The sequence below is a fragment of the Sturnira hondurensis genome, unplaced genomic scaffold (assembly GCF_014824575.4).
Source record: "Sturnira hondurensis isolate 20B ecotype Veracruz unplaced genomic scaffold, ASM1482457v3 Scaffold0019835, whole genome shotgun sequence".
NCBI lineage: Eukaryota > Metazoa > Chordata > Mammalia > Chiroptera > Phyllostomidae > Sturnira > Sturnira hondurensis.
Window position 1 is genome coordinate 4,631,917 of NW_028092466.1, and position 550,523 is coordinate 5,182,439.

Here is a 550,523-nt window from a genome sequence, read left to right on the forward strand (position 1 = left end):
TTTTCCCCCCTGTGGATTCATGGGCTTTGAAGTCAAACCCATCCTCAGGCTGCTATTGATTCCCCTGTCATTTCGGCTACTTAAGCCACAATTACTGGGCTTCCTATACTTGACCTGTAATTGAATTTTCCTGGGAACTCAAGGACAAGATTGATTCGGCCTAATTGAGTCAAAGATCAACTCTCCATGCCATTCACCCAGTCCCTGCCTCTGCCTGAGGCTCTCGGACTGAGGCCATGAGACTTTCACAGTGTATATTTAAAAAGCTGGAATGAACTAACAGCTTTTAAGTACCATTTCTTCAACTAATCCTACAAAATGTTGCCTTTCTTTGCCTTCCCTGTCTTAACCAGTTGAGAACAGAGGAAACTTCTGTTTTTAAAGTTGCTTGCGTTTTCTTCACACAAATGCTAAATGCAGTTCTAAAGAAAAAAATCTGGTCTCATTCCAAAACAGGTTTGAGGCCCTGGCTGGTGTAGCTCAGTGGATGAGCGCGGGCCTGTGAACCACACGATCACGGTTCAATTCCCAGTCAGGGCACATGCCTGGGTTGCAGGCCAGTTCCCAGCAGGGGATACATGAGAAGCAACCATACATTGATGTTTCTCTTCCTCTCTCCTTCCCTTCCTCTCTAAAGATAAATAAATAAAATATAATAAAAAAACAGGTTTGAAAATGAATAAGAAGTCAGATTCTAGGTGATTCAGTAAGTTAGCAATTTATTCTTTTAAATTTTCATGATGCAACTCAACAATAAGAAGATAATCCAATTTTAAAATAGGTAAAGGATCTGAATAGACATATATGTAAAGAATATACATTAATGGCCATAAATGCATGAAAAGATGCTTGACATTAATTAATTAATTAATTTAAAAAAGATTTTATTTGTTTATTTTTAGAGAGAAGTGAAGGGAGAGAGAAAGAGAGAGAGAGAAACATGATGTGTGAGAGATACATTGGTCCGTTGTCTCTTGCACACCCCCAACCCACACCCCCGACTGGAGACCTGGCCAGCAACCCAAGCATGTGGTCTGCCAGGGACTTGAACTGGCAACTTTTGCTTCACAGACTGGCACTCAATCCACTGAGCCAGGGGCAAATTCACACCAGCTGGGGCAAAGATGCTCAACATTCTCTACATTTATTTTTTAAATTAGTTTTTATTTTTTAATTACAGTTGACATTCAATATTATTTTATATTAGTTTCAGATGTAGAGCATAGTGGTTAGATAATTATATAATTTACAAAGTAACCCCCCCAATAATTCAAGTACCCACCTGGCACCTTGTAGAATTATTATAATATTACTGACTATATCCCCTGTGACCCTTCTAACTACCAATTTGTACTTCTTAATCCCTTCACATTTTTCACCTATTCCTCCAAGGCCCCTCCCATCTGGCAACCCATCAGTTTGTCTTCTGTATCTGAGTCTGTTTTTGTTTTGTTTGTTTATTTTGTTCCTTAGATTCCACATATAGATGAAATCATATGGTATTTGTCTTTCTCTGTCTGACTTATTTAATTTAGCATTATACCCTGTAGGTCCAACCATGTTGTTGCAAATGGTAAGATTTCATTCTTTTTATGGCCAAGTAATATTGTGTGTGTGTATGTATATATATATATATATATATATGAGGTTTTTATTATTTATTTATTTTTTCCATTTTCAAATTGTTGTACAAGTACATTTGTCTCCATCTCCCCCTCCACTCCTCCCCACCCCAGACATTCTCACCTGCCACCCCTGGTCCTACCTCCCCGTTGGCTTATCCATGTATCCTTTATATATTTTCTTGACAACCCTTCCCCTTTTACCTCCATTAGCTCCTCCCACCTCCCCTCTGGTTACTGTGAGTTTGTTCTTAATTCAATGCCTCTATAACAGAGATTTTTTAATCCACTTGTCTATTAAAAGCATTTTAAAATTTATTTTTATCTTTTATTTTAGACAGAGGAGGAGGGATGGAGAAAGAGAGGGAGAGAAGAATCGATATGAGAGAGAAATATTGACAGACCACATTCTGTACTCACCCCAATGTGCCCTGACCAGGAATCAAACCAGCAACCTTTTGGTTTGTGAGATGATGCTCAACCAACTGAACCGTGCTGGCTGGGTTATCCACTTGTCTATTGATGGGCATTTGTGTTGCTTCCATATCTTGGCTACTATAAGTAGTGCTGCAATGAACACAAGGGTGTACCTACCTTTAAAATTAGTGTTTTAGGGTTCTACCCAGAAGTTAAATTGCTAGGTCATAATGCAATTCTGTTTTTAATTTTTTGAGGAACTTCCATACTGTTTTCCATAGTGGTTGCACCAGTCTGCATTCCCACCGACCGTGTACCAGGGTTCCCTTTTCTCCGAATCCTCACCAGCACTTGTTCTTTGTTGATTTATTGATGATAGCCATTCTGACAGGTGTGAGGTGATGTCTTATTGTGGTTTTAATTTGTATTTCCCTGATGATTATTGAGTATCTTTTCACATGTCTATTGGTCATCTGTATGGTCTTTTTGAAGAAGTGTCGATTCAAGTTCTGTGCCCATTTTTAAATTGAATTGTTTGAATATATTTGGTGTTAAGTTGTATGAGTTCTTTATACATCTTGGATATTAACCCCTTATTAATGTATCATTGTTGAATTTCTTCTCCCATTCAGTAGGTTGTCTTTTCATTTTGTTGATGGTTTTATTTCCTGTGCAAAAACTTTTTAGTTTAATGTAGTATTAATTATTTTTTCCTTAGTTTCACTTGCCCAAGGATATAGCAGAAAAAATATTACTAAGAGAAATGTCAGAGTTTTTACTGCCTATGTTTTCTAGGAGTTTCATGGTTTTAAGTCTTACATTTAAATCTTTAATCTATTTTGAATTTATTCTTGTATATGGCGTCAGAAAGTCATCTCATTTCATTTTTTTGCATGTATCTGTCTAGTATTCTCAACAGTCTATGAAGAGACTGCCTTTACCCCATTGTATGTTCTTGCCTCCTTTGTGAAAGATTCTTAACATTGTTAGCCATCAAGGAAATGCAAAATCAAAACCACAATGAAATATGACATCTACTAGAGTGGCTATAATAAAAATATAGATAATAACAAATCTTGGTGGGGTTGTTGAGAAATTGGAGCCCTTATGCACTGCTAGTAGGAATGTAAAATGGTACAGCTGCTTTGGAAACAGTCTGGCAGTTCCTCAAAAGGTTAAACATAGAGTTACTATAATATGTGACCCCCAAATTTCTATTCTAGGTATGTTCACAAGGGAAATGAAAACATATATCCACACAAAAACTTATATACAAATATTTATAGCAGCATTATTCATAATAGTAAAAAAGTGGAAAAAATACAAAGGTCTATTACTGATGAGTGAATAAATGAAAAGTGGTATATCCATATAATGAATATTATTCAGCCATAAAAATAAATGAAGTAGCAATACATGCTGCAACATAGGTGAACCTTGAAAACATGTTAGGTGAGAGGAACCAGTCACAAAAGGCCATATATGAATCCATTTATATGAAGTGTCCAGGACAGGCAAATATGCAGAGACAAAAAAGTACATTAGTGGTTTATTAGAGCTGGAAGGGATTGGGAGCTAAAGGGTTCAGAATTTCTTTGGGGGTGATAAAAATGTCCCCAAATTGACTGTGGTGTGGTTGTACAGCTCTGTGAATACGCAAAAACCAAACCATTGAATTGTACACTTTCAGTGAGTAATTGTGTGGCACATCCATTGTATCTCAATAAGACTGTTAGAAAAAAAGTTAGCACCCGGAGGGGACCTTCCTGAGGCAAAGCCTCAGAAAGAAAAAAATGCTGGATAAGAGTGTTTCTTTCTTCTCTGGAAACAAAAGAATCTGGTCAGAGGGTAAAACTCACAGGAAGGCAAGAAGTTTGTTTCCCATTTTTTTCTAACTTTCACTTTCTTGCAAAAGAATGGGGAGGAATACACAAAATGAACAGAAAGTTTTAAAAGAGAAATCTAAAGCTGCTCAAGTATTTACCTAATCTCTTCTGATTGGTAAGTTGCAAATAGACTAAGAGAATCTAAAGAAAATATTAATAATGGCACTTATTACCAAACTGTTTTGCAAGCTTCTTTTTTAAATATATTGATTGATAAATTTAAATAAATTTAAATATATAAATTTATTGATTATGCTATTACAGTTGTCCTATTTTTCCCTCTTTTATTCCCCTCCACCCTGCACCCCTCGCCACCAGCATTTCCTCCTCCCTCCTTAGTTCATGTCCATGGGTCATACATGTAAGTTCTTTGGCTTCTCCATTTCCTACACTATACCTAACCTCCTCCTGTCTATTTTGTACCTACTATTTATGCTTCTTATTCCCTGTGCTTCTCCCCCATTCTCCCCCTCCCTGCTGAAAACCTTCCATATGATATCTATTTCTGTGATTCTGTTCTTGTTCTAGTTGTTTGCTTAGTTTATTTTTGTTTTTTTAGTTCTGTTGTTGATAGTTGTGAGTTTGTTGTCATTTTACTTAACTTGATAAAGAGTATCCACCAGAAATCAAAAAGTAACATCATAATTAAAAAATTAACACGTAACTTTAAAAATAGTTCCATTAAAGCCAGGAATCAAACAGGAATGCCAATTATCATCAGTTTTATTGCATATTATCTTGAAAGTTCTAACCATCAAAATAAGACAAAAATAGATAAATATTATAATAATGATGAGAAGAAAACAGTGATAAAATTCTCTATGTAGAAAATTCAAGTGAACCAACTGAAAAATAGATACAAGAAAATATTTAAAAGGAGGAATACAAAAAAAAGTTTGATATAAGAAAATACTTAAAAGGAGGCCAGAACCAAAATAAATATACAAAAATTAATTGTTTTCCTGGGAACTTGGAACAATGAATTAGAAAATGGGTGTTGCTGGGCATCAATCTATAAGGGACACTAAAACCTCACTAGCCTAAAAGTAAGTAGTATAAAACTGTCCAGTGTAAATGGCCTTTCTGCTGTTTGAGCAGACGCTCACTACTCAAAGTGAGGTCGCAGACCCAGCAGTGTGGGCACCGTGTAGGTGTGTGTTGGAAACGCATAATCTCAGTCCCCTACTGAATCATAATCAGCATTTGAACAGAATCCGCAGGCAATCTGTATTCACAACGGTTTGAGAAGCACTGAACTAGGTCACGCTCTAAAGTGAAAATGAAAACAACCCCTTACTGGTCTGGTTTTGTCTCAAGTACTTTTGCAACTGGTATGAGGGTAGTGAATAATCTGCCAAGAAGGCTGCCCTCAGTCCCTGCCCTCTCTATATCTGCAAGCAGCACTTCACATCAAGGGGTGGGGCCAGTTCTCCTCACTTTTGACCAGCGCTGGCCTTCCTAATTTGCTTGACCAATATAGTGTGGCAGAAGCAGTATGTTGGGACTTCCAAGACTAGGTCACAAGACACCTTGTAGCTTCTCTATGGGTCTCCTGGAATCATTCTGGGCATGCTCCCTTCTCATGAGAGTACAAGCCCAGCTCTGCTCCCCTTCCAATAGCCAACCTCAAATGCCAGTCACATAAGAGCACCATCTTGGATGTCCAGTCTAGCTGAGGCTCTAGATTTCCCCGCTCGACTGCAAATCCTGGGTGAGAACTGCTCAGGTAGGTCTGGTCAAGTTACAGCATGATGAGTGACTGGAATACATTTTTTGCTTGAGCCCAAGTTTTGGGGTGGCTGTTTCATAGCAATATATAACCAAACACTGTGCTGGTTACTGTCAACTGCTTAAAATCTGAGGTACAGTTAGCAAAAATTCTGGTACTGAGTCAGGAGATAGTCAGGAAGGAGGAAACTCTGGAGGTGCCCCGAGGGCTAAGGTAAAGGACATCTATACAGGACAGAGACCCTGTTCTAAGACCAGTTGTTCCCGCTTTCTGGAAAAGTGCTGAATCATGGTCACTCACAAATGCACCTGCGCAAAAGACGCTACACAACCCCTGCTTCGTTGTAATAGCATTATAATAGATTAACCTTGTGCGACCCCCTTCTCCGGTGGAAAATCATGGGAGACATGTGCAGTAGCTTTAAAGTAATACAACTACTTGTACATGTGCAATAAAAGCCTGCCAAAACTAGCCAGAAAGGATCTGCCGTGTAAGAACAGAATCCCTCCAGACCCTGAGGTCAGTCTCTGCTCAGAGTTGGCCTGCTCCCATGTCCTTTGGAGTGTACTATTGCTTAATTTATCTGCTCTCTCTTCATGCTATAAGTGGTGTGCGTTCGGTTCAATTCTTTGTCCATAGTCACCAAGAACCTGGTTACCTGTGCCCACCTGTGACATAATCAAATCCTAATTGGTTTAATGCTGTATATCAGGCACCGGTGATTTGTTTTATTCCCTAAATTTAAAGTGCCTTAGCTCTGACCGGCGTGGCTCAGTTGGTGGGGCATCATCCCCCAAAGTGAAAGGTTGCTGGTTGGATTCCTGGTCAGGGCACATGCCTGGATTGCAGGTTTGGTCCCAGGTTAGGGTGCGTATGAGAGGCAACCAATCTACATTCTCTCTCACATTGATGCTTCTCTCCCTCTGTTTCTCCCTCTCTTCTCTCTAAAAATAAATAAATAAGCTCTTTAAAAGTATTAATATGCCTCCCAGGATATCACAAATGAAACTGAGAAGAGAAAAAGAACAATAGGAAAGTGGAAGCAGCTTTACAACATGAAAGCTAGAAAAATAAAACTTTAAACTTTCTTAAACAAGACTTCATCATGATATTCATGTGATATACCTCTATCATTTGTGATTGTGAATAACTGATGCTTGTTAAATTATAGAAAAACAGAAATGAAAGACAATTCCAAATAAGTTCAAATGTTATATTATGGAACAGGGACCAAACCGATGATTGCCAGGTGGGAGGGCGGTTGGGGGCTGTGTGAAAAGGGGAAGGGATGCTCCTGGCCCAGTGGGTCTGTGGGTTGGAGCATCATCCTGATACACTAAGGTTGTGGGTTCTACCCCCATCAGGGCACATACAGGAATCAACCAGTGAATGCATGGATAAGTGGAGCAACAGATCAATGTTTCTCTCTCTCATATTAATAAATAAAATTTTTAAAGGGGGAAGGAATTAAAAGAATAAATTACAAAATAATCACGAGGATGTAAAGTGCAGCACAGGGAATATGGTCAATAATATTGTAATGACTGGTGTCACGTGGGTACTAGACTTATCAGGGTGGTCACCTTGTGAGTTATATAAATGTCTCACCATTATGCTGAAACTAATATAATATTTAATGTCAACTGTAATTGAAGAATAAAATATTCTTCAATGTTATAATCAGTGTATATAATAAATACACTATTTAATATATTTAAGAAAAAGAGTAAATGTAATGACAAAAAAAGATGCCATTTACAATAGCAATAAAAACTTTTACATACCTGTAAAAATTTAATATGAAATGTGCAGGATCTTTGGAATAATGTTATAAACCTTTACTAAAGAATAAAAGAGAAATGAGTAAATGGAAAGAAATAATGGAGAGATACACTAATGTAAAAATAGAAATTCTCCTAAATTAATATTTGTTAGATTGTGTTCCTCTGATGCCTTTATCTATTATGTCTAGTAATTCTGAGATGCCTTTCACTTCATTACAAAACATGGTAGTTTTACTTCTTTCCTTCCTTTATGTATATCTTTCTCATCTCAAATTCCTTTGGGAGAATTCTTAGAGCTAAGTTAAATAAGGCTGATAACGTGTTTTTGTCTTATTCCTATTTTAAAGGGGAATAATTCATGTTTCTCCATTAAGTATAACTTTGGTTTTCAATAGAGCCTTTTTGTCATGTTAAAGAGCAACCCTTTATTCCTTTTAAGAAGAGTTTCAATGAGGAATTCCCCTTTGGCATTTATGAAAATAATTATATGATTTTTTACAATTTTTTTCCAGTAATAGTATTAGTCACACTGATGGCTTGAGCTTTAGAGGGGAAAAAAATAGGATGGTCAGGGTATATGTTCCTTCTAGAGTCATATTATATTTTGACTGCTAAAATTTTATCTTAAATTTTTACATACCTGTTAATTCATGAGAGTACCACATAAAATTCTTTTTTAACATTATACTTGCTAAATGTGATGATCACAAATCTATTTCACCAAAGGAAATGAAACAACTTACCAAAAAATTACTATAAATAGCAATAATATTTTTTAAAGTCCAACTCACTAGGAATCAAAGAAATGCTAAAAAGAACCCTAATGAGATACCAAAATAACAACTTGACAATTTAAAAATAATCCTAATTCAGAGAAAAAAAGAGTACTTTTCACACATCAGTGGTGGGGGTGTGTATCAGTGCAACCTTAAAAAAGTAGGTACATACCCCAAATCTAATAAAGTCAGAGAGGAAAAAGAGGATGGTAGAATATGAATATTTTTAGTTTTTTCTCTTGTACTTTCCAATTTTCTCATATATAAATATATTATTTTCATAATAAAAAGTGCATATTCAAATTAAAACCACAATGAGACACCACTACACACCCACCAGAATGGCTAAAATGAAACAGATTGATAAGGACAGGGAGCAGTAACTGGGACGCTCATGTATGACTAGTAGGTACAATATATAAAGTATTTCAGCTCTCTGGAAACCATTTGACAGTTTTCTACTAAAGCTAAACAGATCCATCAGCATTTCTATTCATAGGTGTGTACTCGACAGAAATACGTGCACACATCCACAAAAACATGTACAAGAATGTCTACTGCGGCTTTATTTGTAACATCCTAAAACTGGAAACAACCCAAATTTCTACTAAAGGAGAACAGATAAATTTGATATATTCAAACAATACAGAAAAAAGAGTAAATTATTGGTGTGTCTAACAATACAGATGAATCTCTCAGACAATGTACTAAGACAAAGGAGCCAGACATCAAAGAGTCTATATTGATGATTCTGTTTACATGAAGTTCACGAACAGGCAAAATTATTCATTACTGATGGGAACAGTGGCTTATCGCAGGGAAGTGGGTCAGTATTGACTAGGAGGGGGCATGAGGAGACTTTCTGGGTGATGGAAATGGAAAGATTCTGTTTTGGTCTGGCTAGTGTCTACTTGAGTGCTCAAATATGTAAAATTTTATCAACTTTTAAGATTTATACACTTTATGTAAGTTAAACCTTAGTTCTACTTCTAGGAAATCACCCTAGGAAATAATATGAGATTGTAGCACAAAGATTTCTGTACAGAGATGTTCAATGCAAGAATTAATGTGTTATATCAAGACCTTCAGAGAAACCGTACTGTCCAGAATGGAGGACTGATTATAGACAATCATGGCACATCTGTGTGATGTAATATTCTGCAGCCATCAGAACTTAGAATACCTAAAAATGCTTAATAATCTGGAAAAATGTTTATATTTACAATATAAAAATTATATCTAACTAATAAATAATACAAGTTAAAGGTGCAAAATAGTGTGCACTCACAAGAGTAGAAAACAAAGGCAGATATGTGTAAGAAAACATGGAAAAGGAGATACAACAAAGAATTTTCTCTGGCTGTGGAAATGCAGGGCCTGCGTGCGAACGTTTCCTACTAGTTTCTTCTTTTTTTCCAGGGGAGGATTGAGACCTGAGCTCAGCTGGCCTCAGTGCTCCCTGAAACCTCAGGCCTCCTTTGTGACCCGTCCTCTGCTTCAAGCAAACACGTTCACACCGTGAAAATTGTTAGGTTTGACAGAAAACTCTCTCATGCAGTGGGTTGTTTAAGACTAGAATTCCTGCCAGGGAGCTGGAGTCCCTAACTTCTACCCTAAACTTGAGGAAGATTCTAAAAGGATTGCTTTTGTTAGGAGAAGAAACTTGTCCTCTACTCCCTTAAATTCACAGGAGGCCTGTGAATTAACTGATGGAAGATAGATAAGCAAAGACAAAGCTTATTTCCGTCTGTACACAGGGGCTCACACAGAGTCAAGTCTAACTTGGCTCAAGAACTTTACAGGTAGGGGGTTTATATACCTAACCTAATGGGGGAAGGGAGTGGGAGAAAAAGACTTCTCCAGGAAGGACAAATGTGTTCCTTTAGGAAAGACAAACGGGCTTTTATGGGAATAAAATGGGAGATGAGAGTTTATGTATGTGCAATGGTCTTCATTTTCTTCAAGACCATGAAACTCCCCCCAAGAAGGGACTTATGGAAGTTTCATCCTTGGCCCCCTTCCCAGCACTGAGGCGACCCTGAAGAGGGGACCATGTCAGTCTCATTCCCAAAAGTTTCTGTTTTTAGTCAGGTAAGAGAAGGTTCTTTCTGTACCTACTGATTCTCAAGTGTCTGCAGCTCAGAATAATGTTTATGCCACTGTGGTGAAATCTGGATCCCTTCAGATGCATAAAAACAACATGTTGAAATATTATCCACCTTTCCCCCATTTTCCAGGTGAAACCTTAACCTTTCTTTCATCCACTCTTCCAAGTATTCTTCATTCAGAGCAGCAAAGGTCTTGGGAGCCGCAGTTTCCCTCAGCCCAGAGGGCCACAGGTGCCGCTGATTGAATTCTGGGCCTCAGAACAGGACATGGAGAGTCCAAGGAGAACCATCAGTTTCACAGAGGCCTCTGGGGTGTGCATTAAAAATGAGAAGAAAATGTGATTCTCATTTATGATTTTGTTTTCTAAATCTTTTACAATGAGCAAGCTTTATAAGAGAAAATAAAAATTTTAAATTCTAATCAGCAGACATCAATTGGGCAAATACTCTGCCAGCCAATGCACATGCAGGCTCTGTTCTCAAGCTGCTTAGGATCCAGGGGGAGCAACAGACAAGCAGCTAAACCCTGAGCCTGAGAGCCAGAAGCCCAGTTTTAAGAGTAAGTTCAGTGGAAGCCCATTTAAAGCTATAGGTTTGTTCCTTTGGACCCTCCTAATGTTTGCCATATTTGTCTCAATTATTTTCTTGATAAAATTGGCAGTTGTGCTTTTCTGTTTTCTACTCTTTTTTAAAAATAAAAATAACTAAATTGTTCAAATGTATACACAAATTAACACTTCTCTGTGACTGCCATAATACAACTTGAAATGCTAATTCATTTGCTGATGGACAAAAGCCTGAATCCCGGCTAGAAAAGGCAATTTTGAAGTATCGATATATAAATGAAAAGTGGCAGGTTGTATAAAAGATACACATTAAAAAGTCTAGGATAATTTATAATGCAACTGACCCAGGATCTGGCATGCTGCCACCTCCTCCAACAGCTTATAGGAGATTTTCCATTACCAACTGATTAGTATTTAAATCGGTAGACAAGGAGTTGAAGCAGATTACTCTCCATAATGTGAGGGGATTCATCCAATCAGCTGAAGGCCTGAACAGAAAGACTGACCATCCCAAGCAAGAAGGAATTCTGCCAACAGACTGCCTTTGAATTCAAATTACAGCTCTTCACCTGAGTCCCCAGCTCACAGGCTGCCCTACAGATTTTGGACTAGCCAAGATTCCGTAGTGATGTGAGCCAATTCCTTAAAATAAGCTTCTCTGTGTATATTTATATATGTATACACATCCTGTTGGTTCCGCTTCTCTGGAGAACCCTGACTAATACATCCTATAAATATTTATGTCCCATGTTTGCCCTCACCAAAGAACCTCCCGATACAAAAGGAGTCTTCATATTTTTAAAGTATATTTTATTGATTATGCTATTACAGTTGTCCCATTTTTTCTCACCTTTATTCCCCTCAGCCCTGCAACCCCCTCCCACCAGCACTCCTGCTCCACCTTAGTTCATGTCCATGGGTCATACATGTAAGTTCTTTGGCTTGTACATTTCCTACACTATTCTTAACCTCCCCCTGTCTATTTTGTACCTACCATTTATGCTTCTTATCCCTGTACCTTTTCTCCCATTCTCCCCCACCCCTACCTGCTAATAACCCTCCAAGTAATGATCTCCATTTCTGTGATTCTGTTCCTGTTCTAGGTGTTTGCTTAGCTCGTTTTTGTTTTTGTTTTTTACTTTCAGTCATTGATAGTGGTGAGTTTGTTGTCATTTTACTGTTCATAGTTTTGATCAATTTTGTTTTCTCAGATAAGTCCCTTTAACATTTCATATAATAAGGGTTTGGTGATGATGAACTTCTTTAATTTTACCTTATCTGAGAAGCACTATATCTGCCCTTCCATTCTAAATGAAAGCTTTGCTGGATAGAGTAGAGTAATCTTGGATGTATGTCCTTGCCTTTCATGACTTGGAATACTTCTTTCAAGCCCCTCCTTGCCTGCAAGGTTTCTTTTGAGAAATTGGCTGATAGCCTATGGGAACTCCTTTGTAGGTAACTGTCTCCTTTTCTCTTGCTGTTTTTAAGATTGTCTCCTTATGTTTAATCTTGGGTAATGTAATTATGATGTGCCTTGGTGTGTGCTTCCTTGGTCCAAATTCTTTGGGACTCTCTGAGCTTTCTGGACTTCCTGGAAATCTATTTCCTTTGCCAGATTGGGGAAGTTCTCCTTCATTATTTTTTCAAATAAGTTTTCAATTTCTTGTTCTTCCTCCTCTCCTTCTGGAAGCTCTATGATTCAGATGTTGGAATGTTTAAAGTTGCCCTGGAGTTTCCTAAGCCTCTCCTCATTTTTCTGAGATTTTGTGTCCTCTTTCTGTTCTGGTTGAATGTTTATTTCTTCCTTCTGCTCCATACCATTGATTTGAGTCCTGGTTTCCTTCCCTTCACTGTTGGTTCCCTGTATATTTTTCTTTGTTTCTCTTTGCATAACCTTCACTTTTCCCTCTGTTTTGCAACCATACTCAACCATTTCTGTGAGCAGCCTGATTACCAGTGTTTTGATGGGTTCCCTCCCTCATGCCCTGAGCTGGGGACCTAGTCCACACCCAGGCATGTGCCCTGACTGGGAATTGAACTGGCAACTTTTTGGTTTGCAGGCAGGCACTCAGTCCACTGAGCCACACTGATTACCAGTGTTTTGAACTCTGCATCTGATAGGTTGGCTGTCTCTTCATTGCTTAGCTGCATTTTTTTCTGGAGTTTTGATCTGTTCTTTCATTTGGGCCATTTTTTTTTTTGTCCCAGCACACCTGTTATGTTATAAGGGGCAGAGCATCAGGTATTTGCAGGGCGGGCAACCCACATCGCTGCATTGTGGCGTTGTATGTGAAGGAGGGGTCAGAAAGGGAAAATGCTGCTTGCTCAGCTCTCTGCCAGCTTTCACTCACTTCTCCCACAACACACAGCAATTTGAGACCTTCTGGTGCTGATTCCCAGGTGGGTGGGTTTGTGAGTGTTCTAGGACCCTGTGGTCTCTCCAGTGAACTCTCCTGTGAGGCTAGGAGTTTCTCCTGCTGCTGAAACCCCCACAGGTTTTTTCAGCCAGAGGTTTTGAGGCTTACTTTCCCTGTGTTGGAACCCTATCTTGTGTGGTCTATCTTGCTCCCCAGTTATTCCTCCTTATTTATCCCCAGAATGTGGAATCACCTGGTCCTCCAGCCGCCACCTTGCAGTGTGTCCTCTCTGATCCAGCTAACCATTGCTGCCCCTCTTACCAGTCTGAATGAATGTTTCTTCTTTAACTCCTTGGTTGTCATATCAAAGTCAATTTTCTGGCAGTTCTAATTATTTTTTGTGTGTGTTTAAATTGTTGTCCTTCTTTTGGTTGTGCGAGGGGGTAAAGTATATCTACGTATGCCTTCATCTTGGCTGGAAGTCAGGAGTCTTCATATATTGCTGCTCACAAATACCCAATTTGTGGCTGCTGGAAAGATAATAAATTATTGTTGATATCAGCAGCACCACCATCCTGCACAGATGTGACACAGCTGCAACTACCAGTACTGAGGCCAAAACATGTGGTTGAAAATCCTGGTGTTGGAGTCTTAAATTACCCCAGCATAGATGCAAGGCATTTTGTTTGCCAGCTCTTGACTATTAGATATTATTATTACATTATAACTTAAAAAAGAAAATCCAATACATGCCAAAAATAAAATTCAAACAGTAAAAAGTGATATCAAATGAAAAATAAGTTTTGTTTTTTATAAATTACTTTATTGTTGTTTAATTACTGTTGTCTGCATTTTCTCCCCTCCACTCCATCCCCCACCCCATCCAAACCCACCTCCCTCTCTTGTTTCCACTCTCCTCCCTCTTGGTTCTGTCTATGTGTCCTTTGTAGTAGTTCCTGAAAACCCTTCTCCCCACAGTCCTCTCCCCTCTCCCCTCTGGCTATTGTTAGGTTATTCTTAATTTCAATGTCTCTGGTTTTGCTTTTTTCTTTTGTTGATTATGTTCCAGTTAAAAGTGAGATCATATGGTATTTGTCCCTCACTGCCTGGCTTGTTTCACTTAGCATAATGTTCTCCAGTTCCACCTATGCTGTCGCAAAGGGTATAAGCTCCTTCTTTCTCTCTGCTGCATAGAATTCCATTGTGTAAATGTACCATAGTTTCTTGATCCACTCACTTACTGATGGGTAGTTAGGTTGCTTCTGGCACTTGGCTATTGTAAATTGTGCTGCTATGAACATTGGGGTTCATAGGTTCTTTTGGATTGATGTTTCAGGGCTCTTAGGGTATAATCCCAGCAGTGGAATTGCTGGGGAAAAATACGTTTTTAAAAAGACTTTTATTTATTTATTTTAGAGGGAAAAAAGGAGGGGGAAAAGAGAGGGAGAGAAACATCAATGTGAGAAAGAAACATCAATTGGTTGCCTCTCCCCTGGGCCCTGACTGGGACCAAACTCGCAGCCCAAGCATGTGTGCCCTAACTGGGAATCAAACCTCGCTACTTTTCACTTTGCAGGCCAACACCCAGCTGAGTTGCCCTGGTCAGTGTGAAAAATAAAAGTTTTAATGAGAGCAACTTTCCAGAAGATAAGGGAGGCCCAGGACTTTTTTTTTAATCCCTGATGTAGCAAAATAATGCTGAAAAGAATTACAAAAATTGCAGTATATTTCATTTATATTTTAAATGTAATGTTTCTTTGTACCAAGATTAAAAGAACCACACCCTTTAAGATGCTACTAGTGCAATCATTTGAAGCTTTATAGAGAATGTGAATTATATAGAGCATTACAGACATCTTACTCTTTCCTTACTTCAAAGTCCTCTTTCCCTTTGATGTCAAACGTTATCTAGCCATCCACACAACTCCGACTGTTGGAGTACTTCCTGTTGCTTCACAGTAGCAACTTTCCACCAGGCTGGCATGCTTTTTTCCTTTTCTTTTAACTTAATAGAATTTGACATGGGCTCAACATAAATTTGCCAAAGGCATTTTGTTTTTGTTAGTAGGTATGTTTCTAGTCCTTGCTCTATCCATTTCATAAATGTGTATGTACATACACATATGAACCCTGCCACCTGCATTATTACCTGGTTTTCCAGGGAGACTTACCAGCTCCTTTCAGTGCCTGCTCTCTCAGGCTACAATCTCTTAAACCACACGGAGTGGTCCCCAACAGTCAGATGTGGCCATGTGACCAAGGTTTGCTAATGAAATAAAAATAAAATTAATGTGTGGAATTTCCAAGAGTGGGTCTTAAGACATTGAACATGGCTCTTTTCCCTTCTTGCCAGCTGAGAGTCCTACATGACAATGATCTTGCTTCAACCACATAAGTAATAACACGGATGTAGGGGATAGCAGAGCAAGAAGGTGGAAGGAACCTGAGACCCTATGTGACCACATGCAGCAGGACCACCCCACTGCTTTAGACCATTACCAGGGAAGTAGACTTTGCCCAAAAGCCTCAGTCCCACCAGGTTTGTTTGTTATAACAGCTTCGCCTTTACCTGAATATATTCTACCACCAGAATCTCCCCTACCAACACCAAGTAGCTTTGGGAGTTCTCAGGAGACAAAGTGCCATGTGACACCCTGTCTACACCAACCAAACCTTAAGCTTAAAGGATGTACCACCTCCTCTAAACGTGGGCTTTCACAGAGCTCTAAAAATCATTTAGTTTTTTTCCTCTCTCAGAATATTCCCAAGATAATTATAGAGGAAAAACTGGGAGAAGAGCTGCTCAACTGTGGGTTTTCTACTCCTCCCCAGCCTCCTTGGTGGCATTTTGTGAAGAAGCAGACTTTTAATGTGGGTACAACATATTTTCAAATAAAAATAAAAATAGTTGGCTCACCGAATGGTTAAGTCAGCACTGTGCCCTTTCCAGATTTTGTTCTGCAGAGTTGGGAAATATTCTCCAGACTGTCTTTAATGTTAAGAAAAATGTAGGGCAAGTCAACCGAGGGCAGCAAGTTGGAATCCAAGAGATAATGAGATAAGACTGGGTGTTCATTTTGCCAACTCGCTAAAACACTATAAAAACCTCCCTTACCAATAATGATACTGTGCCATAAGTCAAAGAGTTCGGTCAAATAAATTTTATGCACTTGAGGTAAAAATAGAAAAGCAAACATTTCCATAGGTGGGTGAAGAGACAGAGTTTGAAAAGTCTTCTGAGTCTAGTGCCGCTCCTGTGTGAGTTCCCCTCTTTTTTCTCTGCCAGCAAGGGCTGTCCTGAGTGAGACCGGCAACCACTGTCCTGGCCGGAGTTGTGTGTTTATCTCGTCTTCCCTTTTCCCTTTCCCAGGGGCTCCAAAGTTACTTTTAGGTGGAAGGAAATAAGACAAACATTTATTAATATGAAATACTATGTGAGTCTATACTCTATAATATCTATTCTGGATCTAACCAAATAATTCAGGAGCAAGTAGAAGGACATCAGGGAATCTAGTAAACTCTGTCCCTCAAACACCTAGGATCAGGCCCTTCAGAATTGTATTTACCATCATCACCACCCTGCCCTGAGATGCAGGGCTGGAAAGCCGTGTGTGGGTCCTGCAGCGTCATCCTTCATCGTGATGTAAACTGTACGGTGTGTTTGTCAGTGTTTGTCCTGTGAAGCTGGGGCACTTCTTACTTTCACATAGATGCCATTTCTTCTCTAATATTGTTTCTCTGTGTTCATTTTGGTGAGTATTAGGAAGGAATTTTTTGTAATCATGGGCTTTATTTCTCTTGCCAGCACTCCAGTCTTCTGTACATGTCGTAACACCCGAAGGTGTAATAGCAGCCATAATGTCTGCTAGGTGGGGTGGAATCTCCCAGAGTCTTACTAATGCAATCTCAAACAACTGCCTGCTCTGAAAGGAGAAAACTGTCTCTCCAATAATCAAATTTTTACTCAAATTCTTTATATAACTTATTCTTTTATTAAAAGTTTGTGTTTTTTTCTGATTAATAATACATGCTTGTTTTTGGAACTTTGGAAAACACAGGAATATATAAAGAAAATAAAAATCATTTGAAATCATACTACCAACCAAAGCTAAGCACTCTGTGGGTTATACTCTTAAAACATTGAAACATGGCTCATTAAAACTTCTCCAGTCTAGCCATAAGACTGTCTTCATATCTTTTTCCACATAATATAAAATAGAAACATAACAAAAAAAAATACTCAACTAGAATAAAATGAGGTTTCTTTACAAAGTAGTTTCCTATAAAACCTCCATTTGCCAAATTCCTGAGTCACAGACTCTAATACAGACTACTGAGCATTTATTAAAATAGTAATAAGAAGAGAACAAAGAAGAGAAGAAAGGCCTAGGGGCTTATCTCCAGATTCCTGCCCGACTCCTCATGCTACCAGGGGCAGGGTGCCCACTTTTCTTGCGTGCCGGAGGTTTTTCATTCCTAGGAACTGTGGCAAGGCGGCGAGGGAGAGCCTGGGAGGAAACATAAGAGTTGAAGGAAAGAGAAGAGAAAGTCAGCATCCAGCACTCTCATCTCCTGACCCACTGAAGAAAAGTCACGCATGGAAAGGACAAGAATCCTTTGGCAAAGGGGAATGACCATACTACAGAGAATGGGAACAGGAATGGGGTGGGTCAGGCCATAGGGTGGAGTGTGCAGAGTTGGAGGAACAAGTCAGTGAGGGCCCTCCTATCCCTTGCTCTGCCTTACTTTCGCTCACCTCTTTCCGGGGGAGCTCACCCAAGCGGGACTCTGTGTTCTTTCTGGGGATATTATCCCCTCGGCTGTCAGTCCTGCCATACAAATCAAGGGATGAGGATGGGGGAGGAGTTCTCCCCAGCCCAACAGTAAATAGGAAAACTACTCCTCAACTTTGTCTCTTAAGAATAAACAAGACAGTCCTAGAATCAAATAGGAAGGCCCTGGCTGGTGTGGCTCAGTGGACTGAGTGCCAGCCTGTGAACCAAAGGGTCGCTGGTTCGATTCCCAGTCAGGGCACATGTCTGGGTTGTGGCCAGGTCCCCTAGTAGGAGGCACGCCAGAGGCAACTACACATTGATGTTTCTCTCCTTCTCTTTCTCCCTCCCTTCCCCCTCTAAAAATAAATATGTAATTTTTAAAAATAGGAGGAGACATTAATGAAATCAAATATTGAGTTATACTAGGGAATCACAATCCTAGAGTTCAGAGTTAAGAGCTGCAGGGTAAAGAAGAAAAAACTAAGGTAGAAAGACATGTGAAGAGACTTTTTTAGAAGCAAAGAAAATTAAGTAGAAAGGAAGAGACAAAAAATAAAGATGGAGAGCCCTGGCCAGTGTGGCTCAGTTGGTTGGGCATCATCCTGCAAAGCGAAAGGCTGCAGGTTCCAGTCCGAGTCAGAACACATGCCTGGGCTGTGGGTTCAGTTCCCAGTTAGGGTGCATACAAGAGGCAATGGATAGATGTTTCTCTCTCTCTTTCTCCCTCCCTTCCCTTCTCTTTAGATATAATTTTTTTAAATGTCTAAAGAATAAAAAGAAAGGTGGGGAGCAGGGGGAGATGTAGGAAGAAGAGACTCAATCTTTATCTTACCTTTACTTTCTTCCCCAGAAAAGGAGAAAAGAGCACTCAATGGAGAACACACACACCCTCTCTTCCCTGCCTGAGCCATCTCCCTGCCCACCGTCCAGATTCTACCCACATAATCCTTCTTCCCTTCCTTCCCAGGCTGGTACCTGCTATGCTCCAGCCTCTTCAGGTAGAGCAGCAGGTCCTCAGGAGGCAGTGCCCCCCAGCCCCGAGACTGGTACAGTCGTAACAGCTGAGACACCTCCATCAGTTGCCTGGAGGATGCGAGCCCATCTCCACCTGAGAGACAGATCAGTAATGGTCATCATCCTAGACCTGCTCTCCCGAGCCCTCCTCCCAGCTCTCTAGGAACCCAGAAGGGCCTTAGTTCCGGGTACTTGCTCCACACCCAACACCTCCCTTTTCATCTCCCAATAAATCACGACCTGCTCACCTCTCTCTGGGGAGCCACTGCTGGGGCCACTGCTCCGAAAATGGGTTGAGGGAAGCTCATGGACCCGGAAAAGATTGGACGCCATGGCTAAGGGCACTTTAGTTTTATGGACAGGGGGTGGGAGGTATGGCACTTGAGGTGCTTCCTCCCAAAGTGGGGCAGGCAGGGGACCTAGCAAGAGTTAAGAGATTAAAAAATCAGGAAATGGGTTAAAAGGCCAAGGAGGTCCACCCCCCTGGCCCTTATTAGGCTTCATCACTTTTGCCAGGTCCTAAAAATCCATCCCAGAGAACCCACTCCCACGTATCCCAACCCCAATCTTTTTTAGAGCTGGCACCCACCGGACTTAGAGGGCAACAGGTCAACAGAGGGGTTGTCATTGTTCTGGGGTCCTGTCTCCAGCAGCTGCGGGGACAAGATAGTAAAGTTCCCTCAGGACCAATAAAGAAAGACTTAGGTATCTGAGGGAAGCAGAGGCTGGGGAAGTAAGAGCTACAATTGGTCGCCTATGTTCCAGAAAGGACTTCTAAGATAGGAATAAGACTGGAAGAGTAAGAAGCTGGGACAAAGTAGTAATTCTAAAAGGGAAAAGATGCCAGAGTCCTGGACTCCTACAGCAGAAAGAGGAAATGAAGAATGGAAGAAGAAAATAAGGTGGGATGCATGGGCACTCTCTTACCTGGTGCAAAAAATGCTTGAGGCCCTCCAGCTGAGAAGGGGGGAGTAGCCCTGGCTTTAGGAAGCCATCCCCATCTGATCCAGGATCTTCCTCAGGGAATGGCCGTTCTGCTCTGTGATTGGGATGCAAGGCCCCATCTGTAAAATGAAACGTGCGCACACATGCGTATGTTGTAGGGGGAGGGGTTCTTCCATAGCTCAACTCACCGAATGCCCAGAAGAAAGAGGCCTATTAAACATAAGAGTGATGCTGCAGTGAGAAGATAACGAAAGATTAAAATAGCTGGAGGGAAGGGTTGAAGGGAACTGGGAGATCGAAGAGCTAATTCTAAGAAGTGTAGACAGAAGGGGAAAGCTGTGGTATTCAGACTGTAAATAAATAATACATATCACCCAGACTGTAAAAAATACTAAAACTGTGACATAATTCATCCCTCATTCTTTTTAAAAAATTTTTTAAACCTCACCTGAGGACATTTTTTTATTGCTTTCAGAAAAAAGTCGGGGGGAGAGACAGTGAAAAAGAGAAACACTGATGTGAGAAACATCAGTGGGTTGCCTCTTGTAAGCTCCTGGACCAGGGATGAAACCCACAATCTAAGTATCTGCCTTGACTGGAAATCGAACCTGCAACCTTTCAGTATACAGGACGATGCTCCAACCAACTGAGCCACACACGGCAGGGTTCATCCTTCATTCTTAATTCAACTTGGCTTTTCATGTTTGCACTATACACAGCACTCCCATCCACCCAAATTACAGATGACTAAACCAGGGGTGGACACCACTCCCAAGGTTAGCCAATCCAGGCGATGGTTGCCAACCCATCAGATGGCCTCTCTCTAAACTGGACCTAAGAAACAGAGGCCGATGGTCTCTATAAGGTTGTCTAGAGTCTTGGCTGGAATCAGTGTCATGGCTGGTCAAGTCCATGTGGCAAGCCAAAGTTATCAGAGCTAGCACCTTGAGAGAGAAAGGAACAGATGTGCAGGGAGAGGCAGAGTCAAGAACCCAAGCAAGCCAAAGAGGAGTAGCAGGCACCTCAGTTCCTGAGAGCACTGCTGGAGCCAAGCTCCAGTTCTCATTAGGTCCAGCTACATGACATTTCCCTGAGATCTCACTCCCTTCATTCAATCCAACTTGAGTGGATTTCTGCTCCTTGCAATGTATGGTCACTCAGACATCTGGGAATCCAAATACTCAAGTCCCAAGACAAAGAAGCAGCTAGATTAGAGGGAGCCTATTAGTGCATGGAAGGGGCACCCCTGTGATATCTGTTCCCAGTTACCTGAAGATTCAGTAAGATCTGGCTTTGGTTCCAGGGGCTGGAAGGAATGTTGGCTCTGGAAAGTGGGGTCCAACAGGAGGCTAAGATCTGGGGAGGAGCTACAGAGAACAGGTGGCACTCCAGCGGGCTCGTCCCTTGCTTCCCGGCTCTGCTGCAACACAGGCTTTAGGGCCACAGCCATGGGAGGCATATTCCAGACGCTCCTCTCCCCCTTCTCTGGTTCGTGTGGCCCAGGGCTGCAGGGGCTGGTGGTAGGGACCTGGGCACAAGAGAGAGGGAGAAAAAGGGTCAAAGCCTAGGGTATTAAAAGAGACAAGACATGGTACAGACACTTTAGTAAGATTACAAATTAAAACTTCCTTGAAAGATTTGATAATGTCTATCAAATATTAAGATGCCTACTTTTGATCTTACAATTTCACTTCTAGAAATTTTATAGATACACTTGGACAGATATGCATTAATGATATTTATTGCAGCAGTTTGTAAAAACAAAATATATTATACAACTTTAAATTCCGCCGATAAGCACTTAGTTAAATAAAAAATCATACAACAGTGTGTAGAAGGCTACCATTTGTGGGGGGAGCACTCCAGAGGCCAGTAACAGCAGTTGCTCCTGGGGAGAGGAGCCGGGAGACTGAGGTGCAGATACAGGAGGGAGATTACTTTTCACCCTATACCTTTTTGAATGGTTTGGATTTTTTTCCTTACCATGTGCATATCTATTCCAAAAAAGCATTTTAGCTAACAATAAAAATTGCATAATTAAAAGAAGCAGGAGATGCCAAGCAACATAAAACAGGCCAGGGGTGAGGCTCCCAATCCTACTCTAGGGCAGGATTTAGCAACAATTTTGGCCCTTAACCTCGTAATTCAGTTACCATTTGGCAAAACTAGAACCACGTGTTCCTCACCGCCTCTTGAGCTGGGAAAAGAGTCAGGCCCAATGCACTGTGGCCAGTCTGGGTGAGTTATGGCCGCAGAAAAAAAGATTTCTTTTGATGAGACAGTTCCTCAGATTTTTTTTTAATACATGTTCAAGGACCTGAATTTAGGACTTCTCTTGGGAGGAAGCTAGACTTCAAAAAAGGGATCTATCTACCAACTCTGAGCAGCTTAGCTTAAAGGGGTAACGCCTACTGGGAGGTCAGGAGGCAGGGCAGAGGTGCTGAGCAGTCGGTTTGCCTCCTCCCAGTGGGCCTGCAGCATGGCTTGGAGTCGCTCTACCAGCTCGGCCCGCTGTTCCTCCAGCTGCTGGTTCCTACTCTGCAGGTCCCGCACTCGAGCTTGCTCCCGGGCCAGTCTGAAGAAAAGATGGGAGAGCTGACTAGATAGCCTTTGAGAAAGCAAAGACGGAGAATAAGGGGAACCACGGTGGAATGTCGGACATCAGAAATTCTGAAAGGAGCTGAGGCCAATGTAGAAGAGGATAAGTCTATGGAGGCGGCAGCTCTTAGCTCTTCACCCTTCCCAGTTTGGGCTCTGTGCACAGGAAAAGGGACTGAGGGGTAAAAGCAATACTCTAGGGACTGGTACCTGAGCTCATAGTCCTGAGCCACCTGCTGCTGCCTTTCCTCTCGTTCTGCCATTTCCACCTTGAACTGAGCCAACTGAGTGGACAATTCTTGCTGGTGCTGTCCATTTAGGTCCTGCAACTGCTTCCTAAGAGGACACAGGTGAGAAAAGGCAGAGTGTGCATGTGAGAGACAGCTAGCCACAGGCAGCTGGCCTGGCACAGCACAGTGGGCTCAGGAAAGAGGAAAGAACAAAGCTGCTGTCTTAGGATGGGTTCCCCAGAAGTGAAGACTGAGATGAGGATTTACTGAAAAATTATTCCCCTAAGAAGCATTTCTGGGAAAAAGAATGGTAGAGAAGTGGGGGTGAGAAGTGAAACTGGGATGGGAAGGAGGCTCAATCCCACAGGTCAACTTGGAGATGGTGTAGGTCATGATCATCATTGTCCCCATCAGGGGCAAGGGAGCTGGGAAATTTATATTCACCCACCAATTATTGGTTAAGGACTAATGCCCGTGGGAGGAAAATCATCGAGCACTCCAGTTCTCTGTGTGCACCTGCAGGCAGCTCTCCCACTGACAGACTTAGGTCCCAGCTGACAAGAGCCAGCATGTTGGAAGATGATAAAGGGATCTGAGAGGATGTGGGCAGGGCACTAACAACACCTGTGTGCCTGAAGAGATGCGGCATCCAGTAAGTCCCAGGTACCTGTGATGTTCCCTCAGGGAGGCTGCTTGCCGCAAGCTGCTCTCCTGAGCCTGCGCCAGCCTCTCTGTCACCCGCTGCTCCAGCTGCACAGCCAGCTCTGACTCCAGCTGGATCCGCTGGCTTTCATACTGGGCCTGGGAGTGAAGGAAGGTGGGATAATAGCTCAATTCTGTTGGGGATTAAAAGGGGATGGAGGATATAATGTAGACAAAAAAATCCATTTACCAACATTTCCCCCCCTATGCCCAAGGGATGAAGAACAAGAATTTTGCCGCAGAGAGTGAAAGAGGTTCCCTTTCCTTTTAGATCATGAGGTACTCATACCTTGTATGTAGACAAAAATTAAAATGACTCTGGACAAAAAAAAATATTTTTAACCAAAAATATATTAGGTAGAACAGTGAAATCTGTTGTCCATGCCGGAGATGTGTATGTGTCTGTTGTATGTTGTATGTACCTGAAACCCAGGAGACATTAATAAATGTGTCCCTACCTCCTAAAGCACAATTAGTCTTTCACTCTCTCCATTTTCTCACCTCATATTCCTTTTTCAACTCACTGAAATCTGATTTCTACTTATAGTATACATTATTTCATGGCAAAGAATTTAATCTCTAAATCCAACAGTGGTGATTTTGCAGTCTTGTGTGACCTTACTGCAACGCCAGCCACCTATCCCAATCCTTCCTGCTAAAACCATTTTCCCTTAGCCCCACGATGCTGCCTCTCATGTTCTCATTCTATCTGACTGCCCCTCAGTCTCTGCTGACTGCTCTTCTTCCAACTGCCCACAAAGGTTGGATCCTTCCTTGAGTTCTGTCCTCAGTCTGACCAGTCTTCATAAACTAACACTGGTCACTGATGCTTTAACATGTGGATAACAAATGTTTGGCCTGTAGGTCATGTTTTTTGCTACCATTTATATCTTAAAAACACTTTCTAGATCTCTCTTTAGCCTAGACCTTTCTTCCAGGCTTTAAGCCCATACACCGAGTAAGCTCATGCTTAGCTCTGTTTGGATACACCTCAAAAACAATACATCCAAAATGAGTTCATTTGGTTTTTTACCCTCAAACCTTCTGTTCCTATTACATTTCTTGCCTTAGTTAATGCAACCACTTGCCACTGAAACACACAAGCTATGTGAAACCAGAGTTATCCTTGTCTCCTCTTACTTCTTACCCCTTCCAACTGGTCACGCCATTCTACTTCCTTAACACCCAATTTACCCCTCCACTCACATCTACATTAATTCAATATTATTTCAATTCTAATTGACTTCCCTGCCTCTATTCCACCCTCTGTCCTCTCCCATTTTGGCCCTCAACTTTGTGGTTCAGTGAATACCCTAAAACACAAAAATACTCAATGTATTCCCGTTTGAAACCCTTCAAATGCCTAAACTGCCAAAAAAATAAATAAATAAAGTTCTGGCTGCTCAAAATGGCTTACAAGGACCTTTATGATCAATCTCCCACCACCCATCTACCTCATCCTCCCAAATATGTCCCAATTATACCAAACTCTTGCAGCAACCTAAAATCTTTTTTCTAAAGATTTTATTTATTTATCTTTGGAGGGGAAGGGAAGGAAGAGGGAGAGAATATCAATGTATGGTTGCCTCTTGTGTGTCCCTTGCTGGGAACTGGTCTGCAACCCAGGCATGTGCCCTGACTGCGAATTTAACTGAAATCCTTTGGTTCACAGGCCCATGCTCAATCCACTGAGCTACACTAGCCAGGGCTAAAATCTTTTTTTAAACAATTCTTAAATTGTGGTAAGAAATACATAGTATGAAATTTACCCTTTTAATCTGTGTATATTTGAGTACTGTTAACTATTGGGTTGGCCAAAAAGTCCATTAGTTTTTTTATGGCTCTAGCAGTGCTTAGTTGTCTTAACTTCATTTGAAACAATTTTGTTATATTGTATTATGACAGCTGTCATATCAGCATGCATTTAAAAAAATTTATCAACATTAAATTTTTGTGCAGCTGTTTTAATATTGAAGATGGAAGAAGATAGGCAACATTTTCAGCATATTATGCTTTATTATTTCAAGAAAGGTAAAAATGCAACTAAAACACAAAAGATTTGTGCAGTGTATGGAGAAGGTGCTGTGACTGATCAAATGTGTCAAGTGGTTTGTGAAGTTTCTTGGTTCTATTGACATTTTGTCCAAGTAATTCTTTGCTGTGGGGCTGTCTTATACATTGGGAGATGTTAGCAGCACCCCTGGCAGCTATCCACTAGAAGCCAATAGCAGGAGATAACCGACATACTCAAGATATCCAAGTCAATAAAGTTACTGGTGAAAATGAAAAGTGTGTCTTTTATGTTCTAGAAAAAACATAACAGACTTTTTGGCTAACCCAACATATCACATTGTTGAGCAGATTTCTAGACCTTTTTCATCTTACAAAGCTGAAACTCTGTATAAACTGAATAACAACCCCTCATCCCCTCCCCCAGCCCAGTCAACCACCATTCTGCTGTTTCCATGATTTTGACTACTCCAGATATTTTGTTACCTAATTTTTTTCTTTTAATATATTTTATTGATTATGCCATTACAGTTGTCCCATTTCCCCTCCTTCATTCCCCTCCACCCTGCACACCCCTCCCCCACCATTCCCCCCGTTTAGTTTATGTCCATGTGTCTCAAGTTCTTTAGATTCTATTTTTCCCATACTATTCTTGCCCTACCCCCTGTCTATTTTCTACCTACCGTCTATGCTACTTATTCTCTGTCCCTTCTCCCCCCTTCTCCTCCTCCCACTCCCCTGTTGCTAACTTTCCATGTGGTCTCTATTCCTATGGTTCTGCTCCTGATCTAGCTGTCCTCTTGGTTTGCTTTTGTTTTAGGTGTGGTTGTTAATCACTGTGAGTTTGCTGTCCTTTCACTGTTAATATTTTTTATCTTCTTTTTCTTAGATATGTCCCTTTAATATTTCATATAATAAGGGCTTGGTGATGATGAACTCCTTTAACTTGACCTTATTTGAGAAGCACTTTATCTGCCCTTCCATTCTAAATGAAAGCTTTGCTGGATAAAGCAATCTTGGCTGTAGGTCTTTGGATTTCATGACTTGGAATACTTCTTTCCAGCCCCTTTATGCCTCAAAAGATCTCTTGAGAAATCAGCTGACAGTCTGATGGGAACTCCTTTGTATATGACTGTCCCCTTATCTCTTGCTGCTTCTAGGAGTCTCTCCTTCGTTTTCATCTTGACTAGTGTAATTATGATGTGCCTTGGCGTGTTTCTTCTTGGGTCCAACTTCTTTGGGACTCTGAGCTTCCTGGATTTCCTGGAAGTCTATTTCCTTTGCCGGCTTAGGGAAGTTCTCCTTTATTATTTGTTCAAATAAGTTTTCTACTCATGGCTATTCCTCTTTCCCTTCTGGTACCCCTATAATTCAGATGTTGGAATGTTTAAAGATGTCCTGGAGGTTCCTAAGCCTCTCCTCATTTTTTTTGAATTCTTGTTTCTTCATTCTTCTTTGTTTGGTCATTTTTTTCTTCCTTCTGGTCCATTCCATTGATTTGAGTCCCAGTTTCCTTTCCATCACTATTGGTTTCCTGTGCATTTCCCTTCATTTCAATTAGTTTAGCCTTCATTTGTTCCTCTAATTTGTGACTAAAATCAACCAGTTCTGTGAGCATCCTGATCACCAGTGTTTTGCCTGTGCATCCAATATGGTGGCTATCTCTTGGTCACTTAGAAGTATTGGCTCTGGGGTTTGAGCTGTTCTTGAGCCATAATGTTTTGGTCTGTTCACGCCTGTTATGTATGAGAGGCAGAGCCTTAGGTGTTCACCAGGGCAGGGTGACCCAGTCCCTGGGTTGTGACACCGTATGTGGGGGCAGGGTCAGAGAGGGGCAATGGGGTTTGTTCCGCTCTCTCTCAGATTTCGGTCCCCTCTGCTGCTTCCCGCAAGCAAATTGGGCCCCCGGAGGTGCCGGCTCCCAGGTGTGTGGGCCTGTGCACCCTCCAGGACCCTGCGGGTCTCTCCAACAAACTACTGTGAGCCTGGGAACTTCTCCTGGCACCTTGACCCCGAAAGTTTTTCAAATTGGTGCTTTTGGGCTTTAATTCCCGTTGCTGGGGCCCTAGCCTGAGTGGTCTGTCTCACTGCTCGCTCCTTCGCCTGGTTTATCTGAGTGTGAATGTGTGACCTCGGTTAGCCAGCAGCTTTGTGCCCTCACTGGGTCTGCCCATTACCACCCTACACCTGGGATCTGCCAATCGCCACCTGCGCACCTGGGTCGGTCTGGCCACTTTTTCCTGCCATAACCCCGCTCCGCCAACCGCTGACTCCGCCCCTCTTACCGGTCTGGCTGAATGGTTTGTTGTTGTCGGACTTCCGTACAGTTCCATTTTCTGTGTTTTGGTTCTGTTTTTGTTACTAAAACTTTGTTGTCTTTAAACTTGGTTGTGCGAGGAGGCACAGTGTTTCCACCTATGCCTCCATCTTGGCCGGAAGTCTTGTTACCTAATTTCTTTAATGACAAAATTTAATATGCATTCCCTTTAAGTCAGCAATTCCACAGGAATCTCTCCCACAGAAGGGATGCCAAAGACTCATGTACACTGATGTTCACTGAAGCACTGTTTTTACAGCAAAAATTGGTATCATTGTAAATTTCTCTGCAAAAGGAAAATGCTTAAATAAGCTATGATTCATCTGTTGATTGCAATATTGTATAACCCTTAAAAATAATGATGCACATCTGTATGTGTTGACATGGAAAGATATCTATGATATACTATGAGGTTAAAAAACAAAAAAGTTATAGCAAATACAAAGCAAGTTCACTTTGTTTTAGAGCACCAACCCATATGCTTACATACGAGAAGCTCTGAAGGAGGCACTCCAAATGGCAACCCATACTTTTTACTTCTGTATTATTTGAACTTGTGTTACAAATAATTTTTATTATATTTTAAAATATTTTTTAAAGTTCTCTGAGAATTTTACCTGGACCCACCTACATAGAATTGATGGCTCCTTTATTTTTCCTTGATATTTATCTCTAATAAGTAAACTTTGATAATTTAAGTATGCATGTTATTATTTCTAAAGTAACCCCTAAACAAGCAAGCAAACAAATGAACAGAAATTGAGTTATGACTTTGAAACTACCTAAGGAAAAAGTGTCAGAAAAATGAGAAAAAAAGTAGTGAATCTAAAAGATACAAGAAAGAAGAGAAAAATAAACTCTGAATAGATAAGATAAAATAAGAAATAAAGTAGGGCACAGACCCAGCTATGAAGAAATAAATGTCAATGAACTAAATGCTCCAGGTAAAAGACAAATATGTAAAAGTTGAAAGTAAAAAATTTAGGAAAATATTTGTCAGGCAAATTCTGTTTTTAAAAGAAAGGCTGGTATAGCTCAATTAATATTAAGCAAAAAAATATACCCTAAGGCAAAAAGCATTATAAAGATAGTCACCTCCTAAGGTAAGGATAAAACATTCAGTTACCAGAAAAGAGATAGCAATTTTAAAATTTATATGCATCTAATAACATAGCCACGAAATGTATATAGCAAGTCCTATCTTGTGTAGTTCAGTTGGTTCAAGCATCATCCAGTAAACTGAAAAGTCACAGGTTCAATTCCTAGTCAGGTCACATGTCTAGGTTGCAGTTTGGTCCCCAGTTAGGTGTGTACAAGAAGCAACAGATCAATGTTTCTCTCTCATATCATGTTTCTCTCCCTCCCCCTCCCTTACCTGCTCTCTAACATCAATAAGCATGTCCTCCAGTGAGAATATATAATAATAATAGTATATAAGGCAAAACTGACAGATTGCAGGAGAAAAATACAAATTTTAACAGAAAAAAAAGAAGATATAATGGTTTAAAGAGCATAATTAACAAACTATACACACACACAAAGAGACACATACAAAACTTCACCCAAACACTATAAATACATAGTTTCAAGCATACATGAAACATCTAGAAAAGCTGGCCATGTTTCAAGAGATAAATTGAGTCTCAAAATCATTTAAATTAAAAAAGCATATTCTCTCATGATGTCCAAAAGAAATACTCAAATGATGTGAGGAAAGAAAGAGGAAGAGTGTGGGGAAAGGAGAAAAGAGAGAGAGGTAAGTATAACATACACAACAGACAGATGTAACCAAATGTTAATGAATTTGATGAATCTAAGTATTCATTATACTATAATGCAACATTTCTTTAAGTTTGAAATATTTTGAAACAAAAACTTGGGTAGAAATATATAAATAAATTTTTAAAAGACCATGCTCTTTAATCATAAAGTAGACAAGCTATAGTTCAATAATAAAAACATAGAAAAGCCCTGTATGTTTAAAAATAATTCAGGAGATCAAAAGTTATAATATAAAAAACTAAATATTAGTCAGAATCAAATAATAAGAGAAATACTACATAGGATAAGTTGTAGAATACACTTAAATTAGTATTTATATAGAAATTTAGAAAAGAAGGCTAAAATCAATATGTAAGCATCTATCTTAAGATTTTTAAAAATATTTTATTTATTTATTTATAGAGAGAAGGGAAGGAAAGGAGAAAGAGAGGGAGAGAAACAGCAATGTGTGGTTGCTTCCTGCACCCTGCCCCCCAACACCACTGGGGACACCCAGGAATGTGCCCTGACTGGGAATCAAACTGGCGACCCTTTAGTTCACAGGCTGGCACTCGATCCATTGAGCCACACCAGCCAGGGCCTAGCTTAAGGTCTTAAAAAGAAGAAGAAAATAAAACCAAAGAAAATATAGTGAATGAAATAAAGTATAGATACTAATAAAATATAAGAAAAAGCCAAGTCTAAAGTTAATTCTCTGGAAATACATTCAAGTAAATGACAAGTAAGATAGTTTTAAAAAGAGAAGATGAGAGAAATGACACACAAATGATTATCAGAAATAAAAAATAGAAAAGATGCTATGGACATTGGAAAGATAAAATTATGAACAACTTTAAGTCAATAAATTAGAAAATCAAAACTTTAAATGAACATATAGGGGACAAAGGGGAAGGACAGAGAGAATGTGAGTGTGCCAAAAATAATTCAAGAAGAAATAAAAGCCTAAGTATTCCACAAATATTAAAGAAACAAAATCTGTAGTCAAATATCAAATATCCAAGAAGCACATATTAATGACAACCTTACAAACTATTTCAGAGTATTGGAAGATGGGAAGTAGATTTTTGTGTTTCTGGTACTAGCAAATTAAGTCATCCAAGTTAACTCTCCTAGCACTATCAGATTAGGTTATTTTGGTTAACAACAAACAAATTCAATAAAATTTAATTCTATTTTTTTCTCTCTCTATAGAAAATCTTCATAAGAGAGCATCAAAGTGGTAATGAAAAAGTATGGAATAACTAGGCCAAAGTAAAGAAAGAGAGAGAGAGTGTGAGCACCTAGGCAAGTAGTAGCATGGTAAATAGCCATTTTTGCCCTGGAGGTATTTACTTACCTGAGAAAATTAAAATTTTTGTCTTGACTTCCTTTCAAGGGCAAATGAACAAAAATCAAAGGCCAAGGCCCACATAAGTTGGGGAGTCTAACTGGAGACCCTACTCTCAATAAATTAAGACTCATTTTTAGTATGGAAGTGAACTAGATGTGAAACACCCTATTCAAAATAAAGCCCAGTTTAAATCACCCAGGAATCCCAACCATTGAAAATTAGGATTAATTGGTCCTGGACTTACAGTGTCTTTCAGGACCTTGTAGAAGCAAATGCAAATATTCTTGGAGCAAAGTACTTTCACTGTAAGCTTCAAATTATCCCTACAATTTTTCAAATACAAGCTCTATCACATGGTTAAAAATAACCAGGACTAAAAAACCCCCCCAAAAACGAACAACCAAAGAAACCTAGATTCCATGAGAGCCAGCAAAAACAAGGAACAACAGAAAAAGATCCTCAAACATTTCAGATATTGGAATTATCATCTACACATAATAAAACTGTATTTAAGGAATCAAAGATAAAGTTGAAAATATCAGAGAACAAGAACTACAGAAACTTAAGATTGAAAATAAAAACAATAGTACTTTGTAAAATTAAAAAAAACATGAAATTAAAAAATCAATAGGTGAGTTAATAGTAGATTAGAAAAAGTTAAATAGAGAATTAGTGAACTGGAAGATAAATAGGAAATTATCCAGAGTGAGCATAAAAACACAAAAGATGCAAAATACAAAAGAGAGTAAGCAACATAGATACAGAAGCTAATATATATTCAATCAGATTCCAGAAAGACACAGCAAGAGACAATGAAGCACAGCCAATATGCAGGGATAATGACTGAGAATTTTCCAGAACTGATACAAGACACCACTATTTCAAGAAGCCTAAGAATCCCATAAAGAATTATTAAATACATACACACACAGCACAGCTAAGTAAAACTGATAAAAACAAAAAAGACAAAAATTTTAAAGCAATAGTGATCAACTGATAGCTGACTTCTCAACAATAATGAAAAACAGAATATTTTCCACATTTTGAAGTTAACTGCCAATCCAAGAATTCCTTTAAAAATGGATATAAAATAGATATTTTTAAAATAAAATAAATAAAAGAGATTTTGACATCAAGAAAAATAATCCAGCACTGGCCACATGGCTCAGTTGGCTGGAGCATCACCTGAACACCAAAAAGTTGAGGGTTCAATCCCCAGTCATGGCACATACCCAGGTTGTGGGTCTGATCCCTACTCAGGGCACCTATCGGAGGTTCAATGAGGGTTTTAAAAAAGGGGGGAGGGGAGGAAAGGAAGTAAGGAAGGAAGAGATTCCAGATGGAAGATGTGAGTTCAAGGAATGGAAGAGCAAAGAAAGGAGTAATTGTCCTTGCTGATGTGGTTCAGTGGATTGAGTGCTGGCCTGCAAACTGAGAGATCACTGGTTCAATTCCCAGTAAGGGCACATGCCTGAGTTGCAGACCAGGTCTCTAGTTGGGCATGAGCAGAGGCAACCAATTCATGTATTTCTTGCACATTGATGTTTCTCTCCCTCTTTCTCCCTCCCTTCCCTTCTTTCTAAAAGTAAATAAATAAAATCTTTTTAAGGAGTAATTATATAGATACACAAAAATTAATATTGGCTTTATAAAACAATATTATTAATGTTTTATGGCAGTTTAAAAAAGGAGTTTAAAAAACAAAAATAGAGTGATATCACTGAAAATAGAAGAACACGAAACTCCAGGAGTTGGTCCTTCTACATGAAGCCAGAACCTATTTGGAAACTCTAGAACCTAATCAGATACTTAACAGGTATGAGTGCTCGATGAAGGGACATGATGCTGAACTTTGATAAAAGAACCAGGTGCATGAATTAGATACCCTCCCCAATCCCTCAGCCCCTCTGCAGCCATGGGAATGGCATCAGTGTTACCTGAGTGGCTGGCTGAAGCAAGGGTGGGTTATAAGGACCTTATCCTCCAAAAATATAGTATTTTGTATTTTGGTCAGTTAAGCAATTCCTCGAGGAACCAGAGCAGATAACTGCCTTTGTTTTGGGCCCCTTGGGTTTCAGAGGCTTCCCTGGCAGCATCAAAACATGTAAAGAGACACACAGTTTTGGGAGGGTTAGAGGGAGGCAGACATTTTTAAAAATCTGTCAGGTCACAGGCTAATCACAGAGATAATAGAACAGAAATGTCAGTTAACATACACACCAAGAAATAAAAATTTTGTGGCCATCAAATGAAATCCCTGAGGAGGGAAAGAATATGATTTCCAGAGTTACCATATTATAATACTCAAAGTATGAAGTTCTCAACCAAAAATTATAAAACATACGAAGAAACAGAAAAATGTTACTCATTCAAAGGAAAAATAATTTGACAGGTACTATTCCTATGGAAACTCAGATATTGGGGTCACTAGTCAAAGCCTTAAATATGCTCAGTGAACTAAAGGAAACCATGAAAAACAAACTAAAGGAAATCAATGTATAAATAAATAGGAACTGTCAATAAAGACATAGATGTTATAAAAAGAAAAATAGAAATTCTGGAGCTGAACAGTACATTCAATGATATGAAAAATTCACTAGATATCACTATGTACCTATTAGAATGCCCCAAATCCAGAACACTGACAACAGCAAATGTTGAGGATGTGGAGCAACAGGAATTCTCTCATTCATTGCTGGTGGGAATGCAAACTGGTACAGCCACTTTGGAAGACTTACAAAACTAAACAAACTCATATCATACAATCCAGCAATCATACTCTGAGTTGAAAACATATCTACACAAAAACCTGCATATGGATATTTATAACTGCTAAAACTTGGAAGACACCAAGATGTCCTTCAGTAGGTGAACGGTGGTACATCCAAACAATGAAATGTTATTTAGCACTAAAAAGAAATGCGCTATCAAGCCATGAAAAGACATGGAGGAATCTTAAATGCATACTACTAACTGAAAGAAGCAAATCTGAAAAAGCTACATATTGTATGTATGATTCCAACTATATGACACTCTGAAAAAAACAAAAGTGAGAGGAAGAAGACAGTAAAAAGATCTGTGTTTGCCAGGGGTTAAAGGGAGGAAGATACGAATAGTGCACACACAAAGGATTATTAAGACAGTGAAACTAAGTATGATACTATAAAAGTAGATACATGTCATTATAAATTTGTTCAAACCCATATAATGCACGACATCAAGAATGAACCCCAAAATATGGACTCTGTGTGATAATGATGTGCTTTTAGGTTCATCAATTATAGAAAATGTACCTCTGTGGTGGAGATTTTTCATAATAAAAGAAACTATGTGTGTATGGGTAAGGCATATATGGGAAATGTCTGTGCCTTCCATTCAATTTGGCTGTGAACCTAAAACTGCTCTAAAAGATAGTCTATTTTTTGTAGGGGCTCAATGATTTGAGCAGGGAGAAGAAAGGGCCAGTTAACTTGGAAGACAAGACAATTGAAATTATCTAGTCTACTGAGCAGAATGAAAAAAAGGAAGAAAAATGAACAGGACCTGAAGGACCTGAGGGATATCAGAAAATATACCAACATATTCATTAGTGACATTCTAGAATGATGACAGAGAAAAGGGGACAGAAAGAAATATTTAAATAAATAATGGCCAGCCCTGACTGGGTAACTCAGTTGGTTAGAGTTCAGTCTGAGACATCAAGGTTATGGTTCAACCCCTGGTCAAGAATCAACCAATGAATACATAAATAAGTAGAATAACAAATTGATATTTCTCTCTCTTTCCCCCATTCTCTTATCAATTAAAAAAAATAGCTCTGCCTTGTGTAACTCAGTGGATTGAGCACAGGCCTGTGAACCAAAGGACTGCAGTTCAATTCCCAGTCAGGGCACATGCCTGGGTTGCAGGCCAGTTCCCAGCAGGGGACCCATGAGAGGCAACCATACATTGGTATTTCTCTCTCCTTCCCTTCCCCTCTAAAGATAAATAAATAAAATCTTTTAAAAAATAAAAATAAAATGAAATAAAATAATGGTGAAAAACATCCCAAATTGGCTGAAAGACATAAGTCTACACATCCCTGAAACTGAACACCCCCCCAACTAGAATAAACTCAATGAGATTCACACTAAAACACATTATAATCAAAATGTCAAAAGTTAAACACAAAGAATCTCGAAAGCAGTAGAAAAGATGCAATTTGTCACTTACAAGGGAGACTCAATAAGATTAACAGCTGACTTTTCATAAGAAATCATGAATGATAGGAAACAGTGCAACAACATATTTATAGTGCTGAAAGAAAAATTATCAAGAAAAAATCTGTATGTAGTAAAAAAAATCAAGATTAAAAAAGTAATTAAGGCACAGATAAACAAAACCTAAAAGTGTTTGTAACTAGTAGACCTGCCCTATAAGAAATACAAAAGGGCCTGAGAACCAGCAGATCGCGGTTTGATCCCCAGTCAGGGCACATGCCTGGGTTGCAGGCCAGTTCCCAGTGGGGAACACAAGACAGGCAACCATACATTGATATTTCTCTCCCTCCGGACTTCCCTTCCCCTCTAAAAATAAATGAATAAAATCTTAAAAAAAAAAGAAATACAAAAGGGAATCCTTCAGGTGGAAATGAAATGAACCTAGAAACTTGAAGCCAGACTTCCAAACAAGATGGAGGCATAGGTAGATATACTGTGCCCCCTCACACAACCAAAAGAAGAACAACACAAATTTAAACATGAAAATAACCAGAACTACCAGAAAATCGAACTGTATAGAAGTCTGACAACCAAGGAGTTAAAGAAGATACATCCTTCCAGACCAGTAGGAGGGGTGGAGAAGGGCAGCTGAAGCAGAGAGAACTCACTGCAAGGCAGTACCTGGCATAGCAGGCAGTCCCACATTTGCGTGCAGATAAACCAGGGTGAACAACTGGGGAGTGAGACAGACCACACAACCCAGGGTTCTAAAGCCTCAAAACCTCTGGGTGTTGAGGCAACTGCAGGAGAAACTCCCAGCTTCACAGGAGAGTTCATTGAAGAGACCATAGAGTCCTAGAATGTACACAAGCCCACCCACACAGGGATCAGCACCAGAAGGGCCCAATTTGCTTGTGGGTTGTGGGAGAAGTGACTGAAAACCATCCAGAGCCCAGCAAGTGGCATTGTTCCCTCTTGCACCCCTCCCCCACATACAACACCACAATGCAGTGACGTGGGTAGCCCTACCCTGGCGAATACTTAAGGCTCTGCCCCTTATAACTTAAAAGGTACACTGAGGCAAAAAATATGGCCCAAATGAAAGAACAGATCAAAGCTCCAGAAAAAATACAACTAAGCAATGAAGAGATAGTCAACCTATTAGATGCAGAGTTCAAAACACTGGTAATCAGGATGCTCACAGAAATGGCTGAGTATGGTCACAAAATAGAGGAAACGGTGAAGGCTATGCAAAGTGAAATAAAGGAAAATGCACAGGGAACAAACAATGAAAAGAAGGAAACCAGGACTTATATCAATGATTCGGAGCAAAGGAAGAAATAAACATTCAACCAGAACAGAAAGAAGACCCAAGAATTCAAAAAAATGAGGAGAGGATTAGGAACCTCCAGGACAACTTTAAATATTCCAACATCTGAATCATAGGGGTGCCAGGAGAAGAAGAGAAAGAGCAAGAAATAAAAAACTCATTTGAAGAAAAAAATAAAGAACTTCCCCAATCTGGAAAAGGAAGTAGACTTCCAGAAGTCAAGGAAGCTTAGTGAGTGCTGAAGAATTTGGACCCAAGGAAGCACACACCAAGGCACATCATAATAACATTAGCCAAGATGAAAGATAAGGAGAGAATCTTAAAAACAGCATGAGAAAACGAGACAGTTACCTACAAAGGAGTTCCTATTAGACCATCAGCTGAAGAGAGACAGCAAGGATTAAGAACCTATTTGAAGAAATAATGACTGAACACTTCCCTAACTTGATGAGGGAATTGACATATAAACCCAAGAAATACAGAGAGTCCCAAAAAAGTTGAATCAAAAGAGGGACATACCAAGGCACGGACATACCAAGGACTTTAACCATGCCATAATTAAAATGGCATGGTTAAAGTCAAAGAGAATCTTAAAAGCAACAAGAGAAAGGCAGTTAGTTACCTTTGAGGGTGCTCCCATAAGAATCCCCGCTGATTTCTCAACAGAACCTTTGCAGGCCAGAAGGGATTGGCACAGATATTCAAAGTGACGAAAAGCAAGAACCTACAACCAAGACCATTCTACTCAGCAAGGCTACCATTTAAAATTGCAGAAGAGCCCTGGCTGGCATAGCTCAGTGGATTGAGCGCAGGCCTGCGAACTAGAGTATCGAGGTTCAATTCCCAGTCAGGGCACATGCCTAGGTTGCAGGCCAGTTCCCAGCAGGGGACTCACGAGAGGCAACCATACATTGATACTTCTCTCCTTCCCTTCCCCTCTAAAGATAAATAAATAAAATCTTTTAAAAAATAAAAATAAAATAAAATAAAATAAAATTGCATAAGAGATTAAATGGCTTCCCAGACAACCAAAAGCTAAATGAGTTCATCAGCATCAAACCAGTATTACAAGAAATGTTAAAGGGACTTCTTGAAGAAGAAAAAGGGGGAAAAGAACATAAATAATGAATAATAAAATGGCAATAACTGTGTACCTATCAATAATAATTTTACATGTAAATGGATTAAATTCTTCAATCAAAAGACATTGGGTAATTGAATGAATAATAAACCAAGACCCATATATATGCTGTCCAAAAAAAGCCCACTTTAGCCCAGGTTGGTGTGGCTCAGTGGATTCAGTGCTGGCCTCTGAACCAAAGGGCCCTGGTTCTATTCCCAATCAGGGCACATACCTGGGTTGGGGACCAGGACCCCAGCTGGCGGTGCACAAGAAGCAACCACACATTGATGTTTCTGTCCATCTCTTTCTCCTTCCCTTCCTCTCTCTCTGGAAATAAATAAAATCTTAAAAATAAATTAAAAAAAAAAAAGACCCACTTCGGATTGAAAGATACACAGACCTAAAGTATAGAGATAGAAAAAGATATTTCATGCAAATGGAAACAAAAATAAAAGCTGGAGTAGCAATACTTAAACAGACTTTAAAACACAGGCTGTAAATAAGAGACTAAGAAGGACATTCCATAATGGTAAAGGGATCAATCCAATTAAGAGGTTATAACACTTATAAATGTTTATGAAACCAACATAGGAGAATCTAAATTTATAAAGCAAATGTTGAAACACATAAAGGGAGAAATAAACAGTAATAGAGTTATAGTAGAGAATTTAAACACCCCATTGACATCACTGGATAGATCTTTTGACAGAAAATTAACAAGAAAACAGAGGCCTTAAATGACACATTGGACCACGTGGATTCCATTGATATTTTTGGACATTTCACTCCAAAGCAGCAGAATATACATTCTTTTCGAGTACATGTGGAACATTTTCCAAGGTAGATCACAGGTTAGGTCACAAAACAAGTCTCAATAAATTAAAGAAAATTGAAATACGTCAGCATCTTCTCCCTCCACAATGGTATAAAACTAGAAATCGATTACAAGAAAAAAACCTGAAAAACACACAAACACACGGAGGCTAAACAACATGCTACTATACAATGAATGGGTTAACAATGAGATTAAGAGAGAAGTCAAAAGATAACTTGGGACAAATAAAAATGAAAATACAATCCAAAAATCTATGGGACACAGCAAAAGCAGTCCTAAGAGGGAAACTCAGCAATACAGGCCTACCTCAAAAAACAAAAAAAGTCTCAAACAATCTTACCTTATACCTAAAATAACCAGGAAAAGAACACCAAACAAAGCCCAGTGTGAGAAGAAAGGGAATACTAAAGATCAGAGATGAAATAAACAAAAGAGAGTCTGAGAAAATAACACAAAAGATCAATGAAACCAAGAGCTGGTTCTTTGAGAATATAAACCAGATTGACAAGCCTTTAACCACACTCATCAAGAAAAAGAGAGAGGACCCAAACTAATAAAATAAAAAATGAAAGAGAAGTAACAACTGACACCAGAGAAATACAGAAGATTGGACCTAAGAGAGTCCCAAAATATACTGACAGAATTGAATGAATAGACAGTTGACAACAATTGTTGGAGACTTCAATGAGTGGACCAATAAGTAAATAGAGAACTATTTACTTTCAATGAGTAGACCAATAAGTAAATAGAGGACTTGAACACTAAAGCCAGGCATTATTCTAGGATTCAACAATAGGAAAAAATCTTTGCCCTAGAAGACCTTACAAAAAATAAACAAGATTTTTAAAGGTACACTACGTGGTATACATAATAATTAAACAGAGAAGGGAAACAGATTGTCACAGATTGTAGATTTTACTCAGTGTGGCTGTTGAAGACCTTACTTACTAAGAATACAATGTAAAGAGTAAAGAGTAGTTTTCCTTACCCTCAATTATCGGTTACCATTCTACTTCAAATATGCGTGTAGTAGACAAACTCCCCATCTAGCTGGTGAGCACCTTGTTGGCAAGGGCTATTCCCAGTTCCTAGCATAGAGCTTACGTGTAGAAGGGCTATTCAATAGGCTTACTGAATACACAAATACATACACACATCTAGCACCAGTTTAGGGTCACAGCAGCTTATAAACTGCTACTTAATAAATTGTCTACTAACATCTTTACTCTAGGTCTCCATGATAAATTAGTTTCTGTGTGGGCAGTTCTCCAGTTGAATGGGCTAGGTGAAAGGAATTTATTTGCTCAAGGGGTCAAACACTGGTCTAACTAACCCAGAAACTGAGTATCTGATTAAGTCAACAGTTAATAATGGGAAACATCTCTCAGACTGACTTGGTCTCAGAAACGTATTACTGTATTTTGTAGGATATAATGTGTACTTTGTTTCCCAAATTTTTCAGGGAAAAAAATAAGGATGTGTATTAAATATGAGTAGTACCAAAATACCTTGTATCTGTTCTTGTGTTTTGTAATTGTTACATAAAATTTCTTGTACCATAGCCCTGTATGGTGTAGCTCAGTGGATTGAGCACAGGCCAGTTTGGTTCCCAGTCAGGGCACATGCCTGGGTTGTGGGCCAGGTTCCCCTTTGGGGGTGCACAAGAGGTAACCACATATTGACATTTCTTTCCCTCTTTCTCCTCTTCCCCTGTCTCTAAAAATAAATAAATAAAATAAAAATTTCTTGTACCATATGTTCAAAAATAATGCTAAAATCCTTTATAAGACAAAAAACAAGTATCTAAATATAAATAAATAAAACATTGAATTAAAACATTAAAATGAAAGATTTTTTCCTGAAAGTTTGGGCCAAAAATGTGGGCGCACATTATACACAAGAGCACATTATACACAGCAAAATATGGTAATTTGCCCTTACCACATATTTTACACATAAAAACAGAAGCTCATAAAAGTCAAAATTCTAATTAGAAACATGTCTTCCATGCCCTAGCTGGTGTGGCTCAGTAGATTGAGTGTCAGCCTGCAAGCTAAAAGGTCTCTGATCCTATTCTGGGTCAGGACACAGGTCTGGGTTGTGGGTCAGGTTCCCAGCTGGAGGCATGCAAAAGGCAACCAATCAATGTATCTCTTGCACGTGGATGTTTCCCTCCCCTCCCACTTCCCCCTCTAAAAAAAAAATAAATAAGCCCTGGCTGGTGTTGCTCAGTGGATTGAGTGCGGGCCTGCGAAGCTAAAGGTCCCTAGTTTGATTCCCAGTCAGGGCACATGCCTGGGTTGTGGGCCAGATCCCTACTAGGGGTTGTGTGAGAGACAACCACACACTGTTGTTCCTCTCCCTCTCTTTCTCCCTCCCTTCCCCTCTAAAAATAAATTAATTAAAGTCTATAAATAAATAAGATCTTTTTTAAAAGGAAGAAATGTGTTTGTAATGACCCCTAAGACCACTTCTCCCAACCTGCACCAAGCTCATTTCCAGCTGCAGAGCATCTCTCTCTCTCCGAGCTATATCCAGCTCTCCTTCCAACCGCTGCGCCTCAGACTGCATCGATGCCAGCTGCTGCTGGGCCTCCCGGGCAGCCTGGGCCTCCCTCTGTGTGTTCCCCTGAGAAAGAGAATCAAACAAGTATATACCAAATTTTCTGTCTCCTAGTTACATTTTCCAATTCCTCCCCCCCGCCACCCAAACCCCAAGCTTCCTTTCCTTCTCTTCACATTTGACCTAGTTCCTAATCTCAGTTTAGTCTTTCTCTTTGGTCTCCCAGGTATTTGATGCCCCAAGCCTTTCTAGCTGGGCCTATACTTTCCATCTTGTTTCCCACATATGCACATAGTTCTTTAGTCTCCATTGAGTCCCCTATACCCCATATTCTGATATCTCATCTCATTCCATCATTTTGCCCTTCATCTGTTCCTCATTCCCCAGCTGCTGCTTTTACCTTCTCCCTTTCCAACTGAGCCTGATCCTCCTCCTGCAGTGCCTGGTAGTGTTCTTTAAACTGGCGCTCTTGCTGGATCCAGGTCTGTCGTTCTTCTTCTAGGGTCACCTGAAGTGTCTCCAACTGTCGATGCTCACTGAGCTGCCCAGCACGAGCCTCATCCCTTTCTTCCTGCAGGGCTCGACACTGCTGCTCTTCTAGCTCCAATCTCAAGGCCAGAGCTTGCCTTTCCTCTTCCTAGAGCCCCAGGAGAAGACCAAGATCCTCAGCATGTCTTCAAGAGACCAGCAACATGCCCCCTCGCCTCCCATACAATGTGCCTGCTGAGAATTGTGTCCATTAAAAATACAAAAGCTGACAAGCCAACAGGATTATAATATAGTAGGTAAGAGCTTCTGTTCCAGAAATAGGTAAATCTGGATTCAAATCTCAGTTTGAGTGCCAACTCTGTCATTTACTATGTGTCCTTAGGTATACATCCTCATCTGTGAAATGGGCAGGCATAATATTACCGTCTACTTTGTGAAGATTAAAGTGAAAAGAATATGTAAAGCATACTCTTTTTTAGCACAGTGTCTGGCATGTAGTAAGTACTCAGTATATATTAGCCATCACCATCATCAACAGAATAGAATATCCACAAAGAATAGACTATCCAGCCTGCCATCGTGTACTAGCCAACCAGCAACTATCACCAACACTGTTAGATGTAACCTGTTAAGACTCTAAGTACCAGCATGCAGGCAAAGAACTTCCAGCCAAGATGGAGGAGTAGGTGCTTCCTCGCACAAACATTATGCCTCCTCACACAACCAAAATTAAGGACAACAAAGATTTAGAAACAAAAAACAACCAGAACAACAGAAAATTGAACTGTACGGAAGTCCAACAACCATTCATCCAGACTGGTAAGGGGCAGAGTCAGTGGCCAGCAGAGAGGGGTCACAGCAGGAAAAAGCAGTGGCTGCTGGACCCAAGCGCACAGTGGTACAGGGCTAGCAGACCCCAGGTGAGGGGCGGCAACCAGCAAACCCAGTGAGGCACACAAGGCCGCTGGCTGACTGTGGTCACACACTTCGAGTGCAGATAAACCAGGCGAAAATGGGCAGCAAGGCAGACTAAGCAACCTATGGCCCCAGCACCAGGAAATAAAGCCTAAAAGCACTGATTGAAAACACTTGTGGTGGCTGAGGTGGCGGGAAAGACTCCCAGCCTCACAGGAGAGTTTGTTGGAGAGACCCACAGGGTCCTAGAACGTACACAAGCCCACCCACCTGGGAACCAGCACCAGAAGGGCTCCGTTTGCTTGTGGGAAGCTGCAGAGGGGACTGAAATCCCAGAGAGAGCAGAGCAAGCACCATTATTTCCTCTCTGACCCAACCGTACATACAGCCTCACGACCCAGCAACAGGGGTTGCCCCACCCTGGTGAATGCCTGAGGCTCCACCCCTCATACATAACAGGTGCAACAAGACAAAAAAATTATGGCTCAAATGGAAGAACAAATCAAAGCCCCAGAGCCAATACTTTTAAGCAACCAAAAGCTAGCCAACCTATCAGATGCACAGTTCAAAACACTGGTGATCAGGATGCTCACAGAAATGGTTGATTTTGGTCACAAATTAGATAAAAAAATGAAGGCTACACTAAGTGAAATGAAGGAAAATGCCCAGGGAACCAATAGTGATAGGAAGGAAACTGGGACTCAAATCAATGGAATGGACCAGAAGGAAGAAAGAAACAAACAAACAGAAAAGAAGGAAGAAACAAGAATTAAAAAAAAAAATGAGGAGAGGCTTAGGAACCTCCAGGACATCTTTAAACATTCCAACATCTGAATTATAGGGGTACCAGAAAGGGAAGAGGAACAACCACAAGTGGAAAACTTATTTGAACAAATAATAAAGGAGAACTTCCCCAATCTGGCAAAGGAAATAGACCTCCAGGAAGTCCAGGAAACTCAGAGAGTCCCAAAGAAGGTGGATCCAAGGAGGAACACACCAAGGTGCATCATAATTACATTACCCAAGATGAAAATGAAGGAGAGAATCCTAGAAGCAGCAAGAGATAAGAGGACAGTCACCTACAAAAGAGTTCCCATCAGAGTGTCAGCTGATTTCTCAGGAGATCTTTTGAGGCATAAAGGGGCTGGAAAGAAGTATTCCAAGTCATGAAATCCAAAGACCTACAGCCAAGATTGCTTTATCCAGCAAAGCTTTCATTTAGAATGGAAGGGCAGATAAAGTGCTTCTCAGATAAGTTCAAGTTCAAGGAGTTCCTCATCACCAAGCCTTTATCACATGAAATGTTAAAGGGACATATCTAAGAAAAAGAAGATAAAAAATATGAACAGCAAAAGGACAGCAAACTCATAATCACTAACAACCACACCTAAAGCAAAAACAAAAGCAGACTAAGCAAACAACTAGAACAGGAATAGAACCAGAGAAATGGAGATCACATGGAGGGTTAGCAACAGGAGAGTGGGAGGAGGAGAAGGGGGGAGAAGGTACAGAAAATAAGTACCATAGACAGTGGGGAGAAAATAGACAGGGGGAGGGCAAGAGTAGTATGGGAAATGTACAAGCTAAAGAACTTATGACACATGGACATGAACTAAAGTGGGGGAATGTGGGTGGAGGGGGTATGCAGGGTGGAGGGGAATGAAGGGGGGGGAATGGGACAACTGTAAAGGTATAATCAATAAAATATTTTTTAAAAAAAGATTCTAAGCACTAGCATGCATACAGCAAGCATGTGCCATGCATGCAACAAGTTCCAAACCTGGCTACTAATTCACATGGGTAATCACCTTATCATTTCGGTAATAAGAAGCTTGAATGAGTCTCATCTCATACCTTTTTGAGGTATGAGAGGCTATGAGGTTTGAGGCTATGCCCTAGACCACAGTTCCCAAACCTGGCTAAATAAAATCACAAAGGAAATTCCTGAAAATATTTTGTTTCCTAAACCCCACCGTATATCTACTGAATCAACCTCTGGGGATGGGTCCCAGAGATTTATATTTCACAATAATTCCCCAGATGATTCTAATAATTTGCAGTCTCTCAAACTCACTTGGTGGCAGAGTCCTTTTTGTAGAGTATCTAGCAGAACTCGTGTTCTAAGGAACACTCTTTGGGAACTACTGCCCTGGAGCAACTAAAGTCATGAACTCCCACAATCCACCAACAGCCCAAGCCCTACAGAAGTAATTAACATAACAGCCTCTGTTGGAATTAACCCAGCCCAGCATTCTCACCAGCATCTCTCTTTCCCGGTGCTGTAGTCTGGCAGCTTCCTGCTCACGATTCAGGGCCTCCATGGCCTCAGAAAGACTTTGTTCCAGGCGGGTTACTGTCTTTCAGGAGAAGGGTTACACAGGACAGAGGAACTGAGGGAAATCTCTATGTTATACAAAAAGCATTAACAATGTAAACTTTAAAATTAAGGGTTAAGTCGATTACTTGAGGGCCAAAAAGTCTAACTACATGGTATAGGAAAAGCTGGGAAGACATCAACGATGTCTTCTTTGGCAGCAGAAACCGTGAAGGGAGCAAAAACAGGAGAGAATTGTCAGGCTGGCTACTGCAAGATTCAGGTCAATCTGGGAAGAACTTTAATTCCAAGGCTATTTCAACCCCCTCATTCTAGCAATCAGTGACTTAGGTTATATAGGTTATATAACCCACATTACCCACCTCCTGCTGCTTGCTTCTAGTGAGTTCAGCTGCCTGGCGTTCTTCCTGGAGTCCCCGAAGTACTTCTGTGCGCTCAGCTTCATGCTGGTTCCAGCCCTCTACCACACGGGCCAGAGTCTCAGGAGAGGAAAGGCAGATGTAATTCCAAAATAATATTTTTGCCTTCCTTCTGCCCATGGGGGCAAGGTCAACAGCCACCTTCTCCCAGTAGCCAATAAACCCACCCCTTACCCCAGCTCCCAGCATGAACAAAAGATGTTGGTTGGCCACCCCCTATTTACTGTTCCTTAATGCACCCCATGGAGAGAAACCCACCACATTCTGCTACCCTGGCACCTTGTCCAGTTGTTCAATCATGATATCTTTCTTGCGGTCAGCATTCACAGCCACAGCTAACTGTTGCTGAAGCTCTAGCACGCGGGTCTGTAGGTTCTGAATATGACGCTCACAATGCTGGGAAGAAGGATAAAGAACTGAGTATTGCCATCCTTAATCTGACCAAAGCACCAAACTTTCCAGCTAGGTGGAAATGGGCTGGAGACAGGAAATGGGCTGGGTCCCAAGGACAGATTAGGTTTCGAAGAGAATCAAGAATTCTGGAGCAGAAACCATAGGGCCCAAGACTTCTAACACCTTCCTCTACCATCTCAGAAAGCAGGGGCTTAGCTTCCAGGCTCTTCCTTTCCCTGGATCCCCTGAGAAAAATTTCCACAGACCTCTTGGTGGGGGTGCAGCAGCCCATGCTGCAAAGAGTGGGAAGTTACTCCTGCCTTAAGAGTAACTTCCCACTCATTGAACACAGTGATTAAACTGTGTTCAATTGAACAAAGTGATTAAACATCGCAAGGATAAAGTCAAAACCTATCAGGCAGTTGAAAATAGAAGAGAAGTTTCCAAAAATGACAACACAACCAATGATTTTGACTTTTCTTCTGCCTTGTCCCTCTTTTTTCCCCCATCAGACAGGCTGAGGTTCAGAGGGATAAAACTCATTATATCAGCAGCTATAAAGCCTTTGTACAAGACAACAAAATTCATTGCTCATTCACCAAACACTTATGGAGTGCTTCTATGTGTTTGGTATATTCTTAACTTTAGGAAGACAGTGCTGAAAAAGATAAGGTATGACCCTCATGGAGCTTAGACTTTAGAAGAGCAAAATAAGCAAGATACATTAAGGATAAGCTACGTAAGGATATAACAGAGTAATGAATACCTGGAGGAGAAGTGCACCATTTTAGATAGAATGGTGGAAGAAGGCCTTCCTGAAGAGCCATTAGAGCAAAGCCCCAGCTTTGGTCCCTTAACCCTCTTCCCTTCTTAGCACTTAGCCCTATTTCTAATCTTTTCTGCTTTCAAAAGAAAGTCTTTTTATCTCACCTTGCGACGAGTATGCTCTGAATCCAGTGCATCTCTCAGGCCCTGAAAATCTGGAGGATTTAGTGGGGGTCCTGGCCGAAGGCTGGTGTAGCGGGGAAACAACTCCTCCAGGGTTTGGGCTGAACTGGATGGAGATAAGTCTTGCAGGGGCTGGGTGCTGAGCAAATCAGGTAGAAATATTAGAATTGGGAAAGTGTTTGAGACCCATAAGTCCAACTGTGACATTTTACAAATGAGGAAACTGAAACTCAGAAAGCACAAGAGACTTGGCTGATGTCTTCAAGTTAGGTAGTGACAGAACCATACACAGTACATAGGTTCTATGATTCACTCTATAATGCTCCTTCCTCCAGGCCACACTCCCTATGGTAAAAGTCTCCACAGAAGCAAGCTAACTCTTCTGGGAGAAGGAGGAGCAGAGGCTGGGAGAAGGCCAGGTACTAGGCAGCAGGTGCCCAAGTTCCTGAAGAATTAAAGAGAGTAGAAGATAGGAGAGAGAGGATAAAACTAAAAGCTAAGTGGCAAGTGTCTTAGGCCTCAAGAGGTACAATGGCACTAAAGGAAGAACTAAGAAATAGAACACTTGGCTCTGCAAGAGAGTGAGCAATCAGGCTAGAAGAATCCCAAGGGGAACTCACTTAAGCAAGGTGGCTGTGCTTTCACTGTCAAAGGAGTCTTCTTCCCGTCTCTCTGAGCCAGCACCTGGAATAAGGGGATCCCCTGCAGGGACCCAAAGGGACCCCACAGCCAGCAAGGATCAAGTAAGTAAGGGCCACTTATTTACTTGATAGAAAACGAGGGCCACTCGAAGGAAAAGAAAGCAGAGAGCCTTCCTTTCTATTTCACCCACTCCTCCAGCCCTTCTCCCAAAGAACTGAAGCCTTTCCTCCTGAAATCTTGTCTCAGAGGTCTAGGTTCCCCTCGCACTCCGCTTCCTTTCTCTACTTTCTCCCACTCCTTAAATCTAGGTTCTCCTTTATAGGGAAGGGATTTACTCACGGTAGGCTGCATCACGTGAGGTTTGGAGCATGCTCTGCAGTTGACCCCGAACACTTTCCATCTCAAAGATATGCTTGGAACCATCCTAAAAAAGTAGCAGAAATCAGAAGCAACTTGAATAGTCTATATTCTACCTACTGCCAGGGTAGAAGGCATCCAGTACCTCCTAAAACCCAAGAATTTTTACTCCAGCACCTGGGAAAGCAAGAACAACAGAACTGACTCAATAAAGGTCAGAAACTCAAATGTGTACAGATGCCAGACAGGTGGTGTAAATAAATTAATTTGGCACATTAAAACAAGAGTAGTGAGGACTCTTGCCAACTAGAGAACAAACAACCTGCCTAAAAACTGTAGCCCATGGCTATCAGTTTTTCAAACTCGAGAAATTAGTTATGAGACCTTTTCTATGGAACACCAATAACTATTTTCTCTGTAACATGTGTAATTTATTAAACTATGTCTTAATGACTTACATGCCTAATTTTGAACCATATAATCAAAACAGTTTTGAACTGGAATGATCTTAGCATATTTTGCTGCTATCCTTAAGTCTCTAGTCATCTCTTAGGATGGAGAAAACTTAAGCCTCAGCCCTGGCCGGTGTGGCTCAGTTGGTTGGGGTATCATCCCATAGACCAAAAGGATAAGGGTTTGATCCCTGGTCAGGGCACATACCCAGGTTGCAGGTTCACTATCCCTGTTGGGCATGTATAAGAACACAACCAATTGATGTTTCTCTTCCTGCTCCCCATACATTCTAAATGGGAGGGAGGGAGGGAGGGAGGGAGGGAGGCAGTGAAAAAAGTCCTTAGGTGAGGATTAAAAAAGAAAGAAAGAAAAAGAAACCCAGCCCTGGCTGGTGTAGCTCAGTGGATTGAGCTAGGGCTGCGAACCGCACGGTCGCAGTTCGATTCTCTGTCAGGGCACATGTCTGGGTTGCACGCCAGTTCCCAGTGGGGGACTCACAAGAAGCAACCATACATTGATATTTCTCTCCTTCTCTCCTTCCCTTCCTCTCTAAAGATAAATAAATAAAATCTTAAAAAAAAAAAGAAAGAAACCTTATCCTCACTTCCAGGTCCTAAATCTCAAAGAAGCAGGGCAACCTGTCCCACAGTGCAGGTATCTCTGACAAAGAAAACACTGGGAAATTTCACAACTTCCCAAATTCTGGTGTCCCAGCCTCTCTCTCTCATAAACATTGGCTCCCAGAAACAAAGATGACTGACTCTGTACTTAAAAGGAATGTGAAATCCAACAATAGTTCAAATTTCAGTAAAGCTCTTCTTTTCTACCACCCCCCAATCTCAAGACCCAAGAGGTCCTCCAGACACACCTCCCTCACCTTTTTCTTCAAGTTGTTCTCCAATCCAACTGACAAACTGCGACTCAGCTCTTGGGCCAAGCTGTCTAACCCTTCATGAGGTGGTAGGGAGATGGAGGGTAAATACAGCTGGGCTCGGGCTGTGGCCTCTGCTTGACGACTGAGGTGCAAAGAAGCATAGAGCTGGGAGGTCACCTCCGAGGACACTTGGTTCAGCCCAGGGGCTTCTGATGAATCACTCAAGAGATCCTCAGCCCGGAGAGGTGAACTGGGGCTGGTAGCTGATGTCGCCATGAGTACAGGAAAGAGACAACTGGAGGCGGCAGAGCTGGGATCCCACTCCTGGTTCTGCTTTAGGAGAGCCCAGGGGGTAAAGTAAACAGAGAAGGAAGATTTGGGAGAAAGGGGGAAGACTCCAAGCCAAGGAATCTTGGTGAATAAGGGTACGGAGGCTTTCTGGTTACAGGAAAGATTCCCACCGGTACTACAGGTCATGGAAGAGAGCAAAAGCATTTCTTTCCATAGCTCCCGGAAACTGTGGAAAAGGAGGGTACAGCAAGGAGTGAGTGGGGGACAAAAGTACCCCTGAAGTTCATCTGGAGTGCTGAAAGGTGCAGATCAACTTCTGGCACAGGCTATCACTGGTCAATTCAGCTCTTAAGTTCTCACACCCAGAACGTGCAAACTGAAACAAACCCAAATCAAATAGTGGCCTAATTTCCGTCCAAGCTGCCTTACCTGCCCTTCAGCTGGCTCCAGTCTCAGAGAGACAGGAATGCCACGATCCCCACCTCCCCACTCCCCTCTGCACGGTTCTACCCAGGGGCTACTGCCTTGTACATCCCCTGCAACCCCTCCTACTACGAAAGCCATGACAAGTCTCCCTAGATCCCTCCCTTCCCACTACCGCAAAAGAAACTTCGTGAACACTCAGTCACACCCTCAGAATATCCCTAAAAAGTACTCCGCCCTCAAACCTAGCCTGAAATGTTGTACCTTAATTACTCCGTTTCTACTATCCCACACCTCCAGTCTTCAGCCCCTCAATCTGTCATGGGTAGCCCCTTGCGCGAGCCCGGACCCGGAAAGACCTAGACCTTTCCTCTCACGCCCTTCCCTACACTCAAAACCGTTGGCAGCCGCCTGCCCACCGCCCAAAGCCCCGCCTCTCTCCTCGATGACGTCACCAGCCCGAGTACCAGGCTCGCTGCCGCACTTACGGCTTCTGGAGCCTGGGAGCCAGAATGCGCGTGCGCGGGCCCGACGGCCGCGAATTGGCTGAGAGAGGTATTGGGACGCTATTAAAGCTCCTCGGCCGCACAGGAACCGGGTGGGGCGGAGCTCCGTGAAAACCGGAAGCATCTAGTGACAGGCACTCGGAGCAGTTCCGGTGAGTTCGGGGGAGGGGACCTCGCCTGGTCGGAGGGATCCAGGATAGAAAACTGGGACCCACAGAGGGTGGGCGGTCCCGGAGCGAGGCTCACACTCTGTGTCCTGCAGATGACTGTCCACAACCTGTACCTGTTTGACCGAAATGGAGTGTGTCTACATTACAGCGAGTGGCACCGCAAGAAGCAAGCGGGGATCCCCAAGGAGGAGGTGACGAGAGGGCCACGCGCAACCGGGTGACCTCTTATCTCCAGACGTACATAGTCCCAGACCAGTCACCCCTCTCCAAATCCTGGCGCGTTCCTGCCCCTGGCCTGTCTACTTTAACAACCAAAAGCTAATTCTGCCCCTCTTCCTCCAGGAGTTCAAGCTGATGTACGGGATGCTGTTCTCTATCCGCTCGTTTGTCAGCAAGATGTCCCCGCTAGACATGTATGCGGAGTCCGGAGTCAAAGGGGATGTCTAGGGAAGGAGGAATAGCCTTGGGAATTGGGGCGGGGCGGGGTGGGAGGGGCTTTCTGATGTGGGAGGAGCATTTGGCTCCTCGGGAGGGGAAGCTAACCTGAGGAGAGAATGCTGGAGCTGGAAGAAGCCGCGGTGAGGAAAATCTGAAGGTAGAAAGGTTGGATGTGGGGGCCAAATGGGGGGTGAGAGGCTGGGAAATGAAAGGTGTCTTTACTCAACCAGACTCCTGCAAATGTATTTATAGAGAAGAGTCGACCTAAAGAGGGTTAGAAGTGTCTCTCTGGGAGAAATTCCTCTCCCATTCCTTAACATCCTCCTCATCTCTGCAGGAAGGATGGCTTTCTGTCCTTCCAGACTAGCCGTTACAAACTCCATTACTACGAGACGCCCACTGGAATCAAGGTTGTCATGAACACTGACTTGGGCGTGGGACCCATCCGAGACGTGCTGCATCACATCTACAGTTCGGTCAGTGCCAGACCCTGGGACCCTTCTCCCAAAGCTCCTCAACAGTAATGGCCGTGTAGAGAGCCCCCAGACTCCTTCAGATTCCCTGCCAGGATCCTACTGTAGAGTATCCTACTATAGAAGTAAGAGTTTTCAACACTTCCACCACCAGTTTCTCCTCAAGGAGGGCTTGCCTCCTCACCCTTGATCCGAGTGCATTTGCACATCCCTGAAGTTATACTAAGTTTAGAGTTGGAAACAAGAAGTGTCCAAAGCCTGGCTCTAACACCCTCTCTCCCCATAGCTGTACGTGGAGCTGGTGGTGAAGAATCCCCTGTGCCCTCTGGGACAGACTGTACAGAGTGAGCTCTTCCGCTCCCGACTGGACTCCTATGTCCGCTCTCTGCCCTTTTTCTCCGCCAGGGCTGGCTGAAGGACGCACCCTACCTCACCCCTCAGGAGAACCTCTGTCTATCTGCCCCCTCAACCCCTCTAGCTCCCAGGCAGACCACCCTGGTGCCCTCCCCGTTACCTCCAAACCAGGCCCTCTCTCTAGGTTTATCCTCTACCAGATGCCGTGAGAAGTCCGTAATAAACTTTTTGTAACTCTGTGGCTTGAGTGTGTCAGTTTGGGTGGTAACCGGTCGGGGCCCTGCCCTGCTCATGGATGGTGGTCACATCCCCTGAGCCCGACCATGGGTTTCTCAATAACAGCACTACTAACATTTCTAGCTAGATGATTCATTGGGGCGGGGGGAGGGGAGGGGGGGTGCTGTTCTGTTCTTTGTCTTGGACGCCATTCACTAGATGCTGGTAGCACATCCTCCCGTCACCGGTGGTGATGGTCAAAAAAGATCTTGTCAAACATCCCCTGGGGGACTAAATCGTCCCCTACTGAGAACCACTGGGTTGAAAACAGAGGGTACCCCAAACCACCCTCCCAGGTTCTGTTCTCCAGCTTCTGAATATGCCCAAGATTCAAGCTATAGAGCTTCAGAAGGTGGGGTTTATGCAGATACTGGCAGGTTTAACTGGGAGGCAGGCGGGTTTATGCAAACGAGGGGGCGGTGCCTGCATGAGGATTAGCTGAGCTTGCTGCGGACGCGACGCGGCTGGGAGCCTCGCAGGTCCCGCTGCGGATCAGGCTGAGGTGGCACCTCTCTCCCCTACCCCCCATCTGTCCCTAGGTCCCTACCCTCCTAGGATCGCCCTCCACCTCTACTGTCATTCATTTCCCCCTTCTCCTCCCTGCTCCAGTGCTCACGTAGACGAGTAACTCCCCTCGTGGTTCCCCCTGTGTTTCTCTCCTCCCACAGCAAACCCCGCGACCTCCAACAGCCCGCCCCCGCGGGCCCAATCCTGCCTGCTGACTCCCTCTGCAGCCTCCTCAGCCTTCCCGCTCTCCTCAGGGCTGGAGCCACTACATCCCTATTTGTCCGCCCTCGGGCTTCTGGGCTTCCTCCCCCACCACCCCCTCGGAGCCCCCTCACCGACCCTGGCCAGCCGGCATGCAGGTGTCTATCGCGTGTACTGAGCAGAACCTTCGCAGCCGAAGCAGTGAGGACCGTCTATGCGGACCCAGGCCGGGCCCCGGGGGCAGCAATGGTGGGCCAGTCGGCGGGGTGCATGGGAATCCTCCAGGAGGAGGAGGGCCAGGCCCCAAGGCCCGAGGCGCAGTGGTCCACCGACCCCCAGCGCCCGCTGGGGCCCTCCGAGAGAGCACCGGCCGCGGCACTGGCATGAAATACAGGTATGGGGGTAGCAGGGCAGACCGCCCCATTTGCTTCCCTTTCCTGACCTGAGGCTTTCTGGGATGCCTCCAGGACCCTCTCAAACTTTGCTTAGAAGGTCCTGGCTCATTCTATCTCTTCTTCCCATAACTGGCACTCCCTTACTTTGTCCTTCTCTTGGTCTCCCTTGATACCCCAGACTAGGAGAAATTCAGTTTACCAAGATTGATGGGTCCTGTCAGACCCAGGGGGTGCTCCTGAGCTTTTCTCCTTACCCCCAGGAAAGCCAGGGATGCATGAATCTCCAGCCCCCACCCTGCCCCCAAGATATAGTGTCCTTGGGTCGGTGTCCTGGGAAGAGGTGGAAGAAGGAAAGGGCCTCTCACTCTGGCCTGCTCAGGGTGCCTGACCCAGATACTGCCCCTACCTGCCCCATGGGCCCAGTCTCCAGTGACCTTTCTTGGGGGGACAGAAGTAGGGCCCTGGGAAGGATGGGCCACATCTCTCAACAGCATGCTGAGGAAGAGGGGTCAGGTGGGGAAGGTGGACTGTAATTTAGCAGACTTTATCTACTGGAACTGCTGGGCTCTCAGAACTACCAATAGGGGGAGGGGATGGGGAGGGGATTCCTGCTTGGGAAAGAGCAGAGATCACTAATCTTACAGAGCTTTGGCAGTTAAGGGATTTGATGGCCTCCGGGTAGCAGCCCTGTTTGGGAGATTGAGCCAACAACCTGAATAGGGGTTTTGGAAGGTGGGGGCTCTCTGGTTCAGAGATGAACTTCACAAGCCCACAGGAGCAAAGGGAGTGGAGAGGGGAAGAGGAAGAACTGGCCTGTCCCGTTGTTCCTGTCATACTCCTCACGGACATTTCCTACCTATCTATGTTGGAGGTCTATCTGCCTAGCCTATCCAGGGACACTTCCCTGCCTGAGTGACTGAATTTGACTTGGTTTACCTCTCCATCTCTGGTATCTGCCCTTTAGCATAGCACTCTCTGTCTGAAGGTCTGTTTTCACAAACTCACCATAATCTACCAGTCACATTTCTCCAGGCCCCCAACTCCACACATGCTAGAGATGACTCAAACACAAACAAGATCCCATGGAAGAAACACAAATCGGGCAGCACATCTCCAATGTGTTAGGAGGGAAGAAAGGCACTGGACAGTGGATCCAGCGGGAGTTATTTATTTGTTCGCTTATGCTATGGGCACAGTACTGCCCAATTCAGTAGCCTATTGGGTCTGGTTTCTTTGGACTGAGACATAGCGAGGGCTTCTTATTCTTGGAGGAGAGGAAATGGGAGCTGATCATCTGTGTCCCTAATAGAGGCTCCACAGCTTCCTGCTACTTCTGTCTCCTGCAGAAACCTAGGAAAGTCTGGTCTTCGGGTGTCCTGTCTTGGCCTAGGTGAGTTAGAAAGGATTTGAGGGAAGGGTGTTCTTTTATGGCTTGCCTCCCACAGCTCTCACGTGCCTGGCTTCCCTCTTGCAGGTACCTGGGTCACATTTGGTTCTCAGATCTCGGATGAGGTATAAGTAATGGGACCTAGAAACAGGGTGAGGGGCTATGAGGGAACCAGAACCAGGGGAAATGGACTTGGATAGGGGTCTGGACAACAAGCACTGGTGGATGGGGTGCAAGGCTGGAGGGTGAGGAAAGGGGAGAGAATCCGGAAGTAAGGCTAAAGTGCTATGGGCCAGGGTGCAGCGAGGGAGGTAATTGTGGGGCCAGCGGTTGATCTTCAACTCTTTCTCTCACCTCCCTAGACAGCAGAGGATGTGCTGACAGTAGCCTACGAGCATGGTATAAACCTGTTTGACACTGCCGAAGTTTATGCAGCTGGAAAGTAAGGAAAGTTATGTTTAGAAGATGAGAGAACATCAGGGCTTCCTGTTTTCTCTCTTAAGAACCCTGGGAATTCTGCCAACACTAAGTTCTAACATTTCAGCCAGTGGACCCCCAAAACATGATGGGACTCACAGTCCCAAACATCAGTCCTTCTCCAGCTTAGGAGGCAATGGGCAGGCTGTGCAGTCAAAATAAAATAAAACCAACAAATACATCTTGGGTATCAGTTATGTGCAACTGTGTGGGGATTTCAAAGCTAGATCTTCAAACACCGTGCCACTTCACACAGCCATGGCTTCACACCGGTAGTAGCCAAAACCTATGTTGACTACCCCCACATCTTCTCCATTTGGATGACTCTCTGCTCATCTTCAAGACTTGGCCCAAATGTCAGCTCCTCCAAGAAGCCTTCACACAGTTCTCCAAAGGTGATCGCTACCTGCTTCAGTTTCCAAAGCACTTTACACTGCCCTCTGACACACCATTATCAATTACTGGTTCATGTGGCCATATTTGCTGCTCAGTTGGGATTCTCCTCCTTCCATGAACTCTGTCTTGCTTTCTCCTGTATCACCTAAGTACCTACACAGAGCCAAGTACATAAACCTTCAGCCCATGGGCTCTTGGTTTATGCTCCACTTTATAAGAGAGGAAATTGGTTGAAGGGAAAGGTGGGAGAGAAGGGAAGGAACTGATCCACTTTCAAGGGGTCAGTGCTTCTACACTGTCTTTCTTCCAGGGCTGAAAGAACTCTGGGCAACATCCTCAAGAGCAAAGGTTGGAGGTGAGAGAGTGTTTGTGGGGCTGAGGGTTGCTGGGATGTGATCATCAAAAAATCCTTTTCTTGCGGGTTCCCCCATTTCTCTTTTTCCAGGAGATCAAGCTATGTCATCACCACCAAGATTTTTTGGGGAGGACAGTAAGTGGCTGCCCCCCTAAAACTGGGGAGAAGATCTACATAGAGGATATGTGCAGGTGTATGGGATAGGGGTGGTGACAGCTGTCCCCACACTTGCTACCCCAGGTCTGCTTCTTGCCTGTGAAAACCAGTGCAATCCCAGTTCCTCATGGTCCCAGACCAGCACTGATCTCCTACCCTTGTAACACCTCAGCTTTGACTTTCCTTTTCGTACAGGGCCGAAACTGAGCGAGGCTTGAGCCGCAAACACATCATCGAGGGTGAGAGTTAAAGACTGAGAACCTGAAGTGGCTTGATATGGAAGCCAGAGGAGTTGGGGACATTCTCTGAAGCTCTTGAGTTGGAGGCTTTGAATAAGGGAACTGGGATTTAGGCAGCCATGGCAAAGGTTCAGACCTCACCCCTTATTCTTCAGAAACTGAAGCCGAGGTACTTACCTTCCTGTCCTTATCCCTCCCCCAGGTTTGCAAGGATCTCTGGAACGTCTCCAGCTGGGATATGTGGACATCGTCTTTGCTAATCGCTCAGACCCCAACAGCCCCATGGAGGGTAAAAGCATCACCTCAACCCTGATAGTCCTTCAAAACTGAGTACTTCTCAAACCCTCAGCAGGAAGCCAGCCCTAGCTCAGGAAGCCTCCCACAGTGGAAGCTCACATCCCAGGACTTACGCAGGGAGGGAGGCAAAAAATAGATACCAACCTCTCTGGGGTCTCGGTGGGGCAGGCAGAGATCTGCAGGTCTGGAGCCCTGGATGGCAGGAATCTGACAGTAAGGCTCTCCCTCTCCCATATGCCTAGAGATTGTGCGAGCCATGACCTATGTCATCAACCAGGGCCTGGCCCTATACTGGGGGACATCCCGATGGGGGGCTGCAGAAATCATGGTGAGTGTGCTATCCCACCTGCCCTGGCTCACAATTGGTTCCTGTCTTCACATGGCCACTCCAAACCCCACTCTATTGGAGGAGGAGGAGTGGAAGAAAATGGAAGGGGTGCTCTGACCCCCCTCTCTGCCCCAGCCCCTCATCTCTTTCTCATCACATACAGGAGGCCTACGCCATGGCCAGACAGTTCAATCTGATCCCTCCGGTGTGTGAACAAGCAGAGCACCATCTGTTTCAGAGAGAGAAGATGGAGATGCAGCTGCCAGAGCTCTACCACAAGATTGGTTTGTGGCACCCTCATCCCTACCTTTCCCTTGGGCTCACCATCACCTTGATCCCTTTCCCCACATCCAATCCTCTTTCTCTTAGGTGTCGGCTCAGTCACCTGGTCCCCTCTGGCCTGTGGCCTCATCACTAGCAAGTATGATGGGCGAGTCCCAGATCCCTGCAGGGCCACCATCAAGGTGTGATCTCGGGGCTCAGGATGGCAGGACTGGGCTATCCTGGATGTTCTAGGGTGGTAGTGTGATCTTTTGCTGATTCTCTGTGGCCTCCAGGGCTACCAGTGGCTCAAGGACAAAGTGCAGAGTGAAGATGGCAAGAAGCAACAAGCCAAAGTCATGGACCTTCTCCCCATCGCCCACCAGCTGGGCTGCACTGTGGCACAGCTTGCTATTGGTGAGACACGACAGTGTGGACCCTGAAGGATTCTTGTTTCCTCCTGAGACACTCCCAAACCCAAGACTGGTTTGTCCTCAGGGAGAACCCTCTTCCTCAGAGTCACTTTTGATGTCCATTTGCTCACTGTTACCCATCAGTTCTCTTGTTTTCCTCCTCTGGCCCCAGCGTGGTGTCTCCGCAGTGAGGGTGTCAGCTCAGTCTTGCTGGGGGTGTCCAGTGCAGAGCAGCTGATAGAACATCTGGGTGCCCTGCAGGTGAGCTGGGGATTCCGAGGCTGAGCCCATCTCTATCCCCTCCCCAGGAGTCAAGGCCTCCTTGTCCAACCTACAATGGGCCTGTGAGGTCACCCACTACAAGGTCCTCACTTTGCCAATGAGAGGTCCTGGGTGATTACACAAAACGGGCACAGCTGTGATTATTTCCTTGCCACTTGGGGCTCCGTGCAGCTCCCCTGGGTCCCCTAAGTTCATGACCTCAAATTCATGCCCGTCTTCAGTTATTCAACCGCCTGATTCTCCTCCAGGTGCTGAGCCAGCTGAACCCGCAGACCATCACGGAGATAGACGGACTCCTGGGGAACAAACCACATTCCAAGAAATAATCCATCAGGGGCACAGGGACCAACCCGGATTGCTGCACCCCTACCTACCTGCCTGCCCAGGACTGCTTCCCTACACCCACCTCCTTCCGGCTCCCCATCCCTCTCCACCAGAGCCAGAGTGGCCCCGCTCACTAATGAGTTCTGGCTTCAATAAGATAATATATCTGCATGAACAAAGCCATATCCTTCTGCAGTGGGTTTGAGAGGAAAAGTAGTCCGCTGCTCCCAGTTGTGTTCTCCTAGGCTCCTAGGCTTTTTTGCTAATCCTGGGCATGAGTTACTGGGCCATCCCCTCTCTGCCATTTGGTCTTGCTCCCTTTCTTTTACCCCAATAGCCAAAGCCCTTTAAAAAACAAAAACAAAAAATGGCAGACATAAACGCAGAGTACCTCGGAAGTGGCCCTTGAAATATCATCAAGGGGTAATAACCTAAAATAAGAAGTGAGATATGATATCATCTGGGACAATGGAAAATGGGGCTCTTACGTTATTCAGTACAAAGGAAGCCAGGCTGGCCCTGGCAGGAAGTAAACAATAATCTTTGGGAAACCAGGACCCTGCCTCCCAGCCAGGAGGTGGAGGAGGGCTTCAAACTGAAATTAGTGTTAATATATTGTTTCTGCTGAGCATATAGGGGTGGGGAATACAGTGACAACAGCACTGACAGAGTTAGAGGGAAATTTGATGGCTAGCTTAGCAGGGTAGCCCTTGGACAACACAATTGGGCAGGAAATGGTGAAAGCCTTTAGGTCACAGCAGAGATATGGGGCTGACAAATAAAGGTCTGGGGATAGACTTTTGACCTTCTAGCAGGGCTTCCTACCTGTCAGTGAAGGACTGCAGTCTTCCTTCTGGCAATAATCTTAAAGCAATAATGATGGCCCCTCTTCTGTAAGACTTTCCAGGGAATTGTAAATAAAATCTCAGCTTAATCCTTCCTCACTCACCGTGTTTTGACATTGCAGGGGGTGGGAGGTTAGGGTCTCAGTCTCAGATAGCTGGGAGGGGGCTTCCTCTAAACCCTTGCCATTAAAGAGTTCCACCACTAGCTTTCTCTCCATTGCTCACGTGCCTCAGAAACCCAAGCATTGTGCTCCTAGGCACTGCTCTCATGAAGGACCCAGGCACCAGATTACTCGGGCCCCCATTTTCTTCCTTCCTTCAGTTACCATATTCCTTAGAACCCAGAGAGATCTGGCTTTGTAGTCTTTTTCTTCCCTCTGACACCACTGCCCTTGTTTTGTTTTGAAAGTTGTCTTATACTTTTTAATTTCCCTCTTGTCTGATACCTACACATATGCCAGGGAACTATCTTGGTGGTTTTCTTGTGGCTGAGTGGGAGGGGCTGTTCTGAGGTGGAGGCTTTGGGATTCAGTGAAGGAGAGGTAAAACGAAACCCAGTCCATGGTTGAGATGATACAAAGCCAAAGGAGTTTTCATTATAAGGAAAAAACAAAACAAGTGAAAGATTACATGTGAGGGTGGCAGAAAAGCAGAATCGAGTAGGATTATTTCAGATACCGCCCCTTAGTCTTCCCCAAAGGACTCTGATTTCCCTGAGACAGAAAGTGGGTGGAAAGTTACAACCTTTAAAGATCACAAGGCAAGAAAGGATGAGTTCTGCCTTCCTTAAAATACAACCTCACCATCTCCCTGCTACCCATCCTCACCCTTGATCCTAAAGCTGAGAGAGCAGAGTGAAATCAATTTCCAAAAGAGAAACAGCAGTGTGCCATTTTTTGGATTAGTAAGGAACCAGATCAACTAATGAATACTTACATCCCACTTCTACTCATTTTGAAAGACTATGGAGGAAACAAAGAGGTAAAATGTATTACTAAACTATGGTTATTCTGTAACATACATGAATTTATAAATTCAAAATAATCCTCTCTTAAATAATTACCTTGGAGTGGTATGCACTTACTTTAATAATGCCTCCCTCACTTCTCAAAACATTTAAAAAATCCTCCTTATAATTACCTTCAGAGTCAGTTTAGAAACCCCTTGTAAAAAACCTTCTTTTATTGTCACACCTCATTTACCACATTTATCACTCTACCTCATTCATTAATTGAACAAGCATTTGTTTACCGAGACCTACTATGGGATACAATGGTGAACAAAATCAGACACAGAACATCCTTTGTAGTACTTACAGATGGGCAAAACAAATAACCCCCAAACAAAAACTTCAGTTATCCAAAGTTCAGAGGAAATGCTGCCCTGAGAGCTGACAGATGAATAGGTGTACTAAGGCGAAAGCAAGAAGGTTATAGGAATAGCATACAAGAAAGCTTTGTGGCAGGAAAAAACATACAAGCCAAAGGTTTCCAAAGCCAGAGTGTGTAAAGAGGGAAGGGAAGCCGAACGTGACACATGGGTGGGTTCAACACAGAGAGACTTCATAAGGCATTTTAGAATATTATCTTTATCTTAAAAGCAGCAGGAAACCCTGTAGGTCAGTTATCTTTTGATACACCACAAATCACCTCCAAAATTCAGAGGCTTGAAAGAACTTTTAAACACTTAATTTTTTTTTACATTTGTGTGTGTGTGTGTGTGTGTGTGTGTGTGTGTGATTCTGTGGGCTGGTTGGGGTGGGGGTGGGGATCCTCTGTTATTTTCATCTAGGCTCACTCATGTGGCTGAATTCAACTGGAACGTTGGCTGAGCAGGAAAATCCATCTTGGATTTTGTCTAGTATGTCTCACTGTTAAAACTGGCTATTGGCTGGGGCTCCCAGGTCTCCTCCATGTGGCCTCATCCACCACTGGTTTGAATTGCCTTACACTGTGGTCTCAGGGAAATATTGCAAAAGAACAAAGGCAGAAACTGCAAGGTCTCTGAAGGACTATGCTCCAGAATTCATCACTCTGGCACATTCTATCAGTTAAGCAAGTCATGGAGGGATAGGGAAATGACCCCAATTCCTTCTTCTCAATGGGAGAAGCACATTAAAAGGTTTAAAACAGGAGTGCAAAGGGTGCGTGGTACGACATGATTGAGTTTGAGGTTTGGGAAGATCACTCTAAGCAGTGTGGAGAAAAGCTTGCATAAAGCCATAACACCTGTTGTCGAACTGGTTAAAAGGCTCCTATGAGGGTCTATGCAAGAGATGATGGCAGCTTGGACTAGAGTGGTACACTGGGGGCGAAGAAAAGCAGGTGGCTTAAAGGGATATTCCGGAGGCAAAATGAACTGGGCTTGGTGATAGGTCAGTAAAGGAAGATGAAAATGAGGGAGGGGTCAAGGTTAACACCTAAATTTCTGGAGTTAGATAAAGAAAGAAGTAGAAAACACTGGAAGAGATGCTGATGTGGACAAAGAGATCATTGGTTTGGGTTCCTGGAGATAAATAAGAAAGGGAGTGACTGACTATCCAGGTCTGAAGTTTAGAGAGGCTTTAATTGTCAAACACTTTGGGAGCATTTATATAATCAAATCTACCTTAAAAGTTTAAGGTTTAATCAACAACTGGAGATATTAAAAGATGTGAGATCTCTGAACAGCATTGCAAAGAGAAGTTCCAAAACAGTTTTGAATTATGACAGTGTCATTGGAATAAGTAGATAGTTTCCCCCCAAGTGACCATGAAAACAATACAGCTCAGTTCTGAAATGTTTGCTTAAAAATAATGGTCTGCCTCCTCAGAAAAGATTATCCTCTAAGGTTTTAACAATCTATTTAAAGCAAAACCAACTCTACACTGCCATGGGTGTAGAGAAGCCCATCTTATATTGACCAAGGGAGATGGGTGTTGAAAATATTGAGGAGAGAGAAGTTAAAGTGAACACAATATAGACTGGGGGGCACAGGATAATAATTACAGCTAATATGTGGTGTTTACCATATGCCAGGCACCGTTCTAAGCACTTTACATATATAAGTTCATTCAATCCTATTATTATCTACATTTTACAGATGAGGGAACCAAGGTCCAGAGAAGTTAAGTAACTTGCTTAGTGTCACAACTGTTAAGTAGTAGTGGCTGGGATATGAACTCAAGCCAGCTGGTTCTAGATATCACACTCCACACCAGAACATGGATTGCAGGTCCAGGAGAGGAAGGTCAGAAGGAGGCAGTTGGGGATGGGTGTGGCACCCTCAGGGAATGTGGGCTGTGAGTACTATGTCCTGTTTACCTGTCCGGGAGGTCAGATCCCTGAGTCAGAACTCATGCTGGGCTACTTTGCTGGAACCATCATGGTATGTGGGTGTCCAGGCCTGGCTACTCCGGAAGGAATGGATTCCCAGCATTCCTAAGGCCATGATCCTGAAATCTAAGGCCCTCCTTAGTCCGAAATATCAGCTGGAAATTGAGTTTGAGAGGAAAAAAAACTGGAAAAAAAGCCTTGCAAAAACACAGGAGAGTCATGGATACCAAGGGCAGAATGAGAGCTACTGCCAGGCAGCATCTGTTAAAACATCCAAGAGCCCACTGAAGATTGGGCAGAATGGGCGCTGTCACTGGCTGAGGAAGTGTGTTTGGGTAGGGTTGTAAAAATGTGATCAACCGAACGAACAGGCCCAAGGGGCTGTAAAGACCCTTGCCAGAGGCTGAGGTGGGGCACAGGAAGGGGACAGGGGAGGTTGCACATAGTAGAATTAGAGAACACAGCCTTCGTGTTAGAAGAAGGTGTGGAGGAAGTAGAAGGTTGTGGGCCTTTATCGCCCCAGTCCCGGCACCACTTGGGCCTCCCACCCCACTCCCCGACCAGCTCCGGCAGTATTGACATTCCCGGCCTCTGGCCTCCACCGCCCCCACGCGTGCCACCGCAGGGAGCGGCCAGACCACTGCGTGACGCCTCGAGGGGCGGGGTCTCATTATTAAAAGGGGCCAGAGGCCGCGGCGCGGGCCCCAAGACCTGACCCGGGTCACAGGGAGGGCCAGCTCGTTCTGCCCACAACGTCAGCCACATTAGCTACATCTTCGAGTCCGTGGGCACCATGCAGCTCCTGGTGAAGGTGCCGTCTCTTCCGGAGCTGGGAGAGCTGGACTGCAACATATGCTACCGGCCCTTCAACCTCCGGGGCCGCGCGCCCCGCCGCCTGCCTGGAACGGCACGCGCCCGCTGCGGTCACACGCTCTGCACTGCCTGCTTGCACGAGCTGGTGGCGCGCAGTGACCGCAGCAGCGCAGCAGCGCGCGTGGTGCGCTTGCGCCGCATCGTCACCTGCCCCTTCTGCCGCGCGCCCACCCCGCTCCCGCGCGGCGGGGTCACGGAGGTCGCTGTCGACCCAGACTTGTGGTCGAGGTTGGAGGGAAAAGCGCGTGCGGAACGTGAACCTGATGAAGCAGGTAGCCCGGTAAGGGAAGGTGGCGAAGCCGACAGAGGAGAGGCCAATGATGAGGAAGAGGAGAGCGAGAAGGGGTCTAGGTCGAGGAGCGCGGGGTGGCGCACTGTCCCACGGCTCTTGGACAGGTTGCTGGCTCCCGCGCGCCGCTGGCGGCGCCCGCTGCCTAGCAATGGTGAGTGGCCCGTGGGTCGGTTGCAGGGGAGAGTGCCCTGGACTCCAGGGTTGGGCTATATCCTCTTTTTTTTTTTTAAAGTTTGTTTTATTTTCTTTTTTTAAAATTTAATTATTTTTCAAGTACAGTTTTCTGTCTAAGGCTATATCCTCTTGATGCCACTAACCCTTCTTCTTTTCCCCAGTGCTATACTGTCCGGAGATCAAAGACTTTGCCCACATGACCCGCTGCACGCGGTAACTCCGGGACCCGGAAGCTAAGGCAGAAGGAAGGTGGGAGCTGCATTCTCAAGGCCTACACAAGTGGCTGATGACAAGGCTACCCTCTCTCCCACCCAGGACTGGCACTGATAAGGAAGTGGAACTGCGGGCGGGAGGGAACGCCCTGGTAGGTGTTGATGCTGAGCTGGGGAGGCTCCTAGACGAATCGCCCCCATCTGCTGACTGTGCCAGCCTTACATATTCAGGATGAAGTGGCCCAGGAATGATAAAACAGTTTGCGTTCCCGTGGGAAGAATACAGATAGTTTCCTTAGCTGTGACTTGGCTTTTGTCCAGGGCAGCTCTGATGTGTGGGAGCAACAAGTCCCATTTTAGCAATTTCTGTGTCAACGGTTTGAAAATTTCAGAAAGATGGAACAGGAGGAAAAGGTTAATTTTCAGGTCATGTTAATCTCACTTCTCTACAGCATAAGAGAACTGAAAAAAAATAAGCCCTTTGGTTCCCCACCCCTCTCTCCACCTTGGTGCTAGTATGCCTACTGTCTCCCTACTCTCGGTAATGTCCCTAAAATTATCAAGATGCCAATGCCTTGCTTCATTCCTCAAACTCCCTTCAAGCTGTTAGGGCAGGCATCAGAAGATCCAAAGAACATTAATTTGAGGCACCTAATTAGGGCCTATCAAGGACAGAAGGGAGACACACTTGGTAAAACCATCCAATTTAAAACTTTTGATATTATCTGTATTTTTATAGTCAAAGGGAAACACAGTTACTACTGAAAAAAGGTGCCCATTCAATTTTGTATCCAATAGTTGGACTTCTATTGTATGCCATGGATTCTATTTTTAAAATCCCGTCAGTATCTTATAGTACATAGTCAGTGCGAGCTTGTTGGAAGTACAAAATCTCAGCATTCCACTTCAGACTTACTGAATCAGAACCTGCATTTGAACAAGAATCCCAGGTGATGTGTGCACCTTAAATATTTAAGCATTGGTCCACATCCTAGGTGCTCTAGGATATTACCATCTAGGGTTGAATATTTAGAACACAAATGGTATTTAATAAGTTATTTACTATTTTAATTGGTTTTTAAGTGACATATTCTGTTGAAGAAATCTTAAATTCTTCATGCACATAGTTGCATTTTCCTCTGAATTAAAAATGTGAACTTAAGAATAAGCCTCAATTTTTGTAACCATATTTTGCCTTTTTCCCTGTCCTTAAGTCTCAGCTTAAATGTTCCCTCTCTTGGGAGGTCTTTCTCAGCATTCACTTTGGTGTTGCCCCTTCCCTCACCCTCTATAGCATGCCTTGTTTTATATCAACTCCTTTTATGTGTATTTCGTTGGTGCCCCCTTCCCCAAACTAGAGTGTAAGCTTTGTGAGAGCAATGACTGATTTGTGACTATTGTATCTCCAGGCCAAAAAGTGTTAAAAAATGTAGTGTTGGATTTTGTTTGTTGGATTTACCTTCAATTCTCTTAACACTCAAAAAACTGCCCTCTTGGCCTCTGAGCAACCCTGGCAGTGAACAACATATGTTAAGGAAGTATTTAGCAAGCTATGGAGGTCTGACCCTACCCCCACCCACACAGCTCCTTTCCAAAAATAAAAAAATAAAAAAAAATACTTCTACACACTTGGAACTCAACCTGTGGAGCTTTAGTGACCTCTACTGAATCTTGTGGGAACTAAGCAACTTGAAAGTGGAAAGGATGATGGAAGGATGAAGAGAAGGCAGTTCTGAATCTCCAGGCACCCCTCCCACATTTGTCAGATGAACCCTCCTCTCTCTAATCTCAACCTGAGGCCTGTGTAGGTGTCCAGCTGCTCACCCTCCATCTCTAAACTGAGCTCATCAATTAGGGTTGGGGTTGGAAAAATAGAGCCTCAGAGTTTTAGTTGATAATCCAAAAAATAAAAATGAGAAAAAGGTAGTTACAGGACTTTTTTAAAGAGAGAAAAAGAAAGATAATGTGAGACGATAGAAAGCAATACCATTTCTTTATCCCTCCCCCCAATCAAAGAACGCCCCCACTCAAAAATAACAAAGCACACAGAAAGGAAAGTATAATTTATATGTACAACCAATAAACCTGATACAGAAGAGGGAATTGGGACAGACCAGGATTGTGAAAAGAGACTGGGAAAGGGGCAGCAAGAAAGTGAAGGGGCAGCAAAGAGGAAGTGGGGGGTTCGCCATGCAAACTGCCACTCTCCTCAGCCCCTCCTGGGGAGGAAGGTATGCCCATGTCTCCCTAACCTGCCCTTATTATTTTGCTCTGGTCCTAAAAGCAAAGTAGTCCCCTGATTAGGCCCCCTGCCTAACCCACTCAAATTTAGTCCATATTCAGGCCTTCAGTAGGGATGGAAGTCCTCAAAACACTTGAGCCCCAGAGCTAGGGGTTCCCCCAATACCTGGCCCATTGTGTTTTCTCCTACCCTTTCTAGGTTACCTGGGTCCCTAGGGCAGATTGGGAAACTCCTCTTTGGCTTGAGGGAGTATCACCCAACCATTACTCTCTTTGTAGGGGTAGTTCTTGGCCCCTGTGGAGGGGATAAAATGCCCGACACAAGATGCCAGTACACAGGAGGTAACTGAGCCAGTGAATGGTGCCTTTATTCTGAGGCTGAACAGCAATTGACTCCCTTGTAACTGCTCCACACTATTTGAGGAGAGGTAGGGAAAGGAAACATGCAGTCACCCTCCTCTTCCCTTCTCCCTCCCTGGGCTCATTGTCATCCCTATCTAAAGTCCTCCTCCTCTCTTCAAAGCTCCTTTCCCCTACCAAAGTTTCTAAGGCCAGGCAATGCTAATCCCCCATTTCTGCACAAGATGGAGCTTATATTATATTGCAGGAATAAAGATTGGGGAGGATCCACCTCTTTCCTCCCCACAATCATTTATTGAAAAGCTGTGTATGTTTGGCAGTGGAGGATAAAGGTACTTGGAAGACCCTGCTAACCCAGACCTCTTCTCACCAGCAGTCTTCAAAGCATGGTGGGAAAGGTACGCGGGAGTGGAGAAAGACAAAGGGTTCTTCTTGAAGAGAGGAGTCACAGAGAGGGGCAAAGGGGCTCCTAGCCCAGTGGTGGCCCAAGGGGTGGGGAAGGTGGAAGATTGGCAGCAGGCCCCAGAGCCTGAGCTGGGGGTCGACCTCGGGCACGGGGCCTGGGTGATGGGCAGGCCTGGGATCCAGTCAGTCGTCTATACAGATCACCTCCCCGGCTCGGGGCTCCTTCCGATCCAGCCCGTCTGACACCAACGCCCCCACCATTTCCTTCTCCTTCTTCACCAGCACTGGAGGGCCGTTGGTGGCGGCTGTTTGGGCAAGGGATAAGGAAGTGTCAATCCCTCTTTCACTCCCAATCACTTTCTGGCAATAGTACACTCTCATTTCCAAGTCACCTCATGCCACTTGCAATTGTCCAGGGTAGTGGTAGGAAGACCAGGGCAACCCCTCTCCCTGACAGTCCCCTTTGTGCCACATGATGGAACACATGTCACTACACCCCCTTTTCATTCATATGCTCTTTCCCTGAAGTTAACACAGATGGAGGAGGCTCAGGTAAGATCTACCAAAATTGTAGAACCACTGAAACCCTGGATGAGGTTTGTGACAAAGGAAATGGAAGAGAAGCTAAGAAAGTGTGGGAAGAAGAAAGCCCAGAACAATTTCTTTCCATAAAACACAGGGTACTTCCACTGCAATGAGATGGACTGGAGCAACAAAAGGGTAGCTGAGCAGGGATAAGCTCAGAAAAGGAGGAATGAGAGGAAGTTGGCTGACCTGTGATGAAGGACCCTGCAGGCATCTGGCTGTAATTGGCGCCTGCGGCGGCCAGGGCCCCTACGGGAGCGGGAGCGGGACTGAAGGCTGCCCCGTACCCCGGAGGTGTAGCATAGGGACCTGGAGGAAACACCTGGAATAGAGAACAAGACCAGATTAGAAGGTCCACAGTCCAAAAGGAAAGAAGCTGCAGGGAAAACGTTATGGGCCAAACTCCAGAACTAGTGCAGGGCATAGCATACAGGCATGGAGACTCAAGGGTGAGGAATATGCTAGAGTGTATCGTTTTTCCATACTGTATAGGATTCAATGTACGTGTATGTACGTGTGTAGGAGTACCAACAGGGGAATGCAGTTAGAGGGAAAGGGGGTTACCGGTGTGGGGTGAGGCTCCGTGCCCTTGCTGGCCAGCCGGCTGAGGATGCTGCGCTCTGACATCTGAAGGCGGGCTGCGATGGGGGGTATTCGAGACAGCGTGGCTGGCAGGCGGGTCACGTCTGCCTTCATGTCGCTCAGCAATTCCTCCAGCTGGTTCAGAACTGGGGCCCGGGCCACGGAGAAAGAAGGGCAAGAGAAAGACAGGCAAAGGAAGAGATGGAGCCAGGAAAAGAGATGAGGAGTCAGATGAACAGATAAAGTCAGAAAAAGAGAGCAAGAGGACACAGATGTCAAAGAACCAGAGAAGAAAATGATAGAAGTAGGCAGAAAAAGAGAGTGACTCGATAGAAGGGGAGTAAGTATCAGGTAAAGAGGCAGTGAGACCAGATCACCACATAGATAGATGAGAGAAGAAAGGAAGAAAGGGATTATGGAAAAAAGGGAGACAGGGGAGGAGCACATTGGAAGACATGGGGGCGGGGAGTTGTCAGAACATCCCGTACTGGAAGAGTGAGGTTTTGGGGTTGGGGATGATGGGAAGGAAATAGTCAGGAGGCATGGGGAACTGGTAAGTGGTGTCAAAGATTTAGGGATCAAGGTTTTAATATGTAATGGGGGAGGGAGGTTAGAGGGTCAGCATTACAGATTCAAGGAATTAGAACAGGAATCAAAGGTTCCAGGAATCAGTCACTACATCAGATAGGATTAGGTTAAAGGGCTTTGGAATTTAGTATTTTATTTTCAAGGTAAGAGGGTTTGGGAGGAAGGGTTAAAGGTCAGAGGGAAATTTCATTGAGTAGGGTCAGAAGGTGGGATGGTGGTAGTTTCTGCCTTGTGGGGTGAATGAGATGTGAGGAATGTGATTTGTGGGGTTGCAGATAAGGATTTTTGTGGGCTCTACACAGGCTAAGACCCCAGGGAGGGTGCTATTAGCAGTATGGCAGGCATGTGAGTCAGCAAAGAAGTTCTGCCCTTTAGAGGGGAATGTGTGGTCTCATGGGGTCCTGGGGAGAAAGTCCCTCTTTTAAGCACCGATGTGAATGCTACTGGGCATGGATGAGGGCTGGCTACATAAACCCTAGAGACTAAAAACCAAGGGGATGTCAGGTGGGTCAGGGGTGGGGTTAGAGGTCAGAGGGGGGTGGTTCAGAGGGAAAGGGATCAGGGGGGTGGGAAGATTCTGAGGGATGCGGGGTGAAGACTTACGCAGCATTGTGGGCCCTCCCCCGCGCGGGGCCACCGCGGCCCTTACCCTTGTGCAGTACGGCGTTGGCCGGCTTGTTCCCCGCCAGCGACTCCTTGGAGAGGTGCTGGTGGCTCTCAGCCAGGCACTCGGCCTCGGCGAAGCGGGCGTGGAGGGCCATGGCGGGGTGCGCCGGCTCCTGCGACAGATTCAGGTAGGCCGCCCGCCGAAGCTGCTCCTCAATCACCAGCGCCTGCTCCAGGAGCTGAGGGCATGGAGAGAGGGAATTAGTGCAGGGATTTGCCAGCACTGAGTGGGTGGATGGTGGGCCAGAGGGAACCCTGGAGACCACAGTGCCGTTTCTGCTGGCCCAGGGAATTCCCAGCTCCACACCAATACCTCCCCTACCATCAGCCCAGATCCAGACCACAATCCCAAACATAAGGTTACACTCTGCTCTTGGCCTCAAGCATCACCACCATCCTCAAAGTGTTAAACCCTGCAGTCCAACCAGTGGGCCCACCTCTGACCCAACCCCTCTTCAACATTGTTCCCTTCTTCCCTCATCCCCACCTTGAATCTCCGGGCCAGAAACTTATTTTTCATCTCCAGAAAGTTTCCTTTATTGGCTTCAGTTTTAAATGGCTCATTGATAATGGCAAACTGGGCATCATTCTGGATGTCCTGCCACCGTGCGTAGCCATGGCTGCCAATGAAGGAAGGGGACCATCAAGGAATTTAACAGGGCTGGGCTGGGCACTTCTTCCTTTTGCCTCAGTCTCTCCCAAGTGTGGCACTATGCCCACTTCCCTGGGTGTGGACACCTCTTCTCTGTAATTCCTTTTCCAGGTTGAGAGAATTTTTTCCCCCTTTCTTGTATCTCTATCAAAGGATACAGGACAATCCCAGCCAGAAGCCAATAGTCATGTCTTCGGTGCCAGATCTCATTGAGTTTCCCTGAAGAAATGGCTGCCCGTTCCTCATTCTGCCATAGTGTGTGAAGCTCTGAAAAGAGAATGGAAGACAGATGAGGCATCAGGAGTTTTCAAACCACATCCAGTCCAATAAATAGGTATAGATGAAGGAACTGAATAGTGGTAGAGAACACTAGGGGGCTCTTTATGAGGAACAAGTCAAGGTTAGGGTAGGGCTACAACTAAAAGTAGTTACAAAGAAGGTTCAAGTTAGAATTAAGAATAAAGGTATGATAAAGATAACTTTGGAGTGAGGAGTACACTTAAGAAGGCCTGAGGGCAAGGAAAAAAATAGCATGCACCATTTCAAGGGCAGGTACTTGGAATTAAAGGTAGCAGAAGGCTTCAGGCAAAATGAGAAACCCCATAAGGATGAGCAAATCCCAGTGAAAAGTAGGTGGCAGTAAGAGGTGCCCCCACCTGTAAATCCACCATCTGCAATATTAAACATGAACCGTGGCTTCTCTGCCTTCTCCTCACGTCGCCCATTGGATCTTGGCTCATCTCGAGGAGGCCCAGGTCGAAGCTCCCGGCCCCCTTTAACATCTTCTGTTAGGGCAGATGGAGCCAAGCTCAGACCTCAGAAGTCTCCTTCCAGGTCCCAAAACTATGTACACCCTGTACTGTTTTGGGACTTGTAACAGCTATCCACCCAGGATCCAGGCATTTGATCACCCAGACTTCACCTTCCCTGATTCCCTCAGGTACCCAGGTCCAATCCTTCCACCCATTACCTCTCTTGCCCAAATCCCCCATTTCCCCTTCCGGCCTCTCCCTGTGTTCCTGTGCATCCAATGGCTTCTCTTCCCCCCTCTCTCCTGGCATCAACTCTGTAGCTGTGGAAGGGGGTAAAGGACAGGAAGGGAAGATGTCACCCTCATTCTCTGACCCCAGAAGAGCAAACCCCCAAATTCTAAGCCCATCACTCATATGTCCATGCACCCACCTGACTTCTCTCTGTCCCCCCGATACCCAGGTTCAGGCTCCATCTCTCCAGGTACCACTGGCTCCTCATCCTCTAGAGGAATCTTCCTTGACTCCAGCCGCTCCCCAAGTGATAGGGCGGGGCTGGGGGCATCAGCCTAGAAGACAACAATGGGTCGGGATGAACTGGAGGGTTACCAGACACCTGGCCTCCAAGATCCCCCTACTATCTCTCCTTAGGGGAGCCAGGGAGCCACACACTTCTGTGTCCATCTTTTCCCCAATTCTGCTATTCTTCTCTGGCTTCTCCTCCTGGTTTTCAGCTTCATCTTTCTCAAGTGGTGTCCTTATGCCATCTCCTTTCTCACTTGGAGCTGGAGTAGCTACAGGGGGGAAGGAAGAGTAAAGAAGGCAGAAACTCCCCCACCTTGACTCCAATCACTCTGTGTCTGGTCCCATCAGATACTGGCCTCATCTCCTTCTCTCCCACCCATCTGGCCCAATTACCAGGTTTAGAGGTGCAAGGACTATTTGTAGCAGAAGCCTCAGGAGTGGTGGGAGATGTTTTGGTAGGAGAGGAGGCTCTGGAGGAGCGCTTAGAGTCAGCACTAGGGTCGGGCATCAGCTCAGGCATCGACCAGCGCCCATTGATGTGTTCAAACTCCTGTACCTGAGGGGAGAGTAGGAGTCGTAGACACAGAATCTACTTTAGGCAATAGATACACAAGAAATTCCAGTCGCCTCTGTCTCATCTCAAACCAGCCTGAGCTTGGAACTCAGGAATGCAAGGCAGAGGAGAGACACAACCCAGGAGGGACAGGGCCCAGGCAGCCAGCTTGGTTCTTTTTTTTTTAGATTTTATTTACTTATTTTAGACAGAGGAGAAAGGAAGAAGCAAGGCAGAAAAACATCATCATGTGGTTGCCTCTTGCATGCCCCCTGTAGGGGACCTGGCCCGCAACCCAGGCATGTGCCCTGACTAGGAATCGAACTGGTGACCCCTTGGTTCACAGGCCAGCACTCAATCCACCAGCCAGGGCTCCAGCTTGGTTTTTTTACTGAGAAGGAAAACCGATACCTTTTTCTTGACAAGAGACATGACACCAATGCGGGTCAACACTTGCTGGCGACTCAGGCCCTCCCGAGGGACCCCATCAGCAAATGTTTCAGAGCCATCTGCCCCCGGCTCACAGAGATGGCGCATGAACAAAGACACATAGGCCCTAAGGAGCATGGGGATAGAGGGTGGGTTAGAAAAGCCTTGAGCAACACAAGAATTAAAGAACCCCTCAATCTTAAACTCCCCAGGTGCCCTCCCCTGAGCCTCTCCAAATCCTAAGCCCCTATCTGCCCCTCTCCCCATTCTTCTACTGTCTATTTGGCTTTGGTACTTTGTTCCTAGGCCCCATCAGTCAGCTCTTCATCCTTTCCACCAGCTCCCTGCCTGGTTATCGTGTCCAAGTAAATGTGAGGCGAGGACAGTCCAGGTGAGGCTCCTCTCTTAACCACCTCTCCCATAGGGAAGAAAGCCTGGCCTCTCTACTCTAGGCTCGTCTGAGGGAGGGTGGGTTAGGCTAAGCCCACCCCCCAGGAAACCGAGCCAGGAATAGCAGGGAGCATGATAATCAGTTGAGTAAGATCACATCATATGGTAGCCAGGAGGAAGAAAGTAACACCCAAAGCCCTTACCCTTTCATCCAACTCTGTCCCATATCACCCACACTCACTTGAACTCCTTCTCAGTCTTGCCCCTTAGGTCTCGCACCAGCCACTGAGTGGTGAAGGCATCTTGCGGCGGCATACCCCAGCGCATCACAGCATTGAGGAAAGCCTTCCGCTGACGGGTGTTGAATCCCAACACCTGAGAATGGGAGAGAGGAGGGAGTGGATAATGGTGTCCATGCATCTCATTTCTTGGTTCTTTCTCCCCTCAGTGACTCAATTTCCAACCCTCAGCCTTCATTCTCTCCTCAGGGAACTCTTGGGGCCCAGACCCAGCTCTCACCTCAATGTTGCCCCCAACTCGAGCCAGCAGTGGAGGCAGTGGCTTATCCTTTTCATTCCGGAGCTGCCTCTTTGACTGTCGACGCCCTGGGCAAGGGTGACCCCAGTTAGTAGATCCACAACATCTTCCACCCCTCAGTCCTTCCCAACACCCCATTCCCGTAAGATACAAAACTCAGGTAGGGCCTGTGTCATGTCTGAGGTACTTCTAATTTTCTTCTAAGCACTTTCAGAACTACTAACTCAGCAGGTCTAAAAGAATCAAGTGATATTGAAAAAGTCAGTAGTAAACACTTGATGCAAGCAAGATTACTGATGGGAATGTAAAATGATGTAACCTTTCTTGATCTTTCATTTAGGAATCTAAGCCTGTGTGGTTATATACTCCAAATTTTAACAGTGGTGAGATTAGCTTCCTTTCTGCTTATCTATAATCTTCATTTTTTTCTACAAAAAAGCATTCATTTACATAAAAACAGTGGGCTTAAAGGACAATAGAAAGTGAAATGGAAAGAGATGTGGCAGAAAATCAGGAAAACAGATACTACCTTCAGGACGCTCATCGAAGTCTTCATCCTCCTCCTCTGATCCCACTGAGTATTCTGACTGGTTATCTGAGAAGGGAAAGGGTGCAGTGGTCACTGATGGCTCCCTGGACAAGCCCCTTCGGCCCAGATACCTCCTGGGGATGCTGGATGACTGCCTGCAGCCTAACTTTGGGACCATATATCATGAACCATGTCCACTTACCACCCACCTTGTCTCTGGGCACCTCCTGAATCCTGTGTAACCCACAAAAACTCCTGGGTGTCCATGTGAGCCCTCCACAATCACCAAGTAGCTTAGATCACCTGCAAATCCTCCTGGCCTCTGGGGAGCTCCTACTGATCCTTCCTAATCTTTTTCCCCTTTAGTAAGGAAAGCCCTGTTCCCTAGGCCTCTCTTTTCAACTAAATGCTCGCGGCCTCTGGGCCCCTCCTCACTACTCTTTGCTTCTCAGTTTCTGCATGGGGGGACAGGGTCAGGCAGAAAGACACAGTACTCACCTTGGTCTTCCTGAGCAGCATCATTGTAGTTAACTTGCTTGCGAACCCGCTTGCCCTTGCCAAGATTCCGGGCTAGGTCTTCCTGCTGTTGTTCATAGTGATGCCTCAATAGCTTTTCCCAGTAATCAGGATCCACATTCTCCTCCTGCTTGATGATCTCTCGTTCGATCTCCTCAATCTGAACAGCAGCAGGATGAATGTCAGTAGGCTCCCTTTTAACCCAGGCCTTTCCTCCTGCCTCTTAGTTCTCAACTCTGTGTAAATTTCCTGGACATTGCACGTTTTCCTTTTCCTTATCTCTTACCTTCAATATGCTTCTCTTCATTATTTCCCTTTTCTAAACCCCTCCTCTAGTACCCTCTGTGTCCCTCCTGCTCTGTCTCAGAAGGTACCCTTCCATGTTTATCAGTGCTTTCTGTGCCTAAATGTTCCTCCAAAGTCCAGTATCACCTATCAGACTAAGAAGTTGTTTGTGGTCTACTACTGCTCTTTGCTGGGCACTATGGTAAAAGATCAGATTTTTAAACAAGAAAAAAATGAGAGGAAGGGGGATCCTCCTACTTCAAGGTGCAGCAAAGGAAACTGCCCTTTAAAGTCAGCCCAGGATAGACAGCACCTAGCCCTAGCCACTCACCTTGTCTTCCTCCCGCACCACATACTGGGCCACCTTGAAGGAACTGAGGTATTCATTCATGTTCTGTACATCTGTGTCCTCAGTTGCATCCTGGTTCCGGTCCAACAGCCGAGCAATGGCCTCATTGTCATAGTGAATCACACTGCTATCCTCCTCCTTGTTCTCCCCTGGTGGAGATGAAGAACAAGAGAGAACTCTTGAGTTCCAACCAGAACCTTAGGCAGAACTTTTGAAAGACCACAGGAAAGCATTCTATTTGCTTCCCTTCCATAGGAGCTCTAGAGAAGGTCCTTTCCCCAGAAGTCAATGTAGCAATTTGTTGTTTTCAACCCTACATATTAGGAAAGAGGCCAACCTTCCTCCACAGACTAAAGAGAGGTGTTTGTCTTCAAGGGTTTCAGAAGAGAAGTACTCACAGGAAAGCAGGTGCCAGTTTCCAGGGAGCTGCAAAAGAGGTTCTCACCCTCATTTTCGTCCTTAAATAGCTCCTCAGTGCCAAATTTGAGGATGTCATCCAGCTCCTGCTTGGACATGGAGCCTGCCTTGGAGCCCAGCCCAGGCCGCACCACCAGATGTGTGAGCATCATCTTTCTCTTGGCCACTTGTGTGATTCGTTCTTCCACTGATGCACGAGTCACAAACCGGTAAATCATTACTTTGTTGGCCTGGCCAATCCTATGAGCCCGGCTGAAAGCCTGCAGGGGGCAGAAGAAAGTGAGGATGGGCTAGGGGAGTGGCAGGTGAGAATGCCACCCACATGCTCAGGAAAGGAGGCTACCAGGAAAGAGTCTTCAACCACCACCCCTCTCCCCTACTAAGAGGTTTATTTCTGACCCCAGAACACAACACCCTCTTCCATGAACTCATGTGTCCTTGCCAAATGGTGCAGGACCTCTAGGAGGCGAGTTCCCACCTGGATGTCATTATGAGGGTTCCAGTCAGAATCGAAGATGATGACAGTGTCTGCAGTGGCCAGATTGATGCCCAAGCCCCCAGCTCGGGTGGACAAGAGAAAGCAGAATTGTTGGGCCCCAGGAGCTAGGAGGTGTGAATTAGGAGATCAGGCTTTTCTTGTAGCCAGTAATTCAGTCTACCTGCTCCTAGGTGTTCTCTGACTACAACCAACCAACCAACCAACCATGTCCCCAGCTCAGAAGCTCAAGTGGCTAATATCCTCCCAGGCCAGGCCCCTCCTAGCCTAGGACCTAGGCACAGGTTTCTCAGGCCTCCCACACACAGCTGGGACCGAGGTATCTCCCTGCTTACCATTGAATCTATCGATGGCCTCCTGCCTCAGGGCACCAGTGATGCCACCATCAATGCGCTCATATTTGTAGCCTTCATAGTCTAAGAAGTCCTCTAGTAAGTCTAACATTTTGGTCATCTAGAGCAAGGGAAAAGTGAGTCCAGAATGAGGAGGCAGTGGTGTGCCCTGTCTGCTCTGACTACCTGTTTACTGTCTTTCAACCCCAGTCTTTACACTTGTACCCCTGCATTCCTATCTCGCTGGTGCTACTTTTGCCATTCCCAACACTCCCTCATTGCACAGTTTTCTCAAAACATCTTGCTTTCTCCTAAGGCAGAGTATCTTCTCTGAAAGCCATGAGAAGGTTTCAAAGAAATCTATGAGCCCCCTAAAAATCTGTACACAATTATATAATAGTGCAGCTTTCCTAGAATGTGGACCCAGAGCATTCATCAGATTTCCAAAAGGTCTGTGCTCTTGTCACCTCTCCAATAAGGTTAAGAAATAGTATCAATCCCCAGAGACCTCCTTGAAGAGGCAGATGGTTCACCCTCTCCCCCTTTTCTTTATCTGACTTAAAAGAAGCTGAACTACAACTTCCAAAAAACAGAGATCAGAAGCCAAGAAGAAGTTAGCTATACTATAAACTCTTAAGGATGTAATCTCCTAACTTTTCAAACTATGGCAGGCATAGGAATAAAAGAGATAAGGGATTAGTCTGATGGTGAGAATGAGCTACAGGGCTGGGTCACCTGTGAGAAGATGAGTACTCTGTGTCCCTGCTCCTTTAGCTTCCGCAGCATCTTCTGCAGCAGCATGAGCTTCCCAGATGCCTTAATAAGTGCCCCACCCTCGTAAGCCCCACTGGGAAGTTTTGGGGACTCCTGAAAAAAGGGAGAAAGAAGAGGGTTAGGCAACATGACCCTGTATTCTGACTGTGCCTAGGAAGCTAGAAGCCCAAATCCAGTCTCCACACCTTTTAAATTCCTACTCTTCTCAGAAATCCAGTCCCCCCAGCCTCCCAGCCCAGCTTTAATTAGCCCTGTGCTCAATTCATCCACTTTTAGAAAGCCAGGCATTTATTAATCAGTTCCCAGCTCTTATATCTACCATAGCAGCCACAGGAAAGAGGTATGGATGGTTGCAGCACTTCTTAAGATCCATCATGATGTTAAGCAGAGACACTTGGTTCCCACCGCCCCGTGAATTCAAGGCCTCAAAATTCCGAGTCAAGATATACTTGTAGTATTTCCTAAAGACCAGGGCAAGGGTATAGAAGAGACATAAAGGAAGTGATTATGGTGTTGCATTTGATCACCACCTCCTGGAAAGCTGCCAACAAATCCCCAACCCCTCGTCTAGGTAACCCTCCTTGCATCTCACTTCTGCATGGGACTCAGCTCCACTCGAACAATGAGCTCTGTCTTTGCTGGCATGTTCTTGAAGACATCAGCCTTGAGCCTCCGCAGCATATGTGGCCCCAGCAAATCATGCAGTTTTTTAATCTGGTCTTCTTTGGATATGTCTGCAAACTCCTCTAGGAAGCCCTCCAGGTTGCTAGTAGTCGGGATGAAGCCAGAAAATGGACAGCTGTCAGGGTCTTTGCCCCTGACCTCAGGCTCTGTTGTTCACTTCAGATGAATCCTCTACCCACTTGTCTTAGCCCCTCTGTCTCTTGTTTTTGCAGACTACCCTAAGGAGCTACTTACTTAAACCTCTCCGGGGTAAGGAAGTTCAGCAGATGAAAAAGCTCCTCCAGATTGTTTTGCAATGGAGTCCCTGTCAGCAGTAATTTATGATCTATCTTGTAGCCATTGAGGACCCTGAAAAACTAGATAATGGTGCAAGGAAAGACAGGAGAAAGGGCCCATCAGCGGCAAGTGGTTGGTGCAAAATATCAACATTTTCCTGCCTCTGGCTTCCATTTCCTTCAGGATCAGAGGCCCCAAATCCCTAGTTCTCACCCTCTTCCAACCTGAATTTCTCCCCAGAAGTTTCCCAGGCATCTTGCCTCCTGGACTAAAGACAAGTCCCTGGAACTTAAAATTTTAGGACTAAAGCAAGTAGGAGCCCACAACCTCAAGATTCTAAGGTCTAAGTATCTCACTCACCTTGGACTGGTTGTTTTTGAGTCGATGGGCCTCATCCACCACAAGGCAGGCCCAGCGGATGGAGCCAAGTGCTGCCTGATCAATGGTGATAAGCTCATACGATGTCAGGAGAACATGGAACTTCACCTGTGCCTCCCTCTGCCAACACAACATCATCCATTCAGCTGCTACCAGACATCCCAGCACCTAGACCTCCACCCCCACTCTTTACCAAGACACCCTGTCCTGATGATGATTCCCAAAGGGAGCCAGTGATCCTGTCCTCCAACTTTGACTAGATGCAGGGTTCACTGAGCATGGCCCCAAAACCTTCAACACACGTCCAGTACTGACAGATCCATGTACACCCCTGAGAGTACCTCCTACATCTCCAGGGTAGGAATATAGAGGCGTGAGGGTGGACTAAGGAGGTGGAAAGCTGAGTAAGGAACAAAGGAACTGAAATCCTGATTAGGGCAAAGAAATGACAGATTTGAAGATCTTAGAGGATATGAGGCAGAGGGGCTTACCTTCATCTTAAAAGCTTTCTTGCCACCTTTGATGGCATTATCTTCAAAGGAAAACTCATTCTCACGAATGATGGCTCGGCTGTCCTTATCACCCGTGTACGTCACCACATAAAATTTGGGTGCCCACATCTGGAACTCCCGCTCCCAGTTAATAATAGTAGAGAGTGGGGCGCTCACCAGGAAGGGACCCTTTGTGTGGCCCTGGCAGTAGAGGGCAGAGGAAACTATTAGTCTAAGTTGTATACTCCGGTTCCCTGCCTGCCACACCCTCCCCCACTCCCACATTCCTTAGTCCAAACTAGGTGTCAGCCTAGTGTCCCCCTCAGAGGCCCTAGAATGGAGCACCTCCTTATAGAGTGAGTAGAGGAAGACGATGGTTTGTATGGTCTTGCCCAGCCCCATCTCATCAGCCAGAATGGTGTCGGTGCCCTGGGCCCATGAGAAGCGTAGCCAGTTCAACCCTTCCAGCTGATACATGTGCAGTGTGCCTCCAGTGGCTGTGATAAACCGCGGCTGAGTCTCGTATTTCACTGTAGGCTGTAGAGTCAAGAAGTCAAAAAGCTCAATGGGAACTGTCAGCTGTTCTTCTGGTCTTGATTTCCTCCTTCTCCCCTCCTCCCTGGCACTGATACCAAGTTGGATTACAATTCCCTCCACTACAGCCTGAGCTCATGAAAGTTCTAGTCTTTAGTCCCTCCCTCTCATTCCTTAAAAGAACACCCAACAGCACTGTGAGGGAGGAAAATGGTTGAAGAGCCCTGTGTGCTACTGTCTGTAGCAACTCTCTCATCCTTATGCCAAAATTCCTAGCCACTCTTGGGACAAGACTGAATACTAAAGGAAGAACTACTATTCAGAGATGTTGAAACCCTGGGACATTCTGTCAGTAACCCCTGGGAAACACTCAATCACCATCGCTCCAGAAATGGGAGAAAGGCCAAGTGAGAAAACTTACATCATTAGTAGGAGAATTGGGAGGCCCATCACCCTGCAACTCCTTCTTCTTCTTCTTATACTTGCGGGGCTGGGCAGGGTCCTCTCCCATAATTAGTTCTCTGGGAAAAGAGTGAGTCCAGAGTGAGGCCTGGGCCTTAGTACCCCCTCTCATTCTTCTGAACTAGTTCTAGCCCTGCCCCCCAATTCCCATAACCTACATTCTCTCCCATTTCCTTTCTCCCAGGCTTTTTACCCTCACACCCCTTGGATTTCCCCTCTACAGCTAACCCTCCTTACTCCTGAGCATCCTCTTTCCCATTACTCAGGCTAAATCTCTCCTCCTCACACTGCCTTTTCACCAATCCTAATCCTAACCCCAAATAACCTAGCCCAGGATCCCAAAGTCCTAAATAAATGCTGGATTGGGTCTGTCCCTACTGTGTCTCATTTCATGTTGGAAGTTTAGCTTTGTCCCTAACCTTGGGCTCCCTCTAACCCATGACATGGCTGTCTCACCGGTGTCTCCAGTAGCTTTGCTTATGGTCTTCATATTCAGGGATGTTCATTTCATCTTCTTCCCATGTAGACTGGTCATATGGTAAGTCCCTCCATTTTACTAGATAGTGGTAATTCCCTTTTTTATCCACACTGTGGGACAGGAGAAGAAAAATAATGTGGATTACAAGTAGGAAAAAGCAGTAATAAACATAACTATCAGCAAACACACATAATTTGTCACCTAATCCTTAATGCTGACCACTAGAAGGAAGTTCAGAATAGCTGAAATACTACCTTAGCTTTTTCTGGATGGCTTCCTAAAATCAACTTTCAAAAAACACCCCTAGGCTTCAACAGCATTTGTTCATCCAATTGGTATTTACTAAGCATCTACTATATGTCAGGCACTGGTGATTCAGCAGTGAACAGAAAAGACAAATGATTCTATTCTCATGAAGCTCATATGCTACTGGGGAAGAGAGCAATGAAGTAGAAAAATAAATATATACTATAACATTAGGCAGTAGTAAGTACCGTGAAGAAAGAAATACAAGAAACACTGAATGAAACACATTTTTTACACTTTGCTTTCATGTCTGATAACCAGACTCGGGTGTCACTTCTTATGCTCCTAGAGATTAAAGGCCACAATCACCAAAGAGTCAGTGCTGGGCCAGACTTTGCTCCCGGTTTCTCTCATCCTCACAGAGGAAACAGGGCTGAGGCTACAGCAGGACTTATTCAGATGGATCAATTACTTGGTTAGTTGACAAATTACTAGCATGGGGCCATAACTGCTACAAGTGGCATACCCCCGGATCAAGGCCTTCCCATGGACCAAGAATTCACCTGTGGTTGATGATGCGGTGAACAGTCATCCACTCTGGCTTGATGCCAAAACGATAGTACTTCTCCTCCATCTCAGCATAGTGCGGATCTTTCACTTTGCGCTTGTCACTCTTCCCATCATCCTCACCGGAGCCATAGTCCAGGGGTGGGGGTTCATCCATGTCATTCTTCCGTTGGTAGTTTCGGTACATGACCAAGTGGAAGATTTCCAGCTGATGAGGCATAGAGGAAGTGGAGGGGAGAGATAATCCCATCATTCAGGGAGAACAAAGGGAAATGGGAAGAAGCCGCCAGAGGAAGTGGCATGGAAAAGGGAGCTGTGAAAGGGGTGGGATGAGACACATAATAAATTAAAGCCAAAGCAGGAGAATACAATGAAACAGACAAAAGAAAGTCAGGATGTGGGTAGGGATGCAGTAAGCAAAAGGAGACAGGGACTAGGTTTATTAAGATTGAGAATACAAGTAAAACATGGTTAAAGATAGATAAAAAAAAGAGATGGAATTAAGGAAGACTATGTTATATCTAAGGGAAAAAATCTACCAAAGACAGAGAGAAAGGACTAGAGACCAAAAGCACCACATATGCAAACTAAGGAAGTAGGTACAGTATGAAGACCAGAGGCCTGAAATGAGGGAAAGCAAAGTTTGTATATATGAAAGAGCAGAAAACAGAGGAGTGAGAGACAGTGAGAGTGGCAATAAATGGGGTCACAGGACAGGGGGAAAGATGAAGCCTTTGTACCTGGAGCTCCTTGGCCCAGGAGCAGTGCCAGTAGGATAGTCCTACCCACTTGACAAAAAATTCTCGCTCTGATCTGCCTTGAAGAGGACGAGGAGGTGGGGCATCTGGATTCCCATCTGCCTGCTGGGGGGCTGGCATTGCCACAGGTGGCTCCCCCCACCGCCAATGCAGAATCTTCTGCACACGGCCTTTTAGCACAGGGCACTATGGAATGGACACACACAAGAAGGAGGAAGGAAAGAAGCAGAAAGAACCAATCAGGGGTCCCGCAAGGGAATCAAAGGCTAATTGTGGGGTAAAGAAAAGGAGCTAAACATCTGGGACCCAGAGATGGGGAAGGAATTGGGCTGACAGTCAACACTGAGAGATGGGTACACTCACTGTGCATCGGGGACACAGCCATTCACCGTTGGGAATGTCAGGCAGGGGTGGGTTCAGACAATGAATGTGGTAGGAGGAGATGCAAGCGTCACAGCACAAGAGCTCCCCACCATCCTTGCACACACGGCAGTACTCCATGTGATCATCTTCTTCTTCCTTCTCCCCTTCTTCCTCTCCCTCCTCTTCATATTCTTCCTCCTCCTCCTTGGCCTCCCACTGTACCCCCTCCTTTTCCTGGGAGGCCAAGGGCAGTCAGAGAGACGAAGAAAGGAAACAGGAATGAGATTGGAAGAAGAGACAAAGATGGAAAACTGGTGGGAACAAAGGAACAGGACATACTAGTTTCTAAAAATGTTTATGTGGGAGGGCAAAGGGATGAGGAGAGAAACAAACTACAATTCTGGTCATTTAAACATCTGTCACTGACAAACCATCTGGGCATAGGAAGAGGACAACTGAGACAAAGGAAGAAACAGACAGGTGGGTCCCTGAGGGCTGTAAGATGCTAGCAAAGGTAACTCACACAGTGGGGACAGCTCCATTTGCCCTCAGGAGCCCGGTCAAGCTCAGGATCAAGGCAGACGAGGTGGTAGGCACGAGGGCAGGTGTCGCACAGAATAATTTCCCCACCCTGCTGGCACACCTCACAGTAATCCTGGTGATCCGTCTCATAGCCATCAACCTCCTCCTCCCCGGCCACTGCAGGACAGCCCAGGACTGTCATATATCCCAGTGGAGGCAAAGGAACAGAGAGAAAGAGGGATTGGGGGAGGAGAGAGAGAGAAGGGTTGAATAAAGAAATCAAAATTGAGGCCTGCGAACCACACGATCGCAGTTCGATTCCCAGTCAGGGCACATGTCTGGGTTGCAAACCGGTTCCTTGCAGGCTAACTACCAGCAGGGGATGCACAAAAGGCAACCATACATTGATGTTTCTCTCCCTCTCTCCTTCCCCTCTAAAAAATAAATAAATAAAATCTAAAAAAAAAAAAAAAAGAAATCAAAATTGAAAATAAGGAAGACAACAAAGGAATGAGAAGAAAGCAAATTGACAGGATCACATACAGCTAACACCTCTTACCCTTCTTCTTCTTCCTTCCTGGCCGGCCTCTCTTTAGTTTCTTGGTGCGGACAGGGCCATCAGGCCGGCCTGAGGCACTGTGGACACTGCCACTGTCCAGGTCTGACTCCTCAGCTTCTGGTTCGGGGCCCTCATCACTCTGAAAAACGTACTACCCGTAGCCCCACGGCTGTCAGGGAAGTTAACTTGATTCCATTCCCCGCCCCCCCCCCCTTGGCCTCTGGCTCCCGCTCCAGCCACCCTCATGGACCTGTGTATGAACCTCCAGCTCTTGACCCCTCACCCTTGGTGTATAGTGAACAGAGAGGACCCCAGGTGTAGAGCCAACAGGGAGAAGCTACTCACTGAGCCTCCTTTCTTCCTCTTGCCACCCAGAAGCCCTAGTTTAATTTTGAGTGGTGCCATCTTCTTTCCCCGAAGCTTCTTGCGTCCATCAGGCACTCGGGGACTCTTACTTCGCCTCTTATGGCCTGGACCTGAATGAGGAGTGGAGATGAGGAAGAAAAAGCAGAGGTCATGACATTCTGGAATAATGGAGGTCAGAGGGGGCTCAGGACTCTTCTGTGCATTATGGTTTCACTGAGACCCCTTCCTGGAAAGCATTTCTCTTGCAACAATCAGGACTGAGAAGAGAGAAGAGTTCTAGAATATCAGTTGAGAACATAAAGTTTGGAGAGTGGGTGACAGTTGCTTGAAGAGGGTTTCTTACCTTTGCCCTCTTTGGTTTTGGCTCTTCGGATGGGTAGGGGCTGGATATCAGCAGCAGGTGGGGGTGGAAGGGTGGGGGATCCGGAAGGTGCTATAGGGGTGGCTGATGAGACAGCAGCTGACACCTGCTCAGCTACAGCTGCAGCTGCAGCGGCCGCTGCCGCCGCCACAGCTGCTGCCGACCCCTTGAAGGGGTTATTGGCACTGAATTCTCTCCACTTGGCCCCAAGGATGGTCATCATCTTAGACATTGGGATCTTAGGGTTCTTCTTAGCAATTAGGGGCCTGTAAATACAGAAGCAGAAGACTTGGACCCTCCACAGATGGTCTGGGAATATTGCCATTTCCCCTCATCAACTAAGTCTATGTATAAGCTAGGATTCCTGCGTGGTGAAAATATGTCCTATTAAGAATAACATCAGCCCTAACTTGTGTGGCTCAGGGGGTTGGGCATTGTCCCACAGGCCAAAAGTCTAAGTCCCAGTCAGGGCCCATGCCTGGGTTGCAGGCCAGGTCTCCAGTTGAGGGTGTGTGTGCAAGAGGCAACCAGTCGATGTTTCTCTCACACATTGGTGTTTCTCTTTCGTCCTTCCTTCCCCTCTCTAAAAGTAAATAAAATCTTAAAAAAGAAGAACAATATCAATTTGAAAATAAAAAGGTTTTGAAAATAAACAGATTTTTTAAAAGTATTTCAATAAAGAAATAGAAACAAAATAAAAATTAAATGCACAGAAGGTAAAAAATGAAAATAACACCAATAAAAATGCTTTACCATTATATACTACTTTACAATTCATAAAATACTTCCATATACATGATCTCATTTCATTCTCACGATAATACTATTAGTTTCTTCTTTCTAACAAGTTCCATGGGCCCTAATGAAGGATCCCATCAGGTGGAGTCTAACAGGCCATCCTATTCTTCTCTGCATTGGGGTGACAGGCTCTCATGGGGACATGGGTGATCACAGTGCTAACAAAAGCACTGTCTTTAGTAGTGAGGTGGGTGAGACAATAGTACTAATGACAGTTACCAGATTTTGAACGCTCCCTAGGAGCCAGGCACTGACTGTACTGAGCTTTCCATTCATTATCCCATCCCATCAAATCCCCACAAGACTCCTATGAGATATATACTGTGATATCTGTTTTAGAAATGTGAAACCAAAGATTAAAGAAGTAACTTGCCCAAGATGATACTAGGACCTGAACCTCAGTAAGCTGACTCCAGAGCACTGAACTACTATGTTAAAGAGCCTGCTCCGTAAAAAGCATCTCTGCTATCTCATACTTTACTTGGGAGCCACTGAAGCCCAGGTCCTGATGCCAGCTAGCCACGTGTCCTCCATTACTATTGGGGCCTGAGATAGGGGCCGAGGACTTGAAAACTGAGCAAAGAAAACTGGAGAAGGCTGATGTTATCTCTCAGCTCCAGTCTAGGGAGAAGTCACGCAAGGGAAACAAATGCTTGGAGCAAGAGGGCTATCAGTCTTCACTATATTTCATCATTAGAGCATTTTCTAACCTAGTGCTGGCATTATGACATGCGCCCCCACAACCATGAAGGGTTCCTGACTGGGGTCCCTGGAGCCTTAGAAGTCTAGGAATTTGCCAAAATTACATGTGGAATTTTGTGAGTATGTGCTGTGAATTTCTCTGGATATCACTTTCTTAGCTTTTATAATATTCCAGAGGGGCCAAAGCCTCCCCCAAATAAAAAGTGTCTGTTCTCAAGGACTCTCCAGTCCCACCACACCTCATGAACTGGCTAAAAGCTTTGTAGTTGGTAAGTGTGTGGTAATCCTCTTCAGAGAACACATGCTCCACATCCTCTAGGCCCCAGGTCAGAAGCAGAGTTGCTGAGGACTTCTGTTCTACCTGCTGGGAAAGACCAGGTTTTAGTGAGGTGGGCGCTTCTCCAGCTTCTATCCTAGGCCCCCAACATGGCTCTTCTACATACCCACCAGCTTCCCTGGGCTTTCAGCTTCCTTTTTCACTCTCTAGCCCAATCCCCACCTTTCACCTATTATAGCCTCTCCACTTAATGATCCATTCCCCCTGGGGCTCTTCCTCCTCATGCCTGTCTTTAATACTGATTTCTCCCTCTTACTCCCTAATTCTACTCACCTTTTGCCCCCCATCTCCCTCCCCCTTTTTCCGCCGCTTTGTCTTCTTCTCCTTTTTTTCTCGGTGCTTCCGCCTCCGCTTCCGACCTGGTCCAGTTCCATATTCACTGCCTCCACTCTCTGACTTCTCCCGGTACTCATCTCTCTCAGAGCCAAATTCTTCTTCACTGTCCTAAGGAAGAGAAATAAAAATAATATTTCTTTAGCCCTACCATGTGCCAGGAACTGTTCTCAGCACATAACACATATTATCTTTTAATTTTCACAGTAATTCTATGAGACAGTAATCTATTTTTTTTATTTATTTATTTATTTTACAGATGAGGGAACTGAGGCACAGAGAGCTAAATAAATTGTCCAAGAAAGCAGGGTATTGCTGGGCTCCAAATTCATGCGGTCCACCTCTAGAGCCTGTTCCTTCAACTGCTTCTCTGCTGCTAAAGCTAGTCACATAGAAAACTGGGCTCTTCACTAGGTTGTAATGAGTGATACCTGAGATACAGGCCAGCAAGCGCAGGGAGGGGAAGTCAGGCTTCCCTCACCTCAGGGTCCCCCCCAATTGGCATTTAGGACCAGAAAACATTTAGGTCTCTGGGAATGGGTCTCCAGAGTGTTACTATGGAGACAAGAATCCTTTACACTTACAAGCTTCTTGCGTTTTCGGGGTTTTCCTGGTTTGTTCTCCTTCTGCTTCTTGGGTCCTCGTTTTCTCTTCTTCACACCCAATGCTGAAGGTAGCAGCCGAATGTCATCCTTATCTTTGGAGCAGAGAGCACCAGAAAACCTAAGCTTCTAGGTCCCCAGTTGATGCCACCCCTCAATATCACCCTTCCTTTACTTCCTCTTCCCAGTTCGTACTTCCCACTCTCTAGGAACTCTGACATTAATTCCTCCACACCTTGACCCCCTTCTCTAGATGCAGAGACTCTTTCAAGTACTGTGGGATGCTCTGGTTCTGAATGGGAGGTCAGGGGTCAGAAGGAAAGAGCAGCCAAACCACTCCCTTCTCTCCCTTCCTACTAACAAGGGACCAAGCTCTAGGTCATGGGCTCTGACTGTGGCAGGTCCTTTTAGTCGCCGCCAGGGCTCCTCCTGCCTTCCCAAACCTCACTTAGCCAGCTGGCATCCCGCCCAGGAACTAGGGAAGCCATGCCCAGCTGCTGGCCTGGCCTGACCCCAACACTTGGAGTGGGGAGACACAAGCTGGCAGCTCCCTGAGCCAGATGCTGAGAAGGGAGAGCCAAAGGTGGACACCTGGGTTCTCACACTAACACCGTGGAGCTCTGATATACTTTTTACGAAGAAGCAAGCCTCTATATTTCTTCAGATGATCACCCAGCCTCCTGTCACCCCAACCCTTTCCTGGAGGAAAAGAAATTCTCAGTTGGTCATTTTCACTTCTGGCCCACGGGATCACAGTGTCTGGCTCCTTCATCGCACTCAAACCCAACAGTAGGAAGTTTCCACAATTACCTAATTATCCTCCTCCCAAGCAGCCTAGAATCTGCTTTCAAATCTATTTCTATATTCCCTGCTCCCTTTGAGAACTCTGGGACCCTATCCTCTGTCCCTTGGCCTCACCCTTGGTTTCCAAATTTAGTTCCAGACATCCTGACCATTCACATACAAACAGTATGGGAGACCCAGACAAAGATATAGACACAGACACATCCTACATATATATTCTCAAATGCACAAGCATACCCTCACACTGATGAGCACAAATCGAGGACAGCCTATACCTGCTTGTGGCAGGCTAGGTCCCTAACTTTCCAAATGTCTTTCCTATACGTGCTTGTGGCAGGCTAGGTCCCTAACTTTCCAAATGTCTTTCCATAGTAAAGTATGAGATAGCAGAGATGCTTTTTAGGGAGTCTTTTAGAGGTCAGGGCTGGTTCTTCTCTGATGTCCCCATTGCCCCATTCTCCACAACCCCCACCAGGAGACAGAGAGTTACTCCATGCAGAGGAAGACACTGATGCCACACAGACATGGAGCCCTGACTGGCTTCCCTCCTACAGCAAGCACCAGACTAACCAGCCAGACCTGTCTTGCTCTGGCAGAGGTGGCTGTGAAGGAGGGGAAAGCCTGGGCTTTGCCCAGCCCCTTGCTCTAGGACACACAATCCTTTCTCCCATAACAGCCAAGGGAAAATTAGCCACAATTAACGCCGGAGGCCTCAGTTTCCATTGCCTCAGAATCCCTTCAATGTTACTTCTTCTCATAACTGCTGCATCCTGTGTCCTCTCCTGCAGGAAGACACTCTGCGGTGGGGGGAGGGGAGGTGCCTGCAGAAAGCGACCTTGCCCCCCTCCGTGCGGGAAAGCAGTGAAAACACTAATAGGAAATAGGAAGTCAGTAAGACGCCAGGCCTCAGCAGCCAGCTCTCCCTAACCCCAGCGGCTTAGATTATTATGAACATGGAAACCGGCCTGCCCCGAGAGTGGCAAGAGCGGGCCAACTGGCTAAGGATCAGGGAAACCGCCTGGGTCACCGCTAGCCGGGGGTGGGGCACAAGCCCTGGGACCTCGGAGCCAGTTAAATCCACTCCCCACCACAGCAGGAGGTTTCCGAACTTGGGAAGACGACGGTGGTGGGAGAGGCTAAGCAGAATGGCGAGGAAAGGAAAGGGAGGGCAATAAGGCAAATCTAAATCCCAACCTCTGTTTCACCAGCCACTCAATGCTGGCCTGGAGCCCAGACGCTCCCACAGGCGCAGCTCAGATCTCGGGAAGACGGCGCGGGAGGAGGGCGGGCGAAGAGCGAAAGGCGGAGCCTGGCAGCCAGAGAAAGCAGGAGGAGTCTCGCAACAAGCCTCGCCTCCCGCCCGCCCCTCTTTTTCTAATCTCACCATCAATCTCTCACACATATATTTATTTTTTTTCTCAAATTCCCCTCCTTCCCCCACAACGAACCACCATAATAGGCCTGCTGCACATGCGTATTGCATGCAGGGGGTGGGTTTGTATCTTCAGACCTTTTGCAAAGAAACTACCAGAATTTTCCGCACCACCCACAATCATTCCCCACCCCCACCCGCAAGGAATCACATCTATATATTATGTTATATTATTTCTCTAGACTTGCCAGAAGGGGGAGGGAGAAGAAATGAGTTTTGGGCTTCCTGCTCCCTTCCCCCATCAATACTGAGTGCTATTATTTTAAACGTTTAACAATGTAAGGAGACTGAAGAGGGGGGAAGGGATAAAATTGGTCTTTGGTAAGAATGTAAAACAAAATGGTGAGAATCAAAGCAGTCAAAATGAAAAACAACAGAGATCTCCAATGAGCACAAATTCATATTCTATAAAAGGATGAGGGAGAGCAGCCCAAACAAATTTCCTTAGAGAAGGGTTATTTAGCCCAGACAGAGACAAATAATGGACAGAAAATATTTTCCCAAAGTTTTACCTCAAAGTCATCTAAGGGGTGTATCTGGGCCACTCATTGCACTTGGAGGGCTAAAAGGGAGATAAAATTGCCCTGGGAGACAGAGGAGGTGGGTTTTCACTTCAAATGAATTTTAAAAACATTTGATGTTTCCTCTGGTCTATTCAGAAAGCAAAGAGAAAAAGGGGAGGGAGTATTGACACAAAGACCCTTCTCAACCTCAGATTCTTTAGTGCTCTTCTCTCACATACCTAATCTGGAATTAAAGACACCCAAATACCACATTCCAAGCTCAAAACGCAAATAGGTGACAGCTGCCAATCCCCTAACATAACCCCACATCCTTTCTTTTCCTTTTTTTAGCCCCTCGGGCTGTTTTCCTAGCATCCTCCCTCCCCACAGTTCTTTATTCCTTTTCCGTCCTGCAAATCAATGGGCTCACTGGCATAACTTTCTAAAAACTTTTCTCTTTTCCACTGGTGGTGATGGAGGGGGCTTTATCCTTATTTCCATCAGACACCATCCTTCTGCCCTCCTAATAAAGCACCTCACACTCCCTCAAAGGACGTATGCCAGATAAGCCACGCAGATCAATGACACTTTTACAAAGAACATGTTAGACGTTTTGAAGTTTGGTGCATTCGTGCTGCATGGCACCAAGAGGCTTGGAGGTGTGGATATCCCCTTTCATTACCCAAGCAGAGAGTGAACATCCTAAAGATGCTCGCCTATCCTAAAGAAGACTAGAAATAACTTCACTAGGAGGGTGGTCTGAGTGGGGCCATTGCTGGGCCCCTGGTGCGAGGCAGCGTCCCCTCCACAACTGGAGGAACTGCTCAGAGTGCGCCGGCGACTTGTCATCCCTAGGGAGGAGTGCTGAGTGATGGTCAAGCTGCAGAACAGCTGGGTGGGCAGTTTACACCCCCCGAAGTGGTCAGGGTGTGGGTGGTTTCAGCGAGAGTGACAGTGAATGGCAGCCGCGAGAGAGTCACAGCTGGGCAGCTCAGCCACCCCAGACTGACAGGGTCATGGGGGAGTGGAAAGGGGGAGGCGCACTTGACACAAAAGAGCCCAGAGCAAAAGAGAGATAAAGGAGGTGGAACTGGGGGCATCTGGTTTCCCCAATTCTAGGTGCCTGCTCTCCCTATGACGAGCTGTGTGGAGCAGGGATAGGAGCAAGTGATTCCAGGAAGTGGTCTGCGTGGAGTGTGGCCACCACCTGCCCCAGTCCTTAGCCGCCCACATTCACACGACCCCTCCCCCACCGCACGCCCCTGAGTTGGCGGGCACAGAAGTCCCCGCAGGTGGGGGGTCCGATGGACACCGCTTCCCCTGCCTTCCTAATTCCTCAGAGGAGATGGTTAGGGCCGCGGTCCCCTCCACACGCAGAAACCCCACTTTACCTCAGTTCAACCCCACCCGGGCCGGCGCCCGAGGGGTGCCCGCGCGGCCGCCCCTCCCCCACGCGCCCCTCCCCCACGCCGCCGTCCGGCCGCCAGGGTCTCCGCGGTCCCTCGTTCGGCCAAGGAGGGGGCCCTGGCTTCTCCTTGGCCGTTTCCTGCCTACCCCCTCCCCGCCGAGGGTAAAAAAAATATCTCCTCCTCCTCCTCCCCCGAAAGCCGCGACCGAGTGGCCCGGTCCGCGCGCGCAGCTCGCGCCCAGCGCTCACCAGCCGGGGCTACGGCGGCGGCGGCGCCGGCGGCGGCGGAGGAGGGGTGCAGCGGGGGAGGGGAGGAGGCCCGGCCCCGCGGCCGCGGCCGCTGCCCGCGGGGACCGCTCGGACCGCCCGAACCGCCGCGGGCGACCGGCCCGAGACGGCGTTACGCATCCGGGATTCGCCTCGGTTCGGCCGCGCGGTGGGTGCCTCGCCCCCGCCCGGCCTCGCGCGCTGGCGGCTCCCAGTCGCGCTGGGGTGGGGGGTGAGTCGGGCGGCCGCTTACCTGGCGGCGGGGGCGGTGGCGGGGGCGGCGGCGGCGGCGGCGGGAAGAGGTGGCAGTCGGGGGGGCTGTGGCGGTCGCGGCCCCGGTCGTGGCCCGGTCCGCGCCCGAGTATTCCCTCGTCGTCGTCCTCATAGTCATCGTCGGCAGCCTCCACCTCCTCCTCCTCCTCGTCGCCCTCTTCTTCCTCCTCTTCTTCCTCCTCCGACACCACCATCTCCTCCTCCTCCTCCTCCTCGTCCCTCAGAGGGGAAGCCATCCTGTGGCTCTGGCCCCCCCACCACCCCCCCACCCACCGCCCGCCCGCCTCCCCCACCGCTACCACCACCTCCTCCTCCTCCTCCTCCTCCTCCTTCTCGGCGGCGGCGTCCTCCTCCTCTCAGCCTCCCCCAGCCCCCCAAACCCCTGGGCCACCCCCCTCCAAAACCCCCACCCTCGGGGCCGCCGTCTGAGGAGGGGGGCCAAACCACCCCCAAAATTTTTCTTGGAAAAAAATTCAGGAGAGACTTTTTTTTCCTTTCTCTCCTTCCAAGAGAACAAGAAAGGGGGATTAAAAATATATATATATATATAAAAGTTTTCGACTTCTCTCTACCCCCCTCTCTGTTACTTTAAATATATTTAAATTCTGAGGGGGGCGCTCAGAAATATTTCTCAGAGCTGAGGCACTAAGATGGCCGCCTTGAAATTATTTTTAAAACAACCCCCCCTCCAGCTCCGCCACCCCCTCCATGAAGAAAGGGAGAGGGGGGAAAATCCCCTTTTAAAACAAAATGGCTGGCTTAATATTTCATTTTTCACCCCCACCCCATTCTCCTCCCTGTTATACCCCCATCTCCAAATCTCTACCCAGAAACCCACAAATTTCTCCCTTTTTTCATAACTGATTAGTGCACAGATTATTAATAGAGATATTTTCCTTGTGTACTGAGTGTGTGTGTGTGCGCGGGTGGGGGGGCATGAAGGATTTCTGCATAAAACAAAAATGGCTGCTGTGACTAACTCCCCCTTATAAAAAATATTTGAGGGGGGGTATTAATCAGTACTCATGCTCAGTCTGACATCAGCATAAATTGTTAAAGGTTAACTAGTTAGATACTAGTCCAACTACATTTAATTTTTTTCTTTTCTTTACTAGTCTCTTCCTCACCACCTCCCTTCTCTAAAGAAAAGCGCTTTTTTTTTTTTGAATACTTCAGAAGGGAGTGGTTTGATGTGAAGGGTTTTTTTCCCCTTCAGGCATTGAAAAGGAAAAAGATGAAATATATGTTTATATATAACTCTTTCTACATACCTCATTGGAGTCAAAACGCATTTAATTGTGTACGTATCTTTCAAGTGAGAAGTGATACTGGATTTTTTTTTTCTTTAAAAAGTGGTAGAAATCCTAGTGACTTTTGGGGCAGAGATATGAATAGATACAATGATTGAGTTTTTTTCAAAGGAGTCCATGTTTGATTCTCCCCTTTGCCCAGCCTTTTCAGTGATTAATAATTATATATTTTATTTTCACTCTTTTCTCCTTTACCTGGCCTCTCCCTTCCCCAGTTGCTTGAATATAAAATTCATCTGACTTGGAAAGTTAATTTAGGGGTAAATAAAACATTTTTAGAATAAAGGGGATTCAAGTCTGAAGATTGTGAATGATTTTCTTTTCTCCTATTTCAGTGTATTTCCCTTCCTCCATGATCTCCAACAATGTAAAGTGGAAGAAACTGAGGTACCATGAAAGAAAAAAGTAACTGGAACTGAGAAAAAGAAAGAGGTAGGAGATTGTACTCATAATTTTCATCTGATTCTCACCCTTAATTTCCAGTTGTACCCAGTGTTTACCTTAAAAGTGGTAATCAAATGGAAGACTGAAAGGGAGTCCAAAACTAGCTTTCTTATCCGGAGACTTGATTAGGGAAGTCATAAAATAAAATTTGCCATGTGAGCAAGGCTAGCAAAGAAAGGAGGGTGCATAGCTCATCTTAGTTCTACCCTTTTTTTGTTCTTGTCACCCTTTTGTTACTCTAGTTTCCCCTTGTTCTTTTTATCTCATTTTGTCTCTTTCCTAGCTTCCCACCCTATGTCTGTGGAATCATTTCTTCCCTGGGTTATTTCCCTACCTTTTAAGTATAGCAGCCAGTCACCCAGCAACCCCTGCAGTGTTCAGGAGCACCTTAAGAGGGTGGGGTAGGTAGGCAGCAACCAGAAAGTATTAGTGATGAGGAGCACTACGCAGATTTTTGCTAGGAGACTAAAATGTTCTTTATTGATGTGCCACCTACCCACCACCCACCCACCCAAAACACACACACACACACACAAACACACAAATGCACTTTATTGTACATTGATTTCCACCTTTTCTTAACCTTGTCTTTGGAATTCTCTTGCCTCTACTCCCATGTCATTACTGTTTGAGTCTAACTTCTGTCCCTCTTCCATTTGATTGTATTCTGTCCTCTTTCTCAATCTCTTCTTCCTAGTCCATCTGGGTATTCATTCCCTTTTTTCTGTCTGTGGGCTTCTCTGTATGTGTATTTTTCACTGAGACTTTATTTTTCACTCATCCTTTTGATTCTCAGGCTCTTTAACCTCTAAGTAACTATCCATGTCTGTCTTCTTTCTGTTTACTTCCGTCTTCCAGGATCTGACTGCATGTGCCTCTTCTTCATGTGTGCTTGACTCCCCCCTTTCTGGTCCCTCTATGTGTGTCTAGGAAGAATGTCCCCATGTGCCTGTTGACAACCCTACACATGTACACAATAGTCTCTCTGCCTCTGTGCCCTTTCCTCTGTGCAAGTGCCTCTGCCTGCCTTCCTGCCACATGGGCAATGAACTGCAGGTGTAGGTGGCTAAAGGTGGCTGTGTGCATCCCTGTGCTAACATTCATCATTCTTTCGAGTGTGCTTTGCATATGAATCTGTTAATTTGCCTGATTCTTCCTCCTGTCCATCTCCTCCTCTGCCTGCCTGCTTCTCCTGTTCCCTTCTCTCCCTACTGACTCCTTGATTTTTCTTCTTCTATCCTTGTTTCCGCCTGTCTCTCTACCTGCTTACTCCTATTATGGTGTCTGTCTGCCTGCCTGCCGGTCTGCTCCTCCCTGACTGGCTGCCAGCCTCTTTCTCTCCCTGGTTGTCTGTCTGCTTCTCTGGCTGTTTGCCCACCACTCTCTCTCTAGCCATCTGTCTCCCCGCCTGCCTGTCTCTATCACTTTTTTAGCCGCGGTTTGTCTACCTTCCAGGCCTTGCCTGTCTTGCTTTTTCTCTTACCTTTCTACTTGTTCCTCCTCTTATTTATGCCAGTTAAGTTAATGATTTTTCCTTGCTTCCCTTTATGTCTGTCTTCTTGCCTATCTACCTACTTCCTTGGTGCTATTCTATATTTAATGCTTGTATCTTTTTTTAAAGATTTTATTTATTTATCTTTAGAGAGGAAGGGAAGGAGAGAAGGAGAGAAATATCAGTGTGTGGTTGCCTCTCATGAGTCCCCTGCTGGGAACTGGCCTGCAACCCAGGCATGTGCCCTGACTGGGAATCGAACCGTGATTGTGTGGTTTGCAGGCCCGCACTCAATCCACTGAGGTACACCGCCAGGGCTAATGCTTGTATCTTTGTTGTCTTTCTGCTTGTCAGCTTTTTCTCCCTTGACTTCTTCTGTTTCAACATCCCATCAATGGTGATGGGCTCTCTACCCCAAACATCTTAGTGAACCCCTTGCCCTGAAATCTTAACCTGCCTTCTTGCCATGTCCCTTACCTTGCCTTCTCTCACTGCTTACCTCCATTTCACTTGTCTCTTTTTCTTTTTGTCTTCCTGGTTCCTCCATCTTTTTTTTAAATTTATTTTTAGAGGGGAAGGGAAGGAGAAAGAGTGGGAGAGAAACATCAGTGTGTGGTTGCCTCTCATGTGTCCCCCACTGGGGACCTGGCCCGCAACCCAGGCAATGTGCCCCAGTTAGGAATCAAACCAGCAACCCTCTGCTCCACAGGCCCATGCTCAATCCACTGAGCCACACCAGCCAGGGCTGCCTCAGTCTTTCCGCCATTTTCCCCATCTCTCCTTGTCTTCCTGCCTTTTTGCTCTCTGCCTGGCTGGCTCTGCTGTCCATGTATCAGCTTGCTTTTGTTTTTCTTCTTATTTTTTAAGCAGTTTTTAAATAGATAGTACATACACGTGGTACAAAATGTTTTAAGTACTAAAAGTGTCCCGTGGAGAGTAAGCCTCTTTTGCCATTTTTCTCCCCCAGCCCTCAGTTCCTTTCCTCAGAGTTGGTCACTACTTCACATTTCTTGGATATTGTTCCAGAAAAGAGTCTGCATATTTACGTGTACTTGTTTTTTTGCTGCTGCTGAATGCTTCTTCCACTGTTAGTCTATCAGTACCCCTTCATATTTCACTGGGCTTACCATCTCTTCTTGTCTTTTTGATTGATTGGTTGCTAGTCACATGCCTGTACTACCAGTACCTGAGGAGCACTTAGGAAGGGCTTGCTCTCTCCTAATCTCCTACTCTGCATAATAAATTGTCTTGATGAGAGCCTACCTCTTCTTGTCTCATCATGACTGATGTATTAATTGACAAAAGCACTGGTGGTACTGAAAAATACCTTACAAACATAGGTACAATTTAGTAAGTACAGATAGTTTGAAAGCTGAGCTTACATGCAAATAGAGTAGATACAGGCCCACTTTGCCTTTCACACATCTGTATGCATTTTTTAAAGGCATGTGATGAATCTAGATCCTTTTAGGTTCAGCAGCACCCTTTGGTTGTTGACCTATGACTGTCCAAGAAGTTTTTCTTCCTCCTAGTCTAAAAAACTCTGCCTCTTACTAACATCCCTTTTCATCCTTCCTTTGAATCCTCTCACATGCCACCTTGGAGGTATTATAACTTGTTGGGAAAAACAGAGCTGTAGGCTCTATCTTAGATCTGTCCAGAAAGGTGATGATAATACTTTTATACACAATGCTCTATTCTTTCATTTCTGCTTTTTTACTGCCTACATTCCTGAATTTAATGATTTCAGTCTCCATCTCTATGTCTCTCCTGACTTCCCCTCTCTTACTTCTCTTTTCTTTCTGGTTTTGTCTTTTCTTTTAAATATGTCTTGGGCTCCATACTAGCCTCTCTTTCTGATTGGCCACCTTCCATCTCTTCTGTCTGATTGGCCTTTATCCCTCCATCACCCTATCTGCCTGCTGGATTCTTCCTGCCTGCAATAATGTATGTCATAGCACTTTATAAATCATAAAGCACTAGGTAGTATAAAACATTACCATCCCTTTGTCTTCTTTTTTTCGTTATTGTCTTCTTTATTTCTTTCTCTGCCTTCTCTCTCTGTACCCCTTTCTGTTTGTTTGTTTCTGTTCCTCTTGATGATCTTGCTGCCTCTCTGTCAGCCAACTCCTTTCTTTTCTTGCCAACCTGTCTGTTTTTCTGCTATCCTTCTCTATCTTCTCTGTTCTTCTATCTCTCTCTATTTCCTGTTCCTGTATATTTTTTTTACCTACCTGTTCTGGCTGTCCTCAGGCCTTTTATCTGATCCTGTGCATCTCACTTTCTCTAGCTGCTTATCTCCCTTCTCTGTCAGTTTCAACCTGGGTACCACTGTGTACCTTTTACTCTTTTCCTGTACTTCAAAAAAATAAAATAAGTAATTAAAATACCATATGACTAATTGGTAGAGGAAAATGGTTTTTGTTTTTAATGAAAAGACCATTATGGTAAGAATAAGGAACTGAAGCATGCAGCTGTCAGATGCAACCTAAAAATTAAATGCCACCCCACCAAGGAAAAACATTGTAAGGGACTTCAAAGCCAATAATAATAGAATTATTTATATAAAGCACAAGCAAGAAACTTTTCCAAAGCAATAGTTTCTAACCTTTTTTGGATCATAGGAAGTTGTAAACCCTTCCCCCAGAAAAATAGTAAATACAGTCATACCTTGGTACTCATTGGCTTCAGAATTGTTCAAACCCTGTACTTGTTGCATTTTGATAAGAAAAAAATGTTTCAGCACTCAGCACCTGCTCAGGAACTTGTTGCACTTGCTAGAACTTATGTGAGTCACACCACCACCCCACAAGAGAAAATGCTTCATCACTCATCACTTGTTCAGTACTGGTCAGTTTCGGCACTTGTCATGAGTTCCAGAACAAATAAACGATGAGTACTGGACTACCACTGTATACAAAGTGTCACTTATGTTTTCATGGTTTCATGAATACCCTGAACTCTGTGGACCCCAGGGTAAAACTGTGATGTGAACCAGAGCACAGACATGAACTGGTGCAACAAAGCAGGTCAGAGAACTGAAAAAGCACTTTGCAATCTACGATTTTCTACCCAAGGAGATATTAAAGAGATTCCTACTTATCTTTTTTAAATATATAGGTTAGTGAAAATAATGAAAGGCATGTAAATGCTAAGGATATCATGGAATTAAGAGTTGGAAGGTCATCTAAGCCAGTGGTTCCCCAAATGTCTAAGTAAGCCCTTACCATGTCCTTTCATGGTAAGGGCTGTTCTTTGTTCTGAGATTACATATTTCTTATAAATACTTTTATATAGAGTGAATATGTAATATACTATATTTATATGTAATAAATATATATGTCATGTACATATGCCTATGTATTTAACAATATATTTGTTAAAAATGTCCTTTTTACAAATGAGGTAGAACTGTTTGGAAGGATGCCCATGACTTTTATAGAGAGAAAATAAATGATTTTTTATACTTCTGTACAATTTTAACAGAACATACATGTACTTTTATAGTTCTAAAACATTTTTATTATCTTTTTACTAAATAATGGTGATGGGTATAAGTTTTGGTTTTGTTGTTCTTTTTAAAATTATTCATTTATTTATTTATTGCTTTCAGAGAGAGGACAGGAGGGAGAAACATCAATTTGATGTTCCATTTACTTACGCATTCATTGGTTGATTCTTGTACGTGCCCTGACGGCCATCGGACAGCAACCTTGGCATATAGGGACATGCTCCAACCAACTGAGCAACTCAGCCAGGGAGGGCAGACTTTGTTGTTGTTAATATTCTTAGCACAAGAAAAAGTCAGCAACTCCACGTTGATCACTAACTATTTTTTTAATATTTTACTGGTCATTGAAATATAAAAATCTAGGATCTACTGCTTAAACTAATAACTCCTTGATTTCATGAAGAGAGACACTTTACTTTTCTTCATATATTATTATATGCATGATTTGTGATATATATATACCCACTGTATACTATTATATGCATAATCTTTCTTTAAGTCAGTTCACTTTTCTTTAGCTTAAATGAATGTCCTTCAGAGAGTACAATTTATAATACTAAGAAACAATATCCATAAATCCTTTATTTGATAAGGTAATTATATTTTTATAATTCATTTTAAAATACAAATAACTACTAAAATAAAATCAATAAAAATAAAAGCATTTTGCATGCTACCAATGGTTTAGGAACCATATTGTAAGAAATGTTACTTTAGCCCTGGCTGGTGTGGCTCAGTGGATCGAGTGCTGGCTTGCAAACCAGAGAGTCACTGGTTCGTTCCCAGTCATGGCTCATGCCAGGGTTGTTGGCCAGCTCCCCAGTAGAAGGTGCATGAGAGGTGCATGAAAAACCCCATGGTGGTGTTTTTCTCCTTCACTTTCTCCCTCCCTTCCCCACTCCCTAAAAATAAATAACATATTTTTAAAAATAAAAAAGAAATATTACTTTAATTTTCTGGGTATAGAAACTGGGGCCAAGATGTTGAAAGGATTGCTAAGATAAGTTGTTAGAACAGGATTTGAACTTATATTTTCCAATTTATCTTTCTATGATATACTAAATGACTTCTAAGTCCATGGTATTCCTGGAGTTTAGAGGAACTAGTATATGAAATTGATGGTCACATATATCACTTATTACCTATAACAACTATACTACAGAACTGGCAACAGTCAATTTAATTGTATCTAGTACACGTTTAAACTTACATGTTTTCTAACAGAGTTCTACTTCTTACCATCCACCCTAGAGAAACAGTCTTCATATTTATGCATATCAGGTGATTTGTACAAAGATGTTCACTACAACATTATAATAGTAAAAAGTTGGAAGTACCCTAAATCTCCAACAGTAAGGAACAGCTAAGTAAACTACATAGCAATTAAGAAAAATAAGTTACATCTTCATAGTAAGATTCTCTATTATGTTGTTGAATGGAAAAAAGAAAGCTGTAAAGCAATACAGCGTGGGGCAAAAGTAGATATACAGTTCATATGGAAGATAATATAATAAATATTAATACAAGAGTAAATTTTTGTGTTTCACATACTCAAAACTATAAACCTACTTTGTCTCAACCCTATACATATTATTTAGTTAATTTATATTCAAAGAAGGCAAAAACAATACTATTGTTTCTACAGGTACTTTTATTGTTTTATTGTTTTATTTTCATTTATCTTTAGAGGGGAAGGGAAGGAGAGAGGGAGAGAAATATCAATGTATGGTTGCCTCTCATGCGTTCCCTGCTGGGAACTGGCCTGCAGCCCAGGCATGTGCCCTGACTGGGATTCAAACCTTGGTTATTTGGTTCACAGGCCCATGCTTAATCCACTGAGCTGCACCAGCCAGAGCTCTACAGGTACTTTTATACATATATAAATGCCTTTAAAAATTCTGGGCATAGAAAACAAAAGAAAACTAAAAGAAAAAATTCTGGACATACACATACCAAATTGGAAACAGGATTTACTTTGGGGAGAGAATAGTGAAGGGGAATATTTAGTTTATTAATAATTTTGAATTTTTATAATGAGAAATTATTCATTTAATATTTGTGTAAACAAATTTAAGTAACCTCATGATTACATTAATAAATGAAGCCAAATGAGACAAAAAGTAGTATGATTCCTGTGAACAAATCATTCCTCATTAATCTCTAGTTCTTTGAGGAGAAAAATATCTAATCAAAGTACAATCTGCAGATGTGATTGAGTTACACTTTTGAAAACATTAGTGAAGTTCTAGTTTAAAAAGTAACATGAGGAAACAGAAGGAAAGGCACAAAAGAGCTCACGTAATATAGAACTATTGATAAAAGAAAACAAGTATGAATATCCATAGAATATTCCTGGAAGAATACACAAGAAACTGTAGTAGTTATCACTGGGAAGGGAATTTTTTTCATTGTGCATCTTTTAAAGCAACTTGAAAATTTTTAGCAACCAAGAGATTAGCTTATTGGAGAAAGGAGAGACACTTTTTGAGATCAGACATGAACACACACAAAAAAAACTCAATCAATATGTGGTAGTATTGATTATTACAGGCTGTAAAATCCAAATGTTCAGAGAAGAGAGATCTGGTGGGGGGAAAGAGGAACTTGAGGAACTTTCATATGAAGTTGTATTGGAAGTAGACCCCAAAAGAATACTAAGATTTATAAATAGAGAGGAGGAAGGAGGGCGGTCCAGGTTGAGTAAGAAAATACTTAGCAAGTAGAATGTGGACCTTATCTGCCTAGAGTGGTTAAGTTAATGATTGAAAGTAATAGTAGGTGTTGGTACCTCTTTAGAGGGTAAGAATTGTTAGTATATCAAGTGATGAGTAGAGGCCAAAACATTGGAGGAACTCTGAAGAATGAAGGGGACAGAAGAAAAGCCAAAGAAAAAAGTGGTAATTGTTAGGTACACCAGATAGTGTTACTGTGGTAAAGCAAGAAGACAGTTCCAGAGGGTAGGTACTTCATGTAGATCAAGAAAAGTACCAACTGCCAGTGCTTCAGAAAATTAAATATAGAGTTACATATGACCCAGCAATTTCAGTTCTAGGTGTACATACCCAAGAGAATTGAAACATGTTCACACAAAAACTGTATATGAATCTTCATAGGAGCATTATTCATAATAACCCCAAAGTGGAAACAACCCAAATGTCCATCAACTAAGGAATGGATAAACAAAAATATAGTGTGTCCATACAATTCAACCATAAAAAGAATGAAGTACTGATACATGCTACAACATGGGTGGACCTTGAAAACATCATGCTAAGTGAAAGAAACCAGACATAAAAGGCCACGTATTATATGATTCTATTTATGTAAAAGGTCCAGAACAACTTTACAGAAATAGAAAATAGATCATTGTTTGCCGGGGTCTGGGAGGAAAAGATGGGAAATGACTACTAATGGGTATGGAATTTCTTTTTGTGGTGATGAAAATATTCTAGAATTAAGTATTGGTGATAGCTGCCCAACCTGGTAAATATACTAAAAATTCTTGAATTATACACTTTAAAATGGTGGATTTTATGGTATATGGATTATATTTCAGCTTTTAAAAAAAGACTGCGGAACTAACTGGTGTGGCTTAGTTGGTTGAGCATCAACCTGCAAAGCAAAAGGTTGTTGGTTCGATTCCCAGTCAGGGCACGTGCCTGGTTTGTGAGTTCAGTCCCGAATGAGGGCACGTACAAGAGGCAACTGATTGACGTTTCACTCTCACATCAATGTTTCTCTCCCTCTCTCCCTGATTTCCCCTCTCTCTAAAAAGAAATAAAATTTTAAAAAAAGAAAAAACTGTAAACTGGAAGCTGGTTTGGATGAGAAAGTTACATAGCAATGAAAGATTATGATAAACCATTAAAATGTTGAATATGGAGGTTTTCAACTAAGAATTTCATTTATTGAGAACTATTTAATAGGTTCAAAAGAATAAGCTATAGCATAGATCAACCACAGAGAATATTAAAATGAACACATGTATCTATTATCTGGTTAAATAAATATAATAATAGTAAGACCTATAAAGCCTCAAATGATCCTCCATATTTCACATTCCTTTCCTGCCATCACCAAGCCAGTCTCCTGGCTGGGTCATCATTCCCTTGCTTTTGCTTTGAGATTATTTCCCTTCCTACCTGTAACTTCTTAATTAAAAAAATTTTCAAACCTACAGAAAAGTTGAAAGACCACAATGAATACCCATATATAAATTCTTCACCTAGATTACTGATCTGATTGTTAACCTTTTGCCACATTGATAAAATGACATGAGCAAATACTATGGTCTAATTTTAATTGCATAAAACAATATAAAATCACATATGTAGTATAATCACAACCATGTAGGAAAATACTTGAAGTGGTTAGAATGTTAACAATGGATGATACTGAGTGATAGCAGTAAGAAAGATTTTTGTTTTGCATCTTTATGCTTCTGTACCTGGAATTTTCTGTGAAGAGCACATATTCTATAATAAAAAAGAAAAATAAGTTTAAAAAAATAAAACAGATGTAGAAAGAGAGAATTACAGATAGTATCAAACATTTGTTTATAAAAGTAGGTAATCGAGAAAAGGTAGTGACTTCCAGCCAAGATGGAGGCATAGGTGGAAACGCTGCTCCTTCTCTCACAACCAAATTTAAGGACAACAAAGATTTAGAAACAAAAACACAACCAAAACAAACTGTAAAATTGAACTGTACCTAAGTCCGACAACAATGAACCATTCATCCAGACCGGTAAAAGGGGCAGAGTCAGTGGCAGGCGGAAAGGGGTCGTGGCAGGGAAAAGTGGTCGGTGGCTGTGGGACCAACCCAGGCGCGTAGGCGGCAGTTGGCAGATCCCAGGCGTGGGCTGGCAATGGGCAGATCCAGTGAGGGCCCAAGGCAGCTGCTGGCTGACTGCAGTCACACATCCATGCGCAGATAAACCAGATGAAAAAACGGACAGTGAGACAGACTGCGCAACACAGGGCTCTAGCACCGGGAAATAAAGCCTAAAAGCACCAACTGAAAAAACTGTCCAGGGTTGAGGTGCCGGGAGAGGCTTTCAGCCTCACAGGAGAGTTCACTGGAGAGACCCACAGGGTCCTAGAAGGTACACTAGCCCACCCACCCAGGAACCAGCACCAGAAGGGCCCAATTTGCTTGTGGGAAGTGGCAGAGGGGACTGAAATCCGAGAGAGTGGAACAAACACCATTTCTCCCTCTCTGGCCCCACCCCCAGTCACAAGCCAGTGACTGGACTGACCCGCCCCAGTGAACAACTAAGGCTCCGCCCCTCATACGTAACAGGTGCAAACAGACCAAAACATTATGGCTCAAGCAGAAGAACAACCCAAAAGCCCCAGAGCCAATACTTCTAAGCGACCAAGAGATAGCCACCCTATCGGATGCACAGTTTGAACACTGGTGATCAGGATGCTCACAGAACTGGTTGATTTTAGTTGCAAATTAGATGAAAAAATGAAGGCTACACTAAGTGAAATGAAGCAAAATGCACAGGGAACCAATAGTGATGGAAAAGAAACTGGAACTCAGATCAATGGAGTGGACCAGAAGGAAGAAAGAAACATCCAACCAGAAAAGAATGAAGAAATAAGAATTCAAAAAAATGAGGAGAGGCTTAGGAACCTCCAGGACATCTTTATTTTTTTTATTTTTAAAGATTTTATTTATTTATTTATCATTAGAGGGGAGGGAGAGGGAGAGAAACATTGATGTATGGTTGCCTTTCGTGCATCCCCTGCTGGGAGTTGGCCTGCAGGGAACCAGCCTGCAACCCAGGCATGTGCCCTGACTGGGAATCGAACCGCGATCATCTGGTTCGCAGGCCCACACTCAATCCACTGAGCTACACCAGCCAGGGCCAGGACATCTTTAAATGTTCCAACATCCGAATTATAGGGGGTATCAGAAGGGGAAGAGGAAGAGCAACAAGTGGAAAACTCATTTGAACAAATTGTAAAGGAAAACTTCCCCCATCTGGCATAGGAAATAGACTTCCAGGAAGTCCAGGAAGCTCAAAGAAGAGAGTCCCAAAGAAGGTGGACCCAAGGAGGAACACTCCAAGGCACATCATAATTACATTAGCCAAGATTAAAATGGAGAGAATTCTAGAAGCAGCAAGAGATAAGGGGACAGTCACCTACAAAGGAGTTCCCATCAGACTGTCAGCTGATTTCTCAAAAGAGACCTTACAGGCAAGAAGGGGCTGGAAACAAGTATTTCAAATCATGAAATCCAAAGACCTACATCCAAGATGGCTCTATCCAGCAAAGCTTTCATTTAGAATGAAAGGGTAGATAAAGTGCTTCTCAGATAAGGTCAAGTTAAAGGAGTTCATCATCACCAAGCCCTTATTATATGAAATGCTAAAGGGACTTACCTAAGAAAAAGAATATAATAAATATGAACAGTGAAAGGACAGCAAACTCACAGTTACTAACAACCACACCTAAAACAAAAGCAAACTAAGAGGACAGCTAGATCAGGAGTGGAACCATAGAAATGGAGACCACATGGAGGGTTAGCAACAGGGGAGTGGGAGGAGGAGAATGGGGGAGAAGGTATAGAGAATAAGTAGCATAGACAGTAGATAGAAAATCGGGGAAGGGCAAGAATAGTATGGGAAGTGTGGAAGCTAAAGAACTTGTGACACATGGACAGGAATTAAGGGGTGAATGGGGGGAGTGGTGTGCAGGGGGAAAATGGGACAACTATAATGTCATAATCAATAAAATATATTTTAAAAAAGTAGGTAGTTCCAAAAGGATAGTTTAAAATAATATGGAAAATAAACCTGGAAACAGACCACGCACTTGAGGGAATTTCCTTGTCTCCAGGGTTGCTTCCAGATTCCCCCATCTTGTGTGAAAAGGCTCCTGCAGTCTGGCTGTATACTCTCTACTTCTCTTCCTCACTCTCATCTACTTACCTTCTGATCATTCCACACCCTTCACTGAAGTCTGGCACCTGACTCAGTCCTGCCCTCAAATTCCTAACCAGAAACCTTTCTCTCCATTCCACGTCTGGCAAACACCAAACATTTTTTCCCTTTTGACATTGACTTGTAACAGTTTCTTTACACTTTTCCATTCACTGGCCAGATAGAAGTGCCTTGCTTTCCATTCATTGTCAAGCCCCAGTTATTTCAGCAAAATTGACTTGACACCTTCCCCAACTGATTAACTGTCTTTCAAGTTACAGTTTTATCTGGCGAATGCTAGCTCAAGCTGACTTCCGCCTGTGCCTCTGCTGGCTCTTGGGCCTTTCACCATCTGACTCTCTGGACAAGGAGTCATTTTCATATCAGACTAAATTAGTTATGATTAGTAAGTTAAAATCAACTAACTTTTTTAAAAGATTCTATATTAAAATTGTATAACTCCTAAAATGTATTCCAGAGCCAAATAATGAAGTTATCCACTCCCTCTATTAGAGAAAGAGTTTGAGCTTTGGAGTCTGGTAGCACCTAGAATCCAAGTTCCGTCACTTAATAATAGTGACCCTGAGCAAGCTACTTATCCCGAAAGCCGCAGTTCCCTCATCTGTAAAACAGGGATACTAAATGCCTGCCTGTATATTGTAGTAAGGATGAAGTGAACTAACATAAAGTGATAGCCATAAGGTGCTCAGTAATTGGTAGCTATTTTTCTGAACAGTCAAGCTTACTATTAGTCATTTTTCAACTCAGAGAGACTCATGATGATTGTAAGGTGAGAAGATTCATGACTAAGAGTTATGAATAGCACCTTAAACTGAAGAAGCAAAGTGCAGACTTTAGTTACTATTGCTCCCAATAATTGTCCCATTTCCTTGCTTTTCCTGTTTTATATAAATTAAGCTAAACTCCAGCATGATATAGAACAAACCACATTTTACTGGATGCAAATAATTTTCCTAATGGAGGCACAAACACTGTTGTTAGGTCAAAAACCAAATGTTAGTCACAGATACGGTCTACTGACTTTCTAATCATGATAGATATAACCTAGATGCTGAATAATGCTGAATCTTGGAGAATCCTAAGGGAAGCATTCATTACTAAATAAAGAGTGGCTAGCACAAGGAGACAGAAAGAAAACTAAAATTTTTTCCTGGCTGGCGTAGCTCAGTGGATTGAGCATGGGCCTGCGAACCACACGATCGTGGTTCAATTCCCAGTCAGGGCACATGCCTGGGTTGCAGGCCAGTTCCCAGGTCCTGGCAGGGGATGCATGAGAGGCAACCATACATTGATATTTCTCTCTCTCTCTCCTTCCCTTCCCCTCTAAGATAAATAAAATCTTTAAAAAAAAAGAAAACTAAAATTTTTGTGTGCCAAGGACCTTTTATACTGCTGGGCATTTTCCCACATCTTATTTTAATCTTCTCAACAACACTGGAGGTTGCTTCTTTTTAAGTGTCCATGTCCTGGTTTATGCCTATTGTCTATAATGATTGTACTTCTGTTCTCTACATTTTATGGTTAAATGGAATCTAAATGAAGGACAATGTTCTCTGCATGGTTAGAAAGCCAGAAAATTCCTCCCCACTGCACTCAGTTGGATTTTGTCTATGACTGTCCCATTCATATTTCATCCAACTACTGCTCTAATATACCACCACTTTGCTGTTTGCTAAATCATGGAAACTCAAGTCTTTTTCTTGACCTCAGTAACATTTCACACTGTTTACCACTCCCGCCTCTCAAATATCCTCTCTCTGGCTTCCATGGCACCATTTTCCTGGGGTTTCTCACACCTCAGACTTTTCCTTCTGAGTCCCCACCTTCTCCTCCCTTTCCTTAGGTATTGTTTCCCAGGCCCTCTACTTAAATAACGCTCCATTATTAAGGTGGTCTTATCCTTGACTTTGGCAATAGTTACTCCACTGGTAATTCCCATACTTATAACTCTAGCTCAGGGATCTCTTCAGGATCTAGTCTCTTACATCCAGTAAGATCTGGACTTCTGTATTTGCATGCCCCAAAGTTACTTTATATATATTAGCTAACTAAATACAGATCATCTTCCTCTCCAATCAGATTCCTCCACCAGCATTCCCCTTCATCACCAGGGGATTCATCATCATCTTAATCACACAGGCCAGAAAACTTGGATGTCATCCAGGAGTGCTCCTTGCCACCCCAGACCCCCTCCCAGTAAATTATTGAGTTGTGCAGTTCTTTTACAACTTCAGTTCATATTCTCTGATCCCAACTGCCACTAACTTAGTTCTGGCTGCCTTTGTCTTTCCTGACTGCTGCAGTAGCACCAGTCTCTGTCTCCATTTTATTCCCCTCTCTTTTTCTCCCCTCCATTCCATTTTCTCTTGACATTATACAGCAAAGTGACCTTTTAAAATGCAAGTCTGATCATGTCATTCTCTATAAAATCCTTGACCCTGAATTGTGTACTTTTTTAAAAAAAGATTTTATTTATTAGAGAGATGGGAAGGGAGGAAGAAATACAGGAAGAGAAACATTGATGTGTGAGAGACACATCAACCGGTTGCCTCTCTCACACCCCCAACTGGGGACCTGGCCCACAACCCAGGCATGTGACTGGGAATCACACTAGCAACCCTTTGGTTGGCAGGCCAGTGCTTAGTTCACTGAGCCACACTAGCCAGGGCTGAATTACATATTTTAAAAGGGTGAATATTTTAGTATATGTGTGGATTATATCTCAATTTAAAGAGAAACAACTTGTTTTACATGGTCTGGCCTTAATATCTCTCATTGCCCACCCTTCTTATACCTCCCACCTCCTCTTAGCTTTACTTAGTGTTTCATTTTTGCTTCTGAGCTTTCACACAGTTTCACCTCTAAACTGTGTGCTATTTATGCAATTTATTCTCTCTTTACCCTCTTTGTCCTTTTCACTTGTCCTTCAGATCTCAGTTTGAGATGATACTTTTAACAAAAGCCTTCCTTGATCTCCCCAGACTGGGTTTAGATGTTCTTGAGGCATTTCATACTTAGCCCTTTTGTAACATTTATCACATTGTATTTGTTGATTTTATGAATGTTGATTAAATGCTCTAGGCTGGTACTAGGCTAGGGATGTGGTCCCTGCCCCCCTGGAGCTTACAGTCTAAGAAGGGAGGAAGATGGACATTAAACAATAAAATAGGCAGCACATATACTAAAAACAATACATTAAACAAAATACTGGAACTGGGGACTCCCAGGCAAGATGGATGCATAGGTAGAGGCACACTGTGCCTCTTTGCACAACCAAAATAAGAACAACAATTTAAAAACAGAAAAACAACCAGTACTGATTGAAAATTGAACTGTGTGGAAGTCCAACAACCAAAGAGTTAAACTAGACACATTCATCCAGACCAGTAGGAGGGACAGAGTCAAGGAACTGGAATGGAGAGGGCTCATAGCAGGGCAGCTGGTGGACCCTGCACACGCAAGGCAGCAGCAGGCGAACCCTGGGCATGCAAAGCTGCAGTTGGCAGACCCAGCAAGGCAGCTAATTGTGAAGGGGCACGGCACACAAGGCGGCTGGCGGGCCAGGTGGTCCTACATTCGCGCGCAGATAAAGCAGGCAAAACTGGGGAGTGAGACACACCATGCAACCCAGGGTCCCAGCACGGGGAAATAAAGCCTCAAACCACTGATTGAAAATACCTGTGGAGGTTGAGGTGCCAGGAGAAACTCCCAGCCTCACAGGAGAGTTTGTTGGAGAGATCCACAGGGCCTCAGGATGTACACAAACCCACCCACATGGGAATCAGCACCAGAAGGGCCCAATTTGCTTGTGGGAAGCAGGGGAAATGACTGAAATCAGGCAGAGAGTGGAGCAAGCGTCATTGTTCCCGCTCAGACCTCTGCTCCATATACAGTGTCACAACCCAGTGCCTGGGTTGCCCCGCCCTGGTGAACACCTAAGGTTCCACCCCTCATATGTAACAGGTGCAAACAGACCAAAACATTATGCCTCAAGCAGAAGAACAACTCAAAAGCCCTAGAGCCAATGCTTCTAAGCGACCAAGAGAGAGCCACCCTATCGGATGCACAGTTTAAACATGGCCCAAATGAAAGAACAGATCAAAGCTCCAGAAAAAATACAACTGAACAATGAAGAGATAGCCAACCTATAAGATGCACAGTTCAAAACACTGTAATCAGGATGCTCACAGAATTGGTTGAATTTGGTTGCAAATTAGATGAAAAAATGAAGGCTATGCTAAGTGAAATGAAGGAAAATGTACAGAGAAACAATAGTGATGGGAAAGAAACTGGGACTCAAATCAATGGAGTGGACCAGAAGGAAGGAAGAAAGGAACAACCAAACAGAAAAGAATGAAGTAACAAGAATTCAAAAAAATGAGGAGAGGCTTAGGACTATCCAGGACATCTCTTTTTTTGTATTTATTTTATTTCATTTTTTATTTTTTAAGGTGAATTTAGGATTGTTCTTTTAATTACTTTTTAAGTACATTTTATTGATTATGCCATTACAGTTGTCCCATTTCCCCTCCTTCATTCCCCTCCACCCTGCACACCACTCCCCCCATTCACCCCTTAATTCCTGTCCATGTGTCACAAGTTCTTTAGCTTCCACACTTCCCATACTATTCTTGCCCTTCCCCGATTTTCTATCTACTGTCTATGCTACTTATTCTCTATTCCTTCTCCCCCATTCTCCTCCTCCCACTCCCCTGTTGCTAACCCTCCATGTGGTCTCCATTTCTATGGTTCCACTCCTGATCTAGCTGTCCTCTTAGTTTGCTTTTGTTTTAGGTGTGGTTGTTAGTAACTGTGAGTTTGCTGTCCTTTCACTGTTCATATTTATTATATTCTTTTTCTTAGGTAAGTCCCTTTAGCATTTCATATAATAAGGGCTTGGTGATGATGAACTCCTTTAACTTGACCTTATCTGAGAAGCACTTTATCTACCCTTTCATTCTAAATGAAAGCTTTGCTGGATAGAGCCATCTTGGATGTAGGTCTTTGGATTTCATGATTTGAAATACTTGTTTCCAGCCCCTTCTTGCCTGTAAGGTCTCTTTTGAGAAATCAGCTGACAGTCTGATGGGAACTCCTTTGTAGGTGACTGTCCCCTTATCTCTTGCTGCTTCTAGAATTCTCTCCATTTTAATCTTGGCTAATGTAATTATGATGTGCCTTGGAGTGTTCCTCCTTGGGTCCACCTTCTTTGGGACTCTCTTCTTTGAGCTTCCTGGACTTCCTGGAAGTCTATTTCCTATGCCAGATGGGGGAAGTTTTCCTTTACAATTTGTTCAAATGAGTTTTCCACTTGTTGCTCTTCCTCTTCCCCTTCTGATACCCCCTATAATTCGGATGTTGGAACATTTAAAGATGTCCTGGCCCTGGCTGGTGTAGCTCAGTGGATTGAGTGTGGGCCTGCGAACCAGATGATCGCGGTTCGATTCCCAGTCAGGGCACATGCCTGGGTTGCAGGCTGGTTCCCTGCAGGCCAACTCCCAGCAGGGGATGCACGAAAGGCAACCATACATCAATGTTTCTCTCCCTCTCCCTCCCCTCTAATGATAAATAAATAAATAAAATCTTTAAAAATAAAAAAAATAAAGATGTCCTGGAGGTTCCTAAGCCTCTCCTCATTTTTTTGAATTCTTATTTCTTCATTCTTTTCTGGTTGGATGTTTCTTTCTTCCTTCTGGTCCACTCCATTGATCTGAGTTCCAGTTTCTTTTCCATCACTATTGGTTCCCTGTGCATTTTGCTTCATTTCACTTAGTGTAGCCTTCATTTTTTCATCTAATTTGCAACTAAAATCAACCAGTTCTGTGAGCATCCTGATCACCAGTGTTCAAACTGTGCATCCGATAGGGTGGCTATCTCTTGGTCGCTTAGAAGTATTGGCTCTGGGGCTTTTGGGTTGTTCTTCTGCTTGAGCCATAATGTTTTGGTCTGTTTGCACCTGTTACGTATGAGGGGCGGAGCCTTAGTTGTTCACTGGGGCGGGTCAGTCCAGTCACTGGCTTGTGACTGGGGGTGGGGCCAGAGAGGGAGAAATGGTGTTTGTTCCACTCTCTCGGATTTCAGTCCCCTCTGCCACTTCCCACAAGCAAATTGGGCCCTTCTGGTGCTGGTTCCTGGGTGGGTGGGCTAGTGTACCTTCTAGGACCCTGTGGGTCTCTCCAGTGAACTCTCCTGTGAGGCTGAAAGCCTCTCCCGGCACCTCAACCCTGGACAGTTTTTTCAGTTGGTGCTTTTAGGCTTTATTTCCCGGTGCTAGAGCCCTGTGTTGCGCAGTCTGTCTCACTGTCCGTTTTTTCATCTGGTTTATCTGCGCATGGATGTGTGACTGCAGTCAGCCAGCTGCCTTGGGCCCTCACTGGATCTGCCCATTGCCAGCCCACGCCTGGGATCTGCCAACTGCCGCCTACGCGCCTGGGTTGGTCCCACAGCCACCGACCACTTTTCCCTGCCACGACCCCTTTCCGCCTGCCACTGACTCTGCCCCTTTTACCGGTCTGGATGAATGGTTCATTGTTGTCGGACTTAGGTACAGTTCAATTTTACAGTTTGTTTTGGTTGTGTTTTTGTTTCTAAATCTTTGTTGTCCTTAAATTTGGTTGTGAGAGAAGGAGCAGCGTTTCCACCTATGCCTCCATCTTGTCCCTCCAGGACATCTTTAAACATTCCAACATCCAAATTATAGGGGTACCAGAAGGAGAAGAGGATGAGGAACAAGTGGAAAAGTTATTTGAACAAATAATAAAGAACTTCCCCATTCTAACTAAGGTAATAGATTTCCAGGAAGTCCAGGAAGCTCAGAGAGTCCCAAAGAAGTTGGACCTGAGGAGGAACACACCAAGATACATTCATAATTACATTACCCAAGAATAAAGATAAGGAGAGAAGCTTAGAAGCAGCAAGACAAAATGAGAGAGTTACCTGCAAAGGAATGCCCATAAGATTATCAGCTGATTTCTCAAAAGAGACCTTGCAGGCAAGAAGGGGCTGAAAAGAAGTATTCCAAGTCATGAAAGGCAAGGACCTACATCCAAGATTGCTCTATCCAGCAAAGCTTTCATTTAGAATGGAAGGGCAGATAAAGTGCTTCTCAGATAAGGTCAAGTTAAAGGAGTTCATCATCACCAAGCCCTTATTATATGAAATGTTAAAGGGATTTACCTAAGAAAAAGAAGATAATAAATATGAACAGTGAAAGGACAGCAAACTCACAATAACTAACAACCACACCTGAAACAAAAACAAAAACTAAGCAAACAACTAGAACAGAAACAGAACCACAGAAATGGAGATCACATGGAGGGTTAGCAGCAGGGGAGTCGGGGGAGGAGGAGAGAGGGGGTAAAGGAACAGAGAATAAGTAGCATAGATGATAAGTAGAAAATAGGGGGAGGGTAAGAATTGTATGGGAAATGTAGCATCCAAGAACGTACAAGTGTGACACATGAACATGAACTAAAGGGGGGAATGTGGGTGGGAGCGGGTATGCAGGGTGTAGGGTATGCAGAGTGAAGGGAAAATGGGACAACTGTAATAACATAATAAAATATATTTTTTAAAAGAGGGAAAAATCCTGGAATTGTAACTATGATGTTTCAGGGAAGCCTGAGAGGGTGTGAAGAAAGATTTGACAAAATTGAAGGGATCAGGAAAGACTTCTCTGAGAAACATTTAAGCAAAGACTTTAAGCAGCAGGAGTTGGCCAAATGATGAGTAGACACTGGAGCGTTGCATGCAGAGAAACAGTACACAAGAAGGTCCTGGCAGAAAGCTGCTGGGGGAGTTTCAGAAATTTAAAGGCCATTGTAGGAGACAAGATCCTGGAAGAGCCAAATCATCTCCTTGTGGACAAGACTAAGGATGTCCCTACATCCTTTTAAGAGGAGTAGGAAGTCTTGGCAGACTTTAAATAGAACTTGAGCAGCTTTTCTTGCACCTTTGCCAGGTTTAGTTGGTTGGAGCATCATCCCGTATACCGAAAGGTTGCTGGTTTGATCCCTGGTCAGGGGACATACTAGGTTACAGGTTTGGGGTATGTATGGGAGATAGCTGATAGATGTTTTTCTCTCTCTCTCCCTTCCCCACTCTCTAGAAAATCAATAAACATCAGGTAAGGATTAAAAAGTAATAATAAAAAAATAAAAGCTACCCTGACTGGTGTGGCTAAGTTGATTGAGTGTTGCCCTGCAAAGTGAAGGGTCACCAGTTCAATTCCCAGTCAGGGCACATTCCTGGGTTGAAGGCCAGTCCCCAGTTGGGGCATGCGCAAGAGGCAACCGATCATTGATGTTTCTCTCCCTCTTTTTCTCCCTCTCTTCCCCACCCTCTAAAAATAAATAAATAAAATCTTTTTAAAAAAGAGTTTGTTAGAATTTTAAAAAATAAAGTAAAAAAAACCCTGGCTGGTGTAGCTCAGTGAATTGAGCATGGGCCTGCGAACCACATGATCGCAGTTCGATTCCCAGTCAGGGCACATGCCTGGGTTGCACGCCAGTTGCCAGTGGGGGACACACAAGAGGCAACCATACATTTCTCTCCCTCTCTCCTTCCCTTCCCCTCTAAAGATAAATAAATAAAATCTTTAAAAATAAATAAATAATAAAGTAAAAATAAAAAGCTTCCCTTGACTGCTGTGTATAAGTGGAAGCAAGATGTCAAAGGCTCACAAACTTCTCTGACTCTTCCACTAAACTAAGTTTCTTGAGGGAAGAAATTATATTTTTTAATTAGTGTATCCACAGAGTCCAGCACTGTGCCTTGACAGCAGATGCTCAATATTATATTAATGAATTGAAAAAATGGATGGTGAGGCCAGTATTCCACCTTAGGTTTTCAAAAAAGCCTCTACTCAAGTATCAATACCCTACCCCCCCAACACAACCCTTCAAAGACCATCTCTCCATCCACACCAAAGACTAACTAGATATCCTGCCTTTTGCCTCCAGTGCATTTGTGGTCAATTGTATTTTCCAAAAATGGTCATAATAATATCTAATAATCAGCATGCTCTTATTACACTCTAACTTTGATGTTTCCATTGAGAAGTGAAGTCTAGTTCCCTTCCCTTGGATTTGAGGTGAGGTCATAAAAGGTGGTTCAGCTTCCTCCTGATCCTCTTGGGATACTTGCTCTTGGAACCCAGCTACCATGCTTTGAGGAAGCCCATCCTGCCCTGTGTAAAGACCCACGTGGGCAAGAACCAATAGCCAGGATTGACTAGCCAGCCATGTGAATGTGCCATTTTGAAAGCAAATCAGCTTTCAGCAGTACACCCAGTTGACACCTTTTGGAACGGTAATGAGCTGTCCCCACTGAACCCTGCCCAAATTACAGATTCATTAGCAAAATAAATTATGGTGGTGGTTTTAAGACATGAAGTCTTGAGATGGTTTTGTTAAGCAGGAATAGGTAACTGGAATAGCATTCTTTATTTATCATGCAGGCAGGTGGTGCCACTCAGTTAAGTAAGTGGCCTAAGATTGTCGAGGTTCAAAGCCTATCTCTGCTACTTACTTTGACCTCTGGCAAGTTACTTAACCTCTCTATGCTTGTTCCCTGCTTTTTTCGGTCTAAAAAACAGTACTTAAGTTTGTTGTGAGGATTAAGTGATAATGCAGGTAAATGTAGATCTACAGGTAATACAGATCAACCTTTGTGATCATCTCACACAAGCTTCTGACCATATAACCATCCCTCTAATATGATTCTAGGTTTTATCTTTATAGTACTTTTGATATTTGTGTATATGTGTATTTATGTATGTTTGTATATATACATTTGATACGTATATATACAAACATAGAAGTATAGTGTATAGCTTTTAGTGTGATCTTATCTAGTTGAACTTATCTTATCTAGTTGTTTATCTTAACAAGTGATTTTATCTAGTTGTTTATCTTAACAAAGTGTAAGTCCCAGTAAAGCCAGAGCCTAGCTGTCATTTTTACTGCTGTATTCCCAGTGCCTGGCACAAAGTGCTTATTAACTTTTTTGTGAATGAATGGATGAATAGCTTGTTCACACTTCTTGTGGGAAGACATCACTAGTTCCTACCCAGTATCCATTCTCTCCTTGCCCAGTAATAGACCTTGCTTTTGTTGTGGATGTCAATATAAAATACTGTCCCAGATTCCACTGCAGCTAAGGGTTGTTGTGCAGTGCATTTCCTATCAATGAGACATAGTCAGAGATTTGCTAAGGATGTCTGGGAAATTTTTTGCTTTGATACAAGCATTGTTCTTGGTCGTCTTCTTTTCTTCATTCCTGCCCACAATACATGAGTGAAGTAGAACAGCCAAAAAGTCCATAAACATGAGAACAAAAACAGGAGCTATCTGAGACATCAATGAACTATTGAGTGGAGTCACTACGCTACACACATTCTTTATGAGGAAAAATTAACCCCTTGTAGTTAAACCTCAGCAGTCTTCTGTTACTTGCAGCCAAATATATCCTCAACTGATATACTACGGTAGAGTAATATCTACCCCTCTAGGCTGTTTACTAAGGGCAAGGGAATGTTTCATCTTCCTTGCTATTCTGTAGAAGGATTAGAAGAATTTATCAACACAGATGTTACTATTGGGATCTCTTCAGCTCTCTTCAAATAGTGAGAGTGACCAAGTAGCAAGGGTCACCACATTTATCTCAATCTGTTTGGCTTCTGAGTTCAGACCTTTTAAATAGCAGGGGTTATGTGTACCATTCATTCATGAAACAAACGTGTTCATCATACTGTTGGCCAGGCATTATATGGCTTTTGGGGATACAGAGATGATTAAGTCAGATGATTGAAGCTGGATGCCCAACTTCCCACTAAATATTAAGCTCCGACAGGGCAGGAGCTGAGCTGCTCCCAGTAAGAGATTTAATTCTAGCAGTCTCTCTACCATCTTGTTCATCTTCTCGATTTTCTTTACCCCTGACCCCACTTTAATGGTCTCACTTCACTTATACATTTGCCTGGTTCCCCCCCGCCATATGCCTAGAATACCCAATACTTGCATGCGTATCTGTTCGTATTTTGAATGCCTAATCATTGACTTCCAAGGTCATTCAAGTTTCAAATTGTCTGTTTTCTCTACAACTAAATCTTCATGTGCTTCTGCTGATCTATCATAAAGTGGCTGTTCTCCCAATATGAAAACAATGTGAAACATCTATGTGGTTTACCTAAACTCAGACATGGGAGCTGGGTGCATTACCCTTATCCTGATCATGATTGGGTGTTGTGGTCATAAGCCCAAATGATAGATCCCCTCACTCAGATCCAGGGTACATACAGATCAGAATTTGAGACAGTAATAAAATGTTATAGACTAGTTATGAAGTTTGTCTGGAGAGTTAAAGCTTTAGGAATTGCTGCCATGGGAACATAGGTGTAACAGGTTAAGGTACACCATTGAAACAAGTGTCACAGATCCTGGGGCCACACTCTATCATCACCTTTGATATTTTACTTTTGAGAGCCTTTATGTGTGTCTGTCTGTGTACATACTACTTAGAGGCAGGAGGTTGGGCCAGTTTGAGAGATAATGGAAACTATAGCACCTTTCTCCAAAATAATACACATCTGCACATACACACAATATTTAGAACCATTTCTACAGATCCACCTGTGATTTGCTATGATGGTGGAAACTTTTAAATACCATAATTTGTTTTTTTATGAGGACCATTTTCATTTACCTTTCATGTGTTTTATCCCATTGAGTAGGCAAGCTTCCTGCAAGGAACAGTAAAGAAAAAACATTTAAAAAAACTTTTTATTACCCCAGGGATATGTGCATATAGGGACTGAGGCTTGTGGAAAATATTTGCCAACTGAGTCCTTGGAAGCTGCTGTGATTTACTGAGGACAGGCAGCTTTCAATAATCTGCCACCCCACCTCCCTCCAAAACAAGTTACCATAGGAGGGCTTGGATCATACACTTATGTTCTTGCTAGGTTTTAGGCTAAGGCATTATTTACATATTCTTCATGTAAATATCCTCTTGGATACTTAAGGAATAAGGTAGTGCCTAGCAGAAAGCTTTATGGCCTCCCTACCCAAAAATGTCAGTAAATATTAATAAATAAATGCACTCTATTATCTTAAAAACCTATGGCCTTTACCCTTCCACAGCTCCATGCTTTACCCCATACACACCCATACCTGCAATCCGATCCTCTGTGTGTTATCCCATGCATTTTATTTCTCAAACTAAATTCCTTTCCTGGCATGTGATTGTGGAAAAGATTAAGAACAGGAATAAACCTAATGTTAATAGAATAGTGGCCCTGTAGGTCTTCTTTTTTTCTTTAGAACTTTCCCTCCCACCCATAAATTTCAATGATGCCACCTTTAATCCTAACCTAGTTTTCCCACCTCCCGGCCCCCTCCCTGACTGTGTAGGCAATTATAGCCACCTAGTGGCCACATGGGGAAATGAATGACAGATTGCCCCCAAAAATCTCTGGTAAAAAGGAAGAACCCCTATGGAGTAATTTTTGGTCTTGGATATGTGAGGAGCAAGGAAAGAAAACATGTGGATAGAGATTACAGCACAGGATCCAGACAGCTTTTTTAAAAAGATTTTATTTATTTATCCTTAGAGGGGAAGGGAAGGAGAGAAATATCAATGTATGGTTGCCTCTTGTGAGTCCCCTGCTGGGAACTGGCCTGCAGCACAGGCATGTGCCCTGACTGGGAATCAAACCGTGATCATGTGGTTCGCAGGCCTGCGCTCAATCCACTGAGCTACACCAGCCAGGGCAGGATCCAGACATCTTATTTCGTGGTCCCACCTTGCCTACACTAATTATTGTAAACAAATAAATTCACTTAACATTCTAATTCAGTCAAATTTTATTGAGCAGCAACTGTGTGCCTAACACTGGGAATACAGCAGGGAATAAGATGGACATGATCTCTGCCCTCAGGAGCTTACAACCCAGCAGCCAGCCAGCCAGCCAATTACAGCCATAATTTTAACAGAGGTGATGATAGCTTGGAAGAAACAAAACAAATTCCAGAGATATTTAGGAGTTAGAGTCTACTTGGAGAGTGACTGAAGGTGTGAGGAGAGGGCTGTTTCTGGCAACAGGTACTGAAGTAGGAGATGCTGGAAGAGGGGCAGATCCCACAGGCACAGGCTGTGAGGACAGCACAGGTCCACAGCAAACAGCACAGCTTTGGTTCTCAGTTTAGTGTTTAAATGATCAAATAAGATACACATGAAAGCATTGCAGACTTGATTAAACATCAAAACGATTTAGATAATTCATAGACTCTTGCATTACATGGGACTGAATGGAAGCCCTGTCTCACAGTGTGTTCAAATACTGCTGAAGCCAATACAGATGTCTCCACCTTTGTCCATCCCTTTCATAGCCCCTCAAAAAACTCCTATGCAGCCCACCCAGTGTCTCACAGGGGCCACCTTTCTCTGGGCCCTAGTGCCTCACATCAGGAAGATGCACCATTCCCTCCCTGCTTCCTTTTTGCCTGCTACTGTCAGGAAATTCACCTGCTATTCTAATTCTCCTCCCCTATGATTAGGTTAAATGGGACCAAATATGGTTGTAATATGTTGTTCTCTTTTGGTCATCAGGAGTTTTGACTTACTTAGCTCCTCTCTTTATCCCTGTCAAGCCCTAACTTGTAGAATCAACATCTTGCAAAGTCAACCCTGCCTTTCTCATGTTCTCATGTTCCTGTGCCATTTGTCTCCATTTTACTCCAAAGTGTCCCAGTCAGGATTTTATTTTATTTTAATACTTTTTAAATTTTATTTATTTATTTTTACAGAGAGGGAAAGAGAAGGAGAAAGAGAGGGAGAGAAACATCAATGCGTGGTTGCCTCTCATGCGTCCTCTACTGAGGACCTGGCCTGCAACCCAGGCATGTGCCTTGACTGGGAATCAAACCAGCGACCCCTTGCTTCACAGGCCTGTGCTCAATCCACTGAGCTACACCAGCCAGGGCTGGATTTTATTTTAAAGATTTTACTTATTTAGAGAGAGGGGAGAGAGAAAGAGAGGGAGTGATGTGCGAGAGATACATCAATTGGTTGCCTCTCTCGGAACCCAGCCTGCAACCCAGGCATGTGCCTTGACTGGGAAATGAACAGGAGACCTTTTGGTTTACAGGCCAACACTCAATCCACTCAGCCACACCAGCCAGGGCCAAAATGTCAATATGGACAATATGGACTTTGGAATTGGGTCAACTTGGGTTTACATTCTGGTTACCAACTAGTATGCCTTTGTGCTATTAAATCTTGCAAAACTTCAAAGCCCTAGCTGGTGTAGCTCAGTGGATTGAGTGTGGGCCTGCGAACTAAAGGTCATGGTTCAATTCCCAGTCCGGGCACATGCCTGGGTTGCAGGCCAGTTCCCAACAAGGGACACAAGAGAGGCAACCATACATTGATATTTCTCTCCCTCTTTCCTTCCCTTCCCCTCTAAAGATAAATAAATAAAATCTTTTCTAAAAATCTTGCAAAACTTCAAAAGACTTATCTGTAGAATAGTGGTAATGGGTAGTTATATTAAATAGGGTGTATAAAGCACATAGTATAATATCTAACCCGAAATCCCTGGTAACCATTCACTTTCATTCCTCCCTTGGGTTTCAGCTGCCAAATACTATTCAGAAGAGAGATTAGCTAGCTTTGCATGGCCAGTGATAGGTATTTTCTATTTGTCTTTGTAAACACCATCTTCCTGCAGCTATCCCATTTCCATCATTGCCAAGTAAAGTTGTTCCATCCCTCATCCTGTGTAAGACTTCTCCTTCTCTTATTATCAAAAAGTTCTGCCTGAGCTCTTAGATCTGACTATGCTGCATCTCCCTAATCCAAGATACTTTATCTTCTTTAATTAATTAATTAAAATTAATTAATTTCTAGTATTCTCCCTAACTTTTTCAGAGTAAATTATAATGGACCTGGAGAAGCAGACCTTTACATTTCAGAAGGGCATGGGAACCACAAGCCAGTGCCCAGAGTAGAATAGAAGTCAAGGTCTAGGCACACCTCCCCACCCAATCCCCATCTCTTTCCCTATAGGGTACAGAAACAGCCAAATAAAAAATATGTCTCGAGTCTACATCAGCATATATCTCCTTTCCTACAGCTCTGTGAGGTCATCATTGAAGTAGAGCAGTATTGCAGGTGTGTGGAGTGCACCATCCATAGTGAGATAGTCATATTCTTCCTCCTCATCCCGGATCCCATTCTCTTCCAGGGTATGTTCCATGGTCAGGTTCTTCCCTTCATATTTCCATGTGTAGCTGGCAGCATGTGCATTATAGGGGAGATAGCGGTGTAGGATTTCCCACATTGATTCCAGGTCCCCCACCTGGAGAACACAAAAAGTAACCCATTCCCAGAATTCTGGGTGGGACACACACACACATTCCAAGCAAAGATCAGGAGCCTAAAAGGTGAGAGTTAGGATCAGAATTCTCCCTTGGCAGATACACTTCAGACACTCCACAGTCCCAGAAATGAAGTTGGAGCCCCAGCATGCCCTAAAGTCCTACCTGTCTTTATGGCAGCCACTTCTAATGGATGGCTCTAAGAGTCACTGTCACTGTCTGGTAACCTCATCCCCACAACAGGGTAGACTATTAAGAGTCCAATTTCATTTGCTCTCCCACAGCATGTAAAAGCTTCCAAGGATCATCAACCCTACGATGTATGAATTGCTGCCCTGAGCTTATGAAGGAGTCTTGTACCCTGTGACTCAGCCACTCCTCGAATTCCCAACCGTGGGGACCTAGGTGGTCTGCTTTTCTTACTTTTACCTACAAGGGGAGAAAATACATTTCCCACCGGTTTTGGAGAGCTGATGGCCTGAACATCTACTTGGAGATTTGCTGGGATACCCAGTTCCCTCTAACCTGCCCTCAGGCACGAGTTCTCACCTCCAGTGTGTGCTCCTGCGACGTGAGCGTGTTAATTATACGGATGCTCCGGGTCTTGGCTGACAGCCGCCCCACTTCGTAACGTGACCCCTGCCACCAGGGCTTCCCGAAGTCATTGGCCCAGTCGGAACGGGGCAGCTGAGGTGGAACGTGCAGAAAGCGACCCCGAGGGGTGCGGTATCTCTGGGAACCAGTCAGCGGATCTATGTGCTTGCGGATCTTTAACGCAGGGTTTGGGGGCGAGGGGTAGAGTAGTCAACATCTCATGCTCTGGCTAGACCCTGATTTTTTCCTCCCCATTCCTCCCCCTAACACCGGGCAGAACTCACGTCTCTGGTCTTGGGATCAAACCAGTGGCTGATGTCCTGGCCCGCAACTTCCACGATGGGTTTCAGCAGCAGATCTCCTGGAAAGGAGCAGCCGCCGCCATTGCCGTCTGCCCAAGAAGTAGGTACCTCAAATACACACCCCGAAGCTGACCCAAACAAAATGTGGCCCTTACCTTTGTATTCTTGTGCCAATGGCGTTAGGTCATATACATATCCCAGGTAAGACACCCAGAGGTCTTCCGGCTGGTTGTGTTGAGCCACCTCAACCGGCGTGAAATATCGACGCTGGAAATACTCAAAGTCTGGCCCAGCCACTAAGCCTCGGCGTGGCATGTTTATTGCTCCTTTAAGTGGTTCCCTCGCTCCTCAGCACGCACTCAGTACTGCATTCTCCCTCGTCCAGGTGCTAAAGTGAGAGCGTTTACCCGCTGACATGGAAACGATTGTCTTTTTCCAGCCACCGTACAGAGATCCTGCCCTGGGTGGGCAAAGAGTGGCGTGTGCTCATGGGAAATGTAGTCCGACACTCGCTTTCAAATAATTGAGTTTCTTCCTCGGGAGTTCCGGGTTGAAAGTGAGCACACCGTTCTAATTCAGAGTGGTCTGGGCTACGAGGGATATTTAGGATAGAGTTTCTCACGAGACAGAAAAACAAGGGGGACTTGCGCGTTTATGAAAAAGTATCTTGCTAAATTCCAGGGGGGGCGGAGTTCAAGAATATGTAAAAAAAAAAAAAGGAAAGCTGGAGAAAGTTTCTCGCGATATCTCAATACAGCCGGCGTAATAGCTCTCAGTGAACCGCAGCGTGGAGAAGCCTTAAGATCGCGAGATCTACAGTTGCCGAGGAGACTAGGAGGCGATCTCGCGAAAGAAAAGCTGCGTGGAGAGCTCGCGATATCTCAGACCACCGGACCTGAAAGGTTCTCAGAGAGTTGAAGGGCCTGGAGGAGGTCCCGGGACTAATGGCTGGAGCTGGACCGACCATGCTGCTACGAGAGGAGAATGGCTGTTGTAGTCGGCGTCAAAGCAGCTCCAGCGCTGGGGTTAGCGCGGGCTCGGGTTCCGAGATTAAGGGGCAGTTGGGGAGTAAAGTGGAGGAATGGAGGGTGGACTGCAGCTCCCGGCAGCCTCTGGGGTTCGTGTGACTGCCCCACGCACTGTCGGGAGCTGTGGTTCTGTGGGCGGGCAGCAGCCTGGGCAGTGTGGTTTGAGCCCGTGTCCTGCCCCGCGCAGGACTCAGACGGGGAGCGCGAGGACTCGCCGGCTGCGCGCGCCAGGCGGCAGCTGGAGGCTCTACTCAACAAGACTATGCGCATTCGCATGACAGATGGACGGACACTGGTCGGCTGCTTCCTCTGCACGGACCGCGACTGCAATGTTATCCTAGGTTCGGCGCAGGAGTTCCTCAAGCCTTCGGGTCAGTGCCTGGGAAATCCATCGCCTGGGAATGCAGTGGAGCCTCAAGGCACTTCCCTTTCCGTTCAGTGCCTGGCTGCACCCCTTATTTTCTGGGGCTGGAAGTCTTGGCTCGAAAGGGGCGGGACCAACGCTGTCCTACCTCCCTGATGTTCTGACCCTTCTTTCCAGATTCCTTCTCTGCTGGGGAACCCCGTGTGCTGGGCTTGGCCATGGTACCCGGACATCACATCGTTTCTATTGAGGTGCAAAGAGAGAGCCTGGCGGGGCCTCCCTATATCTAACCACGATCGCGCATGCCTTTCAGACTTCATTAAACTTGTAACCGAAGTGGTCTGTGTGTGTGTATCTGGGATGCCTGGGCAGAGAGATCTCACACCCCACCACTAGAGGGGAGGTTTATCTTAAGTCGGAGGCACTGTCAAACCTCCTTCCACAACCTGGGCGATCATGAGTGCCAAATGTCCCCTCAGGTTCGCAGGCGGGGGTGGGGCACAGGCTGAGCCTCGGACCAGTAGGCCCCAGGGTGGACCCCTCCATCTTCCCTTCCACGCTGCTGCTCCAGAATTGTGGCGGGAGTGGGCGGAGGGGTGTCATCCTGTTCCGGAAGGCCCATTGTTTCCCTCCCCGGCCCGGCAACACCCGAGTTCCTCTAAGCTGGGGTCAGAGAACGGGCTTGGGTCCCCAAGGGGAGCAGGGCAGGCGACAAAAGCCAGGCCCCCTCCACTCTGTTGTTGGGGAGATTACTTTGGGGTCAGGGACAGAGCTCGGGTCTGGCCAGGAAGAGCAAGCTAATGCGGTTAAGAGAAAGCCGAGAGGCTGAAGGATGCTCCCTTCTGCACACTTGAGCCGCACACCTCCTCCCATGTTTCCTGCCTCTGGGCACAGGAGTGATCGTATTTGTACCACCCCTCTGTTCACAGCATCCTAGAAGCATGTTCAGTTCATTAACTCTTTATTAACATGTGATCACTCCTCCAACCTCACCCTTGGACCGGTAAATACTAGAGGAGCTGCAGCAGAAAAGGAGGGCACCAGCGATTTTCAGTTGTCCAATACACAAAGGGGGGGGGGGAGGCGGGGTGTGTGTGTGCAGGGTCCAGCCCAAATGTTCAGGATTCAGATATGAGTAGTGAAAAGAAAGGGTTTTCCAGGGTGTGGCGAATTTTCACTAGCACTGGGTCCACAGATGCTGCAGTTCGCCAGAGGGATGCTAGGACCCGCTTAGGCAAGGGGTGGGATCAAAGTAGGTCGGGAGACCCCCAGGGGTCCTCAGGTCCTTGGGCCTACTGAAAGGCAGGCAGTCGTCAGGGTTCTTGATCCAGCGTCCTCAAACCCATACCTTTCCTGATGTGGGGACGGCCTGGGACCCTGGTGAGGCCCGGATTTGCTGCACCGGCGGGGTATGCCGACGCCGATAGAGGGCTCGGCTGTAGGGCACGAGGCAGTCGGCTAAATGGAGGCGCAGGCAGAGGCGGCGATAACTGGCCAGGGCAAGCACAAGCAGCGGCACGAGAAGCAGGAATCCGGTGACCAGGAGGGCCGTGAAGCCTGGGTCCCGCAGGTGCGCGGTGCAAGGGGGTGCCTGGGAGCGCAAAAACTGTAAGATAAGAGGCGTCAGGCTCAAGTCGAACAGCCCAGTCTGGGAGATGTGATCCATACACCCACCGCCACCATACACCCGCACACCCTGGGGCGCCCGCTGCTCACCTGGGAGTGGCAGAGAAAGCCGAAGCCTAACATGGTGACAGCGGGTAGCAGGATGGTCCCCAACACCAGCGCCAGCAAAACAAGATTGAAGGCAGCCACGAGCAGATTCTGAGCGGTGACCAGCACAGCGCAGGCCCAGCAGTCCAAGGGGTCCCGGGGCTCTGGGCCGCCGCTGGGAACCGATCTCTGGGCCCCGAGGACATCCGCCATGGCCTGCCTGACTTCTGCCCGCCTGAGCCGCGGCCCTTATAGCCTTCTTTCCTGCCCCTCCCCCGTCCCAGCCTCTCCCCACCCCACCCCACCCCCCTCATCCTGGAATGCAGCTCCAAGAGTAGGCACCCCCCATTTAGAGGAGCAAACCAGAGATCTGGACATTCCAGAGGCACCTCCGGGGAGGGGAATCGCCCTGGCCGGGGTCTGCACAAATCTCCCCATCAATCACGGGCTTGCAGCCCTCCTCCCAGTACTCTCCCTATCACCAGCACACTATAAACAGGATTTTTCTTCTGGTTTTATTTTTAATATTAATATTCTCACACAAAAATCACCGAAAATAGGGGTAGGATTGGGAAGACCCCTCTGCCCCTGGGACAGAGAGACAGTGCAGTGCGCAGGGGCGGGACTGTAAACCCCCCACCCCTCCGCAGCCCCAGCGTGGAGAAAAAACTGATAACACGAAAATAAAGCCCCAGAGAAATTCTTCTGGGGTGTCCCTGCACCAGGGAGGCTCTGGCCCTGGGCTGTTTTCATGTTTAAAAAGAAAAGGAGGTGGGGGTGGAGGGCGTGAGGGGAAGATCCGTGTTTTTAAAAATTGGCTGGGGCCGGGAAGGATGGGGTTCCTTTTCCTCATAGTTCTTTTAAAACTTTAAAATTTTTTTTATTTTATTATTTTTTTTTACAAAATACCATTTCCGTTCCCACTTCTTCCCCTACAGTACAGGAGTCGCTCACCCTCAGGCAAGGTTGGGGTTGGGGCGGATGGGGTGGGGGGACTTGTCCCAGAAAGTGCAGGACGTAGGGGAGGGGAGCGGGTTTGAGCACCATGAGAACCCGGCTGAAGCCGCGCGTGAGTGGAGACGTTCAGGCCAAACTGGGGCTTAGGGAGAGCCCGGCGGCGGGCGGGCGGCCCCTGGAAGGATGGGCAGGATGGCTTGCGGGGTGCGGGAGGTCGGGTTTTCCCAAAAATGAATAAATAGGTGAGTGGGACTGTTATAAATTAAAAACAAAAACAAACAAAAAAAACCAGAAAATACAAATCATAACCAAGTGAATAAACAGAGACATGTACAGGGATCACAGCTAGCATTGGAAATAAAAGGAGGTTCTGGGGGAGGGGTAAAGCCCATAGAAACAATCTCATTAAAAAACCTCGGCTGCCGTAACACCTATGTACATACACGAGCCGCGCGCATCTGCGCCGGGCAGGCGGCTGGCAGGCGTGAGGGAACCCGTATGTGACCCCCGCCGCCGCCGGAGCCTGGTCCTTGTGTCTGTTGCTAGAAAGGCCAAAGTCGGTGAGGGGAGGTCCTGGTGGGCGAGGGGCAGCCAGCCCCCTCCCCCCGTCTCCCTTTTTTTTTTTTCCTTTTTTCCTCATATTTGTTTAAAAAATTTTTTCTTAATAAATTAAGTGAAGGGGAGCTGCCAATGGGGTGGAAGGGCTGGGCCCGACCCCCTTCCCGGCCAGAGGCGGGACCTAGGTCCAGCCCAGGCGTGTGCTGGTGGCCCCGCGGCGCCCTGCGGAGGGCAGGCGGGCGGGGCATCCGGCCTCATCGAGACGTGCTGGCTGGGGCCTGCGGGGAGAAAGCGGGAGGGGGTGGAGGCTCAGGGGCAGGGGCGGGTTAGCCCACCCTACAGCCCGCCCCCCATAGCAGCTTCCAGCCCGACCGCCAGCCCAGTGCCTCAGCACCTGGGCCTTACCAGCGTAAAGGCGTCGTAGGTCTGCGCCAGCTCCTCCGTGCGGTACTGCTCCAGCACCACCACGCCCTGGAGGCCTGCGCTACGGCGCCGGGCACAGGCCTCACAGTGCACAAGGTAAGTGTTGCGGCTGCCGTTCTCACTCGTCACGAACAGGATGTTGAACACCTCCACCTGGGAGAGGGAGGAGTGGTAATGGTAGTCACCAGGAGGATTGCCCCTGGGGGCTTCCTCCTCCAGGCAAGAAGAGAGAAGTGAATATGAGGGAAATGGCCCACTCACGTCGCACTCGTTGCAGTAGTAGGCAGGCTCATCCTTGACCCGGCCCTGGTAGGCAATTTTCTTTCCTGCCCGCACCAGGCTCTCCCGTTGCACCTGGCAGTGCTTCATGGACTGTAGGAGGCAGAACCTGGCGGGGGTGGGGTGGACGGAGGGGTGGGTGTGAGGCACGCCTGCCAGCAGGACAGCAACCCTTATCTTCTGAGCACCTCCCGTGACCAGGTCACATGCCCTGACCTGGGCTTCTAAAACAGTCGAAATTTCACATGTGCCTTTTTCTATTTGGGTCACTGAAAATAAAACAACTCAGTAGTAGCCCTCTCACCCACCCCAGCACTGTAACACTACAGAGCGCATCCCATAAAGGGTGGAGAGAAAGATGGAGAATGGGGTTCCCCCTGACATGCAGGACAAGGCTGGGACCAGGTCTGGTGGAGATGGGCTCCCTCCCAAATAGGACCCTCACTTGATCATCTTGAACAAGTCGGGGTCGCTGATTTTCACAGTACGAGCCACGTTCCAGGACACGTGAATCATGGGCACAATGGATTTGACGTTCTTCACCTCGTTCCACTCATATCGTTCCAGGGCCAGCTGGTACTGATAGGCTGCAGGCCAGAAGGGGTCACTACAAGATTCTTAAACTCCTAGCCCCTTCCCTCAAAGCTGGCTGCCCTCCAAGCTCCCCACAAAGAGGCTCCACCACTCAACATTGAGTGGCTCTGTACCCCACTCTCACCGGTGAGGGGCCCAACGTTCCAAGCAATGTTGTTGCACCAGCCGGTGGCCTGCACCCAGTGCACGGTCCCCGCGTTAATCCACACGAGGTCTCCAGGGCGCTGCACGAAGCGGTACACAGGGATATTGGAAGCATAGAGGTCATCCAGGATTGGCCACCAGGAACCTGTCAGGTAGTCGACACCATGCCTGCGGGGTGGCCAAAGGATCAGATGGAGACCCAAAGACGGGACATAGGGGGTGGGCCTAGTGTGAGATGAGAGAGCCGGGGGCGGGAGGGGGGGCGGGGGGCACGCACCGGTCACAGAAAGCACTGATGGTTTCCCAGTAGTGCTCATGCACCGCGAACCACTCGCAGTCGCCTGGGCCAATGTTGATGTTGACAGAGCAGAAGTTGTTGTTCTCTTGGTGGCCTGCAGGGGGCAAGAGATAATGCCTGGCTAGTCTGGACAGGCCTGTGCTCCATTACAAACCCACCCTTCGGCCTTCATTGGCTGACGAAGCAGCGTGGACACCAGCCCCGCCCCCAGTGTGCCTCCGCACCTGGTGTTCTGCTGCCAGGGACCTTCATGTACAGCTGCACCGTGTTCATGCCCAGGATTGTGTGGCCCACGTGGCTTAGCATGTTACCAGTAGATGTTACCCGCATGAAAGCGGGCAGCTTCAGCAGCTCCTGCAGTTGTGGCTTCCACCTGCAGTAGTCAATAAAAGTGAGAGGTTAAACCTGGATCTGCAGACCCATCAGCACTCCTGCCCCAGTTTTGCTGGGCTCTGCCCCACTGACCGCTTGGCATCAGACAGGTCGATGTTGGTGCCAAACTTGATAATGTGATGGTTCTTCGGTTCTGGTGCGCTGCTGCAGGGGCGAAGAGCACATATTGGTGGAGAAGCACGGGGAAGGGACAAAGTCATGAAAAGAAGGGCATACTGTACAATACCTAGGAGGGGTTCCTGTGGTGCTGTCTGGCTCCTCGGACTCCTCATCCTCACTCTCCTTCTCCTCCTGCATGGCCATAGGCTGGGTCAGCCACCTTCCAGGAGCTCTCCCACAAAAGCCCCTCTCCAAGTCCCCTGATCCCACACCCCTGCCTCCCTATGCTCGCCTCTCACCTGCAGGGACTCCTGGAAGGATGACGCCTGGTACTGCGCATACTTGGCAATGGTGGTGTGGGAACGAGAACTCTCACAGGGCCAGATCTGTCGAGTGCCTGTCAGATCCCAGTTCTCATCTGAGGGCTGCTGCACCTGGGTGCGCACCTCCACAGTGTGCTCGCCACTCGCTTCCACCAGAGTCTTGGTGGAGAAAAGGCCCAAGTCTGCAAGGGAGGGCCGAGCAGGGCATTGGGGCAGAGGCAGAGGGCAGGAAACAAGGACTCAACTCACTCTGTCCCTTCTTACTTCCCAAGCTCTAACCAACTGGACACAGGCTTCCCCGAGGTCAGCCCCAGGGGACCCCAGTGCCACAGGAAGGTTGGCCATCTATCACCAGCCCTTTCTTCCACTTCTGGTCTGAGCTTCAGCCCCACCACCAGAGTCCTCCTTGGGTGTACATGAGGCCACATGTGCACACAGAAGGTGCTTAATGAATAGCAGAATCTTTATCATTGAGGCAATGAAAAATTAAGTGAAAGCTTAGAATGTGCTTTAAGTAACTCAGTGGAAGGAAAAACACAAGGGTATAGAGGAAACTATTGATTTTTATATGGTTCTTTCTACTTTTACGCATGTTTGAAATCTTGTACAATAAAGGTAAAAAAAGCCCCAGTTCATGAGTTTTCAAGAATACTCTACAACCTGTACTCTTCTCATCCTTCATCACCAAGAAAACCAAAAGTGACTCTAACCAGGCCCTGAGATACATCCCCTCCCCACATGCTCACTATTGGAGAGAGATGGGGGAAAAAGCCTGGGATCAGCTGACCTGTCATTCTGAGGACCCTTCCAATATGGCCTATCTGAGACTGAGAAGAGGTCTCTATAGCTACATCTTCTGGGTCTTAAAAATGTGGGGGCTCTCAAAGCATCCCAACACCCCAAAGCCTTACACCCCCACCTTCCTGCTCCACACACTCACTTAGCCGCAGGGAACCTGCCAGGCCCCGGATCACGGTGATGGGATTTCGAGGATCTGTACAGAACTGCAGCAGCACTGGTGAAAAGGCATCCCGTTTGCTTTCCAGCTGAAGGACGACCAGGAGACAGGGCTAGATCAGAGCCCTGACCTAGGCTAAGAGCACCCCAACAGCCCCCAGCAGTCTCAGAAACCTGTGGCAGGGGCACACATACATAGATGCTGGGTGTGGGTGGGTTGAGTTTCTCTCGAGGCAGCTTCTCCTCGGTGTTGATCTTCGGTTTCACAGACTGAGCAGGGGAAAGGTAGGACTCTCTAAACTTCCCTTTCACCTTGGCATTCCTGCAGGACAACAATGAAATGAGGACAGAAATAGGGTGATAGGGGAAGGAAGCCTCCCATCCAGCCAGGTCAGCAGCCTCATGGGTATCAACCCCTAACTCACTTGCTGGCACGCACAACATCAGCAGCACAATGGCTGATGGTGAGATCTGCCATGCGCAGCCTCCGCTCTTCCACTTCAGAGGCAATAAAGGTCTCCTTGTCACCACTCTCTACCTTGATCAGCCGGATCTTCAGCTCCTTGGGAGGCCCTTCACTAAGTGATCGCAACTTCAGCATGTCAGCCCGGCTGACACCTGGTGGCCCTGGAGCTTCCTCCTGAGACTTCTTCCCAGGGACAGGGGTTGATGCAGGTGGGGGCTGGGCAGAGGGTGCAGGCGCTGGAGGAGGGGCAGCAGCTGTGGGTGGTTTAACCTTAGAGGCCCCACCAATATCTGGCCGGGCCTTCTCACGACCCTGGATCTCCTCGCTCTGCAGGTCCAGGTTCCCAAGCACCCGGCGGCTCTTTTCTTTGGGGGCCTTGGCCTTGGCCTTTGCCCTGCCCTCACGGGGCCGCCGACCCATAATATCCCTACAGGCTCGCCTGTGCCTCTTATGTTCCTTCTGCTGCCGCTTGCTGCCACCTGGTCCTGCTACTGCCACCACCCCACCATTCTCTTCCTTGGCCTGGGCAGGAGGCAGCAGTTGCTCAGTCCCACTGTCCACTGGGTCTGTCGTGTCCATAGGATCTGCCGTGTCCACTGGGCCTTCTGGGTCTGTGGCACTCCAGCCCACCCGCTCCACAAGGGTCTCACAAGCTCGACTGATCTCTTCTAGCACCTCAGACTCAGAACGAGCAGGGGGCAGAGGGAGGGGTGGGGGCGGTGGGGCAGGGTTCATGGGGCCCAGGGCTGGTTCTTCACCTGCCCTGTGCTCCCGTACCCAAGGCCCACCTGAGGTAGAGAACTGAGATGACGAGGAAGCAGAGGGCTGTGGGGAGCCCTGGGTGCTAGGAGCTACTGAGGTTGGAGGTGGGGCGGTAGCACCTGATGGGGGACTGGGGGAATACTGAGTGGTGGGCAAGGGCCCAGGACGGGTAGAAACAGCTGATCCAGATCCCCGGTAACAGTACTTTTGTCCCTCTAGCACAGAGGCCAAGGATTTGAGCAAGCTGGCTGGGCTGGCTGCTGCAGGTAGTGGGGGTGGCGGTGGCTGTGGCTGCGGGGGTGGAGGGAACTTGGCTAATGGAGGTGGTGGTGGTAGGGCTGGTGGTGGCTTCTTCTCCTGTTCTTGGGCGGTGGTGGTGGTTGTGGCAGCGGTGGTGGCAGCAGGGGTAGTTGGGGCTGTGTCAGTGGGGAATGGAGGCTGCAGGGATGCAAAGGGCTCCTTCAGGGGGGGCGGGGGGGCTACGCCTGTCTCCTGTTGTTGCTGCTCCTCCTCCTTGCGAATGGATTCATCCAGCATCTTCATGATGTTGGCCAGCCCATCGGGTAGGATCTTGAATTCAGCGGGCTCTTCAAACTGGTCCTCCAATTGGGTAGAGGGAAAATCAAAGAGTCGCGTGCCTCGGGCAGGCAGTTCCCCAACTGTCGGCTGCACAGGTTGGGGGGATTTATTCAGGGGGCCTGGAGATGGCCCTGGCCCCACTTCGGGGGTCTTTGGGAAGGAGACCCTGGACCGAGGGCTCTCCGGGCGCCTGAAGCTTCCTGAGGTATTTTGGTGACAGGAGGAAGGAGGGGCTGGAGTCAGGGCAAGAGTCAGGGGTGCAAGTGGTGGGTCCTGGGGGCTCATTGTTGGGCTGGGGGGCCGGGAAAGAGGGTCCATAGTTCTGGCCAAATAGGGAGGTGGGGGGAAGGACACAGGCCCAGTAGGGCTGCTGCTGTGACTGCCATTGCTGCCGCTGCTGCTGGTGGTTGGGGGAGTAGGAGGGGTGTGCGAATCCTGAGTGCCCACAGAAAAACGGGGGGCCAGAGACCCCAAGAAGCCCTCACGATGTGGGAAGGGTGGTGGAGGAGGGCGAGGGCGTCCCTCAGCCCCAAAGAAGAGATCCTCTATGACCTCTCCATCTTCACGGGCTGACCGGCAGGCCGGGCCCTTCAGCCAGGCAGGAGGGTGTGGTGGGCGTAAGAGGCGGGGACAGGGGGGTGGAGGAGGAGGTGAGGGGGGTCCAGGTGGCAGAGACAGATGAGGAGTGGCAGCAGGAGCTGCCAGGAAAGGTTTCCGACTGCTATGTGTCGAGGGCCCCAGGCGGCCTTGGTGAGAGGTGACCTCCAGCGCGGGAGTTTGGTAATGGTCAGCGCCGGGCTGCAAATGAAGGATGGGGTTGGTCAGAGGTTTGCTAGAGTCAACTCAGACAAGCGCCCACTAATCACCCCACTCCATCTTCCACCTGTGGCGATCACTCACAATGCCTGGGCTCGGCTCCATGCCCCGGAGACCGGTGTTGTTGGTGCTGCTACTGCTGCTGCTGGTGGTGCCAGAGAGGCCGGAGGGCCGGGAAGGGGCATAAGGCACACAGGCGGTGGTTGCTGCTGGTGAAACGCTGGAGTCCATCCGCGACCTCTGAACTCTGCTCTCTCTAAGGTCACTTCCGGGGGGACGAGTGGCAGGAGGGAAGCCATGGCTCTCTGCTCCTGGGGGGCGGGGGCTTGGGCCTAGGAGTGCAGCCGGGACCAGCCGGTGGCCAGGGGGTTGCGCAGTGTAGGCTGGAGCTGGGTATGGATATGGGTGAGGCAGCGAATGCCGCTGCTCCTAGGGGAGACAAATAAGGACAGTGAGTGAGGAATGAAGGATACACAGGCTTGTGAGTGAGAGAGAAGGGTCAACAGAGAGGTGCCCACCTGGCGCTCTGGGGGTGCTGAACCCTTGCGCTCGGAGCCCCAGGCATCTCCGTGCAGGGTACTCCACAGCCCTGGCTTGGTCAGCTGAAATGGAGGGCTGGTGGCTAGGCCAGGCAGGGGTAGGGGTGGTGGTGGTGGTGGTGGTGGTGGTGGTGGTGGTGGTAATGGTGGTGGTGGCAGTGGCAGCCCTGGGGGAAGGCCAGTCTAGAAGAAAAAGGGGTGTGAGAATCCCATTCCTTGCCCCATTCCTCCTACTCACTGTCTACCTGCCCACCACATACAACCATACCTGCTCGGAGTTGCAGCCTCTCCTGCGCTTGCCTCCAGGGCTGAGGCCCTCCTCCCCTGAGGGGCCTGAGAGTACAACAGGAGGCACAGGCTGCACCACTGGGGATTCAGCGGCTCGCTTCACTGGGGGACCTCCCCGCTTGGCCCCATAGTTCCGCTTGTGCTGAGGACAAAAAGAGAGGAGAGAGAATGGCTCAAATGCATACCTGGCCCAGCCCTCTTCCCTAGCCCACCCAGCCCTGGCCTCACCTCAAGGTGCAGCAAGTTCCATACTTGCTCCAGTGGGGGCAGGACCTTGGCTCGGTGCTGGCAGGAGCCAGCATGAAAGTTCCAGAGCTGGGCCTGGTGAGGTAGGGAAAGGGTGCAGATGACAGGATAGAAGCAGGCATGAGATGAGGGCACTGAGCCAGAAGGCACAATCTTTGTTTCTTAGTGTCCTGCCTCATCTCACCTGCTGTAGTCGGCTGATGTGGGGCCCCAGCTCAGCCAAGCTTCCTCCATATCGAAGGGCGCTGTGGTAGCAGCGTATGGCCTCCTCAGTGTCATGCTCTGACTCGTACAGCTGCCCAAGCTGCTCCCACAGCCCTGGCTGGGCTGGCTCCCGGAGCAATGCCTGCACACAGCCATGCAGGGATTCCAGCTTTCCATGGAGGGGTCTTGGGGTGGGTGTCCTACAGAGCCAAAGGGGTTGAGAGGAGGGGCTATCAGGGTTGGGGAACTCTTTCAAGGACCCAGTTTTACCTCCCATCCCCAGCACCTTTGAATCCTCACTCACCCTGGAACATAATATGGTTTGTTGTGGTGCCCAGAGCTACTGCCATGTGAAGAAGATAGGGGAGCAGAAAGTGGGGGCTGCCCAATGCTGGCAGAGCACCTGGAAAGAGAATGGGTGTGTTAACGTACATCAAGGTGGAGCACTCTTGTCCCTATGGAAGGAAGGATGGCATTGGGGGAGTAACAAAAACTAGGTGAGGGCTACACTGAGGCCCACTGAATGGTAGAAACCCAGAGAATGACAGAGACTGAGGGGCACAGGAGATGGGAAGACAAATTCCTAGAGATAGAAAGATGGCCCAAATTCTCACCTGCCTCCAGGCAGCCATGCGCTACGAGGAGGGGGATGGGGTGGGCAGGAGCTCCAGGCCCCAGCACAGCTCAAGCCCCCAAGGGCAAAGGCTTCCCGTGCAGCGCGGGCCCCTGGAGGGTCCACTGCCCGATGCATCCAGCCTGAGTCAGGGAAGAGATTATTGTCTTACTGCGGGTACAGCCTGAGCTGCCTGTACACACCCAGCCAACCCAGCCCTAGTCTTTCCCTTACCAGGTCAGCAGTGGCCCCAGGAGCCCTGGAGATCGGGCACAGCCCCCTGCCCCAGCTCTCTGGGGTGATGGTCCCAACTCCAGCCGCTCTGACAGGAGAGCCCACTGCCCCCAGATAGTCGTCCAGGGCCTTTCACAGCTAATTCTACAGAGAGGAGGAAGCAAAGGAATGAAGTAAGCGGGCCAGAACACAGTCAGGGTTCAGGGGCTGGGTTGGGCTGGGTTGGCCTGGCTGCAGCATCCCACAGGTCTGTCATCGGCTCAAGGAGTCAGGCCTTGGCTTTCCCTGACGGTAGGCCCACCGGGCCTAAGGAGTCCCTGGAGGCCCAAGAGAGTGGTTAGGAACCCGGTGTAGTAGCAGGAGTGGAACAATCAGTCAGTTGGGAGCCCATAGGTGAAGCCGCAGGGGCTTACCCGGCCTCCGGCCTCCGTGGGAGCGTCCTCTCACAGTGTCAGTAAGCTCCAGGAATCCAGCCAATCACAGGACTTCCTCTCTGCCCGGAAAGCCAATCATCACCCGCGTCTCCGCCTCAGTAACAGCCTGCCTAGAACCAATAGGAACAAAGTTAGCTCCACCGCAGCGGGCTGGGGGAGGAGGGGAGGAGGGGCTGCGGAGCCGGACGGACAGGCTCGGCCCGGGTGACCCCAACGTGACCCGGCAGCTTCTACCTAGGGTCTCCATCTCAGACCCGACACCTGGGGCCAGTGGTCCCTGTAACCGCGTGGGTAAATGCAGCAAGTCACACGCCTGGGCTAGCTTCGGGAATAGCTCTCCCCGCAAGTCCCACGCACCCACATAGCCGCCGCCAGTGCTCCCCACTAGCCCACCACGGAGGCCTATCCCCAGTCCCACCGCCGTAAGACCGGTGGACCGTAGACAGATGCACAATGTTGATAAAGGCGTCGTACGTCTTCCTCACTTCACCTCGCCCAGTGCCTGACCTCCCCACTTCGTGCGCCCCTTGGGACTGCTTGGCCAGTCATGGTGTCTTCTACAGCACCCAAACCTACGCTGCGATCTGAGTGCTCCATTCCCCACACTTGACCCCATCCCAAAACAGTCAAGCTCCCAACCTCACAACCAGTACCTTTAGATCCTCCACTTCTTCTGGCTAAGTCTTCAATACCAACTGACCCCCCAAATACAAACCCCAACTTCTGAGAAGTCGCACACCACGATCCCCAGTGGCCCCTCTCGCGTGGCTCCAGTATCCTCTATGCCCTTCCCCGCTGGGGCCACGCGGTTCCCCACGGCCCACGTGGCCCCCGCCCCCCAAGGGAGGGGGGATTTCGGGGGTTGCCCGTGACGTGGCTACTTGCGCAGCGGAAGCCGCGTGTGTAAGAGTAGGGGGGGGTCCTTAGGGAGGGAGGGCGGGGCCCGACAGGCGGTGACATCACCCTTGTCCCACTCTCACCACCCACTCCCTTAAAGAACCAGAACCAGTTTCACTTCCTCCTTCATGCCCCCCCCAGCCAACCCCCCCTCCATCCATTCCCTTCAGTGCTGTCTCGACCCACAAAGGGCACAGCGCTCCCCTTTCCTGGGCACCTTCCCTTTAGCCCCAGTTCTTTTTTCTCGCTTCTCAGACCCCAGGATTTCGGTGCCCGTGGCTTCTCCTCTCCTACCCGGCGTTCCCTCAAGTAGGGAGCGGGCTCCGTCCCCGAGATCGGTCCATTGAGTCTAGAGTACAAAGAACTGCGAGAGGCGAGTGTCGAGTACAAAGCAGCGGGGGCGGGGCCAGCACTCCAGCTGGAGCTCTGGCCGGGAAGGAAGCCGGGGGAGAACGAGCAACCAGGGGCTGGGGGTGGCTGGAAACTTTGCCTTCACTGAGAAAAGTCTGCGCTGTGGGGAAATTTCCACCCAGCCCACAAGGGCAAACGGGTTTCTGGTGAATACAGTCCTCCCTCCACAGGGCAAGGTCGTCTGTTTGCATGCAAGAGCTTGGACCCTACAGGTCCCGGCGCGCCACACCCCGCTGAACCCCGCCAGACACTTAGGCTCTGTGAACCCTCTCCGCTGTTCAGGTGGAATTTCTGCCAGAACTCACTCTCTTCACCATTACAGCCTTCTGGTCAGTAGCCAAGGTCTGGGACATGTACTGCGCTTCACGACGGTCAAGTATAGCCTGGCCGGCTGCTTCCCCTCACCCCCACGTCCTGAAAACTATGGTCCAAGCATGGGAAAACGGGGAACTGGGGGTCCAGATATCAGATGCATATATCCCCGCTTGGGAAGTGATGCCGAAGGCACTGCCAGTTACCAGGAAATGAAGCTTCCCCTTCTGCGATGATGACACTTCCCCTCTACCACTTCCCCTTTCCCACGGGGAACTGACTCAGCTTTCCCTAAACCAGAGAAGTCCCTCCCTCCAGCCCCTTCCCACCTTTATCCACCTCACCCCCGCCGGAACTCAAAATACAGCAGCCCTCACTAGAGGACAAAAACTTCCTGCATACTAAATTCACACTCACTTTTGCCAACCACCATGGATTCTTGTCCTGACCTGGGACACGGGCGCAGACCCAGGCGCCTGACTCCCCACCCACCTCCTTTACAAAGCCCTCCCTCGGGGTCTGATTCAGGCTTGAGGTGGGGGGCCGTGAGTCAACCAGAAAACCTTCCCCTATTCCCACTGACTCAGCCCCCGCCTCCCTGAAAACAGACACACAGTCATTGGCAGACACAACTCAGCCCACACACCGCTCACCACGGGTCCCGTGGAATTTCCCCTCTCGTCTTCCCTCACGACCGCCCCTCCCTGCGCCCCGCAGCCCCGACGCCACGCTCACACCTGTTCCCCAGGCGCCGGCAGCCAGCTCGCCATCCACTCTCACCTCCACTCTCGCTTTAGGGCAGGAGCAGCCCTCCCAGACTCCCAGTTGTAACTAACCAAGGGGAGGGGACAACCACCGACAGGCACAAAGACAGACACCCAGACTCCTCAACGACAGGCGAGAGGTAGAGGCACAAGGCCAAAGTCAGCCTGCAGGGCAGTACACTTTCGGGTCAGACATTCCAGCCTCTCCCTCCCGACCCACAGTCCTAGGAGTCAGCAGCTCATAAAGGGTTAAGGCCTCTCCAAACGAAGCCACGCCCTCTCCATCCGGGCACTCCCGGCTAAATCCAGCTCCGCCCCCTCCATCCGGGCTCCAGACTCCGGGACTTTAACTGACCCCCTCCCCCTTGAGCCCCGAGAGAGACCCACTCCATCAATCACACCCACTTAACTCTCTCTGGGCTTAAAGCCCAAGAAGCCCCGCCAAGAACCGCTCCAGCCGCGCGGGATGCGGAGTTGGGGGCCGGAGAGGCTCGCCAGACTCACGAGCTGACCTAAGACAAGACCCCGCAAATAGGGTTTTACCGAGCAGGCAGTCAGCAGACAGGCTGCACGTGCGCGGAGGTGGGGCCCGTCCGGGAACTCCGCAGCACCCGCTCCCTGCCAGCCTTCATTCTGCCGGGTGGAAGCGAGGGTGGAAGCGAGGGGTTACAACTCGCTTCTTACCTGGGGGAGGGGGAGGCGGAGGAGAGGGCCGCCGGCTGGGGCTCCGCTGTGACTCAGCCACCCGGGCAGGCCGCCCGCTCGGGATTCCCTTCCCCAGCCTTCCCCCTGCTGGCCCCTCCCTGCCCCCCACCAAGGAGTGACAGTGCCTGCCTGGCCCGCTGTGTGTCACTGCGAGCCTTGTGTCTGCCTCTGACTGGACCGCTGTGTTCAGCAGTCTGTCTGACGAGGTCGGCGGTGTATGGGTCCCGGTGTGTGCCTCCGTGTGCACCCGTGTGCACCTGCCTATCTGCTCATCTTCTTCAGTGCCTGCGTCTGACGCGTTCCGTCATTAAGCCTGTCTACATGACTCTGGGCGGCTGTCTCTGTCTGTGTGTCTGCCTAGCTCCTGTCTGGGTCTTTTGTCTGGGTCTGCCTCTGCATCACTTTCGTGATCACGTGTGTCTCTGCACATACCCTTCTGTTTGCCTTCAGATCCTGAACAGTCAGAAAAACACTGGAGCAGACTGACCCTACTGATTCCTCCCCTCACTCCCTTAAATCCTGACGTCTTGCTGGATCAGTGATCTTTCTGTTTGACAAGTATTTGGGTGTCTGTCTGCTTTCATTCAAGTTCTGTCTCAATATCCATGCCTCAATATCCTTGCTTAACCTCCAGTTCCCTGGGGCTCCCATTAGAATGACAATTGCCAGCACTTACTGAATACTTATATGCCAGGCACTGTGTTAATCACTTTCTATACATTTTTAAAACTCCTCCCCAAAATCTGACGTAGGACTTACTTTTATAACTCATTTTACAGATGAGGAAATTGAGGCTCAGGGAGGTCAGGTAACTTGGTCAAGGTCATTCTGCGCAAGAATGAAAGAGCTGAGCTTCCTTCCAGAGCCTCATTCATATCACCCTCCTATAATGCCTGTGACCTATTGTCCTATTCTCCCTCTGTTGGTTTTATCCTCACAGGCCACTTCCTGGGCCAGCCTGCCCCTCAGCTCTGCTCCAGGTAACCATCTCAAATACCTCACGTCCTCTAGAGAAGGTGTGGAGAGGAGACTGTGCAAAGGATCTGAGAAGGCATTGGTTTCTTAGCAATGACACTTATTCAGTTAACACATCCATTCGATACAATTCCACTGAGGCACAGCAACATGCAAACCATCTTGCCAAATAGAGACATATAGGGGGAAAAAAAGTCCCAATGAAAAACTCAGTGAATAATGGAGAAGAGCAAAGCACAGTTAGAGAACTTAATTTCTTGCCTTAGGTACCATTTTTTCTCCTACAGAGGAATAGGGGGTGGAGCAGGGCTTTAGGCTGAGAACTGGTAGGAGGAGAAAGGTAAGCAGCAAAGGAGTAAACCTTAGGGTGTGAGGGGCAAATGCTGTAGTGCAGTGGGAACAGAATGGAACAGAAGGGGATTGGAAGGAAAGGTGAGATGCCAAGACTGCCATGGAAACAGCAAGTTGTTGTAGCAATGGTCTCCAGTATCCAAATCCACAACTCTAGTAAGACAAAGCCCTGCCCTCCCCCTTCCCAGAAAAGTCCTTCCAGGCTATCTCACCTTTACCTTCCAACTTGCAAACCCCAGCTCAATGCAATTTTCAATAAGCAACTGAGTTGTAGCACTGGGGAGAGATTTTCTGATGGTAGTGGAGAGGCTGTTGAAGTACAGGGCTGAACCATTCGTAGGCAACAAAGGGAACTCCATAAACTAGGAAGGCTGAATCACTCAAGAATGATGGCGGGGGTATGCTCAAAACTGGACTAGATTACTCTGAGGAATGGGCATAATCTAGATCATATCATTCTTCTTCAAGCATGTGGTGCAGAATTGGACTATTGGAGTAGGGCAGGTTTAGTGCTCAGGGATAGTGCTTACCAGATGGAGTTCAGTGTGTCCTGTCTCATTGGAATCAGTGCCCCAATGGTGGGGTGCAGCAGACCACAGTGGGTGAGGTGGATGGTACTATGGGGCTGGCATGGTGCCTGGGGGAACCTAAAAGAAAAAAGCCAGTTAGAGATGGGTTCTCTAAGTCTGGAGAATTTCCGTGTGCTATCTTTCCCTTTATTGAGGAGAAACCTGGCTCTGGTGGTCAGATGGGATGGGAGAATCTGTTTCCGTGGCAACCAGAAAAAGCCATACCTAAAGTGGTCCTCCAGCCTTCCCATTTAGGAAGTAGCCTGGACCTGGGTGGGGTAAGGGGAGCATGCTATAGTGTAAGTCCACAGTGGTCACCCAACCCATGATCCCTCTTCTGACTGGACCCTCTTGCTGAGAGAGTTCCTGGTCCCAGAGTAGGCCTGGGCTACCTCAGACTTGTGAACACTAAATCGGCTTCAACCCTGCCCCCAGGCAAGAAGATCCTCTTCCTTCAGCTCTGCCTCCTCCCTAACCTTATCAAGACACCAGTCAACCCCACCCTTTGGACTCTGCCCCCTCCCCTTCCCCCAGGCGGGCGCAGGCAGGTCTCCAGAGCAGCACAGGTGGCCAGACTAGATGAACAGGCCCAGCAGGAGAAACTTTCCTCCTCAGCAAGGACTGGGACTCTGGTCTTGGGTCTGGACGTGGCCTCTGCTGCAAGCCTCCCTTCCATATCCTGTTTCCCCATCACCTCCTTCCTCTGCATGGCCCAAGAAGGTGATAGAGGCCCACTCCCTCCTCTCCTAACTCTCAAAGAGAAGCTAGGCCTTTTAGTCTAAGTCCAAGGCCAAGAATCAGGTGTTCATCCAGGGGTCAGACGTAAGTCTGTCTTCACCTTAAACTCACTCCTGAGGGGTTTGTTTTCTCCTCCTTCAGTCACAGTTCTTTGCCCTTAAGGACAAAGATTCTTGGGCTCCCTCAGACACTTGCATTCTCAGTCCAGTTTCTCCATCCCCTGGCCTTCCAGCCCCCATCCTTCCCCTGCCCCAGAGACTCGGGCCTCCAGCCCCCAGCCTCCATGATGCAATGTGCAGCAAGCTGCCTGGGCTGCTGATGACACTACCCCCAGGGAGGTGCTATTTCTGACCCATGCAAGGCCCCTCACTGGGCTAGCTTAGTGGTCAGCTGAAGGCTAGGAAGGCCAGGCTGGCAAGGTGCTTCTGCTTAGAAAAGGGAACCTGCCAGGAGAGAGACACTCAAGAATGTGAGACCAGAAAGAGGGAGAGGGAGGGATGGAGGAAAGGAGAAAGAGGGGGGAAATCTGTGCCATTTGTGTATGTAGTTATGTTGGGGAGAAAGGGGATGCTGAGGAGGCTTTAGCCTGGAGAGAGAGGAGTGCCAGTCCTTAGGACAAGCCAAGTGGAGGAGTGAGGGGCAGCCAAGGGGGTCAGTGAAAGGTGTACGGGGTATCTGGACACCAGAGTGGGGGAGGGGCCAACAGCCATTTAAAGGGCCAGCCCCAGAGCTTTAATCCCTCACCAGTCCTGGCCCAAAGCCGGAGGCTGTAATTCATCTGTCCAACAGCTGGGGTGGGTGTGTTGGGGGGGGGGCATGTGGACTGGGAAAGGGAGCTGGGGGAGGGGCTGGGGCTTTCTTGTGCACAGAGCCAAACAACAAAAGGGGAAGCTGAAGGACCAGCTCCAATGTGCCTGGGCCAGGCTGCTGACCTGGAGACCTTCGGGTGGCCCCAACCTGGTCACCAACAGGCTATGTAGTTTGGACTGAGTGGTTCTTGGCCAAGAAGTCCATAAGCCCAAAGGTGGGCCTTGGTGAAAGCCCAGGCTGAATGCTCCCCAGAGCAAGCTGTCACCCCTCCTTACACTTTCCCAGCAGCAGCAGCAGTCCCAGACCTGGCAGGCCCCACAACAGACTCAGCCTGAAACGCCCTGCTCTTCAGCCAAGCCTCTCTAGACACAGCCTGCCGGCTCCCCTTCCTGCTGGCGCAGTGTGGCAGTGGCCACACCAAGACTGTCCCTTTAAATCATTACCACCCCTGATTGTGTGGACTAACCCAGGGCCCTGCCCCCAGGGCAGGCGGCTGGACACCCCCCTCACAAGTCCCCAGAAATGTGAGGGCCATTTAAAGGGACAACAGAGGCAACCAGGTTGCTAACCACCCCCACCCCACACAAACACAGCCCCTTTCCCAAGCGACACAGAGCCCCTTGCCCCTCCAGAGGGCCCCCCAAATTCCGGTTCTCTCCCCACCCCTAGAGACTGCCAGAAGGAGAAAGGGGGCCAGAGTTGGGGGGCAAGAACTGGGAGAGCAAGGAAAGGACAGGGACTCCCTCCTTCTAAAGAGCCCCAGGGGACAGGTCGGCCAGGAAAGCAAAGCCCAGAGAAGCAGCGAGACAGAGCCCCAAATGGTGCCATGGGCAGTCCTGGAGCACACAGGCTATCTGTCGGACTAAAGGAAGGGACTCGGGCTGCGTGAGACGGCAGCTCGGCCAGCTCGGGCGACAAGCCCAAGTGGGGTAGATGGAAGAAGGAGGGCCAGGGAAAAGAGACAAGGCCAGGAGAAAATGAGGAAGGGAACCGGGGAAAGGGGTCGTCCGGGAGAGAGTGGAGGAAAATCGGAGAGGAGAGGGCGAGCCAGGCCGGGGTTACCTGCTGGGTGTCTGTCCCCCGGCGGTGCCCCCAGAGTCCGGGTAGGGAGGGGGGAGCAGCAGGGGGGGAGTGGGGGCTGGAGGGGGGCGGGGGAGACGGTCCCTCCTCTGCCTCCTGGGCCTGCCCCAGCGCTTGCAGCCTCTGCCTCCCTCCCTCCTCCTCCCCGTCCCCGAGTCCCGGAGTCAAACAAAGAACTGTAGCAGGCTCTCCCCAACCCCCTCCCTCCTCCTCCTCCTCCTCCTCCACCTCCTCCCTTCCCTCCCTCCCCACCAGCAGGCTCCCTCCTCCCTTCCGGTCTCTTCCTTTAACTACCCCCCCCTCAGCCCCCAGCACTAGTCTCTCTCCACCCACCCACCCCAACCTTTTACACCCCCCCAGCCTAGCCCCGTCCCCGAAAAGGAAACTGTGGAGTACCTTTGCAAATTGAAAGGCTCCAGAAAACAACATGGGGAGAGGACTGGGGTCTTGCTTAAAAGTCAAGAACCACAATACAATTATTTTATTTTCACAGCCAGAGGAATAGTCCTTGGCTGTTTCCTCTCCAAGAGGAGGAAAAATAATCCTACAGAAAGCTATACAAATCTGACTAAAGCCTTCATCAAATAAAGTGCACAAAGCAGTGGAAGCTAATCCCCATGCCCCTTCCCCTCCCCACCCCCCATTAACAAACTCTCCACTTCTCCCTAAAGAACTCCTAAGGTACTGGCCAGTTTAATGCAGGTCTACCAACTTTAATAATAAAAATAATAACACCATTTAGCAATAAACATTCATTCAGAATGTTTAAGGCACTTAGCACAGTGCCTTCTGTGCTAGGCACTGTGCTAAGTGCTGTGCATAAATTATCATTTTACCCTCCCAACTGCCGAGAAGGTAGGTACTCTATTAATACTTAAATTTTCCAGGTGAAGAATATGAGGTTCAGAGAGATTGTGAAATTTCAAAATTCCTATAGCCACTAAGTGGCAGGGCTGGGAATGGAATGAAGTCTGATCTGACAGCCCAAGCTCTCAGACACATAAAAAGAGAAACCATTTTTTTCCCAATACCATAACCAACCCAGGACTTAATGGACAAGGGCAGCCATAGCTATCAACTGAGTCCTTCTTCCCTAAGAGAGAGATCCACCTACCTATGCTGGATAAACACACTAATTTCTCAGTCTGATCACTATTTCTTGACCCTTCTCACTATTGNAGTCTGATCTGACAGCCCAAGCTCTCAGACACATAAAAAGAGAAACCATTTTTTTCCCAATACCATAACCAACCCCAGGACTTAATGGACAAGGGCAGCCATAGCTATCAACTGAGTCCTTCTTCCCTAAGAGAGAGATCCACCTACCTATGCTGGATAAACACACTAATTTCTCAGTCTGATCACTATTTCTTGACCCTTCTCACTATTGAGTGCAGAGGTGAGGGTGTCATTAAGGTCAAAGATGAGCTGGTGCCCAGCGAACCCCCCAGGCTACACACAGCCCCTCTTCTGGGGGTAGCTGTCTTGCCACTACTCTCACTTCGACAGGAACGAACACTGGGCCAGCGGACAGCAGGCAATGCAGGAGGTGGAAAAGTAAAAAGACATCTATCTGGAAGGCTCTCTCTAGGAAGAAGGGGGCTTGGAGAGAAAGCTCTTCTGTGCCAATCTAGGGAAAAGTGACCCAGAGTTCTCTTAGCCCAGCAAAAGGTTGTATGGTCTTTCCACCACACCACACCCGTGCCCCTCCCCTCCGCAAAACTCCAGGCCAGGGTTTCCCACCTGCTGGATGCTAAGGCCAAGGGAAGGGAGAGGGGGAAAAGATGGCAAGGGCCTGGATCTGAACTAGGGGCAGAGGTGGGGGACCGCAATGGAGAAGGGAAAAGGCCTCATTGCCTGGCAACCATCCCGGGGCACGTGCACTGGTGACATCATCCCAGGCCACCTCTAACATCGACCTTTGACACGTAGGGGCGGAGAGGGGCCACCGGCTATGCTTCCTGGGAAATAGCCTTAAGAATTCTGGGAACCCAAAAAGGAAGGGAAGGTGGAAGCAAGATTTGCTTCTTCATTTATCTCTCCCAGTACGGCTCCAATCCCTGGGACTCGGGCCTTTCGGCTCCACCTCTCCGCCTCCAGCCCTGACCTCCCAACCCACATTTCTCACACGCCTCCCGGAGATACTGTGCCTTCTCTCTCCCGGGCGAGATCTCGGGTGGGAGGTGGGCGGTGGGAGTATGGGGCGGGGGGCGCCGAGTCCCGCGGGACTCCGTCTCCTATCTGTGAGATCCCCCGTGCCTCTGCCGGCCGCCAGCCGTAAAGTGTCTGGGTCCCCAACTCTCCTGCCCCTCCCCGCGCTGTTACAGGGCGGAGTCTGTGGAGTTGAAACCAGGACACGGCAAGAGAAAGAGTTATATAACCGGGAGAAGCCGGGAAGAACGAGTGGAGACGGACAGAAACAGCTCTAAAGGAGCCGAGGGCGGTGCAAAGAGCCCCTGGGAGAATGAGGAAGAAGCATTGGGATTCGAAGAGTTTGGGTGCATATCAAAGAAGAAATCAAGCGAAGGGGCGTGATGGCCCGGGAAGTCACCTGGGTCGTCCAGGGCTTCCCCGCAGCATGCTCCCCTGCCACCAACAAACAGCTGGGCCCTAGCGAGTGAAACGTCGGCAAGGGGCGCTGGAACCCGTTCTGTTCCTCTTGGGGAGGCAACCTAAGCCAGAGCCCGGGAAGGCAGCAGCGGAGCTTATGGGGCTGGAAACCACAGCTCCGTCTAGCCCACCACCTGGGAGAGTGGTGCGCCAACTGGGAGGTTGGTGGGAAAAAGGTAGCCGGTCCAACCCACCCAAGGCTGGGAATTAATCGTTCGAGACCTCGAGAAAGAGGGAAGGCGGACCCAGACGTCTGGGTCAGCAGAGGGTGGGGGGTTGGGCCCAGCCCAGCAATACCTAGCAAACTCAACGCTTGGGGGGGAGCGGGGGGGCAGTGAGAGCCGACCCGCGACGCAAGCGCGGGGCGGGGGGCGGATTCCGGCGCGTGCGGCGGAGGGAGGGGCAGTGGGTGCGAGCGTGTGGGAGTGCACGTGCAGTTCCCCCGCTGCTACGCTTCCTTTTCTCAACCTCTGCCCCTCCCCTCTTCCTGTCGCTCTATATTGCCTCCACCACATTGGCTGCCAGGGCCTTGATGTCAGGGACGTACGCTAGGGCGGATTGGGCAGACGCATGAGTTCGGGAATTCGGCTCAGTAGTCTAGCTCCCCCGTTACTCTGGCAACAGGGCAAGCAACCCCGCGGGGGAAGGGAAGCAGAGCTCCGCGTCGCGCCAGGATCCCGCCTCTCCCTTAACTACCGCTGAATCCGTTTTCGTGCCAGCTTGCTGCCTGCCCTCCTTCCTCCCAGGCTCTCCCTGTCCAGAGAACCAGGCATCCTGCCCTAGACCTTTCCCAGTCTCCCACCTCACCTCACCTCCCTCCCTCGCCAACTCCCACCCCACAAGTCACAGCCACAAGCCACAGTAGACTGGAAGCGTATGTGCGTTGCTTAGTAACTAACCCGCCTGTCGACTCCCTATTTACCCCAGCTCCGGGAGGCAGAGACGGGAGTCCCCAGCCCCCTCCTCACCCCATACATTTCGCCCTCCCGCCCACAATTTCCTGTAAGGGGCCGAGGTGACAGGAAACCAAAAGAGCACCTCAGCCCACCTTTCCCTCTGGCTGGGTAGTGCGGCTCTGGCTGCTTTCACCGCCCTATCCTCCACCTCACTCGCCTCAGCTCAGCCTGTGCGTCTCGCCCTCGCCATCTCGTGGCTTTGTCGGGAACCCCAAGCACAAAGAAGGGCCCGAGCCGGGAGAGGGCAGAGTGGGGCAGGACCAGGGACAACGAGACGAGCGGGATGAAGTCGAGTGAATGGAGGTGAGGTGAGGTGCGGTGAATTGGATGGACCGGAGGCCACCACACACAGGCTATTGGGGCTCCTGGTGTAAGGGTCAGGGCTGGAGCTATAACCTTCATGAAAAGCACTGGGGAGAAACTGCAGTAGCCCCGAGATCGGGGACACATCCCTACTTGGCCACGTCAGACCACCAAGGGCCTACATACAGACCTGTTTGCAAACTCTCACCTTTAGTTCTGTCCTGCAGTTAGGGACCGCCACGCCCCGCCCCGCTCTATTGTCAGGAAGGGGAATCCTAGCCAAAGGGGGCAGGGAGTCCTTTCAGGCTTTTCTTAACATCCGGAACCCAAGCCTTCTGCCTCTCAGCCCTTGCCCCACTCCCGTCTTGCTCTCTTCTAGGGGACTCGAATGTCCTGCGCCCCAGTCTTCTTCCCAATGCCTTTGCCAAGACCCAAACGTCCACCCCTAGCTCTACTTCGTCTGCGACTCAGGCGTCCCGCCCCCTTAGAGGAGATGGTTGCCCTCTTTCCAGATGCCCCCGTGCCCCCCGTTACCTGATTATAGGGTGTCCCAGGTGTTCAGACTCCCCAAGGTCTCCCAGGGGGTCGAGCGGCCCCCCCTTCCCCAGGCCGGGGCTGGGGGGGCCGCTCCGCCCCGTGGCGCAGTTGGATTTTCCAACACAAACCCCGCCCCCAACCCCGCCCCCTTCTTGTGGTCCCGCCCTTCCTCGCGCCGAAGTCCACCCCCCTCCGGCTCCACCCCGCCTTTTGCAGGTCCCTCTCGCCTCAGCCCAGGTACCAAAAGAGATACCGAGTGCAGATTGCGGATTTCGGGGTGTAACGTGCGGGATTCAGCCCCGATCCGTGTCTGACAAACCCCTATTCCATTTAGATCACGCGCCTTTCCAAAGTAAGTCCCGCCTCCCTTTCTAGCCCGGCCCTGAAACTTAGCCACACCCCCTTTTAGGCCCTACAGTGCTTCCCATTCGTTGGAGGTCAAAGCTGTTCAAGGCCTCCCACTTTCCCTGCTTCTTTTCCCCCTCCGGTAGCAGCTCACCGCAGCTCTCCGGCCCTCTGTAAGGCCGGGCTTCTTTCCCAAACTCCACCATCCCATTGAGAGATCTAGGGCTTGTAGTCGCAGGGGTTTTATTGCACTGAATTCCAATTCTTCAACCTTTATGGCTAGCACACTGTATCTCCAGGGCCCCATCACACAACAAGTTCAACCAAGGTCAAGGCTTGAGTGAGGTCCAGCCTCGGTCTGAGGTGCATTGTCAGGTTTGTTTCTAGAGTTCCCAACCCTCCCTCAAGCGAGGATGAAAAGGAGGCTTCTCAGTTGTCCAGGCTCATGAGTAGAGCAGTGCCCCTCTTGATCCAATGATCAGATGTCATGGTCCCACACCGGAGGTCGATGCCAATGACAAAGGAGGCTCTGTCGGAGCTGCCGGCCCGGTTGGGATAGTAGTAGCAAGGACAGGAGTACATACCTGAGGGGAAAGACAAGAGAAGGAATCGAATCGGACCACTAGAGCCTTTGGGAAAACAGAGGAATAGAGCAGAGGATGGGTTAAAATCAAAACTAGGGATGGGGCAGGCAGGTCTGAAGGCATGACCCACCCTTGGCGCTCTTCTTTCTGCTCTCTGTAGGCCGGAAGTGGATCGTGGGCATGAGGCAGACAAGCTGCATGGGCTCTGCTTCCACCAAGCAGGAGTTCTTCCGGTCCCAGCCAGCACCCTCCAGATACAGGCCTCGAACCCAGACACCGTCCTGGGGAGACATAGGGGCAGGTTGGGGGGAAGTGGAGACTTGGCTGCCAGCACCCCTGACCTGCCACCTCCCCTTCCCTACTCAACCAATTGTTTCCCACCTTTGCTCCCAGCACCCTGCTCCACCAGACCTGCCTATGCTTAGAGCCCCAAGCACATCTGGCACCCACCTTGGGTGGATACACTAGGTTGCTGTCATCCACAGTGGAAACAATAAATTCCCAAGAGAGGCTGTCTACTGATATCTGGAGATTAAAGGTGAGAATAAGGGAGGACCCTCAAAAAGGAGAGCAAATACATGTCCCCAGCATCCAGTTCTTAAAACACTCTCCACATGGCTCACGTTATTTTGGCGAGCTGAAGACTGCAGTACAGCAGTGAGGAAGCCGGTGGGGAAGGTGAAGCCAGACAACCAGAAGATCACAGGAGGTCGGGCACGACTAGCCCACAGCTCAAACTGTTCTACACGCAGGGCCAAGTCCCGGGTCCATGCAGCCAGTGGCTTTTGTGAGGGATATGCCTGGAGGAGGAGGCAGTACATGTTCATTCATTCATTCATTCATGCATTCAAGTTCTTATTTTGGGCACTGAGAGCAGATATAAAAAGAAAATGTGGTGTCAGCCCCTGCCCCCCAATTTCAATTGAGTAAAGCACTCCAAAAGCCAACTGCCAGGAAAGAAGCATAAAATGACAACCATTTATTAACAATGGTAACAGTTACCAGTCACCATTAGTGAAAACTCCTATGAAGTATTATGCACAGTGCTGAGAATCCTTGAAACATCCTTGGAGAGGTTAATAACTTGCTCTGAGTCAGCTTGTAAGTTAATGTCTTGTGCAAAGTCAGTCAGTGAATGATCGCCAGATTTCAACCTTGAACCTGCCTGGCTCCAAAGCCCAGACTTACTGCATTTTGCTATATGCCTACCAAGAACCAGGAGATTGGGGGTACAGGGTTGAGAGCTCATTGCTGGAGTAGGATCAACAGTAGTGTAAATCTTGCCTTTCCCCAGAGTGGAGGGACATGGGCATCAAAGATGCAATTGAAAATCTCTTCCAGACTTGTAGACATGACGATGAGACCTTGGATGCCCCTTTCCAGGTCTGTCAGTGAGAACCTGAGCAGGATAGGATGGAGGGTTAGAGATGGGTTGGTCCTGGAAGAGTCATCCTAGATAGGAGGTAAAGGCCTTTCCTCTTGCCACCTCCCCACATTCTGAAAAGCCCCTCTCCATCTTACAGGATGGTCTCCATAAGCTTGTTGTATCTCTGGATCTCCTGCAGAAGGACCACATTGAGAGGGGAGGGGTCCAGAGCCAGCAATTTTCGGGTCCCTTCATAGTCGATCATTTCAGGGATCTTCTGTTTCACATCAGTGGCCAACTCAAGGACCTGATGAGGCAGGAGCTCTGAATGCAACCCTCTCTCATGGCTTCCCCCTCCCCAGGTTGGGTTCTTACCTTCTCTTCCCGGCTCTGGCCTCCAGCCCTAGAGGGTGTAATCTGGGGTTGCAGGGAAAGCAGAGTCTCAAAAAGAGTTCGTGCCTCAGTGATCTGGGAGGCCACATCTGCATTGGGGTGTTGGCCAAAGGCTTCAGGGGGGTCCATGCCAGGCAACATGCTGATGTACTCCTTGTAAGAAGCCAGGTTCCCATCCTTGGGTATGAAATAAGTCTCTAATGCTGACAACCTGGAGAGCCACAGCATAATTACCACCACATTGTGGGACCTCGGTGTCAAACCAAGACTCCAGCTCTACCTACGTCCCATTTGTGCAACTCTCTGTTCTTGCTCTTCCTCCCAGTCCCCCACATTCTGCCTTCTCCCGGTCTCATGTTCTCTCCTCAAACATTACCCTACCCCAATCCTGCCACCTGGTCTTTTTGTGTCCTCTGGGCTCCTGTTAGTGCCACCTCCCCCTCACCGGTAGAAGGGGTTTGATAGAGACTGGTCACAGAAATAGTCATTGATGTAGGTGGTGAGCAGGCGCCGGTCCCAATCATCTGTGACATGCCCACCGTAGTTGATGCCAGCAATGAGGTACTTGAGCGCATCCCAGGGTGTGTCCTCATACTCATCCAGATAGAGGCTCAGCAAATTCTCTGACACCTGTGCATGGCCCCAGCCCAAACCCCCAGCACCACACAGTTATTGCAGGAACTCTTCTAATGGGGCTGCTTTTTTAAAGAAATAACTTCCCAATGGGGCTTTAACAGGGACTTTCTGTCAGTGGGTATTTCCGGAGGGGAGCCATGAAGCCAGAAGTATGAGGAAAGGGGGCTGGCATAAGGGGCCTCCGGTTAGGACAAACCTCAAAGTCGGAGTCATTGAAGCCATAGACAATGTTCCAGCCAAGCTGCAGGAACTTTTTGCGTTCGAGCAACACAGAGTGAAAGAAGCAGAGTGCAAACAGCAGCCTCTTATACTTCACAGGTTTGGAGCATCGGGAAAACTGTGGTTCCGTCATCAGTTGGTAAAGACGTGTCATGTTGGCCTTTAGGCCCTGGGGACAGTGGAGTAGGGAGAAGGGATGATAGCATCTTGCTCAGCCCTGCCACTAGCACACTGTGCTACGGCGCACAGTTGTGGGGGTTGCTCACTGCTCGAGGCACTGGCTGAGGGGCTGAGCGGAGGCTGAAATCTAGCCCCAGATCTGCCTGCCAACATGTGCACTCATTCACAGGGCTGGGTGCCTTTCTCTAATTCACGCAGAGGCACTGTACGGGCTGGTGGCAGCCCGACCTTCTTGTCCTCCTACTTTTGATCCTCTCAGCCACAGTATTCTCAGTGGTGGGTAAGCCCACTCAATTTGGGAGTACCAGAAAATACGAACAAAGATATACATGCAACTGTTAACAAACAAAAATGTACACCGTACTGTGTGGAAATGTCTGGTATAGATTAGAAGGGTCATAGTATAGCCCTGGCCAGTGTGGCTCAGTTGGTTGGGTGTCTTCCCTTAAACTGGCAGGCTGTAGGTTCAGTTCTCGTCAGGGCACATGCCTGGGTTACACGCCAGTAGGGGGTGTGTGAGAGGCAACCACACATTGATGTTTCTCTCCCTCTCTTTCTCCCTTCCTCCCCCTCTCTACAAATAAAATATTGAAAAAAAAGAGTCATAGTATTTGGGCCATAATAAAAAGGCCAATAATAAAATAAGGGTCACAGGGAATATTCCCTGTGATTGGATTTATCAGTCTTCATGAACAATTTGGGATTTGGGCTAAGTCTTACAAATGGGAAAGATATGACTAGGCTGAGAAGAGAGACTTGGTTTCCAGGAGCGAGAAAGAACTGAAGGAATAAAGGCACAAAGAGGAGAATAAGTGAGAGGATAAGCCTAACTGAAGTCAAGTGCAAGTGCTAAGGTCAGGTAAGAAGAGCCATTTACAGACGGAGGTGCAATAAGAAGGACAGTTTGAACCATTTGGACTCGATTCGCCAAGCATTATGGAGCTACTTTCTGTCTTGAATAGAACAGTGATATGTTGAAACAGTGTCTTAAGAAGACTCACCTACAATGGACAGAATGGAGTAGCGAGAAAACTGAAGAATGAATATTAGAGCAGCAACAAAAAATATGATTTTTAAAATGCCATTTATAACATCAAAATATGTAAGGTAGAAATACAATAAAATGTATAAATCTTTATACAGAAAATTACAACATTTTATTGAAACAAAGAATAAATGGAGAGACATACTATTCTCATGAATCGGGAGGCTCAACATCCTAAAGATGTTGATTTTTTCCAAATTGATCGATAGGATTTTTTTTTTGGTGGAACTTGACAAGCTAATTCTAAAATTTATGTTGGAGAGCAGATTGAAGAAAAATAAGGAGATTTGTCTTACCAGCTATCAAGAAGTACTATAGAGCCCTGGCTTAGAATGGCTCAGTAGGTTGAATGTATACACACACACACACACACACACACACACACGATTTAAGGCTGAGCAGACACATTGCAGATCAGAAGGGTAATTGCAGGCTATTTAATAATAGTACTCAGAAAACTGGTTACCCATCTGGAAAAATATTAGATCTCTAACTACCTCATTCCACACTCACAAAAAAACCAATCTGAAGTGGCTAAAAACCTGTATATGAAAATCAAGTTATAAAATTGTTTTGAAGACAAGTATAAGAGACTGTCTTAATGTGTAACTTGGAGTAAGCAAAAATACCTTAAATAAGACAAAGGAGTATAAATAATAAAAAAGGAGATAGCTAAATTTAAACTGATAGAAGTTAAGAATTTCTATTCACCACCCTGGCTGGTGTGGCTCAGTGGATTGAGCACCAACCTGCAACCTGAAAGGTCGTAGGTTTGATTCCCAGTCAAGGTACATGCCTGGGTTGTGAGCCAGGTCCCCAGTTAGGGTGTGTGAAAGGCAACTAACTTATGTTTCTCTCACGCATCAGTGTCTCTCTCCCTCTCTTCCCCTTCCACTTCCATGAAGATCTGGCAGATCACAGAAAGCACACCTGGGCAAAACCAGGATGGACTCTCTCCCCGGCCCAGGCACCCCATTGCTGATTCCTCTCTCCTTCCTCTTAGGTTTCCCTCAGATTCATCATCACCTCCCACTTCATTATGCAAAGCTGAGCAGCACCTACCTCCCCACTCACACACCTCTACCCATCGCAGGGTGCTCAACCTAGCTACCAAGTCACACATCTCTCTCAGAAGGCAAAGAAAAAAAGTTCTTAAAAAATGAATTAAAAATGTTCTGTTACACTGGGGCTATATCTCTGGACTGTTTGACATTTTTACACAGGGGCACAGAATGCTTTTTGGGCAGAAAAAAATAAATACAAATCAACTTCAAACACACACACATACACACACACACACACACACACATACACGTGTGTGTATTTTTTTAAATTAGTGGAGCCCTGACCACGTGGCTCAGTTGGTCAGAGCATCATCCTATATACCAAAGGGTTGCAGGTTCGATTCCAGGTCAGGGCAGTTACCTAGGTTACAGGCTCCATCCCTGGTTGGGGCATGTATAGGACGCAACCAACTGATGGATGTTTCTCTCTCACACTGAGGTTTCTTTCCCCTCCTTCCTCTCTCTCTAAAATCAATAAACATATCCTCAGGTGAGGATTAAAATTAAAAAAACTAGTGGCACCATTAACAAAAATAGGATGAGGATATAATCTACAGTAGAGGAGCTGACGACTTGTCTCCCGAGTGTGGGGTTTATGGAGCTGGCGTGGCGGGAAGGAATGTTTTGTAACCAGATGGAATTCAGAGCTGAAACTGAGTTGGATGCTGGAGACAGAGATGGGGATTCGAGCTGAAATCAGGAAAAGGACCATTTCTCTATCAAGCTGTGAAAGGAAAAAATGTCAAATGAGAAAAGTTGGAGGTCAAGAACTAAGACTTGAGATACAACTGCAGGACAAGAGGAGAGAGCAATGTGGAAGTAATAAATGATGTGGCAAGAGGCAGGGGGGAAACCAGGAGTGTGTGTCAGGGAAACCAGGAAAGGGAAAGTCAGCTGTCCCAAGGTGTTCAAGGAGGACCGAGGACAAGAAGGTGCTGTGTGACTAGTTATTTACTCTTCAGGGCTTGTTTCCTGTCTGTAAAATGGGTTAATGGGGCTTACCTGATAGGAGTATGTGTATGAAATGAATTAAATGTAAAGCACTTAGAACAATGCCTGGTACATACTAGCACTCAAGAAATATCAGATATTACTATTATGTTCTAAGATTTTGGCATAAAAAAGAGAGAAATAAGTAAAATTTTGTAAACATTTTTAACAAAACATGTCGCTAAGGTTAGGCCCTCTCTCTGATGCTAGTGGACGGAAGGGTAGACCAGACGGTATGATTGATGCTGGCTATGTACAGTCACCCATACCTTTGGCGGTTCTGTGGTCATCTTGATGCTGGCCTGTAAGATTGAGATGGGGAAGTCGGGATGGGGGCTAGAGCTGAGCCAGAGGCGGAAGGAAGGGTGAGGATCCTCCACCTGCAGCCGTTCCACCAGTTTGTCAAGATTAGGCATCCAAGACAGTGACAGGTGACAGTTGGCCAGGAACACCCAGTGTCCTGCAGGGAGATGCTAGATTTAGTGGGACCCATTCCCTAAGCCCCATCTGTCCCCACACTATCTTCCTGATTGTGTGTTGGTGGGGAAGAGTCAGAAGCTCAGGTCTGCCACTCCTGGGGCCTCCTGGAAAAGTGGGACCTGCAGACATGGCATGTGATTGAGGTTGGAGGTTCTGGGGAGTAGGACCAGCAGTGCCAAGGACGGGAGTAGAAGGACAAGAATGACACTGACCTTGAGTCATGCCCTCTCGAAGGAGCCGAGCAGCAATGGGGGCCTGGCCCTGGCCCAAGGACAGGGCATGGAAACGCTGAGCCATGCCTGTGTGCTCAGCCAGCTGGAGCAGGGCACTGGTGGGGTCCACACCAGGGGACAGGATGAACACCAGTGGGGTTCGTGGGGTTGAATCCTCCATCACCTGACAGAAGCACAGAATATGGCCTCAAGCAGAAGACGTGTAACGTAAGTGGAAGAAGGAGACTGAGGAAATGCACATGGTGGACTGGAATGGGGAGAGGGAAGCAGGAAGGACCCAGGGATGGTGTGCGCAAGGAAACCAGGTCACTGACCAACTTCATGTTTAGCACAGGTGGTTCAACGAAGCGGGAGCCAAGGTTGGAGACAATGAACGAGGTAACACAGAATGCCACTCGGTCCTGGCGTAGGGAGCGAACAATCAGCATCCGTTGCATTTCATTGCAGGCATTCTCCCACTCACCTATGAATGAGTCGAACTGTTGATGGGACAGTCTGGAAGATCAGGGAATCTAAACAAAGGAGCACCTGCACAGGCTGCTCAGCCAGGAGGCAGGTGGCTGAGGAGAACTTGGGAGAGAGGGTAAAGAACAAAGGGACAGGCAAGCACATGGGCTGAACAGAGGGAAGGGAAAAGGCAGGAGCAGGGAGGCTTAGACGCCTGGGCACCTGGCAACATAGCCTTCTCCGGGGTGGAATTGGTATACCACAGGTGCCAGTCACGAGGATACTGTTCGAAGGAGTTCATGAGTCCATGAAAGTTGGTTAGTTTGTCGAGTTCAGTGATGTTATCCCAGTAGGCATCCGCAAGCCAACTAGTACATGGGTTATCCATTTGGCCCTCCCGATCCAGGACCTGGGGGAGAGGAGATAGGAGAAAGGGACTGACTGGGAGCATCTCCGAAGAAGAACTACCCTTTAAATTTTGTAAATTTATTTTTACAGAGAGGGGAAGCGAAGGCGAAAGAAAGGGAGAGAAACATCAATGTACGGTTGCCTCTCATGTGCCCCACACTGGCGACCTGGCCTGCAACCCAGGCATGTGCCCTGGCTAGAAATTGAACCAGGGATTCTTTTGTCTTTGTAGGCTGGTGCTCAATCCATTGAGCCACACCAGCCAGGGCCCCCCTTTTTATTTTAAACATGAGAACTCCAAGATGAGTCTAGCATGAAACAGAATGCAAAAGTGAATACAGGAATCTAAGATGGATGGTAATCCACCTTCATTAGGGACATGAATGTGGGGATTTAAGTCTCCCAGACTCTGTGCAGAGATATCACAGTTCAAATTTAGGGAACTTGCGCCCTCTGGTGGTCGCCTCTTACCTGATGCTGTCAACTAGCAGCCTCACCTTTCAGAGAAGCACAAACTGTTACAGTTCGTTCACTTAGTCACTCTCTTTAACAAATACTTATTGTTCACCAACTACATACTTTTTAAGCACTTGTCATGAGCAAGGGGGCGCATGGCAAATTACCCTCACAGCCTCAGGGAGCTGGCCACGCCCCTACTCCTAGCAGTTCTCGGCTTATTCACTGCAGCCTTGTGCCTCGCCCTCCGGATCTGGAGTCCTCTTCATACTTGCCACCATCCCAGCCTTGACTACCCTACACTTAAATGTGTCCTGTACCCAACTCACCACACCCCCGCGTAGAAAGAAGTTGTACTCATCCATGTTGAGCTTGCCAGAAGTCTCCAGGATTTTGGCGCACATCTGAAAACTGAATAGTAGCTTGTGGCGCTCAAAAAGGGTGCGGCAGGTGTACCTGGGAGAAGGGGACAGGGAGTGTGGAGGGAGCAGGACACTCAGTATGAATGCTTACTGAGTAAACATCATAAGAGCACAGAGTCCTACACGGGAGAAAGTTCTTCATTAGCACCAAATTCAAAACTCCTATAAACAGCCAAGTATTCAGGGACCTAGAGAGAGCACGTAATTTTCCCAGAGTTCACTGGTAAAATCAATCATTCGTTTCTATTAAAAAACTCCCAACACTGACTGGACCCTAACTGCGGGCACTCTTCTAGGTACTGAGGACACAAAGATGAATGAGCCATAGTCTCTGTCCTGGAGGAAGTCGGATAGGGTGAGAAGGACCGATGAGAGAAGCCACTCATTACGCAATGATGTGATGCGTGTTATATGGAGTGATAGTGCTATTGAGGGATCACAGGATGGGGGCGCCCGCCACGCCTGGGGGCACAGGAGACGTTTCTTAGAGGAGTTGCCCTGAGGTGCAGCAGAGTTATCCAGTGATGTGGAAGAGGAAGCGAAGGGAGGACTCCAGGGAGAGCTCAGAGCAGAAGCAAATGTAGAGATGGGGGTGGGCGGAAGCGCACATGGAAGGCAGACATAGAAGGCAGTCTGCGTTGCTCCGGCACCCAGTGTAAGGAGGGAGAAGGGGACGCTGGGGAGGCAGGTGGAGGCCAGGCTGCGTGGGCCTTCCAAAGAGTTTGAGCCAGGAGCAGCGCAGTCAGATTTGTGTTCAGAAGGCTCTCAAGATTGGAGGAAGACAGACTGGAGAGGGACAAAGTTAAAGGCAGGACAACCTGTTAGGGGATGTCTGTGCAATTCAGAAAGATCACAAATGCCTGAAGTTTATAAATCACACTTGTATCAGTGGGGAGACTGGGAGGGAACAGGTTGCAGAAAGATTCGTGAGCAAAACCTGGTGACCGATCTGAGAGGCGGAGGAGAGGGAGGAGTCAAGGAGAACTTCCCCTCTCTGGCTTGGTTGACTGCGAAGTGGGTACTGGTGTCATTCAAGGGTGAGGACCCTGAAGGAAAAGGGTAGATAATGAGTTTGACCTGGACTTGAGGGGTCTGTGGGGTGTCTACGTAGAAAAATCAAGTACCTTGCTACTCTGAGTGTGACCCACAGACCAGGGGCGGCAGCACCAGCTGGGAGTGTTAGGTGGATCCTTGGGTCCCAACCCCAACTTACTGAATCTGAATCTGTATTTAACAAGATTCCCGGTGCTTTATAAGCACATTGCTATTTAAGAAGTGCTGGTATATTAGGCAGTTGTACACACAAGTCCCATGTTCAAGGGGGAGCCTAAAGATACAAAACTGGGAGTAGTCAGACCACTGGTGATGCTTAGACCATGACAGTGAAGAAGCTACCCAGGGAGGGTGTACAGGCAAGAGAGCAGAGGACCAAGGTGGTGGCTTGGGAAAGTATGAAGGCAGAGCTGGCAAGAAGGGTCAGAGTTAGAGCCAGCCACTTGGCCTCCTGCCTAAGGCACGTGGGGAGGAGCCCAGACCTGTAGACGGCATAGGTGTGGTATTCGTTCAGGTAGTCAATGCGGTCCTCCAGCTTGTTGCTGCGATGGCTCTTGTCAATGCTGAGGATAAAGAGGCTGATGTAGGCATCCAGTGAGAACTGGTACATGGGGTCGATGCGGCCCATGTCATTGAGCACAAAGAACAGGACCGATGCCCGCTGGGCACACGGACGGTAAGCCTGCAAGGGGGCAGAGCCAGGGGCCACAGAGGGGCATGTCAGGTGGCAGGGAGTCACAGAGGGCAACATAATTAGAGTTGCATAATTAGGGCTGGGCTAGAGGACACAGGAGCTCACCTCACGAGCCAAGTCAATGTTGATCTCCGTGGTTTCACTGGTCTCCAGCTGCTCAGTCACCTCAGTGGCAGTTATCTTGGAGGTCTGAAGGGTGTTCACCAGCTGCACATCGTCAAGCAGGGAGCCTGTGGCCTCATTCAGCAGCCTGGAGGGAAGCCAAGAGGTGCGTGGATGGAGGGGGCAGGGCCTCCATCAGCCCCCTGGTGTGCTAGTTGTGACTGTGAGTGGGCCACTGCAGGAGTGGAGGCCAGGTCTCACCGAAGGATCTCATCCTCCAGCTCCTTGAGCTTTCTCTTGCCAGCAGCGATATTGATGACCAGTGAATCCTTCTGCTCCTCCAGCTCAGGCCGCTCCTTCCGGACCACAATGCCCAGCAGTTGGGCCTCCAGGCCCTGAAGGTGCACCAGGAGTCAGGGTGAGACTCACTGCAGTGACCTTCACCCTTTTCATCCCTTTACACCTCCCAAGCCCCTCATCCCTTTACACCTGCCCACCCCAAGCTTAGCCTTTTTCTCATTCCTGCTGGACTCTATAGCCCTGACTCTTCATCCTATTTCATTCTAGGCATCAGCCACCACCTACCTGTTCTTTGACTGCAAAGTTGACAATGGTGGTCTTGGCTGAGGTTTCTGGGCTGTAGTGGGGGTTGGAGAGCTTGGTAGTGATGTAGAAACGAAAATTGGTATTGTATTCCACCTCCTTATCTCCAATGCGAATCAGCAGCCGACCACCTGTACCCACAGGGGGGTCAAGGGCAAGGACCCCATGTGACCAGGTGTGGGCTGACCTGTTCCGCTACTGGCATCCAGCAGCAGTGACTCAGCCTGCCCTAACAGCCCCAGCCCAGGGCTGTCTGAATGGAGAAACAGATAAGTAGAGGACATAGCCAAAGAGCCAGCCCTTTCCTCCCCAGTGTCCTATTTGGCTGGTCCTTAGAATTTGCCCCACAGTCCAATCCCACATTAAGCCCGAGCCCTGACCAATTCGAGCTACAGATTTGTTGAGCACAGGGTTGAGTGTGGGGTCCAGGTATTCCTGCACATTCTGGAGCAGCACTGGGTATCCAAACTGGATGGCCTTTTCTAGAACTCGAAGGTAATCACTCATCTGCAGATCAATGATCTGAAGGCCCTAGAGAGCAAGAGAAAAAGATGGAAGAAACACTGAGGGACTCAAAGGGAAAAATGATCCAAGGGTAGGACCTCAGAAACAGACGAGCTTGGGAAGAGATTCTAAGGAGACAAAACCAGCCTTATACCTGTTTTCCCTCCATGTTCTTGATCCACTTGAGGGCCTGGGCCTGAGGATCAATCATCAGTGCCCACCTGAAGGAGAAAGCATTCATCAGAGAACAGGCTCTGCCCTTACTCCTCTTCCTGCTCCCAGCAGCATCCTTACCTGTTGCCACGAGTGACGATGATGCCATTCTCAGTGGAGAAAGCATCTGAGGGCAACCCTTGAATGTTCCAGTCCCGAACTTTGGTAGGATTGGACAGGAAGTTATCAAAGGTGAAGCGAGGTGAGCAAGGAACTTGAAGCTCCCAAATCTGGGTAGGGAAGAGCCCCAGATTTCAGCCTGCAGACCTGAGCTCAGCATCCTTACCCTTTCCTGATATCTCTTGTTACTCCCAAAGGTAATTACATCCCCTATTCTGGTCTCAGAGCTCAAGATCTCACTCATCATGCCTGAGCCTCACCTTCCTGATCCAGATTTGGTTGACAATTTCATCCCGGTAGTTGGTTAGGAAGGGTCCCATGTAGGACAGGAAGGCAGCTGCCAGGAGACAGTCACCCACCAGGTAGCCCAGGTCTTCCTCCAAGCCCTGAAGGATGACAGTAGGGAAGGTGTGAGACTGTCAGGGTCCCCAGCACAGGGAAACACTTGGAATGCTTTGAAGGCACTCTCCTCTGAACACTATCAATCTAGATGCAAGAGACATTTTTTCCTCTCCTATCCCTTTGTGCCCTGAGAACTCCAACCTGGCCTAATTACTTTTGAGTTCTCCATCATGGCAGCAGTTTGCTTACATTCTGGTGAGGAGGCCTAACACTTTCATGACACCAGGAGGTCACCAAAGGCAGAGAAACAAGATGCCCCATGAGTGTTTCTATTCAGTCAATGTGCTACACCAAGGGTCCTCATGTGCACTTTCTAGCTCTACCTAAACATGGAAGCAGATCTCTAATGGTACCAAAAAATCTCTCCTGGTACTCCTCTCACCAAACGTAAAGAAAGGGAAGGGAAGAAAACCCATCCCCTATTCTTGGATGTCCCTACACTCAACTGTCCCTATTTTCCTTGGCTGTCCCTTGACCTGAAGGGAATGGGAGCTGTTAGAACTCGTTGGCAGGAAGGAAGAAGAATCAGGCGGCAGAACTGATCTCACCTTCGCTGTCTCCTCCCACCGGGCCTTCTCGCCAGCCAATCCAGACACCAACATTCCAGCTCGCTCCAGCTTCAGCTCCATCTCCTTAGACTTCTCGCGAAGCTCCTCCTTTTGTGCCAGCTTCTCATCATACTGTTTCTTCAGCATCTCCAGTTTCTCAGCCACCTGGGAAGGATCAGAGTATAAGAATCAAACAAGGGCTTGAGACATATGGTTCTGGATTCAAATTACCAATCTGTTATTTTGTGGCTGAATGACCTTGGATAAATTGACCTCTTTGAGTCTTGGTTTCCTCGCGTGCAAAATAAGAATTTTAACATCTACCCTATAAGGTTGTTGTAAGGGGGGAAAAAAGATAAAATATGTGCGATGAGTTTTCTTTCTCTTCCCTCCACTGCTCTTTCCTTGAGCCCAGAAATTACTTAGTAATGAAAGTCAAAGCTGGGTAGGAGACACACCTCTCATAGCATAACAAACCACGTAAGGCATGTTGACAAGAGATGATCAGAGCACAAAAATGACTGCCACTCCATGCCAGAGGCCATGCCCAAGGTATGACCTTGAGAGAGAAAGAAAAATCTTGAAATGAACCCAGGAACTATTGGAGACACATAGAGGGAGTCCATTCAAGGAAAAGGCCCATGTCCAAGGTCCCACTCCAGAGACAGATTTCTGGGACAGCTTCACCTGCTAGAGAAGCCTCTTTCAATTCACCACTACCCCATGGACCCTGCTGAGGTTGGAATAGAATCACTTAAATCTGAAGCAGAGGCCCAATTGAGCCTCTTCCAGGACCTGGTATGTGTGTCTGACTGTCGAATAGTAATGTTCTTTTATTTTGTTTTGTTTTGAGAATTTTTATAAGAGTTTATCTGAGTCAAACTGATGACATATGCCAGGAAGCAAGATCTCAAATGCTCCAGAGTAATTTGTTTTTACAAGCTCATTTCAAAAAGCTGTAAAATAATCTTGTGTAGGAGTGAGCCATTATTTTATATAGCAAGTCTCCTACCGATAGATAATTGGGTCTTTCCAACAGTTTCTACTATTAATGCTGTAATGAATGTCTTCAAGGGAGAAGTACATCTTGACACCATTCGTTTTTTATTTTAATTTTATTTATTTTGTGAATAAGCAACTGAAAAATTCAAAAGGCATAAGGGCATGAGAAGTCTTCCAAACCTGCTCTCCATCCACCCACTCCTTTCTCAAGGTACCAGTGTGACATGTGTCTTGAATATCCTTCCAAGGCATTCTCTATATATACAAGTGTGTTCTACACTGCTGTTTCCTGTGTCATCAATTTTAGGCTATTTATATTGACTTTATGCTATGAAAAATGGAGATTTAATCCCTTATACAGCTATGCCACCACCCCTTTCTCTCTACTTCTAACAGTTTGAGTTCTTCTACTGGTTACCCCTATAACTTTGAGTAACATATTGAAATCTCATTTTAAAGATTTTATTTATTTATTTTAGAGAGAGGGGAGAGGGGGAAAAAGAGAGGGAGAGAAACATGGATCGGTTGTCTCTCACAAGCACCCCAACTGGAGACTGAACTCGAAACCCAAGCACGTGCCCTGGCTGGGAATCAGACCAGCCACCTTTCATTTCAAAGGATGATGCCCCACCAACTGAGCCACACTGGTCAGGGATCAAAACCTCATTTGATAATATCTACAAAAGAATTGCCTGATTCCCACCCCCCAAGTGCATTCACAGCTTTTTTAGTAGCGCTTCTATTTTTATATTTCAAGGTTGATAACATTCCCACGCAGATGCCACAATCGGTCTTCTGTGCTTTGTCTTTAGGTTGATTATAAAGGTCTAATGTCATAAAGAGAATCAACATTATGACCTGGTCTGGTGCCCAGTCGGAACTGGGCGGCTGACTGAGCTGCCTGTGGCTAAGGCACACATTCTAAGAGGTCACTGTGAATACTGAACTGCTTGTTAAATATTTTCTGTTACCCCTGATTACATTCCTTCAGAAAAATATCTCCCTATGTTTTCTGATTTTGTTTTGTTTTTGTTTTATATTGTTTAACTCTACTTCCCATCCTTCTATTGAATAGTTTGATCATTTTTAAGCTTCTCAGAACCTTCCTTTTCTCTGTTTGAATTCTTTCTCTTATCATCCTGTTTTTGTAGTGTGGATGTCATTTCTTCCTTAATCACTCTCTGATAATACCAACTTTTAGATTAGGTTTGCTTTTTAAGTTCTTCTCTATAATAATCTCTGGATTTAGTGTTTCTTCAGGGTCCCATTTTGTCACATTTTTATCTTGGTCATTCCCCTTTATGTCGGAAGATTTCCTCCCTGCCTTTACATACCCCTTCACCATGGGCAGCACGTGACTGCCCTGACTGGTGAAATTGGGAAGAATAAACTAGGAGTGCTCAGCTGAGCTCAGGCTCTTTCCTCTTAGGCAAGAGCACCAGTTCCACTCTGCCCACCCAGCAATACCCGAGACCTGATAAGTGTCTCTGGATGTGGGGTTACGGCAGGTGGGGCCAGTTGCCCCAAAATGTCAGCCACATTCTCCAATTTCATCTTTAAAAGTAGTATTTTGAACTTTTATTTCTTTTTTTTAAGATTTTTTATTTATTTATCTTTAGAGGGGAAGGGAAGGAGAGAGGGAAAGAAGTATTATTACTGTATGGTCGCCTCTTGTGCGTGCCCTCCTGGGAAGCGGCCTGCAACCCAGGCATGTGCCCTGACTGGAAATTGAACCACGATCCTCTGGTTTTCAGGTCTGCGCTCAATCCACTGAGCTATACCAGCCAGGGCTGAACTTTTATTTCTTAATTTGTTTAAAACCCAGGCATAAAAGAAGGCAGCTGCTAGTTCTTGGATCACCTCAATAGTATATTTTCAGCAACTTGAAGCAAAGATGGAGGGGTAGGTAGATACACTTTGCATCCTCATGCAAGCAAAAGGACAACAACAAATTTAAAAACAAAAAAATAATCAGAACTGCCAGAAAACCGAACTGTATCGAATTCTGGCAACCAAGGAGTTAAAGAAGAAACATTCATCCAGACCAGTAGAAGGTGTAATGGCTGGATGACCAGGTGGCCCCACATTTGTGTGAAGATAAACCAGGAGGAACAACTGAGGAAAGAGACCACTCAACCCAGGGTTCCAGTGTGGGGAAATAAAGTCACAAAACCTCTGGCTATAAAAATCTGCGTGGGTTGCCGCAGCAGGAGAAACTCCCAGCCTCACAGGAGAGTTTCTTGGAGAGACCCACAGGGTCCTAGAGCATACACAAGCCCACCCACCCAGGAATCAGCACCAGAAGGGTACAGTTTGCTTGTGGGTAGCAGGAGAAGTGACTTAAAGCCAGCTGAGCACCAAGCAAGCAGATTTTTCCCTTTCTGACCCTCCCCCCACATACAGTGCCACAGTGTCAGAGTGCGGTGACTCTACCCAGGAAAATACCTAAGGCACCACTCCTTACAACATAGCAGGCACTCCGAGACAAAAAAAAATATGGCCAAAATGAAAGAACAGATCAAAGCTCCAAAAATAGAACAAAGTGTTGAAGAGATAACCAACCTATCAGATGCACAGTTCACTGGTAATCAGGATGCCCACAGAAATGGTTGAGTATGGTTACAAAATTGAGGAAAAAGTGAAGGCTATGCAAAGTGAAACAAAAAAAATATACAGGGAACCAACAGTGAAGGGAAGGAAACTAGGACTTGAATCAACAGTATGGAGCAGAAGGAAGAAATAAACATTTAACCAGAACAGAAAGAAGACACAAGATCTCAAAAAAATGAGGAGAGGCTTAGGAAACTCCAGGGCAACTTTAAACATTCCAACGTCCGAATCATAGAGCTTCCAGAAGGAGAGGAGGAAGAGCAAGAAATGGAAAACTTATTTGAAAAAATAATGAAGGAGAACTTCCCCAATCTGGTGAAGGAAATAGACTTCCAGGAAGTCCAAGAAGCTCAGAGAGTCCCAAAGAAGTTGGACCCAAGGAAGCACACACCAAGACACATCATAATTACATTACCCAAGATTAAACATAAGGAGACAATCTTAAAAACAGCAAGAGAAAAGGAGACAGTTACCTACAAATGAGTGCCCATAAGGCTATCAGTTGATTTCTGAAAAGAAACCTTGCAGGCAAGAAGGGACTGGAAAGAAGTATTCCAAGTCATGAAAGGCAAGGACCTACACCCAACATTGCTCTATCCAGCAAAGCTATCATTTAGAGTGGAAGGGCAGATAAAGTTCTTCCCAGATGAGGTAAAATTAAAGGAGTTCATCATCACCAAACCCTTATTATATGAAATGGTAAAGGGATTTATCTGAGAAAAAGAAGATAAAAAATATAAACAATAAAATGACAAAAAACTCACAACTATCAACAACTGAACCTAAAAATAAAAACAAACTAAGCAAACAACTAGAACAGAAGCAGAATCACAGAAATGGAGGTCCTATGGAGAATTATCAGTAGGGAGGTGAGAAGAATGGGGGAAAAGGCACAGGGAATAAGAATCATAAATGGGAGGTACAAAACAGACAGAGGGAGGGTAAGGATAGAATAGGAAATGGAGAAGCCAAAGAACTTATACGTACGGCCCCTGGACATGAACTAAAAGTGGGCGATGCTGGTAGGAGGCAGGTACAGGGTACAGGGGAGTAAAGGGGAGAAAAAAATGGGACAACTGTAATAGCACAATCAATAAAATATATATATTTTTAAAAGAGTACATTTGCAGACCAGAAAACCCAGTAAGAAGCTTTGGGTGGGGCTCAGGGTTTCATGGGCAGACGTTGGGTATGGACAGGTGTTTTGACTTAGGTGATTTGTAGAGGCTCCTGTTAGGCTTGGTGGGTTTTTATACTTATGTGCATGACTTTTTAAAAGAGATTTTATTTATTTATTTTTAGAGTATAAGGAAGAAAGAAAGAGAGGAAGAGACACATCAATATGAAAGAAAAACATCTATCAGTTGCCTCTTGTTTGCACCCTGACTGGAGACCAAACCTGCAGCCCAGTCCTGACTGGGAATTGAAGTGGCGACCCTTCACTTTGCAGGTCAATGCCCAACCAAGCCACACTAGTCAGGGATTTTGTGGTTGACTTAACTGGTGTCAGCCGGGTGAAAATCTTTAAGCCAACTCTGAGTTATTTTGACCTTGGGGGAGCGACAATGCCTTTGCCCATAAGTAAGTGGCTGTTTCTACAGAAGCAGAATGTTTAAAGCAGTGCAGCTTCGAGGAAACAGGGCTTGGGCAAAGGAAAGGTGTGGGCTTCAAGCACAGCCTTAGTGAGGAGTAGCAGTGGTCTCAGGATAAAGGCCACTTACAGCTACAGCACAGAAGTGGCCTGATATTGCCGACTAGGTTGAAGTGGGGTTGGTTAGTTTTCAGGAACCGAGGAACAGAATATTAGGTATTTTTCTCATTAAACTTTGTTTTAATGGATCTTAACATTTTGTGATAGATTTTTGGTCACATCATTTCCACTAAAAAGCACTGATTTTAGTCCTGGCCAGTGTGACTTACTTGGTTGGAGCATCATACCATACACCAAAACATTGCAGGTATGACCCCAGTCAGGGTGCATACCTAGATTTCAGGTTCAGTCCCTGGTCAGAGCATGTATAGGAGGCAACCAATTGATGTTTGTCTCTCACACTGATGTTTCTTTCTCTTTCCCTCTCCTCCTCTCTCTCTAAGATAAATTATCATATTAAAAAAAATTTTTTAGCCCTGGCTGGTGTAGCTCAGTGGATTGAGCACTGGCCTGTGAAGCAAAGGGCCGCCGGTTCGATTCCCAGTCAGGGCACATGCCTGGGTTGTGGGCCAGGTCCCCAGGAGGGGACACATGAGAGGCAACCACACATTGATGTTTCTCTCCCACTTTCTCCTTCCCTTACCCTCTCTCTAAAAATAAATAAATAAAATATTCAGAAAAAAGTTTAAAAAACGATTTTATTTCTTTATTTTTTTAGACAAGGGAAGGGAGGGAGAAAGAGAGGAAGAGAGACATCAATGTGTGGTTGCTTCTCATGCACCTCCTACTGGGGACCTGGCCTGCAACCCAGGCATGTGTCCTAGATTGTGAATCCAACTGGTGACCTTTTGACCTTGTGACTCAACCACTGAGCCACATCAGCCAGGGCATAAAATTTTTTTAACAGTCCTGATTTAAAAAATTAATAACTTAAAAACCTACACACACAGAGAGAGAAACCAAATGGTCTACAAAACATTCTCCTTTCCTTCTGAAGTTTCTAGGATGCATTGTAATCATTAACCAGTCCTCCACTCTTAAGCTTAAATGGCCAAATGAGACAAACGGTTCTGAGACCATTCTTCCACCACTGATTGAGACTGTGGTGGCAGATATTGGGGATAGTATTCATTTAGCCTTTGGAGCTTTCTGGGCAGACTTGGAGACTTTGCCAGCCCAGCTGGCTTCTTGTCCACTGCTGTGATGACACAAGCAGCAACTGTCTGTCTCATGTCACGAACAGCAAAATGGCATAGAGGAGAATAGTCAGAGAAGCTGTCAACACGCATGGGCTTGCCAGGAACCGCATCAACAGTGGCAGCATTGCCAGTTTTCAGAAACATTGGGCCGTTTTCCAGCTTTTTCCCAGAACGATGATCAATCTTCTCTTTCGGTTCAGCAAACTTGCGAGCAGGGTAAGCTGTGTGACAACCCAGCACAGGTGCACATCCAGCACTGATTGGCCTGGATGGCTCAGAATAATCACCTGAGCTGCGAAGCCAGCTGCTTCCACTGGTGGTCATTTTTGCTGTCACCAGCCACATTGCCACAAAGATCATCTTTGACAGACATGTTCTTGACATTGTCCCCAGGAAAGGTCTACATTATCCTCAGGAAAAGCTTCATTCAAAGCTTCATGGTGTGTTTCAACAGATTTTACTTGGGTTGTAACACTGAGTGGTGCAAAGGTGCCTGCCCTGCCCAGTTTGAGAACATCAGTCCGCACTCAGGCCACAGACACAGTACCAATGCCACCAATTTTGTAAACATTCTGGAGGGGCAGACACGCAGGATGAGTCTTGTCCGTGGGATGAGCTGGTGGCAGGATGCAATCTGGAGCTTCAAGCACCGCGGTTCCACTGGAACTGCCATCTTACAGGAGACTTTCCATCCCTCGAACGAAGGCATGTCGGCACTTGGCTCCAGCATGCTGTCACCATTCCAACCTGAAATTGGCACAAAAGCCACTCTTGGGGTTGTAGCCAATCTTCTTAACGTAGGTGTTGATTTCTTTAACAATTTCCTCTTATCTCTTCTGGCTGTAGGGCAGCTCCATAGAATCCATTTTGTTAACACCAACAATCAGCTGTTTCACACCCAGTGTGAAAGCCACAAGGCATGCTCTCAGGTCCGCCCATTCTTAGAGACGCCTGCTTCAGACTCACCAACGCCGGCAGCAACAATCAGGATAGCACAGACTGAGATGTGCCTGTCATCGTGTTTTTCATAAAGTCCCTGTGTCCTGGGGCATCAATTGTGGTCACATAATACTTGCTGGTCTCAAATTTCCACAAGGAGATATCATTGGTGGTACCACACTCATGTTTGGCTTTCAGTTTATCCAAGCCCCAGGCGTACCTCAAGGAGCCCTTCGCCACCTCAGCAGCCTCCTTCTCAAATTTTTCTATGGTTCTTTCTTCCATCCCACCACATTTGTAGACCAGATGGCCAGTAGTGGTAGACTTGCTGGAATCTGTGTCATATGATGACGATGATGGTATGAGTCTTTTCCTTTCCCATTTTGGTTTTGATTTATTGGTGGTTTTCATGACACCTGGGTTCTGGTGGCAAACCCATTGTGGAAAAGTGAATAATAGATTTGAGGCTTTTAAACTGGCAAAGCATTAGGTTTTGTGCCTACTACAGGTTCTAGCTATAAAGGGTTATTGCCAGGCCTAGGTAGATAGCACTAGATCAGCTGCCCCATTATTCAATTTTCTACTCGAGGCTAAGGAGACAATTATGATGAGACTAGGCTGAAATCTGTGTGGTTTGTCCACAGGCAGATGGGCTGGAAATATTGTTTTGGCTGAGATCCCAGGTGATACAGCCAGAGTAATAGGTATGCGGGTGTTACCTATACCTTAATGGAACATCCCTCAACAATTTAGAGGATTAAAAAAAAGAAAGAAAGCCATGCCTTGAGACACAAATAACAGAGGACTTGTTCCTCACAAGGCTCCAGGGCACATGCTTCAGCTGCATCGACAGACAGCAGCTTCAGTTCAGAAATCTGCTGATGGTAATAGTCCAGTTAGAGTAAGTGTTAAGGACAAGGTGAAACTTTTCTAGAAGGCAGCTTTTGTAGACCTCAGCAATTCTACAAAGAGAGGCAGCAGTATTAGCCACAGTGGCACAGTATTGAACATACCTGTCACAACACAGAGCTGGGAACCCCAAGCTCAAGGAGGAAACTGAAATTAAAAGAGTATACACAGGCCCTGGCTGGTGTAGCTCAGTGGATTGAGCGGTGGCCTGTGAACCAAAGGGTCACTGGTTCAATTCCCAGTCAGGGATCATGCCTGGGTTGTGGGCCAGGTTAGGTCCCCTGTAGGGGGCACGCCAGAAGCAACCACACATTCATGTTTCTCTCCCACTCTTTCTCCCTCCCTTCATCCCCATCTAAAATAAATAAATAAACAAATAAACAAAAGAATATACACAGGCTTACAATTTTGAGGGATGAAGAGTTCCAGAACAAGACAGTAGAGATGGCTGCACAACATGGTGAACATACTCAGTGCCACTGGCTTGCACATTTTAAAGTGGTTACAATGGTAAATTTTATGTGTATTTTACCAATATAACCCCCTTCCAAAGAAGAAGATACACATTGGTGGATTTTCAACACCCCCAATACAGTAAATGCTTATTGACTGCATTATATCTCTTAATCTATTGCTGAAAGTTTCTCCCAATGTAGTTTAAGTTCACAAGTCATGGTTTCCAGATGACTGACATTCTGGTAAAGCTAAACCCAAGATTTTCTCCATGTATCCTCATCCCTAAAAATACCACTGAGTTTGTACTCTGCTCTTTGGGGCATTAATAACTAATTTCTGGGAACATCATTTTTATCTGGAAGTCTTGAATGCCTTATTAAAGTCCTTGAATTCTTTTAATTTTTTAAAATATATTTTATTGATTATGCCATTACAGTTGTCCCATTCCCCCCTTCATTCCCCTCCTCCCTGCACACCCCTCCCCCACCATCCTCCCCTTTCCTTCATATCCATGTGTCACAAGTTCTTTAGATTCTGTATTTCCCATAGTATTCCTGCCCTCCCCTGTCTATTTTCTACCTACCGTCTGTGCTACTTATTCTCTGCACCTTCTCCCCGCTTCTCCTCCTCCCACTCCCCTGTTGCTAACCCTCCATGTGATCTCCATTTCTATGGTTCCGCTCCTGATCTAGCTGTCCTCTTAGTTTGCTTTTGTTTTAGGTGTGGTTGTTAATAACTGTGTGTTTGCTGTCCTTTCACTGTTCATATTTTTCATCTTCTTTTTCTTATATAAGTCCCTTTAGCATTTCATATAATAAGGGCTTGGTGATGATGAACTCCTTGAACTTGACCTTATCTGAGAAGCACTTTATCTGTCCTTCCATTCTAAATGAAAGTTTTGCTGGATAAAGCAATCTTGGCTGTAGGTCTTTGGATTTCATGACTTGGAATACTTCTTTCCAGCCCCTTCTTGCCTGTAAGGTCTCTTTTGAGAAATCCGCTGACAGTCTGATGGGTACTCCTTTGTAGGTGACTGTCCCCTTATCTCTTGCTGCTTCTAGAATTCTCTCCTTCATTTTAGTCTTGGCTAATGTAATTATGATGTGCCTTGGTGTGTTCCTTCTTGGGTCCAACTTCTTTGGGACTCTCTGAGCTTCCTGGGTTTCCCAGAAGTCTATTTCCTTTGCCAGACTGGGGAGGTTCTCCTTTATTATTTATTCAAATAAGTTTTCCACTTGTGGCTGTTCCTCTTCCCCTTCTGGTACCCCTATAATTTGGATGTTGGAATGTTTAAAGATGTCCTGGAGGTTCCTAAGCCTCTCCTCATTTTTTTGAATTCTTGTTTCTTCATTCTTTTCTGTTTGGTCATTTTTATCTTCCTTCTGGTCCACTCCCTTGATTTGAGTCCCAGTTTCCTTTCCACCACTATTGGTTTCCTGTGCATTTCTCTTCATTTCAATTAGTTTAGCCTTCATTTGTTCCTCTAGTTTGTGACTAAAATCAACCAGTTCTGTGAGCATCCTGATCACCAGTATTTTGAACTGTGCATCTGAAAGGTTGGCTATTTCTTGGTTGCTTAGAATTATAGGTTCTGGGGCTTTGAGTTGTTCTTGAGTCATAATGTTTTGGTCTGTTCACACCTGTTATGTATGAGGGGCAGAGCCTTAGGTGTTCACGAGGGCAGGGTGACCCAGTTGCTGGGTTGTGATGCTGTATGTGGGGGCGGGGTCAGAGAGGAAAAAAATGGCACTTTGCTCTGCTCCACTCTCTCTCAGATTGCTGTCCCCTCTGAGGCATCCCACAAGCAAATTGGGCCCCTCTGGTGCGGGTTCCCGGGTGTGTGGGCCCGTGCACCCTCCAGGACCCTGTGGGTCTCTCCAACAAACTCTCTGTGAGCCTGGGAGCCTCTCCCAGCCCCTCAACCCCGAAAGTCTTTCCAATTGGTGCTTTCAGGCTTTAATTCCTGTTGCTGGGGCCCTAGCCTGAGAGGTCTGTCTCACTGTTCACTCCTTCGCTTGGTTTATCGGTCTGGCTGAATGGTTCATTGTTGTCGGACTTCCGTAAAGTTCAATTTTCTGTGTTTTGGCTCCATTTTTGTTACTAAAATTTCGTTGTCTTTAAACTTAGTTGTGGGAGGGAACACAGTATTTCCACCTACGCCTCCATCTTGGCCGGAAGTGAATTCTTTTTAATTTTTGAGTAATGGTCATAAGAGACTTGATTTTGAACTAGTATAGCCTCTGAAGTCCTGCAGGAACCGTATCCACCTTCAGGGAGTGTGGGCCCCCTAGTAATGTAAGGAAATGGAGACCCAGCTCCTGGGAAGCCCTCGGCTGAGACTGAGCAGAATAAGAAACTGGGAAGTATGGGTTGGGGACTAGAACTTAATGTTGGCTTCTAGATTTTTAACTCATAAAAACAAGATAATTCAATTTCAGATTTTAATTTATTTGGACTTTAGTTTATGAAAAAGTTTACTCTTTGAAGTTTAATTTCTCCTGGAGGGTTATATTCAAATTGGTGGAATTTTTGTGTAGTAGTATTATTGCAGCATTTTAACACTATCATTTAATCTTATTGCATAATGTCTGATATACCATGTTGAATAATGTGACATAATTTGGGATGGAAAATAGGAAAGAAAGGGAATTTTCAACCTTGAGTATATAGTTGCCTTGAAGTAGATTCACATTCTGTCCTGACCCATTTCAGGGCCTTCTGGGGCAATTTCTAAGCCAGTGGTCCATAACCCCTGCTGCGTGTCAGAATCCAGCCTGTGGAAAATATATTCTCAGGGCCCCAAACAAGGGAGTATTGGTTAAAACTATTAACTCAAGATTTGGGTTGATATGCAATACAGTTGGGCTCTGGGCCTCCCTCCAGACCTCTGGGCCTCCCTCCAGACCTCTGGGCCCTAGAGCTATGTACAGGCTTTCCCACCTCTAGCTCTGACAAGAAAGCTTTCAAAATGTCGATTTCCCAGTTCTGAGAAACTCTGAGGACCAGAGATTCGTACTTACTGGCCTGGGGTGGAGTCTAGCATCAGCACAGTGCTCTCTGCAAGTGGATGAGTAAGGTGCCTGATTCTGAGTTCCATTAAGAGGTGCATTTGGGCCCTGGCTGGTGTGGCTCAGTGAATTGGGCACAGGCCTGCAGACCAGGAGATTGCAGTTTGATTCCCAGTCAGGGCGCATGCCTGGGTTGCAGGCCGGTTCCCAGTGGGGGACCCGTAGGAGGCAATCATACATTGATATTTCTCTCCCTCTCCTTCCCTTCCCCTCTAAAGATAAGTAAATAAAATATTTTTTTTTAAAAAGAGGTGCATTTGGCTCATTCATCAAAGCCTTTGTCATAGTAACAAAAGAGAAATGTTGGTTCCCTGTCTGCTTACTCCTATCACTTGGAGGTTATCAAGAGACCTACCATTGAGTACTCTGTAAATATTTGTCTAGTGAAAGATGTTGTTGGCAGCTGACCCCAGAGGTCCCATTTTTTACATAGAAAAGAAACAGTCCCTAATTATTTGGCCCAGGGTGTGTTCATCCAGAGATGAGAACCCTTTCCAAATGGATTGCCACCCCTATGATTATTCATGTTTGAAAAGGAGAGAAGAGTGAAGGTTTCATAAGAGGTTGGGAAGCGACAATGATGGCAGGAACGGGGCCACGGAGGAGTGTGTGCAGACAGAAGCCCACTCGCCCTAGCCTGGCAGACTCTGCACAAACCCCATCAGAAGAGGTCTCCAGGGCAGCGTCACTCTGAACAGCAAAGATGCTGTGGCAGGGAAAGACCAGGATGAACTGTAGTGGCAAGAGCCTTGGGATCAGGAAGTGCAGGTTCTAGCCCAGGTCTGTTAGAAACAAGCAGGCCACTTAGTCTCTCCAAACCTCAAGCTCCTCATCCAATTCGAGGACGTCAGATCTGGACATAGCTGGTCTCCATAGCTGGTTTTGGTTAAAATATTTTGAAACAGTATAACCAGCTTTGGTTACATAAAATTTAAAACTCCTCTATAGATAGTATCAAGAAAGTTTGAGGACAAATGCAGATCGAAAAATTGGAATCGATGAATATATCCATCAAAAAGGGAATGTTTTTTTTTAAGACTTTATTTATTTATCTTTAGAGAGGAAAGGAAGGATAGAAGGAGAGAAACATCAATGTGTGGCTGCCTCTCGTTAGTCCCCTGCTGGGAACTGGCCTGCAACCCAGGCATGTGCCCCGACTGGGAATCGAACCACGATCGTATGGTTCCCAGGCCTGCGCTCAATCCACTGGGCTACACCAGCCAGGGCAAAAAGGGAATGGTTTTAAATAAATGATGGTACAGCCATCCACTCTAATATCATGATGTGGTAAAAAGGAAACAGAAGCTCTTATGTACCAATATGAAACAGTCTTCAGACGAATATACAGACGAATAAGATAGGAAGGTACATAAGTGTGTGTTTGATGTAAAAGTGAAAAATATATGTGTATGTAAGTGTAGAACAACACTTACATAGAAAAACGAGAATTTGTAATATTGGTTGCTTGCAAGGGAAAGGAGTGGTGGCTAGACAGCAGGAAATGTGAAGGAGGCTTCTTACTGGGTGCTCTTTTGTACTTTTTGAATTTCAAACCATATGATTGTATCACCGATTAAATCAATGATAGAACTTCCAGCCAAGATGGAAGTGTAGGTGGAAACACTGTGCCTCCTCGCACAACCAAGTTTAAAGACAACAAAGTTTTAGTAACAAAAATGCACCCAAAGCACAGAAAATTGAAATGTATGGAAGTCCGACAACAACAAACCAGTCAGCCAGACTGGTAAGAAGTGGGGAGCCATCAGCTGACAAAGCAGGGTCACACAGGAAAAATCGGCGGAAATGACCCAGGAGCACAGGCAGTGGTTGGCAGATCCCAGTTGTGGGGTGGCAACAGGCGGACCCAGTGAGGGCGTAAGGCGGCTGGCTGACCGCGGTCACACATTCGCACACAGATAAACCAGGCAAAGGAGAAAGCAGTGAGACAGACTGCACAGGCCCCAGCAGCTTGCAGGAAGCAGCAGAGGGGACCGCCATTGCCCCTCTTTGACCCCGCCCCCACATACAGCATCACAACCCAGCAACTGGGTCACCCTGCCCTCGTGAACACCTAAGGCTCTGCCCCTCATACATAACAGGTGTGAACAGACCAAAACATTATGACTCAAGAACAACTCAAAGCCCCAGAACCTATAATTCTAAGCAACCAAGAAATAGCCAACCTTTCAGATGCACAGTTCAAAATACTGGTGATCAGGATGCTCACAGAACTGGTTGATTTTAGTCACAAACTAGAGGAACAAATGAAGGCTAAACTAATTGAAATGAAGAGAAATGCACAGGAAACCAATAGTGGTGGAAAGGAAACTGGGACTCAAATCAAGGGAGTGGACCAGAAGGAAGATAAAAATGACCAAACAGAAAAGAATGAAGAAACAAGAATTCAAAAAAATGAGGAGAGGCTTAGGAACCTCCAGGACATCTTTAAACATTCCAACATCCAAATTATAGGGGTACCAGAAGGGGAAGAGGAACAGCCACAAGTGGAAAACTTATTTGAATAAATAATAAAGGAGAACCTCCCCAGTCTGGCAAAGGAAATAGACTTCTGGGAAACCCAGGAAGCTCAGAGAGTCCCAAAGAAGTTGGACCCAAGAAGGAACACACCAAGGCACATCATAATTACATTAGCCAAGACTAAAATGAAGGAGAGAATTCTAGAAGCAGCAAGACATAAGGGGTCAGTCACCTACAAAAGAGTTCCCATCAGACTGTCAGCTGATTTCTCAAAAGAGACCTTACAGGCAAGAAGGAGCTGGAAACAAGTATTCCAAGTTATGAAATCCAAAGACCTACATCTAAGATTACTCTATCCAGCAAAGCTTTCATTTAGAATGGAAAGGCAGATAAAGTGCTTCTCAGATAAGGTCAAACTCAAGGAGTTCATTATCACCAGCCCTTATTATATGAAATGCTAAAGGAACTTATCTAAGAAAAAGAAGATAATAAATATAAATATGAACAGTGAAAGGACAGCAAACTCACAGTTATTAACAACCTAAATAACTAAAACAAAAGCAAATTAAGAGGACAGCTAGATCAGGAGCGGAACCATAGAAATGGAGATCACATGGAGGGTTAGCAACAGGGGAGTGGGAGGAGGAGAAGGGGGGAGAAGGTGCAGAGAATAAGTAGCACAGACGGTAGGTAGAAAATAGACAGGGGAGGGCAGGAATACTATGGGAAATACAGAATCTAAAGAACTTGTGACACATGGATATGAAGGAAAGGGGAGGATGGTGGGGGAGGGGTGTGCAAGGAGGAGGGGAATGAAGGGGGAAATAGGACAACTGTAATGGCATAATCAATAAAATATATTTTTAAAAAATCAATGATAGAAAAACTAGATGACAGACTAGAAGAATTTCAAACTCTTGACAATAACACTTTACACCCTGCCTTGTTGGAGAGTTCTTTGTGCACATATCTTATAGGAAACCACCTTCTGGGTTGTCTAGACTGTTCACAGTAAGTCAGTGCCTCTACCTCTGGGATGACCCTGTCCCTCCCAAGTCCTCGCTCAGACACGCTCAGGCCACATTTCTGGTCTGCAGCAGTGATGTCGGCACCCCTGCCCTCCTCCACAGTGCCCTTTCCAGCAAAGACCGATTTGCCACTCAGATCTCATTAGTTAATATCTCAGGGCCCATATCCCTGGAAAAGGCCATGACAAAGACGACCCCCTCCCAAGTCTGTGCAAGGGCTTCTCAGGGACAGTGCCCTCTGTGCCTTTGTAACCCTCTGCAGTCAGCTTAGCTTTCCCAGCCAGAGGCAGCCCATCTAAACAGGGCATCTAAACAGGAGGCAGACAGGACTAGAAGGGAGAGGGGAAAAGAATTATCTGGGGAGAGATGAATGGTAACAAAGCATCCAGGAAATCAGGGAGGGGGACCACAGTGGAAAAGACTGGTAGGAGGCTCACCTCCCGCAGCTTCTCCTGGGCCTCAGCCAGCGCTGCTTGCTTCTCCTGAAGCTGGGCCAATGCAGCATTCATTCGGATCCGCTTGGGCTCCACCACCCGATACAGCCTCCCATACAACTGCAGGGAGACAGCTAGGCTGTGGTTTCACCCACCCATCCACTCACCCATGAGCGGTCCTTGCCACCCAGGTCTTCCATTCCCCCAGCTTTCACCTGTGTGCACCGTCCTCTTTCCAGGCTGTGTCACTGCTCCCCACCCGCCCCACCCCACCCCACCCCTGCTTACCTCCATGGCCCGTACCCACATACAGAGGGACTTGGCAGCAAGTGAGACTCGGCCAATGATGTCAGGCTGGAAGTCAGGCTGGGCACAGTAGGCCCCGATCTTCTTGAGAACCTTATCTGAGATATTGTCTTTATCAAAGTGGATCAGTGATTTGATGAAATTCTGTTCCCCTGTGGGATAAAAATCAGGGGCCTCAGCCAGAAGGTCTAAGACCACCCTTGTTTTCCAGCTTGCACCTCTACTGCTTAGACACAGCCATGATTTTCCTGGGCTTGTTCCCAAGGCCAGAATACCTGCCTTCAGCCAAGCTTCTTCTGCTGCCCTTGCTCCCTTCTCTAGAACCTTGCAGGCCCCAGGACCCTCCCAGCCTCATCCCCCATCACTTACCTTGAACACCTTAATCTGAACCACCCCAACACATCACTCTTTCAGGCTTGCAGGCTATATTCTACTAAGAGAACTTGAAGCAGAGAAAACCACAAGAATGAAATAACAAGACTCTTGCTTTCCATTTTCTGATTCTTCCCCTTTTTGGTGGGGGGACAGGGGGTGGGGTGGGGGTGGGGTGGGAAGGGGATAGCAAAGGCATTCCTGCTCTTGGATTCTGAGATATATTCCTTTATCTTTATAACAATCTCCCCTTTGTTTTGGCTCAAATTAAGATGAGTTGTTTTCTGTTACAACCAAAGAATCTTAACTGATATTTATGTCTTCTCTTTTCCACTAGGCTCTATGCTCAAGGGTCAGTACAATGCCTCATTCATCTCTGTCTCTCTGAGTGCCTGACACACAGCACATGATTAATAAGAAGTGTTGGGTGAATTGCTGTTAATTACCTCCTGGTTCTTCAGCTCACCTAGCTGCCTCTTGGCCTCAACCCAAGTGGGCTCATTGCCTCGAAGAATCATGACTGCCTGCATCACCATCTCCACCTGGGCAGGGGGCCGTCCATAAGACTTGATCTCTCCTATATCCTTCTTGTTCAGAGACTCCAGGGCCTGGGAAAAGGGATTCACTTAGGCAGCAGAGCTAGAGTCAACTCAGGTAGCAAGAAGGTCCTTTATGGGGACAGGGCCCAGCTCTTCTTCCCACGCCCCCAGGGACTTTGAGGCCCTTCCCTGGGCCTTCCCACCCTAATACCCTCATGGCCTCTTCCAGGGCTGGCAATGCCTCTTCTAGATCCTTCTGAGCATTGTCAGCCAGTGCCTGGCACTTGACTTCTTCAATTGCAATCTTCTCACTATGGGCTGTGACGGCCTACAGGTGGAAAGAGGGTAAGGGTTTTGTCTCTGCTTTGGGAAAGGTAAGGGTGACAATGTTGGTGGTAATGAGGAAAAATAAAGCTAACAAAAATTTGAGGAGTGGAACAGGTATCCCAACAGAGTAACTGACAGAGACCAGAAGCCTCTGGCCAGTGGGTGCTGCTGGTAAAGGGGCATGAGGGGCAGGACCCCCACCTTCTGCTGCTCATCTGCTTCTCGCTTCTGCTGTACAATAATGACAAGGTACTCCTCACACTGTTTCTGGAACTCAGCCACCTTTTTCTTGGCATCCTCCAGCTCCAGTGACATCACTTCCACCTTTTCCCTTGTTTCATCAATCTTAAACAATCCTGTCCGCAGCTTAGTGGCCTGGTCCAGCAGCTCCTGACGCTTCTCTGCCAGCAGCCTGGGGGACAAAGTAGAATTAGGTGCCCAGAGAGGCTGGACTCCCAGAAAGGGGAGTTCCTATACAGTCTCCCTTCCCAGTGTGTCTCAGGTCCCTGTCTTCCTTTCTGTTGTCACACCCACCCTGGTCAGGTTTTTAGTATTTTCTTCCTGGATCATTGCCAACAGTTTCCCAACTAGTCTTTGTGCTTCTGGGTTTTCATCCCTATTTATCCTATGCACCACTGTCAATATCAGCTTGCTAGACACTTTTCACCACACCATTTCCCTGCTTGAGAGTCTTCCACTGCCCCCCAGTGTGCAGCAGGCAGAGGGCTACAGTGAAGCAGGAAACACAAACCTGTCCTGGGAAATAGCCATCCTTTATCCCTAGTCTGGTTGGGTTTTTGGTTTTTTGTGGGGTTTTTTTTTCGTGTGGGAATGAATATAAGCTCAGTATTGCCAAAATTTCTGATTTGAGAGAGAAGTTGGAAACCTGAATTTTTCTAAGGCTCCCAAGTTTTAAGTGTTAGCAGCTCATTCAAAAAGTTTTAACATCGAGGACTTCCGCCAAGATGGAGGCATAGGTGGAAACACTGTGCCTTCTCCCACAACCAAGTTTGAATACAACAAAGGTTTGGAGAAACGAAGACACAGCCAAGGGACAGAAAATTGAATTATATGGAAGTCCGACTACATCTAACCATTCAACGGGGACGGTAAGAGGGGCGGAGCCAGCAGTGAGCAGGGTCAGGCAGGACAGGTCCCCAGACCTAGGCGCACAGGCAGCCCGGAACCAGTTGGGGTGCGGGGCAGACTGACCGCAGTCGCACATTCGTGCACAGTGAGACGGACCATGCAGGCCCCAGGGGGCAAGGGCTGATGGCGGTGGCACACTCGCGTGCAGTGGGAGGAAACACGTGGGCCCGGTGACGGCAGCAGCTGTGGCACCGGTGAGGGCCATGGCGGCAGGCGGCAGAGGGGACGCCATAGTCCCTCTTTGACCCTGCCCCCACATACAGCATCACAACCCAGCTACTGAGTTGCCCTGCACTAGTGAACACCTTAGGGCTCTGATCCTGCTACGGAACAGGCACAAACAGCCCAAAAGATGGCGCAAGAAGAACTCAAAATCCCAGAGCCAATAACTCTCAGCGACCGAGAAATTGCCAGCCTCTCAGGCGCACAATTCAAGACACTGTTTATCAGGATGCTAACAGAACTGGTTGATCATAGCCACAAATTAGAGGAACATAGTCACAAATTAGAGGAACATATGAAGGCTAAACTAATCGAAATGAAGGGAGATGTCCAGGAATCCAACAGCGATGGAAAGGAAACTGGGACTCAAATCAATGGAATGGACCAGAAGGAAGAACAAAACATCCAACCAGAAAGGAATGAAGAAATGAGAATTCAAAAAAATGAGGAGAGGCTTAGGAACCTCCAGGACATCTTTAAATGTTCCAACATCTGGATTATAGGGGTACCAGAAGGGGAAAAGAAACAGCCACGAGTGGAACACTTATTTGAACAAATAATAAAGGAGAACCTCCCCAGTCTGGCAAAGGAAATAGGCTTCCAGGAAATCCAGGAAGCTCAGAGAGTGCCAAAGAAGTTGGACCCAAGAAGGAACACACCAAGGCACATCATAATTACATTAGCCAAGACTAAAATGAAGGAGAGAATCCTAGAAGCAGCAAGGGATAAGGGGACAGTCACCTACAAAGGAGTACCCATCAGACTGTCAGCGGATTTCTCAAAAGAGACCTTACAGGCAAGAAGGGGCTGGAAAGAAGTATTCCAAGTCATGAAATCCAAAGACCTACAGCCAAGATTGCTTTATCCAGCAAAACTTTCATTTAGAATGGAAGGACAGATAAAGTGCTTCTCAGATAAGGTCAAGTTCAAGGAGTTCATCATCACCAAGCCCTTATTATATGAAATGCTAAAGGGACTTATATAAGAAAAAGAAGATGAAAAATATGAACAGTGAAAGGACAGCAAACACACAGTTATTAACAACCACACCTAAAACAAAAGCAAACCAAGAGGACAGCTAGATCAGGAGTGGAACCATAGAAATGAAGAACACATGGAGGGTTAGAAACAGGGGAGTGGGAGGGGGAGAAGGGGGGAGAAGGCACAGAAAATAGCATAGATGGTAGGTAGAAAATAGGTAGTGGGGAGGGTGAGAATAGTGGGGGAAATATAGAATCCAAAGAACTTGAGACACGTGGTTATAAACTAAGGGGGAGAGAATGGTGGGGGAGGGAGTGTGCGGGGGGAGGGGAATGAAGGGGGGAATAGAACAACTGTAATGGTATAATCAAGAAAATATAAAAATAAAAATAAAATAAAATAAAAAAATAAAAAATAAAAATAAATAAGAGAAAAAAAGAAAAAAAAGTTTTAACATCGCCCAAGGCAAAAAATAAATAAATAAATAACTGGATTGTTTTCTGGACTAAAAAAGAAAATGCATGTAAAGGGCTTAGTATGATAACTAGCAAATAGTAAACAGAATGTAAGCCTATGATCCAGGGAAGGCAAGGGCTTTATTTTGTTAACTGGTATATTGTAAATATCTAAAATAGTGCCTGGCACATGGTGGGCAAGGGTAACCCACAGTGCATGTGTCTGTACAAGTTCTGTCTTCCTCCCACTTTCTTTTTTTTTTTTTAAGATTTTATTTATTTATTTATCTTTAGAAGGGAAGGAGGGAAGGAGAGAAATATCAATGTATGGTTGCCCCTCGTGAGTCCCCCGCTTGAAACTGGCCTGCAACCCAGGCATGTGCCCCGACTGGGAATCGAACCGTGATCATCCAGTACGCAGGCCTGCGCTCAATCCACTGAGCTATGCCAGCCAGGGCCCACTTTCTGATGCTCTTAAAAATCTAGTCAAAAATACATATTAAATAAATAAATAAATGTTGACTAGCATTATTATTACAGATGGCTTTTTCTTCATTTTGATTAAAATACTGACTCCGCCCTTGCTGGTGTGGCTCGGGGGATTGAGTGCCAGCCTGCAAACCAAAGGATCGATGGTTTGATTCCCAGTCAAGGCACATGCCTGGGTTTCGGGCCAGGTCGCCAGTAGGGGGTGCACAAGAGGCAACCAAACATTGACGTTTCTCTCTCTAAAAGTAAATAAAATAAAATCCTTAAAAAAATACTGACTCCAATAAATGAAGGGTTTTTTTTTACATTTTTCTTATTCCCTCAAAGCAAATGACTGTTGTGTTGTGCACATAAAAAGATACTCAATACAACTTAATGACTAAGTATATAATTCTTAGAAATGGTGGAAAGTCTAGATGTTACAGGCAGAGATGAGAGGACTGGGTGCACATATTATGGGTACATACAGTGGTGTTGCCATCAAATTATGGTTGGAGAAAAAAAAACACCATTCCAGAAAATAAGGACAAAGAGAGTGTGAAGAGGGCTCTAGAGACAGCCACATCCCCGAAAGGTCCTTCTGTCTTTTATTAACTTCCTGGGCAAAATTAAGACCCATCATACCTCTAGCATTCCACATTAACACCTGGGCCCTGGAGCCAGTCCCCTTTGCCAGCTCCTGGCTATTTTCCACTATATTGTTTCAGTAATTGCCCTCAAAAGACACCAAGCTCCCTGGCCCTCCACATCCATTACTCTTCTTCATACTTCTTATATCCAGACACAAGTTCCAGGTAGTTGGTGGGGGTGACATAGTTGTATCTTCTCAGCTCCAACAGCATCTTCTGGGAATACTGAGCCACTGACCAGTGCATGGTGACAAAGATCTGGGCCACCTTCCTCTGGATCTGAGGCCAAAAGAAAAAGGATATTACAGAGGGTGATGACAGATGGAGAACGGCGATGGAAGAGAGCTCAGGGAGTGTGGTGAGACATGGGAGGAGGGCCTCACATTCTCCTGCGTTCCCAGGTCTACACCCGCGAGGTACTTCTCAGCCACCTCCAGCAGGGCTTCCTGGGGCCACTCCGAGAACCAGTTGATGGTGGTGCAGTTCACCAAGGCTGGGTACTGGCGGATCCAGTTCCTGATGAGAGGTTTTGAGAGGCAGTTAAGTCCATTCATGGAGTCAGCCTCCAGTTACTACCTGTATTCTAGGGACCTAAGTTCCTCATCCTCATGCTCCTGTAGCTCCTTGTCCAGATTCTGCTCTCCTCAGAACTAGTTCAGTGAAGTATTTAGAAACAGGTTCTGGGGGCAGAAAGACCCAATTCCACATTTTCTAGGTGTGGATCTTGGGCACATGATCTAACCTTTTAAATGTCAGCTTCCTCATCTCTAAAATGTGAATAACCAAGCATACTAACTAGGGTTATTAGGAGATTCAATGAGGTGACACATGTAAAATATTTAGTACAGTGCCTGGTACGTGCAAATGCACCATATACCATAATTATAAAAAATAAGCGAAATGGTAACCCACATTGCCTCTTGTGAAGACTCCCTCCTACTTTCAGATGCTTTAAAAAATGTAGTCATACCTAGAGTGGACAAATAAAATGTGGTCTGTACATATAATGGAATATTATTCAGCCTTAAAAAGGAAGGAAATTCGGACACATGCTACAACATGAATTAACCTTGAAGACATTACACTGAGTGAACTAAGCAAGTCACAGAAAGACAAATACTATATGATCCCATTTATATGAGATATCACAGAAACAGAAAATAGAATGGTGGTCGCCAGGAGATGGGAAAATAGGAGAAATGGGTAGTTATTCAATGGGTGTGGAATTTCAATTCTGCAAGATGAGAAAGTTCTAGAGATCTGTTATATAACAATGTGAATACGCATTACACTGCTGAGCTGTACACTTAAAAATGGCTTATATAGTAAATTGTTTTAAAGATTTTACTTATTTTATTTTTAAACAGAGGGGAAGGGAAGGAGAAAGACAGGAAGTGAAACATCAATGTGTGGCTGCCTCTCCTGTGTCCCCTACTGGGAACCCCGCTGGCAACCCAGGCATGCTCCCCAGCTGGGAAGTGAACTGGCAACCCTTTGGTTCACAGGCCTGAGCCACACCAGCCAGAGAAAAGATGGTAAATTTTAGATTATGCAGTTTTTGCCACAATTAAAAATTAAACAAACAAACAAAAAAACGAAATACCAACCTTCTTAGCCCCTCCACCCACCAAAAGAAACCAACCAATCTAGTTACACCAAACAGGGGTGAACAACTACGTAAAGAGAAGAAACTTCTTGAAAGAAGGCAAGGTCTATGAAAAGGAGATGAGGCGTTCGGGGTGTAGAGACTGGCACTATCCATGGAACTCATTTTCAGAAGACAGGGGAGGCCAAAGAGGGGGAGACCCCTGTGAAGACAGCTGAGCTATCACAGGGAAGGAGGGAAAAGGCTATATAACAGGAGTTACCTGAAGGGGTCGCCCACAGGGCTGAGACAGAGAATGATGTGCAGGTTGTTGCGCACGCGCTCGATGAGGTAGGCAAAGAGGCTGTCCGAGGACTCTGGCACTTGTTCTGCGCGGGCTTGGTCTATGATTTGTGTCTGGATCTACACAGAAGCCACAAAAGGTCAGAGGGCTGCAGTTGCAATGGCTGAATCAGAGGGGATAGCAGGAGAGGCTGAGCTGACAGCACGTGGGTGTTAAAGTAGCTCCACCCAATAGGGCCCCTTGAGGGAGAAGAGAAACAGCTCTTCCATCTAAGGGGGGGATGGATAGAGGGGGTGCCACAGCATATTCTGGGATCTGGGCTTCTCCAGGGGTTAATCAGGAAGGTCCAAGAACCAACTGGTCGAGGGCATGGAAGGAATCATACTTCTTCAAACTCATCAGTTTTGTAGAGATTGGGGACCTCGCCCGAGCTAAGGATGTTGTTAATATCCTCTAGGAACGATTCATCAGCAATCTGGGTGTCCGCGAAAAGGAAGGATGTTGCCTTGAGTTCTACCCCAGCCTGATGGTACAGACGCTTGATATCTGGACCAGATGAGAAAAGAAGGGAAAGGGAACAGACAGACTTCAGATTCACTAGCCCATCTCTTATTCCTTTTCTAAGATTTAGGCACCCTACTCCAACTTTCAACACATACACACCACTATTCTATACCCTGCATGGGCCTGGCACAGCTTGTTATCTGGCTTCTATCCCTCCTCTCTCTTACCATCTCAGAAAGTCAGGCACTTGATCTTTCACTCCTAGCACCAAACCCTTTCTTCTTTCAGAAACCCAGCCATACCCTCTCGGAACTCTTGCTTCCGATAATGTTTGGTGACTTCAATCTGGAAGGTGATGTACTCGCAGATGGATGAGGCCAAGCGGGCCAGACTCTGGCGCCCACTGCCCCCAATGCCCACCAAGAGCATGTTGCCCCGAGGCTGTCCAATGACCCGCACAATCCGTGTGACTGGAGGTTGGGAGATGGGGAACAAGAACAATAAGTTGGCTGAGCAACCTCAGGGGATCTCCAGGCCCTAGACTAGAGACTGGGATGCCTGAAACTGCAATATAGGGACCAAGAGATGTAGAAAGAGGTTAGTGTCTGAAGCCCTGGCGGCAATTCAACTTTTAACCTCCATCCTGTGGTGGTCTGTTAAACACCACTGTCAAGGAAAAGCCCCACTCATTGCCACAAAGGCATCTGGAACCAAGGAGGAAGGTGACTTCAGGGAGACGCCTGGGAAGGAATCCCTATTTCCTTGGAAATGTATTATAATTGGGATGCTGGGGAAGAGGGTGGGAATAGGAAATACTCACTGTGTTCAATAGCCTCTCGGAAGAGCACTAGATACATTGGCACGACAGCAGGTGACAGATTGTACTCATTTAGAGCCGTCTCCATGGCTGCCTTCAGCACTGTCAGATCAGTCAGGTCTTCATATACCTTGGGCTCCCTCATGAAGTCCCCTGGGTGATCAAAAGAGGGGGTTCAGAGTTTCAAGTGCCTGGTCTTCCCCCCAACAACTTCCAAAAAGGGCACCAGGGATCCATGATTGACCCACCTTCTAACCCACCTCCAAAGAGTCTCTAGCCACAGCTCCCAACTCACCAAAGATAGGAGAACGTTTGTTGGGACAAAGATTATGAAATGTAAGGTCAAAGAAAGAGCCGAGTTTGTCACTTAAAATGACCACAAAGGCTTCCATGTCTGCTGCATCAACCAGTCGGTCAGAAAAGACTCTGTTGGGAGGAAGTTGGGGTGAGGTCTGGGAATAAGAAGAAAAATGGCCCTGGGAAAAGGAGCATCTGGGTGAGGTAGAGGCAGGGCTTGGAGCAAGGCTGCTGAAGCTTGGATATGGAGGGGCACAGGCATCTCACCTGAAACATTCATGGATCCAGAGCCGTGTGATGCTGGACTTGGTGTCGTGGAAGTCCTTGTTGGCTCTAAGCATGCCCTGAAATACCTGGAGAAGAGGCATGGCTAGCGGGGTGGAGGGAGGAAAGGGAATTCCTCCAGAAATTTTAAAGGTAAGGCCAGAGAACACGGCACTGGAGGACAGTGGTGATTTGGGGTTTATGGAATGCTACTGAGCTCCAAGGCTTACTCTGAGAAAAGAATGCCTGTACAGAGGCTGTACCAAGCACAGGGACCAGGTCAGCTGGGTTTTACCTTGGAGATGTCTCGAAGGTTGAAGAGGTAGTGGATCTTGGCAGGTGTGGGCAGGAAACGCTGGACCACAGTGTTATACACCTCTAAGGTGGCCTCGGTCACCACATTCCCAATGGGCTTCACCTCTTCCTCAAAGTCCTGAAGCTTCTGATTGATCATGGTGCCAAATATTCGGATGATCTGAGACTCCTAGAAACAGACCCTCTGATTCACTTTTGTGGGCTCTGGCCTTTTAGTCAGGCCTGGGACAAGGGTGGAGTGAAGCATTCATCTTGGGGGCAGAATTTAGGGGCACCAAAAAACCCTCAGAAATCAAGAGAAATACCATCTTAATGCAATGTTAAAAATCTAAATTAATACTAAATATCTATGATGAACAAATTACCAACATTTTAAATATAAGTAGAATTAGTATTATCAATTTTTCTTTTTTACTCAGGCTCCAATATGGCTCAGTATGGTACCGTTCCAATCTCATATCTATTTAAAAGGCCTGTATTTTGTTCATAGTGAAATTTTGGGCTTACTTTTAAAATGCATTAAAATATTATTGATCTCGACTACTGAATTTTTTTTGGCACCTTTGAGTGCCTCATTTGCCTCACTCTGTACCTGGCAATGCTCTCATCTGTCAGCTTTGTAGTATTTACCTTCCTTAGCCTATGTGGGGCCCCTGCACTCTCTACCCACTGGGACAGTGAGGCTACCCATTCCAGAGTCAGCAGGCTACACTCCCATCCTGTAGCTCTCCTCGCTCAGGAGAAGCAAAGGCTCCTGCAGATGGCAGCCTCCCCTCCACAGAATACAGCTTCCCGTATGCAACTCTGCTCAGGGGGGCTCTGAGCCCCCTCCCTGACCTGCCCCCTCATTTTCTAGGACACTGATGGTTTTGCCTTCTATAGTCCCCCCTCTGCCAGCCCCAGTTGCCCTCACTGTGGGGAAGGTCATGTTGATGATGTTGAAGCGACTCTGCAGTCTAGGGGAGATGACAGTCCGTCCACCCCCGGGAGGGCCCATGGCAGCCATCAGGAACATGTCCTGGAGAGCAAAGACAAGACGGATGGGGAGAGGGGATGAGAGGAGGCACAGAAACAGGGAAGATGTAAAAGGAGCCAGGAGGAAGAGAGTACACGGAGGAACAAGTAGGAAGAGGGAGGGGGACAGAATCAGCAGGCAGAAATATTTTTAAAAGAAAAAAGTAAAAATATTCACAGCTCAAATATATAACACTGAAAATAGAAATGAGTTCATGAGACACTTCCTCACACTTATACACAGAAACAAAGCATTGATCAGAACCACAATTATCTCTGACAATGAAAGTAGAAAAAAGAGAGTCAGCAGGAAGGAGCAGGAAGTAATAAGGGCAGGGAAAAGTCAAGGGAAGAAAGGGAATAGGAGCAGGTTTTTTAAAAGGATTATTAAAGTAACGTATTTTGCTTTTATTTCATCATTATAATCCATGTACCCAAATTAGAAAATAGAGGTAAGTTAAAAACCAACATTTGCTTAAATAAGCTAGACCTTTTTTCCTTTTTAATGTACATATCTATCCACATGTATACATGTATATGTTCTCAGGAATATATGAATATATTAATTATTAGGTGAGTTTTTGACCCTGAGTGCCAGAGACATGGGCACCCCAGAAATGAGGCTGAAATCGCAGCTGCCCTTTGACTCAGGGCAAAGAAACAAACAAGTTGCTCAGAATCCCATGCGAGAAGAGCCAGGACTGAGGGTAGTTGCCCAGATCCTGGGTTGGGAGGGGAGAACTGATATTACAGGGGAGGTCACTGCAAAAATGGGAGACAGAGAAGGGCTGGAGAGGGGAGTTACAGACTCTGGGCACCTAGACAGGTCTGGGTGGCATGGCATCAGGGTTAGCATGTGGGCACAGTATAAGAGGCCTGACAAGGGAGTGAAAGTTAGAGGATAGTATCCTTTGAGCTGGGTCAATGAGGAGAGTTATAATAGGAACCAGTGCCTTAGGAGCCAGTTATCTCAGTCCTGAGAAAGGCGGGATACTCCTGTGTGGAAGGAACATCAGAGGATTCCATCCCGGCATCCCAGTGGAGGGGGGACTGAACCTATCATGGGAGGGAACAGGGAACAAGCACCCCAGATGCTTACTCGAATGTACTTGATGGTCTGCTTCAAACGATCATACCAGAAGCCATAGTCAATCCAGAGGCGAATCAGCTCCAGGGGTGGCTGAGACCCAAATGTGTCTTTAGCTGGCATATTTAGGTCATCCATAAAGGTGATCATGCTTTTGCCCCCAAATGGCACATAGACACCCTTGGTTCGCTTCTCCACCCTGCTCTCAATGATGCTCTGCACATTATTGGATGTGGTCTGGTCAAAAAGGTACAGAATGAATGCTTGCATCACTCAAGAGAAATATGGAGTTACAGAAGAGTGTCAGTCAGGGATTGGGGTCCCAAGAGAGAACAGAAGGCAGGGAGAGAGTAGGGTGTGGGCTGCCTGACCCCTGGGTCCTATAACACACCTGTGCGGACATGTTGACAGTGAGCACTGACCACTGGCTGGAGGGCAAGGACTGCAGAACACTCTGGGCGATGGAGGTTTTCCCAGTCCCCACAGGACCCACCAGCAGGACAGGAATCTGATTGGCCACCAAGGTGCTCACCAGGTGGTTGTAGCGAACAGTGTCGACAGTGGGCACCATAATCTTATAGAAGGGGCAACTAGGGAGGAAAAGGAATTGTGTCTCAAGGATCATTGGCCTGCTCCTTTCTAAGTCCCCCTTCATTCTGCCTTCCAGAATTTACCTTCCTCTGACACCACCACTCTCTAATCGCCAACTCTGCCTCCTGTGGGGCTCGGGGGGCCTGGGGAGCCAGGGGATCAGGCCTTCTCCTGGGTCCCCAGTCCCATATCCTCTTGGTCTCACTTCCTATACTCAAGAGTCCTCTCTGCTCTGAGGGCCACCCTCTCCTTTCTCACTTTTGCTTCTAGGCCCCAGCTCTCTAGCCACATCTCCCTCCAACTGCAGCCCCAAATCTAAACCACCCCCAAGGCCTTGCTCTCACTTTGAAGGGTAGCGCCAACTTTTAGGGAGCTTATCCTCAAATGATGTCCAGCTTCTCATCTTGGGGTCCACAAAATACTCATACACTGTGTCCTGAAGAGGAAATGTGTGCCAGGTTACCAAAGCTTCCCTTTAGCTCTCCCCCATCCAGAAAAAGGCGCTCACAGACCCCTGGGGAAAGAAGAGAGCTGGGCTGGCAGGTCGAAACCTGAGAAGAAGCTGAGGATCAGGGAACAGGTGGGTTCTGGAAAAACAGGAAAAACAGGACAGCTGGTTTGGGGTCCCTGACCTTGTTGGGAAAAGTGCCCTCAATCTCTCGGAGGTAACTGTCCATTTTCCTGCGGCCTTCCTCATCCACAGAGGCACACACAGACCAGATCATGCTGAACACGAAAGTCAGCTCTACCATAGAGACATAGTTGTCACTGTCAGCTGGGTTCACCTGGATGGAAAAAGACAAGGGGAAATACTCACAATCTATAAGAAATGGAGGGATCTACTTTAGCAGATCATCACAAAGGCTTAAAGTTTTCCTCCCTTCCTGGTTCTGTTCAGAAAACCATATGGGTATAGATAAAACTAAATCTAAAACATTTAGATAAACTTGAAACTCCTTGTAGCCCAGAAGGGGCCCTGAATTTCTTCTCTACTAAGTTATTAAGACACGGCAGGGACCTAGCCACACCATGTCTACCCTGAAGAAGTGCCCACAGGTGCTCAAGGAGACAGGTCCAGGGACATTTGTGGTGACTTCTTTGTAACTGCAAAAAATTGTAGATGACCTAAACACCCACCAGTAGAAGAATGAAAAAAATGTCATGTTTTACCATGGAACAGAACATACAGCAGTTAAAAGCAATGAAGTTCATTTGCATGTGGCAGTCTAGAACTCAAACACATATTGTTGATTTAATAAGCATATCGCAAGTATGGTATATAGTACATGATACATTTCTGTAAATATCACATTTTCTGTAGGTATCTATGGGCTTGTATGTAAATGTGCATTTTTAATAGGCCTGGAATGACACATACAAACAAACACACTATGGTAGTTATTTGTGTGAAGAGAAAAGTAGACCAGGACTGAGAGGGGGAAGGTGATCAAAAACAACTTTAACTTTGTACAAAAAAATTGTAATTTTTAGAAAGGAAGTTAGATTCAACTGTTACTTGAGCAATTAAAAATTAAAATTTATGCCCTGGCTGATGTGGCTCAGTAGATTGAGTGCCAGCCTGCCAACCGAAGGGTCACCGGTTTGATTCCCAGTCAGGGCACATGCCTGGGTTTCAGGCAGGGTCCCCAGTCAGGGGTGTGCGAGAGGCAACCAACTGAGGTATCTCTCACACATCAATGTTTCTTTCTCCCTTTTTTCTCCTCTCTCTAAAAATAAATTAAAAATATTTTTTAAATGTTTTAATGTATCAACTTAATAGTAGAAATAGCATATTTAGAGCTCATGCTCTCAACCCCCAACCCAAAGGGCATGTGCCAATGCTGCCCTTTGATAGGGTGAGTGGTACATGTGGGGTTGTGCAGATGACACTGAACTGCTTGGGGGAAGTGGTCAATGGGCAGCCAACTTGGCATCATTTGCATAATTTCCAACCTACTTTGTGAAACGGCCACAGGCCCACAGGTGTGGAACTCTTGGGGATGGGTTGTAAATTAAAACTCCCGCCCTGGCTGGTGTAGTTCAGTGGATTGAGTGCGGGCCTGCAAACCACACAATCACGGTTTGATTTCCAGTCAGGGCACATGCCTGGGTTGCAGGCCAGTTCCCAGCAGGGGACTCACAAGAGGCAACCATACATTGATATTTCTCTCCTTCTCTCCTTCCCTTCCCCTCTAAAGATAAATAAATAAAATCTTTAAAAAAAAACTCCCAACACTGCAGGTAATGTTGTATACAGGATGCTGCCCAATGCAGAATACTGGACTTGGTCTTAGAAGAATCCTCAATCCTCAAAATGTAGATGGGCAATGGTGATGAGACTCTACTGTCTATCACATTCAGTCTAGAATCCTTAGTCTGTCCTTCCAGCTCATCCCAGCATGCAACACATATCCCCATCCTCTTCTCGGGGTCTCTGCTACACTGAAAAGGGTCTGCATGCAAACACTACCCCACCCTTCCTTGCCAAGCAGGGACCGACTCTTGTGTCTCCATGTCTTTGTGAAGGCCATTCTTCTTTACCTAGAATGAATGCCCTTCTCCCTTTGTTCTGATCATCAGTGCTCTTCCCCCTCCCCTCATCCCCTCCCTGGCCAGTCCTCCCAAGCACCTGGGACTATTGTCCTTTTTCCATATGTTATCTTGAAAGTTTATCTACACAGTTTTAAGTTACATGAATTGTATCATGAATAGGATACACTGTAATGGATCTTAATTGTTACAAAACTTTATGTTAACAGTTTAATTATCTGGCAATATCTTTAAAAACAATACAAAACATTTCTAGGCAGTGACTTAATCTCAACAGAAAAAATATACAATTTTGGTCCTTACTCCATAATTTTAAACTGAACAAAGTTTTCTTCTTATATATCAATAAATCTGGAAATGTCTAAAGCCCCTAATTAGATTAAGTTGGGAGCTGCCAGCAGAAACAGTATCCCAAGATTTAATATTTATTTTTTGAAAAAATACAGAAATGAGAAACCACATGAATTATCCTCAGTTCCCAAAATATAAAGAGGAAATTATAGTGAGCCCCACTGTGTACAATATCCCGTTTAGAAACCTTACTTTGGCCTTCCAGCATGCACACACATGCACGCTCCCTTCACTGCCTCCATGGTCAACGTGGCCTTCCCTTGTAGTCTCTGTTCCACTCAAGCCAGGTGTTCAACTTGTGTGTCAGACATGCTATTTCCCTGAAGTTATCCTGGGAAGTCATAAGCCCTTCCTGCCTGGCCCTGCTCTGGCCCCCCTTACCCCATTCTCTGGTGTGGCCAGGGATGAGTACAGCTTGCAGAGCGAGATGATTCCACTGTATTCAGGTAGGGGCACCAGTTCATTGCAATTGTCCTTCTTGAAGGTCAGGATCTTGTTGATAAATTTCTCAAACATGCGTTGAAGGGGCTCTACCTCAGCCTGGAGTTGAATATGAAGGGGATTTTTATTCATTCTTATGTCCCATAGTCTATGCTGGTACCTTCCCTCTCCTCAGTTCCCTTCATACCTTTGGCCTCTTCTCTAGCCATGACTGAACATAGGGCTTCCAGCCCAGGTCCGCATAGTCAGTGTATACCATCCCACAGCGAGACACAGTGGCTGGAGAGGCCACCGCCAAGTTCTCCACTTCAAACAGCAGAGACACCTAAGGATATACTTTGTCAGAACCTTGTTTTTCACTCCTCCCTGCCCAGAACTCTGGTGCCCCAAGATGTCTCTGCCAAGTACCAATTGTGGCAGGATGAATAAAGACCTAAGGTTTACAAATGATTTGCTTGTTAAAAGAAATTAGAACTCATTCAAGGTTATCTTTATTAAAAAAAGTTACTCTCTCTCTCTTGCATTGTTTGAGTGGGTGGAAAAGGGTGGGTTTTACAGCCTATGAATTCATAATTCCAAGTGCACAAGTGAAGGGCCTCCCTCCTGTGTCAGTGGAAATGAGCATGAGGAGGGCCGCTTCCCATGTACACAGTACTCCGAGTACACACGGTTCTTTTCCATACTGTTGTTCTCCACAGCCATGGTAGACAAGCATTTTTTCTTCAATCACAGGTTCCCCTAAATGCAGTGGTCCTCCTCCTCAGTGTTCTGCTATAAAACTTCCTCTTCCCTGAGGATCCCCTGCTCTTGCCCTTAGCCCTGCCTCATGCCCTCCAGCTTCCACATCTGCAGGGACTCGGTAGTCAGGGCACCCCTGTACCTGCTCAGGCATTGCGATGCGCTCTCCATTGATGAGGGTCAACACCTTGTTATCGTCCATGACAGAGTTCATGCTCTCAATCCACAGTGTGTCCACAGGACCATCAAAAAGGATCCACTTCTCATCTGGTTTCTCATCTTGGTAGAAGGTAGGTAATAAGGAAACCAGAGCTTTCGCACCTAGGGCCCTCCATACTCCTCTCCTCACAGATATCAGCCTATGTGTCCTTGTACCTCAGCATTCTCCAAGCATTTTTCTTCCAAATTGAGCTTTCTATACCGAGAATGCCCCACCACACAGGAGACTGAGGCATCTGCTCTCCCCACCTCACGATCCTTTGGGTACCTGCACATGCCATCCTCATGACGCTGGATAGGATGCCATCTGTCCATTCATTAGTGTTAAGGTCATATTCCCCATACAGCTCCCCCAGGGACAACGCCTTTGGGTTCAGAGGAAACTCCTAAAAATGACACAGGAAGTGGTTTTGACCTGCTGACAGACACAAATCCTAAGAGCTCCCTTAAATCCAGGGATTTGCACTTGTCCCTCTCTCCCTCATCTCTCCTAGGCCTCCTTGGACCCAGGCACTGTCTCCTGGCCTGCACTGCCCTCCTGACACCTATGCATCCCTGCCCCCAGCCTCCACCGGCTTCCTCCTACTCAAATCTCTGCCAGTGACTTCACATTCCCAACCCCATACTCTAACGATGTTGAAGTTGGGGTCTCCAGAGCGGCACAGGGAGGACAAGGAGGACTGGAGAATTCGCCATGCCGTAGTCTTGCTGCTGCCTGTACAGCCCACGATCATGGTGGAGTGGCGGGAGCTCTTGGTTTCATACAACTGGAGGACCTTGGTGAGGGTGAATGGTGTAATCTGCAGGCCCATTTCTCGAATCTCATGTTCGATGGTCTCCTGCAGCTGAGAGAACGGGAAATACAGGAAGTAGAAGAGAAAGGAAGAGGACTGCAAAGGACTTTCAAATCTCCCCAATGCCTTTGGAAGATAATATTCCAACTGTTAAAAAAATAGCACCAGGACCCTTTGCACTCTGGCAATTATTCATTCCCCGGGAGGCTGACCAATGGCAGAGTTAAGAGATTGGGCTCTGCAGTCAGCCAGGCTGGGTCCCCAGCTTTCAGCCATGTGAATGTAAGTCATCTCTCTTAGTCTCCGTTCCTTCATCTGTTAAATAGGAGCAATGACGGTAACTCCTCTCATACGGTTGTTGTATTAGATAAAATAGTCAGCATAAAACACAATGTCTGACACGCACTGACACATTTTTCTAATATTATTCAACGAATATTTACTAAGCCTCTATATTATGTGCCAAGCAGAGTGTTGGGTAGTGAGAACAAAGGAGAGTTCATCCTACTTCAGAGCTCACAGTCTGGTAAGAGAACTAGACATCAAGCAAATCATTACCTAAGATAAAAATGCTTACAGAACCATGACCATAATGGATCAGTCCCAGAATACCGACATTTTTAAACATATAGCCAACACAACCAAATAATTTCAAATAGAAGCAAGATCTTGACTTGCATCTCTCCAACACCACTAAGAGGCCTCACCACTACCACTTTCTTCCGCTATCTGGGTTGTTGCCTGCTTTGTTTTTTAATCTTAAAATACCCTCCACTCGTTGTGGCTATTACACCTCTGTTCCATTGTTAGATACGTGTGTGCATGTTTAGCATCCTGCCACAAGTTTAAGGTGCCATTTTTTCCTTTTATTCTGCTTAAAATACTTTTCTATTTCCTCCTTTGACCCATGAGTTATTTAGAATTATATTGCCTAATTTCCAAACATTTGGGCTTTTAAAATTATATTTTGTTATTGATCCCTAGTTTAACCCTATCATGGTCAGAGATCATGCTATGTATACTTTTCAATCATTTGAAATTTATGAGACCTATACTTAATAACCAACACATGGTCAGTTTTGGTAGAAGTTCCATGCACGCTTGAGGAGATTATGTTAGTGCAGTTGTTGCATAAAATGTTCTGTATGTGTCAAGTCAAGTCTGTTAAAAGCATTCCATTCTGCACCTTTATGGATTTTCCGATCTTCTTGCTTCATCAATTTCTGAGAGAAGTATATAAAGATTTCTCATAAGGATTGTGATTTTTATCAATTTCTCCTTTTAGTTCTGTCAGTCTTATTTTATCTATTTTATAGTTTTATTATTAAGTATATACAAATTTAGAGTTGTTAGATCTTTTGGGACATGGACCCTTTTATCATCATGAAATGTCCCCCTTCTCCTTTAATATTCTAATTGCCAGAAAGGCAACTTCATCTGATATCAGTAGAATTATGATTGTGATCAGAAAATGTTTTAAATTCCTTTGGAATTTTTGAAGCAGCTTTATAGCCTTTACATGGTCAACCTCCTAAATATTCTATGTGGGACTGGAAAAAATTAGTATTTTTGAATTATTGAACACAACTGCTACTGATGTTTATTAAATCAAGATTGTATTGTTCAAATATTCTATATCCTGATTTTTAGTCAGCTTGGCCTATTAATTACTGGAAGATGTTAAGATCTCCACTACAATGCTACATTTGTCTATTTCTCTTTGTAATTCTGTAAAATTTTGCTCTATTTCTTTTGAGACTATATTTTTAGGTGCCTCTAAATTTAGAATTGTTTTATCTTCCTGGTAAATTGAATCTTTTCTATCAAGTGACTCTTTTTATTTATAGTAATGCTTTTTGCCTTAAAATCTATGCTGTCTAGTCCTGGCTGGTGTAGCTCCAGTGGATTGAGTGCCGGCCTGTGAACCAATGGGTCACCAGTTGATTCCTGGTCTGGGGCACATGCCTGGATTACGGGCCAGGTCCCTGGTGGTTCGTGCATGGGAGGCAACCACACATGGATGTTTCTCTCCCTCTTCTTTGCCTTCCTTTCCCCTCTCTCTAAAAATAAATTTTTAAAAAGCTATATTGTCTAATATTGCTATCTCATCTTACTTCTGATTAGTATTTACTTGAGATATCTTTTTATATTCTTTGACTCTCAACCCTTTGTCTTTATATTTTAGTTGTGTCTCTTCTAAACAGTGAAAGATTAGTATAACATTGTGTACTATTCAATGTATAATTATTTTCCCTTTCTTGAACAATTTCTCCCCTAGAGGCTAATAGTTGCTGTCTTTTGTTTGCTTCATTTTTAGCCTGCTGATCTCTAAAACAACTTCAAACCCTAGCTGTTAACTAAATCTCTCAAAACATGCATTCACAGGAGGCATGAATCTCCTTTCAGAAGTCCTCCTGAAGCACTCGAATTTACTCTGAACTGGAGCGACTTCTCTACGCCAGGTGCACAGCCACCATCCTGTGTCCTCTATTTCCCTCTCTTGGGATATGCCTGCATTTCGGTAGAACACACCTTCTACTAACTTTCTCAGAAAGCATGTATTGGAGGTAGTATTTTTGGAGAGTCTGCATGTCTGAAATATCTCTTATCTAGCATCCCATGTGACAGGTTGGCTAGGAATAGAATTTGAGGTTGCAAATAATTTCCTTGAGAATGGAGTTGAAGGCTGCTCCATTGTTTATAGATTCAATATTGCTACTGAGAAGTCCAACATTTAAATTCTTGATCTTTTGCATATTACATATTTTTTTAAATTTTCCCTCTCTGGAGAAGCTTAAGTCTTCTCCTTGTCCTGATGTTTTAAAATTTCACAATGATGGGCCTTGTTAAGGATTTATTTTATCCACTGCATCATGCATTTGTGGATCCTTTCATTTTGGAAATAGATCTTTCGGTTCTAGGGATTCTTCTTGAATCATTTCACTCTCGATCCTGCCCCACCCCCTCCATTTCCTCTGTCCTTACTTTTTGGAACTCCTATTACTTGGCTGTTGTCCTTCCTGACTGGCTTTTGAATCTTATCTCTTTTTCCCTTTGTCTGCTCTATTTTTTGGAATACTTTTTTAAAAATAATATTTCGTGGCAATACTATCTTAATCTTATCTCTGAGAATACAATGATTTAAAAAAAGAAAACCTCTTCTTTGTATTATCTCTTTTCTCTAACTTGCTTTTTCCTACTTGTTCTGGCTGCTTTCTGGTCAGAGGCTTTCCTCAGATGTGTGGTGACCCCTGGTTTTCTGCTCACACACAAATGGGTAAAGAACTGAACAAAAGCCCTGAGTGCAAGTGGGGCTTAGAGACTGTGAGTATCCCTGTAGATGATTTATCTAGGACTTTCATTGGGAATTACTATTCTCCATATTTTGGTCATTCCTCTTAGACTAGACAGATTCCCCAGAGAAAACTCTTCCAATTTCCTGTCTTGCTGTCAGTATTCTGGGAGCTGAGAGATGAAAGAAGACAGCCTCAGCAGTCAATGTGTAAACATTCACTTAATCCCCATTTTTAATAGGATTTACTCACGCCCTCAGCTATTCCAGTGTCCACCAGTCCAGAGATCTACTATTTTACCCTCTAGTCTTCTGCCAAAGTGGGAGAGACACAGTCATTTGGGATCACTGAGAAGGGAAGATCGAGAGATCTTCCAAGGCAGTTTCCCTCCAATACTTCTTATCGTAGCTACACTTCCTTCATTCCCTACTCACAGAGGAATCTAATTCCATGAATCCTTGGCCTTTTGAGAACTGTCTCTCATCTTTTCCCACCTCCAGCCCTCTCAGGTTTGCTAAGGCATGATTTATTCATTTGTTTCTTATGTCTAAAATTTTTGTTATATTTCTTCCATTCTCCCCATACTTTTGGATATAGATGCCTTATTTTAAAAAACCTCTTTAGCCCTGGCTGATGTGGCTCCATGGATTGAGTGCCAGCCTGAGAACCAAAGGGTCACTGGTTCGATTCCTAGTCAGGGCACATTCCTGGGTTGCAGGCCAGGTCCCCAAGCTGAGGGTGCATGAGAGGCAACCACACATTAATGTTTCCCTCTCTTTCTCCCTCCCTTTCTCTAAAAATAAATAAGTAAAGTCTTTAAAAATAATAAAAATATCTTTAGAGTATTATAGTCTATTTTCAAAAGCTAACAAAATTGTTTTTAATCCACTTTCTTCACCCATAAGTGCTCTATATATTGAAGTGTTTTACATTTCAATTGTAACATTTTTTCATTTATAGAAATCCTACTGGTTCTTTTTCAAATCTACTTAGTTTAGAAGTCTCTTATTCCTGGCTCATAGTTTCAAGCTCCTCTTTTATTTCTTTAAACATATTAAACTTAGTTATTTTTAAATTCTGTGCTGATCACTTTCAATATCTGAAGTCTTTAGGGATTTGACTCTGTTATTCTGTTGTTCCTCCATTTTCCATTCATGCTAGTGTGTTCCCTTGTGTGTTTTGTGACTTTTGACCAGGAGCTGCTCATTTTATTGGACTTCTATCTTAAATTTTTATTATAATTCTTTGAGGCTTAAGTTGAAATTTCCTCTTCCAGAATTAATTTGCATTTGCTCTGTCAGTCCCCTGGGGGAAACTAGCAATCAGGAACTACTTAAAATTAAGTTTTAAGTTTGAGAGTTTTGGAATTATACAGTATATAGAATAAATTATGACCCTGAACCATGTAAGGGCTGACTTGTGGTTAGGAAATCTCAAAAATTTTAGCTCCTCTCCCCATCATCTGTCAACATAAGCAAGTTTCTTTATTGTATGTACCCTTTTCAATGCTGAGTTTCTCATTTTCCCATTTACTGAGGATATTTTCCCTTGCAGACTGAAGTTTATGCAGTACTGGCTTTCCTATTGTACCTCAAACTTGGGTTACTTTATCTTCTCTCTCAAGTACCTTAAATTCAACAAAATTTTCAGGGAGAAAGTCAGCTTCTCCACTCACTGATCTCCCTGCTCTTATTTCCCCTCCCCATCCCAGAATTCTTTCTTTCCAACTTAGCAATACATTAAAAAATATGTATTTTTATATTTTTATCTAGCATTTTAGTGGTTTCAATAGAAAGGGTAACTCAGGGTACCTGAACTACCACTGCCAGAAAGAAAATGCGTGTACTTTCTAAAATCCTCCTCCTTCACCCCCTTTGATTGCACTGCTCTCCCATAATCACACAGTTCCTAGCAGTCTCTCCTCAAAACTCCCTAACTTAGGAGAGAAGTAGAGGCAAGAGAGGTCAAATGGGAATAGAGAGAGTAGAAAGGCCAGTAGATGGAGATCTCAATGAAGTCAAAGAAGCAATGAGTAGAAGTACTTGAGCCAATGAGTTAGGGGGCGGAAGAGAAGTATGGAGTTGTGGTGAGAGTGTAGAATGTTTGCATAGGTCTATATCATTTTACAGATAAGGAAGTCTCAAAAGAAGCCAACTGCTTTGCTCAAAGTTACAGCTAGTGAATGGCAGAACAAGGCCTGGGAGCCAAGTGTCATGTTCCCAGATCTACATTCACATATGAGGTCAGGAAGAGTATTAAGAAAAAAATACCTTGCCATAATCAATGACAGGCAGCTCAATGTTGGGAAATAGATCTTGCACGATGGCATTGAATAATGGCATGTCGACTGAAGTTAGTTTGGCAATGTTCATATCCCTCATTGATAGCAGCAAAACCTAGATGGGGAAAGACAGCTGTAGGAGACCATTCTTCATGGCATGGGCCCAGCTCCCACTTGGAGATGCACAGGACCTACGCCCACAGATAGGTTCTCCCGTGGGGAACCAGGCCTGCTATGTACCTAGGCCACTTTGAGACTTGCTTTTGCTAAAAGTCCCTCACCCTGAATCCAGACAGCAAGTGCTTACTGTAACTTCCTAAAATCCATGCTAAAACTCCCCAGTACGGAGTGTAACTGGTTCAACCACTTTTCCCTTTTCATTTGCAAATATCCCTCTTCTGGGACGTGATTAGTGGCATTGGCTCCTTTGTTTTCTGTAAAAGGTAATCACCTAAATGGAACCTGTGCGTAGTAAATAAGGATGATCATGTAATGTGCCCAGAAAAAGAAATAAAGGCCTGTCATGGTGGAGGCCATGGCTTTTGCTCCCCTTGAGAGAGAGGCCACTCACCCTCTTCCACCATAGGACTCGGTAGTCCATGTGAATGTCTCTCCCCCATCCACAATGTCTCAGACTCCATGAGCCAGGGACTGCATCAGACAGACTCCGCCTGGAGGAGCTAGGGCCTAGGTACTCACTAGGCCCTTCATCTCCAAAGGATGAGGGGCAAGAGCCAAGAACAATGGATATACCTAAGCTGGTCTTTAAAAATAGGACAGGTAAAACTCAGGCAACACAGGGGGGCAGGAAGAAAAGTGGGAATCCCAATCTGGGGAAAGAAAGGATCTGAAAACTTTAGTGAAGGCACATAGGCCCAGTGACAGTGAGGTTAATGTCCAAGAGCTATGTCCTTGATCTACCTCTTCATCAGACAGATCTGGCTGCAGGCGACGCTTCTTGCCAGCATAGCGCAGAAGGGAGGTGAGGGCCCGCAGGCCAAAGTCATAATGGTCCTGTCTGGAGAGCTGCTGCACAGCCAGGGAGTAAAGTGTGTATACCTTCTTGGCCAGAATCTGAGAAGTGAAAACAGAGGAGCAAACAATTTGTCTCTCCACAACTCCCTCTGCTTTATCCCTTGGTAGTCACGAATACAAGAAGCTAGGTGCCTGGACTTGAAGCAGCTGGGAGTTGCTCTATGGACAATCCTAATGAGAAGACCTTGTCAATCCCACCTTCGTGGACTTGTGACATCGTAGAGGAGAGACCTCTGAATACTTCTGCCTCCATACCTTACCGACAGTATGTTCCCTATAGGATAAACTGACTCGGGGCCTTCATGGTGTTCCTCTGTCCAGGGAATAATCATGGAAGGGAAATAAAATAATTGGGAGAAAAAAAGACTATCAGATTACCCTGCAGTTGCCAAAGCCCTCCCCAAAGAGAACAATTTCCGCAATAAGAGTTGAATCAGGCACCACCATGGCAATTGGACGGAACATGGATTTAAGATTTTCAGGAAGTTCTGTACGACCAGCATAGCCTGGAAAACAGAGCCATTTGTTTAGAACCTGGACTGCTCCCAAAGACCCACTTCCCAATCAATCCCATTTCCCCCACCCTAGCTCCATCTCTAACTTTCTCTCCAACTCCAACTCTAAGATCTCTTCTATCTACACCTTGGCCCTTCCTCCTCCCATACCGATTTGCTCCTCTTTCCTATCCCTGGGCATTTCCTTACTTTCTGCATGGGCTCATTCCAAATTCAAACGGTAAAGCTGCCAATTTCCCATCTCTCCAAGTTCTACGCATGCAATATAACGTCAGTCCTAACAGAAATCACAGCTGTTTCTCTGATCCTTTCAGTGCCTAAACCCTTTTCTGTTTTCTCCTAGACCCTTCCCACAGAGCTATTTCCAGGGGACAGCAATGAGAGACCCTAACACCTGCACTTTGAGGCCATTCTCCCATTCTCAAAACAGATGGCAGATAGAACAGAACTCTAAGAACTGCTAGCCCGATGGGAGAAGATAATTAAGTACTTTCAAAGGCTAGCGCTACATATACAGGGTGGGGCAAAAGTAAGTTTGCAGTTGTTCATATGGAAGATAATACAGTAATTAATAAATAATAATACAAAGATAAACTGTGTTTTACGTACTCACAACCGTAAACCTACTTTTGCCCTCCCCTGCATTCACACGGTGGTTATTAATGCCGTTAGGGAGAACAGTAAAGAACTTTCCGCACTGAGCTCCATCCACTCCCTCGCCCTTACCAGGATTCATGGTGATGAAGATCCCACAGGACCACACCAGATTTATTTCAAAGCCCTCAAAATAGAAGCGGATGAGGTTGGCAGACAGGGCAGATAGGATTGACAGGATCTGCTGGGCCACCACCGACAGCACCTCAATGTTGATACGGTTAAACTCATCAAAGCAGCCCCAGGCACCCGTCTGTAGGGTGGAAGACAGATTCACTGGCAGTAGGAGAAGTACCCCAGGTTGAGAGAAACTAGAAAATGTGACTAACACAGCACTGCTGGAACTATTTGGATAGGCAAGGTGGCCTCCAAAATGTTGGGGGTGGGGTGTTGAGGGAAGCCCAGTAAAGCACTGTTGTAGTTTCTGACCAGAGGTTTCCATCAGACAGGGACAGTCTGGGGGAATTCTAGGGAAGGTGTGAGTTTGAAAGAGACCAGGGTAGAGAACCTGTGAGCACTGAGTGCCTACACTATGCACTAGTTTACATGCATTAACTTATTTAATCCTTACGTAATCTTCACATTTTGTAAATAAGCAAATCACACTTCATGGAAGTGCAGGGAATAACCAATTTTAAGAATTAACGGAGGTTATAAGTTACAAAGCACTGAACCAAATTTGGGTTACAGTTGACTTTCTGGGACTAAAGATATTTAAGGGGCCATTAGGACAGGGTGGCAGAATGCTCACCTGGGCCAGGCCTGAGTACATTCGGCCCATGGACTTAAAGTCCAGGCCCTCAGAACAGTTGACCACGATGACATACATGCCAAGGGCCTTGCCCAGGTCCTTGACAGTCTCCGTCTTTCCCGTGCCTGCTGGACCTTTGGGGGAGCCCCCTCGATGCAGGTGCAATGCTGTGGTCAGTGTTATGTAACACCTGAGAATGCAGGACAGGGCTCAAGTCAGGCTCTGGAAGCCTTCACTTAGCATTCGCTACCCCCACCCCAACCATCTTGCTCATTCCACACAGCTGACCTGTCTGTCAAGGGAGTAATGACAAGACGGCCAGAGTTACCCAGGTATTCGTAACCATACTGGAACTGTGTGTTGGTCTGCCGGATCACACAATCATCGGGGTCCTGGAGAAACAGGGCAGAGCAAGAGAGACGTGGGCCTAAAGAAAGAGTGCTAAGGCAATGATATATAGTGGGGCTAGAGATGGCGAACGGGTCACAGTTATAAGATGAGGGGTTCCATTTAGAGTTAGAAGGAGCAAAGACTTGATGGCCAAGATGGAAAAATGGGTTCACATTGCATGTCCACCCCAATCCATTGCAGCAGCTGCCTGAAATCTTTCTGAGTTCCAGCCAAGTGACACCCACAGTGAACACCAACAGGAAAATGGTTTGCCATTACCAATTTAAGAGACTTGTAATAGAGTTAGGAACTAGATTAGGGCACTGTGATAGGACAAAGGGTTGGATTAGAATATTATTGTATTTAGAGAATAGGAATTTAATTAATGCATTAGGATTGTGTTAAGGGTACAAGAGTGGGGAGCTGGCCCATCTGTACCTTCTCCCAGTAGAAGCGCAACTGGCTGAGCCAATCAAAAGAATTGACATCCATTTGGCCACTCTTATAAAGCTTCTCCAACACATCTCGAGCATGAATTTCTATGGTCACCAGACCCACAATTTTAAGTCGCATGATCTTGGTCAAGTTCCCCCTGATAGCTTCTGAATACTTATTCAGTATTGACACCTGTAGAGTGGAGTGGTAGGAAAGAGAGCAGATGGAGCAATGCAATCAAAGTCAACCATACTTCATTCCAGCCTACCACGATTTTCAACTCCAGTGCTAGCCCTAACACCACCTAAGTCTGGACCCCCAATATCAGCATAGGAAAATGTGCTTCTATACCACCCTAACTTTCCTCACTGGACTTCTCCCATAAAGCACTTTCACTCTGACCCTTTCCCAACAGCTCACCTCTAATTCTGACTCCAACTCTAACTCCCCTACAGGGCTATCCTGTACTTCTAGGGTTCCCCACCTGCTTCTTCTTCATGACCTTGAGGATCTTCTTGTCTCCCCGCTCCTTAGCTGTCACCAGGCACTTGGTTACATCAGCCGTCCACTGGATCTGACTAGCAGTGATCACCACCTAAAGCACAGGCAGAGGTTTGTATTCCAAAGCCCTGTCCCTGGCCACCCTCATAGCCCAGCTCCCAAATCCCAGCTTCTTCCAGTCCCTAGGACTAGGACTCCTCTTCCAGTGTGCTAATATGCTTTTAAGGATCGGGTAGATGCCTAAGGTCTGGAGCTAAGAGCCTGGCATGTAGGGTTCCAGGGCCACATCCCAGAGCAAGGGGACAAGAAACCAGCATGTTTAGACTCAAGATTCTGTCTTTATCTTTGCTACTCCTTTTCAGCTCTATCTTTCTTGTTCTCTAATTTCTATGGACCCCGGCTCACCTGGCCAGCCCACTCCTTCACCCATTTGTCTCTCTTGTTAAGAAACTTCTTGAGGGCCAGGCGGCAGTTCCGGAGAAGTTCCCGTAGGGTGACTCTCATGGTCCGCTCCACATCGCCAAGCCAAGACTGAAGAGCAGTGAGAAAATAGGAAGGCTCAGTCTCAGAGCCAGAGACAAGAGTTTCCGGCGGGGGGGGGGGGGGGGGGGGCGGGGGGCGGTGCTTAGGAAACAGAACTGCAGGATGGACCTGCAGGATGGACCCAAATGGAAGTAGGGCCTGGGCAGGATCTGGTTGGGCCCCTGAGGGATATGAAAGCCAGAAGGCAGATTGTCAGGTTCAGGGTTACAGGTTATAGTTTTCAGTAATGGCCATTGGGAGGGTAAAAAGTGGAAAACGCCGCTTTACAGAGATGTTCTCTCCTCAAAGAGCCAAGCAAACTTCCTAACACAAAGAAGAATAAGCTTGATTCCTAAACCCTCACCATAACTCACCTCCACAGGCCCTTCTAAAAGTACTGGGTGGAGGAAATCAATATACTCGCCATCACCTGAGAACATTCCCACAGCTTCCCATTTGTTGCTGGGCCCCCCAACCTATAGAAACAAAAAGCTATTAATGGTCTAGCCTGCCTACTCTTGGTATCTGCTGAGACTGGTATTTGGGCCCTTTGAGAGTAATTTCTGCTCCTCTCCCCTCCCCTCAACATTACTAATTTTAAAAAGTTCTTTCTCACATAATCCAGGATCATTAATATCCCCCTCCCAGTGGGAGGGCATTGTCTCCTTCAAGGCCTTGAATACCTTAAACTCAGCCTCCTTCCCCTGCCCTTCATCCCTTCATGGCCAGCTCTATTGACCTTCTGCATTCTCAGCAATTTGATGTTGTCAAAGCATTTTTTGAGGTGTGGCTGCACAGCCTCTGGGTTGCGAGACTGGCCCAGAATCTCCAGGAGGTCATCGTTGGATAAGAAATAGAAGCGGGGGAAAATATGGCGCTTAGTCTCTAAGTACATATCCAGAGACTTCTGAATATCTTCCAGGATTGTATTCATTTCTATCAATGAGTCCAGGAGGCCTGGGAAGAAGAGCAATAAATCACACTGGATGGCCTTTTACCACTGCCCTGAGTAGACCTGGAGTCTCCAACTATATCTACTCTGCCAGCTCTTCAACATTGGGGTACAGATTGCCATAATTGTTTTGGGAAGCAGACAAGTGTCCCCAGTCAATCTATCATGCTTATCCCATTCTCTTCATTAATTCACTATTAAGTATTCATTATATACTCTTATATATGTTATACATTATGCATTAATTATATACCATATGTGATTTCATTAACATAACAATAGCTAATAAATAGTAACCAAGGGCTTACTCTGTGCCATTTAATGTGATAAGTCCTCTATTTGCATGATCTCATTTACCTGCATCATCTCATGAAGTGAATCAGCTTGAGAAGAGCAAGTCCTCAATCAGGGCTTCCTGAGGCACAGTGCTACTAACTGAGCACCAACTTTACACCAGACCCTATACTCACTGTTACATACTCTTTTACAATCCTTGTAAACCTTGAGAAATAACTGTCATTAACCCCTGCCACTACAGGGGAGGAAACTGTAGTATGGAGGAAGCAAGCCACCCGAAAAGCGTAAGTCAGATTTTGAACTTAAGTCTGTGGGATTCCATATCCCACTCCCTTTACCACTGTATTGTACTCCACTCAAATATTTATTGAATTTAATTTGCTGAACTATTATTTAATGCTTAGAAGAGGCAATGGTGATGGTATGACAGGCAGGTACAATAGTCATCTTTCAATAAATGAAGCACGTGGCCATAACTTCACATATGTGTAGCACCAACTGAGGCTACGTCAGGACAAGAGGCCAGAGAGCTCAGACCTGGATGGTGGGTACTCCGGAGAGCATTGTTGTCCTTGCTTATCCGGTCCATAATGGATTTCCAGTTGCTGTTGACCTGGTCAAATAAGGCTGATTCATTGGGCAGCTGCTTACGGATGTCCTCTCCTAGGAAGATATTCTGAAGGGCCAAGAATTTGGATGAGAGGCTGTTTCTCACATACTCTCTTCACTCTTCTCCCTGATCCCATACCATGCGTGATAGTTGAATGGAAGATAAGGTGCATTAGAATCAAGGCCCGTGTAGCTCGGTTGGTTGGGTATCATCTGGAAAAGTGAAAGGCCGCCGGACAGGGCCATATGCCAGGGTTGCAGACCCACTCCCCATTTGGGACATATGAGAGAGGCAACTGGTGGATGTTTCTCTCCCTCTCTTTCTTCCTCCCTTCCCCTCTCTCTAAAAAATAAATAAATATTTTTTTTAAAAGAAGAAGAAACAAAGGGCCAGATAGGCTAGGCACCTGAGTCCAAAGAGAAAAAATGGAAGGAGAATAAGGCTTTTCAGGGAGGGAATTGATGAGAGGTAATAACTAATGCTCAGGTCCTAAATGAAGAATAACTTCAGAAGTGAGAAAAAGATGCTGATAATGGAGCAAATATTAGGTCCTATGCAGATAAAGGAATAGAAACAAGATGTAGGAGGAGCTCAGATAGTGAATCTTGACCTCTAGGTACATCCACTGACGCTGTACTGTGAGCAGCATCTCAATAACTTCCAAAATGAGGGAGAGGCAGCGTTCCCAGTGGTCCACATCCTTCTCAAAGGCCTTGACAAAACGAGATGCCTTCATGGTGGATATAGCCACCTGGTTATCTTCCAGTGCCTGGAATACTTCCTCTGTACCTCTGAGGAGGAAAGCATCAAAATCATATTCCTTCCCCATTTGCCATTCTTTGGTCCCCTCTCCAGAGCCCAGGTCACACAGCACTCCCCTCTCCTGGCTCCCTGAAACCCTCTCTACCTGAGTCGGTGATGGCCCTTATCCTTGTAGGGTACTACATCTAGCTGAATCACATCCCAAGTCTTAGCAATGTTTTGTAATGCCTGCAGAAAGAAATTGGGTGAACAGAGCAGTCAAATATTTCATCCTCAAGGGGAATAGGAGCTGTGAGACACCATCAGATGATAAAAACCTGGAAGCCTTTGTTCCAGGCTTAGGAGGTGGGGGAGTATGGGGAAGGATTCTGTCATACCAACTCTATAGCCAGTTCTTTGGTTGCTGAGGCCGAGATCTCCCCAATTTTCTCCACGTGTTGATCCATCCCCAGCTCCACAATCTGCTCCAGGGTGAATCTTTCGGATTCCTGATCAAACTCCCACTGGACCTCATCCCTGACCTGATCCCAGTGCCTGCAGCCAGGGGCAGAAGGTCAGTTTAGGAAGCTGGACACCAGGGCCTACTGGAAAGTATTAGCATCACTCCCCGGACTTCTTCCCATTGGGATATTATGGTTCTGTGTATTCATTTATTCACGATTCCACATTTACTAAATAGGCTCTGAGATACAATCTTAGGCACTGTGAGGAATACAGAGATTGAGGTGCAGGTTCTCTAGAGAAGGAGTTAAGAGATTATTGCAGGCTCATTGCAGACTATATGCTGAGCTAAGTGCAGTACATGAAACATCTCACTCAGTTCTCACAACCCCTCTATAAATGAGAAGTTTGTCATTCCATTTATATGTGAAGAAACTGAGACTTAGAGAGGTTAAATAACTTAGGCAAATAAAGTGGTTAGGTTATATTTAACCGCCTAATATTTAATGGTGAAACATGGAGGGTAATGCAAAATAAGTTTAACAATTTTCTCCTAAATAAATAATTTATACTAAAACCCCATTTAGAAAACAGTTTATTCTATCCTCAATGGTTTCAAAGGACTTTTCTACTATATAATAAATTCCAGATGTATTAAAAGAATTAAACTTGAAAAAACAAAATTATAAAGAATTAGAAAAAAGTTGAAGAGAACACATTTATAACTCTGGAGTAGGAGAGGCCTTAAATAAGGCTCAGAAGCCAAAACATAAAGCAAGGAAGTCATACTTTTGGCTGCATCAAAAGAAAAAACTTTTGTATGACAGAAGGCATACAGCTTAGCTATGACAACATAAACCGAGAGGAGCTAGAGGGGAAAGGAAGCAGAGAAGGGTCCAGAGAGACAAGAGAACCCAGACAGTGCGAGAAACAGAGGGACAGTGGCAAGCCCTAGTGAAGCCTTCATCCAGACATACGTTTGTGGACAGAGGGGCAGAAATCATGATTACCATGGAGGGGACAGTTGAAAGACCCAGATGACAGCACAGGCCAGAGGGTCACCCCAGGAGCAGGGGAGCAGACTTACCTCTCTCTAAGGGCAGGGTTCCGCAGGTCTGAGATGAGAGGCATGGTCCTCTTGAACTGCTCAATTTTTGATCGAGTGTTTTCAATAATCTCCCAGTTTCGATCCTGAGCAAAAGTGGAAAGATTTAGAAGAGCTGAATCTTCCCACACAGTTCCCCTTCCTCAAGTGCTAATCTTCCTCCCACTCCTCTCTCAACACACCTTATACTCTTTGGCTAGTCTTGTGAGGCGACGAAACAGCCCATGGGCTATGGCCTCCATGGCCTCCGTCTGCAGGGTCAGGAACCGGCCAGTCTTCCACTGGTTCCAGTTCTCCTCCCAGTCCCGTGTGATCTCCCACACTTGCTGGAGTGCATCGAGCTCCTTGATGGCAGAAAACAGAAAGATGTGTTTAGTAACTTGCTGACAAACACTCAGGGTCTTTGCTCCTCTCATTTGAGAAGCTTCTCCCTTCAGGCAGTAGAGCTGCCTCCTCAGTTTGGATTTGTTTCTCCATACTCTTGCCTTGGGAGCTCCCTAAGGGACAAGAACATGAAAGGATCCTCAGCATCATTAGTCAGTAGGGACATGCAAATCAAAACCACGATGAAATTTGACTTCACCATGATGGCCTTTTTTTTTTTTAGAACCAAAAAATTGCGAGCGCGCGAGGGGGGGGGGTGGAAGCTTGTACATTGCTAGTGGGAATGTAAAGTGGTACAGCTGCTGTGGAAAATAGCTTGGCGAGTCCTCAAAAAAAGTTAAACATAGAATTATGTGATACAACAATTCCACTGCTAGGTATCTACCCACAAGAACTGAGAATAAAGACTCAAACAAATACGAGTACACACATGTCCATGCAGCACTACTCACATCAGCTGAAAGGTGGGAAAACCCAAATGTCCACCAACTTGTTAATGGATAAACAACATGTGGTAAATCCATACAATAAAGTGTTATTCAGCCATAAAAAAATGAAGTATTGATACATACTACAACATGATGAACCTTGAAAACATTATGCTAAATGAAAAAAGCCAGACACAAAGCCACATATTTGTGTGATTCCATTTATGTAAAATGGCCAGAACAGGTAAATCCATACACACAGAGGATAAATCAGCGACCAACAAGGGCTCGGGAGAGAGGGGATGGGGAATAACTGCTAATGGGCAGAGGGTTTCCTTCAGGGGTGATGGAAATGTTTTGGAACTAGAGGTGGTAGATACGCAACATTGTGAATGTATGGAATGCCAGTGAATTGTTCACTTTAAAGTGGTTATTTTGTTATCTAAATTTTACATCAGTTTTTTTCTTTAAAAACTCCTTGTGCACCCATCTTCCTAGTCCCGGCTGTTTTTCCAGGCTCTTAGGATGCATTCACCTGTCCATTGCCCCCTCTCTTTGGTTACCACGAGCATCTAGCTCAGCACCCCACCTTCTCCAGGTTCTGCAAGTCCTTGGAGACTGGCTGCTCAATCTTGAAGATGCCCAAATTGGCACGGAGACTGTTTTCTTCCTCCCGCATGGCATTCAGCATGGCCCGTACTTGGGCAATCTGGTCCAGAGCAGCCTGATGTCCCACATTACTGGTGAAGGGGCCTGTGGAAAGTCCAGGATGAAGGTCAGATGCCACTCAAGGCCATAGTCCTCTAAAGGGACTGTCATCCCTCTCCGACCTCTTTGTGGGTAAATCTCACTTCTTCCTCATGTGAGAGAGGGAAGGAAAAGAAAATAAGAGAAGGTGCACTGAAAGAATGATGAGTAAACTCAAAACAACTAAATGTGGCTTGAAAATCAAAAACAGATGGGACTCAGGAGGCGGGTATAAGAAAACTGGAAATGAGAGCTGGGCTGCTGCCTTTTGACCAAAAGTCAGAGGCAGCAGTCGGGTTGCTGACAGAAGTGCCACTGCTCCTTGCCTGCCCCAGACCACTCCTTCCTCCTCTCATCCTTGTTTGCACCTCCCTGGACTGTAGGCTTTGAGAGAGTGAGTCAAAACAATGGTAAAGAAGAATAGAGGTTGCGAAAAAGAGTACCTTTGCCATCAAATTCTTCCAGAAGATGATGTGCTTTCTTCTTGAAATCATCAGCTGAGTGAATGAGGCTTGTCTTGAATTTCTCCTTGTATTTCTTCAGCATCTGTTCACTGTCCAACAGGGTTTGTTGGAAGAGGACCCACTCTCCATTGAGACTGTCTAGCATCTCCAGCACCTGGGGATATCATACGAGGAGGTGACCCATGAGCCGAAGTTTTGTCCTTCTCACTAAAACTGTTTCTGATCCTCCAAAGCAGAAAGTGTGACCAACTTCTACACACAAAGAGGCCCAAAGAAATCAAGCAGTGAGTTGCTGGACCTAAAAGAAAACCATAAATTAACCAGAAATATCATTTGAGTTAGCTTTGGCTCTCAGAGCCTTTTGAACCTCGAGCCTTCTTCTCCCTGCCTCACTTCTCTGCTCTCCCTCTTGACAGCACTGGGGTCTTCTATGTGGGAAATTAGCTTCCCACACAACCTGCTGCTAGCATGGGTTCACCTCGGTGGACCAAACACTGCTAGAACTCACACTGTCCTGAACTGGCACCTCGTACTTCTCAAGAATGGTGAATTGCTCGTGGATGGGAGGAATCTGGGTCTCCAGGTTAGGCAAGTCATGTTGCAGGGTATCCATGAGTTGCAGACTGACTCCCAGTTCCTCCAGCGTCTGCGGAGGGTGGCTTATTCTAAAGTCAGGTAAAGAGAGCACAGGTAAGCATATGGGATGGGGCCTGCTCTCCCCACGCCTGTGCCTGGGGCCCGTGCCCATACTTCTCCGCATTTTCCTTCAGGTAAGTGTGCAGCTCCAGGAGGCGCCGGGCCGCCATCTCCTTGAGCAGAGTCGTGAACTTGTTCTGCCACTCGTTGCAGTGCTGCACCAGCGAGAACTTGAGATTCGAGCAGTCCAGCAACACAAACTGGATATTGAGGACTGTCTCCTCCTTCTGCACGTTATTAGCAACCTCCGTGTAGCTGAAAGGCCCATATTCCTGCTAAGATGTCTTTTCTTTACAGCCATGACCACTGCCCTGATGCTAGTTCAAGTTCTCATTCCCTACCGCCCAGACCTGTGCAGCAGCTCTAAAGCATTCTTCTACTCCAAGGTGTCTCTCATTTCGGTCCCTCCCAGGCATACAGCTGTGATCATGTCATTTCCCCAACCACTATCAACAGGATAACTATCAGACTCCTTGGTCTGGCATTCAAGGCCTGGGTTGACTTCCCACTGCTGCTCACTAGCTCTATGACTTAAGGCAGATTATTTAACTGTTGGAAGCCTCAGTTTCCTCATCTGTAACATGATGATAATAATCAACCCATATCACGAGGCTGTTGAGAGAGTAAAGTTGCTTGTTGTATATAAATTCCTTTGCATCCTCCCTTTCCTATCCTATGTTCCAGACTACTCACTATTGGTGAACATGCTTATGTATTCCCATCTTTATGCCTTTCCTTATGCTATTTTCTCTACCTGGTATTCCCTCCACCTGCCCATCTCTGCCTCTTGAAATCCTACCTATTCGATGAAGCCCAGCCCCAAAGTCACTCCCTTCACAAAGCCTTTCCTAACGCCCCTGGATGAAAAATTCTCTCTCCTTCCACTGAACTGCCTTGGTACCTGATAAACCTTAATCATATCATTTTTACATTGGAAGCTTCTGTAATAATAAGTGCATTAGGGCAGTACTTTAGAGTTCACAAAGTGCTGTTACATATATTTAATAATCTCACAACCTTATAAGGGGAGGTTGTATAATATCTGTTTCACAAGAGACTGAGGCCCAGAGAATCTAAGTAACTTGCCTAAAGTTACACAGCTAGAAAGTGGTAGAGCTGGGATTTCAGCCACTCTCAAGTGCCCACCACCGCTCTTCTGGCTTCTCTACTACACTATTGCCCTCAGGAGGAAACACTTGTTCATTTCTTCTTTTGATTTCTCATGGACCCATAGGACAATGGCGTTTATTTAACAAATGAGTGAACAACCAGAGGACAAAGAGATAGGAGCTCTTTCCCTGCCTTCAGAACTCAAGCATCTTTTTCAATTTAATTCCAATCTACCTTCTTAAAATTAAACGTGTTCACTTCTCTCATCCTTTGTATCCCAAGGATTTCTTCCTTTCTAATAAAACCCTGTGGGTAGTCCTCACCAAAACAGCTTTCTCCCTAAATCTTGTCCAGCTCTTATCAGACCTAACTGCTAAGAAACAAAGGTCCAATTCCCTAGGTCCTGCTCTTTTCCTTTAGTTGAGGACACACTTTCTGCACCCCTCCTTAACCCAACCTTCCTTCCTAAGTCTCTAGACCTGGAATGCCTTCTGAGATTCTAGACCTCTTAGAGACAGACCTGCACATCCACCTGTCCTCCTTACCGGGCAATGTCGGCATCAAAAGAAGAGACAGGGGGGTTGAGGCGCTGATAGCGACGAATGAAAGAGTCTTTGTTGATCTCCCAGATCTCCCGATACATATCCCAGGTTTTGAGGTAGTTCTGAAGCAGGCTTGCATTATTGGTCATACCGCTGCTGATCTGGGCCTGGATCTTCTTGATGTCCTCATCTCGCTCTTCAGAAGCCAGCAAAATGCTTCTCATTAACTATCATTTCAACCCAAGCTCCAGACTGGCCTCTGGCCACTTCCTCAAGACCCCCTGTTCCAATACCACCTCCCCTAAGAAATGAGACTCAAACATAAGCATTAGAAAATAAAGGAGGAAGCAGAAAGTAAAGTATGAATCTAATCTGTGGGATTCAGATGTATCATCTATTGCTATCTGGACATGTTATATGCCAGCCCCACTCTCAAACTTGTCCTTCCTAATCTCCCACCCTAAATCCCAAATTCTTTGAGCATCAGTTACCTAAACTCAACCTTCATCCCTGCCTTTGCTCACTTCCCCAATCTAGCCCCTTGACCTGCATTTCTTACCCATATTGGAAATGACTGGCCCAGTGTGTCTGAAAACAGCCCTGGTCTCTCCTCCTAGCTCTATTCACTCCTAAGCCTCTGATAGCCCCACACCAGATGCCCTCCGCATTGCCTACTCACCCACAATTGTATGGATGGGGTCACGATGAAACTTGCGCTTGGAGAGAATTTCTGGGAGGTGGCGGAAGATAGAGATGGTGGAAAAAAGGTGCTTGCCAATGTCATTGACCACACTTGCTAAAGTGTGCAGGGTGGGTGAGAATTCCACCTGTGGGAACACAGTGGGGAGAGCCTTAGGAGACAGGCCTAAGCACCAGTAAGGTTGAGCAACTCAGAACCAGGTCCAGGGGCCATAGCATAAAGTCAGGGCTAAGGGTCAAGTTTAAGGATTGAGGGAGACTGGGGAATAAAGTATAAATAGTTCTCAGGTGTCAGCAGCAAAGTGATCCCCACCTGTGCTACACCTCCCTGCATGTCATTCTGCAAAGTTACAAGGACTCGGAAGAGTGGGTTTGGAGTGGTCTTTCCATCCCCATTGATAGCTTTGGACAGTTCCAACAGTGACCACTTCACATTCAGACGCAGGGCATCCTCCATTATGCGGTCCAATCGAATCATGTATAGCATCCACTGCTGCTGAATCTGGTATGAAGAGGGAAGGGAAAGAGAACCATCAGGGAAGGACAGGCAGGTCCAGCCAACAGGGATGGGAACAAGCTGGTTAAATAAGACTCTGAGTCCTGAAGGAAGGAGGTGTGAAAGACTGAAGGTTGGGCAAATCCAATAATAGAGCAGGACATTTAAGAAGCATACACTGGGGGGATTTTAAAAAAATCAAGAGAGCTGTCTGATGGGACTGGAGGGCTGGGGGCTTCCCCAACCACAAAGCCCTGGCCACAGGAGCCCTACCTCAGGGCCATCATTCTTGAAGACTTCGTAAGAGTTGGTCATGATGGCTATCACATCCTGGTGCAGGCTCATCAATTTCTGCTGCACAGCTGCCCGATGCTCTCTTTGGTCCTCCTCAAATTCCAGGTCCCTGTATACTCGTTTGCCACTAATTCGTACCAACAATGTCTCTGATATCTCTTGGGCTCGCCAGCCAATGGTCAGAGTAGATGCCTTGAACTCATTCACAATCGCCTGTACCTGGACTCAGACCCCCCCCACCACCACCATGGGGTGAGGATTCAGCTTGGGAAGAAACCCTCTGGGCCTAATTTGATCCTCCTACCTATCCTCTACCTACAGTTGCCAACAACAACAAAAAAAAGTCCTTCCCCAAGCACACTTAATTCCTTTTCCATTACTCCCTAGTCTCTTCACTACCTACAACTCAGGTATTCAGTTCCCATGCACCAGTCTCTTGTTCAGCTTTTAGGGTCTGATGACCATGGCCTACCTTGCTGGCATGTATGCGGCACTCTGTGATGAAGAAGGCACTGGCCCCCTTTAAGGCCCAGTGCAGTTTCTTGAGTCCAGGGTGGATCTTCTTATCCAGGTATCGGATACGCTCTTTGAACAGGGCCTGTTCATCTGGCGACAGCATGGCAATAATCCTGTGTGTAAGAGCAGTCAGGTAGCTGATGGGGACAAGCTCTGAAGACCTCTCCTCCACACCAGGAAACCTGGTGCAAAAATCAGAAAGTTCACGATTCTAGACTAGTGCTTTCCAATAAAACATTCTGCAATGAAAGACATGTTCTACAAGCTGTGCTAATATGATAGGCTATGAAAAATTGAAAATGTAGCCTATGCACATGAGTGGCTAAATTTTTTAATTTTATTTGATTCGATTAATTAAGTAAAATAGTAATAGCCACCTGCTGCTAGTGCTACCATAGTGGATAGTTCAGTTCTAGACACTCAAAAAAGAGTGCTGGATCCGCTCCCTTGGACTTTAATTGGGCTGAAAGAGGAACACAACCCAGGACAAAGCCTCACTCCAGAAATGAGTAGTAAGGGCATTAAGAGAAAGGGTGCCAGCATGGCCTTGGTTCCATGAATTTGATGTTATTCTGTGCCCATAACCCTAATGCCAGTTTCACTCCTAGAGAAGTGAACCAGTCTTGCAATGTATATGGCCCAAATGCTCCACAGGGTGGGAAAGAACCTGGTTGTTTTTGCTCTCTGCCCAAAAGGTAGAAGACAAAACTACAAGGGAATAAGCATAGAGCCATGAGAGAGCAGTGAAACTGGTGTTTCTTCTTCTTCTTCTTTTTTTTTTTTGAGATGGACAAAATGTAAAACATGGACACTATAGGAAAAGGACAACCCCATGGAGCAGATAAGACAAAGACGGGGGATAAAGTAGCATACAGAAGGTCTGCCATGCAGACTGGAGCCCTACTTATTGTAGTCTCGGGCAACAAGAAGAAGATTTTCACGAAGAATGCGCAGGTCCTCTGCACGTTCAGCTACATTCACCACATAATGGGGTATCTCAAACAGCAGCCGCTCCCAGTAGTCAATCTCCACAAAGAGAATCATCAGGGACCTTGGGGAGAAAGAAAAGCAAAGCAGCTGAGGGTATTGCTCAAGGGCATAAGCAAGAACCAACAACAGATGCAGAGGGTGCAGGGATGGGCAGCACTGGGGTATTTAAAGATAAGAAATGACGAAGAGCCCTGGCTAGTGTAGCTCAATGGATTGAGCACCAACCTATGAACCAAAGGGTCACCTGGTTGATTCCCAGTCAGGGCACATGCCTGGCTTGCAGGCCAGCTCCCTGTTAGGGGGCGTGTGAGAGGCAACCACATTGATGTCTCTCTCCTTCTATTTCTCCCTCCCCTCCCCTTTCTAAAAAATAAATAGATAGATAAATAAGAAAATAAATAAATATAAAGAAATGAAGGGGAATCTCCAGGTAAGAAGGCTGACTGGACATATTGATTCTTGCTCCTCTTCCCAAACCACTAACCCAAACAATAAAGGGGTTTTTGTTGCTTAATGCAAAAACCCACAAATACAAGGAAAGAACAGGATAACTGGGAAGCTGAAAAGCAGATGGATAGGGAACAGAATTGGAATCCTAAGCTGGTGATGGACCCAGCTAAGAAACCACCCACTTCATGCTGTAGGACTCTCTATAGGCCCAGGGGCTAGTGGCTTTAAGTATCAAGGAAGCAGGTGGAGGCAGGACTAAAACAGGAAAACCAGGTAAAAATTTAAGAAGCAGCTCTCCCCATGTCTGCTCCCCTACTCTGTACAGTTAAGCAAGAGCGCAATTCACCTCAACAAAATACTACATGCTTGTGGTATGAGAAGGCAGTACAGAAACAGGGTCTTTGGACTGTGGGCCCCAGGTCCAGCTGAAGGAGAGGTATTATACTGAGAGAAGCAGGCATTAAATGCTCAGGTGCACACTAAATGTTAAGACCTCCAGCCTTATTCTCCTACCCAGAAATTAGCACTCTGGCAGCTGGACCTACACCCTCCAGAATGCAGTTTGAAAGACTGTTCTCTGTGGCCTCTGACCAGCCTAAGAGGAAAAGCGTCAAAGATAATGACCTCAGGAGTCCCCAGAAAACATCCCACTGTTGTGAAGCTCCCAGCTGAGAAGCCCCACCATCTGCTCAGCAGGCCTTCCAATCAGCCTTCCAGCTCCCTTCCCTTAAATATGGACAGACAGCCAAGGATCTCAAAACCAGTGGTCTCTGTCTTTCCAGGTACAGAAGGTGAGCAGCCAAATGAACAGAAGACAGCATCGAGAGGGGAACAAAGAAGACTGCCCATTCCAAATAAATAAAACAAACAAAACTGCCTGCTAGCATCCTCAGAGAGAGGAAAGAAACAAAGGAACATTTGTGAAACAAAAACAAGATGCTATAAAAGAAAACACGAAAGAGCTCTTGGAGGTTAAAAATGATAACAGATGTCCTGGGGCGGGGGGGGGGGGGGGGGGGGGGGGGTGAGGCGGGGGGGCAGGGGGAGGGNGGGTGCGGCGCGGGCGCAGGGCTCGGTGGGTTGAAGCGTAATCCTGCAAACCGAAAGATCATTGATTCATTTCCCAGTCAAGGCACATGCCTGGGTTGCAGGTTCTGTCCCTAGTGGGGCACGTGAAAGAGGCCTCATTCCTTAGTGTAAGCCACCTGGCAACACCCCAATCCTGGCTACATCCACTGTCATCCCCACTGTGCCCATGTGAAGGTGGTCCAGCAAGGCTAGAAAAAATCACATGACCACACAGATTAGTGCTCTGGGCATTCAAGGTCTTCAACCCCAGCTGAGCTCTCCAGATTGCATCCTGGGATTTTCGCAACCTGCTTTCCCTCCTGTTCTCACAGTAACTGCAAATCCTGACTACTTTTTCAAATCTGGCCTCCCTCTCTCCACTTCTGTGAAAAGCCTCACCTCCTGCATCACAGAAATACAACAGACATCAGGTGAGAACCCCATGCACTTCCTGCTATCGAAATTAAGCCTACAATTTCTCTCATTTATGACAGAAGAGGACCTCCTCACACCCAGGTCAACCCTTCTTCCTAGGCTCTGTTCTGACAAGGTTTCCTCCTTCTTTGTCAGATGCCATCTTCTCCAGCTCTCCTATACCCTCAGCCTACTAGGTTCCTTCCCATCAACATTTAAGTAAGGCCAAGTTTTTACAATCTTGTGAAAAATAACAACAAAACCATCCTTTCCTTGATTCCATATTCTGGCTACAGGTACCACACTCCACTCTGTGCTCCCCTTTACAGCCTGCCTTCTGAAAAGAATTATTCTCAAGAACTCCATTTTTTTTCCTCCCACTCCTCAGCCCTCTGAGAGCCACCCCCACTTCACCTCTAATCTAAAACTGTTCTCATCAAGTTTCCACAGGACTTTTTTTCTTCTTTTTTAAAAAAGATTTTATTTATTTATTTCAGACAGAGGGGAAGGGAGGGAGAAAGAGAGGAAGAGAAACATCAATGTGTGGTTGCCTCTCACACACCCCCAACTGGGGACCTGGCCCACAACCCAGGCATGTGCGCTGACTGGGAATCATCGAACTGGGAAGCTTTGGTTTGCAGACCGGTGCTCAGTCCACTGAGCACACCAACCAGGGCTCCACAGGACTTCTTGTAGTTAAACCTCACAGACCTCCTCAGGCCCCATCCCCCTTAATCTCTCTGCAGGCCTTAACATTCTGGTGGACTGCTCCACACCTTCCTCGGACACTTGTTTCCTGGCTTATAGACCACAGTTCTCTGATCTGCCCTGCCCTTCAGTAGAAGTATGCTTCTCTGTCCAGTGTCACTTGGAAATCACGTTGAGTCAAGCACTGGAGACTCAGTAAAGAACCCACTTTCCCTGGGAAATGTAGTTCCCTTAAATAAGGGCTCCTCCAGTTTCTTCACATCCAACACATCCTCCCTGAATGATCTCATCCACTGCCATGGCTTCAGCTGCCTTCTGTAGCTGATGACTCCCAAAACTACATGGCTAACCTATACTCTAGACTTCTTTGTTTATTTGTTTTTTACAACCCTGCAATACATCAGCTGTGTATTGTATTGTTTACCATTCCAACTCGTCTCCTTCCATCACCATTTATCCCCCCTTTACCTTCTTCTACCTCCCCTCACTGCCCTTCCTCAGCCCTAGACTTCTATGCCTAACTGTCCAGTAGGTAGCTCCCCACATTGTCTCACAGGTACATCGCTATCACTGTCCAGAAATGAATTCACCATTTGCACTGTAAATGTGGAATTCTTGTCTCAGGGAACAGCAATATCTGCTGCCTAAACCAGAACTGTGTGTCCTCCCTCAGCCTCACTTTCCAACATCCAACTGACTACCAACTCCTTTGGTTTTAACATTCAAAAGTAAAGTTCAAAAATTTCAATATCTCCAAGGAAAGTGCAGTTCAACTGTGATGATAAATAGTAACTGACATTTGGCCTAAAGTTGAGCTAAAGAGCTCAAGGCCTCTAATGCCATATGGAAATGTCAGTCCAATGTGATTGGTCCAAAGTGCCACTTTGTGATTTTTCAAGAGAGGCCAATAAGTGTGCTTTTATACAAAATCTCCTGAACAACTAATTCAACTGAAAAATAATAATAAGTGGGGGCTTCTGGACTACTGGCAATGTTCTTTCCTTGACCTGGGTGATAGTTGCAAGGGTATTTATTTTATACCTATTTGTTAGGCTGAATGTGTAAGTTTTAAGTTCTCTGTGTGTACACTATGATATGTTTCATAACAAGAAATGTTTTTCAAATGAAAAAACTATTTAAACAATAAATTATTTGTAAAAGTGACTGGGTACAAAATGAACTTATTGATATCAAAGTTCTCCAATATAAAGACTGTAACCAGTTAAACATTACTGTAGAGGAAAAGAGACCCATGATAATTAAAACAATAAAAATAAAATACCAAAAATTAACAGATTAATAAATTTTATATATTATAACATTTACTAATGTTATATGTAACATTTGTATATTATAATATTATATATTATAATACTTCTTGTTCATGGATTAACATAGATGGAAAAAATGACGGATTAAAAAACAAGACTTAAATAAATGAAAGAAAAATACACTATTCTTAGGTAGAAACACTCAAATCTTAAAGATGTTCATTCTTAAGTTAACCTATAAATTTAGCCCAATCCTTTCTCTTACAAAAATTAAAATGGGACTATTTTTGGAACTAAGCAAATCAATTATAAAGTTCTTATGGGAAATATGTATTTTAAATATTCAAAAAAACTCTGAAAAAGGAAAGTAATGAAGACAATAATTAAAACAGTTTGGTACCTACACATGAACAGAAAAACATACCAGAACAGAATAGTGAATTCCAAAGTAGGCAAAAATTATACTTGGGAATTTGTTATATTATAAAAATAGTTCAGTAAATAAGATTGGGTCAACTGGCTAGCTATCTGGGGATTAAAAAAAAAGAAAAAAAAGTTGTACCTCTCTCCTTACATCAAAATAAATTACAAATGGATCAAAGATCTAAATGTAAAGAAGATCCCTAACTTGTATGCCTTGTTTGGACATCGTGCCACAAAGCAAAATGTCACCAGTTCAATCCCCTGTCAGGGCTCATGACCAGGTTGCAGGTTCAGTCTCCAAGCATGGTGCACGTGAGAGGCAACCAATCAATGTTTCTCTCTCATATTGATCTTTCTCTCTCTCTCTTCTTCCTTTTTCTTCTCTCCAAATAATAAATAAAATATTTTTAAAAATAAATTTAAAATATAAGGAATAAAACCACAAAATACCGGGAAAATTTTTTCAGACATTTAAAAAATATTTTAAAATAGCCCTGGCTGGTTATAGCTCAGTGGACTGAATGCTGGCCTTTGAACCAAAGGGTCGCTGGTTCAATTCCCAGTCAGGGCACATGCCTAGGTTGCAGGCCAGGTCCCCAATGGGGTATGTGTGAGAGGCAACCACATACTGATGTTTCTCTATCTTTCTCTCTCCCTTCTCCTCTCTCTAAAAAGTAAATAAAATCTTTAAACAATATTTTTAAATAACTTATATTTTTAAAATTATTTTTTATTTTTTAAATTACAGTTGACATACAGCATTATATTAGTTTCAGGTATATGCCCCAATGATTAGACATTATATAAATTACCAAGTGATCATCCTGATAAATCTCATACCCATATGACACCATATGTAGCTATTAGAATATTATCAACTACATTCCCTGTGTTGTACTTTACATCCCCATAACTATTCTCTAACAACCAATTTGTACTTCTTAATCCCCTCACCTTTTTTTCACCCATTCCTCTGACCTCCCTCCCATCTAGCAACCTTCAAAATGTCCTCTGTATCAAGGACTTCCACCAAGATGGAGGCATAGGTGGAAACACTGTGCCTTCTCCCACAACCAAGTTTGAATACAACACAGGTTTGGAGAACAAAGACACACCCAAAGACCAGAAAATTTAATTATACGGAAGTCCGACAACTACGAACCGATCAACAGGGATGGTAAGAGGGACGAAGCCAGCAGGGGAGCAGGGGCAGGACAGATCCCCCGACCTAGACGAGCAGGCAGCCCGGAACCAGTTGGTGTGTGGGGCACACTGACCACGGTCGCACATTCGCGCACAGTGAGACGGACCACACAGGCCCCAGGGGGCGAACCTAGTGGTGGAGGGCTGATGGCGGTGGCACACTTGCGTGCAGTGGGATGAAACGCGTGGGCCCAGTGACCATGGTGGCTGCGACAACGGTGGGGGCCTCGGCGGCAGGTGGCAGACGGGACGCCATAGTCCCTCTTTGACCCCGCCCCCACATACAGCATCACAACCCAGCAACTGGGTCACCCTGCTCTAGTGAACACCTTAGGGCTCCGATCCTGCTACGGAGCAGGCACAAACAGCCCAAAAGATGGCGCAAACAGAACTCAAAGTCCCAGAGCCAATAACTCTCAGTGACCGAGAAATTGCCAGCCTCTCAGAAGCACAATTCAAGACACTGTTTATCAGGATGCTAACAGAACTGGTTGATCATAGCCACAAATTAGAGGAAAATATGAAGGCTAAACTAATTGAATTGAAGGGAGATGTCCAGGAAATCAATAGCGATGGAAACAAAACTGGGACTCAAATCAATGGAATGGACCAGAAGGAAGAATGAAACATCCGACCAGAAAGGAATGAAGAAATGAGAATTCAAAAAAATGAGGAGAGGCTTAAGAACCTCCAGGACATCTTTAAACGTTCCAACATCCGGATTATAGGGGTACCAGAAGGGGGAAAGAAACAGCCACGAGTGGAAAACTTATTTGAACAAATAATAAAGGAGAACTTCCCCAGTCTGGCAAAGGAAATAGACTTCCAGGAAATCCAGGAAGCTCAGAGAGTCCCAAAGAAGTTGGACCCAAGAAGGAACACACCAAGGCACATCATAATTACATTAGCCAAGACTAAAATGAAGGAGAGAATCCTAGAAGCAGCAAGGGATAAGGGGACAGTCACCTACAAAGGAGTACCCATCAGACTGTCAGCGGATTTCTCAAAAGAGACCTTACAGGCAAGAAGGGGCTGGAAAGAAGTATTCCAAGTCATGAAATCCAAAGACCTACAGCCAAGATTGCTTTATCCAGCAAAACTTTCATTTAGAATGGAAGGACAGATAAAGTGCTTCTCAGATAAGGTCAAGTTCAAGGAGTTCATCATCACCAAGCCCTTATTATATGAAATGCTAAAGGGACTTATATAAGAAAAAGAAGATGAAAAATATGAACAGTGAAAGGACAGCAAACACACAGTTACTAACAACCACACCTAAAACAAAAGCAAACCAAGAGAACAGCTAGATCAGGAGTGGAACCATAGAGATGAAGAACACATAGAGGGTTAGCAACAAGGGGGTGGGAGGGGGAGAAGAGGGGAGAAGGCACAGAAAATAGCATAGATGGTAGGTAGAAAATAGATAGGGGGAGGGCGAGAATAGTGGGGGAAATACAGAATCTAAAGAACTTGAGACACGTGGTTATAAACTAAGGGGGGGAGAATGGTGGGGGAGGGAGTGTGCGGGTGGAGGGGAATGAAGGGGGGAAGAGAACAACTGTAATGGTATAATCAATAAAATATATTTTAAAAAATATTTTTAAAATGTCCTCTGTATCTATGATTCTGCTTCTATTTTGCTTCTTTATTTATTTTGGTTGTTTTAAGATTCCTTTCTTAATACATGTTTATTTATTGCCATATTATTGTTCATAGTTTTTAAACTTTTTCCACATCTTTTTCTTTTAAAAGACCCTTAACATTTGATGTAATACTGATTTGGTGGTGATGAACTCCTCTAGCATTTTATTGTATGGGGAGCTCTTTATCTGCCCCTCAAATCTAAATGATAGCTTTGCCAGGTAGAGTTATCTTGGTTGTAGGTCCTTGCTTTTCAACACTTCGTGTATTTCTTGTCAATCCCTTTTGCCTGCAGAGTTTTTTTTGAGAAATCAACTGACAGTCTTGTGAGAACCCCCTGTAGGTAACTATCTGCTTTTCTTTTGCTGCTGTTTGTCTTTAACCTTTTGCATTTTAAATATTTTTAAAATAAAAAAATCTTGAATAGATTGAGACTTCCGCCAAGATGGAGGCATAGGTGGAAACACTGTGCCTTCTCCCACAACAAAGTTTGAATACAACAAAGGTTTAGTAAACAAAGACACACCAAAGAACAGAAAATTGAACTATATGGAAGTCTGACAACAACGAACTGTTCAACCAGGACTGGTAAGAGGGGCGGAGCCAGCAGCAGAGCAGGGTTGGGCAGGAAAGATCCCCTGACCTGGGAACACAGGAAGCTCGGACCTAGTTGGGGTGTGGGGCAGACTGACCGTGATCATGCTATTACAGTTGTCCCAATTTTTGTCTCCCTTTTATCCCCCCTTTTCCTCGCACCACCCCGACCCTCCAGCATTCCCTCCCCACCACCTTAGTTCATGTCCATGGGTTGTACATATAAGTTCTTTGGCTCCTCTGTTTCCTATAGTATTCTTAACCTCCCCCCATCTATTTTATGCCTACCAATTATGTTTCTTATTCCCTGTACCTTTCCCCACACACCCACTCCCTCCCCCTCATCACTGATAACCCTCCAGGTGATCTCCATTTCTGTGATTCTGTTCCTCTTCTAGTTGTTTGTTTAGTTTGTTTTGTTTTGTTGTTAGGTTCAGTTGTTGATAGTTGTGAGTTTGTTGTCATTTTACTGTTCATATTTTTTGATCATCTTCTTTTTCTTAGATAAGTCCCCTTAACATTTCACATAATAATGGCTTGGTGATGACAAACTCCTTTAACTTGACCTTATCTGGAAAGCATTATATCCATCCTCCCATTATAAATGATAGCTTTGCTAGATAGAGTATTCTTGGATGTAGGTCCTTGCCTTTTATGACTTTGAATACTTCTTTCCAGCCCCTTCTTGCCTATAAGGTTTCTTTTGAGAAATCAGCTAATAGTCTTACAGGAACTCCTTTGTAGGTAACTCTCTCCTTTCCTCTTGCTGCTTTTAAGATAGTCTCCTTGTCTCTAATCTTAGTGACTTAATTATGACGTGCTTTAGTGTGTTCCTCCTTGGGTCCAATTTCTTTAGTACTCTTTGGGCTTCCTGGAATTCCTGGAAGTCTATTTCCTTCACCAGATTGGGGCAGTTTTTCTTCATTGTTTGTTCGAGTAAGTTTTCAATTTCTTGGTCTTGTTCTTCTCCTTCTGGCACCCCTATGATTCGTATGTTGGAGTGCTTAAAGTTGTCCCATAGGCTCCTAAGCCTTTCCTCATTTTTCTGAATTCTGTTTCTTCATTCTGCTCCAGTTGGATGTTTATTTCTTCCTTTTGTTCCAAATTGTTGTTGATTTGAGTCCTGGTTTCCTTTTCTTCTCTGTTGATTTCCTGTATATTTTGGTTTATTTCATTTTGTGTAGCCTTCATTACTTCCTTTATTTTTTGACTGAGCTCAATCAGTTCTGTGAGCATCCTGATTACCAGTGTTTTGAACTCTGTATCAGATATGTTGTCTATCTCCTTGTCGTTTAGCTCTTTTTCTGGAATTTTGATCTGTTCTTTCATTTGTACCATATTTCTTTGTCTCAGCACACCTGTTATGTTGTAAGGGGGCAGAGCTTTAGGTATTCACCAGGGTGGGGCAACCAACATGGCTGCATTGTGGCGCTATCTGTGAGGGGGGGTCTTAGAGGGAACAATGCCATTCTCTCACTCTGCTCTAGCCCCACCTTCCAACAAATTCTCCTGTGAGACTGGGAGTTTCTCCCACTGTCGCAAGCCCCACAGTATTTTATAGACAGAGGTTTTGAGTCATTAGTTCCCTTTCAGCCAGCCCTACCTCACCTGCCACCTTGCTGCACATCCTCTCTGCTCAGCTGCCAGTCTTGCCCCTCCTACTGGACTGGACGAATGTTTCTTTAAATCCTTGGTTGTTGGCATTCTGTGCAGTTTGATTTTCTGGCACTTCTGGTTTGTTTATTTTTTTTAATTGATTGCTATCCTTCTTTTGGTTGTGTGAGGAAGCAAAGCGTTTCTTCCTACACCTCCATCTTGGCTGGAACCAATAATTTGATGTTTTGAAATCTGTGTGGTCTCCTTTATTTTCTTTAAATGAAATTGCACTTTTTAATCACAAGATAAAAGATCCCACAACCTGAAGAGGCTCTCGTGAAACTTCGTATTCTACTGAATGTTATTTGAATACTATTAAATGTTATTTCTAGAGGATATTGAGGTAAATATTCTAGAATATTTTGTGTCTGTTCTATAGGAAAGCACTGAATTAACAATATAGAAAATAATATCACATTTCATGTTTTACAAAGGATTATATTTCCATCTTTATTGGAGAGTAATCTTCCAATAGAATTATTTAAAGTGCTAATTTATTTGTAATATGTCCTTTAAGGGACTGTGGGACAAGAAATACTGTTTTTCAAACCTTGACAATCTCCACTAAAGTTTGTGCTATTTTTGAAACTGTCTAAATATGATAAAGTGAACAAGCCTCTCTCAAGTACCAATGAACAACAACAACAAAAATACCAATGAACAGGGAATTACTAGACATGTAAAGAAAGGCTCTGGAGTAAAAGAGAGAGGCCAAAACAAACAAACAAAAAAAACCACTTTCAACTTAGAACTCCAAAGTCAGCCAACTGTCCAACAAGTGGAACACAGAAAACAATTTTGTCACTCATGCAAGAACTCAAAAAATGTACCTCCTGTGCACTGTTTTTGCAGAAAGCTACTACCAGATGCACTCTAAAATAAGGGTGTAAATTAAGAAAGAGGGAGACAAAGGAAATAGGAATCAAACAAGAAAAGAGGCTCAGGGGTCTTCCGGCCAAGATGGAGGCATAAGTGGAAACACTGTGCCTCCTCCCACAATCAAGTTTAAAGACAACAAAGTTTTAGTAACAAAAATGCAACCAAAACACAGAAAATTGAACTAATGGAAGTCCGACAACAAGGGGCTATGGTTAGTGGTTTGAGAAGAGGAGCAAAAATCAATATGTCCAGTCACCTTCTTACCTGGAGATTCCCCTTCATTTCTTTATATTTATTTATCTATCTATCTATCTATCTATCTATTTATTTTTAGAGAGGGGAGGGGAGGGAGAAATAGAAGGAGAGAAACATCAATGTGGTTGCCTTTCACACGCCTCCTAACAGGGAGCTGGCCTGCAACCCAGGCATGTGCCCTGACTGGGAATCAACCAGGTGACCCTTTGGTTCATAGGTTGGTGCTCAATCCATTGAGCTACACCAGCCAGGGTTCTTCTTCATTTCTTATCTTTAAATACCTCAGTGCTGCCCATCCCTGCACCCTCTGCATCTGTTGTTGGTTCTTGCTTATGCCTTTGAGCAATACCCTCAACTGCTTTGCTGTCTTTCTCCCCAAGGTTCCTGGTGCAACCATTCAGCCAGACCGGAAAGAAGAGCAGAGCCAGCAACTGGTGGAGCGGGGTTACGCAGAAAAACTCGGCCACACCAACTCAAGCACGAGGGCTTCGGTTTGCAGATTCCAGGTATGGGGTTGCAACAGGCAGAGCCAGTGGGGGCGTAAGGCGGCAGGCTAACTGCAGTCACACATTCACGCACAGATAAATCAGGCGAAGGAGTGAGCAGTGAGAGGGATCATGTAGGCCCCAGTGGTAGGAAGTAGCAGAGGGGACCACCATTGCCCCTCTCTGACCCCGCCCCCACATACAGCATCACAACCCAGCAACTGAGTTGCCCCGCCCTGGTGAATACCTAGGACTCTGCCCCTCATACGTAACAGGCACAAACAGACCAAAACATTATGTCTCAAGAAGAACTCAAAGCCCCAGAACCAATAACTCTAAGTGACCAAGAAATAGCCAACCTATCAGATGTGCAGTTCAAAATACTGGTGATCAGGATGCTCACAGAACTGGTTGATTTTAGTCACAAATTAGAGGAACAAATGAAGGCTAAACTAATTCAAATGAAGGGAAATGCACAGGGAACCAATAGTGATGCAAACAAAACTGGGACTCAAATCAAGGGAGTGGATCAGAAGAAAGAAAAAAATGACCAAACAGAAAGCATGAAGAAACAAGAATTCAAAAAAATGAAGAGAGGCTTAGGAACCCCCAGGACATCTTTAAACATTCCAACATCCAGATTATAGGGGTACCAGAAGGGGGAAAGAAACAGCCACGAGTGGAAAATGTATTTGAACAAATAATAAAGGAGAACTTCCCCAGTCTGGCAAAGGAAATAGACTTCCAGGAAATCCAGGAAGCTCAGAGAGTCCCAAAGAAGGTGGACCCAAGAAGGAACACACCAAGGCACATCATAATTACATTAGCCAAGATTAAAATAAAGGAGAGAATTCTAGAAGCAGCAAGAGATAAGGGGTCAGTTACCTACAAAGGAGTACCCATCAGACTGTCAGCTGATTTCTCAAAGGAGACCTTACAGGCAAGAAGGAGCTGGAAAGAAGTATTCCAAGTCATGAAATCCAAAGACCTACATCCAAGATTGCTCTATCCAGCAAAGCTTTCATTCAGAATGGAAGAGCAGATAAAGTGCTTCTCAGGTAAGATCAAATTTAAGGAATTCATCATCACCAAGCCCTTATTATATGAAATGCTAAAGGGACTTATATAAGAAAAAGAAGATGAAAAATATGAACAGTGAAAGGACAGCAAACTCACAGTTATTAACAACCACACCTAAAACAAAAGCAAACTAAGAGGACAGCTAGATCAGGAGTGGAACCATAGAAATGAAGATCACACGGAGGGTTAGCAACAGGGGAGTGGGAGGAGGAGAAGGGGGGAGAAGGTACAGAGAATAAGTAGCATAGACAGTAGGTAGAAAATAGATAGAGGGGAGGGCAGGAAAAGTATAGGAAATATAGAATCTAAAGAACTTGAGACACGTGGATATAAACTAAAGGGGGGGAATGTTGGGGGAGGGGTATGCAGGGTGGAAGGGAATGAAGGGGGGGAAATAGGACAACTGTAATGGCATAATCAATAAAATATATTAAAAAGAAAAGAGTCTCAGGGAAGCCCAGGATGACGCCTCTGTAGCAGAAGGACAGTGAACTCCCGGGGAGAGAGCTCTAAGAAATCAGTATCATACCTTAAAAGTAACATAGTGAGGAAAAAGATTATTCACATTGTTTTTATGATTTGTCTGGAAGAACTAATGATAGTGAACAATGTGCCAACAAAAATAGTGAGGTAATTATTAATTCCAAAAAGGACAAACATTGTACAAGCAAGGAAAGCACTGCAATGACAGAATATTTCTTGGTTCAGCAGTAAACAATACTAACAGTCATATTAAGATAAATGATGAATATTGATTTAACTAAAAATTGTGCTATAACTACACTGGGAGGATGGATGGGTGTGAATATACATGGGAACATTTCTCTAAGTACAAACATATTTTCCTATGCTCTCCAAACTGGAGGCCTTGGATTTGTCTTCCTAGATATCATGGCAAGCCTACTTGGCCATATATACTATCCAACACTGTACCAAAATGTTTCTTCATTTTTCTCATCTTGACAAGATTTTCAAAGTAATTTTAAAGCAAATGATCAAATTTTAACTTGTCAGTCAACAGGATGAATTTGGATAACACCTTCCTGATGTTAACGTGAAAACCCTATGCAAAAATTTTTTCACAGCGATGTTCAGTTTTACCACAAGTTTGTCAATAATTTTCTTGAGTGAAAATTTTGTTTTATTGACAAATATACTTTACAAAAAGAAATCAATCTGGGGAATTATTATTTTTTTAATATAGTTTGTTGATTATACCATTACAGTTGTTCTATTCCCCCCTCCATACCCCTCCACCCGCACACTCCCTCCCCCACCATTCTCCCCCCTTAGTTTATAACCACGTGTCTCAAGTTCTTTAGATTCTATATTTCCCCCACTATTCTCGCCCTCCCCCTATCTATTTTCTACCTACCATCTATGCTATTTTCTGTGCCTTCTCCCCTCTTCTCCCCCTCCCACTCCCCTGTTGCTAACCCTCCATGTGTTCTTCATTTCTATGGTTCCACTCCTGATCTAGCTGTCCTCTTGGTTTGCTTTTGTTTTAGGTGTGGTTGTTAGTAACTGTGTGTTTGCTGTCCTTTCACTGTTCATATTTTTCATCTTCTTTTTCTTATATAAGTCCCTTTAGCATTTCATATAATAAGGGCTTGGTGATGATGAACTCCTTGAACTTGACCTTATCTGAGAAGCACTTTATCTGCCCTTCCATTCTAAATGAAAGTTTTGCTGGATAAAGCAATCTTGGCTGTAGGTCTTTGGATTTCATGACTTGGAATACTTCTTTCCAGCCCCTTCTTGCCTGTAAGGTCTCTTTTGAGAAATCCGCTGACAGTCTGATGGGTACTCCTTTGTAGGTGACTGTCCCCTTATCCCTTGCTGCTTCTAGGATTCTCTCCTTCATTTTGGTCTTGGCTAATGTAATTATGATGTGCCTTGGTGTGTTCCTTCTTGGGTCCAACTTCTTTGGCACTCTCTGAGCTTCCTGGATTTCCTGGAAGTCTATTTCCTTTGCCAGACTGGGGAAGTTCTCCTTTATTATTTGTTCAAATACATTTTCCACTCATGGCTGTTTCTTTCCCCCTTTTGGTACCCCTATAATCTGGATGTTGGAATGTTTAAAGATGTCCTGGGGGTTCCTAAGCCTCTCCTCATTTTTTTTTGAATTCTTGTTTCTTTACTATTTTCTGGTTGGATGTTTCGTTCTTCCTTCTGGTCCACTCCCTTGATTTGAGTCCCATTTTCCTTTCCATCGCTATTGGTTTCCCGGACCTCTCCCTTCATTTCAATTAGTTTAACCTTCATATGTTCCTCTAATTTGTGACTAAGTTCCTCTAATTTGTGACTGTACTCTACCAATTCTGTGAGCATCCTGATAAATAGTGTTTTAAATTGGGCTTCTGAGAGGCTGGCAATCTGTTGGTCGCTTAGAGTTATTGGCTCTGGGACTTGAGTTCTTGCACCATCTTTTGGGCTGTTCGTGCCTGTTAAGTAGCAGGAACAGAGCCCCAGGTTTTCACCAGAGCAGGGCAACTCAGTCGCTGGGTTGTGATGTTGTATGTGGGGGCAGGGTCAAAGAGGGACAATGGCTTCCCTCCGGCGCCCACCTCTGCGACCCCCACCAGCACCGCAGCCACCACCGTCACCAGGCCCACGCGCCCTGCTCCACTGCACGGGAGTGTGCCACCGCTGTCAGCCCTCCACCACTGGGTTCGCCCCCCGGGGCCTGCGTGGTCCGTCTCACTGCGCGCGAATGTGCGACCTTGGTCAGTCTGCCCTGCACCCCAACTGGTTCCGGGCTGCATGCGCTCCTAGGTCTGTCCTTCCCGACCCAGCTCCGCTGCTGGCTCTGCCTCTCTTACCATCCCCGTTGAACGGTTCGTAGCTGTCGGACTTCCGTATAATTCGGTTTTCTGGTCTCTGGGTGTGTCTTAGTTCTCCAAAACTTTTACTGTATCCAAACTTGGCTGTGGGAGAAGGCACAGTGTTTCCACCTATGCCTCCATCTTGGCGGAAGTCTGGGGAATTATTTTTATAAAATATTTTATGCCCTGGCTGGTGTAGCTCAGTTGGTTGGAGCATCATCTCCTAGACTGAAGGGTCACAGGTTCAGCTCCCAGTCAGAGCACATACCCAGGTTGCAGGTTCAATCCCTGGTCAGGGTGTGTATGAGAGAGCAACCAAATTGATGTTTTTCTTTCACATTGATGTTTCTCTCTCTCTCTCAAAGCAATAGAAAAAAAAGTCTTTGGTAGGAATAAAAAATTAATAAAATAAAACATTTTACAATTTATCCTCACATGAGTGGTCAGGCAGTAGAGGCAGGAAAGTGAAGCTGTCAGTTTAGCACTGACAGCCCAGAATAAACTGACCCAATGAAGAAAGCACTCTACGATTGGGGGAAAAGGAGAAAGTGGAAGCCCTAGACACTAAAAAACAAACAGATGTCAGTGTCCCCCACCTGCTATGGGGAAATTCCACTCCAGAGGAATCTGCTATGTGACATAGTGATAACACAGCTCTTTTTAGCCAGGGTATAGACAACATCTGGAATACATTCATGATAAGTGCGATCAGTAAAGCTGGTCTGACCATAAAATATAGTGAAACCCAATTCTGACTCCAGAGTTCAAATATTTGGGCATAAGGTGGGATAATAAACCCCTTGTGAGATAAAATAGGTGCAGTTAGGGACTGGAAGGCTCCCACAACTCAGGGAAGTCAGGTAATTCTGAGGACAATCAGGACATTTGAAAGCATGCTTATTTCAAGATTTTATCTAGACATTGAACACAAAAGAGTAAATTGATAAAGTTATCTGCAACTCCTCAGAGTGTCAATAGGTTGTGGAAAAGCTGAAACTATCTTGGATTTCTTTATTGGTTTGATAAGCCCAGACTTTTCAAAGTCCTTCCCTTTAATCATGTTTTTCTCCTATACATTATTTACTGGATTGAGGCAGTTTTATTTTAAAACCATAAAAATGTAAAGCAACTTATAACAGACATCTCCAGAAAACAACTGGCAAAAATAGGAGAACCTCTTCTCTCTGGGATAAGTGTCTAGCCATTATTTGGGTTTCAGCTAAATCTAGGCCGTAAATATTTGGCCCAAAGTTGCCTTGTTATACTCTACTATAATGATTATGCAAATGGAATTTTAGATGAATATCTGATGTGTTCCTCAGGAAGAGATGACCACAGCAGTCAGAAAAATTCTCTCTTAAGTTTATCCTAACTAGATGGACACTAGCTCAAACATTAGGTTAACACATCACTGTGGAGGGAAGGGAACAAGGTATAGGAAGCCCCACTGAAATCGTCTAGTATAATAATCCAAAAATGAATATAGAACCATTAAAGATCCCAAACAGCCACAGCAATCTTGAGAAAGAAGACCAAAGTTGGAGGTATCACACTACCTGATATAAAATTATACTACAGAGACATAGTAATCAAAACAGCATGATACTGGCATAAAGATAACATATAGATCAATGGAACTGAATAGACAGGCTAGAAATAAACCCATGCCTATATGGCCAATTAATATTTGACAGAGGAAGTAAGAATATATGATAGGCTAAAGTCATTCTATTCAATAAATGGTGTTGAGAAAACTGGACAGATACATGCAAAAAAAATTAAATTAGACCACCTCCTTACATTGTATACAAGAATAAACTTAAATGAGATTAAAGACTTAAATATAAGATTTGAAACTGTAAAAATCCTAAAAGAAAACATAGGCAGTAAAACCTCTGACATTTCTCATACCAATTTTTTTCTGATTATCTCCTCAGACAAATGAAACAAAAGGAAAAATAAACAAATGGGACTACATCAAACTAAAAAGGTTTTGCACAGCAAAGGAACCCATTAACAAAATAAAAAGACAACAACTTACTGAATGAAAGAAGATATTTATTCACCAATGATATATCTGATAAGGAGTTAGTATCCAAAATTTATAAAGAACTCATAGAACTCATCCTGGCCAGTATGGCTCATTTGATTGGAGCATCATCCCATTCATTGAAAGATTGCAGGTTCAATTTCCAGTCAGGGCACATGCCTAGGTTGGATGTTTGACCCCCTGTCAGGGAACCAATGAGAGGCAACCAATCGATGTTTCTTTCTCACACAAATGTTTCTCTCTCTCTCTCTCTCTCTCTCTCTTGCCCCCCACCAAAAGCAATGAAAAATATGTTCTCAAGTGAGGATTAAAAAGAAATAGAAGAACTCATACAACTCAACACCACAAAAAAAATCAAATAATCCAATAAAAAAATAGGTAGAGGACCTGAATAGACACTTCCCCAAAGAGGACATATGGATGGCCAATAGACATATGAAAAGATGCTCAATGTCACTAATCATCAGAGAAATGCAAATTAAAACCACATGAGGTATCACTTCACACTTGTCAGAAGGCTATCATCAATAAATCAACAAATAACAAGTATTAGCAAGGATGTGAATAAAAGGGAAATTTCATGCACTGTTGGTGGAAATTGGTGCAGCCACTGTGGAAAACAGTACAAAAAATTAAAAATGAAACTGCCTTATGACCCCATAATTCCACTTCTGGGTATATATCAGAAGAAATCCAAAACACCAATCTGGAAAGATATATATGTACCCATATGTTCATTGCAGCTATTACAATAGCCAAGATATGGAAGCAATCCAAGTGCTCAGCAATAGACAAGTAGACAAAGATGTGCTACATATATACACTGGAATTTCACTTGGCTATAAAAAAGAATAAAATCTGAGGACTTCCGCCAAGATGGAGGCATAGGTGGAAACACTGTGCCTTCTTCCACAACAAAGTTTAAATACAACAAAGGTTTAGAGAACAAAGACACAGCCAAAGACCAGAAAATTGAATTATCCGTAAGTCCAACAACAACAAACAGTTCAACCAGGACCGGTAAGAGGGGCAGAGCCAGCAGCAGAGCAGGGTCCGGCAGGAAAGATCCCCGACCTAGGTGCACAGGCAGCCTGGACCCAGTCAGGGTGTGGGGCAGACTGACCGCACATTCACCCACAGTGAGACAGACCGCACAGGCCCCAGCAGGCGAACCCAGTGGTGGACGGCTGACAGTGGTGGCACATTCGCATGCAGTGGGACAAAAAGCATGGGCCCCAGTGACGGTGGCAGCTGCGGCACATGTGGCTGCGGCGGTGGCCGCGGCAGAGGTGGCGGCAGACTCAACCGCCATTGCTCCTCTTTGGCCCCGCCCCCACATACAGCGTCACAACCCAGCGACTGAGTTGCCCTGCTCTGGTGAACACCTAGGGCTCTGATCCTGATACGTAACAGGCACGAACAGTTCAAAAGATGGCTCAAGAAGAACTCAGAGCCCCAGAGCCAATAACCCTAAGTGACCAAGAGATTGCCAGCCTCTCATATGCACAGTTCAAGACACTGTTTATCAGGATGCTCACAGAACTGGTTGATTATAGTCACAAATTAGAGGAACATATGAAGGCTAAACTAATTGAAATGAAGGGAGATACAGAGGAAATCAATAGTGATGGAAAGGAAACTGGGACTCAAATCAATGGAATGGACCAGAAGGAAGAACGAAACATCCGACCAGAAAGGAATGAAGAAATGAGAATTCAAAAAAATGAGGAGAGGCTTAGGAACCTCCAGGACATCTTTAAACGGTCCAACATCTGGATTATAGGGGTACCAGAAGGGGGAAAGAAACAGCCATGAGTGGAAAACTTATTTGAACAAATAATAAAGGAGAACTTCCCCAGTCTGGCAAAGGAAATAGACTTCCAGGAAATCCAGGAAGCTCAGAGAGTCCCAAAGAAGTTGGACCCAAGAAGGAACACACCAAGGCACATCATAATTACATTAGCCAAGACCAAAATGAAGGAGAGAATCCTAGAAGCAGCAAGGGATAAGGGGACAGTCACCTACAAAGGAGTACCCATCAGACTGTCAGCTGATTTCTCAAAAGAGACCTTACAGGCAAGAAGGGGCTGGAAAGAAGTATTCCAAGTCATGAAATCCAAAGACCTACAGCCAAGATTGCTTTATCCAGCAAAACTTTCATTCAGAATGGAAGGACAGATAAAGTGCTTCTCAGATAAGGTCAAGTTCAAGGAGTTCATCATCACCAAGCCCTTATTATATGAAATGCTAAAGGGACTTATATAAGAAAAAGAAGATGAAAAATATGAACAGTGAAAGGACAGCAAACACACAGTTACTAACAACCACACCTAAAACAAAAGCAAACCAAGAGGACAGCTAGATCAGGAGTGGAACCATAGAAATGAAGAACACATGGAGGGTTAGCAACAGGGGAGTGGGAGGGGGAGAAGAGGGGAGAAGGCACAGAAAATAGCATAGATGGTAGGTAGAAAATAGATAGGGGGAGGGCGAGAATAGTGGGGGAAATATAGAATCTAAAGAACTTGAGACACGTGGTTATAAACTAAGGGGGGGGAGAATGGTGGGGGAGGGAGTGTGAGGGTGGAGGGGAATGAAGGGGGGAAGAGAACAACTGTAATGGTATAATCAATAAAATATATTTTTAACAAAAGAAATATTCAGAAACCTTATGAAAATGTTACAACTTATAGGTCCATCAATAATAGACTGATTGATTCTATTACAGTACAGCTAAACTGGAATGCTATGAGCTATGAAAAATAATTTTGTACTGTTTTACCTACAGAGTGGAAAACCTCCCACACTTATTGTTAACCTTAAAAGAAGCAAGTTACAAAAGTAATGGGTTATAATGTGATCCTATTTTCTGTGTGCAGTGTATATTTTTGATTACGTGGTAATCATGGTTATCTCTTGGGAGTGGGACCATGTGCCAGATTTTGACTTTCCTTTATATACTTCTACCATGATCATTTTTACAGTGAGCATGCACTACTTTCGTAATTTAAAAATACCCAGTAAAGATTATAAAAATTAAATGAAAACAACCCTATAAAATGGGGTGGAGGAAAATGATTTTAAAAAATAGAGAACTTATGGCCAAGATGGAGGCATAGGTGGAAACACTGTGCCTCCTTGCACAACCAAGTTTAAAGACAACAAAGTTTTAGTAACAAACATGCAACCAAAACACAAAAAATTGAACTATACAGAAGTCTGACAACAATGAACCATTCAGCCAGACAGGAAAGATGGGCCAAGCCAGTGACTGGCAGAGCAGGGTTGTGCAGGAAAAATCGGCCAGACCGACCCAAGCACGAGGGCTGCAGTTCACAGATCCTAGGTGTGGGGTTGTGACAGGTGGCAGGCTGACCACGGTCACACATTCGTGAGCAAATAAACTAGGTGAAGGAGTGAGCAGCAAGAGGGATATAAGAAAAAGAATGGCAGGAACCAGCAGAGGGGACCACCATTGCCCCTCTCTGACCCCGCCCCCACATACAGCATCACAACCCAGCAACTGAGTTGCTCTGCCCTGGTGAATACCTAGGACTCTGCCCCTCATACGTAACAGGCACAAACAGACCAAAACATTATGTCTCAAGAAGAACTCAAAGCCCCAGAACCAATAACTCTAAGTGACCAAGAAATAGCCAACCTATCAGATGTGCAGTTCAAAATACTGGTGATCAGGATGCTCACAGAACTGGTTGATTTTAGTCACAAATTAGAGGAACAAATGAAGGCTAAACTAATTCAAATGAAGGGAAATGCACAGGGAACCAATAGTGATGCAAACAAAACTGGGACTCAAATCAAGGGAGTGGATCAGAAGAAAGAAAAAAATGACCAAACAGAAAAGCATGAAGAAACAAGAATTCAAAAAAATGAGGAGAGGCTTAGGAACCTCCAGGACATCTTCAAATGTTCCAACATCTGAGTTATAGGGATACCAGAAGGGGAAGAGGAAGAGTAACAAGTGGAAAACTTATATGAACAAAAAATAAAGAACTTCCCCAATCTGGCAAAGGAAATAGTTTTCCAGGAAGTCCAGGAAGCTCAGAGAGTCCCAAAGAAGGTGGACCCAAGAAGGAACACACTAGGGTACATCATAATTACATTAGCCAAGATTAAAATAAAGGAGAGAATTCTAGAAGCAGCAAGACATAAGGGGTCAGTTACCTACAAAGGAGTGCCCATCAGACTGTCAGCTGATTTCTCAAAAGAGACCTTACAGGCAAGAAGGGCCTGGAAAGAAGTATTCCAAGTCATGAAATCCAAAGACCTACAGCCAAGATTGCTCTATCCAGCAAAGCTTTCATTCAGAATGGAAGAGCAGATAAAGTGCTTCTCAGATAAGATTAAATTTAAGGAGTTCATCATCACCAAGCCCTTATTACATGAAATGTTAAAGGAACTTATCTAAGAACAAGAAGATAATAAACATGAACAGTGAAAGGACAGCAAACTCACAGTTATTAACAACCACACCTAAAACAAAAGCAAACTAAAAGGACAGCTAGATCAGGAGTGGAACCATAGAAATGAAGATCACACGGAGGGTTAGCAACAGGGGAGTGGGAGGAGGAGAAGGGGGGAGAAGAAACAGAGAATAAGTAGCACAGAAGGTAGGTAGAAAATAGACAGGGGGAGAGCAAGAATAGCATGGGAAATATAGAATCTAAAGAACTTGAGACACGTAGACATAAACTAAAGGGGGGAATAATGGGGGAGGGCGTGTGGAGGGGAATGAAGGGGGAATAGGACAACTGTAATGGCATAAGCAATAAAATATATTTTTAAAAAAAAAAAAAAAATATATATATATATATATATATATATAAAACAAATCATTAAGAGTGGCTATCTTAGGGGGATTTTTTTCTTCCTTCTAATTTTTCTGCATTTTGAAAATTTTCTAAAATTATGAATAGTTTTATAATGGGAATTTAAATCATTTCGAAGTACTTTTTTTTAAAGATTTTATTTATTTATCTTTAGACAGGAAGGGAAGGAGAGAGGGAGAGAACATCAATGTATAGTTGCCTCTCATGGGTCCCCTGCCGGGAACCGGCCTGCAACCCTGGCATGTGCCCTGACTGGGAATTGAACCGGGATCCTCTGGTTCACAGGCCTGCCCTCAATCCACTGAGCCATACCAGCCAGGGCTCATTTCAAAGGACTTTGAATGTACAGAACAGTGTGTATGGTATGCTGCTATTTATAGTAAAAGAATATTATACTTATGTAGATATACACTCACCCCTGGAATGTTACACAAGAAACTGGTAACATCGATTCTTTTTTCAGAGAGAAACTGAGTCACTGGGACACAGCAGTGGAAGGAGATTCTTCATTCTCTACCCTTAAAATGTAAGTAGCAATCATTGGTATTTAATAAAATTCTGCTACTTGAATACAGTCCTTTAGTTCATGGGAAAAGGGCAATTGGTGGACTGTGTGTATTCATATTCATATCATTACAAGTGTGTCTGGGTGTCTCCCACAGTTTCTTTGGAAGTACCCAGCTTGATGAGAGAATGTGTTTGGCAGATTCAACTCCATTACATGCTTCCAAATACCATAGCTAGGGTAAAGCTGGCCTAACCCTCTGTCTCCTCAAAATCTTACTAGTTTACAAGGCCATTTCTATACAATCCTGCGTAGCCATACCGCAAAAAGTCATGAACCCAAACAAAGCTGGTCTCTAACACCCATCACTGATCAAAGACTTACAGCAAACCTATCGCCCTTATCTTCGCACTCTGCTTCTCAATTGCTTCCTAATCCATGTGGCTTCAAACATCTCTGTCCTGCTCACTAACACCTTCACCTCACCCATCTGGCCTGATATTCAGCCCTGCTTCTACAGATCTTGATTCTTTTGTTCCTTCCTCAACCATTAACTGTCAGCTCCCCTGGTTAAGCTGCTTTCAACTGCTCAGGACAGACACACTGAGTTTCTTGTGTCCCCCAAACTCCATCTCTACACAGGCTTCTTCTGGCAAAGCTTCCTCTACATTTGCCCAACAAATAAAGACATTCTATGAGTTAAAGCCAATGCTAGTAGCAACAGCCTGGAAGCATGAGAAACAGCTCTTATTTTAGTGTCTAGCTGATGACATGAAGGAGCCAAAACCAATCAAGTAAAAAGTTATTTCCTTCCGATCAGGAAAAAACTGTCACCAGAAGGTTTGTAATCTCTGTAGACAGATGCCTTACATAGCTCCTTCTTTATTTTTCCCTTCTGCATCTTACATGGAAAGGAAGCGCCGCTCTAAGTGTAGATACAAGTATTCACTCACAGAGTAACAGAAGGCAGGGACTTTACCATTGTATAAACTTCCTGTGCCTATCTTGGTTCCCAGCACATGGAAGGCACTCAGCATATATTTGTAATAACTAATGCATTAATTAATTAAATTTTAAATAATTGTAATGTGAAAATGTTATAGTTATAGAACTACAGGAGAAGGCATATTCTGACAGCCCATCAGTTCTCAGGAAAGCACACACACACCATGGCTCACGGCTTGGGGGATTTAGCTAAGCCATCATGGCCATCTAGTGGCAGGACACCTACATCACTGGTTTAGTAAGTTAGTGAGAGGGTTCTTTTTTTTTATGATAATCCATAAAATTAAAATTAAGAAGTGATAGGGGACATATTACAGTATAAGGGAGAGCTAGAGAGAATGGAGAGAAAACCAAAAGATGGGAGTTAAACTCTTGGGACAGTTGGGGAAGAGAATGGCACCTAAGACAGAATAAGTAGAAAGAGCCCTGGCTGGTGTAGCTCAGTGGATTGAGTGCGGGCCTGCGACTCAGACAATCACGGTTCGATTCCCAGTCAGGGCACATGCCTGGGTTGCAGGCCAGTTCCCTGCAGGCCAACTCCCAGCAGGGGATGCACGAAAGGCAACCATACATTGATGTTTCTCTCCCTCTCTCCTTCCCTTCCCCCTCTAAAGATAAATAAATAAAATCTTTAAAAAAAATAAGTAGAAAGAGTTAGATAAAGGGAGATCAAGTGGGGAGTTAGATAAAGGGAGATCAAGTGGGGTTGGGTCTTGTACTTGTCAAAGTTGATGTCCAGCATTCCTGCCTTCTCCTGGCTGATTCGTAACAATGGCATATCCAGCCGCCGAATGCAGTCCTTGTCCAGCGTTGATGTCCAGTCTTGGAAGGTTTTCCGAACCAGTTCCTCAATGGCCTGAACCATCTGCTGATAGGTATGTACACTCTCCTCTCCAGTCCCAATGTGAGGCAAGAAATGAGCACTAGAAAGACACTAAAGAGGAAGAACACAAATGAGAGAAGCTCGCACGCCACATTCCTCCATGTTACCATCTCCCCGAGACCATACACACACATTCACCAAAATATGTGTAAGGCTTGCTATGACAATTAATTTTGACTACTTAAAGCAGCAATTGTCTTTCTTTCTTTCTTTTTTATAATACTTCTGAGGGGTTTTGTCATTTAATTACTTTTTATTTTTCCATTACAGTTGGCATACAGTATTATATTAGTTTTAGGTATACACCCCAGTGATTAGACATTATATAACTTACTAAGTGATCGTCCCAATAAATCTTGTATCTATCTGACACCATATATGGTTATCAGAATGTGATTGACTACATTCCCTGTGCTATACTTTACATCCCCATAACTATTCTGTAACAACCAATTTGTACTTCTTAACCCCGTCACCTTTTTCACCATCCCTTCAACCCTCTTCCCATCTGGTAACCATCAAAATGTTCTCTGTTATCTATGAGTCTGTTTCTGTTCTGCTTCTTCCTTTATTTTGTTTTTTAAATTCAATTGTTAATAAATATGTGTCTATTGCAATTTTGTTGTTCATATTTTTTCTTCTTCTTAAAAAAGACCCTTTAACATTTAATGTAATTTAACGTAACTGGTTTAGTGATGATGAACTCCTCTAGCTTTTTGTCTGGGGAGCTCTTTATCTGTCCTTAGATTCTAAATGATAACTTTTCTGGATAGAGTAATCTTGGTTATAGGTCCTCGTTTTTCATCACTTTGAATACCTCCTGCCAATCCCTCTGGCCTGCAAAGTTTCTGTTCAGAAATCAGCTGGAATTCTTGTGAGAGCTCCCCTGTAGGTAACTAACTGCTTTTCTCTTGCTGCTTTTAAGATTCTGCCCTGGCTGGTGTAGCTCAGTGGATTGAGCACAGGCCTGCGAACCACATGATCGTGGTTCGATTCCCAGTCAGGGCACATGCCTGGGTTGCAGGCCAGTTCCCAGCAGGGGACTCACGAGAGGCAACCATACATTGATATTTCTCTCCTTCTCTCCTTCCCTTCCTCTCTAAAGATAAATAAATAAAATCTTTAAAAAAAGAATGTTTAAGATTCTTAGAGCACCTGGCTGCTATAGCTCAGTGGACTGAGTGCTGGCCTGAGAACCAAAGGGTTACTGGGTCTCGTCCCAGTCAGGGCACATGCCTGAGTTTTGGGCCAGGTCCCCAGTAAGAGGTCCTGAAAGCGACAACCACACATTAATGTTTCTCTCCCTCACTCCCTCCCTTCCCCCCTCTCTAAAAATAAATAAATAAAATCATTTTTAAAATTAATTAATTTATTTATCTTTAGAGGGGAAGGGAAGGAGAGAGGGAGAGAAATATCAATGTATGGTTGCCTTTCGTGTGTCCCTTGCTGGGACCTGGCCTGCAACCCAGGCATGTGCCCTGACTGGGAATCGAACCGCAATTGTGTGGTTCGCAGGCCCACGCTCAATCCACTAAGCTACACCAGCCAGGGCTAAATAAAATCATTTTTTAAAAAAAGATTCTTTGAGCAGTGGTTTTTCAACCACTGGTATGCCTCAAGAATTTCTAAAATAAGCAATACCTGACACTCAGTCAGGAGCACTGACCTCTTTTCCCTTAGATTGTCAAATTAAAAAATGACAACAGCTGTCCAATGTAAATGAATCAAAATTATACATATTTTTGTCAGCAAAAAATATATACTTGTGTTTGTGCTGCATAATTTTAGTAGTTTATGTGTGCCATGAGATGAAAAAGTTGAAAATCATTGCCTTAGAAGGAAGGCAGAGCTAGAAAGAAGAGTGAGAGGAAGAAACCAAGGCATGATGAGAAATGGACTCAAAATATATAGGAGCACAGAGATTCAGTTCAAGAAAAAAAATAGGGAAAGAAAGTAAATTACACAAGGTAAAGGATTTAACAGGTACAAGATTGAAACCTACTATGAGCCCTCCCTTACCATAGTTTCCAGTTGTCTGTGGGCTGCCTTATTCTCTCCCAAGACCAATTAGATGATAACAGGTAGGTACCTTTAGACTTACATTCCCAAAAAGTTTGGGTGTTTTTTTCTCTTTCTTATACCTGTTTTTCTAGGGAGACCAGGCCCAATCAAGGCCTCAACTGTCCAGTTCTCTGGAGTTTGAAGTTGTATTACTTACTCTTCTGGTGGCCCAGCTTCTTAGATGCTGGCCCTATTCTCCCTCTCCACCTCGATACGAAATGCCTAAAATCACCCCCATTCCACCAACCAAACTCACTACTGCTGTAAATCCAAGGCCCTGGCCTGCCTTACTGAAAAGCTGCATCTGCCACTCCCCTGGGCAGACTTAGTCTCTTGTCATGAAAACTCTCTAGCACATCTCTGGGTCAGGTCCCTCCCAGCATGTGGCACAGCATGCAAACTCTACCATGTCACTGAGGACAGGTTTTAGGAAAGGCCAGGCACTTACATTCATGACTCTGTCGATGCGGCGCCGGAGAATCCGCACCCAGTGTGCCTGTCCAGAATACTGGGCCTTGTAGGGCTCCAGGTATGGCCATTTCTTGTTCAGTTCACGGTTCACAAGGGCCAATTCAGTATTAAATAGCATGTAGAGATCCACTGCCTTCTTGTCATATGTTCGTTTGATTGCCTAAGGAAGAAGACAGAAGTTGACAATATGCCCTGGGGATGTGCATTCCTCTAGTTACTCATCCAAGAAGAAAGCTACACCCTGCTGTGGAAGTCACACTCTTTAGCAATCTGAAAAGCAGAGGAACAGAAGGAAGAGAAGAGGCACTGGCAACTCAAGACATGGGAAAGAGCATGAATGGAGGCAGGATGGCGTTGGGAAAGCTCAAGAGGAAATGATGGAAAGCACAAGAGAACTAGGGGTGGAGGAAGCAGGCAGGACAATGGCACCTCACGGGCTGCAAGCCTGTGGAAGGTATCCAGTAGCAGCACTCCGTGCTCTACATCTCGAACTTTCTCGAAGGCAGAGGTGATCAAGTTCTGAGTCATCACCTCCAGGTCCTTGATTCCAGCACGAAAACTGCAGCATTAGAGAGTCATGTTAAAATGTGGGTGTGTTCACCTTCCCCCAAGTACATCCTGTGCAAGAATCCTGTGCTATATACCAAGAGCTTCCTACATGCTAGGCAAAGACTAAGTGCTTTACATGCATTAATCCATTTATTCCTTAAACCAAGGCAAAGAGATAGGTTCTGTCACTAGCCTTATTTCATAGATGAGGGAACAGAGGCTCTCACGGGTAGAGTAATTTGCCCAGTCACATATCTAGTATGTGGCAAACTGGGATTCAAGCCCTGAAGGGCTAATTCTGGAACCCTTTATCCCAGGAGACACCTCCTTCCTTGTGCTCCATCCTGCCTCCTCTTTCACTGATTGTCACCTTCATGCTTTACTTTTACACTCTTGCCACTCATCCTATTCTGGTTGCCTCTGCCCTCCCTTCCCTTCTCTACCCAGAGCCAGCCGTAGTTTTCTCACCGATTGTAGTCTTCATGCCAAGAGGTGTTCTTGACATCCAGGATGCCCCCACGAACTGCTCTCAGTGTGTATAGATTTTTATGAAAGATGTCCTCAATCTCCAGCAAATTCCGTGTTATCTGAGGCCCCTGGGCACCAAAGAAGCAAGGAAGGGGACCTTGCTTGCCATCTTCCCAGCGGGCAAAATGGTACTGACAGTCACATACCTGAAAGAAGTCAGCATTAGAATTCTTGCTCTCCTTTCTGAACCTGAAAGTCCTGGGCTCTTTGATTTAGCTTTAAATGTCTAAAATCTAGGAAGGACCAAGCAGATGTCAGGGGCTGGTGGGATGCATTTTTGCTGCAGAATGAAATGTGATACTAAGGCAGTGATAACAGGCAAAAGTCTAAAAGATAGGGTAGTGGTAGGACACACAGTGATGCAGGAGGAACCAAAGAGATTAAGTTCTACGTGGAGCCTCTGCCCTAGGTCCCCAACCCCTGCATGGGAATTCTGGAGCATCTGCTGTCAGCTTTGATTCTCCTACCCTCGTAGTCTTCCCACCTCAATAAGGTCCTTGCAGCGTTGCACAAAAGCATCAACCTGAGCAAATATGCTGGTCTGGTCGAGCACCCAGCCCCGACTGGAGAACCTGTATTAAGAGAAAGGCAGACCAAATCAAAAATTGAGAACACTATATATCAATCTGCCTATGCAAAGCTAGAACTGGGGCTCTGGGTTCAGGGGGATACTTTGAAAATGAGACTCCAAGAAGCAGTTTTCCTGAACCCTGAGAGAGGAAGCATAAGGTGAGAAGAACCAGAGAGGAGATAGAATGTCTCATTTCTAGGGGAAGGTTTATACATTGATGGGATTTCAGGCTTTAGAGCCACGAAAGAAGGAAAATACCAGGAAGGACTCCTGGGAAAAGAGGTGATTAGAGTGAGAAGAACTTAGAGTTGGGGCTAGAATATTTGTATCCAGAGAGAAAACCTGGATCCACGAAGAAACTCCCAGGTCTAGAAAAATATAATCCATAGGCTTAACAAAATAAGTGCAAATTAAAGAAGACAGAATCGACCCTCTACAGGAATGACAAGGAGGGGAATATACAGAATGTCAAAGGAGACACATCGTACTGGGTATGCATCTGCACAGCTTGCAAGTAATGATCCTTCCAGGCATGACAACAGGAAATGCAGCCGTGTAGGTCCTCCTTGCTAGAATTGACATATCCTTCAAAGATTCGGTCCAGGGAGATGGCATGGCAGCATAAGCGGATGATCTCATTGCTCATCTGCAGAAGGGGTCCCAACAGTCTCATTTCACAGCCTTCATTGCACCCATCCCCTTCGTGGAATCTCCCTGATGTGCCTCACATCTCAGCCACCTACTTCTTGATTGGACTCCTGATACCCATCTTGCCCAGGTCCTCCACTGCTGGTGGGCAGCCCCTCTGGGTTCCACCTCCCTCCCTGCCCCAGCCCACCTCACAGCTGCTCTTCCCAGCCAGCATTCAGCGTCCTCCCACACTTCACCTCTGCCACTCCAAATGAAACGTGCCAGGTCCTGCTCCTTCCTAAACCTTCCTCTCCCCCACTGCCATTTTCATCTTTGGAAATGAGAAGAGGGTCTTCCCCTCCTGTAAACTCAGCCTGAGAGTCTGTCCTTCCTGCCTCTCTCCGCGTGTTCCATCAGCTCCTCTTCTCAAAGGCCCTCTTCCTGCCTAGGCTACTTCCACATGGAAGCAAAATGTGCAGCCCAGACTCCCAAGTCTGAGCATCACTAACATTGGCAGAGCAGGTAGAAGACTTTGGTCTCTGCATGACCCAAAGGGTGCTCCTCGCTGCCTTTTCACCACACATCTTCTCTTAAGGCAATTCTACCTTCTTCTCAAAGTCTGATTCCTGTCAACATAGCCACCCTGTAGAAACCCTCTGCCCTACTTTGCAGACACACACCTTTCGGAAGAGGGAGGTCAGTCTCTCCCGAGTGTTGTAGTAGGGAGAGTTGACCCAGATGATTCGGATGAGACTGATCAACTTGGGAAGCTTACTAGAGATGTCCTTAGGGGGCACGAAGGCTAATTCCTGATAAGGTTCCTTCAGGATTGACAAAAAAGTCAGGTTTGACTGTGCTTGACAAGAACCATCCTGACAATAAACAGAAACCAGAAGTAGAATTACCCACCGGAAAGAACTGGTTCAAAGCAAGCACTTTTTTTACCGATCTGAACCCCATCCTGATCTGCCTCCAGGGGAAGCATTCCCCATTAACACAGTCCTACCTAGCACCAGGCATTCCAGGCCTCTGAAGCCCCAGGACTAGAGTTCACAATAATGAGTTTTATTCATTTACCAGTTTCTACAAAAGTATTTTTATGTCTTTTCTCATGAGTGAGTTCCATCTCCCCCACTAGACTGAGAGTTACTCAAATTCAGTGTTTTTTGTCTACTCCTCTAGTTCCTCCAACTGAACTCAGCACTCTGCACAAAGTAGATACTCAATAGCTGTTGACCAATGAACTAGACATGACTCCCATTTATCCCCATAGTTTTCACCATGGTCCCCTTCACTGCCCTGTTCTCAACCAGGATTTCAGACTTCTCCATTAGCTGTGACTCAACTCCCTTAATACCTAGCTTAAAAAATTCCACCTAGGGAGAGAAGTCTCTCTCCATATTCTACAGATAGATCTTCTGTGTCCCAAAACTTATTTAATCAGCTTGCCACAATATATTAAATTTATTTTTAAATGTTCATCTTACAACTCTTTTGGCTGAACCACATGGGTTCCTCTTCAGTCCCATGTCACCTAGTAATCCTATTTTGCATAAGTCTAATTTTCTTAGCTGGATTGCAGGGGTTGGGTTCACAGAGGGTACTTAATGTACATTTGTTGATTACCGTAACTAGCTGTCTCCCTACTGAACTATAAGCTCTTTGGGAACTTCCTTGTGTTTTACTAGTTTTATACTCTCCCACCAGTTCAAGTTCAAACACTGGGTGGGCCTATCTTTGCTGTTGATGGTTACATTGGCTCCCTCATCTTACTACCCTATATTGTCCCAAGCACTGTCCACTTTCTGCTAAGCCTCCATCCTTTAATCCACTCACAAACCTGGATCTGCTGGGCCAGTTTCATAAAGGGTGCCAAGTAGGATGACTTGGCAAGGTGCAGGATAGACTCAATGTGTTTCACTCCCTCCTTCACCAGCTGTGTGCTGATGCCAGACAGGTCCATGCATCGGTTGCGCCAGAACTCAATCTCCTCCAAAGGACCTAAATTTTCTCCTGTCTCCACAGTCTCCTGGGCACTGAGCACCTCCTTTATCTGCCGGGTCCAGTGGATCATAGAGGCTTCAGGGGAGAACACAAAATCTCTTCATTTTTTTCATTGCTCCCAGTTGTGCCCCCTACAGAGCCCCCCTAACCCAACGCCTTTCTCACCACCTGGGCTGCCTTCTCTCCTCTGCCCTAGGATCCCTGACACACTGGCAATGCCAGCCACTCACTCTCTAGCCGCTGTACCAGCTCCTTGTCCTTAAACACCACCTCAGGCTTCACCATCATGGCCTCCGAGGGGATGTAGAGAACAGTGTGCCCCTCCAGTTTGTACCGAGTATCTAAGGAAAGAGTAGGACCATGGAACTTCACAGACAAGAGTCAGTTTATGTCACCCCAGTTCCAATCATAGTTGATGATCTGGGGCCCAAGAAATATTTCAGAAGAGCAGGTAGGAGTAACTGACTGATTCTTTTTCGATATCAAGAGGAAAAACAACAGAAGGCAAGAGGAAGACCCCATTGAGGTACAATAAAAGATTGGCATAAAACAAGGTCAAAGATCTGTGCCCTCAACACTCTCTCCTATGATATATGCACTGCCCCCTGCCCCCACACTGTCTGCATTTCCCCTCACCCAGCATGCACTCTTTGAAATTTCCAACTCAAAGTTTGAGAAGGTCTGGCCAACCATTCTACAGCAGAAAACTGTATCTAGATTGGAAGACAAATTCTGTACCCTGTTTCACTCCTTCAGCAAACACATACTAAATACCCACTCTGTGCCAAGCCACATAAATACTCAGCATGAATCGCCCACCTGCCTCATTAACTCTGCAGTTGGTGGGATACTAGGCACTCAAGTCTTTCTGCTCACCTGTCAGGCAGGCCAAGAACCTGTGCAGATGAGAAGCAAAATGATTTCGAATGCTCTCAGGCCAGCTTGTGTTTGTAAAGACCTGAGGGGCAAAGACACCACTGAGGAGGCGAAGCAGGGCTGGGATGTAGGAACCCCGAACTGTCCCAAACTGCACAGTTGCCTCAAAGTTTTCTGGAGTGATGGGAACCGGTGCTTGGCGAATAAAGTACACAATCTGGTTCTGCGTCTGCATGAAAGACAGTAAGTAGTTCAGAATTCAGTTGCCAGGCCTAGTCATGATACCCAAAGGAAACTGAGGTTCCAATCATGAAAGCCTGGCCAAGTTCCCTGTGACTTTCCCTGGGACACACTCACTTTCCCGGAGGTGTGATCTTCTGTGTGCTCTGAGAAGTCTGAGAGCAGCCTGATGTCTCCCCTTGGTAGGTAATTTTTTTAACTAAAGACCTAAATAATTTTTCCCAAGTTTTTATTTTGAAAAAAAAATAATTTTTTTGGAAAAAAATTGAACCCATGAAAAAGTTGCAAGAAAAGTAGAATGAACAACAATATACCCTTCATCTAGAAGCAACAGAGACATTATAATACTAATTCTTAAATACTTCACCATTTAGGCCTGGAAGTGAAGGTATTTGCCAACATACCTAATTCTATAATATCACACTAAAAAATGTATCTACATATAACACCTTATAAAATATACAGCCCATATTCAATTTTCCCCAATGGTTCCAATAATGTCATTTACATCTTGTTTTTCCCATCCAGGATCCAATCCAGGATCACACACAGTCATGTTTCCTTATTCAATGAGGAAAAATTCCACATGGTTCCCCAGTATTTTTCCACATGGTTCCCCAGTGTTTTTCTTTCTTGCATGGCATTGACATTTCTAATGGTCCAGGCCAGTTATTCCCAAAATGTCCCTCAATTTGGATTTACCAGATTGTTTTCTCATTACTAGATTCAAGTTAAACATTCTTGGCAGGAATACCACAATCTGATATTCCTAGAGAAATAATTTCCTTGAATTTTAGTGGCTTAGTTAAGATATATATTGACATTTAACATTATGTAACAAATTTCATGGAATAAAGAATCTTTTCATTTTCCAGATGCAATTCTTTCTGCAGTTCAGGGAAATTCTTTGTATTTTATCATTAAATTTATATTCTGTTTGATTAGTTGGCTCTATCAGATCACCTGTGTCTATCTTTCATATCTATTAATTTCTTATTGTTTGTCATTGTTTGTTTGTTTTTTCTGCATATACGGTAGTTATCTCAAGCCTCTCTTCTATGTCAAAACAAGTTTTCTGGGATAGCTATTCAGTTCCTTATTATTTCTAACCTACTAGGTTTTGTAACATGCTACTTTCTCTTTTTTTTAAGATTTTATTTATTTACTTTTAGAGAGAGGGGAAGGGAAGGAGATAGAAAGGGAGAGAAATATCAATGTGTGGTTGCCTGTCACATGTCCCTCACTAAGGACCTGGCCCACAACCCAGGCATGTGCCCTGACTGGGACTCAAAACCAGCAGCCCTTTGGTTTACAGGCCACTCAGTCCGCTCAGTCACAATAGCCAGGGCACATGCTACTTTATTTCCTAAAATCTGTATCTCCCTTTTACCTCAATTCCATCCCTCTACTTTTTAAAAAACTGATTCATGTTCTTATTAAGTCCTACTATAACATGATGCTTTTGTCAGGAATTTCCTTCTGTTCAATTATGTTTTCCTCTTTTGCATGTTTTGTTGTTTGTTCATTTTTTGTTTTGTTTTGTGTTTTTCCCTTGATGATATATGCTTGCAGTTGCCATGCAATTTCTTTTCACCTTCCTCATACCTGAGCAGCTGTATGAATTTATTCTTTTTGCTGTAATGTCCTGTGGGTGACTTCTTCATGTCCCACTGTGAGAGCTCAGTTTATTTCCCCTTCACAGTTAAAGAGTTGAGTGTTTTATGTTTTATTTACTTTTCTCCAGCCTAAAAGAATTGCACGAAGGCATAAGCAGGTGGTAAAGGCTAATTTAAAACAATGTAAAATCTTTGTTGAAATACCTGGCTTCTTTGTCTCTTTTCAGATTTTGTTAAGTGCCCTACATCTAAACTTCACTCCTCTCACTGGGGTTCACCATTTCTGAAGGGAGTATGGTTTCCTTAATTCAGTGCCTAAACCTTTCACTGGCTACCACTTTTAAAGTGTATTAGATGAGATTTTACTTCTTTCTTTGTTTGTTTACTCTTGGGTGTTTTTTTCTGGTTTTACTTTTTGCCCATTTTATCAAGTATTTAAGGATAGTTTTTTAAGGAAGTGTCAATCAGCCATCTTAAACCGGAGAATATAATTAACTATTTGATCTATTTAGAATGTATTCCAGTATGCTAAATAGGTTTTTTTCAGCTTTAGTGGGGCATATTTGATAAATAAAAATTGTATATATTTAAGGTATGAAACTTGATTTTTTAAAGATTTTATTTATTTATTTATTTATTTATTTATTAGTAGGGAGAGTGAAAGAAGGGAAAAGAAACATGGGTCAGTTGCCTCTCACACACACCCCAATTGGGGTCCTGGCCCACAATCTAGGCATGTGCCCTGACTAGGAATCAAACCAGCAACCTTTTGGTTCACAGGATACCCAATCCACAGAGCCACACCAGTCAGGGCTGAGACTTGATGTTTTGAAATGTGTATACATTGTGAAATGATCACCAAAATCAACCTAATTAACATATCCATGTATCTCATACAGTTACCATTCCCATCTTTCCTTCCTTCCTTCCTTCTTTCCTTCCTTTTTTGTGTGCGGTGAAAACACTTAAGATTTGCCCTCTTAACAAATTTCAAGTACACAATACAGTCTTATTAACTATAGTTACCATGCTGCATACTAGATCTTGAAACTTTGTATCCCCCCAGTTTTACTATAATGTAATCAACCTATAACATTATATTGTTAGTTTAAGGTGTGCAATATGATTTGATATATGAATTTATTGCAAAATTACTAAAAGTTCAGTGAGCATCTATCACCTCACATAGTTACAAATTGTCTTATTGTGAGAATGTTTAAGATCTATTCACTTAACAACTTTTAACTATACGATACGGGATTATTAACTATACTTGCCAACTATACATTACATCCCCAGAACTTATTTATCTTATAACTGGATGTTTGTACCTTTTGACCATTTTCACCCTTTTTCCCTGTTTCCTGACCCCCTGACTCTACCAACCATCAATCTGTAATCTGTTTCAACGAGTTAGGGTTTTTTTCCCCTAGATTCCACATATAAGTAAGGTCAAACAATATTTGTCTTTGTCTGACTTATTTCACTGAGCATAATGCCCTTCAGGTCCATTCCTGCTGTTGCAAATGGTAGAATTTTTTTCTTTCTCATTGTTGAATAATACTCCATTGTAATAATATCTTATTTTTAGTCAGATTATTTGTCATGTCAATAATATATGTATATTATATATATTATATATATTATATATATATATATATAAACATTTTCTTTACCCATTTGTCATCCACCAGTGGACACTCTGGTTGTTTCTATGTCTTGGCTATTATAAATAATGCTACAATGAACATAAGGGTACAGATATTGCTTCAAGATAGTGAATTCATTCCCTTCAGATATATACCTAAGAGAGGAATTGCTGGATCATATGGCAGTTCTATCTTTAAATTTTTGAGGAAAAGCCATACTATTTTCCATAGTGGCTGTACCAATTTACATTGCCAAGAAATGTTACCCTTTTTTTTTCACAACCTCACCAATGTTTGTTATCTCTCATCTCTTTGATAATAGTCATTCTACAAGATATGAAGTGATATCTCATTGTGGTTTTCATTTGCATTTCCCTGATGATTAGTAATGTTGAGTATCTTTTCATGTACCTGTTGATCATTTGTATGCCTTCTTTGGGAAAACATCTTTTTTAAAAATATTTATTTATTTATTTTTAGAGGGGAAGGGAAGGAGAGGAAGAGAAACATCAATATATGGTTGCTTCTCATGCATCCCCTGCTGGGAAATGGCCCCTGCAGGAACTGGCCTGCAACCCAGGAATGTGCCCTGACTGGGAATCGAACCGCGATCGTGTGGTTCGCAGGCCCACGCTCAATCCACTGAGCTACACCAGCCAGGGCTGGGAAAACATCTTTTCAATTCCTCTGCCTATTTCTTAGTCAGATTATTTGTCATGTTACTGTTGAGTTGTATGAGTTCTTTATATTTCTTGGATAATAACCTCTTATTGAATTTATAATTTACACAGATTTTCTCCCATTCCTTAGGTTTTCCTTTCATTTTGTTGGTTTCCTTTGTTGTGCAGTAGATTTTCAATTTGATGTAGTTCCACTTTATTGTTTTTTTTTTAAGATTTATTTATTTATTTATTTATTTATTTATAGAGGGGAAGGAGAGAGGGAGAGAAACATCAATGTATAGTTGCCTTTTGTGCATCCCCTGCTGGTAGTTAGCCTGCAAGGAACCAGTTTGCAACCCAGGCATGTGCCCTGACTGGGAATCGAACCGCGATCCTCTGGTCCGCAGGCNGGTTTTCCTTTCATTTTGTTGGTTTCCTTTGTTGTGCAGTAGATTTTCAATTTGATGTAGTTCCACTTTATTGTTTTTTTTTTTTAAGATTTATTTATTTATTTATTTATTTATTTATAGAGGGGAAGGAGAGAGTGAGAGAAACATCAATGTATAGTTGCCTTTTGTGCATCCCCTGCTGGTAGTTAGCCTGCAAGGAACCAGTTTGCAACCCAGGCATGTGCCCTGACTGGGAATCGAACCGCGATCCTCTGGTCCGCAGGCCACTTACTTGTTTTTGCTTTCGCTGCCTTTGCTTTTGGTGTCAGGAACTTTGTACCATTTGACCAACATTTCCTCATCTCCCATTCCCTTCAGCTAATAAATCTTTTTTTAAGATTTTATTTATTTATTTTTAGACTTCCAGCCAAGATGGAGGCATAAGTGGAAACACTGCCTCCTTGCACAACCAAAATTAAGGACAACAAATATTTAGAAACAAAAACACAACCAGAACAGACAGAAAATTGAACTGTACAAAAGTCTGACAACCATTCATCCAGACTGGATGAATGAGGGGCAAAGAGGGGTCACGGCAGGAAAAAGCAGTGGCTGGCAGATCCCGAGCATGAGGAGAAAACGCACACACCCAGTGAGGCACACAAGGCGATTGGCTAACCCCAGTCCCACATTCGTGGGTAGATAAACCAGGCAAAAACAAGGCAGCGAGATAGACCACACAACCCAGGGCCCGCAGGTGGTGGGAAATAAAAGCCTAAAAGCACTGATTGAAAACACTTATGGGGGGTTGAGATGCAGGCAGAGACTCCAAGCCTCACAGGAGAATTCATTGGAGAGATCCACAGGGTCCTAGAATGTACACAAGCCAAACTACCTGGGAACCAGCATCAGAAGGACACAATTTGCTTGCGGGAAATGGCAGAGGGGACTGAAATCTGAGAGAGAGCAGAGCAAGTGCCATTGTTCCCTCTCTGACCCCACCCCAATTTACAGCATCACAACCCAGCAACAGGGGTTGCCCTGCCCTTGTGAACACCTAAGGCTCCACCCCTCATACATAACAGGCGAGACCTGACCAAAAATTATGGCTCAAACAGAAGAACAAATCAAAGCCCCAGAGCCAATACTTTCAAGTGATCAAGAGATAGCCAACCTATCAGATGCTCAGTTCAAAACACTGGTGATCAGGGTGCTCGCAGAAATGGTTGATTTTGGTTGCAAATTAGATGAAAAAATGAAGGCAACACTAAGTGAAATGAAGGAAAATGCACAGGGAACCAACAGTGATGGAAACAAAATTGGGACTAAAATCAATGGAGTGGACCATAAGGAAGAAAGAAACAAACAAACAGAAAAGAATGAAGAAACAAGAATTCAAAAAAATGAAGAGAGGCTTAGGAACCTCCAGGACATCTTTAAACGTTCCAGCATCCAAATTATAGGAGTACCAGAAGGGGAAGAGGAAGAGCAACAAGTGGAAAACTTATCTGAACAAATAATAAAGGAGAACCTCCCCAGTCTGGCAAAGGAAATAGACTTCTGGGAAACCCAGGAAGCTCAGAGAGTCCCAAAGAAGTTGGACCCAAGAAGGAACACACCAAGGCACATCATAATTACATTAGCCAAGATTAAAATAAAGGAGAGAATTCTAGAAGCAGCAAGACATAAGGGGTCAGTTACCTACAAAGGAGTGCCCATCAGACTGTCAGCTGATTTCTCAAAGGAGACCTTACAGGCAAGAAGGAGCTGGAAAGAAGCATTCCAAGTCATTAAAGGCAGGGACCTACATCCAAGATTGCTCTATCCAGCAAAGCTTTCATTTAGAATGGAAGGGCAGATAAAGTGCTTCTCAGATAAGGTGAAATTCAAGGAGTTCGTCATCACCAAGCCCTTATTATATGAAAAGTTAAAGAAATTTATTTAAGAAAAAGAAGATGAAAAATATAAACAGTGAAAGGACAGCAAACTCACAGTTATTAACAACCACACCTGAAACAAAAACAAAAGCAAACTAAGGAAACAACTAGAACAGGAACAGAACCACAGAAATGGAGATCACATGGAGGGTTACCAACAGGGGAGTAGGAGGAGGAGAAGGGGGGAGAAGGTACAGAGAAAAAGTAGCACAGACGGTAGGTAGAAAATAGACAGGGGGAGGGCAACAAGAGTATGGGAAATGTAGAAGCTAAAGAACTTATGACAGATGGACGTGAACTAAAGGGGGGGAATGTGGGTGGGAGGGGTGTGCAGGATGAAGGGGAATGGGACAACTGTAATGGCACAATCAATAAAATATATTATAAAAAATGTTTTATTTATTTATTTTTAGAGAGAGAGGAAGGGAAGGAGAAGAGAGGGAGAGAAACATCAATGTGTGGTTGCCTCTCACACACCCCTTACTGGGTACCTGGCCCACAACCCAGGCATGTGCCCTGAATGGGAATCGACATGGCAACCTTTTGGTTCCCAGGCCTGCGGTCAATCCAATGAACTACACCAGCCAGGACTAAATAGAGCTTTTAATGGAAAAATGTTGGTTTCCATGTTTCCCAATTCTATTCATTGAATAATTCATCCTTCCCCACTGATTTTTAAATTCTATTTGTATAGAAAATGCTTGCATATATGGCTTTGTATGTTCTATGTTTTTTTGCTGTTGCTTATATAATATATATTCCTGTCCCAGTTTAACAGTTTGTAATTACTGTGGCATAAGAAAAGATTTTCCAAGATAAAAAGAGAAGCAACAGCTTGGGAAAACATATTTGCCAATGATACCTCAGACAAAGATTTAATCTCCAAAATATACAAAGAACTCACTCGACTCCACTCAAAGAAGACGAGCAACCCAATTAAAAAATGGGCAGAGGACTTGAACAGACATTTCTCCAAGGAGGACATACAGAAGATCCAGAGACACATGAAAAGATGCTCGATATTGCTAGCTATCAGAGAGATGCAAATTAAAACCACAATGAGATACCACTTTACACCAGTCAGAATGGCTGTCATAAACAAAGAAACAAACAACAAGTGCTGGAGAGGTTGTGGGGAAAAGGGGACCCTAGTTCACTGCTGGTGGGATTGCAGACTGGTACGACCACTATGGAAAACAGTATAGAATTTTCTAAGAAAACTAAAAATGAATGTGCCTTTTGACCCAGCAATTCCACTATTAGGACTATATCCCAAGAACCCTGAAACACCAATCCAAAAGAACCTATGCACCCCAATGTTCATAGCAGCACAATTTACAATAACCAAGAGTTGGAAGCAACCTAGATGCCCATTGATAAATGACTGGATCAAAAAGCTATGGTACATTTTCACAATGGAGTTCTATGCTGCAGAAAGGAAGAAGGAACTCCTATCCTTTGCAACATCATGGATGGAACTGGAAAGCATTATGCTGAGCGAAATAAGCCAGGTGGTGAAAGACAAATACCATATGATATCACCGTTAACAGGAATCTAAACAAAAAAACAAACAAGCAAGGAAAATATGACCAATGACACTCAAATACGGAACAGGCTGACAGGGTCCAGAGGGGAGAGGGGAGAGAATCATAGGGGAAAAGGGGATGTACTCTCATGAACAAGTATAAAGGGCACATGGACAATAACTAAGATGGGGGCAGAAATGGGAGGGAGGTGGGGAGCACTAGTGGGGGCAGGGCTGGGAATATAAGACAGAAAACTGTACTTGAACAAGAATTAAATAAAAATAAAATTTAAAAAAAAGAAAAGATTTTCATATTCACAAGTCTCCTCCATTACTTTCCTTCATCATTTTTTTTGCTATTTTCATGCATTTTTTCTGGATATATTTCAAGAACCTTTATAGTTTACACAAGGTATCTAGGGACTGTGGCACTTTGACTGGAATTGCATTAAAATGGTACATTTTTTAGATGGAGTGACCTAATATAATACTGAGGTTGCCACCCAGAAACAAGGTATGACTCACCATTTATTCAAATCTTCTCTCATGGCCTGCAGCAAGGTTGTTTTCTTTCATATAAATCCTACACATATTTTGTAAATTTTTGTTCCTTTAGTGAAAAAATATTTTTTCATGATTTTTGTAGCCAATTATTGTCACTATACAAGAAAAATCCATGGCCTGTTTTCGCATTTAATGTAAAATGTTTCACAAATGGTGCATTGCACAGAAGCACGCTCGTCTTCATTATCATTGCAATTTTTGTATAAGTACTGTCAATAGAAGCAAAGCAATAGCCTTTTTCTTTTCCAACATTTTATTTCAAAAATTTTCAAACATACAACAAAGTTAAAAGAATTTTACAATATTAATCTGTAAACCTACTGTGCAGATTCTACCAACATTTTACTATATGTCTTTTAACTGTCTCCTTACCCATGGTTTACCGTTCACTAATGTATTCTCCCCCTTGTTGAAGTACTTATCCAATTCATAAAAGCCTTCAATATTTCCCTCTGGAACAGAGATCAAATTCTTTATTTTTTTATTGATTTTTTTTAAATTGGGGATTTTATAGAGAACTTTCCTTCACATAATTCCCTTTATTCTTTTTTATTTTTTAAGCCTTACCAAAGGATCCTTTCATTGATTTTAGAGATAGGAAAATGGAGGGAGAGATACAGAGGGAGAGAAACATTGGTCACCTGCTGCACACCCTTGAGTGGAGAGCAAACCCACAACCCAGGTATGTGCCCTGACTGAGAATTGAACCTATGACCTTTCGGCTCACGGGACAACACTCCAACCAACTGAGCCACATTGGCCAGGGCTATTTATTAATTTTTTAGAGAGAGAGGAAGAGGGAGAGAGAGAGAAAGAAATATTGATTTCATGTTCCATCCATCCATATATTCGTTGGTTGACTTCTACATGTGCCCTGACCAGGGATCAAACCAGCAACCTTGGCATGTAGGCATATGGGGGCAATGCTCCAACTAATAACTGAGCTACCCAACCAGTGTGAGGCCAAATCCTTTGCATAACATACAAGACCCTTCACAAGCTGACACCAACCCACTTTTTCAGCATCATTTTCCACAACTCCTCTCTTCTTTGCATGTAAAGTGTTCTTTACCTAAACAGCTCTTACCCAACCTTGATGAAATCCTACTTAGCCTCTATCCCCAACTCAAATATTGCTTCCATCACCAAGCTTTGCCTGCATTCCCCCGGCTACCTTAATTGCTCCCATAAAGCTCCTATAAAGCTTTGTTATGCATCATAATACATTGTACTTTTTATGTCTGTCTTCCCCGTTAGACCACGAGATCATCAAAAGCAAAGGCCTGCTTTATTCTTCTCCATATCCTGCTGCCAAGAAGAGTACCTGACACACCATGAGGCTCAGTAGACCTTTGGCGCAGGAGATAAGACTAGAAGATGACAGCCCTGGCTGGTGTAGCTCAGTGGATTGAGCACAGGACTGCGAACCAGAGGATCACGGTTCAATTCCCAGTCAGGGCCCATGCCTGGGTTGCGGGCCAATTCCCAGCAGGGGACACATGAGAGGCAACCATATATTGATATTTCTCTCCCTCTCTCTTTCCCTTCCCCTCTAAAAATAAATAAATAAAAATTTTTAAAAAAGACTAGAAGATGACAGGGATACACAGAACCCTCAGCTCCCTGGAAGACCACCTTGGAGTCAGGAAAGTGGAGTACTCACCTGTATAGGCATGCCCAAATCTAGCTTCAGCCCTGAACAGGGGTCAATGAAGACGGTGAGGATGGGTTCTGATGGGTCCTGGGCAAAATGTTGCAGAATGGCATCATGCTCCTCTGTCCATTTGGCATCTGCTAGTCCTGTCAGCATAGCTCGGGACAGGAAAAGGGGCTTCTACAGAAGGAGAACAGAGATCAAAAAAAGGCATAGCTGTTAGAATGAGTCATTTCTCCCATCCACAATCACATGTGAAGACATGTGATTCAAGGAAGGTTATCCTTCTTCAGGACATTTTTTTCCCAAGATATTTCATTTATGCCTGTGGTTGTAAAGATGCATTGTTAAGCAACCCTTAACCCCCAAATCAAACTAAATTAAGGGGACATACTGAAATAAGTATAAAATATTGGGTAAAAGTCAATTGGCATAGCAGTAAGGAAAAAGTGAGGGGAAAAGAAAGTGCCAAAGAACAAATCACTTAGATGGAACACAACTGTAACTGATAGCTAGGAAAAAAATTAATCTGTAGAACTCTACTAAATAAACTAAGGAAACTAAAAAATATAAAGATAGAGCTCAGTGAACTTGAGAAGCCACCTTGTCCTTCTCCCAGTGACAGAAGAGCTCTCTTTTATTTAAAGTTTCTGGGTCAAGCCCTAGCTGGTGTGGCTCAGTTGCTCGGAGCATCATCCCATACATCAAAAGGTTAGGGGTTCAGTTTTAGTAACAAAAACACAACCAAACCACAGAAAATTGAACTGTACGTAAGTCTGACAACAATGAACCATTCATCCAGACTGGTAGGAGGGGCGGAGTCAGCGGCTGGCCGAGGAGGCCGGGCAGGAAAGGGTGGCCAGACTGACCCAGGAACACAGGCAGTGGATGGCAGATCCCAGACGTGGGGTGGCAACGGGCAAACCCAGTGGGGGCACAAGGCAGCTGGCTCACCGTGGTCACACATTTGTGCACAGATAAACCAGGCAAAAAAATGAGCAGTGAGACAGACTGCGCAAACCAGGGCCCCAGCGCCAGGAAATAAAGCCTAAAAGCAGCAATTGGAAAAACTTTCAGGGTCGAGGTGCCGGGAGAAGCTCCCAGGGTCACAGAGAGTTTGTTGGAGAGACCCACAGGGTCCTGGAGGGTGCACAGGCCCACACACCTGGGAGCCAGCACCCGGGGGTGGGGGGGCGGTTTGCTTGCGGAAGTCAGCAGAGGGGACCAAAATCCAAGAGAGAGCGTGGAACAAGCGCCATTGCCCCTCTCTGACCCTGCCCCCACATACAGCATCACAACCCAGCAACTGAGTTGCCCCACCCTGGTGAACACCTAGGGTGTCAGGTCATATATAACAGGTGCCAACAGACCAGGACATTATGGCTCAAGAAGAACAGCTCAAAGCCCCAGAGCCAATACTTCTAAGCAACCAAGAGATAGCCAACCTATCAGATGTGCAGTTCAAAACACTGGTGATCAGGATGCTCACAGAACTGGTTGATTTTAAGGCTAAACTAATTGAAAGGAAGGGAAATGCATAGGAAACCAATAGTGATGGAAAGGAAACTGGGACTCAAATCAAGAGAGTGGACCAGAAGGAAGAAAAAAATGACCAAACCGAAAAATATGAAGAAACAAGAATTCAAAAAAATGAAGAGAGGCTTAGGAACCTCCAGGACATCTCTAAACATTCCAACATCCAAATTATAGGGGTACCAGAACGGGAAAAGGAAGAGTGACAAGTGGAAAACTTATTTGAACAAATAACAAAGGAGAACTTCCCCAGTCTGGCAAAGGAAATAAACTTGCAGGAAGTCCAGGAAGCTCAGAGAGTCCCAAAGAAGGTGGACCCAAGAAGGAACACACCAGGGTACATCATAATTACATTAGCCAAGATTAAAATAAAGGAGAGAATTCTAGAAGCAGCAAGAGATAAGGGGACAGTCACCTACAGAGGAGTTCCCATCAGACTGTCAGCTGATTTCTCAAAAGAGACCTTACAGGCAAGAAGGGGCTGGAAAGAAGTATTCCAAGTCACGAAATCCAAAGACCTACAACCAAGATTGCTCTATCCAGCAAAGCTTTCATTTAGAATGGAAGGGCAGATAAAGTGCTTCTCAGATAAGGTAAAATTCAAGGAGTTCATCATCACCAAGCCCCTATTATATGAAATTGTTAAAGGGACTTATCTAAGAAAAAAGAAGACAAAAATATGAACAGTGAAAGGACAGCAAACTCACAGTTATTAACAACCACACCTAAAACAAAAGCAATCTAAGAGGACAGCTACATCAGGAGCGGAACCATAGAGATGGAGATCACATGGAGGGTTAGCAACAGGGGAGTGGGAGGAGGAGAAGAGGGGAGAAGAAACAGAGAATAAGTAGCACAGAAGGTAGGTAGAAAATAGACAGGGGGAGAGCAAGAATAGCATGGGAAATATAGAACCTAAAGAACTTGTGACAAATGGACATAAACTGAAGGGGGGGAATGGTGGGGGAGGGGTGTGCAGGATAGAGGGGAATGAAGGGGGGAAAATGGGATAAGTGTAATGGCATAATCATAATCAAATATATATATATAAAATAAAAGTAAAAATGGGACAAAAAAAGGTTAGGGGTTTAAATCCCAGCCAGGGCACATGTCTAGGTTGCAGGTTCAATCCCCGGTCAGGGCATATGTGAGAGACAACCAATTAATTTTTCTCTCTCACATCCATGTTTTCTCTCTCTCTCTCCCCCTTCCCCTCTCTCTCTAAAATCAATAAACATATTTTTTAAATTTTTGAATAAAAAAATAAAGTTTCTAGGTCAAGAAAACTTAGACTATGATCTAAGATCTTTCCTACATTAAAACAAAAATGAACCAATGAGAAAAACACTAAGATCCCCAAAAATAAGTGGGCAAAAGGACATAGGCTGACATGTCATGTCATAAAAAAGAAAAGAAAAATATGAAAAAATGCTCACTTTCAGTTGAAATCAAAGAAATACAAATAAAAATAGCAAAGATACATAATTTATTGCCTATAATTTTTTAAAAATTCTTGCTAGCCCTGGGTGGTATAGCTCAGTGGATTGAGCACCAGCCTGCAAACCAAAGGGCTGCTGGTTCAATTCTCAGTCTGAGCACATGCCTGGGTTGCAGGCCAGGTCCCTCATGGGGGCTGCGCAAGAGGCAACCACACATTGATGTTTCTCTCTCCTCCTTCCCTTCTCCTCTAAAAATAAATAAAAATCTTTAAAAATATATATATAGATAGATATTTTTTAAATCCTTGGTAAATTGATAATACCCAGGCCTGGAAAGTGTTTGTTGCTAGTGTGAGGCCAAAAAGTGTGATTCATTTGGAAAGCAGTTTGGCATTACATATTAAAATCATTAGAAATGTTTTTACTCCTTAATTCAGTAAGTCCATATACAGGACTCTAAAAAAATATTAAATGTTCCAAAATGTGCTACTTTTAATTACAATATTCATCACAGTATTATTATGAGAGCAAAAATTAGAAATGGCAAAATGCCCAAGAGTCATGATTTAACTATTGTATACATATATCTAATTGAGCACTTTACTGCCATTGAAAGTGGTGCTTACAAAAAAGTATATTTGAATAACATGAAGAATGGTGAAATGTTTTGTAAAAAAGCTTAACAAGAATTATAATACATGGTACAATTAGGCTATTTTTTAAACTTGCAGACTTATACACGGAAAGAAAAGACATGTGCCAAAGTATTAACATTGAATGAGTTTAGGCAGTAACGCTATGACTTTTCTTTCCCCTTTCTTTATTTCACTTGTCAGTCCCTTCCAATGTTTTCTCTAATGAGTAGTTATTACTTTTCTTTCACTTTAAAAAAATTTCCAGGTCACCACTCCTTTCTTCTAACCCCAGTGTCTATGGGTACAGCTAGGTTCTCATGCAACTTGGAGATAAAGGTATAAGGGTCATTTTCTAAAAATGCCAACTTCTAAAAGTGCTTGAAGTGGTTTCTGTAAATGTTTCTGCCAAAGGAGAAAAATGGAAGGAAGGAAGGAAGAGAATGTCTTTAAAAAAGATAGTATCCCATTAGGACGATACCTGCCAGCTTTTCAACTTGTTCAGATGTTTGCCCATACATTTGATAAAGTTTGTCAACGTTTCACCCGAGGTGGGCAGACAAGGAAGGAACAGCTAAGAGACCTGTTCCTCACTTAAAACACTCTTCTTCGGTGGCGGGGTGGGGGGCATGGATAACTTTGCCCTTTGCCTGTCCCAGTTTTGTGATAAGTGACCCAGATTTGTGGTAAGTAGACTACCAGTAAAGAGAAGGAAGTGACGGACTGAAGAGGTTCTTTACACTCTATACTACAACTAATCTTTTAATTAACCTTTTGCTGGAGAGGAATATTTGTCTCAAGGAGAACCCAAACTTACCACATCCACCTCAGGCTCCTGTAAATTTTCTTTTTGTACTTCAGATTCCGCCAACGCTGGCTCTGGGAAAAATAAAAATTCAAAAATGAAGGCATTCTTTAAAGAGTTAAACACAGAGCCAGCAATTCCACTTCTAGGTACATATGCAACAGACTTGGAAGCAGGTCCTCAAACAGACATCTGTATGCCAGTGTTCATAACAGCACTATTCACCGCAGCCAAAAGGTGGGAACAACCCAAGTGTCCATCAACAGATGAATAGATAAGCAAATTGTGGTGAAATATTACTCAACCACAAAAAGGAATGAAGGATTCAATGCTATACCATGGATAAACCTTGAAAACACTAGGCTAAGTGAAAGAAGCCAGTCACAAGAGACCACATAGTGTATGACTCCAATTCCATATGAAATGTCCATAAACAGCAAATCCATAGAGAGAGGAAGTAATTAGTGGTTACTAGGATCTAGGGGAAAGGGTCATAGGGAGTGACAGCTAAAAGGCTAGGTTCTGATGTAACTCAGAAGTAAAGATATAGGGGTCCTCTGGTACTAAATTCTCAAGCTTGACGTGGCTTATTGAGAGTAGGATGAAAATTTTCAAAAAAATAGATAGTGGTGCTGGTTGACAACTTCGTGAATATACCAAAAATCATTGAATTGTTGTCTTTAAATGGATGAATTTTACATGATTGAATTATATCTCGATTTTCTTTTAAAAAATTAACTGGGGCTGGATGGGCAGGAGAGACAGGGGAGTAAGTGCAGTCAGTACTAAGGTTATTCTAGGCATCGAGCTTCTGGCCTTCCATTCCTCCCCAGCTCTCCTCGCACGTAGGGAAGTTGGGGTCCACAGAAATCGGTCCCTCTCCAAACAACCACGCTGCTGGGTACTCCCTTCTGCCACATTCACTCTGGAACCCCCTTAAAAGCCAGGAGGGTATTTCTCACCTGATCTCTCCTGACTCAGATGTACCTCCTGATCTATTGCTCACAGAGGACACTGAGTTCATAAAATTGGTGAGTTTCTCATCTCTCATTAGCCAAAAGGGGGAAGTAATAATGAGATGGAACTAAAAGACTCTGGGAAACAGAACACTCCAACTTCTAGAAAGAAAAATTGGGAGGGAAGTGAGGCACAGAGGCCAAGAATGAAAATAATGAAAAAGGTGGAGTAGATGATTCTAGGAGCTTTGTGGTAAATGGGACAGGTAACCAACTTCTTACATTTGAGAAAACTCAGGGCATTCAAGATTTCACACAAGAACTAGGCCAGGGGAAGGACACTGAGATGATTTTTTAAGAGTAAACTGGTTTTGTCTTTAGACTTTATATAAAGTCTAAATCATGCAATATAATACTAGTATATAATGTTTGTGGGTACACTCAATAATTTTAAAAAACAAGCTTGTGAGTGATAAACACCAACTCAGGACGGTGGTGACCTCTGGAGAAGAGAGAAGGGCTTTGGGAGCAGGGGCAAGCAGAGGGACTTCCTTGTGTCTAAGCCTATTTATTCTTACATTGACTGATGAGCACATGGGTGTTCATTATATTATTCTCTATACTTTTTCTGATTTGCCTGAAATATAAGTCAACAATCCCTTATCCAAAACCATTGAGGTCAAGTATATTTCATAATTTAGAACTGTAATATAGTATGGAATGTAATAGCCCCCACCCCCGGATGGCTCTAGAACAGTACTGCACAAAGTTTTTTTTAAATCCTAACCTGAGGATATGTTTATTAATTTTAGAGAGAGAAGAAGAGAGAGAAAGAAAGAAACATCCATTGGTTGCCTCCCGTACACAACCTGATGAGGGATCGAACCCATAACTAGGCATGTGCCCTGACCAGGAATCAAACCAGCAAACCTTTGGTGCATGGGATGACACTCCAACCAACCAAGCCACCTGGCCAGGGTGAACTTTTAATGTTGGTGGTATTTCTGCAGTAAAACATAAAAATGTATACCAAGTGGCTTAAATAAACTACAAATACCTTCATAACAGTTCAGGTTATGTTTTACTACCAAATAAGTTTGGATGCCAAACTATGGGGGGAAAAACTTTGTTATTAAGGCTTTTTAAAATTACAGATATGGGATTAGGAACCGGTACTACTTCTTGTTTTCTTAATGAGGAGCACTTAAGGAAGCAAAGGATGTCAATACAGACCTCAAAAGGGTGTTTGCCCACCATCTTTTTCCAAGAAATATCTCAGCCCTGTTTTAGCCTGTCCAGCAAAATACCACAGACTAGGTGGCTTATAAAAAGCAGAAATTTATTTTTCACAGTTCTGGAGGCTGAAGTCCTAGGTTAGGGTGCCAGCAGGGTCGAGTAAGGGCCCTCTTCCTGTCACACACTTCTCATTGTGTCCTCACACAGCAGAAGGGGGCAAGGGATCTCTCTGGAGCCACTTTTATAAGGCCCTAATCTCATTCATAACAGCACCACCCTTGTTATTTAAGCACCTCCAAAAGGCCTACCTAGTGGTACCATCACATTGGCCGTGAGGATTTCAGTGTATGAGTTTCAAAGGAATGCAGACATTCAGACCATAGCAGACTCCCTCCATCTGTAGTGGGACAGGCCTCAATCCCTGACCAGTTTCAAAGATTATGGGAATTAACGTTCATTTCAGGACTGCGTTGGAGGCCCAAGTCTTCTCTGAACCTCTATCAGGATTACAAATCAGCTGGAAAGCTTTGCACCAAACACTTAAAAAGGCTTAGCGCCAAGATAGTCAGAGATCCTTGGCATTTGGTGGCCAGAGCTTTCATTTGAAAAGCTCTCTCTCTTTCTACTCCAGAGGATTCTCCAAATTGAGCCTAAATGCTTCCTTTCCTCTATCAGCCTATTCCTGCTACCCACCTTCTGGAGCCAGTCCCATTTTAAACTACTTTCAAGAGACCTCAAAAGAAAAAATGTCTCATATCTGGATCCTAGGGCAAGGCCCCATGTACCCTGGACCTTTCTCCCATGCCCATACTTAATCTCTCAACATTTAATGTTAAAGGGAATGCTATTTCTCTCCAACTTGACTGGTTGTTAGCAATGAAAAGAAGCCCCAGGTAGCCCTGACTAGTGTGGCTCAGTGGATTGGGCATTACACTGCAAACAGAAAGGTTCCCAGTTTGATTATCAAACAGGGTACATGCCTGGGTTGGAGGCCTGGTCCCTGGTTTGGGGTGTGCTGTTGGGGGAGGTGTGGTGCAAGAGGCAACTGATTAATATATTTCTCTAGTGCAGTGATGTTTCTCTCCCTCTCTTTCTCCCTCCCTTCTCCTTTAGGAAGGAAGGAAGGAAGGAAGGAAGGAAGGAAGGAAGGAAGGAAGGAAGGAAGGAAGGAAGGAAGGAGGCCCTAGGTAAAAGAGGACTATACTTAGCTTCCAGTCACGTCTACACTGGCCTGTGCTGTAAAGAACAGCCCAGTGACAGCAACAACTACCAAAAGCCTTCCAACCCTACTGGTCCCAGCTCATCTACACGGAAGGAATCCTTCAGATCAAAGCGACAAGAGGCAGCCTCTTTAAACTCTTTTCTCTCTCAGTCTAGACCTCATGCTTCTTTTCCTGTGGCTCTGAACCTGAACCTCCTTAGTCTACTAAGACCCTGCCAAATGAGGGTGGAGATACAAGAGCCTTAAACAGATGGGAGAAAGCATCCGTCAGGCTTAGGATTCAAAGGGTGGCAAAGCAGACTGAGTCTCCATGGTGATGGGCTTAATGGGAGAAAAACACTATTTGTTTTGCCACCCAGGGTGAAAATGGGAAAAGGGAAGAGATCAAACCCTCTCCACTGGGGTAGGAACAACCATGAACACTTGATTAAGGAGGAAGAGGCTAAAATAAAGGATTGGCGGGTGAGCTCTTGGTACACTGGGGGAAATTTTAAAGATATAATGAACAAGCATAAGGCTCTCCAGAAAGAAAAACACAAAAAAGGGACCCAGTGTCAGGCCTCAGATTCTGCTGACACCCCTGCTTCTTACCCCCAAAACAACAGAACCTGTTCCCCAGCCCTTAGGCCCTGCTGAAATACAAACACTCTGAGGCCCTGGAGGCATATACCCACCAGACTCCTCCTTGAGAGGCTCCAGCTCCAGCTCGGGCTCACTGGCAGGCAGGGTGGCATCCCCAGCCTGTGCAGCTGGCACACCCTGAGCAGCTTGCTTGCGGGTGCTTCCCCAGCCACTCACTTTCCGCTTCTTCTCAAGTTTGCTGGACATCACGTAGCCAAAACCTGCAGACACATAGGAAGCTGGGAGTCCCTTTTGAATTCACAAATTAAGTGAGACCTCCAGATAAGATCCTATCTGGGGGTATCCATGCCCTGCTCCATTAAAGACACAAGGGTCTTGCAGTCCTCACTCCTTTCCCTAGGATATCCCACTTTCTTCAGAGCATTGGGTTAAAAATCAATGTTATCCCTCAAGGCATTAGAAATATGAAAGTTAAAGATGGTGGTCCAACAGACAGCCCATCAGTGAGGTTTTAGGAACACCATCTCTGCCCAGAGGTATGAGAATGTAAGATAATCGGGAAAGTATGTACAAAGTTGAACCCCTCAGAGACATGGTTGAGTGAGAGAAGACCCAGGGAGGAGTAGACTGTCCCCAGGTTCCCTACCCTTTGCCACTGTGTCAAGTCAATGAAGCAAAAAAAGAAGAAAAAAGTGATTTTCCTAAGTACATCTTTTCCTAAGTTACCCCTAGAAGGATAATGGGGAAATGCTCCTCCAGCTTACACTAAAACTTTCAACTTCCTTAAATAAAGAAAAACCACATTTGCAACATGTCTTAGCTTTTCATTCCTGAGTGTTAGGAACACTGTTTTATGTGTACAGAAAAGGTCTCAGTACAGTTGGCTGAGTAACTCTGTGCTGACTGATCATGAAAACCAAGATCATTTGACTCCAAATGCCCTGAGAACAAATTGGAAGAAGGAAGGACAAAATTGAATTTCAAATTGTGTCCGGGAGAAGAAAATGGGGGAATGAGGAAGACCACAGTTGTGCCTCTCTCAGGAAATAGGATGGCCAGAAACGGGCATCTCTAGCAGGCGGTCAGGATCCCAAGGGCAATGTCTAATTCGCTGGGCATTCCCTCTCCATACAGCTATCTCCTGTCAGCCACTCGCGGTTTTCCTTCCTCATCCCCACAGGCTACCGCAGGCATTGATCATAGGTTGAGTTTCAGACCTGAAGGATTTGTACTTTGCTCCAAGGAGAAACGTTCTATTAGGCCAACACACCAATAAAACCAACTATAGCAGCCCGGCTTCCCTCACTGGTCTCCAGAGAAGCGTCCCGCTGTGCTCTGGCCTCCAGCTGGAGCCTCAGGAGCATTCCGCTGGCAAGGTTGCCCGCCCCCTCCCCATGGGGCTCACCCCACGATCACATGGCAGGCCCCAAGAGGAGCTGTTCTACCGGCCTGGGGCTCATTCTATTACTCAGAATTAAAATAAATACCGTAGGGAAGTGGCCCTCTCAAACTGACTACCAGTGGGCAAATTTCCTCTCACAATAGCTTCCTCACACAACTGTCCCCGCTTCTTCATCTCAACCCCAACTGCCCCTTCTCTCCCCTCTTCCCACAACTGCCCCTTCCTCCACTCACAACTGCCCTTACAATTGCTCCTTCCCGCCCCTAACTGCCCTTTGCTCTTCCTTATCCCACAAGTGCCCCTTCCTCCCTCCCTACAACTATCTGCCTCACCACCGCCCCTCTCCCCGCAACTTCCTACTTCACCTTAGAGTTCCTTTTACCCTCCAGTCTGCCCCCGACACACACCTCACGACTCCGACCTAGGCCAACTGATGGGCCACTCCAGCTAACAAGTAGCCCCGCTCCGCCCTCTCAGACTCGCGCGGGCACGCGTCGCCATGGAAACCCTGGGCAGGGAGGGGCGAGCAGCTGCGCGGGCTACTGGAGCCTGCCTCCTCCGCGCAGGCGCAGTGGAGATCCGCTCTGTGCCCTACTGGGCTCAGGTCTGAGGGCAAGAGGTTTGGGTGCGAAGGAAGCCAATAAATATAGCAGGCTGAAGGGTGCGTGGGGCTTGGCCTGAGGTTAGGGCTCAAAGGGTTGGGGCTGAGAACAATAAGCTACCCTCCCGCAGGACACTAAAAAGGCAGGAGGAACCCAAGCACCCGCCCCGCGCTCGGGTCCCGAGGGCTCCATCCCAAACGAATCCAGCAGATGGCGCCCGGGTTTCCGCCTGGGAGGCTTATTGGCTCTTTAGAAGGGGCTCCAGGATTTCGAGGCAGCCGTGGCTGCAGCTGGGTACAGAGGAAAAACCGGGGCTGGAGCACCCCTGCCCTCCCGCTCGCTCCCCATTCTTAGTTCGGACTGGGGTCTAGGCTCGCCCGACAGCGTGGGGCAAAGAAAGGGAGGGAAGAACGGAACTGGAATTTTTGGAATCTGAGGATTGGCTTTAGAAAGCGACTCTCATTTTGGGGGGTAACGGGGGCGAGGACTCCCCGAAGAGGATGACCTGGCCGGCGCACGGCTTTCCAGAAGAACAAAGGTTGAACCCTGGAGAGAAGTGTTAGAGGAGTGGCAGCCTTCAACCTCTGCTAGGGGGCGCTGCGGGCCGGGGCCGCAGGAAAAGGTGCCTAGAAGGCTGTTGTACCTGAAGCCGGAAGAAGCTTCAGGGAGACCTAGGAGATGCCCGGAGGAAGCCACCCAGAAGGATGGGAAGGCATCCTCCCTATTTCCATCAGTAGTTCCTAATTAACCTCTGGCTGGTGTGGCTTAAGGGACCGTCGCCAGGCTGGTGAGCGCCAGCCTTCGAACTGAAAGGTGGGTGGTGGTTCCAGACCCAGTCAGGGCACATGCCTGAGTTGCGGGTCAGGTCCGCAGTTGAGGGGATGTGAAAGACAACTGAATATTTTTCTCCCTTTCTTTCTCCCTCCCTTCCCCTCTCTCTAAACGTAAATAAATAAAATCGTTTTTTTTTAAATAGTGCCTAATTAAGACAAAGCCAGCAGCGAGCCCGCTGATTGCATTTCCATGAGGAACTAAACTGATAACTTTTTTTTTTTTTTTTGCTGGAGGAGGAGAGGGAAGCTGAGATGCATGTTCCCTGGTGGGTGTTCACATCGGACAGGTCTCATTATGTCAGTCTGGCAATGAGAGGCGTGGCAGTCTCTGATACTCCTGAAGAGCCAGTGGATTAACACACCCAGACCCAACCCTGACCTCACCATCTCACCTACCCTATCTTTATTTCCAGAATTAACAGACCCTATTGAGCACAGGCCTGTGAACCAATTGGATCGCGGTTCGATTCCCAGTCAGGGCACATGCCTGGGTTGCAGGCCAGTTCCCTGCAGGCCAACTCCCAGCAGGGGACGCCCAAAAGGCAACCATACATTGGTGTTTCTCTCCCTCTCTCCTTCCCCTCTAAAGATAAATAAATAAATAAAATCTAAAAAAAAAACAGACCCTATCCTTGGCACCCCCCAACCATTATTTTTAAGGTGGGTCTCTGGGCTCTGATTTGTGACCTACTGCCCAGCCCAAACTCCTGTTATTGAGAGCAAGGATTAAGAGGGGTCCTGCCACACTAAAACCAGCTGCACAGCAAGCAAGGTTAAGTAGGTGATCCTCTAATCAGATAGGCAGTGGGTGGCAGAGAGAGTTAACATAATTGGTTAGATCCCCCAGGGAGAAGTCCCAAAGGGGTGAAGATTTGGGGGAAGGCCTGGGGTAAGGTGTCTTACAGTCGGGGCTCATGGCTCCCTCAAGGTAAGGAATGTCATGTAGACTCCATTTCTTTTCTGACTCCAACTTGGTTGTGCCTAGGGATCTCAGGCCTCTACATTATGCTAAACAGGTAATCAAAACATCTCGCTTTGCTAATTACTGTTCAATCCGATTAAATGCTGCTGAAGCTCATCAACAGAGGTGGAGATAGGGGGAAGGGATGAAGTGGGGCCAACCACAGCTGTGATGGGGGTCTCCCCGGGGGCTCTAGGGGACAGCTGAGAAACAGCCTGGGTAGCAAGACTCAGTACTTCCCAAAGAAAAGGGGTAGAAGATTTGTACCAGGAAGACTCAGTCTTACTGCATCCTCCCCACCTCAGGCTTCTCCCTCCTCCCAGAACTTTCATTACCCTCAGAACTCAGGCATCCGGCCATTCCCACAGCTCCCTACACACACCCCTGTCCCAGCTTTAGTAAGTTCTGTTCTCTCACAGTCAATATTTGATTTTTCAGAGCCATCTCCACGGAGAGAGGGGAGCTCTTCCCTTGCTTCCCCCCTACCCTGGCCCTCTTTTGCCCACCCCAGGCTCTTTGTGCCCCCAATCTTCTCTGAACTAGCTGACTTAATGAAATGATATTAAAGTCTTAAGCAACTCCAAAAGAATGGTTGTTATGGTGAGGGGAGTGGGCAGGACGCCTGGGTTCCTGAGGGGAGCAAGGGCTAAGGAGGGGGAGAGTGAGCCCGAGGCTAAGGTCTAGAAGCCCCAGTCCCTAATGGGGAGCAACAGATTTGAGGTGAGCTGGGGGCCAGACCTCTGGATCTTGGTGGGAAGCTAGGAGTGAGGGCTGGGGACAAGGAAAAGGTGGGAGGAAAGGACATTCAGGGGGTTGAGATCAAAGCCTGCTGTGCAGAGCCTGTCAGGGATGGAGAGGCTAGCTGCGGGGACACTGCCTCTGTGCCAACAGCCTCCCTGCTGACTGTGCCCTAGGACAGTCCCGTGAGAACCAGAAAACATTCCTCTTCATCCCTGACTCATCCCTCTTCTCCCTTAACCACCCCCCAGCAGACCCCCACAGGTGATTTGTAGTTGATGCTCTCATGTGGGTAGGAGCCAGGAGAGAGTCATTCCATGACAGGAAGAGCTGAGAGCTTCCAGGAAAAGAGAGCATAGAGGCCAAGAGATGAGAAGCCAAGCACCACCCCCACCTCCCCCACCCATCCCCACCTCACTCCCCTGGGGACCCTGGCCCAGCCCCAGTCCCCTTGGGGTGGTGGGAATGCAAGGACATTTGGCTAGGGCTGATTGATGAGGGAGGAGGCAGCCACTGGGCACTGAGGCTGCTGTTTGCTGAGCACACAGATTCCTCCCCACTCACCAGCTGCTGCCCCCTGAGAGGCTGCTCAATCTCACCCCCACCACCACCATCCTCTGGGGTTGAAGGGAGCTGATGCCTAAGTTTCTGATGGCAGTTGTGGGGAGTGGAAGGACCAGGACACCAAATGCTTCAATTCCCTGTGAGAATCGGGGGTACCTGGAACCTGGTCCCCACAGAACTTCCTTCAAGACTTCACTTTCCTTGCTACCTTCCAAACTTCACTTCTGCCTAAATTTGACTCCCATTTATACGGGATCCTTTTTCCTACCTCCACCCACTTCTCTGAGTCCATCTCAGCCAGCCCCAGCCTTCAAACTGCCCTGCAACATTTCTCCCACTCTGCCTACAGATCCGGAAACTCTCCCTGGGGGAGGGTGTACCCCACTTTTGTGATTGCTCATGTAGCCCCTTAGGAAACTTCATTTTTAATTCTCACTGAAATTCTAGTTTATATCAATGATTCCCCATCAGAAATTCCCACTGCAACTCTTTGCTCTATTCTCCTTAAAACCCCCAACATAATCCACATACACAAACACAGACACCTCTATCTCATTTATAACCTGCTTGTGTTTGGAAGGATGGCAAATCTGTGCTTCTGTATGCAGCACAGCCCCCAGGACAGCCTCAATCCTGTGGTGTTGGAATGGGGGCAACTTTTGCTTCTGTGGTCCCAGGCCTCTCAGTTTCTATACTTCTGTTGTACCTGCCACCCCTGATTCTGTACCAACAGCCATACCACAACTCCCAAGTTCAGGTCACCTTCCCTGCCCTCCCAGAACTTAAATTTTAGTTGGAGAAAATACATCTTGCTTACACACAGGAAACAAAGGATGGGGAAATAGAAGATTGAGTTAGATCAACTTGCTAAATGTGGATTCTAGACCCTAAGTGACCTACAGGCAGGGGCTGGGAAAGAACAGGACACACCTGGGTTGTGTGTGAAGTAGTGATCCATCCCTTCTAGCTATTTCCAAACATGTGGCGATTTCACCTCCATGCTTTGCACTTGCTGCTCCCTCTGTTGGGTATGCCCTTCCTCATACTGCATGGATTACTCCACATTTTTCAGGGTCTTCATTAAATGTCACCTCTTCAGAGACCTTCTGGACCTAAAGCATCTCCTTGTTACTCTTCATCCTCTTCAGCCTGTTACTCTGTTTTGTTTACATTCTTTATCATCACCAGAAATTCTATTATGTTGTTCCCCACCAAAATGTGGACTTCATGAAAGCAGGGACTTTCCTTATTCAGTACTTGGAACAAAGTAGACACTTAATATGATGTTAAGTGAATGAGTGAACCAAAGAACCAACAAATGAATATCTTCTTGCCTTTCTATTCGCTTTGTTTGTTACTGTAGGAATGTCTTTGTGTATTTATCCTCAGAAAGTGAATAGGATGGCATGGGTTGCTCTGTGTGAGAATCACCAGCACTTTCAAATAGCTCTAAAGATATAAAGTGACTACATGCATGGAAACCCATATGTCTTGTGTTGTTAATGGTGGCGGGGGTGGGGGGGGAGTCCACAGATACCAGTGCTCCAAGGGGGTGTATCCCAGGGTGCTATGTAGAATTCACTGTTTCTCTCCCCAGCTGTGCTTCTGTCCCCAGGTGTCTTCCTGTCTCTCAGCATGTTATGATGTCTTCACTTTGGTGAGGTGTTTGTCATGGAGAATGTTTACCCCCACTCTCTTCCTTCTTGTCTCCACCTGTGTCTCTATGTGTAAGGGGAGTCTCCCTCAGCTGCCTTGCCCCCTCTCACACACATCCCTGCCCGAGTCTTGGACCCCTCCCTTTCTCACTGGGCCCTGTTGCTGGGCTCTGGGTTGCTATAGTGACGGTTGCCAAGTCCCTGAGGCTGATAGCCAGCGATGGGGCTGTCGGCTTCATCCACAAGGGAAGCTGAGGGGGGCTTCCCATTGTGTGAAGAAGGGGATGTTGCTATGACAACAAACCCCTACTAAGGGGCAAGGGACCAGCCCTTCCACAGCCCCTCAAGCCTCCCCACCTTGGGCAGCTCCAGTGAGGGCTTGGAAGGCAAGAGTACATTCTAGACAGCCCAGCACCTGGCCTCCCAGTTTTCAACCTGCTTCCTATAGTGCCTGCACCTCTCAGGATCCAGGCATCTCACTCAGACAGGGGAAGGAGCAGGGGACCTACTGGACAGAGGAGGAGCAGGAGGACCCCTTGACCTCTGGGCAGATGGGAGACAGCAGGAGAGAATATAGAGTCAGGAGAGGGGCGGGTAGGGCAGAGGTTGTGACCCCTGCCAACCAGCTCCAACGATGCTCCTGACGATGCTCCTGATGCTCCTGACGGCTGCTTTTGTGGTTGGAGAATGGAGCTGAGTCTCAGGGGTTGGGCACCTTGGTTCTTTAAGGGAAAAGAGCCTAGGTTGTGGGTACAGGGAGCCAGGAGAGAAGGAGCTTTAGTATTCTGGGCAGCCACACCCCTTCTCCTCAGAGCAAAACGCCCAGAGGTGTCTTAGGCAGAGATGGTGAATAGACTATTTTTTTCTACTTTGTTTCTGACTATGATTTGCCTTGTCTCCAGTGCTTTGGTTTTAGCAATGGACACTCAGGCTTTCCCCACGTGTGAACTTATATTCACATACATCCTCATTGGATGTTATTAGCAACTGTCCCTCTTGCTTGGGTTCTTCTCTGCCTGCCAGAGAAGGCCTTCCTCGGCCTTCTCACTCAGCACATTGCCTCCTCCCCCAAGGCACTGCCCACCTCACCCTTCCAATCCAACCTTCTCACGACCCTTCCCTTTGGTTTCATTCAATCCAACCCTCAGCTTGAAAGCCATTCTATCCACCAGTTCCTCCCAATTCATGTCCAGTCATTCTCCAGTCTTCTCATTAACTTTTGAAGTTTTTTATTCTTTTTTTTGGTTTTTGTTCTTCAAATTTCCCTTTTACAGTAAAACTATTGAGGTGACAGCCACACCCTGCCACCTCCCCCATGGCAACAGCAACTTCCTGTTCCCTGGATGGAGCAATTAGAAAAATCAGGAAGGAGCTGGGAAAGCTGGGAACTACACCAGAGAGATGACATGACCTCTGGTGTACTAAGCAACTATGTGGCTGGTGATTGAGGTGGCCAACTTGGTGCCCAAGGACAGCTCTGGTCTAATGAAACTGAGCTGAAAGGAAACTGAGGCAACATCCAGTTGTGTACTAGAGGGCAGGAAAAGGTATAAGCTGGTAACTATGGAAACAGTGGCAGTTGCTAAGTGCCACTGTCCGCTAGACCAGTCAGTGGGCCACCATTTTGGTCACTAAGAAGGGAGCTGTGTTGAATTTGAAGAGTAGGAAATGGAGGATGTGAAGAACAAGATAGCCATCTGGGATACCGGGGTACAACACATGGGGTAGTCCTGTTGAATAACAGATTATATTGGAATATGAAAAGGGAAGAAGAACAAGACAAATTGGACCTGCCACAGCAGATGGCAGTCATCTTAGCTGTCTTAAAAGCAGCACAGAGAACAAAGGAAAGGGGATCCTGGGAAGTGCCACTGAATACTAGGAAAATCCTCCTCAGTCCATCCAATCTTCTTACAGTCCGTAAATTCCAGCTTCCTCCTGAAATAGGAAGCTCTTCCTGCCCCACCACCCTTCTCCACAGAGTAAGAACCATCCACTGCCCTCCCCCCAAAACCCCAGACTAAGTCACTTGAGTTCCAGCCAGACCACTTCCTGTTTCAGAAGTGCTACTTCCTGTCCTGGATGAAGGCACTTCCAGTTCCTGCTGTACTGCTTCTGCCACTTCCCAGGCCACTTCTGTCCAAGCCTGGTGACTTCTTATCTGGAGCAAGCCACTTCCTGTCCCAAGTGACCCATTCGGCATCAGACCAAGTCCATATGTGTCCCAACTGGTTCGTATCTTGCTATTGGCCACTGGACAAAACAGGACACTTCTCATGGTAGCTGTCATGACCCAACCACCCCAAATGGCTGGAGTAAGTACGTAGAGGCCTGGGGCAGGGCAGAGAAGGTGGCCCTGCTGCCCATGCCCTGAGCTGGAGTGGAGAGCCAGAGCCTTTCCCACAAGGCCCCCATTTTTGGCAGACTCAGGGGAGTAGTTGATAAGAGGTCAGAAGAGGGAGCTGAGAGAAGAGCTTTGATGCCCCCACCCAGGAGATGGGGGAGACACAGGCTAAGAAGCCAAGAGGATAAAAGGAGATGTAGGGAGGAGGATGCTAGGGAAGAGGAACAGACCTAGAGACAGAAGAGAGAAAGAGAATGAGAGAGAGAAGAGAAGAGAAAAACAGTGAGAGGCAGAAGGAAAGAGGTGCCAAGCAAAAGACAGACTGTTCCCGCCCCTAGCTCTCAGTGGGTGAGGGGAGCAAGGATCCCTGGGTCACAGTCAGAAGAGGTGGCTGAGTCTCTGCCTCATTCCCAAGGGAATAGGACCCAGGACCACAGAGAGGGGCACACATGGCCAACCACAGGGCAGGAAATGGTTCGGTGAAAATCTTAAGGAATGCTACAAGTAGAGGAGAGGGTAACAGCCAGGAGGGGCAAAGAAGCTGGTGGGGCAAAGGGGGCCAAGGGGATACTAGAAGTGTCCCTCCAACCACAAATTACACTGGAGGAGCACCACAAGAAGGGCTGGATCCAAGAGAGCCAGGTGAGAGAGCCCTCATACTTTGTAGTAGATGTTTGGAGGGCTCTGGGGAGGCCCATCCTGTACGATGTACACAGGATGCCCATAGTCACCACTCACCTTCTCATAGTGGGGACAGAAGGGGGGGTCTGCAGCCCCACTGCCCCGAAGAGCTATCCCTAGTTCCCCAGGCTCAGTCTCCCTAGGTCCCATCCCACCTCCACCCCCAAGACCCAGAGACCCTCCCCTCCCAAAGGAGCCAGGACCAGGGTGGCGACTCTCCGAAGGCTTGGCCCGCCGTCTCCGCCAACACATGGCACCCCCAGCCCCTGCCACGCCCAGCAAGAGCAGCACCAGCCCCCCTGCTGCCCCGGCCACTGCGGGCATGCTGGGAGGGGGCAGGGGGCCTTCAGCACCCCGGGAGGTTGCATTGCTGGTGGGGTCACCTGGCAGGGAAGGGGTGAAGGAGGAAAGAGGGGGAGGGGCTGAAGGAGCCACCTAGGCATCTGAACAGCCAGCTTTGGGGGTCCCCATGGGCTTCCTCAGCAGTGCCCAGGACCCTTGGGGACCCCACCTCCCTTCCACCCCTCCAAGCCCAGCTCAGAATCCAGGTGTGTCCAGCCCTTCAGCTCCGTGCCAAAGAGTCCCCCCACCCCGCACTTCTCTGACAGCACTGATTGAAGCGCTGACTTGGCTAATTAGTTCTAATTGAGTCTTTTCCTCATTTGGCTTCCATTTCCCTCCCACCCTTCCATCCTCTTTTCTCCTCTTTCCTGTATCATCCCCCCAACCCCATAAAAAAAAAAAACTAAAGAGGGAGGGAGAGGGTGAAGGCAAGGCAGCTGGGATCCAAGAGCAGAGAAGGCTGAGGAAGGGAGGAGGCTGGACCCCTGGTTCCTACCTGGCACACTCTCCTTCCCAGGCTCCAGGCTGTGGGCTGCCCCTTGGTCTCTTTCCATGGGCATTTCAGACACAGGCTTCCGGGGGGCAGCCCCTCCTCTGGGACCTGGGGGTAGGGAAGACCCAAGAGAAAGCAGCTGAGACAGCAGCCCCCTGACCTTGATAGTACTGCCCTGACCTCCCTTGGCTTCTAGGAGATGTGCCCAAACCCCACTCACTTTGTCCCACTCGGAGAAGAACCTTCATGCCTCGGGTAAGGCACACACCACCCTGCAAGCTCTCCAGGCCTTCCCGGGTCCCATCTGATGTGGCTGGAAGAAAAGAGCCAGAGGGAGAAGTTGGCACCCCAAAGTCTAGCCTCAACCCTGTCTCCATGCCCTGGCCCCAACACCACCCAAGGGTATAAGGGACATCTCTCGGCTCTGGTGGCCCCTCCTTCATCTGCCCTCCATCCCAGGAGCACTACCCCACTCAACCTGCCCTCTGCCCAACATTACCAATTATGTAGTAATCATGGTGTGAGCGGAACTCGTGACCCCAAAGATTAGGGCTATACTCCTGGAACTTGATGGTGAAGCGGAGATCCAGGTCTGGCCGGTCACAAGTGAGAAGAAGGTTTGGGGCAGGGGGTGCCTCACAGCGCTGGCCCTGGGCACCCCCTACCAGATACAGCTTGTAGAACTCATAATTAGGAGAGGAGTGGGGGCCAGGAGGCCGGGCCCGGGGACAAAGCAGATCTAGCCGGTCCCCAATCTGAGGGTAGAGCACGTAACCACCCTCTGCCTGGAACCTACGAGGAGGTCAAGGTGAACAAGGGGGAGAAGTGTCAGAGGTCTGGCCCCCAGAGCTTCGCCTCCCTCATCCCACATCCCTGCAGAACAGCCTTTGTCTGACTGAAAAGTCTATTCTGATAGAGTAGGCACTAAGGACTCTGTAAGCTCACACGGGAAGCAGCAGGAAGCCAGGCTCAGAGGTCTCCTGCCCCTTGGTGTGCCCAAATGCACTCTTCAGCCTGCCCTCACCACATGCACACTGCCATCTCTCCCTTCATCATCAGCTCTGTTGCCGTGGCAACAGGATGCCAGTTACCAAGGAGCTGGCCTCTCTGGAACCACACAGCCCACCCCTCCCAGGTGATTTCACTATTCCTTGGCAGGCAACCATGGGGGCAGAGCCTCCCCTCCCCCAGGCCACCACCAAATTTCAGAGATTTCAGGGTAAAGGTTGGGGGGGGGGCGGGTTATGATCCAGCCCAATGCCCCAAGTTAACCAGGCAATGTGACAGGAGGCAAATGTGACATGTCTGGTCTGGCAATGGCCCTAAATGGGGCTAATAGGAACCAGGGTCTGGGGGCTAGCTGCCCAACATTTCCTTACTTGGTACATCTCGCCTCCCCCACCCCCCAGGTCTCAGACCTCTATCAAAAGTGCCCCGTTGCTAGGAAATTGAAGGAGTTGACTTTTCTAACCACAGCCAACATAAGCCCCCATCTCCCTCTGCTCAGCCACCCACTGGCCCAGCACAGCTGATACCTGCCAAAGACTGAAGCACCTTCCTGTGCATTAATGGCAGACAGGGTCTCAGAACTGGATCCCAGGGGACTGCTGCTCTGTATCTTCCAAGATTCTCAAATGACCCACTCTCTCCCACCCCGCCTCCAAAGAGCCTCCAGAACACCCAAACTCTCTTTCCTCAACTCTAGTAGAATAAGCCTAATGACCTCAAACTGTACCAGATAAACTGCAGCTGGGAGTTGGTGGATAGGAGACTGACTAAAGACAGTTGAGATTATACCCACAGAGATATGGGAGGAAGGCCAGAACAGGGCAATGTGAGGGAGGCTGTGAAGTACACAGAGGAAGAGCAATAATCTCAGTGCTCCTTTAATGAATACATATGTTCCAACATCTTACCTCGAATCCTCATAAAAGCTGTAAGGATTGAGGATACCCTGCCCAAGGCCACACAGCTCAATGCACTGAGCTAAGATTAAGACTAGGATTTGATGAGCTCCAAAGTCCACCCTCTTCCCAGGGCTTCACACAGCCCCCACAGGGAGGTAGGAACTTTTCAAAACACAGAACTCTTTTGCTAATGGGGAATGAGATCTGCATGGAGGTGAGGGACCCGGATGACCTCCCAAGGGTTCTGTCCTTCCGTGTGTGGCTTGAAGTTTCATCTGACCCCTGGCCTTTTTTTTTTTTTTTTTTTTTGGAGCAAAGCAAGCATGCCACAGAACAGAGGGTCTAATGGGAGAGTCTGCAGTAAAGATGGGGGAGGGGGCAACTGAGTTCTTGGGACTCCAGATGCAAGAGGGCAAAAGAAGGGCTTTATGGGGCTCCAGGCTTCTTGCAGAAAAGAAGCCCCCAAGCCAGAAACGGAGGACTATCAACTGGTTGGGAAATTGTTCCAAGGGCTGTGTGCAAGAGTTGGGAAACAGACGGTGTGAAGAGTCAAGAAGCCTTGGGGGAGTTGTCCCCAAACTGAGCCCCCTTCCTTCCCATCTCCACCAGAGTCCCTTCTGGGGCGGGAGGCACCCTGCCTTTCCCTTCAACGCTTCAGCAGCACCTACTCAGCTGCTCTCCTGAGAGCTGACACTAACCAGGCTCCCTCCAAGCCCAGCCCCCGACACCATGCAAGTCTCCCACAAACCCCCATAACTACTCCACTGCCCTCCCGGCTCCCTGTGAACTTTCGGATCCTTGCCCTTTGGGGTCCTTCAAACTCCCAACACCTGGATATCACCACCCACATTTAGCTGTTTGCGACCCAGGAATCTGGCTCCCAAGATCACCTCTGTCTAGTAACCCATCAGCTGCCGGCAGAGCACCAACTACCTCCCTCCAGCCTCCTCCCAGCTCAGCGAACTCAACCCCCCGAAGTCCCCAAGCCTTCCATACTCCTAATGGGAGGGTGTAGGGTCTCCCCAGCCCGGATCGCTCACCTCTTATTCGCCGAATTCCAGTAGACAGGCTCCAGGCTGAGCCCAGACACCAGCCCCCCAAAACCGAGCAGCAGCAGGGCCCCGACTCGCACACCCCCCGGCCTAAATTGGGGGGCCCCCATGACCCCGCCAAGGCCTGGGGGGCGGGGCACCAACTCCCCTAAAGTCGCTCACCCCCTGGGGTGACTGCCTTAGCTGTCTGGCTTTTCTGCCCCCACCTCCCGGGTGGCTGACACCCCCGCTCCCACGCGGACCTGCTTCCTGCTCTGCCTGCGCCCCGCTACGGAGCGCTCAGCCCTCAGGAGCCCTTCCAGGGGCGGTCTGCAGGCTCCCTACGTCCCAGCCCAGGCTCAGCACCTCGGTATTAGTGAGCGGGCCTAAGTCGGGGACTGAAGGAGCCAGGGACTCGGCGGAGGTGGCATGGAGAGCCGGACAAGGGAGCGAAAAAGGGGGCACCAAGCCGGAGCCCCAGCCTCGCCGGGATTGAGGGCAGCGGGCTAAGGGAGGAAACCAGTCCCAAACCCGGGAGGGGGAGTTAAAGGAGAGGCGGGGAGGGGGAGAGGATGGCGGAGGGAAAAACCGGAGCTGGAGCTCGAAACGGAGCGGGCGGCAGGATCCCGCAGCCCACGCCCCCACACCTCCCTCGCCCGGCGCACCTCCCGCCGCCTTGCTCCCTGGCGCGGTCTCTCACGCCCCCTTTGTCTTTGCCGACTCCCGTCTCAGGCTTAGTTTCTGCCCGTCTGCCCTCCAGCCCTCGCGTCTCCGGAGCGCTAGGAATCTGCGTCTCAGATCCAGAAAGGCTCATCTCTTCTCCACCCCAGGAACCCAACCCCTTTCGCTCCCGCAGCCTCCGCCTCCTGCATCCCAAAACAACACCGCTGCTCCCGAGCGATCTGGAAAAAATGATAACCTTGAAGGCTTCGCACTCCACCAAGTGCGCTGAGTGATCATCATGACCACCTGTGAGGTGGGAGAGGCCGAGCTAAAGGATTCCCATTGAAGTGATAAACTGAGGTTCAGGGGGGTCCTGGGACTCGCCCAAGGTCATAGAGTGTCTAGGATAATGCCAGAAAGCAAACCCAGGTTGCTGAACTCCCCACTCATTGCCAGTCTCCTGTACCCTTTACTGTTATCTAGGGTTGGATGAAAAGCAAGAGACTGGGGGTAAACTTGGGCCCTTCTTTGATGGTTATGGGGAGAAATGAAGCGGGGAGGAAAGGGAGTACCTACAACCCCAAACCCACATTCAGCTGTAAGGGCTGTTTCCAATTATCCTTGGGGAAGGGAGGGGTATGCCTTTTTCGGGTGTAAGAACCCTAGCTTTCAGCGCCTCTGGGCAGAGGTGACATTCCTCTCCCCTGTTGAGCTGTCACAGACCTCCAGTCCCTTCCCTTCCATTCTGAGGTCCAAAAGCAAACCCCCGGCTGACAGTATCTCTTCAGAACTCCCCTTCACAGGGTTTGGCAAGATGTGTGCGGGGGAGGAGCTGCCGCTGGAAATAACATACTCCCCCGCCACCCCCAAAGACAGAGCAGATAAATGGAGAAACAACACCATTGACAAATGCTGAATCAAAGACTCGCCCTTGTCCTGCATCTAATTGGGAACACAGACTGTCTTTCAACACCTTTAGTCTTTTAAAGTGTGTCCTTGACTCTGGCTACTAAGTCACCTGCCTCCTGAGGGAGTCCAGGGTCCGGAAGAGGGGTGCTTCTGCTCCCCTCCCCCAGAGCTGAGTAATGGTCCTTCTGCTGCTTGATGATGGTAAACAGTGTTGAGCCAGAGCGGGTGTCTGGTCTGCCACTGTCTGCAGTCTGACACACAACTCCTACCACTCGTGCTCAACCAGGATCACTTCGACCCCTGCCACCCACCTTGGGAGTGAGATTTCAAACAGGTTCCCCCCTTCAGTTTACCAAGTTGCCTAGCAACCAACCAGTCCTTGGTATGAAGCCCCACCCCCACTCACTTGACTTCACACCAAGCTCAGCAGTCCCATTGGCTCCTGCCTAGTCCCACCTCTCAACCCTGGTTTCAGGAACAGTATGCCAGTCCCTACTGCTGCTGGACAAGGGAGCCCACTAATACCCCTCCCCAATCACCCTTTATCATTTGCCTCCCCAAACAAACACAAAGACTCTAGTATTATATAAAACGTTTTTATATAAACTCACCTCCACCTCCCTTTGTCCCTCCCTGTCCCTTCTCACCCTGGTGAGCATCAGGGATACTGGTGTCTGGGGTACCCCCACACCACCAGAGCTGAAGCTGACATTCAGGGTGGATGTGGCGCATAGAGAGAAGGGGAAGGTCCACCTCCTGTTCCCCCTCATCTCCACTCTCTGTAGGCTCCGGAAACACACGCTGACCAGAAGCAGTGGCCAGCAGAGGCAGGCTAGGGTGCAAGCTGGAGGGAGAAACGGGCAGGGTCAGTCAACATCCTGAGAAAGGATGTTTGCTCCCTCAGCAATACACCTCCCTCTCCAACCCGAGCCCCAAGATCTGTGGAATTAACAGACAACCTCACTCCATTGGTGCAGTCCTTCTGGGGCAAAAAACTCAGCACTGGCTCCGGCTTCCTCTCATGCCCAGCCCCACCAGTGTCCCACACAGAGACAGCCCCGCTAGTACTGCCGCTCACAAGGAACTGCCCAGTCCTGGGGGAGAGAGCAGAGGCTTGCTGGCATGGAGTCAGGAATTCCTGCCCAGCCTCTGGGGCAGGAATTCCTCATACCCAGAGGCTGGGATTTGGGTTACAGCTGGGCATCCCTGTAGGCACTTGGGCACTGGGCAGGAAGGACCCACAGTCACTCACTGGTCCAGGTCAAAGTAGATGCGCTGATTTGTGGTCACGTCACGACTTAGGGTCCACAGTGGATAACCAGGTTGCCGAAGATCCCAGCATAGAAGCTCAGAATCCTGAAGACACAGGGCAAGGGCCTGGAGTCCTCTGCTCTCTACCCCTAACCTCCCAGACATCCCCGCTTCCCTCAAGGTTTACAGGTGCTCCTTTAGCTTAGGTTGAGTTTTTTTTCATGTCTAACCCCCATGTGTCAGTCTACATCCCCACTCCTGCCTACTGCCCTTTGGGAGCTTAGGATGGACGTGACTCCTACCTTGCGGGCTCCTGAAAAGAAGCGATTGCCATCAGGGTGAAAGCAGAGATGGGTGATGCCCCCTTTGTGGCCTCCAAGCAAGGCAAGAGGGGAGCCATCATCCCAGGCGTACAGACCCAGGGAACAGCCATAAGAGCCACAGGCATAGAGGGGCTGGGTTGGGCTGAAGGTGATGCAGGAGATGATGCCACTCTGGCCCTGCTTTTTTGCTAGAAAGGGAAGGAACAAAGTGGGGGAAGGGGCAATAGCACCTGACATTGATGAGGCTAATCAGAGGTATACCTCTGTCTCTTTTTCCCAGAGCCCACACACCAGGACTCAATGTCTCCCCTGCCCCATTTGTTACAAGGAACATGAAGACCTCTGATACTCCCCAGATCCTTCTATCCCTCAAAGAATTTACATGCCTAAGACCTGCTTTTTCCCTCTCAAATCTACCTTTCTTGGCAGGAATGGAAAGCTGAAGGCTTATAGGAAAATAGAATCAGATTCACCTACTATTTCCTAGAGATACTAAAATTTTGGAGACCAAAAGGTACACAGCTGATAGAGACTGGGCTTGGAGTAAACTAGCTCTTTACCCACCAGGCTGGCCTCGGGAAAGTTACATCTCCCTGAGTCTGTTTTCTCCTCTGCACATTGGGCACTACCTGTCTCCCAGGGCTGTACAGAGGAGGATGTGACCCTCCCCCACATGTGGTCCCCTGGCTCACACAAGTCCCCTCTACACATGGCAGTGACCTTTTCTTTCTTCTTCTCTTAAAAGCACAGATGCTTACCAAATGTGGGTCGGACCTCACAGTCACGGCCGGGCCGGGCCGTGGAAAACACACGCACAGTCCGGTTGAAGCCACAGAAGAGCTGGGAGCCATCCGGGGAGAAGCAAAGCGAGTGAGCTGCTGTCAGCTCATCCTGGAGAGAGGAAAGAGCTGAAAACAGGCCTAGTAAAACCTTAGCCGTCCTGAAGGAAGGAAAGCTGGGCCAGGATGAGCCTGGGGCTGAGCGGGAGGTCCCTACCAGGTGGTTGTAGGCGCGAAAGGAAGCCCGAAGCTCTCCAGTGAATGCATCCCAGATGTGAATCGGGTTCTCCCGGCTACTGCTGGCCACACTGAGAGAAACAAGGATACTGAGACCCCAGTGCTGTCAAAGGGGAGGAAGCCAATTTACCAGCCCTCTCAGCTTACACCTGAAGGGTGCCCCAAGCTTTCCTCCCCCCGAAATCCCTAGGCAGCCCTGGATTCTCTCTCAGTAGAGGGTCCCCTTGAAACTGCTGGGGGTAGTAGGGGACGCAGAGGCCATCACTTACTAGGAAGTATCTGGCTGGGATGAAGACATCAGAGAATACCAGCAGTAATCATAGATGGTGTCACCTTCCACCATCCGAAGGACAGGGACCTGGACAGAGATGGAATGCCTGGGTCACCACCAGGGAAAAGAGGCAGACTCGGATCTCCAGCAGTTTAATGGTGGAGGGAGATCATCTGTCAGCATTTAACCAGGTAGGAGAAGGCAGAGATGGGGTCAATATGAAAAACAGATTCTTGATCTCAACATTCAAAGGTCAGCTCATACTTTAATGTCAGATTTGGGCCACTGAAAATCATACATATTCATTCTTTTGCTTTTTAAACACTTAAAGAAAAAATAAGTAATATCCCAACCCAGAGACAAAGAACCAACCCATAATAAGCATGTTTACTAAGCACCTACTAGATGCCATTTGAGCCTTTAAAATAATTAAATAGTTCGAATACCAACAGGGTGCAGGGTGTTTAAAAAAAACACCCCGACTCCTCCACCCAGTTTAAGAAATAAAATATACAAAACAGTTAAAACTTCTTCCCAACAAAACTCCCTCAGAGGTAAACACGATTGTGAATTTACCATTCTCACTAATTTGTTTAGGAATATGTGTACATAAAGAAAAAATAACGCACAGCACTGACTTACAGGCCTTTCAACTTAATATTAATAGTATCGCACTGTACACATCTGTTTGTGATAGTTAACCATGGTGACACATTTCGCTCTAATTCATGTATCTGCACTATTTTCTCCACTCATCTATCATTTTCTATCGGTAGTCACTGATATTTTTCCATTTTTTAGCTAGTGTGCTTTTTAACATTCTGGTGTACATGCAGGAGGGTTTCTCTGTAGTTTCTGCTCAGGAGGAAAATTACTGGGCTCTATGATATGCACTTCGCCAACTCTGCTAGATCATGTCCCATTTTTTCCCAAAGGGCCCATCCTAGTCCACTCTTCCACCAACAGCATGAGCATCCGTTGCACCCGTTGGTGTTGCCATACTTAAATTGTTCTCAATTTGAAGGCTATGAAATGGTATACATTCCATTTCCTTCATTACCACTGAGATTAGGTTTTTATCTATTTTGAGACATTTATCTATGTTTATTAGCAATTTAAGTACACCTTTTCATAACTTTTATTCATTTTTCTATTAGGTCTTTGTCTTTTTCTTACTGATATGAAGGAACTCTCTTTTTAAATCATTTTTAAAACAATTTTACTTATTTATTTATCCAGAGAGAGGGGAAGGAAGGGAGAAAGAGAGGGAGAAAAACATTGATGTGAGAGACACTGATCGGCTGCCCCCATACACACCCTGACCAGGAACTGAACCAGCAACCCAGGCACATGACCCAATCAGGGATCAAATCAGCAACCCTTCACCTTGCAGAAGGATACCCAACCAACTGAGCCACACCAGCCAGGGCTTGAAGAAAATGTTTAAATCACCTGGACACCAGTCCTTTGTTGGTTATTTATTTGCTGAACCTGGGGTGATGCCATTCAACCATAACTTCGGTTTCTACTTTTGCACTCGGAACCCCTATATTCAACTGCCTGGTGGAAAGCTCCATGTGGATTTTCCACAGGCACCTCAAACTCAACTTGTCCTTAAGGGCCCATCCCCTGCCACCTTCAAGCCTGCTGTTCCTCCTGGAATCCACGGCCAATTTTAAAGACTGAAATCTGAGCACCAGCCTGACGAGGACACCTCCACCCCCCACTCCTTTCCCATTCCAGTCCAACCCACTCTCATACTTGTCAATTCTACTTCTTGGGGTTCTCTTGAATCTGTCCAATCCCCTTCATTCCACAAGAAGCCACTGCCTTCTTGCTAGCATTTCTCCACAACTCTACATGTTCTCCAGGCTTCTCTGTACCCCTATACTCCAATCTGCTCACCCATTCTCATTCTCTATACTACAGCCACATGAAGGCGCTAGAGACCTTGTTAAATTGGAATTCTGTACAATGTCACCATCTTAAAATGTTTCAGAACTCCATATAACCCTCGGTATAAAACCCAATCTCTTTAAAAAGGCTTCCCTCACCAGAAGTCTACACACAGCCCATCACTCATGGCTCAACTCTCTGTACTCACACCTTTAAGATCTCTACATCCTACCATTTTGGCTCTCTGTTCTCAGAAGGTGCTACCTCACCATACTCACAACCTGGAGGCTTTCACACATACTAATATCTAAGTCACACATACTAATATGTAATATTTTTCTAACACCTCTGCCACCAACTTCTCCTGGTTGAATCCTAATTATCCTTTGGGTCTCTGAGATGCTTCTTCCATGGGGAAGTCTTCCCCTACACCCTCAAGCTGAGCGAGGTGCCCTGTTCCATGTTCCTATAGGCCTCTCTGCTCCTCACTTTGCATCATACTTATCTGAGAAAGCAGGAATCACATCTGTCCTGTTCATACAGTTTCTCCAACACCTAGTATTTTTTTTTTAAGATTTTATTTATTCATCTGTTTTTAGAGGTGGAAGGGAAGGAGAGGGGAAGGAGAGAGGGAGAGAAACATCAATGTATGGTTGCCTCTCGTGCATTCCCTGCTGGGAACTGGCCTGCAACCCAGGCATGTGCCCTGACTGGGAATCAAACCTCAATCCCTTGGTTCACAGGCCTGCGCTCAATCTACTGAACTACACCACCCAGGGCTCCAACACCTAGTATTTTAAATAATGTCTTAATGAGCAAATGGAGACAGCATATTGTTCCAGTAACATCAGGCCCAAAATAATAGGACCCTGAATTAAAATACAGGCAGCAAGCAGAGATAAATGGATGGATTAGAAAGATTAGGCAGACTTGATGGGATGTGGTCATTAACTGGATGTGGGGATTAGGGAAAACAGTCAAGGATGAGACCCTGGCTTCTGGTTTGAATACCTGAGGTCACCAACACTGTGGAAGGACTTAGGGTTCAGAGGGAGACTATGAGGAGCCAATGTCCTTAGTGAGTGAGAGAATCAGACAGCATAAGCCTCAAAGGAAAAGTTTTTACAAAGAGAAAGGACAATTGTCTGGGTGCAGCATTTGGGAATGAGGGCTACCCTCTCCCCTCAGTGAAATATATAGGACACATAGGATGTACAGTCTTTTCTGAAAAAGGCAAATGGAAAGTAAAAGCCTCAGGCAAGAGCCACAGAGAGGGAGAGTCCTCAGAGAAGAGGCTGGGGAGTTAGGAACAGGAGTCTGAGAAATGACAGAGAAGGGAGAAGAGTTATTGGGAAACTATGTTGGGAAGAAGCAGCATACAGGTATATGGATTTATTGGCAATTTAAGTATACCTTTTCATAATTTTTCTTCACTTTTTGTTCATTTTTCTATTAGGTTTTTTGTCTTTTTCTTACTGATGTGAAGGAACTGTCTTTTTAAATAATTTTTAAAAACATTTTACTTCTTTATCTAGAGAGAGAAGGGAGGGAATAAGAGAGGGAGAAAAACATTGATGTGAGAAACACTGATCAGCCACCCCTATACACACCCTGACCAGAACTGAACCGGCAACCCACGCACATTCCCGGACCAGGGATCAAACCAAAAAATGCCCTCCAATTCCCCCCCTATATAAACTTTATCCATTTCCAAACACTATACTTGAAAAATTAAAATATCCAACGAGTAAGGCTGGGTTAGAACTAAAACATTCACAATGCTAACAACACTTAAAAGAAACCACAAAAACTTTGAAAACAAATTGTAGCTATATCACAAGACACACAAGACAGCTCTGGCCAGGCAGCCCAGCTAACCTGAGCAGTGTCCGAACACACCAGGGCTGCGAGTTTAAGCCCCAGTCAGGGCACATATCTGAATCAACCGGTGAGTGGAACAACAAACCGATGTTTTTCTCTCTTCTTTCCTCTCTCTCTAAAATCTATTTTGGAACACACACACATAGCCCAGCATTATCCTACTTCCAAAACCAGATAAAGATACTACAAAGAAAGAAAATTATGGCCAATATCTCTGATGAACACAGATGCTAAAAATCATCAGCAAAATATTAGCAAACTGAATGCATCAAGAAGATCATATACCATGACCAAGTGGGATTTATTTCGGGAATGCAATGCTAGTACAATATTCACGAATAAATTAATGTGATTCATCACATAAACAAAATGAAGGATGAAAACCACATGAGCATATCACTAGATGCAGAAAAAGCTTTTGATAAAATCCAGCACCTACTTTAAAAACTCTCAGCAAAGTGGGAATAAAGGGATCATACCTAAACATAATAAAGGCCATATTATGACAAACCCACTGCCAGCATCATGCTCAATGGGCAAAAATGTAAGGGTCCCCTTAAGATCGAGGGGAAAAACACACGCACAAAACAAATATTGGTACAGTCTGACCTAGGGTATTTCTTTTTTTCTTTTACTATATATTTTTAATTTGTCCTTTACTTGTATTTTTTTCCATTACCATTTATCCCCCTTCTACCCTCTCCCACCTCCATGATCCTGGCTATTTCTTACTCATAAAATTTCTCTTATTATAACAATCTCCATAATCCCTGGCTGGTGTGGCTCAATGGATTGAGTGCAGGCCTTCGAATCAAAGAATTGCGGTTCGATTCCCAGTCAGGGCACATGCCTGGGTTGCAGGCCAGTTCCCAGCAGGGGACACGGGTGAGGCAACCATACATTGATATTTCTCTCCCTCTTTCCTTCCCTTCCCCTCTAAAGACAAATAAAAAGCAGTATACAGAACTATTTACTATAGGATTACAGCCACATAAAAAGCTTCAGTACTTGTAGAGCTTGAAAAAAATTGTAGAACATTTAAAGGGCTGAATTTTGTGGAGTGGTGACGACATTTCCCCTTTTTAACATTCCCATTTTTTAATGAGTTTGCGCAATAAATTCTCAGCCTCCCATGTATTCAGGGTCTCATCTAACTATCCCTGCTCTTAAATTTTTTCCGGATGGCTGCACCACGCCTCCTGGCCCTGAGACACCTCTGGTTTCTGGTTTCTGTTCAGGAACCAGGGCTTGGAATGCTTTTTACCTGGCACTGAGAATTCAAACATCTGCAGACCCCAGTCTTACAGAGCTTATGCCGGGTCAGCATTCAGGACCACTGCCAGAGCTGGGCACCCTTCTTCTTTAAGGAAGCCGTCAAGACTTTCTTTAATTCTCACCTCAAGGGCAGGAGGTAGGTGAGTGTCAACTGTTCCCCACTGTAATCTCCAAATATTTTCCCTTCTCCAAACTCTAGCTTCTCTGCAGTTCTTGCCATCAGTCTAGCTCCCCACTTTTTGCCACCTACCTCTTTCACTGAGACTTTAAACTCCTGGTCCACTGTCTCACTCCCCACAGGTACTCCTGTTATTCTTGATGACTTCCACTTCCACTGGGACTTCGAACTAACTATTCTCTCTGCCCCCCACATTCTTCCCCAAAATATCAGCTTGGTTCACTCTCTTCCTTCCTTCAGGTCTCTACTCAAATGTCATCTAAATCATGGGGTCTTTCCTGACCATGGAAAGACCAGGAAAGGTCTTTTTAAAATTACAATTTCCTTTTTAAAATTATAATTCATTCTCTCAATGCTCTCCATGCCTTTTTTTTCTCCATGGCACTTATCAGATACACATACACACACACACGGACTATATACATACACATGTGTATGTATATATATAGCTATTAAGTGCCATGGAGAAGTGCCATCTATACATATACCTGGACATTATCCTTCATTGCTTCTTTTCCTGTATCTCCACATTCAATTGTCCTCAAAGTCCTACAAAATAGGACTCAAATCCATCCACATCCCTCCATCTCTATGGACACCACCCTAGCCCAAGTGTGTGCATATGTGTATTTTTTTTCACTTTTTAAAAAAAGTGCCTCTTTCCCACACTAGAATATAAACTTCACAAAGATGGGGACTTGTTTTTGTTTGACCAACTGCCAGGACTAAAACAGAGTCTGGGACGTAAAATGTACTAAAAAAATATTGAAAGACTGACTCAACGAAAGAATGCTGCATCTGTCCAACACCCGGCCTTTCCTGTTCCTTAACCTCCTTAGCACCCACAGCCACGGCCTTCAGTCTTCAGCAGCCATGCACCATAACTGAGTCCTGGGACTCATCACCACCACAATCTTTGACAACCGTCTCCATCTCCAGCAGGTTCACTTGCTCTGCCATTTCTACCACAACAATTCCCATATTCAGCTTCATCAAAACTATATTTCCAATCCATTCCTTACTCACCTCACATTCTAGACAACCGCTACACACATACTCCTTCGGACACTCAAGACACCCCAACCAGACTGTCCTCCAAGCTGGCACTCAACCAGTATCAGTGACGACTACAGCTTATTGAGTAATTAGCACATGTCAGGCACTGTTTTAAAAACTGTACACTAATTCTTTTAATTCTCACAACTGTGTGAGGTAGGTGCTACTGTTATCATCCTCATTTTACAGAGAAACTATAGTCAATTTACCTGCTAGGGAAAGATGTATAATCACGCTAACTGGGTGGACTTTAAATGATTGGCGACAAATTTCTAGTGCGCACACCACATCTCTTGGTGGTTTTCACCTCCTCTGGGACCGATCCTTCACACCTTCTGCTCTCTCACCACAGACCCTCTTCTCTTCCTTCAGCTGATAATCTCCCTTTATGCTTCACTGAAATGCCAACAGAGAGAGGCACCGAAATAGTGCAACCACCAAGCAGGTGCCTCTAAACACATCTTCTGCCTTTCTTTCCACCACAAGGAAGGATCCTGTACTTGTAAAAGTCCTCAAATGTGCTCTAGAGCCTATCTTCTACTCAGTGGCTTTGTTAACCCTCTCTGCTACAGCATCGACTCCTGTCTACTGGCATTATCCCTGACTACACAGAGAGCACCCCATTAGCCCTTCTTCAGACCCACATTCCCTCTGGTCAGCATTCCATTTCTCAGTTTCCTGAGAAGAGTGTCACAAGAAAAGTCTTCCAAGGAACTGTATAGATTTCCTCTTTTACCCTTCTAATAGGCTTCTGCTTCCATCACTCCTCAGAAAGTGCTCTTGTCAAGATCACTAATGTCTTCTTGGGTTATTCTCTAAATTTGCCTCACTCTCAAAAGCAATAGACATTTGACTCTCTGCCTCCACTGCTGTAATTTCTCCTGCGCTCCACCTCCACAAGCTAGAACACTCAGGGCACTGCTTGAGCCTTCTCCTACTCAACCTACACTCTCTGCTGAGACAGAATCCGTTCTCAAGCACAAGATACTTACTACATGCTCTACCACTTTTCAAAGTATACCCCTAGCCCCGACTTCTCACCTTAATTTTACATTTCACATTTAATGTATCTAAAACCCTTGACTTGTCCCAATACCTTTTTAAAAAAAGATATATGTATTTTTTTAGAGAGAGAGAGAGAGGAAAGGAAGGAGAGGAAGAGAAACATCAATGTGTGGTTACCTCTTGAACACCCCCTATTAGGGACCTGGCCTGCAACCCAGCCATGTGCCCTGACTGGGAATCAAACCGGCAACTTTTGTTCTCAGACCAGCGCTCAATCCAGGGTATCCCGATACCTTTTATATCCCTGTTTCCTCCTAAGCAAACCATATACCATCCACCTAGCTGCAAAAACCTGCACATTACCTTTGATTGCTTCCTTCCCTGCACCTTCACATCCAACTGATCTCCAAGCCCCACAAAATATATTTCACCTGGCTGATGTAGCTCAGTGGATTGAGCGCGGGCCTGTGAAGCAAAGGGTCGAGTCGATGGTTCGATTCCCAGTCAGGGCACATGCCTGGGTTGCAGGCCAGGTCCCCAGTAGGGGACACATGAGAGGCAACCACACATTGATGTTTCTCTCCCACTCTGTGTATATATATACACACACATACATACACACTTCAAATTCACCCACATCTCTCCATCTCTCGACACCACCCTGGCCCAAATCACCATCATTTCTTGCCTGGACCATGAAACATGCATCCTAATGAGTCTTCCTGATTTCACTGTTGCCTACCCAAAATCTATTCTCTAAACTTCAGACGTCATCTCACTCTTATGTTTTAAAACTCTCCCATACAGGAACAAGTATAAAAGACGTGGACAAAAACTAAGGGGGCTGGAAATGGGAGGGAGGGAGGGCTGGGATGGGCATAAAAGACAGAAAACTGTACTTACACAATTAAAATTTAAAAAATAAAAAAAAAGACTTCCGCCAAGATGGAGGCATAGGTGGAAACACTGTGCCTTCTCCCACAACCAAGTTTGGATACAACAAAAGTTTGAGAACTAAGACACACCCAGAGACCAGAAAACCGAATTATACAGAAGTCCGACAGCTATGAACCGTTCAACGGGGACGGTAAGAGAGGCAGAGCCAGCAGCGGAGCTGGGTCGGGAAGGACAGACCTAGGAGCTCAGGCAGCCCGGACCTAGTCGGGGTGCGGGGCAGACTGACCAAGGTTGCATATTCGCGCGCAGTGAGACAGACCACACAGGCCCCGGGGAGCGAACCCAGTGGTGGAGGGCTGACAGCGGTGGCACATTCGCGTGCCGTGGAGCGGGGCGCGTGGCCCTGGCGACGGTGGTGGCTGCGGTGCTGGTGGGGGTCGCGGCAGCAGGCGGCGGAGGGAAGCCATTGTCCCTCTTTGATCCCGCCCCCACATACAACGTCACAACCCAGCGACTGAGTTGCCCTGCTCTGGTGAAAACCTGGGGCTCCGTTCCTGCTACTTAACAGGCATGAACAGCCCAAAAGATGGTGCAAGAACTCAAGTCCCAGAGCCAATAACTCTAAGCGACCAACAGATTGCCAGCCTCTCAGAAGCCCAATTTAAAACACTATTTATCAGGATGCTCACAGAATTGGTAGAGTACAGTCACAAATTAGAGGAACTTAGTCACAAATTAGAGGAACATATGAAGGTTAAACTAATTGAAATGAAGGGAGAGGTCCAGGAAACCAATAGCGATGGAAAGGAAAATGGGACTCAAATCAATGGAATGGACCAGAAGGAAGAATGAAACATCCGACCAGAAAGGAATGAAGAAATGAGAATTCAAAAAAATGAGGAGAGGCTTAGGAACCTCCAGGGCATCTTTAAACGTTCCAACATCCGGATTATAGGGGTACCAGAAGGGGGAAAGAAACAGCCACGAGTGGAAAATGTATTTGAACAAATAATAAAGGAGAACTTCCCCAGTCTGGCAAAGGAAATAGACTTCCAGGAAATCCAGGAAGCTCAGAGAGTGCCAAAGAAGTTGGACCCAAGAAGGAACACACCAAGGCACATCATAATTACATTAGCCAAGACTAAAATGAAGGAGAGAATCCTAGAAGCATCAAGGGATAAGGGGACAGTCACCTACAAAGGAGTACCCATCAGACTGTCAGCGGATTTCTCAAAAGAGACCTTCCAGGCAAGAAGGGGCTGGAAAGAAGTATTCCAAGTCATGAAATCCAAAGACCTACAGCCAAGATTGCTTTATCCAGCAAAACTTTCATTTAGAATGGAAGGACAGATAAAGTGCTTCTCAGATAAGGTCAAGTTCAAGGAGTTCATCATCACCAAGCCCTTATTATATGAAATGCTAAAGGGACTTATATAAGAAAAAGAAGATGAAAAATATTAACAGTGAAAGGACAGCAAACACACAGTTATTAACAACCACACCTAAAACAAAAGCAAACCAAGAGAACAGCTAGATCAGGAGTGGAACCATAGAAATGAAGAACACATGGAAGGTTAGCAACAGGGGGGTGGGAGGAGGAGGAGGGAGAAGGCACAGAAAATAGCATAGATGGTAGGTAGAAAATAGATAGGGGGGAGGGCGAGAATAGTGGGGGAAATATAGAATCTAAGGAAATTGAGACACGTGGTTATATAAACTAAGGGGGGGAGAATAGTGGGGGAGGGAGTGTGCGGGTGGAGGGGAATGACGGGGGGAATAGAACAACTGTAATGGTATAATCAATAAAATATATTTTAAAAATAAATAAACAAATAATAAGAAATTTTAAAAAAACCACCTCTCCCATGGCTTCTCAAATAAACTCCAAATGACCTACTCTCAAGATCCAACACAATGTAGCCACCAGCCATCTCTCCAGTCCCAGCACACTTCCCCTCTCACTGGCCTCAGCCCAGAAACATTGGCCTTCTTTCTTTTTCCTTCTTATTGAACTTATTGCAGTGACACTGGTTAACAAAATTATACAGGTCTCAGGTGCACAATTTCACAACACATCACCTGTACACTGTATTGGGTATACACCACCCAAGTCAAGTCTCCTTCTTTCTGTTCCTTGAACACACATAGCTCCTTCCCAGCTCTTGGTCTTTGGAAAAGCACAGACTCTCCCTGGAATGCTCTTTCCACAGTTCTTCCCATGACTGATCTCATAATCCTTCAGGTCTCAGCTTAAATGACTCCTTTACAAAGGGCCCCACCCTGACTCTTTTATATAAATCATATCCTCTCTTTAGTCTCTCCTCATTCTGTCTATTTCCTTTACAAAACTTATCATAATACATAATGAACTTATTTATTGATTTACGTTTGCTGTCAATCTCCCTAACAAGAAAGCAAACCAGCTCACCTGTCTCATTCACTAGTATCCTAGCACCCAACAGTAACTGATACATTGGTAATCGTTCAATAAACACCTATAGGCACCATTCTCCTTCTCCAGTGCTTGCCCACACCTTTCTTCTTTCTCGGGCGTGCATCTCCTAAACTCTAAGGGTCCCCAGGAGACATGCAACCGGGGGAGCAAAGGGCGGCAGCAGCAGCTCATCCCGGGCAGCTCATCACTCCTGAACCTATCTCCAAGGCCCCTCCCCCTTTTAACCAATTCATAGAGAGAGAAGGGGAAGAGAGAGAGAAACATCAATGTGTTGTTGCACTTATTTATACATTCAATGGCTTATTCTTGTATGTACTCTGAACCTGGGATCAAACCCACCACCTTATCATATCCAGATGTCACCCTAACCTACTGAACTACCAGGCCAGGGCCCAAGGTCCCTTTTCTATGACATTCCAGGGAGCCAGAGGAGCTCTGCCTAGGCTCTCTCCTATTGTTTCTTTTTTTAAAAAAATATTTATTTATCTTTAGAGGGGAAGGGAAGGACAGATGGAGAGAAATATCAATGTATGGTTACCTCTCGTGGGTCCCCTGCTGGGAACTGGCCTGCAACCCAGGCATGTGCCCTGACTAGGAATTGAACTGTGATTTCGTGGTTCACAGGCCCGCACTCAATCCACGGAGCTACACTGGCTGGGGCTCCTGTTGTTTCTTCTATCCTAAGACCTTCCTTGTTTCATTGTCACCAACTTTAATAAATGTCCTCTCAAAATAAAAATTTTTAAAAAGACCTATAAGTCAATTAAGTACTGTCACGAGAAATACATTACTCTTTATGGAGAACATATATTCCTAACTAGAAGGGACAAACTTCCTGTTTTTTTTTTTTTAGTTTGTAACTTTTTACATTTTTGTTAATTTTTAGAGAAAAGGAAAAGCAGGGAGAAAGAGAGGGAGAGAAACATCCACGTAAGAGAAACACATTGATCAGTTGCCCCTTGAATGTGCCCCAAAGTTGCATGCGCTCCTGACTGAGGACCAAACCAGCAACCAAGGAACGTGCCCTGACCAGGAACTAAACCAGTGACCTTCCACTTTATGGGAGGGTGCCCAACCAACTGTGCCACACAGGTCAGGGCAGAACAAACACCTCTTTAAATGACTTCAGAATTCATTCTACAAAATGCTACCTATAGAAATTCATGATGAATAAAATGAAGTGTCCACCTTGGCCAGTGTGGCTCAGTGGATTGAGCAGGACCTGGGAAGGCCTTCAAACAAAAGGTCGCTGGTTTGATTCCTGTTCAGGGCATGTACCTGGATTCTGGACCAGGTCTCCTGTTGGAAGGTGAGAAGCAACCCATCAATGTTTCTCTCCCTCTCTTTCCCTCTCTCTAAAAATAAATAAAATCTTTGGGGGGAAAAAAGAAGAAAAAGAAAATGTTCAGTGTCTGATGAAGGAGGAAGGGACTGCTTTAGCTCTTATCCTTACCATTTCTGCATATTCCAGCTGCTCCCCTTCATTGTACAGCTCTGGGGGCAGGTTATAAATCCGCAGGATATTATCAGCACTATTGGTCAAGATGCAGGAACCATCGGGAGCCCTAGGAGCAGGCAAGAGTTAGAAAGCTGGGCAGACCTACATTTTCCAAGTGTTAGGACTAGGGCTGAGCCTATCTCTGGGGTTGCTAAGCCCCGCAAGACCTTGAAGGGAGTCAAAGACGAGGAATTCTTACTCTTACTCCCACATAAATGGGGTATTTTAAAGTGAAAATCCTGGTGTGTTCATCTCTGCCCCATTTTCCTTACCACTTACAGCCTTTCAAGAAGTTCTCGGGCTGGGTGCTGAACTCTGACCAGGAACCACTGAGAAACTGAGGTAGTTGGGAGAAATTGTAGTTCGAAGTGCTGCAAGGAAGATGGGGGGACAACAAACTTCAGTCACCAAAGCAAAGAGGAAATAGGCCTGGAGAATTAGGACTAAGGACTGAAGGTTAAGGTATATCTCATACTTCCACCCATCTCACACTTCCAATCTCCTCGGATTCCTGAATCAACTACCATCATCACTTACGTGGAATCCTCATCCTCAAGAGCGGGTTCTGCAGACACACTTTCCATGGTTTCTCCAGGCCCCAATTCTGCCCTGTTCGTTTCCTCTGCAAGAAGGCTCACATTTTCAGAAAGTTCTTTCTCCTTGATTTGAGGGCTCAACTCACTAGGAGTTCCAAACCCTGTTTCCTGAGAAGTGGAGAGAGAAGCTGGGTCCCCCCCCGCCAGCTCTTGGGACACAGCTGAGCTAGCCATAGGATCTGGGAACATACGGCGTGAATCATCCCCATCAGATAGCAGTGGCATCAGTTCTGGGCCCATATTTTTATCCATCTGGGAAGCCTGAGGAGAAAGACGGGCGGCAGTTGGGGCCTGGTCTGCAGATAAGCAGTCGGGAGCTAACGGTGGCACCTCCGGCGTCTTCATACTGCAGAGAAAGCGCAGCAGGCATTGGCCTCGGCCAACCTTCTTCCCACTGGCTATGAGCTATTTGTTTGGCTCGAGGAGCGACCGAGACTGCTTCACAGTTCGCAGGGATCCGAGAAGCCGACTGAAAAAACCCACCTATAACTCCCTTCTTCTTCCGGGAGAAGGCAGAAGGCCCCGGAAGGCGAAACTAGCTGGGGGCGGGGAATACCAGTGTTTAAAGCACCGTGGACATTAGCCCGATTGGTCTCTACGTGACACTTGCTATCGCGGGATTTGGGCACACCTTTCGATTGGACCCCGCATCTCAGATCAGATTTCGCGGGCGACCCAAGGGAGGGGCAGAACATGGACGTAACAAATCACGGCTCACCGTACTCCAAGCGTGGTACTTTCAGTGGCTACTGGGATTTTTAATCTGAAAGATTCTTCATGGGGGAGAAGTGACTGAGGTTTCCGGGGTTATTTTTAAAGCACCTACTCACCACTTCACCTGAAGAGGGCGCTACCACCACGTTTTATTTTACATGTTGTGAACTTTAGTTTCTCACTCGCCGCCAAGTTCCTCAGACTTCGTCTCTTCACTCATTCAATAAATATTTATTACTAAGCTCTTAGTTGCTTCCCAGTACTGTATTAGGCACTGGGAAATACAACACTAAATAAGACAGTAGGCTAAGGCTTACGTTGCTGTGTATTGAAGGCAAAGAACAAATCTTTTCAGATAGTAATAAGGGTTGTGAAAATAATAAAACAAGATGTGATATGGGGGCGGGGGTTATGTATAGCGAGGCAAAGGGGGGATGGGGGACATCTGTAATGGTGTAAACAATAAACAATAAAAATTAATAAAAATTAAATTATCTTCTTTAGAAAGAAAACAAAGATGGTGTCCTGGCAGTGTGACTCAGTGAATTGAGCGCCGGCCTGCCAATTTGCGGGTTGAATTCCCAGTTAGGGCACATCCGTGGGTTGCAGGCCAGGTCCCCAGTTGTGAGTGACAGAGGAAACCGATGGACGTTTCTCTCGCACATCGATGTTTCTCTCCCTGTCTTCACTGCCTTCCCCTCTCTCTAAAAATAAATAAATAAAATCTTTTAAAAAAAAAGATGATGTGATATAGAATATTGAAGGGAATACATTAGACTCTTTTAGGATCTTAAGACCTTCCTAAAAGCTGAGAAGAAATTATCCAGCTATGTAGGAGTGTACCAGACAGAGGGAAAGGCAAGTATAATAGCTTTTTTTTTTTTCGTTCCACCTTCATATTTGACACAGTGGAAGGGGTTCAGTAATCTTCCAAAATGGTTTCCACCACTTCTATCTTCACGACTTCGGCTTATCTAACTTTCCCATCCCAAAATGTCGGTAACTACATAGCCAATAAGGTCAGCCGGGAATCCTGACTTTCTCAGCGCCCTTCTCCCTCACTTTCGTTTCCCATAGCCTGCGCCCTCCAGCGAATTACTTGCCCTTACTTGTCATGGCCACTGTCCAGCTTTGTGCCAGGAGTCTCGCGGGGGTTGCTGGGATTGGGATTTTCCCCTCCCATGTGCTCCGACTGGCGCTAAAAGTTTAGAGCTCGAAAGTCCGTAGCCACGGGCCTGAACGCAGGTGTCCTCTGGGCCTCTGGGATTACCTGATATCCGACCTCGTAGTGTGGTTCCCAGGGCAGTGATAACGCTCTCCTGGGGTTCAGGTAAGCTATGAACTGAGCATGGTGATTCCTCTCTGTCATGAGCTCTCGGTTCTGTGTGTTTTCAGCTAGGAAGAATCGTGAGGACTGGAGATTGGGCACTGGGGACTGGCGATTGGGGAAGGGGGTGCAGATAAAAGCTTGGCTGCAATGTTGGGAGGCCTGAGTGTAGATAACGGGATGTTAAGAACAGCAGAACACAAACCTCAACACCTGGGCGGGGAAGTAGAACTTTGGGGAACTTGCTCGTGGCCTAGGGGTTCTCCCTATCTAGCATTCCCATTCCCATCCCAGTACCGGGTGTAGGGAGTCCTGAAATAAAATGTACAAAGCATCAGGGACTGAGACTTAAGGATCTCAGAACTCACGGCTGTAGATTTTAAAGCATATAGCATTCTGGTGGAATCTCGGGTTATAATCTGATATTACTTGGGGTGATCTGGGAGCCCACGCTGCTAAGGAAGGTCCCATGACTTCCGGACCTTTGTCTTTCCTGGAATGTTATCAACTAGCCCCCGGCTCCTCTTAGACAGAGAAAGCCCAATTAAATACAGTCAGTGGGGGAAGTGGGAAGTGCTAATTACCCGCGAAACCAGGGATTATCCTAATGCGAGAGGCCCGGAAGCCCTGTTATTGTTTGGCTCTACATTCACAATTCTGCCACTTGCACTACCATTTCCGGTTTCTTCGGAACAGTTCATATATACTTGATGAGAGGGAAGGAGGATGAGGAAATATCAGACCGATTCCTATTACTTGCGGAAGGAAGCTGATAACCCCCTCCGATAATTTTTGTTTTCTTCCTGGAGTGCTTAATTGCAGCTTTTGGAAAGGAAGGGAGAGTATTTGTTTCCATGGAAACTTCAGTGTTCCCCCCCCCGAATGGTGTGCTCCAAGCCCAGAGACTCCAATGTCGGAGGACGCTACCATTGCGTGGGACCTTTTTTTTTTTTTAAGAGTGCACAGGGCAGACCCTGGGTATTTTCGCGAATGGTTATGTTTGAGAATTAACAATGAAAGAGTGGAACGACGGGTCATTTGTGACGGAAAAACAACTCTCGTATCCGGTTTTGGACTAAGCCATTTCAACTTCGGACGCAGGCTCAACGTCGTGAAAGCGGAAGGGGCGGGCCTCGGGGAGGGGCAGCCGTGTGGTCCTAAATGCCTCCCACTCTGGCTAGTTGTTGCCTGTGAGAGGAACGCGATCCTTGCCGAATCCATCGTTTAACCATTTACCCCGCATCTTCATCCCTTAGGCCAAGGTCATTCCATTCAGCAGCGATTTGCCACGCCACCTCCTAAGAACCAGGCACTGTGCGCGGTACCTAGAGTTTGCTTTTTTTTTTTTCCTAAATTGAGGCCGCATTTATACCCACTGCAATTAGAAGATTTCAAAATATAAAACATTTTCATCGCCCCAGAAAAGTCCAGTGATTTTTCTACAAAGGCCCCAACGTGAATCTGTGGGGGAAAGGTTATTTTCTTATTGTTGTTATTGTTTAGATTTTTTAAAAATGCAGACAAGTACAAAGATAACACTCATTCCCCCCAAATAAATATATAACACTTAACGGTTTGTCTTATTTGTGTCCTTATTCTAATTGTGCAGGTGATATATGGATACCATCTTTTTTTAAAATACCATTTTCTTTGTTAAAGCTAAAGCCCTAAGTCCCTGTGAGCATGCATATTCCCTCTCTCAGATAATCACTAATAGCTTTGTGAATTTTACTCTTTTTGCCTGTCTTTAATACTTTTACATACATACGTTTTTAAGCAATAGTTGTTTTTAGAGAAAAGGTGGGATGGAAGGATAGAGAAACATCAATTGATTGCCTTTTGTAGGTGCCCAGACCAGGGATCTAATATGCAACCTAAGCATGTATCCTGACTGGAAATCAAACCCCTAACCCTTTGGTGTATGGGATTACTGTATACTGGTGTGGCTCCAACCAACTGAGCCACACCACCCAAGGCTCTTACGTATTTTTAATATACATAAACTACTTAAATTACCATGTTTTTGCTTTTTTCTAGCGAACTGTGTTTTTCACTCAATATATTTCTGAGCTGTATCAGGTTATACCTGCAGATAAATTCATTTCCTTACACTGCTGTTAAATTTCTCTTGTGACTATACGTATTTAATTTAGCCAGACCTATTGGTGGATAGTAACATTGTTTCTTGTCACCTGCCATTAGGAACTGCTCTAACATGAATATTCTTGTGCAAGACTCCTGCTGCTGGCTCACATGCAACTGTTTTCCTAGGAGTCTACCTAGAAGTAGTTTTGCTGAGTAGTAAGGTGTGTGTGTTTAGTTTTACCAAACGCTGCCTTAACTACTTTTTCCACATCAATTTTTTTCTCCAATCAAATAGCTTTCAGCCGTAACCTTTTTTTAACACCACTATGGATGAAGCTGTAGGAGCAAAATTATTTAGAGCTTAAGTGTAGCCTCAGGGTTCGTAGGTTCAAATCCTGGCCCTAACCCTTGGGAGCTTTCTGAGTTTGGGTAAGGGACATAATTCATGTAAACTTAGTCCCTCGGCTGGTGACAAAACCTACCTTTCTGGCTTTTGGGGAGCGTAAATGGCATAAGCCAACTGAAAGTTTAGGGTCTGAGCAGCTGCCATTGTTAACGATAGTTGTCCTGCCCTACCTTGGAGTCCCAACTGGGACTGCTTATAAATATCCTGCCTCACCCTTTGGAAGGTCTTGTTCGGCTTATGACCATTTTAGTATCCAGGCTTCCTAGTGATGACTGCCTGCTTTTTCAAGAAACGTTGAGAATTTAGTTGCTGCCAAGAATTGAGAGAGGGATGCCTTCTATGTCCATGGGGCTCTCCCCGTGGGATTGACAACACCTGGGGCACACCACCCCAAGACAGCACCTCCGCGTGTGTTTATGGAACAGTTCTCTGGAGGAGGTGAACTGGCATTAATGGAATGGTATCCTAAAAGCCCTACCCACTCATAATCACAAAGTTCTCACTCGAGACTAATATAGAACAAATAAAATAGACCAGCCATGTAAACAGGAACATTTATCAACTCTTACTATGTGCCAGGTGCTTTCTCAGTTCTACATTCCCATACAAAGTCAAGTACTATTTTATAGCAAAGAACCTTATAGCAAGTAAGGCAGAAGGATTAAGTAACCTACATTATGAGCCTGGGGATGCTAACCTGTCTCATGCCCATGTTTCCCAGCCCCTAGGTAATTTCTGTATGAGAAGAAACCAAAAAGTTAGCCCTTTAAGATAGGTATATGAGGTCACAGCAAATTTGAATAACAGTGCATCAAACTTGAGGCTTTCAACTTTCGAGTGCCATTTACTTGAGCATGCTTCCATAGAAGTCTCCAGATTTTTTGATCATCTGGTACTCTGCCCCACCCACCCAATCGTTTGGGCTCACTCCTTTGCTGTTCCCTGTTGCCTTCCTCTGTATGTACAGAGTCCTACCCCCTATCAGGATTGGGAGTGTTGATAATGGTTCTTTGCCACCCTCTCGGATGATTTTTATCAGCTAAAATCTGCACCTAAAGAGTAGCCTAATGAAGTAAGCATCTTATTCCTAGATGTTTGAATGGTCTTTTTTATTAAGTTTAATTTTAAAGGTGGGAAGAGAGGGAGAGAAACATCCATCTATTGTTGCCTTTCACATGCCCCCAACCAGGGACCTGACTAGGAAGTAAACCATTGGATGATGCCCAACCCATAGAGCCACACCAGTCAGGCTGAATGGTCATTTTTAATTTTTTTCTTTTTAATTATTGATTTGTTCCACTTATTTATGCATTCCTTGGTTGCTTGTTATATGTTCCTTAACCAGGGATCGAACCTGCAACCTTAGAATATCCGAGTGACACTCATACCAACTGAGCATCCCAACTAGGGCTATATGGTCTATTCCTCGTCCCCCATTGCTTTGAGAGGAAGAGGGAGAGAGAAACATGGATTGGTTGCCTTCCATACACACCCTGACCAGGAATCGAACCCCCAATCTTTCAGTGTGCTCACCAGGGCATTCATTTTTAATAAAAGTTTATTTGCTGACCTTTGTGTAGTGTGGGCTAGGTCACTTTAACCTCTTTGAAACTCAGCTTTCTCTAGTGAAATGTCAGGTGTGGTTATCAGGACAAATAAGACAAGCTTGAAGGATTTTGCAAGCTAATTACAAAAGAAAAGCCCTATATCAGTGTAGAAGTAGAAGTGGTATTAAGGGAAATTGGAAATGAGCACGTCAGTAATGGACTTGCTGGGGTAGAAGATTGGGGTTGTCAGTGGCCAAAAGACATAAAAATATGTAATTTCCAGCGGGTGTGTTTCTTACAAAACGTGACAAATTTGGCATCAAGAAAGATGATGAAGCCTGGCCCGGGAGGAGTTACAGCAGCAGAGCTTGGTACAGAGCCCTGGCCCATGCTGGGGTCACCCCTCTGGCTTTCTGGCTCCTTTGGCCTTTTGCAACCTGATTACAGCCTGGGCACAGGTCACCAGTTCATGAGCCCAACCAGGTGCAAGGCATTATGCTGATAACTAATGAACAAGGTAGATAACTTCCACCCTTGCTAATTGGATTGACCATCATCTGGATACACCAAGGTTATGGGTTCTATCGTCAGTCGAGGGGCATAAAAGACTCAATGAATGTATAAATAAGTGGAGCAAAAAATCAGTGTTTCTCTGTAAAAATCAATGCTTTACCAAAAAAAACCTTGCTGGTGTGGCAGTAGATTAAGCACTGGCCTGTGAACCAAAGGGTCACAGGTTCGGTTCCCAGATCAGGGCATGTGCCTGGGTTGCTGGCAGGTCCCCAGTAGGAGGTGTGTGAGAGGCAACACATGGATGTTTCCCCCTCTCCCTCCCATCCCCTTTGTCTTAAAAAAAAAAAAGATAACCTCCCTGTCCTGAGGAAGTTTATATTCAGCTAAATATGAAATGAACAAAGGAAGGTATTAGAATTATTAGACAGTGTAAGTAGCATGGGAATTAAAATAGAGGGGCAGAGTTTGGTGGGAAGACTGGTCTGGGAAAACCTCCCTGAGGAGGTGTGACTTTCAAGCAGAGGCCTGAGAAGGAGCCTATTCTGCAGCAATGGCAGGACCAGTGTTCCCAGTAGAGAGAACCAACAGTGAAGTGAACTAGGGAGTGTTTGAAGATCAGAGGACAGTCAGTACAGCTCCAACATCAGGAAGGGAGAGAGTGCTAGGAGATGAGATGGAAGAGGCAGGCAGGGGCCTGGTCATGAGGGATTTGTAAACCAGGGGTGAGAATACAGTGTTTCTTCAGGAGCCTTTGCAATGAAGGGGTTCAGGTGGGGAATATGGGGGTCAAGGAAGGTATCTCTCCCCACCCCAGATGAAAGAAGTGGGCTAAGAGTTACTGCATCCTTATCAGGAAGGCTTGTGGATTCGTTGATGGAAAAATTGAAGTCCCCTCTCTGGTTATCCTTTTAATGTGTGAAGTGAGACTGGTGAGAGGTAGGGCAAGAAATGGCCTGGTGGTGACCAAAGATTTGAAGAGAAGCTGTGAAGGAGCAGCTCTGCTCCTCGGGAAGTTAAGGAACTCATGTCTCAGAGCCTGGTTTAGTGTTCGTGGATGGGGTTCTGCTGCTCTGTGCTGGGTGACTGGTGTTGGGTGTGTCTCATGCTGGATCCTCACTTCACCCCCTCCCCCCTACACAGCAACCATACTGCCTTCCAGAGAGTTGCAATGGAGGAGCTAAAGTCGGAGCCACAGTCGGAGCCCGTGGAGCCCCCAATGAGTCAGGAGACATTTTTACAATTGTGGAGTCTGTGAGTAGAGGTCTTAGCCTGAGGGGTGGGGTGGGCAGAGGTGGTTCACTCCCCAGCCTCTAATAACAACTGCCCCACCCTTCCTACCCCACCCATCCCCACTGCCCTAGTAGTACAGGCCTATGGAAAGCAAAAACCAGCACTGACTTTCTGTTCTTGTCTTTCAGACTTCACAAAAACAATGTCTTGGTAAGGACTAGGGGTGGGAAGGGACCCAGGGCTACAGGGCCAACTGGATGGGAACCTAGCTCTCTGATTCTTGTTTCTCTCATTCACAGACTTCAGAGGTGTCCATAGCAGTGGGCGATGATGACCTGCTGCTGCCCCCAGACCTTGTAAACTGTCTGGACAAAGATCCAAATGAAGTCCCTAGTATGCCAGCAACTCCTACACCAGTAGCTGCTCTCCCAGCACCACCTGCCTCCCCAACACCATCCACCTCCCCAGCACAAGCCACCTCCTGGCCCTTGTCATCCTGTGTCCCTTCCCAGAAGACCTACCCTGGTAGCTATGATTTCCATTTAGGATTCCTGAATTCTGGGACAGCCAAATCTGTAACCTGCACGGTGAGTAGCCTGGAAGGGCTGGCTTCCATGTGATAGTTCAGTGCCTGACCATGTCCCCCTGGGTTTTTCTGTTCAAAACCCTGGAATTTCTCTCAGCCTTTGGCTTATCTTTCTACCCATTTAGTCTGTGACCTTTGACTTCTGTCTCAAAGCTGAATTTTCCCCCTTGACCTTGGGCTTTCCTCATCATCTCTCGTGGGACCATAAAATTTTATTTTTTATTCACTCTTTCATTCCTTAGCTTTCATAAAATAAGCTTCCAGGATGTAGATCCCCAACTCTGCCATCTCTACCTACCCTCCCCACACAGTGCATGGCTTTCACTGGGTGCTTAAGCAGTGTTTGTTCGTTTGACCCCCCTGGGTACTTGTTCCTTGACCTTTCATTCTTTTCTTGATTGATTGATGGATTGATTGATTGACTGATTTGAGAGAGAGAAAGAAACATTGGTTTTATTATTCCAGTTCCACTTATGTATGCACGTATTCATTGGTTGATTCTTGTATGTGCCCTTACTGAGGATCAAACTGGAATGGAACCCACAACGTTGGCATATCAGAATGACACTAACCAACTGAGCTACCAGGCCAGGGTCTATTCATTGTTTCTCCTTTCCTACAGTACTCCTCTGCCCTCAACAAGTTGTTTTGCCAGCTGGCAAAGACCTGCCCCGTACAACTGTGGGTCAGTTCTCCACCCCCGCCCGGAACCCATGTCCGTGCCATGGCCATTTATAAGAAGTCTGAGCACATGACAGAGGTCGTGAGGCGCTGCCCCCACCACGAGCGCTGCTCTGACTCTAGTGATGGTAAGATGCTCCACTCTAGTGGAGGGCTGCAGATGGGACAGGGCTGTTGCCCAGAGTCCCCAAGTGCCTGATTATTCTCTAATTACTCTTAGGTCTGGCCCCTCCTCAACATCTTATCCGGGTGGAAGGAAATTCACGCGCCATGTATTTGGAAGACAAAAACACTTTTCGACATAGTGTGTTGGTGCCCTACGAAACACCTGAGGTCTGGTTTGGCAACTGGGGTCTCTGGGAGAAGGGGGCTTGAGGGGTTTGTCGGTGGCCACGCTGATGGGATGTATGCAGAGCAGCAGGCGGGTTATCCCCATTCCACAGCTGGAAGTGCAGCTTACTGAGGCTATCAGCCTCAGGGCTGGGTGGCATCTCTGTTCTCTCCCAGGTGGGCTCTGACTGTACCACCATCCACTACAACTTCATGTGTAACAGCTCCTGCATGGGGGGCATGAATCGGCGGCCCATTCTCACCATCATCACACTAGAAGACTCCAGGTAGGGATCCACACACCACCCTTCACACTGGCATGCTTCTCCCCAGTTTCTGCCTGTCTTTGTCCTCTGAGCCCAACCCCTCAACCGTTTCCTCCAGCACTACCAGCCATCCTTCCCTCTCCCATCCTTACATGTAGCACCTCCTTTGTTGTGCCCTCCCCATTTCCTTTTCTCTGGCTTTACAACCTCTTTTACCAGTGGCTTCTCCATATGCCTGGAGCTGAAGCTTAGGCTCCACATGGGATAAAGGTGGTTGGGAGTAGGTGGGACCTAGTTTATTATAAGTAGTACCCACCTTCTTACTGCCTGTGCTTCCCTCTCCTTACCTGGGTAGTGGTAATCTGCTGGGACGGGACAGCTTTGAGGTGCGTGTTTGTGCCTGTCCTGGGAGAGACCGGCGCATAGAGGAAGAAAATTTCCACAAGAAGGGGGAGGCTTGTTCCAAGCAGCCCTCTGGGACCAATAAGCGAGGTAAGCAAGCGGGACAAAAGGGAATGGAGAGGGTGCAATTCTGCCCCAAATTTATTCTTCTCACCATACCTTACCTCTTTCCCAGCACTGCCCACCAACACCGACTCCTCTCCGCCAAAGATGCCAGTGGATGGAGAATATTTCCTCCTTAAGGTACCAAGTCTGAGAAAGGAAGATAGGCAGTCTTTTGCCCCTACTCAATAGGATTAGATAATGAAATAAAAGATGTAAATGTAGCCCTGGCTGGTGTGGCTCAGTGGATTGAGTGCCAACCTACGAACCAAAGGGTTGCAGGTTGGATTCCCCATCAGGGCACATGTCAGGGTTGCATACCAGGTCCCCAGTAGGGGAGTGCATGAGAGGCAACCACACACTGATGTTTCTCTCCCTCCCTTTTTCTAAAAATAAATAAATAAAATCCAAGTAAATAAATAAAAGAAAAAGATTCAAGTCCAGCACTCAAAAATGCCCTTTTCTTCCTGGCTGCTTTCCTTGTAGTGAGGGCCTTTGCCATCAGTGGGCAGTGGTGCCTAAAGAAAATGGCTCCTGGTGTGTCTGACTGCAGAATGCCACCTTGTACCGTACCATTTTAAAGGATCATCTTTCAAAATGCAGTTTTTTTTAAAGAGAACATGAAAATAGTCCTATAACTTTAATAATTCCTCCTCCCCTGCCTCAGATCCGTGGGCATGAACGCTTCGAGATGTTCCGAGAACTAAATGAAGCCTTAGAGTTAAAGGACGCCCAGGCTGTAAAGGACCCAGGGGAAAGCAAGACTCACCATAGGTGAGTAACCTGGGTCCCCTCCCAGCCCCCCTCTTCTGCATTCCTATGTTGGAGAAAGCCTGGGATTCCATCCTATCCTGCCTTCTTCAAGGTAAAAGGCAGCTGAACTCCTCTTTCTGGGCCCTGCCTACACATTCTTTAGTCTTCCTCTAGTTGAATCATACAACCAATAACTTTTACTGCTTCTTGGGGGAGGGGCAAGGGGTCCACAAACCCCTCAAACCCAGAAATGAACATGGATATTTCTTTGCCATTTCTAGCAACCTCTATCTCAGAGCTGGGGTGTCCACTAGGGGCCTGATAACTCTGTGGAAGTGCCAGCTAGACAGAGCTGGAGTTTGGAGTCAGATCGTCAGCCTTGCTGAGTACTAGCAAGTCCTGGCTGGCCTTGTTACTGCCCCCTCTCAAACTCAGTTTCCTTATTTGTCGAGTGGGGTAAGGGAAGATTAGGAGGTTAAGACACACAAGTACCCCAGGTGGTCAGTAAACACATCTACAACGGATGATGACTGTTCTAACTGAACTTTTTCCTGCTCCAGCCTCAGGCCCTTCAATGCCTGGATCTGGGAAGAGGGGCCCTGAGCCTCTCACTCAGATGGTGTCATCTCCTCCCTTCCCTCTTCTATCTCCACAGCCACCCGAAGTCTAAAAAGGGGCAGTCTACTCCCCGCCATAAAAAGCTCATGTTCAAGAGAGAAGGACCTGATTCAGACTGACATCCTCTGCTTCCTGTCCCCTGTTGACACCCCCACCCTTGTCCCCTTTTCCTGGCATTTTTTGGGACGTAGCTTAAACCTCTGCTTGGTACAGGTGTGCCTCCAAAACACCCCAGAGTTTTGCTTACCTTGACCTGGAACTCTGCTAAAGATGTTGGTTTAAATTGGTGGGTTTGGGCAAGAAGAGTGGGAGCTGAGATGTTCCAGTCCAGCGTTTAAGGTTTTTACTGGGAAGACTGGGGGAGGTAGGAAAATGTTACTGCATGTGAGGTTTAAGTTTCAAATTGGCCATATGCTGGGTTGGAAGCTAGCCCAGGAAGCTGTCTCAAGTTGTTTAATTTCTCTTAACTTCATTGTCCACGTTGATAAAATGCCAATAATCATACCTACCTCACAGGGCTTATTGTGAGGGTTAATGAAATAATGTATGTTTGGGATAGGCTCCCTCAGGCATGCTGGTTTCCTCTCCCCATTGGTGGATGGATGAATGGTTTCTGACTGGGCAACTAGTTAAAAGGAAGGAATTTCTAAGTCCCTTCTCTGCTGGCCTGGTCAGATCCTGTCTAACCTTTTGGTAAACCTCAGCTCCTTAAAAGAGATCTCACCCCATCCCACACCCTGGAAGATTCCATCCTTCTTGTAGGATCTGTATTGTCTAAGATCTGTTTTACTTCCCCCAAATACTCAGGGTCAGGTTTTGTTTTGTTTTTTTTTACGTACTCTACGTGGCACATCTGTATTCCTCACCCGCAGCCCTTCTCCTCTTCCCCTTTTATACAGCTTTTTTTTTATTGGTTTCTTATTTTACAATAAAACTTTGCTTACACCTGTGTGTGTGAGGGTGAGTGCCATTCCTGGCTGCCTGGAGCCCGCAGTGCATGGTTAAATTAAGGAGGGGACATTGGGAGGCAGCAACCTGAGCCTCCGGGGAATGTGGGCTGGGTGAGGGGGTGTCCACACCCGGTTCCAGGAGGAGAACAAAAGCCGGAGACTGGGTCACTCTGCAGGCTGCATGACAACAAGGGAGGGGGTGACTCCATCACTGTCCCTTCTCCAGTCCTGCCAGGGCTGGCACAGGATTCTTTCCTGCCCCTGCTTCTAGGATTGAGCTACTGCCCCCTTGTCAGCCATTCACCAAGGATTAGGGGATTTAAATGATTTAGCAAGCCTGAGCCTCTGGGGGAGCCATCTGCTCCACAAGGAAAGGGGCAGGATACCTTGGTTTTCTGAGGGGAAAGAGGGTGGGTGTTACTCAGTGAAGACAGATGAAGAGAGCAAGCAGGGGACGGCCTGCCAGCCCAGGTCCCCAGGAAGTAGGGGCAGCTAAGGTGAAGGCTGGGATGTGAAGCTGGGGCCTTCCCAGCATTCCCTCATCCTGGGCCTCATGCCAGGCAGTTGAATGAATTGAAGCTTTAAACTCTGCCAGGAAAACCTTTCAAAGGGCTCCTTGGGTTAGAGTGGAGAGCTCAGAAGCCCCCACCCCCACCCCAATCCTGCCCTTTAGTGCTATAGGCTCCCAGGGATGGGGCTGAGGGCAAGCTTTCCCCATCACCCACTGCTGCCCCATCCAGTGCTTTGGGGGTGGCCAGATCATTTGTCCTGCCTCCTCCCTGGGGCAGCGGGAGAAGTGCTAAGGTCTGGAGGGGTTTCTGGGCCATTGTCCTCTCAGCCTACCAACCAGGCGTAAAAGTGCCAGTGGGAGTCCTTTGGCTTGCCCTGTGCATCCCAGATGGCTGTAAAGCCACCAGCCACCCTAGCCTCAAAACCACCATTTTTTTCTAATTGTTGGGGATGCCAAACACTTCCCAGGAGACCCAGAGTCACCATCTCTCTCCACCCACCCGGTCTTGGGCAAACTCATTCCTGTAGAGGGTCACCTTGAAGGTTCCTTATCAGTTCCAGCACCCTTTACTCATATTTCCCTAGAATGTGTCCCTAGCTCTGTTTTATATCTGCTATATTTCAGAAATAGATCCATTCTGGCTCTGCTGGTCCCTTCATGAGCTGATAGATTACTGGACTGAGAACTATGAGGTCTGGATTTTCAAGCCAGCCCTGCTATAACCTGTGTGACTTTTCATGAGTCCCTAGCCTCTGGTCTCTCCTGCTCACTTCGCTGTTCATTTATCTATCCTAGTCAGATATTCACTAGTGCCTTACTCTGTGCCCACTACTATTTGAGTCCTGAGGCCCCATGGCAGACATGGCCCCTGCTCTCAAGAGGCCATGCCCTGCCTCATGGAGGTTTAGAATAAGTTAGAAAACTTGTTTCCCCAGTTTCAGGAACACAAGGTCTCCAAATCTGAGACACCAGCAAAAGTACTCTGAAGAAAATGTATAACTGTACATGTTTTCATTATTAAAAAAAACAAATCTGGCCCTGGGTGGTATGGTTCAGTGGACTGAGTGCTGGTGGGCGAACCAAAGGGTCACAGGTTCAATTCCCGCTCAGGGCACATGCCTGGGTTGCTGGCCAGGTCCCCAGGTGGGGGCACACAAGAGGTGACCACACATTATTTCTCCCTCTCTTTCTCCATTCCTTCCCCTTTATCTAAAAATAAAATGAATAAAATCTTTAAAAAAAAACAAATCTAGCATGCATCCTAAAAAATGAAAGACAAATGATTGAAACAGAAAGCAAACTTAATTAAAAGAATAGGTCCAAAATCAGGGCCTTTTTTCAAAAAGTAAAACTCAAGCTCTTGATTGAGAGAGCTGGGGGTGGGGAGGGCAAGGACTAAGTGGTCCAATGGTTATTTAAATTATCCTGGTCCATAGGAAGAGAATGAAATTTCCAATTCATGCAAAATAATTGGATTTATTAATATTAAAACCTGGTAAAGTGTGGGTAGGTGAAAAAGGTGAAGGTATTAAGAAAAAAAACGAAGACACAGGCAATAGTATGGTGATTATCAGAGGGAAAGGTGGAAGAGGGTATAGGGAACATAAATGGCTATGGAAGGAGACTTGACTTGGGGTGGTGAACACAATATACAGGTGATGTGTTGTATACCTGAAACCTATTTAATTTTATTAACCAATATTACCTAATAAATTCAACTTTAAAAGTAAAAGAAAAAATTAGACAGATAGGGAAAACCATAAAAATACATGTGTACATACTAACAAAGAAGGGTTATTCCAGGAGCACAACGTTGATTAAATAGAGAATCTACCACCGTAACTCATTACATCAACGAATTAACGAAGAAAATATCATTACATCAAAAGATGCTGAAAGGAGCCCTGGCTGGTGTAGCTCAGTGGATTGAGCGCGGGCCGGCGAACTAAAGGATCGAGGTTCGATTCCCAGTCAGGGCACATGCCTGGGTTGCAGGCCAGTTCCCAGCAGGGGATGCATGAGAGGCAACCATACATTGATATTTCTCTCCCTCTCTCCTTCCTGTCCCCTCTAAAAAAGATAAATAAATAAAAATTTTAAAAATATGCTGAAAGGAACTTGACTACATTTCAGCAGCCATTCTTTTAAAAACAGTAATGGAATACCAGTAAGTATTCTATACTTTCAATTAGTGTCAAAAAGTAAACAGGGATGCCCACTGAAAATAGTTTTAGGGCACTCAAAAAGATAATACTGATTAAAAAAAGAGAAAACACTACCTTTTTTTTATCACACGCGCCTAAAAACAAGACATAATAGAGATGAGATGGAATTAAGAGAATTTAGGAAGGAAAACAGGTGATAGAGAAATATTTTAAAGCAAAAGCACTGAAAAATATTCTATTTAAAATTACAAAAGCAATAAAACATTTAGGACTAATTTTAATGAGACTGCCAAAAGAATGGCACAGGGCCTATATGAAGAAATCTATAAGACCTTATTTATCTAAGGACAAAAACCAAGCTCCAAACAAAAGTCAATTCTGAAATAAAGATAGAAAGCAATTCCAATTAGAATCCCAACTAGTTTTTTTATTTCTGTAAAGTGCCCAAGAATAACCAATAGTTTTTAAAAGTGAGTGAGGGAGCCCTGGCTGGTGTAGCTCAGTGGATTGAGCATGGGCCTGTGAACCAGATAATCACGGTTCTATTCCCAGTCAGGGCACATTCCTGGGTTGCAGGCCAGTTCCCGGCAGGGGCCAGTTCCCAGCCGGGGATGCACGAGAAGCAACCATAGATTGATGTTTCTCTTCCTCTCTCCTTCCCTTCCCCTCTAAAGATAAATGAATAAAATATTTTAAAAAATAAAAAAATGAAAGTGAGGGAGGGAGCCTTGCCTGGGTAGTTTAGTTGGTTAGATCATCATTCCACCTCACCAAGGTTACAGGTTCGATCCCTGGTCAAGACAGATACAAGGAGCAGCCAGTGAATGCAAAAATAAGTGGGACAATAAATCCGTGTTTATCAGATATCAAAAAACATGAAACAACTGGAATTAGATCAATATAGCTTGGTATATGAAGTAGTAAACAATCTAGTAGCAGCAAGTAGTGAATCCAGAGGTAGGTCTCATAATGTATAGGAAATTTTACTATATGGGCAAAGTTGGTATTTCAATTCAACAAGAATAAATTATGGACTTTTAAAAAGATGTTCTTTATTTATTTTTAGAGAAAGGGGAAAGGAGGGAGAAAGAGAGGGAGAGAAACACCAATGTGCACTTGCCTCCCACACGCCCCCCACTGGGTACCCTGCCTGCAACTGAGGCAAGTGCCCTAGACTGGGAGTATAACTGGCAAGCCTCTGCAGGCAGACACTCAGTCCACTCAGCCACACCAGCCAGGGTGGATTTTTTTAAATGAAGCTGACAGAACTGGAAAAATAAAATTGGACTTCTCATTTACACACAAAAGAGAAATAAACCAGCCCTGGCTGGGTGGTCCAGTTGTTTGGAGCATCCTCCAGTACACCTAAAGGTTGTGGTTCAGTTCGTGGTCAGGAAACATACCTAGGTTGCACGTTCAGTCCGTGGTTGGGGTGCATATGGGAGGCAACCGATCAATGTTTCTCTCTCTCTCCATACCCCTCTCTAAAATCAATAAACATAACCTCAGGTAAGGATTTAAAAATAATAAACCAGATAAAGTGAATGTGAAATTTAAATGAAATGAAAATCCTGCCCTACCCCCTCCAGAAAGAAAATCTAGAAAATAATAAGTATACTCCAGTGACTGTAAACCCAGAAACTAAAAAATAAGCAATATTCAACTATCTGAAAGCCTAATACTTTAACAATAAAAAGCAAGAGTCAAACAATCAGGGAGAATTTTACAATGTGGAAAATGGTTAATATCTACAGCTGTCAAGGAGCTTTAACAAATTAAGAAAAGAATGAACCAACAGAAAAAATATTATGCAGCCATTTGAGAAAAATTAGAAAAAATAAAATCTATTAGAGCCCTATAAGGTGAAGCAGTGACAATTTTTTCTTAATTCTCACCTGAGGATATGAAGATATGTTTTTTTAATTTATTTTTAATTGATTTTTTTATCCTCACCAGAGGACATGGTTATTGATTTTTAGTGAGAAGGGAAGGGAGGGAGAGAAACCTCTATCAGCTGACTCTCCCATGAGCCCTGACAAGGAATCGAACCTGCAACCTAGGTAGTGCCCTAACCAGGAATCAAACCCACAACTTTTTGATGTACAGGTCAATGCTCCAACCAACTGAGCTACCAAGTCAGAGTCGTGTAGTGACAAATTTAATGAGTGAGGAAAGTGAGATGCATAAAAATGTATAATGATTTGATTTTGGAATAACAATGACCAAATCCCAGTTATCCATGTTGTTTCAACTATGCATTCAGGAAAAAAATGCATATGTGTATGTATGTGTAATAAAGCTCTTTCTTTTTAATTTTTATTTATTGATTATTTGCGAGAGAGAGGAAGGGAGGAAGAGAAACATTGATTTGTTGTTCCAATTATTTATCTATTCATTGGTTGATTTTTGGAACCCACAACTTTGGTATATCAGGATGATGCTGTAACCAACTGAGCTACCTGGCCAGGGCAAAACTATTTTTCAAGACAAATACTAAGACCAACTCATCGCAAAAAAAGCAAATAAGCCCCAACAAAAAAATTAGCTATAAACCAATCCCATACACTTCAATAAACATTGTATAGACCCATCCATCCCTTTTTCTATGCTTATATGTGTAGTTTTCTTTTTTAAAAAATATATTATTTATTTGTCTCTAGAGGGAAAGGGAAGGAGAGAAACATCAATGTGTGGTTGCCTTTCACGTGTCCCCTGCTGGGAGTTGGCCTGCAGGGAACCTGCCTGCAACGCAGGCATGTGCCCTGACTGGGAATAGAACTGCAATCATGTGGTTCGCAGGCCTGCGCTCAATCCACTGAGCTACACCAGCCAGGGCTGTACTTTTAACACAAAATTAAGATCATGAGTTTCATACTGTTTTGAGATCTCTCTCGCTAGTCAGTTTTTCTCCTTTCTAGACATTTGCTGATGCTATTCTCATCCCAAACTGTCTCATTCTTTAATCCTCTAAGAAACCTTCTATTTGGAGCCCCAAACAGGAAGTAGTTGATTACTCTGAATTTTGTCCTCACCAGCTTTCTCTCCTCCTCAAGGCAAATTTAGGTCTACCTGGTATGAGTTCCTCATGTGCTCCTCACCTCTCCTTTTAAACTGGGAAGCTTCCTTGGGGACAGGAACTCTGCCTCTTTCAAAAGTGTCCTCCCGGTGCCTAGAATGCACATAGTAGGCACTTCATAAGTATGTAGGCTTACCCAAAGAGACGTAGGCTTCCTGTCTCTTATATTGCGTGGTCTCAAGATACTATAGGTAAAGGAGTGATGTATGAGGTAGCTGCTGAAACACTGCACAGCAGAGGTCAAATCTGGGGAGCAGCCCACAGCCTGGGTAACCCCGGATCAGCTGAGCCACCCCCCATCTCCGTCCCAGGGCTCTACCAAAACCTCAGAAAGGAACCACCCACACACAGGGCTCTGTGTATGATATATATTTATATATATAATTGCTCTCATTTTATTGTACTTAATCCTCTTTTTACAATAGATCTGACACAGGCATTAAATAACTGCAGAGAGACCACTGGGGCAAGGGTAGTGCAGGAAAACATGGGGACCCAAAGGGAAGAAACTCAGATCTCACAAGAGAAAAAAGGGAAGGGCCCATCAGTGGGTAGGTGTGGAGGCTGCAGCCCAAAAAAGAAAAGTGAGATTAGAGAATCAAGGGAGTGAAGGGCACTGGAGGAGAAAGTTCAAACACCTCTGTAACTCAAGAATACAGTAGGTCCCTCTTTTACAATTCTATGGTTACTAGGAGGTGGTTTAAAAATGCAGAGGGATTTGAAGCCAGAAAATTCAGGACCTAAAATGAAGGGGTACTTGCAAGTTTCAGGCTGGTACTCAGAGAAAAGGGAAAAAGTTAGTGATTAGTTGATAAATTGCTAAGAGAAGCCAGAGAGAGGATGGTGGGGGCAGATCTGGGCCAGGGGAAGGAGGTGGAATAGTCCCAGAGCCTGCTGACGTTTCCAAGGTGGCCACTGGGGACAGATCCAAAATGGCTGCCCCTCCCCCAAGGCTCCTGGGAAGAGGAATTTGAAGGATATTCTGGGAAATCGGACAGGAGTAAGGGAGCCGTCAGCAAACACAAAGTGGATATTCAGCCTAGGTTGACATTGCCCCTCTGAGGAGTGCCTATTTGGGTGACAGAGACCAGGAAGAGAATTTTCAAGAAAAACCAGCAAGGACTTCTCTTCCAGACTCTCCCAGCTCACACAGGCAAGCACCTGAGGATGAGAAGAGGAATATGCCAGGAAATAGGGGGGAAAAACTCATCCTAAGGTGCCCTGAAAAGAGAGTGGGGATGGAGATAGATGGACCAGAGGAGCCACCAAGACAGCAACAGAGTATTCCGGGAGGGGAAAAGCATGGGAGGCAGAGGGCAGCGGCAGCTGCACTTAGGAATGGAACAACTGGGTACCACGGTCCAGTCTGGAAGCTATGGGGTGAAATAAGAGTGTGTGTGTGTGTGTGTGGCTGCGTGGGTGTGCAGGTGGGCAGGCATTTTCTGTATCTCTCAGGGGATAGGAGGGAGCTGTGGGGACACCCCACTCACAGCTAAACCAGGCAGCTCCTCTGTGACCTCCTTGGAATCCCATCCCCCTGTCTCTGACTGAACTAGGGTTGGGAGAGATGGTGGAAGATATGTGAAAGCGGAATCACGATGTACATTAATCAGGCTGGGTTCGGAAGTAAAGGAAGAGGAACATTCCAGAAGCATCCATAGGAAAGAGGTGGGGGGGCACGGAAGGAAGGGGTCTCAGGTTTTGTTGATGCGGAGTTTGAAGGCCACTCGGCCAGCGAACTTGTCTCGCTCATCATCTGTGGCGATGTTGGCTGCGTTGATTCGGCATTCCACATTCACTTCCACATTGGGGGTCACATTCAGGAACTTCACGGCCACCAGGGGCTGTGTGTAGTTCACCTGGGCCAAAGGAGGAGAGTGAGGGTCCAGGCCCACGGTGACTCGGCCTCCTCCCCAAAGACCACACTCCCCCCAGAGAAACCCTCCCCCCAGGGCCTCCCATAGGACTTACATGGAACTTTTTGCCATAGTAGGGGAAGTACATGAGGTCAATGTTGCCATTGGCGGGGAACATGACAAAGCTGCCCAGATTCTCAGCATCTTCATCTCGCTGTCAGGGCACAGGAGGGTAGAATGGAGAGCTCGTTAGGGATGGAAGGAACCCAGAAGCTTGCCAGACTTCCCTTTGTTTGGGGGCTCCAGATATTCTGTCCAAATCTGTTCGCCTGTGAGTCTGTGTGTGTGTGTGTTTGTGTGCGAGCAGGAGGAGGTACCCTGTCTCTGTCTCCACAGACTGGGAAGTCCTGAAGGGTGCTAATGATACTGAAGCCTCTTACTCCATTCCCACCTCAAGTTCTTACCCCATCCTCAGGAACTGGTTTCTGGAGCAGCGCCAAGAGAGAACAGCTAAATGAGTAAGAGCTCAGTAGGAAGCAAAGGAGAAGGGGTGAGGGAAGAGCTGGCAGGATGTTACTAGATATGACAGAGGTGGAGGGAGTGGGGTTCTAAGGACAACTTAGTGGTGGCAGATGGTATTAACAGATCAGCAGCTACCAGATACCTAAAAAGAACTGAGGGGCAGACAAGATACGGATGGGAGAGCAGAAGACATGGTTATCAGCAAATAGAGAAGGTGGAAAGGTTAAGAAGAGAAGCCAGAGGCCAGGGTGTGGGTGGATAAAGTCAGGGAGGGGGCCATCTATCCATACAAGAGCAGGCTTCTGCATCCTAGAGAGGAGCAGGAGAGGCAGGAGCTCCTGGCAGTCTGAGCCATATTGGAACCCATTCTTACCCCCTTGTCTCTATAGTGGCGGGGCCTCTGGGAGCAGAGAAGATTAGCAGAGATGAGTGAATTACATGGAAACTGTGGCATATAAACTGTGGGCAGGTGGACAAGGTCCAAAAAACTCACCTTCCCCACACAGGTAACATTCATACTCTGGTTTGCTCCTGCATAGAAGTTGATGACCTGGAGTGAGGAGAGTGGTGAGGGTTGGAGAAAGAACTTGTCTAAGACACAAATATCTAGCCTTCTAGCCTCCAGTGGCCTCATCTTTCCTGTTCTCTCAGCCACTCAAACATCCAAAAATCTCTCTAATGCCCATTAGCCCCTGTGAAAGGAAGCAACTGCCAGTAGATGGTGGCCCCAGCTCCCTCCTCCATTCTCCCTGGGGACCAAGGTCATGGTTACCCGGTTCATCTTGATGAAGACACAGGGCTGCCCAGTGCTATAACCATAGTGGGTGGGATCCCCAATGCCGGAGCAGTCACCCAGCTGGGTCCGGTTGAACTGGCAGGCACGTTTCGGGTAGTTGAGGACTCCATTATCTGGCTGTTCATAATAGCGCCCAGGGCGGCAGACATCATTCTTTTGGGCTTGGATGGAGTCATTGTAAGCTAAGGAGGTAGGGAGAGAGCATGTCCTGGTGTTCTACTTCTAGGGTCTCCAATTCCCCGCCCAAGGTCCTGCACAACCACATCTCTAGCCCCACACTCACGCTCCAAGAACTTGTTGAGCTTCTGAACATGCTGGTCCCAGCTTTCAGTGTCACTGACGTTGACAATGACATCAAGGTTCTCAGTCTTGGGACGAATCATCAAACCTATAGCCAGACAAGGGCAGAAGTCAAGGTGTATATAAGATGTGAGACCACACACAGAGGACAGAAGACAGACAGACATAAGGAACACTAGGGTGAGGGATGGGGTGAAGATCTGAGATTCTCTCCATGGGAGAAAGATCTTCCCAGATCACACAGCTCTCAGCTGTGGGAAATGGGGGACAAGTCAGACTTCAGGAACGTCTCAGCACATGGTGACTGGAGCATCAGAACCACACCTCTGAGAACTTTGAGTTCTCAGTCTGAGCTCCTTCTGGAGGCTTGGGACACAAGACCAGTTAGAGTGGCTAGCAGGAGAGCCTCATCACTCACCTGGTGTGGCCAGTCGGTCCTGGTACTTCGGGGTATGGTCAGAGACAGTCTGAAGCATCACCCACATGGTGAGAGTGAACATGGCCGTGAGGAAACCATAGAAGACGAGGTAGAAGAGGAGGATAAAGGCTAGGGAGGGGGAAACAGAGTCAGCAGGTTCTCCTGCCACAACCTCACCTGTCCCACACACTCAGAGGTTCTGCAATGGGAAGGGTCACAGAGCCTCAGGGACATCATAGGGCCTTCCCAAAGGGGAGCAAAATGAGACAAGATGGAAACAGGCAGTTGTGTCTGGCTTCCAGCCCTGACTCCCAGCCCCCTCCTGGTCCTAGGGCACAGTGAAGCCTGACCTTGTGGAGGCCACAAGAGACCTAAACTCTTGTTGCTGGGACAACCCCAAGTATAGGCCACAGTTATTTTACCTCAAACTACATTCCCAGTTTTCAACTATTCATGGCCCTGAAAAAGCACATCTGTTACTGCTGCATTGGTTGGTACTCATGCTTAAAGTTGTCCAGCACAACGACTTAAAAAAAAATTCAATCTTCATTATATTTTTATTCTATTACCATTTAGTTCCCTTAGACCCCTCTCCCTGCCCCCACAATGACTCTTTAAGCTGGCACTGGCTACAGTTCACAACCAAAACTCTCACCCCGTCCCTCAGAGTGTGGACCCTCACACTTAAATAGCAAAACCTCTCTCCTGGTGCCCCACAGAAGACAAACCTTGAACACAGCTCCTATGTAGCTACAAAATCTCTCAGACACAGCTGTTCAGAACCTTCAACAGTCACCCCACCCCTGGCTCACACACAACACCCAGGGCAGAGGCAGAGAGTAAAGGCAGAACCTCCCACTGCCTTCCCAGCAGAGAGCAGGTCTTTGCTGGATGTGAGATAGCACTTTGTCACTCCTCAACCTAGTGTGAGTACCCAGTGGGGACTCCCAGTCCTTCCACCTCAGAAGACATTTCCCTTATGAAGCCTCCTCAGATTTTCCCAAGTACTCACAGACCCTCCCATCCCAGGGACTGGACCTCAGGTTCCCTGAGGACAAGGACTGCATTGGATCCACCTTAAGGGCCTCAGGTGGGAGGATTGATGGGGACATCCTTCAATCAGTGTGGATGAACTGACTGAATTAAATTGTGTGGCCCTTAAGTAAATTGTGTCACACAGTGTCCCCTGTGGTCAGACTTCCCATTTTGTCATTCCCTTTTGATGGAATTCCACCTGTCACCTGCATGCATACCTAACGCCAAACCCCCAATCAGACACAACTCCCTCCACACATCCTGAGTCTTGCCACTCCAACCCCAAAGAAAGACTGGGTCAGATGATGTACACCTCTCACCACTAGTGACCAATCCTCCCTCTGCCTGCGACATCTGAGAGGAACATCCAGACTCAAAAACCTCACAGCGTGATTTCTCCCCGACAGCCCCCCACCCACAGAGCAGCCACAGATGGCTCCAAACGCTGACAGTGGGATGCAGACAACTTCCGGTATGAAGAACTGCCCCCTCCAACACACCCCCCCACCTCTCCAAGACCCGCCCTCTCATGCATGTTCCCAGGGTTCAGGGGGTGGGCATGAACTAAAAATAGATGGGCTTGGCAAGCTAGTTGGGAGCCATTGGGAGGGAAGGAGGATGATTATGTGGACCGGACCGGCCTCGGAGACCGAGAGCGAGCGCCGCGGAGCGGACACAGGCGCAAAGCCCGGGACCCCCGCTCCAAGGGGCTCCGCAGGGGGCGGGAAGGCGGCAGTGACCTACTTTCTCCGCCTCCGCAGCGCCAGCCAGGGAGATTAGATCCGCGATTCCGTCCCCTCCCAGCCCACAGCATCGCTAGGGGTTTGGACTTCTGGAACCAGGGAAGGGAGCTGGGGATACACGGGTGGGACCTCGTGCCACCAGGATGTCGCCCAGAGAACCCCCCACCACGCCCCCTGCGCGGCCGCCCCGAGTACCCCAACTGGTCCCGGTGCGGCCCATGAACTGGTGTGTCCTCGGGTTCCACACGAACTCCTTCCACTCCTCAACCACCTGCCCGCAGCTCTTCTTCTCTTTCTGGATGACCATCTTGGCGGCGGGGAACGAGTCCCGCGCGGGGCGGGGGACTACGGAGAAGCTGGGGTGCGGTACGCTGTAGCCCCCCTCCCACGCACCCGAATGTCCGAGAGCAAAATCAGCCGAGGCGAGGGAAAGCCCCTTCAGATATGCAACTGCTGCAAATTCCGGGGTGCACGGCCACGCGCTGCAGGTTGCTGGCAGCGCAGCGTGGGATGCACCGATCCTGGGCCCCCGACTGCGATGAAAAGGGGGGTTGTCAGAGCACGGGAGGATAAAAAGGGGAAGGGGTACGAGTGCAGCTTCACTTCACCTCCTAAAAGCAAAACGAAAAAGGAGATGCAAAAATAGACGGCAGAGAAATGCAGAACAAATCGGGGTGCAAATAGACAGAGAGAGCGGTGGGGGAGGGGGCCGCCCCGAAATCCGGCGTTCAAAGAGGCTGTGGAGAGGGGTTGAATGATCGCTGAAGACTCTTCCGCCAAGCAGAGACGGCCACACCAGCGGTAGCCTCAGACACGGGAGTGGGTTGAGGACACGCAGTTGGGGTCAGCCAGGGATAGGAAGCCCCCAACCCGAGGTTCTGCTCCTCAGCAGTGCGGGGCCAGCAGTCGCGGAGCGCAGTTTTTATAGTCAGCAGCTATGGGGGTGCCCGCCCCTTTCCCACCCCCAGAAGCCCCGCCTCCCCGCTGCTGGCTGGGCAACCTCATGCATATGCAAATATAGAGATGGATTGGGTCCGCCCCCTACCGCCTCTTCTGGATTAGGAGGTCTCTCCCTTACCCCTACCCCAGGTTCTGGACTGGATCAATGTGGGTAGCAGATAGAGGGCGTGTCTAGGCAGGATAGGAAAGATTACCCCAAAGAGACACAGACTGAGAGGGAAGCAGATACATGCTGAGATGAGCTATCCAGGCAGGGAGTTAGAAAGAGGCTAAGATTCAGGAGACAAGGCAGAATGTGAACAGAATAGAGAAAGAGCCAGAAACCAAGAAAACAGAAGAGACCAGCAGAATGGAAGCTAGAACAGGCCACAAAGAGATGGATAGAGGCCACCACAGGAGGGAAATACCCCTGTGGGAGCTGCTACCAGTTTCCCCCACACCTTCCTCTGTAGTCCCACAGGTCCTTCTCCCTTCACCTGTTTCTCTCCAAGGCTAAAAGCTTGTAGTCTTCCCATCACATGCATCAGTGAAGCCTTCCCAGGCCCCAACATTGCCCTGAGACATCAGCCACGGAGCCTGGTCTGCTTCTCTACCTGATCCATTGTTCTGTCTCCTCCCACCCCCTTGTCTGAATTCTGTCCTCACTTGACCACGTGAGTCAATAAACCCGTACTGAGCACCTATTAGAGACTTGAGAAACATAGCCCTGGAAAGGTAAGGCCGAAGTTCTCACAGGGCTCAAGAGGCCCACAGTCTAATTGGGGGATACAAGAGCCTCTAAAGATCTCATATTAAGAATAATTCTCTTTTCATCTCTCTTCAAATCTTCTCACTTTTCCATGGAGAAGGTTTTCTTCTTTCAACTCTCATCCTAAATCCTTGGACGTAGTCCTTAAAAACTCCCCTTTTTTAAAAGAGAAAAAATATTTTATTTCTTTATTTTCAGAGAGAGGAGAAGGAAGAAGGAGAAAAACATTGATGTGTGAGAGAAACATCTATCGGTTGCCTCTTACATGCCCCCAGCTGGGGACCTGGTTTATCACCTGGGCACATGCTCTGACCAGGAATGGTACTGGGGACCTTTCACTCTGTAGGATGATGCCCAACACCCTGCACTATGCCAGTCAGGACACAGTTCTCTTTTTGACTGTCATTCTCTCCCTCAAACTCCCTCCCTCCAGCCCAGGGTTCGCTTCATGGACTTGGGATCTGCTCAAACAAGGCCCATACTCAGAATGGCCTTGTGCTTTGTTTAGTGCTCTGCTGTCACCATCTTGAAATTCTTCATAATTTTATCTTTGAACTTGTGCTTTGTAAATGAAGTCCAATGGGACAATGGAGCATACATGTGAGCAGAGGCAATATGAGCAATAGGCCATTCATGAAGCTCCATGAACACAGAACTTTGGTAGACCCACCTTGCATGGGAATTTAGGGAAACTCAAAGTGAGTACAAGGGACATGTGTTATATCTACACCTGAATAAGTAGAGGGGCTGAAAGCTGAGGGGCCAAACTTTCCATTTGCTTTGAACTTGCTTTGAAAACAGAAAGAAGGCAGTGGCCTTCTAGGAGACATGGATGATCAAGACATCCTATCAAATCCTTTCTCAGTCATGTTACTTCCCTGATTTAGCCAACCACTTCTGCTGGCAGTGATGACATAGAAGGAAAGCTAGGGCAACACATAATTTCTTTTCCTTTCATCTTTCTGTATTCATCAACAAACTGAAGACAGAAAGCTAACTGAACATTAAATTACAAATTAAAAATGCTGCGAGGGCCCTGGCCCTTGTGGCTCAGTGGATTGAGTGCTGGCCTGTGAACCAAAGGGTGGCTGGTTCAATGCCCAGTCAGGGCACATGGCTTGGGTTGCAGGCCAGGTCCCCAGTGGGGGTCATGTGAGAGGCAACCACGCACTGATGTTTCTCTCCCTCTCTTTCTCCTCCCCTTCCTCTCTCTCTAAAAAAATAAATACAAAAAAATAAATACAAATAAAAAATAAAAATGCTGTGAGAGCCCTGCCTGATGTGGCTCAGTGGGTTGGGCATCATCTCACAAACTGAAAGGTTACTGGTTTGATTCCCTGTTAGGGCACATGTCCAGGTTTTGGGCCAAGTCCCTGGTTGGGGGCATGTGAGAGGCAACAGATCAATGTTTCTCTCCCTCTCTTTCTCACTGCCTTCCCCTATTTCTAAAAATAAATAAATAAAATCTTAAAAAAAAATACCATGAGCCCTGGCTGGCGTAGCTCAGTGGATTGAGCACAGGCCTGCGAACCAGAGGATTGCAGTTCGATCTTCTGAACTATACAGTTAAAAATGGTTAAGATGGTAAATTTTGTTTTTTAAGATTTTATTTATTTATTTAGACAGAGGGGAAGGGAAGGAGAAAGAGAGGGAGAGAAATGTCAATGTGCGGTTGCCCCTCACATGTCCCTGACTAGGGACCTGGCCCCCAACCCAGACATGTGCCCTGACTGGGACTTGAACCAGCAACCCTTTGGTTCACAGGCCCATGCTCAATCCACTGAGCTACAACAGTCAGGGATAAGATGGTAAATTTTGTTATGTGTATTTCACCACAATTTATTTAGAAAAAAAAAAGAAATGAAAAGAATAGAAAAACAGATGTTCCTTCGCTGAATAGATCAAGCTCTAACGCCTCAGCAGGACATACAAGGCCTCTAACCACAAGGCCCAAGGAATGTCTGCAGTCTGCCCTCCTTCCATCTTAGCCTGTCCCTGGTTCATCCGCATCACACACCCTTCCTCCCCTTCTGTGAGTCTGCAGGTTCATACTTGTATTTCAAGAAATATGCACAAGATGAAGGATATCAACAAGAGCAACATCTCTCACATGTTGAGCCCTTTCTTTATGTCCAGCACTGTGCTAAGCATTTGACCTATATGGCAGCATCAAATCCTCACAGGAAGCCTATGAGTAGGGTAACTTCCCCATTTTATAGATGGGGAAACTGAAATTTAAAGAGGTTTAATCATATGTTCAAGTTCACATTTTCAAAAACTCACCTCTTTGATGGTTCCTGATAGAACTTGAAACCAGGTTCCTTGGCACTCAGTAGAGATCTCTACTACATGTTTGTCTCTCTGTCTGTCTCACAAGACCCTTGGCCCAGGTCCAGGACGAGGACCAAGTCTTATTCATTTTTACAGTCCCTGTGGATGACCTAACACAGCACTTAGCACACTGCCAGCGGTCAATAAATGTTAATTGAAGGAAAGACAAACAGAGGCAGAAGGGAAAGAGGGAGAGAAAGAAAGGAGGGAGAGAAGGGAAGAGAGAGGCAGAGGGGAGGGTGAAGGGAGTGAGTAAACTAAGCCTGGAAGCTGCAGGATATGCTGACAAAGGTCCAGAGAGGTTTTTCGGGATGGGGAAGAGGCAGGGGACACTGGGCAGGCATTGTAGTTGCCCTTGGTGGGGGCCGGGCAGAGTCCGTGTCAAAGCAAAGTCAGTCTTAATGAAAGAGTGTAGACGGCTCTGAATGGTAATCAGGAATCTTGGAATCTAGGGCAAGCTGGAGAAAGAGGTTGGGGGCACGGTGTCCTGAACAGGTCATTGGAGGGAGGAGTGAAAAGCCAGCCCCTGGGAGATTCCTCAGGACACAAGGTCAGGAAGTTGCCATTCAGAATGACCTCCTTGGTGGGCAAGAGGCAACCATACATTGATGTTTCCCTTCCTCTCTTTCTCCCTCCTTTCCCCTCTCTAAAAATAAATAAATAAAATATTTTAAAATAATAATAATAATAAATAAAAATAATAAACACTGAAACTCTGTAACTGGGTGGAGTCAGCTGTAAGATCCTACAAACTTGAGATTAGGTGGGTCCAAGCAGGGGCCTAGGACCCTAGATTTGCGTCTTCTACCCTAGACACTCCCCTGGAGCCTCCTTACCCTGATCTCACGCAGGTCTTGGCTGATCTCTGTGGAAGGGGACAACAGGTCCAGTGAGTAACCCACCTTGGTGCCAGCGTTACTGGTAGGAAGATCTTTATAAGAAGCTAGGAGGTTGGGACACTGGATGTCCATGGGTTAACAGTTTGTTCTTTCTTTCCTTTCTTCCTTTTTTTCTCTCTCCCTTTCTCTCTCCCTCTGTCTTTCTTATGGGTACCAGGACTAATGATTATCAGCTTCCCAGTTACCAAAAAGTTATGCTTCTGAAATCTCTTGATGTCGATTCTCACGTAGAGCAATCAAGCTGCCCTATGTGTGCCGCTCACGACAGACAGAAGCCCCTTTTAGGGTTAACAGTTCTTGAAACGGAAGAGGACTGAGAGATGGGGACTCAGAGCTGCAGTTCCAGGGCTCCCTAGAGGGACATAAAGATTCCCAAGAGGATTGAAGAATGGGAGCTGGAGGCTAGGGGCTGGAGGCGTGGGTAGGCATGAGGGTTTTCCAGGGAGCAGGGGGCTGAGGCGGGAGGGTACCCGTGGGAGGGGCTGGAGGACCAGGATTCCCCAAAGGTCTGGAAGCTGAGGGCTGAGTCACCATATTGTCTGAGGGCAGAGATGTTCTTGAATCTGTCTGTTCCTCCCAGTGAGGACCAGCACAAGCTGGTTCTTGCTTAATAGAGTAGAATGCAACAAATGGACCGAGACTTAGGAGAGCTAGGGGCAGCTGGCTTCCTTTGCTCTTTTCCCTTTAAACTTTCTCCCTACTACCTCCACCCCTTTTGCCAAAAACCCCTGCCCCCATCTCTCTATAACTCTCTCATGCCCCCTGCTGCTTCTTCCTTGAACAGCAGAAGCCAGTCTAAAGGACAACAGAATTCAGTTTCTCCTCCCTTTCCCTGTGACCCCTCAGGACCATCTTCAGAGAGAGGAAGCTCAAGTCCCAAGGGAAGGGAATAGATATCTGCTAGAGAAGGAGGTGGGCTCCTGGCTCCCAGAAAGTGATCTGTATCTGGCATGCATGTTTATGGGTGCTGTTGCTGGGATCTCAGCCTGAGATCCTCAGGAGATCCTCACTGCTTCCTCAAGATGCTTCTTTGATCCCCAGTCTAGGTTAAGGCTCCTGGTCTACAAACTTTCTCAGCTCCTTGACTGCTCCTTTATGGCATTATCAGTGTTTCCAATTATCCACTTATTTATCAGTTTTTGATGAATACATGCCTTCTCCAAGGGACAACTATGAGCATCAAGGGGACAGCAACCACAGTTGTTTTTGTGCATCAACAGAACCCAGTGCTCAGCACCATGACTGGTTGATACCTTGCAAATGTACAATAAATATTTGTTGAATAAATAGATAAGTGACATTCAAAGAGAGTTCTTAGATGGGGATTTAATGGGTAGTGTTAGTGCCATTGCCTAGGCACTGGGGACAGCTGTGAGTCCAGATGTCCTTGCTTCTGCTTTGGGCCCGATCCAAGTCTAACCTCTGGTCTTGTGCCAACAGGCTGTTCAAGCAAAAGGAGGCAGAAGAGGTCTCTCCTAGAGAGAGGTGGCATGGAGGGGCATTAGGGAGGTTTGGCTCCAGAAGCTCTTCCCCACTTCCCCACTTTTCCTCCTTTCTCCAAACTCAGTTTTTTAAAACAATTCCTCCCACTGCCCCCTATCCTCTCTCTTCTTGTGGCATTTTCTTCTGAGCTCCCAAAGGTTTCCTTCCCTATAAATGCACCCACTTCTTATCTTCTCCCCTGCCTTTAGCTATTTCCAATAGTGTGGTGACAAACTTGAACAACACTCTCACTTACCTGGCAAAGTCCCCAGGAAGAGCTGCCCCTGGGGGTGGGCCCAGAGGTTGAGAAGGGAGTCATCAAGGCTCAGGGGAGGCTGAACAAGGATCTTCCCTGGACCGTGGCTCAATAGCACCCTGGACTCATCCAGCTTCAGCTGAAGAGGGAGTCCCAAGACCAGGGGCAGATCCAGCCCTGGCCCTGACCCATAAAACAGTACCACCTTCTGCAGAGTGTATGAGACAAGGACATAAGTGGGGGAGGAAAGAATGAACTATATCTACTCTCTGTGGCCCCACCTCTAGCTGCCTTAATTCTGCCTCTTAGCTACACCTCCTACTGGCCATTTCCAACTCCTGAATCCTGCCTCAGTTCTCCTGGCTTGACCTCCCAAAAAGCCACACACATGACAAATAAACATACAATCTAAATAAAAGCTGTCTGTGGCCCTGGCTGGGTAGCTCGGTTAGTTGGAGCATTGTCTGGATATACCAAGGGTTTGATCCCTTGCTAGGGCGTATACAACAATCAATCAATGAAAACAAGTGGAACAACAAATAGATGTTTCTCCCCCTTACTTGATCTTGGAGGTGAAGGCTGAGCCAAGAAGGGTTTGCTGGGGTCCCAAGGGCAAGGAGGTGGCCAGAACCTGCTGCCAGCTGAAGTCCCAGGTCCAGAGAGAAGGTCCAGGGCTCTACATGAGGCTGGGGAACATCTGGGGATGGGGGAGAAATGATCCTCCTGAGGCCTCAAAACTGGGGATTCATGGTAAGAGGGGGCTAGTCGTGGAAAGAGTTGGAGGAAGGCAAACACAGAGCTGGCCATGGAGGGGGGAAATAGCCTTTACCTTGGAGATTGAATTCTGCACGAGTCCCTGGAGGGAAAAATATCCCAGGTTGAGATTCTATAGCACAGCTTCTGAGGCTAGTAGGGGCAGACGCTGAAATCTGAGCCTGTTGGTCTAGCCAGTTATCCCTGCGCAGGCAGGCATCCAGGGCAGGTACCAGCTGGAGCCCGTGGGGGAAGGGAAGATGCAGGGATGTTGGAATTGGGACATCTGAGCCCAGTCCCAGCCTCCTCACCTTCAGTTTATTCCCCTCCAAGACACAAGCATTTGGCCTCCCCCTTGCAGCTCTTATCCCATCCCCTCTTCTTGCAGTGTGGATTTAGACCCTCATGGCCACCAAGGCATCAGTACTTTACCAGCTTAGCTTATGTTCCCACCCCTGTAATGCAGTTACCGGCAACCGGAGGTTGGAGGCAGGGAACAGCAGTCCCCCTAGAGCAATCCTCATGATGGGCTGGGATTTTTTGGTCAGAGGCCCAGAGACCTGTCTCAGATGCAGCACCTGCTCCCCATCCACCCCCAGCAGCACCGAGTCCTCAAGGACCTTCACTTCTACCTGCAGAAATGAGGAGAAAAGCAGAGTCAGAGACCTCCAGGGCCTGCCTGCACTAATTTCTTCAGATTCAGACAAGTATAGTGGAAAGAACATGCACCTGAGGAGTCAGCTAGCATCCTTGGCTCACTTAGGATTTGTCACTTACATACTGACTGAGCTTTAGAATTCCCCTATGAAAAAGTGGGGTTTTGTGCAGATTAAATGAGATGACAATGGCAATGGGATACCCAATAACTTTTTTTGGTTCCTTTTCCTCAGACCAGCTCAAGATATCCTTCCCCTCAGGACCAGGTCTGGCTTACCTGGTGCCACCTCCCATCGTCCAGCCGGGGTCCAGCGCCCACTGTAAGCTGGGCCCACTGATTGTACAGTTGGATCTCAGGCCTGCCATCCCGAAGTGCCAGCACAAACCAATCATCCTTTGGGTTGGTGTCACCATAAAAAATCACTCCTTCTGGATCCCAGGTTCGAAACTCAAAGAAGGAAGAGCTTCTGGAAGGGCACAGAAGAAAGGGCTGTGTATGAGGTGTGCCTTTTGAGGGTAAATGTGTGGCTTGTGGAGGTGGGGAAGTAAGGGAGAGAGAAGGACAGGGAGCTAAGGAAGACAGAAGAGCTCATGGAGACAATAAGGTCAGGGGACTAGGTCAAGGGACTAGATCAACTCTATACTTTGTGATCTTGGTCAGGTTAAAGGTCATGATGGAGACAGGCTCTTGTCCCAGGCCATTGTTGAGGTGCACAGCAGGAGGCTCCTGGGTCCCCTATCAGAGAAAGAAAATAAACAAGCTGGAATAAGGACATCTCAGAGACAGACACACAGAGAGAGAGGAAGTGCTGCAGAGCCAGAAGAGGAAAGAAAGGAAAAGGGTAGAAACAAAATGTAGCTCATTTAAACACAGGGGCTGAGTGCCCCGTCCCATTCCTGCACCTGGGTGGGGGGAATCTGTCTCAGAACGTGTCCCTGGTGGTTATGAGATGGCAGCAACAGCAGCAGTAGCAGCAGCCAACACGATTTGGCCAGAGGACCTCTGTACTCCATAATCAACCGCAGTCCTCTCTGTGGCTCAGACAACTCTCGAGTGAATGCGGAAGAGCAGTGGTCAGTGGAAGGTTAAAGTTTGCTCTGGGGGAAGAAGGAGGGGCAGGAGACAGGGGCACTGACCCTACCACTCCTCTGAGGGGACAAATGGGCATGAGGGACAGAGTGCCTCCCCCACCCTCCCCCACTGCGGAGAAACTTTGAGCTGAGAGAGGGCATCCCATTTTCCCTCTCCTCCTCTGAAGCCTAACCTGGGTTGTCTAAGCCTCTGCCCACCTGGGGAGGCTGGACAGTCCTGTCCTGCTCCTCAAGCAGCATCCCAGTCAGGACTAGAGCCAAGGCACCAAAGCCCAAATATCTAGGTAAGTGACGTGGGCAGGTCACTTTGTGGGTGTGCATTAATGTCCTTGTCTGTAAAATGTGAAAAATAGTACCTACCTTATTTGTTTAAAGATTTTATTTATTTTGCCCTGGCTGGTGTGGCTCAGTGAATTGAGCACGGGCCTGTGAAGCAAAGGGTCGCTGGTTCGATTCCCGGTCAGGGCACATGCCTGGGTTGCAGGCCACGTCCCCAGCAGGGGACACATATGAGGCAACCACACACTGATGTTTCTCTCCCACTCTCTCTCCTTCCCTTCCCCTCTATCTAAAAATTTTTTTAAATGTTTAAAAAAATAATAAATAAAAATAAAAAGATTGTATTTATTTTTTATTTTTTAATTTTTTTAATTAATATTTTTCATTTTATTTATTTATTTATCTTTAGAGGGGAAGGAGAGAGGAAGAGAAACATCAGTGTATGGTTTGCCTTTCGTGCGTCCCCTGCTGGGAGTTGGCCTGCAGGGAACTGGCCTGCAACCCGGATATGTGCCCTGACTGGGAATCGAACCGCGATCCTCTGGTTCGCAGGCCCGCACTCAATCCACTGAGCTACACCAGCCAGGGCTTGTATTTATTTTTTAGAGAGGAGAAGGGAGAGAGAAATGGAGAGAAACATCAATGTGTGGTTGCCTCTTATGTGCTCCCTGCTGGGGTCCTCGCCCACAACCCAGGCATGTGCCCTAGACTGGGAATGGAACCAGTGACCCTTTGATTCACAGGCCAGCACTCAACCACTGAGCCACACCAGCCAGGGAAATAGTGCCTACTTTATGCCATTACTGTAATGAGGATTAACTAAGATAATGTAGGCACAGTGCCTGGTATCTGCTTTGAGTGTCACCCCAGGCCTCGGAGGCTTGCTTCACAGGGAAGTATTGTCTTTGAGTGTGATTTAGAGGAAACTGTATTATCTTCTTTCCTTCGTTTATTACAAGGCCTACCATTTACCAACAGAAATTCATCACCCCCTTCCTGACCCATTTTAAAATACAAATGGCGCCCGGGCGGGTGTGGCTCAGTAGACTGAGTCCTGGCCTGTGAACCAAAGGGTCGCCAGTTAGATTACCATGCAGGGCACATGCCTGGGTTGCCGAGCAGGTGCCTGGTGGGTGCGTGAGAGGCAACCAATGATGTTTCTCTTCCTCTTTCTCCTTCCCTTCCCCTCTATCTCAAAATAAATAAATTAAAATCTTAAAAAAAAAAACCCAAAACACCAAATGGCCCCAGAAAAGGAACACTTTGAGTCACCTACAATTATAGCTAAAAGCTGGGAGTCTTAACAGTGTGGATGGGCTTGAATGGGTGAGAGTAAAGGGTAGAGCAGATAACCACCGCACACTTCAGTTATCGAAAGACCCCGAGATCTTTTGAACTGTGGGGCTTCTCCGAAGCAGGTTGCAACATTCCAGGCGAACAGCGAGGGAGCCTCGGCAGCCAGGCCCTGACCCGCGTCCAGTCACGAGACACCGCCCAGAGGAGGGAGCCGGGACGTGCCTACCCTGCAAGCTGATTGGCTGGTGCGCGAGTGCTGGGGCAGAATTTAGGGGCCACTAGGCAGTAAGGACCGTCTCTCCTAGCTACTCCCTAGGACCCTTGTCGCAGAATCGCGCATCCGGTTTCTAGCCCTCGCTTCTCGCCGCCGCTTCGCTCCTCTGGCTTTCAGCGATTGTAATTTGTACGCCCTTTTAAAGTGTCCCAGTTGCCCTTCTCCGGGTCCTGCCGAAAGGAAGTGGGGATCCTGGACTTCGGTCCCAGACGGTGGGAATCGGGATGGTTTTCGTGCGGATCCGAGAGGCCAAGGAAGAAGACTGTGGAAATATTCTGAGGCTGATTCGGGTTAAGTTTGCCGGCCAGAAAACGGGGTCTCGGAGAGGGTCGGAGCGTCGAGGTTGGAGGGGGCCGGGAAGAAGCAGAGGGTGTGGAGGAGGTGGGAGCTGTCGGGAGGAGGTGGGAGCAGTGGGAGGAGTGCGCCCATCTACTCCTGGAGCTGCGGGGCGCTCCGGTGCTAATCTGGTCTCTGTTCCCACGCCATAGGAACTAGCTGAATTTGAGGAACTCTCTGATCAGGTGAAGATCTCTGAAGAAGGTTGTGGCTCAGCACCTGGGTCCTGACGGAGGCTGGGAGGAAGGGAGGGATGGGTTCTCCAGGCAGTAGCTCCTGGCTGGGCGCACACCCGGCATCTCTTTCTTTGTCACAATTACATCTGTGCAGACTTACGGGCAGACGGCTTTGGAGAGAATCCTTTCTATTACTGTTTGGTAGCAGAGAGTCTTCCCAGCCCCGGGGAGCCACAAGGTAAGAACATACATCCACCTCAGCAGTCTGCTCCGGTCAACCTCAGAGGTCTGTCCTCAGGGCACCCAGTGGCCTGACCTCTCTTTTCTCTCTGTTTTTCAGGGTCCTGTCTGGTGGGCTATGGGCTGTACTACTTCATTTACAGCACATGGAAGGGACGCAGCATTTATCTGGAAGATATCTATGTTAAGCCGGAATACCGGGGTACAGAACAGAGGCTGAGGCTGGAGTGGGAGAAAAGCAACCCATAAACCTATCATCTCATCCCAGCCTATGGCTTTATCTGACCCCCTTCAACTCACACAGTCCCTCTGTTTGTCTTTTTTCCCACGTTAGGTCAGGGGATTGGTTCCAAAATAATCAAAAAGGTGGCTCAGGTGAGGAGTGTGATGGGGCTACAAGCCAGGCCCTGGAAAGACAAAGATGTATGGGAGGCACCCAAGCTTGAATGGAGGGTGAGAAAGCCTTTCCCAGGAAAGTTAGTTATGTCTTTTCCCACAGGTAGCCTTGGATAAGGGCTGCTCCCAGTTCCGCCTGTCAGTCTTGGACTGGAACAAGAGGGCTATGGACTTGTACAAGGTTCTAGGAGCCCAAGATCTAAGTGAAGCAGAGGGCTGGCACTCCTTTCGCTTTGAAGGAGAGGTGATGAGGAAGTTGGCAGAAAAGTGACGCCATCCCACCGGGATCTTGCCCAGTATGAGTTTCTCCTTCCTCACTCACTCGAGCACTCCTCAGAGACCACCTCTATTGCTGAAGACCTCCCTGAAGGAAGGAAAATTAGAATCATCCCCAAAGTACAGAAAGAGCAGAACAGGGGAGGGTCTTTCTGCCTGCTTACTGAGGGTGAAAAATAAATGATAATTCCTATGTCCTGCTGTGGTGTTGGGTAGAGGAATTGGTGATCTGATATCCTTCACCCACTCTGTGATTCTTCCTCAGTGTTCTGGTCAGTGGATGTGGCTCACAGGGGTAAAAGTGGGCCCAAGATGACTTTCACTTTTAGGGAGCCTTCTTGGCTCTGGCCTGTGGAATATAGAGAAAAGAAGAGCAGGGGACCAGCTTGGCACGCCAGGCTTGTGGGTCACTTTTGGGACCCAAACAAAGGCCTCCGTATCTGGATGATCTGCGGTGCTTCCAAGACTGCGGCTGGCCCGCGGAGTAGGCTGCCATCTGGTGGTAGCATTTCAAGGGCTCTGTGATGGACCACTTGCCCCAGCTTTAAAATTTATTCATTGATTTTTTTGGAGAGAGAGAGAGAGAAAAAAGAATCTATTTGTTTTTCCACTTATTTATGCATTTATTGGTTGATTCTTGTATTTTCCCTGACTGGGGAGCAAACCCACAACCTTGACATAGTGAGATGACGCTCAAACCAACTGGGCTACACGGCCAGTTACCCCAACTCTTGGTAAAAAAATTTTTTATTATTTATTTTTAGAGAGAGGGGAAGGGAGGTAGAAAGAGGAGGAACAAAATATCAATGTGTGATTGCCTCTTGTGCACCCCCACTGGGGACTTGGTCTGCAACCTAGGCAGGTGGCCATTGACCTTTAGGTTTGCAGGCCAGCACTCAGTCCACTGAGCCACACCAGCCAGGGCTTACTTTTTTCTTTTTCTTTTTGTCTTGGCCTCTTTCATGTTGGAGGATTCCACAAGTGTCTGGCAGTCCTCAGTTTCTGCTCATATATAAGATTGGCACACTAAAGTACTGATTGAAATCTGTGTGTCTGAGGAAAGCAGAGTGGCATATTGTTGTGGACTTTACTGTAGGTAATCCATGAGGCCATTTATTTGAGGATATGTTGCTGTCGGTATCATTAAATTTTTTCTTTTTTGGTCTGATCAGATTGCTCAAGAGAAGAATCTTCCAAACTTCTGCTTGGAGGATATAAGCCTGGTTGTAGGTATTATAAGAGCTTGGTGAATAAGTTTGGGGCAAGGTTCAACACTGAGTGTCTAAACTTTCATTTAATCCCCATTAGTATCCATCTAGCCATATATGACTCTATCCATATTTGTATCTTCCTCCCAATCTATCTATCTTTTTAGTAGTCCTAAGGCAAACTGGTACAGTCTGTTATGCAACCATTAGACTCCAGCTACAGTAATGTTACCAGAAGGCAAGTTGACTGAAAATCCTGTAATGGCTCCCCCTGCTCTCAGCAGAAAGTCCAAACTTCTAAATGTGTTTCAGGTTCTCCAAGGTCTGGCTCAAATCACCCCACCCAGCCATGTTTCTTTTTTGTGAGTTTTAACCGTGTTAGAGTCTTCAGTGCTTAAAATGTGCTGTATTCTCTTTGGGCCTTCTGCACATGCCATTCCCATGTCTGAAATGCTGCTCCCCTTTCCCCACTCCCCTCCTTTGCTTGAATGAACAATAAAAACCACACAAAGAAGACAAGACAATTGGTGCTCAAGGCTTGGAAGTGGTGATAGTGCAATTTCTAAAACAAAATTCAGTCAAAGAACAGACAAAATTCAACAAACAGACAAAGAACCCAATCAACTCATTCTCTGACCTCACAGAACTTACAGTGTGATGGCAGAAGAATAATGCTAGAAAAATGGACATTACAACCATGATGAGTGCCACAAAAGAGTGTAAGATGCATTGGCAGTGTGAGGCAGGAGACTTAACCTAGTGTGGGAATAGTGGAAGGCTAACAATTACAGGGTAGGACAAAAGTAGGCTTATAGTTGTGAGTATGTGAAACACAAGAGTTTATTGTTTTTAAAAAAATATTAATTTATTTTTAGAGAGAGGGGACGGGAAGGAGAGAGAGTGGGAGAGAAACATCAATGTGTGGTTGCCTCTCATGTGTCCCCTACTGGGGACCTGGCCTGCAACCCAGGCATGTGCCCTGACTGGGAATTGAAACAGCAACCCTTTGCTTCACAGGCCCGTGCTCAATCCACTGAGCTACACCAGCCAGGGCACAAGAGTTTATTCTTACTTTATTATTTATTATTGTGGAATTTTTCATATGAATAACTAAACCTACTTTTGCCTCACCCTGTATATTTAAGTTGGGACCTGAAAGAAATTTGTTAAAGACAAGACAGTATGTCTATCTAGATGGTCTACAGGCCCCTCACACTCAAAAAGCAAAACCAATTCAACTCATCATCTTCTCCAAACCTTTGTTTCTCGTGTTCTCTCATGATTCACATTACTAGTCACTCAGCATCCCAAGGTAGAAATCTGGTAGTTGTCTTGTGTCCCACTTCTACATTGGCCTCTGACTTCATCCCACTCTACCTACATCACCAATTCTTGTTGACTGCACATTTACTTGTATCTCTACAAGTAGGCTCAAATCTACTTGTATCCTTAACCCAAGTAAGTCCTCAGCATCTTTTTCTTTTTTTAGATTTTATTTATCTTTAGAGGGGAAGGGAAGGAGAGAGGGAGAGAAATATCAATGTGTGGCTGCCTCTCATGTGTCCCCTGCTGGGAACTGGCCTGCAACCCAGGCATGTGCCCTGACTGGGAATCAAACCGAGATCCTTTGGTTCGCAGGCCCGTGCTCAATCCACTGAGCTACACCAGCCAGGGATCTCAGCATCTTTCTTATCTGCAATGGCTCATTATAGGTCTCACTGCCTTCAGGACCACGCTTACTCTTCAATCTGTTCTCCAGTTATAAAATGCAAATGTTATCACATTATACATATGGCTTAAAATCTTTCAACGGCTCTCCATTATTGGTAAAGTAAAAGCCATTTTTCTGTAATATGATCTAAAGTCTTTCGCAATCTAGCTTCTTGCAGCTCTCTACTTTAAGCCAATACTATTTAAATTAGTTGTCATTCTCCAAAGGACATGTTCTGCTTTTCTGCACTATTGTGTTCCTTGTTTTCCCCAGATACTTTTACTGCACTTCTTTAACAAACTCATACTCAACCCTTATCTCTCAATTTGCCTCTCCTCCTCTGCAATGTTCTCTGATCACTCTGAATAACAATGACCAAAGTCTTTGTGGCATTACCCCTATACTGTCTTTAAAAAGATTTTTATTTATTTATTTTTAGAGAGTGGGGCAGGGGAGAAGAGGAGAGGGAGAGGAATATCCATCAGTTGCCTCTCCTACACCCTCAACAGGGATCTGGCCCACATGTGCCCTGATCGGAAATCAAACCAATGACCTTTTGGTTTTCAGAGTGAGCCACACCAGTCAAGGCCATACCGAGTCTTTATCTCCATCATGTTTTCAGTCGAACCTATGAACTTAACTTGTTAGTTTATCTGTTAGAACTTATTTATTTGCCACTCACCCGATATAAGTTCCTTGAGATCAGGGACCACACCTTATCTTTGTATCCCTAGTACTTAGCACAGTGATTGGAACACAGCGAGGGCTTAGTAAATATTTGGTAAATTATTAAATACACAACACAATTCTAATTTCTGTGCTATTTAATTCACTTCTATCTAAATTTCTTATTTTAATTCTGGAATTCCTCTACTGTCCTTATTCCATAACAATGTATTTTTTTATTTTGAAGTTCCTTAGCATTTAAATGATCATATCTTGTGCTAAGTGGCATTTGCTTTTCAGTACTGCCTTGAAATTATTCTTTAACCTTTCGTTATATGCATGATCAGAATCTTCTCAAGACAGGAACGTCGCTCAAATTTCCTATTGCACAGACTTATTGATACCCGAAAGAGTCGCTATGTATTTGTGCATAGACACTAAAGCTCAGGGCACGTGCATGGGTGAGTTGGGTCATCTATTTTTTCTTTTTTCTTTTATTGCTTTTCGACTTTTTTTTTTTTAATGCTTTGGAGCGTGCGCACCAAAAGACAAAGGTGAGGAAAGTGACCAAGCAATCACTCAAGCTCAGGCCCATCCCTAACTTGTCCTGGACTGGCAGAGCTCACAGTGAAGTGGGTAGGGTCTGGCCAGAGCAGCAGAAATCCAATCCGACTAAGTGAGCGCGGCCCCTCCCTCCCCATGATTGGTTAGCTCTCAGTGTTGTGGGGCGGGGAAAGAAAGAGATGCGGCCGTTCGAGTGGTGGGGTGGCCAAGAAAGAGCGCCAATCTCGTTCTGCGCAAGCGCAAGTAAGCGACCACGAGAGGGCGTGAGAGAACGAGAAGGAGTGTAGAAGCTGCGAAGCGCTGATGAGCGCGAGCTGAGCCGCCAGCCTTGACGCCTGCGCCTTGGACCTTGGGGCCCCGCGCGCCTGCGCATTAGGCAGCGGCGGAAGGGGGAGGTGGAAGCCGTGGAGCGGCAGGGGCAGCAGCGGGTTCTGAGACCGAGGCAGCAGCAGGGGAGGTGGCGGGCGGAAGCTGAGGTGACGAAGGCAGCGGCGGCGGCGGCCGTCTCCCTCACGGTGGCGGAGACCAAGGCGGTGGCGGCGGACCGGGAGCGGCCCGGCCCCGGCCCCCTGCTAGTTGGCTGTGGCAGGGCCGCCGTGGGGCCGGCCCGGCTCCCGCCCCCCGCGGCTCCCCCTCCGGCTCCTCCTCCCGGGAGACGCCGGGGACCTGGCCCGGCCCGCACTCAGACCGCTGCTGCGGCAGTCTCCGGAGGAGTCGGAAGCGGCGGCGGCGCCATGGGCGGCCTGGCCTCTGCGGGGGATGTGGAGCCAGGACTGCCCGTCGAGGTGCGCGGCTCCAACGGGGCCTTCTACAAGGTGAGACGGCGCGCTGACCCGGGACACCAGTCGTGAGCCCCCTCTCTCAGGCCAGAGCCAGCAAGAATGGGGCGAGATCGAGCTTCTGGAGCTAAGTCCTGACCCTTAGAATCTTAGACCCTTAGACCCACGCTCCCACCCGCAGCCTTCCTGGGGAGATTTTTGGAACTTAACCCCCTTCCTCTTATTTTTGGCCCCTCTATTACACCTGCTTTTACCCCCATCTCAGACAGAATGAACATCAAGGCAGTATTATGCTTGCATCAGTGTCACCGCCCCCCAAGAGACCCCATTTACCGCCTGTCGTAGAGACTTTTCCTGTTTCCTAGCAGAAGACGTCTTAGACCTTAATCACATTTCCCCCACAGTCCAAGCACATGGAAAATTCTCTTTATTCTTCCACTGTTACCCCCTTGGGAAAGCCGTTCCACATTAGATCCTTTCATCTTACTTGAGGCCTCTACCTACTGACTGGAAGGCACCCCACTTTCATCTTATAATTCTGTTCCCCACCCAAAGAAAAGTTTTAAAAATCTGTGACATTTGGTATCTTTGACCTCAGGAACTCTGGAATGTACCAGTCCTGTTGCCTTCTATCTGTGAGGTGGCATCTTTTCATAAGTCTGTCACCCCAGTCCTTCATCCTAAAGCTAGCTGGTCTGCTGTTCCACCCTAAAGATGGATTTATATTAACTATCTATCTCATTTTGCCTTCAGATACATTCATATAATTTTTTCATCTTGAGAAATGTAAGCTTCATATTCAAGATCTTTAAAAGGGCAGATTACCTCTGTTTATCTTCTCAAGGAGTCTCTTCTAGAAGACGTATGGCCAACTCTCCCAATTTGGGAATCTGATAATAGCCTTTTTTGAAGGAGAAGGGGACTGTTTTTAAAAGATCCTTATTTACTTTCAGCTCCCCCCTTGCTGAGGATTTGGTTCTTTAAAACTCCTGTTACTATCACCAGTATCTGTCCTGAATCCATTTTCTAGGATATTTTTTTCTGCGTTTAAGTTAAGCCAGAGAGACCCCTCTTGTCTCAGGAATTTTTCTTTGTGTGACTGGTTATTTTGAAACTCTTCGGACTTTATGCTTGGAATTATGCACAGACTTTGATTCCTATTGTCTTCTTTAATTTTACGCTGAGGAGCAAGAGCAGAGATATCTTCTAACTTCACTTGTGAGAAGAGCCGCCTTTCCTTCACTTCCCCTCAAGCCTTTCTCCTGTAGTAGACCTCTCTACCTTTATGCCCTTCCAAATAACTTTCTCCAACTCCTTCCCTGTGAAGTCATACCTTACTCTGGAAGGGGTCTCCTATTTGCCCTTGGAGTGGAAGGTTTCTACCCCAGCTTTAATTGATAAATTCATTATATTCATTCTTTTTACCCACTCCAAATGCCTATGTATGTTTTACTTCCCTCACCAGATTTCTTTATATTCAGTGCCTGTGGGTACCCATATTTATTTATCTTAATTTATTTTCTCAGTTTAAGTCTCTGACTTTTTATCCTGATATTTTTATATTGCCATGTAATCCCCAGAAACCACCTTATCCAATATCTGATGGAAGCTCCCAGCTGATCTCTTGTCATTTTTTTTTTGCATACTTTCTAACTCATGGGTCTTTTTCTTCTAGCGTGCTTCCATAGCATTTGTTTTCTTTGGCAAAGTCTCTAATTCCTTTCTGATTCTGATTCAGTACATTTGTCTTAATTTTTCTCCCAAATTTTCATTAGCTTTGTTGAAATATCCTTGGTCATAACATTTCAGCCCCATTTCCCCCAGTATCTTGTCCTTCGTCTGGATCCTTCCCATCCCCAGATTCTTAGATTCTTAAATTGAGTCTGAGATCAAGATAGGATGTTTGCTTTTGTTCTAGGAAGCATGGGAGTCCAGCACAGCTGGAAAAGATTGGTATCCAGTTCAGATGAACTGTGTGAGACAACTGGGAACAGGGATGTTTCCCTTCCCACATATGTATCCGGTAGAAATTCTCTTCAGAATCTTTCTCTTTTCTCCTGGGGGCTATGGCAATGATAGACTTCAGTGAATTAGGGGACAGGATACCTTCAATCAGAGAGTAGTAGAGTTTGGAGTTTAGCGAAAAGCCAGGTAACATGGATTTTTTTGTTCTGGTCACTTTAGTATTTTCTGCCTCATGCCTTAGTTTAAAACAAAAAAAAAAAATCCCTAAATTCAGACTAATTTTTTTAATTTCAGTGGCATATAGTCACCCTTTCTGACCTTGCTACTGATTTAATATTCATGACTCAGCACACTTTAATGTGTGGGTCAAGGAGTGTTTACATTGCTTCTAGAACTGTAAATTTGGAAAGGTCCCTTTCTTCCCTGTCAGAATTGGGTCCTATTTTGACCTTCCATGAACTGCAAATGTCAGGTTTGAGGTCTAAGTTATTTTGTACCAACTCTGTTTCCTGTCACAATTTAATGTATTTTATTCTTTCACTTGTATTCTCCCAAATGAGATAGTTCACCTTCCAGGGCACAGTCATCCAACTTTCCAAACTTTGCCTGATAATCCTAATTCCCATTTCTTTTTCCGCTTCTACACGTGGCTGGTTGTTTTTTTACATGATTTTATTTATTTACTTCTAGACAGCATGTAAGGGAGGGAGAAATAGGGAGAAAAACATCAATGTGTGGTTGCCTCTTGAACACCCCCGCCTGGGAACCTGGCCCACAACCTAGGCATGCATTTGTCCTGACTGGGAATCGAATTGGTGACCTTTCAGTTCGTGGGCTGGCACTCAAACCACTGAGTCACACCATCCAGGGCTACACGTATTTTTTACCCAGACCCTTCTTGTTTTTCCCCTAGAACTCCCTCTCCTTTGAGAGCCCAGGACTAGAAGATAGTTTGAAGGCAAGACCAATTTCATATCTTTTAGAATTTGGGGAAATTGAAGTACCTGGGAACCCAGGGCTCTTTCTTTCTCTGTGTGGTTCTAGGCCTTATAAACCAAAGAAAGGCTATATGCCATGGCCACTTAATTGAGGCATCCTTTGGATCTAGTTGGTTTTCTAGAGGTTTACTTGCCAACACTTACTACTCTTACCTGCTTATCCTTCCAGTGAGCATTCACTAAGCAGAATCAGGACCTCACTGTCTACGACTAGCATCTTTGGAGGAAAAAAACTAGGGTGATATGGTAGAATTAAAAAGCAGAGACTGGAATGGAATAGAAATTGAGAAAACTTGAGGAATTTTTGAAGGAAAAAGATCCTGGAAGTGTAAAAGTAAATGGCGTTTGGTTGAGTTGCTGAGTAGTGAGAGGAAAAACTCCATTCTGAATTCAGCATTTCTGCTTTGGGGATCATGGTAGCTAGAAAAATCAGGGTGTCACTGTACTTGAAAAATAATTAAATAAAAAAATTAAAAGGGGGGTGGGATGGGATGGGAGTAATAGACAGAAAACTGTACTTGAAAAATAATTAAATAAAAAAATTAAAAAAAAAAAAGAAAAGAAAAATCAGGGTGTCATGGCTACCTCCACTTGCGGCCAACCCTGAAATGTTGGAGGAGAATTGGATTAGAGCTTTAGGCATATCCTTTATGAATAGGTATATCTAGGAATGTTCATCTCTTCACAAAAGAGGGAGGTAAGTGATATCTTGTCTCTTCCACTCTTTATTTCATTCCTAAAATATTTTGAGAATAGCCCTGGCTGGTGTGGCTCAGTGGATTGAGCACCGGCCAGTGAACCAAAGGTTCACAGGTTTGATTCCCAGTCAGGGCACACGCCTGGGTTTTGGGCCAGGTCCCCAATGTGGGGCGTGCAAGAGGCAACCACAAAATAAAACCTTTTTAAAAAGTAAATAAAATATTTGAGAATAGCTAACTCTTTTTATAAGCTATTTCTAAAGCTTGGAGATAAGTATTTTGGATAAAGGATAGGATCAAGTCAGCTGAAGAGGCTGGTTGAAATGTTTCTAGAAATCCAGATAGACCCTTATAAAGGGTCAGAAGAATAGCGAAGGTTAGTGGTTGTAGGGGGAGGAAGGAGGAAATTTAAGGAGCTAAGAGAACTGAAAAGGGATGAGCAACTCAGGCAAATAGTGAGGAGTAAAAGTGACTCAGAAGACTTGAGTAGAGAATAGTAGGAGTGGGTACTGATGGAGCTGAATGAAGAGTAGAAAAAACATTTCTAGGGAAGCAAATGGCAAAGAAAGTTGAAGCATGCATAAGGAAGGGGCCAGACAGTGCAGGAACACTACTGCCTTGGGCAATAGTAAGGTTCCATAACAATAAGAGTTAGTTTGAAAGAAGAGGAAGATGGCTTGTATCAAGAGTGAAATTTAGGTTTAGATTTTCCCACCATAAGGAAACAGCAATACAGTAGTGCGTATAGTAGTGATCAGTTCCATGAGGTGGGAGTGACACAGTATACATTTTCATGTTTTCTCACCTAAGCTTTTGAACCTCACTGTATAACTCAGGAATAGTTCCTATGTATTAGCCTTTTGACCCCTCTAATTCTTTTTTTTTTTTAAGATTTTATTTATTTTTTAGAGAGAGGAGAAAGAGGAAGAGAAACATCAACCTGTGGTTGCCCCTTGCATGCCCCCAGTTGGGGACCCGTCCTGCAACCGAGGCATGTGCCCTGGCTGGGAGTTGAACCAGTGATCCCTTGGTTTGCAGGCCTACTCTCAATCCACTGAGCTACACCAGTCAGGGGCTGAACCCTCTTAATTCTTAAAACTGCTTTAATGAGGTATGATTGGTATACAGTGAAGTATATGTATTCACAGTGTACAGTTTGTTAGGTTTTAGCATGTGTGTGTGTATAAAATAAACCATTACCATAATCAAAATAATGAATATTTTTATCATTCCCACAAGTCCTCCACCAACCACTGATCTTTCTGTTGTTTTATTATTAATTGCATTTTCTGATTTTTGATAGAAGTGAAAGGTAATTTAGTCAAGAAAGGATAATCTTAAACAAATGGTATTCAGACAACTGGATATCCGTAGGTGAAAAATGAGCTTTGTTAGTCTCTTGCATCGTATACAAAATTGAACACAAAATGGATCAGACCTAAATGTAAAATAAAAACTATTAAAACTTCTAGAAGGTGTACAAGTAAACCTTTGTGGCCTTGGATTAGGCAAAGCTTTCTTACATTTGAAACAAAAAGCTATTATAAAAGAATAAATTGATAAATTGGGCTTTATCAAAATTAGCAATCCTTAATTTTGAGTATGTGAAAATTGGGAGCATAGGGTTGAACACATAGCTCTGGCTTCTGCATAAGGACATAGAAAATAGGAGGTAAACAAACTATTCACCTATCCCTGTTCCTCCTTTGTTGAGATCTCAAGGTTGGAGTCTTCTACAATTATATTATCCTTTTTAAATGTGTAGCAGTGTTATAGTCTAGAATTCAGAAATCTCACATCTCTTAAGCCTGAATTTTTCCTTATGTAAATTGTTTGTTGTTTTGAACTTTTCCATTGTTCTGTGTATTCTCTTAGGACTCAGGCATCAAGGCACCAAGTTTGCTCCTGTCTTTTGCTGTATTGGGGAGCTGGACCCTTTTCTCTCTTGGCAGATCCTGATGTCCTCTAGGTGTTCCAGGATGGCCTCACGCTGTCTCATGGGATATTCTTAGCCTTGCTGAATGTTGTTGGTATTTTAATTGAGTTCTGGCAAGCTGCTCAGCACAATAGGAGGCAGACAGATAGGAGGGCCCCTGTGGGCGCCATAGTAGACCACCAGTTTCCAGATTGTTTTGATGCAAGTGATTTTCCCCCTTCTGCTTTCTGTTTCATCTTATTTCTGCATTTTGCCACATATCTTTCCATGCCATTATTATTTCTTCTCTCTACCTCAATATTCATATTCTTTCTCCAGTACAGCTTTTTTCTGGCCATGTCTTTAGATCGCTTATGTCCCCATCTAAAACTATTTTAAGAGCCTCTGAATGCCTCTGTTCCCTTAATGGCTGAGATGTTGGTAAATTGTTATTTATTTATTTTACTTTCTTCTAAAATTTATTCTAGGGCTTTGTGAAGGATGTCCATGAAGACTCTGTCACCATCTTCTTTGAAAACAAGTAAGACCTTGGGAATAGAGAATCAGTATACTAGGTCCTAGAAGGAGGGTGGAGAACAGGGAGGAGGTGGCTGAGTCCCATGAGGTGTGTAATAGATGGGGGAGAGCCAAAGGTTTGAGGGGGCAGTTCTGGATCCCAAGAGAGTATAGGGCTAAAGTTTAGTGAGGGTAGGACACATTTGATCCAATATTTAGATTATAACAAGAGATAGAAGATGCCATTGTGGAGCAGGGCCTGGGATTTTGCCTTTAATCACCAGGGAAGGTGGACATTGCCCAGTGATTTCAAGCAGTAATCCCTTTTTTGAAGAAATGGGCAGCCATGTTACCCTGAATAGCTTTCATATCACTGTTTCATTTGCAGCTGGCAGAGTGAGAGACAAATTCCTTTTGGGGATGTGCGGCTACCACCTCCAGCTGATTACAATAAGGAGATCACAGAAGGAGATGAGGTGGAGGTAAGGGCCATGGAGTCTACCCTTTCTAAATTTCACTTTTCTCTCAGCATCTGCCATACATACCCTCATGTTGGTATCCTAGGGTCCTCACTAGTTGGTTCACTCTCCTTCCTCCTCAAGCTAAGCTACTACACCTAGCCAGGTAGTCTGTGGACAAGTGAAATGTGGCAGTTCTCTGTCCATCTCTGTTGTGATCAGCCAAACTCTCAGGGAGCTTCCCAGTTTCAGGGAATTATTTACCTTTCTTCCATTTATGAGAACAACATCTAAACTCTAGTCCTCTCTGTTTTTTTAATTAGTAGTTCCTTCCTCTAGTTTTCTTGTATCTTAGTTTAAGGATACCTCTGAAGTATGTTAATGCTTATCCCATTCTTGATGTTTTTCGATGGACCTCAATATCTTTTTAATTTTCATCTTCCTTTCAGGTTTATTCTCGAGCCAATGAGCAAGAACCTTGTGGCTGGTGGCTGGCCCGGGTGCGGATGATGAAGGGAGATGTGAGTGATTGTGAAGGCCTTTGGAGAAGGCCTGAAACAAATGCAGACATAGAAAGGTAGGAGATAAAAACTCAGGTCATATACAACTTCTCCTTTCTTTCCTTTTACCAGTTCTATGTTATTGAATATGCTGCCTGTGATGCTACGTACAATGAAATTGTCACCCTGGAACGGCTTCGGCCAGTTAATCCCAATCCCCTTGCAACCAAAGGCAGTTTCTTCAAGGTTACCATGGCTGTTCCTGAGGATCTGAGAGAAGCGTGAGTATTAGGGATGTTGGGCCCTTAGTGGACCCTCTTTATAGCCCTACTTCTCTGCCCTTATTTTCCCCAGACCCCACTCCCAGTTTCAGTCTTGTATATCATTTCCTTGGCCCTCTACAGTCCTTTGTGTTCCCAGTTTCTGTCTTCATCTCTGTTCTTTTACCGCAGTCCTTTCTCTTTTCTTACTTTTCTGTCCCGGTTTCTGCTAGACTTTTGACCTCACTATACACTTTGACCTCACTATACACTCACTGAACACTTTTCTCTTTCACTGCAGTTGTTCCAATGAAAATGTCCATAAAGAGTTCAAGAAAGCATTGGGAGCGAACTGCATCTTTCTCAACATCACAAATAGTGAGCTCTTCATCCTGGTGAGTTTATTCACGTAAGCGTTTTCAGCAATTTTTCATCCTCTCTTTTTAACTCCTTTTAGAAAGGGAGGAGCTAAAATGTGCTTATATTTATTTGTCAGGGAGGACTTTATTGCTCCTGACCCCTGTGGGCCCAGCTACCTTTCCTTAGTTTTTTATGTGTTTGAGCTTAATTTTTTTTTAACCTGGTTATTATGTTGCAGTCTGGGCTGGGATCCTCCCTTGTATATTTGGACTCTATAAAAGGGCCTGCTAGAGTTCTTACCTGTGTCTGCTGCCTAAAATCACTTCCCTTAGGCACCCAAATGGTAGGGCCCTTGTGAGGTTTATAGTGATTTTCCCCTCCCTCCCTCCCTCCCTCCCTCCCTCCCTCCCTCCCTCCTTCCCTCCTTCCCTCCTTCCCTCCTTCCCTCCTTTTCTCTTCTCTTCTCTTCTCATTTTCTTTTCTAAGATTTTATTTATTTTCAGAGGGGAAGGGAGGGGGAGAAACATCAACATATGGTTATCTCTCATGTGTCCCCTACTGGGGTCCTGGCACACAGGGGCCAGGGCATGTGCCCTGACTGGGAATCAAACCAGCAACCCTTTGCTTAGAAGGCAGGCACTCAATCCACTAAGCTACACCAGCCAGGGCCTTACCTTTAGTTCTTAAGTCTTAACCTTTTTCCAGAGACTCAGGCATTCTGAGTTCCAGTTGCTGTCTCTCCTGCACTATGTATTCAAAGTCAATTTTAATGACTTCCATTGGTTTCTTCCCAGTCAACCACAGAAGCCCCTGTGAAGCGGGCATCCCTGCTGGGTGATATGCATTTTCGAAGCCTGCGCACCAAACTGCTACTCATGTCTCGCAATGAAGAAGCTACAAAACACCTAGAGGTAAATTTCGGCTTTACTTTTTACTTCTGAATATATTAGTATTATAGTCCTCCTCCTTTTTTGTCGCATCCTCCATTTGTGCGCTCTTATGTTTACAGAACAAAAAAGATCAAGGCCTTTGTGGGCCAGTATACCTGGGTCTGCTACTTTATCCCAGACTTCTCCAGATGGCAGAACTCCATTATGTTGTGGTACATTTGTTAAACATTTTTTGAGCCATGTGCTCTGAATAAGTAAAATTTATTTGAAAGCATAGTGCACATAAAACATCAGTCAGCCCTGGCTAGTGTGGCTTAGTTGGTGAATGAGCGTTGTCCCATTCACCGAAAGGTGCAGGTTTGGTTCCTGGTCAGGTCACATACCTAGGTTGAAAGGTTTGATTCCTTTTCTGGGTCTGGGCACATTTGCTACCTGGTTCAGGTACATATGTAGAATCAGCCAATTGGTGCTTCTCCCTCGCATCCGTTTTTCTCTCTCTCTCCCCTTCTTTTTTTCTCTAAAAGAAATGAAAAAAAGTCCTCGAGTGAGGACTAACAAAAACCAAAAAATATCAGTCAGAAGTGGATGTGGCTCTTTCTTCCACTGGCATCCCTCAAATTATCTCTCTTGAGACCCATTTGTACACTAGAAAGACCACTGGACTCGGAATCCTAACTCTTGCTTTATTAAATAATTGATGTGGCAAATAATGGCAAATCTTTTTTTTTTTTTTTTAAGATTTCATTTACTTCTCAGAAGGGAAGGGCAGGAGAAAGAGAGGGAGAGAGAAACATCCATAGGTTGCCTCTTGCACGCCCCCAACTGGAGACCTGGCCTACAACCCAGACGTGTGCCCTGACTGGTAATCGAACCAGCAACCCCTTGGTTTGCAGGACAGTGCTAAACTCACTGAGCCACACCAGCCAGGGCTTGGCAAATCATGTAATTTTACTAAGCTTTTATCATCTTTATTTGTGACGATGAGGTAGTTACATTAGAATACAGGCATAGGCAAAAGTAGGTTTACAGTTATGCGTACACAAAGCAGTTTATTCTTGTTTCATTTGTATTATAACTATAAACCTCACTCCTGAATATCTATGATGTTTAAATTCTGACATCTTTTTTTTTTTAAAGATTTTATTTATTTATTTATCTTTAGAGGGGAAGGAGAGAGGGAGAGAAACATCAATGTATGGTTGCCTTTTGTGCGTCCCCTGCTGGGAGTTGACCTGCAGGGAACCGGCCTGCAACCCAGACATGTGCCCTGACTGGGAATCGAACCGCGATCCTCTGGTTCGCAGGCCCGCACTCAATCCACTGAGCTACACCAGCCAGGGCTTAAATTCTGACATCTTAATGATGGTTAGATTTCCTTTCCTTAGGCATTATACCATCCTAAACAAGTAGGGTAGGTGTTTGTGTTTGTGTTTGAACATGCATTTCCATTTATCAAGTGAATTGATCTTTTTGGAAAGCTTTTCTCTGAGCCTGTGCAAATTCTGGATCATGGTAATCTTTCGCTTCTCTAGGGATGCTACTCAGGGCACTGGCAGTTAAAAATTCACCATTACCTCCAGATGATACAAACTATATCTGCTCCATTTCCCAATGAACAGGTTTCCTGGTGACAAAAGGTAGAATATTCAATTCTTCTAGGACTTGGCTATATTAATCTGTGTGGTAAAGTGCACCAAATAGCTAAGTTAACTATAGGTGAGTGCAGGGTCTTAAGAATAGGGACATGTTTTTCTTTTGTTTGGTTTTTATTTTATTTTTTAGAGGGGGAGGGAGAGGGAAAGAGAGGGAGAGAAGCATCAATGTGTGGTTGCCTCTTGTGCACCCCTTATTGGGGGCCTGGCCTGCACTCCAGGCATGTGTCCTAGACTGGGAATCGACCTGGCGGCTCTTTGATTTGCAGGCCAGTGATTCTCAATCCATTGAGCCAAACCAGTTAGGGCTGTTTTTGTTTTTTAGAATTATTTTTATTTACTTTATTTACTGATTTGAGAGAGAGGGAGACATCGACTTACTGTTTCACTTATTTTTTTTTAAAGATTTTATTTATTTATTTATCTTTAGAGAGGAAGGAGAGAGGGAGAGAAACATCAATGTATGGTTGCCTTTTGTGCGTCCCCTGCTGGTAGTTAGCCTGCAAGGAACCGGCCGGCAACCCAAGCATGTGCCCTGACCTGTTTCACTTATTTATTGATTTATTGATTGATTCTTTTTTTTTAAAAAAAAAGATTTATTTACTTATTTATCCTTAGAGGGGAAGGGAAGGAGAGAGGGAGAGAAATATCAGTGTATGGTTGCCTCTCGTGAGTCCCCTGCTGGGAACTGGCCTGGGTGTGCCCTGACTGGGAATTGAACTGCGATTGTGTGGTTCGCAGGCCTGCGCTCAATCCACTGAGCTACACCAGCCAGGGCTATTGGTTGATTCTTATATGTGCCCTAATTGGGAATTGAATCTGCAACCTTGGGTTATCAGGACAGCTCTCCAAACAACTGAGCTACCTGGTCAGGGCTTAAAAATGATTTTTTAAATATTGAATGTTTAGTGCTGGTCAGGTGACTTGGTTGGAACATTGTCCCATGTACCAGCAGGTTGCTGGTTCTATTCCCGGTCAGCTCACATACTTAGGTTAGGTTATGGGTGTGATCCCCAGTTGGGACATGTATAGGAGGCAGCTGATCTCTGTTTTTCTCTTACAACGATATTTTTGTCTCTTTTCCCTCCTCTCTGTCTAAAATCAATGAAAACATATCCTTGGCTGAGGATTAAAAAAATTGGGGGGGGGGCATTTAAAGGATAAAAAAATAATACAGCATGCACCCTTGTACCCATCAGGCAGTTTAAGAAATAAAACTCTTGGCACATTTCTCCAGAAGATATGTGTAAATCCAATTAACTCCTCTCCCCTCCCCCTCTAACTCAGTTATTATTTCTTTAAAAAATTTACTTATTTTTAGAGGGGAAGGGAGGCAGAAAGAGGGGGAGAGACTGATGGGTTGCTTCTCATACCCCAACTGGGGGCTGAACCTGCAATCTAGGCATGTGCCCTGGCTGAGAATTGAACCAGTGATCTTTTGTTTTGCTGAACGATGCCTAACTGAGCCACCCTGTTCAGGGCCATAACTCAGTTATTTTGAACACCTAACTAGTTCCTTTTTTTAGCCCTTTCTTGCCTACTGTAAATCCTTGCTATAATTCTTGGAAGTAGGAGGCCATGGATTGTGATCTGGAAATGTCCACTTTTGGATATCTTTCCTATTTGGTGCTTCCTACCTAAGAATCACTTTTCTAGAATCTTTCCTGTCTTGCTGCCTTTGTACCCAGGGAACCCCACAAAGACCGGTTAAAAGATAAAGTAGGATGGCACTCCATAGGCTCCTTTTATGCTTTTCTTAATCTGTTGCTTTCTGCTCAAGTTTTTAGGTTTTATTTTGGTAGTTACTAGTTTGGTTAAGGTACTAGTTCCTTATACTTGCATTTACCTAGTGTAAAGTCCTTTCTTATCAGTCTTACCTAATTTTCTTGATAAACAGAATGAGGTAGGTCAGGTGTAATTATTTAGCAGACGACAGAATGAAGGCACAGAGAGTGTGCTTTATTTAGGATCACACAACCAGATAACGTTAGATTCAAATCCTGAACTTTGGTGGCTCCCAGCCCAAATTCTATCCTCATTTTCTCTCCTTCCCCCCAAGCCATTGGTATTTGGAAGGTTGGAGTGGAATTTAAAGTTCCTGAATTTTTCACATAGGTCCTAGTGGTCAGCAGACTTGTGGGCAGTTCTGGCTTGCTTTCACAGATTTTTTTCTTACTGAAGTTAGGCAAAGCATTAGGTACCTAGGACAGTTGTTCTGAGATTCCACCATGGTGATTTCTACAGTACCTTTTCCTTTCAGACCAGTAAGCAGTTGGCAGCAGCATTCCAAGAGGAGTTCACAGTGCGAGAGGACCTGATGGGACTGGCAATTGGGACTCATGGTGCCAACATCCAGCAGGCCCGAAAAGTGCCTGGGGTGACTGCCATTGAGTTGGGTGAAGAGACCTGTACTTTCCGCATCTATGGAGAGGTCAGCACAAGATATCTGTTGCCTAAGTATCTTGGATACAGAGAAGAGCGGGGGAAGTAGAAAGGAAAACCTGAATTATGTTGCTCTCCCTCCCTGACTTTGGTGGCAATAATTTTCCCAAAGACAGGAAGTGGCAGAAAGATCATTGTTTAAGATCCAAGTTTTGTCTTTTATTAACAACTCCCCATTTCTATTAGACTCCTGAGGCCTGCCGGCAGGCCCGAAGTTACCTTGAGTTTTCTGAGGACTCGGTGCAAGTGCCCAGGAACCTGGTTGGTGAGTTGGGGGTGTGTGTATATATAAAAGAGAATGCAGTTGGGGACTAGAAGTGAGATTCTCTGAAGTGATTCTGGGCTTGGCATCTGCCTCGTGGGCTTTAGTTTCACAAAGATAGAACAGTTTGTAGTAGGAGTGACAAAAATGGAAGAAAAGATTTCTAGGGATTGTAATATTTTGTCTTGTGAAAGACAAATACTCAACAGGAACCTAAGGCAGGAGAATAATTAAGTAGAATATATATAGAAGCTAAGTACTGTTTATCATCAGTGTTTTTGACTCTTCTTTCTCTCCTCTAAAAACAAAAGGTCTAATTCCTCCTTTACCCATTCAGGCAAAGTGATTGGAAAGAATGGGAAAGTGATCCAGGAGATTGTGGATAAATCCGGTGTGGTGAGGGTTCGAGTAGAAGGTGATAATGACAAGAAGAACCCCAGGGAGGAGGTATGGCAGCTCCACTTAGAGACTGGTGTCCAGAAGTAGATGGGATTGTTCATGAAGCCATTCTCTGAGGGCTGGGATTTCTAGGGGGAAGAGCATGGGAACTTTAGTTTCCCCTTGGATGTAGAGCCAGAAAGATCCCATGGGTTGGGCTTCCTTTGGAGACAGGGTAGAATTACTACTTCCACTTGACTCTCCTAATCTTTCTGCCCTATTTTCCTTCAGGGAATGGTTCCCTTCATATTTGTTGGCACTCGAGAGAATATCAGCAATGCTCAGGCTCTGCTGGAATATCACCTCTCCTACCTGCAGGTACCCAAGCTGGAAACCTGGGAGAGGAAAGATCTGGGTCTTATAAGGGGCCGAGACTGCTGGTGGATCAACTTAAGAGCTATGGTACCCAGTTTGTCTCTGAGTAGAATAGAAACCACTGGGTAGGAATATGGGACTGTGGGGTTGGATCCCAGAATTTTCTTGGTTTAACCAATGTCTCCCTCCATTCTTATATTTCTGAGAGTTTAGATGAGAGTTTAGAAATGTATGGATGGTTGGGGCAGAGAAGCATGAAAGGAGACCGTTTTTGTTTTTTAAAGATTTTATTTATCTTTAGAGGGGAAGGGAAGGAGAAAGGGAAAGAAATATCAATGTATAGTTGCCTTCTGGTGTGTCCTCTGCCGGGAACTGGCCTGCAACCCAGGCATCTGCCCTGACTGGGAATCGAACTGCGATTGTCTGGTTCGCAGGCCCATGCTCAATCCACTGAGCTACACCAGCCAGGACAGGAGATTGTTCATTAATCTTTTACTTATTACTGAGCTACACCAGCCAGGACAGGAAACTGTTCATTAATCTGTTACTTATTACTCCTTCCATATCTTTTTCTATCCTTTACCCAAACAGGAAGTGGAGCAACTTCGCTTGGAGAGGCTGCAAATTGATGAGCAGCTTCGACAGATTGGGCTGGGCTTTCGCCCTCCTGGGAGTGGGCGGGGTAGCGGTGGCAGTGACAAGGCTGGATATACCACTGATGAGAGCTCCTCGTCCTCCCTGCACACCACAAGAACCTATGGGGGCAGCTATGGGGGCCGGGGCCGGGCCCGGAGAACAGGTGGTCCTGCCTATGGTGAGATGGCTATGGGAAAGGGAGGCAAACAGTTGGATGGGGGTATTGTGAGGATAGGCAATGATTTGCTTGGAAACTTGAGGAAAGTTGTCATAGAGATAAAGATTGGCTGGGGACTTGTGAGTAAGGGAGAAGTCTTCCAGTTTTGGGGCAGTGATGGGTCCTGGAGTGGGGGTGCTGACCTGATTGAACTCCACGGTGTTCTTCAGGCCCCAGCTCAGACCTATCTACTGCTTCTGAGACTGAGTCTGAGAAGAGGGAAGAGCCTATTCGAGCTGGGCTAGGAGACCGGGATCCCCCAACTCGGGAAGAAAGTCGGCGGCGGCCAGCTGGGGGCCGGGGTAGGGGACCCCCACCTACTCCGAGGCCTACCTCGAGATACAGCTCTTCATCTATTAGCTCAGGTACCAGTACCAGAGAGCTGGGTTCACAATTGTAGGCCAAATGAAAAGTTGGTGGACACCTGACTCCTAGTTCCTCCTCTTTTCACCAGTGCTGAAGGATCCAGACAGTAACCCCTACAGCCTACTGGACACATCTGAACCAGAGCCTCCAATTGATTCTGAGCCTGGGGAACCACCACCCCCAGCAAGTGCCAGGCGCCGCCGCTCCCGCCGCCGCCGAACTGACGAAGACAGGACTATCATGGATGGAGGCCTTGAATCTGATGGGCCCAGCATGACAGAGAATGGCCTAGGTAAGGTCATTAAAAAACTAGAGCTGGGAAAGAACTAAAGAGTGGGAGATTAAGGCCCTGGCTGGTGTAGCTCAGTGGATTGAGCACAGGCCTGCGAACCAGAGGATCGTGATTCAGTTCCCAGTCAGGGCACATGTCTGGGTTGCAGACCGGTTCCCTGCAGGCCAACTCCCAGCAGGGGACGCACAAAAGGCAACCATACATTGATGTTTCTCTCCCTTTCTCCTTTCCCCTCTAAAGATAAATAAATAAATGAAATCCTTAAAAAAAAAAAAAGAGTGGGAGATTAGACGCATGACTCTACTTTTTCCTTGCCCCACAGAAGATGAGTCAAGACCTCAGCGTCGAAATAGGAGCCGCCGCCGCCGTAACCGTGGTAACCGTACCGATGGCTCTGTCAGTGGAGACCGCCAGCCAGGTCAGCTAACACTGGGTGCCAGCATCCTTCCTCAGAGCTCAGAGAATGGGATCCCTGCTATCCTATGAAAACCAGGGGTTGGGACTCATTGGGTATGTAGGGCCTGGATCCTTGATTCCTTCTGAAACTCTTGGTTCTCTGCCTTCCCCAGTGACTGTGGCTGACTATATCTCCCGAGCAGAGTCCCAGAGCCGCCAGCGGCCACCCCTGGAACGCACTAAACCCTCAGAGGACTCCCTTTCAGGACAGAAGGTAGGCAGGAAAGATGTAATTTACTTCTCCCCACATTTTTGTTCTTTTGGAGCAGGGAGCACAAGACTATTTCCAAAGAAATCTCTTGCTAAATTGCAGAGAAGGCTATGTCTGATAGCATTTAGAGTATATTTATAATAGTGGAGAGTTTGAATAGAAGAGAGAAAGATGATGTATGGATCATATTTTTTGGATCCCAGTGAGAATAACCAGAGAGCCAGATGAGGGATCAATCCCTGGGTCATCAGATGGCCAGGAACACTTGAATGCAGGGAATGTCATTACCTGGATTTTTACTGACCACTTTTTTTCCTTCCTTTCCATTTTCTTTTCCACTTTCCCCTCAGGGTGACTCTGTCAGCAAGCTTCCTAAGGGCCCCTCAGAGAATGGGGAGCTTTCCGCCCCGCTAGAGTTGGGTAGTTTGGTGAATGGGGTTTCATAAAACCTCCAGCCCGCATCTCTCTCTTCTCCATCTCGCTTGCTGCCCAACACCATGGCCCTCACAGGCCTGACTGACCTGCGCTGGAGCTGCTCTTATCTAGGGGGGAGGGGGGTGGCACAGAAGCTTGGGTCCCCCCCCAATCTCCAGGAGCTAGTGGAGGGGTGTGTAACAGGGTCATACCCACCTCCCTCTTGTCCACCCTACCCCCAGGGTGAGGGGAGCCTCTCCTTCCCCATCAGACTGGATGTGCCTTTATCCTCTTACGCCCCAATCTCTCTCTGAACATCCCCATTCTCCGCCTGTTGGTGCGGGGTGCTCCTTGACCCACCCAGATTTGACAGTTCAGGGGGCTCCCCTGCTATCCCTCCTCCCATCCTGTACCCCCAATTTCTGGGGCCTCATCACTGTGGAAGACGGGGATAGTAAGGGTATAAGTGGGTGGGAGGCATGGGGAAGGTTTTGGAGTAGAACCAGGGGTATGTATGAAGGGGGGTGACTAGGTTCCCCAGGGAAAGGGGGACCAACCTTATCTGGTGGATGAGAAGGCGTATTTATTTTTCACTGTACAGTATTTAAAAAGAGAATTAAAAAAATCCAAATGGCTCTATGGTTCCTGCGTCTTCCTTGTGCAGAGTTTGGTGTTTTCCTAAGATTGACTTGCCCTTGTTTTCTGTCTCTTCGAACTCGGCTCCTCTAGTGTCCCAGAGATGGCCTACTTGGGGAATTCTGAACAATCTTAAGTTCCCCAGGCCCAGGTACCCTCCTGGTCCAGGACAGTGGCCTGTGTCTCCTTGCTTCTCCCACCCCCTGCTAGGTTTGCTGGTATAGGGAGCTGGGCCACTCCTGTACCCTGACTCAGCTGGCTAGGTAGGGTAGGGCTGCTCCTAGCTGCAGTTGTCCCTGCTAAGAACTGAGAGCCAAGGCCAGCTGCTTAATCAGATTACCTGAGGCCTGGGGCTTGGGCTGGGTCTTGGGCAGAGTGGGGAGCAAGGGTTGCCTCTTGAAAGCTTCTGGGACCTAGATGTCTAGCCCTTATTCCCACTGGTTCTTTGCTCTGGATCCAGGCTTTTTCTTCAGCATCCATGTTACAGATCTCTCAGCCCTGGGGGAATTGTCATGGGGTTCTTGGCTCTCAGGGTATGGACTGACTGAAATTTGGAGATAAGATGGTGGGGTGGGAAAACCTTTGGGGGGAATTGGGTTTAAGTTTTCTCACCTAGAGTAGTGCTGAATCATCATCCAAGCACCTGCTAGGGTGACTCACACAACAAAAATGGCTTGCCTCCCTCAACCGCCCCTTTCTTGTCCCAGGGGCAGGTTGGGTTTTGAGCGGCACTGGGCACGAGAAAAGGGGTGGGGGTGGGGTATTCCAAAGTTCTTCCTAACACACTATTCTGACCTTGAGGGCTTTTGATCCCAGTGCTTGAACCCATTGTGCAAAGGAACTGACTTTAAATTGCCAAAGCTTAAGGGAGGGGGTGATGTGCAGAGCTACTAGGGTTGGAAGGCCTGACTTCTGGGTCTAGGGTGGGGATGGGGGCGTGGTGCCCTGAGGGGTTTTTGGGGGCTGGGAAGAACGGAATACCTGGGTCTGCCTAAGGAGGGGGATGTTGGCGCTCTTAAGGAGGCGTGGTCTGCTGGGTGTGTATGGGGAGGAGTCAGTCCTTAAAAGCTGTTTCTGGCTCACCCACCAGCCACCGACACTGAGGGCAAGTGAGTGCTGTGGTGTGTGGGCTGTGCTGCCCCATAGCCAAAATACTCTAGAGACTTGAGTGGAAAGTTTACGGCCTCCACCGAAGCCACAGGTAGGAGAAACGGGACTGGGTGTGGCATCGTACTACAAGGAAAGGAGAGAGCAACCTGCCTTGTACTGGTTACCGGGCAGATTTTGCACTCTCCTTAAGTGTGCAGACTGGTAGGGAGCCAGGATTCCAGAATAAAGACTCTGAACTTAGGAGCGATATATACTTTTGAAGGAAACAACTTTTCTGTGAAACGACTCCAGACCAGGAAGACACTTCCACTTTAAGGCTACCGGGTTTGGGGATCAACTTTTCACTTTGGAGGAGAGGGTGTGTGGGTGCCCTCTTAAGGCTTCCCTCCATGGAGCTACCCAGCCCCTCACAAGACCAGGCCTGGAGCCTGGAACCTCCAGCTCCCACAGCCCCTGCCTCCTCGTCCTCCAGTTCCCAGGAGCAGGAGAATGCGGGGAACCCTGTGGCCTCCGGGGGGCTTCCCTTAGAGAGGGTGAAGCGACCCATGAACGCGTTCATGGTGTGGAGCTCTGCTCAGCGCCGCCAGATGGCGCAGCAAAACCCAAAGATGCACAACTCCGAGATCTCCAAGCGCTTGGGAGCGCAGTGGAAGCTGCTGGGCGAGGATGAGAAACGGCCCTTCGTGGAGGAGGCCAAGCGGCTGCGGGCCCGGCACCTGCGCGACTACCCCGACTACAAGTACCGGCCACGGCGCAAGACCAAGAGCACTGGGCTGCCCCACTTTGGCCAGGGAAGCAGCGGTGTGGCTGGCAACGGGCCAGTCTGGGGGCCTGGGTACACAACCACCCAGGGGAACAGAGGCTTTGGGTACCAGCCCCCTAACTACTCGACATCCTACCTTCCTGGAGGTTACAGGTGAGTGGCTGGGGATCTGGGTGAGAATGGAGACGCTCCTGGAGTCTGGGTGGGGCAAATACCAGAGGGCCTGGCTGTTGGGGGGAGGGGGGCTCTGAAGCCACCGAAGCAGAGGCCACTCCCTGAGAGGGGTTGGGGGCCTACCGTTAAGGTTTTGGGGGGCATACCCCCCTGCACTCCTAACATCTTTGAGAGGGCTCTAGTGGCCCAGGCTTTTCCTAGGGGGTTTTCCTATCTCAGCCCAGCAGTGGTGGCCATGCAGGGGCAGACCACAGCCCCGAGGATGTTGACCGTGTTCCAGTTACCTACCTGGATTTCCTGTTACCCCCACTTCTGGCCCTGGTGTGACCCAGCTTCTTCTCTCAGCCTTCAGGGCAAGGAGGCTAAGCCCAACTCTGCCCCTTTCTGGCCGGCTGCCCCAAAAGAGGAATACGGGCACGCAGCACGCAAGTTCCCTGGTGAGCCTGTCCCAACAAGGCTGCCCTGATCTCTAAACCAGCCTTGAGTCTGGCTCTGTACTTGCAGTTCCAGGTGGAGCCCAAAATATCCAAGGAAGGGTAGATTCTACTTGTCTGCCCATAACTGGTCAGCCCTGCCCTCCTCACATGCACTTGGGGACCCTGCCTGTCACCTCCAATCTAGGCAGGTGCCCTCTAACCCCGGTGTTTCTCTTTGCAGCTCTTCCCACTGTAAACCTGAGGCCTCAACGTTTTCCCTCCATCAGAGTAACCCTAGGCTCCAGCGGGAGCCGCTCCCCTCCTATAACCCCTATCTATCCTCAGGCCCTCCCACTCCTTACAACCCTCCCCTCTCAGGGCCCCCCATGCCCCTAGCCCACCTCTAACAATCTGGACCTCCCAAGAAGGGATCCAACCACCTTTTTCACTCAGAACCACCCCCTACTCCCAAACTCCAAACCCTCCTTTTGCACCATTGGACCACAGTTCAACGGACGCCTGTAGTCCTCCCAACAAAAGCCAGCGGGAGCAACACAATATTTTTTTAAATATTTTTTGTAGGACTAACAAGGTTTTGTACAGTTAAGCCATGTCTCTGGGTCTTTATTGCCCCGTCTCTGTTCCCTCTCACCGCAGCAGGAACCAGCACTGTCTCCACTCCCTTCCGCCTGGACCTGCCAGAGCAGGAACCTCCTCACCCCAGCCTGGGGCGCTGAATGAGTCATTCCCCATCCCCCTTCCTCCGCCCCCGACCCAGCACTGGGGTCCAGGAGACAGTGCCAGCCAGGTGAAGGGAAGGGAGGCAGCCTTAAGCTCCTAGTCCCTTCCACTGTCCAGGCTCTGTCCCCTTACAGCAAAAAAGGAAGTGAGGAGAGGAGATGGGAGGGCAGGGCAAGCCTTTGCCCAGAATAGGTAAGTAGCTGGAAATTGCTAAAGGAAGAATCTCAGCCAAATGAGTAAAGGAGTTCATAGTGCATACACAGGACAGCACACAATATCAAATATCAGCCTGAAAATTATCCGTATTCCTTTCTGAGGACCTGGTCTACCAACAATGCCTTTCCACTAAACACAAACCCAGGCTCAAGAAGTTGCAGCTGCAGAGGAGAGGGGAATAAGTCACACCAGCAGACCTGGCTCGGAAGGACCCTGAGGTTAGGTGGATGAATAAAAACATGGAATGGACTCCAGTAGCCTGCTCAGCCCTACTACTCCCTTTTCTTGTGGGGAGCCTTTGCATTCCAGTAGAAGAGAAGCTGGGCAGCGATGAGGCCATTACAGAGGGAAGAGACCACAAAGGTTCCAGCCATGAGGGGATCTCCAGTTTCCTAGGTGTGAGAAACAGCTAGGGTCACTCTTCAGTAAAACCCAGAAAAGATTCCAGAGACCAGGCAGCTTTGTCTTCAGGTGGGAGAGGTAATAGGAGGTTTCAGTGACCCCTAGAGGGTAGAAGGTGAACTCACCTGAATGGAGGTGAAAATTCGGGCCAAGGAGCCCCCAAAGAGCAAAAAGACTGTGATGGCTGAGAGCTGGCCTGTGTGTCCATTGTGGTAGTTGGTGGCTGCCTGGAGCAGCTAAAACAGGAGTTGAGACCCTTTATTCTTTCATCTGAATTCCGATATTCCCATCACAGACTCCCCCCATTCCCCTCAGTTTAACACTCAGCCACAGCTTCCAATGTGCCCCTCACCCAGTCCCGACTCCCAACATTTTTCTCTTGCTCCCAGTACCCACCTTCCCTGCCACCACAGAAGGCACATTGGAGGCCTGGAGCAGGGTGATTACGACCATGGGCGTCAGTGGTGAAAGCAGCACCAGCAGGACCAGGGCATAACCCACTAGGAAAGCCACACCTTGGGGTCATAAAAACAGAGTCCTCATCAACCTCTGGAGTCCTCTGGCTTCCCTAGGCCTGAGTTCCCAGCCAGCAGGGCTCTCAAGAGCCGTGGACCCGCTCTTGGGTAAGTCCTCAGTACCTTTCACAGTTTGTCCTGTGTAGTGTAGAACCAGGAAGCAGATGGTCACTGTCTGGAGCATCAGGAATAGGGCTTCACCCCAAGAGCTGCAGAGTCAAGAGTTGGGAGGAAGAAAGGCAGGCCTGGAAAGAGGCAGGAAAAGCCTCCGTAGCCCATCCATTTGGGGACACAATTCTCTGATTATTCCCTGTCGTCCACAGCCCTACAGGTTCCTACCTCTTGCCCGCTGCCCCCCCCCCCATTCTCTGATTGAGTCACTCTGGACCCTGGGCATTTGTGGGATGCTCTTCTGTGATAACCTCCACAGGTGATGAGTACATTTCCAAAAGGGCTTACACTTTTCCTGCCCTTTTACCTCCCTCACCCTAACCCCGCTAGAGCTGGGGACATTTACTCTTGGGGATAGAAGGCCAACCCCTCACCTGAAGGGGAATTTGTTGATGATGCTGTAGACCATGGTCCCAGTCAATGCCACTAGTTCCAGTATCACTGACTGAAGGCTCAACCCTTCAGCGCTCTTGGCTCCAAGAATTTTAAGCACCTGGGGCAGTTTTACTGGTAAAAAGACAAAAAGGGCATGGCTGAGGAGTTGGTATCCCTTAGGAGTACAACACAACAGCTATTGGGAAGCATGTTACCCCCACTTTGGGTTAAAGGACCCAACCAGTTTATGGGTCCTTTAGTGCAGCAATCCACGCCGCCCCCCCCCCCCCCCAACAGCAGAAAAGGAAGATGAAATACATACCCAGGAGTGACCCAGCTACAATTCCCAGCCCCAGGCCTTTGCTGAGGAGAATCTTCAGGCAGGGGACTGAGAAGAGAAAAAGGGATAAGCAGAGAGACCTCTGGAACCCAAGACCTCTGGCTTGGGTTTTCTGGAGATACTACAGGCCTACAGGCTTAAAGCACTTTGGGCTGCCTTTGCTCCTTAAGATTTTGACATACGCACACAAGGAAGTCTTGGAGGCAAATGAAAAAGGCCTGATCCTTGCTGCTCCAAATCATCACATTCAGATGAGATGACTTTCCAAATCACCTTTTACCATTCCTTCCTTCCAACCCAATCTTCACTCCCTGAAGATTACTCCTAAACTCCTTGGTCCTTCTTCCAAGGCTCTCCATGGCTTCCCTGTATAAAGCTAACAATGCCCAACAGTACTCTGATCTATTTATTCCCCTCCACTGAGCAACTAGGCTATCCACTTTACGTGTCTTCTCTTTCCAAGGGCAGGCCTCTTTTTTGTCTATGGCCCGACCTCTCCAGGGCTGCTATGCTCTGGCCTCCCACATTTTCTCTAGCCTTGAAGTCTTCCCCTTAACTTGGCCCATTGGGAGTCAGATTCTCACGGGTCATGAATGCGGCTAAAACAAAGTGTTCCATGAACTGAGGGGTCATGGAACACAGTGGGGTCATGGAACACAGTGGGGCCGATCGGGAAAGCTCCCAAACTGATGTCTGAGAGGGGCCTTGCTGTGGAGTAGCTTTGTAAAAAGTGGGAGGAAGCCAAGTTATTCCAAAATTAGACCGTGAACAAACGTGGAAGCTAAAAGTAAAGCCATCGGGATGGCAGGAGACTTCGGGGATGCCGCTGAAGTCCTGGACGCGTTAAGAGGCTTGTAATCAAGTTTGACCTTACTCCTGAAGGTATAGCGATCAATTAAAGGTTGTAACTATTTGATCATATTTTAACTTTGTTTTATAAAATTTAAGTCTTTCAGCGTTTCGTTGCCGCTAAAGCATAAACTTCATATAGAATTACTTCCATACGGCGACGCCCCCTAGCCCAAAAATGGCGTTCTCCTTTTACGGATCCCGAGACACTTCCGCCCCTTTCAGTGGTAATTTCTGCCCAGCACGGTGTGCAGTAGTCAATGCAGTCACTCAATCCGTAGCCACGCCCCACTTGTCGTAAGAGGGCGGTCCAGCAGTACTTTTACCGGATGCCGAATAAAACTCACCATGAAGCAAATCCCACTGGACGAGCAATTGGTCGTAGCATTTTTCAGGTAAAAGAATCGGCACCAGTACCCGTTTCAGCGGCCCGTCAGCTTCGGTCGCCATACTGCAAAGGTAACTTCCGCCAGTTTCTTCACACCGTCGTTGACTTACGCTGCGCATGCGCGCTCTAGGAAACCACCCGCCCCCCACCCCCACCCCCCCGCCTCTTGTCTTTTCCGCGGCAAAGCTGGACCGGCTCCTATTTTCTCTCTTAACGCCGCTGCATCTTTAGTAGCGTAAAATAAGTCTCGTCCAGGGGCCAGGTTTTGGAGCCTGCTGTTTGAATTTTAAAGCGTGCCAGAGCTCTACGCACGCACTTCCTTGTTTTGCGCCTTTGTTTACGCTTCCAGTGTGGAAGCAAGATTTATCTCCCTGCTTTTTCTCCACTTCTCTTGCTCGGCGCCATCTTGTCCTCTCCCTTCTGACTACATTGTTCAAAGTTGAGAGAAAGAACGTAAGTCTCCAAAATGGAGTTGGATGGAGGTGCTGTAGCTAACTTTTGTTATTTCGGTGTCTCCAGGAAGGAAGGGCTTTGGAGGGAGCAGAACAGTCTCTACCCTACCGCCGTCTATGGGCGCTGGGCTGTTGTTAGGGTCTACGTTTCTCCTGCGCTAGTAACTGCTGAGCCGGGATAGTGAAGCAGGAGGACAATGTGGCGGAGGCAAGACCAGTTTTGGGGGAAAGCAGCCCTCAATCCTCCTGCTGAGCCCAGTCCTGGGAGGCTTCATGAACCACGGGCCCTTGGGTTCCACCCCAAGGGCCTGAGGACTCTGGGATAAAGCCCAGTCCTCTTCCTTCTGTGACGACTTGCTGAGCAAGGGCTTAAGTAAGGCTAAGTGAGCCCAGCAGCTCCCTTTGGGAAATGGCACCTTAGACCTCCCAATGAGAGCTGGAACACCACAACTCTTGGCCATCCTGGTGGAGGTGGGTCTGGCCCATCATGCTGTCTTGCAGGCCTTTGATGACTCTCACGTCACAGTCTGCAAGGTCGAACGTGTCTGTGAGGCCATGGTGGGGCTTCCTGTAATAGGATGGGTCTCTAGGTCCCAGTGGCAGCTTTTTATAGCTGTAAAGGTCTCCTACAACTGGAAGGGCCCATTCTGACCCCCCAGCAATTGCAACATGACCTACTGTAAAGGGTGTGAGTGTAATTCAGTGGTGGTGCAGGCTGTGACTGTCTGGCAGACCCTTTTGTAGAATCTGGACATAGGCTGCCCTGGGGGTCCCACCTACCACCACTAAGTACATACCACCATTGGGGACATCAAGGTTGGCTCCCTGGGTGGCATAGGCTGGAGGTATGTTGTCCCCCAGGAGTACAGAGGGTAATTGTATGTGGAGGTTGTAGTACCCACTGTCCCTATTGCTGATGAAACTTTTTGCAGGTGAGGTAGCATCCCAGGTGCAGCAAGGGTTTAATAATCAGGCTGTTCGGCCAGTCCTAGACATGATGGGGAGGGCAGGCATTCTTGTTGTTAAGTAGCTACTAGCACAGACTTTAGAAACAAAAAGATAAAAAGATGGGTGTGACCTGCCCATCTACACTCATTGCTGTTGCTGCCTGCCTCACTTACATAGTTTTGTATAAAACTATAGTCAGGAAGAAGGTCACCAGGATGGATTGGAGGGGAGGGGAAACAAACAGCCAGGGGCCCCAGATGAAAAAGGTAGTAGGCAAAGCGGATTCAACACCCCCTGTGCCAGGCTTTGGGGGATGAGCCCATGAGGGTATTTGGTCGTACACTGATATTTTAGCCTTCCTCACCAGCTCACTGAGACTCAGCCATTTAAGGCACAGAAAGCATTGTGACAAGAAACTCATGGCTTTTAATCCTGGAAGGAAGGACAAGGAAAACCAAAGAAAGATTCAGTAGGTTTTATTATTCTCCCACTAGGAATGGGAGAGGAAGAATTTCACATTTAATAAACCTCTCCTCAGATCTCCCAATTGCATTATCTCTACTTTTGTTTCTCAAGTCAGAGAGGGAAGAAGATAACTTTGTCACTGAGTCAGTTGAGTGGTGAGAAATGACGGCATCCCCTGGTGCCCTGGGTATTGGGACAAATGCTCAGAGGGGCTGGTAGGTAGATGGGCGTCTCCGGAAGATGCAGAAGGTAACAAGCACCAGTGCGAGGAGGCCGAGGGCGATCAGGCCGATGATAAGAGGCAGCAAGATGGATTGGTCACTAGGACAAGAAAAACCTGGCAGAAAAACAGGGCAAGTAGGCATCACAATGGTGGTGGCTGGGATAAAGGTGGAAGGAAGGGATGTGGGGGATGTTAGCAATTAGGAGGTTGGTGAGGAGCTCACCTAGATGACAGCAGTAAATGAAAGGGGAGAATGGACAGTCTTGTAGAAGAGGGGAGGACAATTGCCCTATAGCTATGACAAGTCTAAGAGAGAGGAAATTTTGGGGTGTAAGAAGAGAGATTATGTAGGCCTACAATAGGGGATTCAGTGCACTGGGAGAGTTCTAGGAAGGAGTAGGTCTTACTTGGCCCAAAGGTCCCTGTTGAGGGTAGGTGAGCAGCCTGTAGCCTCAGGAAGAGCAGGTCGAGGTGGAAAACTGGTGAAAGAATGATGCTTGCGTTTCTGCAACTGAAGCTCTGGCCCAGTGGGGCTTGGAGTTCTTGAAGGGATGAATTTTGAACTGAGAATGTCCACTCTAAAACAGTGAGGAAGGGTCAGCTCTATATTTGCATTCCCACCCCCACCCCCCCATTTAGGTCCTTTTAGGAGTCCAGACACCTAGTGCAAGTTATGAGAAAGGGGAGGTTACTCACTTGTTGCCCGCGGGAAGGATACATTGTACTCCACAGCTGTGTAGTACAGGTAAACAGTGCTCTGCTGTGGTTCCTGCAGAGGTGACCAGAAAGGCTCAGGGCAGCAGGGGTGAGTGGTATTCATGTCCACAGAGTAAGGACTATGGTAAAGGATTGATAGGGATAGGGTACTTGCAGGGTGAGAGTGAGGGGTGAGGTACCTGCTTGAATCCAAAGCTGAGCTGTCCATAGGGGAATGAGAGAAGCAAGTGGGGATGGGCACCCTCACAGCCACCCTGGGCCTTGGTTTTGTTGGGGTTCAGTACAGAGATGCCCCAAGCCTGTGGAAGTTAAAGATGAGAGGGTCATAAGGCTACACAACCGTGCCATCTAAAGTCCCTTGTTCCTTTCAACTTCACTCTGTATTTGTCCCCTTCTCTGCTCTTCCTTTCTGAACCATGGTGAACGGTCTCATCCCCTTCCCTCATGTCCTCCCATTTTTTTTTAAACTTTACCTGTCTTCCATCTTGGGTTGGATACAGTACTCGAATCTGAATCTGGGCTTGGAGACGGGCACAGGGCTGGGAACCATTAGTCCAAGTGTAGTCTCCTACCACTGCCTTGGAGCCTGGGCTAGGACTTGGAGAAGGTGGAGGTGGCCCCGGGTGGGGAGCACTGCTGGAGGATCCTGGGCTGGTGGCAGTGCTGTTGCTTGTTGGGTAAGCTGTGACATTCCCCTGGCTTGTTGTGCTGACAGGATTATGAGTAGCTGTTGTGGGTCCATGGCTGGTGCCTGTGGCATTTCCATGGCTTGTTGTGCTGACAGGATTACGAGTAGCTGTTGTGGGTCCGTGGCTGGTGCCTGTGGTGGTGGTTCTATGGCTCTTGGTAGTTCTGTGGCTGGTTGTTCCAGGGCTTGTGCTTTCTGTAGCTGTAGGTGTCACCGTGAAGGATGGCAGCAGAGTGGCAGATTTTTTATGAGGCCAGTCATTTCCTGTCCCTTGGGCTTTCAGCAGAGGAAAGACTGGTTAGCAACCCAGGGTTAGGCTCCTTCCTAGGGGCTATCCCCCTTGTCCTGTTTCCTTACCTGCTAGTAGCCCCAGCAAGACCCCTAAGAAAAGCACAGCAAGCTTCATGACCGAACAGCCTCACCGAGTTCTAGGTTGTGTCTCCCAGCTGCTCGCCCAACCTACTGTGACTTTTTGAAACAAGGGAGAAATGAAAGTCTGACTTCCTATAATTGCTATAACCCTACCCACCCCCCAACTTGACTCAGGCACCTCAGCCCAGCCACCAACCTATTAGTCATTAAATTTTTGTCACATGATTGGCTTCTCCAATCATGGGGGAGTTGTCAGGATCAAAGCTAGAATGCTTGGGAACCCATTTGTCTACCTCAGCAAGACCCGAGTTGTGAATTTCACAAGCAGTTCAGAAGCAGCCCCTCTCCTCTGCAAAGAAAATGCTTTCCAGAAAACATTGAATAGGATGTTAAACCAAGCAGTTACACTCCCATTTTCCCCTCCATCTATCACTTCCTCTTGACTGAGACACATGAGGCACTTGTGATGGTGATTGCCCAACCTTTTCAGCTGACTGTTGTAACAAAGAAACACAACAAATGGTAAATGTTAGCTGATGGAGGGAGAATATGTACCCCAGAGCAGGTGGGAAGGGGAAGAAATGAGAAGCCCAAACAGGCAGTTTCCAAGTAATTTTATTCAGAATTTTGTGTTTGTTTCCTGAATCAATAAATACTATACAAACAATGTAAAAATGGCTACTATTTTTCTCCCTTGGTCCCCCCACCCCACTTGGGGACAATCCCCTGGGCCACCTAACTTGGGTTCTCCCTCCAGATTTGGTCCAGTAAATGAGGTTGACTGACATCCCAGAGGCTGGGAATCATTCTCAGAGAAATTTGGCTGGAGTGGGTAGAGCCTCCAGTTTGGAGGTTGACTAGGTTAGGGAAGTAGATTAGTGTTTTTGGGAGATGAGACGGCGCCTGGGGCAAGAGCCTACCCCAAAGAAAAGGGTATCTAAAATGTTCACGGTTCCTTCTTTGCCTCAAAAAGTGACATTTATTCAAAGGAAAAAAAAAAAAAGAAAAAAAATGACAAGATGTCCATCCCTTGGCTCCCTTCCCGCCCCCCTCCGGCTCCTCCTCAGCCCCACAAGGGCTGAACCCTGGCTGGGGTGAGGTGGCGGGCCAGCCCCTCTCAGATGAGGTCAGCAACATTGAGGGGCATCTCCTCAATGGAGGTGTTGTAGAAGGTTTCAATGTCTCGCAGTGTCCTTTTGTCTTCTTCTGTCACCATGTTAATAGCCACACCCTTACGGCCAAAACGTCCACCCCGACCGATTCTGGAAAACAAGGACACCTTAGGATACACAGGAGTATGGTAAACTTGGAAAACCAGAAATTTCAGGCCAGGGAGGGTTGGGCATGAAGGGGCTGGGTAAATACACTCACCTGTGGATATAGTTTTCCCTGTTGGTGGGAAGGTCATAGTTGATGACTAAAGAAACCTGCTGCACATCAATACCTCTGGCCTATGGCAACAAAAAAAGGACTTCAGCATCAGTGAGAAGAGGGCACAATCTATATCCAGAAGAAACCTGGGATTTGAATGTACATGTAGGCAGCCAAAGGAAGGCAAAGGAATTGCACATGACCTTCTGCCCTGAAGAGCTGAGGCATGCCAAATTTTATTCCAAGTTGCTACTTTCCTGAAGAGGGGCAACTATTAGGCACCCCAGGAGAGGGAATCACCTTGGTTTTTCCCTTCTTCCCTCTTCAGCTTTCTCCAAATCCCTTTCTACTCACCAGCAGATCAGTGGTAATCAATACTCTGCTAGAGCCAGAGCGGAACTCCCTCATGATTACATCTCGTTCCTTTTGGTCCATATCTCCATGCTAGAATAGAAGCAGAAAAGTGTTGGAACAAGTAACAAGCACCTGGGCTCTAAGTGAGCTATGGCTGCACATGCACTGACAGTAAAAGGTGGGGAAAATTCACCATTGCAGAGACGGTGAAGTCTCGAGCGTGCATCTTCTCAGTGAGCCAATCGACCTTCCTTCGAGTGTTGATGAAGATAACTGCCTGGGTGATGGTGAGGGTTTCATACAAGTCACATAGTGTGTCCAGCTTCCACTCCTGGGGGTAAGTTGGGGGAGAAAAATCATTCAGGGGCTATACCCAACAACTTACTACCAGATCCGCCTCGTGCACTGGGCCCCACCTCTCGTTCCACATTGATGTAGAATTGGCGAATACCCTCCAGAGTCAACTCTTCCTTCTTGACAAGAATCCGAATAGGGTCTCTCATGAACTTTTTGGTCACCTCAAGCACATCGGAAGGCATTGTAGCTGACAGCAAAACCACCTAATAGGAAAAGAACAGCCTCAAGATAGGAGATTCCCTATGACACCTCCCCTAAAGTACTACCTAAAACAAAACTAATGGACAAAAAAGGCTTGAGATTATAATTGTTTTTTTTGGGGGGGGGGGGATAGTTTTTTTTTTAAAGCTTTTATTTCTTTATCTTTAGAGAGGAAGGGAAGAGGGAGAGAAATATCAATGTATAGTTGCCTCTCATGCATCCCCTGCTGGGAACTGGCCTGCAACCCAGGCAACGTACCCTGACTGGGAATTGAACCGCAATCATGTGGTTTGCAGGCCCGTGCTCAATCCACTGAACTACATACACCAGCCAGAGCGACAGATTAGAATCTTTATGGTTCCTCTGGCAACTGATACTGCTCTAGTACCCCAACCACAATTTATAAAGAACCAGGTATAGGGGCAAGTCTCTCTCACCTGGGTGTTGCTATTGAGTTTTTGGAATATGTCATAGATCTGGTCCTTGAATCCACGACTTAACATTTCATCAGCTTCATCCAATACAAACATCTTGATGTATTTGGGAGCTACAGAAAAATATCAGTAAGTGATAATCAGGGAAATATGAAATATGCCTAACTTTTCCCAATAAAAAAAACAGGAGAAACAGGTGGTCTGCTCTCAGAATTCTAGTTTTGATCCTTGCCAGGGTCCCCCCTCGCCAGGCCAGACAACGGCCCTGGGAAGTAGAACACTACCTGGGCTGAGAAAGGGAAGCCAGGCTCAGATGACACGCATGGGGTTCATCATAGAGCGACTCTTTCAGGGGAAAAACAAGCCTTATTGGCAAGATTGTAGCCAACTGGAGAGACTGAGAAGACACGGAGAGGGAAGTGACCCAGAATGAAAAAAATCAGAATACTCACAAAGGTATCTGCGGTTAAGCATATCAAACACACGGCCTGGGGTGCCCACAATGATATGAGGAGCTTCCATCTGCAGCTTCTGCACCTCAGCACGCACATTGGTACCTCCAATGCAGGCATGGCAGGAAGCACCCATGTAATCTCCTAAAGCCATGACTACCTTCTGTATCTGAACCCAGAAAAAAGATAAAGTGCTCATATTATTAGCTACAACTGCACCATACCCCTTTTAAGTGCTTCTCACATATTTTTCCAGCAATGTATTAAAACTCTCTTTCCAGATGAGAAACAGGTTAAATGCATCTAAGACTCAAGATTGGAATTCACTCTAGCTCATGAAGAAAGTGATACATAATGACTACTCTGAATTTTAAGACAGCTTACCATGCTAGACTCAATTCCTGAAAGCCAATGGTGACCCTCCTATACTTGTCTCATGAAATTCAATCTTATGTACGGGATGACATACACTGATGTCCTATTACAGGACCACCACAAAAATTAAGTGACATACTATTAACAAAAGCACATTTTAAACAAAAGAGGCCTAGAATGGAGTTTTATTGAGTGCTGGCATGCACTGAAGGGTTGCAGGGTGGGTCCCCCCAGTTGAGGGTGTGATCAGTGTAACTCATGTTTCCCTCTCTTTTTGCCCCCCCCCTCCAAAAGTGAATTTTAGAAAAAAACAAAAACAAACAAAAAAATAAAAATAAAAACTACATCTCCTAAAGCCTCAGTTCACAATCTACTCATGAAACTGATGTTTCTGATCTTACCCCTTTCAAGACTCAGGAATTGTAATTTTATGTGCCCCAGGCATGAACCAGCTCTGGCCACCAATGCAGGCAACAAGCTAGGATGAACTAAGGACTATACAACTGCTTTGCCCCTGAGTGATATAAGAGCAACACCACCAATCAGGTGTGTCCTTGCCCATTGCCAGGGGGTTTGTCCAAAGAACAGCCACCACTCTTGCTCAGCCAGCCAGGCTCTACCCAGCGGCTTTCCCATTTGATTCAAGGAATGTATGGAAAAGTAATGTGTATTTTTGGGGGACAGGCACCTCAGCTTTCCCAAGGTGGTGGTGGTTGAGGAACATACTCATATAATCAAGTTACACTCACCTGCTGTGCCAATTCTCTAGTGGGTGCCAGGACCAAGGCCTGGGTGGCCTTTAGGTCCAATTCAATCTGTTGCAAAATTGATATGGCGAAAGTGGCTGTTTTTCCTGTCCCAGATTGGGCTTGAGCGATCACATCATAACCTAAACAGATTAAGAAAAAAAAGTTTGATATGGTAGAGGGCATACACTTTGGGATCATGGGACATTCAAGACCCTGTAAAATGAGATCAATAAGCACCTAATAGAGCCTATGTGCCAAGCATAAAGTGCCTTACAGACTTAACTCCACAATGTAATACCCTAGATGGGAACAGACCTGATCATTAACTCATTTAGCATTACACGAAGGAAGCCAAAAATATAGCTGCAAACAAGTAGACCTGGTTAAAATACTACCTTATTAAAACTACATCAGTAGCCCATGTGTCCCAAGGCATAAACAAGGCATGAGCACAGACCAAAAGCCAACCTGGGATAAACAAAGAGTTACTTTGTCCCTGGCTGATGAGACAAGCACCAAGCCAGGTGCAACTCTACCCAGATCAGGCACAGTCCAGAACTTGTTTTGGAGCAAAGGGATCTTACCCTTGATACAAGGAAGAATGGCTCGCTGCTGGATGGCAGAGGGCTTCTCAAAACCATAGGCATAAATGCCACGGAGGAGGGACTCTGAGAGGTTCATGTCATCAAAGCTGTCAACAATCTCATTCCAGTTACTCTGTAGGATGTGAAGAAATTAGAAGTAAGGCTGCACATTGGAGCAAACAACACCCTGTCTTTTTAAAACGATTTTACTTATTTATCTTTAGAGAGGAAAGAAAGAGAGAGAGAAACATCAATATATGGTTGCTTCTCTTGAGTCCCCTGCTGGGAACCGAACCAGGATCGTGTGGTTCGCAGGCCCGCGCTCAATCCACTGAGCTACACCAGCCAGGGCAACACCCTGTGTTTTTAATCAAAGGGTCACGAGTAACAACCTATCCTCCCTCCAGGGAAGCCAGCTGGTTCTAGGGGGCCTGGAAAGTCTCACACCAGCAGTCCACTTGTAAACCACAAAGGTGTAGGAAGACAGGACTCAACTTCACATACTCTCAGAGATATAAATACTTTAAACAAATCATTATACAAATTAAGAATCCCTGTAATGAGTGCTTAACTACTTGCTAATTAGGCTATGAATTAAAGACGAATCCTGGGTTCTGCTTTTAGTCTTAAGATACTGAACCAGCAATTCAGAAACCAGGGGACACTGCTCATTGCACTACCCTTACCAAAAAGCAGGGCAATGGTGGTTAAGAATCTAATCTCACCTCAATGACGCCTTCAGGCTCCATTCCCTCGGGGCCATTGTCTCTGGATCTGTTGGTTTAAAGTATGAGTAGGCTGACTGAAGCATGTTAGAAATCCCGACAGCCGGCTGGCTCTTCCTACCAGCATCCGCCTTGCATGACTCTGGCTTCACTCCCTGTCCCCACCCCCACCAATTCCTAGAAGACACAGTAGTTACCTTACAGCTGAGTAAGGCATTTGCCCCATCCAAGAAGCGGCTCAGGTCATGCCACCTCGATTTAATGGGATAACCCCCCCCCCCAAAAAGAACCAGAGGATGGGGGAAATTATACCTCGAGTAAGCAGCCCAGAGGTGGTGCCTGCCACTGGGCCCACGTGTATGCGGCCTGGCCGCTTCAAGGCCTAGCGCGTGCACCTCCTATCACTGCCCCAGCGCTCCGGAAGTCCCGCCTTTCACCTCCCAGAATGGAGTTAAGACATCCCCTTCCCCCCACGTCATTACGCGGGTGCCCTCCCCCACTCCCTCAGCCCACCTCCCCCCTTCCAGTAGTGCCCGGATGTGGGAGGCCGCGGGCGGTGGCGGCCTCGCGCACAATGAGCCCCAGCCGAGCTAGCTAATGGGAAGATTGCACAACACTTAAAGGCGAAGTAGACTGGGGGAGGGGAGCACATCAGGCCGCCATGTGCTCGCTCCCTGGACCACCCGGCGGCGTCTCCACCCACCATGAAACAATCCACATCCCGCCCGCCCCGTCGCGAAATGGCGTCGCCCTCCCCATACCTCAGGGCGCTCACCCCCGAAGGAAAGTGGACCTGCCCATCCACAGTTTGCCAATTTCCCGGCTTGTGCGGCAAAATGGACCCGCCCGCCAGGCGCCGGGTGGGCTCCTGGCGCCTCACGCGGCTGCTCCTCGGGGTCAGGCTCAGTCCTGGCCGTCAAGAAAACCAGCACACTAAACGGCCGGTTTCTTCTTCCCCGACCCATACCTCAACGCGACGCAACGACTGGGACTGAGAACCCAGGCATCCCCGCTTTGGCAAGTGGTAGCGCCAGAATCCTCCGGAATTCGAGCGCGCGCAAAACCTCCCTCCGACAGTGAGGCAACCGGACAGTCCGGCTCTGGGCTTTGCGGCCGCTTCTACCTTTCCTTCTCACGCTAGGTCGCGACCTGGTTTCGCCACTCAGCGACGCGACTTCGCGCACTGTGTCGGGTTGAAGCCTTCTAACGAACCTCGCATTCTATACCCCGAAACCAAGCTGTCTTCGCTTTCTTCTATGGATCTACCTCGTCCCTCCCCCAGGGCCGACCCTCCCGGCTTGGTTTCCCCGCAACCCAGACGTGCCTCAGATTCCGCCCCACTCCCCCGGCGGGGCCCTCGGATGGGAGCGGCAGGGTAAGTAGCCCCAACCTCTTACGAATGCCTCTCTTACCGGGAATCCTGACTCGCAGACATGATCCTTAGAAACTAGGGCGGAGTGCCCGCCTATCGACAACTTATAGAGCGCCCAACCCCGCCCCAGCCATCGCATTGGCTTGGCCGCCTGGGCCCCGCCTGCTGGCGCACAGCAACTCGGCAGTGACGTTAGTTCGTTGGCTCTGGCACGTAGTCACCACAGGATAACTTGAACGCCTATCAAGTTGGAGACCCGCCCCACAGTTTCATTGGCTACAAAGCCCGCCCTTCTCACCGGTACGGAAGTGACATACAGGAGTCAAGCCTCGAGGCCTGGCAGCCATCTTGGGACCCTGCACCCTTACACGTGCGGAGGCGATAGTATCTTAGTCATGTGGCCTAGTAGGCCCTATCGTGGAAGGGGGGCGAGGTTTCAGCCTCCAGGGACTTCCGGGCTCCCGGGGCTTGCAGTTCCTTTTACCTCTGCTCCAGGTCTCCACTGGACCCACATTTTTTTTTCTCCAGCAAAGCTAAATCAGACTATCCCCTAAGTATTCCCTATGTTTCAGGGATGGTGAGATCGGGAGCCAGAGCCTAGCCACTAAGAGGATTCCCTAGCTGGAGGGGAGGAGGGATTGAATATGGGACTCCTAGGCTTAAAAGCACTCATGGTTGCTGTCATGAATCTTTGCTGGCTCTTAAGTGTCCTGTTCCCCAAAGTTAGTACCTCTCAAGCTCCCTTATTTTTGAGGATCACCTACTCTCTCCCTTCTTACATCCCTTGCTCCCCTGGGTGGGGAGATCTTGGTGACAGAGGCATGGTGTTGGCACTGTCTGAGCCAAGGATGGAAAGCTGGCCGCCTGTCTCAAGACCCGTAAGAGGGTTAACTAATTGCATTGGCTGGAGGAGAGCCTGAGATAGAGCATATCCCTTAAGTTTGAGGCCCCTTAAGGAAGACCACCACTAAGTATCTCCAAAGGATCCTTTATTGACCAGAGCAGGACCGTGGCATTTATATATATATAAAAAAAAGTTTGAAGATCTGGCAGGCAGTAATCCCGTTGACCGCCCACCACCCTCAGCACAGATTTTCCTGGCCACCACCCACATATGGAAGGGGGATCACTGCCCCATGAAGGTTGCAAGGCCATACTCCCCTGCACACAGAGGGAAAAAAGGGCTTTTCCATGGCCACCCCTGAACATCAGAAATCAACAAGTATTCTCTCGAAGAAAAAAAAATACAGAAATCAATTAAAACATTTAAATATGAAAAACCAAAGGGAATTGGGTAGGGAGAGGCAAGAGGAAAGGAACTGGAGTTTCTTGGAAAGAAAGGTCTCCCATGTCCCCTGCCCATTAATGAACGGGCTTGAGGCCTGGGATACGAGGCTCACACAGTGAGTTTGCAGTGACACAGCTCCTTGTAGATCTGCCGACGAAGTTTGGGCATGTCCTGCTGGGTGAAGCTGAATGGCTGAGACAGGGCCAGGTGCTTGCAGTACTAGGTGTTAACAAAGCAGGCCGTGAGAACCACCTACTGAGCATCCAACATCAGGACCTGTGCTACACATTTCTTATGAAATATGTCTCATTTGATTTTTCAGGGAACAGGCCCATTTCACAAATAGAAGGAGCCACGGTCCTATAATGTGGGGCTCAAAAAAAAGGTTGGCTCTAAGTCCAATGTTCTTATTTGGTACATGAAATACCTAGTATTAAGAAAAATAAAACACTTTGCAATGGGGGTCCAGAGGCAGGTATACCATAGCCAGAGACCAAGAACCAGACCAGTGTCGGATGGGGAAGTCAGAAGACCAATAAAAGCAGGATTCTACATTCTAACACGTAAGATTACTATTACTCCCTGTTCTACAAGAGGCTGAGAGCCAAATGAGGGATGTAGAACAGCCTCCCATCTCCCTCCCAACCCTTTAACCCAAGTGACATCTGCTTACCTGCAACACAAAGGCACCACAATCACTGTCGTTATTCTGCCTGGCCACGTTCTAGAGAAGAGAAAGGCAGGCCCTTCACCTGGAGGCTGCTAGGAATGTGGCATCAACTTCTTCCTACCATTATGCCCACCACCGACCCCATACCCCTCCCTCTAGAAACTTACCATTTTGAAGTAACCTTTCCAACCTTGGTGGAAATCCAGCCGGTCTTTTTTCACTGCCTCTGCCTGTAAATACTTGGCAATATGCTACACAGATGGAGAAAAGGAGAAAGTGAATTAATGGTATGGAGGTCACAGGCACCAAGCCCAGGTTGTTTCTCAAAGACTTCAGACCTACCCTTGTGCCTGGAATGCCTCACCACTAGACCTCTTCCCCAATTCTACCCATCTTTCCCCTTCCCTCACAAACCTTAGGGCAGCGGCGGTTTAGAGTGCGCTGCGAGTCAAAATAAGTGATGGTGCGTTGCCTCACATCAACAGAGATAAGGGACCAATGCACCTCTAGGTGGATGGGGATTAGCAGTAGCTCCTTATTGAAGATGTCCACCTGAGGAGGCAGTGTCAGAGGTCAGGTAAGACAGTATGAATCCTACCTACTGCCATGAGGTTCTAAAGAATGAAAGAGCAGGCAAACAGCCAAGTGGGCAAACACAAGACCCAGGCTGCCCCTGTATTGTTAGGCAAATCTCAACATCTGGATGTCTAGATTCTTGGTGTTAGGGAGGAAGACAAGACAGAGAAGAATTGGTGTCAGAACAAACAATCGAGAGCCCAGAATGTGCTGAGTACTTTTCACACATTAAAGGCACAAGTGCTTAGTAGCTAAGCACCCAAGCTCAGGATTTGGGGCTAGACTACCAGGGTTCAAATTCAGCTCCTCCATCTACTAGCTTATGACTACAGGCAAACTACTTAATAACTCTCTAACCTCAGTTCTTTTATCTGTAAGAGGGTAAAAATAACAGCACCTACCTCACTGTTATAAGAACTAACTAGTTAATATCCATAACACACTAAGTACAATGCGTGGCACTTAGTAAATATTCAGTGAACATTCACAACAATGCTTTGAGGATGTTCCCGGTTCAACCTAACAATGAGAATAACTGCAGCTTGAAAGAGGAAAGTAATTTGCTCAACATCATAGAACAAATGGCAGAGGAAGGACTCAAATACAGGTATAAAAAAAGCCAAGTTCTCTTCACTGTATGTCACTCCGCCTCTACTGTGAGAAGCAGGTCTGCCAGACCCCTGAGAGTACAGCTCTCGAACCCAGGAACAGAAATTAAGAAATGTTAGAACCATTGGTCCTACATTACTGTAGAAATTTCCTGGTCTCTGAATAGAAGGGCAGGGAAACTAACTGAAGGGGACAAAAGAGCTTTTTCCCCCTCACCAAACCTTCTCTTTCTCTAAGTATTTCCCCCAATAATTTAGGCCAAAAACCTAGGCATCACCCTTTTTATTCTTATCTTTTTTTCATTCCCCACATCCAATCTGTCACTACCTGCAAAACTTGTCCTGTATAAAACTACTTCTATTTCTGTCTTTACCACACTGGTCCAAGTTTCTCATTTGGATGTCTGTGCAACTCTCCTAATTCTGCCTACTTCCACTCTTGTCCCCCTTTCAACTTACTGAAGTAAGAGTTCAAAACATGAAGCACTTCACACAGCCTGCTTAAAACTCTTCAGTGGCTTCTAGTATGCATCAAATACAATCTACCCTATCCTGCCCTGGCTGGTGTGGCTCAGTGTTTGAGCACCGACCTGAGAAGCAAAGGGTCACTGGTTCGATTTCCAGTCTAGGGCACATGCCTGGGTTGCAGGCCGGGTCCCCAGTGGGGTGTGTGTGAGAGGAAACCACACACTGATGTTTCTCTCCCTCTCTTTCTCCCTCCCTTCCTCTCTCTAAAAAATTAGATAAAATCTTTAAAAAAAAATCTACCCTATCCTTCATCTACCCTTAGCCTTACTTAACACTATATCCTTAGTACCTAGAACAGTACCTAGCACACAGAAAACACTTAATAAATATTTGAAAGACTGAATTAACAGGGTTGAGGAAAGAGCTCATAAAAATAGAACTCTTAAATCTTTAAAGGCAGGGTGTTAACACAAGTAGATATGCATTCATAACTCACGTTTTTGGTCCACCTTTTCACCCCATCATAACCCTTGGTACGAAGTTTATCATAGAAGAAACTGTTGAAGAAATGCACCTGTACCAATGATTAAATAAATAAAAAAAAAAGCTGGATGAAATTAAAAACCTCAAGCCCTCCAAGTGTCCTCTCCACATCATTATTGCTCTAAGGACTGCTTTCAACAACCTGCACTCCAATTCACTGAGAACTAAAAAAAAAAAAAAAAAAAAACCCACTCATTTTTAGCCTTATCCTAGAGCTTCCCATTCTAACTGTGAGGTTAGCCATAGGGGAGAAACACTGAAGAGTGGGGGAAAGAAACAGAATTGTTAAGTTCAGGACCAAGATTATACATTTGAATTTAACAGATGACCTTCTCCCAACTCTCCCCAGAAATAGGAGAGAAGAAAGGGACAAAAGAGCTGCTCAGAACTGTGGATATGCTCCTGGGGACTGAAGTACCTGGTTAAGCCTACCTTTTCAGGGACTGTGTCCATGACCAGGTCTCCATACATGTTCATCACCTGGAAAGAAGATGGGAGGCAACTTGCCATGGAGGGTGGACACGGGTACAGGGATCCCCCATGAAGAGGGCCCCAGACACCTTGCTCCCTGAATCCCCTCTTAGGCCTATTTCTCTCCTCCTCACCTGGTCATTGAGCCAGTTCTGTCCATACAAGGTCCCCAAGTCATCCATGGTCAGCACATGCCGCTTATAGGCCACTCGGAAGCCCCTCACCATGGCGTTGCCTGGCATCCGCTGGTATGACTGAATCAGCTGTAGCACCAGGCCCTTCCTGAGTAGACCAAGGGTAGAGTCACACAAAAGACAAGGGGACTAGGGCACACAGAGATACCTTCCATAGCCTAGGATAAGAGTCTAAATTAATCCTCCTGCCTTTTTTAGGTCATGGGTTCTTTTGAGGACCTGCTAAAGGCCTATTTCTCAGAAAGAAACACATGAATACTCAGATATACACAGTATTTCAGGATCCCAGGTAAAGACCTTTCCAGTCAGCTCACCAGGACTTGGCACCTGGCCTGCACATTACCCCACTTTAGTTCTAGCTTCCTCCTTTTCCCCAAGTGCATCCCTATGGCAGAAAAAGGAGCCATCCTTTAAGTCCCAGCCCTCTTCTGAAGGGCATCTCTTTCATGCCTCACCTGGAAGGCGTAGAAAATTCCTGCTGGAAAATGTCCTCCAATTTCTCTACTACCTCATCAGCACTGAGAGGGATGAGGCTGCCATAAGTTTGAAGAAATTCATCTAAGATGCCTGAATGGAGGAGGGAGAGAGGAGTAGGGTAAGACCTCCAGACTCTGACCTAGGAGTCTGCCGAGGGAAAGATTAGAGATTAGGTCCTCTAGGGTTCCTTACTCTGCACGCAGGTCACATGCTCCTCCCGCAGGGGGCTATGCTGGCCAGTTTTCTCCCCAGGCCGCTCTGCCTCTTCTGTAGTGCCCAAATCTGAGCCCTGAAAAAGCTCCTGAGCCACATGGTCCCCGATGCTGCACACATTGCTGATGAGGATGCTGGCATCAGGGGGTGCCAGACTTCGCTCCCCTTCTGGCCCAGGTGGTCCCCCAAAGCCATTGGGCAGAGAACAAGAGAGGAGGCCTGTAGGGCAGAGGAACAAGATGGGGATGAAAAATTGACTCAGATCAAAAGACAATGGGAAGATCAACATAAATTCTAAGGAATGGAGACCCTAAAGCATGAGGTAAGCATGTCGGGGAGATAGATAATAAAGGGATAAAGAGAAAGAATTACTGGAATTGACCCTGAACAATGCAGGTTAGTGACAGCACACCTCCTTCACACTCGTAACTTTTAACTCCCCCCAAAATTCAGCTTTGCCTCAGTGTCCATGAGGGATTGGTTCCAGAATCCCTGTGGATACCAAAATCTGCATATGCTCAAATCTCTTACACAGAAAGGTGGAGAACAAGGCATAGAATAGGGCTTCTGCATCCATGGATTCCTAACTGTGGACTGAAAATAGTCTTTGATTCAGAATTGGTTAAATCCACAGACATGAAACTCAGATATGTAGGGCTGACTCCAGATATGAGTGGACCCACACAGTTTAAGCCGTGTTAAGGGCCAACTGTACTCACAGGAAAAAAGCAAGAAAAGACAGAGTCAGAGAGATACACCTAACAGGTTACCTAGCATATAGCAAAGGCTCAATAATTAACTTAAGGCAAAGAAAGCCTAAAATTGTTTAGTGTGGTTCTCCAAAAGGGAAATATTCTGAATGAGAATGTCACACACAACCATACAGGTGGTGAACACTCCACTACTCAGAGATCTGATCCTACTACTCTGAGAATGGCACACCCAGGAGATGCACACACAAGGGCCATTGTCCTCAATGGCCAAATAAAGAGGGATTTCAAGTAGACAGGACTGACTTTTCTGAACCATGCCTTCCTTTCTCATTCATGCACAGAACACCTACTTAAGGATTCTGTACCCCAGCCTTGACTACCTCCTCTGCCTTAGTTCCTGCTCAAAATGGAGTTTAAGACATTTCACAGCTATTCTGGACACTACCACCCCTGCCACCATCTCCATGACGCTGCCATTCTACTTTTCATAGGCCCAGTTCTCATCAGAGCAAGAAGGTCCTGGTTCTGCATGATCTTAGCCCTCCCCTTGCTTCCTCCACCCTATTCCCACCTTACCAGAGTCAGGGTCCAGAGGAGACTTTGGAGTCCACCTTAATCCATCTTCCTCCATAGGGGGCCCAGAGGGCACTGGTGAAGACCCTCTCACCCCATCCTCAGCCATGAGAGCACCTAGCAGACCCAGCCGAGGGGGGGGTGGTCCCCGGGGGGAGTCAAAACGACAGCAGGGGGATGGCACCTGTGGTGTCGCACCCCCTTCTTGGGGTGAAAGATGGTTCTTGGGGTGTGCAAGGCTCCGCCGCCGGCCCCGGTGGCGCCCCCAAAGCTTCCAGTGGAATGTCAGCGAGGTGCTTTTTGAGTACAGCAGCATCCGGAAGGCTCTCATAGCTCTGCGGCGGCGCTGTGAGCAGGTTTTTCGATGAGTAGAGCGGGGAGGGCGGGGCCGCTGGGTGGCTCCCAGCTGACCCCATCTGGGGGGCAGCCTCCAAGCTGCCACTTCCTCTTCCTCATCTTCATCCTCCTCCTCTTCTTCCTCCTCTTCACTAGCTGAAGCATCAAAAGAAGGCCGAGGGACAGGGAGGCGTCTGGATGGCACTGTGGTCCCTGACCCAGGATCTGGCCCAAACCCTCCACCTGATTTGAGTCGGGGTTTTGGGGGTGGGGGCCAACGAAGACGTTCCCGCCTAGGGCTTGAGTAAGCTGGGGCTATGCCAGGTCCTGAAGGCTCAGGCCCCCAAGGCCTGGTTCCTTGTATAGTTTCTTTCATCTTTCGGCAGCCTGCAAAATAAAGGAGCGTCAGAATCCAAACATCATGCACCCCAGATCCTGCCTCTCTTCCTCAGCATGCCTCTTCTGGAATCAAATTCAAATAAACTAGAATTCAGAGAGATGCAAAAAAGAAAGAGAAAAAACAAAACAAAACTACAGATCTTCCTGATTAACATGGTCCACAAGGGACCCTTTAGCATCTTGCCATGGTCTCTCCCCTACTGAATAGAGAGGCAAGGGAGAATGGCTACGCAGTAGGCCTGTAAAATCTTATTTGTCAGATCCCCTGGTCAACTCAGTATTCTCAACCTCTACTACTCTGTTTTAATACCACCAGGAGTGTCCTTATTGAGATTCCAGTAAGGGATATGGCTCAGCAAGAGAATCCTGACACAGTACAGAGGTACAAGAGGGCAACACAACCTCCACAGGGAAACCGTGGCCTACAGTGGGAAGAGTTATCTACCACTCTGCAATGAACTGGGGAAGAGAGTGCATTCTCAGATCTTCTCAAAAGGGAATAGGGAGATCAGAGACATAGTTCAGGTAGTATAATCCAAAACAACGGGAAGAATTTTAAAAGAAACTGAAGGAGAACCGAATCGATGCTTAAGCAGCCAGATGAAAGCTCCGGGAAAGAACTCAGCCGCCCGAGTCAACTGGCCCAGCCCCCTCTCCTGCTCGGTCCCCGGGGACCAGAAAGCGTCCCAGCACCGGTCTAGTCCTACAGACTCAGACGGCTCGCATCGCGAGGCCCTAAGCAGCCCCTTCAAGGGCTGCCTGGGCCCCGGTCAGGAGGGAATGATGTCCAGGAATGGGAGAGGCTGGGGCAGGGCTGCGGTGGGGGCGGGGGGGGAGGGAAGGGGAGTCCTCACCGGGAGCGGCGAAGCCGGACTGACGGGCCCGAGGGCGGGCGTCGCCGGCCTCAGGCTTCCCGGCTCATCTGTCCGGTGACGGCGGCGGCCCCGCCACTCCTGCTGTCTTCAGGCGTAGCCGTCTCAATTCAGAATCCCAAAGCTTCGGGGCCGACCCGCTAAGCCGCCTCGCCGCGGCTGCCTATTGCTCTTCTTCAGCTTCCACCTTCACCACCTCCCCCTCCTCCTCCTGTTTCCCCTCCCGCGAGCCCCAGGCCCACCAGCGGTGGCGGCGCATGAATACTACGTCACACTCAGCGAATAGCGCCGGCGCGGCCACCACGCGCCTAGTCCCGCCTACTCTCGAATGTAGACGCTGCGGGATCGCTCCGCCCCCCGAGCCCCACGCAGAGCTGCGCCTACGCTGACTCGCTGACCTGGGCTTGCGCGCGGCGAACCCCCGCCCCGACTTGCCCTTTTGCGCCTGCACGTCCCAAAGTTCTTCACGCTCAGCTGTGCGGTCCTTCTCTTAGTTCTGAGCCCGCTGGCAGTATACCTTCGGTGTAGTGGGGTGCGCCAGGGGAGTACCTGGGGGACAGGAGATCCCGGTAGAGGGAAGGGTGCGAGACAAGGCAGTAGGTGTAAATGGATCCGAGGTATTACTTATTCTCTTTTATTTAACTTTAAGCAGGGTTTGAGCAGAAAGATGAGCTCAGGAGTGCGTCAAGACCATCATTAGGACGTACTATTTATTCATCCAAGGCTTCCCGGCGACCCATCTCAGCCCAGAGAGGCTTGTTGCCACGCCAGGGGAATGCAGAGCATGAAAACTTGGGACCCAAAGAGTAATGTGGAAATGAGGATGGGGCTTTTTGTGGGGTGAAGAGACAGTGGGTTCCTCGAGGGAGGTGTGGCATAGGGAACCAGGAGTTTTCCTCATGTAGGGAGGCTTTGTGGACTTGTGCCAACTGACAGGATGGTTCTCTCAAACTGCCGCTAGATGGTGGTGCTGTTCTGGAAGCATTCCAGTGGGACCCAAAGCAGGTCTAGACAATGCCTGGCATCTTCTCTTCACCCCTCATCAGCCCCGAGAATTTGGGGCTAAATGGGAGATAAAAGCAAGATATTCTATGTCCTTAATATTTATTAAAGTCTAGGGGTAGGGGTTGGAAAGAGAAAAGGGGAGAAAAGACACAGTCATAAGTTGTCAAGCTCAGGATTCCAGATAAACCCAGAGGAGGCCTCTGTTACTTTGCATTCCCTGTCCTTTGTCTAGTCATCTTTGGCTATCTCCCATATGTACCCACCCCGCTTTTCCAAACCCAGAACCGCTTTTATAACACCATCACAGTTTCACAAACCCCAGGAAGGTTCCATGTGGAGAAAGGCTAAGTTTCGCCCTCGCTCGGGGAATTATGACACTCAGAATATCCCCTTGGTGTAAGTGGAAGACACCTGAGAAAAGATAGGAAATAGGTGCTCAGTGAAGCACAGCCATGTAGATACTCTGATGTGTCGCCCTCCCCTAGCTCAACCTTCTTTTCTGCTTACCGTAAGTATTCCATCCTTCATTCCTTAGATCCAGCTCTATCTATATCCAGGCTTCCAACCCCCCTGTCATAGCTCTTCCACCACTACCCCGCGGTCAAGTATGTTCTGCTCTTCTAACATCCATCCCCACACTGCCCCCACTGCCCCCAGAGCTGTTACCTGCACTGTAGCAGCTATTGTAGGCCCAGTCTGGGTTGGAGGGCATACTTCGTATACATCGGAATAGAGTCTCCTGCCTTCCCTGGCCCTCCCGAGACACCACCTGACCCATGGTGAAAGTCACATCATGAAACAGGACCTGGCAGAAATGGGAGGTGATGAAGAAAACAGGATGGTATAGCTCAGTTCTGGGAGGCCTCAGGAGCCCTGACAAGAAGCCAGAGAATCTTCTCAGTGCATAAACAGAGGCTCGAGAACCCTCAATTTTGGGGCATAAGGCTTTGGAAGAACAGCCTTTCAGACTCTCAGGCCCACATGCAAAGCTCAGTGTTTGTTTGGGGTTACCTGGCTATACAGCAGATAAACTCCAGCATCCCAGACTCGAACGACATATCCTTGGGCCTCCAGACCTCTCCCACGCTTAAGAGCTGGTTGCCACATCACCTCTGTCACATCAGAGTCCTCTGGAGGTGAGGAGTGTGGCAGTCAGGATTTCTGTGCATTCTTCCTTTTCACCTTTAAGATTCTCTTGGGCCCTGGTGCCAGCCCCAAAATTCCCGGATCTTGCCCTGCCCCAAAGCCACTTAAAATAGTGCTCACCCTTGGAAGTAATGTTCATGGGAACAAGGTGCAGAACTGAGTGCTTCTCTGAGGAAAGAAGGAGGAAATCTCAGCAATGCCTGCCTACCCCACTTGACAACCCCTGTTATCAGCCTTCCACCCTCACCCTAACTTGGGGTAATAGTCTCCAAGTCTTCCTGCTGGTTGATCATCTCCCACCCCTCTGCACCCTGAAGGCCTCACTCTTGTGTTTATGGGTGAGCACTGCTCTCCTTCTCCGGGATCTCTCCCCATTCTCCGGGGCTTCCAGGCTCTCAGGCCTCTGCTCATGGAAAAAGGCAGCATTAGGCTACAGTGCAAGGGTCCCAGATAGCCTTTCCTCCCAGCCCTCCCTCCACCCCACGAATACTTCCCATCTCTCATGAACCTTTTCCCAGCAACCTGAGCCGTGGTGCTGGCTGTCCTCCAGGATCTGGTAGGTATGCAAAGCATTAATCTTTAACAACTTCCCTTCCTGGTATGGCTGCTCCCTTGACCTCCAAACCCGGGACCCTCTCTCGCACCCACTAAAAACTTTGCAGGAGGCTGGAACCAAGAGTTCCAGAGACGGCCTTGCCACCACTCCTTCTCTCCCAGACACCCTTCTCCCCTCACTCACCTGCTCCTGGAGGCTCAGCCATGGATACCCTTCCCCATTTTCAAAGGGCCCTCCAGTCCTCTGCAGCCGGGTCAGCTCTCTCCTTAGGATTTGCAGCTCTGTTTGTTGGGTCAGCAGAGCCATGGCACAAGCCACAGCCCCCAGAGCTGCCCCCCAACTCAACCAGAGGGCAACTGAGAGTGCCGGCTCTCGGCCCCGGCCCCCCATGTCTCCCAGAGGCCCTTCGGGGGCTAGAAAGGAAGGAGATGAGGCTGGCATGAGCTGGGGACCCTGCCAACAACTGTGGCCTCAGGAGTGGATGGCAAAGAGGTGGCAGAGAGGGTGGGGGTGCACACAGTGGTGCAGAAGGGAAAAAGGGCGTTACGCAAGGGAGAAATAAAAAGGAACTTGAGAATAAAAAGGAGGGAGGAGGAAAGCAAGCTAGGGACACCGTTGGTGCTCCTGGCACTTCTCTGTGGGGCCAGTGTTGTCTTGAGACCCCCCACCCTCTTCCAGCCTCAGGAGAATTTGGTGCCAGTCTCTCTAGGAAGCATGAGGCTGCCAGTGACACCCGGGAGGAGCGGCCAAAGCACAGGAACCCTGGGGCGGCCCCAGAAGTGGGGGAGGGAAGGTTGGCTGGCATGGGGCATGGTGCCAGGAGTGGGGATGAAGGGGCATGTTGGGCCGTGTTGAGGGTCAAGGGATGAGGGTGGAAGACTCTCTGGCTCTGGCCTAGGAGCAGTCTCCGGGGAAGAGTGCTAGGAGTGACTGAAGGTAGGAAAGGAGGGGAGAGGGCCCGTGGGGAGAACCAAGGTCTCTAAAGTAAGAAACTGGCTGAGCTCTGGGGTTAAGCCCAGGCCGGGTGTGTTGGAATAAGGCCTGCACTACTCCCTGTGCTGAACTTGGCAAATAGGACTTCCTGTTTCCCGAGAAAAGCTCTTACATAAGGCTCTGGATGAAGAGAGAAAAAGACAGCCACCCTCCCACCCCTCTGTAAGCACCCTACCACTGGAGGATTCCTCTGCTGTATCTTAGGGTTGAGGTTCCCGTGTTCCTGGGCCCCATGTCCTGCTTACTGACCCTGAAACCCCCTTGAGGCCTGCTCCTACCCCACGTCCAGCCAGGGCTTTGTGCCAGCACCTGCTGAATGTCCCGAAGCTGCCAAGAGGAAGGGCCCATGTTCCTCCCCGCCAGGGATTCCCCACAGGAGGAAGCCCGCCTCCTAGGTAAATGAGGCAGCTTCTGCTGGACCTTGGGCAGAGGATTGATTTTTTTCCTTGGCAGTTTGCCTTTCTGTTCTCTGTTCATGCCTTGCGGGTTGGAGGCATGTGGGTCCCCACTCCCAAGCCTGTATGTCACCCTGGAATTTCAGCTGTCCTGTACCCACTCCCCAATGCCCAGACCCCCCTTCCCAGGGCTCTTGGCTTCCCTGAGAAGGTCCCCTAAACCCCAAATGAAAAAGAGCAACCATGGCTTATTCTCTTTAATTTCCACGTATCTACATTCTGTCACAATAATAATAAAAATAATATCTTTTAAAAATCCACAGGGAATTATCAGGAGAGGAGCTTGTCGTGGACTCTTAGCCCTCACAGTTGGGAACTCCTGGCCTAGGCCCAGTCTCTCCAGTATCCAGTCCCTCGTAGTGCTTGCGAGGAGTACTGGGGACTCATTCTCACCCAGAATATAGTAAACACAGTGTCCCAGAGGGCTGTGGCCAGGGTGGGGAGTCAGGACATAAATGGGGCATCAAAGATCGGGTTCAGGAGCTAGTGAGGTGGAAAACCAGAGTTGGGGGGAGGAGCAGTCTGAGATGAATGGGAATATTTATGTGGCATAGAAAACACGTGAACAAGCCCTGGCAGCCTACCCAGGGAGAGGTGGGTCTGAGGGGAGGAGCAGCTGAGGGTGGGGCAGAAGGGACTGGGGTGCTCAGAGAGTTGTGAGGAACCAGTGGCCTGGGAAAACCATCATTAGGCCAGAGCCCCTCAGTGAACTTGGAAGAGTCCAAAGTAGGTGAGGAAAGGGGCAGCCTTGAGATTGGCCCAGGGGAGGGTACGGATCCGCAAGGAGGATCCTGGCCTCAGGGGCAACAGCCCAGACACCTGGCAGAAACGGAGCTGGGACCCAGGGGAACTTGCCGCGGTGGCGGAGAACTCTTCCAGGCATCGCAGGGCCAGCGTGCCATCCACTAGCAAGTCCAGCTTCAGGTAGACAGCCTTTCCCTCGTCAAAGTGCACCTGGCGGGCAGGGAGAGGGTGGTGGAGTCCAGGCCACTGCTTGCCCTCATCTCAAGTTCACATTTCCTTAGAGACCCAGATATCCTCTCCAGCCCAGACCCCAAACTCCTCCTCTCCACCCTCTAAACCAAACCCTTCTCCCTCAGTTTCTGCTTTACCCATGGTGCCAGGTGGGGCTTACCTGACAGTACAGGTAGTAGAGCCCAGCCCGGGTGACTATAAATCCCCTGCTCTGGCGGTCATAGCGAAGTGGGTTGGAGCTGTTGATTTTGGCCTCCTCCCAGCCACTCACCGTCCCGTCCACACCTGAACGTGGATGTTCAAAGACAGGGGAAAGTCCCTTCACAGGACTTTCACACATTCCCTAGACACTCATTTAGTTTATAAACCTTCAGAGCCCACCTTACCCAGAAGACATATAAATGGCCCAGCACAAGGGTGGATCCATGGCCTTTGGAGCCCACAGTGTAATGGGAAGTTATGTGAGGAAGTCCGACATATGTGAGCAAAACCACACACAGCAAGTTGTCACCAGCCATTTCTGGGGAGAAGAGTGGGACTGAAGGAGAAGTGTTGGGGCTTTCGCATTTTGTGTCTGTAGTGTTTGTTTCCTTTACTTTCAGAATGCATACATATATCACTTGAATCCCACAATATTTGGATATTAAAAGAAAATAATAAAATGGTACCCATATGTTCATCAACTGATAAAAGGGTAAGGAAAATTCTCCTACACCCACACAATGGCATATTATTCAGTCTTGAAAAGAAATGCCATGAACTGTGAAAACACTACACTAAGTGCTTTCAGTCATAAAGGACAACACAGTATATGATTTCTAGGAAATGTCCAAATAAACAAATATAGAGAGACAGAAAGTAGATTAATGGTTGCTTAGAGCTGGAAGGGGGAGGGGGTTGGAGAAATAGGGGATAATGGCTACAGGGTACAGGCTTTCTTTTTGAGGAGATGAAAATGTTCTAAAGCTACTGTCATGATGGCCACACAACGGTGTGAATGTACTAGAAACCATTTAACTGTACACTTTAAATGGGTGAATTCTGTGGTATGTGAGAACAGCTTTATCTCACTAAAGCTGTTACAAAAAAATAATCTAGAGCTAGGATAATAGGAAACTGCAAAGAAGATAAATAATAAAATAAGAGAACAGGACCTCAAATGGCTTCCCAGGTCCCCACAGCCACCCTGTCCATCTCTCCACTCGGATCTCTCACACACCTCCAATTTGCAAGAGTCCACCTACTCTGGCCTTCTTTCTGTTCCTGCTGAGAACCAAGTTCCTTGTCCTGCAGGGTTTTGTACTGGTTTTCCCTCTTCTCAGAACACTGTGGCCTGCCTGGCATCTTCTGTCAGTCAGGTATCAACTCATCTGAGAGGCCTTCCCAGGTCACCTAGTTTAAAATAGCCAGACCCAGCCCTGGCCGGGTGGCTCAGCTGATTGGAGCGCCTGCCATACACCAAACATTGCAGATTCCATTCCGGTCAGGGCACCTGCCTAGGTTGTGGGTTTGATCCCAGGTTATCAGTCGGGGTCGGTAAGGGAGGCAACCAGTCAATGTTTCTCTCTCTCTCTCTCCCCCTACCCTTCCTCTCTCTCTAAAATCAATAAAACATATCCTCAGGTGGGGATATTTTAAAATAATAATAAATATAATAAAATACCCAGACCCAGCCCTGCCACTGTTAATCTCTTCTCTACATCACCCTGTTTCCTAGCCTAGCAGTCGCCATCATGGGAACTCATCTGGTTCATTTACGTATGTGGCGGTTTGGGGTCTGAGTCCCAAGAGAGGGCAGGGGCAATGGTCCTGTTCACCACTCTATCCTTGCACCTGGGCTTTGGCCCACTCTGAGTGGGTGTCCAGCAAACACAGGTGGGAAGATCAAGGGAAGGAGGTGCACTGGCCAACAGATCTCTGTTGCGGTCCACCGACCGCTCTCCTGGACCTCACTGGCTTGTTCTGTAGACTCAGCAGCTGCCCTCCTCAATCACTCACACTCTGCAAGCCCAGGGCCTCATCCTTATTACTCTCTCAAGGAAAATGTAATGCTCTCTAGGCATTTTCATCCTCACTTATGGGTTACCGAGCCCTTTACCCGGCAGGCTCTAATCCAGGCTCCAGCCCTGCCCCTTCTCATCCTGCTAACTGTGTCCACCTAAATAGCCCCAGGTACCTCAAACACATCTCGACCAAAACTGAGCTTGCCCCACCCACTAAACTTGCTCTGTTGTCTGCATTCCACATGGGGCTCATGGTTCTACCTCCCACCAGGTACCAAGCCTCCTTCTCCTTCACTAACTTTATTTACCCATCACTATCCGCTCCGAGCAACCTTGCCACCCACCTCCTTTCCAGTCCAGTCCCTGCCACTCCTCCCTGAGACCCTTCTTAGCCTCTTCTCTTCAGCCCCATTTCCAGCCTTGCTTGCTCACGTAAACCATGTCCAGTATACAAACACACTGGAGCTGGGTCCAAATCTCAGTTCCACTGCTTAGTATCATCACGGCCTCGGACAAGTTAAGGAACCTCCATCTACACAATGATCAGAATATCTTCCTGTTAGGACTGACATTGTACGCTCAATAAATGTTAGCTAAGATCCATGTAGTATTCCTTATCACTAAAAGGATTGAACTTTTCCTTGGTCCACATCCCCCTCTAAAGCTGTAACAGGAAGTTATGTGAAGAAGTCTGACATATGTGACCAGAACTGCACACAGCAAGTTGTTACCAGCCATTTTTTCTGTTTCTTTTATGGAGAAACATCTGGAAAGGATGGTCACTGTCTCCAATTCCTATTTCAGATTTTCTCTTAACCCAGTCCATGCTGACTTCAGTCCTAATATATGCCACAGAAACGACCCTTGTCAAGGTCACCAGTTAACTTCTAATATTAGCAAACCCAGCAGTCATTTCTCTGTTCTCATCTCATGTGACCTGTCAGCTGCATTCAACACAGACAGCCACATCCTTCTTGAAACTGTGTCTTATCTTAGGTTCCACGACATTACCCTCCCCGTGTTTCTCCCCCTTCCTTTGGCTGCTTCGCAGTCTCTCGTGGGTTTGCCTCCTGTGCTCCACTTCTAGATGCCCCAGAGCCTCAGGGCTTCACTGGTGGGGCCCTTCTTTCCACTGGTGTTTCATCCAGTCCTATAGCTTTAAACACCATCCAGATGGTGACATCTCCTGACTTTTTTAGTTCTGACCTAGCCTGGGCTTGTCTACTATGTCCAGACATCTATTTGTGGAGCTCACTTTTTATTATTACCTATCTACTTGTTTATTATCAGATCTCAAATTTAATTATTGATTTACACACCTCTCCACACATTTCTTCCCTGAGGTACCCTATTTTAGCAAATGGTGTAATTATTCCCAGAGATGCCCAACTTTAAAATCTGGAAGTCATTTCTGATTCCTCCCTTTCCCTTATCCTACATATCCAACCAACAGGCATGCCCTGTCTTCAGGCCACATTCTGAATCTACCTACTTCTCTCCATCTCAGTTGCCAACCTCCTTGACCAAGTCACCTTCATGTCTTGACTCCTGGCCTGTCACATGGAAGGGCATTCCAGGTCAGGGAACAGTATGTGCAAAGTCCAGAAGAGGCACATTGGTGGGGGAGGGGAGTCAGCCCAACAAGTGTGGAGCATGCATAAGGATGTGCAGGAAAAGGAGGTTGGGACCATGGCAGCCTGGAAGCCAAGCAGAGAAGCAACAGGATAATGAAAACGAGGTTTGCGGGGCTTCGCTTGGCAGCACAGGTGGGACAGGGTAGAGGGTGGGAGAATCTGGAATGGGGAAAGGATTAGAGATTGGGTTTCAGGTTCTGATGTCATGGTGCTGAAGTGGGGGTAGGGTAGGAGTGGAAAAGAAGAATAGAGACCAGAGCATTTTGAGAAAAATGACCAGAGCATGAAGACTCAGAGTATATGGAGGGAAAAGAAGAAAAAAAAATCAAAGGTGCTTCTTGAAGAAGAGTGAGGCCTGAAGGAAAAGCTGGGCTGGTGGTTTGGTGAGGGAATCTGCCTAGGTTCTGGGTGGGGAAGAGGTCTCCCGGGAGTACCATGCCTGTGTCACAGAGAAAGTTCAAGTTTGGGACCTGAGAGAACTGAACCCTGAGGACTTTCCTGGACTGGATTCCAAAGTCCTGAGGCTGCAAGCAGGGATGAGGGTAGTCAATGTTTTGAGGGGCCCCTTTTCTAAGAAGCCAGTGCTGTGGGGGTCAGGGAAAAGCTCCGAGGTGGGAATAGGTCTCACCCACCCGCTTGTATGCCGTCCTGTCCCAGCTGTGGGTGAACTGTAAAACATAGGAAAGGGGTAGTGAGACCTGCCCTGCCCCTCTGCCACCCATCCTCCCTGGGCATGGCTCACCCAGCACCCACCTTCATAGTGGGCCGCAATCACTCTGCGAGCCCGCGTTTTCCGGTCTTTAGGCGCTGAAAATCAAGGAAACAAAGATGGGTAAAGCAAGCCACCACGTGTCTGTCGGATCAGGAACTACTCCCCCAGCCTCAGCCCCCTCTAAGGACCCCAACACCCTTATTCTTGTCCAGACTCCTGTCTTCAAAATCTCATGCCTTATCTTCCTATGTAAGTAGAGTGACTGTAATTTATCGTCCAACTTGGGATGATTCTAAGAGAAAAGGGGGTGTTATTAATAATCACACTGAACCCTGATGGTTATGGCTCAGTGGGTTGGGTGTTGTCCCACAAACCAAAAGGTCGCCGGTTTAATTCCGAGTCAGAGCACAAGACTGGGTGGCAGGCCAGGTCCTCAGGTCGGGGTGCTCAAGAGGCAACCGATAGATGTTTTTCTCACACATTCTCTCGCTCTCTCCCTCCCTCCCTTCTCCTCTCTCTAAAAATGAATAAATAAATAAATAAATAAATAAAGTCTTAAAAAAATCAGCCCTGGCTGGTGTGGCTCAGTGGATTGAGCAGTGGCCTATGAAAGGTCACTGGTTCAATTCCTGGTCAGGGCACATGTCTTGGTTGTGGGCCAGGTTCCCATTTTGGGGTGAGTAAAAGGCAACCGATTGATGTTTCTCTCCTTCTCTTTCTCCCTGCCTTGCTAAAAATACATAAAATTTTAATAATAATAATAATAATAATAATAACAATCACCCTGAGATAACAGGGGTAAGCCAGGACAGTCCTTCATACACCAGATACGTGGTCACATCATTATCCCGTTCGTGAGCTTCTTTGCTGATTGGGGCCTCCACCTTGCCTACATCCTGACTCTGAACACCCCCCCCCCTTTATTCTCTGTGTCTCAGTTTCTCCATCCATAAGTGAGGATAATGGTTTTTGATCTGCCCACTTCATGGGGCTATTATAATGAACAAAAGCAATAGTCAATCCAGAAGCCACCACAGACCAGTCACTACATCCCTAAGGTTGGGGTAAAGGGATGCTCACCATTTCTGCGACGCCGAACCAATTGTTTCAGGAAAGGCTCAGGATCCTGGCTTTCCTCTGACAGGGGACTCAGTTCCTAGGGGAATTGAGGGAGGCCTAAGTCAGAGTCTCGCCACAGATTCCCCAAAACATGGGAATGTTTCTGAGACTGACGGGCCATTAGGAGAGCCAAGACAGGCGCAGAAGTCTTAGGGGACAGAGTCCCCAGCCAAGTGTGGCTGAGGCCAAGTTCCTGGGGTCAGGTCTCAGCCCTTATCCTTTTCAAAGACCAGTCAAACTCCCCCACCTCACAACCAGCACAGACCCTGCAGGCACTTGGCACATTGCACATACATCCACACCCAGTCAGAATGCACAGTGAGCACACACCCTGCACACACAACCAGCATCCCTCTTCCACAGCAGGTTACGAAATCTCACACTCCCACTTGGCCCTCAGCCAATAACACTTGGTACTCAGGTGACACAAACCTCTTACGCACAGTTGTCACCCTCTTTCTCTCTCTCTCTCGCCCACTAATGGCTGACAGGGCCAGGGCACTCCCTGCATCCTCATCTCACACGCACTTCACACACCCAGCAGCTTGCAGTCAAGCATCCACACCAACTCACCAGAGGGTCCTGGTCCTCTTCTGCCACCAGATCCCCCTGGGAAGGCTCCTGCTGGGAAGGAGGTAGTGTCATCCTGTCCTCCACCTGACATCTCACCCTCCACCCATCTATCTTCCTGGCCTCTTGCCCTCAGTCCACCCAGCCTCATCAGCTGCTTCCTAGACTTTGTTCCTAATTTACCCAGGGAGGGGTGTGCAGCAGGGCCTCACCTGGGCAGACCACGATGCTCGGCTCCCCAGGCTGACCACGGCCAGCAGGAGGCCAAGGCAGGCCAGCACCAGGCCCAGGCCCAGCATGAGTGGGGCCAGCAGGGCGGTGCCCGGCTCCCCCCTGCGCCCCCTCAGCCTCTGGCTCCGACGGGCAGCCATGGGGGCGGGGGCTGTGCCTGCCTCACCGCCCCCCCATCCCAGGACCCGAGGGATCGGGGGAGGGGGAGCCGGTGGGCGGATCGGGCTGGAGAGAGGGAGGGGCAAGGGAAACCAGGCGGGAGGGCGGGGATGAGGACAGGAAGCCGGACACTGTTTGTGTGATTAAACTCAGAACCCGTGGAGCGCTGTGCACCGAGCGGAGTGCGCGCCTCTTGTGTGTCTCCACAGGGCGATTCCCTGCGAAGAGGCACACATCGCCTGAGCGTGTAAAAGCAGGGGCGACCTTTGAGTGTGCAACCAAGGGCTCTCCATACAGACCGCCAGAGAGAGGGAGTAAAGGCAGAAATAAGCAAAAATTCCACCCAAGTTTATGCGCGGGTGGTCAAGCTGCGAGACCCCTGCAACTCCTACGATCTAGTCCTGCCAAAACAGGATGATTAATTTAGGGCTCCCAGACCAACGTAACTAGGTAGTGTGTGGCTTGTCTTATTAGTTCCTGAGTCAACATGGTGAGGACCAAGGCACATTTGGATTTTATCAGCTGCACCTAAAGACAGCGCTGCCCTGCAAGTACCTGGGAAGGAGACGGAGGACATCACTAACATGGGTCGTGTTTTCACTTCTTTCGGCAAATCAATTGGTAGTTGATTTCAACATCAGAGGCCTGCAGTTTGATTAATTAAACATCTCTAAGAATGCCAGATTCCTACCCACCACTGTCACCGCTAAACCCCAGTGTGTTCTCCAAAGGCACTAACCTGGAAACACAAGGGCCCCTTCGGCTAATAGCTAGGGTTTATAGGGCTTTATGAGCTCAAGGTGGAGCTACATGCGCTCTATAAAAGAATTTAGTAAAAGCTGGACCCTGTTTTTTGCCATGGAAACACTTGTAAACAGTAAGGCCCTCACAAGTTCACTTTTGCACATTTGCAGAAAGTGAGAACAATTCTGGTGCAAGAGAGATAATTAAACAATAGGGTAAAATAATGGTTCTGAGTAAGTATGCGGAAGCCTCTTGCCCTATGCCTCTGCCCGGTCCTGCCCTCTCCCCTCTACACTCCTATCTTGCTGGTTCCTTTTCTGTTCTGGAAACTGCTGAACTGCTTCCTGCTTTAGGGTCTCAAGAACCTGTTATTCTCATTACTTGGAACACTCAGGCCACCCCCACCCCCAGGTGAAGTCATATGGGAGAGTTTTTCAGATCTTTTCTTTCTTTTTAAAAATGTTTTTATGTAGCCCTGGCTGGTGTGGCTCAGTATATTGAACGCCAGCCTGTGAAACAAAGGTTTGCTGGTTCAATTCCCAGTCAGGCCACATGCCTGGGTTGCAGGTCAGGTCACCAGTAGAGGCACACTAGAGGCAACCACACATTGATGCTTCTCTCCTTGTCTTTCTCCTTCCCTTCCCCTCTGTCTAAAAATAAAAATAAATATTTTTTATTGATTGATTTTTAAGAGATGAAGGGGTGTGTGAGAGAGAGACATGGCTTTGTTGCTCCACTTCTTCATGCAGTCACTGGTTGCTCCCACCCCCGCAGCTTTGGCACGTCATTGGGAGGGCGCTCCAACCAGACCTGAGCTAACCAGCCAGGGCCATATCATCTTTGCTAACTAGGATCCTAGCCACCCTCGATCTCTATTCTGGTACCCTTTATTTCTTTCGTATTTGTCGCTGTTGATAATGATCTATTTGGCTACTGTCTACCCAACTATACTATAAAATGTAAAATGACATATTTCTTGATTTATGTGCTTATTGTCTGTCTCTAGGATGTAAATTCTACGATGACATTATTTATTACTATATCGTCAGTACTTCATCAGATCTGGGCTCTGCAAACAGCCCAAGAACAACCTGTTGATAAGACAAAGTTTATTACTTATCCCTTAACAGTCTGATAACGCCTCATAGCTAGACGGGCAAGGCCACATTTATGGAGACTTTGAAGTTTGGTTTAAGATGGGTCTTTCCATCACTATGCTATACACCTAAAACTAATACAAAGTAATACTGAATATAAACTCTAATTGAAAAAAAAGAGAGAGACAGGTCTTTCCAATCTGAGGTAAGAGTGCCTGAACAGGGAGTTATTTAGGATTGCTTAGGGGTTACAGTGTAGTCAGTTAGAATGAACACAGGAAAATGAAGATTTTGAGGTGAGGCATTCAGTCTTATGGTGAAGCTGTCCGTTGATGCTGTCTGTTGAAGAGCTGGTGGGTCTCTCAGGAAGTTCCTAAAGTTAATTTTCAATATTCATCTTATGTGTAAAAGCTTCAGAATAATAGTTGTGCCAATGAAGACTGTGGAATAGTCATATTAACACAGATGTGACTTGTGTGAGTGTACATAGGTTTCAGTTCTCAACTTACTGCAGTGCCTTGGATGTAACAGGTGTTTAAGAGAGACACTTGTTAGCTGATTGAACCGAAAGCTCCAAGGGGACAAGGACTAATATGTCTTTTCCTCTGTTTATATTCTGTGCATAGTTCAGTGTCTGCAAAACAGGGAGCACCCAATAAAAATGTCTTTTTTTCTTATGTATGTTTTTACAAATCCACTTTTATTTATTTGCTTTTCAATAAATTTAAATCCTTGAAGGGTACAGCATGACACGGATTCCATGTCCAACCGCCTCAGCAGGAAGGCTGCTTCAGAATTGGGCGCGAACCATCCACTGTTTCCATGAGCACGAGTTCCCTTTCCCCGGTCACTCCAATTTTGGTCGGTTTGCCACCAGGCGTCACCATGTTGTTCTTTTCCTTGTACACATAAGCACATCACTTGCCTAGATAGAATTCCGTGTCATCTTGACAATAAACACCTTAAATTTCCAGAAGAGCTGGTGCTCCCCCAGGTTCCAGAGACCCTGCTGATAGCCAGCAAAAATGGCCTTGGAACACAACCTTTCAGACAGATGTATTTGTTGTTTTAGAAGTCCTGTTCCCTTCCAGCAGGCCTCCGCAGGATCCTGGATGGCAGAAAGAGCTCACTAAATACTTCTTGGATGAGTAAATGAATGAATGAATGAATGGACAAATGGATTCTAGTCATTGGTATTTTTTAAAAATATTTTATTTATTTATTTTTAGAGAGAAAGGAATGGAGTGAGAAAGAGAGGGAGAGAAACATCAGTGTGTAGTTCCCCCTCATGCGACTCCCACTGGGAATCTGGCACGAAACCCAGGCATGTGTCCTGACTGGGAATGGAACCAGTGACCTTTCGGTTCACAGGCCAGCCCTCACTCCACAGAGCCACACCAGCCAGAGAGGTAGTTCTTTATTAAATGTTATCAAAGATCACCACGCATATGAGGAGAACTAGCAGCATGCCAAGAAAGATAAAAATAAATAAACAAACAAAAATCCTGACACTGGATGTAACAGGGTTAATTCAGAGTACAAAGGAGCTACCTGATATACTTAAAGAGATTGAAGACAAAACATCCACAAAACAAGAACTGTGCAATATGTGGGAAAAACAATTTAGAGATAAAAATATTTCTCAAAGTCAAAAATGTGGTTGCAAAAATAAAATATTCAAAGAATTAAGACATAGAGTTGAGGGGGAAAAATCTGAAAAGCATAGAGCAAAAATATGAAAAGACAGAGATCAGGGGCAAAGATAACAAACACAGGACCAGTCCCAAAAGACCAAATGGTCATCAGGAATCACAGAACATAAATTTGAATAAAGTGGAGAAGATGAAAATATCTTAGAAACAAATACGCAATTTCCAGAACTGAAAGACATGTCCTCATTCTAAAAGGATTTATCATGAATTCCAAATAATGAACAAAAAATCATCCATATCTAGATTCTTCTTCATGAAAACTTTAGAACAATTAATAAAGGATCCTGGCCGGCAGAGCTCGGTGGATTGAGCACGGGACTTCGAACCAGAGGGTTGCTGGTTCAATTCCCAGTCAGGACACATGCCTGGACCTGGTTGTAGGCCAGGTCCCCAGTAGGGGGGGGCACGTGAGGGGCAACCACACATTCATGTTTCTATCCCTCCCTTTTTTCTTTTCTTCCCCTCTCCCTAAAAATTAATAAATAAAATCTTTAAAAATTAGTACATTCTTTGTTCCCTCAATAACACCGAATCTTAGGTGACAGAATGGAAAAAAATGCCTACCTAGTCTTGAGAGAAAAGAATTTTCACCTAGAATTCTATACCTAGTAAAACTACCCCAAAGTGAAAGGGCAGGTTAAAGATATGTTCTGACAGAAAAAGCTGGCCTACATACACCCTTTCTTTCTAGAAAGAAAGTGAGATGCATTCCAGAAAATATGGGAAGAAGCCAGAAAGATGTCAAACTAGTATATAGGAAGCAGTTGCTGTAACTCAGACCATTGAATGGAGTGTCAGGATGACAGCAGTGAAGCAAGCTTGGGGAGTAAAGAGTTCTGATGGGAGACAGAGGCAAAATGGGGCTTGTAATTCATAAATGGTATGAATGATGACTTGAAAAAAATGAAGATATAAGTAAAGAGTACAAGAAGAAAGAAAAGCAATTTGAATCTCTGGGAAAATTACAAAACCTTAGAAGTAACTCTTGACTTAAATGAAAGTGAAGATATTGTACCACATGATTGTATTTAATTGATACAGTATGAGTTAATGACCTCAATGCTTGAAACATTCTCCTGGATGGTGGGATTGAGTACATAGAAAAGAGCACTGGCTGGTGTAGCTCAGGAGACTGAGCGCAGCCTGCAAATCAAATGGTCACTGGTTTGATTCCCAATCAGGGCACATGCCTGGGTTGTGCACCAGGTCCCTGGTGAGCGGTGTTTGAGAGGCAACAACACATTAATGCTTCTCTTCCTCTCTTTCTCCTTCCCTCCCCCTCTCTCTAAATAAATAAATAAATTCATTTAAAAAGAAAAGAAACTGTGACCCTGCCCACAGTTTTGTTTGACCTTGCCCAATACTCAATTTGCCGTCATGATGTAAGTACTGTTCACTGGGTTTCAACTTTTAGAATCAATCTGTAGAGAAATCCTGAGGACTTGGTTGTGGTTGCAGAAGAGTTTGTAAATACTCAAAATCTTTGTAAATGTGAGGCTGAGCTGCATGTGGAGAAAAAGAGGCCTTGCAAACTGGCCTCTGTCCCCGGAGACACCGACAAAACTACACAGAACAATAGAGGTTTACTTACATAACCCAAATAATGAATATAAAAACAAAAGTACTTATATAAATAGTCATCATCGGGAAGAGGAGAGGAAGAGGAAGTGCGCGTTAAAAGCCTCATGTTTTGCCCTGGCTGGTGTGGCTCAGTGGATTGAGCGCAGGCCTGTGAATCAGACAATCGCGGTTCGATTCCCAGTCAGGGCACGTGCCTGGGTTGCGGGCCAGTTCCCAGCGGGGGAAGCACAGGAGACAACCATACATTGGTATTTCTCTCTCTCTCTCCTTCCTTTCCTCTCTAAAAATAAATAAATAAAATCTTTTAAAAAATGCCTCATGTTTTATATTGGAAAGCCAATGTTCACAAAAGCTGATATATAAAGGAATAAAGTATGAGCATTTTAGCTAGGATTTTGGAAGCAATTTCCAGGAGAACTAAAAACAGAAACAGAGGGGTTCTTCTAGGTTGTGGAGGGAGGGTGGGTGGAACAGGATGGGATGGGGTGAGGTACTGTTGTTTTTCATCATAATCTCCTCTGTTCTATTTGATGTGTTATCAAGTGAATGTAGCATTTTAATTGGGGGTGGGGCAGAATCGTTACCCACCTAGGCCTGGCCTGTGACCACACCTGCTAATGGTAAAAACAAGGATTGGACCCTTGGAGACAGCAGATGATCCTCAGAACCTTAAGTTTGGCTTGAAAATTTAATTCAATACACTTTACCTTTTTTTTTTTGTCCTTGGTTTGCAGCCAAAATTAAAATTAACTTGCACTTTTTGGACGCTGATCGGAAGTGACTTAGGAAATGTGTAGGAAAAATACTGGAAGGAAATCTGCCAGTATGATTTTTTTCTCTGCCTTATTGCACTTTTCTTCTCAAACTTTCTACCATTACAATGAGGGAAATGAGGTTTTTGATGCTGCATTTAGAGACCCAGCTTTATCAGTGTCACTTACATGCAAAGAAGGCGTTTCACGTGGTCTGCAAGGGCAGGTGTCTGCTGGCCATCCATCACATTACCAGTGCCAGCAAAAGTCTGTTGAATGAGTAAATACAATTTAACCTCCTAGCCAGCAGTGACCAGTGAACACTTAATGGTTTGCCAGGGACTGAGGAGGTCCCCAGGATGAGAGACTTTGAGTGCTAAAACCTGGACAGCCCCAGGCAAAGCAGCTGAGTTGGTACCAAGCCATCACCACACACACTTTTGGTCAAAATTTATCAGATCTACTGAACTTCAATCAATTAATAAACATGTGAATTCCTCAAAGCCTCGACCCCTTTCTCTCCACCCTTCCCCAGGCTTTCACAATGGCCCATCCACCAGCGAGCAACTCTTCTGTCCTCATCTCCCACTCTCCACTGAACGTGGTCAGGCGCTGCTCCCGCAATGGCTTCGCTTTTCCTCCATCCGGCAGGTAACCCTCAGTCCTCATCTGGCTTCTGTGCAGCATCTCTGCTGTTCCTCGCTCTTATTTTAAAATCTTCTTTTCTTGGCCTCTTACCACTCTGGCTCCTAGTTTCCTTCAGTAGTTATTCTAGGAAGATAATGTACTATCTTTAAGTTGGTTCATTTATTATTTTACCAAACTGATATCACACATAAAGTTTAAATAGAAATTCCATAATTGATTATTGAATTCACCCCAACATATTTTACATTGAGAACATTTATGGCTTTCATTTTGAACAAGTTTAAAACTGCAGAAAAGTTGTTAGTGCAGTGAATACTGTAAGACCTTTCCCTTGTACTCACTAATGGTTAAACATTTTCCCATTTTTCTTTTATCTTTCTCTTCACCTACATGTAATACACACACACACACACACACACATGTTAGGTAGGACAGGTAGCAAAACCAAGGCCGGGAGGAGGAGGGAGACAAGTGTGACCCACTAACTCAGCAGCCCTGAGCCCGGTCGGATAATGTTGCCAGGTGTCCCAGCACCACAGGAAGCATCCTGCTAACACGGGAGGAGGGCGGGCCTTGAAATTCTGTGTATCGTTTCCACTCTCTGGGAAAGAAGGCCTTGAAACTGTGCTTTCATCCCAAGGCCTGAAAGGTGGGAAAGGGCCCACAGTGCCCAAAGGAAGAGGCCCATCAAACAACTTCGGTTAATTGCCCACCTCTGCCCGTCTGTTTTGTGAGGGAGTCCCTGATGCTTACAGAAAGAGCCCATAAATAACTGTGGGTAACTACCCCAACTTTAATTAACTGCCTCCTGTCACACATCTGTCTATAAGATGAACAAATGGAGTCTGGAGCAAGATAAGGATTAGGGCTAAGAGACCCCCACACATACCTAGTTTGGGTAGTCACGTCCCCCCAGGAAAGCTGGCACCACCTTTAACTGTCAATCAATATGTAACTTCTTCACCCCCATCCCACCAATGATATGAATCCTTAGAACAAAGGACCCTTGCTCTCAGCTCTCCGGCCACTTGGCCTCTGGCCACCCAGGCGCATGCTTGCCAACCTGGCCTTTGGTCACCCCTACTTTCGCTGCCTTTCCCTGCTTTGCCCTCAACTTTCACACCCTACCTTGACAAGGCCTCTTCTCTTCCATGAGCACGGATCACCAACAAACCCTGCTTGCACACTAATACATTCACTGATCTATATTTTTTACTATGTCGGTGGGAAGAACCAAGTTTCTGGGAATGTCTCCCATAACATAAATACACACACACACATGGATATACATATTGTGGATAAAAGGGGCCACATGCTAAACCTGACAAGCTCAGGGAAGTCCACATGGTGGTGGCCTTACAAACTAAAGAGACCTAAAGTAACCACAGAGGATGGTCTGAAATAAAAACTTAGTAACTAAAAACCGTGTACAGCAGGTAGCCATGTCCTAGGCTAGAATCTTCCTTGACAAGTCAGTCTTTCCCTTAACTGAGCCTGTCTATTATCTTCGTGCATCTACTCCAACACACCTTTGGAATGTCCAAGGAACTTCCTCCTTCCAAACCCCTCAAAGCACAAAACTGGGTAAGAGCACAAAGCAAAGACCACAAAACCCTTCATTGTTACTGAGTTAATTGTTAACTGTTAACTATCCTGTACCCACCTATATAAAAGAAGTACGTGATAACATTTTACTTTTTATCCAATCCCAGAGGTTTCTCCGCTTTGTGTCAGGGAGCAGGGAGGAGCCAGCTGTGCCGATTTAACCAGGAGACTAGCACAGTTTCCCTGGACTTGGCGGGGGGGCAGAAACCAGACTGCAGTGGTTCATGTGAAGTTTGACTGTGAGGGATGTATGAGTGTGTGGGGGTTAGGCGAAGGGGGACCCCAGGGATGACAGGAAGGCATAGTCTGGTCCCAGGGCAGGCCACCCGAGGACATCTCGCACTGGCATAGTGATTATTTCAGATTAAACTCGCTTGAGAAGAGCACCAGCTCTCTAGCCCTTTTTTGTCTCTAAACTCAGGAAATAAATGTCCGTGTGATAGTGCCCTCCCTGCTCCTGAGCACTGAGAGAGACAACTTTTTCTCACAAGAGTTATAAAATCCGAGTTGAAAAGCAACTTTAACAAAAACATAAACAAACTTTCTACTGTAGGAGACTGTTCTGTGTGGCGTGGGTCCTGTGCATCTGAGTGGGAGCTGGGCCCAAGTACCTAAAGCGAACCTGTGAATAGTAAATGAGGACCATCATGTAATGTGGTCCAGAAAAGAAAAAAAGGCCTGTCACAGCGAGGGCTGCGGCTTCTTCTCCCCTTGAGAGAAAAGCCATGTTGTCCCTTTTCCTCCACAGGACTTGGTAGTCTGTGTGAATTTCTCACACCTCATCCTCGATGTGGCGGACCCCACCAGCCGGGTCCGCATCATCGTACGGCCTTTACTATTTACTACTAAAGCCCAAACTTTGCTCAGATTTCCTTTCGAGTGAGCACTTTGTTTGTTCTGTCAATTTCTCACAAATGTATTTTCTTTGTCTAAAAAGTATAAAAAGGTGCCTAGTTTCATCGTCTCTTTGTCTCATTCTGTGACCTGAGCACCTCATGACTCCCCCGTGTTCACATATGAAGTTGGTGCTCTCCTCGTAATCTAGTCTTGTGTCAATTTTATTATTTTATTATCAGTCCTACCATAAGAACTAAAGAAGGGCAGAGGGGGGAATTCTCCCCCTTTCTGACAGCATTTAATCTCTTTAAAAATATATTTTACTTATTTACTTTTAGAGGGAGGGTAAGGAGGGGAGAAGGACAGGGAGAGAAACATCGATTGATTGCCCCTCTGCCTCTTGTAAGTGCCTCAACTGGAGACCAAACCCACAACCCAGGCATGTGCCCTGACATGGAATCAACCAGCGACCTTTCACTTTGTAGGACGACGCCCAACCAGCTGAGCCACAACAGGGTGTCACTTTTGTTAAATGTTTTTAATTTTCCGTTTCTGTTTTATTTGAAAAAATGCATGCTCATTATAAGAATTCACACAGCAAGGTGATGGGAACACCTAGGATTTTTCATAATAAAGGAATTCAATAGTTCAGGCGGTTGGCATTCAATAGTGACCCCCATCCTGAGTTTCCTGTGTTGAGGGACAGTTTTGTCTATTTGATTTGTTTGTTTTTCACATGGGAGATACCAGAGCACGCCTGAGTGTAGAAGGGAAGGACCAGAAGTGGGAGATCCTGGGCCCTCACCATCGGTTTAGCCTGTGCCAGGAAAGGAAGGGTCAAGAGGTGGTGGTGTGAAGTGGGAGTCCCATCTGACAGCCACTGCTTTTGCTCCCAAGTCTGATATACAGGCACCAGCTAAGAGCGAAGGAAAAGAACTGGGTCAGAGCTTTAAGGGGAGAGGAGAAAGTCTGAACGGGAGGCCAGAACGGCTCCTGGGGTCACTGCACTGGTCTCCTGTGGCTCCAGCTTCTACTCTGCCACTCCTGTCCCTCAGCCTGCTCCCCGTGCAGCAGCCCCACAGAGCCTCTGGGACATTCAGTGAGACGACGTCACTCCTCCGCTTCAAATGCTGCAGTGGCTCCTCACCTCACGTCATTGGAATGAAGCCTAGGTCCTCAGTGCCTCCCCCTCCTACCCTGGCTCCTTGTCCCGCCCTCCAGCCACGTGGCTCTGAGCAGTTCTGTGAGCACCCAGCACACATCTGCTGCAGGTCCTCGCCCTGGCTTTTTCCTCCACTAGACCAAGGTTTCTCAGCCCCAGCCCACTGACTGTCTGGACCTGGTGATTTGTCATGGGGGGCTGTCCTGCACATTGTAGGGTGTATACAGCCTTTCCCTACTAGATGCTGGTAGCATGCCCCCCACCACACACGCACAATTGTGACAAGTAAAAATGTCTCCAGACATTGGCAGATGTCCCCTGGACAAGAGAGAGGAATCACCAATGACTGAGAAACCCTAGCCTAGAATTAGCTTTCCCTAGGTACCTGCTGGGATTTCTCCCTCATGCCTTCAAGTCTTTGCTCCAATATCACCTGCCCAGTGAGGCCTACCAGGACCACCTCATTTAATCCTCCACGTTGCCCCCAGCCCTGACCTCCCAATCCCCGGATCCTATTCTTTTTCTTTTTGCCATAGCAATGGTCACATTATCACCTACTGCATGATTTACTTATTACATTTATTATGTGTCTTGTCCCATTAAAATGTGAGTTCCTCAAGGGCAGGGAGCCTTACGGCTTTGTTTACTGATGTACCTCAAGTGTCTGGAACTATGCTTGGCACCTAGTAAATATAAAATAAGTATTTTTGAGTGGCTTAATAAATTAGACGACCAAAGATTGCTGGATGCTAGGGAGGCCTAGTTGAGGCTGTTGTGCACAAGTTTAGGGTGCTACTTGTCTCCTGAAGTCACATACTGCCTTGTGAGAGGTGACTTTTACTCATGTGGGTGAAAAAGTCCCTCATTTAACCAAAGAACCAGAACCATCTTGGCTCTATCTTTGTGGCCCACCCACTTGCCTGGCTCAGGGATAGGCACATAGCAAAGACAATTTGTTGGGTGGCCTGTGAGACTGAGTTTGGGGTGGGTTGAAGGAGGTGGATGGTCCGTAATCATCAGAGATGGAAAGGGGCAGATGGAGCAAAGGCAAGAGTCATCCACAAGTAGTTGTCCTGGGAAGCACCTCAGGCTGGACAGTGAGATGTGAAAGAGGTTTCCAGACAGGATGAGGGGAGGACGGCTCCGTCAGAGGGCCAGAGGAGGTGGCACCAGCCCCTCTGAGGGTCTTCAGCACTCCCCGGTCTGTGGGTGTCATTCTCGCCACTGGGAGGTAGGCTGTGCAAGGGAATGAGCCAGAGCCGGGGCTGCGCCAGAATTTTAATACCCTAATTTTATATGTCCTTCTTCATTTCAAGAGAGGATTTAAGGTATTTGAAAGAATACATGAAAAACAATAAGAGAATACATTAAAAGCAGGGAAGGCACGCTTTCCGGGTGTGAGGCTGACCATAAAGGAATATGAGGGCATGTTCTGGGTGACGGAAATGTGCTTTCTTTTGATTTAGAAGTAAGGTATGAGGAACAGAATGAAGGAATCAAATGGAGTCACTATAATGAAGCTGCTAACATACTAAAATCAAGCAGGCTGAGGTATGAGGAAACAATTTTATTCTTATTTTAACTAGCCTGAGAACATAAGCTTTGGGATTTTCCAGTCCTTCCACAATGCCTGAATACACACAGACCCTCCAAATAACCCTCTGATTACCCCCCAAAGGAGCAAGAAAAAGTGTGTATGGATCCAGACCACCTGACATCCATTATGCAGATGACCAGGCATCTAGATGGTTGTCATCTTGGACCAATCCAGAGGCAAGAATGCAGGAGAAATTCTTTACAAAAATGTAGGGTGTTTTTCCCCCCCTGGCTGGTGTGGCTCAGTGGATTGAACACTGGCCTGCAAACCAAAGGGTCATAGATTCAATTCCCAGTCAAGGCACATGCCTGGTTTGTGCCAGGTCCCCAGTTACGGGTGTGTGAGAGGCAACCCCGCATTGATGTTTCTCTCCATCTCTTTCTCTTTCCCTTCCCCTCTCTCTAAAGATAAATAAATAAAATCTTTTTAAAAATGTAGTTGTTTTTTTAAAGAATATTTCTCTTTTTTTTTAATTTTATTTATTTATCTTAGGAGAGGAAGGGAAGGAGAGAGGGAGAGAAATATCAATGTATAGTTGCCTCTCGTGAGTCCCCTGCTGGGAACTGGCCTGCAACCCAGGCATGTGCCCTGACTGGGAATCGAACCACGATCATGTGGTTCGCAGGCCCGTGCTCAATCCACTGAGCTACACCATCCAGGGCTAAAATGTAGTTTTTACTATAAGAATTCTTAGCTTTTCTCTCTGTTTTGGAACACTTTGGGTGTTGCCTAGATGTGTTTCTGGTTTGCAAACCCCAAGACCCTGTAACAAATCTTAATCATTTATTTCTAGCCAAAGCCTCTAGAGTCTATTCAACAGGTACCTGGGTGTCAACATTTGTGTTGTCCAAACTCATCCAATTGTATATTTCAGATTTGTGCATTTGACCAGATGTAATTTTTGTTGAATAAATAAAAGAAAGGGAGCCCTGGCTGGTGTAGCCCAGTGGATTGAAAGCGGGCCTGCGAACCAAAGTATCGCAGTTCAATTCCCAGTCAGGGCACATGCCTGGGTTGCAGGCCAGTTCCCGGCAGGGGCCAGTTCCCAGCAGGGGACACATGAGAGGCAACCATACATTGATATTTCTCTCCCTTTCTCCTTCCCTTCCCCTCTAAAGAGAAATAAATAAAATCTTATAAAAAAAGAAAAGAAGGGGAAAGAAGATGAAAAAGCCAGGTGGGGCCATCACAAACCAGAAATACTTGTAAAATATAGACAAGTGGTGCCCTGTTTGCTCCATGTGGGAGGCACAAATCTGCTCTGAATGTCCCAGCGGTTAATGTACCAAGTGTGACTCAGTCCGTAGCACAGTGTCAAGAGTCCCTGAGATAAACAACAAAGTAATTGCTCAAGAAAACTCCTACTCTTGGAGCTAAGACCAATTCCAAGGAGGCGTTTCTCCTGTGATCCTCCACAAGGGCGGGTAAGGAACGACCTCCTCACAAAGCTCGGAGAGCCCACCGCGGACAGGCAGCAGGCCCTTCCACGCAGCTGCAGCATCCCTGGAGGCACACTCTGGTGAAAGCAGCTTTGGAGGTTTGTGTTAAGTTCTGACCTCTAATGAAGCTCTCTGCTTCTGCAGCTTGGCCCAGGCTTTATCTTAGGAGCAAGAGTCTTCAGAGGGGCTGAGCAAGGAGTCCTGCCTCCCGGACCAACTTCTTCTCACAGAGCTTAGAGCCTGATGGATGGCCGTGGGGCGGCCCCACCAGGAAGCTCCCATGGTTGGCAGAGCACAGACTTGGCTCCCTACAGACAAAGGGAAGAAGTGAGGTTCACAGATTTTGGGGAAAGTGAGGGGTGTGATGAAGACTCAGGCAAAAGGATCCCTGCCCCAGGTCTGTCCTACAGCACCAATGGCAGGGTGACCAGTCATCCAGGTTGCCTAGGAATGAGGTGTTTTATTGGACCCTGGATTTCAGTCCCAGGTAAACAAGGTGAGTCGGCCACCCTACAAAGGAACTCCTGCAGGCAAAACCAATGACACCAAGGCAACCTCCTTCAAGAGGGCTCCAGGGAGCCCAGCAGTGGGGGCTCAAACCCTACAGCAACTGCAGGGAGTTTGAATCTGCAGAGACAGACATGGAGCAAGTAAGTAGGTAAATAATTCTGCATGTCTGCAGAGGAATGGGGGTTTGGGGATTACCTTGAAAAAGCCGCATCTAATTGGGTATTGAGCCTGGTGGGTGCTGGCAGAGAAAATACCACTGAGGAAGGATAGTTTGATTCCACATGGGAAGGATGAGTAAGATTTAGCAGTGGGTAAATTCTTACATTTCTGGTCAACCAATTTTTTCTTTTAATTTTTTAAAATTGATTTTAGAGAGTGTGGATAAAGAGGGGCCACATGTTAAACCTGGCAAACTCCGAGGAGGCTGGCATGGTGGCCTTACACAGAGACCGGAAGTAACCACAGAGGATGGTCTGAAATTAAAACCTTTCTAACTAAAAGCAGCGTGTGGCAAGGAGTCATGTCCTAGGCTAGAACCTTCCCTGACAAAAGTTAGTCTTTACCTCAACTAAGCCTGTCTATTGTCTTTTTGCATCTACAATATCATACCTTTGGAATGTCCAAGTAATTTCTTCTTTCCAGACCCCTCAAAGCACAGATACCACCAGAGCACCAAAGCAAAGATTCTACTTTTTATCTAATCCCAGAACTTTCCCCCCTTTGCTTTCTCTCACCTCCCTAACCTATCACCAGTGGATTTCATATAACCCCTTTATGATCTATCTTCTCTTTTGATTGTAAGTTATAGCCCTGGCTAGTGTGGCTCAGTGGATTGAGTGCTGGCTTGTGAACCAAAGGGTTGCCATTTCGATTCTGAGTCAGAGTACATGTCTGGGTTGTGGGTATAAAGCAGGGTATAAAACTGCCATTCCCTGGAACATTTCCTCAATCCATTGAGGTTTTGCTTCCTGACAATTGTCATCAATTTGTCTCAGATAAACTCATAAAAATTCTTACAGGTTTGGGTGTTTGGGATTTGTTGTTCCACTTACTTGTGCATTCATTGGTTGCTTCTTGTACATTCCCTGAATGGGGGTCAGCCCCACAGCCTTGATGTATCAGGACAACTCTAACCAGTTGTTCTACCTGGCCAAGGCCTCTGGTCAAAAATTTTTGGCAATGGCACCGAGTCAATTAAATAGGGGAAAGAGGTGCTCTCTCTCCCAGGAGCACACCTGCGCCTTTCCCTTCTCCCTCTTCTTTTCCCAAAGGTGTGCATCTCCTAAACTCTAAAGTCTAAGAGAACCAAAGAGACTTGCAACCAGCAGGGCAATGGGCAATGGCAACTCATCCTGGGCTAACCCCGTGAACTTGTCTCCAAGGCCCCATTTTTCTCTGACTCTCCAGTGAGCTGGCAGGAGCCTCGCCTTGTCTCAGTACTTTCCCATAACGTTTGTAGTGAGCCAAAGCAGCCCCACTTAGGCTCTCTCCGGTTGCTTCTCCTAGCCTAGGCCCTTCCTTGTTTCCCTGTCCCCAGCTTTAATAAATGTCCTGTCAAAATCAAATAAATAAATAAATGAATGAATGAAAAAACAATGTTTTCTACAAGTTGGTCTGGGTCGCTGACTATCCACATTTCATGTGGTTCACAAATAGACTTTTTTGGGAACTTTCAAGATGAACCATTTAAAGTGTATGTGTCTTGTGTTCTATTGTGTCTGTTACACAGCCCAAAGGGTCTTCAAGGAGTATGATCACACTTCCTTTCTTGGACAAGATGAATAGAAGTGGTGATAGAGGTCCCAGTCTCCTCACTAAGATCTTACAAGGAATGTTTCTTTATTCTTACTGCATCATCTGAATGCTTCCCCATAAAGGATAATAATGATTCCTATATGTTTTTGGTAGGCTCTCTGTGTCAGGTTAAGGGGGTATCCTTTTATTCTAGTTGATAAGACTTTTTTTAGCAACTTAAGATTTATTTTTAAATCATGAATGAATTATTGGTATGCATCAAATGACCTTACTGAATTTACTGATATGATCATTTGGTTTTCCTACTTTAATCTTAAGTTAATGAATTACATTTTTGAAACTTATTTTTTGACATTAAGTGGAGACACACAACATAGGCTTCTTTGTATTTCTTGGTCCATGACACCTTTCTATTGTTTTATGCATGACTCTATTTTGTTTTATTTTTAACATTTATTTTTATTTTTTAAATATATTTTATTGATTAAGCCATTACAGTTGTTCCATTTCCTGCCCTTCATTCCCCTCCACCCTGCACACCCTCTTCCACCCACATTCCCCCCCTTTAGCTCATGTCCATGTGTCATAAGTTCTTTAGCTTCTACATTTCCCATACTATTTTTACCCTCCCCCCCATCTATTTTCTACCTACCATCTATGCTTCTTATCCCCTGTACCTTTCCCCCCTCTCTCCCCCTCCCATTCCCCTGTTGATAACCCTCCATGTGATCTCCATTTCAGTGGGTCTGTTCCTATTCTAGTTGTTTGCTTAGTTTGTTTTTGTTTTTGTTTTAGGTGTGGTTGTTAATAATTGTGAGTTTGCTGTCATTTTACTGTACATATTTTTTATCTTCTTTTTCTTAGATAAGTCCCTTTAACATTTCATATAATAAGGGCTTGGTGATGATGAACTTCTTGAACTTGATGCTATCTGAGAAGCACTTCATCTGCCTTTCCATTCTAAATGAAAGCTTTGTTGGATAGAGCAATCTTGGATGTAGGTCTTTGGATTTCATGACTTGGAATACTTCTTTCTAGCCCCTTCTTGCCTGTAAGGTCTCCTTTGAGAAATCAGCTGGCAGTCTGATGGGAATTGCTTTGTAGGTGACTTTCCCTTTATCTCTTGCTGCTTCTAGGATTCTCTCCTTCATTTTAATCTTGAGCAATGTAATTATGATGTGCCTTGGTGTGTTCCTCCTTGGTTCCACCTTCTTTGGTATTCTCTGAGCTTCCCGGACTTCCTGGAAGTCTATTTCCTTTGCTGGATTGGGGAAGTTCTCCTTTATTCTTTGTTCAAATAAGTTTTCCACTTGTCACTCTTGCTCTTCCTCTTCTGGTACCCCTATAATTCGGATGTTGGAATGTTTAAAGATGTCCTGGAGGTTTCTAAGCCTCTCCTCATTGTTTTGAATTCTTATTTCTTCATTCTTTTCTGTTTGTTTGTTTCTTTATTCCTTCTGGTCCACTCCATTGATTTGAGTCCCAGTTTTCTTCCTATCACTATTGGTTCCCTGTGCATTTTCCTTCATTTCACTTAATGCAGCCTTCATTTTTTTTTTTCATCTAATTTGCGACCAAATTCAACTAATTCCATGAGCATCCTGATCACCAGTGCTTTGAATTGTATCTGATAGGTTGGCTCTCTCTTTGTTGTTTAGTTGTATTTGCTCTGGAGTTTTGATCTGTTCTTCCATTTGAGCCATTTCTTTTGTCTTGATGTGCCTGTTATGTAGTGAGGGGCGGAGCCTTAGGTGTTCACCAGGGCAGGGCAACCCAGTGCTTGGGTTGTGACACTGTATGTTGAGGAGGGGTCAGAGAGGGAACAATGGCACTTGCTCTGCTGTATATCGGGTTTCAGTCCCTTCCACCACTTCCCCCAAGCAATCTGGGCCCTTCTGGTGCTGATTCCCTGTGTGGGTGGGCCTGAGTACGTTCTAGGCTCCTGTGGGTCTCTCCAACAAACTCTCCTGTGAGGTTGGGAGTCTCTCCCAGCACGTCAACCCTCACAGGTGTTTTCAGTCGGTGTTTTGAGGCTTTATTTCCCTGCTCTGGAACCCTGGGTTTCACTATTTGTCTCGCTGCCCATTTTTGCCTGGTTTATCTGCATGTGTGAATGTGGGACCACCCAGTCTGCCAGCGCCTTGCATGCCGTGTCCCACTTCACAATAGCCACCTTCCTGGGCCTGCCTGCTGCCACCCTACGCCCAGGGTTTGTCAGCTGCTGCCTGGCGTGCCCAGTGTCACTGCTTTTTTGCTGGATCCCTCTCCACCTGGCTGCCTGCCCGACTCTGCCCCTCCTACCGGTCTGGATGAATGTGTCTATTTTAACTCCTTGTTTGTCGGACTTCCATGTGTTCAATTTTCTGTCAGTACTGGTTGTTATTTTGTTTCTAAATTGTTGTTGTCCTTATTTTGGTTGTGGGAAGAAGCACAGTGTGTCTTGGATGAAAGTTGAGAGTCCTCTTATTTTTAACATTTATTTTTAAAGTATGCATCAACCCACTACCCAAACCAAAAAATAAGGTCTATGCCAATGTAAGAAACATTTGAACCTGTAGAGAATTTTTGTGAGTTTGTTTGAGCAAACTGACGACAATCACCAGGAAGCAAAACCTCAATGAATTGGGATAACACTCTGGAGAATAGTAGTTTAGCACCTTACTTTATATGTGACAGTCAAAGGGGGAGACACAGGGGTTCCATGAAATCCACTGATGACAGATTAGGGAGGTGGGAGAAAGCAAAGCCGGGTGGGGGGAATTCTGGAGTTGGATAAAAGGCAAAATGATAGACCTGTACCTCTTTCACACAGGTGGGTAAGGGATAGTTACCAGTCAACAATTAACGTGATAACAACAGCAATGAGGGGGTGTGGTCTGCCTCGGGTGCTGTGGTTGTACCCAAGGGGTTCAGAAAAAGGGAAGTTACCTCAACATTCCAAAGGTATGTTATTATAGATGCAAAAAAACAATAGACAGGCTCAGGTAAGAGGCAGATTGAGCTTTGTTTGGGAAAAATACCAGCCTAGGACAAACTACTTCCTTGACCTACTTTCAGTTAGAAAGGTTATACCTGTATTTTGCCTTGTATAATGTGTACTTTTTTGCCCAGGTTTTTGAGGGGGGGAAAAGTATGTGCATGTACTAATTATGTATTCATATACATGTTTTTAATATTTATTTATGCTTATGCATTAAAAGTATAACTCTAGAAAGCAATAACAATAACCATGTGCAAAATAGTACCCGGGAATATGATCATTGGTTTTGTTTCTAAATATAAATAAGTAAAAAGTTAATTAAAAAATTAAAACAAAAGACTTTTCTCTCTGAAAGTTTGGGCCAAAAAACGATATGCATTATACATAGCAAAATATGGTAATTTCAGACCATCCTGCATGGTAACTTTAGGTCTCTGAGTTTGGGAGGCCACCACACAGGCCTCTGCTAAGCTTGTCAGAGTAACATGTGGCCCCTTTCCTTCCACATTTACTATGAGCTCCTCACCCAGCCAATGCCCCTGACAGCCAGAAATAAGGCAGCCACTATTTGGGATCTTGTTTTCTCAACCCCCAGCTCTTGTTATACTGAAGTATAATTGACAAATAGAAATTGTATGCTGATGTAAGAAATGTTCAAACCTGATGAAAATTTTTTTATGACTTTATTACAGTCAAACTGATGACAACTGCTGGGAAGCAAAATGTCAGCAAACTGAGAAAATGCTCTGGAGGAGGCTAGTTTGCACCTTATTTTATCGGTTACGATCAAAGGAGGATGCACAAGGGGTCACAGTCAGGAGTGTCCAACCTTTTGGCATGTCTGGACCACACTGAAAGATGAGGTGTTTTGGGCCACACGTTAAGTACACAAACACTAACGAAAAAAAAACAAAAAAAATCTCATAATGTTTTAAGTAAATTTTCCATTATGTGTTGGGTCATATTCATAGCCAACCCTGGGTGGGTTGGACACCCTTACATGAAATCCGTTGGTGGTAGATTATTAGGCAGCCGGGAAAGCAAAGCAAAGTGAGGGAAATTTCTGGGACTGGATAAAACATAAAATGGGTAGATACACACTTCTTTTACATTGATGAGTACATGATAGTTAGCAGTTAACGTTAACATGATGAGAATAACAGTGAGGGGTTTGTGGTTTCTGTTCCGATGCAGCGACTATGCTGTGAGGGGCCTGGAGAAAGAAAGCTACCCTGACATTTCTAAGGCATGTTACCATAGAAGCAAAAAGACAATAGGTTCAGGTAAGGTAAAGACTGACCTTTGTCAGAGAAGGTACGGGCCTAGGACCTAACTACCTGCCGTGACTCACTTTCAGTTAGATCATTTTAATATTAGGCCATCCTCCGGGGTTACTTTAGGTCTGAGTTTGTCGGACTGCCAAGCAGGCCTCCTTGAGCTTCTCAGGTTTAGCATATGACCCTGAAACTGCATTCGTGCTGCCTGTCACCTACCCGACCCATAAGCAGAAACAGGGATTGAATCTTTTTGGATGCTTTATTCTGGTGGCCGGAGATCTGAGAAGATGGTGGATTTGTGCCCTAACAGACCGTCTTATGTCCTTTCAAGCCAGCCTTTTCACAGGGGGGAAACAAATGTAGGTAAGGGATTTGGAATTGAGGAGCGAGATGAACCAGGTAAGAGCTGTGGTTGGGCAATTTCCCTAACACCCTTTCCATCCACTGACCGGTGATTTTCTTTATCTGGGGCCTGAGCAGGGAAATCTCCCTGGAACACAAGGGCTCTGACTCCACCTTGACTCTTCCCTGCCTCTTCAGGAGCACAAAGGCCAATTGCTGGTGGTCTCCTGGAGTCAGGGGGCGCTGTACCTGCAGTTCCTGAAACAATAGCTTTTCACGTGCATTAGCTACTAGGCTTATTAACTATTACCTTAAACTAAAATTTTCCAACTCTTGAGTCCCCCCCATCAATCCCTGTTTTTTCCACCCACATATATATTTAAGGTACACAACATGATAATTTGGTATGTGTGTACATTGTGAAATGACCACAAAAAAGCTAATTAGCATGTCCATCTCCTCACGTAGTTACCGTTTTCATATGAGTGGTGAGAACAGCTGTTCTCTTAGCAAATTTTAAGTGTACATTATTAACTTTACATAATATACAGTAGGTCTCCAGAACTTTCTCATCTTCTAACTGAAAAATTGTGCCCTTTGACCAACATTTCCTCATTTCACCTACTCCCCAGCCCCCAGCAAACACCATTGCATTCTATTTCTATGAGTTCACTTTTTTAGACTCCACATAAAAGTGAGATTGTGCCATTTTATCTTTCTATGTCTGGTATGTTTCACTGAGCATAATGTCCTCCAGGTTCATCCATGCTGTTGCAAATGGCAGCTTTTTTTTCTTTTAAGATTGAATAATATTCCATTTTGTGTGTGTATGTATATATATTTATATGTACATATAAATATATTTATATTCATCACATTTTCTTTATTTATTCCTCCACTGATGGATGCTTAGCTTGTGTTTTGTAAGTGGTGAGAGCAGCACCAGATGTCAGACCAGTGGGGTCAGACCAGACGTCGGTTCAGCAGTCTCAGTACTTGAGTTCTGGCTACAAAAGAATTCAGATCCCAAACTCAAACTATAAGAGAAAGTTCATTTAGAAAGTCACAGAAATAGCCCTGGCTGGTGTAGCTCAGTGGATTGAGTGTGAGCCTGCGAACCACACGATCGCGGTTCGATTCCCAGTCAAGGCACATGCCTGGGTTGCAGGCCAGTTCCTAGCAGGGAATGCACGAGAGGCAACCACACATTGATATTTCTCTCCCTCTCTCCTTCCCTTCCCCTCTAAAGATAAATAAATAAAATCTTAAAAAAGAAAAGAAAAAGAAAGTCACAGAAATAGAATATGTGAGCTGTAGAAGAAATGGTTTCAGGTGTGGCAGAAAAGGGGCCATGTATTAACCTGACAAGCTCAGGGAAAGCGTTCCCGGCAGCCTAACAAACTCAGAGACCAACCGCAAAGGGTGGTCTAAAATGAAAACCTATTAACTAAAAGCAGTTCATGGTGTGTAATCATATCCTAGGCCAGTATTTTTCTGTAACAAAGCTCAATCTTTACTTTAACTAAGCCTGTCTATTGTCTTTTTGCATCTATGATAACATACCTTTGGAATGTCAAAGTAACTTCCCTTTTTCCCAGCCTCCTTGAGCACAAACTGAGGCCACAAATCCCCAAAACCACAAACGGGTGGAAGGGGTTATCATTGGTACTGTTATCATGTTAATCGTTGACTGGTAACTATCCCTTACCCACCTCTGTAAAAGAAGTATGTGTCTGTCATTTTACCTTTTACCGAACGCCAGAGGTTTCCCCAATTTGCCTTCTCCTGCCTCCCTAATCTATCACCAGTGGAACCCTTAGCCGTAGCTCCTTTGACTGTAACATACACAATAAGGTGCTAACCCGCCATCTCTGGAGCGTTCCTCAATCTGTTGAGATACTGCTTCCCTGCCATTGTCAGTCTGGCTCAAATAAGCTCACCAAACATTTTCTACAGGTGTAAATGTTTCTTATTTTGACACAGAAAACAAATTACAGAGGCAAAAGAAAGGTCGGTGGAGTGTGGGGGATAGAGGGGTAAAGGTAGTGTGTCTGGGGAGAGTACAAAGTGGAGGAGAAAGGTGCGGGCAGCTCCCAGTGGGGAGAGCCTGCTGTGTCCTCAGTCCCAAGGGCTCTTAAGGGCAGGGATTTCAGGGGAGGCCCCAGGAGATGATCTCAGTAGAATATTCATTAGCTGTCCAGGTAGGTTCTTTCAGGGTCATGGCGTCCACTGATTGTTCAGCTCAAGGGCAGGGATTCATTAGTCATTGCACCTGGTCCTGAGGTCAGCCCTGAGGTCTCTTGTCTGGTTTTGCTGCTTTTCTGGGCCTGGAGCTGAAAGACAACTGAGGCCTAGATGTTATCCCTAGGGCTCAATGCTCAAGGGAGTAGTCATGCACTGGCCGGCATGCGAGTTGCTTGAGGCTACCCTTTGGCCCTTGCTCCTCCTCCAAGAGGATCAATTGCTTGAAACGCGCAAGGGAGGGTCCCAACCACAAGACCTGTGGTACGAAAGGTCAGAAGCTCTAAAGTGAGTAATCAGTGATAGGCTGGGGGAGGAAAGGTCACCCTTGGCATTACTAGACACCAGGGCTTTCTGCCCTTGTGACCTTCTATATCTGGCATGTTGTCCTTGTTCTGCTCCTGTCTGTCTACCATAGTTTCTGTATCTTGGCTATTATTAATAATGCTGCAGATGTCTCTTCCAGAGAGTGATTTTATTTCCTTTGTACATATACCCAAAAGTGGAATTGCTGGATCATGTGGTAGTTCTGAGACAGGATAGTAAGAAGCTAGAAAAATTGTTTTGCCAGTGGAATTGGTAGACTGAGACAGACAGATGGACAAACTGGCGGAGCAATTGACAGCCAGATGCAGAAGGTCACCTCCCTAGGGATAGCATCCAGGCCTCAGTCGTATTTCAGCTCCAGGCCCAGAAAAGCAGCAAAACCTGGTGGGTGATGGTAGGACCAGCTGCAGTAACTAAAGAAACCCCTGCCCTGTCACTAACCAATCAGTGGAGACAACAGCCCTGAGAGAGCACACCTGGAAAATTGATGAATATTCTGCTGAAACCCTTTCTGGACACCTGCCCTGAGGCTCCCACCTGCAAGAGAGAGAAAAAACCCTCAAGACAAAGGACTCAGGCCAGGAGCGCTGTCCCCTGAAGGGAAGCCGTTGGCATTCCCTTTCCCCTGTTCTTCCTTCTCTTCTTTCACCACAGGCAAGCATCTTCTAAACTTAAAGTGAAACTGGAAAAGACTCGGGAAGTTCAGGCTGCCTGTCACCACCAAACTCAATAAGCAGAGACAGGGATCGAATCTTTACCGGTACTTTATTCAGATGGCAGGTGATCTGAGAAGACGTCAAGTTCATACCCTAACAGACCATCTTGTCTTTCCAGGCCAAGGTTTTTATAGCAGGGGATAAACAAGGTGGGGTAAGGAGTTTTGAAATTCAGGAAGGAGTTAATTGGATTTAAAAAAAACAGCCCTGGCTGGTGTAGCTCAGTGGATTGAGCACAGGCCTGCGAACCAGAGGAGCGCGGTTCGATTCCCAGTCAGGGCACATGCCTGGGTTGCAGGCCGGTTCCCTGCAGGCCAACTCCCAGCAGGGAATGCACAAAAGGCAACCATACATTGATGTTTCTCTCCTTCTCCTCTAAAGATAAATAAATAAAATCTTTAAAAATAATAATTAAAAAAAACCCTCCAGCATTTTCACCCCGGGTTGTGGTCTTAAGCTATGCCCCAAGCAGTGGTCTTTAGCTGTGTCCTGGGTGGTGGTCATCTCACCCTGGAGTGTGATAGCTCAGATATCATCTGGAGTTGCTTGCAGTCGTCCTGGGGAACAAAGGTGGAACTGCTTATGGTCCCCTGAAGTCAAGGTGGGTCACATCTTCAGTTCCTGAAACAAAGCTTTCACATACATTGATTAGTAAGCTTATTAGCAATTAATTAAAATAAAATTTTCCACCTCTTAAGTCCCCTATTAAAAGGTCCCCATAAGACTTGCATTCAAGGGAGCAACAAGCAGAAGCAACTGGTCCAGGCTAACCCCCTGCCCCTGTCCCCAAGGCCCCTCTTCTCTGACCTCCCAGTGAGCTCAGGCAGCCTGGCCTGGGTCTCCTGTTGCTTCTTTTATGCTGAGCCCTTCCTTGTTTCACTGTCCTCAACCTTAAACATACCCTCTAGTCACTGGGACTCGTGCTGTGAAGTCTTTCCCACCCAAAGTCAAGAGCTCACACACTACAGCTGGCCCTAGGCAGACCTGCTCAAGGCCAGGCCCCTGCCCGGTTTTATTTTTAACTTGTTATGGAACCTCCACACTGTTTTCCATAGCGGCTGCAGCAATTTACATTCCCACCAGCATTTCTGAAACTTACTGTCTTTAAATATTTTGATAACAGCCATCCTAACAGCTGTAAAATGTGTCTCATTGTGGTTTTGATTTGCATTTTCCTGATGATCAGCCTGTTTCACAACCCAAGGGGCTTTGGGCCACCTTCCTGATAAGGTCCTTGAAGCCAGTGATGGGCTCTGAGTCCTGGTTATGTAACTGGAAAAACCAGTGTATGTGCCACCTCTCACCTACCCACTCAATCAGCAGAGACAAGGGTTGAATCGTTATGGGAGCTTCATTCAGATGGTCAGCAATCTGAGAAGATAGTGCGTTTGTACCCTAACAGACCGTCTTAAATTCCATTTTAAAATGGCCTTTTTTATAAGGAGAACAAAGTGTAGGTAAGGGGTTTGGAATCCAGGGAATAGTTAATTGGATAAAAAAATCTGCAGCCTTCGAACCCTGGGCGCCAGTCTTTAGCTGTGCCCCAGGCGGTGGCCCTCTCACCCTGGAGCACAGTGGCTCAGATACCATCTTGCATTGCCTGCAGTCCTGAGGCACAGAGGTGGAACTGCTTACACAATAGCTTTCACTCTCATTGATTACTAAGCTTATTAGCTATTACTTAAACTAAAATTTTTCAACTTTCGTGTCCCCCAACAGTTGCTATGCTCCCAGTTTCTCTCAATCTCTCATCACCACTGATCACTTAAATATTCTGGGCAGGGTGAGAAAGTGGTGGGCCTCTGGAGCCCGGTCCTGCTGGGCTGAGGAAGCCAGATACTCACTCACCTCCACTGGGAAAAACCACAAACAGGTGGAAGGGGTGAGGGGCCCACCTCAGGTGGGGGGTGGAGGGGCCAGTATAAACCATTCCTTCCTTTTTATTGTATTTATTCTCAGTTTTGGGGTTTTTTTTTTGCTTCAAAAGTGTGCTGGAACTTCCCCACTGGTCTCTTGGACTCCTGGACTCCCAGGCTCCCAGGCTCCCACAAAAATATTGTAGGGGATATCTTTGTGTCTCTGGCATGAGGAGTATTATAAGTTGATTATTTTATTTTATTTTTATTTATTTTTAAATATTTTATTTATTTATTTTTAGAGAGGGGAAGGGGGGGAGAAAGGGAAACATCAAAGTCTGATTGCCTCTCACACGCCCCCTACTGAGGACCTGGCTTGCAACCCAGGCATGTGCCCTGACGGAATCGAACCACCAGCCCTTTGGTTTGCAAGTGGGTGCTCAATCCACTGAGCCAAACCAGGCAGAGCTATTTATTTTAATTTTTTAAAGATTTTATTTATTTTTAGGGAGAAGGATGGAAGGGAAAAAGAGAGGAAGAGAAACATTGATGTGCGAGATACATCAATCGGTTGCCTGTTGCACACCCCTAACTAGGGACCTGTCCTGCAGCCCAGGCATATGCCCTAGACTGGGACTTGAACCAGTGACCTTTGGGCTTGCAGGCCAGCACTCAGTCTACCAGGCCACACCAACCAGGGCTAAATTAGTCATTTTAAAGAAACAGCAGGTCTGGAAGAAGCTCTGCAAATTATAGAAGTCTCTTTGTAAGAGACATGTACATACGTATACAAGGAAAATCTCCACTTGTAATGGTGTCTCCCTTTCTGTACCTCAAATAATGATTCAGTCTCTAGAAACTCTTAGCAAAGGAAAAGGCAAGAACTTACAACTGCATAACAACTTACCCTTGTTTACTGTGCTTTTCCTGGTAACCCTCCCATTACTGACTCCCCAACATCTTTTGTCTTTAGTTGAAGATGATATTTAAGGTGATGGCTTTGGCTGTTTTAAAGAGCTACTCAGTTTTCCTGGATCTCTCCCATGTACAGTGGTCCCCGTTTAACACTAGGGATATGGGATAGGTCCCAAGAGCCACCTGTGGATGCCTGAAATAACGGGTAGTACTGAACCCTATATTACTCTTAACCTGGCAGGGGCAAGAGTAGGTTTACAGTTGTGAGTATGTGAAACAGAGTTTATTCTTGTATTATTATTTGCTTATTATTGTATTATTTATTTGTATTATTTGTATTCTCATTGTTAAAATTTTTTTAATTTATTGATTTTTAGAGGAAACAGGGTGGGGAGGGAAGAGGAAAAAAAGAGAAAGAAACACTGATTTGTTGTTCCACTTATTCATGCATTCATGACTTGATTCTTGCATGTGCTTTGACCAGGGATCAAACCCACAATCTTGGCATATTGCAAGGATGCTCTAACTAACTGAGCTATTCTGCCAGGGCTTCTTATGCTATTATTTCATATCCTTTCTTATGATTTATCTTTTAGGTATTGATGGTTGGTAATTTTTTAAAAATATTTATTTATTTATTTTTAGAGAGGAGAAGGGAGGAAAAGAAACATCTACATGTGAGAGACACATCTGATCAGTTGCCTCTCACAATCCCCCAGCCAGGGACCCAACCTTCAACCCAGGCATGTGCCCTGTCTGGGAATCGAATTGGCAACATTTGGGTTCATAGGCTGGCACTCAATCCACTGGGCTGCACCTGCCAGGGGTAACGGCCCTTTTTTTATTACAATATCATAAAAATGTAATTATGTGACATAACAATATCACACTCAAGCACACCATATGACATTTCAGATGAATGTTCAAATCGCTGTCCATCTCATGTGACACATTCACACACCCTGCCAACCACACTCAAGCAAGTGTTGCTTCTGTTGGACCCTGTATATTTATTTGTGTCAGAAGTGAGAAATAAATTTGACTAGAATTCAGGGGCCTTGTTGGGAGTGCTGTGGTGAAATATGTTGAGATATCCTTCTAAGGTGAAGAATAAGTTGTTGTATCTGGTTCCTTTCTATAACCAAGAAAGAGACAATACCTCGTGGGCTTCTGGATTTCGCGGGCAACATATCCCTCATTTGTGTTACTTTGGTGCATTTACTGAATGACCCAAAAAGCTGTTTTGAGGGGGGCCCAGAATAAGAAGAAGGCTGTGCAACAGGTCCAGGCTGCCGTGCAAGCTGCTCTGCCACACGGGCCATATGATGCAGGAGACCCAGTGGTGTTTGAAGTGTCAGTGATAGGAATGCCGGCAGTCTGGTTACTTTGGACAGCTTCCATCGTGGAAGGGGAAGGAGTTTATTCGTACTGGACTAGACACCCTGGATATGCATTTGCCTTTTCTGCAAGTAATGCTTCTGCCCTAACTACCATTGTGGACTTCCGGAATCACTTATCTGTACGTCATGGTTGTTCTCTACCACATCATTTCTGATCAAAGTGTCACCAGGAAGGGACTGAGCCGAGGCAGGTCTGTCCTGGAATGGTTTGGAATGGGTTGGTTCTTTTTTTTCTTTTACTTTATTTTACATGTATTTTATTGTTCTTTATTACCATTTTTTAAAATTATTATTTTTAAAAGATTTTTTGTTATTCTGTTATAGTTTGGGTGGGTTCTTGACATCACACAAGAATTCAAAACACAATTCCAGGTGATTTTTTTGGCAGGGGGGAGAGAGTAACATTGATCTGTTGTTCCACTTACTTATGCATTTATTGGTTGATTCTTGTATGTGCCCTGAAAGGGGATCAGGCCCTCCACCTTGGCGTATTAGGACTACGCTCTAACCAAATAAGCCAGCTGGCTAGTGCAGGTCCAGATGATTTTGAGAGGACATTACTAAAGGTTGGAATGGTGAAATAAAGGAAGGGCTTAGGATAGAAGAAGGATCACAGCAACAAGAGAGAGCCTACAGGGAGCTATTTTGGACCTTTAGTTATGTGAGAAAAAGAATTGAGCCTTTCCCTGATGGTAGTGATGCTGAGCATCTTTTCATATGTCTATTGGCTGTGTGTGTCCTCTTTGGAAAAATGTCTATTCAGGTCCTGTACCCATTTTTAATTTGATTGTTTGCATTTTTGGTGTTGAGCTAAAACCACAATGAGGTATTACCTCACACCTGTCAGAATGGCTATCATGAATAAATCAACAAACAACAAGTGTGGGCGAGGATGTGGAAGAAAGGGACCTCCATCCACTGTTGGTGGGAATGCAGATGAGCGCAGCCACTGTGGACAGCAATATGGATTACCTCAAAAAATTAAAAATGAAATTGCGATTCCCAATGATTCTACTTCTGGGAATTTATCTGAAGAATCCCAAAACACTAACTCAAAAGAATATATGTTCATTACAGCATTATCTACAAGAGCCAAGATTTGGAAGCAGCCCAATTGCCCATTAGTAGGTGAGTGGGTAAAAAAGCCGTGGTAAGGTGCCCATCTAGCTCAGTAGGTAGAGCACGACATTCTTAAAAAAGCTGTGGTACATTTACATGGTGGAATACTATTTGGCCATATAAAAGAAGGAAATCTTACATTTTGTAACAGCATGGATGGACCTGGAGAGTATTATGTTAAGTGAAATAAGCAAGTCAGAGAAAGACAAATATATGGAATCAAATTCTCTCATGTGGAATCTGATGAACAAAATAAACTAACAAAGTAGAGACAGACTCATAACTGTCAGAAGGGGAGTGGGTAGGGAGGCTGGGTGAAAAAGTTGAAGGGATTAAGAAAAAAGAACCTCATAGACAACAGCGTGGTCTAGTGATCTAGTGATTACTAGAGAGAAATGGAGGTGGGGAAGGATGTAAAGGAGGGACAAATGGTGATGGAAAGAGACATGGCTTGGGGTGGTGAACACAATACAATATACAGGTGATGTATTATACATACACCTTAAACCTTTATGACTTTACTAACCAATGTAATCCCAATAAAGTCAATCAAAAAACTAAAATAAAAATTGAGCCTAGGCGGAGCTGCTTTGGCCCTTTGAAAAGTTAGGCAAGTGGAGGGCCCTTGGCTAACTTAAAGGAAAAAAGTAAACAAAAAGCCTAAAAGAAAGAAAAGGTAACATTAGACATCTGAGGAAAGGGAGTCACAGGCATGTTCCAGGGAGAGGAGCACTGGGTCCTTTGTCTTGAGGGTTTTTATCTGTTTTGTGTAGGCAGGAATTTTAGAGGAAGTCTCAATCAAAATATTCATCAGTTTCCCAGGTGTGTCTTTTAATACACGGCTGTATTGAAATGAGTGCATAGAGGGGTTTGGGATCATTTTCTTATTAGGCTGATCTCTAGCTGGATTTCTCTGGCTCTAATGGGATCTTTTGTTATTCCCCTGACTTTACACATTGTGGGGTTTAGCTGGCCCTAATGGCGTTAAGTGGATCTGTTACCTCTCTCCCTGAAAAGGGTGATTTAACCCCTCTCTAGTTGGAGAGGAGAGATGTAAACCATCTGTTCCTAATGTTTTTGGTTGGGCAGGATAGGGTCTTGTGATTTATTAGGTGGCTGTTAATTGCCTGGCCATTGGTTTAACTATTTTGTCTGTTTCCCCATCTCGTTTGCCAGCCACTTTTCTAGCTTCTTACTGACCTGCCTCAACAGAACCCACTAGACAGAAAAAGAAGTGCAGGTATGGTCCCATGCTCGTGGAATTCACTGCACCCCACTGTGGGGTTACTTTTCCCACAAGTCCCCCATCCACCATGGATGAAAGTAAACACTACGAAGATATGATCTGCTTGGGGAGGAGAGGTAGCCAGTTTCTCCAAGGAAAAAAAGGCCTTGAGCCCCTTCCTGCAGGGGCTTTTATTGGGTTGTAATACACAGGAATACAGGGAGGCAAGGATCAAACAGCAGATAACATTTCAAAGAAATCTGAGAGCTTAGTCTGAGTCAGTGTCTGTCAGGAACGGGGTTTTGCAGAAATTTTAGGGTTTCCTGCTCAGACCCTTAACATACGAATAAAAACACTCCTAGCAGAACAGGTTTCACAGGTTTTTAAGGAATTCTTTGTGATGCCAGCTAGGGAAGGAGCTGCACCCCTCCCCATCAGGTTCTCGGGCTTAAGTGGATTAGATACAGGAAGCGCTTCTCCCAGAGGACACGGGGACTCGGGCTATGTCACAAAGCAGGGGAGGGAGGGAGGGCAGGGCAGGGAAGGGTCCATTGCTCACTCTTTGTTGAAGACCCCCCCCAGTCCTTCCATAATGGCCTCCCAAGTGATTGAGTCTGGCTTAGGTTGCCCCTCCTCTGAAGGGTCTTACCCGGTCTCTGACTTCCGACCATGCTTTGGGGGCAGGGAGGAAACTGAGGCAGCATTCACTACCAGAGACAAGCTTTGTCTCCTGTGGCTCACATTCCAGAGGTCACTCACTCATCCTTAGCCGTGGGGGGTAGTTACAATTCCTGAAGCCAGGCAGAGCGGTCCCCAATACCCCACCATTCAGAAGCAGATGGTTTAGAACAGTGGAATTGTCTTCTGCAGACTCAGTTACAGTGCCAGCTAGGTGGCACTATTTTGCAGGGCTGGGCCAAGGCTCTCCGGGAGGTTGTGCATGCTCTGAATGAGTGTTTAATACGTAGTGCTGTTTCACTGATAGCTAGGATTCTGGGGTCAAGGAATCAAGGAGTGGGAATGGGAGTGGCACCACCGACTATTATTACCCTTAATGATCCATTAGCAAATTTTTTCCTTCCTGTTCCTGTGACTTCATGCCCTTCTGACCAGAGGTCATAGCTCCAGAGGGAGAGAGGCACCATCAAAAGACACAACAATGATTCCATTGAACTGGTAATTAAGACGGCCACCCAAATGCTCTGGGCTCCTCATGCCTCTGCATCAGCAGACAAAGAAGGGAGTTGTGGTATTGGCTGCTCGGGGTGGTTGATCTGACCACCAGGGGAAATTGGACTACTATCCACAATGGAGGTAAGAAAAAATAGGTCTGGAGTACAGGGCATCTCTTGGTATTACCATACCTTGTAATTAAAGTAAATGGAAAACAACCTAATCCAAGAAGGGTTAGTAATAGCCTAGACTCTTCAGGAATAAAGGCTTGGGTCACTTCCCCAAATAAAGTATCACAACCAGCAATGTGTTTGCTGGAAACAAAGAGAATGCAGAATGGGCAGTAGAAGAAAGCAGTTAGAAATAATGAGGACTGTAACTGTAATGAATATGTCCTCCTTGTAATAAATATGTTTGTGTGTATATATATCTATCTGTTTTCTTTCCTTTCTCATTTCCTTATCAAAGTATTTAGGTATTATTCATTTTACATCATAGTATTTAGAGTATGGGATATCAAGGAGCAAAGTAAACATCACTCAAGGACTTTGTTTCCTGTTTGGTTGTAGTCAGGACAGTTGTGTCACTTTAGGCAGAATTATGACCTTGTTGTTGTCTTTATTTGGAGGTTAACTGTGGTTTAAGGAGATGCATACGGGTGCCAAGATGACAAGGACTGGCTGTGAGGTGCCCAGATTAAACTTTATTTCTGGGTATGTCTGTGAGGGTATTTCTGAATGAGATTAGCATTTGAAACATTTTGTTTTTCTTTAAAAAACACATATATAGAGAGAGATTGATTTGTTCCACTTATTTATGCATTCATTGGTTGTTTCTTATATGTGCCCTGACAAGGGATTGAACACACAACCTTGGTGTATCTGGATGATGCTATAACCAACTGAGCACATGGCCAAGGCTAGATTAACATTTCAATTGGTGGACTCAGTAAAGCAGATTGCTATCTCATACAACCCATTTAGAGCCTGAATAGAACAAAAACTGGGAGGGGTAATTCATCTTTCTTCTTTCCTGCCTTACTGCTTGAGTTTGGACATCTCATCTTTGGCTTTCAGACTGGGATTTATACCATCAGCTCCTTGGTTCTCTAGCCTTCAGACCTGAGTTGAATTATGCCACTGGCTTTCTTCATCTCCAGCTTGCAGATGGCAAGTTCAGGTTATGGGGCTTCTCACCTCTATAATCCTATGTTCCAATTTGTACCAACTCCTTAGAGTAAATTTCCTTTTATTTATTTATATGTCCTACTTGTTCTGTTTCTCTGGAGCATGCTGATACAAAATCAAGCATTGTCTACAAAATCCTGAAAAAAGAAAAAAATCCAGCCAGGATATGCTTTAATTTTAAAGGCTACAGGAAGATAGTCTCAACAATAAAAGAATTCAGGGAATATAACAAAGCGATTATGAAACCTTCCTAAAAAATGTACTAGAGAGATGAATAAAAAAGATGACCATGGAGAAGCTTTTGTAAGAAGGCTATATACAGGCCCTGGCTGGTGTAGCTCAGTGGATTGAGCACAGGCCTGTGAACTAGAGGATCGCGGTTCGATTCCCAGTCAGGGCACATGCCTGGGTTGCAGGCCAGTTCCCTGCAGGCCAACTCCCAGCAGGGGACACACAAAAGGCAACCATACATTGATGTTTCTCTCTCTCTCTCCTTCCCCTCTAAAGATAAATAAATAAATAAAAATCTTAAAAAAAAAAAAAAGAAGGCTATATACAGGTAAGTCATTTAAATACATAAGGAAGACTATTTAAGTGGAGGAGTTATATTTACAAAACAGAAAGTAAATATTATAAAACCTGACAAAATAGAAAGATTAAAAGCTACAACCAGGAGGTAGAATACAATACAGCTGACTAGGTATTCTAAATAGATCTCCTAGTTGAAAAAACTGAAACCAGGACAGCAGCAGCTGGGTGGATCAGTTGGTCTGGGCGTTGTCCTATGCGTCAAAAGGTTATGAGGCAGGAAATAGCAAGGCGAAAACTCCGGGGGTGCCCCAGGGCTAAGATAAAGAACACTGATACAGGACAGAGACCCTGTGCTAAGACCGGTTGTTCCCGCTTTCTGGAAAAGTGCTGAACCATGCTGAATCATCAGTGAACCTGCCCAGAAAATACTATATTACCTCTGCTTCATTATAATAGCATTATAACAAATTAACATTGTGCAACCCCCTTCTCCAGTGGCCAATCAAGGGAAATCATGGGAGATGGGATACCACATGCGCAGTAGCATTAAAGTAAGATAACTACTTGTACATGCACAATAAAAGCCCGCCAAAAACTAGCCAGGAAATATCCACCCTTTAAGAATAGACTCCCTCCAGCCCCAGAAGTCAGTCTGCTCAGAGTTGGCCCACTCCCATATTCTGTGGAGTGTAATTAATCTGTTCTCTCTCTTTCTGCTATACATTCTCTGTGTGTTCAGCTCAGTTCTTTGTCTGTGATCACCAAGAACCTGATTACCTGTGCCCACCTGTGACAGTTTCCGGTTTGGTTCATGGTCAGGGCACAGACCTAGGTTGCAGGTTCAGTCTCTGGTGGATCTCGGGTCAGAGCAAACAGGGAAGGCAACTGATCGATGTTTCTCCCTCTCTTTAAAATCAATAAACATATCCTCGGGTGAGGACTTTTTAAAAACACTAAAATATTTTTTAAAAATAATAAAATAAAATCCAAGGTAAAGCATTTTGTAAACAAACAAACAAACAAACAAACAAAAAAACCCACCACTGCTGAGCTGGCATAAATAGAAGTACTCCTAAAGAGGCTGAAAATGAAGATAAATCAAGAAGCCTAAGAGATAAGGGAGTTCCAAAGTCAGCTTTTCTCCCAAGGGTTTTTGTGAACCAGAGACCTTGAGTTTTGCACAGATTGTTTTCTGGAATGCAGGGGTCAGGAAATAAAGCTCAGGGTTCTCCCTACCAAGACAGTGGGAAATTTCTGCATGGGGTTGGGACTTCCTACGACCTCAGTATAAATAAAGGCACAGGGAAACAAAAACCAAAAACTCCTTCAGAGAAGGAGGGAACTTTCCTCTCTTCACTTGACACAGAAGGAAAAAGTAATTTCTCTTGAGACCCTGAAAACTCAGCCCATCTTTTCTGTGGTCTGTGCTCAAATTCCCACTGCCTTAGGAGCCCAAGAAACCTTAACAACAGAATTCAAAGGATTTTGGTAGTGGTAGTGTACCCAGGTGCCCAGCAAAAGCAAACATAGATTCTTTCTAGAGGTATGCCACCTCAATGAAGGACTCAAAGTTCTCCCACAGATAAAGTCCCAAGAGAAAAGAGCAACTCAAAAGCAAAAGCTGTAAAACACACAAGCAAATGAGGTGCCACGAAAGGACTGGGAGAAACAGGAGACTGTCGCAGGATTGCACCAACAGTGACAAGCGTCAGGCGGAAACTGCACCGGGGCCAGAGGCAAAGGGAAAAGAATGACCAATATTTCCCTGACTAGTGTGGCTCAGTGGATGAGTCTGGCTTGCGAGCCAAAGGCTCACCAGTTCCATTTCTGGTTAGGACACATGCCTGGGTTGCAGGCCAGATCCCCAGTTGGCGGGGGTGGGGGGTGGGGGGGGGGCGGTGCGCACGAGAGGCAACCATACATTGATGTTTCTCTCCCTTTCTTTCTCCCTCCCTACCCCTCTCTCAACCTTTTAACATTTAAAATGTTGATATTTTGGACTTCCGCCAAGTTGGAGGCATAGGTGGAAACACTGTACCTTCTCCCACATCCAAGTTTGAATACAACAAAGGTTTGGAGAAACAAAGACACAAGAAAGGACAGAAAATTGAATTATATGGAAGTCCGACTACATCTAACCGTTCAACAGGGACGGTATGAGGGGCGGAGCCAGCAGCGAGCAGGGTCCGGCAGGACAGTTCCCCCGACCCAGGCACGCAGGCAGCCTGGAACCAACTGGGGTGCGGGGCAGAATGACTGTGGTCGCACATTCGCGCACAGTGAGACAGACCACGCAGGCCCCAGGGGGCAAGGGCTGACGGCGCACTCTCGTGCAGTGGGACGAAAGTCCTGGGCCCAGTGACGGCAGCAACTGCGGCACTGGTTAGGGCTGCGGCGGGAGGCGGCAGACAAGACGCTATAGTCCCTCTTTGACCCCGCCCCCACATACAGCGTCACAACCCAGTGACTTAGTTGCCCTGTTCTAGTGAACACTTTAGGGCTCTGATCCTGCTATGGAACAGGCACGAACAGCCCAAAAGATGGATGGCGCAAGAAGAACTCAAAGTCCCAGAGCCAATAACTCTCAGCGACCAAGAAATTGCCAGCCTCTCAGAAGCACAATTCAAGACACTGTTTATCAGGATGCTCACAGAACTGGTTGATTATAGTCACAAATTAGAGGAACATAGTCACAAATTAGAGGAACATATGAAGGCTAAACTAATTGAAATGAAGGGAGATGCACAGGAAACCAATAGCAATGGAAAGGAAACTGGGACTCGAATCAATGGAATGGACCAGAAGGAAGAAAGAAACATCCAACCAGAAAGGAATGAAGAAATGAGAATTCAAAAAAATGAAGAGAGGCTTAGGAACCTCCGGGACGTCTTTAAACGTTCCAACATCTGGATTATAGGGGTACCAGAAGGGGGAAAGAAACAGCCACGAGTGGAAAACTTATTTGAACAAATAATAAAGGAGAACTTCCCCAGTCTGGCAAAGGAAATAGGCTTCCAGGAAATCCAGGAAGCTCAGAGAGTCCCAAAGAAGTTGGACCCAAGAAGGAACACACCAAGGCATATCATAATTACATTTGCCAAGACTAAAATGAAGGAGAGAATCCTAGAAGCATTAAGGGACAAGGGGACAGTCACCTACAAAGGAGTACCCATCAGACTGTCAGCGGATTTCTCAAAAGAGACCTTCCAGGCAAGAAGGGGCTGGAAAGAAGATTCCAATTCATGAAATCCAAAGACCTACAGCCAAGATTGCTTTATCCAGCAAAGCTTTCATTTAGAATGGAAGGACAGATAAAGTGCTTCTCAGATAAGGTCAAGTTCAAGGAGTTCATCATCACCAAGCCCTTATTATATGAAATGCTAAAGGGACTTATCTAAGAAAAAGAAGATGAAAAATATGAACAGTGAAAGGACAGCAAACACACAGTTATTAACAACCACACCTAAAACAAAAGCAAACCAAGANGTTGGAACGTTTAAAGATGTCCCGGAGGTTCCTAAGCCTCTCCTCATTTTTTTGAATTCTCATTTCTTCATCCCTTTCTGGTTGGATGTTTCTTTCTTCCTTCTGGTCCATTCCATTGATTCCAGTCCCAGTTTCCTTTCCATTGCTATTGGTTTCCTGTGCATCCCCCTTCATTTCAATTAGTTTAGCCTTCATATGTTCCTCTAATTTGTGACTATAATCAACCAGTTCTGTGAGCATCTTGATAAACAGTGTCTTGAACTGTGCTTCTGAGAGGCTGGCAATCTCTTGGTCGCTTAGAGTTATCAGCTCTGGGACTTTGAGTTCATCTTGCGCCATCTTTTGGGCTGTTCGTGCCTGTTACGTATCAGGATCGGAGCCCTAGGTGTTCACCAGAGCAGGGCAACTCAGTTGCTGGGTTTTGACGCTGTATGTGGGGGTGGGGTCAAAGAGGAGCAATGGTGTCCCGCCTGCCGCCTCCCACCGCGGCCCCCACAGGTGCCCCAGCTGCCACCGTCACCGGGGCCCACGCGTTTCCTCCCACTGCACGCGAGTGTGCCACCACCGTCAGTCCTCCACCACTGGGTTCCCCCCTGGGGCCTGCATGGTCCATCTCACTGTGCGCAAATGTGCGACCGTGGTCAGTCTGCCCCACACCCTGACTGGGTCCGGGCTACTTGCGCACCTAGGTCTGGGGATCTTTCCTGCCCGACTGTGCTCCACTGCTGGCTCCACCCCTCTTACCGTCCCGGTTGAACAGTTCGTTATTGTTGGATTTCCGTATAATTCAATTTTCTGTTCTTTGGCTGTGTCTTTGTTCTCCAAACCTTTGTTGTATTCAAACTTGGTTGTGGGAGAAGGCACAGTGTTTCCACCTAAGCCTCCATCTTGACGGAAGTCCCTTTTTTTTTCTTTTTAATATATTTCATTGATTATGCCATTACAGTTGTCCCATTCCCCCCTCATTCCCCTCCACCCTGCACACCCCTTCCCCACCATCCCCCCCTTTAGTTTATGTCCATGTGCCATAAGTTCTTTAGATTCTACATTTCCCATACTATTCTTGCCCCCGCTGTCTATTTTCTATCTACCATCTATGCTTCTTATTCTCTGTACTTTCTCCCCTTCTCTCCTCCTCCCACTCCCCTGTTGCTAACCCTCCATGTGATCTCCATTTCTATGGTTCCACTCCTGATCTAGCTGTCCTCTTAGTTTGCTTTTGTTTTAGGCGTGGTTGTTAGTAACTGTGAGTTTGCTGTCCTTTCACTGTTCATATTTATTATATTCTTTTTCTTAGGTAAGTGTCTTTAACATTTCATATAATAAGGGCTTGGTGATGATGAACTCCCTGAATTTGACCTTATCTGAGAAGCACTTTATCTGCCCTTCCATTCTAAATGAAAGCTTTGCTGGATAGAGCAATCTTGGATGTAGGTCCTTCCCTTTCATGACTTGGAATATTTGTTTCCAGCCCCTTCTTGCCTGTAAGGTCTCTTTTGAGAAATCAGCTGACAGTCTGATGGGAACTCCTTTGTAGGTGACTGTCCCCTTATCTCTTGCTGCTTCTAGAATTCTCTCTTTCATTTTAATCTTGGGTAATGTAATTATGACATGCCTTAGTGTGTTCCTCCTTGGGTCCAACTTCTTTGGGACTCTCTGAGATTCCTGGATTTCCTGGAAGTCTATTTCCTTTGCCAGCTTAGGGAAGTTCTCCTTTATTATTTGTTCAAATAAGTTTTCCACTTGTCACTCTTGCTCTTCCTCTTCTGGTACCCCTATAATTCGGATGTTAGAATGTTTAAAGACGTCCTGGAGGTTCCTAAGCCTCTCCTCATTGTTTTGAATTCTTATTTCTTCATTCTTTTCTGTTTGTTTGTTTCTTTCTTTCTTCTGGTCCACTTCCTTGATTTGAGTCCCAGTTTCCTGTCCATCACTATTGGTTTCCTGTTCATTTCCCTTCACTTCAATTAGTTTAGTCTTCATTTGTTCCTCTAATTTGTGACTAAAATCAGCCAGTTCTGTGAGCATCCTGATCACCAGTATTTTGAACTGTGCATCTGATAGGTTGGCTATCTCTTTGTCACTTAGTAGTATTGGCTCTGGGGCTTTGAGCTGTTCTTTTGCTCAAAGAAGCCATAATGTTTTGGTCTGTTCATGCCTGTTGCATCTGAGGGGAGGAGCCTTAGGTGTTCACCAGGGCGGGGCAACATAGTCATTGGATTGTGACGCTGTATGTGGGGGCGGGGTCAGAGAGGAGCAATGGTGTTTGTTCCACTCTCTCTTTGATTTTGGTCCCCTCTGCTGCTTCCCGCAAGGAAACCAGGGCCCCCAGGCACTGGCTCCTGGGTTTGTGTGCCCTCCAGGACCCTGTGGGTCTCTCCAACAAACTCTCTGTGAGCCTGGGAGCTTTTCCCGGCACCTCGACACCCAAAAGTTTGTGCAGTTGGAGCTTTTAGGCTTTAATTCCTATTGCTGGGGCCCTAGCCTGCACGGTCTCTCTTACTGCTCGCTCCTTTGCCTGGTTTATCTGTGGGCCAATGTGTGACCTCGGTCAGCCAGCCACCTTGCACCTTCACTGGGTCTGCCCATTGCTACCCCACATCTGGGATCTGCCAACTGCCACCTGCGCTCGGTTTGTCCGCTTTTTCCTGCCACGACCCCGCTCCTTCACCTGCTGACTCTGTCCCTCTTACCGGTCTGGCTGAATGGTTTGTTGTTGTCAGACTTCCACACAGTGCAACTTCCTGTGTTTTGGTTGCGTTTTTGTTACTAAAACTTTGTTGTCTTTAAACTTGGTGTTCGAGGAGGCACAGTGTTTCCACCTACTCCTCCATCTTGGCCGAAAGTCCCGCCTAAATATCTTAAAAAAAAAAAAAAGCAGCTTCTGTCAAAATGTNCTGTGTTTTGGTTGCGTTTTTGTTACTAAAACTTTGTTGTCTTTAAACTTGGTGTTCGAGGAGGCACAGTGTTTCCACCTACTCCTCCATCTTGGCCAAAAGTCCCGCCTAAATATCTTAAAAAAAAAAAAAAAAGCAGCTTCTGTCAAAATGTGACACCTGAGGACTTCCAGCCAGGATGGAGGAGTAGGTGAAAATACTGTACCTCCTCGCACAACCAAATTTAAAGACAACAAAGATTTAGAAACAAAACCACAACCAAACAAACAGAAAATTGAACTGTACCAAAGTCCGACAACAACGAACCATTCATCCAGACTGGTAAGAGGGGCAGAGTTGGCGGCCAGCGGAGAGGGATCCCAGCAGGAAAGAGCAGTGGCTGGCAGACCCAGGCTCACATGCAGGAGAGAGGCTGGCAGACCCCAGGTGCAGAGAAGAATGAGCAGACCCAGTGAGACATGCAAGGCTGCTGGCTGACCGCAGTCACACATTTGTATGCACATAAAAAAGGCAAAAATGGGCAGCAAGACAGACCTTGCGACCCAGGGCCCCAGCACTGGGAAATAAAGTCTAAAATCACTAACTGAAAAAACTTTCAGGGGTTGAGATGCTGGGAGAGGCTCCCAGCCTCACAGGAGAGTTTGTTGGAGAGACCCACAGGGTTCTAGAATGTACAGCCCACCCACATGGGAATCAGCACCAGAAGGGTCTAATTTGCTTGTGGGAAGTGGCAGAGGGGACCAAAATCCAAGAGAGAGGAGAATGAACACCATTGTTCCCTCTCTGACCCCGCCCCCAGTCACAACCCAGCAACTGGGTTGACGCACTCTGGTGAACACCTAAGCTTTTGCCCCTCATACACAACAGGCATGAACAGACCAAAACATTATGGCTTCTTTGAGCAAAAGAACAGCTCAAAGCCCCAGAGCCAATACTACTAAGTGACAAAGAGATAGCCAACCTATCAGATGCACAGTTCAAAATACTGGTGATCAGGATGCTCACAGAACTGGCTGATTTTAGTCACAAATTAGAGGAACAAATGAAGACTAAACTAATTGAAGTGAAGGGAAATGAACAGGAAACCAATAGTGATGGACAGGAAACTGGGACTCAAATCAAGGAAGTGGACCAGAAGAAAGAAAGAAACAAACAAACAGAAAAGAATGAAGAAATAAGAATTCAAAACAATGAGGAGAGGCTTAGGAACCTCCAGGACGTCTTTAAACATTCTAACATCCGAATTATAGGGGTACCAGAAGAGGAAGAGCAAGAGTGACAAGTGGAAAACTTATTTGAACAAATAATAAAGGAGAACTTCCCTAAGCTGGCAAAGGAAATAGACTTCCAGGAAATCCAGGAATCTCAGAGAGTCCCAAAGAAGTTGGACCCAAGGAGGAACACACTAAGGCATGTCATAATTACATTACCCAAGATTAAAATGAAAGAGAGAATTCTAGAAGCAGCAAGAGATAAGGGGACAGTCACCTACAAAGGAGTTCCCATCAGACTGTCAGCTGATTTCTCAAAAGAGACCTTACAGGCAAGAAGGGGCTGGAAACAAATATTCCAAGTCATGAAAGGGAAGGACCTACATCCAAGATTGCTCTATCCAGCAAAGCTTTCATTTAGAATGGAAGGGCAGATAAAGTGCTTCTCAGATAAGGTCAAATTCAGGGAGTTCATCATCACCAAGCCCTTATTATATGAAATGTTAAAGACACTTACCTAAGAAAAAGAATATAATAAATATGAACAGTGAAAGGACAGCAAACTCACAGTTACTAACAACCACGCCTAAAACAAAAGCAAACTAAGAGGACAGCTAGATCAGGAGTGGAACCATAGAAATGGAGATCACATGGAGGGTTAGCAACAGGGGAGTGGGAGGAGGAGAGAAGGGGAGAAAGTACAGAGAATAAGAAGCATAGATGGTAGATAGAAAATAGACAGCGGGGGCAAGAATAGTATGGGAAATGTAGAATCTAAAGAACTTATGGCACATGGACATAAACTAAAGGGGGGGATGGTGGGGAAGGGGTGTGCAGGGTGGAGGGGAATGAAGGGGGAATGGGACAACTGTAATGGCATAATCAATGAAATATATTAAAAAGAAAAAAAAAGGGACTTCCGTCAAGATGGAGGCTTAGGTGGAAACACTGTGCCTTCTCCCACAACCAAGTTTGAATACAACAAAGGTTTGGAGAACAAAGACACAGCCAAAGAACAGAAAATTGAATTATACGGAAATCCAACAATAACGAACTGTTCAACCGGGACGGTAAGAGGGGTGGAGCCAGCAGTGGAGCACAGTCGGGCAGGAAAGATCCCCAGACCTAGGTGCGCAAGTAGCCCGGACCCAGTCAGGGTGTGGGGCAGACTGACCACGGTCGCACATTTGCGCACAGTGAGATGGACCATGCAGGCCCCAGGGGGGAACCCAGTGGTGGAGGACTGACGGTGGTGGCACACTCGCGTGCAGTGGGAGGAAACGCGTGGGCCCCGGTGACGGTGGCAGCTGGGGCACCTGTGGGGGCCGCGGTGGGAGGCGGCAGGCGGGACACCATTGCTCCTCTTTGACCCCACCCCCACATACAGCGTCAAAACCCAGCAACTGAGTTGCCCTGCTCTGGTGAACACCTAGGGCTCCGATCCTGATACGTAACAGGCACGAACAGCCCAAAAGATGGCGCAAGATGAACTCAAAGTCCCAGAGCTGATAACTCTAAGCGACCAAGAGATTGCCAGCCTCTCAGAAGCACAGTTCAAGACACTGTTTATCAAGATGCTCACAGAACTGGTTGATTATAGTCACAAATTAGAGGAACATATGAAGGCTAAACTAATTGAAATGAAGGGGGATGCACAGGAAACCAATAGCAATGGAAAGGAAACTGGGACTCGAATCAATGGAATGGACCAGAAGGAAGAAAGAAACATCCAACCAGAAAGGAATGAAGAAATGAGAATTCAAAAAAATGAGGAGAGGCTTAGGAACCTCCGGGACATCTTTAAACGTTCCAACATGTGGATTATAGGGGTACCAGAAGGGGGAAAGAAACAGCCACAAGTGAAAAACATATTTGAACAAATAATAAAGGAGAACTTCCCCAGTCTGGCAAAGGAAATAGACTTCCAGGAAATCCAGGAAGCTCAGAGAGTCCCAAAGAAGTTGGACCCAAGAAGGAACACACCAAGGCACATCATAATTACATTAGCCAAGACCAAAATGAAGGAGAGAATCCTAGAAGCAGCAAGGGATAAGGGGACAGTCACCTACAAAGGAGTACCCATCAGACTGTCAGCGGATTTCTCAAAAGAGACCTCACAGGCAAGAAGGGACTGGAAAGAAGTATTCCAAGTCATGAAATCCAAAGACCTACAGCCAAGATTGCTTTATCCAGCAAAGCTTTCATTTAGAATGGAAGGACAGATAAAGTGCTTCTTAGATAAGGTCAAGTTCAAGGAGTTCATCATCACCAAGCCCTTATTATATGAAATGTTAAAGGAACTTATCTAAGAACAAGAAGATAATAAATATGAACAGTGAAAGGACAGCAAACTCACAGTTATTAGCAACCACACCTAAAACAAAAGCAAACCAAGAGGACAGCTAGATCAGGAGTGGAACCATAGAAATGAAGAACACATGGAGGGTTAGCAACAGGGGAGTGGGAGGAGGAGAAGGGGGGAGAAGATACAGAAAATAGCATAGACAGTAGATAGAAAATAGATAGGGGGAGGGCAAGAATAGTATGGGAAATATAGAATCTAAAGAACTTGAGACACGTGGTCATAAACTAAAGAGGGGGAATGGTGGGGGAGGGGGTGTGCAGGGTGGAGGAGAATGAAGGGGGGGAATAGAACAACAACTGTAATGGTATAGTCAATAATTTTTTTTTTTTTTAAAGAGAGTCCTCTGGCAAAGTGAAAGATTCCAGGGCGGGACGCATACTTGTGTTATGGGTTCCGCTTCCGCTCAAGATGCAAAGGGGAGCCAACTGATGAATGTTTCTCTCACACATTGATGGTTCTCATCCTCTTTCTCTCCCCCACTTCCCTCTCTCTAAAATAAGTAAATAAAATCTATTTTAAAGAGTACATTAAAAAAAAAGAAAATAGCCCTGGCTGGTGTAGCTCAGTGGATTGAGCGCGGGCCTGTGAACCACACGATCACAGTTCGATTCCCAGTCAGGGCACATGCCTGGGTTGCAGGCCAGTTCCCAGCGGGGGATGCACGAGGGGCGACCATGCATTGATATTTCTCTCCTTCTCTCCTTCCTTTCCCCTCTAAAGATAAATAAATAAAAAATGTTTAAAAAAAAAAGAAAGAAAATAGCCTTGGCTAGTGTAGTTCAGTAGATTGAGTGCCAGCCTATGAATCGAAGAGTCCCTGTTGTGAATCAGTGCACGTGCCTGGGTTGTGGGCCAGGCTCCCCATTGGGGGCCATGTGAGGGGAAACCACACATTGATGTTTCTCTCCCTCTCTTTCTCCCTCCCTTCCCCTCTGTCTAAAAATAAATCAAATCTTTAAAAGAAAGAAAGATAATTTAAAAATTGTAATATTTGCCAGTATTACTGAAGGATATCAGTTCTGATACCTAGAAATCAACACTTTCACAACAGGGTTATGAGAAATAAAAAGGAAGCCACTCCCTGGCTGGGTGCTCATTTGGTTGGAGTGTCATCCCCTACACCAAAAAGTTGTCGGCTTGATCCCCAATCAGAGCACATACTTAGATAGTGGGTTGGAGTTCTAGTCAGGGTGTGTGCAAGAGGCAATGATTGATGTTTCTCACATCGATGTTTCTCTCTCCCCTTTCCTCTTGCTCTAGAATCATATCCTTGGGTGAAGGTTTAAAAAAAAAAGAGGAAGGAAGCCATATTTAGACATGTGGTAGTGAAAAACTGAAGCATCAAGGAAAGAAGACCTTAAAACAGTCAAAGAAAAAAGATTTCCTATGAAGGAACAGCAATTAAACTGATGACTAAATTTTCAACAGCAGCAAGTGAAGCCAGGAGAGAAAATATGTCAACCTAGAATTTAATAACCAGCAATGTCATCTTTCAAGAAAAAAGGTAAAATGAAGCCAATCACAAATGACCAAGTACTATGATTCCATGTATATGAAATGTTCAGAACAAGCAATTCTATGCAGACAGAAAATAGATAAATGGTTGTTTAGAGCTGGAGGGGTGATGGGGTCAGTAGCTAAAGGGCATGGCGTTATTTTTTCCCAAGTAATAAAAATATTCTAAAATTGCAGTAGCGATTGCATATATCTGTGAATATAATTAAAACCATCAAGCCCTGGCTGGTGTGGCTCACCAGATTGAGTGCTGGCCTGCTGAACCAGAGGGTCACTGATTCAGTCCCAGTCAGAGCACACGCCTGGGTTGTGGGCCAGGTTCTCAGTTGCAGGCATGGGAGAGGCGACCCCCACATCGATATTCCTCTCCCTCCTTCTCTCCTTCCCTTCCCGTCTCTAAATACAAATAAAGATTTTACAAAAATAAATAAAATAGAGCCATTGTACACTTGAAATGCGTACATTGTATGATTGTAAATTATATCCCAATAAAGTTGTTAGTAACTTATAAAAAAGAGAGAAGAAGAAAGGGGACGTTTCCCCTCCCGGAGAATAGCGTGAGTTCCATGGACTACTTCCCAGCGAAACAGATTTAACTGATAAAAACTATTTTAAATATGGTTTAAAAGTCTGGCAATTGTCCTATGAGAATTCCAGAGATGAGGAAACATTTATTCCAGAAAATCTGCTAAAACTTAGTTAAGAACAGTGAGAAACTACAGCATTTGCCTGCCCCATGCGCTGCTCCCTCTCTACATCTGCACCTGCCTCCTCCTCCCCCATCCCCAGCTCCGTTTAATGGAAATTCCATTCTGGGCAGGTGAGGCTGAGAAGACAAGACTACCTCTCCCCTCAGCTCCCAAACAAGGGACACCAGGGAAAGAGGCTTTACCCAAGTATGGCAGGCTGAGAATACTGGCAAGTTGCCTCAGCTCACCACAGGACAGAGGCTTCATTCTGGGGAGAGGCCAGGTGAGATCAGAGGTATCCCAGCACCCAGGGTGGTGGCTAAGAGATTTTACTCTGGGGGACAGGGCAGTTCATAAAAACAGATCTGACACTCCCTCCAAAGGACCAGACTTTATTTTAAACAGAGTGCAGAGAAGTTCAAGTGTAAGGGCACTCTCTAAAACAATTGAGATTTGGGTGGTAAGTAGATAAGAGGAGTCTGGTAGTTGATCTTCAGAGCATTAAGCTAAGCCATAGGCCAGTTAGTTCACCAGAGAGGAGGGGGTGGGGGGAGGACAGGTAAGAGCTCTGATGGGGTGAGAACAAAGCTGAAATGACTGGCCTCAAAAATTTCCCCTCCATCCACCACAGATGGGACAGTACTTGCAGTTTGATTCTGACAAAGTTAATTGCCTAATAAAACAAAAGCATACAGTCTTTAGAGTAATATTACAGGGTCCAGAGTCACCATAACATAACTTTAACCATGTCCAAATACAATCCAAAATTACTTTACATACAAAGAACTGGTCCCTGGCTGAGAGGTAACTAACCAGTCGATGCTTCACACATCCCTGTTTCTCCCCCTCTCTTTTCTCCCTCCCTCCCCCTCTCTCTAAAAATAAATATCTTTTTTAAAAAAAGAAATAGTAAATATGATTAGTTGTATAATTAATTAAGGAATTGAATCAATACATGGCTATCTTCCCATAAAGAAAACACCTAGCAACTGGCCTTGACCAGTTTGGCTGAGTGTTACCAAATACTTGAATAGATCATCTTATTCTCAGGGGGGAAAAAACGGAAAATGAGGGAATAATCTCAAATACTTTTTGAAGCTAGCAAACCCTTGGAGAAAAAAAAGTTTCATAAAATGTAATATTAATTTATAATAAGATCTTTCAGCAAACTATATAGCGGGCACTTCCTTCACTTGATAAAAGTTTATTTAAAAATGATAGCACATGGGAGGATTCAGGTGAAAGGTGAGAGGCAGCTGGCTCCAGGCGCGGCTTACGGAGAGGCATTGGGTGGTAGGGGTCAAGGAAAAGCTACAGCACACATCATACTTCGTGGTAAAACAATGAAAGCATTGTTTTCTAGGATCAAGAGCAAAGATGAGCTATTCTCTTAATCAATAACTTACTTAAAATTTTCAGAGTACAGTAACACAGGAAAGTTTTAATAATTAAAAAAGAAGAAATGCCCTGGCTGGTGTAACTTGGTAGACTGAGTATTGGTGTGGGAATCAATAGGTCGCCGGTTCAATTCCCACCCAGGGCACATGTCTGGGTTGCGGGTGTGGTCCCCAGCTGGGGGCATGTGAGAGGCAACCACACATTGATGTTTCTCTCTTTCTCCCTCCCTTTCCCTCTCTCTGAAAATGAATAAATAGAACCTTAAAAAAAAACACTTTAAAAAAGAAATGGCATTAGTGTGTATGATATGATTGTCTATATATAAAACAAAAAATGACAATAATTAATAGATTATTAAGAGCAGTTATGAACTTGGCTGGATATAAAATCAATATACAAAAAATGATTCCATTTCTGTACATCAAGATACTAAAACTGAGGTATTAAAATACTGTATCATGTCAATAAAATATAAAGACTCTAGGAACAAATCTACAAAGGAAGTGTAAATTCTATGAATAAAAATGATACAATTTTATTAAAAGACATAAGGGAAAAACTAAATAAAAGGAGAGATATACCATATTTAAGACAATAAATCTCAGTATAGGGAACATTGATTGGTTGCCTCTCNACATCAAGATACTAAAACTGAGGTATTAAAATACTGTATCATGTCAATAAAATATAAAGACTCTAGGAACAAATCTACAAAGGAAGTGTAAATTCTATGAATAAAAATGATACAATTTTATTAAAAGACATAAGGGAAAAACTAAATAAAAGGAGAGATATACCATATTTAAGACAATAAATCTCAGTATAGGGAACATTGATCAGTTGCCTCTCACATGCCCCTCACTGGGGACCTGGCCCACAACCCAGACATGTGCCCAGACTTGGAATCGAACTGGCGAACTTTTAGTTTGCAGGCTGGCACTCACTCCACTGACCTACACCAGCCAGGGCAAACTGTATATTTAAAAAAATGTAATAGTCTTCTTGATAGTAAAAATTAATAGATAGCTATAAACTGTAACATGGGTGAATTTCTAAAACTTAACATTGACAAAAAGAAGCGTATCACAAAGTGTATATATAACATGATTTTATTTATATGAAGTTCAAAAATATTAAATAATATTTATAAGGATGTAGGTATGATATTGTGTAAAGAAAAACAAAAGAACAATAACACAAAAAGTTCAAAATAGTGGTTACCTCTGGGGAAGGCCATGCTATGCCAGGAGCATATAAGGGGCACTAAGATTCAGTATTTTAGACTGGGTAGGAATATACAGGTATTCCATTTTATTCTCTTTTAAAGCACATAAACTTTTCAAGAAATAAAAAAGAGCCCTGGTTGTTTTGGCTCAGCAGATTGAGCACCTGCCTGTAAAGCAAAGGTTCCCTGGTTCGATTCCCAGTCAGGGCACATGCCTGGGTTGCTGGCCAGGTCCCCAATAGGGGGCGCATGAGAGGTAACCACACGTTGATGTTTCTCTTCTTGTCTTTCTCCCTCTCTAAAAATAAATAAATAAAAATCTTTAAAAAAAAGAAAACATGAAAATGGAACACATTAGAATACTGTAGGTAACCACAACATTCTCCCAACGCTTACGTTTTTAAACATATCCTAACATGCCCTGACTGGCGTGGCTCAGTGGGTTGGGCATCAGCCCGCAGGCAGAAAGGTCAGATCCCGGTCAGGACACACGCCTGGGTTGCAGGCCAGATCCCCAGCTGGGGGCATGCAAGACACAACTGGTCAATGTTTTTCTTAAACATTAACACTTCTCTTCCTCCCTTCCCCTCTCTCTAAAAATAACTAAATAAAATCTTCAAAAGTATATATATAGCCTAACATTACCAACTTCTCAATAATTTTATGATGTATTTTATTTGTATTAAAAAAAGATTTTATTTAGTTATTTTTAGAGAGAGGGGAAGGGAGGAAGAGAAGGAGAGAAACATCCATGTGTGAGAGATACAGGGATAGGTTGCGTGTCTCATGGTCCCTTCTGGGGACCTGGCCAGAAGCCCAGGCATGTGCCCTGACTGGGAATCAAACCTGTGACCCTATGGTTTGCAGCCTGGCACTCAATCCACTGAGCCACACCAGCCAGGGTTATAATGTATTTTAAATTGATTTTTTAGAGAGAGAAGAAAGGAGAGAGACAGAGATTTGTTGTTGCACTTAATTTATTCATTCATTGTCTGTATGTGGTATCTCAGGCCCCTGATCGGGGACCAAGCCAATAATCTTGGCATGTTGAGACGATGATCTAGATCTAACCAACTAAACTACCCAGCAGGGGCTTTTATTATTATTTTCAATGTTACAGGGACCTTTTAGGAATATTTCTTATGAAAACACAGCAGTGATACGACATCCAGCAAATTTGTTTTCCTTTTTCTCTTCTAAAAAATTACTGAATCTATTAAATAGTATGTGCTATAGACTGAATAGGTTCCACAAATTCTTATGTTAAAACTTAATCCCCAGCCCTGGCTGGTGTAGCTCAGTGGATTGAGCACCGGCCTGCGAACCAGAGGATCCCCATTTGATTCCCAGTCAGGACACATGCCTGGGTTGCAGGCCAGTTCCCAGCGGGGGACACACAAGAGGCAACCACACATTGATATTTCTCTCCCTCTCTCCTTCCCTTCCCCTCTAAAGAGTAAAATCTTAAAAAAAAAAAAAATCCCCATGTGATAGTATTTGAACATGAGGCTTTGGGAGGTGCTTAGGTCATGAGGATAGAGTCCTCATGAATGGAATTAGTGTCCTTATAAAAGACCCCAGAGAGATCCCTTGCCTTCTGCTGTAGGAGGACAGTGGGAAGATGGCCATCTATGAATCAAGCACCACATCTGCCAGTACCTTCATTTTGGACTCCCCACCCTCCAGAGCTGAGTACATGTGTTGTTTATAAGCCAGTCTAAGCCACTGTTACAGCAGCCCGAACTCCACAGTGTGTAAATAACCCCATTCTTACTAAACAATTTCTAACTTTCTATCATTCTATATGATTAAAGGAATGTCTGGAATTATGTTCACCAATCACCAATACTAGTTTCTTGATAATGAAACTTGGAGAGATTTTTTTATTCTATAGTTTGGAGATCTTTTATAATAAACATATATCCCTTTTATAGTCATTTCTTTCAACACAACTCAAGATCTGAATTAACTATGACGAAATAGACATATCACTTCCTATTCTTTGAAATATGTTTTAAAAAGTAAATTAAAAATATGTAAACCAGAAATAACTTGCAGAGGATGTATAGAAAGCTGGTATCTAAATTAAGCGCTAATGAAATTATGAAATGGCCAAATAAATACAGCAAATTGGCTCCCAAACCCTTTAACTTCAGCTTTGAAACATACTTCAGTACCCATAATCTTCTCATTGTTTGTTCCAGGACAAAATAAAAACTGGTTAGAAGTGCCTTGAGAAACATGTAGGAAAAATACCAAAAGAAAACCTGCCTCCTGGTGGTGGTGTTTAGGGTGATAAATTTTCTGCTCCTGAAACATCGTCTTCCTCCACTTTGCCAAATTACATACTATAATCATCAAATGTATTAAAAAAACTGTTGTTCAAGATTGCTTTAATGTAGGACAAGGGTTGTATCTGTTTGACCACAAGCCCAGGTCAGAGCAATGCTTGGCACATAGTACGTGTTTGCTCAGTGGGTGAGTACCCCATCTCCTCTCATTTTGCTGCCCTCCCCGTCTCAGCAGAGAGTGGCTAAAACCCACAAAATGGCACAGCAGCCCAGGCAGAAGCAGGGGCCTGGGTATTTTTACCTAGGAATTTAAACACTCAATGTACACACTTTTGGTCAAAATTAGTAAACTTTATTTAACTTTCAAAAAATAAAACAGAGAAAGGCAGCTTTAGCTTTGTTCTTGAGGATCAGATGTAACAGCCCAGAGCAGGAACTACCCCTAAGAAGTTAAAATACCCTTTACCCCCAATCAAGCCACAGGTAAGGAAGAATCCTCAATTTGGGGACGGGCCTGGGTGGGTGGGGTAGGAAGACCACCACAGTCAGGCAAGTGGATTCTGAGACAGCACAAGGGGAGAACAAGACAAAAGCCTCACTGGAGACAAACAAAACTTCAACGGGAAACTTCAACCCAAGGAGCTATGTACAAAGGAGCCAGGCTGGGGGCCTGCACCCCCAAGGGAGGTGAGAGGACTGCCAAGCACCACCAGGCTGCCCGTCAGCCTAGCCAGCTGCTGCTGGGGCCTGCTTGACCTCAGTTCTCCTCATCACTGTCATCGGGGCTGATGGCTGGGCTGGTGAGACTATAGGTAGGGCTGGTGGGCGAGTAGCCAGGGGAAGTGGGCGAGTAGGTAGAGCCTTTGGGGGAGGTGGGTGAATAGGTGGGGCTGGTGGGTGAGTACTTGGGGGAGGTGGGTGAGTAAGTGGGGCTAGTAGGTGAGTACTTGGGGGAGGTTGGAGTATAGACTGGAGAGGTTGGTGAGTAAGTAGGAGAGGTTGGTGAGTATTTCGGGGTGGTAGGTGAATACGTGGGGCTGGTGGGTGAGTACTTGGGGGAGGTGGGTGAGTATTTCGGGCTGGTAGGTGAGTACTTGGGAGAGGTTGGGGTGTACTCTGGTGAGCTGGGGCTGTAGGAAGGGCTGGTCGGGGTATACTTTGGTGAGGTAGGGCTGTAGCTGGGAGAGCTGGGACTGTAGCTGGGAGAACTCGGGGTATAGGTTGGAGACTGTGGTGTATACCGTGGACTTGAAGGGGAATAGCTTGGTGAGGTTGGGGAGTAGCTGGGTGACGTTGGAGAGTAGCTTGGAGAGGTTGGGCTGTAGTTAGGGCTTGTTGGTGTATAGTTGGGACTAGTAGGTGAGTAGCTGGGCGATGTTGGGCTATAGCTGGGTGATGTCGGGGTGTAATTGGGACTGGTTGGAGAGTAGTTAGGGCTGGTGGGTGAATAACTTGGAGAAGTTGGTGAGTAGCTGGGAGAGGTGGGAGAATAGCTGGGTGATGTTGGCGAGTAGCTGGGAGAGGTGGGAGAATAGCTGGGTGAGGTTGGGGAGTAACTGGGAGAGGTGGGAGAGTAGCTGGGAGATGTTGGTGAGTAACTGGGAGAAGTCGGTGAGTAGCTGGGTGATGTGGGGGAGTAGCTTGGGGAAGTTGGAGAGTAACTGGGAGAGGTGGGAGAGTAACTGGGAGAGGTGGGAGAATAGCTCGGAGAGGTGGGGGAGTAGCTGGGAGAGGTGGGGGAGTAGCTGGGTGATGTGGGACTATAATTGGGACTGGTTGGAGAATAGGATGGAGAGGTAGGGGAGTAGGAAGGTGAAGTGGGGGAGTAGGAGGGACTCTGGGGCGTGTAACCCCCAGGGGAGCGGGGCTCATAGGCAGGCGATGTTGGTGAGTAGCTGGGAGACATGGCACCACCTGTAGGAAGAAAGAAGGCAAAAGGAGTTAAGTGATGGAGAGACTAGCCCAGAAGGAAAGATAAGGGAGGAAATGAATTTGGCACTGATAGACAGGGACAGCTCACCTGGCGAGGGGATGTATGGGCTTGAGGGGCCTGGTGAGCCTGGGGAGCCAGGTGTGGGAGACCAGGCAGGGGAGTAACCTGGGCTGAAGCCACTGGCATCTGAAGCAGCGCTGGGAGAGAAGCCAGCTGCTCCTGGTGTCATTCCACTTCCTGCAAGGTAAGAGAAAATGTTAAGTTAAAACCAGAGCTGGAGTCCATCCAACACCTTCCCTAGAGCCCCACGGCCTCCAGTGTTCCAACATGGTAACTCTCCATAAGCTGTCTGAACCACCTAAAGGGTTCTCTTCCTGGGCTGGGTCACTCACCAACACTGGGGGACCAGGCGCCGTAGGCTGGGGTTGCACCCTGATTCCAGGGTGTCATGGCTGGAGAAATTCCTCCCATGGGACTGGGTGCTGAGCCGAAGAACATGCCGGTGGCTGCAAAAATACACACAGTGACTTCTGAGTAACAGCACTGAGGGACCCGGATGCCCTCCCATCCATGGCCTGCCTCCCCTTCGGAGACCCAGCCAGCACCCATGCAGCTAAGACTCATACTCACGTCCAGCAGCACCCAAGCCGGGGATATTGGTGGGGATCTCCATGCCATACTTGCACTTCTCCGCATCGAGTAGGAGGTCAAAGCAGCCAGTGCCAGCTGGAGCTAGCTGGCCCAGCATGATATTCTCAGATACCCCCTTCATGGGGTCGCTCTCTCCATGGGCAGCTGCTTCCATGAGCACATCCACCTGCACAACCGGAAGAGGGGGTGACCCCATTAGATCCCTCCACACAGCACTCCAGAGCTATTCCACCATGGTACAGCCCACCCACCCAACAGAGGCAAGACCAGCACCAATGCCCACCACGCCCATCATTTTGGTGGATGCCCTGCTTCCCACAACACTCCCTCCTTTCTTTTGCTCTCTCCCTCCCCCATTCAGAAGTTCTGCCATTACCGTTTCCTCAAAGGAGCATTTCATGAGAGGTCCAGTATCCTGGCGGTTGACTCCATGTCGTGTGATGGCCATCAAGTGGCCACGACAGGTCATGGTATCACACAAGAGAGCCAAATGCCGGTAATTAACGTAGGAACCATCAAAGGAGATGACGTGGTACAGCTCCCGCTCCAAGGCCTTCCGTACGGCTTCAATACCCAATACCTGACATAGGGTTGGGGGTGAAGGGTTAAGACAGAGTACTCTGCTTCCAGCTCCTACCATCACACAGACCCAGAGGGGTAGCCAGTGAAGCCCAGAATCAAAGTGGAGTCAGGCATAAAAAAAAAAACAACCAAGGGTAATCTCATGAGCGGAGAGTGGAGAATGCAACAGTTGCCAGGACATCCAGGGAGGGGCCTTGAGCCAAAGACCCAGGACAGACTGCTGGGCAGTGGGGCTGCAAGGGGCTCACCGTAAAGATCTCCACAATATCATTGGACGTGGTGCGCACAGGGTCCACGTCCTTCTCACTCAGCACCCGCATCAAGCTCACGCCATCAGTCTCCAGAATCCACTCTTGCAGGGCCTTGAATTCCCCATCCTCTGTGATAATGATCTTCTTCTTATTGTCTGTCTGTGGTAAGTGCATGTACACCTGGAGGGGGCACAGTGAGTTCAAGTGAGGCGGGGCAGAGGCGGGAGGGAGGGAGAGAAGTGGGAGGTGGGAGGGCTGCCGGGGAGGGAACAGCCGACCTTGCTGATCTGCTCGATACCCTGCAGGGTCATGTCTGTCAGCATGTTGGATTCGATGCAGCGCAGGAAAACATCATCATCCATCTTGTCCACCACCTCTTCTTCCTGCGAGGAGTGAGGTGAGCACTCCTGGAATTTTCTGGTCCCTTCCCAGGCTCACCCCAAAATACAGCCTCCTCAGGGGCCTAACAGTCAAGTCAAGGCCCCAAACTCCACCCTCTTCAGTTCCAGTGAACTATTCTCCAACATTTCTATAGTAAGTTCTGAGCTTATATTAAAGCACCACCCACCCACACCTGCTGAACAATTTTTTAGGTGCCAGGCCCACGAGCGAAGTCACTGGTCAAACATTTTCTTGAGTCTCGTTACACCTGCCCTCACACCACTCTACCTAGGACGTATCAATTTCGACTGTCCACCCTGCCCCCTACTCTTGTCCTTGTCCTTACATCGAGCCCCAGGGGAGGAGAGAGCCAAGGACAGGGCTACAAAGATGAGCCCACTTCAACACTATCTGCTCTTATCTATGTGACAGCTGCTTCAGATTTCAAAGATGTCGTCGCTACTAAAAGTTTTTAAAACCACTGCTAACCACCATTAGCCATCCCTACATTAGATGCTGTAACTAGCACATCGCTGTTGCTTTCGTTTTAACTTCTTTGATCATGAACAAGATTTAAAGGCTTCCTATGTCTGACATTTACCTCTTGCATCTTATTTTCATCACTGTTCATGATACGGATACGGAGCACCAGCTTTTCTGCATTATCATCATTAAAGATGCAATTCAAATCATCGCCAAAACCTGGTGGAGAGGAGCCATGAGAGATCACATCTATAGGACTTGCTTCTAGGTCACTGTTCACGCGCAGCTCCCCCCTCCTCCTCAAAGAACCCTTCTGAATGGGGGTAGGGAGAAACGCTGAGAAGAAAAGGGAATGCAGAGGGGAACTGGCGAAGAGATGCCTTGGGGGAGCAGAACCAGTGAATGAAAGGTGGGCCGGCAGTTTGTTGGAGACTAGAGCGCAGTGACACAACAGAGGGGGATCCCAGGCAACCTCTTGAGCTGGGCTGGCCCTCCGAGCCTTACCAGCATTGATCTTTTCAGCAATCTGCTCCATGGTTAGTTTCCGGTCAGTCATGTGCTTCCGGTCCAGTTCCACTCGCAAAAGCCAGGGAGAGATTCGGGCCACGTCAAAGTCAGGCATCTCATAGTAGACATTCACCCATTCCTGATCCTCTGCCACCACCGTGCTCTGGGGGTTGGGGTCATAGTAGATGGCTGTGTTGGCAGTCACCTTCCTCAACGTTGTATGTTCCAAACGGCACAGAATGTCCTGGAAAAGAAGAGGAATTCATGACACATTTGGGCTACCCAAACGCCTCTTCAAATTCCCCTGTAGAGAGAATCCAAAACTTTTAGTCAAGGGGAAAGTGTTCCCCTCCTTTTCCTCCTGCTGGGAAGCCCATCCACCCCAAGTTTTACCTTGGCTCTCTCAGCATCTCGAGCAGACTGACCCAACAGGAAGACAGTAAGTGAGGGGGTCTTTGGCTTCTTGGAAATGTTGATGAGCTCCTTAAGTCGGGGCACACCCAGGGTCACATTCTTGGCAGACACACCAGCGTAGTGAAAGGTGTTCAAGGTCATCTGGGTTGCGGGTTCTCCAAGGGACTGTGCAGCCAGAGCGCCCACCATTTCCCCAGGATGGGCCTATGGGAGTAAGAAAACAGACATCAGAAAAAGCCCCTCTCTTCTGGTGAAAGAAGGGAGATGCAATCGGCTGGGACTATCTTCTCCTCTTAAAGGACGTGGGACAGAGGCATCTAGAAAATGCAGAGACTTTAAAAAAAAAAAATCAGTCATCTTTGATCATCCCCTTTCCTCAGACAGCATTTCAATTTGCACACATCATTTCTGCACCATGTCACCTAAATCCGAAATTTCTAAGTGTGCTAAAGTATTAATTTGGTAAGTCTTCTAAATGGGAAGCTCCCCAATGCATTACTTTAATTAACATATAATCACTTACCATAAAATATAACCTTTTAATTGGAGTCATACAGTATGGCTGGCCTTTTCAGACTGGCTTCTTTCACGCTGTCATATGTATTTGAGGTTCTTTACTGTCTTTTTTATGGCTTGATAGCCAATTACTTTTTATTATGGGATAATATTCTCTTGTACGGATATACCAATTTGATTTATCCATTCAACAATGAAAGAACATTTGCATTGTTTCTACAGCATTGGCTGTGATAAATGCTGCTGCGTTTGCACGCAGAATTTTGTGAGGACATACGCTTTCAAGTCTCTTGGGTATATTCCCAGGAAGGGACTTGCTGAGTCACATGATAACTCCATGTTTAAACTTCTGAGGAGCTGCCATGTTTTCCAAAGCGGATGCACCCCTCACCAGCAGTGAGAGAGAGTTCCACCCGAGTCCTGGCCAACACTTGTCTCCTTATGTATATATTAAAGGTTTATTTTTTTTTGAGTGAAAGGGAGGGAGAAAGAGATAGAGAGAAACAGCAATGTGTGGTTCCCTCTCACATGGCCCCCACTGGGGACCCGGCCCACAACCCAGGCATGTGCCCTGACTGGGAATCGAACCTGCGACGCTTTGGTTCACAGGCCTGTGCTCAACTGACTGAGCTACGCCAGCCAGGGCTGTCTCCTTATATTTTATCATAGCCATTCTAGTAGGCATGAAATGGCAGCTCCCTGTGTTTTTCATTTGCATTTCCCTGATGACTAATGATAAAGAGCATCTTTTCATGTGTTTACCCGTCATTTATCTCTCTCCTCTGGAGGAAACATCTATTCAAATCCTTTAACATTTTTTCTTTATTGCTGTTGACTTAAAACAGTCCTTTGAAGGCCCTTAAATCAGATATATGATTTGCACATATTTCCCCTCCCATATTGTTCTTTTTAAACTTTCTTGATGGTGTTCTCTGAATCACATAACTTTTTAATCTTGATGAATTCCAAATTACATTTTTGTTGTTTTTACCGCTCATGCTTTTGGTGCCATACCTAAGAATCCATTGCCTAACAAGGACATGAAGATTTACCCCAGTGTTTTTTTCCAAGAGTTTTTTTATGATTTTAGATCTTATATTTAGGTCCTTTATTATTTTGAGATAAATTTTGTATAAGGTATGAGGTAAGGGTTCAACTTCATTCTTTTCCATGTGGTTACCCAGTTGTTCCGGAACTATTTGTTGAAAAGATTGCTCTTTCTGCCATTTAACTGACTGGGCGACCTTGTCAAAAATCAGGGGACCATAAACACGGAGGACTCCTGGTCATTTCCCATGGGTCTGCACGTGCATCTTTAGGTCACCAGTACACTGTCACTACTACTGCAGCTCTGTAGGAAGTTTTGAAATCAGGCAGTATGAGTCCTCCAACTTTGTTCTTTTCAAAACTGTTTTGCCTATTACATTTACATATTAATTAGAAGATCCGCTTATAAATTTCTTCAAGAAAGGCAACTGCAATTTGATAGAAATTGTACTGAATGTAGATCACTGTTGGGATTATTGCCTTGTAACAAGATATCAAGTCTTCTAATCATGAACATGAAATGTCTTTCCATTTATGTAAGTCTTAAAATTTCTTTCAACCATGTTTTGTAGTGTCTTCTAATGTATTTTAAGTACTTCATTTATAAAACTGGATTTAGATCAAATGAATTCAGAAGCATGCCTATAATTATAATGCTTCTCACTTTCAATTACTCTGTAAAATCCTTAAAGACAGTGATAATATATTTTAGTTTCTAGAAATCTCTTTTCTGCTTACTGCAATTCCCTACCTCCAATTAACTTAGAATTCTATATGCCGCAAACATTTTAAGAAAACAAAGAACAACACTTCCATTTCATATCCCAACCATGCCACTTACTTCCTGTATAACCATCACACGAACACAGTCACACTCTCTCCCTAAGGCTCAGTCTTATTTCTGCAACATGGGACTAACAACCCCCCGCCCCGACTAGGGTCGTCTTTAAGACTACTAAGGAATGAAGGCTTAATAGAGCCTGAAACACAGGTCTTTGTACACAGCAGACTCTCAGTGAATGAGAGCTATAACTAGGTGATTGTGGACAGAGGTGGGCTGTTTTCAGAGCCCAGAGAAGTCGATAGGTCAAAGAGAAAAACAAGCCTGAGGTGCTGGCAACGCTCACAATGGCTTGGTTGAACTTGGACTCAATCTCTCCAAGCAGCCAGTCAAAGGCCTCTCCGCTGAGCCGGAATTCCTCAGCCATGCGACGGGAACACAGTGTGGATCGAAGGTGAATGTTGAAGAGCAGTGTGGCATTCTCCTGAGCCTGCCGGCTCAGTGGGTCATCCCCATTCACAATCACCAGCTTCTTGCTCAATTCCTTGACTCCTGGGGGACAAATGAGGGGTAATTTGTCGACCATGGCCCAACAGATTCTTGACTCCTATTCTTGACTCCAAGCAGGTACTCACCCTCCACCACCTTGATGGGGTGCAGGTCAGAGGGAAGACGAGGGTTGATATGGAAGATTTTCTGAGCATTCCAGATCATGCGCAGCAGGTTACAGGGGAGGACAACCTGAGACAGGAGGTAAGGGAGGAAGGATCACAAGCTGGGGACAGCCACACAGGGGGGACAATTCTCCAGCCCAGCCCTTCCTGCTCACACGCACCTTGCTGTCCCCAGTTGGGAAGATGACCCTGAGCACCTCCCGATCCTCACGCATCCTTTCAAATTCTCGCTCCAGCTCATTCTGAATGTGTGCGTTGCTCAGCACATCCTTCACCAGATCCTCCTGCAGAGTGCGCCTCAGGGCCCTCTCATTGGTATAATCAAAGCGGAACCTGCAGATGACAGAGCAGAGTCTAGGATCAGGCGGCTCTGGGGCCTGATTCCTGCAAAGGGGTGCATTCTGCAGGAACAGGGCTTTGGAGACAAGGATCCCGAATAGGGAAATAGAAGATCTAGGCCCAGAGACTGCCAGTGGGACCTGAGCCTGTGCCAGCCCCTCTAAGCTAGCTTTGTTCCATCGCCAGAAACAAAGTGGTGACAGGTCTCAACTATGCCCTCCATCCACCCTCCCCCACAGCACAGCAGCTGTCAAGAGTGGTGGGAAAGGACTGTGCATGGGAAAGTCCACTGCAAGACAAATTCCAGGTGACCTATGTGTGTGGAAAGGGAATCCTACGACTCAGGTCTGAGCCACAGGAGTGAGAACCACCCGCCTGCTACCTCCTTACTTCTTCTCAAAAGCCTTGTTGGAAGGCTTAAGTGTAGCCAGGTTCTGGAACTCCACGCTCTCGCCTGCCAGGCCGTCCTCACCATAGCGCAGCTGCACCACCTGGTTGATGGAGTTCCGCACAGTGGCATCATATTTCACCATCACGGACTCCATGGACTTGATCAGCCGCCGCTGGATATATCCTGGGGGGAGGTAATCAACTATGGGACCCAAGGCAAGAAGAGGATGACAAAGCCCAAAGAGCACTCTGGATCTTTAAGCAACCCGATCCTCACGAAGAGCCAGGTAGTAAGCCCCTCAACCCAGAGGTCTCTTACTAAGAGCCACGTCCACTCCTGGATGGAACCATCCCCACGCAGTAGGTCAGGAGCAGACCCCGAGCTTCCATCCCCCATCCTAAAATGCTCTATAGCAATCAGACAAGGGCATCTGCCTAACTCTTGAGTTTTATTTAGTCTCTATTCTTTCTACAAATGCCCAAATTAAATCTCTGGGAACAGAAGACTTTAGCCTGAGAACCCCCACTGCCTACTCCCAGGGGCTGTTTTGCCTATGCTACCGTGGCCCCAGCCCACGGAGGGCCCTGGGTCAGAAGGCCTCACCCGTCTCAGCAGTCTTGACAGCAGTGTCGATGAGCCCTTCGCGGCCCCCCATGGCATGAAAAAAGAACTCGGTGGGTGTCAGGCCGGCTAGGTAGGAGTTCTCCACAAAGCCACGGCTCTCAGGCCCATAGTCATCCTTGATGAAGTGCGGCAGAGTCCGGTGCTTGAACCCAAACGGGATCCGCTTACCTTCCACGTTCTGCTGCCCGACGACAGCAATGACCTGGAAACGGGTAAGGTGGGTGCAGCTGACTCCCTTGGCCTTAAGAATGAGTTCCCAGTATTTCTCCCCAACTGCCCCACCCCTAGCAACACATACCTTCCCTACCCCTCCCAACCTTCAGTACGGCCCCCCTATCGGGAAAGACAAGGCTCCCCACCTGGGAGATGTTGATCTTGGAACCTTTAGCTCCAGATACAACCATAGACTTAAAGTTGTTGTATTCGGACAGAGATTTCTGAGCAGAGGAGCCAGTCTTGTCTCGAGCATCGTTGAGAATACGGTTCACCTGGTTCTCAAATGTCTGCCGCAGAGTGTTCCCGGGGGTGGGCTCCAGCTCATTGTTATGGGCCTTCTCGATGACCTGGGTGCAAAGGAGGAGGCAGAGTTCTCAGTGAAACATCAATCCCTGTTTTATTCCCCTTCTCTCTAATCCTGACACCCTCTTTGCTCTTATTAAGTTCAACTTCCATGAAAGATTCTTATTCAAGTCTTTGCCCTGCCTTTTCTCTCACCTCTATTACATCCTGCTTGGCCTTCTTAATAGTGTTCTGAATGTCCTGGTAAGTCTTAGAATCAGCAATGGAGTCCCCAATGCCAATGGTATGACCTAGAGATAAGGAGAAGCATCAGCAACACCTCTTTGGACTCCTAAGAAACATGGGACTGAATCACAGCCAAGTGAGAAAATGGAGGGACACCAAATCTAAGGAGGAAAGAGAAAGGGATGAAAGAACACTAAATGGTGGGAGAGAGAATCAAATGGAGGGCCTGGCAGAGCCCCTACACTTACCCTCGATGAGGAGCCAGTTGTTAATGACAGTCTGAATGTTGGAATAGAACAGGCGAGTGATGTCATGACCCATCTCTAGGTAAGAGATATGGACCAAAGAGCCAGCTGATGTGCCCAGAGACTTCTTACACAGAATGCCCATGATCAGCTCCCCGTTCTCCACCACCACCTGCAGACAAAGCACCCATTCAGCCCCTGCGGAGGCTTCCACGTCGAAGTCCTTGTCCCCACACATCCAGAAGCCAGGCCTTACTTTAGTGTCCCCAGGGGAGATGTGCTTATAAGGGCCACTGTCCTCATCATCGGGATGGGTGCTGTGGGTACGGATACAGTTGATGTGACCTGGTATGATAAGGGAGAAGATCTGTTTGCCTGTCCACAGGGGCCGGGGCTTCAGGATGGCTGGCTGTGGGACCTTCCCGTCCCATGTGGACAGGAACATCAGCAGGTTCATCACTTCACCCTGTGAGACAGAGAGTGAGAAAGAGGTAAACTGAGAGCTGCTGGCCCCGATGCTTGGAAATATTGGAGACCACCCTGCCCAAGGGGAAGCCGGATTTCCGGAGGCAGAGATGCTAAGTAAATGTTTTCTGAAATTTTCATTAAAAAATTTCATTGTCATAATGAGACTTTTTAAAAACAGTAAATATACATTACTTACAACAATTTGGGAAATAAGTGAAAGAAAAAAAGCAGAAGATAAAGAGAATTTCAACATTCTCTTTTTTTCCTTTCACCTTTACTTCCACAGACAATAGCTGAAATTACATGACATTTTGAGGAATTAAATGGGGAGTTAAAGCCAAAGACATTTTTTGGCCTCTGGTGTTTTCTAACCCCGTTTCCTTCCACCTCATAGGTCAGTACAGGGCAAAAGTCACAGCTCTCCCTCCCTGCCTTGGCCTCACTGCCCAGTGGCCTGGCCCCTGCCTGCCCAAGCCAGGTTCCCTCTCTAGGACCACACACCCGCTCCAGGAAGACATCTCTCTTAGTGAATTTGCGCACTGCAGTGAGCGTGTCCTGCACAATGCCCATGACAGGGCGATTGCTCTGGGGAGTGACAATCATGCGTGGCACCATGGCAAGCTCCTGGATCTCCGCCCGTGTCTCGAGAGACTGTGGCAGGTGCAAGTTCATCTCATCACCATCAAAGTCAGCATTGTACGGGGTTGTCACACTGCAGTGAGTGAGAGAAATCATAGCTAGGCAGATGCCTGCAGTGCAGGCTCAGGGAGCAGCCCAGCCCCAGTCTGCCTCCCCCGGCCAGGGCACTGACCTGAGGTTCAAGCGAAAAGTAGACCAGGGGAGGATGCGGACCCGATGTCCCATCATGGACATTTTATGCAAAGTTGGCTGCCGGTTGAAGATAACAATGTCTCCGTCGCACATGTGCCGCTCCACCTAGGAAGGTGAAGTGTGGGAAAGTGTAAGCGAAGGGGTGTGCCAAGAATGAAACGACAGTGGACCTAAAGTGCTTCGTAGATAGAAACGTGTAACACTGTGGTAGGGTTTCAGTTGAAACACTTATCAACCACCCTCTCTGGGCCAGGCCCTGAAGGTGTCCAAGGATAGTACCCACCAACCTCAAGGTTCTCGATCTGGGGAGAGAACCAAGAGATTCTAAACAAGAAGGCTCTGCTCTCTTCCTCCCTGGATCTCCCTTCCCTGCCCTCCACGTCCCTCATGCTGCCCTCGGGTTTATGTGATCCCCACCCAGAATGCCAGTGGCTGATAGCTACAAGCTACCCTAGTGTAGCAGTCTCTTAAAAAGAGAGTCAACGAGCCTGGATCCTAATCAACAGGATAGCCTCAGCTGGCCCATCCCAGCCAGCCCCCATTCTAGACAGCTTCCTGGCTCAGGTGAGTAAGAGATCCTGGCCTTTTACATGCCTTATAGCCAGTCTGTAGGTGAAGGTCACTGGGCTTGGGGTGAAAACGCAGGTCAATGCGATCGCCATTGTCTCGGATGATGTACTTGGCCCCTGGGTACTGGCTGTTACCCCTGCGCACTAGTTCCTGAAGTCTAGGAAGGAAAGAGACGAAATAAACAAAGCACTTCCCAGAAAGCCATTACTGGCACTCCTCATCCCAGAGGCCCAAGTGGGAATCCAGCTTCTAAACTTCAACGTTCCCTTCTATTCACTCCAAGCCCATTCCCCTCATGTCTCTCCCGAAACTGCAGACAGGACTTCTGAATTGAGCACACCTGTCAATGTTGAAGGGGGTGACAATCTCTGCAAAGGTCATGTTGGCGGCAATGGAGCGAGGCACGCCAACCTGGTCAATGGAGAGGTTGGGGTCGGGAGTGATGACAGTGCGGGCCGAGAAGTCCACTCGCTTGCCCATCAGATTCCCTCGCACCCTGCCTTCCTTGCCCTTTAACCGCTGCTTCAGGGACTTGAGGGGACGCCCAGACTTCTGCATGGCCTGTGAGCAAACACAGGGTGGGGGCAGCCCAGCAGTCAGCACTGGCCCCTCCTCCAGAGCTCAGTGGCCTTGTGCTGGCCCCCTGCCCTTGCCCAGCAATCCCTGTCCCTCTTGTGCACAGGGCATGCCGAGCATGCTGACTCACACGAGGCAAGCCAGGCAGTTCATTGTCCACCATGGTGGCCACATGGAACTGGAGGAGCTTCACGTCCTCTGCAATGACATGGGCTGCCGCACCGTTCTGCTCATTGCGCCGAAGCTGATTGTTGATCTTCACAATGTCGGCCAGTTTGTGAGTCAGGTCATCCTGAAGTAGGAAGTGAGAGTGGTCACAATCCAGCTACCACTGAGCTCTCAGCATGCATGTGCCAGCACATAGCACCTCTGTCACCCTCATGTCACCCTGGGAGGCAGGTCTGCTCTCTCATTTCAGATACAGAAGCATCTTCATGAACTTTAACCACCTTAGGGGTCATGTTAAAGGTTATACAGATAACAAGTGGCAGGATATTTTTAGAGCACGATGATCTGTCCGTCATTCATATACAATGCACTCCACCACGGGCTTCTTCACCCGACCCCACCCCGCCCCAGGGCTCCCTCCCTTCACACATTTAGCCATTCAGCTGAGAGGCAGAGTCCAGAAGCCACTGACCTGGTTGCGGGCAGAACCCTGCATCACAACAGCGGGTCGCACCGAGAGGGGTGGAACAGGCAGCACTGTGACAATCATCCACTCTGGTCGGGCATAGCGTGGCTCCATGCCCAGCACAAAACACTCCTCATCTGAGATGCGTTTAAAGATCTCATGCACTCGCTCAGGACTCAGCAGGATCTTCTTCTCCTGAGAGTCCTCGTTGACATGCTTCCACTCTGCATAAAGCTCCAGACCTGAGCGCCGGATCCTGGGCTGGTACCGCCCACAGCCACCATGGCCCTTCCGAAGAGAGCAAGGGGCCTTTAGAACCCAGAGATCGAGCCACCTCCTCCACTTCAGCCCAGCCTCTGGGACACCTCATGACCCCTCCCTCCCAATAGTCTCTGCAAGCCCCAGTTACCTTTTCTTTGGTCAAATCCTCATCGCCTTCAGGCTGCTCCACACCAAACTTGTTGTCCATCTCCTCCCCACCCTCGCAGATGTTTTTGCCCTTGCAGAGGTCATAAACATGTGTAAGCCGCTTCTTGGGCTGCCCCTTGGACTTGGCCAAGATGTCCTTGATCTTTGGGTTGTTCTGGAGACGTGGAAAAGCAGTGTTAGTTGGGCATGCTCCTCTTCACCCCCACCACATAATACGCCCCCCCAGGGCAGGACCAACCCCCACTCACAGAGTCCACAAGCAATTTGGAGCAGAAAAAGCAGACACAACGCAAAACTTTCATCGTCTTCACCAGGAAGCCCACGTGAAACACAGGTTTGGCCAGCTCAATGTGGCCGAAGTGGCCAGGACACTCTGTCATGTTTCCTGTGGGAATACACACCTAAACACTTTCCTCCCAGCTTTCACACCTCAGAGACCAGGTCTCCAGGTGTCCCCGCTCAGGCCCGGTTTTCTTTAAGAACTGAAGCCTCTCTCCTTCCCCTCATGATTCCACACCAACTGCCTCCCAAACTGACCTGCGCATGTTTGGCAACGGCCAGTCCGCTCAATCACCCCCTGCCTCGGATCCATAAGGCCCCCAAGCTTGGGGCGACCTCCTTCAGTTGTCTCAGGGTATTTGATACCACCCTCTGTTACAGACATTCGTTTCTGCAAGAAAAAAAAAAGGCCAATAACAATTAAATAGGATTCCTAGTTTTCAGTTTTCACATACTACGGCTTCAAAGAACCACAGTTTACAGAAAGTTGACCAGGTTTAGCCTGGGATGAGGGCAGTGACAGGGGTGCCAGTATGTGTATGCTTCTGGAGATACCAAACTTGAATATCACAAGTCAAAAGCCTGTCCTAGTCACCATCTGAGTTGGGGCAAGGTGGTCAGACCACACAGTCGTCTACCTCTAGACATCAGACATCTGTCCAGGTTGAATTCTACGTCACTAACATACGCAGGATTTCGAGAGCAAAATAAAATATGCTTCAAGAAACATTAAAAAAAAATCAATGCCTCGTTTCTTCTCCAAAGCTGAAATCAAGCCCAGAATCTGAGTTGTGGGTAGGAGGAGCCTCTGTTCCCGCCAGAACAGCATGAGTATCTTGCCTCAAGCTGTGCCTTGCCAACTGTGCGAAGTTAGGTCCTCTTTGCCCCTATCCTTGTAACCTACTCCTCCTTAAGGGCCTGGCCAGCTTGAGACTTTCCATGTTCAGATGGAGATTTGATGCTAAGACAGGAGAGCCAGAGTGAAGAGTTGGTGGAAATTATCTGGAGCAGGAGAAAACCCAGGCATGTCATGGGATGAAGGCAGAAGCAAGGGCCAGAATTCTGAGAAGGGCGGGGCCAGGACTCACTGGCTCAATCCAGGGACAGAAAGGGTGAGATGGAAGAAGTGTATACTAGTTGAAGAAGAAATGTTTGCCCTGGCCTAGAGGTTGGTCAAGGAACCCTTTGGTTTTCATACACTGACAACAAAGGACTTTAAAATTAGCTAGGCTTTTTGATCCACTGAACTTCCAGAAGGAAGAACTTAGAAGAATGTAATAAAAGCTTCAACCTGAGTGTCAACTTCATTCCAGGCACCAACCGTATTTAATGTACCTTGTTTCTCTAACCACAGATCTAGGAATGAGTTCCTGCCCCTTTAGACACGAGAAACCTGAGGCCATGAAGTGACTTGCTCAAGGAGCCAGCACAAGTCAAAGCCATCCCTCTCTGGTCCCAAACGCATGCTTGTCCCACTCTATAATGCTGCAGCAAAAACTATCATTTAAACTCTAGGACATATCTTTTTGGTGCCAAGGGCAGTGCTAGCTGATTCATTCTTATCTTTGTAACTAACTTATAAACTATGCATCACTGTCTCCATTTTATTGATTATAAAACTGAGAGGCCCAAGGTCATGCAATTATAAAGTGTTAGAGCCAGTATTTGCCTGTGCATTCTTTCCATTGCATTATGCTGGAAAAAGATAGGTAACTTTATGGGTAACAAGCACTCAAGTGACTCTGAGTGCTTATACATAGCTGTCTCCCCCAAAGATTCCATCTCCTTCCACTACCACCACATCCGTACAACTCCTGATGAGCTCCACTGATTCGTCTCAGCCCTGGCTTGTTGGCCTGTGAGACACTACAGAGGGACCACTCTTTCTTCCTACCTCTCTGGCTGCTGCCTCATAGTCTGGTTCCAGGCTCCTCTGCCTTGGTACACTCCTTAAACCCTGCTACTCCCCAGGTTTCAGTTTATTCACACTTCTCATAGCACCCTATATGTGATCCTGTGATTTTCCCTACATACTGATGATGCCCACACTTCTACCTCCACGCGTCACCTTTCTTCTGGACTTTGGAATCACACATGAAACTATCTACTAAACCCTCTGCAGATGTCCTATTGACAAACCAAACCCAACATGTCTAAAATCAAGCTCCCTTCTCCACAAAAATCACTCCTTTTCCTTTAGTGCCCACCTAAGATGGTAGTGCTCAAGGCCAAAACAATACTTACCCCTTCTTACCCTCAGGCATAAAACAGTAGAAAGAGTATGGGCTGGGGCCAGAGACTCCTGGTTTGGAATTTTGTCCCTATCACTCATGAACTATGTAAACATTATGGACTGAAGCCCTGGCAGGTGTGGCTCAGTGAATTGTGTGCCAGCCTGTAAACCAAAGAGCTGCCAGTTTAATTCCCAGTCAGGGCACACGCTTGGGTTGTAGGCCGAGTCCCAGTGGGGGGTGTGCCAGAGGCAACTACACATTGTATTTCTATCCCTCTCTTTCTCCCTCCCTTCCCCTCTATCTAAAAATAAATAAATACAATTTTTAAAAAGTGACTTAATTAGTCTGCTTAAACCCATGATGGAACTATCCAGTCATTCACTAAGTACTGGTCATTTGTACCTCCTAGATGTTCTCGAATCCTGCCCCTCTTGCCCATCCCTACTACCACTGCCTTGGGTCATGCCTTTTCTTTGTGGACTACAGCACAGCATTTCATATGTCACCAATAACCTGTCTCTCTCCAATCTATCCACACAACTGGGGTGCTCCCTCTAGAATGGAAATCGAATCTTCACACCCTCTTGTCCTCAGAATGATGCCCCAAGTCAGCAGGGGAACTTACAAAAAGGATCTCGTGACATTTTCACTCTCCTTTCTTTTTCCACACCAGCAACCGAGTCCCCTGTGGTTCCCCTATCTCCTAACTCTGTGCTGCACCCCCTGGGTCTTATGCATGTTTGGAATGCCCTTCCCCACAGGACAAATAGTTATTTAAAGACTCAGCTCAGGCATTATTTCTTCAAAGCCTTTCCACAGCCCCCCAAGACTGACTGGCTCCCCTCCTCTGTGCTTCTGTAAGCCCTCTATCACCATGCATCTCATATGCAATGAAATCATCTACTGGAGTCTGTCTTCCCCATAGATTTTAAGCATCTTTCAGGCAAGCATTTTTCTATCATCCTGGATCCCATGCCTCCCAATAAATGTTTGTTAACTGTAAACTAAACTGAACTGCTTAGGAGGGAAGTGCCCTCAAAGAACGTGGAAAAAACACTGTCTCCCTCCAGTCAAACCAATAATCCCCTCGTAATGCATCTGATCGGCCACTGCTGAATAGAAACCAATGGTTTACAGACACAAGGCTTAAGAGGTTCTGAGCAACCATGATGCTCAATCCAAGATGACCTGATGAAATCTCAGAGACAGGCCTGGTGGATGATGGAATTCACAAAGTTGTAACCTCATCAGTTGCACTGTGTCCTTTGCTGTGAGAACCACAACAAGGTGGAAGCAGGCCTGAACCTGGCTGTCAAAAGAGTTACTAGAAAAGGACCTATGGAAAATCCCACTCAAGACTTTTCACCTCCCTCTGCTCCAAGTGTATGCTCACTAAGCCAGCCACATCTAAGGACTAATTCTGCTTCCAGGCATGGAGATGGAGCCAGGGGCTGTCCAGCAATGTTCTGGACTATGCCTCTACCTCAATAAACAAACTGTCATTTTGGATTATAAGCAAACTACTTTAGCCCCCAACCATGCATCCAAACACTAGGTTCTCACTAGCCACGTGATAAATGTTAAGACTCCTGAGGAGTGGCTGGTCCCAAGTGCCCGAGGTCACAGAACAAAAAGGTGTGCCATAGATTGTTAGTAAAAATGTAATCTCTTTCCCCTGCCTTTAGCAAGTATACAAGTTCCTTACAACTTGGCTTCAACATACTCTTATCGCTTAACTGGAACCCCCCCCCCTCCATTTATGCTCCAACTGCAATAGATTTATCAAAATTCCTTTTCTTCACATGCTACCTCCTTCCCAGTAAACTCCTTTTCGGTCTTTAAGACCCAATTCAAATGTCACCTCTTCGGTCTTCTCTGACTCCTCCTAGCCTTATCCACACCCTAGCAAGGTCTCTAGCCCAGCTGTAATTACTTGTTTACACATGTGTCTCTGCCACTGGACTGTAACCCTCGAAGGCAAGGATCATTCATCATTCATCTTTATATCCTCAGCACCTAGCACAGTCACTAGCACATGGTAAGGGTTTCATCAATATTTGTTGTATGGGAAATCTCTCATTAGATTATAAATAATTCGAAGATAAGAATAATTTCCAAATTCACCAATGTAGACTACACTACCTAAAAAGAAAATTTTAAACCTCTCATTGAGCCCTTGTCTTAAATCCTTATTGGAATAAGCTGGGGTATAAACAAATTAAGCTTTCCCTGGAAGATAGCTGCTTTTTTTTTTTTTAAAGATTTTATTCATTTCTTTGCCCTGGCTGGTGTAGCCTGGTGGATTAAGCGTGGGCCTGCGAACCACATGATCGTGGTTCGATTCCCAGTCAGGGCACGTGCCTGGGATGCAGGCCGGTTCCCAGCGGGGGACCAATGAGAGGCAGCCATACACTGGTGTTTCTCTCCCTCTCTCCTTCCCTTCCCCTCTAAAGATGAATAAATAAAATATTTTTTTAAAGATTTTATTTATTTTTTTAGAGATAGGGGAAGGGAGAGAGAGAAACATCAATGTGTGGTTGCCTCTCACGTGGCCCCCACTAGGGACCTGACCCACAACCCAAGCATGTATTCTGACTGGGAATTGAACTGGCAACCGTTTGGTTTGCAGCCCTCGCTCAATCTACTGAGCTACACGAGCCAGGGCTGGAAGATAGTCGCTTTTAATGAATAGAAGTTAACTCCTTCAAATGTAATCAAGTACCCATTTCCTCCAACTTTGTACAGCTTTGTATAAAACCCTAATATCAAACCTCCTGGCTTCCTTTCCCTTACCAGGCAACATCAAAACATATCTTTTAACAGCAAAGGCAACAGCTGTCTTGCAGCCAATTCTCAGAGTCCTTACTACTTCAATACACACCCCATCTCAAGACTTATGAAAAATATTCTACCCTTAAATACTATCAGTTCCACAAGAGGGCCCTTACCCATCCATCCTCCTACCAACAGTGGAAATGTTATTACCTCAAAAATACATGTGTACTATATTAAATAAACTGCAAGCTATGACCCTTGTAATTTTTGTGAACAGCTTTTCACATTTCTTTTTAAATCATTATTTTATATTTAGAGGGGAAGGGAAGGAGAGAGGGAGAGAAATATCAATGTATGGTTGCCTCTCATGCATCCCCTGCTGGGAACTGGCCTGCAACCCAGGCATGTGCCCTGGCTGGGAATTGAACTGCGATCCTTTGGTTCACAGGCCTGTGCTCAATCCACTGAGCTACACCAGCCAGGGCTTCACATTTCTAAAAGTAAAAATATGTTCCCATTTTTGCATAAATAGGGCCTCATTCAGCATACTGTTCAGTAACTTTTTCATTTATCCAGATTCTAAACTTTTATTAGTTCACAGTACCCTTCGTGTCTCAGTAATTTTCACAGCACTCCCTAGGCCAAAAGGGATCCACTAAGTACCTAGATCCAAACAACTTAAATATCTATGTCCTACCAACTTAATACCCATTTGGCCAAAAAAAAAAAAACCCCACAAATACAAATTGAGAAAAACATTGTTCATATATGAAAGTATTTCCCAAACAACCACAATTACTTAGCAATGATACCTGCTGGGCACTGCACGACTTTTCAAATTTTGGAATCTGATTGGACACCTGCACCCTTATTTCTTATTCTACAGTGATTTTGCCCAGAACTTAGCAACTGTAAAAAACCAAGTTTCAAAAAGATATGACATCATTGGAGGGGATTTGGTGCCATCTGATGTTGAAAAGGAACTACTTGGAACTAGTAGTTCCCAGGGCATGCTTCTGGCACTTCTTGAAAATTTAAAATCTCTCACTGGGCCCCTGTGAGCACGCTGCATTACCTCAGCAGTTTGGGATTTAACCTACTGGGAAGGTCTTGTTCTATTTTAATAATAGACCCTGAGTTATTCAATAGAATTCCTACTAGTAAGTTAATATTTAGGCAACTTGTAATTTAAAACAATGTCATTTTCAAAGTGTTGCAATAAAATAGTTCTACATGTATCTGTGTACTTGTCCAATTATTCCACTCACTCATTTATTTCACAAATTTAATTACATGCCTATTATGTACTAGGCACTATTTGAGATGCTGAGAGACTGAATACAAAGTCTCTTATGAAATGTACATTCTATTAATAAAACAAAAACTAATCGTCTCAGTGACAGGCTATGAAGTTGGAGATAGCAGGATGCCATTTAAATAGGGTGGTCAGGAAAGAAGAGCTCCTTCTTTATGACATCTGATCAAAAAACTTACTGATGATGTGAAAGAGCAGACCTGAGGAAGTCTGGGCAATGCTGTTCTGAGCACCAGTAACAGTGAAAAACGAAGTCCTTGAGGGAGTAATGAGCTTGTAGTGTTGAAAGAACAAACAGATCAATGTGGTTAAAGAAGAGCAAAGAGAAGACTGGTTAATGAGATGGTGAAGCGCTTAAGCAGGGGCCAAATACAGGACTTTACAGGTCACAGTGAGCGGTTCAGATGCTTTGTAGAACGTGACATGAAAAGATCTCTCTAGCTGCTCTGCAAACTGTAGGAAGAACTGGGGCTAGGGCAACTGCAATACTCTGGGAAAGATGACAGTGGGGTATGCCGTGGTGGTTGAGATAGCATAAATGGCTGGATTTCAGGAATGTTTTGAAAGGCAGAATTGACAGGCTGGCAAATAGACTGAGTAAAGGCTGTAAGAGAAGAATCAAAGATGGCTTTTGGGTTTTGGCTTAAGCAACTGGATGAATGGTAGAGACACTGCTTGTTTGCTGAAGGCAAGACTGGAGGAGGGGCGTGTTCAAGGGGAGAAATTGAGTTTTTTAAAGATGAATATGCACAGCATTCATAAAATTGTCACTGCCCTCCAAAAAGGTCGTATCAATCTATCCTCTTACCAACACTGTATAAACATGCCTATATCCTTAATATTTTTAAAAATATTTTATTTATTTTTTAGAGAAGGGAAGGGAGGGAGAGAAACATCAATCTGCAAGAGAGACACTGATTAGCTGTCCTTTGCACGCCTCTAACTGGGGACCTGGCCCACAGCTCAGGCACGTGCCCTGAGGAATCGAACCCGTGCTCCCCTTAGTTCACAGGCCAGTGCTCAATCCACTGACCCACATCTGCCAGGACTATACTCCAATATGTTTTTACTTTATTCATTGATTTTTAGAAAGAAAGGGGGCCATCAATTTGTTGTTCTAATTATTCGTGCATTCATTGGTTGATTCTTCTATGTGCCCTGACTGGGGATTGAACCTGCAACCTTGGTGTATAGGGACAATGCTTTAACCAACTTAACTACCCATCCCAGGGCCTACATCCCAATATTTTTGCCATCAGGAAAAAAATTTTTATTTTTAATTTGCAGGGTCTTTAAAAATGATTTTATTTATTTATCTTTAGAGGGGGAAGGGAAGGAGGGAGAGAGAAATATCAATGTATGGTTGCCTCTCGTGTGTTCCCTGCTGCGAACTGGCCTGCAGCCAGGCATGTGCCCTGGCTGGGAATCAAACCACGATCCTCTGATTCACAAGCCCATGCTCAGTCCACTGAGCCACACCAGCCAGGGCTTAATTTGCATGTTTTTATTAGTAAAATGAATCTTATTTTTTTTACATCTTCACCTGAGAATATCTTTATTGATTTTAGAGAGAGAGACATTAAGCCTCCCATACCCATCCTGGGTATAAAACCCACCAGGAATAAAACCCACAACCTAGGAATGTGCCTCGACTGAAAACCAAACCCTCAACTTTTTGGTGTACTGGACCATGCTCGAACCAACTGAGACACCAACTGCTCAGCCAGGGTAATGTTTTTATTGGCCATTTGTACTACTTTTGTTAACTACCTATTCATATCTTTTACCCATTTTTCTAGTAGATAGAGGTGTGGCTTCCTTAGTGATACTTATGTGTAAAGTCTAATCTTGTCTGTCATATTGCAAATACCTGTTTTTTAGCTACCCATGGTGTCTCTGATAAAGAGAAGTGGCTCTTATTTTTACAGACACTCAATAAAATGTACCTATAATCAACTCATTACTATTAAGGGTTTCTATCCCTAGTATCAGCCTTCTGTATTTTTTTAGTGCTTTAGTTTTATTTTTAGATTTAAATCTTAACTCCATCGGGAATTTTATTCTGTGGTATGGCGTAAATTCAGGAGGTTCTAACTCCAGACACAAATTTCACAGAGCTGAGCCTTCTCCTCCAGCACAACCGTCTCCATCCACAAACAGCCATTAAATTCCATTCTCTATATCTAACTGGCTCTCCCCACTTCACTCCACAAAAGGAATCGAAGTCATCAACAGCTCTCCACTAGAACTATCTTCCTCCCTGGTCTCTCCGAGGTCCATGCTTAGAGTGCTCCCCAGTTGGTTCTTCACAGGGCAACAAAAGCAGTTTTGGGGGTGTGTTTTTTTAATGTAAAATTGATGTCACTCTCCTGCTTACAATTTCCAATGGCTTCCTAAAGAAACAAAATTAAATCCAGATCCTTAGCATTTTTTACAATACCCCACCTGGTCTGCCCCACCTCATGCTTAGCCAGCCCACCTGGATAATATTTGCCTTCTCACCCACTGAATCCCGGACACAATGGCCTTATTTCAGGCCCTGGGACACAAGTTCATTCACTCCTTAGGCCTAGATGACTAGCTGCTTCTCCTAATTCAGGTAATGCCATCTCCTCAGACAGGCCTTCCTAGACCCTGACACACCTCATCTAAAGCAGCTTCACCGCAGTGACTCTCCGTTACATTACAGTTTGCCTTTATTCAAGGCAATTGCCATTGACTAAATTATCTTGTTCATTTATTTGTATGGTTTTTTTTTGTGTGTGTGCGTCTCCTCTACCCCTTCCCAATGCAAGTGCTCTAAAAGGCAGGGGTCCTTGTCCTTGTTCAGCTTTCTTCCAGAGTCTGTTGTGTCTGTCACATAGCAGGTGCTCAATTAAATATTTGTAGACAGGAGAGGGAAAAGCCGGGGGGGTCCGCTTATCTAAACTTGCGAAGGGCCCCTAGGACTCATCTGGCTTCGTTTAACGTCGCTATCTCTGCGTCGTGGTGCCAGGCACCCTTCTCTCCCTTTAGCTTCATCTGTGGCCAGGCTCACACCGGGAAGCCGCGAGGCTGGACCCCGCATTGCCTTGGCGCTGCTAACCCATCCCCACTGTCTGTCACCAGAGGCAGAGAGAAGCACCAAGTTTCCACAGCCAACGTCAAACCCCGCGCGCTGCGCGAGAAAGAGTGCGAAGGCAGAGCCGCTTACCAGTTCATCCGGACTCAGAATTCCGAACTGCACTCTCTTGATGGTGCGCAGCGGGCATGCGCTGTCCCCGGAGGGGGGGCCACCCCCGTGCATCGCGGAGGCAGGCGCGCTGCGCAGGCGCAAACCTCAGTACAAAAACCCTGCGCCGCCTCCGCCAAAGTGCTCAGACCCCGTCGGGGCGGCCACCGGGACAGACCTTCCCTAAGCTGGGAGGAAAAAGCCGGAGGAAGGAAAGGTGGGGGAGGGAAGGAGGCGGGGAAATAAAAAAGAGCGAAAGGAATTTTCCTCCCCCTTTCCAGAGATTTTTCGTCTCTCAAAAAGAAAAAAAAAGAGGAGGGGGAAGGAAAAGGTGGGAGTGGGGAGAAGAAAAGGGGTAACGAATAAATAATTAACCGGGATCCAGAACGGCAGAGGTTACGGCAGTTTGTCTCTCCCCCTCCCGAGAACCACCTTCTTCTCCAACCGTCCCGGCCGCGCTCTCGGCGCTTCTGAGAAGCGAACTGACCGAATGACGCCTTTTATAGATTCGCCCTTGCGTCTCCGCCCCTTCCTTTCCCGCCCTCCCTTGCGCTACGGGGTTGCTTGCGCTGGCTTGCACGGGACGCGCGTTCCAGTCGTTGCTCCTCCCTTCCCGGCTCTCGGTTGAGCGACCTTTTGAAATGACAGAGGGGAGGGGAAATTTTATCTCTCCACCTCCTCAAGCTGCTCACTCCCGCACTGAGATTTAAGGTTTGGAAGATAGAGAGTAAATATAGGACTCTTTTACTCCAGTTTGGAGTGTGTTTTCATCTTCAGCAAAAGTTTGTCATTACTGTTCTCCCCCCCTCTGAAAAATGGTCTGTTCTGAGAATCGGTAATGAAGAAGGCGGGGCGAGTCAAGTCCTCCCGAGTAGGTCCCGGGAGGAGGCAGTGCTGGGACTATCCTTGGTCATGAATATGCAGTAGTCTTGCTGAATATACATGAGTAAATCAAGATGGCGAGGCCAATTACTTGTCCGGAAGTAGGTATTTGTCGAGAGGCCTCCTGGAATGGGTGGGTATCTTCTGGCCTCTAATGTATCCCAGTATGAAACTCAGGTTTCTGGATCACCGGCCTGAGCCGCTCAAACAGATCTCTGCTCAGAAGAAAGAAAGGATCTCTGTCCCGGACAGCTGCCGGAACAAGGCCGGCAGCTGTCTGGGAGAGAGATTACGGCCCCGGGCAGGACACAGGCCCTGGGGGATTCAGGGTCAAGGCATCTGAACTTAAGGGAATCCTCCTCCTCCTCCTAGAATATTTCAGAAAAGGGGGGATGGACTTCCAATATCTTTCCAAAGCAGAGATGAACACAAATTGCACAGCCACATTCAGAGTGATCCTTGTTTGACGTCAATGTCACGTCACCAGCCCAAGTTGTGGGGGAGGCCCAGCCACCAGGAAAGGAAACCTCAGTCAGGGAAAAAAGGCACACTCCCTTCCCCCAGCGCAGCAGCTTGCCCTGTCTGTTTGCCTGAAATCCCCAAGCATTCCAGTCCCAATGATCTTTTCCTTGTTGCTGAGGAAAAAAGATCTTCCCATGGCTCATGGCCTGCCTGCCTCAGCCCCTTGTATCTGCTCCTCAGAACTTACCCTTTCGTTATGCCCTGACCCTCTAGCCACAGCCTAGATTTCGTATCTCTTGGTCCCCAGGTTTGTTTCAGGTCTTCCAGGCAGTCCCTTTCTATCAAGCCCTCACATTACCCTTGGCTCCAAGGGGCATTCCTCTCCCACACCAGTTCTTTCCAAATCATTTATTCTCCCATGTTTTTATCTCAGTCTCTATTTCTCCTGGAATCCCCCAACCCCAACCCCCAGCCTCTCAAGTCAATCTCACTCCTCCACCTGCCTGCCCTGCCCTCTCATAGCTGAGGTTGTCGGTGGTGATGATGGCAAAGTTGCCCAACACAACCACTGTCCTGATAATGTCACAAGGTCACACAGTCTCAGCATAATTCTATGGCATCGGGGTGCCACCACCACCTCAGAGTGCAGGATGACACACCCCAGAGCAAGATGGCCCTTGGTGACCACATAACTCGTACACGCAAAGAAGAGAGAGAGATCACCACTGCCCCCGCACAGCTCCAACTCAGAGGATCATTGAGTAGCATGGGGATCTGCAGCAGAAAGAAGCTTGGTATAGAGCCCACCAGCCCCACCAAGCCAAACAGGAAAACCACTGTTAGTAGGCAGGAGGGGAGGTCCAAGGAAAGATATACCAGAAGCGAAGAGCAGTGTCTGGCCACCCAGGAAAGTGAGCACATAGCCCTGGGCAGTGTGGAGGCCCTTGGTCTCCTTCTGTAGTGTCCCTAGTCCCAGGTTTGGCGTGCCTAGTCCAGGTCCCATGATGATGATTAGTTCCATAGCGCTGCTCAACAGCCCACACCAGTCTTAGTGACTGAGACCTGGTCCTTGAGACAGAGGGCAAGGAGAACAGAGCAGACGGTGGAAGAACCTTTGGGAAAATGGCAGCATTGCCAGCAGGCATCACCTGAACTGCACCATAGGCACATTCAATGCTGGAGACACAGTAAAGAGGCCATGGAGGCAGGCCCAATCCTGGACGTCCAAAGGTTCCAACAGCGAGTCACCATGCAGTTTAAGCAGTGAGGCAATGGGGAGGTGCAAGAGGCATTAACAGATGGGCAGCTCAAGCAAGGATAAGTGGGAAGTCTGGTAAACCAGCTGGGAGAAGGGGCCCATGAAGTCATCGGGTGGGCGCCCACCCAGCAGACCTACAAGCAGACCCTTGGTGGCAGTGCTGGTGACAGGGGAGGATGTGTTAACAGTGGGAATTGTAACAGTGGGGAAAAACAGTACAGCATTTTTTACATTGTTTCTGTAACTGCTGACTAATATGTATGTAGCTTTTAGATGATAGCATGTTTGTATAAGAATCCTAGAAACAAACTTCAAAAGCTACAGACTCTGACCTTCAGGCATCCCAGCTCCTACGATTCTTCCTGCTTTTCCTCTCAAGGCATCAGCCACCTTGAAATGCTTTGCTGGTGAAAGCAAACAGTGAGGAGTTGACAGACTCCAAACTGGGTAAGTCCCTTGGTGTGCACAGCCAGGAGCCCCTGCCCCACCACTTGGGTTCTTTGAACCATTTGGGATTCCATGAGAATTAGTAGTTGCCACTGGGTGCTAGACACGGATCAGTGATGAGAAAAATCACAGTTCCCCAATGTGGGATTTGGTTAGAGTGCTCTTAGGGTTTTGGTACATGGACTTTTGGGTATTGTTTGCCTTTCTTGTTGTATACTGCTCTTTTTTTGTGCTTTTTATTTTTCTTTATTTTTTGAATGGTTAAAAGTATTTTTTATAAATAATTTTCCTAAGCTGAAGACTTTTATTTATTTTTAGAGGCGGGGGAAGAGGGAGAAGAGAGAGAGAGAGAAACATGAATGTGTGGTCGGTTGCCTCTTGTGTGGCATGGGGGCATGGGGGACCTGGCCTGCAACCCTGGCATGTGACCTGACTAGGAATTGAACCAGCGACCCTTTGGGTTGCTGGCTGGCACTTAGTCCACTGAGCCACATCAACCAGGGCAGTAAAAAAGTATTTTATTGTATCTTTTCCATTGCCATTTATCCTCCCTATACCTCCTCCCCCAACAATCACCACCCTGTTGTCAATATCCATGAGTATGTTTTCCTTTTGCTCAACCCGTCCACCCTCTACCCTCACCCCCACAGCTGTCATCCTGCTCTCTATGAATCTGTTTCTGTTTTGCTTGTTAGTTGAGTTGGTTCATTAGATTCCACATATGAGTGAAATCATATGGTATTTGTCTTTCTCTGATTGGCTTATTTCACTTAACATAATATTCTCTAGGTCTACCCATGCTGTTACAAAGGATAACATTTTCCTTTTTATGGCTGAGTAGTACTCCATTATAGAAATGTTGCATAGTTGTTTTATCCACTTGTCTACTAATAGACACTTTCGTATCTTGGCAGCATATTGCTTATTAATTGTCTGTTAGTTTTGTTTCTCTGTTCTTCCATGGGAGGAGGTCAGTTTCTGTTTTAGATGGCTCTTGTCTGTCTGAAATGACACTTTGGTTCTCTCATCTGTCTGAAATGAAAACTTTGATTACAGTTGTTCTTTGCTTGCTTCCTTATCATTTGGGGACTTGGTTTGGCCTTTGCTATTTTGTACACACTGGGAATCTTTTGTCTCCTCTGTTTGGACTTTGTGCCATTTTGGACCTTGTCAAGGACGTTTGCGGTATCAGTTAGTATGAGATAAGATTCCAAGGCTAGTCTCAATCTCTCCTTTTAGAGGATTTAGAGGTTTGAGAGTATTTGTTTGAACTTTGTCTTTGCTTTAGATTTTGTTTTGTTTGTGTTTTGAAAGATGCCGCTCAGGCCCTGGCTGGTGTGGCTCAGTAGATTGAGCACTTGCCTGAGAAACAAAAGGTCACCACTTTGGTTCCCGCTCAGGGCACATGCTTAAGTTGCAGGCCAGGTCCTCAGTTGGGGGCATGTGAGAGGCAACCCATTGATTGATGTTTTTCTGGCACATTGATGTTTCCCTCCTTCTCTTTCTCCCTCCCTTTCCCTCTCTCTAAAAATAAATAAATAAAATCTTAGAAAAGAAAGAAGGAAGGAAAGGGAGGGAAGAAAGGGAGGGGCTCAGTCTCAATCCCATCAGCAAGTCCATTAGGTCACTTTAAAAAAAAAAGACTTTATTTTTTTATTTTTAGATAAAGGGAGGGAGAAACACCAATATGTGGTTGCCTCTCATGTGTCCCCACTGGGGACCTGACCTGGCCCACGACCCAGGCATGTCTGGGAATTGAACTGGCAACCCTTTGGTTCACAGGCTGGTGCTCAATCCACTGAGCCACACCAGCAAGAGCAAGTCACATTTTATACTAAACTTGTTTTGCCAAAGTTCTGGTAAATAGAATAAGATCTCTTACACGCAAGCTTTCATATTGGTACATTATAAGGATTCTACTCAGAAAGGATTTAAACTTATGATTCAAAGAGGGGGTAAAGATCTCAGCCTCCTTCCAGACAGTAAAACCCAGAGAGAGAAAAAAGTGAGACAGTGAATCTTTTGAACATCCTAAATCCTTCTCCTGGAAGTCTGGAAGCTGCAGCAGTTCAGGGAATAATGGGGAAATTAATGCCACCCTCAAAACCTGTTCAGGCTGTGGGAACAGCAGGGGCAACTGCCCCACCTCAATGTAAAGGAAAAAAACTGGCATTTAAAAAAAAATTGAAGCTGTGCCAAGCCTGCTATCACCCCCACCACTTTTTCAGTCTCTAAAAAGTTGTCAAGGTCACTAGATAATGAAACCACTCACTTTTGAGCATGCTAAAGGAATGCAGTAATTACCGAGAATCCAAATGGGTAATTTAAGTTTAATTGACATCTCTTAAAGTTATTAACATAAAATATATTTGTTTTTTTCCCTGGGTTTACAAAAAAGTTCATGTTATCTCTATTATGCCTCTTAAAATGTAAATGCATTTTCCAGTGGGAAAAAAACTGTTTCTGAAATTATAAAATGTATTCATAAATTTTCCAATCCAAAGAATGCTAGTTACTTTTAGTTGTCACTAAAAATTGAAAATTCTAATTAAGTTGGGAAAGAATATATGGTTTTGGTAATAAAAGGTGTAACTCATGGCAATATTTTTTTAAGAAAATAGAATTGAAAGTGGGTTGCTCTAAAATTGGTTATTTCTGCCTTACTGGTGTGGCTCAGGCGATTGAGCTCTGGCCTGTGAGCCAGAGAGTTGCCAGTTCAGTTCCTGGTCAAGGCGTATGCCTGAGTTGCAGGCCAGGTCCGGTCCCCAGTAGGGGGCGCGCTGGAGGCAACCATACATTGATGTTTCTCTCCCTCTCTCCCTTCCCCTCTCTGTAAAAATAAATAAATGAATTGAACAATGGTTTTTTTAAAAAGGAATAAATATATAAATTAAAGTTGGTTATTTCTATCTTTTTAAAGGCTGATGTGGCTCAGAGGATTGAGCGCTGGCCTGTGAACTTTCGATTCCCAGTTAAGGCATATGCCTGGGTTGAGGGCCAGGTCCCTAGTGGGGGGTGCACAGAGAGGCAAACACACGTTGATGTTTCTCTCTCTCTTTCTCACTCCCTTCACCTCTCTCTCAAAATATAAATAAATAACATCTTTTTAAAAATTAAAATAAATATTTATTTTTTAAAAGATTTATTCATTTATTTAACTTTAGAGGGGAAAGGAAGGAGAGAAAGAGAGAAACATCAATGTATGGTTGCCTCTCATGAGTCCCCTGCTGGGAACTGGCCTGCAACCCAGGCATGTGCCCTGACCGGGAATCGAACCGCGTTCGTCTGGTTCACAGGCCCACGCTCAATCCACTGAGCTACACCAGCCAGGGCTAAAATAAATATTTATTTTTATTTATGTGAAACAAACACCAATCAGTTGCCTCTCACATGCCCCCAACCGGGGACCTGGCCCACCACCTAGGCATGTGCCCTGACCAGCAATCAAACCTGACCAGCAACCCAGGCATGTGCCCTGACCTTTTGGTCTGTAGAACAATACCCAATCCACTGAGGTACACCAGTTGGTGCATCTAGTCACTGATTTCTGAATGAATTAAGAAGAAGCAAACTAAAAGGGACTAGGGAAGTTGCAACAAGATTGTGTACATTGCAGAAGGATTGTGTAAATGACAGAGGGTCTGTACAAGTTGAAGAAGGATTGTGTTAGAAGGAGCAAAAAGAAAGAATTGAGGAAGTGAAAAAAGGGTGAGAAAGGATAAAGGAAAGCTATATACATATTATAGGAAGGAAGGACATTGGGGAAGGAATTCTTGAGAACTGGAAATGGAAATGGAAAAAAAGAAATAAGAAAGAGACCTGACTGCTGTGGCTCAGTAGTTTGGGCATCGCTCTGCAAACTGAAAGGTCACCAGTTTGATTCCTGGTCAGAGCACATTCCCAGGTTGTGTGCCAGGTTTCCGACTGGGGGCATGTGACAGGCAACTGATGGGTGTTTTTCTTGCACATCAATGTTTCTCTCCCTCTTTTTATCTCTCCCTTCCCTTCTCTAAAAATAAATAAATAAAATCTATTGAGAAAAAAGAAAGGCATATAGATAGATGATAAAGCAAAGTCACAATTTCAATGGCAAATGAAAAAGCCAAAAGCTCCCTTTGACTTTCCAAAACCAATTGTTATTTCCCTACAGAAACCACAGGTACAATTGACAGTAGAGAAAAAATTAACTGATTTCTTAGTCTGATGTACTTTCATTTGTAATTCCATTATCTTAAAATGTTGTTACCAAAAAAGTAAAATTTTTTGTCAATTACATTATAGTCTGATATACAATTATGTCGTTTTAAATATGTTATGTCATTTAGAGACCATCATTGTTTTACTCTGGTGCATTTGCAAAAATGTTACATCTTGCCCTGGCTGGTGTGGCTCAGTGGAATGAGTGCCAACCTGAGAACCGAAGAGTCACCGGTTCAATTTCCAGTTAGGGCACATGCCTCGGTTGCGGCTGTCCCTAGTTGGGGCATGTGCAAGAGGCAACTGATCGATTCTTCTCTCTCTCTTCCTCCCTCCCTCCCCTCTCTCCAACTATAAATAAATACAGTCTTTAAAAAAGAAAAAATGTTATATCTTCAAAAGTTCATGGATAAGACTCTGACCTACTCTAAAATATGAATTTATGAGAATAAATTTTAAGATTATACCTTTGAAATAAATGGGGATTTGTGGGACCCTGGTGAATGACTGGATTCATGGAAATGCTGGTGGATAATTGGGATAAGCAAAAATTGACTGTAGAACTGAGTGAACTGAGGATAGTAATTGTTCTTATGACTTGTTTCAAAGTATTGCTGTTTTGCCCTGGATGGTGTGGCTCAGTGGATTGCATGCTGGCCTGTGAACCAAAGGGTCGCAGGTTTGATTCCTGGTCAGGGCACATGCCTGGGTTGTGGGCCAGGTCCCCAGTGGAGCTGTGCAAGAGGCAGCCACACATTGATGTTTCCCTCTCTCCCTCCCTTTCCCTCCCTCTAAAAATAAGTTTTAAAAATTCTTTTAAAATTGTTGCTGTTTTTATTTTATTTTTTTTAGATTTCATTTATTTACTTTTAGAGAGAGGGGAAGAGAGGAAGAAAGAGAGGGAGAGGAACATTAGTGTGATAGAGATACAGGGATTGGTTAAGTATCACATGCCACCAACTAGGGACCTGGCCTACAACCCTGGCATGTGCTCTGACTGGGTATTGAACTGGCAACTTAGGTATTGAACTTTCAGTATGCAGGCTGGTGCTCAATCCAGTGAGCCACACCAGCCAGGGCTGACTTTAAAAAAACAAACAAACAAACAAACAAACTTGCTTGTCACCCTGGCTGGTGTACCTCAGTGGATTGAGTGCAGACCTGCAAACTAAGGGATCGTGGTTTGATTCCCAGTCAGGACACATGCCTGGGTTGCAGGCCAGTTCCTAGCAGGGGATACAGGAGAGGCAATCATACATTGATATTTCTCTCCCTCTCTCCTTCCCTTCCCCTCTAAAAATAAATGAATAAAATCTTTAAAAATAAATAAATATATTTTTACAAACCTTTTTGTCAGAGCAATTTGGTAAATTGTAACAGTATTGGAGCATTCTTATTTTTCTCCCTACTTGATCTCTCCAGAATTTAAAAACAATGAGTATTATTCTTTTCATGGCAATGTATTTGTTTTCATGAATCCAGTAGGAATCTTATTTTTTTCCAGTTTCCAATTGTGGTTTTATTAACCAAGACTTTGACTGGAATGTCATGTTTAAGGGAGACATGCCCAGACTCTGAATATCCCTGAAAAGCTTTAAGGAATAAAAATTGACTTTGAAGCTGATAAAAGCCCATTGGAGAAATGGCCTGATACCTTCCTTGTTTACATGGTTCACAGCTGTCTTTCCAGGTAAGGAGTGAACATCGCTTTCCTGTGAGATGGCAAGGAAGAATCTCAGGACATTTTGGGGATGTCAAGAACTTGAGTTGTTTACTGAAACCTAAAGATATTGCAAGCAAAGCCTGGTGGCAACTGTGTGGCTTCACTTCCTGGCCCCGAGGGGCTAATTAAAGTTCAATCCTTTGAACTTTGAAAATTCCTTGTAACATTCCAGCAAAGTAGATTTAAGAAAGCCTATATAGGGGGTAGGGGAGTATAAGGGGACTAAATGGTAATGGCAAAAATATACAATACAAACTTTTTTAAAGGCTATATAATCAATTGCTATTCTTGTTGTGTTTGTGCAAATAATCAGGTTTAATGGAAACTAGATTTAATATAAATAAATTGGTCTTGATTTGGCTCTTTGATGAAAACGAGGATAATTTTAGGAGAAAAATTCTGTTTCAATAAAATCTATAACACACAATTGTGGATATTAGACTCTAATTCAGTAAACTGTAAAATTTTATTTTTCACCTATAAATAGGACTATATCCTGAATTTTTCTAGTTTTCTTAAGTGTTTTGGCTACAACTATCTAACTTCCATGGAAATGGAAGAAAAACTGATAGTAGGGAATTGTAACCATTCTCTTGACATTTCTTCTATAAATGCTGACTCTGACTAATATGTAGCTGGTAGATAAACAGGATGTTTTTATAAGGACCCAGGGACTAATTTCAAAAGATAAAGTCTGACCTTCAAGCATCCAAGCTCTAGGAGATTTGCTGACCTTCTGCTGTGGAGCCAGGATAATGTAAAGCCAGGATGATGTGAAGCCAAAATGACGAAACCAGGATGATGCACACTGGACCACCACTTGCCTTATCACAGTGGAGTGTGTTCCTCTGCATGTAGGGACATTTTCAACTCCCTCCCTTGATCTCTGTTCTGTTCCTTTTTCCTTTCTTATAAAAACCTCTGCCTGCACTGAGATGTTAGAGATGGGCTTTGAGACATGAGTCCCCATCTTCCACATGGCAGCACCTGAAATAAACCACTTTCCTTTACATCAGCACCTGCCTCTTGAGTATTGGCTTTCGAAGTGGCAGGCAACTGGACCTGTGTTTGGTTACAGCTGAGCAGAGTGGGGGGTGGCGTGGAGGGTGGCAATGGCTGGGTGAAGTCAAGCAGGTTGAAGTAGGGGGTGACTTGCCAGCCTGTTAGGGAGATAGGAGCTTGGGCATTAAATAGTCATAGTCCAGGGGACCAGGGGTTGGGTAAATGCTAGGCTTGGAGTCTAGGACCGTGTGGGACAGTAAAGAGGCGGGCTGTCTTGTTGAGGAACTTGGGAGCTAGGAAGGACCTGAAAGACAGATGAGGTAGTACAGTGTGGGCCTTGAGCTTCTAAAGCAGAAAACAGGGAGTAAGCAGTCCTGGAGCATCGTGTTTCTCCAGGTAAGTTGCTCCTGGGAAGAGGAAAAGAGGACCCAGGGATGTTCTCTTGGTTTGAGGAAGGGGAGGTGGCCTCAGATGCTATATGGTTATGTGACATCACGGATTCCAGGGACAGATGTCCCTGAAATTCACAGTGGGTACACCATTGTGAATTTCATTTGTGGGTATCTCTAGGACAGCTGGGAAGTTTTAGGGAAGGAGAAAGAGAGCAGCCAGGAGTTATAGGGACAGAAGCTATGCCCCCTTAGCCCTGACTCTCACCATTTTTCCCTGGACTTCCTCCTTCCCTCCTGGCTCAGGGCACCAGGGCCACTTCAGAGCTCCAGCCATTGAGACTTGGTTGGAGTGGAGGTAGGGTTCTTCAGTGGAATCTTCCTGAGGTGGGGGGGGGGGGTTCTTCCCAGGAACCTCCCTGAGATGAGGGTAGACTTATTTTCTCATTGTGTTCAACTCTGTTTGATATATATATATATATATATATATATATATATATATATATATATATATATATATCTTTGTTACTCCAAAGTTTTTCTGATCCTTTTTTCCCTTTAGGACTAACTCTGTGATGAGACTTCTTTGGTTTTAAGTTAGTTTATATGTTGCCTTGTTTTGGAAGGGTTTTTCAGAAAGGATCTCTGAGAACTGGCTCCTCTGTGTCCTGACTTTTGAATTTTTGAACAGCAGAGAGGACATTCTGGGACTGTCCCTCTGGAGTTTCAGGAATGTGCTGCTCCTGTGTGTGTTTCCACCTGGTGTTTTCTTGGTGCTGTCCCAGGAGGCCCACGCCAAGGCCTCTGCATTTACAGACAAGTATATAGAATCGGATATTTCCTCTGGTGGTGACAAAATACCTAGATGCGTGTTCATCTGCGCTGATAGTCATTTATGTGTGCCTGTTCTGTAAGGCTGGGACATACCTGGCCGTCGGCCTGATGGGGGTCCCTCAAATTTCTGGTGGGTGGGTGGGTGTGTGTGTGTTGGCCCTGTGAATGTGCTGACCCTGACTCTGCACGTCCCATAGGGCTTGATTGCGAGCCTGCCATGTTGTGGGTCTGTGTCCTGAGAGGCTGTGCTTGCTCTGGGTGGTGTGCAACGCTGAGTGAAGGGCATGCGGTGTGGGTGTTGGGGGCAGGCTGTCCCTTCCAAGGGAGTGGGTGGTCGTGCTCTCCTGCGAGAGAGCTGCTGCCAGGCCCGCGCCCCGCAGGATGCCCACTTGTCCGGCGGCCTTGCGCGCAGCCGTTCCCTTCCGGAGATCCGTCTGGGAAAAGGCCGTCGGGTGCGCTCGCCCTAACCCGAGCCCGGAGCCTTGTGTCGGTGTCGGTTGCACTACGCCGGCCTTCTCTCCACGGCGGCGGCGACGCTGGGGGGGCCTGTTTCCGGGGGTGGGGGTGGGGGTAGGACCGGGAGTGGGGGGGGAGCCGATGATGTCAGCGGCGGCGGCGGCTGCGGGGCCGGGCCGGGGCCGGGCGCTGGGGGGGCCGGAGCCGGAGCCGGAGCCGGAGCCGGAGGCGGGCGAAACAGGAGCGGCCGGGGGCGGCCACGGTGATGAGCCGGGCCTGGCGGACGCGGCGCCATCGCAGTCAGGTGGGCCCCGGGCGAACCGGGCAGGGCCAGGGCGGACCGGAGCCAGCAGCCGGGCCCCCTCCCCGCTGCCCGGTGCCGCGGGGGCCCGGGTCGCGTTCCGCGCCCGACTGCTACCCTTTGGGGTTGACCTGGGGGCTCAAGGGTCGTGGGCTGAGCCTGGCTCCGCCCCCAGGCGCGCACCGCGCTGCGGGGAGACTAAGGGGCCCCGGTACCGCGTCCGACCCAGCGGCGGCCGGGGGAGGTGCGATCGCAGAGGGCCGGGGAAGGGGCCTCCTCACTCCCCTTTTGAAAGGTTAATTCTGCAGCCGAAGGTCCCCCTCTTCTTCTGGGGCAGGTTGGGGGTAGGGTTGGGCGGGTGTGAGGCCCGGCCGGCGCTGCTAGCTGCTAGGAGGGCGATGGCGTAGGAGCCAGTCAGAGAGGGGGAGGGGTGGGCCGGTGAGAGCCCCAGAGTTAGGGTGTACGGGGTGCGCAGGAGCAGCAGGGGCCCCGGAGCCGCTGCGCCGTCGGGGCAGGGTTGTGGCTGTGAGTCCTGGAGATTGTGTGTCTTCGGCTGTGTTGTGGGACAAGGTAAACCTCTTCTGGGCAGCACTGTTTGCTGCTCTGGCACACAGGGGTCTGCGTAGGGCCCTCGCTGGGCCCTAGGGACAGAATTCCAGGTGGTGGGGTGCCCAGTGTTGTGGGGCAGAATTACAACATGTGTCCCTGTGGCTTTAGGTGACAGGTCCACATTCCAAGCAAGGTACAATACATGCAGAGTTTGTTAGATGTGGGGTTTTAGGCATGTTTTATACCAGTGTGTGTTTTCTTCTACCGACTGTCATATGAACTATTTGTGAACTGTTGTTTTCTGCATAGCTAGCTGGTGTAAGTGCGCTGGACGGCACCAGAGTGTAGGGTGTATGTGCCTGTTGGAGGGGGCAGTTGTTTACCTTCGAGTTGGAAGGTGTCACTTCTGGGTCCCATTTCTGTGCTTCTGAGATGTGGCCCAGTCTTGGTGAGGATGGCCCCGCTGGAAGGGTTCCCGTGTCTATGTGATGAGCGAAGTGCGTGTGGTGGTGGGGGTGTACGTGTCTAGAACTCAGGTACCACCTATTACGAGGGACTTGAAAACCATAGGGTGTGTCTCAGGTACTTGTGGAGCCACTGGTACTGGTGTGAGGGGCTCTGGGTGGGATATGCAGGTCGTGTTTATGGGATTGTGGGCAGCCTAGTGAGGGGAGGGTTGTGTGTGTGCAACATTCTCTAAGGAATTCTTTTCTGACATTGTTTGTGGGGAGCCTGTCTGTGCTGTTGGGCTTGGAGGCGAGCTGCTCAGAAAACACTGTGGGGGGGGCGGTGGCGTGACAAGGACATGTGGGCCTCAGCGTCGAGAGATCAGCCGCAGGCTGTGTGTGCGTGCCTGCCTTTTGTGTGTTTAAGTGGCCTTGTGGGGCTGCTGTGAGGCTATGTTAGGAAGGAGGCAGGGCGATAAATATGGGGCAGAGCAAGGGCAGCAGGCGGGAGGCTTGGGTGTCGTCTGGGTGGCCCAGCTAGTCTTTGTGCAGGGTCTGTGAGCCTGCCTCTCACTTGCCTGCCCAGCTCGTTCAGGGTCACTGGGAGGAGAGGCCTGGCGGCTGCAAGGAAACCGAGCTTGGACAGAGTGACTCCTTGGTCATGTTTACGTAAAGGTCGGGTGTGACTCTTGTCACTGAAATGGAAAAAAGAAACACGAAGTTTTCAGCCTCCTCCTCCTGCTTCACCCTGTCTCGGCCCCCGTTGCCGGTATCTCTGCTTTTCCATCTCTTCTGTGACGCACACTGGGCAGCTCCAGTGACTGTGAAAGGGTCTGAATTCGCTCACTAGGCAGATTCCTCAGAGCAGGTTTTCCGTACCTTTGGGGCCTGGGTGCTTCTGTAGATGTGTGTGTGAGTGGGGGTGGGGGCGGAGGTGAATGGTATGTGTGCATTCCAAGCGTGCACACCACTGGGTACTGTCCCTAGCCTGGCCAGGAGAGTGGACATGCATGGGGGGGACACTATGGCTGGTCCTCCTGCACGGAGGGGTTGCTAGGTGCTGTGAGAGGCCTGTACAACAGGTGCACCCCAGCCTGGCTGAGGGGAAGGGGGCCTAAACTAGAACTGAGTGGTTCTGGCCCTACTGCTTCCTCACTGGAACTTTCTCTGAATGAGCCTCAGTTCTTGATCTGTAAAATGGGGTGAATTGCCTGCCCTGCCTATCTTCCAACTGGGTTGTAAGCAAGTAGCACCTGGGAAATACACCTGGAAAGTCGCTACAGTTCAGGGACTATGTCTGTGCCAGCAACTGTCAGCCGTCTGTCAGCGCCAAGCCCCTGTCGGTTCTGGGCTAATAGCAAGAGCAGTAAACACTTACTTAGCACTTACTGCGTACTCAGGCACTGTTCTCAGCTTTTACGTTTGATCGCTCATTTAGTCTTCGCAGTGTCCCATGGACGTAGGTATTCTAATTACCTCTCTTCTTCAAATGAGACAGCTGAGGCTCAGAGAAGTGATTTGCCTAAACCCCCTCAGTAAAAGGTAAAGCTAGATTTGAACTCAGGCAGTCAGGTTCCAGATCCTGTGCTCTTTTACCCTGTCCTCTGCCGCCTTTCTGAAGTCTTCTGTGGGCCACTCTGTGCACACACTTCTCCCTATTTTCTGTATAACTTAACACCTGTACCATTCCATTTTAGAAGACCCATGTACCTAGTAATTCAGGGAATCTTAGCCTGGGGAATGAGCTAATATCTGCTGCTGGTTGCTGGCCACAGAGGCAAAAAATGCTGATGAGCCAGGTGAAGGAAAGATTGCCTTTGTCCTGTGGGTCAGAGAGGGCCAAGAGGGAGATGGCATTTGAGTTTAATCTTAACATTTCAGAGGGCTTTGGGGAAGAGGTTGGGGACAGGTTGTATTTCTGACAGGGGGACTGGCATAGGCAAGGGCATGGAGATACAGGATGCATTGAGGTTGGACAGGGCACCGGGTGCTTGAAGGGAGACTAACACAGGCAAGATTAGAAAGGCAGATTGGAACTAGACCCTTGAATGCCTAGCTGAAGAATTTGAACTTTATTTAGGAGTGAGTGGGGACCAGTGAAGGATTCTGAGATTAGGAGTAACGCCACCTGAGCTGCACTGGGGACATTGACCTTCAGTGAGAGGAAGACTGGATGGTAAGCATGAGGCAGGAAAATAGCTGGGAGGCTATGGCCTTAGACCGTGTGAGTGATAACAAGGCCCTGGGCTACTTTTGGGGGCCAGAGGTGGGTGGAAGAGAAATCTTCCAGAGCCATTTCCAAGCTGAGCTGCAGATCTGACTGGACTTGGTGACTGCTGGGTGTGGGGAGAGAGAGAAAGGAGAGTCAGATGTGACGCAGTTAGCATTTAGCACGTGAGACCTGGTGTGGTGATTTCTGCAACCCGCTGGCTGGCCCTAGGCCCCTTCAGTGCTGGATCCAGCAGTATGGCAGAGGGAAAGACTCAGCATCTGGATTCACACAGGTCCGGATTTGAATTTTGACTCTGCTGCTCACAAGCTGTGTGACCTTGAGTAAGGTATATTCGCCCCTCTGTGAGCCTCAGGAAAAATTGGGATAATACAAATACTAACTTTGGGTGGTCCTTTGGGGAAAATCATTAAATGAGGCAATGCATATAAAAACCTGGAAGTATAACAGGCAAGGTATGAGCGACCCAGAAGTGGTCAAGTTACATTCATCATTCCAGCTCCTGGCCAGCTCTGAGGGCAGACAGGCTACAGGCAGACTTTGAACAAGGCAGGTTCAAGCATTCACTAAATTTAAAAAAAATAAAAGAAGTCTCCCATTACGTATCAGGCACTGTTCTAAGCACTGGGGATAGCAGTGAACAAAGCAGACAAAAGTCTCTCCCTCTCTTGGAGGTTACATTCTAGAGATAAATGAACAATATGTTTTACTAGGTGCCAAGGAGACCAATAAAGCAGGGGAGAGAAATAGGAAGTTTGGGGAGACAGGTGATGGCCAGTGCAGGCCTGGGGTTGGGGGAGGTGACTTTCGAGTCTAGGCTTAGAGGAGATGGAGCAGCAAGGCATGAGACTATCCAAGAAAAGAACATTCCAGGCCGAGGGAACAGCACGAGGTGCTGTGTGTCTGGTGGCAGTGCTTGGATCCCCACCTCAGTAACGCCTCACAGGTCACATGGCCAGTCAAAAGTAGGGAAACAGTAAAAACAAATAAAAAAACTAAAAACCACAGAGCCACCAAACTACAATGAAGCCTGATTTCTGCCTCTTCACCACTTCGCCCCACCACTCTCCAGGACGAAGTTCCAAGATGATAATAAGAGCCAGCACTAAGTGAGCATTTACTGGGTGCCAGGCACTCGTCCAGGTCCCACCAGTTACAAGCTCACTTATTCTTCATAGTAACCCTGCAAAGCAGGAACTTTTCATTATCTCCCCCTCGTAGACAACGAAACTAAGGTACAGACAAGTTAAGCATCTTGCCCAGGGTCACATAGCTAGTGTCTTCTTCATCTCTTATAAGCCCTTGTAGGGTAGTGGCCAGTGGTGGGGCAGTTGAGCTCAGGAGACTTGGGTTCAAACCCTACTTGGTTAGCAATGAGACCAGGGGCAAATCACCCTGCCACTGTGTCCTCTATACCTGAAAGAGTTTAGAGTAAAGCCTCAGTTTCCTCATCTGTCCATTCCTCATCTGTCCATCTGTCCAGTGGGGTTGATGATAGACCATGCCTCACTCCGGTCCCTTTTTTTTAAAGATTTTGTTTATTATTTTTATTTTTTTAAAGATTTTATTTATTTATTTATCTTTAGAGGGTAAGGAGAGAGGGAGAGAAACATCAATGTATGGTTGCCTTTCATGTGTCCCCTGCTGGAGGCTCGCCTGCAGAGAACCAGCCTGCAACCCAGGCATGTGCCCTGACTGGGAATCGAACCGCGATCCTCTGGTTTGCAGTCCTGTGCTCAATCCACTGAGCTACACCAGCCAGGGCTGTTTATTATTTTTAGAGAGGGGGAAGGAAAGGAGAAAGGGGAGAAACATCCATGTGTGAGAAATAGATCAGTTTCCTCTCACACACCCCCAACTGGGGGCCTGGCCTGCAGCCCAGGCACGTGCCCTGACTGGGAACTGAACCCATTGAGCTTTACATTCACGGGCCAAGGCTCAACCCACTGAGCCACACCAGCCAGGGCACAATGGTCCTTTTTGAGTATTGAAATGAGATCATGTAGACAATGAGAAAATGCTTAGCTCTGTAGAGATCATGTAGACAATGAGAAAATGCTTAGCTCTGTACTGGGTACATCATAAGTATTTCATAAATGGCAGCTACAAGTACCGTGATTATGATGATTCTAGGTGATATCTAAGGGCCAGGCCAGCTTTGACCTTCTTTGGTTCTAAGAAGCCTCAATAGGCCTTATCCAAGTCTCTTGGCAGTCATCCCCCAGCAGGTGCCATGCCTGTATGGTTGTGCAGGTGGGCAGGCCTGGCCGAGAGGCTGTGTGGGGACTGTAATCCAACCTTTGCTTCGCCCACCTGTACAGGGCTACTACTTCCTAGAATAAGCGCCCTTCCTGTATTTTTTTAAAGTTGTGTTTATTTTAATTTTTTTATTTTTAGAGAGAGGGGAAGGGAAGGAGAAAGAGTGGGAGAGAAACATCAATGTGTGTTTGCCTTTCATGCGTCCCCTACTGGGGACCTGGCCTGCAACCCAGGCATGTGCCCTGACTGGGAATCAAACCAGTGACCCTTTGATTCACAGGCCCATGCTCAATCCACTGAGCTACACTAGCCAGGGCCCTTCCTGTATTTTTAACCTATGGGCTAGTGGGGGACGCTCATTGGTGCCATCGAAAGAAAAACACCTGTTTTTCTACATACTCTGTTCACACTTCCAGTTCTCTGACACTGGCTGCGTGTTCTAGAATTCAATTCAGTTCTGTCACCACCTGAAGACAATGTCACATGCCACAGGTTAAGGGCTTAGTCCCACAAGACTGCCCCCAATTCAGATGCCAGTTGCAAATCCAAGCCTTATGCACTTTTGACTGGGCAGCTATAAATTGTGGTTGGCCATGACCCCTCCCTCAGATTTGGTAATTTGCTAGAATGGCTCACAGAATGGAGGGAAATGCTTATGTTTACTGGTTAAATAACAAAAAAATATGCTAATACAAAAATAGCCAATGAAGAGGTATACAGGACAAGAAGGTCTAGAAGGGTCCTGAGCATAGGGGCTTCTGTCTCCACAGAGCTGGGGTGCACCATCTTCCTGGCATGTGGATATGTTTGTCAACCTGGAAGCTCTGTCGACCCCATAGTTTAGGGGTTAGACTATTCAGAAGGAGAGCGCTCCTGGGCTTTGAGGGTGGACAAGAGCTCTGCCCTCAGTTCAGCAGGCCCGGCTCTGTGAACAGGCCCCGCCTGTTATTATCAGCTCAATGTGACTTTGGCTAAGTCACCATATGACTCTTGAATTCAGATCTTCAACTGAAAAATGCGCCCCCACAGCTCTGGCTGTGCCCACGGGGGAGAGCGGCATTTTTATGGAGGCTTCGTCAGGTAGGCATGATCAGTCATTAACCCAGTCTCTAGTCCTTCTCCCCTGCCCGAGTTGGGGGTGGATGGGGCTGGAAGTTCTAAGTTTCTAATCATGGCTTGGTCTCATGACCAGCCCCTATCCAGGAGTCCATCAGCAGTCGCCTCATTAGAACAAAAGATGCTCCTCTTACCCAGGAAATTCCAAGGGATTTGTGTCGGAGCTTGGTGTCAGGAACCAGGCTCAAAGACCAACTATTAGAACAAAAGATACTCTTAATATTCTTATCATTTAGCAAATTTTAAGAGTTTTAGGAGCTCTGTGTCTATTCCAGAGATGAAGACCAAATGTATATAAATATACATATTCTTATTATATCATAATTTAGCTGTAAACAAGCCCTTCACTTTGATGATCCTGGGATCAGAACCCAGCCCTGGTACTAACTGGTCACATATTCTTGGGTGAGCAACCTGGCACCTCTGAGCCTCAGTCAGTCACTTTAAAATGGGGAAGCTGCCCTGACCTGGTGTGGCTGGGTTTGTTAGGCGTCGTCCGAAATGAAGGGCACATACCTGGTCAAGGCACGTGCCTGGGTTGTGGGACCGGTCCCCGCTCGGGGTGCGTGTGGAAGGCGACCGATCAATGTTTCTCTCCCTTTCTCTCTCCCTCCCTTCCCCTCTCTAAAAATAAATAAAATCCTTAAAGTAAAATGGGGAAGTGAGCCCTGGCTGGTGTAGCTCAGTGGATTGAGCGTGGTCCTGCGAACCACATGATCGCGGTTCAATTCCCAACCAGGGCACATGCCTGGCTTGCAGGCCAGTTCCCAGCAGGGGACTCACAAGAGACAACCATACATTGATATTTCTCTCCTCTCCTTCCCTTCCCCTCTAAAGATAAATAAATAAAATATTTAAAAAATAAATAAAACGGGGAAGTGAGCTGCTACCTTTTAGGGTAGTGGAGAGGAAAGGAATCAGTGAGGTGATGCAAGTAAAGCACTGACTCGTAGGGGTCCCCGTGGGCCAGCAGCTGCCACAGAAGGGAGCACTCTGTTTTCTCACTTTGAAAGCAGACCCACCTGCAATCTAGCAAATGGCTGGGTAGCGCAGAACTGGGCATGTGCCCAGCCCGGGACTGTTGAGCTTTTGCGTATCACCCCTGTTTATCACTTCCCTGCTTTTCCAGGAGAGGGAGGAGTCAGAGTCGTCTTCTGGGAAATTGAAATGGACTGTAGAGGAAAGGTCTTTTACTCTAGATAGTATGATTTCTAAATAGGAAAAGAAAGGTTTCTTGAGTGGGGAGGACTGTGAGGAATGCCTGATGCCAGACACCTCAGAGAACATGCATGACCCAGACCATTCAGAAGGAGAGCGCTCCAGGGCTTTGTGGAGGGTGCACAAGAGGGGCCAAGAGCTCTGCTCTCAGCTCAGCAGGCCTGGCTCTGTGAACAGGCCCCGCCTGTTATTATCAGCTCAATGTGACTTTGGCTAAGTCACCATATGACTCTTGAACTCAGATCTTCAACTGAAAAATGCGACCCCACAGCCCTGGCTGTGCCCGCGGGGGAGAGCGGCAGTGAGGGGCCTCCTGCATGGTGACGGCCACAGCCCAAGTTTGGGGTGCTTCCTGTTCCTTTTGGAAGAGCCTCCCGGGAAGAGGTGAGACGGGTTGTATTTCACCCCCCCCCCCATTTTTAAGCCAAAGCCCTAAAGCCCCCAGCCCTCAGAGTAAGGAGTGAGATCCAAGTTTCATCACCCCAGGGTCTGGTGGCCTTGTGTATGAATTGTGGTCTTTGGTGGTCTCCCGGCACCCGGGCCAGAAATCCCTCAGATTTATGGGGCTGGTACCTATGAGAGGAAGTCCTCTCCTAATTTGAATATGTAGCAGCTCAGTGCAATAAAAAAATCTCAAGCAAATCTATTTTGATCTATAAATGAAACTATTATAAAAAAAGACAATACACAAATGTTTGATTTCTTTTGAGCTCCAACACTGGGCCAAAGGGACTTAAGTGTGATCCGAAAGGCTTCCCCGGACCTATACGACTGAACTGAACTAACTTGCTGTATGTTTTGAGGTGAATTGGGAATATGCAAATTATCTTGTTCCTGGGGCCAGCAGGACAAGGCTGCAACAATGTGTGTGACCTCCTAGATCCAAGTGGCTGCAGCTAAGCAAATAACCTGACAGGCTCCTGGGAAGACCAGGGTCTGGAGAGCAGCAGAAGGGTGCTCTTTGACCCTGAGCGCTGTATCACGCCCTAGCCCCCAGGGTCCCTTCCACCCGAGCTCCCTTACGGAGGATATGGTTTCTGTTTCTTCACAGAGGGAAGAGGCCTGGCAGAAGGGACTTGCTGAGCCACCCCCCTTCTGCTCCATGTTGGCTGTGCTCTCAGGTGAGATGGTGAGAGGTCTTCCGCTAGGAAAAACTGGACCTGAGGCCCCAGGCCAGCAAGGGCAGCCATTTTGTCTAGCCTGGGGAATCTCGTGAAAAGGCCATCAATAATAGTGGGGGCTTCCTTCTCCCAGTGGGAGACAGTGTCCATTACTTCTCTAGTCTGTGACTTTGGACATTTTAACCTTTGACCTTGATCAAGGCCTGAGGTATCCCTGGCATCTTCCAGCCCCAGATGTTTGATGTACTGGTGTTGGATGCTGGCCAGACATGGGTGGCTAAGGTGAACCTCTGACTTCTGTGATCAGAAGTTAGGTATTCTGACCAATACCTCCCTGATTTTAGAGGGCCCTGCCCTCTGCCCAGCCTCTGAGATCCTCCCCTGGCCTCTTCTCCTCTGTCTAGGCTGGCGCCATGCCCCCCCCAGCAGAGGTGACGGACCCATCCCATGCCCCCGCTGTCCTGCGCCAGCTCAATGAGCAGCGGCTCCGTGGCCTCTTCTGTGACGTCACCCTCATAGCCGGAGATACCAAGTTCCCCGCTCACCGCAGCGTCCTGGCTGCTTCTAGTCCCTTCTTCAGAGAGGCCCTGCTTGCTTCAGCTCCACTGCCCCTCCCACCAGTTATTGGAGGCTCAGCCCCAAACCCTGCTACCACCACAGCTGCCTCCTCTTCCTCCTCCTCTTCTTCCTCTTCCTCCTCCTCTTCTTCCTCTTCTCCCCCTCCAGCCTCACCCCCGGCTTCATCCCCACCCCGGGTCCTAGAGCTGCCAGGGGTCCCAGCAGCTGCCTTCTCTGATGTCCTCAACTTCATCTATAGTGCCCGGCTTGCGCTACCTGATGGTGGAGGGGATGGGGCAGCTGTGGCAGAGATTGGAGCTCTGGGGCGGCGTCTGGGCATCTCCCGCCTACAGGGCCTGGGGGAGGGAGGTGATGCCTGGGTACCTCCTGCCCCAGCCCCCATGGCCACCTCGCAGCCCGAAGAGGACAGCTTCGGGTCTGGGCCTAGGCCAGCCGGGGAGTGGGAGAGGGACAGGGCTGAGGCCCAGGCCCCCGACTCACAGCCCCCCCTGCCCCGACAGCCCCTCCCCTGTCCCCGATGTGGAAAAAGTTTCATTCATCCCAAGAGGCTGCAGACCCATGAAGCACAGTGTCGTAGGGGTGGCAGCACTAGGGGTTCTGCAGGGCTGGGATCCGGGAACTCTGGCCCTAGTGGTCCCACAGGAGTGGATGCCTCAGCCCTGCCCCCCACAGTGGGCTTCAGAGGTGGCCCAGAGCACCTGGTGAAGGTGGTGGGCGGCCATGTGCTGTATGTGTGCGCGGCCTGTGAGCGTTCCTACGTGACCCTGTCCAGCCTGAAGCGGCACAGCAATGTACACTCCTGGCGGAGGAAGTACCCCTGCCGTTACTGTGAGAAGGTGTTTGCCCTGGCTGAGTACCGCACCAAGCATGAGGTGTGGCACACCGGGGAGCGCAGGTAAGTGTCCTGGGGGGTGGGTGAGGGCAGTAGAGTCAACAGTCAGCACTGGGGCACCACATGGACAAGGAGGGAGTGGGCAGAGTGTGGAGCCTGGGCTGTCATTCTGAGACCCCTGCTCACCACTGGTCCTGCTCACCTGCTCCTCCTCACTTACTCACTTCAGCCCCCCACTTGTTTCCCTTCAGCCCCAGCTCCTTCTGCTGATGCTCATGAGCACCTCTAGGTGCTATGTCCTTGCTTGGTGCTATGGAGAAGACAGAGGAGGAAGGAGAATGTTGCCCTCACAGGAAAAAACTATGGGGAGTGCAGGCATGCCCACCAGTAGTTATAATACATATTTCTATAATGTGTCCCTATTCATAAGACATTCCCTCATTCTGCCATTTGAGCTTCAGAAGAAGGCTTTGTGAGTTAGGCAAGATATGAATTATACCCAATAATTATAATTATACCCAATTCACAGAGGAACAGCTGAGGCCCAGCGTTTCACAGCTGGTTTGGGGGCCACTGAGCTAGGACTGGTGTTTCTCCTGAGGCTGGTGGGGTGGAATAAGCAGTATGAAAGGAGGGCGAGCAAGTGGCTGAGGGAGTTCCAGGTCTGAGTGAAGGGCAGTAGAGGGTGTGGGAAGCTGAGGCCCGGCTTCAGGGCCCCTGACTCAATAGGCTCTGTCCTTGCCCTGTTCCTTCTGTCCTGGCCCAGGTACCAGTGCATCTTCTGTTGGGAGACCTTTGTCACTTACTATAACCTGAAGACCCACCAGCGAGCCTTCCATGGCATTAGCCCAGGCCTCCTAGCCAGTGAGAAGACACCCAATGGAGGCTATAAGCCCAAGCTCAATACCCTCAAGCTGTACCGCCTGCTCCCCATGCGGGCGGCCAAGCGACCCTACAAGACCTACAGTCAGGGAGCCCCCGAGGCCCCTCTTTCTCCAAGCCTCAACACACCGGCCCCTACAGCAATGCCAGCCAACTCACCCCCTGGACCCCCACCTGCCCCAGAGCCAGGCCCCCCGCCCTCTGTCATCACTTTTGCCCACCCAGCTCCGTCTGTCATTGTTCACGGGGGCAGTAGTAGTGGTGCAGCAGGGACTGGGCTGGCCAGCACAGGGGGTGCCCAAGCTGCCTCGGTCATCACTTACACTGCTCCACCAAGACCCCCCAAGAAACGTGAGTACCCACCTCCTCCCCCAGTGCCTGCACCCACACCAATCAGCCCAGCCACAGCAGGCAGCCCAGCAACGGCTGCAGGGCCGGCCACAGCCACGGAGGAGGCCAAAGGCCGCAGCCTTCGGGCTGGAAGGACTCTGACCTACGTGGCCAAGCCAGCTGGTGGGATTGGTGGGGATGGGGGTCCTCCTGCAGGGCTTGGCCGGGGTCCTCAGCTACAGGTGCCACCTCCACTGTGTCAGATCACTGTGCGAATCGGTGAGGAGGCCATTGTGAAGCGCCGCATCTCAGAGACTGACCTGCGTCCTGGGGAGCTGAGTGCAGAGGATATGGAGGACAGTGAGGAGGAGGATGAAGAGGAGGAGGAGGAGGAGGAGGAGGAGGAGGAATCGAAGGCTGGCGGGGAGGACCAACTCTGGAGGCCCTACTACTCATACAAGCCCAAGCGCAAGGTTGGAGCTACAGGTGCAGGCAGCAGCGGGGGCAGTGGGATGCCCAGAGGCCGCAGGCCACCACGCTGGAGACAGAAGCTGGAACAGAGGAGCTGGGAGGAGACCACAGCAGCTGATGGCCCTGCAGGGCGTGCCTGTGGTGAGCGGAGGCACCGCTGTGGGGACTGTGCCCAAACGTTTGCCACCCTGAGGAAGCTTCGAAAACACCAGGAGGCCCACAGTGGGAGCTCCCACAGCTCCCGGGCTGGACGGAGACCTTCCACCCGCTTCACCTGCCCTCATTGCGCCAAGGTGTGCAAGACGGCAGCTGCTCTGAGCCGTCACGGACAGAGGCATGCTGCTGAGCGGCCTGGGGGCACCCCCACACCTGTCATTGCCTACTCCAAAGGCAGCACTGGTACCAGACCCGGGGATGTCAAGGAGGAGGCCCCCCAAGAGATGCAAGTCTCTTCATCCAGCGGGGAGGCAGGTGGTGGGAGTGCTGCTGCTGAGGAAGCTTCTGAGACTGCATCACTTCAGGACCCTGTCATCTCAGGGGGTGAGGAGCCCCCAGTGGTGGCAGGAGGGGGCACCTATGCATACCCACCTGTGCAGGAATTTCCACTGGCTCTGATTGGAAGTGGCCGGGAACCTGGTGGTGGTAGGGGAAAACCTGGGAGTGAGGGGCAAGTGGGGGCTGGGGAGGGGGATCGGATGGAAGGGATAGGAGCTGCCAAAGTCACATTCTACCCCGAGCCCTACCCACTTGTCTATGGCCCCCAGCTCCTTGCTGCCTACCCTTACAACTTCAGCAACTTGGCCGCTCTCCCTGTTGCTCTTAACATGGTCCTACCTGATGAGAAGGGTGGGGGGGCCCTTCCTTTCCTACCAGGGGTCTTTGGCTACGCAGTCAATCCTCAAGCAGTGCCCCCTACTCCCCCAACTCCACCCCCACAAACTCTTCCTCCACCAGTCCCCTCTAAGGGAGAGGGTGAATGGGCAGGGGTTGAGGGAACCCAGAAGGGAGATGTAGGGTGAGCTCTGGGCCCAGATTTCCCCTTTTACCAAATGCCACCATCCCTGAACCCCCGCCACTACCAGCTCCCTGGCCTCCCTACCCCTTGGGAGCCCCTCCACACTCTTGTGCAGGAACTTTGGGGCCCTTGGAGCTCAGGAGTCAGGCTGCTTTGTGTGAGATTGTAGTTTTCCTATCTCCTGAGAAGGGATCTTTGGTGGTTCCCCTCTCAGTTCTCCTCCAGGGAATGGCCTCCATGAGGGGCAGGGCCAGCTCCCATCCCCTTCTCCAGCCCTTGGGGCAACTGAGCAATATACTTATATGAATCTCTACTCATGGCCCCCACCAGCTCTGAATGTCTAACCCACCCCCCTGATTCGTATACCTAGGGGGAAACCATCTCTCTCACCTAATGATCCTCCCTCATTCTGAAGCTTTCTCTAAGACCTAGCCCAGATGCTTCCTAGCCATTCCATTCTTCATGGCCCAGGGCCTGGACCAGACCATTGTGATACCTGGCACCCACCCACCTTGGAGCTCAGCTTTGGATTCTATTCTTCCGATGGTGGATTTCTGCGTCCCTCTTTCCTTCAAGTTAAGATGCCATGCCTTCCTTGGCTTCCATGCCTTTAGATCTTCCATATTCCTCCTCACACTCCTACATTCTGGAGATGGCCTCTCCCAGTCCAGGTCAAGGAGGTGTTGGGGAGGAGGGCTATCCATCTGTTTCTTCCCCAGCCCAGGGCAGCACCAGTCTTGACTCTATCTTGACCCCCAATTCCAGTGAGCCCTAGATTCTTCCAAGGCAAAAGAGGTGAGTATATCATACCTCTTTCTGCCTCTATATATGGCCTCTTCTGGGCTAAATCAGGTTTGGGGGCTAGGAGGGAGGAGCTCCTTTTGGGATGGGGAAGGGAATCTACTTTCTCCCTGTTTTCTCCAGATGGTTTCTCCCAGACTAGACCAAATAGCCAGAAAAATAATGGGGGTTGGATGGGTGGGTAAGCCCAAGATTTGCACATGACCTTACTTTTACCTGCTTCTTCCCCAGTGTCACTTCCCTCACCAATCACTCCAGATGGTTTTGGGGAAACCATACTATTCCCTTGGTGGGCTCTGGGGTATCCCCACCAACTTTCCCTCCAGAATAGCACCTTATACCCCATCTTTGATTCAGTTCCCCATACCCAAAGATCCCAGTCTAGGGATGGGGTGCAGGGATTTTAAATAGTCCCTAATCCCTAATTTGCACTAGTTAACCCTGGTCAGGGTCCCTATGGTTCCTTCCAGGGGGGAGTTGAAGAAATGTTTGCTCCTAATTCTCTGGTAACTGGGCCTCCCCACTCTGTGATTGGATGAAACAGTTCCCATCCCACCCACCTCCCTCCCCCATGAAAAAACACCCAGCTCACAAGGGGAGAGCCAATTTGGGGAGCAGATTAGATAAATGGGAATTAGAGGAGTGCAGTTCAAAAAGGGAAAAGTTGCTGTCATCAAAATGTCAGCCTTTTTCCCAGCTACTGTTTTCTGGGGCCAAGATGGCTGCCCTCTCAACAGATGTTGAAAGGGCAAGATCATGGCTGTTAGAGGGAGGTGAACTTGGGGAGAGGGACAGGAGCATCCTCCTGCCTCCTCTTAGCCTCTCAGACTATACAAAGGGAGAGGTTTTCGACAGGCTCCCTGAACGTTAACCGCGGAGGAATATCACTCCGCTGCTCCTCTGTCTCTTTGCACTTTTCTTGGTCTTGGCCACAGTCTGAAGAGTTTTCCTACTGAATGTACCAAGTTCCAATTTTTATGGGAGGAAAAAAACAATTTTAAACAGGGAAAAATGCAAAAAAAATCACTAAAATCCCACAAATCTTGTTTCTGGCACTTTAGAAAAACTGCGGAAAAAAGTACATAATAAAGGATATATGCGCGCGCGCACACACACACACACACACACACACAAAGTATATCTATACACACAGCGGAACCGCAAGAGAGACTGAGGAAGGCCTTGGAGGCAGGGGGCAGATGGAATGACAGTCTCCTTATATCCTTAACCTGAACTCCTCTGAGGCAAAAAAGGCACAGGAGATGGAAGGGGATGTGGATGGACCAGGGAATTTGAATTTCAGGACAGGTCAAAGTTCTAAAACTATTTTGGGAGAACTGAGATTGTAGACATTTATTTTTTTGAAAATATCATTTAGGAAAACTAAGTTTCCAGAATTTGGTGGTTCTGTGCAACAAATGAGATTGTGATGAAATGGACATTAAAAGATATGGGGAACTTGAATATTGTGAATTTCAGATGTTGGAAATTTGGGGTTTTGCAATTTCATCTTTTGAAAACTATCGAGTGTCGGTTTGTGCCCTCTTTTCCCATGTTCCCTGGGAAGAATGATGATGGTGGAGGGGAAGGCCACTGGTTCTGTGCCACAGCACGCAAGATTTAGAATTCTGCAGACTCTAGCTCTATATGTAGTGAGGACCCAGATTTAGAGAAACTGACCAATATTTATCTCCGCATTTGTGTGTGTGTCCAACTCTCTAGGCCAATAAACCAACGAGACAAATGAATGAACTGTGCTCCGCAGTGGGATGCCAGGTGCAAATTATTTGTGTGTCTGGTGGGTCTGGCTGCACAGGGACATACTGACCTTGTCCCACAGGGATCATGGGGAGTTGTAGCCTATTCTCCCTTTTAGGACAACAACCTCCAGTACTTGAGTAGGTGTGAGGCCTCACTGACCCTAGGTACTTCATTGTAATAGCTGCAGCTAGGTTCGAGCTGACTTTGATCTGACCTCTGGGCAGAAAGTTAAACTCGGTTCAGTTCACACAGCCTGCTGGGCACAAGATCTCTATGTCCCAGAAAGGCCTTGCCTTAGACTAGGTACAACCCTTTCTCCAAATTGAAAGGAGGGTAAGGCAAAAAAAAAAAAAAGATAGTGATAGCTGTTTAAGAAAGACAACCTTTCTTTTTCTACTCCTAGCTTCCCACTGGCTTCAGCTCCTTGTCCCCCCCACCCTCCCCTGTATTTTGTTTAGTGCTGTATAGGGATGGGTGAGTAAAACAGGGAGGCTTGTCAGGTGGGTGGAGATTTTGTGGAACTGACCAGAGTGGGCAGCCGCTCATCAGCTCTGGCAGGTCACTGCCAACAGGGGAATCAGACCTGTTGTTAGTGTAGTTTTAAAGTAATTTTCAAGACAAGCCAGAAATCAAATTTCCCTATGAAATACCCAAAATTTAAAAGTGAACTGGTTCAAATTTAAAATTATGCAGGCCGATGTCATGGGCCAAACAACACACACAAGTTTACAGCCTCTGACACATGTTGCATTAATGCTTTTGTTCCCATCTTCTCATATGATCCTCAGAGTAGGGGGCAGATGCTATCATTAACTCCAAAGCTGGGACTTGGGTATATTAAAGTGCTCTTTTTTCCAGTCATTGCAAATACATCCTTTTAGAAATAACTTTTTTTAATCCTAAGGATAATACTTATTTCAAAACATAGTAAGTTACAGAAACATATAAACAAAGGAAAAATGACCACTATTCCCAACATGCAAAACCTAAGTGCAAATTTTTTTTCCTTCCAGAAAAAATTCCTATTTATTCAACAAATGTTAAGCAGGATGTGTTAGGTGCTGGGGACATTATAATGAATAAGGCACAGTTCCCATCTTCTATAAGGCTTACAGTCTAGTTCTTGTTCTTTGCTCTGTTTTACTAGAAACCTGGGTGTTAGAAGCTTCTTTAAGAAGCCAAAGAGTAAATAAGCTGGCAGCATTTCTGGTGGGCCCAAGTATACCCAGTCCCACTCGGGCTCTCTTCCTGGAAACAGAGGAGATAACTGGAGCCCTGGTGCTGGAGTTAATATGCAGAAAGGAATAGGGCTCTAAAGTGCTGCCCAACTATCAGTTCAGCAGGCTGAGGACTTGGGTGCTGGCACTAGGTCCTAAGGAAAGGGGTCGGCAGGGGGCAAGTGATATGTGGCATCCAGGAAGATGACGAGGGTCCCGACACTCGTGAAGATGATGAAGGTCCACAGGAAGAGGCGGTCCACTACCATGGCCACAAATTGCCAGTCTTCCTTCAACTGAGGATAGGCAGAGGAAACTGTTTCTGAGCTCCAGACATCAGGGAATGCTACCCACAAGCCCAGGTATCCTGCCCTGGTCCTCCTACCACCGTTCTGAACTCAGACCAAGAAGGCTGCGAAAATGGGAGCATGGAACTAAGGGTGATTGGTGAGAGTAAGAACCAGTCAGGAAGCAGGGGGCAGGACCAAATGAGGAAAACTTCCAATCAAAACAAAACAAAACAAAAACAAACAAACAAAACCCAAAACAGAAACAAAAAGAAAAAATGGGTGCTAGGGGCGGGGCTTGAGTTTGCGGGTGGAGCCAAGGCTACCAAGGCTCTACCCGACTCCATCCTCACAGGACTCACCGCATTGTGGTCCTCCTGTTGCTGCAGCTGTCCAGCGATGTAACTGATCGAGGAAACGACCTCCCGTAGCTCGGGGGGCAGGCTGACAACCCGGTTTGGACCATCGATAAATCGCCGTAGATCCAGAGCAGACATTTCAGGCTGGAACCTGGAAGGGGCGGGATCGTTTGGTCACACCTGGGGTGCAAAGATACAGCCAGTGCTAGAGCTGCAGACTCCGCCCCAACATCCTGCCCCTTTTCAAAAGTTTTAAGGCTCTCCCCGCCAGCAGCGGTGACCTCCCTAGCATTCCCTCTGTGGTTTAGTTACCACCTTTCGGCAAAGTGGGCAGCAGAAGGGATACTACAACTCCCCTGATGCCCAACCACAGCATCTTTCGGTGCGCCTGCCTTCGCACAGTCTTCTGGGAATTGTAGTTCTGCAACTCCTGAGTAGGTACTACCTCTTGGGTTTGGGGAAGAGAAAATCACTCGGCGGCTTCCGGATGAAATATTCATCTGTTCCCCGACCCCAGCCACTTCCCGGAGAATCCCTGAGGGCTACCGGAGGTGGCTCTGGCATCTGGTCTCTCTCAGGCTTGGGTCTCTTCAGACCCAGGTACAGAGAGAGTTTGTGGATGAAGATCTGCAGAGTAGAAAAAGAGGCGTGTTGGAGGGTGCTCTCATGTTTTTAGGCCGGAAGGGAAGTAGCCAACCACCCCCACGCCACATACCCACTGCTGAGCCTGTGTGCATATGTCCCACTGAACTACACTGACAAGAAAATGCAACCACACAGCCTTCAGAGCTCATATGTGGGTTGGGAGGTGTCCTGACTGGAAAGGAAAATTCTGAGGGATTCCACCCTGATAGTACCTAACCCTGAGAATGTTTCCCTGGGATCTGGATGGGCAGTATGATTAAAAGAGTGTGGGATCTACAGAATGGTAATGATAGGAGGGTAAGTTTAATTGTGCATTGTTTGGATGCCCAACAGGACTTGGTACTTCAACACTCCACAGAAAGTTGTCGCTCTCCCTCAGGTCTGTGAAAGGAAGGTTGAAGTGGTAGGAGGGAGGAGAAAAAGCCAAATACTAAGCCAAAAACTAAGCCAAATACGTGGACAAAAAGCCAAATACTAAGATTAAGAGTCAACAGAAGCTAGAGGAGATTTTTCTTACCTGACGGACCCAAAGGGGCATTTGGTGGGTGTGAGGTGAACGATGGTGCAGGTTGAGAACAATGACACTAAGGATGACTGAGAAGGTGACGAGGACCATGGTAAACATGAGATACTTGACAATGATGGGGACAGACAGAGAGGTCTCAGGCACTTTGTCTGCCAACAGCAGCAGGAACACAGTTAGAGTGAGCAGGGCGAAGATTGAGAGCCCCATTTTCTCTCCTTGGGGGGCAGAGGGAAAGGCAGAAGGATTAGGTTTTGTCAGAAAACAATCTGCATGGCATAATTGGTAACAAGGTATCAGCCCACTCAAGGACAGGCTTTGGAAGGGCCAAGTGCATGCAAGTAACTCCTACATTTATACCTCCAACCTGGACTTATTTCCTTAAACTCCAGACCTATATTCACCTGCCAACTTAACCTCTCCATTTGGATGTCCTGTAGAATCTCAAACCTAACATGTCTAAAACTTAATTCCTTCATCACCATCTCCTCCCACTGTCTTCCTCATTTCATAAATAACAACATCTTTCCTATGGGCACAGGGCAAAACCCTTTGAGTTATTCTTAGCTCTCCTCTCTCTCTCTCTCATCCAATATGCAATTCATAGCAAACCCTAATGGCTCTACCTTCAAAATATATCCTGAAACTGATTACTTATCACACCTACCCATACCACCCTGATATAAACCACCATCTCCTCAGATCTGAGTTATTATAAAGGCCTCCTCTTTGTCCTTACCCTCCTCTGTTCTCAACAGAGCAACAAGATTGATCCTGTTAAAGTGTAGATCACATCCTATCACTAAAAGTGAAACAAAATATATAAGGATATGTATGCTAGGTGATAGATTATCCCTGTGGCATTCAACAGGCACTGCAAACTTCATGGAAGATATTGGAATAAAAAACTTGTATGGTCTGCTCTACATCAGTCCTGTAATATTGGATTCCAAGATTTGCCTTGTCACTCTCCTTCCCTAGTCAAGGATATCAGTCTCTGAATCAAGACTGGCACTAACCAGGGCTGGAATAGCAACACTGCCTCTCTCTAACTGCGTAATGGCAGGCAAATGACAAACTCTTTCAGCTTCTTTATCCTGCTCTGTAGAATGGGAAGATAAATCAGTATTAAACTCACAGAGTTGTTGTAAAGGTTAGAATTGAGTTAATCTGTGTAACGTGTTAATTGTATTACCTTACATCAAGTGCTCAAAAGTAGCAAAGAGAAAAAAAAAAGTAGCAAAGACAATACCACCACTTACATGGAATTTATTGGGTACCAGGCATAGTTCCACAAACTCAGTTGATCCCCCAAATAATAGTATTCTGTAGGAACAATAACTGTCCTCATTTCCAGATTAGGAAAAACTGAGACACATAGAGATCAAGGAATTTGCCCAAGGTTACACTTACTACATTATGCTGCCTCCTAGAGAAGTATTGGCTATTATTCCCAAGGCAGGTGGAAGGTTAAGAGATTAGGATGTCAAGAATGAGGAGAGGTAAAAGGAGTGCAGTCTAAATACTGGAATTTGTTGGTCAGGGGAGTGGAAGTTTCAAGGATGAGATACTAGGGTTCTGAGGGAAAGAGTTCAGAAATTACAAGGTAGAAAGAAGTGGGTGGGCATCAGGGGAGAGGCAGAGCCTGCGCTTGGAGGGGAAATCTGGATCCAGATGAAAAAGCTCTGGTTCAAGAGAAAACTTGAGTGAGATTGGTGAAGCATAATCCATGATGGCTTGATTGGGCAGGAAAACCTTGCCTGGAGTAAGGGTGGAGAGAAAGAGGCTGAGCTATTGGTACAAAGAAGAGCTGGGGCCTTTCCCCCACTTACCTGCGTCTGGTGGTAGGTAGAAGACAAAGATGGCCAGAACAGTGATGAGGATGCACGGGGCAATGACGTTTACTAGGTAGAAGAGAGGCTTCCGGCGAATGATGAGGTAGAAGGCGACTTCTTCATGCTGTCCTTCTCCCCCTCTTCTAGGATCCACCGGAGGCTGGATTAGTCGGGAAGGCTTGTGGATAATCTCCCATTGGCCATTTTCTTGGGGGAGGGAGGGGAAACAGAAGAAGAGTACACAGATTTGGGACCTGGTCCTTGTTGGTGCCTGCTCGATATGGCTTGCTCGGCCACATTCTAGAGCAGAGACGGCTGATGTGTTAAGAGGCTAGCTGTGGACACTAGGCTGGACAGCTCACCTCTAATAAACTTAAATAAGTCTCAATTTCCATATTTGCCAAATATAGAGAGTCATACCTATCTTGCTGACACCACAAGGTTGTTTTGGGCATCACTGATGGAGTATATTTATCAGCTTGTTAGAAACCGAAAGTCATAAAACCCATGGACGTGGGAGCCATGCCCACTCACCAATGAAGGTCCCTTCATGAATGTGCACTTCCTGCCGCTCCTGCCCATCTGGACCCAAGCCAGTGTGCAGGCTGACCTCTGAGCTGTCATAGCTATAGGAACTGAACACCATGGTGCAGTTCTGCCAGTCAAAGGGAAAGTAGGTGACCTGGATGGAAGGAGGAGTCACTAGAGCTAACAGAGAACTTGGGGGGGGGTGGAGTTAGGGAGGTCACAGGGCCCATAGGGGTCAGAGAATATGAGGGCACCAGGAGAGGTCACAGGGAAGTGGGGGATCACAAAGGAATTGGAAGGTTATTAGGCGAGGCCATGGGCAACGGAGGGGAGTTACTGAGGAAGAATGGAAGTCAATGCAAGTGAGCAGAGAAGATGGAAACAATGGAAAATCAGAAGGGCAAGAGAGATGTGAGGGTCATGGGAGATAATGGAGGAGGGATGGGAGTCAGGACATCTGAGGAGAGGCAGGGTTTCTAAGAGCGCCTTGAGTTTCCCAGGTGGAGCCCAGAGACCTGGATGCTGCAGCTGCTGCGATAGATGCCCGGAGGCTGCCAGCGCACGGAGCCGTCTGAGGCTACCACGACATTAATACCCAGAGCAACGCCAAAATTTCCGTCATTGCTGCAGGGAAAGAATCTTCTCATCTGGGATCAGGTCCCACCATCCACATGCCCCGCCCTTGCAGAGACCCCGCCCACCCCCAGTTTTGGAAAGATCCTACTTGTTTAGTAGCACCACATCTGGTAGCCACACGGATTGATCGTTGATGCGTAGCAAATCGATGCCCTCATACTCTGCGGGGTCCCAGCTCAGCCTGTAGTCAGTCCACTCCTAGAGAAGCAGAGGCTAAAGGGGGCTGTTAGGGGCTGGGGGTGGGAAGGAAACTTGTAATGTCCGGAGGAAGCGGGCGGTAAATGCAACGGTGGGGAGCAGCGCAGGAATGGGCTGTAATTCTGGAGGCCGGGGATTCTGAGTCTGATTTCACTTGCACTCGCTCAGCATCCATCAGTTAATTTCCCTTTCCCGCGCAACAGGCCCCAGTTTTTGGTAACAATGAAGACGTCGCACTAGCTGTCCTCTAAAACAGTGGTTTTCAAACTGCAGTTCAGGACCCTTTGGTGGCTCGAGAATCAAATTAAGGGTCCCAAACCAGTGTTTTAAAAAATTAGAATGAGCCCTGGTGGTGTGGCTCAGTGGATTGAGTGCTAACCTGCGAACCAAAGGGTCGCTGGTTTGATTCCCAGTCCTTGATTGTGGGCCGGGTCCCCAGTCGGGGACGCGCGCGCGAGGCAACCGTACACTGATGTTTCTCTCCCACTCTTTCTTTCTCCCTCCCTTCCTCTCTCTATAAAGCAAAATATTTTTTAAAAATCGGAATAAAAAATGCATGAAGTGCAACTCCCATAGTCAAGATAGGTAATGTTTCCTGAAGATTCTGTTTATTATAACCGTGTTGTTTGAGTTTGTGATGCAAACATATTTTTGACTGGGCCGTATGTTCGAGGAAATTGTAAAAGCAGCAGGACGCCCTTTCCCAACCCTTGGGGTCTCCGTACCAGGTCTAAGTACACCTTTGTGCTCATCTCCTCATCCTTCTCGTTCTAAAAGGGAAAATGTAGAGGTTTAAAAGGTAGAGGTTATGTAAGTGGAGATCAATGAAGGGGTTCGGCGGGCCTGGCTCTCTCTGGAAACTCCCGGCTTTTTCTGAGTCCACCCTCTTGGGCCCAAGCCCCGCCTCTACCTCCGAAACTTCCTGCTGTCTACAGTGTCTGCCAATTCCTCCACAAGTCCCGCCCCAGGCGGGCTCCACCCACAGCTCAAAATTCACTCAACCCTGAATCTCCGCCAGTTGTTCTTGACTGACGCTGCCAAGCACCGAGCTCCGCCCCAGCCTGTGACCCCACCTCAAGGCCCGCCTTCCAGTTAGTCCATCAGTCCCAGTTCCACCTCAAGCTCCGTCCACAGGCAAGTTCGCCTCTGAACCCGGCTCTACCCCTGGCCTGTCCAGCAGCCGGCCGGTCCGTCCCTTAGCCTCCACCCGCCCCAGCCGTCCCTCTGTGCTGCCTGATCCAAAGCCACGCCCCGCAACCCGCCAGTGAGCCTGACCTCTACCGCCCGCGTGCGCCCTCACCAGGCTGATGAGTTGCGCCAGTCTGAGACCAATGCTGACGCCGACGCGGTCTCCCACCTCCAGCGCCGGCCGCACAGAGCTATCGTAGCCGGAGAAAAGTTTCTCGCGGAGCCGGCTTTCTACCTCCGAGCCGCGGGCGCCTAGAGGAGAGCACTAAGTGAAGCCATGGTGCCGGGCCACGACCTCTGGCCCTGTCACTGCCCCTTTGAGGCCCAGACTTACCTGGGGCGAGTGACGCCCCCAGTGCCCCCAGCAACAGCAGCAGCAGCGCCTCTGGGGTCATAGTCCGGCTGCATCCAGTGAGTTAGCTCAGTGAACCGCCGGGACAGCGAGGGCAGGGGAAGTGACGAGGCGACCAAGAATGTGCACCTGTTGTTGGGGGGCAGCCGCCAGCCCACCCGCCCCGCCCCTGGGACTTGGTCCCGCCCCGAACAACTGCCAAGGCCCGCCACCCACAGATGACACACAAGGCATCAGCTGTATAAACCTTCTTTAATTGAGAATGCATGGAGTGGAAACCAGGTCCCCCGGGAGTCAAGTCAGGGGACTGGTGGAGCCTGGGTGGGGTCCGTGTGGATGACAGAAGTATCAACCCCTCTTGCAACAAGCTAGTAGAAAGAGCCTGAGGAAAAGTGACCTGCCTCTGGAGTCCGAGGCCTCCCTTTAGGGCATCCTCAGTCTATCCTGCCCTGGTCTGGCGCTACTCAGTCTACCTCCTAGTTCGCTAGTGGGTTCCTGATCTTTTCCAAGCCTGCCCTTAACTCTCCACATTTCTTCAAAAAAATCTAGTCAGGCCACGTTTTTTTGGTACCTATAACACAGCTGAGGTTATAAGCTGTAAAGTAAAGCAAATTCTGTTCAGTTAGAATCTCTGGGGGTATATGAGGTCTGGAATCCAAGAGGCCCTCACCCTCCTTGGCCTGACCTAGAGGAGAATGTTGGGACTTATTGCTGAATTGGGGTCTCCTCATTGGGGGAGTCAAGGCTATGTTATATTTATACTTTTTATTCTAGAACCATTACCCTAAAGACCTCAGCTTTAAAGGGGATCTGGAAGAAATTCCTGCTGAGGTAGCTAAGTGTTCATGTGCCCCCAACCCAGGTGCAGGTCCAATTATGTCATGGCTTTGGCCCCTTTTCCATCCTAGCTTCCCCACCATGAGCCAAGGATTCCTTCCAAAACTCCTCTGCTCTTCTTCAGACTTTATTTCCCTGGACCCCAACTGAGTTGCAGGAGTTAGAAACTGCATGTAAAAATAAGGTTAGCATTCTATAGGAAGAATAAGATTTTTAGAAAATTATCTAGGAAAAACAAGAAGTAGTTCTCAATTCATCCAGGACTCAGTTCTTTATGAATCATAGCTGGGTCCTTTCCAGTGCTCATCCTTAATAGGTGTCACTACAGAAGGTGGAAGAATAAGTCTAGAACTTACTCTAGAGCAATAATATGGCTATCCAGGCCCCAGATCCATCCCGAGGGGAAGGGTGGAGATTCATGGTCTATATCCTAGAGCTGAGATTCAGAAGGAAGTATGGCTCCATATGTGTCTAGAACACCATGCTCTAGAATTGGGTGTCTCTGGGATAAAAAAAGTTATACCTGGGGTGATCTGAGACTGGCCCCAGTCAGGCCAAAGCCAAGAGCCAGGCTCAAATCCAGCCTCTCTCTACTTGGAAACCAGGGGTCTATCTGGGTCAAGGAAGCCTGATGGATCCAGAAAAGAGCCTGGCAGCATGCCTGCATTCCAGCACAGAGCCTTAGTACAGAAATGGCCCTGGCTGGGATTCATGGTGTCCCAGAACCTGTCCAGAACAAGGCAGAAGGTGGAGTAGGGAGAGAAAACTAATCCTGAGCTCCAGTAGACATATAAATCTATGGCTCAGTAGCAATGAAAAGGGCTCCAAGAACTGGCTGAGCCTGGGGTGGGGAGTATTTGTGTCCTGGTTAAGTCAGTTTGGAACCCCCCAGTGCCATCTCAGGAAAAGGCTTGGGGGTGGGGTGCAAGTGTGGAAGAAAAAGAGCAATCGGCCAGGACTATTTTCAAACATTCACCTCTATGACCCCCGCCCTGGGTCCAAGAATCGAAGGATTTCCGCAGTTCCTAGGCCCCCTCAGGGTAGAGCACCTGGTGGGACCTGGCTGCTCAGGGAGTGAATATGGCAGCTGGGGTGGGACCAGGGCCAGGAGCAGGGCTGGGAGACAGGCTGTGGCGGTGGCTAGATCAGTGCAAGTGCAGGAGCCTCCAATCCAAGGTCTACATTTCAGGGGGCAGGGGGACTGGAAGGGGAGGTCTCAGGGACACTGTGGAGAGAAGGCTCCCGGTACATGGCCACTGTGAAGGGGAGAGAGAGGAGTAGGAAGGAGAATTAGGCACAGAGAGACCTAGGAGAACTGGAGCTCTGACAGGTCTCCCCTCCCCTACACTCATCCTCCAGGAACCCCAACCCATAGGAGGAGAACTCTCCAAACCACCAATGACCAAAGCCTTCCTGGCTTGACCTGTCATAACAGGTGTGCTCTTCACACTTGTTGCCCCCAAGCTGTGTATCACTTAAATGTCCATGTCAAGGTCAATACCCTCCCATGTGGCCCCCATTTTCTTCAGTTCATACTCACCCTCCAGGAGCTTGGGCACAAAGTGAGCAGCTGCCTTGGTCTTCTTGACTCGATTTCCCTTCATGACTCGGCCCTCCTTGTCCAAGCCTAGGTACCAGGCCCGGCCAGAACGGCGCTGACGGTAGAGAGCAGAGGCGTACAGGACATAGTAATTCTCAAAGACACACTCCTTAAAGCGACACTCAGCTGTGAAATGTTGCTGAGGAGACAAAGACCCAGGAAGGCACACACAAAGAGACAAATAGACACATCACTGGACAGAAGGGAGCCCTGAGAAGAACAAGCCAGGACATAATCCACATATTTTAGGCTAGGAGGCCAAATTCTAAGTCCAAGTGGGAAATGGGAAAAAGGGAGAACAAGGGAGAGGCTCGTAGTCTGCTGAGTGTTAGGAACTAGACTTTGGGGGGGCCTTGGAATAAGAAAACACTGTCTCGCCCTGACTAGTGTGGCTCAGTGGGTTGGGCATCATACTGCAAACAGAAAGGTCACTGGTTCGGTTCTGGGCCAGGTCCCCAACTGGGGGCATGCATGTTTCTCTCCCTTTCTCTGTCCCTTCCCTCTCTCTGAAAATAAATAAATAAAATCTCAAAACAAAAACAAAACCTTCTCTCCACTCTATTCCCAACCTCTCACCACCCCCTATCCTGAGTGACTCTGGGGAAATGAGTAATAATGAAGTCTGGAGAAGGTAGGATGAGAAACACAGACCCTAAAAGACAGAAAGAGTTGGATATTCAAAAAGCCTGGGGGGATCTGGAGGGCGGTGTGATAGTAACATTAGAAGGACCCTGGAGGAGGTGCTCTGGAGTGGGCAGTAACGACTGAACATCAGCAAGAGCTGGAGTGAGTGGGAGCCCCGAACTGTAAACTACTCTATAGGTGAAAACCTTGCAGTTGGGCAATCTCCAGGCCCCAAGCCACTCAACCCCATTTTCTCACCGAGCTGTAGAGCAGTCCCTCTGCATTCATGGCCATGTAGTGACCCAGCTTGGCACTCTGGATGGTGACCACACGGAGTCCCACGGGGATCAGATTGAAGTGTGCTGAGGATGGAGAGAGGGGGCATCAGTACCCCAGGCCTCCTGTTTGAGCTCCCTCCACCCCAGCTTCACTTCCTCCCTTGGGAGTCAAAGGGGTAGACCAGAAACAACAGAACCTGAAGCAGGAATAGGACTGTCCTAGTCTCCTAGCCCCACTGTCCCCCTTCCCACCCAGGGGCCGGCTTCCCACTCTCACTGAAAGAGCTGGTGTCCTCTGGGGTGCCCTGGATGCTCCCGTCGGGATTTGCCTGGAGGTAGAAACCCTGGCGGCAGAACAGTTTGGTGACGATGCCTTTGAGCTGAGGCTCTAGAGAGAGAGAGACAATAATTTTTGAAAACTACATCTCTTTTCCCAGAAACATGCCTACACTTGGTGGGATCAGAGGGGAAAAAAGAGAATGGAGGAATAGGGTCCTATGGCCCGAACTTTCTCACCCTCCAAGAAAGCTCTCTCCCACCTCTCGATTCCTGAGGACGCTGAGGTGTGGGTCCCTTCTGCTTCTTCTAATCACCAGCTCTCAGTTTAATTTATTGAAATTTATTTAAGGGGTTTAATTTGTACTCTACAGCTTAACCAGAAAGCGGAGGGGGGGGGGGCGGCGGGGGAGCTCGGGGAGAGGAAGGGAAGAGCTACATCCAAAGACAGAGGGAGACAGGCGGGGCTGCAAAAGGGACGGCGTGTTTGTGAATATCGGGGGCGGCAAGGTGACCACAGGATAGGGGCGCCCCCTCCAGAATCGGGGTGGGACTGGGCCTGACGCTGACTCAGCACCTGCTGCTGCAGCTGTCGCTCGCTTGGCGCGGGCCTAGCCTTGGCCCAGCGCCGGCCAGTCTGACACTGACCCATCTGTCTGTATCTGTCAGTCCGCTGGCCCGGGGACCCAGGCATTTTAGAGGCTCAGCCTTTCCCCTTCAGCCAGGTAACCTGCTTAAGGTGGGGTATGTTCCGTACCAAACCAAGGAAATAGGAGGGACAGGGGAGATGATGAGCCAGGCTGAGTCACGTGGGAGCCGGGACCCACTACTCAACGGTGGGCTGCGGACCGTACCACTGTGACGGACCTGCGGCGGCGGGGCGGGGATGAGGAGGGCTCCAGGGGGCTAACGCTAGGGCTGCTGGGAGCAGGCAGAGGGGGCCAGAGGGACTCCGTGCCTGTAGTAGCTGGATTGGGACCTCACGCTAACCCTCAAAACTCTCCTTGCTGGTTGTTTGCTCTCAGCGGGCTTCCGCATACCCCCTTGTAAGTGGTACGACCCCCGTTGAGTCTTGTTGCTGGTTTCCCATTAGCTTTGTACTATGAGTTCCTCTGCAGAGGGTCCCCTGAGCTCGTGGTACCCGATTTCGGAGTCGCTTGGAGGGTAAAGGTGGGGGTACCCAGTTTCCCTCTTGAAGCTCAGGTCACGGGAGGAGGGCGCACAAGAGGGGCGAACTGGCGAGGTAGCTGCAAGGACACCCAGGGGAGAGCTGGGGAGATTGGCACCAAGCCAGGCAAGCTCGGCCAGGAGGAACCGAGCCAAGGCGTGGAGGAGCGGGAGAGCCGGGGCGGGGGCGGGGCTGCTGGAACCGCAGAAACCCTCGGGGTGACCCAGGCGTCCAGAACCCCCAGGCCCCTGGGCTCTGGATGGAAAGAAGCGCGAGAGACAGCACGTAGGCGAAGGGCAGCGGGGATGGGGATTCTGGGGTGGGGATGGGAGCCATCAGGAGCTGCGAGGCTTGGGGAGCCAGACTTAACCTCTCAAACCTTTCCCTTGTTCTCGAAAGCAGGGGGACTCAGGGTTATGGGCAAAAGAGAAGGGAAACTGAGGCATAGACTGGCAGAGACTTTGTTGTCTTGGCCCACCCCTTTTCACTCTCCGGGGGCCTCCCGCAGTCCGGCCTTATTCTTCAGAGCCCCTCATCTCAACCTCCCAGGCAGAGAGACCCCAGTTCCGGAGACCCCGTCTCAGCCACTCACCCGGGCCATGGTCTGGCCGTCCGGGCCGCCCCCCGCACAGTCGCACCTTGGACAGCAGGACGAGGAGCTGTTTCTGGCAAAGGGACTTGGTGCCTCGGGGACAAACGCGCCGCTGCGCCGACACCGGCCGGCTGCCCCCGGGCTCTCGGACCTCCCGCTTCTGCCGGATCAGGCTACTGGCCAGCGCCGCCATGGTGCCCCGGGAGGAGACACCCCCAAACCAGTAGGCGCTGGGAGTGTGCAGGACTCCCCAGAGAAGCCCGCTTACCACCACGGCATGCTCTGGACTCTATTCCCCGACTCTCTGCCCCACCCACAGGACCTTAGGATAAGCCTCAGCAACCCCCTCCAACCGTCAGCTCCTACCCTTGAGGCCCCGGGCTAGCTCCACTGAACCCAACAACCTATATACCTCGCAGTTAATCCACCCTCAACTTTTGACCCCTACTGAAAACTACCGCTCCCCTACTCTTCAGTATCCCAGTCCCATTTTCCCTATCCCAAAGTCAAAACCCTTAAAATGTCCAGTATATGGTTCCAATTTTCACCCTATTTTGGTGGCCTCTGTACTCCTGCCAAATCCACTCTTGTAAAATAAAAATTGTAGGTCCTTAGCTTTGAGGATATTAACTCACTCCACCCCTACTGGGGCACTGCCAATGTCAGGGAAGAACCCCACCTTGATGTCTTTGCCATCCTCTAAGTGAAGACCATCCCCTACTTTTCTCACTGAAACCCCCCAAACTATGTCTGAATATCCAGACAGTCCCTGTTCAGTGAGAATGGGTCCCCAGACTCTGTCCCTGGACAATGCCTTTTTTCACCGAGTCACCCCCATTTCTAGTGGCACAGGGTTCCAGTTGCTGATCCCCTTTCCTCACCTTGTTACCCTCCACTCTTGGAAGTCACCTCCAAATCCACCATTCCTGGTGGCTACACCAGGTGGTTGTCTGAAGGGCTCTCCGTCACCTCAAAATAAGGAGCATCCGGGTTTTTTTTTTCTTTCTTTCTTCTGGCTGCCCCTTAATTTCCTTGGAGACAGCTGGTGCTATTTAGATCCTAGCCCTCCGTTCCAGCCAGTCCCCCTGGAGGAGTGCACCCATGCTGTCGCCAGTTCCCAAATGTGAACAGGCCCTCTAGAAGTCAGTGCATTGGAGCTTTCTGCGACAGGGCGTCCTCCTCCTCCCCGGGGACTACCTATAGCAACCCCCCTTCCCCGACGCCCCTCAACCTGTCCTCTGTTGATCCCGCGACGGGTGCTGGCCCCGGTTCCAGGCTCCTCCCTCCCTGTCTCCCGCAAACGGAGCTTCCCCTCCTCGCCTGGCTAGGCGCCTGGGCCCCCCAAAGAGTAAGGGTGTCTCCGCAGAACGCCCTGGTCCGGTAAAGTCAGAGCACCGGGCCTGGCGGCTGGACCAAGTGCAGCGGCGATAGCGGCGGCGGCGGCGAAAGCAGCAGCAGCGCCAGTGGGAAGCTGAGGCGGCCGCGGCAACCGCAGCTCCCCCTTCTCCAAGCCGGCTCGGGGGCGGGGCAGGGGGCGGAGACGCCGGGAAACGGGGATGAAGCTGGGCGGGCGGAACCCCGAGGTTCCTTGGAGGCAGGGAGTGGGGACGGTCTTAACGGCAGGCGGAGCCGAGGCAAGGCCGCATGTCTCACAGTTTGGAGGTGGGATAAGGAGGTGTCTCCGCTGACTGGGTGGAGAGGTTGGGCTTCAGAGAAGTGGTACAGCCGACACCCCGAAAGTGGGGAAAGAGACCCTACTGCCCTGGATAGGCGGACAGAACTGAATGAGGAAAGTAGGGGTAATAACCGAAGAGATTGACGTGGGGATTTAAATCTAGCCTGGGGATAAATGCGACCTCCTTAATAAGTCTGATTTTGTGTGAGCCAAATGTGTATACTCTGGTCTGCATGTATCCTTCCCACGTTTTGTCAGCAAATATGTTTTCCCCCATCTTTATCTACTCTTGAGGGAAGAGGCCACGAGAATTGGGTGAAGATGGTTGCCAGAGGTTGTAACGGCTCGAGTGATGCTGGCTGGCCACAGAGATGGCAGGACAGGACGACCTGTGCCAGGGATGGAGCGGGAGATGAGTGGAATGATGGGGAGGAACCCACGAGGATGTCTTCTAGAATGGGATGTTTGGGCTCCAGGGTGCTCAGTCTCTCTCCCAAGTGAGGGGCCAGTAGTGCCCTCCACATCCCGCTGGTTAACAGAAGAAGCACTTTCCATGTCGGTAGGTGTAGTTTTTAATGGGCCCCGCCTCCCACACCAGCTAAACCACCCCCCTTGCGCGCAGCCTTGGCCTCCTCCACTGTGGCGGACAGGGCCCGGGCAGGGTCCCCACGAAGCCGGGCCAATGCCGCGAGGAGCGCAGCTGCACTGTCCCCTGCCCGGAGCTTTCGACCGCTCAGAAAATAATGGGGTAGCATCCCGGCCTCAAGCACACGGCCCAGCTCATCCAGCAGCCCTAGGCAGCAGGCACCTGCGTTCTCCGGCCGCGCCAAATAGAGCGCGGGCAGTCTCTCGCAAGCCCAGTAGAGCAGCGTCCGCAGAAGGTAGGGCGCCGCAGCCCGGGTCCCGGCCACCAGCGGGCGCAGCAGCGCCTGGGCAGCCGCGTGCGCTTGCAGCAGCGGGGCAGGTATGAGCGCCTTAAGCGCCAGCTCCTGGCGGGCGAAGCACAGCTGCCAGCCGGAAGCGCCCGGCCGCTCTATGTCGCCGCCCGGCACCAGATAGAAAGAGGAGGACTCGGAGGCCAGCGGCCCGGCCCACGAATGGCTCCGAGCCCCCTCGGGCCAGCCAGCCACAGACACCACAGGGATCAGGTCGAAAAGCAGGAGGCGGCGTGGGGGCCCCGGCGTAGCCAGGAGGATGGTTGTGAACCCCGCGTGGCGCGCTGCGTGAACCAAGCGCGGGGCACCCGGGACCGGGATCAGGGACTGGGCGACCTCGGCCAGAATAGCAAAGAACCACGCAGCCACCTTGGCAGGGCACAATGTAGGCCACGCCTCCGGAGCCTCCGACTGTTGTGGGGCCGAACTACCCGAGGCTGCTTTGGTGACGTCATCATCGAGTGGTGCAGGAAACCCAAGATCGATTACGTCTCGCTGAGGCGACTCAGGCCCCGAGTCGTTACTAGGTGATTTTTCCGAAGACACACAGAGCTCAAGCTCAGTGACGTAACCGTGAGGTTGGTCCACTGAGATTTGCGGGTCCTTGGGGTTTTCTTCGCTTTCGGTTTGGTGGGTCAAATCACGTCCGCCTGGGACTGGGGGTCCTAGGCAACCCTGCCACGCCTTTCGGACTGAGGTTCCGCGCATCAGTGGTGGGAGGCAGAGCCAGGCGTAACAGGATCCCATGTCCAGTTGCAGCTCCTGCCCAGTGCCATCTAGAGAAAACACGGGCACCAGAAGTGTGAAGCCGGCGTCGTAGTGAGGTCCCCGAGCGTAGGGACCTAAGGGTGAAGGCCCTAGATCCACGGAGCCCTCGCGAATCCCGCCACGAAGCAGCAAGAGCTCTGTTTGGGGAGGAAGGCGGGGGTCGCGGCGGTGAACAAGACCTGAGGGAAGAGAAGGAATTGTGAGAGCGTGACGTGACGCCGGGGCGGGGCTGAAGGCTGGGAAGGTTACTTACCGAGTAGAGAGAAAACAAAGTCTTTGGCTTGGAGAAGGTCACGTCCCGTCCTGGGCCCTTCACTCCAGCTCTCCTGCACACCCAGCTCCTGGATAAGCTGGGTTAGTTCCTGCAGCTGCGCTCCAGAGCAGAAATCGATGTCCGTGAGCGGGCGGGCTGGGGCTGGGGGCGGCGGGCCCCACCAGGGGGCACTCCCCCAGACTGCGGAAGCCATAAGGCTCTATGGTTTTGAGCTAGGGAAAACAGGGATGAGCGGAAACCTAAACCGGCCTTTCGTTTGTTGCTGAAAGGTCGCCTTCATTCTCTCTTCCCGAGGCCGGGAGAGTGCCCTTGACAAGTACGCCAATGGGTCTGCAGATAAAGGCCTGTAAGTTTAGTCTTGAAAACGAACAAAATAATACTTCCTCTGTCCTCGCCCTTGCCCTTTCTCATATTCTGGTCTCCGCCCCCATGGACGGGTTCACCTGACTAAGCAGGTGAAAAGTAGCTGTTGGGCCCCTCCTACGGAATGCAATAGCCAGTCTCCTCCGCCCGTCCCTTGTCTACGTCCCCTTACCGCTTTTTCGGAAAAGGCTTGCGGTCTGCGGCTTCCCTTTTAGGGGTAACTGCTAGAGCTGGGAAGAGAATGGATAGAACCACCCAACAGGTAACTTCTTCCTGCAGCCAGCAAGGCCACGCCTCTTTCCAGAGGCTAGCAGGGTGGTTCCCGGCCGGCCCCACCTCTGTCAACAAGTCTTTTCGCTCTGCTCTGATCTCGCGCTATCCTAGCAGTTGCAGTTTGTCTCCCGCAATACCAGGGTGTTGAGGCTATGCCCCGACATCCTTTCCTGTCCCTCTGAAGTGCCTGCTTGAAGTTGTGGTTTCTATGGAGATAAACTGTTCTGTTTCTTGCCAAGCCCAGGTCAGCCCCACACAAACATTCCTGAAGTTGGAGCAGAGGGGTAATGTTACCCGACCGCAATTGAGTCTTGCTGTCTGCTGCCACCCTCTAGGTGGCAAAGTTTTGCTGATAAAGGAAAGAAGTCTTTATTCAAAAGCTTCACAATTTTGCAATAACAACTTTCCACATGAATTAGTTGTTCAGGTCTATCAATTAAGGCTAAACTCTGACACCTGAGTTCTAGCATTTCCCGTTAGTTTTTAGTTATCTTATTCTATAGGGTTAGTTCACAGACTAAAACAACATAAGATACAGAAGCTACACATTTTGGAAGAATAGCAGGCTTGTTTCACAGCTCATCTCCATAGAACACCCAAAGAAAAATAAACCTGCCACCCTCTGCCAGGTCAGCACAATCCTAGGCTGCACAGAGAGTTCCTTCCCATCTAGAATACTGTCCATTGGGAAATGCAGGCAGCTGCAGCACAATCGTCCAAGCATTCTCAGGAAGAAGAGAGCTGGAGAGAGCCCCAGAACCAGAGAGCCAGGCCTCATTTTATTTCCATGCACTCTGGAGGCGCTCAGCTCCTCAGCCAATCCCACGCTAGACTGCTTACCATTGCCTGCGCAAACTCCCCCTGCTTCTCCCCAGTGGTCTGATCAGATCTCTCTGTATCAGTAATAGGATGGATCTGAATAGCAAACAATAATGGAGGACATACCCTAGGGCCTGGGGATGAAAGGGGGCTTCTACATCCCGTGTGAGCAGCCCTGGCCATTTAGATCTAGAAGGGTTCTTCCGTACAATTATAACTTCACTTTGAAGATAAGACCGCAGCCTAGGAAGTCTTGTACAAGACTTGTCCAGCATCAGCGCTGAGCTGCAGAAATGTTAGAAAGGGGCTCCCCAGCTGGGTGATCTCCCCTTGGAATCCGTGGTAGTAGTGTTAGACAAGAACACACAGGTGGTGACCCAGCAATGGACATCTGATTCGGGGAAGGGACATATTAGTGATACCTACCTCAGACACACATGAATGGTGATGGGGAAAACACTTCAGAATTCCACATGTTGTGTACACACAGAAGAGTTACCAGGACTGAAAATCAAATCCAGAGGAAACTCCCAGCTGGGCCAGGGCAAAGGGAAATTATGGGGAAGAAATTATTTTCAGTAGCTAATGCTATCAGGGACACAGTTTAAGTGCTGGATGACACAAGGAGCCAGAATAATGGGACAAAAGATATGAAGCTAGGGACAGGCTTACAAATCAGACCTATCCATTGCTGAACCAGGACTTACATTCCCGCTTCCCTGGGGACTCTCTGGAGTGAGATAGGCCTAAGTCCATGGGCAAGAGAATTAAGCAGAGACACCTAGAAAAATTAGTCTTGCATGGGAAGGGACTCTCAAAATCCAGAGCTCAGTTAAGGGAGCCCAGATCTCAGGAGTTCCTGGATGCTGACAAAGAGAGCTCTTCTTCCTCAGCAACTCAGAGCCCCCAAATAGAACTCAGTACTGGAAAGGCAGGTTTCCATATATCTGGTTGTGACCCAAGAAACCAGATCAGGAAAACTGAAGGCTGGGCTCCTTCTCACAGGCTGGGGTAATTAGGCATCTGGCCTCCCGACATCTTACCTGCTCCGCAGAGGGAGGCCTCTGAGCCACCCTAAAAAGAACTGAGTTCTCTGGGCTCTGTGGGGCTTTTGAAGATGCTGGGGATAGGTGACAAGGGAAAAGAAAGTTATTCTAAACTCTAAAGCATTGCTGTCCAGTAGGATTTTCTCCAAAGAAGAAAAATGTTCTAAATCTGTGCTGTTCAATATAGTAGCCACTAGCCACCCATAGCACTGAGCACTTGAAAAGTAGATGAGACAGAGGAACAAAATTATTTTATTTAATTTTAATTAATTTGCACCTAATAACTATGGGTAGTTAGTGGCTACTGTGTTAGAAAATGCAGCCCTAGGGCCTTGAGGATGATGGGTTTAGCTCTACAGCTATGGAGGAGGAGCAGGGGCAAGAACAGTTCCAGTCCTCCTCAGGCCATGAGAGTGGCCAGTGTCAAGAGTGGGGCTGGGGTGAATATCCTCAAACAATTACAGAACACTTCTGTCATTTCTTTATTTCTGGTGCACCTTTGTCCCCGCTTTTTCTGAGGGCCTCATTACACACTGATATCCCCACTTGGTGGTCTCTACTGAGTTGCTAGATGCTTCTTGTTGAAGACGCCTGGAAGGTAGAGCTTCACACTCATCTCTGCCCACTCCAAACTGTCTCTGGCGGGCATCAAAGACCACGTGCCCTACCTGGGTACATGGCCTAGGACAGTGGGTCTTCCAGTTGGCTTTGGAAGGCATGGATGTCTGGCGGTAGTTCTGGCAGGCTGGAGGAACTGTGTCTACAGGGCAGTAAACCCAGTCCTGGCTGCCTGCTCGCTGGGAGGATGGCTGCAGCTCAATTAGTACAGGTACCTCTGTGAAGGTTTGCAGGTCATTGTAGGTAACCCGAGCCTTGGAAGGGCAGGAGTTCTGACTGAGTGGGTCAGAAGTACATGGAAGATGCTTCTCTGCATTCTTCCAAGGAGCCTTGTCAGATACAGACGACTTCATCGGGGACAGTGTGGACTTTGGGGTCCGAGACGGGCCCACAACTCGAATAGAGTTAGTACATAAAGCAAGGCCTGGGTTCTTGTGGAGGTCAGGATTTGGAGTAAGGCATGAATCCTTGAGGAGGCTTGATTCCTTGGTAAGGCCTTGAGTCGTGGGGAGGCCAGAGTCTTGGGTAGTGGCTGGGCCCTTACATTGGCCAGAATCTTGATTAATTCCTAGATACTTGCGGAAATTAGGGTCTTGGGCATGTTCTGGGCTCCTGTAAATTCCAGCATCTTGTGTAAGGCCACATTTCTTTTTTACTTCATTGGCCTGGGTAAGGCCTGAATTCATCCAGAGGTCAGAATATTGAGTCAGGCCTAGAGTCCCGCAGTCTTCTGAATTTTGGTTCAGGACTGAGCCTTTAGGGAGCCCAGAGGTTTGGACAAGGCATAGGCTTTTGTGGAGAGCAGATTGCTGAGAAAGACCTGAGCTTTTGTTGACTTCAGAGTCTTCAGCAAGGCATGGGCTCTTATTTGGGCCAGAATCTCGGGTAAAGCCTAGACTCCTAGAGACTCCTGGATCTTGGGCATTACCTGTACTCTCGAAACCTTCAGAATCTTGACAAGGTCCTGGGCCCTTATGGATGCCAGTTGTTTGGGAGAGATCTTGACTTTTGTAGCGTGTAGTCTCTTGGTTTTGTTTTGGATTCTTGTAAACTCCAGAATCTTGCACAAAGCCCGAACTCCTCTGAATGTCAGAAGCTTTGGGAAGTGGTGTGTTCTTATGGAGGCCAGAGGGCTGGGTGAGACATGGGCTCGTAGAAATACCTACATCTTGAGGGAGACCTGGGCTCTCTTGGGGGCCAGGGTCTTGAGTAATTGGATTCTTGTGGAGGCCAGAGTCTTGGGAATGACCCAGTTTCTTGCAGAGGTGAGGGTGCTGGGGAAGGCCTGGGAACCTGTGTAGGCCTGGATCTTGATTAAGGCCTGGGTTCTTGGCAACTCCAGAGTCTTTTAGAAAGCCAGAGGTCCTCTGGAGGCCAGAATCTTGGGTGAGGCCAGGACTGTCATGAAGTTCAGGAGATTGGGATTGGACTGTGGGTTGGGAAATGGTGGAGAACTGGGGAGGGGTGGGAAACTGGGAACAGGGTATGGACTGAGGAGACTTAGAGATTGGGGGAATGATGGGGGTTTGTATTGAATTGGAGAGCTTCACCTGGTGGTTGGTAGGTTGATGAACAAAGGATCTGGGAGAAACAAGAGGCAGAGAAAGAGTACATGGTACAGGAGCAATGCACAGTGAGTTCTGGGCACTGGTTGGAGAATTAAGGCAAAGTTGAGAAGATGAAGCATCTTTGGAGTAGACAAGGAGTTTGGGGTAGACTGGAGGCTGGGAGTCTGTGTTTCTTCTCTCACAACTGCAAGGATGGAAGCTGCAGTAAGGGACAGCCTTGGGCTGTAAGAACTTGTCTTTGGCATCATTTGAGATCTTCCATTCCATATTCCCCAACTCCAAGTAACCCTGTATGGATCCTGTGGAGGACTTGGCAGTGTCCCCACTGAGTTGCTTTGATGTTTGCTCTGCTGGACCAGAGTTTACCAGGCCCTGACCATCTTGGGGCCTGGAGAGGGTACCCAAGTTCTTTCTGGAACACCCAGCATTCTGGGTGCGGCACACATGGGATAAGTTCTGCTTTACCCTGAGGGTATCATAGACCACATGGTCAGTGGACAGGCCTTGGCTGAAGGCATTTAGGGTAGTGGGAACAGGAGTTAGGCTGTGGGTAGGGGTTGCGGTAGGCATAGGAGAAGGAACTGGAGTGGTAGTTGGGGTCATGACCAATACTGGGGCAGGGATTGAGGCAGATATTGGGACAGGGGCTGGTGTAAGGGCTGGGGCGGGAGTAGTAGCAGGGGCAGAACTTAGAGGAGGATCTGGGGCAGAGGTTCGGGGAGGGACCAAGGGATGGGCACAGGTATAGGTTAGATGAGTATGGACCACGTCACTGGCTGGGGTATGAGCTTTTATGTGCTCAAGAGTGTGGCTCAGGGAGCAGGCTAAGGCATGCATGGGGGCCTGGACTGTGGCCTGGGCTAGGGTGTGGGCAGAGATGGGCTCAGGAACGTGGACCTGGGTGGGGGTGTGCTCAGGGGGGCGGACTGGGGAGTTGTCCTGGGCCTGGATGGGGGTGTGCACAGCAGGGCAGACTGGGGAGTGTGTCTCGGCCTGGGTGGGGGTGTGCTCAGGGGGGTGGACTGGGGAGTGGGTCTGGGCCTGGGTGGGGGTGTGCTCAGGGGGGCAAACTGGGGATTGGGTCTGGGCCTGGGCTGGGGCTTGGGCTGGGTCATAGTCTGGGGTCTTGTTGGTATTCTCTTGGGGCAAGTGGACTGGAACCGTATCCAGCTTATTCATCTTGGGGAACTGGGGAGATGTCTCTTGCCTTGAGATAAAGGTGGCTTGGGCCTTTGAGGCTGTGATCTGAGGGGCCTCCCCAGTTCCTATCATTCCCTCCTTCCCCAGTCCCCAGGGAGTCTCCATGGGAGCCCTGGTGTGTCCATACTGAGGTGATATCCAGCAGCACCTAGCAGCCTTCTCATCATTCATATCTGGTATCCAGGAGTCAAGGTGGTTAGGGTGTCTGAGCAGGAAGCTTGGGTGATGATGGCAGTGGGAAGAGACTTCTGAGGATGGGTTCTTGGGATCCATGGAGCAGCGCATGCACATGGGATGACTGCCTATACAGCTGGGTTGCTTGTCTGCTGGGAAAGGTGGGGTAAGACAAGGCCTGGGTCCCTGAGGGACTGAAAATGGGGTCAGAGATAGGAGAAAGGAAACAGGGCCACATCTCCTTGAGCCCACACTGAGGACCACTCACCTTTGGGGAAAAAATGATGGAACAGAATCCTCAAGGAGCTCTTCAGATGCCTCCAGAGCTGAGGAAGCAGGGAAGGGGAGGGTCCAGAAGTAGGGTGAGCCCTGAAGTTCAACCCTAGCCCGGCCACATCCCAGCAGCCCTCTCCCCTCACCCCCTCCCACTTCAGACCCCAGGGCTCTCCCAACCCTGCTGTCCAGACCCCGTCCTGACCAGAGTCACCACATTGATCCCCACGTTGAGCAAGATAAAGCTGCCCAGGATCAGGAGAATTGAGTCTCCTAGGTCCTGGCACTTCCTGGGGTTGGTGCCAGAGCACTTTGGGGCTCCATGGTGGGCTCGTTCACCCATGTCTAGGGGTCCCAGGACTACCTGGGCCCCCTGGCCCCCACATACTCACTAGGAGCCAAACTTCTGGTGGGGGAGGGGGAGAACTGGATCATAATGGGATAGGGGTTAGGGGTCACAATGAGAAAGGGGGAGGAAAAGGAAGGTCCAGGGTGGCATTTCCTGGTAACCAGGAATGGGGTTGCAGTAGGCATAGGAGAAGGAACTGGAGTGGTAGTTGGGGCCATGACCAATACTGGGGCAGAGATTGAGGCAGATATTGGGAAAGGGGCTGGTGTAAGGGCTGGGGCGGGAGTAGTAGCAGGGGCAGAACTTAGAGGAGGATCTGGGGGACAGTAACCTGAGCTGGGACAGTCAAACTGGACCCAGAAGCCAACACACCTCCCATCTCACCCTTTTTTCTTCCCTGCCTTCTGACTCATTAATTCAAACACGCATCCCATTCCCCTGGGGAAAGCCTAGCTGGAATCCAAAGTCTTGGCCTTCTTCTTGCCCTTTGCTAGGCTGCAGGCCTGGATCTACCCAGATGTGGGATCCCCAGGTCTGGAATTTAACCTCAGCTTATTATGTGGGGTTGAGCCTCTGAGCCTCCTTTGGGGACAGAGAGAGCCTTACATAGAGCATGTGCTCAGAGACCAGCAGAGACCAGTGGTTTGGAGTCTGCAGCTGCAAGATCTACTTAGTGCTTTGTGCAAGACCAGGAGGAGCCTGCAGGCAGGACTGTGGCCACTAAACCAAAGGGAACCTTATGCTAAGGGCACATTGGTTTCTCCAAGGACAGGGGTGCAGGCTGGCAGAAGGCTTGGTGTTTCCCAGCCACAGACCACCACAGCGTTTCCTGGACTCTGTCACTCTTTATTGCTCTTTTAGTGACCTGCCAGCCCCCTGCAACATTTTCCACTAGTTAGTGAAGTTTTCCCATCTGGCTCCTGTGCAAAGAGGGCCTTGAGGCTAAGCTGGAAGGTGGTGGCACTGAGTTGGCCCGTGCTCTGTTCTCCTGCACCTGCCGCTTCAGCTCCAGGCTGTCATACACATGGTAGTTCCCATTGCCCCCTGGGCTCCGGCTGAGTGGCCTGAAGATGTGTGGAGGTGGGGTGGGCTCAGTACTCTGGACTTCAGGTAGGGGCTGGGAGGAGTGGGGGAGCAGGGCTGAGGTGGGAGCCAGAGCCCTTTGGTATGCGACCTCACCCAACACAGTGAGGGAGGTGGATGTAGTCAGAGGGTGCTGAGTGGGCATCACCTCAGCCCATTCAGTCGCCCGGCGGCGCACCTCATGGGGATCCCAGGAGGTGCAGGTCAGGTGTCCTTTGGATGTGTGGGGACTGCGGGTGGGCTGGCTATAAGCATGGCCAGGGAGGCTCTGCCGGTGGGACTGTGGGGCACAGTGCTCCCGGGCTTCAGGTCGGGAGCTCCGGGGCACCAGGGCAGATGGAGGCTCAGAGCTCTCCAGACCACGCCTCCGCTGATCCCAGGAATCATACCGTAGCTGGCCCTTGGAGGGGTAAGGGCTGTGCCCCACAGGGACCCAGGTGGGGTTAGGGGGCAGCCGGTGGGGAGGTGGTGGAGACCAGGTCCACTGCTCAGCCTCCATATTGCCCCAGATGCAGGACTGTGAGTAGTGCGGCCTGTAGGACCGCAGCCTCAACTCTGACTTGGCCTCCACGCGCTTGGGCATGCGGCGCAGCTCGGATGACAGGTAGAGGGAGGGTGGTGGCAAGCTGGCCAGGATCCCACCCTGGCGGCCCCACAGCCCCAGGTTGGAGGGCATCGCCTTTTGCTGGTAGAGCCCTCCCCAGCCCTGCTGGGGGCACTTGGGATGTGGAAAGGATAGGTCATCCTCCTCCTCCTCCAGGAAGGAGTCCAGGTCCTTCTGATCAAAAGAGGGCATTGGTCGCAGCTGTGATATCTTGTGGCTGTGATGTGGGCTATGGAAGACTGAGCGCTTGTTGGGGAATTGTCTGTGGTTCTTCGGATTCTGCCTGTGGCTGCTGGGGGAGCAGCGGTGGTGATTACGGTGTGGGCGCTGGCCGCTGCGGTTGCAGAAATTGTGGTAGGAGGAAGAGGAGTAGCAAGTGGGCAGGGTCATCTTCACTTCTACAGGGTCCAGGGTGCAGTGAATGTGGACATCTTGGACCTTGGCTGGGGTGTCTTTGGGGGAACTTCCACAAGCCTGCAAGATGTTACCTAGGGGAGGGAGGCGAGAGTCCATGAGGGCAGGGCAATTGTCAGTTGGGGATACTAGGGTCTGTCTTCCTAGGGCTGTGGTGGTGGAAGGGGGGCAGATGTGTCCCCACCCCTCTCGCTGCCATACTTACCTTTCTGATTAATCCAAATGATCATCTTGTCTAAGGCATTCTGGAGCCCATACCACATCTGGAGGTGGGGTGGGGTGATAGTGAAGACCAGGCTTTCCACCCCCAACCCTCATACCACTCTCAGCCAAGATTGTTCTCGCAGCTGGAGATACAAGCCAAAGCTGGCTCCCGCTCTCAGCCCTCTTCACCCATAGGGATGGCCCACAGCCACCACTGACCGCAGTTGCCATGTTGATCCCAATGTTGACAAGAATGACGAGGCCCAGCAGTAGGAGTAGGAAGTCCTCAGCATCCTGGGGACTTTCTTGGTATTGATTGTAGCACCCCAGGGTGTTATACCAGAGGTGGGTTTTCATGGTGGGGGGGTCCTAGGGCCACCTGGGCCGCAACCCCCCCCCCCACCAGCCCCGACCCACACTGCACTCATGCCAGGACCCGGGGACACCTGCCAGCTGAGGGAGCCAGGTCATAATGAGGTGCATTGGCAGGAGTCACAATGCAGAGGTGGCAGCTCTTTTATCCACTCAGCTGGCTCTGTATATGGCCATTTTTGCCCTTGGCTCAGTCCTCAGATATCCTGGAGTCCAGCCTGTCCCTCTGCCTCCAAGGGGCCTTGCTTATCTCAACACCTGACTCCTGATTTGAAAATATGGTAGCCCTGCGAACCAGACGATCGCGGTTCGATTCCCAGTCAGAGCACATGCTTGGGTTGCAGGCCAGTTTCCTGCAGGGGCCAGTTCCCTGCAGGGGATGCACAAGAAGCAACCATACATTGATGTTTCTTTCCTCTCTCCTTCCCTTCCCCTCTAAAAAGATAAATAAATAAAATATTTATAAAAAAAAAGAAAATATGGTAGCTACAATAGTGAGACAGTCTTCACAGGGGTTGAATCATGCATAAACCATTTCCTCTATTTCATTGTTCTTTTGAGAGACTATAGCAGTTTATGTAGCCTGGTATTTCCTGCCCATGCCTACTTGGGACTGGATGGTGACAGCAAGAGTCCCCTCTGAAGTCCCCTCACTGCGCATTCCCAACCTGTCCTGCCCACTTCCCTACCATAACACTTCTAGTACCACCCCTTCTACCCCTTCCTGGCCAGGGGTTTCAGCCCTAGGTGTTAGTGGTCACTGAGCCCATTAGCCCCTTTGCTTCAGGGCAAGACTGACTCTACCTTGTTGGGGTTGCTGCCTCTGGCGGGCACCACCCCCAACCATGATTTCTCTTCTTAGCCAACTGCCCTTCCACTGAACAACCCCTTCAAGTTGAAAGACTGTTAGCTGCCACCTGAAGAAAACCACATGAAATCACAAAGCACAAAATAGATATAACTGTTGATATGAAAAAGGAGTCTTTGATTTAAACCAAGTTCATCATTGGGGTCTATGAAAGGAGTGCCCTGGGAACCACAGGTCATGTTTATACAATAAACAATTCGGCAGAAACAGAAAACAGCCAGTGGGCATTTTCCATCAAGGCTCCAAAAATATAGTAGGTGCTCAATACATACCTACTGAATGGAATCAGCTTCAAACGATCAATGACATTAGATGAATGAAAACGAATAGAGAAGCAGGGCAATTCAAAAAAAGGTTTGTCTGCTTACATTCCAGGAACCCATCTGGATGTAACCTCATCAAGATGAGGTCCAGTTCCTTCAGCTTGGGTGCACGCATGTGACTCCTTGTTCTAAGCTGTGTGTGCAAACATGAGTACGTGTGTGTGATCCCAAGCTGCCTGGGTGTCCCTGCTCTCCAGTGGACGGAATATTCTGATAGTTCACATGACAAACTAAGGAAGGTAGGAGACTCTGATGGACCCGGCTGACTCTGTGGCAATGAGAATCTACCTGCAGAAGCAGGGAGATGAAGCATCTGAGGTCGTGAAGTTGATCCTTGATGTCTGTGTGATAATAAGTCACTTGGCTTCAGTCTCTTCACTTGTGACATGGAGGAATGAATCAGAAGAGTGAGGTTACAGAAGGCTGTAATGTTATTATGAGGCAGCCCTTGAGACTGTCCCCAATATTTCATCCTCCAAGCCTGCTTGAGGGTATAGGAACCTGAGGTTCTGATCAGGGAACTGTGAGGGCTTGGCCACCTTCTTCACTCTCAGTGGTCCCTCCACTGAAGAAACCAGGGCTTGAGAAGCAGCTACACCTCTCCTGTGGCTGCAGCCTAAACCTGGGCTCTGGAAGAAACCAGACCTCTGAGGGCCGAGGGCCATGGGGTTGAAGGTCTTCCTTTTACTATAGGACTCTCTGGATGTCTGGGGTGGGATTGGTGGGGAGCCTTATCTGGGGACTAAAGAAAACTGGATAGCCCTGGCTTGTAAAGCTCAGGGGATTGAGCACAGGCCTGAGGACCAAAGGGTTGTCGGTTTGATTCCCAGTCGTGGCACGTGAATGGGTTGTGAACCAGGTCCCCAGTAGGGGGTGTGCAAGAGGCACCACACATTGATGTTTCCCTCTCTTTTTCTCCTTCCTTTACCCTCTCTCTAAAAATAAATAAATAAAATCTTAAAAAAAGAAAACGGGCCTGCAAACCAAAGGATCGCGGTTCGATTCCCAGTCAGGGTACATGCCTGGGTTGCAGGTCAGTTCCCAGCAGGGGACGCACGAGAGGCAACCATACATTGATATTTCTCTCCTTCTCTCCTCCTCTTTCCTTCTAAAGATAAATAAATAAAATCTTAAAAAAAAAACAAAAGAAAGAAAATGGGTGCCCTGGCTGGCATAGCTCAGTGGATTGAGTGAGGGCTGGGAACCAAAGAATTGCAGTTCGATTTCCAGTCAGGGCACATGCCTGGGTTGTAGGCCAGGCCCCCAGTGGGGACCACTGAAAGGCAACTACACATTGTAGTCCCTCTTTCTCCTTCCCTTACCCTCTCTCTAAAGATAAATAAACATAAAATCTTAAAAAACAAACAAACAAAAAAAGAAAATGGGATAGAGGCAGATGGGAACTTTGGAGTCAAGAAGAGCCTGGGAAAGGTCTGAGGACAGGGTTGATGGAGAGGCTGAGGCCAAGAGGTTGATGGTTGATCAGGGTCCTCAGGACTCTCAAGGTCATTACCAGGTTTCCTTTGGCAACCAGGGCTTCTGGGAGCTGTGTGGCCCCTAGCCCTGCCCCACCCCACCCCTCCACCACAAACCACCTCCTTTTTTTCCTTTTCTTTTAATTATTCTCCCAGTCACCTCTCTGTCAGGGGATGGTATACCCAGTCCTTGCCCGTCTCCTCAGTAGTACTGGATCTGGAGGCCATGGGGTAACAGTGGGACAGAGCCTCCACCTCCCGGGTCAGCTCCCGAAGCCGCCGCCTCACATCATGGGCATCATACACTATGCGGGCTGAGGAGGGGCGCTGGGGGACATCTGGGACAAATGCCGGACCCTTGATGGGTGGTGGAGCTGGGGGGTCAGGTGAGCACTGCTCTTGTTCCCCCTGGACCCTTGTTCCACCTCCACTGTTCTTATGGCTCAGGACCTGAGGGCTGGGGGGTGGGGGATTCACAGGGTACACATAGGCCTCTAGGTCCAGTTCTGACCGAATGTCTCTTTTGAGGGGCCTTCCCTCTATGGTCTGCTGGAAACGAATGGTCTGGGGAGGCAGCTCCACGGAGTCCTGAGCCCAGGGAGCCCAGAACCCCTGGGTGGATCCAAAGCCTTCCCAATCCGAGGGGTGATTCCAGTTGTGGGAGCAGATTGCCGGATGCTGATCAGGGGGCTTCTCGTCATCAGTGTCAGGTGCCCAGGCTGTTGGGTGGTGGGCAAAGCATGCTGCTGAGTCTCGATGGCGAAGGTGGTGAGTGGGTGGGGATGTCAGGGTCATTTTCAAAGGGTCCATGGTACATTTAAGGTGAACTGCAGGGGAGCTCTGCTTTGGGGGCCAGGTCTTCTTTCCATGCGAGGCTAATTTAGAAGCTTCTGTGGATAGGGGAGAGGTAAGGGCTGAGGGGGATACTGACTCCTACAGTGGTGTCGGGGCAGGGTTCCGGGTCAGAAGATACACAGCTATGGAAATTGGAGAGGGTAGAGTGGGAGGGGGCGGGACCAGGTTAGGGTCAAAGGCTAGAAACCTGGGTATCTGCCCTTCCCCTGCCCTAACCTCAGGCCCCTCTTACCTTTGTCACAAACCATATGGCGGAACATGTGGTGTAAGAAGACACGAAGTCTGCGCCAGAGCTGAGGGAAGGACACAGTGACCACAGGCAAGCCCTGGCCACCAGGCCCGCCCCAAGCCATCCTGCCAGCACCCTCCAACCCAGCCCTGCCCTGACCAGCGTCACCAGATTGATGCCAATGTTAATGCAGATGATGAGGCCCAGAAGCAATAGGATGGAGTTGCTCAGGTCCTGGCAGCTGTTGGTGTTGGGGCTACGATATGAGTCACACCTGGGCCATGGCTGCTCAGCCATGGCCATGGGGGTCCCTAGGGCCACCAGGGCCTCTAGGCCCCCAGCCCACTGTGCCACAGTACCCAGCCTGCCTGTCCCAGTTTCTGGGGGTAAGCGGGTCACAATGATGTTGGGCCTCCCCCTCACAATGTGCCAAAAGGGAGTCCTCAGCCCAGGATTAACCTTCCAGCCTGAGTCCAGACCTTGGCAAAAGCCAAACCCTTCACCTTGCATGCCTGCCCTGTAGCCAGGCCCTCTGGCCTGCCCAGTGTCCGCCCGTCAGCCCACTGGGGCCTTTTCTACACCCAGCTCAGTCTTCTGCAGACACGGGTCCTAATCTTAACTCCCCAAATAGCTGCATTACCATGGCAACCTTACTCAGCACCCACTCCCCTTCTCTCAGACCTCAGTCACTGAAAAGGGTGTGGGTGTGGACCTCTCCCATCAGCAGTCACTCCCCAAGGCTTGTTTCTTCAGAGCCCCCGGCTCCCAGCTCCTGACATCAGAGCAGGCACAACCAACAGTTAAACTTTATATTTACAATATTCTCTTCATCTTTTGCCAGGTTTAAAAATGTGTACAGAGCTGCAAAGGGTGGGGACATGGGACTGTCAGGGAACTGTTCCGGGGAGAGGGCTGGGCATTGGAGTCCGTGGCTGAATCATGGGGTCCCCCAGCCCCTCTCCCATGTCCCAACTTGTGAGACATCTGTCTATAGGGTTCAGGGCCCAGGTCCCTAGCATTTGGAGGGCATGGCTGTTTGGAGAGGAACTAGACCAGGCAGGAGAAAGGTGGGAGGAGAATGAAGTTTCCATGGTTGGAGGTGGGAGAAGGGACAGTCAAGAGGCCAAGTTCTAGGGAGCCAAGACCAGGGATTTTGGATCTGGGTGTCAGTGGAAGACAGCACCCCACCCCCTACTCCAGTTTGGCACTAACAACCCACAAAATGCTAGCAGACAAGGATTTTCTCCTTCTCCACTGTTGTCCCTGACGAGGTTCTGTTTCCTCCATGCTCAGGTCCCCTCTGGACAGTCACCTTACACGTCCTTTCAAATTTTTCCCGCTGGTGTCTGCCCGTGTCATGCCGCCCATTGCCCCCTCCATCTGTTTCTCAGCACAGCTGACCTCATTCTCTTTCCAACCATGAAGACTTTCTCCCGTTCTCCTCCCCACCCCCCTTTTCCTCAGCCTTGGCATCTGAGGGAAGAAGGGGCAGGTCAAAGAAGGGGAATGGGCCGCCGAAGGGAGAAGCTGGTCTGACACTGAGACACAGAGATGGCTCCAAAGAGGGAGAGACATGTGGAAACGGGAAACTGAGGCACAGAGAGAGGGATAAGATGTGGTGGAGATAAAAGAGACACAGGTAGGACCCCTATAGCTGTCACCTCCTCCTCTCCTGTATCCCACCTGCTCCACGTTTACCTGCTGTGGCCCAGGACTGGGGAATCCTTGGCAAACCCACCCACCCAGTTTGGCACAGATGAGTAATGGTCTGAGGACTGAGGGAAAGGCTGTCCTTAGACCCCAATGAGGACTTTGGTCAAACATGCATGGCCTCTATGGGTGGCAGGTCCCACACCCCTGACCCTGAACTTGGCATATTTGGGGAAGGGAGGGACAGAGCTCTGCCCTCAGGGTTTGTACGTCCCCCTCAGCTTCTATGAGCTTGAAGACTCTTCCCACCTGCTGTGTGAGGAGTTAGGTGCTGGGCCTGAGGACTGGGGGGATGCGAGGAAGTACTGGAGAGAAAGGGACCATCTGCATGGGAAAACATACATCCACATGCAAGAACATGTTTGCACACAGAGAAATGTGTCCTGGACTTCTGGGAAAACAAGTTCCCAGACGGTACAGGGATGCACAATCTCCTGTCCCCCCGGCAGTTATTCTGTCATCTATGGAAGGCAAGGCCTACCTGGGAGACTGTGCTCCACCTGACTTGTGCCAAGGGGGAAATACATGCTTCTCCAGGGCGGTGGGGGGGGGGGGAGGCACGCGGAGGTGGGGCGGCAGGGAGGGGGTGCTGTGGTTTCTCATTACTTCCCAAGAACCACCCTGTGTTACCTGGTGGCCAAGGGTCACTGTACATGTACACACCATTTCCAGGGCCTCCGCGGAGTGGGCAGGGGAAAGAGAGGAGGCGGGAGAAGGCATGGGGGAATATGATTCCGGGGTACAAATCCCCACAGAAATCCTTTGAGGGGGCCAACATGTGTCCAGGGCGGCAAAAAAAAACAAACAAACAAAACCTCACCCTGCACATGGGAAAACACACCCCCCCGTAGAAAGTACACCTTCACGTGGGAAAATCCTTCCACACTTTCACACACTGAAGACTGGTGTCCCAATGGAGGGGACAAAAACACCCTCCAGTTGTTGAAAGGCCCAGGTCCAGAGAAGAAAATGGGCCTCTATGCATGGGAAAACACACATCCCAGTGAGGGGACCCAAGTCCGCCTAAAGTTCCTCGACGTGTGGCGAGAAAAACATGTTGCCAAGTCCTCCTCCCTGCCTTCCGAGTGGCACTCCTGCCGGTGGGAGGGCTGGGGAGGAGGCCCCCCCCCCAGCCATCCCCTATACCCGGGTAGTGGAGTGGGGGTGGGGTAGAGTGTTGTTGTGGCTGGTAGCGGTGGGGGGAGGTGGGGGGAAGGGCCCAAAAGGGTGGAGGGAGGGTGGCGGCGGGGGAGGTGGTGGTCCCAGGCCACTGGGCAGCAGGGTCAGGGCCCCAGGGGCCAAGAGAGGCACATCGTCTGGTGCCCGGCGCAGGGCCAGGGTGTAGTCGGGTGGGCAGGCGGGGCGCAGGGCCTCAGCAGGGTCCGCCCCAACGCCACCACCCCGTTTCAGCTGCAGTGACACCAGCTCCTCTTCCGGTGGTAGCTCTCGGCCAGTGGTAGGGAGCAGGGGGCCCCCACCAGGCACACCAGAGCCTGATCCCCCCGGGGGACTGAGCCTCCTGCACCGCAGCTCCTGCCGCCGGTCCCGCTTGTAGTAGAGGGCAGCAAAGGCGAGAATGTTGAGGAAGAGGAGGGAGGCGCCCACAGCCACAGTGACGCTCAGCTCTGTGGAGTAGTCCCGGGAATCCCCGGGGAAGCGGTCATAGGCCCTGGGGCCTGGCTCGGGCTCAGGCTCGGGTGCCAGAGTGGCAGGTGGTGGGGGCCTGCGTGTGCCCGGGGCGCCGGGGGGCGGGCGAGGTGGCCAGCGTGTGGCGTAGGGAGGCAGGCGCGTGGTGGTGGTAAAGATCTCCGTGTGCAGGTTGTGCAGGTGGGGCACAAGCTCCAGCCAGAAGGCTACCTTGTTGGCACGGTAGTTGTCACGCACGCGCGGCTTCAAGCCAATGTGCAGGTACTGCTTCTCCTTGCTGTTGAACTTGCTCCATACCACCTCCTCAAAGCGGTTGGGCTTGGTGTGGATGAACTTGGTGTCCTGCGGCACTGGCTGGTTGGGGTCGCTGTGGGCACAGGAGGGCAGGGAAAGTAGGAGTGAGGGTGAAGCTCCAACAGGTGTGGGAGGGTGGCGGAGGAGTGCGGAAGGAGACAGAGATGGCGTGAGCCAGGGAAACGGAAGGAAGTCAGAGAAAAAGCAAGAGGCAGAGGGACAGAGATGGATAGAAGACATAAAGAAATTCCCAGAGAGGGGTAAGGAAAAACAAGGAGTGATGGAGACAGGCTTCCAGAGATGAGGACAGAGGGACAGAGATAGGCAGAGGCTGAGACTGAGTGCGAAAGACATACAGAGACAGAAAGATAAAAACATATGAAAGACAACCACGGTGAAATCAGCAAGCAAAAAGCAAACAGATCGAAGGGAAAGGGATAGACATCAATGGCTTTCAAGAGTGCAAGATGTAGAGACAGACATAGACAGGCGGCCCCAGACCCTACATATGCTCAGACACAGATGGGGGCTGTCAGAGGGCAGAGCACTGGTAGAAGAGAGAGGGTAGCTGGGCAAGGGAGGGAAGAAGAGACAGCCATGGAGCCAAAGCCACCAAGTTAGCCCACCCCCAGAAAGGACAGGGGCCTCTCTGTTTAACTCTGCTGAATCTCCAACACGCAACTCAGTGCCTGGCACAGAGAAGGTATCCAGCAGATGTCTGAGTCGAGAAGGCAAGGTGCCGTAATGTAGGGATGGTTGCTTTGTGAAGAAGTGAGAAAGAGAAGGAGTGGAGAGTGTGTATGCCTTGGCCTGCATGGTGCCCCACCCAGGCCCTCTGGCCCTCACCCAGTCTTGGCGAAGTTGGTCCAGTAGGTCATGACCACGGCGCTGAGCATGACATCATTCTTAGAGAAATTGCAGGGGAAGAGGTCTGTGGCACCCACCATGGGCACACCAAAGACGTAGGGCAGCTCATCCCCATGCGCTGCATCTGCCCACTCAGGCCGGCCTTCGGCCTGGCAGTGGTGGTAGAAGGTGTAAAAGTAGACAGGGGACTGGTAGTCGGCATGCAGCTTGGCGGTGGCCACGGCTGGTGCCACCCACTGGTGGTCAGTAAAGAGCGCCAACAGGGTCTTGCGCCGCATCTCACCATTGTCCCGGTCGGCCCAGTCTGTGTACATAAACTTGATGGTCTCCCGCAGCACATCCTTGCCCTCTGGGTAGCCATACAGGTTGTCCACAAAGTTGGAGACTGTGAAGTCAAAGGCGCTGGCGGACACACCATCCTCACTCTCTGCTGAGTCCTCCACGAACTTGAGGCCTTCCCCTTGGTTGACGCCAATGAGCATGTCATAATTTAAGAATTCTCCTTGCTGCATGAGGATCTCAGGGTCATCAGGGACAACATCACCATCTACCACGGGCCCAAATGCGATGTGGTAGCTGGGAAGAAGGGGTCAGAGTCTCATTACCTGCTCACTGGCCTCCTCTCAACCAACTCATAGCTTGTTAAGCCCTCTGCATGGAAGATTCATAGGAGTTAAAATCTCCTATGAATCCACCCTGGTTGATGTGGCTCAGTTGGTTAGAGCGTCATCCCATAAACTGAAGTGTCTCGGGTTTGATTCCTGGTTAGGGTACATGCCTGCATTGCAGGTTCAGTCCTCGGTTGCGGGATGTTTGAGAGAAAACCAATCAATGCTTCTCTCTCACATTGACGTTTCTGTCCCCTTCTCTCCCTCCCTTCCTCTCTCTCTGAAATCAATAAGTTTATCATGGGGTGAGGGGAAAAAAATCTCTCTTACAAATCCTTCAGGGCACTTGGCCTTGGAAGTCTTCTCTGAAGCACTTTCTGTCACCTTGTATATACTTGCCCTGTTTGGGCACTTCCACTGACTTCCACTTAGGGAAGGCTTCCAAGAGAAGAAGTCAGAGCCACTAGAGGGGCCTGAAGCCCACCTCTCCTTGCCAAACCTGCAGATACCTCTCATCCTCAACCTCCTTGGACACAGTAAAGTGGGTGGAGGCCTGGATCTGGCCCTCCCACGCCCACACCAATACTCATACCGGGCGGGCTGCACGTCCTGGTCCACCAGCTCCCGAGAAGGCTTCCGACGCAGACACTCCACAGCTTCAGCACTGTCCTCCCGGTCGCAGCCCACCTTTGCAGCCAGTAGTCGCGTGTATTTGAGCGGCTGATAATTGACAGACCAGCTGGAAATGGCAGTGCCACTCTGGGCAATTGCCTTTTGGAACAGCCCTGGTGGAATAGGCAGGTGTTAGGCTGGGCAGTATCAGCCCAACAGAGAAGGGGGACCTCGCAGGTTCAGGGGTATAGGAAAGGGGACAGGACTGGCAGACTAATGAGGTTGATGGTACCTTCTGAATGGTGAGAAAGGATCAGAAGGTTGACACAGGATGCGCCTGCCCCAGACCCAAAGATGGTGATGCGCTCAGGGTCACCCCCAAAGTGGGCAATGTTTTCACTGAGCCAGCGCAGGGCCTGGATCTGGTCTAGGAGTCCATAGTTGCCTTTTGCAGCCTGGTCCCCAGTGCTGAGAAACCCTGGAGGAAAAGGAAGAAAGGGAGCTACCTGGGGGGTGTTACAGCATCTTTGCCTCTTATCTGGGCAGCTCAGCCCAGCTCAGAAGCCATTTTGCTGCTCTTGGGTTTAAAGGACCCCACCCACCAGGCCCCTCTCCCAGACTCCCTAGAGTTGGCTGCCCTCCCTCACCGAGCACCCCAAGCCGGTAGTTGAGCGTGGCTACAATGACGTTGCCATAGGCGGCCAGGACAGAGCCATCGAACATGTTTCCGGTGCCCTCCATGTAGGAGCCACTGTGCAGAAACAGCATCACGGGCTTCTTCCCAGAGTCTCGGATATCTGTGTGGGGAAGGGGTGGGCAGGTGGGCCGGGAGTGGGGACAAGGGCACAGTGAGACCAGAAGCAACACCTCCCAGCTCCCAGGCCTGCTGAAGACCAGCCCAGAGCTCAGGGGACATGTCATTCCCCTCCCTGGGGGGCAAGACCGGATTCCCCTCCCTCCCTCCCCAGCTAGCTCTGGCAGAAGGTCCCTCCCCACCTCCTGCTAGTCTGCTCCAGGACACTTCTTCAAATGCCAGGCAGATCTTCCAAGAAGGCTAACAGAGGCAGGGGTGGGGGTGGCCCCCCTCAGGGCATCTGCTGGATCCAGGGGACCTCCTCCCCACACACACACAGCAAATCTCCTTCCTGCTCCTAGGAAGAGTGAGCTTCTAAGGCTGGCACTGGAGCCAAAGATGCTAGGAGGGCCCTAGGCTTTTCTCAGACTTAGGCCTTGGGCCTCAGCTCCACATGGTAGACGGATCTGTCCATGAGGGGGTGCCAGGCCCCAGGGTCCCTGGGGGATTGGTCTCCTCCCCGCCCTAATTCCTTTCTAGGTCATTTCCTCAGTCACCATGGCAACCCCCAGCCTAATTACTATGGCAGAAGGAGGCAGGGTGGGAAAGAACTTGCTTAATGAAGACAGAGTACGGCTCCCCTGTCTTGGAACCCCCTGCAAACTGGTCTGAGCCCTGGGTTCTGCACCAGACGCTTCTCTTGTCATGTCCCAAAAGGATCCCATAATCACTGCGACATGTAGTAAGTAGACTTTTGAGGCCCTCCAGACTGGACTAAGGAATGACTAATTCTAGGAGAAGGTCAGAGTCTGAGAGGGCTTGCCACAGTCCCTGAAGCTATGTAAGTACCCTCCCCTGCAGCCTCTGCACCAGGGCTGGACTGACCCCTGGCCCACAGGCCTTCCTCCTTCCAGACACCTGCAATCTCTGCCTAGCCTGGGTCCTCAGCAAACAAGAGCCAGGCCTGGGCTGCCAGGCCTGGGCCTCCACGCCTGGTCCCCAGTGGCTCTGCCAGCCTCCTCTATCCTGCTAGAAACTTTCTTCTAGCCAGAGGTCAACCAACAGGTCACTAAGACACTTCCCTCCATTCCCTACAGGCAGCTTCCTGCCTTCTTTCTCTCAGGACCTTCTCCGACACCTCCCTCTGCCTGCTCTGGCCAGAAGCTCCTAGGTGGGCAGTGCCTCATTTATGTCCTCCCCAAATCCTATTTTTTCCTTTGTTCCTGAACCTTTAGTGGCCTTCCAAGAAGTTCAGGCTGAGTCTCCTTCCCTCCAAGGTCCTGCCCTAAACTCCCTCAGTTCTCCCCCCTCTTCCCCACCCAGTACCTCCACTCCCAATATGGGAGGAGGGGGGATCAGAAAAGGAAGGAGCAGGAAGTGGGGCTGGGGCAACAAGAATTCAAAACCAACAACAAAAACAGGATCAAGAAAGAAGAGAGAAAAAAAAACAACAACCAAAAAGCAAGAAGCTCTCAGGCAGATTCAACAAGAAAAGAAAAAAAAAGATCCATTTTTTGGAAAAAAAGAAAAAAAGAAAAAAATTCTTTGCATTTTTTTATTCAAAATTTTGTGGTGAAACTTCAAGAGATTGGGCCCTGTTTTCAAAAATTTCCAAATTCTTTAATTTGCTTCAAATGTTTGCATTTTCTGCATCTAACAGGCCTTTGGAAATTGTAGCAGGCTTCTGATGTTTCAATGTGTCATCAATTTGCCAACTTAATTTTCTTTTCAAATGTTGTTTTGCTTCAAATTAAAATAGTTTTTTCAAATGCTACATTTCACAAGTTTCGGAACAGTCCAAATTTTTGTCAAACTCTTAACATTTTATCCAATGTTTTGGTTTTCTATTTTTTTCTGACATTCCAATTTTTTTTCACTATATTTTTGCCATGTTTAGCTTTTCTTGCAGGTTTTCTAGCGGGTCCAATTTTGTTCAAATTTCATTTGAAGTTTTCATAATTCTTTTTTCCAATATTACAAATTTTTCTTTTCTTTTCTTTTTCATTTTTAGTGGGGAGAACGACTGTGGGCCTTCAGGGCTATGGGGGTATTTAGTGAGGGGCAGGGCCGTGAACGTGAACGTCCTCTTATCAGCAACCACATGCAGCAGCGGGATTTTTAAATCTACCTGTGTCTGGTGGATTGAGCGTCGCCTCGTCACGTTTTTTTGTGAGCGGACCTAAGACCGGGAACACAAAACAGAGAAAAAAGGACAATTTTGTGGGGAAAGATGGAGGTCAGGGGAGGTGGTGGATGGGGAAGGGAGGAGAGAAAGTAGAAAAGGGGAGGGTGGGGGCAGAAAAAATAAGCCAAAAAAAGCAAAATTTGTTTGCAAGAAAAAGAAACCAAGAAAAGAGAAAAACGTTTTTTACAACCCAATTTTTTCCCCTCCCCGGAAAAAGTCATGCCCCAAAGAAAAGGCTGGTTTTGGGGGGGGGTGCCTAAGTGGGCTGAGGCCTGTCTTAAGACATACTGACTTGGCTGGAAAGGATTTGGCTTGTAGATGTGTTGACTAATTGCTGGAAATGAAACAGTGTTAGAGGCTTAGAGGCGGGGTGGGAGGGGAGGGGAAGCCTGCCCAGGAGACCAAGGCCAGCTTTGCCGCCTTGGCCACTACTCACACAGGCCCTCTTCAGGGCTAGTCAAGCACCTGCCTGCTCCCCAAGGCTGTAGAGAGGAGGGGCCACAGCAGAAAGGATTCTGCTTCCCTCTGGACCAATCTGGAGGGCTGTGGGTAGGTCAGCTAAAGCTGCCTGCCCACCTACCCGGCCTCCCAGCCACCAGCATTTCTCTTTCATTCGCACTCACAGGCCTGGCTTCTCACCCCATGTCCCCAATGTGGGGGGAAGCAGGGAAAGGGGTCATCAGGTCTTGCCCTCCACTCCACCTCTTCCCTCTGCCCCGCCCACCCTCCGAACTTCATCCCCTACCCAGGCCTGCTCTCCTCCCTCCAAATGGTAAATCTCCCACCAGGGGCACCAGCCCTTCACCAACCCCTGGTCTAATGCCAAAAATCCCCCCTCCCCAGTTGGGGGTTAAGTCCACAAGTAGGGAATAAGAAACACAGTGCCCTGAGCCAGTCTGACACATAAGGTGCCAAGAAGAGCTCAGAAGCACAGAGCATGCCCACTGTCAAGGAAGGGTCCTAGACTAGGCCCACAGTTTGGCTCCAGGTTTCTTTCAGGGGAGAGCTGGAACCCAGGGGCCTGAGGGGGTTCCCGCAAGCTGACTGGTTTCTCTCAACAGCGGGAGGAGGGATGGGTCAGCAAGGCCCAGACCAGCCTGTGGAAAGCTCCTCCCAACTGGCAATAATGGCCCTGTGGGGACCCATTAGGGTCAGGGCCTATTCTTCTCTGTGACAGGATAGGAATGGGCATGAAGCCAGCAAGGCATGCATGTACACGAGTATTAAGTGTATGTGTGTGTGCCTGAGTCAACCTCTTCCTTCCAGAGCTGATGCGAAGATTTAGTGAGATCACCTGAATGCATCAGGCCCCTAAGTGGGATGGTAGTAAGCGATAGTTAAAAAATACAGAAGGTGTGGGGCAGGGTGGATAATTTGTGTGGAGATGTTGGGGTAGACAGCTCTTTGGCAGGAAGAGCTGGATGGGTGTTTCACTGAGGAGGCCACTGGGTTGGGTAGCCTACATGAGGCTATGGGAGTGGAGAGCCCACAAATGGGGAGTGTTGAGAAGGACAGTCTCTGCGAAGGCACTGGGTTGAAGAAGTCACAGGAGGGAGAGTGCTGGATGTGGTAAACATTCCATGAGAGGGCAGGGGATGTGGAGTGGATGCCTCTCATGCAGAGGGTGTCCAGTCAATGTTCCATTCGGGTGCTTGGAATCTGACGGGATTACAGTGAATGCTCCTGCTGTGTGTTGTGTGTATAGGTCACTGTGAGGCATGGTTTATATGGGCAGGGGTAGTTAGGGTGCTAGGGTACATGGCTGGTATGAGCAAGACAGGGTGGACTGTCCACACAGGTGTTGGGAACAAGATGGGTGGGCTGAGGTGCTGGAAGTGTTCCGTGATTGGCATGAGAGGACCTTGGGTACAGGGACTGTGGTATGAATGGCCTGGCAGAGCACATGGTCCAGGTGCAGGGTTATGGGGATACAGGTCTATCTATGTATGGGTATTACTAGGCACATGACCTATGTCCAGAAATACTGGGAGCCACAGGTGTGGTAATGGGGTACACAGTTTTAGAAAAATGTTGGAGCATGTGCTGTGTAAAGGTGCTGGGAGCTGCAGTATGTGGGTGTTAGAACACATACATGGTCAGTGTGTGGATCGGTTGGGCACATGACTGCATGTTGAGTATTACAGATCCTCATCTGTTGAGGGACTTGGTACATGAGGTGGGTCATTGGGTGTGTAGGGTGTACATAAAGGGGTTCCTGGTACGAGGCCTGTGTGTAAAGTTGTTGGAAAATGACCTGTAGGGGTATGGTAGGAGTAGATGGTGTTGACAAGGTGTTGGGGTATTTTAGACTAGTGACATAGGGTGTAAGAAGGGTAGTGTGGAGCTGTGAGGATGGTCTGTTGTGGTGGCTGGAGTTGTGCTAACTCCCTCTGTTGTGGACAGCTGGAAGGCACTCTGAAGGGTACTCTGATTAATCTTAGTGTGCTGGAGGTTGGCAGGAGCAGAACTGCCTAGGCGGAGGGTGCTGGGGCTACGAGGCAGAGCTGTAGTGAACTGAGTTGAGAGTCTATTGATAAGACAGCCAGTTGAAGAGCTCCAGGGAAGGTGTTCTGATGGGGATGGGTGGGTGTGCGTGAGCCAAGAGGCCCTTGGGGAGGCCTTGCCCTGATCCTTCAGGATCATATAAGGATCATAGGACATAGGGATCAGAGAGGGCCTGGAGCAGAGGCCCTGGGCTTAGGCAAGGGGCTCTGGATGTGATGTGATAGAAAGAAGTCTGCAGGACTGGCCTGGGGGAAAGGAGTCTGCTGTCCTTGAGCTATAAATGTTGGTAAAGTGGGCAAGCCAGGGACATGCCCAGGCCTGGGGGTGGGAGGTGGGGGTAGAGTGGAATGGGTGCCCAGACAGATGATGGATACATCCTCTGTGGGGACCAGCTGGGTAAGTCCAGCCTCATGTCTGCTGACCTTACCACTGGCTGTCTCTGTGGGAGTGGAACTTGGCGGGTGGCTGTCTATGGGATTCATTCCTGGGACTGCTGGGCAGGTACCCATACCACACTTGGAGGGCACGCAGAGCCACCAGGGACATACTGTCCGCTCACTGTCCCCACAAAGCCCAGTTCCCATCCTGGACTGTGCCAATGCCTGAGGTTCTGCATGTATGTTTGTGGGCTGTGTCCACAGAGTGCCCAGTGTGGTGCCCGCACCCTTACCGTCCTCAGTGGGCACGTAGAGGTTGAGGTACAGGCAGTCCTCGCTCTGGTTCTGCACGTAGGTGGCGGCTGCCTCCAAGTTGTCGGTGAACCACACAGGCAGCATGATGGCTGGCAGCGCCCCATGCAGGTTCTGCGGGCAGGCGGGTGGCAGGGTGGTGGCGTTGCGCACTCCGGGCCACGAGGCCGGGGCCTCGGGCGGCTGGAAGCGGCGGGCGCCAAGGGGTGGTGTGGCGTAGGGCACGCCCAAGAACTGCACGACGGGACCCAGGATCTCGTTGTTGAGCTCACGCCGTACACCGCGCACTCGCCCGTAGGCCGTGTTCACCACTGGGAAGCGCTCCTCCCCGAGGCTGCTGAGGCCCAGGACAGGACCACCAGGGGCACCTCCAGGACCCCCTCCCCCCCGTTGAGCCCCCACCAGCCCCACCAGACACAGCGCCAGGAGCCACATGCTGATAGGGGGATCCCCCCTCCCTCCCCGGGACCCCCCCCCTCGGAGAGAGAGAGAAGGGGGGGGAGAGGGAGGGAGGCCCCCCCTCACCCCAGGAGGGAGGAGGGGGCGGGAAAGGAGGGAGGAGGGGAGTGGGAAGGGACCTGGGTTAGACTGGACAGAGAAGGGGTCTGTTTCTCTCCATGGAGGGGGCAAGGGGGGAAGGGGAAGGAAGTGGGAAAAGGTGAATGCAGGCTGGACCCATGGGTTGGAGGGAGAGAGTATGCAAGATACAGACAGACAGAAAAATACATAGGAGAGGTGGAAGAAGGGAAGGGAAGAAGGGAAGACAGAAGGGAACGGGGAAACAGAAGAGACAAGTGGTTAGTGACGTGGAATTCAGGCCAGTTGCCCCCCTTCTTCCACCCTCAGGCCCCCCAGCACTTCCTCTCACCCCCAAAACCCCCTCCATCAGCAGGGACCTAGATAGAAAAGTCTGAGGCTGGGAGTAGGGTCAAGATGTGGTAAAAGTCCAGGACACAACCAGAGGGGAAGGATGGTCAGCTCCGAAGACCCTGCCTGCCTCCTTCCAGCTGCTTTATCTGCTCTTATCCCTACTAGGAGGGCTCTCCTCAGGGACTCAGGAGTCCCAGTTCCCACCTCCCTGGGAGGGATGAGATAGACAAGGAAGAGAAAATAAAAATACCAAGTCATTAATTAGCAGGAAGTGGCGGGTTTGTTTATATGTGTTAATTACTCCTGAGCTGTAATTTCATGGCACTTAATCCCCACCCCAGGCCAGACTCCAGGCCTTCCTTGGGACTGCACAAGCCCAGCACCTTCTCCTCCCTTTGACATTGCATTCCCTAAGGATTTGTGCAGCCCTGGGCGGGGAACCCCTTTTCCCCAGGCCCTTTCCATTGCTTCCCTCAGAAGTTAAGATGCATTGAGGCAGGGGCTAGAGTAGAGAGGGGATGCTGGAGCGGGGCAAATCCAGGGACAGATGCATGATCCTGCAGCCGGTTGCCGAGCGACGGCAATGGGATGCTGCCCCGCAATGTTACCTCGGCAACGGGCTGCAGCTTTAACCCGGGCGGGGGGGTGGGGGGGGTGGGTGGGGGGGTAGGCAGGTCTGGAGGGAGAGAGGAAGGGACTGGCTTGGTTATGGGGTCCATTCTAGGCATAAGGGCAGAGGCATGAGTCAGAAAGCTAGAGTTTTCCTCACCCTTAGCATAGAGGAAGAAGTATGTATGTAGAGGGGAGCCGGAGACTGGAGGCATTAAAGTACCCTAAAAGACCCGCCTCTTGGCCCTTGTTGGCCAATCAGAGTCTAGTCCTAGTGACCAGGCCTCTGGCTGGGGAGAAGGGGTGTTGAGGTGGGTTTAGAGGAAGTCAGATGCACCTGCTGACGGCCCCCCTCCCACAGTCTTGAACAGCCTTGTACTCCAGGCAGCTCTTCTTCCACACATGGTATTTTGACCAGTATCCTGGGGGCAAACCTAGGCTTTTTCTCATCCTGTCTCAGCTACTCACCTCCCCTTCCCCTTGCCAGGCCCCCACAGATGCTGCTCTGCTAGATACCTGGGTGCTCAGGGCAGCAGGAGCAGGGCAAGGGAAGAGATCTGACTGAAGGGGCAACACCTAGGTCATTTCAGCAACCCCCCAACCCCCCCAGCTGCCAAAGCTGTTTGCTGACGTGGGGTTTTCAGAGCCAGGCGCCAGCCCTCCGGTGGCTCTCTGCAGGTGTCAATTTATTCCAGAGATGAGGACACAGGAATCCTTACCACACACACCCAGTCATGCCCTCCCCATCTTCAGGTCCTCTAAAGCTCCTGTTTCTCCACCATCTAGAAGGGGCTCGGGATTTCCTCTTCCCATGTCAGGGTGGGCTCTGCCTCCATGGCCTTGCCATCCCCTCCCCCTCCTACTAACTCGGTTTATCTGCCTCTGTCACCCTTTCTTCCTTAAGGTACTTTGGGCCTGTGGCCTTCTCCCTGACAGCTTCTCTCCCTTCTTCCCTCCCTCTGGAGCCACCCCCCTCCATCTCTTTCCTCTCCATAACGCTCCCTCAGCGCATCTTTCCCAGCCTCTTCCAGACTGCTCCATCTCTTGCCTTCAGTCTCTGTCCCTCAGTCTCTTTTCATCACTCTCTTCCATATTTCCCTCCTTAGTGTTTCTCATTTTTCTCTCCTTCACATACCTTCCCCAAATTTCTCCCTCAAGCCTTTTCTTTTTCTCTCTCTCCTCCTCTTTCTCTATCTGTCTCCCCCATTTTCTCTCCTCTTCTTTCTTTCTGTCCACCACATCGTGCTCCCCCCTCCTCTCTATTCCTCTCTCTTGCTCTTTCCATTCCTGACCAGCCAGGCCTGACTCCCACAGCCAGGGAGAGTTGAGGGACGGGGGCTCAGGCCGCAGCGCCCCCCCCCCCCTTCCTGCAGTGGGGAAAAATGGCTTGGCTGGGAAGGGGAGAAGGAGGGGGAGGGGGAGATGGGAACACATGGGGTCTGTGGGCCCATTCAAAGGATCATTCATGGGCTGGAGAGAGGCAGAGACAAAGAGACCGAGACGGAGAGACACGGCGAGAGCATCCCTAGGCGGAGACCAGCAGACAGAGCAGGCTGAAGGAAACCAGGCGCAGGGAGAGATGGGGAGTGGGAGACCCCGGTGGACCGCCACGAAATCCCCTCCACCAGACCCAGCTTAGGTCCTACCTGGCTCAGCCCTGGGGCCGTGGTGCCTCCATCCAGGGCTCCGAGTAGGGGGCGGCGGCCTCTGAGCCCCCGCGGTCCTGTAGGCCCAGCCCCCGCCCGCAGCGCCTCACCCAGCGGGGGAGGGGGATCGCCCCAGCCCCAGGGGGCGGGGCTGGGATCCAGTCGATCCCCGGGGAGAGGTAGGCGATGGGGTCAGGAGGAAGCGGAGAACAGGGAGCCCCGCAGTGGGGACAGAGGAGTGAGGTGGGGGCAACGGGACAAGACTGGATTGAGGATCCACTGGCTTCGTGGGCCGGCTTCGAGGGACCAGAAGACGGTACAGGCGGAGGATCCTAAGGAATCGGGTGCGGGGAGAGGAGTCCACAGCAATCCCCAGGGGCCCGTAGCCCGGGAGCGCAGGATCCACGGTGCAGGGGCAGGGATCCAGCCGAAATCCTCGGGGAGAGGGAGGGATCTAGTCGATCCCGAGGGCGGGCGGGGGTGGGAGGTCCGGGGAGTCAGAGGAAGGCGGGAGTAGAGTCTGGAGCCCCGGGGTAGAGGTCGGCACTGCTCCTAGGAGGGAAAGGTGGGGGTAAGGGGAAGGCTTCGGGGGACGCTCAGCAGCTGGGAGGCCCGGACTCCTGGCTCCGCTCGCCAGGGCCCACCCGCCCCGCGTCCATCCCAGCCCGAGAGTGATGATCCGTCGGCGGAGCAGCCGCAGCAGCCCCGCGCGTCACCGCGCGGCCGCCTCCCCCGCCCCCTGCAGAGAGAGCGGCGCACACCCCTCGCTCTCACCCGCCTGCCAGCCCGCCCGTCCTCCAGAGTGTGGGGGGATTGAAGAAGGTGGAAAAGGGAGGGAGTGGACAGACCGACATAAGAACGAAGTGGTCCCGTGAAGGAAGGAGACATTCCCCTAAATACCCCACCCTCGGGGCTCTCGCGGTTGGTGGTACTGGTGGTGGGAGTGGGGGTGAACTATAGGGGGCGGGGCATATGATGAAGGCGGGGCCTTTGGACCTGGAGGAGGAGCCCTATGTATAGTGGGCAGGTATAATGGAGATGGGTGGGGCTTGGGTAACTACAGAGTCCCCTCTTTTTAGGTGCGGGTCTGTTTTAAAGAAGAAAGGAAAGAGCCTGTGGGGAAAGGGCCAGAACTTTGCATGGGGACCTGGATTCTTGTAAATTGGCAGGAGGTGGGAGGGGGTGTTAGAAGAGGAGATCAACTTGGAAAGTGGGCCAACCCGTGACGCAAATCTTGTAGTACCGCCCCCAACCCCGCCCCCACTGCTCCTCTCCTCCTAATTGGTTCTGATTTCTCCGCCCGCCAGATGTCTTCGCCACTCAACAGGGGTTTTACAAAGGCGCAAGCACCCGATTGAGAACCTGGACGCTGAAATGAACACGGCTCTGATTGGACACCTGTGCACCTTATTTGCATGGGAGCTCGGGATTGGTTGGCCTCTTCAGTGTCCTGGGCAGGGTTCTCCAGGCGCGTGATCATCTACTACCATGGCTGGGCCGGGGGCTGCTTTCCGTCGTTTGGGTGCCTTGTCTGGAGCCGGGGCCTTAGGCTTGGCCACCTACGGGGCGCACGGTCAGTGTGCTGGGGATGGAGCTGGGATTGTGCCTGGGACGACCTATGGGGTCTGGTGCGGGGCGGAGTCTGTGGGAAGTACTGGGTCTTTCATAGACCAGACAGCCTGCCAGCCGTAAACCTTTTCGAGTCCCTCAGTCCGGTCCAATTGGTTCCCAGGATGTGTTTCCACCAATGAGAAGCCTCCTGGGGGTGCCCTTTCTCTACAGTGTCCACCAGGGTCCTCCCAGGAGTTGAGGCGTTAGCACTGGTAACATTTGCCTCTCCTTTACACAGGCGCCCAGTTTCCAGATACCTACGGGAAGGAGGTAAAGTAACTGCCGGGGCTCGCCGACTTGTAGTTTATCAGGGCACAGAGTCTAGGGTCCCTGAGGGAAGGGGGGAGCGCAGAGTCTTTGGAGCAGGAAGGGCTGCAACCCTGAGGCATGAGGGATGGGCAGAGTGAAACTTCAGTTTGGGAATGGACTTTTGACCCATGGGATCCAGGGTTCTGTGTTTCTTAGGAGGTTTCCCCATTACTCTTTCTTACAGCTCTTTGACAAGGCCAACAAACACCACTTCTTACACAGCCTGGCCCTGTTAGCGGTGCCCCATTGCAGAAAACCCCTCTGGGTAATCTTACCCCCTTGCCTAACCCTGGCCAAGTCCCACCAACTCCTTCTCAGTCTGCCATTTCCTTACTATCTTGTTTGTTTCCTTGTTATCTCTTTCAGGCCGGATTACTGCTAGCATCTGGAACCACCTTATTCTGCACCAGCTTTTACTACCAGGCTCTGAGTGGAGACCCCAGCATCCAGACTTTGGCCCCTGCAGGAGGGAGCCTTCTACTCTTGGGCTGGCTTGCCTTGGCTCTTTGAGCTTCCTTGTTTGATTTCTGGGTACTATTTTTGAGAATTGAAGTAGGGACAGTATTAAAAGAGAAAGGCAAGTAAAGAACGTTGGAGTCTTTGTTCATCTAAACTCTTGGAGGAGGAAGGGTAGGGGTTATTAACTTCTGAACTCCCTCCCTTTCCTAAACTGAATCAGTGAGCTTTGGGGATTCTGTTCACCTCAAGTTAATTTGTTATGAGGTTCTTAAACTGGTGGGTATCAGAGTCAGAAAGAATGCTTGAAATAATGCAGATTCTCACTGAAGCCCTCTTTGAGGCCTGGGGATCTGTATTCTAGTAAGCTTGTCTTCAGATTCTAGTAATTCAGATGCCCACAAGAATTTGATGATTGCTGTAGGGTAGTGGTTTTCAGCCCTGTTATTCCACAAATTTATTGAGCACTCACTTACTCTAGATGTCAGTGTTAAGGAAAAGCAGGATGGAAGGAGTGCTGTTCCAGTAGCCCCCTCTTATTTGTGGTTTTACTTTTCATGATTTTACTTTGCACAGTTTTAGTTACCCATGGTCATCCATGGCCCAGAAATGCAAAATAGAAAATTCCAGAAATAAACAATCCTTAAGTTGTAGATGGTACACTGTTCTAAGTAGTGTGATAAAATCTCATGCCATCCTGCACTGTCTCACTGTGATGTGAATTACCTCTTTGTCCAGAGTTACCAGCCCATTATTTACTTAGTAGCCATCTCAGTTATCAGATTGACTGTTATGGTATTGCAGTGCTTGTGTTTGGTAGCCCTTAATTTACTTAATAATGGCCAAGAAGCACAAGAGTACTGATGCTGGCAATTCAGATATGCCAAAGAGAAGCTGTAAAGTGTTTCTCTAAGTGAAAAGGTGAAAGTTCTTGACTTAAGGAAAGAAAAAGTCATGCTGAGGTTGCTAAGATTTACAGTCAGAACGAAGCTTCTACCTGTGAAGTTGTGAAGAGGGAAGAAAGTTGTGCTCATTTTGCTGTCATACCTTAAACTTCCAAAGTTACAGCCACAATGCTTGGAAAATTCTGTGTCAAAATGGAAAAGGCATTAAGTTGGGGCCCTGGCTGGTGTATCTCAGTGGATTGAGCGCGGGCCTGCGAACCACATAATCATGGTTTGATTCCCAGTCAGGGCACATGCCTGGGTTGCAGTCCAGTTCCCAGCAGGGGACTCACAGAAGCAACCATACATTGATATTTCTCTCCTTCTCTCCTTCCTTTCCTCTCTAGAAATAAATAAATAAAATATTAAAAAAAAAGAAAAGGCATTAAGTTGGGTAGAAGACATGAAGAGGAAACATGTACTGATAGATGGCAACCTGTCATGCCAAAAAGCATTGAGTCTATACAAAGATGTCAGCCAACAGTCCAACAAGAAAAAACATAAAATAAAAGAAAAAAAAATGTGTAGGATTCAGTACTATATACTGCAGTTTCAGGCACACACCAGGGGTCTTCAAATGTATCCCCTTTGGATATAGGGGGCTACTGTAGTTACAGTATGCTTGGGGGTTCAAAGAAGGGACAGAATATCATCTACTAGGGGTCAGAAAATGTTTCACAATGTTTGAGGTGGACCTTGAAAGAACTCAGTTGTGTGAAGGAAACACAGCGAACAAAGAGGTGGGAGTGGAGAAGCATGGGACTAAAGGAATCCCATGTGAGCTGAGTTTCTGAAAACAGGAGTGATAAAAAGTGACGAGGCAGGCTGGGGTAGCTCCCACAGCATGAAGAGACCTGGCAGATATTTAGGGCGCAGCATTTATTAAGTCAATGCTCATCAAGTATTGATCATGTATCAAACACAAGAAAATTCAACTGTGAACAAGATAGATGTCATCCTTTCCCTAATGGAGCTTTCTGTTTAGTAGTGGAAATGGACCTTAAATGACTAAACACAAATGTATCATTGGAGCTGTGCCGTGCTTGAAGGGAAAAGAACGGAGGCAGTAGAACTGTGGAGCAGTGGAGGGTGTGCCTTGAAAAGCTTGAAGGAAGTGTATTCTAGACAGAAAAATTAGCTGGCAAAACAGACCAAAAAGGAGCAGTTCAAAATCTTTGAGTCAGGAGAAAACTGAGTTGGAAGAAGTAAAATCAGTGTGGTCAACACTGGGTGAGTGAGTGGGGGTCTGGATGGCCAGTGCGGGCCTTGCAGGCAGACACTTGGAATTTCTTTGTCGTGCAGCAATAAATCGTTGAAAGATTTTTTAAGTGAGAGTGCTAGAATCTGATATGCTTAAAATATCTGGAGAACTAGTCAGAGGATGGCAACAGGGAGACCAGTCAGGAGGCCACTGAAGGGGTCCAGGGTGAGATAGTAGTGGTGCCTTGGTTTAGGGTGGGAGAGGTGGTTAAAGTGATCCCATTCAAAATATAGTTTTAAGATAGTGCTGACAGAATTTGCTGATGCTTTGCACACTGGATGAGAGGGAGCGTTCTGGCTTACGCACCTGATTGGCTGAGCTTGGAAGAGAGGTCTGGGCTCAAATTTATTCTGCAACCCACTCTGGTCGGTCTTTCATCTCATTTCTTCCCCATAAATGCCCTTCGAAGGATCCTGTGACTCACTATGACCTCCTGGTTGCCAGATCTAATGGATGATTTTCAATCTCATTTTCCTCAGCCTCTCTGCAGTGTTTGACACAGTTGGCCACACTGTCCTTGAAACCCAACATGTTGCTTCCATGGTACCACTCTGCTGCTTTTCCGTCTCTGTGGCCACTTAGCTAGCTTTTCCTCCTCTCTGTGGTTTAATTCAGTGGTTTCCAATTTTTAAAATTTAATTATATATTTTAAAAAGATTTTTTGTATTTATTTTTAGAGAAAGGGAAGGAAGGGAGAAAGAGAAGGAAACATCAATGTGTGGTTGCCTCTCACATGGCCCCCACTGGGGACCTGGCCCGCAACCCAGGCATGTGCCCTGATGGGAAATTGAACTGTTGACCCTTTGGTTCACAGCCCACACTCAATCCACTGAGCTATACCATCCAGGGCTGGTTTCAAAATTTTAATGAAGAAATTATATATTTCATTCTTTTTAACTTCTACCTTTGTGTATGTTTTATAAAGTGCATATCAGTATAATATACTGGAGTTGCATACTTAATTTTTCTGAAGGTATGCATTAAAAAAAGTACAGATGACTTCTCTAATTGAGGATTTTTAGGTAATCTCATTTAGCGCCACAACTTTAATTAGGATCTGCATACTTTTAAATTCAGAGTTTCTATTTCCCATCTTAGTTCCTACTGAGTTCCAACTCCTGTAGCACCTTCAGTGTAGCAGTGTTAGACTTGAGTGGAGACTTGAAGCAGTTGGGTGATGAAGAGAGAGAGGCATGTTCCAGACCAAGGCAAGAGCTTTCAAGGCATCCCTGAAGCAAGAGAGAGCCGGTGCACTCAAGACCTGAGAGGATTCCTGGTGACTGGCTTGAAGATCATGAGAGGGTAGTAGTGAAAGGTACTGACAGCAAGGGCCAAATAGGGAGACTGCTGAGAGCTTGGACTGTTTTCTGAAGATGTTAGGGAGCCACTGAAGCATTTGTATCTAGGCAATGAGACATGACTTGAGGCATAGAGGATCACAATATTTTAAAAATTTCTTTATTTAAAGATGAGTAAAATAAGAGCCCAAAGGGAACCTCCAGAGTGGCCCAGAATGCACTGGATCTTCAGGCTCCTACCTCCCAGTTTAGTGCTCTTGATCCATTTCCATCCTTCATCTCAGGCATGTCTGGGACATAGGGAGCCTCTAGGGGGGAGATCTCGGCTTCTGGAATGGCCACCCTCCAGTAACGTGATCCCTAATACCTTACTTAGCTTTGGTCCTGCCAGTGGGCTTAGCTCTTGAGGAACCAATATAAATAAGTCCTGCTTGATAATTTGTTCCTATTATTACAACATATTGCATCCAGTCTTCTCAACAGTCCTGAAAGTTGGTGGTAAGTGAAGCTAAGAGAAATACAGTGACTTGGTCTGTGTCATACAGCTAGGACCCAAGTAAGCTGTGATTCAAACTCCCTTCTGTCCAATTCCCAGAGCTAAGTTCTTTCCTTCATGCACATACCAAGAAACTCAGATTTCAACAGTGAAGACACTTTCTGGAGGTGATGCCCTCCCCACGATAACGTGCCTCTTGCTAAGGATCTCCTTCATCCCTCTCCAGAAGAAAAGAGGGAACATAAGAAGAAGCTCATGGTACGGAGTCCCAATTTCTACTTCATGGATGTGAAGTGCCCAGGATGCTGTAAAATCACCACCGTCTTAACCATGCAGTCGTTTTGTGTGTTGGCTTCTCTTGCTGTCCTCTAATGGACGACAGGAGGAAAAGCCGGGCTTCCAGAAGTACGCTCCTTCAGATGGATGCACTAAAACCACCCGAATCAAGCTGCGTAGGGAATCATCTCAATAAACACATTTTGTATACAACAACAACAACAAAACCCAGTAAAGACAGACTCTTTAAAACATAATTTGATACTGTGTTCACCCTTACAAGTAGAAACACATTGTAACACATTGAAACAATGGGTTTGTTTTGCCTTTGGAGACTGGTAAGATTTCAGTCTACCGCGGGGTTTTCAGCATGCATAGTTAAAGGGACAAAATCATACTGGTAACAAAATAAGAGGGAGCCCTGACTGATGTGGCTCGGTTGGGTGATGTCCCACAAACTGAAAGGTTGCCTGTCAGATTCCCAGTCAGGGCACATGTCTGGATTGCGGGCCAGGTCCCCAGTTGGGGGCATGCAAGAAGCAACTGATTGCTGTATCTCTCACACACTGTTTCTCTCCCTTTCTCCCTCTCTTCTCTTCTAAAAGTAAGTTAATAAAAATCTTTAAAAAATAAAAACCCAGGAGGGAAAACAGGAGTGCCTGAAGCACTTAGGATGGAGTGGGCAGTCAGAAAAGCCAAAAGAGTAAGCGTGGAGCCCACACTGTGAAGGGTCTCCTGGGCCAAGCCTGAGTCAACCTTAACTTCCCTTTTTCTCACACCCTACATCCAAGCCATCACCAAGTGCTGTTGGCTCAAAGACATAGCTGGAATCTTACCATTTCCCCCTACCTGCACTGCTACTACTCTGGCCCCTAGCCAGAGCCACCATCAAATGTCACCTAGTTTTTTGCAAGGACCTTCTTCTGCCTTGCCTACCTATTGCCTACTCTGGACAAAGGAGAGGGAGGGTGGCGGGCGGGGGGGGGGGGATGGCGAGAGAACACCTAACACTAGTCCTCAGCCTTAGCTGCACATTAAAATCTGCTGAAGAATTCTCAAAAAGTTATGCCTGCATCTCACCCCAGATATTCTAATTTAGATTATATAAAGTGGGGCCCAATTTTTTAAAGCACCCCAGCTGATTCTAACCTGTGACCAGAGTTGAGGACTATTGTTTCAGTATATGAGTCTCATGTCTCTGTCTGAACCCTCCACCATTTCCCATCTCACTCAGAGTATAACCCAATGGTCTACATGGCTGTATGTGACTGGCCTCCTGTGACCTCTCTTACCTTCATCTCATTCTATTCCAGCTACATTAGCCTTCTTTTTGTTCATTGAACAAGTAAGGCATGCTTCTGCCTTGAGGCCCTTGCGCTGTTTCCTCTGCTTGAAACACTCTTCACTTGGAAGTCTCCAAGTCTCAACCCTTGACCTCCTTTAAGTTTATACTTAACTATCACCTTCCTGGTGATGCCTTCCTAATCAACACTCTTTATTTTTTAAAATATTTTATTTATTTATTTTTAGAGAGGGGAAGGGAGAAAGAAAGGGAGAGAAACATTAATGTGTCGTTGCCTCTCACATGCCCCTAACTGGGGACCCATCCCGCAACCCAAGCATGTGCCCTGACTGGGAATCGAACCAGTGATCCTGTGGTTTGCAGGCCAGCACTCAATCCACCGAGTGCCACCAGCCAGGGCTCCCCATGTCTATCTTGATGAGTTTCTCTTTCATCTGCCTGATCGATTGGCAGGCACTTGAGGTCATCCTTTACTTTTTTACCATCACATCTCATCCCCAAACAAGTTTTGTCTTTCAAAAATTATTTATTCTTTTAACAAGATGGCGGCAGGAAGCAGTGGCGTTAGCGGCCAGCTTTGCTCAGCGAGGCCGATTCCGGCTTCCTGGGGCCGAGGCCCACTTCGGTGGGACGGCCAGCGTTAAGGCGGAGGCAGTGAGGCCCCAGAAATAGGAAGCGGGGCTGGCGGCGGCTCGCCCAGGAGCCGCTGGGGCTTGAAGTTGATCAGTTCCTAGAGGATGTGCGGCTGCAGGAACACACGAGTGGTGGCTTGGTACCAGAGGCCCCGGCTGAAAAACTCTTATTTGTGGACACCGGCTCCAAGGAGAGAGAGCTGAACAAAAAGAGGACCAGAGGCCGGAAGAGGTCACTGCTTGTGAAAAAACCCCTCAGGGTCAACCTCATCTTAGAGAACACGTCCGAAGTCCCCACCCCCAAAGACATCCTCGCCCACCAGGCTCCCAATGCCAAGAAGCTTATTGGGAGAAACTGGCAAAGTAGGGCGAGCTGCCGCGAGACGTGCGCAGGGCGCAGGCGTGACTCCTCAACCCTCCTGTGGCCAAAGCCAAGCCCAAGCCCCAGGACACCGTGGAGCAGCCCTTCTACGATCTGTGGGCCAAAGACAACCCCCTGGAGCGGCCCCTGGCTGGCCAGGACACATTTTTCCTGGAGCAGACCAAGAAGGGCGTGAAGCGGCCATCGCGTCTCTACACCAAGCCGTCCCGGGTGCCTGCCGTGGAGGTGATGCCCGCTGGAGCCTCCTACAACCCAACCTTTGAGGACCACCAGACCTTGCTGCTCTGGCAAGCCCAAGAGGGCGAGCTGCAGCAGCAGAGGGAGGCGCAGAAGCTGGAGCGGCAGCTGGCCCTGCCCCCCGCCGAGCAGGCGGCCACCCAGGAGTATGTGTTCAAAGACATGTGCCAGAGGCTGCTGGAGGAGTCCGACGGGGAGAGGGAGCCCGGCGAGGGCCAGGGCAGGGGCCCCGAGGAGGCCGGAGAAGATGTGGACGGGGACGCCCAGGCCTCGGCCACGCCTGCCCTCCTGGCCCCTGTGGAGAAGACAGGAGCAGCAGCGCCAGCGGGAAAAGGCCGCTCGGATACTGTGCGCACAGCAGGCCTCGGCGCGGGCCACCCGGCTGTGGCACCAGGAGCTCTTCAAGCTGCGTGAGATCAAGGCCCAGGTGGCACAGCGGCTGGCGGAGCTGGCACGGCAGAGGGAGCAAAGGTGGGCAAAGCGGCTGGCGGAGGCTGACAAGCCCCACAGGGTGGGGAGGCTCAAGTACCAGGCCCCCGACATCCACGTGCAGCTTAACTCAGAGCTGTCCAACGCACTGCGGACCCTGAAGCCTGAGGGTAACATCCTCCGACACCGATTCAAGAGCTTCCAGAAGAGAAACATGATCGAGCCTCAGGAGAGAGCCAAGTTCAAGCACAAGTACAAAGTGAAGCTTGTGGAGAAGCGGGCATTCCAGGAGATCCAGTTGTAGCTGATGCCGGATGCCAGAGTTCCTTCAATAAAGCACTTTTTGACCACCCCCCAAAATTATTTATTCCTAGAGAGAGGGGAAGGAAGGGAGGAGAAGGAGAGACACATGGATGTGTGGGAGAAACATTGATTGGTTGCATCTTGCACATGCCCCACTGGGGATTGGCCTGAAGCCAGGACACATTCCCTAACAGGAAAGGAATTGAACCAGCGACCTTTTGCTTTGTTGTACGACACCCAACCAACTGAGCCACACGGGTCAGGGCCCCAAACAAGTTCTATATTGTCTAAATATCTCCAAAATCTGCCACTTCAGTCTGTCTGCCCCAGTCACCCTGTTTCCCAGGGTGACAACCTAGCCTGGGTGCCCCCATTTTTCTCCATATTGCAGTTTTAATGGTGTTTCTAAAACAGAATTAGACCTTAAACTTTCCTTAATTACATATGGTCTTAAAAATCTTTCAGTGGGTTCCCTGATTTCCTTGGGATTAAGTCCCAAATCCAACAGGCATCTGTGCGCATAAGCTGGCCTCCCTCTCTAAACTCATCTCTTGCCATTTAACCTATAGGCCCCCAAGGCACAGGACTCCCTCACAACTGGAGATCCTGCCTAGGACCTAAAAGAAGAGACTACTTTTGGGGGAAGCTTTTCCTGCTAATTGTGCTGCCTCTTCTGGTCTCCCTGAATCTATCATCCTGCACACTCACTACTGACACTATGTGACTACCTATCACTGGCGTGGCCTAGAACGCACAAAGTAAGTACTGTCATTACAAGGTATCTATATGGGTCACTGCAGCGTCAGGGAGAAGAGACAGTGAGGGAGCTCCAGGGAGGTAGAAAGGGGGCCAGGAACTAGTTCTAGAGTCCAATGAATGAATGTGAAGGGTGTTCCGCTGCGTCAGCAAGGCCCGAATCGCCCTTGGGAGAGGGAGCCTGGGGTCCCGACCCAGCCAACTGCCCTCGCTTTCTATCAAGGGGCGTTGAGCACTGACCGTACGGAGAAGTGGCGGGGGTAGCAGGAATAGGTCTCAGCAGGCTGCCCTTCCCGGGAGAGCTTCCTCTCTGGCCTCCGGCAGTCAAACGGAAGAGGCGGGGACGCCAACCAAGCAAAGGAGCCCGCGCTCCTGTGTCCACCGCCGGGCTGGAGAGCCGGCATCCTTTCTGCGCAAGCGCAGCTTCCAGGCCAGGGGCGGGACCTAGACGGTCGAAGGGGCGGAGTCACATCTGGGCCCGCCTCCACTAGCTCTTGTGAGCCTCGGAGCGCTGGGCACCCCACTACTATAGGGGCTTCAGGTGAGCTGCGGGGTGCAGAAGGGTCAGGACACCTCCCTCGAGGTCGGGCCGTCGGTCTGATTGCGGGTCCATCTGTCCTGCCGTTTGCCAACAGCCGCCTCCGTGGAGAATGGGAGAACAAAGGGAGGGGGCGGTTCTGGAAACCCCAGAGGGAATCCAGGGTCCCAGGCACTCTGCCCCGACTGTTGACACTTTCGGTTTCTCCCCGAGTCAGAAAGGTGCCGCCCAAAAGACCCTGGGTGGGCGCCGGGCGCAGCTGTCTCTTCGCGTTTTCCTGTCCGTCTTTGTGTCTGTCTCTGTGTCTGTCTGGCTGTCTCCGAGGTTGCCTCCACTTCTAGAACTAAACGCTTCCGGGACACCCACAACCCACGAACCCTCATCCCTTTCCAATGGCAGGTAAGTGGACGCAAGGCTGAGGGTCTCCGTTATCCCCTCCCCACGGACTTGGGAGCTGGGTGTCAAACGCATCCTCCGGGAATGTGCTCAGACTGGCTGGGTGGGGCCCCTCCCTTCCTCCCAGGAAGCCTCCGCCCTGCTTCTCCTCCCCACCTTTTTCAGTCTGTTCTCGCCACATTTCCCCCGCAGCCTGGCGGTCTCCCACGGGCTAAAGGGAAGGGGATGTGGCCACAGGTTCCTTTCTTATCTACCCTTGTCCCCCCACAGGATACTTGTCCCCCAAAGGCTACACCCCTTCGCCCCCTCCTCCCTACCCTGTGACTGCTGGGTACCCAGAGGCAGCACAGCATCCTGGGTCAGGGCAGGCGCCATTGCCCACTCACGTGCCTGCCCCTGCTCCTGGCTTCGCTCTCTTCCCCTCGCCTGGCCCCAGTGCCCCGGGGCCTGCTGCCCCCCTCTTGCCACTGCCCGGGGTGCCTTCTGGCCTCGAATTCCTGGTGCAGGTGAGTAGGAGGTGGGGAGAGAGGAGCGACATGGAGGTGACCAAAGGGTGCAGGCCTGCCAGCTGAGGTGGGCATGGCCCTTACTCTTTTTCCAGATTGATCAGATCTTGATTCACCAGACGGCTGAACGAGTGGAAAGTGAGTGGAAGGACGAGTAGGTTGGGCCTTGTGATGGGGGGCAGAGATAGTGGACTCTTGGGCAGGCTCTGGTGCCTGAGCCTCCCTGTCACCCATTGGCAGCGCTCCTAGGCTGGGAGACAAGTAACCGGTATGAACTGCGCTCAGGGGCCAGACAGCCCCTGGGTCAGGCGGCTGAAGAGAGCAACTGCTGTGCCCGTCTGTGCTGTGGTGCCCGCCGGCCCCTTCGTGTCCGTCTGGTGGACCCTGGGGACAGAGAGGTGCTGCGCCTGCTCCGCCCACTCCACTGTGGCTGCAGCTGCTGCCCCTGTGGCCTCCAGGAGGTGGGTGGAGAGGGATGGGTTGGGGAGAGGGGAGAGGTTCCGGTAGGGGACAGGCAGTGATGCAAAGGGCCAATGATGGAGCGTCAGGAGCGTGAGGCATGGGTGTGAACAGGTGGCACCAGAGGTCTAGTTAGGGGGTCTACTGAAAGAGACAGGTGGTCTCTTCAGTCTATAACAGGTGG

General features: G+C 47.1%; 36 protein-coding genes, 1 long non-coding RNA gene, 5 other non-coding genes and 2 pseudogenes across 96 annotated transcripts in view; 13 read left to right on the forward strand and 31 right to left on the reverse strand.

Annotated features, from left to right (window-relative positions):
- Nucleotides 1–16,394: 16,394 nt before the first annotated feature.
- On the reverse strand, nucleotides 16,395–50,098 carry CNTROB (centrobin, centriole duplication and spindle assembly protein). Of its 7 annotated transcripts, XR_005063939.1 has the most exons (21): nucleotides 49,801–49,994; nucleotides 48,826–49,489; nucleotides 47,478–47,562; nucleotides 47,117–47,198; nucleotides 46,479–46,635; nucleotides 45,435–45,551; nucleotides 45,099–45,215; nucleotides 44,660–44,758; nucleotides 41,398–41,634; nucleotides 40,917–41,063; nucleotides 23,475–23,608; nucleotides 22,788–22,913; nucleotides 22,392–22,554; nucleotides 21,249–21,507; nucleotides 19,962–20,098; nucleotides 19,624–19,687; nucleotides 19,283–19,453; nucleotides 18,996–19,128; nucleotides 18,002–18,074; nucleotides 16,812–17,753; nucleotides 16,395–16,629 (listed from the first exon to the last, which is right to left on the reverse strand). XR_005063939.1 is itself a non-coding variant. In XM_037028152.1 (20 exons), the coding sequence occupies exons 2-20, from the start codon at nucleotides 49,315–49,317 to the stop codon at nucleotides 17,640–17,642; spliced, it is 2,907 nt and encodes a 968-aa protein (XP_036884047.1). In that variant the 5' UTR covers nucleotides 49,318–49,489; nucleotides 50,025–50,098; the 3' UTR covers nucleotides 16,395–17,639. The 7 variants fall into 7 exon arrangements, 6 of the variants coding, with proteins under 6 accessions (XP_036884047.1, XP_036884049.1, XP_036884048.1 ...); XM_037028152.1 differs by lacking the exon at nucleotides 49,801–49,994 and adding an exon at nucleotides 50,025–50,098 and having other exon boundaries at nucleotides 16,395–17,753; XM_037028154.1 differs by having other exon boundaries at nucleotides 16,395–17,753; nucleotides 47,117–47,180; nucleotides 49,801–49,995.
- Nucleotides 50,099–50,106: 8 nt separating this feature from the next.
- TRAPPC1 (trafficking protein particle complex subunit 1) lies at nucleotides 50,107–51,716 on the forward strand. Its single transcript, XM_037028157.1, has 5 exons — nucleotides 50,107–50,194; nucleotides 50,305–50,403; nucleotides 50,555–50,625; nucleotides 50,988–51,126; nucleotides 51,410–51,716. The coding sequence occupies exons 2-5, from the start codon at nucleotides 50,305–50,307 to the stop codon at nucleotides 51,536–51,538; spliced, it is 438 nt and encodes a 145-aa protein (XP_036884052.1). The 5' UTR covers nucleotides 50,107–50,194; the 3' UTR covers nucleotides 51,539–51,716.
- A 183-nt stretch (nucleotides 51,717–51,899) lies between these two features.
- On the forward strand, nucleotides 51,900–58,715 carry KCNAB3 (potassium voltage-gated channel subfamily A regulatory beta subunit 3). Of its 3 annotated transcripts, none has more exons than XM_037028231.1 (14): nucleotides 51,900–52,255; nucleotides 52,422–52,855; nucleotides 54,203–54,246; nucleotides 54,331–54,368; nucleotides 54,606–54,685; nucleotides 55,427–55,471; nucleotides 55,562–55,606; nucleotides 55,823–55,866; nucleotides 56,069–56,155; nucleotides 56,406–56,491; nucleotides 56,655–56,775; nucleotides 56,861–56,955; nucleotides 57,049–57,169; nucleotides 57,696–58,715. In XM_037028231.1, exons 2-14 carry the CDS (start codon nucleotides 52,614–52,616, stop codon nucleotides 57,974–57,976), a joined length of 1,329 nt encoding a protein of 442 aa, XP_036884126.1. In that variant the 5' UTR covers nucleotides 51,900–52,255; nucleotides 52,422–52,613; the 3' UTR covers nucleotides 57,977–58,715. The 3 variants fall into 3 exon arrangements, with proteins under 3 accessions (XP_036884126.1, XP_036884127.1, XP_036884128.1); XM_037028232.1 differs by adding an exon at nucleotides 57,338–57,426 and having other exon boundaries at nucleotides 51,903–52,855; nucleotides 57,696–57,858; XM_037028233.1 differs by lacking the exons at nucleotides 51,900–52,255; nucleotides 52,422–52,855; nucleotides 54,203–54,246 and having other exon boundaries at nucleotides 54,341–54,395.
- Nucleotides 58,716–62,620: 3,905 nt separating this feature from the next.
- Nucleotides 62,621–64,932, forward strand: RNF227 (ring finger protein 227). Its single transcript, XM_037028271.1, has 2 exons — nucleotides 62,621–63,246; nucleotides 63,431–64,932. Exons 1-2 carry the CDS (start codon nucleotides 62,724–62,726, stop codon nucleotides 63,484–63,486), a joined length of 579 nt encoding a protein of 192 aa, XP_036884166.1. The 5' UTR covers nucleotides 62,621–62,723; the 3' UTR covers nucleotides 63,487–64,932.
- A 595-nt stretch (nucleotides 64,933–65,527) lies between these two features.
- Nucleotides 65,528–91,206, reverse strand: CHD3 (chromodomain helicase DNA binding protein 3). 13 transcript variants are annotated; one of them, XM_037028199.1, is made up of 40 exons: nucleotides 90,926–91,206; nucleotides 86,241–86,353; nucleotides 85,597–85,767; nucleotides 85,226–85,347; nucleotides 83,469–83,752; nucleotides 83,105–83,235; nucleotides 82,760–82,910; nucleotides 82,202–82,395; nucleotides 81,679–81,912; nucleotides 81,298–81,501; nucleotides 80,554–80,765; nucleotides 79,723–79,854; nucleotides 79,226–79,325; nucleotides 78,616–78,807; nucleotides 78,271–78,471; nucleotides 77,762–77,899; nucleotides 77,360–77,481; nucleotides 77,034–77,207; nucleotides 76,761–76,902; nucleotides 76,403–76,534; nucleotides 75,671–75,788; nucleotides 75,318–75,442; nucleotides 74,868–75,099; nucleotides 74,405–74,571; nucleotides 73,771–73,948; nucleotides 73,273–73,338; nucleotides 72,726–72,811; nucleotides 72,448–72,581; nucleotides 71,799–71,943; nucleotides 71,228–71,390; nucleotides 70,982–71,103; nucleotides 70,743–70,878; nucleotides 70,531–70,632; nucleotides 70,217–70,345; nucleotides 69,719–69,827; nucleotides 69,396–69,528; nucleotides 68,846–69,087; nucleotides 67,637–67,800; nucleotides 67,262–67,394; nucleotides 65,528–66,792 (listed from the first exon to the last, which is right to left on the reverse strand). In XM_037028199.1, the coding sequence occupies exons 1-40, from the start codon at nucleotides 91,179–91,181 to the stop codon at nucleotides 66,552–66,554; spliced, it is 6,330 nt and encodes a 2,109-aa protein (XP_036884094.1). In that variant the 5' UTR covers nucleotides 91,182–91,206; the 3' UTR covers nucleotides 65,528–66,551. The 13 variants fall into 13 exon arrangements, with proteins under 13 accessions (XP_036884094.1, XP_036884096.1, XP_036884097.1 ...); XM_037028201.1 differs by having other exon boundaries at nucleotides 82,760–82,898; nucleotides 85,226–85,350; XM_037028202.1 differs by having other exon boundaries at nucleotides 82,202–82,377; nucleotides 85,226–85,350.
- LOC118974756 (small Cajal body-specific RNA 21) lies at nucleotides 72,184–72,323 on the reverse strand. Its single transcript, XR_005063959.1, has one exon.
- LOC118974675 (uncharacterized) lies at nucleotides 90,595–99,891 on the forward strand. Its single transcript, XR_005063941.1, has 3 exons — nucleotides 90,595–90,841; nucleotides 92,591–92,687; nucleotides 99,867–99,891. It is a non-coding gene; the product is annotated as an uncharacterized LOC118974675 (long non-coding RNA).
- A 19,256-nt stretch (nucleotides 99,892–119,147) lies between these two features.
- Nucleotides 119,148–121,370, reverse strand: CYB5D1 (cytochrome b5 domain containing 1). 3 transcript variants are annotated; one of them, XM_037028213.1, is made up of 4 exons: nucleotides 121,086–121,370; nucleotides 120,913–120,989; nucleotides 120,584–120,802; nucleotides 119,148–120,015 (listed from the first exon to the last, which is right to left on the reverse strand). In XM_037028213.1, the coding sequence occupies exons 1-4, from the start codon at nucleotides 121,243–121,245 to the stop codon at nucleotides 119,785–119,787; spliced, it is 687 nt and encodes a 228-aa protein (XP_036884108.1). In that variant the 5' UTR covers nucleotides 121,246–121,370; the 3' UTR covers nucleotides 119,148–119,784. The 3 variants fall into 3 exon arrangements, with proteins under 3 accessions (XP_036884108.1, XP_036884107.1, XP_036884109.1); XM_037028214.1 differs by having other exon boundaries at nucleotides 119,827–120,050; XM_037028212.1 differs by having other exon boundaries at nucleotides 120,913–121,370.
- On the forward strand, nucleotides 120,948–122,661 carry NAA38 (N-alpha-acetyltransferase 38, NatC auxiliary subunit). Of its 4 annotated transcripts, none has more exons than XM_037028218.1 (4): nucleotides 120,952–121,030; nucleotides 121,370–121,486; nucleotides 121,688–122,329; nucleotides 122,500–122,661. In XM_037028218.1, the coding sequence occupies exons 3-4, from the start codon at nucleotides 121,915–121,917 to the stop codon at nucleotides 122,610–122,612; spliced, it is 528 nt and encodes a 175-aa protein (XP_036884113.1). In that variant the 5' UTR covers nucleotides 120,952–121,030; nucleotides 121,370–121,486; nucleotides 121,688–121,914; the 3' UTR covers nucleotides 122,613–122,661. The 4 variants fall into 4 exon arrangements, with proteins under 4 accessions (XP_036884114.1, XP_036884113.1, XP_036884115.1 ...); XM_037028220.1 differs by lacking the exon at nucleotides 121,370–121,486 and having other exon boundaries at nucleotides 120,960–121,030; nucleotides 121,612–121,955; nucleotides 122,146–122,329; XM_037028219.1 differs by lacking the exon at nucleotides 121,370–121,486 and having other exon boundaries at nucleotides 120,948–121,030.
- A 605-nt stretch (nucleotides 122,662–123,266) lies between these two features.
- Nucleotides 123,267–124,451, reverse strand: TMEM88 (transmembrane protein 88). 2 transcript variants are annotated; one of them, XM_037028316.1, is made up of 2 exons: nucleotides 124,039–124,451; nucleotides 123,267–123,913 (listed from the first exon to the last, which is right to left on the reverse strand). In XM_037028316.1, the coding sequence occupies exons 1-2, from the start codon at nucleotides 124,246–124,248 to the stop codon at nucleotides 123,659–123,661; spliced, it is 465 nt and encodes a 154-aa protein (XP_036884211.1). In that variant the 5' UTR covers nucleotides 124,249–124,451; the 3' UTR covers nucleotides 123,267–123,658. The 2 variants fall into 2 exon arrangements, with proteins under 2 accessions (XP_036884211.1, XP_036884210.1); XM_037028315.1 differs by having other exon boundaries at nucleotides 123,267–123,928.
- Nucleotides 124,452–125,291: 840 nt separating this feature from the next.
- Nucleotides 125,292–146,380, reverse strand: KDM6B (lysine demethylase 6B). 7 transcript variants are annotated; one of them, XM_037028311.1, is made up of 25 exons: nucleotides 146,257–146,380; nucleotides 139,187–139,303; nucleotides 137,169–137,258; nucleotides 134,221–134,351; nucleotides 133,808–133,951; nucleotides 133,575–133,716; nucleotides 133,265–133,363; nucleotides 132,941–133,160; nucleotides 132,739–132,831; nucleotides 132,491–132,652; nucleotides 132,202–132,405; nucleotides 131,768–132,112; nucleotides 129,486–131,665; nucleotides 129,256–129,382; nucleotides 129,044–129,149; nucleotides 128,080–128,285; nucleotides 127,908–127,972; nucleotides 127,754–127,825; nucleotides 127,513–127,661; nucleotides 127,268–127,382; nucleotides 126,971–127,158; nucleotides 126,698–126,839; nucleotides 126,235–126,361; nucleotides 125,956–126,126; nucleotides 125,292–125,828 (listed from the first exon to the last, which is right to left on the reverse strand). In XM_037028311.1, the coding sequence occupies exons 6-25, from the start codon at nucleotides 133,709–133,711 to the stop codon at nucleotides 125,805–125,807; spliced, it is 4,932 nt and encodes a 1,643-aa protein (XP_036884206.1). In that variant the 5' UTR covers nucleotides 133,712–133,716; nucleotides 133,808–133,951; nucleotides 134,221–134,351; nucleotides 137,169–137,258; nucleotides 139,187–139,303; nucleotides 146,257–146,380; the 3' UTR covers nucleotides 125,292–125,804. The 7 variants fall into 7 exon arrangements, with proteins under 7 accessions (XP_036884206.1, XP_036884203.1, XP_036884205.1 ...); XM_037028308.1 differs by lacking the exon at nucleotides 137,169–137,258 and having other exon boundaries at nucleotides 134,221–134,347; XM_037028310.1 differs by lacking the exon at nucleotides 137,169–137,258.
- Nucleotides 146,381–146,830: 450 nt separating this feature from the next.
- Nucleotides 146,831–267,244, reverse strand: DNAH2 (dynein axonemal heavy chain 2). Its single transcript, XM_037028307.1, has 88 exons — nucleotides 267,177–267,244; nucleotides 265,460–265,627; nucleotides 261,384–261,445; nucleotides 256,972–257,142; nucleotides 246,726–246,954; nucleotides 246,080–246,190; nucleotides 245,686–245,924; nucleotides 244,526–244,717; nucleotides 243,704–243,861; nucleotides 243,129–243,216; nucleotides 242,585–242,790; nucleotides 241,997–242,126; nucleotides 241,545–241,727; nucleotides 238,872–239,086; nucleotides 214,705–214,851; nucleotides 213,757–213,913; nucleotides 213,264–213,503; nucleotides 212,808–212,996; nucleotides 212,475–212,622; nucleotides 211,799–211,991; nucleotides 210,198–210,398; nucleotides 209,956–210,112; nucleotides 209,427–209,601; nucleotides 208,826–208,989; nucleotides 207,607–207,768; nucleotides 207,407–207,510; nucleotides 206,256–206,412; nucleotides 206,024–206,106; nucleotides 205,727–205,907; nucleotides 205,044–205,182; nucleotides 203,997–204,214; nucleotides 203,632–203,733; nucleotides 203,141–203,266; nucleotides 202,719–202,829; nucleotides 202,238–202,426; nucleotides 201,698–201,801; nucleotides 201,410–201,599; nucleotides 200,731–200,911; nucleotides 199,868–199,995; nucleotides 199,376–199,528; nucleotides 198,444–198,569; nucleotides 192,713–192,931; nucleotides 192,355–192,472; nucleotides 192,010–192,146; nucleotides 191,317–191,454; nucleotides 191,070–191,228; nucleotides 188,420–188,572; nucleotides 188,132–188,223; nucleotides 187,588–187,786; nucleotides 187,209–187,433; nucleotides 186,009–186,113; nucleotides 185,076–185,264; nucleotides 184,784–184,869; nucleotides 184,515–184,645; nucleotides 184,223–184,372; nucleotides 183,705–183,872; nucleotides 183,284–183,444; nucleotides 182,878–183,017; nucleotides 181,393–181,525; nucleotides 181,149–181,288; nucleotides 177,286–177,496; nucleotides 176,969–177,085; nucleotides 176,685–176,826; nucleotides 175,829–175,998; nucleotides 175,544–175,660; nucleotides 159,767–159,931; nucleotides 159,077–159,202; nucleotides 158,778–158,926; nucleotides 158,638–158,704; nucleotides 158,360–158,510; nucleotides 157,962–158,110; nucleotides 157,638–157,771; nucleotides 157,380–157,524; nucleotides 157,063–157,262; nucleotides 155,435–155,561; nucleotides 154,464–154,650; nucleotides 154,109–154,257; nucleotides 153,774–153,957; nucleotides 153,351–153,541; nucleotides 149,780–149,971; nucleotides 149,393–149,577; nucleotides 148,930–149,158; nucleotides 148,710–148,861; nucleotides 148,473–148,587; nucleotides 147,812–147,988; nucleotides 147,639–147,713; nucleotides 147,319–147,469; nucleotides 146,831–147,188 (listed from the first exon to the last, which is right to left on the reverse strand). Exons 2-88 carry the CDS (start codon nucleotides 265,611–265,613, stop codon nucleotides 147,034–147,036), a joined length of 13,518 nt encoding a protein of 4,505 aa, XP_036884202.1. The 5' UTR covers nucleotides 265,614–265,627; nucleotides 267,177–267,244; the 3' UTR covers nucleotides 146,831–147,033.
- Nucleotides 267,245–273,372: 6,128 nt separating this feature from the next.
- Nucleotides 273,373–280,999, reverse strand: EFNB3 (ephrin B3). Its single transcript, XM_037028384.1, has 5 exons — nucleotides 278,930–280,999; nucleotides 276,482–276,774; nucleotides 276,203–276,295; nucleotides 275,986–276,090; nucleotides 273,373–275,530 (listed from the first exon to the last, which is right to left on the reverse strand). Exons 1-5 carry the CDS (start codon nucleotides 279,049–279,051, stop codon nucleotides 275,121–275,123), a joined length of 1,023 nt encoding a protein of 340 aa, XP_036884279.1. The 5' UTR covers nucleotides 279,052–280,999; the 3' UTR covers nucleotides 273,373–275,120.
- Nucleotides 281,000–281,072: 73 nt separating this feature from the next.
- Nucleotides 281,073–296,676, reverse strand: WRAP53 (WD repeat containing antisense to TP53). The gene is made up of 11 exons (XM_037028380.1): nucleotides 296,580–296,676; nucleotides 296,032–296,442; nucleotides 295,767–295,865; nucleotides 295,450–295,561; nucleotides 283,352–283,440; nucleotides 283,063–283,153; nucleotides 282,825–282,957; nucleotides 282,046–282,254; nucleotides 281,745–281,848; nucleotides 281,452–281,586; nucleotides 281,073–281,336 (listed from the first exon to the last, which is right to left on the reverse strand). Exons 2-11 carry the CDS (start codon nucleotides 296,433–296,435, stop codon nucleotides 281,090–281,092), a joined length of 1,623 nt encoding a protein of 540 aa, XP_036884275.1. The 5' UTR covers nucleotides 296,436–296,442; nucleotides 296,580–296,676; the 3' UTR covers nucleotides 281,073–281,089.
- Nucleotides 296,677–297,982: 1,306 nt separating this feature from the next.
- TP53 (tumor protein p53) lies at nucleotides 297,983–308,588 on the forward strand. Of its 2 annotated transcripts, none has more exons than XM_037028382.1 (11): nucleotides 297,983–298,134; nucleotides 303,823–303,933; nucleotides 304,101–304,122; nucleotides 304,212–304,499; nucleotides 305,121–305,307; nucleotides 305,400–305,512; nucleotides 305,687–305,796; nucleotides 306,131–306,267; nucleotides 306,353–306,420; nucleotides 306,947–307,053; nucleotides 307,688–308,588. In XM_037028382.1, exons 2-11 carry the CDS (start codon nucleotides 303,851–303,853, stop codon nucleotides 307,767–307,769), a joined length of 1,197 nt encoding a protein of 398 aa, XP_036884277.1. In that variant the 5' UTR covers nucleotides 297,983–298,134; nucleotides 303,823–303,850; the 3' UTR covers nucleotides 307,770–308,588. The 2 variants fall into 2 exon arrangements, with proteins under 2 accessions (XP_036884277.1, XP_036884278.1); XM_037028383.1 differs by having other exon boundaries at nucleotides 303,842–303,933.
- A 6,118-nt stretch (nucleotides 308,589–314,706) lies between these two features.
- On the reverse strand, nucleotides 314,707–320,463 carry ATP1B2 (ATPase Na+/K+ transporting subunit beta 2). 3 transcript variants are annotated; one of them, XM_037028115.1, is made up of 9 exons: nucleotides 320,218–320,463; nucleotides 318,245–318,373; nucleotides 317,810–317,914; nucleotides 317,503–317,708; nucleotides 317,224–317,280; nucleotides 317,104–317,130; nucleotides 316,673–316,693; nucleotides 316,324–316,422; nucleotides 314,707–316,211 (listed from the first exon to the last, which is right to left on the reverse strand). In XM_037028115.1, exons 1-9 carry the CDS (start codon nucleotides 320,327–320,329, stop codon nucleotides 316,047–316,049), a joined length of 921 nt encoding a protein of 306 aa, XP_036884010.1. In that variant the 5' UTR covers nucleotides 320,330–320,463; the 3' UTR covers nucleotides 314,707–316,046. The 3 variants fall into 3 exon arrangements, with proteins under 3 accessions (XP_036884010.1, XP_036884008.1, XP_036884009.1); XM_037028113.1 differs by lacking the exon at nucleotides 320,218–320,463 and adding an exon at nucleotides 320,024–320,113; XM_037028114.1 differs by lacking the exons at nucleotides 316,673–316,693; nucleotides 317,104–317,130 and having other exon boundaries at nucleotides 320,218–320,454.
- Nucleotides 320,435–329,180, reverse strand: SHBG (sex hormone binding globulin). Of its 3 annotated transcripts, none has more exons than XM_037028111.1 (8): nucleotides 329,012–329,178; nucleotides 328,753–328,844; nucleotides 328,386–328,575; nucleotides 327,922–328,083; nucleotides 327,528–327,687; nucleotides 327,259–327,395; nucleotides 326,699–326,906; nucleotides 320,435–320,555 (listed from the first exon to the last, which is right to left on the reverse strand). In XM_037028111.1, exons 1-8 carry the CDS (start codon nucleotides 329,120–329,122, stop codon nucleotides 320,461–320,463), a joined length of 1,155 nt encoding a protein of 384 aa, XP_036884006.1. In that variant the 5' UTR covers nucleotides 329,123–329,178; the 3' UTR covers nucleotides 320,435–320,460. The 3 variants fall into 3 exon arrangements, with proteins under 3 accessions (XP_036884006.1, XP_036884007.1, XP_036884005.1); XM_037028110.1 differs by lacking the exon at nucleotides 320,435–320,555 and adding an exon at nucleotides 326,269–326,435 and having other exon boundaries at nucleotides 329,012–329,179; XM_037028112.1 differs by lacking the exons at nucleotides 320,435–320,555; nucleotides 327,922–328,083 and adding an exon at nucleotides 324,726–326,435 and having other exon boundaries at nucleotides 329,012–329,180.
- On the reverse strand, nucleotides 325,107–325,243 carry LOC118974752 (U11 spliceosomal RNA). Its single transcript, XR_005063957.1, has one exon. It is a non-coding gene; the product is annotated as a U11 spliceosomal RNA (small nuclear RNA).
- Nucleotides 329,181–329,284: 104 nt separating the features above from the next.
- Nucleotides 329,285–332,674, forward strand: SAT2 (spermidine/spermine N1-acetyltransferase family member 2). Of its 3 annotated transcripts, XM_037028118.1 has the most exons (7): nucleotides 329,285–329,484; nucleotides 331,195–331,405; nucleotides 331,538–331,589; nucleotides 331,716–331,799; nucleotides 331,902–332,003; nucleotides 332,136–332,176; nucleotides 332,301–332,674. In XM_037028118.1, the coding sequence occupies exons 2-7, from the start codon at nucleotides 331,274–331,276 to the stop codon at nucleotides 332,466–332,468; spliced, it is 579 nt and encodes a 192-aa protein (XP_036884013.1). In that variant the 5' UTR covers nucleotides 329,285–329,484; nucleotides 331,195–331,273; the 3' UTR covers nucleotides 332,469–332,674. The 3 variants fall into 3 exon arrangements, with proteins under 3 accessions (XP_036884013.1, XP_036884011.1, XP_036884014.1); XM_037028116.1 differs by lacking the exon at nucleotides 329,285–329,484 and having other exon boundaries at nucleotides 331,025–331,405; XM_037028119.1 differs by lacking the exon at nucleotides 329,285–329,484 and having other exon boundaries at nucleotides 331,039–331,339.
- Nucleotides 332,675–336,944: 4,270 nt separating this feature from the next.
- Nucleotides 336,945–354,297, forward strand: FXR2 (FMR1 autosomal homolog 2). Of its 2 annotated transcripts, none has more exons than XM_037028318.1 (17): nucleotides 336,945–337,437; nucleotides 343,466–343,518; nucleotides 343,882–343,975; nucleotides 344,401–344,472; nucleotides 344,584–344,732; nucleotides 345,013–345,106; nucleotides 345,866–345,982; nucleotides 349,874–350,044; nucleotides 350,242–350,320; nucleotides 350,655–350,764; nucleotides 350,987–351,073; nucleotides 351,662–351,884; nucleotides 352,094–352,288; nucleotides 352,378–352,581; nucleotides 352,907–352,999; nucleotides 353,151–353,251; nucleotides 353,599–354,297. In XM_037028318.1, exons 1-17 carry the CDS (start codon nucleotides 337,357–337,359, stop codon nucleotides 353,692–353,694), a joined length of 2,019 nt encoding a protein of 672 aa, XP_036884213.1. In that variant the 5' UTR covers nucleotides 336,945–337,356; the 3' UTR covers nucleotides 353,695–354,297. The 2 variants fall into 2 exon arrangements, with proteins under 2 accessions (XP_036884213.1, XP_036884212.1); XM_037028317.1 differs by having other exon boundaries at nucleotides 336,958–337,437; nucleotides 352,904–352,999.
- Nucleotides 354,298–355,287: 990 nt separating this feature from the next.
- Nucleotides 355,288–357,368, forward strand: SOX15 (SRY-box transcription factor 15). Its single transcript, XM_037028328.1, has 2 exons — nucleotides 355,288–356,324; nucleotides 357,003–357,368. The coding sequence occupies exons 1-2, from the start codon at nucleotides 355,798–355,800 to the stop codon at nucleotides 357,166–357,168; spliced, it is 693 nt and encodes a 230-aa protein (XP_036884223.1). The 5' UTR covers nucleotides 355,288–355,797; the 3' UTR covers nucleotides 357,169–357,368.
- On the reverse strand, nucleotides 357,365–360,853 carry MPDU1 (mannose-P-dolichol utilization defect 1). Its single transcript, XM_037028325.1, has 7 exons — nucleotides 360,718–360,853; nucleotides 359,504–359,569; nucleotides 359,181–359,313; nucleotides 358,759–358,844; nucleotides 358,517–358,635; nucleotides 358,246–358,356; nucleotides 357,365–358,110 (listed from the first exon to the last, which is right to left on the reverse strand). Exons 1-7 carry the CDS (start codon nucleotides 360,818–360,820, stop codon nucleotides 357,991–357,993), a joined length of 738 nt encoding a protein of 245 aa, XP_036884220.1. The 5' UTR covers nucleotides 360,821–360,853; the 3' UTR covers nucleotides 357,365–357,990.
- Nucleotides 360,854–362,618: 1,765 nt separating this feature from the next.
- CD68 (CD68 molecule) lies at nucleotides 362,619–364,911 on the reverse strand. 3 transcript variants are annotated; one of them, XM_037028324.1, is made up of 7 exons: nucleotides 364,609–364,911; nucleotides 364,384–364,527; nucleotides 364,037–364,314; nucleotides 363,743–363,862; nucleotides 363,543–363,615; nucleotides 363,254–363,424; nucleotides 362,619–362,960 (listed from the first exon to the last, which is right to left on the reverse strand). In XM_037028324.1, the coding sequence occupies exons 1-7, from the start codon at nucleotides 364,655–364,657 to the stop codon at nucleotides 362,827–362,829; spliced, it is 969 nt and encodes a 322-aa protein (XP_036884219.1). In that variant the 5' UTR covers nucleotides 364,658–364,911; the 3' UTR covers nucleotides 362,619–362,826. The 3 variants fall into 3 exon arrangements, with proteins under 3 accessions (XP_036884219.1, XP_036884218.1, XP_036884217.1); XM_037028323.1 differs by having other exon boundaries at nucleotides 364,037–364,258; nucleotides 364,328–364,527; XM_037028322.1 differs by having other exon boundaries at nucleotides 364,037–364,527; nucleotides 364,609–364,908.
- A 657-nt stretch (nucleotides 364,912–365,568) lies between these two features.
- On the reverse strand, nucleotides 365,569–371,721 carry EIF4A1 (eukaryotic translation initiation factor 4A1). 2 transcript variants are annotated; one of them, XM_037028321.1, is made up of 11 exons: nucleotides 371,638–371,721; nucleotides 370,226–370,274; nucleotides 369,501–369,633; nucleotides 368,917–369,056; nucleotides 367,793–367,961; nucleotides 367,344–367,453; nucleotides 366,765–366,908; nucleotides 366,542–366,679; nucleotides 366,349–366,438; nucleotides 365,995–366,074; nucleotides 365,569–365,885 (listed from the first exon to the last, which is right to left on the reverse strand). In XM_037028321.1, exons 1-11 carry the CDS (start codon nucleotides 371,658–371,660, stop codon nucleotides 365,741–365,743), a joined length of 1,221 nt encoding a protein of 406 aa, XP_036884216.1. In that variant the 5' UTR covers nucleotides 371,661–371,721; the 3' UTR covers nucleotides 365,569–365,740. The 2 variants fall into 2 exon arrangements, with proteins under 2 accessions (XP_036884216.1, XP_036884215.1); XM_037028320.1 differs by lacking the exon at nucleotides 371,638–371,721 and adding an exon at nucleotides 370,423–370,457.
- LOC118974751 (small nucleolar RNA SNORA67) lies at nucleotides 366,156–366,301 on the reverse strand. Its single transcript, XR_005063956.1, has one exon. It is a non-coding gene; the product is annotated as a small nucleolar RNA SNORA67 (small nucleolar RNA).
- On the reverse strand, nucleotides 367,544–367,681 carry LOC118974757 (small nucleolar RNA SNORD10). The gene has a single exon (XR_005063960.1). It is a non-coding gene; the product is annotated as a small nucleolar RNA SNORD10 (small nucleolar RNA).
- On the reverse strand, nucleotides 368,596–368,740 carry LOC118974754 (uncharacterized; annotated as a pseudogene).
- On the reverse strand, nucleotides 369,335–369,466 carry LOC118974753 (small nucleolar RNA SNORA48). The gene has a single exon (XR_005063958.1). It is a non-coding gene; the product is annotated as a small nucleolar RNA SNORA48 (small nucleolar RNA).
- Nucleotides 371,722–372,569: 848 nt separating the features above from the next.
- On the reverse strand, nucleotides 372,570–380,258 carry SENP3 (SUMO specific peptidase 3). The gene is made up of 11 exons (XM_037028319.1): nucleotides 379,981–380,258; nucleotides 378,395–379,114; nucleotides 377,085–377,324; nucleotides 376,871–376,982; nucleotides 376,356–376,503; nucleotides 376,183–376,230; nucleotides 375,704–375,781; nucleotides 373,970–374,107; nucleotides 373,723–373,806; nucleotides 373,559–373,609; nucleotides 372,570–373,104 (listed from the first exon to the last, which is right to left on the reverse strand). The coding sequence occupies exons 2-11, from the start codon at nucleotides 379,101–379,103 to the stop codon at nucleotides 372,994–372,996; spliced, it is 1,719 nt and encodes a 572-aa protein (XP_036884214.1). The 5' UTR covers nucleotides 379,104–379,114; nucleotides 379,981–380,258; the 3' UTR covers nucleotides 372,570–372,993.
- Nucleotides 380,259–380,450: 192 nt separating this feature from the next.
- On the reverse strand, nucleotides 380,451–384,212 carry TNFSF13 (TNF superfamily member 13). The gene is made up of 6 exons (XM_037028327.1): nucleotides 382,889–384,212; nucleotides 382,474–382,552; nucleotides 382,270–382,317; nucleotides 382,015–382,133; nucleotides 381,670–381,808; nucleotides 380,451–381,414 (listed from the first exon to the last, which is right to left on the reverse strand). Exons 1-6 carry the CDS (start codon nucleotides 383,144–383,146, stop codon nucleotides 381,305–381,307), a joined length of 753 nt encoding a protein of 250 aa, XP_036884222.1. The 5' UTR covers nucleotides 383,147–384,212; the 3' UTR covers nucleotides 380,451–381,304.
- A 123-nt stretch (nucleotides 384,213–384,335) lies between these two features.
- TNFSF12 (TNF superfamily member 12) lies at nucleotides 384,336–391,646 on the reverse strand. 2 transcript variants are annotated; one of them, XM_037028329.1, is made up of 7 exons: nucleotides 391,379–391,646; nucleotides 391,170–391,220; nucleotides 390,558–390,633; nucleotides 389,519–389,572; nucleotides 389,398–389,433; nucleotides 385,289–385,413; nucleotides 384,336–385,107 (listed from the first exon to the last, which is right to left on the reverse strand). In XM_037028329.1, the coding sequence occupies exons 1-7, from the start codon at nucleotides 391,535–391,537 to the stop codon at nucleotides 384,856–384,858; spliced, it is 753 nt and encodes a 250-aa protein (XP_036884224.1). In that variant the 5' UTR covers nucleotides 391,538–391,646; the 3' UTR covers nucleotides 384,336–384,855. The 2 variants fall into 2 exon arrangements, with proteins under 2 accessions (XP_036884224.1, XP_036884225.1); XM_037028330.1 differs by having other exon boundaries at nucleotides 391,170–391,217; nucleotides 391,379–391,644.
- Nucleotides 391,647–441,691: 50,045 nt separating this feature from the next.
- POLR2A (RNA polymerase II subunit A) lies at nucleotides 441,692–465,719 on the reverse strand. 2 transcript variants are annotated; one of them, XM_037028379.1, is made up of 30 exons: nucleotides 465,229–465,315; nucleotides 461,533–461,629; nucleotides 455,970–456,102; nucleotides 455,681–455,817; nucleotides 455,413–455,586; nucleotides 455,010–455,291; nucleotides 454,500–454,661; nucleotides 454,134–454,354; nucleotides 453,818–453,950; nucleotides 453,204–453,328; nucleotides 452,894–453,104; nucleotides 452,181–452,390; nucleotides 451,928–452,096; nucleotides 451,650–451,744; nucleotides 451,295–451,498; nucleotides 450,915–451,137; nucleotides 450,311–450,494; nucleotides 449,743–449,914; nucleotides 449,543–449,648; nucleotides 449,254–449,459; nucleotides 446,543–446,767; nucleotides 446,147–446,393; nucleotides 445,761–445,861; nucleotides 445,057–445,161; nucleotides 444,776–444,958; nucleotides 444,322–444,525; nucleotides 443,925–444,111; nucleotides 443,687–443,800; nucleotides 443,382–443,531; nucleotides 441,692–443,275 (listed from the first exon to the last, which is right to left on the reverse strand). In XM_037028379.1, the coding sequence occupies exons 3-30, from the start codon at nucleotides 456,094–456,096 to the stop codon at nucleotides 442,119–442,121; spliced, it is 5,814 nt and encodes a 1,937-aa protein (XP_036884274.1). In that variant the 5' UTR covers nucleotides 456,097–456,102; nucleotides 461,533–461,629; nucleotides 465,229–465,315; the 3' UTR covers nucleotides 441,692–442,118. The 2 variants fall into 2 exon arrangements, with proteins under 2 accessions (XP_036884274.1, XP_036884273.1); XM_037028378.1 differs by lacking the exon at nucleotides 461,533–461,629 and having other exon boundaries at nucleotides 465,229–465,719.
- A 1,180-nt stretch (nucleotides 465,720–466,899) lies between these two features.
- Nucleotides 466,900–476,963, reverse strand: SLC35G6 (solute carrier family 35 member G6). The gene is given in 9 exon segments (XM_037028278.1): nucleotides 466,900–467,194; nucleotides 467,197–467,316; nucleotides 467,319–467,479; nucleotides 467,481–467,655; nucleotides 467,658–467,708; nucleotides 467,711–467,774; nucleotides 467,777–468,012; nucleotides 475,286–475,362; nucleotides 476,646–476,963. Coding segments are annotated over 9 exon segments (1,026 nt in total). The 5' UTR covers nucleotides 476,660–476,963; the 3' UTR covers nucleotides 466,900–467,066.
- Nucleotides 476,964–477,073: 110 nt separating this feature from the next.
- On the forward strand, nucleotides 477,074–492,803 carry ZBTB4 (zinc finger and BTB domain containing 4). 3 transcript variants are annotated; one of them, XM_037028274.1, is made up of 5 exons: nucleotides 477,074–477,200; nucleotides 485,258–485,399; nucleotides 486,067–486,136; nucleotides 486,541–487,610; nucleotides 488,314–492,803. In XM_037028274.1, exons 4-5 carry the CDS (start codon nucleotides 486,550–486,552, stop codon nucleotides 490,247–490,249), a joined length of 2,997 nt encoding a protein of 998 aa, XP_036884169.1. In that variant the 5' UTR covers nucleotides 477,074–477,200; nucleotides 485,258–485,399; nucleotides 486,067–486,136; nucleotides 486,541–486,549; the 3' UTR covers nucleotides 490,250–492,803. The 3 variants fall into 3 exon arrangements, with proteins under 3 accessions (XP_036884169.1, XP_036884167.1, XP_036884168.1); XM_037028273.1 differs by lacking the exon at nucleotides 477,074–477,200 and adding an exon at nucleotides 477,237–477,492; XM_037028272.1 differs by lacking the exon at nucleotides 485,258–485,399.
- An 885-nt stretch (nucleotides 492,804–493,688) lies between these two features.
- CHRNB1 (cholinergic receptor nicotinic beta 1 subunit) lies at nucleotides 493,689–500,707 on the reverse strand. Of its 2 annotated transcripts, XM_037028276.1 has the most exons (11): nucleotides 500,558–500,707; nucleotides 500,336–500,475; nucleotides 499,761–499,805; nucleotides 498,926–499,035; nucleotides 498,717–498,825; nucleotides 498,208–498,355; nucleotides 497,671–497,880; nucleotides 495,833–496,056; nucleotides 495,116–495,297; nucleotides 494,674–494,821; nucleotides 493,689–494,320 (listed from the first exon to the last, which is right to left on the reverse strand). In XM_037028276.1, the coding sequence occupies exons 1-11, from the start codon at nucleotides 500,616–500,618 to the stop codon at nucleotides 494,180–494,182; spliced, it is 1,518 nt and encodes a 505-aa protein (XP_036884171.1). In that variant the 5' UTR covers nucleotides 500,619–500,707; the 3' UTR covers nucleotides 493,689–494,179. The 2 variants fall into 2 exon arrangements, with proteins under 2 accessions (XP_036884171.1, XP_036884172.1); XM_037028277.1 differs by lacking the exons at nucleotides 500,336–500,475; nucleotides 500,558–500,707 and adding an exon at nucleotides 500,311–500,329.
- A 106-nt stretch (nucleotides 500,708–500,813) lies between these two features.
- On the reverse strand, nucleotides 500,814–507,270 carry FGF11 (fibroblast growth factor 11). 2 transcript variants are annotated; one of them, XM_037028163.1, is made up of 5 exons: nucleotides 505,951–507,270; nucleotides 504,192–504,302; nucleotides 503,895–503,998; nucleotides 502,953–503,067; nucleotides 500,814–502,668 (listed from the first exon to the last, which is right to left on the reverse strand). In XM_037028163.1, exons 1-5 carry the CDS (start codon nucleotides 506,141–506,143, stop codon nucleotides 502,598–502,600), a joined length of 594 nt encoding a protein of 197 aa, XP_036884058.1. In that variant the 5' UTR covers nucleotides 506,144–507,270; the 3' UTR covers nucleotides 500,814–502,597. The 2 variants fall into 2 exon arrangements, with proteins under 2 accessions (XP_036884058.1, XP_036884057.1); XM_037028162.1 differs by having other exon boundaries at nucleotides 502,953–503,151.
- Nucleotides 507,271–508,179: 909 nt separating this feature from the next.
- TMEM102 (transmembrane protein 102) lies at nucleotides 508,180–510,428 on the reverse strand. 2 transcript variants are annotated; one of them, XM_037028161.1, is made up of 3 exons: nucleotides 510,138–510,428; nucleotides 509,582–509,814; nucleotides 508,180–509,507 (listed from the first exon to the last, which is right to left on the reverse strand). In XM_037028161.1, exons 2-3 carry the CDS (start codon nucleotides 509,793–509,795, stop codon nucleotides 508,198–508,200), a joined length of 1,524 nt encoding a protein of 507 aa, XP_036884056.1. In that variant the 5' UTR covers nucleotides 509,796–509,814; nucleotides 510,138–510,428; the 3' UTR covers nucleotides 508,180–508,197. The 2 variants fall into 2 exon arrangements, with proteins under 2 accessions (XP_036884056.1, XP_036884055.1); XM_037028160.1 differs by having other exon boundaries at nucleotides 510,132–510,428.
- A 2,157-nt stretch (nucleotides 510,429–512,585) lies between these two features.
- SPEM3 (SPEM family member 3) lies at nucleotides 512,586–516,279 on the reverse strand. The gene is made up of 3 exons (XM_037028172.1): nucleotides 516,142–516,279; nucleotides 515,932–515,989; nucleotides 512,586–515,812 (listed from the first exon to the last, which is right to left on the reverse strand). Exons 1-3 carry the CDS (start codon nucleotides 516,277–516,279, stop codon nucleotides 512,586–512,588), a joined length of 3,423 nt encoding a protein of 1,140 aa, XP_036884067.1.
- Nucleotides 516,280–517,180: 901 nt separating this feature from the next.
- SPEM2 (SPEM family member 2) lies at nucleotides 517,181–518,947 on the reverse strand. The gene is made up of 3 exons (XM_037028185.1): nucleotides 518,810–518,947; nucleotides 518,592–518,649; nucleotides 517,181–518,460 (listed from the first exon to the last, which is right to left on the reverse strand). Exons 1-3 carry the CDS (start codon nucleotides 518,945–518,947, stop codon nucleotides 517,181–517,183), a joined length of 1,476 nt encoding a protein of 491 aa, XP_036884080.1.
- Nucleotides 518,948–521,784: 2,837 nt separating this feature from the next.
- SPEM1 (spermatid maturation 1) lies at nucleotides 521,785–523,015 on the reverse strand. Its single transcript, XM_037028095.1, has 3 exons — nucleotides 522,872–523,015; nucleotides 522,716–522,776; nucleotides 521,785–522,518 (listed from the first exon to the last, which is right to left on the reverse strand). The coding sequence occupies exons 1-3, from the start codon at nucleotides 523,013–523,015 to the stop codon at nucleotides 521,785–521,787; spliced, it is 939 nt and encodes a 312-aa protein (XP_036883990.1).
- Nucleotides 523,016–523,507: 492 nt separating this feature from the next.
- NLGN2 (neuroligin 2) lies at nucleotides 523,508–538,688 on the reverse strand. 3 transcript variants are annotated; one of them, XM_037028145.1, is made up of 9 exons: nucleotides 538,596–538,688; nucleotides 537,748–538,299; nucleotides 534,604–535,291; nucleotides 531,372–531,422; nucleotides 529,098–529,247; nucleotides 528,743–528,928; nucleotides 528,431–528,623; nucleotides 527,210–527,806; nucleotides 523,508–526,436 (listed from the first exon to the last, which is right to left on the reverse strand). In XM_037028145.1, exons 3-9 carry the CDS (start codon nucleotides 535,055–535,057, stop codon nucleotides 525,563–525,565), a joined length of 2,505 nt encoding a protein of 834 aa, XP_036884040.1. In that variant the 5' UTR covers nucleotides 535,058–535,291; nucleotides 537,748–538,299; nucleotides 538,596–538,688; the 3' UTR covers nucleotides 523,508–525,562. The 3 variants fall into 3 exon arrangements, with proteins under 3 accessions (XP_036884040.1, XP_036884039.1, XP_036884041.1); XM_037028144.1 differs by having other exon boundaries at nucleotides 538,522–538,673; XM_037028146.1 differs by lacking the exons at nucleotides 531,372–531,422; nucleotides 538,596–538,688 and having other exon boundaries at nucleotides 537,748–538,447.
- A 492-nt stretch (nucleotides 538,689–539,180) lies between these two features.
- Nucleotides 539,181–540,256, forward strand: TMEM256 (transmembrane protein 256). Its single transcript, XM_037028147.1, has 4 exons — nucleotides 539,181–539,320; nucleotides 539,597–539,628; nucleotides 539,852–539,932; nucleotides 540,034–540,256. The coding sequence occupies exons 1-4, from the start codon at nucleotides 539,236–539,238 to the stop codon at nucleotides 540,175–540,177; spliced, it is 342 nt and encodes a 113-aa protein (XP_036884042.1). The 5' UTR covers nucleotides 539,181–539,235; the 3' UTR covers nucleotides 540,178–540,256.
- A 5,870-nt stretch (nucleotides 540,257–546,126) lies between these two features.
- Nucleotides 546,127–547,733, forward strand: LOC118974625 (ribosome biogenesis protein NOP53-like; annotated as a pseudogene).
- A 1,057-nt stretch (nucleotides 547,734–548,790) lies between these two features.
- PLSCR3 (phospholipid scramblase 3) overlaps nucleotides 548,791–550,523 on the forward strand; it is a 5,535-nt gene continuing 3,802 nt past the window's right edge. The window contains exons 1-4 of one of the 3 annotated variants that reach the window (XM_037028125.1): nucleotides 548,791–548,981; nucleotides 549,196–549,377; nucleotides 549,976–550,018; nucleotides 550,121–550,341. Coding sequence is in view for 1 of the 3 variants with exons in the window: in XM_037028123.1 (XP_036884018.1) it covers nucleotides 549,371–549,377; nucleotides 549,645–549,880; nucleotides 549,976–550,018; nucleotides 550,121–550,341 (507 nt within the window). In the remaining 2 variants the exon portion in view is untranslated. Of the gene's footprint in view, nucleotides 548,982–549,195; nucleotides 549,378–549,644; nucleotides 549,881–549,975; nucleotides 550,019–550,120; nucleotides 550,342–550,523 lie in introns of those variants that run through there. The other 2 variants (XM_037028123.1, XM_037028126.1) reach the window with 2 other exon arrangements.

Bases quoted from the DNA above. Each gene is read 5' to 3' on its own strand.
- CNTROB (XM_037028152.1), bottom strand. From the start codon at position 49,317: ATGCTTTTGCTCTCTTCCATGACCTGTAGTACCGGTGGGAATCTTTCC. The intron at 19,688-19,961 runs GTAAGAGAGTGC...TTGTCCCCGCAG, and splicing joins TCAAGCATTTTTTGCACCAG to CTGCTGGAGACAGGACCCCA. The intron at 17,754-18,001 runs GTGAGCGAAAGT...GTTTCCTCCCAG, and splicing joins GTGAGCTCCCCCGGAAAGAG to GCTCTCCCTCGCCGCCTTGC.
- TRAPPC1 (XM_037028157.1), top strand. From the start codon at position 50,305: ATGACTGTCCACAACCTGTACCTGTTTGACCGAAATGGAGTGTGTCTA. The intron at 50,626-50,987 runs GTATGCGGAGTC...TCATCTCTGCAG, and splicing joins AAGATGTCCCCGCTAGACAT to GAAGGATGGCTTTCTGTCCT. The intron at 51,127-51,409 runs GTCAGTGCCAGA...CTCTCCCCATAG, and splicing joins TGCATCACATCTACAGTTCG to CTGTACGTGGAGCTGGTGGT.
- KCNAB3 (XM_037028231.1), top strand. From the start codon at position 52,614: ATGCAGGTGTCTATCGCGTGTACTGAGCAGAACCTTCGCAGCCGAAGC. The intron at 54,369-54,605 runs GTATAAGTAATG...TCACCTCCCTAG, and splicing joins GTTCTCAGATCTCGGATGAG to ACAGCAGAGGATGTGCTGAC. The intron at 56,492-56,654 runs GTGAGTGTGCTA...CATCACATACAG, and splicing joins GGGGGGCTGCAGAAATCATG to GAGGCCTACGCCATGGCCAG.
- RNF227 (XM_037028271.1), top strand. From the start codon at position 62,724: ATGCAGCTCCTGGTGAAGGTGCCGTCTCTTCCGGAGCTGGGAGAGCTG. The intron at 63,247-63,430 runs GTGAGTGGCCCG...TCTTTTCCCCAG, and splicing joins GCGCCCGCTGCCTAGCAATG to TGCTATACTGTCCGGAGATC.
- CHD3 (XM_037028198.1), bottom strand. From the start codon at position 91,181: ATGGCTTCCCCTCTGAGGGACGAGGAGGAGGAGGAGGAGGAGATGGTG. The intron at 73,949-74,404 runs GTGAGTGGCTAG...GCTGCTGTTCAG, and splicing joins TGGTGCGGGAGGAAGACAAG to ATTGAGGAGATCGAACGAGA. The intron at 67,801-68,845 runs GTAAGTCTTCAC...CCCGGGCCCCAG, and splicing joins GGGAGGGCCCACAATGCTGC to TTCTGAACCAGCTGGAGGAA.
- CYB5D1 (XM_037028212.1), bottom strand. From the start codon at position 121,245: ATGCCACGCCGAGGCTTAGTGGCTGGGCCAGACTTTGAGTATTTCCAG. The intron at 120,803-120,912 runs GTGAGTTCTGCC...CCTGCGTTAAAG, and splicing joins TTGATCCCAAGACCAGAGAC to ATCCGCAAGCACATAGATCC. The intron at 120,016-120,583 runs GTGAGAACTCGT...TGTGTTCTCCAG, and splicing joins CGCAGGAGCACACACTGGAG to GTGGGGGACCTGGAATCAAT.
- NAA38 (XM_037028219.1), top strand. From the start codon at position 121,915: ATGGCTGTTGTAGTCGGCGTCAAAGCAGCTCCAGCGCTGGGGTTAGCG. The intron at 122,330-122,499 runs GTCAGTGCCTGG...CCTTCTTTCCAG, and splicing joins GGAGTTCCTCAAGCCTTCGG to ATTCCTTCTCTGCTGGGGAA.
- TMEM88 (XM_037028315.1), bottom strand. From the start codon at position 124,248: ATGGCGGATGTCCTCGGGGCCCAGAGATCGGTTCCCAGCGGCGGCCCA. The intron at 123,929-124,038 runs GTGAGCAGCGGG...CTTATCTTACAG, and splicing joins GCTTTCTCTGCCACTCCCAG to TTTTTGCGCTCCCAGGCACC.
- KDM6B (XM_037028308.1), bottom strand. From the start codon at position 133,711: ATGCATCGGGCAGTGGACCCTCCAGGGGCCCGCGCTGCACGGGAAGCC. The intron at 127,973-128,079 runs GTGAGAGGCGAG...ATGGCCATGCAG, and splicing joins CCTTCCAGGAGTCCCTGCAG to GAGGAGAAGGAGAGTGAGGA. The intron at 127,826-127,907 runs GTATTGTACAGT...TCGCCCCTGCAG, and splicing joins ACCACAGGAACCCCTCCTAG to CAGCGCACCAGAACCGAAGA.
- DNAH2 (XM_037028307.1), bottom strand. From the start codon at position 265,613: ATGTCCAGCAAACTTGAGAAGAAGCGGAAAGTGAGTGGCTGGGGAAGC. The intron at 187,787-188,131 runs GTGAGAGCAAGG...TTTCCTCCCTAG, and splicing joins AGTTGGCGCTACCCTTCAAA to TTGCCCCTTCTATAAGATTA. The intron at 186,114-187,208 runs GTAAGCATCTGG...TTTGCTCTCCAG, and splicing joins AGACCATCAAGTACATTCGA to GACATGTTCCTGATGGCTGC.
- EFNB3 (XM_037028384.1), bottom strand. From the start codon at position 279,051: ATGGGGGCCCCCCAATTTAGGCCGGGGGGTGTGCGAGTCGGGGCCCTG. The intron at 276,775-278,929 runs GTGAGCGATCCG...ACCTCCTCGTAG, and splicing joins TGGAATTCGGCGAATAAGAG to GTTCCAGGCAGAGGGTGGTT. The intron at 276,296-276,481 runs GTAATGTTGGGC...CTTTTCTTCCAG, and splicing joins CCATGATTACTACATAATTG to CCACATCAGATGGGACCCGG.
- WRAP53 (XM_037028380.1), bottom strand. From the start codon at position 296,435: ATGAAGACGCCGGAGGTGCCACCGTTAGCTCCCGACTGCTTATCTGCA. The intron at 295,866-296,031 runs GTAAGTGATGAT...TCTTCCTTGCAG, and splicing joins CTTGAGGATGAGGATTCCAC to CACTTCGAACTACAATTTCT. The intron at 283,154-283,351 runs GTAAGTGATGGC...TGTTTCTCTCAG, and splicing joins TCCCAGCCAGATACTTCCTA to TGTGGCCAGCAGTAGCCGGG.
- TP53 (XM_037028382.1), top strand. From the start codon at position 303,851: ATGGAGGAGCTAAAGTCGGAGCCACAGTCGGAGCCCGTGGAGCCCCCA. The intron at 303,934-304,100 runs GTGAGTAGAGGT...CTTGTCTTTCAG, and splicing joins TTTTTACAATTGTGGAGTCT to ACTTCACAAAAACAATGTCT. The intron at 306,268-306,352 runs GTAAGCAAGCGG...CCTCTTTCCCAG, and splicing joins CTCTGGGACCAATAAGCGAG to CACTGCCCACCAACACCGAC.
- ATP1B2 (XM_037028115.1), bottom strand. From the start codon at position 320,329: ATGGTCATCCAGAAAGAGAAGAAGAGCTGCGGGCAGGTGGTTGAGGAG. The intron at 318,374-320,217 runs GTACTCGGGGCG...CCCCCTCCCTAG, and splicing joins CCGCACCGGGACCAGTTGGG to CCTTTATCCTCCTCTTCTAC. The intron at 317,131-317,223 runs GTGAGTTTTTTG...CTCTGCTCCCAG, and splicing joins ATGTTACCTGTGTGGGGAAG to AGGCCCCGCCACTATAGAGA.
- SHBG (XM_037028110.1), bottom strand. From the start codon at position 329,122: ATGGAGTACAGAGGTCCTCTGGCCAAATCGTGTTGGCTGCTGCTACTG. The intron at 327,396-327,527 runs GTAAAGGCTATT...CCCCATCCCCAG, and splicing joins TGCAGAATTCAATCTCCAAG to ATGTTCCCCAGCCTCATGTA. The intron at 326,907-327,258 runs GTAAGGGGGAGA...TACACTCTGCAG, and splicing joins GCCTTCACCTCCAAGATCAA to AAGGTGGTACTGTTTTATGG.
- SAT2 (XM_037028118.1), top strand. From the start codon at position 331,274: ATGGTTTTCGTGCGGATCCGAGAGGCCAAGGAAGAAGACTGTGGAAAT. The intron at 331,406-331,537 runs GGAAGAAGCAGA...CCCACGCCATAG, and splicing joins GTCGAGGTTGGAGGGGGCCG to GAACTAGCTGAATTTGAGGA. The intron at 331,800-331,901 runs GTAAGAACATAC...TCTGTTTTTCAG, and splicing joins CAGCCCCGGGGAGCCACAAG to GGTCCTGTCTGGTGGGCTAT.
- FXR2 (XM_037028317.1), top strand. From the start codon at position 337,357: ATGGGCGGCCTGGCCTCTGCGGGGGATGTGGAGCCAGGACTGCCCGTC. The intron at 345,107-345,865 runs GTGAGTTTATTC...GTTTCTTCCCAG, and splicing joins ATAGTGAGCTCTTCATCCTG to TCAACCACAGAAGCCCCTGT. The intron at 352,289-352,377 runs GTACCAGTACCA...TCTTTTCACCAG, and splicing joins CTCTTCATCTATTAGCTCAG to TGCTGAAGGATCCAGACAGT.
- SOX15 (XM_037028328.1), top strand. From the start codon at position 355,798: ATGGAGCTACCCAGCCCCTCACAAGACCAGGCCTGGAGCCTGGAACCT. The intron at 356,325-357,002 runs GTGAGTGGCTGG...TTCTCTTTGCAG, and splicing joins TACCTTCCTGGAGGTTACAG to CTCTTCCCACTGTAAACCTG.
- MPDU1 (XM_037028325.1), bottom strand. From the start codon at position 360,820: ATGGCGACCGAAGCTGACGGGCCGCTGAAACGGGTACTGGTGCCGATT. The intron at 358,636-358,758 runs GTACTGAGGACT...TATGACCCCAAG, and splicing joins CACAGGACAAACTGTGAAAG to GTGTGGCTTTCCTAGTGGGT. The intron at 358,111-358,245 runs GTGAGTTCACCT...TCTCACACCTAG, and splicing joins GAATTTTCACCTCCATTCAG to GAAACTGGAGATCCCCTCAT.
- CD68 (XM_037028322.1), bottom strand. From the start codon at position 364,657: ATGAAGCTTGCTGTGCTTTTCTTAGGGGTCTTGCTGGGGCTACTAGCA. The intron at 364,528-364,608 runs GTAAGGAAACAG...CTCTGCTGAAAG, and splicing joins CTTGCTGGGGCTACTAGCAG to CCCAAGGGACAGGAAATGAC. The intron at 362,961-363,253 runs GTAAGACCTACT...TTTTTCTGCCAG, and splicing joins AACAGGGACCTTTGGGCCAA to GTTTTTCTTGTCCTAGTGAC.
- EIF4A1 (XM_037028320.1), bottom strand. From the start codon at position 370,451: ATGGGGCAAATGCCTTACTCAGCTGTAAG. The intron at 366,909-367,343 runs GTGAGAGAGACT...TTTTCCTATTAG, and splicing joins AACTCAATAGCAACACCCAG to GTGGTTTTGCTGTCAGCTAC. The intron at 366,439-366,541 runs GTGAATTTTCCC...CTTCTATTCTAG, and splicing joins ACTTCACCGTCTCTGCAATG to CATGGAGATATGGACCAAAA.
- SENP3 (XM_037028319.1), bottom strand. From the start codon at position 379,103: ATGAAAGAAACTATACAAGGAACCAGGCCTTGGGGGCCTGAGCCTTCA. The intron at 376,983-377,084 runs GTAAGGAACCCT...TCCTCCATTCAG, and splicing joins GCATGTGACCTGCGTGCAGA to GCATCTTAGATGAATTTCTT. The intron at 374,108-375,703 runs GTGAGTTATGAA...CTGCCTCCTCAG, and splicing joins TGAAAAGGTGGACCAAAAAC to GTGGACATCTTCAATAAGGA.
- TNFSF13 (XM_037028327.1), bottom strand. From the start codon at position 383,146: ATGCCAGCCTCATCTCCTTCCTTTCTAGCCCCCGAAGGGCCTCTGGGA. The intron at 382,553-382,888 runs GTGAGTGAGGGG...TTCCATGAGCAG, and splicing joins GGCTGAGCCTCCAGGAGCAG to AGGCCTGAGAGCCTGGAAGC. The intron at 381,415-381,669 runs GTAACAGCTCTG...ATCTTTTCTCAG, and splicing joins CAATAGCTGCTACAGTGCAG to GTGTCTTCCACTTACACCAA.
- TNFSF12 (XM_037028329.1), bottom strand. From the start codon at position 391,537: ATGGCTGCCCGTCGGAGCCAGAGGCTGAGGGGGCGCAGGGGGGAGCCG. The intron at 390,634-391,169 runs GTGAGTTGGTGT...CAATTCCCCTAG, and splicing joins AAGAGGACCAGGACCCTCTG to GAACTGAGTCCCCTGTCAGA. The intron at 389,573-390,557 runs GTGAGCATCCCT...CTTGATTTTCAG, and splicing joins GGTTCGGCGTCGCAGAAATG to CGCCTAAAGACCGGAAAACG.
- POLR2A (XM_037028378.1), bottom strand. From the start codon at position 465,321: ATGCACGGGGGTGGCCCCCCCTCCGGGGACAGCGCATGCCCGCTGCGC. The intron at 449,649-449,742 runs GTGCGTGTGAGC...CTCCTGTCTCAG, and splicing joins TCCCAACTGGGGACAGCAAG to GTTGTCCTCCCCTGTAACCT. The intron at 443,276-443,381 runs GTGAGCTGTCCC...TTCTTCCTACAG, and splicing joins CCCATACATCCCCTCGCCAG to GTGGTGCCATGTCTCCCAGC.
- ZBTB4 (XM_037028274.1), top strand. From the start codon at position 486,550: ATGCCCCCCCCAGCAGAGGTGACGGACCCATCCCATGCCCCCGCTGTC. The intron at 487,611-488,313 runs GTAAGTGTCCTG...GTCCTGGCCCAG, and splicing joins TGGCACACCGGGGAGCGCAG to GTACCAGTGCATCTTCTGTT.
- CHRNB1 (XM_037028276.1), bottom strand. From the start codon at position 500,618: ATGACCCCAGAGGCGCTGCTGCTGCTGTTGCTGGGGGCACTGGGGGCG. The intron at 497,881-498,207 runs GTGAGTGGGCAT...CCCTCCCCCAAG, and splicing joins TCATGAAGGGACCTTCATTG to AAAATGGCCAATGGGAGATT. The intron at 495,298-495,832 runs GTAAGAAAAATC...TCTACTCTGCAG, and splicing joins TGCCCCTTTGGGTCCGTCAG to ATCTTCATCCACAAACTCTC.
- FGF11 (XM_037028162.1), bottom strand. From the start codon at position 506,143: ATGGCGGCGCTGGCCAGTAGCCTGATCCGGCAGAAGCGGGAGGTCCGA. The intron at 504,303-505,950 runs GTGAGTGGCTGA...CTCTCTCTCTAG, and splicing joins ACGGCCAGACCATGGCCCGG to AGCCTCAGCTCAAAGGCATC. The intron at 503,999-504,191 runs GTGAGAGTGGGA...CTCCATCCTCAG, and splicing joins AGAGGACACCAGCTCTTTCA to CACACTTCAATCTGATCCCC.
- TMEM102 (XM_037028161.1), bottom strand. From the start codon at position 509,795: ATGGCTTCCGCAGTCTGGGGGAGTGCCCCCTGGTGGGGCCCGCCGCCC. The intron at 509,508-509,581 runs GTAAGTAACCTT...CTCTTCCCTCAG, and splicing joins CTTTGTTTTCTCTCTACTCG to GTCTTGTTCACCGCCGCGAC.
- SPEM3 (XM_037028172.1), bottom strand. From the start codon at position 516,279: ATGGGTGAACGAGCCCACCATGGAGCCCCAAAGTGCTCTGGCACCAAC. The intron at 515,990-516,141 runs GTCAGGACGGGG...CTGCTTCCTCAG, and splicing joins GGATCAATGTGGTGACTCTG to CTCTGGAGGCATCTGAAGAG. The intron at 515,813-515,931 runs GTGAGTGGTCCT...CTTTCCCAGCAG, and splicing joins CCATCATTTTTTCCCCAAAG to ACAAGCAACCCAGCTGTATA.
- SPEM2 (XM_037028185.1), bottom strand. From the start codon at position 518,947: ATGAAAACCCACCTCTGGTATAACACCCTGGGGTGCTACAATCAATAC. The intron at 518,650-518,809 runs GTCAGTGGTGGC...CCCCACCTCCAG, and splicing joins GGATCAACATGGCAACTGCG to ATGTGGTATGGGCTCCAGAA. The intron at 518,461-518,591 runs GTAAGTATGGCA...TCCCTCCCCTAG, and splicing joins CATTTGGATTAATCAGAAAG to GTAACATCTTGCAGGCTTGT.
- SPEM1 (XM_037028095.1), bottom strand. From the start codon at position 523,015: ATGGCCATGGCTGAGCAGCCATGGCCCAGGTGTGACTCATATCGTAGC. The intron at 522,777-522,871 runs GTCAGGGCAGGG...TCCTTCCCTCAG, and splicing joins GCATCAATCTGGTGACGCTG to CTCTGGCGCAGACTTCGTGT. The intron at 522,519-522,715 runs GTAAGAGGGGCC...CCCTATCCACAG, and splicing joins CCATATGGTTTGTGACAAAG to AAGCTTCTAAATTAGCCTCG.
- NLGN2 (XM_037028145.1), bottom strand. From the start codon at position 535,057: ATGTGGCTCCTGGCGCTGTGTCTGGTGGGGCTGGTGGGGGCTCAACGG. The intron at 528,929-529,097 runs GTGAGGGAGGGC...CTTTTCCTCCAG, and splicing joins CTACCGGCTTGGGGTGCTCG to GGTTTCTCAGCACTGGGGAC. The intron at 526,437-527,209 runs GTGAGGGCCAGA...CTGTGCCCACAG, and splicing joins ACCAACTTCGCCAAGACTGG to CGACCCCAACCAGCCAGTGC.
- TMEM256 (XM_037028147.1), top strand. From the start codon at position 539,236: ATGGCTGGGCCGGGGGCTGCTTTCCGTCGTTTGGGTGCCTTGTCTGGA. The intron at 539,321-539,596 runs GTCAGTGTGCTG...TCCTTTACACAG, and splicing joins GGCCACCTACGGGGCGCACG to GCGCCCAGTTTCCAGATACC. The intron at 539,629-539,851 runs GTAAAGTAACTG...TCTTTCTTACAG, and splicing joins CAGATACCTACGGGAAGGAG to CTCTTTGACAAGGCCAACAA.